We start from the raw sequence: 514,897 nt of genomic DNA, 5'->3' as shown, positions 1-514,897 counted from the left end.
TCCAGCTTTCACATGCATATAATGTGATTGAAAATACCACGGCTTGGGTCAGGTGCACCTTAGTCTTCAAGGTGACTTCTTTGCTCTTCAACACTTCAAAGAGGTCTTTTGTAGCAGATTTACCCAATGCAATGAGTCTTTTGATTTCTTGACTGCTGCTTCCATGGCTGTTGATTGTGGATCCAAGTAAAATGAAATCCTTGACAACTCTAATCTTTTCTCCATTTATCATGATTTTGCTCATTGGTCCAGTTGTGAGGATTTTTTTTTTTATGTTGAGGTACAATCCATACTGAAGGCTGTATATGTGCACCATGAATTTCTACCTCTATGTCTTTGCTTATGCTACTTTCTTTTCAGAAATTCTATGTCTTTTCCACATCTGCTTGTGACAGAACAGTCTATCCCTCAAAGCCCAGCCCCAATGCAGCCTTCTCTAAGATTTCCAGGTCAATTTTTCCTACCACCCATCCAGAAAAAAAAAAAAAAAGAATTTGAGTTCTGTTCTATATTTTTCCTCCCGTGCTATCAGGGTCTATCTATGGTGGCCCTGATCAGAACACTCGGTTCTGACCAACCAGTCACCATCTAGTTCTTCTGGTCTCAGAGTACGTGAGGTTGTGGCTTGTGTAGTGTTAGCCCAGTAGACTAGTGTCTTCTCTAAGACTTTGATCTCCTTCTTTCTGTTTTACTCCTGATGAGTAGAGACGGACGAATACTTGTATTTTAGCTGGCTGCACATAAGCAGAAGCTACTCACCTCACTAGGAGGCAGAATATGAACTTCGTGAACTATATTATGCCAGTTGACTGAGTTGTTCCATGACACTAATACCCTAAGGCTTCAAACCCAGAAAACCAATCTTGCAAGGTGTTTGGTTATGTCTGAGAAGTATTTGTAACTGTGTCCTCTATGAATATATATACGTGCACACACATACTTGTATGTACACTTACATATAGATACTTCTATCTGTGCACACATTTGTATAACCTGTACCTACCCATACACATATATAACTATGCACATACATATGTGACCATACACTAATTTTGGGGTTATTGATGGTATTGTTGCCACATTATATACGTCATATTCTTTACCACAAATATCCTTTTCTCTTGTGAGCTTCTTAGTGACATCATTTATTTTGGTCAAGCTGCGCTCCTTACACCCATATTTACTGCTACTTTTCCCATCAACAAAAATAACAAGTATCTACGATCTAGAGATTGTTCCCTGCCCCATCCCTGGTAACCACCAATGAACATTGGTCTTTGTATATATATTTTTTCTTGTCTTCTTATAAAAGTGGAGTCATACAATATTTGTCCTTGTGTGATTGACTTATTTCCCTCAGCCTTATGTCCTTCAGATCCATCCATGTTATACTACATTCTGTGGACTCATCATTGTTCTTTATGATTGTGTAATATTTCATTGCATGTATGTACCACATTTTGCTTATCCACTCATTGTTAATGGGCACTTAAGATGTTTCCATTTTTTTGCCATTTTGAATAATGCTCCATTGAATATAGGTGTGCATATGTCTGTCCATGGCTTTTTTAAATTATATCTCTAGGGTATATGCCTAGTAGTGAGATTGCTGGATCATAAGATATTTCTATTTCTAGGTTTTTGAGGAAGATTCATACCATTTTCTTAGTGGTTGTACCATTTTACTCTCCCACCAGCAATGGATAAGAGTTCCAATCTCCCCACATCCTTGCCAACATTTGTTATTGTCAGTACCATTTTAGCTGGAATGAGATGGTATATCATTGTAGTTTTGATTTGCATTTTTTTTTAATGGCTAGTGAACCCTATGGGGCAGCTCTCCTATGTCCTATAGAGTTGCTATGAGTCAGAATCAACCAGATCACAATGGGTTTGTTTCAGATTTAATGGCTATTGATCATGAGCATCTTTTTATGTGTTAGCTGACCCCCTTGAATGTCCTCTTTGGTGAAGTGCCGTTCATGTGCTCTGCCCATTTTTTGATTGGATTGTTTGTCTTTTTGTTGTTGAGTTATTGAAGTTTTCTATATATTTTAGAGATTAGACTCTTATCAGATATGCCATTCCAAAGATTTTTTCCCAGTCTGTAGGTTGTCTTTTTACTCCTTTGATAAAGGTCTTCTGATGAGCATAAGGTCTTAATTTTTATGAGGTTCCAATTATCAAATTTGTCTTCTGCTATTTGTGCACTTGTAGTTATGTTTGTTAGCCTGTTTTTAAAAATAATTAGGTCCAATACTTTTCTCTCTGGAACTTTATAGTTTTAGATTTAACATTTAGGCCTTTGATTCATTTTGAGTTAGTTTTTGTGTCTAGTGTGAGGTACGAGTCCTGTTTCAATTTTCTGCAATTGGATATCCAGTTTTGCCAGCACAATTTATTAAAGAGTCTGTTTCTTTCCCATTGAAAGGACTTTGACCCCTTGTCGAAAATTAGTTGTCCACAGATGGATGGGTTTAAATCTGAGTTCTCAATTTTCTATTCCATTGGTCTATGTGTTTATCATTCAATCAATACCAGGCTGTTTTGATTACAGTGGCTATATAGTATGTTTTGATATTGGAGAATGTGAGGCCTCCTACTTCTTTCTTCTACAATATTGTTTTGGCTATTTGTGTCCTCTTTCCTTTCCATATAAAGTTGGTAATTAGTTTTTTCATTTCAGTGAAGAATGTTGTCAGGATTTGTATCAGAATTGCATTGGATCTGTAGATCACTTTAGGTAGTACTGACTTTTCACTCTATTAAGTCTTTCAATCCATGAGCATGAGATGTCTTTCCATTTATATAGGTCTTTTTTAGTCTCTTGTAGTAGTGTTTTATAATTTTCATTGTATAAGTCTTTTATATGCCTGGTTAGGTTAATTCCTAGGTATTTCATTATTTTAGGGGCTACAGGGTGATCTTTTAATAAGTATAACTACTCCAATTCCTGAGTTCCTTGGGTAATGCAAAGAGTTAACTCCCTCAGCTGCCAACTGAAAGGTTAGAGATTAGAGTCCATCCAGAAGTGACTCAGAAAAAAAGACCTGGTGATCTACTTACAAAAAAATCAGCCACTGAAAACACTATGGAGCACAGTTCCACTTTGACACACATGAGGTTGCCATGAGTCAAGAATCGATCCTATGGCAACTGATAATGGTATTGACAATTTCACTGCCAATATGGGTGAGTAAGTTGCTCCTAAAAAGATCCTTCAGAAAGCAATGACTATAAACTCTGAGAGTTGGTGGTGGCGAGGCAGGGGGGAGGAGAGTGGTGGGATTTCAGAAACTACCTGAAGGCACAGAAGAGCAAACAAATGCAGGCAGATTCTGGAGGGGAGTTGACACTTAGAAGAAGGATATGTAGAGTCAGTTTGTCGTTTTTATGGATTTGAGATAAGGCCACAGTTAGCACCTCTCAAAGAACATAAAACTCTTTTAGAAAACTCATAGTCTTTCTGGTCTGAAGAATGAGAAGGCAGAGTTTAGAGTAACCTATATATTTTTTTTATACCTTACTGTACTGTAGCCATTGCCATGGAGTCGATTTGGACTCATAGCGACCCTATAGGACAGAGTAGAACTGCCCCGTAGGGTTTCCAAGGAGTGCCTGGTGGATTCAAATTGCTGACCTTCTGGTTAGCAGCTGAACCCTTAACCACTGTGATACCAGGGCAACAGGGTAATCACATCCACCTAAAAATGAGAGATGAATCTCATAAAGGAAAGAGCCAGAGAAGGAGATCTCCAAATTCTGTATATAAAATCTGTCCAAATCTTTGGCAGATTCCTGAGCCATACATGAAAGGGGCAACTGAAGGCAGACCAACCTTTTTAGTTATCTACTGCTGCTATAACAGAAATACCACAAGTGGATAGCTTTAACAAAGAGAAATTTATTCTCTCACAGTCAAATAGGCTGGAAATCCAAATTCAGGGGAAGGCTTTCTTCTCTCTGTCAACTCTGGAGGAAAGTCCTTGTCATCAACCTTCCTATGGTCTAGGAGCTTCTTTGCACAGGTACTTTGGGTCCAAAGGATGCACTCTGCTCCCAGTGCTACTTTCTTGGTGGTATGAGGTCCCCTGTCTCTCTGCTTGCTTCTCTCTTTTATATCTCAAAAGAAATTGGCTAAAGACATTATTCTTGTAGATCTCATCAATATAACTGCCACTAATCCATCTCATTAACATCATAGTGATAGGATTTACAACACATAGGGAAATCACATCAGATGATAAAATGGTAGACAATCATACAATACTGGTAATCATGACCTAGCCAAGTTGACAGATATTTCTGGGGGACCCAATTTGATCAACGGCACCAACTGAAGACAAAAATAACTGAAATGAGATTTGAGTTACTGCCTAAAAAATAGAGTTTGCCATTTCAGTTCAACACAGTTAATTGCCTTATTAAAAAAACAAAACCAAACTACACTGTTTGGAAGATTATAACAATGTCCAAAATCACCCAACATATGAAGAGTCAGGATAATGGGAATAATTCTCAAGAAAAAGAACAATCAACTAAAACCAACTCCAGTGAAATGCAGATGTTGGAAGTAGACAAAGTCATTAAGGCAACTATTATATCTATGATCATTTACATAAATGAAAATAATCTCACAATGAATGAAAAGATGGGAAATTTCAGCAAAAAAAATAGAAGCTATAAAAGGAAATAAAGTTAAAGTCACAATAGTGTTTACAACAATATCAGAAACTTCACCTTTGTAGAATGAACTTCCAAAAGCCCTACTTTGATACTATAAACTGAGCTAAAAACAAAATCAAACAATTATTGGAAACAACTGATTTTCTATTTGAAAAATCTGATGACACTGATGTAAAACTGTCATCACTTAATTGTTTGCTCAGTTATTATTCTGCTAATGAAGCCAACACATTAATAGTTATCAATATGCTTAAGAACTCAGGTAAGACTAGAACCTAGGTGAGTATATGTACTCATTAAATGTTTGTTGAAATTTAATTTAATCCCTCGGTGTTTCCACAATACTATTTTTAGAATTCTTAATTTTTTTAACTTGTTCATTTCCTATCAATTTCATGATATAGGACATTGCTTTAGCTTATTTTATTGAAATGTGTTGGTTGAATACTACAAATGTGTTTCACCTTTCTTTGTCTTCAAATACTTCTTGAAAACTACATTTAGTGCTTTACCTGCCCTCCAGATACAAGTTATATACTTCTTTAATTAATTTTTATTTCGTAGTGTTTGTAATCTAAGATTAATGTGCAATGTGCTTTACTGAAATAGATTTTTTCTTCTCATTTTCACACCGTACAATTGCTTACACAAATTTGTAGTTAAAATGTCTTGTGTGTGCTTATCATTAGCTCCCAGCTTCCATAGTTTTATTTTAATTTTTTATTTAACATAAATATTATAGATTTAATATACTATTTCCAAACAAGATTGTACTAGACTTCACTGGTGTGTTTTAGAAAAAGCTAGGGCCTAAATACATTATTTCTCTTTTTCACATGGTTTTATTTCCCCTTCTTTTTTTCTCATCCTTCCCTCTCTACACCCTACTTTGCTTAGCTCCCTGCAGTGTTTCTGCTTGACAAAATAGAAAAATATCCATGGACTTGGTGTACATGTGATGCAAGGAAACAGAATGTACTTCGAAATCAAAAGATCTGAACCCACTTCTGTCCTTTTTTACTTAAAACAACAATAATGAAACCATTCATAATTCACTGAACTTCAGTTTCTTCATAAATAAGAGGACAATAAGTACTAACTTACTCATTTTCAGAGTTCAGGCTCAACGGAATTTTGTGTTTGTGTATGTTCGTAAATGCAGTGAACATATATGGCATTTTAAAGTCATTATTGATTTCATTTTTTAAAATTCTTCTATCTGATTTTTCTTCGACTATATTGGTGCCAAGTGTTTTATCTTCAATCTCACTGATTCTGACTTCCATTTTCTCAATTCCGCTCCTCTGACTTTCTATTGAGTTATCTAATTCTGAAATTGTTAATCTTCTGAAATTCTGGTTGCTGTCTCTCTATGGATTCTTGCAGCCTATTAAATTTTTCGTTATGTTTTTCTTAATTTCCTCCACTGATTATCTGCCTGTTGCTTGGCTTGTTCTGCATTTTGTCTGATCTCCCTCCTGATCCCTTGAAGGGTTCTGTAAATTCATCTTTTGTATTCTGTCTCTGGTAATTCCAGGAATACCTCTTCTTCTGGAAGATTCTTTGTTTTTGAGAGCTTGTAGAAGCAATTATAGTCTCCTTTATGTGATTTGATATTGTCTGTTGTCTCTGCACCATCTACAAGTTATTGTATTAATTTATATTATGTTTGTTTACTGTGGAAACCCTGGTGGTGTAGTGGTTTAGTGCTACGGCTGCTAACCAAAGGGTTGGCGGTTCAAATCCACCAGGCGCTCCTTGGAAACTCTATGAGGCAGTTCTACTCTGTCCTATAGGGTCGCTATGAGTTGGAATCGACTCGACGGCACTGGGTTTGGTTTTTGGTTTTGGTTTGTTTACTGTATTCTAGCTTCTTGTTTTGTTTTGGTTGATATGCCCAAATTGGCTGCTTGAGAAAGCTAGCTTGATCATTTGCACATTTGAAGCTCTAAAGTCCTGTCACCAGATGGCTAGAGCTGTTACCAGGTATATGAGCCTAGGAGTCCATTTACTTTTCTTGTATGGATTCAGCTCAGGTGTCCACGTAGCCAGTCACCAAGTATGTCATGCAGGCTCTGTCCAACAATCTTAGAGGAGCAGGGGTGATTGGTGTAGGCACAGGTATCTGGTTGCAGCAAGGGGTCAGTCTCTGAGCAAGGCAGGGGGCTGACAACCATCCTCCAAGTGTCTGTGAGGAAGCACGTCCCTGTTTCCTAGAGTGCACAGGTGGGTGGGTTCTGCATTGGACCATTGGCACCCAATTCTTTTGGTCATAAGGACTGGGAGGAACTACTTATCTTTGGATCCCTGTTGTGGGTGGCTAGGTGGTGTGGATGGAACTATTAGTTCTCAGTCCCCGGATGTGGGTAGGTGAGGACACTGGTTCCTAGGCAGAGTGGTGTCAAACGTCAAAAACCCACCTCTTCACCACACATCTGAATCAGTTAAAGTCAGATCTCAAGCACATACACCACTGCAGTCCGACAACAACGGCTTAAGCTCCTGAAATGGGCCCACAAAGGTCCATGCAGGGTTGAAGGGCATTCAAAGTCTGTGGATTGTTTATGCCTGGACAGGAGCCGCTTCTGCCCTGAGTTCCTAGTTTAGGTAAGTTGGCAAATTATCTTTTCCTCCAATTGTTGATTTATTCCTTCTCCAAGGCTGGGAGAATGGCTCAGAGCATGCAGCAGATCCTATCTCAGGCCCAGGGAAATCGACTGCTACTAAAGCCATCTTGGGGGCTGGGGGTGTGGTAAATTAGATGCAACTACTTAGCTTTTGCAGAGAGCACTGTTCTCTAATTGCAGAGGCATGTGTAGACTGTGCAGCTAGCTGTCTGTCCCTGAGGAAACCACATCCTGAATGCCGTTGGCGCCACTGTGGTCACACCAGGGGATCATGCCTGAGGGGTTCCGTTTCCCACTGAGTCAGGTTCAGCAACTCCTCGCCACTTCTGAACTGTCTCTCTCTCCCCCTGCCACTCAATCTGATTTCCCAACTTTTCCTTTGATGTTCTGGGCACCTAACTTGTCATATATATAATCCATTCACTTGTTTTTTTAGGTCTTTGTTGTAAGAGGGATCACTGGAAGGATCTGACTACACCTTCTTGGCCCCATCTTGGTCACTACTGATTTATACTTTTTTTTTCCTCTTTGGGTTAATATAAAGCTTGTTTCTGAAACTTTGATCCATTTACAGTTTCAATTTACATCAACTGTTCTCATCACTAGGAGAAGAGGAAGAGTGTTGTGTGGCATGGCCCTCCCTACCACTTCTGTAAGATATATTAGAAACGTGTATTATAGAATGAAAACATTGTAAAGGGCTTGTCTGATACATAAAAGCCAAAACCAAACCTGTTGCTGTCGAGTCGATTCTGACTCATAGCGACCCTATAGGACAGAGTAGAATTGCCCCATAGGGTTTCCAAGGAGCACCTGGTGGATTCGAAATGCCAACCTTTTGATTATCAGCTGTAGCTCTTAACTGCTATGCCACCATGGTTTCCTGTCTGATACATACTGATGCATAAATTGGGTGGTGTAGCCCACCCCAAAGATTTGGTCTATATTTATATTGACTTTATGCTTTTAAAAAATATTTGCATATCTTCATAAATCTTCATTTTTTTAATTTAATTTTACCATATATCAATTTTAATACATTGAAACAGGCACTTTGAAAGAAAAATTCGTGTTCTTACTCTTTTTGTTTTCCTTTTATTGACTAATTGTTGTTGTTTGTTGTCATTGAGTTGGCTCCGACTCATGGTTACCCCATGTACAACAGAATGAAACATTGTTAGGTTCAGAATTATCTTCATGATTGTTGGTATGCTTGAGTACATTGTTGCAGCCACTGTGTATTTTAAGGGCTTTTCAACCTAGGTGGCTCCTCTTTCAGCACACTATATTGGAAAACATTCTGTTGTGATTCATAGAGTTTTCGCTGGCTAATTTTTGGAAGTAGATTGTCAGGCTTTCCTTCCTAGTCTGTCATTCTGGAAGCTCAGCTGACACCTGTCCATCATGGTTGATCCTGCTAGTGTTTGAAATATTGACGGCATAGCTTCCAGCATCATAGCAAAACACAAGCCACCAGAATATGATAAACTGACATACAGGTGGTAAATTACTTAATTATAGGCAATTACTTCCCTACCAGCAGTCATTTTGGCCAAACATTTATCTTATGGTTAATACCTTTTGCAGTTCCTACAGACCTTGGGATTTTTACTTTCTGTATGTTTGAGTGCTTTCTTATTTGATTCAGTCAGCCAAATTTTATGTATTCACTGTCATAATTCTTAGCATTTTGTGATATCCTAGCAGTTGCCTATGTAATTGACATTAGTTGCTTAAGAAATTTAAAGTTCTTTAAATATAAGTTCGTCTGTTATAAATTGTTTCCTTAATGTAATCATTTTAATACAATATTTAAAAATATACTAGCGGCCCTACTACAGTGTTTCCCTTGTTATGCAAAAGATAAAGATATGAATTCAAACATAAAAAAGTGTTAAAAGGAACATAGAAAGGAAGAAGTTGGCATAATAAAGCAAGGTGGTCATAACAAGTACAATACATTCAATAAATGTAAGTGGAGGGAGGCAGAGCAAACATGGTACTATAGACAGAAGCACAGCTGTCCCTCCACAGCAAAGACCCAAAAAGCTAAGTAAAACAGAGGCAAAAGTCACTCCTAAAACACTAAGCATCCAGTGAAGACATAAAGAACTCAACCAAGCACAGAATGGGATAAGAAACTGACAGAGAACAGAGAGTGAGGACAGATACAAGTGGAAGCCCCTGATCAGCTAACGCAGCATGGATTTGCCATCTTGGACTCCTGTCAGAGATTGGCATACAGGGAGTGGTAGAAAGCAGCTTCATGGAGCCTCAGCAGGATAGAGAGCACCCAGTAACCGGCGATACACACTTTCCCACCCCCCCCCCCCAACGCTCAGCCTCTGCCACTTCCCAGTGGGCCAGTCTGCTGCTTCCCAGTGGGCTGAGCAACCACAGCCTGAGAGACACCGGCTCCATGCTGCACAGACTTGCCCTGCTCACATGGGCCAGCTCCTTCAGTGCCATTTCTTTGTTACTTTTTTCCATTTCTTTTGGTTTCTTCCCTGCCTCTCTCCTCCTCCCCCTCCTTCCTCTTGAGCACCTGACTCTGTGTGCCAGCTTTGCTTCCTTTAGACATGCTGTGAAGTGTCACTTGGCTGGGGAACTGCTCCTCTGGTCTGTGCCGCCACGCTTGTGGGACTGCTAGAGGCTTTCTTTCCTTTTTTTTTTTTCCTTTTTTGTTTGTTTTTCTTTCTTTCTTTTTATTTTCCTTCATTTTTGACTTCTTGTCTCTATTTACTTTCTTTTTCTGTCTTCTGAATATCCGGTGCTGTGTGCCATCTCCACCCCTGCTAGCCTGGCTGTACTATGTGGCTTGGGAGTTATTTCCCAGTCTGCACGACTGTGTTGGTGGGATCCCTGGGGCCATTTTTATTTAATTTTTTTCTATTTTTCCTTTTTGTTTTTCATTTCTTGGTTTCTCATCTCGCCACTCTAACAGTAGGCTCCCTCAGCACAGCTTCTTCTACTTCTTCTTCTTCTTTTTTTTTTTTTTTGGATCCTGCTTCTCTCTCCTCTCTCTCCTTTCCCATACCCAACCTAGCTCCACACATCACAACATTTCCCTCCCCTCCCTCCTGCCTATGTGCACTATGTGATGAGCATAGCACCCCCAAGCAGCACAGGCATGTCCTACTGGAACCTGCCCTGCAATGACCCCTGGCCCACCTTGTAGCCCCAGTACATGCCACAAAATCCCATCTCAGCCCCTCTTATTCAGCTCGATGTGCCCTCCTGCACCATAGCTGAGTGACTGTCCTTGCCCGCTGGACAAGGAGGTGAAAAATATTGTGCCCACAGATGAGCAAACAATAAAGAATGCACAGCTTGCCTGCTCAGACATAACCAAATAAAACAGAAAAGCAGGATGAAACAACCAAATCTGCAATCAATAAGTTATGAAAATAACCACTGAATGTCCCGAAGACAGCAGGCAATATCAAAGCATGTAAAAAAGACAGAACAGGATGGTTCCAATAGGCATCCAAAACAAAACACCAGATGACCTTCCAGTAGAAGAAAAGGCACTGGAACTACCTGATAGGGAACTCAGATCTCTAATATTCAGGGCTGTTCACGAGTTGAAGTAAAAAGCAGACACAAATCAGGAAAAATTAGACAAATTCATGGAAAAGGTAGACAAATTCAAGGAAAATACAGACAAAAAAATGGCAGAATTCAGGAAACTATCACAGGAACAAAATGTCAGAATAAATTCACAACTAGAAATCATACAAAAACAACAATTAGAAATCTAAAAGATAAACAACAAGATTTCAGGAATGGACAATGACATAGAAAGTATGAGGAGCAAGTTTGAAACAATGGAAGGCAGGATCAGCAAAACTGAAGACAAATACTTGGATACCATTTCATTTGAGAAAAAATCAGAAAAAAGAACAAAGCAAAATGAAGAAACCCTGAGAATGATGTGGGATACAATCAAAAGCAAAAATCTGCAAATGATCAGAGTTCCAGAATAGGGGGAGAAAATGGAAAACACAGAGTGGGTCATTGAAGAATTGTTGACAGAAAACTTCCTTAATATCATGAAAGATGAAAAGCTGACCATCCAAGAAGTACAATGAACCTCATGTAGGACAGACCCCAAATGAAAATCACCAAGGCATATCATAACCACACATGTTAAAACCAAAGACAAAGAAAGAATCTTGAAAGCAGATCAAGAAAAACAAAAAAGTCACATACAGAGGGGAAACAATAAGACTAAGCACTGATTACTTGGCAGAAGCCATGCAGGCAAGAAGGCAATGGATGACATATATAAAACCTTGAAAGAAAAAAATTGCCAACCAAGAATAATACATCTTGCAAAACTCTCATTCAAATATGATGGTAAAATTAGGACATTTCCAGATAAACAGAAATTAAGGGAATATGTAAAAACAAAACCAAACTTACAAGAATTATTAAAGGGAGTCTTTAGCTTGAAAACAAACTACACTAGACAACAGCCTAAATCTAGAATGCAAGATCTCACCAGCCAGATACCAACCTAGGAAATGAACTCTTCAAGGACTCTTCCAAACCAAAAGATTCACAACAGAGAACCAGAGAGGTTAAACTGTACATGATGAAAACATCAGAACAATAAAAGAGGGAATAAACAGTGTAGGTAGAGAACTTTCTCAGGGAGAGGAAGGCAAGGTGATACCAAGTAATAATAGATTGGTTCAAACCTAGAAAGATAAGGGTAAATTTCAAGGTAACCACAAAGAAAGTATAAAACCTAACTCATCAAAATAAAAAAGAAAAACATAAAGTCTCAGTAAAAAGAAAATCTACAAAAACAAAAGAAATCCACAAATAAAGGAATTGAGGATGGGAGAATAAGAGGAACAAAGAAAATGTCAGCACCACTAAAAAAAGCACTACAAAATGACAGCAATAAACTCACACCTTTATCAATAATTACACTGAATGTAAATGGCCTAAATGCATGTATAAAGAGACAGGGAATGACAGAATGGATAAAACATCTGGATCCATCAACATGTTGTCTATAAGAGACACACCTTAGAAACAAAGACATAAATTTATTGAAAATCAAAGGATCCAAAAAAAAAAAAAAAAATCAAGGAAACAGCTACCAAAAAAAAGTAGGAGTGGTAATATTAATTTCAGATAAAATAGACTTTAAAACAAAATCCACCATAAGAGACAAAGAAGGGCACTATATAATGATTAAAGGGACAATCTATCATGAAGACATAACCATAATAAATATCTATACACCCAATGACAGGGCTCCAAAATACATAAAATAAACTCCAACAGCATGAAAAGAGAAACTGTTCCACAATAATAGTAGGAGATTTCAACATACCACTCTCAGTAAAGGTCAGAATATCTAGAAAGAAACTCAGCAAAGGTACAGAAGATCTAAAGGCCACTGTCAGCCAAATTGAACTTATAGACATATATAGTCTTATATATACTTATATAAGTCTTTTATACTTATAGACATTTCACCCAACAGCTGCAAAGTACACATTCTTTTCCAAAGCACATGGAACATTCTCCAGAACAGATAACATCTTAGGCCACAAAACAACCCTCAACAAAATCCAAAACACTGAGTTAATACCAAGTAAAAAAAAAAAAAAAAAAAATTTTTTTTTTTTTTATATTCTTTGACTACAATGTCATCAAAGTAGAAATTAACAATGGGAAGAGCAAGGAAAAAAAACCAGTTACATGGAAACTGAATAACACCCTGCTTCAAAACTACTGAGTAATGGAAGGAATCAAAGATGGAATAAAAAAATTCCTAGAATCGAATGAGAATGAAAACACATCATACCAAAACCTTTGGGACACAGCAAAAGCAGTCCTCAGAGGTCAATTTATAGCAACAGATGCACACATCAAAAAAGAAGGGACAAAATCCAAACATTACCTGCACAACTGGAACAAATAGAAAGAGAAGAACCAAACAAGCCCACAGCCACCAGAAGAAAGGAAATAATAAAGATCAGAGGAAAAATAAATGAAATAGAGAATAGAAAAACAATAGAAAGAATGAACAAAACCAAAAGTTGGTACTTTGAAAAGATCAGTGAAATTGACAAACCACTGGTCAAAATGACAAAAGAAAAACAGGAGATGATGCAAATAACCCAAATAAGGAATGAAATAGTGAATATTACAACAGACCTAACTGAAGTAGAAAGAATCATACCAGAGTTTTATGAAAAACTATATTCCAACAAATTTGAAAACCTAGAGAAAATGGATAAATTTCTAGAAACACACTACCTACCCAAGCTAACACAAAATGATGTTGAAACTCTGAACAGGCCCGTAAGAAGAGATTGTAAAGGTAAAAAAAAAAAAAAACTAAAAAAAAGCCCTGGCCCAGATGGTTTCACTGGAGAATTCTACCAAACATTCAGAGAAGAGCTTACATCAGTTCTATTCAAACTGTTTCAGAACACAGAAAATGAGGAGATGCTTCCAAATTCATTCTATGAAGCCAGCATAACCCTGATACCAAAACCAGGCAAAGACACCACACACACACACACAAAATTACTGCCCAATATTTCTCATGGATATAGATGCAAAAATTCTCAACAAAATTCTAGCCAATATATTCAGCATCATATCAAAAAAATAATATACCATGATCAGGGTAGGATTCATACTAGGTATGCAAGGATGATTCAACATTAGAAAATCATCAACTTAATCCACTACATAAAAGAAAATAATCACACGATCACGTCAATCAATGCAGAAAAGGCATTCTTTAAATGTCCAACACCCATTCCTGATAAAAACTCTGAATAAAATAGGTATAGAAGGGAAATCCCTCAACATAACAAAGGGCATCTACACAAAACCAACAGCCAACATCATTTTTAATGGAGAGAGGCTGAAAACATTCCCCTTGAGAACAGAAACAAGACAAGGTTACCCTTTATCACCACTCCTATTTAACACTATGTTGAAAGTCCTAGCTTGAGCTATAAGTCAAGAAAAAGAAATAAAGGGTATCCAAATTGGTAATGAAGAAGCTGTTTGTCCCTATTTGTGGATGATATGATACTATGCATAGAAAACCCAAAGATTCCATGAGAAAACTACTGGAACTAATAGAAGGATTCATCAGAGTATCAGGATACAAGATAAATATATAAAAATCAGTTGGATTCCTATACATCAGTAAAGAGAATGATGAAAAGGAAATCAAGAAAACAATACCATTTATAATAACCCCTAAAAAATAAAATACTTAGGGATAAATCTAACAAGGGTTGTAAAATACAAAGAACATTACAAAATACTATACTGCAAGAAACCAAAAGAGATCTACAAAATGGAAAAACATACCATGATCATGGGTAGGCAGACTCAACATTGTGAAAATGACAATTCTACCCTAAGTAACCTACAAACACAATGCAATCCCAATCCAGATACCAACAATATTCTTTAAAGAGATAGAAAAATTAATCATTAACTTTATGTGGAAAAAGAAGGGGCCCTGGACAAGTAAAGCACTATTGAAGAAGAATAAAGTAAGAGGACTGGCACTACCTGACCTCAGAACCTACTATACAGCTACAGTAGTCGAAACAGCCTGGTACTGGTACGACAGATACATTGACCAATGGGACAGAATTGAGAACCCATATGTAAATCCATTCATCTACAATTAACTGATCTTCGACAAGGGCCCCAAGTCCATCAAATGAGGAAAAGACAGTCTTTTTAACAAATGATGCTGTCAAAACTGGATGTCCATCTGCAAAAAAAAAAAAGAAATAGGTCCCATACCTCACCTCATACACAAAAACTAACTCAAAATGGATCAAAGACCTAAATATAAAGCCCAAAACTATAAATATCACAGAAGAGAAAATAGGATCAATGCTAGAGGCACTAACACACAACATTAACAGGATACAAACCACAACTAACAACACATAAACTCCAGAAGATAAGCTAGATAACTGGGGTCTTCTAAATATTAAACCCTTATGCTCCTCAAAAGACTTCACTGAAAGAATAAAAAGAGAACCTCTAGAGTGGGAAAAAATCTTTGGCTATTACAAATCAGACATAGGTCTAATCTCTAAAATCTACAGAAAATCCAACATCTCTAAAAGACAAAAAAATCCATTTAAAAAGTGGGCAAAAGAAATGAACAGACACTTTCACCAAAGAAGACACTCAAGCAGCTAAAGACACATGAGGAAATGCTGGTGATCACTAGCCATTAGAGAAATGCAAATCAAAACCACAGTGACATACTATCTTACCTGAGCATTACTGTCACAAAAAATAACAAATGTTGGAGAGGCTGCAGGGTGATTCGAACTCTTATGCGCTGCTGGTGGGAATGCAAAATGGTACAACCACTTTGGAATACAACATAGCGCTTCCTTAGAAAGCTAGAAATAGAAATATCATATGTTCCAGAAATCCCACTCCTAGGGATGTACCCAAGAGAGATAAGAGCTGTCACGTGACTAGACATATGAGCACCCATGTTCATTGCGGCATTGCTCACAGTAGCAAAAAGATGGAAACAACCTGATGCCCATCAACAGATGAATGGATAAACAAATTATGGTACATACACCCAATGGAGTACTATGAAACTATAAAGAGCAGTGATGAATTTGCAAAGCATCTCACAACATGAATGAGTCTGGAGGGCATTATGCTGAGTGAAATAAGTCAATCACAAAAGAACAAATATTGTATGAGACCACTACTGTAAAAACTCATAAAAAGGTTTACATACAAAAAGAAACAATCTTTGATGGTTACAAGGAGTAACTCTGGTGAAGGGTAAGACAATACACAACACTGGGAAAGCCAGTACAACTTGTACAAGGCAAGGTCATGGAAGCTCCATAGACACATCCAAACTCCCTGAGGGACTGAATTACTGAGCTGGAGGCTGTGGGGACCATGGTCTCAGGGAACATCTAGCTCAACTGGTATAACATAATTATAAAGAAAATGTTCTACATTCTGTTTTCGTGAGTAGTGTCAGGGGTCTTAAAAGCCTGTGAGTAGCCATCTAGCATACTCCACTGGTCTCACCCCTTTGGGAGCAAGGAAAAATGAAGAAAACTAAAGATACAAGGGAAAGATTTGTCCGAAGGACTAATGGACCACATATACCACGGCCTCCACCAAACTGAGTCCAGTACAACTAGGTGGTGCCTGGCTACCACCACTGACTGCTCTGACAGGGATCACAATAGAGGGTCCTGGACAGAGCTGGAGAAAAACGTAGAACAAAATTCTAACTCAAAAAGAAAGACCAAACTTGCTGCCCTGACAGAGACTGAAGAAAACTTGAGAGTATGGCCCCCGGACACCCTTTCAGCTCAGTAATGAAGCCACTCCTGAGGTTCACTCTTCAGCCAAAGATTGAACAGGGCCATAAAACAACACAAGACTAAAGGGGCATACCAATCCAGAGGCAAGGACTAGCAGAAAAGCTGATAATAGGGAACTCAAGGTTCCAAGGAGGGAGAGTGTTGACATGTCATGGTGTTGTTAACCAATGTTATAAAGCAATATGTGTACTAACTGTTTAATGAGAAACTAGTTTGTTCTGTAAATCTTCATCTAAAGTACGATTAAAAACAAACAAACAAACTCATTGCCGTTTAGGCGTTTCTGACTTATAGGTACCCTAAAGGACAGAGTAGAACTGCCCCATAGGGTTTCCAAAGAGCGGTTGGTGGATTTAAACTGCCAACTTTTCAGTTAGCATCTGTAGCTTGCCATAGCTCTTAACCACTGTACCACCAGGGCTTCGCTACACCACCAGGGCTCCTTGAAATGGAGCGACAACTTAAATATAAGAGCTAATATCATCTAACTCTCAGAAGAAAAACTTAGGGCTAAAACTTTATGACTTCATATTTGACAATCAGTTCCTGAATATGACCCCAAAAGTACGAGAAACAGAAGAAAAAAGAGATTAACCCAAATGAAAAAATTTTGTGCATCAAAGAATATTACTAAGAAAACGAAAGCCTGTATTATAAAAAAAAAAAAAAAAATTTATAAGGGGAGAAAATGTTTGCAAATATATCTGATAACGATTTAATATCCAGAATATTAAAAAAAAATTCCTACAACTCAACAACAAAAAGAAAAGCAACCCAATTATAAAATGGACAAAGAACTGGAATAGACATTACCCCAAAGAAGATATACAAGTGGCCAATAAGTGAATAAAAAGACGCTCAACATCATTAGTCACTGGGGAAGTGCAAATTGAAACTGAAATGAGATACCACGTCACATCCAGTGGAATGTGTGTTATGAAAAAAAAGAAAAATAATAAGTGTTGCTGAGGATTTGGAGAAACTGGGATTTTCATTCATTGCTAGTGATAATATAAAATGGTGCAGTCCCTACTGAAAACAGTTAGGTGGTTCCTCAAAAAGTTATAGAATTACCATAAGACCGAGCAATACCACACCTAGGTATATACACAGAAGACTTGAAAACGGGGGTTCAAACGCACACTTGTTCACTAACATTCACAGCATCACTATTCCCAGTAGCCAAAAGATGGAAACGAGCCAAGCATCCATCAACAGATAACTAAATGTAGTATACACATGCAATGGAATATTAATCCACCATAGAAAGGGAAGTTCTGACACATGCTGCAACATAGTTGAACCTCAAAAATCTGCTAAGTGAAATAAGTCAGACATAAAGAGACAAGTACATATGATTCTACTTATATGAAATATCTAGAGTAGGCAAATTCATAGAGACAGAAAGTGGGTTAGAGGTTACCAGGGTCTGGGGAGGGGGAAATGGGTGTTATCACCTAATGGGCAGATTTTCTGTTTGTGGTGATGAAAAAGCTTTGGAAATAGATAGTGATGATAGTTTCACAACATTATAAATGAAATTAAATGCCATTGAACTGTATACTTAAAAGTGGTTAAAATAGCAAATTTTATGTTGTACATATTTTACCACAATTAAACTACAAAAAAAAAAAAAAGGGACACTGGAACTGTGTCTAGTATATAGTTAAGTGCTCAATCAATATTATTATTCTTTCTCAGGTTGTCGCTGGTTGCAGGTTATGTGTATCCGTGCTTTACACACAGTGCTATCTTGCTAACACCCAGCTATTCTCCAATCGTGCAGCAAGGTATCACTCTGGAAATCTTGTTTGCTTCAGCCATGTTGTTGTCATTTCCCTATGCACATGCAAACCAAATTACTGTAAGACTCATTGTTCAAGTGGAGAAATAATCCAGCACATGATATTACCCCTGGACAACAGAATGTTGAATAATTGCATTAACCAGTATCTTTTTCAGTGACTAACATTCTCCTTAAATATTATTCAAATATATCACCAGAACAAGTTTTTCCAATAATCTCTCAAAACAAAAAGACTTCATGTTCCCTGAAGAAAGTTAAAAGAGACCTTATGTAACATTATTGCAATTGGGTCTGGCCTCTGTCATCTTTATTCAGCTGGCCAAGAAGACAAATTTGACTGAGTAAAGAAACTTAACATATTGGTAAAAGGTGGCCGTGATTGATTTCTTTATTTCCTCAAAACTTCCCTACGGGGTTTTAAGGGCTTTCACTTGGATTCAGTTTTCACGTTACACACTAGGTGATTTCAGGCAAACTTCTCAGCTTCCAAGAGTCTTAGTTTTCTTTTCTATATAATGGAGAAAACAATTATCTACTATCACATAACCTTGTGCTCAAAGGGTCCTTTTTCCTGTTTATAAAAATTCCAATACAGTCTATATCACTTAATGTCCCACAGTTTTGTGTCAAAAGCAAAGGGTAAAACTATTAACTTTTACCAACACGCATATGGAAAAATTAAATTGATTTCCTAAGTCATCTCCAGAGCTTGGGGTCAGGTCTTTTGATTGTTATTTCAGGTCCTTTTTTATCAGGCTGTGTTATTGAAATTATCAGTATAGAAACTGCTGTATTTTAATATATATGTATCTTTTTATCTGCTTATTGACTATTTGTGTGTATATATGTCTAACTATATCAAGACCACAAAGTGATCCATAAGACCAATTAATCTTCCAAGTTTATTTATCAATTGTAAGAATTTTTTTTTTTTTGCGTGCTACCCACTAACATTTTCTTTTTCTCACAGTGATAAATATTTTTGGTCCATTAAGAACTAGAGAAATGGTATCAAAATATTTCCAAATTTCATCCTTATTAACCTTTTAAAATATCTGAAGTATCACTAAAATAATACTATACTCAGAGGTACAGACTGATTTAAATCAAGGTATGATTTTTTAAATGTTTTAATGTATGCTTTTTTTTTAGCTGAGAATTCTAATTTAAGAAATACTGTTCTTCTTAACTTGTAGCCTTTTCTTTAAATAAAAATTCCCCATATACTCAGTTCCGTTTGGAAACATGAAACTCATTCTACCTTGAATCCATCGCAGCGTCTAGTTTTCCTTTTGCCTGTTGGTTGTTCCTCTGCTGTCAAATTCAAAGGCTGATTTTGGTCCATCTTTGAAGCACAAATATCATGTGAATGCTTTTCAATTATCACGATGCTTGATTAGAAATGGTCACCTATCCAAAGACAAAAAGTAGAGTTTATTTCACTTTAACAATATGCCATTCAGAGACATGAAAAGTCACAAGATCAACATCAATCACTCAATCAATCCACTGATATTCACTCAGGGCCTTGTCTATGCTGAGCACTGGGCTGGGTAAGTGCTGGATACAAAAGGACAAGGAAAAAAAACACAAAGTCCTAGTCTTCATTAGGGAGATAAATTTAAGAAGAGTAACTCAGAACAACAAATAAATAATATAGACTCACGCAATAGATTATGTGAACAAAAATTTTAAATTGCAGACATTAATGAGAAAAATTATTTTTTTACGTATCTACATGATAAAATTTAAAAAGGTAAATTTATGCTTAATTCATCTTTCCAGTTTTACAAAGTGCCAAATAGTGTCTTGCACATAGCAAAAAATCAAACACGTTGCTGTCAAGTCGATTCCGACTCATAGCAACCCTACAGGACAGAGTAAGACTGCCCCATGGCGTTTTCAAGAAGTAGCTGGTGGATTCAAACTGCCGAACTGTTGGGTAGCAGCTGTAGCACTTAACCACTACACCACTAGGGTTTCCTTGCACATAGTAGATACTCAAATATAAGGAATACAAACATAATGTAATGAATTGTAATTGGAGTGGTATAGGGTTGCCAGGAGTTGGAATCGACTCTAAGGCAATGGGTTTGGAAGAAGGTCCCTGGTGGCGCAAACAATCTGAACTTGACTACTAACCTAATGGTGGTTCACTGCTGAAGAAAGTCCTGGAGATCTGCTTCCATAAGGATTACAGCCAAGAAAACTCTGTGGAGCAGTTCTACTTTATAACACATGGGGTCACCATGAGTTAGAACCAACCCAGCAGCAACGGATTTGGTTTGGTTTTTAAAGTTTCAGAGGGGAGATACCACTGGAGCCAGGCTCAAGAAGTGGGTAGAATTTGGGCGTTTAAAAAAGAACAAAGTGTACTCCAAGTACCTCTCAGGTGATGCTTGACCTTGCTACCTTCATGACCCTCCTTGAATTTTGTTCATTTATTTTTGAAGAGAAAATGCATGTACATAGTAGAAAATGCAAAAGGTCAAAAAGTAATATAGTAAAGATACTCCCTCTGACCCTTGTCCCCCAGATGTCTACTTTCTTGTTCTGGGAACTAATGTTATCAGCTTTTAATGAATCTTATCCAGAGAGATGGTAAACATTTTTAATAAAATGCATAATATTTTCCTCTTTGTTAAGTCACAATTGGAACATTCTATAAACCCTGCTCTCTGCCTTTCTACCCTGCTTTATACTCTTAACTTTATCTTAATAAAGGGCCTCCTCATTTTTTGTATTTTATAGGGTGTTCCACTGCCCATAATGTAATTAACTAGCTTTAATAGCATTGCCACGAGTCAGAATCGATTTGACGGCAATGGGTTTGGTTTTTTTTGGATGTCGACAAACACTTAGGTTGTACCTAATTGTTTTATATTAGAAAATGTTCTTTATTAAGCCATACATCATTTTACTCCTGTGCTAGCCTATCTGTAGGATACACTACTAGAAGTGGAGTTTTGGGGTCAAAGTGTAAGAAGAATTGTAATTATGAGAGTTATTAAGCCCCTACTTTAAACACTAGTAAAGTGACTCAATTTGTTCATTAGATCCAGACTTTTAAATAACAAAAAAAAAAAAAAAATGGGTTTTTCACTAAGGTTTAGAAAATCTATTCTTGTTTTATATATATGTGTATAATAATATGTTGGAAACCCTGGTGACGTAGTGGTTAAGTGCTACGGCTGCTAACCAAAGGGTTAGCAGTTTGAATCTGCCAGGTGCTCCTTGGAAACTCTATGCGGCAGTTCTACTCTGTCCTATAGGGTCGCGATGAGTCGGAATTGACTCGACAGCACTGGATATAATAATATGTTTATGTATCTAAAATATTTATATATAAATATATATGCACAATATTAATTGGATACCACTATACAATATGTTTAATGTTATATGTATATTTATTTATTTATTTATTCAGCAAGGGTTTATTGTTTGCCTGTTATTAATAACAAACACTATGAATATATACAATGCAAATTTAATAATGATGTGTAAATACAACCCAAAACCAAGCCCATTGCTATGGAGAGTAGAACCATCCTATAGGGTTTCTAATGAGTGCTTGGTAGATTTGAACTGCCAAACTTTTGGTTAGCAGCCATAGCTCTTAACCACTACACCACCAGGGTTTCCATACGTAAATACAAAAATGTTAAATATTTGAGGGTATTTCACTTGAAGGCAACTAATGACAAATATGTGAGTGTATATAAACTTAAGCAGGAATTTAGAAACTTATTTTTATACCTAAGTATATCCAAGTAAACCCCAATTATCTGCCTTTTGTATGTGTTCCAAATTTGCCAGTGCCTTTGGATATGTTTAGTTCCTAAGTGGAGTGGGGTGACAAGGAGATCAGTAGTTTGGTGATCTCAAAATTCTATGCAGCCCCTTGATAAGCTTCATGTCAGTTTTTCCATAAATACTTATTTCTATATCTTTCTCCATCATTTAGTTTGACATCGTTTTTTACTGCTTGATCCTATAATTGTAAATCTCTCTTGCAAGGTGAACAGTGTCACTTCAGCTTTAGACACTGTTTTTTTCTTTTTTGCCTACTGAACAAATATTCTTGAAGGATACTATCTCACCACAACTGGCCTTGCTATTGCAATTGACTCACTTCTGGCCATCCTGTCCCTGGCCTTCTGTCTATCTAAGACATACCACATCCTTTCTCAGATTCTTTCAACAGTCCCTTGTCCTATTAAAAAAAAAAAAAAAAAAAAAAACTCATACTTTTTACATGAAGTAAAATATAAACTAACCAAAAAAAAAAAAAAACCAAACCCAGTGCCGTCGTGTCGATCCCGACTCCTAGCGACCCTATAGGACAGAGTAGAACTGCCCCACAGAGTTTCCAAGGAGCACCTGGCAGATTCGAACTGCCAACCCTTTGGTTAGCAGCCGTTGCACTTAACCACTACCCCACTAAACTAGACTTTGTTTTTAATCTCATTTCCCAGTTCAACATTAATCACCTTACGCCATGTAGAAACTCTGTTCCTAGAAGAAAAATTTCTGCTCTCTTATATGTTTCTTCTCCACCTGTAACACTCTTCATCTACTCTTGGTTGTGATTCTGCCAAAAATCTCAGCTCTTTGATATTTTCCTTGTGACCCCTAGTTGAAATCGCCTTTACCACACTGCTGCTCCATTGAAGAATATAATGTGTATGGTCATTGCTTTTATCTGTATTGGTGTAAGCCTCTCACAGAATCTACAACCATACTTTGGGCAGAAGAGTCTGCTACAATGTCATTATGTCAGTTATGGGGAACAGCTACCTGCATTCTGGGGGTCAAAATTCTTTCCTTCCACAGATCCAGTGCATTTTTAATTGATTTTCTCCTTCCTTGCTCCTTTCAGTGGCTGCTGCCGCCCTTCGCCCATTTTCCTTCCTGTTGAACAAAACTGCTGTGATATTAAGCATGCTCCCTACTTCCCCAGACAGACTATCATTCCACACTACTCTCCTAGGTTTGGGGATAAAATACCCAGAAAAGAAATAGGAAGTGTAGGCACTTTGTTCCTCATTTCTCTGAAAGTTAAATTGTAATGAATATCTAGAAAACTAGAATATGAATTTAGGCTTGGTTTTAAACACTTTCCATTTCACCATGACATTTTAAGCCTGAGTTTTAGGCGTTTGACATAGTTTTCTCTGGGCATATTTTTTGAGTTCAATAACTGACATGCAAATGAAATTTTGGGACACTCTGTAAGACAGGGCCTTGGGTGTTCAGATGTAGCTTTACAACTCTTTCTTGAAGAAGAGAGCCAGACATAATAGCCCAGTACTGCCGGGGTTGACTGGGGTGTGGTAGGGGGGTGATTCTCACCTACCTCTTCTTATCTGCACCCCTAGATTCTAAGACACAAAGAGGCTGCACTAAGCTTTTACTATTTCAGGGGTCATAGAAAAGCAGTGCAGGCCAAGTGACCCTGTTTCTAACATTTACCTATGTAATTGGGAACCTAGTGGGTTAGGATTTGAGTGGCATAGTGGTTAAGTACTACAGCTGTTAACCAAAAGGTCGGCAGTTCAAATCCACCAGGCGCTCCTTGCAAACTCCATGGGGCAGTTCTACTCTGTCCTATAGGGTCGCTACGAGTTGGAATCAACTCAACAGCAAGGAATTTGGTATTCTGGTTTATGTAACGGAGAAGGAAAAAATGGAAAACGGTGTTTACTAACTTCTTAGACTTTGGGAGGGGGTCTTCCTTCATCCCCCCCACCTTACTCAGTATTGACAACTGTCTCATAAGGCAGCCACTTTCTCAAATTGGAGATGGGAACTAATATTTATTGAGCCCTTAGTTGAGCCAGGAGTTGTGCTGAGCAGATTTTTTAAAAATTTTATTAGAAAGAAATTTATAGAGGAACCTTTCTTTTCCCTTACCCTGAGTCAAACTTGAATTGAAATGAGGAAAGTGAAGACACGTTCCATTTCTTTTTTCTCTGACTGACTAACTCCCCTCCTCCTAATTCAGTGAAGGTGGGATGGAGGAAAAGGAGAGCCTAATCTAACAATTCCGTGAAGTTCAGAAAAATAATTGCCTTGTAGCAATTTTAGATAGGCAACCAGAGGTCCATTTTTTCAGAGATATGCAGCTCAGTTAGTCTAGAAAGTAATGAGAAGAGATTTTCAAACTTTATTTTAAAACGATAAATGTATGATTTTTTGTAATTAATTTTTAAGAAGATGTAAACCTGATGCTTATCTATCTCCAGAGGGATATTTGATAAATTTTAAGGGGTTAGAACATAAGTGCGGAGAAGACAGAAAGCAGAAAATTTGTAATCTTTAACATGATTATCAAAACACTTTTTTTCCTTGACATTTGTGAAAATTTCTTACATACGAGAAGTGTTGAAATTGGAGAATCTCAAAAATTCTTACCTGGACTTAGACTCCTACAGCACCAGCGCCAGCGACAGGCATATTCCTTTTATCTGTTGTTAAAGACCCTGTATAAATAGTTAGTTGACTTTTTTTTTTATCAGTCTAATGATGATTAACCAACTTTTTAGGTCATTGTCCTAGGTAAATAGAAGAAAATTACCTAGCTAATTCTAGGAGTCTGCTACATATTCCTGTTTTTTAAAGGTTACATTAATACTTTCTCAGAATTTATAACTTTTTTTACATTTAGTTGAACATGATTATTTCAAAACTGGCTTGTATTTGTTTATGCAATTAAGTTGGTCACATAAGGTTTCTTCTTTAGAAATACAAATATGACAGATTATCCCAGGTATTTAAAACTTTTCCAAAAAGAAAAGAATTCAAAACAAATTTTTAAACGTGTCTACAATCAAAAGGCTGGCAGTTCAAATCCACCAGGCACTCCTTGGAAACTCTATGGGGCAGGTCTACTCTGTCCTCTAGGGTCGCTATGAGTTGGAATCGACTCGGTGGCAACAGGCTTGTTTTTTTTTTGTTTTTTTGACAAGTTACTTGAAAATTCAAAGACAAAAATGTCCTCTCTTTGCTTGGTACTTGGATACAATTTTAATATGATAGGATTGGACCCCAGATGTCCTGCACAGAATACCCAGAAAAATAAAAAAAGGGAAGTGACAATTCAGTACAAGGTAAGTCTTCTAAATGACAAATTAGAAAAAAAAAAATTGACAAAAGTCAAGACTCCTTTGCATGACAGATCTTACATCAAAGCATAAGAAAAAAAGAGGTCACATAGTTTCTTTCTGTGGACTTGGTTTTTAGAGAAAGGAGGAACTTGACCCAGCTGAAAGTCCTCGAATAGAGATGAAGTAGAATTCATTTCTTCATTCACTAACTCAAACCGCCTATTATACCTTAGATACTAGACTCCGTTCTGGAGGTACAAATGTGAGTAAGATACAGACTCTTCTCTCACATGAATGAATATATTGAACAATGAGGGATGCATGTATCAAAACACTTATCTTTACCAATGTGGTAGGACAATCGATACAGATGCAGCAACGTGCACTAAACCTCCGCTCCCAGTTATTCGGTAGATGAGTTCTATACCCCCTTTGTTCTTGGATGTATTGGAATCATGAGACAAGCCACAGAGTTTGCAGGAGATTAAAGATTAGAAAATGTAAGTAACTGAGAAATGTAGACCTGGGGCTAGGAAGATTTGGGGAGGAAGTCCTAAATTCTTCTCTGCTGAGTCAGAATCTACTGGGGTTGTCAAAACAGCAATCCCACACTCAGGAGATTCTGATTCGGTAGAACTAGGTGTGAACAAAAATAGAAAGATACTGCATTTTTAAACAAGTACTTCAGATAATTTTGATATTATTGCCAGATCTGAAAGCCAGTGACGTACAGAATATTTTCAGCTGTTTGTGAACTTCTGTTCCATTCAGAGTGGGATTAGTTTAGGTGTTCTCCTGTTAATGGACTTCCCCTCAAACATCCATTCAGCCCAAAGCACATTAAGTAGTTTTGAGACAAATGAATAGCTAGAGTGAAGGTAATACAGTGCAAAATAACAGAAGTTTTCTAATCCCTAAGCTAAAACAGCCAGTTGTGAAATTCTGGTGTGTTTCCAGAGACCAAAGAGCATTTTCGGTGTCCTTCTGTCTGCATAACTGTTTAAGTAATTAACTGCTTTTCTTGTGGGACTTGTGGAAGAAAAGGAGTGGTCAGAGGAAGGTTGCAACAGTTCTTTCAAAGTCAATATTATGCTGACAACCCTGATCAAAAGAATTGCATATATTTGCTAAAAACAAACAAACAAAAAAAGGACTATTGATATTTATTTCCGAGAATATCATGACAATCTTTGGCATGTGATAAACTTAAAGCAAATTTGTCTTTGCTACTTGCTTTTTTTTTTTTACTTGCTAACACTGGTGGTATAGTAGTTAAGAGCTGCCGCTGCTAACAAAAAAGGTCACCAGTTCAAATCCACCAGGCACTCCTTGGAAACTCTATGGGGCAGTTATACTCTGTCCTGAGTTGGAATCTACCGGGCAACAAGGGGTATTTTTTTTTTTACTTGCTAACAACGTGACCTTAAGTAATTCACTGATGCTTTCTAAGCATCAGTACCTTTATCTATAAAGTGAGGAAAACAATACTTGGGGTAAGAATTTAGATAATGTGTTTAAAGAGTCTTACACAATACCTGGCACATTATAGAGTCAAAATTTAATAAGATTTATTGTATAATTTTTGTGTATTGTAGATATTAAAGCAGTTAATTCATATTAAATGTGTAAAAGCAAAACCTCAAAGACTTGTGCGCAGCAGTTTTTTTTTCCAACAGTTTTTACTCCCCAGAGTTCTCAGGTGAGTACCACAGGCATGGTTCAAGAGGGGGCCTTCTGGCTCAGAACGAAACTGCTGCTGCTCTGTCCATCACAGTACCCTTGGGAGTGGTTGAGAGGTAGCTCCAGAAAATTATATGCTCCCGGAAAGAACCCCATCTCCCTGTACCCACCAACATCCAAAGCCCAGGCATTGTCATGATTCATCTCCTTATCTTGAGCCGAAACCCTTCTCTTGAGCTTTCTGGGACTCATGGTTAATTATAAGTAAAATTCCCTTTACTTTCAGCCTCTTCTCTGAGTTTTTCTACTTTACTTTCTTGCTCTAACTTAAACCTGGCCATTTCCTGAAGACACTGCCCCTCCTGCAGCCATGATAAGTGGGAATTGCTTTACCCTCCATAATGCTTCTATCACTGGAACTGGATATGGACCAGTTTGTAATTTGATTTGTCTCACCTGTTATTTCCTTTCCATTTTCCCTTCTTCCTTCCTCAAAAGCCATAGCTTCGAATCTCATATCAAAAGACTCTACTACTTAGCCCTCTTCTTGTTGCCATTATATACTGATCCTTTGCCTTCACTTTTCCTTTTATGTGTCATCATTTTTCTGCTCAATTGTCACCATCTCACAGTTGCTTGCCCTAACTATCCTATTAAAAAATGGAACGTTGGCCTTTCTCTACCACCTTGCCCTGTTTTTTTTTTTCTTCTATATTTCTTAAAACCACATGGCTTTATATTAAAAAATGTGTGTATATTGTCTTCTGCACCGTTAAAATATGGGCAACAAAAGGGCAGAAACACCATCTCTTTTGTTCAGCCAGAGTGCAGTACAGTGCATAGTACATTGTAGGCACGCAATAAATATTTTTGAATGAACGAATCAGCTATGACTCTAAGAACTCTCCACAACCAGCTGCCAATGTTATCAACACAGAGATCTAGCATCTCTTCTTCCTCCCATATTATGTTTTAATGTTCTAGCCCAGTGGTCTTCAATTTGAGATATGTAATCATTCAAAGGATAAAAAAAAAGGGGGGTGGTGCAAACAGTTAATACATTGTCTGCTAACTGAAAGGTTGGAAGTTTGGTAAAAGTTCATTAGAAGTTTGACTCCACACAGAAATGACACAGAAGAAAGGGCTGAGGATCTTCTCCCAAAAAATCAGCCACCGGAAACCTTATGGAGCACAGTTCTACTCTGACACACATGGGGTCATCATGAATTAGAATGGACCTGAAGGCAACTGTTGTTGTTTATTATTATTATTCACATGGAGAAATTAAAAGGCTTACTAAAGTATACACAAGCACAAATAATTTTGAAAACAGTTTTATTGAAAAATACTTAATATACAATAAACTGCACATACATAAAATGTGCAATTTAATAAATTTTAACATATGCATTGATTTATGAGACGAAGATAATAAAGAAAAGCATCACCCCCAGAAATTTTCTACTGTCCTTCCCTCTCAACGGTCACTCCAGTCCCAGACAGCCACTGATCTGCTTTCTGTCATTATAAATTAATACATTTTTTACTTTGGGATTCAATCATGTTTTTTGTACATCAATAGTTCAGTCTTTGCTATGTTAAAATAGTATTCCACTATATGAATCTAACACAATTTATTAATCTGTTTAACTGTTGATGTATATTCAGATTGTTTCCAGCTTTTGACTATGAAAGTGTTATAAACAATAGTTTATAAGGCTTTGTGTGGACATATGTTTTCATTTATTTTGAACAAATACCTAGTAGTGGAATGCCTGAGTCATATGAGAGGTTTATTTTTTAAGTTTTTAAGAAACGTTCAATTTTCTAATGTGGTTGTATAATTTTACATTTTATTATCATTGTATGAGATTTCCAGTTCCTCCACACCCTCATCAACACTTGGCGTGAATAGTCTTTTAGTCATTCTGATAGACATACAGTAGTATCTCGTTGTGATTTTAATTTGTATTGAACATCTTTTCATATGCTTATTTGCTTGCTGTCTATCTATCATCTATATTTTATGAAATGTCTCTTCAAATCTTTAGCCCAATTTTTAGGTTTGTTTCCAGTTGCGCTAGAAAAAGGACACCATTGCTGGTAAAGTAGGGGGTCAGCAAAAACAAGGGAAACCCTCAATGAGATAGATTGACATACTAGCCACAGCAGTGAACTCAAGCCCGCCAATGATCATGAAGATGGCACAGGACCTGGCAACATTTCATTCTGTTATGCATAAGGCTGTCATGAGTCAGAGCTGCCTTATATATATCAGAAAACCAGATCATTGTTGGATATATATTTGCAAATATTTTCAAAAGCAAAAGTTTATAATTTTGGTAAAGCCCAATTTATTGCCTTTTTTCTTTTATAGTTTGTTATTTTCATAAAAAATCTTTGCAAAACCAAGTTCACTAAGATTTTCTAATTTTTTTCTAGAGGTTTTACATTTATGGTTTTTTATAAGTAGCATGGCAGTGAGGCAAGGATATGACAATCTAGAGTATACTTTTTGTAGCTGTAGGTAGAGGAAAGTTCCCTTTTACTTCAAGTTTTCTGAGAATTTTATCGTGCATGGATAGCTTAACTTTCAAAAATCCATCAGTATAATTCACTGCATCAGCAGAATAAAGGAAAAAATTAAAATCATCTCAATAGACGCAGAAATGGCTTTTGATAAAATTCCTTGTCAACCTGTGATAAAAACACTTCACAAATTATGGATAGAAGATTAAGGTGATAATGATTATCTCCCAAAAATGCTACAGAATCATCCTACTTCATAATATTTTTATTGGACATTACTGTACTAATGCATAGGGAGAAAATTGAAGGTTAATATGTTGGAAGTCCAGTGAGTTGGAACAAAGTATATACTGAAAGTAATTGAGGAAATGAAATAAAGGAAAAAAAGTGGAAATCTAAATTGATTATTTTGAAGCCGTTCCATACCAGTACCACTTGCCGAGTTGGCTCTGACTCACGGGGGCCCCACGTGTGTCAGAGTAGAGCTTTGCTCCACGGGCTTTTCTGTAGTTGATTTTTTAGAAGTAGAACACCAGGCCTTTCTTCTGAGGTACCTCTGGGTGGACTCATACTTCCAACTTTCTGATTACCAGCTGAACACATTAATAGTTTTTACCACCCAATTGTACCCAGGTGATGACAAATCCCAGAAAATGGGTTTTCCTGCGAAAGGATGGGGTGATTGAAGTGGAATAAAGGAATAAATCTTTCCCACTGCTCAACAAGGCATAGAAATTCTACTAAAGGATATGCTGAGTCTCCAGGGGAGTGCTGTCCAATAGCACTTTTTGCATGAACAATGTGGTAGAGACTAGCTATATGAGCCTATTGAGCACTTCAAATGTGGCTAATATGATCAAGGAATGAAATTTATACTTTTATTTAGATTTAAACACCCATGTATGGCTACTATATATGGCTTACATACTTTGGACTTGTTATCAGGAGGGACCAGTCCCTGAAGAAGGACACCATGCTTGATAAAGTAGTGGGTCAGTGAAAAAAAGACTTTCAACTAGATGGATTGACACACAGGCTGCAACAATGGGGTCAAACATAGCAACAGTTGTGAGGATGGTGCAATGCTGGGCAGTGTTTTGTTCTGTTGCGCATAAGGTCACTATAAGTTGGAACCAACTCAATGGTACCCAACAACAACAACAGCAACACATGGCTCCTGGCTCTCATGTTAGACAGCATAACTTCAGGGTATCGATCTGCACTAAGGCTGAGGTGGAGCAGAGAAAGAACAGCCCTTTCCCCAGAGTGCCACAAAATCTCAAACAGTTTTCTAAGGTTTTTTTTCTTTAACCTAACTCTTCTAAGGCCTGAAAAACCAAATAATTAGGCTGTTAAAAAAACAGAAGGGGTAGACAATTCTCTATTACTTCTTTTATATTATCTCTCTCCTTCCCTCTCTTTTTTCCTCTCTCCTTTATTTTCTCTTAAGTATCAAGGCATCAAGCATGATGTTAGTACATGGTAGACATTATAACTGCCTTTTTCAAATTACAAACTATACTGTAGTGAACATCTTTGTATGGAAATATTTGAATATATCTACAATTATTTCTACCGTACAACATTGTAGGAACAAAATTGCTATTTCAAAGAATATAAGCTTTTTAAAAAAGCTATCTTTTCAAGTTGCTTTCCAGAAAGATTGTATCAATAACAGTCCTTGCATAAACATTGCACCTCTCATTTTATCCCCATCAGTCATATATTATTTCAATCTTGGACAATTAGCTGCAAAATGGAGTCTCACTGTTGTTTCATTTCATAATTACTTGATCAAAGTCCACATTCATGCTTATTGCACAGGATCATATGACAGAGCCCTCTAGTACATTTCATACGATACAGATACCTCTTCCCTCCGCTCTTTCTAATTCTCTTTGTCTCATACCCACAATAATATTTTTCTATACTTAAATAGCAAAAATATGTTCTTTTGAATAGCATCAGTCTAACATTTTGTTTTTCCTCAAAAATTCCAATCAGTCCTCATTTTTCTGATATATTCTCAATGTCACACACCATAAAATAATTTTTTTTCTGGAAACTCCAACTTCCATATGGATTTCTTTAGTTATTTTCTTCCATATGACATAGCAAAGCCATTCACATTCCCCCAAATTATCTTTGTAGCAACAGAATCTACTGTTCTCTACTACTGCTAATCAAGTATCTATTGAAATTCCAGTTGTGACCATACCACCTTGGATCATCTTGAACATTTTGCTCAGGGCTATCCCAGTGTGTTCTATGTTCCACTGACTTCTTCAAAGCTTCAGGCATCCTCTTGGATACTTTGGATAGCTGTAGCTGCCTAACAATTTTCATAACAAAAGTCACCGGCTAGTCAAATTAACCACTCCAGAGGCTAGGATTAGAGAAAGTGAGAATTTCTGGAAGAAAGGAGAAGGCCTAGGTGGAAACGAGTGGCCTTACGCCCACAAATAGAAAGCAAATACAAAAATTACCTATTTAGTACTGATGATTGTGAAATTCTTCAACCAGTAGGTGGAAGCAGACTCCTATCTGCAGAGATGATACTATTAGCCGTTCATATCTCTCAGTAATCATTTAGCACTTTTGTAGCAAAGGCTGCTTTCACCCTCCAGGAATCAGTTCTTTCTTGGGGCAGTATTTATGTAGCCACTAATCCCTATTCAAAGGAGATTAAGGGCTTTCACAAATTTAACCCGTGCCTAGGAGGATATTATGATATTTTCCATGCAATTTCAGGCTAGGTGAAGTAAATTTAAAAACTAAAGTGTGAGACATCATCTGAGCAGGTTAGTGCTAAATAAATTTTTTATGTTACAGATGTTACATGGTTATATTAATTGAATTCTTGTCCCACCTCCCAGAAATTTGGTTCTATTTGGTTTAGGATTAGGAAACCAGGTCTGGACTAGGAAAGACAAATGCACAAAAAGCAGGGTTGACAGGGGTGGTAACAAATGATTTAGTAAAGGGGATGAGGTAACCCATAAACTTCACGAGAGCAGGGGTGTTTTACCTTAGAGGCTAAGACATACGGTTCCAGGTACTAAGTGGTTACTCATTAAATATTTGCTGAATAAAATAGTGAACGATTACAAGTCTGAATGGTGTCTGTTCTCGGGATTTGATACCTCAACCGAGTCTCTTGAAAAGATAAGGTAATTTATTAAAAAAGAAAAGAAAAGAAGTTGAGGGTGAACTGAATACTGGCCTCCAGAGATAGCCATGGCTGAATACCTGGAACTTGTGAATGATACCTTATGAGGTAAAAGGGACTTGGCAGATGTGATTAAGTTAAGGGTTTTGAGATGGGGAAATTATCTTGGATTATCTGAGTGGCCCTAAATACAAATCACATGTGTCCTTATAAGAGAGGCAGAGCAAGATTCCAACACAGTCAGAGGATAAGGAGATACGATGATGGAAGCAGAGACAAAAACTATGTATTCTGAAGATTGATAAAGGAGCCACAAGCCAAGGAATGTAGGTGATCACTAGAAGCTGAAAAAGATAAGGATTCATCTTCCAGAGGCTTCTGAGTCTCCAGATACTTCCTTCAGAACCAGTCATGTTCGTGTTCACACCTTGATTTTAACCCACTGACACTGTTTACAAACTTTGTGACTTACAGAATTGTAAATAATAATAATAATTTGTGTGATTTTAAGCCACAAAGTTTGTGATAATTTGTGACAGCAGCAACAGAAAACTAATACAGGGGTAACTTGTCTTCTTCATCTCTCCTCATCTCTCTTGCGCCACTGACCTTCATACTCCTACCTCTTCCAGAGACTGTTTATACTGAAACGCTCGGTCAACAGCCCCTGAATATTGTATACACAAAGTCTCCTGTGGGTAGGGCTTGTGATGAGTGTTGCTATGCTATATGTAGGATTTGAGGCTCACAGGGTGGGTACCACGCATCTACACATCCAATGAGCTGAGAAGTCCACTGTTAACAACTACTCTAAACTCATCCTACAGCATTATATATAAGCTCCTTCAATGTCTGTGTCCAGAGACTCTAGAACCCTTCCATCCAACCTTCCTTCTTTCTCTCCTTCACTTGGGGTCAGATTTGTCTTGCAGTCTCATAGTTCTCCCAGCTTCCTCCACATTTTCTCTCATAAGTCTTTCCCCTAGGAAAATCTTACATATTTAATCCTGTCTTGATGTTTCCTTCTTGGTGGACTAAGACTGGTAATATCCAGAAATATTGCAGTTTTTTTCTTTAATGATGGCCCAATCTAGAAACCATCTTAGTTGTCTAGGCTATTGACCTTAGTCACTTCAGATTGAGATCCTGTTCCACACTGGGCATGCCAGCTTGATCACAATGATATTATTCACCCAAACATGAATATTGCATTTTCTCACATACTCTGGTTTCCATTCTGTTCATCCTTGGCTACCCTAAAGATGAGGAATGATGAGTCATCTTAGATGAGGGGTAGACTAGTGTTATAATTCAGAGTATAGGCTCTGAAGACAGCCTGCCTGGACGTAAAGCCCAGCTCTTCCACATAGGAACTGTGTGACTTGATCAGGTTACTGAACCACATCTCAGTTTTCTCATCTGTGGAATAAGGAGAGTAATAATACTTGTCTTACAGGGCTGTTGTGAAGATTAAATGACTGAACTATTTGAACCATTTCAGGCAGTGCCATCCACAAAAGGCCACACACTGTATAATCCCATTTGTGTGAAATGTTCAGAATAGACAAGCCCATAGAGATAGAAAGTAGATTAGTGGTTGCCAGGGACTCGGGGGAGGTGGAAAGGAGAGTGACTTCTAATGGATACAGGGCTTCTTTTTGTGGTGATGGAAGTGTTCTGAAATTAGATAATGGTGATGGTGAATATACTAAAAACCAGTGAATTGTACACTTTAGAGGATGAAGTTTATGGAATGTGAATTATATTTCAATTAAAAAATACCATCACATTGTGTTGGTTGTTATTTTTAATTATTAATGTGATTAGGATGTCTGGTTGTTCCTTCTAATGCTATATCCAAAATATATCCCTAATCAATAGCCTTTTTTCTTCTCTATATTTTTTTCTCCCAAAACTACACTACTCCCGAGGTCCCAGAGCACATCTTCTGAACTGCATAGGTTATGACTATGACTACCAATATTCAAGAGTTCCTTAACAAAGGAATGTTAATAGCTAAGAGCAGGATATTAAGCAAATGTAAAGTAACACACTATAGTTTTCAAATATGTTTGTGAAACAAAACATTACTCTGATTGACTAAAGTTCAAATAAGGGGCTATGGGCTCATATTAGTCCACAAGAAAATAAGGTTAATTACAATCAATAAAACGTAAGGTTAAGGTGACCTAGACAACATTGTCTGTACTAGGAGGAGACTCAGCTATAGCCCTGACATCCTGACCAGATCATTCTCAGGGTTGAGGGGTAGCATCCTTCCAGAGAGTGCTACATTTTGAAACTGTACTACACACACTTTAGTGACCATAAAGACTGGTGAGAACCAACTTTATTTCCACATGTTGAGAAATACACACTTGAGCTGATAAATGTTTATTTTCCATCTGTACACACTAGAGGAGCCCTGGTGGTGAAGTGCTTAAGTCCTAGGCTGCTAACTGAAAGGTCAGCAGTTGGAACCCACCAACAGTTCTGTGGGAGAAAGATGTGGCAGTCCGCTCTCATAGACATTAATAAGAAAACTTGGAAAACCCTATGTGGCAGCTCTCCTCTGTCCCGTATGGTAGCTGTGAATTGGAATCTACTCAACGACAGCTTTTGTTTTTGTTTTTTTATATACACTACAGGACTCCCTGGATGGTGCAAATGGTTAACACATTTGGCTGCTAAGTAAAAGGTTGGACACCCATAGTTGCCTCAGAAGAAAGACCTGATGATCTACTTTCAAAAAATCAGCCATTGAAAACCCTATGGAGCACAGTTCTACTCTGACACACAAGGGTCGCCATGAGTCGGAGTCAATGCGACTGCAACTGGTTTGGTTTTGGATATACATTAGGACCATTTACATCAGACCTGGGACTGTATACCTAAAAGCTGGAGATTGGGTACAGCATGCTAGTGTCAAAGAAGACCTCAATTCACTCATTTAAGGCACATTCATTGAGCAGCATTTATATGTCGAGCAATGTATTAGGTGCTGTGCATTTACGCTAACAAACAATAAGAATGTCTTCCATTCTCAAGAAATTCATAGATTAGTTGCAGATAAAAAGAAAGTCTTTGGGCTGTCCTCCTTCTCCAACAATACTCTGGCTCATGGATGAACAAGCTGTTAATTTTTACATTTTGAAGAGTCACCAAGATATTCAAAATATTTTACTAAATGCTAGGGGATTAAGAAGCAGATGTCAGGAGTGGTTTGGTGATTATAGCTTGTTTATCTTTGTTTTCTGTTCCGCTACAGCAGGATTTGGCAAATTATGAACAGAGGGCCAAATCTGGCCCCTGCCTGTTTTAGTAAATAAAGTTTTATTGGAACACTAACATACTCATTAGTTTCTATGTATTACCTTTAGCTGCTTTTGCACTACAGTGGCAAAGGTGAATGGCTGTGACACAGATCGTACGGTCTGCCTAAAATGTGTGCTATCTGACCCTTATGGAAAAAGTTTGCTAAATCCTGCTTTTCAGAATTTTAACCCCTTCTAGATATTGCTCTCACTCCCATTGGTTGGCCCATCTTAACAACCTACAATAGGTAACAATCTATAATATCAATTCTTCTGATGTTATAAATGGAACCAGAATGGAGGCTGGATCTTCTTTCTCACTAACCTATATCCTACCCTCTTAGTCAAATTTTCGCTAAAGGACCTTGCTCTGTCCTCTGTCCTTAAGAACTACTTTGTCCTTCACCCACAGCCCGACATAATACCAGGAACAAAATCTTTTCCTTATAGATTTTCCAAAATTCACAAAAGCTACATGCACACATAGCAATACAGGGGTAATTATAAATCAGTTAAGTCTGAGATGTTTGTGGGCACCCTAGTAGAGATGTGTCAATGAGCAGCTCAGGATCTGGCGCTCAGGAGAAAGCTCTCAGTTAAACATGTCACTTTTAGGAGGCATCATCGGATAGGCGGTAGAACAAACCTTTGGAGATAGAAGAAATCCTTAGAGAGGGTATAAATATGAACACAAATGCCAGAGAAACTCAGAAGAAGAGACAGCAATAAAGGAAAAACCCGAGAGGAAGCAGTCAAAGAAGTAGGAGGGGATCCAAGAGAGAAGGCAGTCACAGTAGCCAAAAGAGCAATATCGTAAAGTAAGAATAAGTAAATGAATAAAAATACTGAATGCTGCAGAAAAATTGAGGGCAAAAAAAGCACCTCCTTCCAGCTGAGCTGGAAGCTTGGCTGTCTGGAAATCGGATGGTCGCGTATTGCAGGATGCTGACCTAGTGCCGACTGGGTGTCTAAGCTGTCTTAGGACATGACAGTGTGGTTTTGAATTCCAGCTCTGCTGGCAACTTTGTGGCTTTGTGGAAATGGGTTAACCTCACTAAACTTGGTTTCTCCTTATATATAACTCAGAGGTAATAACCATATACAAATCTGGGTTGTTCAGATCCTTAAATGAGATGGCATGTTTATGGGCACTTAGCACAGTGCCTATATATTATTAAGTGTTTAATGAATAATGATGATTAATAGTCTACAGAACTATTACCAGAAACCTGGCTATAAAAAAAAGAAGAGGGATAAAACAGTAACTAGAGGGAGCTATAGGATCAAGAGAGAGTTGTTTTTCTTTGTCTTTTTTTTTTTTTCGTATTTTTAAAAATAAATGTCTAGTAGCTGGAGAGATAGGAATTTACACTCTGGTGGAAAAGCAACAGCAGGGAAAAGCTGAACCCTGGAGCAGCACTTTATTTCAGAACCAGAGCTTTAAATAAATTTCTTGATTTACCTCAAGCTCTCAAGTTGGAGGAATGGAAGGTAGAAGGAACAGCGGGTAGAAGGTAGAATTCAGGGACAGGGAGCGCATTAGCGCATCCTGGGTATCTGGGAGATTCCTCTGGATGTAGAATGTTTTGATGAAGGTGAGGGATCAGGGAACTCCTGCTGTGAGGGCAAATGGATTCCCTGAGGTATGGTGGGAGTGGGCAGCAGGGTGGGGGTGCACCCATGGGTAGAGATAGCACCTTGCTAACTCCCAGGCTACCCAGTTCCAGGTTTAGAATGCCAAAGACTCCATTTTAAAAATGCACAATAACAAACACTCATCACAGGCAGACTTGCAGTAAACTCTATACTTTCAAAATGGCCAAGGTTCTGGCAAGGGCATTTATTTATTTATTTTTAAATACGTGTTTCTGAAGAAGGCAAAACAGATGTACTTGTTAGTCTCCTGAATACTTTTCTGTCTTGGAATTGGAATCTTTCACTACTTTGGATTTTGCTTATGAAGCATGGAGTATGTTCCAATTGCATTGCCCTTAGGCATGAAATAAATCAGTGCTTGGATTTTTAAAATATGGATTTAATCCAAGCCAGCCCTGGCCTAGAGCAATGTATAACCTAAAATCGAGCGGTACTGATGTTGGAGCCCGAATATTAGGAAATGCAATCTATTAAAGGGTCTTATGTGTAGATCCACCTGAGTAATGTCAACAGTAAATGTTAATTAGTTGTAAATAATACCTTCATACAAGTTTTCCGTAAAAGACCCCTCATATAAATCTTAAGAATAAAAAAAGTTTATTAGCTTCCATTATGTGACATTTATTTACATTTTTGGGGGGCAATTGATTCTTTATTAACAGAGAAAACGTCTAAATCTACAATTTTTTTGACTCAGTTTCCTTACTTTCTCAAGTTTAGGGATGCTTGCTAGTTATTCAGTCATCAGCCATGGAGTGCCTAACTGTGTTCTAGGCTCATTACAGTGGGGAATCACAGCTATCCTTGACACTTTGTGGAGCTCGCATTCTAATGAGAAAGACAGACTGCAAATAAATTACCAAGAAAGTATGTTTTAAGAAGTGATAACTGCTATGAAGAAAAATAAACAAGGTTAATGGGGTAGAGAGTTACAGGGAATGCTATTTTAGATAGTGCTGTCAGGGAAGGCCTGGAGGGGGCTAATGTTTGAACAAAGAGAGAGTAAGAGAGCAAACCACAGAGTACAAATGTCCCAGGCAGGGGACACAGCCAGTGAAAAACCCTGAGATAGGAGCTGCTTGATGTGTTGGAACAGCAAGGAGGCCTGAGTAGAGCAAAGTGAGTTTTTGAGGAGTGGGGGGAAGTAAGATCTGAGAGGTAGCTGCACTCAGATTATGTAAGGCCTAGTAAGGCCATGGTAACATGAAATATATGTCATGCCGAAAATTATATGCTACTTCAGTGTGAGTGTTTTATTTACAAAGTTATCAGGGTTTTCAGAACCAGTTTTTATTCCAGGTTTGTTCCCTTTGAACTCCAAAGGCCTTGACCTTCCACTCAGGCTGATCTAATGGCAGGTGTCAGTTCAGTGATCACAGGACAAGAACTCAGAATGACCTTATACCAATCCCAGCACAGCTAATAAGTAACCCGATTTTGTGGGCTCTGATAATGTCACTTCACTTCTGTGGACTTGGTCCTCATATTTGTTAAATACCAATTTCAGTGATTTGTTCCAGTGCTAATACTCTGACTACTGTGGTAATAGGTACTCTAAGGTCATTAGAAGCGGCCCCTGGTGGCACAGTATTTAAGTAGTTGACTGCTAACCCAAAGGTCGGTGGTTTGAACCCACCAGTGGCTCCACGGGAGAAAAGACTTAGCGCTCTGCTCCTGTAAAGTTTACAGCCTAGGAAACCCTATGGGGAGTTCTACTCTGTCCTATAGGGTTGCTGTGAGTTGGAATCAACTAGACGGCACAAAACAACAACAACAATGAAGTCACTGGGGTCATTAGGTGGTTCTTTGCTTATGAGTCAACAAACATCTTTTTCATAAAATTTTAGCCAGCCTGGAAATCTTAGGCCAGAAGAAAAAAAGAAAACATAGGCAGACTAATTTTTGTTTGTTTGAATAGAGGCAAAAATTATGGAATAATTTAGTTTCATCAAAATCAAAACTGAATGTCATGGATATGGTATCCTGTATCATATCACTGTCTCTGCCGGTTTGGGACTTTTCAGGGGTTTCAGCCAGCCACGGTGAGTGTCAACAGCCCTGGACTAGGTGTCGGACGTGGCTTAAGCTCCTGCACTCCCAATATAGGTAGTCCCCAACTTACGACATATTCGAGTTATGACAAATTGCACTTGCAACTGTCCTTTTAAAATTTTTTGTACATCTTATTGTTAGTAATATGTACTACATACAGTGTGGTAGTGCATAATTTGCTGATATTATCACTCTCAGATGTTCACTTGCAGATGTTCAATTTTATGATTTCCTGTTGAAAACACTGCCATACAGCAGGGAAGTCAGTGTTGGTGACAGGAGTGGTAATGGACAGATACTTGGGTACTGTTCAACTCAGGACAAACAATAATTGAACTGTGAACATGCCTGACAACCATTAAGATTCTGACTTCATTGTTACAACACTGACACCAACTTCATTGTAGACCAGGCCTACTAGCTCAGCATTTCATACCATAAAGAGCATCTGCTGTTAACTTGAAGCAGAGCTGTTCAGGTTTCTCTATCTGTAACTGCTGCACTGCTTATACCCCCAACACTATGTCTAGCAAAAGAAGTCATGCAACTGAAAGTACTAATCCAAAAAAAAGAAGGTGAAGAAGGCTATAGACATCAATATAAAGAAGAAAGGCATACAGTAATGAAAAGAAAGTCAGCGAAATAGCCCGTGAGGCAGGATTATCTCATTTTACCATTTTGACAATCATTAAAGATAAGAACGGGATTTTGGAGGCAGTTAAAGGAACAATTGACATAAAATTGACAATTTTAACAAAGAAGAAGCAAGGGACAATTTATGAGACAGAGAAGCAATTGATGATTTGGCTAGAAGACCAAATCCAGAAGAGGATTCCTGTGAGATTTCTGACAATTCAAACTAAAGCACACAGCATTTTTGAAAACCTTTAGAACAGCCAAGAAGACTACCGTGAGTACTTTAATGCCAGCAAGGGTTGGTTTCATTGCTTCAAATACAGGTTTGGCTTACACAACCTGCATATAACTGAAAATGCATGAAGTGCTGATAATGAAATTGCCAAAAAATTCAAGGGTGAGCTGGACGAGATGGAAGAGGAAGGAGAGAAGTTGTGAAAGAAATGGGTAAAGTTTTTGTTAAAATCAGGGGCTTCAGTTGCTTGAAAACATGGACCCAAACACTGATTGCTTTGCTGAAGTCGATAGGTAGATTTGGGAAGCTGTGAGATGTTACCACAAAGTATACGAAGAAAAAAAGAAAAGGACAATATAGACAGCACTCACTAATTTTCTGAATAGAAACATCATCCGCATTCCCAGGGATAATCCAGATAGATGGTCCAGAACCTTCCACAAGTGGAGTTATTACTGACAAAATGCTAAAGCAGTACAAGTCTTCTTTATCCTCAGTAAATTTTTATGATTCATGTATTTTTTTAGTCTATATACATATGTATTAAAATATGTCTGTAAGTTTATATGTAATGTTTCCAACCCCCAAAGACAATTAAAGGTCAGATTTATAAAGTTACTGTTAATAAAAGAAGATAATAACAAAAACTGAAAAAATAAATGGGGTATTTGACTTACATTAAAACTGACTTGAACGACAGTGTCGTCAGAATGGAACCTCATTGTAAATCGGGGCCTACCTGTACCTGACTCTGACCTTAGCAAGTCAAGTAAACTCATGTAATCTTATGTTCTCAGATCTTCTACCTCTAATAAGAATATTATCTATCTTTAAGGTTATAATAAATTAAGAGGAAAAACTATATGTTAAAATACTTCATAGACTAAAGAAATATGTGAAGGTAAAGGATTATATAGAAATATTCCAAGATAAAATACATTTCTAAACAAAAATTGAGTCTTTCTGGGGAAAATAAAAGTATTTTCTACAGTGCATCAAATATCTTAGTTACTTAGGTAATAAAAAACACTTTTTTCATTATGTTCTTTTTTAGAGCACTTAGTTTATTTCTGGAAACCCTGGTGGTGTGGAAACCCTGGTGGTGTAGTGGTTAAGAGTTATGGCTGCTAACCAAGAGGCTGGCAGTTCAAATTCAGCAGGTGCTCCTTGGAAACCTTATGGGGCAGTTCTACTCTATCCTATAGGGTTGCTATGAGTCGGGATTGACTTGACGACAATGGGTTTGATTTTTGGTAGCTTATTTCTACTTCCATATTCTATTTTATTCTATTTTTGCCAAATTCTTTCTGAAATGAATTCAATGAAGAATATTCAGTGAGTTCAATGAAGAAATTAATAGCTAGCTTACTTTAGAAAGAATTATGTAAGGTGTGATTTTAAAACCCTATTGTCAATTCCTAAATAAACTTTGTCTACCCCATGTCATTGGTTCACTTATTTAATATTTATTTCCTAGTATGTGTCAGCACCACTCATCTGTCAGGTTGTTGTAGTGTAGTAGTTTGCATGTTGCCATGATGCTGGAATTTCAAACACTGGCAGGATTGCCCATGGTGGACGTGTTTCAGCAGAGCTTCCAGACTAAGGCAAATTCTGAAAAAAGACCTGGAAATCCACTTCTGAAAACTAGCCAGTGCAAACCTTATGGATCACAGCAGATGACTGCCCAATATAGTGCAGGAAGATGAGCCCCTAGGTTGGAAGGCACTCAAAATACATAGTGGCCGCAAAGATGGGCTCAAGTATACCAGTGACTGTGAAGATGGCCCAGGACTGGGCAATGTTTCCTTCTGTTGGACCTGAGGTCGCCCTGAGTCAGAGTTGACTTGACAGTAAATAACAGCAACAGAAGTGTGTGTCAGGTAAAGTAGTAGATATTGTAGCCCTAATAAAAGAACGTCTTTATCATCAAAGGAAACCCTGGTGGTGTCGTGGTTAAGAGCTACACCTGCTAACCAAAAGGTCAGCAGTTCGAGTCTACCAGGCACTCCTTGGAAACTCTATGGGGCAGTTCTACTCTGTCCTATAAGGTCGCTATGAGTCGAAATCGACTCCACGGCAATGGTGTTATCATCAAATAGTTCACCACTTAGTGCTAGTGCTAGGAGGTATGATAAAAAAAAAAAAGCTGAGTAGAGGTAGCTGAACTGAATTTTCAAGGAGGAGGAGTAGTTAGCCAGGTCCTTGCTGCTTGACGTCCTCAGAGCAGTACCATCATTTTCACCAAGGAGCTAGCTAGAAATTCAGAACTACTGAAAACAAAAATTTGAGAAACCCTGAGCTAGATGAAAAGATGAGAGGAGAAAAAAGGAGAAGCCGTTTTCTAAGCAGAGATAGTAGCAGGCACAAACACAGCACATTTAAAAACTGCCTGCAGTACAATATGGCACTGGGTTTTGGTAGTACAATATGGCCAGAGAATCTGGGTCAAGAGTTTGAGTTAGGGGTGTTGTAGGAGGTAGAAAACTGAAGAGAGTGTCAGGACCACATCATACCTAGGAATTCTAGGTTTTCCTGAAAATGTTAGGAAAGCTACTGGATGATTTCAAATAGAAGAAAATAAACAGATTTTAATTTCAGATAGATGACATGCATAAATATCACCAGGTTTTCTAGCAGACAAGTAAAAAGATGACATAAGAAATATCAGCTTTGAAAAGAAGTCAAAATAATGCTCTTTAACAGACAATCTGATGACCTGCCAAGAAACATCAGAATCAACTGAAACCCTGCTAAAACGAATGAGTTCAGTTAAGGTCAGATAAAATATAAACATAAAACATTAGCTTTGTTAATTTTTTTACATATAAAATAGGACAAAAGATCTTAATAACCTTTTAGAAAATAAAACATTTTTAATCAAAACAACATAAATATTGAAGATTAGAAATAATTTTAATAAGAAATATTCAGACATTTATTAAGAACTCTTAAATTTTCCTGAGAAATGTAAAATAAAACATAAATAAGGGAGACATATTCTATGGGAAGACAAAATATTATTAAAATATCAGTTTTCAACATTGGTACTATGAGATTTAATAATCTCAATGAGATATTTCTGGAACCTGACAAGATAATTCTGAATGAATGAATGAAAAAACAAATGAATACATTTAAGAAACTTTTGAAAATAATCATATGAAGGGGAAACATGAACTGTCAGAAATTAAAATGTACTATAACATCTAATTTTTATAAAGTATAATCGTGGGCAGAAATAGGCATATCGGTGAAACAGGCTAGTGGCTAACCATTTGTCAAAATAATTATGTTTCTTATCTCAACAGTTGTAATCTACTCAACAACAATAAAAACAACAATCTCAACATATTTAATCAAAATAAATACGTATGTATTAAATATTTTATTTTTATAAATGAAATAATAAAACCCAGATAAATGTAGCTAATCATCTCATCCTGAGGTAAGAAAATCAATTTAACATACACATGCAATTGTAAAATCTGTAGAGGAAGGAAACATATGATTGTATTACATAAAATCTTAAAAAAATCTGTAAGTTTAAAAATCACGTTAAACAAAATTTAAAATCAAGGCTTCAATTTAAAAATAATAGATAATAAGGTGTTAAGTTCTAAATTTATACCATTGAAAATATCAATAAATTACCTGATCTTCTAGGAAATAAACAAATATTCAAAGTTGAATCAGTAAACATTTTTTTTAAAAGTAAGAGCAATAACCATAAAAAAAAAAACTTTTCAAAGAATTATTTCCCAAAAAATCTAAGAAAATTCTTTGAAGTGTAAAAGGAATAGATATTTCATATAAGTGGAATTAAACAATATTTGTTCCTTTTGTATCAAGACCAGAGTTTATTAGTGGTTCCCAGGGGCAAGTGGGAGGGAGGGGAAAAGGGAAACTCACTGCTTAGGGGACACTGAGCTTCTGCTAAGGATGATGGGAAAATTTGGAAATGGATAATGGTGATGGTTGAACAACATGATAAACATAATTAATGTCACTGAATAGTATGTGTGAAGAATGTTGAAATGGCAAATATTATGTTACATATATATTTGTCATAATAAAAAAAGGGATAATTCCTATGCTATAAAAACTATTCCAGAACATAAAGTAATAAGTAGTCTACTAGTTAATTTTATAAAGTCAGCATAATCCTGATACTAGAACCTGAAAAAGACGGCAAAAAAGAAATGAATGTTTTCCAAATGTATTCAAAAAAATTAGGTGCAAAACTTATTAATGAAAAATAGATTCAGTGTCAGATAAGTTTGGGATACATATCTCCTTATGGAGATCCACAGAGCACATCAGCATATTAAAGGATTGAAGAGATTCTGCAATTATTAGAGAGTTATTATTAACTCTGCACATTCCAAAATTATTTTAACAAAAAGTGCTATTTTTTACATCAAACTTATTAGTATGTGTCTTAATCAACACAAATACCGCAAGTGGATGGCTTTAACAAAGAGGAATTTATTCTCTCACAGTCTGGTAGGTTACAAGTTCAAATTCAGGGGAAGCCTTTCTTTCTCTGTAGGCCTCTGGAAGAAGGTCCTTGTACTAGTCGAGGAGCTTCTTAGGCACAGGGACCCTGTGTCCAAAGGATGCGCTCTGCTCCTGGTGCTGCTTTCTTGGTGGTATGAGGTCCCCAACTCTCTGCTTGTTTCCCGTTCCTTTTAACTCTTGAGAGATAAAAGGTGGTGCAGGCCAGACCTCAGGAAAACTCCCTTTATACTGGATCAGGGAGGTGACCTGAGTAAGGGTGGTGTTACAATCCCACCCTAATCCTCTTTACCATAAAATTATAATCACAAAATGGAGAACAACCACACAATACTGGGAATAATGGCCAAACCAAGTTGACACATTTTTTGGGGGGACACAATTGAATCCATGACAGTATGTAAATGTACCTCTAATGCCTGATACACAGTCCGAGTAACAAAACCCAGTGCCACACAGTGGGTATCCAGTAATATGAGTTTTCTCTCTCTCATTCTTTTTTCCTAACGGTCAGCTTTTATGTCTTCAACAGTTGTTTGCCATCCAGTCAGCCCTTAACTCATGGTGACCTGGTACGTTGTTGTTTTGTGCTGTCAGTCGATTCTGACCCATAGCCACCCTAAAGGACACAATAGTAGTCCCATAGGGTTTCCATGACTGTAATCTTTACAAAAGCATACTCCTACATCTTTCTCCCTAGAAGCAGCTGGTGGGTTGCAACCTCCCACCTTTAGGTCAGCAGACGAGTGCTTAACCACTGTGCCACAAGAGCTCCTTCACCCATGTGTAGAATTGCTCTATAGGGTTTTCTTGACTGTAATCTTTATGCAAGCAGTTCGTCAGGTCTTTCTTCCTGGAGCTGCTGGGTAGGTTCAAACTGCCAAAATTTAGGTTAGCAGCAAGTGGCTTCTTGCTTGACATGGGTGGCACCAATCTTAATCATTACCTTTCTTGCCTTTCCTTGATCTAGAATCCTTGCAGAGCTGACTAAAAACATTATCATTTCTGACAATGTAAAAGTGAAGGCACAGCTAACAGAAAGAGAGAGTGGGCAAAGGGTTAGGAAAGAGAGAGGGAAGGGAGGAAGCCCTAAGCCTTCCATTACACAAAGTGAGGAAGCAAATGGTACTGTCTATTGAACAAGAAATGGGGATACTGATGTGACATTTGAGGAACTGAGAATAGTGACCTCACTGCTTACAGATTACAGGGGAAGAACAACAGGGCATGGGGTAAGTGTCATTAGTTCTAATGTGTCTGAGCAGAGATTTGATAAATATTACCTGAAGATGATAAGTCAAGAAAGTGGTATAAACATATTATTTAGAGACCTGGAAGTGACCACCAGAAAAACCAATCAACTAAATTGGTTAGAAGCAGTTGCCTTCGCAGACTAGAACTGAAGGTGGGGTAGAAGATTATTACTTTCCATTTTCAGTCATGTTGTACTGTTTCATTTTTTTTAACCATGTGCATAATTTAGTATGTTAAAACTTCTAAAATTTAGATTTACCAAGTTGACTTTTAGTGGCGTTAGTGGAAGACAGAAATTAGGATATGGATTAATGCAGGCACAACACAACTATTTGAACCTGATAAACTTCAGTTTAAATCTTGGCCCTAGAAACTGGTAGGATATGGGTGGCCTTGGAAAACTCTCTGAGCCTCTGTTTCTTTCTCTGAAAATATCAATAATTATACCTAACATATAAGGTTATTTTGAGCTTTGAAAATTGAGATAATCTGTGCAAAACACTCAGCACATATTAAAAAAAAAAAAAAAAACAAACCTGTGACCATTGGGTCAATTCCGACTTAGGGTGACCCCGTGTGTGTCAGAGGAAAACTGTGCTCCACTAGGTTTTCAATGGCTGACTTTTTGGAAGTAAATTTCCAGGCCTTTCTTCTGAGGCACCTCTGGATGGGCTTGAACCTCCAAGCTTTTGGTTAGCAGCCGATCTTGTTAACCGTTTGCACCACCCAGGAACTGAGCACATGTATAGTGTTTAATGTAAGTTCTTACAGTTGTTAATAATTGTCATAGAATTATAATAATTATTAACAACTTTAAGAACTTACATTAAGTGCTCTCTATTCAAAAAAAAATTATTATTATTTTTTATTCTCAAGTATATGTCACAGACGATTTACTTTTTCAAGCTTCCTTTGTGAGTTTACACCTATGTAATATTTAAGTGGAAATTTCTTAAATGCTAATGACCACAAAAATCCTTTGAACTGTTTGTAGAGGTTTCAGATTGTTTATTTATATTACTCGAGTTAGAGGCAACAGGATGTAATGGAAGAACCCAGCTTTAGCTTGCCCATTTCTACCTTGGGCAAGTCATTTAATTCAACTTAATTCATCTATAAAATGACATTGCTGGAGTTTCACCTGTCTGAAGGTTATGATGAATCGAATGGTCATTTGAGGTGCTGGTTGCCTCTAGGGACCATGACTGTATAATAAGGGAATAAGTGGCCCATCGACTGTGGAGCTATTGTGGGATCCCACTTGCAATCAAGGCCTTCCTTCTGATGTTTGGCCCTAGAGCTGAGAGAATTTTTTTGACCTCTGAAACGCGGCCTGGTTTGTGTTTTAAAAAAGCAATTATGTGCTTCTCTGAGGCATAAAAAACCTGCTTGCGTCTGTCAGATGAGTTTACTCCTTCCTCTAAAACATCAAGGTTCCTTTTAGTAAATTCCATTCCGCACTAAATGATACCTTCAAATGCCATACAACTGAATTTAGTATATATTATGCCACAATTGGATTAATAGTTGTGCATAAAAATACACTTCCTTTTAAGTGAAATCCAGTCCTTTTATTTAAGGAAAAAAAAAAAAAAAAGACTGCCATTTAATCATCCTTTTTGCCAATTTTTATTTTTCAAGTATTCAAGGGTAAATTGCATGGGGTTCTGTTTAGAAATTTCCTTGCAAAGAAGTTATTTTTCAGGATATTGCTACAAAAAGCTTTAAAAAACAAAAAGAGAGGATGTGGGAGACAGGATGAGGAACTTGAATTTTAATTACATCTCTACGAAGAAAACTTTTGACAAAGGTACTCACTCACTCATTCAGTAAATATTTGTTATGGGTCAGACTGATATAGAGACGACAAAAATGATTCCTGCTCACAAACTAGTAGTGTGGCTACTGGTCTGAAGTTGTCTATTGGAAACAAAATATAAGTCTATTTTTATTTTCAAAAATAGCAAAACATGAATCTGGTATCATCAATTCAAATAAAATCCCAAAGTTAACGTACATTTAAAGAAAACTTCCTTCCTCCTTCATCCCCAGCCTTTCCATCTCCATTTTTTTTTTTCCATTCATATTCACGAGACTGGAATATAGGGAAAAAAAGAAAAACCTGCAAAACATTTTGTTTGTAACATTTGACGCCTTCCCTTTGTTTTTTTGTTTCTTTGAGAAAGGTTATTGCACTTTTGAGCTGGCCCATCTTGCTGGGCTAACAAATGCCTCAAACAGACTCCCTTGTTGGGGGCGTCCTATTTGTTCTAAAAGCTACTAAGAATTACATTGCAATCCAAGTCTCCAGAGTTCTAAGGATTATAAAAAAAATACCCTTAATTATATGACTTAAGTTTAAATAATATGTTGTGAATTTATCAATTAGGATTATAGTATTTTAAACCATAAGCCATCAACATTTGGAGAAAAGACAATGTCAATAAATTCTCTGCAGGGTTTATAATGGTTGTTGACTATCTGCATGTTGCTAATAAATGCAGGTGAAGACAACTACAGGAACAAACTGAGGTGATGAAATAAAGTAATGCAGAGACATTACAAATAACAAGAAGTTTATTTAGAATCACATTGTTGGGTCCAGTTTTATAGTAGAAAGTGAATTTTAGATTTAGGCTTGGGTTTCAGTCTGGCACTGTCCTCCAAGGTTAAGTAATTTACCTAGACTCCCCTGCCTTAGTTTTATCACCCGTAAAATGGGATTTTCACACCAAGAATGCTATAAAGCTTAAGTGATATAGTTTTCAGAGTGACTGGCACATACTAGGGTTATACATCCCCATTCTGTTCTTGAAAATCTCCTTGGTCAAGTCAGTTTCCTCTCCTTGAGAATTTCTAGAACCCTTGGGCTCACTCATACAGGAATACCTTCCAGAGTTTCTTTCCTAGCTCACCTTTTCCTTCCACCTGTCTTATCTGGATTGGTGCAGGGCTTCCATAGCGCAGACAGTATTGGATTGTGAGCTGGAGATAACTCAATAGGGTGCTTCACTAGGGCGGGTGGTCTCCACCTTAAGTCTGCCTTTGTTGGGAGGGACAGGCCCCTCTTATGCAGCTGTGATGGCAGAAGAAATAGTGCATTATAGGGCTGAGGATTAAACATGGTAGACTGCTCATTCATCTACTCCTAGTCAGAAGAATGCCAGAAGTCAGGGAAGAGTAAATCCCTGTTGGCTTTTTCAGTTCCAGAGAAGCAGAGAGCAATCTGCCAGCTGTACCAATGGCAGCCTCCTTCCTGGAAGCCCCTCAGGCCCTGTGGTGGGTGGCAGGTGTAGCCCTAGAAGGAATCACACCCAGTCTTATCACCACCCACCCATCAGAAAACATTCCCATTATCAAATCTAAATTCAGTGTAGACTTTTGGAATTCAACTTTCAAACGTATGTTTAGGAACAAATCATGTGCAGAAGTAGGGAGCTGCTTACATATGTTAAAAATGGGTGGGGTTGTATTTGACAATATTTTTTTTAATCCATTGAATTTACAGAAGGACAAAAAAGTATGTTAACATTAATTTTATTACTTTATACTTATGGTCACTCATAGTGTCAGCACATACCAAAAAAAAAAAAAAGAAAGAAAAAAAACCCGTTGCCATCAAGTCAATTCCAATTCATAGTGACCCAATAGGACAGAGTAGATCTGTTCCATAGGGTTTTCAAGGAGCAGCTGGTGGATTCAAACTGCTGACCTTTTGGTTAGCAGCTGAGATCTCAACCACTACGCCACCAAGACTCCATCACACAGACACATACAGAACATGCAAATGAACAGGAGAAGAGCTGCAACCCAAAATCCAAATCTCCCAAGGTCCTTTGACACTACACGTTTCCATAGCAATTATTGTATTTCAAAAGAAAGGAACTTGACATTCAATCTTCCTCTGCATGTTCTGACTCTATCCTAAAATCATCATTACAGTGCTACTTGAAGGAAACCAAGATGTTGCTTAACTTTCTAGCAGTATTCTCTTACCCTAGATAAGTATCTCCTTTAGAAATTGTTACACATAACCACTAGACAACAGGGAAATTTGTTCTACCAGTAATACAGCTAACATCCCGATGGGCACAAGGCAAAATTAAGCAGCATGAATAAGTAATATAAGGAATTTGTAGTGAATTAAAATGTTTGTGGTTAATTTTATCATTTGCATCTTCTGTAATATGCTTCATTACATTTGTTATCCAGTATATTATCTAACACATACCTAGGGTCAAAAACAAAACAGAAAGTTTTTGAAAGGAGAAAGAATTTACACATGTAAAGCACATTTTATTAAAAATTGTTTGCAGAAGTTCCGGAAATTAGAAAACATGGCTTCAAGGTACCCTTTTTCTAAAGCCGTGTTTCCTTGCCTGGCCAATAGTTGGGTTGTAGAAAATGGTCATTGATAGTACAATTTTCCTTCATGATTCTTGTAGAGATGACTGTTCTTTTCCTCTCGGTTAGAAAATTTCTATGTTTTAAAACATATTTCTTCTTTAAAATAAAAAGCACTGCAATACTTAGGAAAATGGACACTGTGCCCAGCATCACAGTTAGTCCCAGATATATATGTCTAGAAGAAGAGAGAAAATCTCAGTTACAATTATTGCAACTACCCAGCTTGAAATCAAATGGAAAAGAAACGTAGTAAGATTTTGGTTTTCTTTAAAAATGAAGATCCAGTGGCTATAAAAGCCCTTTCTATGAGCACACACAGACAGATCACCGAAGGCAATTTGTTAACATAAAGCAATTTCTTAGTAGTACCATCATTTTCAGTTACTACTAAATTACTTAATCGTTTCCATCCTCTGGTAAGTCGTTACCTTAGACTGAGTGACCACACCCCTCTTTGCCCTAAACAACCCCAGTTTGCGTTACTGTTTCCCTAGTGTAATTTTTAATTGTGCCCCTTCACTCCCCAGTGTTCAGGTTTGAATGATAAACCATGTGGTTACTGTCCCTCAGACCTTACCCAAGTTCACTTCATGGGAAAAAACCACATGAAGCAATACTAAGGGGAATCAGTGCTCTCAGGAGAGCAGACTGACTTAATGACCCAGGGATTTAAATCAGTTCCTTCCACGATTAGTCTTTAGTTCCACACTCCGTCAGAAGCACTAAAGTGTGGAAGGAGAGGTTAAATGGGTCATTCTAGTCCCCCTGTAAACACACTCTCAGCCTTTGATTGAGTTGGATTGTCTCTATGTTGAAGTGAATGCAGCCTTAGCGAATGTGAGTAAATCCCAAATTATACTCACAGATCAAGTCCCCTTCAAAGACTAAAATAAGTTTCTCACATAACATCAAAGCCTGTTAAATCACTCAGAGATGATCTGCTCAATTCACATCCAACTTTCATGGATCAGTACCAAGTTTATTTCTCTAGAAAATGCTCCACTTGTAAGTCTAAAAAAAAAACCCTTGCTTTTTAGCCATTGAAGCACTGCTTCAATCAATAAGGGGACTAAATATTTGATGAATTGAACTGAACGGTATCATAGTGAAAAGCCATGCCCTCAACACCAATACCCACTCTCACAAACAGAGGAAACCTTTTACTTTTATGCATTTCAAGTACTGGAATAATTGAACATCAGTTTGGCAATAAAATCCGGACAGATTTAGAGCCAAATCCAACTCTTGCCCAGGGGGATTATATTTGACGTAAATGGTACAGTTTGGCTCAGTTTGAAAAAGAATGGAATTAAACCAAAACTGTGACCTAAATTTAAATGCTTCTGAGTTTCTGGGAATTACTTACCCATTTGTGTGCATAAATTTTCAGATTTCTACTCTCTTCTGGAATTTTATGTCGGATTTAAAAAAAAAAAAGGTTACTCATCTAAAATGGGAGTCAAGATTAGGTATGGGGAATATAAAATCAAAGAACTATCCAAATAACCAAATAATAATACGATCCTATAAAACAGATCACACATTTTAATTCAACTATCCTTCTTCTTACAGGCTGTGAAACTACGTGGGAAACTATCAGCGTTTGCTGCATTGTGCAAACCTGGGATATTGAAGCGGTGAGGCACAGGAACATGTTAGATACGGTACCTGAAAGCATTTGAATCGTATAATCTACAGGATCCTCTACTTCCACATCTTTTAAATCCCCATTTGAGGCATGAAGTGTCAATCAAAACTCCAAAATACACCGGAGCTGGGATGCCTGCTGTGAAAAAACCAAATAATTACTTCCACGAACATATGCATATCTTTTTGGTAATCCTATAATGAATGGTTATCTAGAACCACTTAGTTATAGTCCAATAATTAGTGTTTGGGAGATGAAATGGCATTAACTACATGCTGAAATCTCCAAAGTCTCTCTCTTTACCCCAATCTCTTCTCCTAAACTCCAGTCTCCTGGAATAACTGCCATTTGGTTGCCTCTGGGAATATGTCTCTCAGGCACTTCAAAACTGAACAGAGCTCACCATCTTCCCACCCAGACTTGTCACCCAGTTGCTAAAGTTATAAGTTTGGAAGTCATCTTTGAATCCTCCCACTGTCTATGACTGCCACTACGTTTAATCTGCTCCCAAATCATGTCAACTTTGCCTCCTAGGTATAACAAAAAGTCCCTTATTGTATTTGGCTGCTAGCTTAAAGGTTGACGGTACAAACCCACCCCATGGCACCGTGGAAGAAAGATCTGGTGATCTGCTTCCATAAAGATTACAGCCAAGAAAATCCTACGGAGAAAATCTATTCTGTAACACATAGGGTTGCCATGACTCAGAATCCTCAGTGGCAATGAGTTAGGTTTTGGTTAAGGTATAACTTAAATACATTCTTTTCTATCCATTCCTATCTGCCACTACCTCTGTTCTAATTTAAAGCAACAGCCAATTCATGATTATTCCCACTTCCTTACTTCATCCTCTCCAATCTATTCCTTAGAAAGGTGCTGAATAATTTGTGTAAATAAATGATTTCTCAAGACATTTGTTCTAATACAGAGTTGCTAACTGGCTACTGGGCCCTGCCTACATTTCCAGCCTCATTTCAGACAACATTCAGTGCTTTATAGCTCAGACTCCAACTTCACTGGATTTCTTTCAGTGCTTATAAATGTTCTCCCTCTCGCCTGTATGCCTTCTATAGTTTTCTTTAAAAAAAAAAAAAAATATATATATATATGTATACGTATATTTTTTTTTGGTGAAAATATACACCACAAAACATACACCCTTTCAACAGTATTTACATGTGTGTGAGAAAGGTTACATATATCACATTGTATCACCATTCTTACTGTCTGTTATGGATTGAATTGTGTCCCTCCAAAAATGTGTGTCAACTTGGATAGGCCATGATTCCCAGTATTGTGTGATTGTCCTCCATTTTGTGATCTGATGTAATTTTCCTATGTGTTGTAAATACTAACCCCTATGATGTTAGTGAGGCAGGATTAGAGGCAGTTATGTTAATGAGGCAGGACACACTCTACAGGATTAGGTTGTATGTTAAGTCAATCTCTTTTGAGATATAAAAGAAAGAAAAGCAGGGAGAAGAGGGACCTCATTACCACTAAGCAAGAAGAGCCAGGAGTGGCGTGCTCCCTTTGGACCTGGGGTCCCTGTGCTGAGAAACTCCTGGTCCAGGCGAAGACTGATGACAAGGACTTTCCCCAGAGCCAACAGAGAGGAAGCCTTCCTCTGGAGCTTTCTGAATCCTGACATTTTGAATCCTGACTTCCTTTGGAGCACCCTGAATCCAAACCTCTAGCCTCCTAAACTGTGAGAGAATAAACTTCTCTTTGTTAAAGCCATCTACTTGTGGTATTTTTGTTATAGCAGCACTAGATAAAAAACTAAGATATTGTCTCTATCCGTATTGTTTCATCACCATTAACTTTAAATTCTCTGCCCCTTAAAGTTCTTATCTGTGCTTTAAAGTCTGAGGGTATACATTTCTTAGTTGGAAACACTTTTCCTTTTTCTTTTTTTCTTCTTCTTAATACTGACTCACCCTTTGAATCACAGATTAAATGTTATTCCTTTAGGAAAACCTATTTCTGGACACTCTGAACTGCAGTCATTCCTTTTGCTCTACATCCCATAGCACTTGTACTTCTTTCAAAACATTCAATGCTCCTGCAATGTCTGTTTACTGCCTGCCTTTCCTGCTAGACTACAAGCTCCATGGGGGTATTGAACATGTCTTCCTTACTCATGCTACAAGCCCTAGTCGGTTCTCAATAAATTCTTGTTGACAGTTTAATTCTTCTTTAGGGAACACAAATGTCTCTCTTATACAAATTTAACCACAAGCATATTAATTGATTTCTCATCTTAAATTTATATATGACAGACATCACGTCTAATACCCACTAGGATCTACACAATTGTGGAGATTCAGAGAGATCCTGAACTTTAGAAAGACCAAATTAGATATATTCCACTAGTTTTTGCAGTTTTTATCAAAATATGTTTCATCACGCAGTCTGTTCACAACTCGGTTTTGTATTTTGTATGTCAAACTGGCGGTCTGTTAATATTTGTTCTTTAGTCTGCCCAGGATTTTTTTTTTTTTTTTTAAATTAGTAGCCAATATTTAAAAGCCAGGAGATATCACATAAAAACCCAGATTTCTGGATGCTCTTAAAAGGTTTGATATCTGGTAGTCCATGTTAATAGTTGGCTAGAGCTGTTACCATGGCCTAACAGACATCACTCGCTACCCTCCACGTAGAGAAGTTCACTCTCCAGCTGCATACAGCTTCTTCACTGAACTTCTTTACTTGATTTACATCAGCTGCCTGGAACTTTTTGGCATTTGAGATTTTAGCCTTTCTTTTTTTAATGTATGTTGCCTTCTGTTAGAAAACTGCTTTGTATGCTTAAATAGAATAAAATCATCTCATTGAATTTTTAAAATTGTCAAGGAATAGTTATGATGCCTATAAGTTTCAGGTACAAAGTGTCAGTCAAAAAAGTGTTATTCTTTAATAACAAATGGAACATATTTTAAAATATTTTCTATTTAAAGTACTATGGAAATAGATTCCACATAACTTTTGATTCAATCAAGAATCATCAATTAAACTTTGGGTGAAAGATTTTTGGGAAACAGAATATTCACATGGTCTCAAAGTATCACATCACACAGTACTTATTAATTACAAAATGAATTTTATAATAGAGAAAACTGGCAGAAATCACCTCCACCAAAACATCAAACTTAAAATCTCCAATGATTGCAAAGGCTAAACTTACGTGTTTCCTGATGGGATATACTGAGAAACACACAATATCACCTGTGTAGTATTCTTGCCAAAAATATTTAATCTGAATATAATTAAACATGAACCAACAGGAAAATCCAAATGGTGGGGTATTTTACAAAACAATTGGCTCTGCCTTTTGAGAAATGAAGTATCACAAAAGATAACAAAAGATCAGGGGATTGCTGAACATTAAAAAAAAACAAGATAACTAACTAAATGCAATGTGTGATCCTTAATTGAATTTTGGATCAAAAAAAATTATCTTCTCAATAAAAACTAAAAAAAAAATTTATTCTTACTTCTGTAGACTTTATTTGCGATTTTTCTATAAAGGATAATTTTCCTTCTTTGATTATTTGATTCCTTTGAAAAATAGTGAATTGTAGAAAGGCAGGGTGATTCTTTCCCTTTATCAATTTTAAGCAAAACAAGTTAGTGCCCCAATGTTCTCCAAATTTTTTTAAGTATCATGTAAACTTTTTAGACATTTGATGTATTTCAGTGTACAGCAGCCATTATTATTATTTGTTTTGTTTCTCAATTATCTTGCCTTAGGCCAATCTCCTCAAATTGGTTATTTACATTTTTGACATGTTCCTATTAGTCTGTGATAGCTTTCTCACTTTTCAGCCCCAAAAGATGTCCTATAGCATCTTATGTATTTAAATCAGTACGAGACCTTGAATCCATCATTCTCCAAGGTGTCATTATTGCTTTATTGGGAAATCATATTTAATATCACAGATGGAGTTCTATGGGTGCTCATTTCTTCTTGGTTACCATACCTCCTACTTTTTTCAGGAGACAGAGCTATAAAATATGCATTAGTTTAAAATAAAAAAATGAATTCATATTAATATTTTAAATTCAAATTTAAGAATTGGTTTTACTGAATTATTTTACTGTATACTTTTACCACTTTTTTATTTTGCTGAAAATAGTAACACCTAATGATATTAATAAAACATTTTATTTACTTTATATTAAAATATACAATTGTCTCAACCTAACAGAACCAGTGTTAGTACTAAGGACAAGATTATAAATACACTTAAGCCATGAGGATTTGGTAAAAATGTTATTTTTTAAAGTTTTGAAGGCTTTTTTTGGGAGGGTATGGTTATGTCATCAATACAATATACAGCTAGTTTTAGATTTGTTTTTTAACGATTTCTTTGTTACTTTTAAATTTGTTTTTTTTTTAAATTATATCAGAATTTTACATAATTTAAAATTATATAACAAGTTACTATATAAAGTCTCTATTCTATCCTATCCTCTACTTCCTCTTCTCTTTTTCTGATATGGGTAACTAAATCTTTATTAGTTATTAGTTTATACTTCTGTTGTTTCTTTCTTTAAATAAGAGCAAATACCTTTGTATGTGTGTATAGTATTTCCACCTTCCCACACTTTTTATGCAAAAGGTATTTGCAGAGTGATGAATCACTTTTATTTGGCCTTTCTAGCCATGGTCTTGTAACTTCCACTAAATGATTGAGTGGGACTATGCAAATAAGGTGCTTGTGGCATGTCGAGAAGATTGGACAGCCTGCTAATAATGTATATAAGGTGCATGGCACCCTAACAAGGGGATTGGTCAGTTTTGCATCCCACTAGACTGAAAATGGCCCACCCCAGAGGTGGAAATGGGGGACCTCATTACCAGCAAGAAGAGCTGGAGGTGGAGCGCATACTTTGGATCCAGGTTCCCTGCACTGAGAACCTCCTAGACCCAGGGAGACAGAGAGGAAGCTGTAACACCAGAGATGGCACAAGACGTCAAGAAGCAGTGGCAGAGAAACAGGGGCAGCAGAACCAGGAGACCAGCACAAGAGGGCACAGTGGACTTCCCAGCCCACTGAGCAAGGTGGTTACAGTTGGCTTGCTGACCCTTGGAGTGATGGAGCTGAGTGCCTTTGGGCAGGAGGCTTCCTGGCAGAGTGGGTTACCTCTGGGCACTTATCAGCAGAGCTAAAGAGATTTGTATCACTTGCCAGAGGAGGGAAGAGGCCAGCCTGAGAGGCCCAGGGACTGAGGGAGAGGCCTGCATGTGGGCACAGCTGAGAATCTGTCCTGACCAAAAAACTGTATCCTGAGTCATTCCTGATCCTGAATTGTAACCCTTTTAATTCCCTAATAAATGAATAAACTCCATAATCGTATGGTCTGTGAGTTCTCCGTGGGCACTGCAATGAATTATCGAGCCCAGCAGAGACGTAGTGAGTACTGCAGGGGAAATGGCTGGTGTCAGAACTGGTAAAAAAGATTGGAGAGAGGAGATATGTCTGACCCCTGCCTCATAGGAATCAGCCTGGGGCTATTGTTCTTGATTCTCCTTCCCTTTTGTGAAGCTAGAGAAGGACAGATGCCCCCACCATGCCATTTTTACAGTATTATGGTACAAAATTGCTCTGCATTTTGCTTCTTTTCACTTAATACTATACACCGGAGATCCCTTGGTAAAATTATCGATTTTCCCCATTCCTACTCACAGCTGCGTAGTATTCTATTATGTGGACTTACCACAGTGTAGGAAGAAGGACCCGGCAGTCTACTTCTGAAAAGAGTTAGCTAGTGAAAGCCTTATGAATAGCAGCAGAACATTGTCTGTTATAGCACTGGAAGATGAGCCCCCCAGGTTGGAAGGCACTCAAAAGAAGACTGGGGAAGAGCTGCCTCCTCAAAGTAGAGTCGACCTTAATGATGTGGAAACAAAGAAGAAGGATCGGTAATTGGAAAGTATGGCCTTGGAGATAGAAACAATGCCGGAGATCAAATGATAGAATTTTGCAAGACCAACAACTTCTTCATTGCAAATACCTTCTTTCACCAAAATGAACAGCAACTATACACATGGACCTTGCCAGATTGAACACACAGGAGTCAAATTGACTACATCTGTGGAAAAAGACAATGGAAAAGCTCAATATCATCAGTCAGAATAAGACCAGGGTCTGACCGTGGAACAAACCAACAATTGCTCATATGCAAGTTCAAGCTGAAACTGAAGAAAATCAGAACAAGTCCACGAGAACCAAAATACGACCTTGAGTATATCCCACTTGAATTTAGAGACCATCTCAAGAATAGATTTGATGTGTTGAACACTAGTGACCAAAGACTAGGTGAGTTGTGGAAGGACATCATACATGAAGAAAGCAAGTGGCCATTGAAAATACAGGAAAGAAAGAAATGACCAAGGTGGATGTCAGAGGAGAATGTGAAACTTGCTCACAAACGTCGAGCAGCTAAAGCAAAAGGAAGAAATGATGAAGTAAAAGAACTGAACAGAAGATTTCAAGGGGTGGCTCGAGAAGACAAAGTAATTATAATGGTATGTGCAAAGAGCTGGAGATAGAAAACCAAAATGGAAGAACATGTTTGGCATTTCTCATGCTGAAAGAACCAAAATAAAAATTCAGACCTTGAGTTGCAATAGTGAAGGATTCTATGGGGAAAATATTAAACGACACAGAAAGCATCAAAAGATGGTGGAAGGAATACACAGAGTCATTGTAGCAAAAGTCGATATTCAACCATTTCAAGAGGTAGCATATGATCAGGAACCTATGGTACTGAAGGAAGAGGTCCAAGCTGTGCTGAAGGCATTCGTGAAGGGCAAGGGTGCAGGAATTGATGAAATATCAATTGAGATGTTTCAACAAATGGATGTGGCGCTGGAGGTGCTCGCTCGTCTATGCCAAGAAATATGGAAGATGGTTTTCTGGCAACTGACTGGAAGAGATTCATATTTATGCCTATTCCCAAGAAAGGTGATCTAAGTGAATGAAGAAATTATAAAACTATATTATTAATATCACATGCAAGCAAAATTTCTATGAAGATCATTCAAAAATGGCTGCAGCAGTATATCGACAGGGAATTGCTAGAAATTCAGGCCAGTTTCAGAAAAGGACGTGGAACCAGGTATATCATTGCTGATGTCAGATGGATCCTGGCTGAAAGCAGAGAATACCAGAAGGATGTGTACTTTGTTTTATTGACTATGCAAAGGCATTTGACTATGTGGATCACAACAAATTATGGATAACATTGTGAAGGATGGGAATTCCAGAACACTTAATGGTGCTCATGAGGAACCTTTACATAGATCAAGAGGCAGTTGATCAGACAGAACAAGGGGATACTGAGTGGTTTAAAGTCAGGAAAGGTGTGCGTCAGGGTTGTATTCTTTCACCATACCTATTCAATCTGTAGGCTGAGCAAATAATTCAAGAAGGTAGACTACATGAAGAAGAACGTGGCATCAGGATTGGAGGAAGACTCGTTAACAACCTGCGTTATGCAGATGACACAACCTTGATTGCTGAAGATGAAGAGGACTTGAAGCACTTACTAATGAAGATCAGAGACCACAGCCTTCAGTATGGATTGTACCTCAACATAAAGAAAACAAAAATCCTCACAACTGGACCAAGGAGCAACATCATGATAAACGGAGAAAAGATTGAAGTTGCCAAGGATTTCATTTTACTTGGATCCGCAATCAACAGCCATGGAAGCAACAGTCAAGAAATCAAATGATGCATTGCATTGGGCAAATCTGCTGTAAAGGACCTCTTTATAGTGTTGAAAAGGAAAGATGTCACCTTGAAGACTAAGGTGCACCTGACCCAAGCTGGACAATGAATAAGGAAGGAGGAAGGATTGACACCTTTGAATTGTGGTGTTGGTGAAGAATATTGAATATACCATGGACTGCAAAAAGAACAAATAAATCTGTCTTGGAAGAAGTACAACCAGAATGCTCCTTAGAAGCAAGGATGGCGAGACTGCGTCTTACGTGCTTTGGACATGTTGTCAGGAGGGATCAGTCCCTGGAGAGGGTCATCATGGTTGGCAAAGTACAGGGTCAGTGGAAAAGAGGAAGACTCTCAATGAGGTGGATTGACACAGTGGTTGCAACAATGAGCTCAAGCATAACAAGGACTGTGAGGATGGCTCAGGACCAGGCAGTGTTTCGTTCTGTTGTGCATTGGGTCGCTATGAGTCGGACCCGATTCCACGGCACCTAACACAACAACACCACAGTGTGATCAGTAAGACTCATACTGATGGACATTTATACTGCCGGTAGTCTTTTGCTATTACATATAATACTACGATTATCAGACTTATGAATAAGAAGTAGACTTATTTCATAATATGTCTAGCAGATTTTTGGTATTAATTCCTGGAAGTGGTATTGCTGAGTGAAAAGGTAAATTCACTCGTAATTTTGCTAGTTATTGCCAAATAACTCACTGGAGGAATGGCACCATTTCCCCAACAGCAATAGGTAAAAATATCTGCTTTCCCATACATTGTGAATAAAGTTTGGTAATTTGCCTATCTGATAAGTAAGAAATGGGATCTTGGTATCGTTTTCATTTGTACTTTTCTTATGAGTTTGGGCATCTTTTACTATGTTTAAAGACATTTACATTTCTTTCTGCATGAAGTGGCTGTTTAAATCTTTTACCTATATTGCTATTTGATTGCTAGTTGTTTTCTTCTCAATATTTAGGAGCTCTCTTCTATAATAGGGATATTAGCCATTTGTGTATTAGATAAGTTCCAAACTTTTTCCCAGTTTATCATTTTCTTTTTAACTTTGTTTATGATATTTTTTCCATTTTGAAATATATTTTTATGGAATCAATTTTTTGATTAATTTCTTTTACTTGAATTATTTTTTGCAGTATATTATAGATTACATCAATATTCCCATGGAGAGGTAGATATAAAGGCCAATACCTATCAGGAATATACTTCAGGCTCAATAATCTGACATTTTTCTAGGTAAGCCCTATGCTATATGGCATAAACTTCTGTTTTTTTTTTTTTCTTTTTTGTTGTTGCTTCTACAATTTTATCGGGATTATTTTGTATCTGGATACATTTTATAGCCATTTATGTGAAGATCTATAGTAAATCAAGTTTAATTTCAAATATTTAAAGCTCTGAGTTTGTTTTTATTCCCAGGCAGTTTTTGTTTGTCAAATTGTGGAGGAGCATCCTCAATTATTTTGCTTTTTCCTTTAGAATATAAACTCCTTAAGGACACAAAGTTATCTGTCTCATTCACTCTGCTTTTCCGTGGGTTTTAACCATTGCACACCAAAAAACTTTGTAGTTAGAGAAAACATTTCAATTACATTTAAAAGATTCACCAACTTAAAACCATAGTGCTTTGATTATTTGAATAATCTTATCTTTTCCACCTTATGACATATCCTAGAGGTAAGCATTGAATATAGCTGAAAAGAACTTCTTCCATTTAATTAACTGAAAGTCATATTTAGACTTCAGCATTTTTTTTTTTCTGCTTTCCTCTCAGAGGGCTCTCCCATAATATCAATGGGTTTTTTGACAACAGACCGGTGCTGAAAGAGGCAAGATTGCTAAACAAAAATTGTCATTACTCTCATCGAATCACTTTATTATATCATAGCCACTGTATCAACATTCAATAAATATTTCTAGAACAAAGAAAGAGATGAGTGAAAAAAAGGGAGAGTAGGAAGGAAGGAAAGGAGGAGGATGGGATGAAAGGATTTAACCATCTGCATAATTAATTATGAATGGTAACTGTCATGGATGGAATTGTGTCCCCCAAAAATATATGTCAACTTGGCTAGGCCATGATTCCTAGTATTGTGTTGTTGTCCTTCATTTTGTGATCTGATGTAATTGTCCTCCATTTTGTGGTATTGTGTAATTATCCTCTATTTTACGTTTCATAAATCCTAAACCTCTATATATTAATGAGGTAGGATTAGTGTGGGTTATATCTTGAGTCACACCCTTACTGATGGGCATGACTCAAGTCACACCCTTACTCAAGTCACACCCTTGCTTGAGTCACATCTTTTATGCTATTAAAAAAAAAAAAAAACTGTTGCCTTCAAGTTGATTCTGACTCATAGTGACCCTATAAGACAGAGTAGAATTGCCCCATAGGGTTTCCAAGGAGCAGTTGGTGGATTTGAACCTTTGACTTTTTGGTTAACAGCTGAGTTTTTAACCAAAAGGAGAGAGAAATAAAGGCCGGGAGCAGAGTATGTCCTTTTGACTCAGGATTCCTCCACTAAGAACCTCCTAGACCCAGGGGAAGATTGATGCCAAGACACATGGAGATCTCTAAGGAATGCCGGGCCCACAGATGTTGAAAGGAGACAAGGATCTTCCCTCAGAGCCAACAGAGAGAGAAAGCCTACCCCTAGAGCTGGTGCCCTGTATTTGGACTTCTAGTCTCCTAAGCTGTGAAAGAATAAATTTCTGTTTGTTAAAGCTGCCCACTTGTGGCATTTCTGTTATAGCAGCACTAGATAGCTAAGACAGTGATTACGTAAAATTATTTCTTAAAGTATTTGAAATACACTTCAGATGGCTACTGTAAATTAAAGCATAGATTATACTTACCAAGGACTCTTATTGCTAAGGTGTAGATACCCAGGGCAAAAGATTTAAGTTGTGGCTTAATGCACCTAAAAGCAACAAAAGCACTATTATAAAAAAATATATATAGTCAATTAAAACAAATAGAAATGCTAGCGATAATCTCCTTAACACACGTGAAATTATGGTAGTATTCAAGTAGTGTTTATGGAGTAGTGAATAGTGTAGTAGTGTGTTAGGCATACCCAAAACCAAACCCCTCACCATTGAGTCAATTCTGACTCATAGCGACCATATAGGACAGAGCAGAACTGTCCCATAGGGTTTCTAAGGAGTGGCTGGTGGATTTGAACCGCTGACCTTTGGTTAGCTGCCGAGCTCTTAACAACCAGAGCTTCTCCGACTCATATAAAAATAGGGACAGCAAAATGTGTAAAAGCCATGCTCTATTACATGTAACGCTTCAAAGAGTTTACAGTTAATATGTCTAGAAGGTAAATCACCATTACTTGACATATTTGAATGGTGTTGGGCAAAATAAAATCATAAATTTAATTAGCTAAATAACAAGTACATGAAAAATAATTTCTAGGAAATTTCAAGAATTTGAAGTAACAATAAACAATAACCTATAACCAGTTTTTGTGACTTTTCATTTAAAAACACAGGACGCAATTGAGCTGAGTAATTACTGTGGCATGCTGAGGGTTTGTGCTGCATAGAGGGGACCTGATTTTATCAGCTAAGCGCAAGCACATATGAAATAATAAAAGCATGATTAATACAGTTGTATAACTTTAACCGATTGGCCTCTGGATTAAAATACTAACAGTCATGCTGATATATAATTATTGCCGAGTGTTAACTATGGTACTAAGTACTTCGTATGTATTATCGCATTTAATCTCTGTTTTTTTTTTTTTTTTTAAAGATGCAAAAATTACAACTTTCCTCATTCAACCCAAGGGAGTTCTTCAGACATCAAACTCTACTAGGGGACGTTTGGGAGACTGGTGGTAAGAATGGCAGCCTGACCCTATTTGGCTCAGGTGGTTACTTAGCAAGTATAAGAAGGTGTTGAAGAAATGACCACCTACGAAGAATAACACTGGTCTTGGAACTCTAGGGCAGTGCTTTCTCATCTTTCCAAACCCCATGCTTCCATTCGTAAACACAAACATCTCACGTTCTCCCTAAACCCTTTGAGAATAACATACTTACAGAAATTAGATTCTATTTTCTGTTTATCTTTACTAACCAATTTCCGTAGTACATACTATAGAAATTAGAGATGAATACAATATTTTTGATTAGTGTTAGTAATCCCTGTATGTAGGAATTAATTTAAAAATCATCCAATTCATCTTATAAAAGACTGATTTCCAATCAAACGTGCCTTTTAATGCTTAATATTTTTTTCAAAATCTATAATAATTTAGGTTATTTTGGTCAACTGCATAATAGTAATATCTGAAAAGCTAATTCAATCAGGAAAAAAATTGTCATGGAGAATCCTGGTTATAAAATCAGTATTTTTAAAATCAGCATTTTAAAACTTGAATTTATATACATTATTTATAGAGATGTGTATAATAGGTTAATCATAAAAATGTTCATGAATAAACTTTATTACAATAGGAGAAAATTCTAGAGGGAAGCTGAATGAAGACGTAAAGACAAGGAAAAAAAGAAAAGATGTTACATTTTTGCCTGTTAAAGATCTTTACACATAATTTTTAATTGAGTGATGCTGGTTATTCAATCAGTATGTTTTTTAGATACCATGGAATACATTTAAAAGAGGGACTTAATCATTATATTTTTAAATGTAAATATTTATAATATACCAGAAATCAATGAGTAGCTACCATTCAAATTTATGATAAAAATCTTTAGATATTAATTTCAAAATATGCAAAGGAGTACTTAGTTTTTAAATTCTTTTAGGGCATAACAAAAAAAAAGGTTTGAAGTCATTGGCATACTATTCAAGGATAAGGATCCTCAGCTACTTCAATAGCCGTAAAATGCCCACAGATAATTCCAATCAGGGCGAGAATATATAGAAAAAATAATAGCTTATCTATAAAAGCAACAAATGTAAAACATTGTATTAGATTGAGCCTTTAAAGTATCTTAAAAATTGTATCACCCATAAACTCAGTGAAACTCTACTTAATCCAAAACACATTTTATGTATTCTACTTAATAGCATATCACCAGCTTTAGAAAGTAACATACCATATTTATTGGCTAAAATGGTATAGGAACTAATGTTGCTCCCTAAACCAGTGGTTCCTAAACATTTTTAACTAAGAAAACATATTAACCACATTTTTTACACAAAAACCTAAAATGGAAACAATAGTGGAACAAAGATGTGAGAATCAAGATGACTTCGAAGAACAGAATTTGAAATCACTGCTCTGGCCAATTATATGACATCGGATATTATACTACATCTTGTATCAGGGTAGGGAAAATCCATGTTCACCTCAGAAGCAATATGTATCCGGGGATGCCACCTAGGGATAAAGTATAAGATGTGATGACTGAAATGACAAGGAAATACAGAAACATTTTGGGACATCCATTATCTTTTTGACATCTGCCCACCATGCCTGAGGAATTTCCTGATTTAGATGCAGCAATTCCCACGCAGGTGCAGTTATAAAACATCTGTAACACAATAGAGAAAGATCCAATTATTGAGGTAACATTTAAATAAAATCGGAGATAAATATTTATTAAAAGATTCCACTGCACAGTACACAGCATTATATAAACCAATGGGGAAGATATTCTTGTCCTGTTCTTTGTTAAAGTATATTTGAGCAAAGTGAATCTATAGACACAAAATTCACTATCCAAACAGCATATGGCTGGTCTATAAGCTGCTGAATCTACAGGAAAAATCCCTCAGCAAATCCTACCTACCTAATCAGCAAAGACTACCACATTCAAATCTAAGCCATCATTATTTCTTGCCTTAATTACTGCAATGGTCTCTTCATGCTCAACCTATTTACTCTCATATTCAGCTGTAGTCTGTTTCCACACAATAACTAATGTAATACTTTAAAATATTAGTCAGATTCCATCACTACCCTCAAATTTCCAATGGCGTGCCATCATGTTTAGTATAAAATCCCAAATCCTTGGAGTGGTTTACAAATTCTACATGATGTAGCTTCTGGATTCCACTCAGATCTCACTGCTAAACATTCTCCCCTCGCTCCCTCTGTTTCAGCTACATGTGTGAGTTCCCATTTTGTCTTTATCAATCCTCAAACATGGAACGTTTGCCCATGCCTCATGGCACCGTTTTCGCTGCCTGGGCAGCTCTTCTAGATAGCTGCCAGTTGGCACTTAGACTTTAAGTCTCTGTTCAGATATTTCATTAGTGAGATGTTCCATGAACGTCCATTCAAAATAATAACACCCCAGATTTAGTTTTCTTCACAATACTTATCACCTTGTTACTATATATTTGTTCATTTATTCTTAAACTATATTTCCTCACTAGAATGTAACTTCCAGGGAGGCAGAAACTGTCTGCTTTGTCACCATTGTACATCTAGAACATAAATAATGTCTGGCACATTTAGACTATATAGTTTGCTAAACAAATGGGCACATTTTGACGATATGACAGAATTTATAGCAGCCAGAAGAGAAATATTTCTGATGCATTTAAACTCAACTAAGTCTAGAATAAGGAGCCCTTGTGTTCTAGTGGTTAAAGCTCTTGGCTTCTAACCAAAAGGTTGTCAATTTGAACCCACCAGCTGCTCCACAGGAGAAAGATGTGGGAGTTTGCTTCCGTAAAGATTTACGGAAACCCTATGGGGCAGTTCTATTCTGTCCTATAGGGTCACTACTAGCCTGAATTGACTCAACGGCAGTGGGTTCAGTTTATTGGTTTGGAAGTCTTGAATAAAAGGAAAGGCAGTCTCATCAGTTTCTTTCTTTGTATTTTATGCATGGATGTGTACATATAATGAGTTGTCATTTTCATCACAGGAAGTTTGTGAATTTCAAAATAAACTATAAAATAAAGCTGGCATTTTCTTTTCCAGAAAGATCCTTTTTGTGTTCAAGCAAAAACCTTTTTATTCCTAATTTGCCACTCACTAGATAATGTGAGTTTAGGCAAGTTCCTCATATCTCAGTAACTCAGTTGTCTCATGAGGCAAATGGGTAAAACGACACCCAATTTCTTGGAGACCACGAGATTTAAATACATTAGAGATAAAATGTAAATAAAAAAAAATATTTTTAAAGCACCTATCTCAGTCCCTGAAATGTAATATATTTAATGAATGCTGGGTCCATTTAGGAAAAATATTCATGCAGTTGTGGACAAAAGGAGTAAACGCAAAAGAAAAAAAATTGTAAAAGAGTTTGGATGAAAACTTGAATTTCACATGGTCGAATTAGCCTTACTCATTGTTGCTACAAGACCTAGCCTTCTAGCTCTTAAAAAATATGTCAAATATGACACAATAAACACAGAGAAAATCAACAAATATTAATCTCTGTGTAGATAGGTTTAAGCACTTATGTTTAGTTGATAAGCATATGTAATTATATGTGTGGTCTGGTTTATAGCTCAAGACTGTCAAAATAAAGGTTGATATCATTAGTCACAAGTAAAAGGTGATCTGACCACTGTGCCTTATATATACAGTGAGTATAAAAACTCAAACCAAACCGATTGCCGCCAAGTGGATTCCAACTAATAACGACCCTGTAGGACAGAATACAACTGTCACATAGGGTTTCCAAGGAGTGGTGGATTTGAACTGCAGACTTTTTCGTTAGCAGTCAAATGCTTAACGACCGCAGCACCAGGGCTCCATAGTGAGTATAAGGGAGAGTACATGTTTGGGACAGGAATGTAAAGGTGTCATTGGTGGGGTGAGTCTGTTAATGACTGAGGTATATAATATCCTTCACGACTGGTTTTCTATCTATATTTCCAACCTCATTTTCCTCCATTCTCACCCATTTGCTGTCTTCCTTATTACACAAAATGGCTTGATCTCTCAGGCACAGCCATTCCAGAACCATTAATCTTCTTACGACCAGGTCCCCGGCACCTGAGACTGGACTCTTTATGCTGGCCACTATTTGTTCTGACCCTTAACCTCCAAGGACCATAAGTCATGGGGTCAGGAGATGTGGGTCAACACATATCTTCTTTAGCTATATGACCTTATACATGGGACTTCCTCATCTCCAGGTTCATAGTTCTTATAAATGAAATCAAAGAAAGACCAGATAGTTACAAAAGCTACTTCCAGTTTATGATTCTAATTCTTACCCCAATTCATTTGACAAACCTAGTTTCAATAGCAATGGTTATACATTTCCTGATTCCGCACAAAAGCGTAAGAGCAGGGTAAGAGCCAGGGCTCCTGCCAGTGCTGGTCAGCTGCCGGGTTGATCCCTGAGTCCCCATAGGGTTGTGTAGTTATATAACAGGCCCCTGGACATAGACTTTAGAGGAGAAGGTTTCTTACAATATTTTTTCCATTCCTGGTGAAGTTTTGACAACCAGCAAGACATGCCGATGCATATGTGATTCCATTTTCACCACACATGGGTTCCCATTTTGTCTCTGAACATTTACATCTTGAGTTGCAATCTGTAAAAAGTGCTTGTTCATTATAAGAGACAGATTTGGTTCTGAAAAGAAATGTAACAGTTAAAATATTACCTCTTAGCAGACAGCACCCTAATATTTTTTAAAACCACGTTTTTGAGTTGAGCAATGTAAGTGGCACTGCCAATAAAGACTGCATTTTGGAAACACAGTTGACATCAGAAATTGATTAAAGAAATGCTAGCTTCTGGTCATTAAATGTGTGTCCATTATTAAACAGCTTTCTCTTAAAAATTATTTTTGAAGGCTTACAACTTTACACAATATCCAGTTCTTGGATTATGGCTTTTACTAGAGTTCACTGCTTCTAGGACATTCTGAAATATTTCTATGCAAATGTCTGTAAAAATGGCTAACAAGGCAAAGAAGTAAAGCAAACTTTTGGAGTAATTTGTGACATGACTTAAATACTCAACTAATGGAATATACATACTCTGTGAGGGTAGTGAGGGTAGGAATTAATTGTTTGATTCACTTCTATTATCTCTAGCACCAAGGACAAGGTCTGGCAGATAATAGGCTAAGAATCGGGATTTCTGGTAAGCCATTCAATCAAAGAAGAATGCTATTCTATTTTGGAGGAAGAAGCTGTCATTTTGCTTCCTAACTCTGAGAGGTATTTCCTATATTGGTTTAAGCCATAATGTCTTAATCAATGTAATATTCCATCTAGTAGGAGAACTGCTATGGGTTTGGTCACTGTTGTGAATTGAATTATGTCCCCCCAAAATACGTGTTGTAAATCCTAACCTCTATGCCTATGGTTATAAACCGTTTGGGAGTGGGTTTTCTTTTTTACGTTAATAAGCCGAATTAGTACAGGATGTATTTTAACTCAATCTCTTTTGAGACATTAAAGAGATTAAATCAGAGATCAGACATGGGGAAAGAGAGATGCAAAGTAACAGGACGGTTGCTCAAGAGTAGAAACTCAGAAGAGACAGAGACTTTCCTCCAGAGCCTACAGAAAGAGAAAGCCTTCCCCTAGAGCCAGCGCCATGAATTTGGACTTCTAGCCTCCTAAACTGTAAGAAATAAATTTCCATTTGTTAAAGCAACCTACTTGTGGTATTTCTGTTATGGCAGTACTAGATAACTAAGACAGTCACCTTGAAAGTAAAAACAAAAGACCTCCGAATGAAAGCGTACTTAACTAGGCCGACAAAAATGTCTAATTCTATTCTGTTCTATAAGCTATTAATTGTTAACTGAGACCACTATAGACATATAGGGCTGAGATCATGGAAGGGTGGAGCTGAAAGGAACATTGGAACAGTCTAGACCAATCTCTCATTTCTCATATCAAGAAAGTTAGGTCCAAAGGGGATATGTTGCTGTTATTAGGTGCCGTGGAGTCGGTTCCAATTCACAGTGACACTACACCCAACAGAACAAACTACTACCCAGTCCTGTGCCACCCTCACAATCATTGCTATGCTTGAGTCCATCATTGCAGCTGCTGTGTCAATCCATCACATTGAGGGTCTTCCTCTTTTTTGCTGATCCTCTACTTTACCAAGCATGATGTCTTTCTCCAGGGACTGGCCCTTCCTGATAAAATGTCGTAAGTATGTAAGATGAAGTCTTGCCATCCTTGCTTCCAAGGCTCACTCTGGCTGTACTACTTGATTGTTCTTCTGGCAGTTCATGGTATATTCAATATTCTTCATCGACACCATAATTCAAAGGCATCAATTCTTCTTAGGTCTTCCTTAATCACTGTCTAGCTTTTGGATGCATATGAGGTGATTTAAAATATCATTGCTTGAGTCAGGGGCACCTTAGTTCTCAAAGTGACATATTTGCTTTTTGATACTTTAAAGAGGTCTTCTGCAGCAGATTTTTGCAATGCAGTAGATCATTTGGTTTCTTAACTGCTGCTTCCATGGGTGTTGATTGTGGATCCAAGTGAAAGAAAATCCTTGACAGCTTCAATCTTTTCTCCATTTATCGCGATGTTGCTTATTGGTCCAATTGTGAGGGTTTTTGTTTTCTTTACATTGAGGTGTAAAACCACACTGAAGGCTCCAGTCTTTGATCTTCATCAATAAGTGCTTCAAGTCTTCTTCACCTTCAGCAAGCAAGGTTGTATCTTCTGCATATTACAGGTCATTAATGACCTTTCCTCCAATCCTGATGCCTTGTTCTTCATATAGTCCACCTTCTCAGATTATTTGGTCAGCATACATATTGAATAGGTATGGTGAGAGGATACAGCCCCGATGCACACTTTTCCAGTCTTTTAACCACACAGTATCGCCTTGTTCTGTTCCAACGGGTGCCTCTTGGTCTATGTACAGGTTCCATATGAGCATAATTAAGTGCTTCTGGAATTCCCATTATTTGCCATGTTATCCATAATTTGTTATGATTCACATAGTCAAATGCCTTTGCATAGTCAATAAAACGTATGTCAACGTCCTTCTGGTAACCTCTGCTTTTGGCCAAGATCCATCTGACATCAGGAAGAGGGTACATGACTTGTTAACTGAGACCACTATAGACACCATAGGGCTGAGATCATAGAAGGCTGGAGCTGGGAGGAACATTGGAAGGAACACTGTTTATTAGTAGCAAACTCTCAGGTAGAACTCCTCCAGTCGCTTATTCTTGTTATTGCAAAGGAAAGATTCCTTTCATTACCGTAACTAAAGTTTGTCTGAAGTGTTGTTGTTGAATGTCCAGAATCAAAATAACTTTCTGGAACAAAGCAACTCAGAATAATCCCTGGAGAGCTTTCTGTTTTATAAAGCCAATTATTTTACATTGCTGAAAGTGAGTTAATTTTATCAACTACAGTGTCTCGAAGGAGACCTGGTTGCACAGTGGTTAAGATGCTTGGCTGCTAACCAAACGGTTGGCATTTCAAACCTACCAGCAGCTCCGTGGGAGAAAGATTTGGCAGAGAGCTTCTGTGAAGATTACAACCTTGGAAACGCTATGGGGCAGTTCTACTCTGTCCTATAGGGGTCTTGAGGCATAAAGTAATTATATACATGTTATATGAGGAATATGTTTACAAAGGAATTGATTTAAAATTTTAATAAGAGGAATGTTTAACAAATATTCCAGAATAGCTATACCCAAATGAGATTTTCTTTCAAAATAGCCATCATGCTGGGAGGTGAGAGATTTTCCCAATGATGACAGCCTTTTCTTTCCTTCATTTTTTTTTTTTTTTGTTGTTGTTGCTTCTTATAGCATATATCTTTGCCATTGTTAAGAATGCTCTTAAAAAACTTGTAAAATTATTTCAAAAGAGGGATTTTTATATATATTTTTAAACAATGACACTATTACTGTAATAGTTATAATCTTTTAAGGTGACTATACTTTGAAGGGGAAAGTATTCACTCATGCAATGAACACATTCTTTTATTTGTTTAAAAATATTTACTCTGTCGTTATATAAGCATACCTTTAATGTGGACCTCAAAATTTTCCTGTTGTCTACTTTTTTTTTTTTTTAATTGTTGTGTTTGGCGTGGAGGAAGCAAAAAAAAAGAAAAAAAATTTTCTTTTTTTTTTTTTGCTTCCTCCACACTTAAAGGTTTTTTGAGGATACAAGTGCGATAATGCAAGCTAAGGTGTCCTGTAAATTGCAAAGCATAAAGTACCGGTGCCCATCTGCCATGAGGATCATAGGGCCAGTTATAAATGCCACGGAGCATCTACTTTCTCCAGAACCTCCTTGTAATTCATGTTTACAACAACCATTTTTAAACTATATTGCTGTCTGTTACTAAAGCAACACTATACTTGGTTAAATCTAACAATGTTGCAGTGATAACTCCCAGAAACCATGATTTATTAACTTTGCATTCACTCATTTTCCTGGACATTTAAAAAAAAAAAAAAATTTTTTTTTTTTTTTTTAAATTATAATTGGTGCTCACTTAACAGCAGGAGAAACCAGCTTAATGAAGGTGATAGAGGTTGGAATATGGAAACAAGACAGATCGATTAGCATGAAGAGACAGGCAGAAAGCAAGAGATCAATCAGCAAGTGAGAAGCAATTGAACTGACAAGAAATGAAACAGTGTCAGGAGTGTTTGCCTTGGAACACAGGCAGAGTTCCAGGCAGTCAGGCAGATGCAATCAGGGAGGTCTGCCTGACACAGAGAAGTTCAATTTCTTTCCTTTTTTTTTTTTTTTAAACAAATAATGGATACGTATATAGATGAAAAGGAGCCCTGGTTGTAGAAAGGTTAATCACTAGGTTGTTAACTGAAAAGCTGTTGGTTCGAACTCATCCAGTAGCCCTGTGAGAGAAAGACCAGGCAATCTGCCTCCATAAAGATTACAGCCAAGAAAACCCTATGGCAAACTTCTACTCTGTCATATGGGTCGCTATGAGTTGGAATCGACTTGATGGACCCCAAGAAAAACAACAGATAGATGAAGAGAGCTGCCTCTGGGAACTTGTGTTCAGAGGTACAGTGATGGAAAGGTCTCTTGAAAGGGGGAAGTCAAAGCGGTTCTGACACAACTCAGACTTGTATTAAGAGAGAATAATTCTGAAAACCAAGATATGTAATCACACACCCATACTAGATGACCTAACTCTGGGAGCATCAACAAATACCCTCCTGACCAACTGTAAGATACCCAGCTAAACAGAGCTGTCATGTGGGTCACTTTAGGGATAGTCATTTTATCCTGAAACTGCATATGATTTAACTACAACAGGGACTATGGAGAATGGCATAACCAGAGACCTCTCTGGTGACCCGGGTGTTCAAAAAAAAAAAAAAAAATACAATCGTGCCCATGAACGGGGCACCTATTTTGTGCCTGGAAAATACAAATCACTTTCATGTACCTTATGTTACTTAAGCCTTAAAAAGCAATCTTGAAAATTGAAACTGCATTGAATTAAATAATCCATAGAACACCACTCAACTAGGTAAGAACTGATAGAAGTAAAATTCAAGGTCTGTATTTTCTACTATTGCATTGGACAAATTTGCTGCAAAAGACCTCCTTAAAGTGTTAAAAAGCAAAATGTCACTTTGAGGACTAAGGTGTGCCTGACCCAAGCCATGATATTTTCCATCACCTCATATCTGTGGGAAAGCTGAGCAATACATACAGAAGACCAAAGAAGAATTGATGCCTCTGAATTATGGTGTTGGTGAAAAATATTGAATATACAATGGACTGCCAAAAGAACGAACAAGTCTGCCTTGGAAGAAGTACAGCCAGAATACTCCTTAGAAGCGAGGATGGTGAGACTTCGTTTCATGTACTTTAGACATGTTATCAGGAGGGACTAGTCCCTGGAGAAGGACATCATGCTTGGTAAAGTAGAGGGTCAGCGAAAAAGAGGAAGACCCTCAACAAGATGGATTCATACAGTGGCTGCAACTATGGTATCAGATATAACAAGGATTGTCAGGATGGCATGGGACCTGGCAGTGTTTTGCTCTGTTGTATGTAGGGTGGCTATGAGTTGGAAGTGACTCGGCGGCTCCTAACAACAGCAACAACGACAAATTTTCTACCCAAGGGTTGCTTCCCTAAAGTAATCAGGCTGATTTTCTAAAGCAAGCGTAGGTTTAGTATTTGCTATATCTCCCTAAGACATATTCAGATTTAAAGGAGATGACAAATTTTGGCTATCATAACAGATTTCAATTCGTAAGTATTGTCAGTTGCCCCAAATAAAAACAATTCCCTTCCCATAATTTTGATGTTTAAAAATAGAGTTATCTTATGTCCAAACTCTATTAATAATTCATTTTAAACAAGCCAATCTTTTCAAATCATGTAATGGGAGAACATACCCTTGGTAGGAGACAGTTAGCCCTGCCACTTCAGAATTTTCACAGCCCAGTGCAAACAGGGAAAGAAATAGGAGGTAACCAAAGACAGATGATCCCAAGTAGAGTTTTGCAGCTCCACATACACCAATTCTGAACTTTTTCATAACTATTCCCCCAGAGAATATTCCAAGGGCCACTGCAGGTATGTTGATGAGCCCTGAGGAATAAGAAAAATATATCATGGTATAAATCTCTAAAATCACTGTAATCTCTGTAATCTTCCTCTCAGTGATTATACAAAATGATTCAATAGTATCTGATGTATCTTAGCAAAATTAATTATCATGAGGAAAATGCCATTTCTAAGCTTTAGAAAGAAAGTGAGCAATATATAAAAACATGTACAGCAATATAAGTTGTCATTGTAACAGTTGGCTCTTGACCACTTGGGGAATTTCTGTTTATTCTTTCTTCCACATCAGATCAAATGCCTTCTATGAGAATAGAGAATAAAAATGCTTTCCTTGTGCCATTCCTATATTTTATCATAGAAAGCATAATTCTCTTATAGCCCATAGAACAAAGGAAGGAGAGGAGAGAGAAGGAGAAGATAAAGAGAAGAAAGAAAGGAAGCAGCTAAAATTTATTCAATGACAGCTATGTGCATTTACTACGCATTTGATATACCTTATTCCATCTTTATCTCAACCCAATGAGGCATTTATCTTCACCATTTCACAGATAATCAAAATACATATTGGAGATTTTGAATAAATTACCCACTTACCGTTACTCTACCGTGTCCCATATTTACTAATGTGAAACCAAGACGCACTCAGGGAAGGATCCTAGTTACAACAATGTGAGATTATTAGACAATATTACTCATTTCTCACAAGTCTTTGCATTATTCATAGGAATGGCATGCCAGAAACCATTAAGAATTAGAGTTTTAGACAACTTTTGATATAGAATTAAAAAATGCTGATAATGAGTTTGGATATCAGAGATCCATTTGAATGCACAGAGAAGGGTCGTTGATTAAATGAAATCAATCAGTCACAGTTTAAAAGAGGGTTATTAGTTAGATTCTGGTTGTCAGTTTTCCAAAAATAATGACCAGTGGGGAAGCAGAACGCAGAAACCCAGAGAAAATAATTTTAGTCCTGACTAAGTCAAAACATATGTATGTATAATACATATGTATGATATTGGACAGGCCATTGAATCTTCCAGAATTTAAGTTTTTCAATACAATCTTACAGGTAAAGATTATTTCATTTATTATGGACCCAATACAGAATTGAGATTACATATACTCTCATTTTCTATTACCAGCATCTTCCCTAAATAACGGGCTTAATTTTTCTTTTGGAAATAAACTTTTTAAGTTACTTTCAAAGACGTATTCATCATTCTAGAGAGAACAAAATTAAATGCACAAATGTCTAAATGTTACGTGTGTGCTGAACAATGAGAAATAAACAAATACTTAAAATGTGTTCCTTCCCAGAAATTCACAGGAAAAGATGGCCTTTTCATTTTGATAAATGAATCTTGACTCCCTTCATCATATTATTAAAACTGATTTTAAATGAATTATAACCTAAACATGAAAGTTAAACAATTAAGCTTCTAGTAGAAAAATTAGGAAAACATTTTCAAGACCCTGAGGTTTGACACAGATTTCTTAAAACAGAACAAAAAATAGCATTAGGGAAAAGATTGAAAATTGGATTTAACTAAAATTAATAATTTTAGCATTAACGGAGTGAAAAGGCAACCTCAAGACAGAACATATTCTCCATACATACATTCAACAAAGGATTTGTATCAAGAAAAACAAAAAGTACTCCTATAAATCAATAAGAAAAAGACTGACAACCCAATAAAAACAGACAATTTGAACAGAATTAACAAAAGAGAATATTGAAATGACCAATAAGCCTATAAAAAAGTGCTCAGCATCATTAGTGATCAGGTAAATGCAAATTAAATCACAATGAGAGACTACCACACTCCACCAGAATGGTTATAATGAAAAGAACTGATGATATCAAGTGTCGAAACGATGTAGAACAACTAAAATTCTCTTATACTTCTGATGGGAGTATACATTTGCATAGTCACTTTGTAAAATGTTTTGGCAGTATTTACCCCATCTAAACATACATACTCCCTGCCCCATAGGGTTTACAAGGAGCAGCTGGTGGATTCGAACTGCCAACCTTTTGGTTAGTAGCCAGGCTCTTAACCACTGTGCCTTCAGGGCTCCACATACTCCCTGCAACCTAGCAATTCTATTCCAGGGTATAGCCAAAAAAAAAAAGAGTGAACCTGCTTACCAAAGTACACGTAGAAAACCAAAACCAAACCCACTGCCATGGAGTCAATTCTGACTCGCAGCGACCCTATAGGACAGAGTAGAACTGCGCCATAGAGTTTCCAAGGAGCGCCTGGCGGATTCAGACTGCCGACCTCTTGGTTAGCAGCCATAGCACTTAACCACTACACCACCAGGGTTTCCGTACGTAGAAAGGTTGGGGGGTGGGGGGAACCACGCCTATTGTCGTGGTGTCGATTCCGAAGTAAAAGGGCTAAAGCAGTGTTATTTGTAATAACTTAAAGCAGAAAGCATCTCAGATACTCATCAACAATAGAATGAATAAACAAATTGTGGTAAATTTGTTTATTCATTCTATTGAAAAAAGAATTAGAAATTCCAAAGAAAATTAAAACACATCACACTTAACAACTTTTCTATGATGAAATGTTTTTGTTTTCTGTACTTCTAGATTTCTTCATTAGATTTTATTTCGCTCCAAGAGAGGCAATCTCTTTTGTGTAAAATTTGAAGTAATTTTAGATAAAAATTGTTCTTCTTTGGCAACTGGTTACTTCTGATAAACCATCCATGAAAAAACCTATAGAGCACAGTTCTACATTAACACACACATTTTTCCAAGCCCAGGAATTGGCTCATTCACGACGGGTAAGATATATTTATGTAACATGATATTATGTAGCAATAAAAAAAGAAAACTAAATAATTGCTACGCATCATAAATTATTCTCACAGACATTGTTTTGAATGAAATCAGCTAGACACAAAAGAATACATACCATGTTATTCCATTTATAAGAAGTTAAAAAAAACAGGCAAAACTAATCTATGACGATAGAGTTTAGAATAGTTACTAGCCTTGGAGAAGAATATCAACTGGAAGGAGATTTCAGGGAGCTTTCTGGGGTACTGGAAATGTGCCATGTATCTATTTACACACACATATGTATACACACATATATATACACATACAGACACATAGTATATATATATATACACATATGTGTGTGTATATATATATCCTCCATAGAGAAGAACGATAAATAAATAAGTAGCACATTTCCGGTACCCCAGAAAGCTCCCTGAAACCTCCGTCCAGTCAATATCTATGTGGAATTCACTAGAGAAACACTTCTAGCCTTTTGCCTCACACCACAGTCATTCATTTGATCACTGGGAGGCAGACGGTATGTGTGATAAGTTAGATATGAGATACACACACACACACACATCTGAGCTACACATTTAAGGTCTGTGGACTTAACTTTTGCTTGTAAGCCACAGCTCAATAAAAATGAAAAAGAAAAGTAAAGAGAATTTCTCTCTTAAAGTTTCATTTTTTCTCTTCTATTCTTAACAATTAACATAAAACATTGATTAACATGGAAGGGATGTGGAAAAGAAAACTTAAAATATTTCCTCACGTCAAATAGTAAATAATAAAAGTGAAATAATTAGAACCAATAAAGTAAAAGGTCAGTAGTCTAACCTTTACACATAGAATTTTGAAGAAGAATCCAAATAAAAAATCAATTATATCAGCATCTGCTAAGTGCCCATTATTTGGGATTTTTACAGGAAAATTATATATTCTAAAAGTTTTTTCCAAGGTCTCTTCTACAGGTAGATAGAACAATTTTAAAAATATTTTGTGATGAAGAAATAACTTTAAACCATTAGAACCGTCTATCATGAAGGAACATGTCCAAAGATAGAATATATTTTATGCCTTCCAACAGTAACATTAAATGACATCTTCATGGACTAAAGGAGCAAATCAAACATTTCAAAATATCCAATTACTTGCAGGATGGTGCTCATGAATTTGTAGATTGTTGTTCCTCTTCATTCAACTCTTCGTCCTTTTGTTTGCCCTTGCGTACCTTTCTCATTTTGACTGTATTGTTGTCTCAGAAACATGGCCCTTTTAAATGGCCCAATTCCCAGAAGTCAGAGAGTCTTTTGACTCTGAGAAAATACATTTTTTTTTTCAACAAGCACATTTTAATGTTTGAATGCCCTTTTCATATATCCTAGACACTGTTCTGGTAAGAAGGACACTGGTATGAGGTTTTGGTTATACCTGAAAGTCAAATATCCAGTACTAACCAGCTCCTAAAATACGTGCTTGGTCTGTATGACATTACCTCTTCAAGAACTGTTTCCTTTCTGAGTCATTCATCCATGATTATGAATGAATAATTCTTACTACAAATATATACCAGAGAGAACCTAAATACTTTACTCTGCTACATTTTTTTCACATATGTTTTGAATTTATATCTAAAATGCCCTAAATTACCTTCATTCTAAATATTGGAACAATTTTCTCTAAATTACTGAGAGTAAGCAAGATCTATCTACGATGAGTACTGATTGGAAAGCATGAAGGACAGATAAGCATACCAATTACAAAGTTGGCCTTGGAGGTTGATTGCCCATAATGCTGTTCAATGTACTTCGGTTTATATGTCACCATGCCAAACAAAGAGTTGAACTGAACAGAGCTTGCACACAAATATAAGAAGTACACTGGATTTCCAAAAAGATTCTTCAGTGATGGAAGAAAATCTGTAACACAGAAAGAACATGGAGTAATTTGAAGACAGTGTCATACTTGGCAGAAGCTACAGCCTTGGCCATAGGGCTTAGATTGCTCAGTCCAGTTGTGATAGTGTTCAAGATTATTCATGGTGTGGCACGCATACACACCACCAATAGTAAGCTACTGACACAGATTAAGGCTGAGATCTGATGAGTCTCAGAATCAGGCAGAGGTACTCACTTCCGTGGGCAAAAATCTAGACTACATCTAGAGGTATAATTCAGACAGGAACAGACTCTTCTGATGCTAGAAAAAGATGAAAATACCCTCTCACCACCCAGCTGGGAGCCACAGGCAGGACAGTAAAATTCTGGATTTCTGGTCTCTGTTTTCCAAACTTGGATCATGGTTACAGAGAAAGTAATATGAATATCTCCATTCAGTATATGAAATTGAGTGTTAGAAGTGAGCTTTGATATTCTCTGCTCTTACTATTATACAGCCAAACAGAAATATGAAGCATTTCTATAAATGTAAATATTGTTTGCTAGAGATTGGGGAAAAGCGGTGTGGGTGTGTTAAATGATCTTTTTCTTGGCCTTCCATTTCCACACAGAAGGAATTCACTAGAGGAACATTCTTGGCCTTTTGCCTCACGACAGAGTCACTCATTAGACCATTGGGGGGTGACATGCACTGGTTCACACTTCTCGAAGGGGTGGACCTCATCTGTCAAAAGGCCACAAACCCTGAAGTTTCACTCTTTTTTGCCTGTCCACCGAGACTGACGCGAGGCAAAAATCCTAAGTGGGGGCAATTGCAAAGTCTACGATGAAGTGGTGTAAGGGTAGAAATGTCAGTAGGGAAAGTTTTCAAGACTATTTGCCATGTTCTTCAACAATTTCTCCCAGTAATAAAGCTGATTTTTTGATCTGCATGTCTGCTTCCTGTATGGTTTCTCTATTTGTTCTGAACATACAAGGAGAAGATGGGCACTACTTCTTGATCCCCTAAAATGTCAATGAGAAAACTGAAAGATCTCCAAAATCATGGAGAATCTGACTCACCTCTTGCCATTTCTATTATTTTTGCTTTTTCTCCACAGTATATTTGGTAGTCTGTGTGATCATCCACAATGAACTTGGATTTCTCAGAGGAGGAATTAGAATCTTCTCGACCATGAGGTCTCTGCAAACTCTTCGGTAAACACCAGAAAGGCACAGCTGCAAGAAGACTTATGACTCCTGCTATAAGATAACCAAGCCACCAAGCTCCTACCCACTGGGGATCCTTCGGGGTAATGGATATGTGGTCTGTAAGACAAGGAGGAGGGCTATGTAGTAGAACAGGCAAAGTTAACATGTTGAAATAAGCCTCTCTTTTCTTAATCCTAGTACTGGCTCTTTTTTACCATAAGAAGACCTAATAACTTATATATGACATTTTTTTTCTATTCTGAACATAATGATCTTGCTTGTTGAAGGACAAGGGGTGCTTCTGAAGCATGATGCTTTCTCCTTTTGTTCTCTGGATTAAAAGTATGGAGTCTAAATATTGAAAGTTACCTCATGACTTTCAACCTTCACTTGCAGAGGGACCCTTGGATGCTAGGTATGAGGAAGGCAACATGTGAGAGAGAATTATGAGGGTTCAAAAGCACTTATACCAACTACTATTCATCAGCTTCATTTTATCTGATTTACCTCTTGAACACCTAAGATTTTACTTAAAGAAAGGGTTATGCCTGCACCCTCTGCCTGAATCTAGTCTAGACCTCTCATTACAAAGATAGTAAATTTAAGACCCACTGAAGTTAAATCAGCTGAATGTTATTTATTCAATGGTGGTTAATAAAACTTCAGAGGTAGTCTTGGTCTAAAGCAAGACTTTCATATAGAAACAAAACCTTGGCATCTTATTCAAAATAATAAAAAAAAAGATTATTTTTGACACAACTTCTCATTTGACTAAAAAGTAAGCACTGACAAAGGGTTTTGAACCGAACTTTTTTTCTGTATGTTGTTGTTAGTTGCAGTCAGTGGATTCTGCCTCATGGCGACCCCATGTGTACACAGTAAAACTGCTCCATAGGGTTTTAAAGGCTGTGACCTTTTGGAAGCAGATTGCCAGACATGTCTGTTTTCTAAGGTGCCTTTGAGTGGGTTTGAACCACCAAATTTATGGCTAGTAGTTGAGCCTTTAATTGTTTGTACTGCCCAGGGTCTCCTTTTTAAGAACCTATAAAACATATCACTATACTTCCACCACTCTCCATGAGAACCACAAAATAAGCACACGTCCTTCACAAGTGGGCTCAACTGCTACTACGTTATGCTCAGTAAAATGCTCACACTAGCTTATCACTGCGCGTTAATTGCTTCCACTGAGCAATTTCCCACTGTCTCCCTCACTACTATGCTTTCTTATTCTGTATCAGTCTCCAAGCCTGAATTTTTAAACTTCATGAAGTTAAGGAACTCAACTACTTTGTTCACTTGGTAGAATAGAACTTGGTATAGAGCAGATGTAAAATATTTTTTTAAATGAATGAATACATGAATGAAGAAATAAAATTTTTGAAATGTGTCTTGCCAGTTATTTGATTAAAAAAGAACACGTTAGTGTAGGGGTTTCCTCATTCTGTTTTAACACACAGTGATTTCAAAATGTAATTGTGGAATTTTTTTTTTACCTATGAAAATACTCGTTTTTAGCTACTTTAATGAGCTTCTTTTAAAAAGGTAAATATCATCTATATCTAGAGGGTACAGGTCACAGGGAAAGAAACGTAACTATTGAAAGAAGCAATCCTGGAAGGAAAGCCAGTCTTACTATGGTACACCTCCATTTAAAAAGACTTGCAGACTTAAAAAAAAAGAGAGAGAGAGAGAAGGGAGTTTTGGTTGTCAGAAGCCTATCAATCCTTAGCCTTTCTGGCAAGTTCCTAGATATATTATCAATTGATGTGGCTGAAATAAATGTTGACACACCTGAAACCAACAAGAGCCAACAAGTAGCCACAGTTTTCAATCTTAACTATATTGGAATGTATTTGAACTGGAAAACCAGATGTGAAAAAGGATACAGCTTAATAGCAAACTGCAGTCATCCAGTTTCAAACATCACCTATTTTTCATATTCTATTTATTAAGGCATATGATCTGGGTTTTATGATGATTATATAAACAATAAGTCTTCCATAAGTTATTTTCATTTTAGCATAAAAAGAAATCTGATATTTTCCACACCATCCTCATTAAAGAAAATACAGCAACTGAAAGAAATGAAAAAATAAAAATAAATTCCCTTACCTAGGTTTACAAAGCCAATATCAACATACAGTTTGGCACATAATGAGCCTAATAGGAAGCCAAAGATTGGTCCTATAATTGCAACTGTCTGCACACACCCTGAAAAATAAAAAAGAAAGAAAGAAGCCACCAATTTTTTCCTTTCATAAATTAATAAATTTTAATCAAGAAATGTATGAGTCAGTTAGCAGATAAAAATATTCCATCAGCTTCTCATTTGCAAGCTTAATTTCTCAATTTCATGGCATCAGGAAACAAGTCCTTCTTTACTTTGGGGCAAGAATAAACACTTTGAAGGCTTTCACTATCTTTAGTAAGAAAACAACACCAAGACTCTGAAGAAGCCATCCCAAAATGGAGAAAATGCACTCCCTAGAATTGGATTCCCTACAGATAAAAATCAGAATTATTCTAGTTTTGACAGCCTTTTCGGAAACTTTTTACGGTCAGTTAAGCGTCAGACTTGTTTTGACACCAAAACCCATTCACTCAAAGTTTCTCTGAAAAGGTTGGTGACAGCAGTACCTGAGCAGATCTCCAGATGCAGCTAGCAAAGGAACTAGACTTTGGAACAGGGAGAGGGGCTGGTCTCTGGAACACTCATGACCAGCGAGGGCAGCTGTAACAAGTAAGTGGAGCAGACTGCCTAAATGACACAATTTTTAGTAACCAGCTTTTCCCTGCAAAATATCAACTGTTTGCCTTTCATTTCACTGCAGAGTTTAAAATGCACATAACCCTGGAAGAGGTAGCTCATTAGTTTAAATTAACTGGAGGAGTAAATAGCAGATATCAGATCCTTTTTTGAATATGATAAAGGGCAAAGAAAGTGAGCAGACTGAGTTTCTGGAGAGGAAGAGGACGCCTAGGCACCTGGCATGATTCTTTTAACTGTGACCTGCCCTCCAGTCCCCAGACTAATTTCTTAGCACATGTGATGGAGCTTCTGTTCAAATTCTAGCTCCTAATTTGTACTGAAGCTTTCCATCAGCACAAGAGGCTTGTTCTTAACTACAACCTACTTAGCTATAACCAGAGGCCTCCAGGACATCTGTAGTACCCAGCCAGAGCAGGATGGTGCAGTGGCCCTTGCTGTAGCCCTTCAACGAATTTAAATCTTGCCTTCTATCCACGAATATGATGAGGCCCTTAAAAGATCTGAGCCCCAAGAAATCAATACTGATGTATGAGACAGAGAACAGGTCTTAGTCATCCGTGTATCCCTAGTTTCTAGCTTAATCCTAGGAGACTATCACTCAATGCTGCTTAGATACATCTGATCTCGGAGTTCACCTTTGCTATCTTATTTTAATTTTTGTGATTTTAGCTGCTGGTCTACCTACTGAGACCTATTCCATAGATAGGGTAGCCTGAGACCTTGCTCCTGTTCTTCTTATATTTTTCTTTATCTCCTCCTATTGACTGTTGAGATTCCAGAATTCCTTGCTTCCCATCATAGAAAAAAAGACGCTTTAAATAATCAGGTCTTGTAAAAAGGGGATCCAGTTTCTAGGGCCCTGGAACAAATATGCATAAAAGTTTAAAGTCTAAATTCTTTAGCAGTACAATCATCCCCCCAAAAAGAGACTATGACATCTGAAGCCCATGGAGGTGAAGATAATGGCATGAGGTCACATACATCATTGCAGTTGAACTCATAGTTATTGCCCGATTATCTTTTAATTCAGTGTTACTTCCCTAATGTAAAAGATTCTAATTGAAAACCCAGTTCTTAAGTATGTACTTTTGAAATGTGTGACTCAATAAAAGAGTGGGGTATGAAGTATAAAACTTTCCACACCAAAGTTAATTTCTAATGGAATTGAGAAAACCAGATGCCCTGCTTCTCAAGAAGAGGAGTGAGGTGGGGATTACCAATATAGAAGGCCGCATTGTCTTCACCGGCAAAATCATCAAGGTAGGTGATGCCTAGAGGCTGAATGGGAGTTTCTCCTATTCCACGAAGAAGATTCCCCAGAAAAACGTAAACCCACATGGAAGAGCTGGCATCAATTTCACATTCTTGAAAGGAAAGAAAAGAAGAGGATTGGAATTAGCTTGGTATCAAAGTTAAAGATTTATTCCGCATTTCTACAATTTGCCTAAAATTGGATTAGATTGCAGAATCGAAATTTGCAATAGACATAATTTAATATGAGCATGGGGAAGATTGGAAAATGCTTTGTAACTTAAAAATTTAGGCAGTGTAAATCCCCAGGGACTTTGATCAAGGAACTCTATTGTTTCTTTTTCCTGTTCCTTTTCCTGCTTTTTTCATTCTTTTTATTTTGTTCCTACACTGAGCTTTTTGAATTTCTGTACTCTAACAACTTTCAATACCTTGTCTGGGACAAAACACAAAATTTTGAACAAAGGCTTTTTTTGTCCTACATTTTAAACTTTGCCATTTTGCAGGAAAAATCCCATGCAATTATATTGTTGGTCAAGTTTCATCTGAAATTCAAAAAGTTTATATGACCAATACTCCAACACTGGACAGCATTCTTTACAATTATATCTATTTAATAGTGAGTAACCACATTTTCGGGTGATGTAAACAAACTCATGTAAAAATTATAAACTTCATATGTTTTAGCAAGGAGCCCTGGTAGCGCAATGCTTAAGCATTTGGCTGCTAACAGAAAGGTTAGAGGTTCAAACCCACCAGTGGCTGTGCGTGAGAATATCCCCATACCATAAATGAAATATAGATTTAAAGAATTTAGTCGATTTAGCAATTGCGATAATATTAATGTCAACAATCACTTCTTCTAAATTTTCTGCTGTGCCAGGCAGATTGTGTTGTAAATCCTCGTCTCATACCTATGGATGTAATCCATTTGGGAATAGGGTTTTTTGTTATGTTAACTGGCCATATCGGTGTAGGGTGCGTTTTAAATCAATCACCTTTGAAATATAAAAGAGCAGACTAGGCACAGAAGAAGGTAGACACCAGGAACACTCACAGGATCTGAAGATAAAGGAGGTAGATCAGTTTACAAACCTAAGAACTCCAAGGATTACTGGCTAGAGGAGCTGAGACAAGGATTTTCCCCCAGGTGAGACCCAGAGAGAGAGCCTCCCCTATTGCTGGTGGCCCTGAATTCAGATATCTAGCCTCCTAAACTGTGAGAAAATAAATTTGTTAAAGCCACCCACTTGTGGAATTTCTGTTATAGCAGCACTAAGAAACTAAGACGCAGGCAATTGAATAAGTGGTTTATAGGGTCAATTTTCTAAGCAGTAGTCAGCATGATCCTTTAAAACTGTAAGTCAGATCCTTATAAAAGAAACCTCCTAACAATCCTATGAGGTAGAATTATTTCCACATGTTGTTGTTGTTTGGTGCTGTCAAGTTGGTTCTGCCTTATAGTGGCCCTTTGTACAACAGAATGAAACACTGTCTGGTCTTGTGCCATCCTCACAATTGTTGCTATGCTTGAGCCCATTGTTGTAGCCACTGTGTCAATCCTTTTCATTGAAAGTCTTCCTCTCTTTTCCTGACCCTCTACTTTACCAAGCATGATGTCCTTCTCCAGGGACTGGTCCATCCTGATAATATTTCCAAAGTACATGAGATGAAGTCTTGCCATCCTCGCTTCCATGGAGCATTCTGACTGTACTTCTTTCAAGACAGATTTGTTTGTTCTTCTGGGAGTCCATGGTATATTCAATATCCTTCGCCAGCACCATAATTCAAAGACATCAATTCTTCGGCAGTCTTCTTTATTCAATGTCCAGCTTTCACATGCATATGAAGCAGCTGAAAATATCATGGCTTGGGTCACTAAAGTGATATTTTTGCTATTTAAAACCATAAAGAGGTCTTTTGCAGCAGATTTGTCCAACACAATTTGTCATTTGATTTCTTAACTGCAGTGTCCACGAGCACTGATTGTGGATCCGAGTAAAATGAAATGCTTTACAACTTCAATATTTTCTCCATTTATCATGATGTTGCTTATTGGACCAGTTGTGAGGACTTTTTCTTTTCTTTATGTTGAAGTGTAATCCATATTGAAGGCTGTAGTTTTTGAGCTTCATCAGTGTTTCCAGTCCTCTTCGATTTCAGCAAGTAAGGTTGTATCATCTGCAAATCACAGGTTGCTAATGAGTCTTCCTTCAATTCTAATGCTGCCTTCTTCTTCATAAAGTTCAGCTTCTTGGATTATTTGTTCAGCCTACAGATTGAATAAGTGTGGTGAAAGGATGCAACCCTGACATACACATTTCCTAATTTTAAATTATACAGTATCCCCTTTTTCTGTCCAAACGACTGCTTCTTGGTCTGTGTACAGGTTCCTCTTAAGCACAATTAAGTATTCTAGAATTCCCAATCTTTGAAATGTTATCAATAATTTATGGTCCACATAGTCAAATGCCTTTGCAGAATCAATAAACACAGGTAAACATCTTTCTGGTATTCTCTGCTTTCAGCCACGATCCATCTGACATCAGTAATGATATTTCTGGTTACAAGTCTTCTCCTGAATCCAGCTTGAATTTCTCGCAATTCCCTGTTGTTGTACTGTTTCAAGCACTCTTGAATGATCTTCAGCAAAATTTTACTTGCGTGTGATACTAATGATAGTGTTCAGTAATTTCCACATTCTGCTGGATCACCTTTCTTTGGAATGGGCACAAATGTGGATCTCTTCCAGTCAGTTGGCCATGTAGCTGTCTTCCAAATTTCTTGGCACATCCAGTATGGCATTCATTTGTTGAAACATCTAATTGGTATTCTATCAACTCCTGGAACCCTGTTTTTCTCCAAGCCTTCAGTGCAGCTTGGACTTCATCCTACAATACCATTGGTTCTTAATCGTATGCTACCTCCTGAAATGGTTGAACATCAACCAATTCTTTTTGGTACAGTGACTCTGTGTATTCCTTCCATCTTCTTTTGATGCTTCTTGTATCGTTTAGTATTTTGCCCACAGAATCCATCAGTATTGCAATTCGAGGTGTGAATTTTTTCTTTAGTTCTTTTAGTTTGAGAAATGCCAAGCATGTTCCTCCCTTTTGGTTTTCTAACGCCAGGTCTTTGTACGTTTCATTTCCCATGCTAATAGCCCTTAAAGTAATTTTTGAAGATACAATTAAGGGTTATTTGAAGAACTGAGGCGAATATTTTTGGGCAGATGAAACAGACTCTACATTGGAAAAGACTACTGAGTAGTCGTATTGAGTCTAGTCCTGATTCTGTTCCCTTCTAGAAATGTGACCAAGTGACCACGGATTTGTCAGTTATTTTCTCTGGATTTCTATTTCTCTCCTAAAAATATGATGCAAAGTCTTTTTTTTTTTAACCATTGACTCTAATGTTAATTGCAGGTCTAATATTTGTGTGAATCTAAGAAGGTGAGTCTTGTAGTAGGTAAAGTTAGACACTTTAGGTCCGTGCTGTTTAATACAGTAACTACTAAATTAATTAAATGAGTAAAATTAAAAATTCAGTTCCTTAATCATAACAGTCACATTTCAAATACTCAATAAGCACACACAGCTAGTGGCTACTGTATTGGACAGCACAGATACAGAACAGTTCCATCATCACAGACACTTGTATTGAGCAACACTGCTCTATTGAGTGGGGAAAATCAGGTTTGTGAATGGAGCATTCACAAATCTTCAGGATGAGCTCTGTGTTCATGAAACCCAAGGAGAAGGGCTATAAGAGAGTGGTATACAATCTAAAGAAAAAATATATGTGTTGTGTTGTTGGGTTTTGTTGGATTTTAGACGTATGAGCTGACAGGGGACTGATAATACCAAGAGCCCATCCCACTGGCCCCCTTGCTATTATATAAGGTCCCTAGAATGTAAGAAACCCCTGGGAAAAATGGTGGAGGCTACAGACAAAATGTCTGAGTAATGGACTGGGATTTGTGTGTGCTAAACTAGGCTTTTTCAGGTCCACCTTATTTGGAACCACTGTAAGCCTTTCCCAAAGTTCTTAGCAATTAATGCTCTTTCTTTCCATAAAATTTGATTGTGCTCTAGGATCTTATCATATACTACTTTATATGTTATGAGTTTTTAAGGTACTATAATATTTCAATTTAGGTAGTTAGACATTTGAAAGCAAAAATTATACAAATATTTTTTTCTCAGAAAGTCTTAAAAAGACTGTTTACTTGGTCAAATAAAGTTTTAAACAATCATCTTACCATTATTTATTTTAGATTGTGATTCTTCTATGACTGAGATTGGCAATGGACTGTTTGACTCCAGGACACATGGAGAGATGCTGAGAGTAGAATTGGAGAAAGGAGAATATCTTTCATATCTGTACCTGTTTAAACAGAGTGTTTGCTTTATTACAGATTTATTGATGTCATGCTAAAAAAGTACATGCATGCTACATGACTCACTATGGTGCCTGTTTGAGTTTGCAGCTATCCCTCTATTTAACACAAAAGCAAGGCAGTATTTAATAGCAGGGTTTGCTGAAGAGGCAGCCAGAAGATTCAGTTCATAACGAAGAAAAAGCCGAGGCTTATACCATACCTGGGCCAGTCTTTTTTTTTTTAATGAACAAAAATAAAAGTCATTTATAGAGGCTCATTTTAATATAAAATAATGATATAAATCTACTCTTTTGGTAATAAAGTATTCAAAACTTGCTAAATCATGGTTATCCCTGAGTCAGAGGAAAGGCAATAATTTAATACCTCATGACCAATTACACATTGCATTCACAGCTGTAAATTTTGTAAAACAACTGTAAGACTGATACTTGCATGTGGCTTTTGAACAATGTACCTAGAGTGTATCCTGCTTTTTCTTTAGAGATAGATAGCTGCCATCAAGCCAACTTTGACTCATGAAGACCTTATGTATAACAAAACATACATTCTCTACAGTGTATTCATCTAGCTCCAAGTTGTCATTTCTAATTCCACCCTTTCCTTTGTTTTCAAGGTTACAATGGCAGTTGGGTTGAAAGCCAATGCTTAATGGCGGGAGTGTGGTAATTTTATTTACAATCCTCCAGCTCCACACTTCCACTCAAATTATCTGTCATGATCCCAGTCATCTGTTCCACTTGTAGTCTTTAACGAAGACGTACCTGGTAAAAACACAGCACAATGTCATCTTGATTCCCATTATGCTCAGGCACTAACTATATAACTAATGGCAAGTGCTCATGGTAATGTATTTGCAATATTAAGATTAAAAATCTATTCAGCATGGTAGAACATATTGGGTTATTCTAATATTTAAGTTGATAAATAGGTTAGCTTTTATCGGTGCTGCTTGACCAATGTTTTGGTGGTCCAGGAATCCCACTGAAAAGCAAGAACATTTTTGTATGTGTGTTTGTATATGAATGTTAAGGTCAGAAATTCATAGCTGTTATCATTGTATCAGGTAGTTCCCTGAGCAAAGTAGGTTAAGAACCACTTAATGAGGATAGCTGCAAATTAGGTTAAGAACCACTTAATGAGGATAGCTGTTTTTCAAACTCTTAGCTACATGGAGAATATTTAGTGTTGAAATTATGATAAATATGATTTCCTTTCTTTACAAAAATAGTGTAAACTATTGTAGTACCTCAAGGCTATTAGGGAATCAATTGCAATTATGTAGTTGCTTTTTTTTTTTTTAACTCCCCACACCTCCTAGTAACCACTAATCTTTTGTCTCAATGGATTTACCTATTGTGGATATTTCATAAAAGTGGGACCATACAATATTTGACTATGTAGTATTTTGAAACCTTTTAATTAGTTGAGATTTTTCAATTCATCAAAGGTAATTGTTGCAATCTTAATGACTACATAGATTTTGAATAAATTAATTTTTATGTAAGTGCCACCTTTGTCACTGAATACTATCTGTGATACTCTACAGAAAATATTTAACTGCTTTAGGTTTTAATTTTCTTAGCTGTAAAATGAGGGCTATAGATATGGCCTGTGTCTATTTAGGCTCTGTTGGATAAGGAGACAAAGAAGTGATGGAATGGAGGGGCCAGTGGTAAGAAAGCCTTTAAATGAGGGGGCTTAGTCCTGACTTGGATTCAAATCCTGGCTCTGACACAATCTTGACTCTGATGCATGAAATTCTACAGGTGCCTCCTAATTGGTGTCCCTGCTTCCAAGCTTGCCCCATCAGAGTCAATTTTCTAAGCAGTAGTCAGTATGACCTTTAAAACCACGTCAGATCATGCCATTCTGCTCAAAACCCTCCACTATCTTCCTGTCTCATTCAGAGAAGAAGCTAATTGTTTGCAACCTTACTATACAAAGTGTGGTCTACAGACCACCACCACCACCAGAATCTCAGCCCCCACCCCAGAGCTACTGATTCAGAATCTGCTTCTCACCAAGATCCCCAGGTGATTCAAATGTCCGTGGAAGCTTGAGAAAAAAGACTGACATCTTCTCCCATTTCCCCTTTACTGCTCAGATTTCATTTTTTAGATTTTCCCCTTGCTCATTCTACTCCAGCTATAGACTTCACTGCTGTCATCTGCACACCAGGCTGCCTGCTGCCACAATGAACTTTGTGTTCACTCTTCATTAAACCTAGAAGTCTTCTTCCCCAGATACCTTCATGGATCTGCCCTTCATCTCTTTCAGGTCTTTCCCCAAATAGCACTATGTTAGTAAGCCCTTTCTTGACTACTTTAAACTCCAACCCCATACACACGTGTTAGGCATCTTCACTGGCTTATTTTTCTTGGAAACACTTATCATCATCAGATACACCATACCATTTTTTGTTTGTTGTTTGTCTCCACCTCATGAGATCCATAAGGGCAGAGATTTTTGTGGGTTTTGTGCACTACTCTCTCTCCAGTGCCTGGAACAATGATCAATGGATATTTGTTAAATAAATGAGCTGAGTAAGATAACATATAAAACTGAACACAGCCTCTTGGGGGTAGGCTTTCACTAATTAACACCCACAATTAATAGTAAGTTCTGTGGGACATTTCTCCTAGAGAGGCACAGTAAGTAGTCTTCTAGGGAACAAGAATTTCATTTTGGGAAAGTACCCATGAGTGACTAATGCTGAGAAAGGTTGAAAGGAGGTTGTTGAAATAATCCTCAGTTTTTATAATAAATAATCCACTAAGTTTCACAGGAAAGGAAGTGTGTGTGTGTGTGTCCTCACTGAAGTAGCCCCCTCACCTGGCACAGTATCAGGTGAGCAGTAGACCCTACATAAATGGATGTATAAATATATCCTCCATGATATAAAAGGTGGTAGCTCAGAATCTGCATCTTTGTTCCTTTGGCATCCTTTCTCAGTTCTAGTCTGCCTGGCTCTTGTCTTTTTCTTGGTAACATTTCTCCTTCTGATTTTCTTGTACTAGTATTTTATATTTGTCGTTAACTTGAAGTAATAAAGCTTTTAATCTGAATGTAACTCCTTTAAAATCAAACCCTTGCAGGTCATTAGTTAAAACTGGGTGGCTTAATTGGCTAAGGAGGCTTGGTGATAACAGACAACAATAATGACACAGCTACCAATAATGTCAAGAATCTTAGTAGGCATTTTTCCCATATTATCTCATTTGATTTGCAATAACCTTTAGAGTTAGGTGTTATTTTTATACTTATTTTAAGATGCAGGAACTGAGGCTTAAAAAGGTTAAGTAACATGCCCAGGGTCACACAGAAGAGCCACTGATTCAGCTGTGAGTTAAATTGAGAGTCAAGGATTTATTGATCCTTTGAAACTGCTTTCAAATTTTCAGTGTTTTTTAGTAGTGAAACTTTTTTATTTTTAAATAATTCTGAGCAGACTGTTACATAGAGGCCCAATGTCTAAAACAGATAATATGGCTCAACTTTGAGTCAAGTAGGAGTTAGGCAGATTGGAGGCTCATTTCTTCAGTCTACCTCTTCCTGACCTATGAGCCCATGTAACACCTTTATGGAAAATCAGTGATCTAAGGAAACTTCTGCCCTGTGAAAAAGAGGTCAGAGACATCAAAACAACAGGCAGAGTTCCAAAGCTACAGATCTCTCCCCAAGTAATAACAAGGGGCCAGGGAAATCATCCAAAAATGGGTAAGAAATCTCCCATTGGGAAGATTCTATGCACTGCCTTAATAGATTGTTCAAGGAGGTCTAAAGAGATCCGGAATCCAAGGTCAAGTTTGGACCAGGTCATCTCTAAATCTCAGCTCTGAAATGTTATGATATGATACAATAATAAAGAAGGGCAGTAATCAAACTGTCAGTTAATATATACTTTTAAAGTAATCCTCTTCCTTCCAAATTTCTTGTTAGTCACTTCTCTCAGCGGCCACAGTGACCATAGAGAAGGTAGGTAGTATTGATGTGTGTGAAGGATACTGGATGAGAAGTCAAAAGACCCATTTGAAGGTTCAGGCTCTGTATTTACAAGACACCTAACATTGAGAAAGTCAAGAAATTCTCCATGTGATCCTTAGCTCTAAAACCAAAATGATTAACTGTTTCCCTACCCCATAGGTAGCTGTAAGGATGAAATGATATAATAAAGGTGAAAACATTTGGAACTCTAATGTTTCATGCAAGTAAAGCACTAGCAAAAGTATCAAAAGTATACTTTAGGCATAGAGGCTACAGACAACGCTGCAGTTCTGCTGAGAATGGTCCATGAGATAGTGTTTGGACACTGAATATTTATTTGAGTTGATAATATAGCCCTGAGCCAATTATCTCCCTTACAAATGTCTCATGACCCATCATTTTTTATACATTTATTAACCAGTTGACACCATTTGGCACGTAAGTTAATTTCTTCTTACCTGTACGTTTTGCTTCCACAGCTGAATTAAAGCATTGGAATCAAAATGTTTAATACAAAATTTCTTTTTCATCGTGCTGAAATGAACACCATTCTTACCACAGGGTAGCATATCAATAAATACTTTTTACAGATTATGAAGTCAAAAGGAAAATTCTGAAAGTGTTCTGTAATTTCACCCAAAGAACATGCAATGAAAATGAGATAAAAATTATGATGTATTTAAGCCATGGGCTATTTTTTTTTAATTAAAATAATTAATTATAATCATAAAAAGGGGGAAATTGCAGTTTGGGGCTAAGGTAGGAAAAAGACAATGGCTTTGTACTTACTGCTCCATGAAGAACTGAGGCAGCGCAATGAGCAGGGTCCCAGCTCCCATAATTAGACACCCTGCTCCAATTATTTTTGGCCTGTGAAGTTTGGCTCCAAAGTAGCTAACAAATGTTATAACTAAGAGATTTCCTTTGGAGGAAAGAACAAAATGTTCATAAGTAAGAGAACTTTAAAAAAGGTCATAAGCATAATTATAAAACTCAATGAATGAATGTCTACAGCAGGTAGAAGGCCAAGCAATGGTTTGTTTTGACTAAACCATGCCCCACCCCCTCCATCTTTCCCATTTTGCCTTTCCTTTTTTTTTTTTTTTTAATCTGAGGCTTCTGCTATTACTTCAATCACCTCACTCCTTTGTCAAAATATTTTAATTTCCAATTCTCCTGCCTCTTTTTCATCCACCTTAATTTTTGTCTTTTTAAAGCCTTCTAACAAGTGATCAAAAATCATCGTCACCATTTCATTTATTAAAGTTTTCTATTAAGATTTTTATTAAAGTTCCCCAATTGCTCTTGAAATACACATTGTTTGAAAAGAAGTTGTTGAAATGATCCTCAGTGGTTGTAATAAATAATCCACTAAGTCTCAGAGGAAAGGAATTATGTCTGTGTGTGTGGCCTCACTGAAGTAGCCCCCTTACCTGGCACAGTATCGAGTAAGCGGTAGACCCTAAATAAATGGATGTACAAATATACATTACATATTCTCTCTTTAGCTAATATTGCCTATAGAGAATGTATAACAAACATAACTGTACTTACTTAAAAAGCAATCAAGTTATGAAACTCATATTTACACATATATGTTACAAGTTTGTTCATGTACTTTTTACAGAAGATAAGACTCATAAGAACCAAAATTACTCCATGTAACAAGTTCAGGAATACATCAATTTTATAACATCAATGTATACCTATAATATAAATATTATGAAACAGAAAATCTGCATAAAATATACTCATTTATATCTCTTGAAAAGTAATGAGAGTATGTGTTTTGAAGGTAGGCATTAGGCCTTTCTAAAATGCCTCCACTGAAGAATGTGATAAATTATTTTTTGGTTGGTGATGAAAATAACTGATTAAACACGCTTCAGGGCAGATGTTCTCACGCTTTGGTGTACATAAAAACTACTGGGAAGGATGATAGGAAAAATAGCAACTTGTTAAAAATGCGTATTCTTGGCAACTCCCAACAATTTGTGATTTCTCAGATCTGTGTCCAGACCAGGAAATCTGCATTATTAATACTAGCTCAAGTGTGTTGATTGGAATTTGTTCCTGGAACATGCTTTCATAACCATTGTTTAGAGTCTTAGAATTTAAGGGACTTTAAAGCTTTAGCCATTTTCATTTGGGATCCTTATTTTTTAACAAGTGCACTGCTAGACAGAGTAAGGCTTAGCAATTTCTCAGTAATTGATTATGATGGCTGAGGGTTGGTATTGCATTGAAGTTCTCTTCTATGTTTCCAATTTCTAGCCAACGTGTGCTCCCTTACATCTGTCTGTAAGCAATCATTTAATTTACTACTATTTAGTCAAATTGTCAGCTTCAGTCAATTGGAGAAAGAGCAGTGATTTCTATAGCCTTGAGGGCAGTCATAATGATAGTGAAAAAAGAGACTTTCACAGTGGCTCAAGACTTTATGACTCTGGGAAGAATTAAGTTCTTTTTAATTTTCATATTAAAAAAAATCTTAATTAAATATGGGATTTCCCATTTAAGTATATAGGAGAAGATATTTTGTATTACATTATATTGATAATTATCTCTATACTTTCGTTGATGTGTCATAACAGAACCAAAATGAAGTGAAAACTTTCAATTTATATGCACTGCCCTTCTGTCCTCCCTCCCCTGCCACCCCAACGCCTCCACAATAAAGGACTCATGTTTACAAGGCTGTTTCTGTGTTACATAAATGGATATGCTAAATACCAGGGGATATCATTTCAGCATCTGTGATATGTAGAGAAGGGTTTTTGCTTCCTACTCAATATCTTTTGAGTTCTCAGGTGATATACTTGGAAAATAAATAGTGATGAGTAATCTTTTAAAAGTCTATTTGGATATCAAAATTCTCCCCTACCTAGCATCACTAGCCCCTGAAAAAGGTCTGGAGAATTTTAAAAATATGTTTTGCCAAGTTTTCAAATATCAGATTCTTTCTCCCTCTGTCTTTCCTCCCTACGTCTCTCTCACTCCCTTTTCCCTCCCTTTCTCCCTCTCTCCCTCCCCCTTTCTGTTACCCACCTCACTTCTTCCCCCCCTCCTCCCTCTTACAGACTATTTCAGATTGCATAAAAGGAAAGCTACCCAACTCTTCTTATAAGACTAATACACCCTTGAAAACACAACTGGGCAAGAAAAAGGCAAGAAAAGACATTACTTTTCTTATATCTGCTGCTTACTGTAAATTGTTTCTGTTCTATGGATACCAGCTGCATCTGTACTTGTTTCCATTTATGATACAGTGTGTCAACCTTACCTTGACTCTCTATGACCCTTCGTTCAGTTCAGGGCTGTGGATACGGCAGGCACAATGGAATAAACTGATTACCCAAGCCTATTTAAGGAGTTTATACAGGGGAGTGATATGATCAGACACTTTAGAACCTGGCTACAGAACTGTGATCCATAGACTATCAGCATTCCTATCACCTGGAGCTTGTTCAAAATGTAAAATTATACCCCCCCCCAGAATCAGCATCTGCATTTTAACAAGATTGCCCAGTTATTTGTATGCATATTAAAGTTTGATTAGTACTGAATTTAGAAAGCTCCTTCTGGTATAGGATGATGAAAGACAGATTTGGGAAGCAAGAGCCTGAAGGCAAAAGTTAATCTGTTAGATCTTTTGATTCCTTATGTGACATTCAGAGTATAAATGGAAATATATGTTGTTGCTAGGTGCCATCAGGTAGGTTCCTACTCGTAGTGACCCTATGTACAAAGAATGAATCACTGCCTGGTTCGGTGCCATCTTCACAATCCTTGCTATGCTTGAGCCTGTCGTAGCCACTTTCAATTCATCTAGTGTCAAGCCACCACAGTACAGCAAACTGAATGGTGGATGGAAATATATTTAGCATAAACTAAAAACATAAATTGTGGAGCAGTAGGAAAAATCCCTTCAGTTTTCTGAAAGTTCTTCAGATGAAGGTGAACCTGGAGCAATTAGAGATTTACTATGCCGTATCTCTGAGTCCCAACAGACAGTAAGGACAGCAGAGGGTACTATTTTGTTTATTTCAAGAAAAAATTAAACCTCATCAGTTTATCAATTAAGGAAGTAGACTAACTGGGATTACACTTTTCAAGTACTCCCCAAATTACTCGGTCTTTTCAAGTTTCAAGAAGTCAATTGCTAATCAAAGACACCTGTGAGTAGAACTGTTCTTGCCTGCTCTGATCTAGTGTTCTTGTTCACTGAATCCCTTTTCTCTTCTGTCTAGTCATTGGATGGAAACCTCTTTTACAGTTTCACTTCTTAAATCATTGTGATAAATTTTTAGAGTCCATTTAGATTCTTCCAAATTTAAAAAATTGAATCATAGGACCTCCAGGACATATAACTGTTCTGTAAAGAGGCTCTCCCCATACTTTTAACTCAAAATACCATCAACATTTCATCATTTTTTTCATGCAGGGAAGCCTCTAATTCTGATTGGGATCTAAATTGTGTGAATCATACAACGAATTCCTGGGGAGGGAACTTATTGTTCATTGCCCTGAGACAGCAATCTACCGTAACACAAAAAAAAAAAAAAAAAAAAAACAAATCCACTGCTGTCGAGTCGATTCCAACTCATAGCAACCCTATAGGATGGAGTAGAACTGCGCCATAGAGTTTCCAAGGAGCACCTGGTGGATTTGAACTGCCGACCTCTTGGTTAGCAGCCATAGCACTTAACCACTACACCACCAGGGCTTCTGACACAGGTCATGGCAAATTCTGTCCAAACAAGATTTTCCAAATAGACTTCTTAGCAGAGAATGGAATACAATGACAACGTTGTTTAGCTGTGCCTAGAAACTTTGAGCTTAAAAATAATGTTGGGCATCCGCAATACCTACCAATTTCAAAACTACCATCAATAACTCCGACCAGTGAAGAAGGGATATCAAACCTTCTCTCTATCTGAGTGATGGTGCTCTTCAGATAGCCTTCTGTCAATGCTTTGGCAAAGTAAACGAAAGACAATGCACCAAGAAACACCTGGAAAAGGTGACACGTCACAGTCTGAATCCAGTTTAACACACAATTGGAGGCTTAATAAACAAAAAGATGAAAAGAACAATACTGTGCCTGTGGAAGCTAAAAACAAAGATGGAGTTATTTATGTCTAGTCTGGAAGAGCATGGCTGCTACCTAGTCTCACAAGGCAAAAGATAATAAGTACCTTAGCTTTTTAGAAATAGTAGTTAGCTTGTTTCTGCAGATTTATGTATAATCAACTGTCCCTGCTCTCTAACTCCTACATTCCAGACAAGCAGACGCCTGGCTATCTGAGAGTCACTCAGCAGGGATTAACCCCCTCAGACCTTCCACATTTGTATTCTTAAGCAAACTAACATTTCAGAGAAGAAATTATCTCAAAAGACATTTTAATGAATTTCTGAAAAACCAGCTAAAACCACCCTGACTTCTTGGACTACTTTATTTCCCCCTGACTGTATAACCGCCTCCCCCTGCCCCACCCCATGCTGCCACATTTCTTTGGAACATATGGTTTAGGCTGTATGTTTCTCAATCCTTGAACTGTTGATTGAGTATTAAGTCTCTGGTATTGTTTTTAACTTTGTTTCCGTTCTCAGAAATCCTTTTACAACACAAACTAAGAATAACATAAAATGGTGTTAAGCTTGTTATCATTAAGGTTAAATTAAAGCACTGCTGTAGGTTTACCCTCAGCCTGAAGTTCATGTAGATTTATAAAAGCTCAACCTCTCTTGGAAATAACAGACCTTCAAAATGTAAGTTTAATTTTTTTTTTTTTTGCTTCCCTTCTGGCCCCACCTCCAGCCCCCAAAAGAGACATTCAAAGAACTCTTGCTTTGAAAAGAAGATTCAGTGTGGTGAGGCAAAGAAAAGGAGCCATTCACAGATAAGAAAATAAAACAAATGAACACTATAAGCCAAACGCGTAGTATCTAATAACAAATCCAGCACTCATGATTATGTGTTTCATAATAATGATATGTGCACCATGCTGTAATAGACTGAAAAAGTAGAACTACTCTTTGACTGGGAGCCCTGGTGGCGCAGTGGTTAAGAGCTTGGCTGCAAACCAAAAGGTTGGCAGTTCGAATTCACCAGCTGCTCTTTGGAAACCCTATGGGGCAGTTCTACTCTGTCCTGTAGAGTCACTATGAGTCAAAATTGACTTGATGGAAATGGGTATATACTATTAGATTGAAAAACCAGAACTAACATTCCTTGTGTTTAAGTTCAAACTCAAGTTAAATTCTTATTTAACTTATTTAAGTTAAATTCTTTTCCAATGCAAAACACTTCTTTGATACCTAGGTTGTATCTTTTGCTAGGCCTGGCTATGTTATGAAGTATCAACAGGGCAAGCTAGCATTTATATGAGTCACATAAAATACCTACTAAAATGCAGGTCTGTCACTTACAGTGTGACAAGGAAAGTCAAATTTCTCATTTATAAAATGTGAATAACACGGTTGTTCATAGGTTAGATACTATAACTGTGCAGAGTACAGTATCTGGTCTATGGTAAATGCTCAACAAATATCAGTTTTCTCTGTCTCCTTTTTCTTTAAAAGAAGCATTAAAATGAGCTTGTTGTTGTTAGATGCCTTGGAGCTGATTTTGACTCATAGTAACTCCATGTAGGAAAGCACTAGTTAATAATTTCACCTACAAGATTGGGTAGAGATTGCTTTCACTGAGTGCTAAGATATGGTGTTAATAAATTATACCTAAGTTTGTTTTTTAAAAAGGAAAAAAAAAATTCTCACTTCTAGGTACATATAATGAAGATACTAGGATAGAGAACCAAGAGCTTCTACTCCACATAATTGTTACTCTACCTTCAGCTCACCACAGCATGGTTGTTTTTCCTCTGGGCAGGGATAGTCTGTTTTTAAGGAAGGGCTTCCAACAGGCTGCACTGAAGTGTTACAGCATAACTGGATATTTTCTTTGGGTGAAGTATCCATTATGAAAATGTTTCTTGACTCTGATCTGTTAAAATTGATTTTAAAAGTAAAAAAAAATAATAATACAAACCTATAAAATTCACTAAGTATTTTTATTTTACAGTAGACCACAATTCAATAGATGTAATTTTAAAGTGAAGCTACCTTTTGTTGCCATGGTAAATTGGCAAAAATTTTCAATTAAAATCTACCAGGATATTCGATTAACTGATCTTGCTACTGAGACTTTAGCCCAGCATTCTTTCTCAACCCCTTCGGTTTAAGCCTTATTATGGCAAAGAATAAATTTAAATGTTGCCTTTGGAATAAATAACGAGGCAGAATTTTGCTAGCTTTGTGGTCTTGCCAGCTTAAAGTAGAAGCAAGCAGGAAAGGAAGAAGAGGGATTCAATCATTTGCGTATTGATTCATTAGAATTAAGCCTTTAAATCCATCTTCTCAGCAGAGAGGATGGAAAGAGGTAACACCCATCGTAGATCACTATAGGCACATTGTGATTCCCATAGTTCAGTAACACCCAAAGTAAGGCTTAAAATAAGGTGAGAAGACATAAACTAGCTTGTGTATCATCTTAGCATGAGAAGTAAAGAAGTCGCATAACGTAATTCAGCTGAAACCACAGTCTTTGGCGTGCCTTAAAGTAAGGAAGGCACCCTCCCTTCCTGTATTTCCATTTCCTACCCTCCTCTTGGAAAACCTGGTGGTGTAATGGTTAAGAGCTATGGCTGCTAACCAAAAAGTTGGCAGTCCAAATTTACCAGGTGGCCCTTGAAAACTCTATGGGGCAGTTCTACTTTGTCCTGTAGGGTTCTATGAGTCCCCTCACTCTTCTGTCTCTACCAAGCCCTCAGCACCATCACATATGCTAACCCTGTTTTTTCCTTGTTTATATCAATATTTACACATCCAATGCCTCCACTTCTTCAGGATTCAGCATAGCTCATTGCCTATCTGATAAACCAATCTAAGTCAAAACCTGTTGCCATCATGTTGATTTCGATTCATGGTGACTCCATGTGTTATAGAGTAGAACTGCTCCATAGAATTATCTTGGCTATAATCTTTATTGAAGTAGATAGCTAGGCCTTTCTTCCAGGGTGCCAGTGAGTGGGTTTGAGCCACCAACCTTAAGGTTGACAGTCAAGTACAGACCATTTGTGCCATCTAGGGACCTCTCAATCTAAGTCAAGGGATTCAAATATAAATTAATTTATGGATCAACCTAAATAATCATCAGATGATGAGATCGTATGTTAATGGAAATTTTCTATATCTTTGTTACACTAACTAAAGCAATAGCATTAAGAGTAAAATTGCATGTACTGTAATGTAAATTCAGGCTTATTATGCCTATGTGGATATCATTCTGAGCTTATGCAATGGAGTTCATGCTGTTCTGTATTTACTAAACCTCATCTTTCATAGTTTTAGTTTGTAGATAACAGCTTATGCTGAAAAATAATAGTAAATAGCAGCATAATCACTTAATCACTCTGTTTTAAAATATGGAGGTAAACCTCAGAAGAAATACCTGAACACTTTAAAAGTGGATTCCTCCAGGGAGTGGGAAATGCGTCAAGAAAGGGTAAGGCAGGAAGCTTAAAAAAATTATTACTAGCCTGTAGACTATTTGACTTCATACATACAAAAAAACCCGTTGCCATTGAGTCAATTTCTACTCATAGTGACTCTACAGAACAGAGTAGAACTGCCCCACAGAGTTTCCAAGGGGCACCTGGTGGATTCAAACTGCTAACCTTTTGGTTAACAGCCGTAGCTCTTAACCACTACACCTTTAGGGTTTCTTTTGACTTCATTAACTTGCATAGCTTTGATTTAAAATTAAACATTTTTTCAAAAGGAAAGAAAAGTGAGTGCAAGAGAAAAGCAAAAAAAAAAAAAAAAAAAAAAAAACACAAAAAGGGCTGATGTTAATGAAGTGCAAATGACAAAACACAAGGATATAAAGGATATATAAAAACAGATGTTTAGGAGTATAAGACAAAAATTATGCACTACAATAGAAATAACTATGAAGTCTTGGAAAAAATGAATAACCATCTATCAAATAGTAATTACCTGTATTGACACCAATCAGAAGAGTAAAATAGCCAAGGAAAACATTGAAAAAAATACTTTAAAATTACCCCTAAAAAAGATGACAAAGGACATGTGATGTAACAAGAGTGCTCTATCCTTCAAAAACAGACAGCAGATAATGGGAACAGATGATAATAGTCTCCATTCAATTGACAATGTGAGGATTATCTTGATAACAAAATCTGATAAAGATACCACAAAAGGGAAAACGTTAGACCAAGCCCACAAACTAAATACTAACTAACAAGTCAAAATTAGTTATTATTCTAAAATAATGATTTATTTTAAAATGCAATAATTAGTTAAGAGTAGGAAATTTATTAGCCTAAGTCATTCCATTAAGAATTCAATATGAAAAAAAAACCTCAGTAGATGTAGTATAATAAAACTCAGTAGGCATTCCTGACTGAAACACAAGGATGTCATTCTGCTGAGCATCACGTAGCTGCCATGAATCGGGGCCTGACTCAAGGGCAGCTAACAACACCTGTAACAACTTCTCCAGGACCATACTCTCCCATAACAATAGAAGATTTGAGAAACATTGGGCTGTACAATGTTAAATAGATTTCTAGACTTTGGAACTGCTCAGGACCTTTAATCAGACTACTGGAGGGACTCATTGCTTATAAGGAATAAATAAATAAAAACAACTAAATGATCCAAAAGTCCAACAAATTATGGCTATATCCATGCAATGAAATCTTTTGTAGCCACTAGAGATTAGCGTAAAAAGTAAATATAATTATATAAAACTATGTCTATTACAGAGATAATTTTAAAAATGCATTCTACAAAACAGTATATCTAATTCCTTATTTTATAAGAAAACAAACACATTCACATATGTATATACATAGAAACAAAAGCTTTTGAAAGCTTATAAACAAAAAGTTAACAATGATTATTTCTGGTTGGAGCATCACAGAAGTTTTTTTTAAAGATGTTTTGTGTATCCGTATTTTCTAATTTTATACAACAAACACATATTTCTTGCAGAAAAAATAATAAAAGCTTGATATTACCACATGAGAAATGTACATACTAAAAAGATTTAAAAATACAAAACAAAAGTTACAGTTTAAAATGCAATCTCCTTCCAAGAATTAAACTATATAATTCAAGTTAGCCTACTGATTTAGGGATTCAGGTATCATATTATTTCTTATCAGTCATAACATTAAAGCACATTACTGAAAAATGCAAGTAAATTGCTTAATCCTAAAATATACTCCCACTTACACTAAATTTATCTTTAAAAAATTCCAAGTGTTACAGCTAAAATGTTAATATTAAAGACGGGGAAAAATCATTTGACAACAACATTAAAGCACTAAAATATATTAAGTGTTATTATATGTAGAGATATTGACACAAAAATCACCCTAATTAGAAAGGAGAAGTGATAACAAAAACAAGAGAACTATTGTCATCTTAATTAGTGTTGTGTTAGGGCAAAATAATATCCAGCTGAAATTATTGACACTGTACAGCTTTACTGAACACGTAATTCCATCTCGATGGCTAACAGGCAAATTGTCTCAGGTATATTATATTACAAGGAAGCTATAGTTTATGAGCATCAAGCTTCGTATTCCCCCCCAAGAAAGGAGGGGAAAGGAAGCACAGTGGCACGAATAGAAAGATTCTAGGAGCCTGCAGGCTCTCTCTTTTTTTGCAATTGCAGAAGCAGAAAAAGAACATACAGTTATTTATAAGGTTTCGCATTTGGAAAACCTTAGTTCTGCCACTTGAATAGAATAATCTAGGAAAAGACTTATGGCAAAGTTTTTATATGACACCCTGGGTTGGAGTGTAACTCTTTCTGGAAGCCAAGGAAAATCAGGCCAAGCAGCTTTTCTTAATTTCAGCTTAAAAAAAAAAAAATCAAATTCTCTGCTGACATAGATTTGAAACCAATCCTTCAGTCTTCAAAGAGTGCAGGTGGCTTGGAAAGGTTGTAGTTGGATCAGACAGCAGCTCTGAACCTCTGTGCCCTGGTCTATTGACTTAGGATCTATCCAGCAGCCTTCAAAGGCAGCTGCAAAGACAGTTATACAGGCAGCCACTTCCCATCACTCTCTCTTCTGTATCATCTTGCTTGAGAAACACATCTGTACTAGCTAGTCTCCTGAACACCAGGACCCCTCCCTTGGAATGGTCTAAAAAATAACCATAATGATACTTGTTAAGTAGTGTGTGTTGCTTAGAAAGCTGACCCCCACAATTCAAATAATTATTTGTGTCAGATCCACAGATCTTACTTATCAGATTCAGAAAGCACTATTTCTGTGCCCGGTGGCTTATGTTCTTTATTTCTAATCTTCAAAACAACACCACAAATTGGGTATAATTGCCACCATACAGAAAGTACTGTGGCTCCAAGAAATGTCTTGTCAGAGGCTACCCAACTAACAAGTATCAGAGTCAAATTTGAACCCAGATCTGAGTTTACCTAACTTCTTTAACCCACCTCTTCTTCTGTTCTCACTAACCTAACAAGGGGACCATCAAATTCCAATGAGAAGTTTTACGGATAGGACACAAAGGCACGTGTAAGTAAGAATCCGGTGTAATCATCACAAAACACTCTTACCTGGAGGTGGAGACCAAAGACAGCCAGTGACCCTCAGTGAACTCAGGCAAAACCACACTCCTCAGACTAAAAGAGGAAACTCAGGTGAAGTCTACAACAGTTTCCAGCAGTTTTGTCAGGTGAAGAGAGCCTGGATGGACACAGAATTAGAATAGGTTATGGGAAAAAGAAGATGAAGGGCATGGTCTCGCCCCTGGGCAATCTTGTGCCTTTCCTCTTTCCTCCTGGCCTCTTTTCTCTGGCAGTGTGCAGAGAACTGGCCAGGCTGGCAAAGCCACTGACGTGCATCTCAGCTCTCAGGGCACAAAAAGAGCTGAAGCCTTTGAGCCATTTCTTTGCAATTTGCTGCAAGTTTAAGGCCACACGTGATAAAGCTTTCTTTATGGGAGAGAGTGGAAAAAAAGACCACTTGTGATCTTACTTGCTGATCCCAGAGAACACAGCTCTGCAGGGGTGCAGAGGGTAAGGTAACAGGAGCAGGAGGAGGGATGGAAGTCTGTAACAGATATCCCTCCTTCTCCTTCCAAGAAATTTTTTAAGCCAGCCACAATTTGGGGACATCACTGGGATCCTTCTTTTTTTTAAAAGGCTCTTGGGCTAAATCTCTGCATTGGGATTCTAGACACTGCACGGACTGCATATTAGGTCAGAATCAAGGCTCTGAAGTTCTTTCCAGAAAGAGGTGATTATGAAGGATACATGTTCAGTTGCTCACAACCACAATTCTAGGAGTCTTGAAAATAGAAGAAGAAAAAAAAAAAAAAAACAGAATTTTTGGCATTCAATTGTTTATTCAACCAAATTCCAAGGAATAAAAACTCCTCTTTCACTGAGAAATTCTATAATTCTAATAAATTCTTTTAACAAGAGAACTGTTTTAGAGGATTTTGAGCAGTATTGGCTTGCATTTGGTTTATGCTAATAAATGAATATGCTACTGGAATTATCCAAGATCCACTGTGTGATGGTTAAGGTTGTGTGTCAACTTGGCTGGGCCATGATTCTCAGTAGTTTGGTAGTTAAGACGTAGTTTACTAGCTATGTAATAATGTAATCACCTCCATGATGCGATCTGTTATGAGTAGCCAATCAGTTGAAAGGGCATTTCCTTGGGGGTGTAGCCTGCATCCAATATAAGTGGAGTTTCTGGCAAAGCTCATTGGCTTTTTTTGGCTCTGGATCCTGCAGCTGGCTCCTGTTCATCTCGCCTCTGGTTCTTGGGACTTGAGTTAGCAGCTTGTGAGCTAGAGGCCTGCTGTCTGACCTGCTTATCTTGGGTTCACCAGCCACTGAAGCTATGTGAGTCAAGAGAGCCTGAAGCATGACCCACAGATTGGGACTTTCCGGCCTCTACAAACTCGTGAGCTATTTCCTTGATATAAATCTCTGTTTCTATATATATATTTCTATGCTTCTCTGGAGAACCCAGCCTAAGATACACTGTATTGTTAAATGACTGTGACTGTGGGTAACTCACTTAACTTAGTTACTGTCTCAACTTCTTCCTCTGTAAAACAGTTTTTACTGAAAAAAAAAAAAAACACAAAACAAAAAACAACGGGGTCCCTGCAGGAGATGGATTGACACGGGAACAATTGGCTCAAGCAAAATGATGATTATGAGCACGGCACAGGACTGGGCAATGTTTTGCCCTGTGGCACACAGGGTCGCTATGAGTTGGAACCGACTCAACAGCACCTAACAACAAGAACATCAGAGATCGGAAAAGGAATCATGTTAGAGAAAGGATTTGAATGCTGTAGAAAGAGACCAAATTACAGTTTCAGAAAAGAACTGCATGTCTTGGTATAATATTTAATATACATTTAATTATGTTGTTTAATATATTAAAGAAGAGACAGTATTTATGAGCAAAACCGCAAGGGCCTACTTTCCCTTACCAAGGCATGCAATTCTTTCCTGAGAGTGTAATTTGGTGTATTTCTAAATTGTTCAAATCCTTTCTCTAACATGATTCCTTTTTAAATCTCTGTAGCCAACACTTAACATTACTCTTTTGAATGTACATAATATTTTACATGCTGTTCCGAGCTTCTCATAAATAGCCTTACACTGAATTATATCCTACCTCAGCCACTCATTCCCACTTTCATACTCTAGACCTGAAGTCACAAATTGTTTCTGCAAAAGGTCAAATAGCAAATATTTTCGGCTTTGTGGGTCATGCAATCTCTGTTATGATCACTGAACTCTGCCATTATAGTGTAAAATTAACCATAGATAATACATAAATGAATGAGTGTAGTATTGTTTAAAAAAAAAATTATTTGCAGAAAGAGATGGCTGATCAGATTTAGCTCACAAGCCATGGTTTGCCAACCCCTGCTCTAAACTTTGGGATTATCAAACTCTACACACCCTCCATAATCTCAACTTCCATTATCCTATTCTATAACCAACACCTTCTGAATTTCCAGATTATTTCTTCTAATACTGAAACTCCCAAATGTCCTTTGGCCTCACTGGGTCCTGAAAACCAAATGCAATCATTTCATGCAATCCTTTTAATCATTCCTTTCTGTGCACCCTCATTTCCTTTGTTCCTCCTTCAATTTGTTGTTCTTCCTTGGCAAAATTCATCTGGGTTGTAACCAACTCCCTGGCTACTCCATGATTTCATTAACATTGTTTTAAGCCACTGAAGAACAACTCACTAATGTGCTATCAGGTCTTATTTCAAATTTATGACTACTAAGCTCACTGGGTCTTAAAGATGTTAAATATACCTTTTAATAGCCTAATCACTCTCAATCTCTCCTGGATGATGTCTCTTCTCAAAACTTCAGTATTACTTTCCCTACCTCACTATCAGCTGATGACCTTGCTTAAAGAATTCCCTAATGAAATAGAAACAATCAGGAGAGAAATTTCACCATCTTCCATCACCACAACTACTCTCCACCTATGTATGTATTTGTATTATTTGTCTTCCCTTCTCTTCTTATAGATGAATAATCCTTCACCTAAGGCCAAGATTTAGTTTACACTCCTTATCTCCATTCTTCTTCTCCAATTACTTTTCTACCAAGTCTACCACTCCACTATAACTACTTTATTAATAACTCTAAAGATCTTCACATTCATAAAACCAGTGGTCAATTTTCAGATCTCATTTTAATTGACCTGTTAGCAGAATTTTATACCATGGATTCTACCTTCTCTCTGACACATTTTCTTCTCTTGGTTTTTGTAACACCACACTCCCTTAATCTTCCTTTTTCCTCAGTGGTCATTTGTTTTTAGTCTTCATTGCTGGAGTGTAGAACAGTTCAGTCCTTGGAATATCTTCTCTGCTCTATGTACTCTTAACTCCATTAATGACGTGATCCAGTCTTGCAGTTGTTAAATACCATCTAAAATGTCAGATCAAATAGGTTAAAAAAATTTTTATTGTGCAAAATTTGCATTAGGAGTTTCTGAACATTAAATATTTTTATATTTTTGTGCATGTGTGTGTTTGTTTAAAGCTATAGATATAGCCAGATTTCTTAACTCTCTCCACTGAAAAGATCTAGAAACAATGATCAACCAAGTAGCAATGAGCACCACTAGCATTGAATTTGGGTCTCTAAATACCATTTCCTAATAAAAGGAACCATGGATCCTTGATATATGACTGATACTAGATCTGGGGATATTAGATGAGCCTGGAATACCTTTGTCATACTAGAAATCAACAAGACATTGAAGATTAGGTTGTGCCCAAAGGACTCAGCCAACGCAAACAAACACCTACTAGCCTAATACAGGACCATTTCAGCATCAATAAGAATAATAACTGTAATTGTTGAAGCATATAAAATATTTATATTCTTGAATTTCTAAGGACATTCCAAAAAGTCATATGTCAGCTTTGGATGATTTTAAGGAATCATTTCAGTGTTTTGAAAACTGGAACATTATTGGAAACATTATGCATTTATCCTGCCTTTCTTATTCATTATATTCATAAATGACACCAAAGAATAGAAAGTAAGGCAAAATCTCTTTATAGAAGTATTCCAACAAATAAATACCCAATGAATTAATGAGTTTTGCAGTGGTCATCAATGGACAATATCACAAGGGAAATGGCCAGATATTTTAAACACGTTGATTGAAGTTAAAAGTTTAAAACACTACTCTTAAAGCAGTCTACCTAGCTACCTCCAAACAAAACTAATTTTATCTAGCTTAAAAAAATTTTTTTTTTCTTTTTAAAATTAGACCTATATATTATCAGTGATTAGGAAACCCTGGTGGAGTAGTGGTTAAGCGCTACAGCTGCTAGCCAAAATGTTGGCAGTTCAAATACACCAGGCGCTCCTTGGAAACTCTATGGGGCGGTTCTGCTCTGTCCTATAGGATCGCTATGAGTTGGAATTTACACGACGGCAACGAGTTTGGTTTTTTTGTTTTTATCAGTGATTAAGAGCTTGGCTGTTAACCAAAAGGTTGGTAGTTGTCCACCAGCTGCTCCTTGGAAACCCTATAGGGCAACTCTACTCTGTCCTGTAGGGTTGTTATGCGTCGGAATCCACTCAATGGTGTAGGGTTTGTTTTTGGTTTTGTTTATCAGTTTACAGGATACACAGGGAAGAAAGGAACATGTTAAATGACATTATAAAGGTGAAATCAGAAAAATCCAAAGGGCCGAATGTCTTTAGGAAAAACAACTAATTTTTCCCAACAAAGATCATGAGAGAAAAAAAGAGAGAGAGAATAATATTAAAAGAGACTTACTAATTGACTCAATCAATTAAAATGTATGACCCTTGTTTGCATACCTGTTCAAAAAAGTAAAAATCTGTAACAAGAAGATTTTATAATCTTGAAAGATTTATAACCTCAGAAATGTGAATGCTGCATGGATATTTGATGTATTAAGGGGTTTTGTTATTTATTTTAGAGATGATAAAAGCACTGTTCTATTTAAGGGCACTTACCTTTCAGTGGTAAATATTGAACTATTTACAGATAAAATTATATGACATGTTGGATATTTTCAAAATAATTTTTGGGGGAAGTGTTTAGTGTACAAGGAAAAGTCAAATTTCAATTTTCTCTCACCAAATTGTACAGCTCAATTGCAATGTCAAATCAATCTATTATCAGTTCTGTCCTACTTTATTCTATTTCTGTTCTGACACCAGCTGTACATGCAGCACTTCTTCCTCTGACCCTAACCAGCTGGGGCTAGGTCAGATCTCACAAGTTAAAGGACACAATCCCCCAGACTGCCAAGTAGGCTCAAGACTTCAGAGACCAGCTGCAAGCTTGGGAATTCCGAGAGCTCCACTCACTTCTGACCAGCTGGCTAAAAATTAAGTGTTTTTCTTCTACCCCTTCAGGATGCCAAGTGCAACCTCAGGACCCTCTGGGCTCCCTCATTTCTGACCTGCTGGCTATAAATTTGGCAGATTCCCTCAACTCCCTCAGGATACCAGCCATAAGATCAGGGGTTCCCAGTCCCCTTCGTTTCTGACTTGCTGGCTGTCATTACTCCCTTGGGTTTGATAATTCACTAGAATGACTCACAGAACTCACAAGAAGTGCTTTACTTATAATTCAATATGCTGTACGCTGTGGCCACAACAATGGACTCAAGCATACCAATGATCCTGAAGATGGTGTGAGACTGGGCAGTGTTTCAGCAGCTGTACATAAGTTTGCCATGAGTCTGAGCCAACTTGACAGCAACAAAAAAAATAAAGCATAAAACTCAGGATCAGTGTGTTGAAGAGACAAATAGGGCAACGTCGTGTAGGATTTTATCTTAGAAAATTGATAGAGAGATACTCAGGTTTGACATGCATAAATTTGTTTAGTTTATCGCAAGGTAGTTATGGCAAGGCACACAAGTAAGACCTCAAAACATTCATTTAGAACTGGAGAATCAGGATTAACAACTACAACGTTAGTTCAATGGCTCGAGTCCAAATCTTTAGACTTCAGGCTTTTATCATTAATGAAAGGTCCCAGAAGGAAGCTGACTCACCACTTGAACTTGGGGAAGGTCCTTTGTAGGCAGGGTCTGAGGTAGACGGTGACAGGCAGAGACTCAGTAGACACTCATGCTTGTCTTAGTCTTCTCTCAGCAAGTAAGCAGAAATTTAAGATTTATACGTGAACTTGTCACCTTGGCTCCACACGTAAGGGCCAATGTGATGTCAAAGACAGTACGTTATGTCTTTTCTCCAGGGTTAGGGATTAGTCAAATGACACATCTTTTCTTCAATTTAGATATTAGAGAGGTTGTTTAGCCTTATGTCTCAAGGGTAGTTTACAAAGATAAACCATGTTATGTCTTGTTTATCACAACTATTACATCAAAGTCAACTTAAAGGTTGTTTACCACATTCTTCACATACTGCTTTGTTTCTGTGTCTAAGTTAAGAAAATTTCTAAATAGCTTTCCTATGACTTGCAGGTTTCTAATGACTTATGGTTAATATTAGAGAGCCCTACAAAGGTAGACATATTTCTAAGTTCATGTTACGAATGCTTATACATATATAGTTAACACACTTGGCTGCTAACCAAAAGGTCAGTGATTTGAACCCACCAGCCACTCCTTGGGAGAAAGATGTGGCTGCCTGCTTCCATAAAGATTACAGCCCTGGGAACCCTATGGGGGCAGTTCTACTCTGTCCTATAGGGTACCTATGAGTTGGAATCAACACGACAGCACCCTACAACAACACACATATATATTTTAAATCATAGTAGTAACTTTTACCTTACAGGATTTGAGATCATTATTAACAAAACAAAACAAAACAAAAAAAAACCCAGTGCTGTTGAGTTGATTCTGACTCACAGCAACCCTATAGGACATAGTAGAACTGCCCCGTAGAGTTTCCAAGGAGCACCTGGTGGATTTGAACTGCCAACCCTTTGGTTAGCAGCCGTAGCACTTAACAACTACGCCACCAGGGTTTCCGTGAGAGGTTTCCTTACATGGGGCTTTCATTTCCTGAAGGACACGCTGTCCCTACCATGTGTGTTGATGTCTTTCACCAGCCAGGAACCCCACTGAGCTTCTGTGTCCAGATTTGTTATTGGGGCCTCATTACATAGTTATCACTGATTGCATCAGCCCACATCCACTTCTGTCAGCTGTTATCAACAGGTAGGCTTTCTTGCCTGGCCAGCCCCCGCTTGAGTCACCTCATTAGCGTAAACTTTCAGGTGTGATCTCGTGGCCCCTAGATAACAAAGCATCTCAACTACTCAGGAAAAACTAAGGGTTTAGAGTCATCCCTCAGGTACCAAGGACAAAGACAAGTTACTTTAGGTAAAGTGAATGTAAACCCCGTAAGATGGAACAAAAATTGTTGTTTACTACTAGCACCCAAATCATGGTGACCCATGAACAATAAAACAAAGCACTGCCAGGTCCTGAGCCATCCCCATGATCAGTTGCAGATCGGACCATTGTGATCCATAGGGTTTTAACAGGCTGATTTTCAGAAGTAGATCACCTGCCTTTTTTTCTCCTCTGCTGTAGCCTGGAAGCTCTACTGAAACCTATTCAGCATCGTAGCAACATACAAGCCACCACTAACAGACGGGTGGTCTCTGCACATGAGGTGGATTAACTGGGAATTGAACCTAGGTCTCCCAGATGGAAGATGAAAATTCTCTCACTGAACTACCAATGCCCGCAAACAAGGTCGGCCGTACGTTATCAATAGTTTGAGCTCAGTGACAGGTACCTAGGGTTCATTATACTATGTTCTTTAACTGGAATGTGTTTCAAAATGTCCATAACTGAATTTTAACTAAAAGCTGTTAGTGCGTGAATCCCAAATTTTTATCTCTGCTCCAGGACTTTCCGTAAGCTACAGAATTTCCCTCTCCTCCAATTCAGAAGGCTTGCTCCCTGTCCACTCTCTATCTTTGCTCAAGTTTTGCCTTCCTCATGAGATCACCCTGATCAACCCATTAAGGTGTAATTAAAGTTGTTATTGTTGTGATTAGTTGCCGTGGAGTCGCCTCTGATTCATGGAAACCTTACTTAGGACAGAACAAGATATTGCCCAGTCTTCTGCCATCCTCACAATTGTTCCTACGTTTGAGCCCATTGCTGCAACCACAGTGTCAATCCGCCTCATGGAAGGTTTCCCTCATTTGCACTGATCCTCTGCTTTACCAAACCTGATGTCTTTTTCTAGCAACTGGTTTTTCCTGACGCCGTGTCCAAAGTAAACAAAGCCAAGTCTCACTATCCTTTCTTCTAAGGAGCATTCTATCTGTACTTCCTCCAAGATGGATTTGTTCATTCTTCTGGCATACACTGTGTATTCAATACCCTTGCTAACTCCATAATTCCAATGCGTTAATTCTCTTTCTACCTTCTTTTTTCATTGTCCAGGTTTCACATGCATATGAGGTGATTGAAAATACCATGGTTCGAGTCAAGCACACCTTAGTCATCAAGGTGACATCTTTGCTTTTTAACACTTTAAAGAGGTCTTTTACACACTTTAAAATGGGGAGATTACTCTAGATAATTTGGCCCCAGTAAAAATCACATGAACCCTTAAAAATGGAGGATTTTCTCCAGCTGGAGGCAGAAGAGATGTAGCAGAAGTCAGGAAGTTTCCAGGTGTAAAAAGGAATTCCATGCCATTGCTGGTTTAAAGATGAGGTGGGTAGCAACACCAGGAGGAACGTGGGCAGTTTAAGAATCTGAGATGGCCAGTGAACAGCCAGTAAGGAAACGGGGACCTCAGCCCTACAACTGCAAGGAATTGAATTCTGCTAACAACCTGAATGCTCTTGGAAGTAGACTCTTTCTCAGAGCCTCTAGATATGAGCCTAGGCCATCGGACACCTGGCTTTTAGTCTGTGAGACCCAAAGCAGAGAGTCCAACCAAGCCTGTTTGAACTTCTGACCTACAGAGCTGTGAGCTGATAAATTTGCATTGTTTTAAGTTTTCAAGCTTGTGGTAATTTGTTATGGCAGAAATAGAAAACTAATACGTTATCTTTGTCTACTTCAACGTCTCTAGAGACCAGACCTTCAGTGAGTTAACCTCTGGCATCTGTCAGGGAAAAGCCAGTCAAAACAACAAGACTTCAAGGAGCTGTTCCATCCCCCTGAGTGCAAACTACAAAGTGTGACTCAATGCCTTCCCCCACCTACACGCTGTCCCATCCAGCTGCTTGTTCCCAGTAGTCCATAGGATCCCAGAGAGCCTGGGCAGCTAGGAAATACTTTGGCTATGACAGATTTCAGAAAAGGTGTGTGTAAGGCACCTTCCTTAAGCCAGCAGTAAAGTCAGAAAGAATGTTCAGGCTATGAAGCAGCTCTAGGACTAAAAGAAGCAAGACTGTTGCTTAAATCTGTTTTACCAAGCAGAAAGATTTATGATTACTTAAGAACTAATTTTATTATTTTTTTCTTTTTATTGGTCTTGGTGTCACATCCATACCCCAAACTCCATCCTATGTAGTTCAGTGGACATAGCAATGAGCTGTAGAGCTGGACCGAGTATGGATTAGTGTGACCAAAAAACCAAAATGAAACCAGTTGCTATCGAGTTTATTCCAACTCATGGGGATGCCATTAGTACTGCACGCCATAGGTTTTCAATGGCTGATCTTTCAGAAGTAGATGGCCAGGCCTTTCTTCTGAGGTGTCTCTAGATGAACCGTCAACTTTCAATTAGTAGTCGAGTGTGTTAAGTGTTTGCACCACTCAGGGACTCCAGAGTGACCAAGGACATACTAATCTGATTTCTGAGGCTTTCTGTTACAGGTGGCAGTTGTGGCCATCGCATTCCTCTGGCCTGGTTCTCAGGCTCCATTAGAACTTACCATCTTCACTGGTTCATACCCTCTCACACAAACTAGTCTTTCTTTACCTAAGACCAGTTTTGAGGGCACCGAACTGCAGGAAAGAAAGAGGACGATTAAGCTGATTGACTGGTTACTGTCTCCCTTGCACTGAGGACCAGAGCATCCCTGTAAGAGGAAAGCCCTGGGAAAGGGATAAATCACAAAGAAGACTTAGACAATCTTGCCTTGTTGTGCTCCATGTAATTGGAAGAATTCATTTGTGTATGTGTATGTGTATATGTAAATGCTACATTGATATAATTGGCCTGAGAAACCAAACCAAACCCATTACCGTCGAGTAGATTCCAACTCATAGTGACCCTACAGGACAGAGTAGTACTGCCTCATAGGATTTCCAAGGAGTAGCGGATGAATTTGAACCACCTGCCTCTTGGATAGCAGGTGAATATTTAGCCACTGCGCCTCCAGGGCTCCATGATTTGCCCAAGACCTAGAAATGTAAATGATAAATGCCTGGTTCCTCTGGGGTAGGGAGTTTCTGGGTGGTACAAACAGTTAATGTGCTGGGCTACTGTATGTTAGATTGGGGGTTCAAGTCCACCTGGGGCACCTTGGAAGAAAGTCCTGGCCATCTACTTCTGAAAAATCAGTGTTGAAAACACTATGGAGCACAATTCTACTCTGACACACGTGGGGTTCCCTGAGTTGGAACTGACTTGATGACAATATTTTTTGTTATTCTTTTTTTCCTTTGGTATAGAGGAGATAGTTTGGGGCCAAAGTTAAGGGAGTTTTGAATATATCAAGCTTTGGAATTTTATCTGGTAGGTAAAGAGGAAATGAACAGGTATAAATTGAAGAATTAATTCCTTGAGCACTTCGGGTAGAAATCACATTTTTTTTTTGTTTGTTTTTGAGGGCTGTAATTAAAAAAAAAAAAAAATTTTTTTTTTTTTATTTGAGTTAACAAAAATATTCTGTGTTTTGAATTGTTCAAACTGTTCTGGGGTTTTTCAAAGCTGCAGAGCAAAACTAATTTTGATTCTGTCCAACCAAATGACTCCATGTATTTGGTACCCAAGGACAATCTTTATAGCTTATATTGCAGCATTGTGTAGTAACAGGTAGCACTGTCTATTTTAGGGAACCCTGAGGCTCAATGCTAGAAATCGGGGTATCCTGGTTTTGGTCCTAACTAGTGACTAGAGAAAGGACACAGCTCCAGAAAGTTAGAATAAAAATAAGTTAGATGATGATAAATGTGGCTAAGCATTCATCGGTGATAGGAAAAGACATGTGACTATAAGAATATAAGCCCCCTAGGAGTCCTTGGAAATTGTAGGAATGTCTCACAGTACAGAGTAGGCTGGGGCACCAAACCACAGTTTTTGGATATAAGAGGAAAGAATGACTTCAGAAGCCTGGAGCATTGAGTTACACAAATAACTACATCAAACATGGTACCACAGAATTATATTTATATTGTACATTATCTTCACATTGTAATATCCATATCGATCATCTGTGACACATAATTCTAATAATCTTGAATATATATTTATAAAACCAAGAGGCACTTCCAGTAATTCTGGCAGAAAGGGAGCATCAATATAGTGTCTAAGCTAAAAAATAATAAAAATAAATACAACTCATCTAATTTTTTTTTTTCTGTACAGGTTCTACTTTTTACAAAACATTTATCAGCCATTAACTAAGTCACTTAACAAATACTTGTGATGGGATGATATTAAGTATTGCTACATAAATTAAGTGCAAGATACAGGTGAGAGGACAATATTTATTTCAATTGCAAAATGATCACTGAAATTCCAATGTCTCACTCTTCATGTTTCTAAAAGTTAGGTAAATTTTGCATGGTTATCAATTAACAAATTATTCCAGTTTGTTGAGGGTGGTGAGAATTACGTTGCTAGAAATTGTCATATACAAATAACAGTTCCTGTACTGTACCTTTGGTTGGCAGTTACTTGAAAATATCACGATTCGAGATCATTAAATCAAGTTAATCCAACACTCTCTGGTTTACAAATATCTTAAAAAGTCAGATATTTGGACATGTTAATTAGAACTTCCTGATGATACTTTGTTGTCCTAGAGGTAACGACTGATCAGACCGACTGCTTCAGCAGGAATCAGAATACAGTTTAACAACAAAAACTGAATCAGACCCATCAAAACTAAAAGCACCCTGAATTCAGACTAAGTTCTTTCAGCCGCATGGGTTAATATTATAGAAATCTTATCTTCATTATTTTGCATTGAGAGCTTCAGAATACTTATAAAAGCACCAATTTGTATTTTGTGATTTGCATGATAAAAAATCTCTAGGGAGAGATATAGGGGTGGAGTCTTCAGTGATATTTATTTCCAGTGCTTGTCAACTAACAAATTGTCCGTGTTGAACAAAATGGCGTGTGTTCTTCTGTGAGAATATATTAAGAAATAAGCACTCAGGAAAAACAAACGAACAAATGAAAAAGCAAACATAATATGGTAAAAATCCCATGCAAATATTTTACAAAGAGTATAAAAAATGAGTGATTTTTGTAAGCTAACAAATACATACTAAAAGTCAAGCCACTAAAACCCCACTATCAGGAGATTATATATATATATAGTATAAACGTTAGGGTTATTATTTAAAGATAGCAAATTTATAGTACTGGGTTATGCTTATAAATAGATAAAATGAAATATCTGATATATGATTTTGAGTGAAAAAATAATCAGTTATGGATTTTTAAAAGAAAGGTGAAGGGGATATTCTATCCGCCAATAAGTTATACACATGAAGGAACATTTTTAAACAATTACTTTTAGTTTCACATTAAACATCTTGAGTATTCCACGATCACTATATAGGAGCAAAATTACTAGAATGAAAAATAACTCTTCCCTTCAAAAGGTATTCAAGCAGCAGTTTCCAAGCTCTAATTCACATTCAGAAACACACGTAAGTGCTCACTGTAGTAGAGGAAGACAGGGTTGAAATATGGATCCATTAAAGCCATTTTACTCCAGGGTAATCACTCACTAATTTGGTTTGACACAGAGACGGAGGGGTGCCCTGGGATGGTCCTTCTAATTTTATGTAGTGTTCACTCCCAATACACAATTCTGCCTTTTTTTTTTTTTTGCTTCTTAGTGCCATGTGCTTCACAATGAACTAGAAGTGAAGGGCATTCCTTCTTCCTATTATTAGGGTAGGGGAAAATTTCTGATTATTTTTCCTTTACTGGTTTAGAGTAAGAGAAGTACAATACAGAGCAGTCATACTTCTCTCTTCTTAAGTTAGAATTGCATTTTTTTTGTCACTGTTTTGTTTACTTTTTGAAAAAGGAGGAAAGCCCTGCTGTGGTATTTTCACACACTAAAAATTGAGTTAAAGCACTAAAGCTTTATGAATTATTTTATATTTGTGAATATCAAATGCTAACCTATCATTTGATCATACTGGGCAGGTAGATGTAGTAGGTGTGGTTTATTAAAAGGTCAGTGCTTCATGTACGAAAGTCAAGATGAATAAGGTTTCACTTTTCTTAGCAGTGAAGTACTTGGGTTTTTAAATGTTACAATTTAGTAAAATATGCACCAATAGGCCATTTTGTTTTACAACAACCTACACCATGATATATTACTGGATAATATACTCCTTTCGGGGAGAATAATTCAGAAAAACCTGGGTTATGTTTTTTGCACTTCATCAGAGCTATATTATTGGGACTAAGTTAACTTGTCTATCTCATTTATTTATCAGGCCCTTCATAAAACATTCTCCACCCCTGAGGCATGAATGACATTAGAAAAAAAATATTAAACATCCTCCTTCCCAGTTTTCTATATCTTAATATTAGTTCTGATTATATCAAAATATTTAACATCTCTATACTACAAAATGCCATTTTGTGGGTTTTATTTTAATTGAATAACAAAATTTTAAAACAGCTTTAATTCAAAGACATAAATTTTAAATGTTCTTGATACTACTTACATATGATGATTTAATAATATTCTCTTTGAACAATTTTTTTAAAACTGAATTAGTTCCATAATTAAAGTACCACTTTTTGATGTGAAGCAATGAAGGAATCTCTCTGCTCATGGGTATGTTCAGCATTTCTTATCAACAAGAAGGCTGACTCTTCTGTGCTCTGCAACTACCTAGGGGATCAGAAACTCATGGGTATCAGTACCTACGAATGTAATTAGCTTTTAAAGCACGACATGGAGAACTAGCTGGTTTCAAATAGGAAATCTGGATTCTCTTTAGAGCCTTAAGCATGCTACAAAAGTCAGTTTTGCTTTTCATGTATACGTAAGTCCATCTTTTTAATGGTTTCACCTGCACTAAAATAATTTACACTGCATCTGTATTTTTGAATTAGCAGAATGAGTTCTACCACGTAAAAAAAGCCTTAATCTTCAGTTTTGTATCTTCAAACATATTTAATGACAAAGTGTCCAATTGCTTTTTGTCACTGTTATTAACCTGATGTTAGAATGATTTGATAGTGTGAACCAGGTAAGGTTAAAAACACCATTACTTCAACTATTGAAAGGTGTTAAGCAATAGCACAAATTGCCTAGCATCAATGGTGCAAAGATAGTCTGGGAAATATGTTCTTCTTCTCTGATCATGCTTTATTAGTGTAGAAATATGAATTCTTATGCAAATCCCACTTTAAGTTCTCTAATTTGTAGTTTGCAGTTTAATGAACTCAGTGCTTCTAGTTTAATTAACTCACCCCCAATTGAATTTTCAGTAAGAATGTGAATATTTTCTAGGGAAACAAATCTATACGAATCTAGGATATAAAAATTGGCATACTTTCTATTGATTAGGGATTCTAAGAACAGTTTAATTTTGGAATGCTTTTCACCTAAAATGGCTAATAAGACTCCAAGTCTTAAATCTGAATTTGGTTCCACAGAGTAATGGATTGACAATATCAGAAAATCCATAGCTTTCAATTATGGGGAAATCATGAGAGAAGTGAATGAACTAGGACATTGGACATAAATGTTTTGTTGCATGTTAGGAGAGAAAATGAATGAAAAAAAACTCAGTTTGATTTCAAGGTACATAGATATTTAGTTCTCCCTCTTCAGAAGTTGGGCTATCTGCATTTGAAATTGTATTGATTCTTTTTTTTTCCCCCACACACGGTAACTGGTAATCTCCAGAATATAGAAACTCTTGAGTTAGTCTAGAATATGACAGTTCACAGAACTCTGCTTACTGGAGCTTTTGCCAACTTGAGAAGGTAGTTATTTCTAAAATGGCATATAAATCAGGGAAAGCATTAAGTGGAGTCAGGGTTAGGGTAGAAGAGACGGTCAAAAAGACCCCTACTGTGATTTTCATTATTATTTTAGGAATACTATAAATAATGAGGACAGTGAAGATTCCTATAATGACATGAAGCACCAAAAATTCCTCCCAAAGTAGAATACTAACGATTTTTGGATGATTCGCCTCTGTTAGTCTAGGAGTTGTTCATCACACAAATAGTTCACTTTTGTAAAACAGTCGTTTCAAAGTTAGACTTTATTTACAATGATAATTTGTATATCTTTATTACTTAGAAAATAATTTATATTTTTCCATCATTTAAACAAAGGATAGGCCTGAGTCTCACGCCTTTTGCACAGCTTTTATCTTCAAAGAAAGTTCTCTGGGAAAGAGAGGCAGGAGACGGGGGGGAACTGCCAATCTACATACAGCTATTCTAACATTGTCACCCTGTATGACGTATAACCCCTTGTCTTTAGTTTTTCTGTGGTTGCAATGGTTAGGATTTGTTCTGGAATTCTACCAAAACAGAACAGACAGAATGGGATATTCTGTTATTAGGAAAATGGGTAGTTTCTGAAAAGTAATATGAGGAAATTCCTTCATTGTCAGATAAAGACCAGTGTAGCTATAACCCTGTATAGAGATATTCTCTTTATCTTCTACTGAGAGCAAAACCAGGTCTTATATAAATGGAGAAAAAAAAAAAGAAGAAAGGATTTTAGTTAAAAAAAAAAAACACACACACACATAAGTGAAAGTGGTATTTTCACCGAGGAAACAATATTCTAAAGGTCAGCTTAGGTAGATAACTGGAAAGAGATTCTATTAACATGCTGAAAATGACATCAATGACAATCCAAATATACTTGGTCTTTTACTTAACAGAGAGCAATCAACTGGCATCAAGGTACCCAGTTCCAATTTCTCCTTCCTTTGATTTTATGGTTTCCTATACGATTATCCTTTTCCCCAAGTGGATTAGAAATTTCTTCTTTTGAAAGACCTGAGTTAATATAACAGTGCCTATGAATAGGCTCATACAAAATGTAGTAAGTTGCAACAAATATACCGGCACCACCGGAAATGAGCTCTGGAACTGCAAGTGAACACAGTAATATTGCTGTCACCCTGGAGAAGGAGAATATCACTAGCAGAAAGTGTCTTTTTATATCCGTAGGCATTCTTTGTGTGTGCAAGAAAGTGACCCAGTTCATGAATAGCCATCCCCCTCCCCTTTTTTTTTCAGTTGAACTCTGGTTTTAATAATCAGTTTGCCTGGACTGATGAAAATAATTCTGGAATGAAGACGTTCTAATTGCCGTGGCTACTATTACTCCTACCATTTCATGTACCTAAAAACAAAACAAAGCAAAGCAAACAAACAAAAACCAGGCAGCTTGCTGAGGCCAACAGAGGCAGCCAGACCGTCTCATACGTGGGGTCACACAGCTTTGAAAAAGCTGCCAGTATATGGTTATGTACTCCCAAATGTTTAGTTCATTTTTGCATTGTCCATCATCCTGGTCATTCCACACCTAGATTTTTCCTTGATTTATATTTATTTTATAAATGTAGGCCATTTGGAAGAGGGAAAAGCATTTGCAATCAGGTATAAGGGGTAAAAAAAAGGGGTATATAAGTATAAATGATGGGTTATTTTTCTTCTCTCACTTGAAGGGAAGGTTAACAGTTAAATTAATTGGGGAGATGTATTTGAGTCACAGTAATTTCTGCAAACAGGAAGATATAGAGGCAATACTAAGAAAATGGGAAAGAACACAGTAAGTCCTAAATAATGAAGACCTGGTGTTAACTCAGAAAAAAGACTGAACTATATTCTAGTTATTTAGGTAGAAGTCTACATCCATTTGATCTTTTTCTCATTAGTCCTACTTATTGGAAAAGTTGTCTTGAAGGAATGTTTATTTTTGATTTGTATTACTGTTGCCCTATTTGAAAAAATACCATGGGTTATTATAAAATCATTGCTTCAGAAGAGAACAATATTTGTTTATGAGAAACAAGGCATTTTTTAACGTAAACACTATTCTATGACTTCAGAGGACATAAAGGGTCAAGATCACTACCAAGCTAAGATTGTTTAGATGATGTGAAGGGCCATATACAGATCTGTAGGAAGAGTTACAACCAAAAAGTGTTGGGAAGAGATGGACACTGATTATAAAAATTCTGTACCTTCTGAATCAGAAAGCCTTTTATCTGGGAGACATGGACCCAAAATTCTTTCAGTTAGCAAAAGCTACTAGTGAACAAAGATTCTCTGCAGGATCCTCATTGAATTGGCATAAAATGACACATCAGACTATGATTTAAACTAGCATGGGTAGATAAGTGGTGGCCCGTTGCCGCCATGGAAGTGAATCTTCATTCTCTTCTTGGGCTTGGAGAGAGCTAAAATGTATAAAAATGGTGATTAAAATATAACTTTATAAAAATGTTTCCCTTTTTCTTTTGTAAAGAGTTTACTATCTACAAAAACAAAAATCTTTATATTTACATCAAGATAACTATTCACGACAAATATAATAACATGGAATAAAATATTGAAAGTGAGTATCAACTTTTTAAATAGAGGTTTGGCTCACAGCATAAACAGGTGTAGATAAAAAAAAAAACAAACCAAAAACAAAACAAAACAAAAACAACTTTCAATGACGAGCCCAATCCCAAAACAATCGCTCTATAATCTTCCCTGCCAAAAGAAGCATGACAGTGGGCCAGATTGCAACTAGAAACTGACCCGACATACCGCACGTGGAATACCAGCCAGGGCTTGTCAGTGGGACTTTTACCCTCCAAAAGCCAATCTTCAACAGTTGCCAAGGATCAGGCCTTCACTATGTCAACAACACCAAAACACTAGGCAGAAATTCTCTCCCCCATCTCTAAAAACCCCATATGGGATTCCCGTTTGCCTTTCTTTCTTTTTCTAACACACATTTTCAGCAAATTAAGAAGTCACAGGAGATCTGAATTAAGTGTAATTTCCCAGACCTTCTCCAGCGACCTTTTAGAATTCTAACCTGATAAAGAGACCTGACTCTAGCTCCTTAGAATTGTTTTTATGTAAAGAATGTCATCCCTTTAAATGATGATTTGATCTTAGGTGAGTGATACACAGACTCACAGACCCACAGCCTTCTATACATTCATTAGGCACCTAGATTGGAAAATGCCTTTCCTCCAGGATTGAGGCTGGTTGTAGAGCGCCTCCAAGTGGTGCATAGCAGTAGTACCAATCACGTGGCCCTCTCAACCAGCCCATGAATGCACTCCATCTGCAAAGGAACCTTTACTGCAGCTAAATGGAAGAGGGCATTTGGAATGATTGACTCTCAAAGACACCCCAGAATAGGCTTCCTTCTGTTTGTTCACATGTACTGTCATCTGCTACAGTTACTCTATGAATTACTAAAACTACAAAAACCTCTCTCTGCATTCACACCAGCATGCATACACACAGGCACCCTTTCAATCACCGCTTACACACACTTACACATGTGCGTGTCCACACACACGGTATTGGCAGGATGTATCAGAATTCAAACAATGCTCCAGAACTTTCATCCCTCAGAGTTAAGAACAAAAGCTGCTTAGTTGGTAACCTACATTTGCTGTACTGTTTCCTTGCTAAGCCGCACCATTTCCTTTGTGATTTGTTTTCCTTTATGATTTATTATATCACAGTGACCACTATATATCTTAACATGAATGCTACTAAATTACGAGCCAGTAATCCTGGCTTTCTGTGTATGTGCATGTGTGTGTGTGTGTGCGAATATGATTTACATGTATCTGTGTGTGTGAGCTTATATATACACACACATATATATTTCCTCCTTAAAAAAAAATCCTCAGAAGCTGGTGTTGCAGTGTGAAAGCTTCTTTGAGCAAGAGTTTAAACAATGTACCTCACTGTAAAAATAAACACATAAAATGCGAAGAATCCCAAAATGCAGTAGCCATTTGTCCATCTTCTCATATTTCTACAGTGTTGTGTCTAAGTGTTGTGCTGGCTTGAAAGAAGTCTGTGACAAGTCAATCTGTTTGGAAACACGGCCTGTTTCACCCATTGTCACTGGTTTGGCTTTGGGGTTGGGATCTCCTCTGCTCTCTGCTTTCCTTTCTCTTCCTCTTCTTCCCTGATGGCCTGGATCAGTTCTGAGGAGTGCGGCTGAGGGCACTGGTCCAGGGATTGCTTTTCCATGCCTGCCAACCGCTGTTCCTCTTCTATGACCTTCTTCCACATCTTGTGGTTCTGCAGGAGGTGCTGAGTTATTTGGCAGTAGATTTTCCTCCTTTTGAAAGTTTTCTTTCCTGAGAAAATACCAAATTATAATATTCATTTGTATACTGAGCACAGGAAAATTATTTCCTCTCAGATTATTAATAGGAGTTAAGTACCGAATGGATACACATATGCAGGGACAGATTACTCAATAAGCAAAGTGAGCACATGCTTAGGGCATTAACAAAACGGGGGGACCAACTGTCCAAAGCAAAGACCCATAGACGTCAAGCAGACGGCACACAAGGAAAAGTGAGCGCCGCAGTGGAAGGGAACTGGCAGAGCACTGAATGAAACTGATACCAGCTCTAGTGTGTGAAAATGTGCCAGCTGGAAATAAAGTTCATGCCAGGCCATGAGGACACTCATGTACAAGGTTGTTTAAGCTATGAAGCCTCTACCACTTCAACACCTTCGTTGACAGCTGTCTCCTACTGTCCCCTCCTTGTAACGGAAACTCCTTATTTCAGTGGGTCTCTTGGGAGTATACTATTTCTAATAAATAAAAGATGGGAGTGGACACACCCCCCACTTGTCTAACTCTTGCTACATTCACCCAATATGCAGCTGAATCCAACATGAGCAGTTACTGGGCAAGGACAGATTATATTAATAGGTTATAGCTCTCTGATTCCTTTTGAGAGAACCATCTTGTATATCCATGTCTGCTGTTCCAGCAACTCCAGCTAGGAGGGCCAGCAATGCTCTTTGCCATGATAAAAACACAAGGGTATGCTCTTGCAAACATTCTCGTCAACAACCAAATGGACACTCCAGTCCCAGATGACTCACAAAAGCGAGGGAACTAGAATAAGTCAACCATTGCAATGAATTCAATCAAATTACTTTTTAACTGTCCAGCATTTACACACAGTTATATCAGCAGGTGAGGAAGAGGCTAGCAGTACTCTAGGTAGCTGAGGAACATGTGCACAGGCAGAAGGTATGGTACCCTGGGGCATGACCACATATAGCAATTTCTCCATTTGAAAGCTTTCTCAAACCCATCACCATCGAGTAAATTCCAACTCATAGCGAACCTACGGGATAGAGTAGAGCTGCCCCACAGGGTTTCGAAATCTGTAATCTTTAAAAAAGCAGACTGCCACATATTTCTCCTGTGGAGCAGCTGATGGGTTCGAACTGCCAACCTTTTGGTTAGCAGCCAAGGGCTTAACCACTGTACCACCAGGGCTTCTTCAAAAGTTTCCTAATATATAAACTTAAAAAAATTTTTCTTAAATTATACTCTTTCAGTCAAAGCTAGTAAAATATATGAATACATTAGATTTTTAAAAGCAAGTTTTAAAAATTACTCTTCTGCCAAATCCACCTACTTATATATTTCTACTGTTTTTGTTGTAGTTAAGTAGACATAAGCTTCTGTTCTCCCTCGCGTCTGTCAGCTTGTGGTACTGTGGGGGCTTGTGTGTTGCTGTGATGCTGGAAGCTATGCCACCGGTATTCAGATACCAGCAGGGTCACCCATGGAGGACAGGTTTCAGCTGAACTTCCAGACTAAGACAGACTAGGAAGAAGGACCCAGCAGTCTACTTCTGAAAACCATTAGCGAGTTATAGGAAATACTCTACTGCTCAAGGTGATTGTTCCATCTGAAAGTTATACACATTCATATCAGTACATTTATAGGAATGAAGCTAATGAAAGCTCAATTTTTCTTCTTTTCCTTTCAGGGCAGATCCCCGGAGAGCAGCTGTTCTCTTATTAATGCAGTTAAACATGAGTAATAAACCTCTCCGGAATTGTACTGAATAAGGTGACGTAGAAGAAAGTTTGTACCAAATAAATTTGCGTAGATTAGAGTCTGCAGGTGGTCTAAAACATGCCTGCATTGGGAGCCAAATTGTTCAGCACTGGAACCTTTTGAAATGAGAACAAAGAACCTTTCATTGCTCCAAGTCTAAATGTAGCTTAGTATTTCATTAGAAACCTCTTAGTTCACTGTAGGAATCTTTCAGATTTAATTATGAGGTGGGGAAAAAGCTTTCTTTCCCTGGGATACCATACTGAAACATTTTATTCTGTGTTTCCTGGGAGATCTCCAAGTTTTGAAAATTTCAGAAGTTATCAGTGCATACTTAATGTGATCTTTTTTTTTTTTCCTCAAATCTAAGCATCAGGCTAAATCGATATAGCCCTCAGACTCAATATGAATTCTGATATTAAAAATACTAAGTGTAAAAAGCAATAAGGTTAAAAATTAGGAGACCTGAGTTCCTTTTCTGGCTCTGCTCTGAGAATGTTACTTATCCAGGGACTCCTAGGCATATATTACAAACCTTGTATTATCTCACTGCTACTGTCTCTCTCTTATCATTACCTACCTCCTTTCCCACTGTCACAACCACCCCAGCTTTCTTGATACTCCTGGAATACCTAGGAGGCACCTACCTCAGGGCCTTTGCATATTTTGCTTTTCCCTCTCCTTGATAGGCTCTTTCCCTAGACACTTCAGTGGCTCGTCCCCTCACTTCTTTCAGGGTGTTCACTTTTTTTTTTAAACTCTTTATTTAGGTCTTCCCTGGAAGAGATCCATATCCATACCCATTCCAAACAAAGGTGATCCAACAGAATGTGGAAATTATTGAACCGTAATCACCAGGTGGAAAACACAGAAATCAAATTGACTATATTTGTGGAAAGAGACAATGGAAAAGCTCAATATTATCAAAATAGTCAAAGCAAGTCCAGGGGCTGAATGCAGAACAGACCATCAATTGCTCATAGGCAAGTTCAAGTTGAAGCTGAAGAAAATTGAAACAAGTCCATGAGAACCAAAGTACAATTCTGAGTCTATCCCTCCTGAATTTAAAGAGCACTTCAAGATTAGATTTGAAACATTAAACAATAATGACCAAAGACCAGACAAGTTGTGATATGACATTAAGGACATCATACATGAAGAAAGCAAAACATCATTAAATGGACAGGAAAGGGACAAAAAGACCAAAATGATGTCAGAAGACAGTCTGAAACTTACTCTTGAACCTAGAGTAGCTAAAATGAATGTAAGAAACAATGAAGTAAAAGAGCTGAACAGAAGATTTCAAAGGGTGACTCCAGAAAACAAAGAAAAGTATTATAATGAAATGTGCAAAGACCTAGAGTCAGAAAACTAAAAGGAAAGAACATACTCACCATTCTCCAGCTGAAAGAACTGAAGAAAAAATTCAAGCCTAGAGTTGCAGTACTGAAGGATTCTACAGGGAAAATATTGCACGATACAGGAAGCATCAAAAGAAGATGGAAGGAATACACAGAGTCACTGTACCAAAAAGAACTGGTTAACATTCAACCATTTCAGGAGGTGGCATATATTCAAGAACCGATGATACCGAAGGAAGAAGTCCAAGACCCACTGAAGGGAATGGCAAAAAACAAGGTTCCAGGACTTGCTGGAATACCAACTGAGATGTTTCAAAAAATGAATGCAGCACTGGAGGTGCTCACTTGTATGTATCAAGAAATTTGGAAGACAGCAACCTGGCTAACCATCTGTAAGAGACCCATATTTGTGCCCATTCCAAAGAATAGTGACCCACTAGAATGCAGAAATTATTAAACAATGTCATTAATATCACACTCAAGTAAAATTTTGCTGAAGATAATTCAAAAGTGGTTGCACAGCTCACCGACAGAGAATTGCGAGGAATTCAAGCCAGATTGAGAAGAGGATGTGGAATGAGGGGTATCATTCCTGATGTCAGGTGGACCATGGCTGAAAGCAGAGAGTAACAGAAAGATGTTTACCTGTGTTTTACTGTCTATGCAAAGGCATTTGGCTGTGTGGGTCATAACTAATTATGAGTAATATTGCAAAGAATGGGAATTCCAGAACACTTAATTGCACTCATGTGGAACCTGTACATAGACCAGGAAGCAATTATTCAAACAGAACAACAGAATACTGTGTGGGTTAAAGTCAGGAAAGGTGTGCATCAGGGCTGTACACTTTCTCTATAATTATTCAATCTGTATGCTGAGCAAATAATCCAAGAAGCTGGACTATATGAAGAAGAACAGGGAATTGGGACTGAAGGAAGACTCATTAACAACCTGTGATATGCAGGTGACACAACCTTGCTTGAAGAAAGCAAAGAGGACTTGAACTTACTGAGGAAGATCAAAAACTACAGCCTTTAGTGTGGATTGCACCTTAACATAAAGAAAACAAAAATCCTCACAACTGGACCAATAAGCAACAACACGATAAATGGAGAAAATATTGAAGTTGTCAAGGATTTCATTTTACTTGGATCCACAACCAAAGCCCATGGAAGCAGCAGTCCAGAAATCAAAGGATGTATTACACTGGGCAAATCTGCTGCAAAATACCTCTTTAAAGTGTTCAAAGGCAAAGATGTCACTTTTGGGGACTAAGGTGCTCCTGACCCAAGCCATGGCATTTTCAATCACCTCATAGGCATGTGAAAGCTGGACAATGAATAAGGAAGACCTAAGAAGAATTGACACTTTTGAATTATGGTGTTGGCAAAGAGTACTGAATATATCATAGACTGCCAGAAGAATGAGGAAATCTGTCTTGGAAGAAATACAGCCAGAATGCTCCTTAGAAGCAAGGATGGCAAGACTTCATCTCACATACTTTGGACATGTTGTCAGGAGGGACAAGTCACTGGAGAAGGACATCAAGCTTAGCAAAGGAGAGAGGGTCAATGAAATAGAGGAAGGCCCTTGATGAGATGGATTGACACAGTGGCTGTAACAATAGGGTCAAGTATAGCAACAACTACGAGGATGGTGCAGGAATGGGCTGGGTTTCATTCTGTTGTGCACAGGGTCACTATGAAATGGAACTGACTCGACAGCACTAAGAACAACAACAACATCGTTAATATCACATGCAAGTAAAATTTTGCCAAAGATAATTCAAAAATGGTTGCAGCAGTCTATTGACAGGGAACGGCCAGAAATTCAAGACACATTCAAAAGGCGACTTAGAGTGAGGCATATCATTGTTGCTGTCAGATGAATCTTGGCTGAAAGCAGAGAATACCAGAAAGATGTTTACCTATGTTTTATTTGCTAAGCAACGGCATTTGTCTGTGTGGATCCTAACAAATTACGGATAACATTGTGAAGAATGGGAATTCCAGAACACTTAATTTTGTTCAAGCGGAGCCTATACATAGACCAAGAGGCAGTTGTTTGAACAGAACAAGAGCTTACTGCATGGTTTTAAATCAGGAAAGGTGTGCGCCAGGGTTGCATCCTTTCACCATACCTATTCAATCTGTATGCTGAGCAAATAATCCAAGAAGCTGAACTATATGAAGAAGAGCATGGCATCAAGATTGGAGAAAGACTCATTTACAGTCTGTGATATGCAGATGACACAAACTTGCTTACTGAGTGAAGAGGACTTGAAGTAATCACTGATAAAGATCAAAGACTACAGCCTTCAGTATGCATTACACCTCAACATAAAGAAAAATCCTCACAACTGGCCCAATAAGCAACATCATGATAAATGGAGAAAATACTGAGGTTGTCAAGAATTTTATTTTACTTGGACCAACAATCAATGCCATGGATGCGGCAGTCCAAAAATCAAATGATGTATTTCATTGGGCAAATCTGCTGCAAAAGACCTCTTCCAAGTGCTAAAAAGCAAAGATGTCACTTTAAAGACTAAGGTGTGCCTGACCCAAGCCATTGTATTTTCAGTCACCTCATATGCATGTGAAAGCTGGACAATGAATAAGGGAGACTGAAGAAGAATTGATGCCTTTAAATTATGATGTTGGAAAATAATGTTGACTATACCCTGGGCTGTCAGAAGAACAACAACAAAAAAATCTGTCTTGAGAGAAATACAGCCAGAATGCTCCTTACAACTGAGGATGGTTAGGCTTTATCTCATATAGTTTGGGCATGTTATCAGGTGGGACCAGTCCCTGGAGAAGGACATCATGCTTGGTAAAGTAGATGGTCAGCAAAAAAGAGGAAGACCATCAATGAGACTGACTGATACATTGACTGCAACAATGGGGTCAAACACAGCAATGATTGTGATGATGGCACAGAACTGGGCAGTGTTTCATTCTGTTGTACATAGGGTCACTATGAAATAGAACAGGCTCGACAGCATCTAAGACCAACAACTGGATATCTTAATTAAAATTTCAACCTCTGTCTGTAATGTTTCATACCCTCTTCCCTCTCCCCTCTCCCCCTAGTATTTATTAGTACCAACATACTGTTTTTTTAACATACTGTGGAAACCCTGGTGGTGTAGTGGTTAAGGGCTACAGCTGCTAACCAAAAGGTCGGCAGTTCAAATTCACTAGGCACTCCTTGAAAACCCTACGGGACAGTTCTACTCTGTCCTACAGGGTCACTATGAGTCGTAATTGACTCATCTGCAATGGGTTTGTAACATACTGTAGATTTACTTATTTGTCTTGTTTAGTGTCTACTGATTTCACTAGAATGTGTGTCTATGACAGGAAGAATTTTTTTTTTTTCTGTTTTGTTTATTAATCTATCTTCAGTACCTGGAAGAGTGTCTGGCACATAGGAGGCACCTAATAAACATTTCTTGAAAGAAAGATTAAATACTACCTCTTATCTCTTCATGTTGCCTTCCCTTAAACATGTCAATAAAAGCCTTTGGTTGATCTACATGGTAACAAAAATTCCTTTCATCTCAAATCATGAAGATATTCTGATGAATAGGCTTCAACCATTTAAATTTTGTTTACTTCATGACAGAGAGTATATCCTTGTATGATACATAGTATTACTGTCAATTCCAGAATATGTAATACCTATTATTATGATACTGGGGAAGAGGGCTACCCAGAGTCAAATCTAGCAGATAATATTTGGTATCAAAATATATAATTATTTAAAGCATAACATTCATCTGAACCTAAGTAAGAAGACAAAGGTAAGAAAAGCACATTAGAAACCAGTTTTATAACTTACTTGGAGATTCATTATTTTCACAGGTTTCCTCTTCAGTTGGTGCTTCCCCTTCTTCTTCCTCTGGGTCATCAGTATCTCCTGACTCATCACTGTCTTCCACCCACTTCCCTGGCATGAGACCTGCTGAGTCATAGGAGTTGCACAGAGGACCCACAATGTGAGAGATGAAGGATTCCTGAAGATTGGCCAACTGAGGAGCAGAGCGGTCCATGAAGGGGCTTATTGGTAGCCCAAGGCTGGCCTCTTCATCACCCTAGAGACAGGAATTCAGCATAACTAGTTAAACGGAAAGTTAAATGGGCAAGAAAATTTCAAAATGCAAGTCAAGGAAGTATTTAACTGACATCTAAAATAAATAGATATAAAAGAACCCAAACACTCATGTGCGAACTGCCTCTTTACTGCTAAGGGATTCTACCCAAATCATTAAGATTCCTGAAGAAATGCATTGTTGCCTTTACCACTCTGGTAGTCTTATGGTTTTGCCTTTTTATCAAGATGAAATATAAGAAATGGTTTTTAATGTTTCAGTTGAGGATATGTCTTATCACACTAGTCAGTAACCCCTACATTAGAATATAAATGCATCATAAAATGTACTGCTGGGAATTTTTTTTTCCTCTTCTAGGGCAAAATAAAGTTTTTTAATCGAACAAATATTTGTTTTATCATGTTTCCCTTTATTACCAGATGCCAGAAAGCTTAGAATAAGCTATTGCTCCAACTATGTTGCCACTTTATCCCAGATTTTGGTTGAATTATATCTTCTGGGATTACGTGGTTTCTGATATTCCTTTTTTTTATCTATATGTTTAATAGTATTATTGCATAATTATTGTATAACTATTGTATTATTTTGAATGGCTTTAAATCTTTCTGAAAAAAATGAATAGACTAAATCAGAAGTTATCTAGCAAACTTAATGAAGGAATATCAACAAGGGTTACGCTTATACAGTGGGATTATAAACAGGTTTTCCTTATCCTTTATTTCAAATCTTTCAATATTTCATTCAATTTCAGAGATTTCAGGAATTGTTATAAATTAAACCTATTCCTAGGAAAGGCAATACATTATTTTTAAAAAGCACATATCTTTCATTCTCTACAGGAATCTTACCTTAATAACTATAAAAATTCTCTCTAATCTCTGTTTAAATATATCCAGTGACAGGCAATTTACTACTTCATAAGGTGCTTCATGGAGACCTGGTGGCACAGTGGCTAAGACCTTGGCTGCTAACCAAAAGTTCGGCAGTTGGAATTCACCAGTTGCTCCTTGGAAATTCTATGAGGCAGTTCTACTCTGTCCTATAAGGTCACTATGAGTCAGAACTGACTCAATGGCAAAGAGTTTTTTTTTTTTTTTTAAGGTGTCTTATCCTATTTTAGATGCCTAGTTTTTACCCTATTTTAGATGCCTATAGTAATTACATTTATTGCTGACATTGACCTTAAATCTATCTCACTATAACTTCTATAAAAACCAAAACTAAACCCATTGCCGTTGAGTCGATTCCAACTCATAGTCACCCTATATGACAGAGTAGAACTGCCCCACAGAGTTTCCAAAGAGTGCCTGGTGAATTCCAACTGCTAAGCCACTAGGCCACCAGGGTTTCCATAACTTCTATAGGGTACTCATATTCATACCTTTTTTAGGGAAGTAGGGAGGGAACTAACATATGTAATTTATCTTTTTTAATCTTTACAACAATGCCATGATAAACCTAATCCTAAATTTGTATGTCAGTCCTTTAAGTATCAGAAGACAGTTATTATATCCCCTCTATTTTCTTCCAGGGTAAATATCTTCACTTCTTTCATATTCTTTTATGTCACTGATCTCTGTCTTTTGCCCAGGTTCCGTTATATCCTTCTTAAGAGGGTGGTTCATAGTACTGAATGCAAAGCTTCAAGTATAATCTGATCAGTGTAGGGAAGTGTAGGGAAGATCACCCATGCTTGCTTATGTTTTTCTGGCAGCTTCTCTGGTTTTTTTTTTTTTTTTTTTTCCTCTGGTAGTTTTTGAGTCTTATATTATCATGACAAATAAAATGCCTTTTTTTTTCAGCTTATCATTTACTGGTGTTATTAACTTTATCAGAAAAGTAAATGAACTTATTCAGATACACATTCCTCCATAAAAATTAAAACTAGATTCCGTTATTATAAACAAATCTATAAAAGAACAATATTTCAAGGGTCTGCTTAATATCTCATTAGGTCATTCCATTATTCCAATATCTCACTCCCCTGTGGTGCCTGCAGATGACTTGATCTTAGAGATTTATGGTTATACTTTAGTATAATTTTTACATCTATCATTTTATATCCTCTGATAGAAATTAGCCAGTACATTTTCTGATACAAGTATGGATATGAAATAGAATGAGTACACTTTATAGCTTTTGAAAGCTTTGGTGAGTTCACAAGCAGAGTTTAGATTAAGATAAATCAGTTAAATTTGTTACCTGCTCATAAAATTCATTGACAATGCCCTCTGTCCACTGAAGATGGAGTTCCTTACATTTAGCTGGTCCATTGATATCAGCCAACTTTATACACATTTGACAAACCAGGAGACGATCATTTTCATTGGTCCAATCTATTCCAACATCGTCATTTACCTGTTTGAAGGACAAAGTCAAAATGTGTTTGGACTCAATGAAAGAAAATGTTAACAGGAGAGAAAACAATAAAATATCTATTAATAGTCTTCCTACCATGTGGAGATCAGAATACCAAGTATTGAAGAGTTTCTCAGCTGTTTAAAATAATGTTAATGGTTTCCATAAATTAATAGTAAAACAGCTCATCAATAAGGAAAGTAATGATGGATACAATATTTATTAATTATGGAACTGATCAATAAATTATATTAAAATTAGCATATGTTATCAATTATCGTTAAAGTAATAATGCTACAAATGATATTTTCTTGACTTAAGATTTGGGACATTTATGCTTAATGTATGAAAGTTTGTTTCAGTTTGTCGATCTTTATAACTGCCGGAAACTTCTGTTGATAGACCATAGGGTTGGGAGCAAATTAAGTTAAAAAAACCACAACAGTAGTTATAATTTTATTACCCCTCTGTAGCACAAAGTATAATATACACAGATAGTACTTCAACTTCTCAGGTTTCTATATTGGGACCAATGCCTTTATATCTGTTTCTGACTAAACCCTGTTTTTTCACATTTAACCCATAATAGTCAATAACAATGAGTTCAGTTTAAGGCTTTTTGTTTTGTTTTGTGACATCTTTCAATGTGGCCATAAAATGACTACTAGTACAAGTCTAGTTACCTTGGCATTAAATTTGGCAACGAAGTCAAAGTGTTTCTTCAGGTCTGTGGCCAAAATCGCTTCAATGACAAGGAAACGGAAATGCTTAAATTCCACATGGTCAAGGTTAACTAAGAAGTTATACTCTGGCCGGGACATGAAAAGATTCCACGCAGCAGCTGCATGGTGATTCTCCAAAACTGAACGGTCGTTGTATAGCACCGCCTAGGCAGAGAAGTCAGAGAGCTAAGAGTTCATATTTTTAAGTTAAAAAATTAATAAATAAAAACTATAAACAAGAATCTGCAATGTCTTTGAAATTGCTCTTTTTTAGAAGAAAAATTTAGGAAACTCACAAATGTAAGCTCCTGGGTATTTAGGATTCACTTATTGCCGTACATTTGACTGAAAGAAAGTCACTTTTCCTTTAGCTTAATTTCCTTTTTGTAAGATAAGTTCCTTTCCTTGAAACTTTATTCTAAACTCTTGCAGGTGAGGACTATTAGCACATCTTGGAAACCCTGGTGGTATAGTGGTTAAGTACTACGGTTAAGTACTATGGCTGTTAACCAAGAGGTCGGTAGTTTGAATCCACTAGGTGCTCCTTGGAAACTCTATGGGGCAGCTTTACTCTGTCCTATAGGGTCACTATGAGTTGGGATCAACTTGACAGCAGTGGGTTTGGTGTTCTGGTTTTAACAGAGTTAGCTTTTTCAGGTTTCTTTGTAGGCCACAGGAACTTAAGCATTTAAAATGAATACATATAAATATACCAATATTCCTAGGAGGTAACTCAGTTACATTCTGCGTCTGGCTCAAGAATTACCTCAATTACACGAAGTTAACTAACAAGGATGAATGGGCTCCCTGAGAAGCCCACAATAAAACATTCTCACTCTGCAATCATCCATAAGGAATGATAGCCTCTCTCTAGTAATTGAGAATACATAAGTATCTACATGTTTGGAATTTTCTAATGGTGCCACGGAAAGCTGCAAAAGGAAAGGAAATTGCCTACAGAAAGCTTGAAGACTAGTGTGGAAGATAGCTGTAGAGGGAAAAAAGACATAAGAACAAAATGGAAAATTTAAGCACATGAACATTAATACTGGGTTAATTAAAAATGCACAGAAGAATAAGAAAGTCCGAACGGTAAATGGTGGGGGCAAGTGGATTTGCCCAACTATCTTTAGGGAAAACAATTCTGGTGTGTGAAGGACACAAGGAAAGAAGGTAAAGTTAGTAGCAGGAAAATATATCGGGACAATTTTTATTGTACACAGATTAGAGAAACATTCTAGACTAGTCTATAAGAGAGGCTGTGGGAAAGGACGGGAGTAGGGCAAAAGACAAAAGGCAAACAAGAAAAAAAAAGTAAATATGGTACCAGACTGGCCTCTAAATCCTCTAGAAAGAAGATCAGAAGATCTTGGGATGTTTATTAACATGGGTCCAGATAATTAAATCAAGGAAAAGATGACTGAGTTTGATTGTATAGCCGCATACATCATGATATTTAGTGATTTATTTTTGACTTAGATTAAGTATACATCAAAATGAACTTCTTTAAAGTTATTCATTGTTTTTGGAATCTATATTCAGGTAAAAAATTTCCCTCAAATAAGTGAAATAAATTTTTATTTCCATTAACCAATAGACCATAAGAATCATAATTATAAAGAATATATTTTAGAGGAATGGAATTTACATACAAAGAAGTCTTATATTCTTAAAAGACCAAAAAATATTTGGTTCTCTAATCTTTTCATAAAGGGACTTTGTGTAGGTTGGATTTTCTTTCTTAAGGAGGTTCATTGACACTAATCCAAGTAGTTTTTCTTCCTGAGAAGAAAATTGAAAAGGACTCCCCATAGGTGATAAAGAAAGCTGCATACTTACCAGTAATATCTTGGAACAAACCATGACATCTTTTCGGAATTAGCATGGTCTCTAAGAATTTTATTCAGGACGAGGTAAAATTTGGCTTACATCTACTTGGCATTTATTAGAAATCAAATCTATAAAATTAATTTTCTTTCACAAATATCTATATTTAATTATTCCTCCTAATCAAAACCTGTAGCCCTGATGGCACAGTGGTTAAGAGCTTGGCTGCTAACAAAAAGGTTGGCAGTTCCAATCTACCAGCTGCTCCTTGGAAACCCTACCGGGGGCGGGGGGCAGTTCTACTCCATCCTATTGGGTTGCTATGGGTTGGAATCAACTCAACGGCAGTGTTTTTTTTTTTTTTAAGTCAAAATTTAAAGATTTTACCTGAGGAGCACTAGTTGCAACCAGAAAGGCATTAGTCCTTCCTGGGTGATCGTAATCATGCATGGCTGCAGCCACATACAGTGCCATCAACTCTAAGGCAGGGATATTCCCAGACAGACATCCATATTTATCATCTGGCACACCATACATTTTTGAGAATACATATCCCATATGTCCATGTGTAAATCCACTGTCAGAATCTGAGAAGAGAAAATGGAAGCAATAGAAATCTTTTAAAAATATTAAACTGGTAACCATTTGCTTTGATTTTCTTAAGGGGAAAAAAAAAAAAAAAACAGGAAAAGTAAAAACCCAAACACTCTGTTGCTTCTGTCTTTCACAAGAGAACACAAATGCACTTTATAAAATACCTGAATCACTTGTTGACCCATGATCATTAATCACAGTGGAGAGTCCTGGAATAGGTTGTGTAGTAAGATACCAAACTGCATGTAAGACGTCAGTGGCATGGATTCTGTTATGGTCTGTAACCAATGCAAAGGAACAGTCATTAAACTGTGAACTTTGGGGTCCAAGGACTGAGAGTGCCACCTACTGGATAAACAGTTTAGTTCTGGCATTTTAACACCCCAATGAAAGCTGGCTGAACTTTCTAGGACAAATACTCTTTGATTACTCTTCCATAACGCCATAATATCCATAGTAACAAGAAAAAACAACACGCACAGCATTCATTATGCATGCAGATGCCCGAAGTGGAAAAATCTGTGTCCAGAGTCTACCAGAAACCCACGTACATGGGAAACTCACTACGAGAAACAACTGTGATGTTTACTCTTGTACTTATTTCCAAGCTCCTGTAGAAAACTGGAGCCCTTGTGGCACAGTGGTTAAGCGTTCAGAGCTAACCAAAAGGTCAACAGTTCAAATCCACAATCTACTCCTTGGAAGCCCTATGGGGCAGTTCTACTCCATCCTATAAGGCTGCTATAGTCTAAATTGACTTGATGGCAACGAGTTTCTTTTGATTTTGTTCTAAGAATATGCAGTGGACCAGAATAAAAAAAGAAAGGCATATGGCATACTTTAACTAGTGAGACCAAAGGCCCATACTACTCAATTTTCCATCTCTGATAAATGGCACCCAAGTATTGACAGAATATAATATTGTTTTGTATCAAACTTAAAATACTGAAATAAAAATCTTTTATATATAGATTAAACTCACAAAGAAAACTCAAAACCAAAATTATGTTCTCTGATCTAGAAATTCTTATTTGGGAATATAGTTCAAGGAAATACCTAACCACAAAATAAAATCCTCTTTGAACAACAATGGAGGAAGTTGAGCTATTTAGAAGATTAAAACTATGGAAATAACCAAATTTGCTAGTAATAAGGTCATTAACACAAATAGGAGGTCTCATCTAAATGTACTGTGCAGCTTCTATTGAACTGTGACCACACTTCCAGGGTGCTCTTGGCCCACCTTCTTTTTCTGGTGCAATTCTACCAGGTTTTTCTGCCCTCTCCATAATACTTTATTGGCTGTCATGCTTTATCCTAAACGTACTAACTTTACACATTTTATTACTACTAACCAACCATAATAGAGTTTCCTTCACTAATACAATAGATTAGTTCTCTGAATAATACTCAACAGATGAGAGGTGAAAAACAGAAGAGAACAAAAAGAATGATAACGGGGATATGGGAGAAGAAAGTGGAGTTGGTGACGCCCAGGTGGATGGTGGGTAGATGGTGCCTCCTTTCCTACATTTCTAGAAACTCTTAGGAGTAAGTCTTTAAGTGATGACAAGTAGCTAAATCTTAGGTAAACACCACAGGAATTTAGCCTAAGGGCCTGGATGTGAGCTTGAGAGATCTCCTCAGCAAAACTTGGAGAAACAAACCTCCTAAGTTCCTGAGGAGGAAATATCAAAACCTGTGCTCCTATGTCTTTGCTAGAGGTTAATACTGATATTAGATAGTACTTCAAAGAGCAATTTTATTAAGATTGGGGTTTATATTCCTGAGTATAGAATATCTCAATTAATCCAAGACAATTAAATCTTATGTTTGGACCTGTGCTTCACACAACATTGAGCATGCTAGGATTTTCTGGACTTGGGACAGAACTGGTTTTGTCCCTGCTCTGCCATTTTTTATCCATGCTAACGTGGATGAGTTACCCAAAACTTTAAGTCTCATTTCCTCATTGCAATAATGTGGAGATAAAACTAGTACCTCTTTTATACAGAACAAATGTGAGGATCACATGAAGAAATGTATTTTAAGGTACTTGACACATAGTAAGCTTGCAACTAATGATAAGTATTATTCATATAAAATAAATTGCTGCTGTAGAACAAGATGGTGAACCAGCACAGATCACCAGCTCCTCCAAAATCAATGCTGCGTTTGTAGGGATAGGATTGAAAAGGTAAAAAGAAAGCTCTTCTAAGCCCCTGGGGAGGTGAAAGGCAGTGGTGGCCTGGTATAGGAAGAAAACGATGGGCTGGGCAGAGGGTGGCACTACTGGGGACAGCTTCTTTGTCAAGTTCTTTTCCTTTATTGCAAGCTAGGAAGACTACTGCATGAAAACAATTACCATTACCACCCAAGTTAGAGAAATCTGAGCATGAGTCCAGGATTACAAGGGTGGATGGGGCAGTCTGAGGGTATCGCCAGAGCTTGGTTGGGGCATAGAATAGACAACAAATACAGGCGAACTTGGAGATCTGAGTGGCACCGCTCCCTGTCCTGTTGCCCACATGCCAAGGCTCAGATGACTTTATTGGTGATTTTTACGAACTTTGAAGGAACAACCTTATCTAAATAATTACGTTCGTAAAATAAAAAAAGAAAGGAAGCTTCCAAACTCATTTTAGAAGACTAGTATCGGTTGAGCACTCGACTAGTAGCCAAAAGGTTGGTGGTTCGAACCCAGAGGCGTCTGAAAAGACAGGCCAGACAGTCTGCTTCTGAAAGTTCCAGGCTGGAAAACCCTATGGAGCAGCTCTACTCTGTACACATGATGTCACCATGAGTTAGAACTGACGTGATGGCAACTAATAACAATGACAGTTTAAGCTTGCTTTAAAAATTATAAAGACAATGTATGAAAAAAACTGACATACTCCTTTTGCTTATGATTATAGGTTCAAAAGTCCTAAGTGAAACAACAGCTAATCAAATCTGTTTATTTAAATAAAAAAAAAATTAAATATATATGTCTAAATATATAGAAGAATTACATTATCATCTATCACTTAAGGATAGTGAAAAATAATCTGCCTTGTAAGCAGTCAATAATATGTTTATTAAATAAAGCTTTACTTAGTAAAGGAGCTCTGATGGTACAGTGGTTAAAGCGCTCAGCTGCTAACTAAAAGGTTGGTGGTTTGAACTCACGAGCAGTTCAGTGGGAGAAAGATGTGGCAGCCTGCTTCCATAAAGATCACTGCCTCGGAAACCCTGTGGGGCAGTTCTACCGAGTCAGACTCAACTCGACAGCAACAGGTTTTGGTTTTATGTGCAAGTATTATGCTCAGTGCTGGTATCTTTATTGCTTTTTCCATTAACCATCTGATGACCCAATCCAGGAGCAAAAGCACCCAGGAAACAGCTAGCTAGGTCAATGGAGGGCATCAACAGGCTTCTGTACGATATACAGAAATGCTCAAAGGTTCCTCTTCTTGCCCTGGCTATGGTGGGCAACAGAGAGGAAAAAGGGACGCTGTCAAGTCCCTCTTTATTTTATTCTTATCATTGTCATCATCTCTCTTCCTTCATCTCTGTCTTTTAAACAAGTACCTAACCCTCTTTTCAATTCCCTTGCCCACCTGGCAATCCCCTCTCCCTCTCAACAACATATAAACACACAAGCACACACTAACACATCACACACCCTACCTCTTTCTCAGAGTCTGCCCATCTCCCTCTTCTGTCTTGATACACTCGTTTTCTCAACTTTCTCCTTATCCCTCAAGCACAGAGTTGAAGTGAGCTGGTACGGAGGGTTGGAGTTGTATGTAAATTTTATAGATTTCTAGACCCAAATTTATAGATTTTTAATTCAAAATTCTGTCTATGCTGCAATGTACCATAGGGTGAGGGAAAGTTCTTATAAAAAGAGGCAACATTTTCACCTTTTTTCTTTGGAATATAGTCAATACTGTAATCTTTCTACCCCTCTAGCTTGTACTTTGCTACCTTATTATCTATCTTTAAAATTGAGGGACACCATATGCAGCATCATTGAAATGAACTAAACATAAGCTGAACAAGATGATTCTCATCTCTGCCATTCAATACCTATATGAACACAGGCACTTCTGAGACAGTTTCCGTATCTCTCAAACTGGAACACCAAGAATAAGAGGTGTTAGGAAGAATACACTTTAGAGACGAAAGTTTTCAAAAGCAGAAAAAAAACACTCTCAAAAATAACTTTGGGTTCATGAGTTAATATGACCTGATGATTTATCTTCTTTTGTACCCAAAATGGCCAATTAAAAGAAACTATAAATAATATCAAACATTATTTACCCCCCGTATAGCTGGGTGTCAACCATATCTAAATTATCCTAATACTTATTTAATAAATGCATTTGTAACACATTTCTACCAGTGAGTTGCCTATATGTATTACCTTACCTACTGCTACTCCATGAAATAAGTATACATTGCAACCTGTGAGAGCCAGAACTCAACGGGACAGCCTTGTTTTTCTGGGTCTCACCACGTTCTCCACCTCTGACAGGGTGCAGTCTTAAATTTTTTCTATCAGTCGTTTTAGTGGAAAATATTTGAGTTTTCCTTTTCTGACAGATTTTGGCCTTTGAAGCTTTGAAGCTAGGCATTGACTTCTCTCTAGCTATGAAAGTCCTAGAGCATCCTCTTCCAGTACTAGGCTGTTCCATTTACATTGAAAATCTGTTGGTTAGTGTGGCCCCTTCATCAATTATCTCAGCTGGATCTTCTGGATAACTTGCTGCTTCACCTTGAACTTTTACGTTATGGAGATGGCTTCTATCCTTAAGCTTCATGAACCAACCTCTGGTAGCTTCAAACTTTTCCTCTGCAGCTCTTTCAACTTTCTCAGCCTTCACATAATTGAAGAGCGTGAGGGCCTTGCTTGCTCTGGATTAGGCTTTGGCTTAAAGGAATGTTGTGGCTGGTTTGATTTTCTAACCAGACCACTAAAACTTTATTCATATCAGCAATAAAGCTGTCTTGCTTTCTTATCATTCTGTGTTCGCTGGAGTAGTCCTTTTAATTTCCTTCAAGAACTTTTCCTCTGCATTCACAACTTGGCTAAATGTTTGGTGCAAGAGGCCTAGCTTTCAGCCTGTCTCAGCTTTTGACATACCTTCCTCATTACCTGTTGCCACTGAGTCAATTTTGACTCACAGTGACCCAATAGGACAGAGTAGAACTGCCCCAAAGAGTTTCCAAGGAGCGGCTGGTGGATTTGAATTGCCGACCTTTTGGTTAGCAGCCAAGCTCTTAACCAGGGCTCCCTCTTCTTCACTAAGGTTAACAATTTCTAGCTTTTGATTTCAAGTGAGAGTTGTGTGGCTCTTCTTTTCATTTGAACACTTAGAGACAATTGTAGGGTTATTAACTGGCCTATTTTCAATATTGTCATGTGTCAGGGAACAGGGAGGCCCCAGGAGAAGGAGAATGATGAGGGAACAGCTAGCTGGTCGGTAGAGAAGTCAGAAAACACAACATTTATCTATTAAGTTCACTGTCTTGTATGTGTACAATTCATGGTGCCCCAAAACAATTACAACAGTAACATCAAAGATCATTGGTCACAGATCATCAGACAGATATAATAATAATGACAAAGTTTAAAATATTGCAAGGATTACCAAATTGTGACACAGAGACATGAAGTGAACAAAGTGAACACACAGTGTTGGATAAATGGTGCTGACAGATGTGCTCGATGCAGGGTTGCCACAAAACTTCAATTTGTAAAAAACACAATATCTGCAAAGTGCAATAAAATGAAGTATGCCTGTGTATATATGTATGTGTGTATATATGTGTACAGAAACCATGGTGGTGTAGTGGTTAAGAGCTACAGCTGCTAACCGAAAGGTCAGCAGTTCGAATCCACTAAGCGTTCCCTGGAAACCTTATGGGGCAGTTCTAATCTGTCCTATAGGGTTGCTATGAGTTGGAATCTCGATGGCAATGGGTTTTGTTTTTTTGTTATAATTATGTACATACATACATATACACACACACATATATGTGTAGATATATATATATACATATATATATATACAAATAGTCTTCAAATTTTAGTTAAATCCATGTTACAAATTTAAATGCACTTTTTTGGCCTGCTGAAAATTTTTAAAGGTGTAACTAGAATGCTGATAAAAATTTAGTTTCTAATATTTTAGCTCATTTTCATATTAAAATTAATCCAATCTCATGTTCACTCTTGTTACTTTAGGGTTTTTTTTTTTCAATTAATTATGGATTTTTTTAATTCATTTTTCTTTTTTATTGTGCTTTAAATGAAAGTTTACAATTCAAGTCACTTTCTCATATAAAAACTTACACACATTGTTATGTGACCTTAGTTACTCCCTCTATAATGTGACAGCACACTCCTCCTCTCTATCCTGTATTTCCCGCATCCATTCAACCAGCTCCTGTCCTCCTCTGCCTTCTCATCTTGCCTCCAGACAGGAGCTGCCCACATAGTCTCATCTGCCTACTTGAGCTAAAAGAAGCACACTTCGCAGTATACTTCTTACAGTCCAGTTTAATCTTTGTCTGAAGAGTTGGCCTTGAGAATGATTTTCATTTTGGGCTAACAGAGTCTGGAGGCCATGTCCTCTGGGGTCCCTCCAGTCTCCGTCAGACCATTAAGTCTGGTCTTTTTACTAGAATTTGAGATCTGCATCCCACTTTTCTCCTGTCCATCAGGGATTCTCTTGTGCTCCCTGTCAGGGTTGTCATTGGTGGTAGCCAGGCACCATCTAGTTCTTCTGGTCTTAGGCTGATAGGGTCTCTGGTTTATGTGGCCCTTTCTGTCTCTTGGGCTGATATTTTCCTTGTGTCTTTGGTGTTCTTCATTCTCCTTTGCTCCAGGTGGATTGAGATCAGTTGATGCATCTTAGATGGTCGCTTGCCAGCTTTTAAGACCCCAGACTAATTATGGACTTTTTTAGATGGAAACATTACAAATATAATTCTCTATGAGTCAATATTAAAATAACTAAACTTACAACAAATTTTTGAGTTGCTAATGATAATTAATGATATGTAAAGTTTTAAATAAATATATTAGTGTAAATTTAGAATCTCAGCACATATGAAATATTTTAATAAGATATTTTAAATGATCATCAAACCAAAGCTTTCCTGTGCAAAAGACATTTTTTTTTATATAAAGTTTCTGGGTTCGTTTGTAGAACAAACAGTTTTATTATATCAATTCTTTTCACATGGAATGTGAATGTTTCAGGAGAAACATTTATTCACTTATATAAAAATGTAAAAATAAAATTTAGAATCTGAAAACTTCTTTTTACATTTAAATACTTGCCACTTTTTCCTGTGATTTAATGATATATTATTACCTGGAAAAAAGTTAGCAGATATTATACCTATGGCATCTAGTATCAATTTTGACTAAGTGGAATTTGGCTATGGCTGATTACATTATTAATATATATTTGGAGGTATAATGTTAACTTGGAAATTTAGTCTGGTGACTAGCTGTTCTTTGGTGTTTCCAGTGGCTTCCTTTCTATAAAAGTTTATTGATGTAACTCCTTAACCTCTGAGAAATCACTAACGCTTATGTCAATCACTGGCATTCAACCAGGGTGGGCCCTGGGAAAATGGTATTAAAAAAGCAAGGCTTATCTTGAGGTCCGTTCAGACTACCCCTTTTCCATATCTCTCTTCCAACTTCCATGGCCTCATCAGCCTGACTTTCCCAGGGGCTCTGTGCCCTTAAGCACCTTTTTCCCCTATTCCAATTGCATTTGGTCTCAAACTCTCTAACAAATCTCATAAATAGATTCAAGTTGTCATTTTCCTTTCCTACCACACACCATCCGCTGTGCATTTTCATTCCCATGTAGCATGTGATGGCATTTTGAAAAATAACACGTTAATAATGGATCACTAGGGTAATGTGTTACCCCTTTCTAGAAATACCTTTGCTTTATCTGCATTCATGTAATTTTTATCTAACTTCAGCTCTTGTGACTACAAAAAAAGGTGGTTTTATAAAGTCCAACATACATAAAAGCAAATTAAAACTACAAAGTTAAAACATGTTCAGGCTGAAATGAGACTAAAAATATTTTGCTGTAGTGACTTAGAACATTTTTAAATTTAAGAAAAATCTTTTTCTTTTTTTAAATGAAACATTTTTAAGGTCTTCATATTAAAATCTTATAACAGAAAAAGACCAAGATTTAAATAAAACGTATTTAAGAGAAGTATTCATTCATTCAACAGATACTCAAAATTATATTTAAAAAATTTAACTGTTTAATTCTTTTTTGTGCCTTCTTTTTCCTTGTACGTCTAAGTAACATTCTCCAAACAATGTATTACGTTTGACTATTTTTCATGCTTTACATTTATTCTCTAGAAGTACCACATGATTTCTATATATTTCTACAACTTCCCTGGTTTGACTTACGCATGTTTTCTCCAGCTCCATATATTTTGTAGCATGTAGGACAATTCTACTTATGTGCTCTGATAATACTTAAAATGCTATATATTGAAAATCTAATTTAACATCTCTGTGTTCCAATTTCTCATGATTAAAAATAGCAAATTATGCTCACAATACTCTAAAAGTTGGACCTTTGATTGTGTCCTCTCCTTGGGTCTTCGCACTTACCTATTTTTAAATCTTTCTAATTATTTTTCCATAACCACTTACAGACAGCTCTGCTTTATCAGTTTATAAAGTAGACCATTATCTTCCTGTTCCTCTACCCACAGCTGAATTTATCTTCAATATTTAGTGAATTGGCTGAGTACCTTTTCAGATGCCAGAACAAAAGCCATTTATCCAATGAAAGAGACAGACTATAAAATAAGTGACAAATTCAACATCTGATTATTTATTTACCAAACTCTTAAATGGCACATTATGTGCAGGGCACTATTATAACCCATTTGAAATTATTATCTCATTTGATCCTTATAACACTATTAGGAAGTAGATGTTATGATCACATTTTATGAGTAAAGAAATGAGGCATGTAGAAGCTAATAAGACCCAGGGTCACACAGCTGGTAAGTGAAGGGGCCAGGATTCTAACACAGGCCATATCTCCTCACTACTATGCCCTATGAGCATATTGAGTGCCTACAGTGTATAAGTCTGTGCTAGCTGCTGACAATGCAGGATCTTACTATTCATAGCAAATTTAACAGATTTTAAAAATATTATTCCACAAGCAAGTTATACTTACAGGGAATATCCCTATATCCAATCTCCAAAGCATGAAAGTAATTCATAAATTCCCTAATTGGAATTTTAAAAGCTTCAAACAGACCCATGTCTTCAAAAAGTCTGTACGATACCTGTAAAAGAGAAAGACAAACACTTACCAAACATCCCTCAGTGTGTATAAGACATGAACAGAAAAACGAGAAATAAAAGTGTGTGTTCCATCAACCATATTAATTTTCTGCCATTTTAGAGCATACTTAACTGGGAATAGCAAATCAAGTACCCACTGAGCACCTCTATGTGCTTAGCCCTTATAGTCCTCAAGAGGTTTATAAACTATTTTTAAGTGTACAGTCTAGACATATACCCAAGAAACCAAGAGTACAGTATATACCATATACCAGTGCATAAAGAAGCATTAAATCGTGTGCCAAATGGACAACTTGAGAATAACACATACTGAAGTACTAATTTTAGGGTATACACCATAAACACTAAAGAATGAGATAAAGAAAGCTTAATTTAGACTAATTTTGACCATAAAGCTTTTCAGGCAATAATGGACACAGAATTGCACCTTAGGTGATGGATAAGGTGAGAGAACTGTGGGAGAGCAAAAGGTTTGGCTTAGCGAAAATATTTATTCTAAACCAATATAAGTAACAATATTTGATCTATTTTCTCTCACTTGTTTTCTCTCTTCCTCCTCCAAATATCTATTCTCTTTCCAATTACTCTGACTGCCCTACTGCATATCTTTCGATGTAACAGGCACATTTGACATGCAAATGATAAAGAAAAAAAAAAGGAATAATAGAAGAAGGTAATGGGGAAATACATGGTTATTTATCTGGCAGAATGAAGCACCAAACCTAAAAACCAAACCTGTTGCCATCGATTTGATTCCGACTCATAGCGACCCTATAGGACAGAGCAGAAGTGCTCTGTAGAGTTTCCTGAGAAGTGCCTGGAGGATTCGAACTGCTGACCTTTTGGTTAGCAGCTGTAGCACTTATCCACTAAGCCACCAGGGTTTCCACAGCAATATTTAAAATAGCCTTATTTCATGTCACAAAGTACTATGTTGGTTATAGTTCAGAATATTTTAAAAAGAATTATTCATTCTTTTTATTATTTACATTTTTTCTTAAAGTTCTCTTGAGATATTTCTTCCAAATCTGCTACATATTCCTTCGTAGCTAAATTTTTCTCTTTTGTTATTGAATTTTTAATCTATTCAAATTTACTAATATTCTTTCAATATATATTCACTGTTTATGAGTCATATATATTATACATACACACATACATATATACATCACCAATAAAGGATTTAATTCATTTAGCATGTATTGATTGAATGCTGACTATTTGTCAGATAATTTTCTACATATGTGGCATACATGGGTGAACAAAACAAAGATCTGTTCCTTCATGGAGCTTACAGTCTAGCAAGGAAGGACAGTAAATGACAACCATAATAAATAAGTAGGTTATATACTATGTCAGAAGGTGAGAAGTCAAATGGTTAAAGAAAAAGTGGAGCAAGGATAGAGGGTTAGGAGTGCAAGGAGGGCATGAGAGTTGTCATTTGATATGAGATGTTGAGAGTAGGCACATTCAGAATGAGACATTTGAGGAGAGAATTGAAGGAGGTATGGCATAAGCTACATGGATATCTAAGGAAAAAGTTTTCCACATAGTCAGTTCAAAGGTCCTGAGATACGCTTGGTGTGTTCAAGACAGAGGAAGAAGGCCCGCATGAAGACAGCAATAGGAATTTAAGTCAGAGAGGTAACTGCGGGGTGGGGTTGGGATGGTGTGGATTAGATTGCTGGGAGCTAGGTGGACCACTATAAAGGCTTTTACTCTGAGTGAGGTGGGGAGACTGGAACAGGAAAGTGACTTGTGTTTTGAAAGGAGCACTCCAGCTGCTGATTGAGAACAGACTGTATAATTTATTCATCTCAACTTCTATGTGCTTTTCTTCACATAATGAAGAATGGCAAATGTATTTCTTTTTCCTTTTTTCTGTGTAAATAATACTCCTACCTATTCTCTTTAAAAATGCAGTGAAGTTTGCCAGTTCTGTTATATTATATTTCAAGCTGTATTTCTTTTAATTGTCTGTTCTCTGCCATAATTATTTCAGACTATATCTGAGTTCCTGTTTATCAGCACCTAAGGGATTTAACTATGCATGTTTCTTCAATAGTAATAACAGCAGCAGCAGCACACATATGTGACATTTAATAAGTGAGAGACCTCCTCTAAGTACTTTACATACATTAATACTTCACATAGTTAATCCTCACAATAACTTATAAGACACCCAAAAAACCCAATGCTGTTGAGTTGGATATGTACCATTAATTACTAACATTGAAAACAGAGGAAATTGAAGCACTAGGATGTTATTAAGTGACTTATCTAAGGTCACACGGCTGATACATATCAGAGTCAGGATTCAAGCCAAGCATTTTGGCTTCAGGTTTTCAAACTTGCTAAAGCATTTTGACTTCAGATTTTAGAACTTGCTAAATTCTACTTAGCAAGGCAAATGAAGTTACATTTTCTCAAAATTCAGTATTTTGTAATTTGGGAACGTATACACTGACATAATTAGGATAGCGTAGAAATGTAATATTTTATTTTTGAACGAGGACTGAAAAAAAGACACGTTAAGAAATTTAGCTGAAGTCTAATTGTTAATTGTCTACATTCTTCCTAATAATTATTAGTATCCAATAATTGTTAATCTCACAATTCTGTGGCAATGTTGACCAAGATCCATCCTTCTACCCCACTGGCTTATAGAACTTCAGGGAGAGCTGGATACCCACCAGGATATTGGGCACACTCACTTATGCTGTACAACTGACTGCTGTACTGACAACTACCTCATTTGAGGGTTACCATTTCTTTTGTTAACCCCACCACCAAGGAATGTGCAGACTGTTGCGTGATAAGATTTACTTTCTTCAAACACTACCCATCCACAGATGTCATGAATCTACATAGCTGTAAGCAACTGAGAAATTGTTTTTTTCCTCAGTTATATGTATGAATGCACTTTATACCTGACTAAGAATACGGCCACATTTTCTTCCTATCTTTTCCATCAAATCAAAAATTGGAAAATTCCAAGTATTTAGCTGTTCCATAATTGAGTCCAGGTTATCCATGACAAGAGGTTCAGGAGCAAGAATTGGTTTGTCCTGTAATGAAGATTAAAGGAGAAATGTTTTAACAGCATGCAGCTCTTCTACACAGCAACTTAACTTCTGGTAAGTTCATTTTAACAACTGAGGTTACCTGAAGTGAATGACTAAAAACTTCGGGTGAATGAGTGTTCTTAAAACAAAAACAAGATGAACAAGACAGAGTAAGGAGAAAAAGCTCTAATGCTGTTTCAGACCATGAACTTTGCATTGCTTGGTGCTCACCTATCTCTGGTTGATGCAAACTACACCAACAGTGGATATTTATTCCAAAAATTTGGATAACTGCATTTTGGTCTACTACAGCATTCTTTTTTTTTTTTTTCCTCATAGGTCTTCTTTATTTAATGATCCACTCTGCTATTTAGCTAAAAAGTAACCCTAGGAGATAGTTTCAGTTCAAGGTTTTTAAAGTTCAGGGCAATAGTCTGGACTTTTTTAAGAATTTGAAATCTGTTCTACATTTTTTCTCCTGTTCTATCAGGATCCATCTATTGTGGCCCTAAGCAGAACAGTTGGTAGTGGTAGCCAGGCACAATCTAGTTCATCTGGTCTTAGGGTAGATGAGGCCATGGCTCATGTAGACTAGTAGTCCTGTAGACTAGTTTTTTATGAGTCTTTGGTTTCCTTCTTTCTCTTTTGCTATGGATGAGTAGTGACCAATAGATGTATCTTAGATGGCTGTTTGCAAGCTTTTAAGACCCCAGACACTACTCACCAAACTAGGACGTAGAACATAAACTTTTGGAAGCATATTATGCCAGTTGACTGAGTTGTCCCATAAAACTATGGTACCAAGACTTCAAACCCAGACAACCATATTTGCAAGGTGTTTGGTTATGTCTAAGAAGTATCCATAACTGTGCCCCCTCTGTGTGTTTTATTATACATATGAATATATATGCATGAACACACATACCTGCATATACATATAGATACATCTATACGTGCATACAAATGTATACTCACATATGTATACCCATACACATAAATATGGAGTCCTAGTAATGCCCTGGTTAAAGAACTTGACAGCTAATCGAAAGGTCGGCACTTTGAAATCACCAGCTCCATGGGAGAAAGATGTGGCCATCTGCTTCCTTAAAGATTACATCCTTAGAAACCCTCTGGGACAGTTCCACTCTGTCCTGTAGGGTTGCTACGAGTCAGAATCGACTCAATGGCAAAGGGTATACACATACGTGCATATATATATGCGTATGTAACCATGTGCTTTTTTTTCCTTTTTTTTGGTTTGTGTTGTTGTAAAATTTAGTACAGGTTCTTAAATGAAGATTCATGTAAGGACTTTCGAGAACTCTGAAATTGTATGTAAATTTATCTCTCTACATATTTACGAAAATTTTTCCAGACTAAGAATTCCTAGCTATATTGTAATTTCAAAAGAAATCCAGGAATAGGGAGAAGGTTAATCACTTCTACCCTACTTAGCCAAATTTAAATTAATGCTTCAGAATTAGCATTAACTCTGTAGAATGACAATTGTCACATTTTTCAAGCATTTAAAAATAATCCATGCGTTCTACCACTTCCTGAGAAACATGTACCATGTAAATGTAAGATATTTTATTACTGGTCCCAAATGATGACATTCTTAAGAGTACATTTGCAAAAAAGAGAGAGAAAATAAAAATAATGATGATTTAAATCATTTTGTCTGACAATCTACTGATTGAAAAGTGGTAAATTAGGTAAAAGAAAAATGGCAGTCACAGCAATTGCTAATCACATCATAGTCGACTATTTCCCATCATTTGCTGCCTCTGTCAAATTAACTCATCTCAAATGTATAATTTCATCCTCTTTAAATGAGTCCATTATGCACAAAATAAATCATCACTGAAGAATATTTTAATAGGTAGCAAGTGTCAGCATAATACTAGTTTAATATAGTAAGGAAAATAAATACTAGATTAATTTGTAAATAAATAAGATGCTAGAGAAAAACCAGCAGAAAAAAATCCTGAGACAACTAATATCTGCATCTCTCTTGCTTATACTTATAAATATCATACCATTGAAAATACTGTTCTACAGAATAAAATAATTCACTCTCCCTATGAGTGCTTACACTTTTCAATTGTGTTAAGAAATATCTGCAATCATTTGTGGAGGCGAATATTTATGTTTTTAATCAGCAAATAATAGACTGATTAAGAGATCAATAAGGCTTGGGAGGATAAAAATTATATTGATAAATATGGGTAGGGCTATAATACATGTGTGGTCCACATGAGATCTGTAAGTCTGATGATTCGGAGATCTATAGCTTTGCTAGCTTGATAGTGGAAGCCAATTTCACAAGCAAACAAGTGAGCTAAGTGATATGGGGCTACCAGAAATATCATGGTCTCCGGGGTGTAGGTGCTGCAAGCTGACACTTTCCTCAGTGACTCTCTGGAACACTCAGTCTCATCTTCATTCTGTACAATATCACTGCTGTCACTGTTGTTATTGGTTTCATAGTCAGAGGTAACTTGAGCTGTGTCATCTGCAATTGGAAGAAAACAGCTTATTACGAGATCTGCAGGGGGGAAAGGTGTTTCATGTAACCAAGTTTTCCTGAAATGCATATTTTGAATGTAGAGTTTAGGAAAATATTGCTTTCAGAAGCTTACACACCAAAAATATAGGATCATAGGGTAGGAAAAACATGTTTTTGAACCCATAAAATAGATAGGGATTATGATCTGTGATTTATTCAGTATTCAATAATTCCTCAAAATGATTTTTAGATCAGTAGTTCAAACTTTTTAAAAATTCTTTGGTTTTCTGTATCTTTTTTCTCTATTCTTCCCCCAATACACTAAAGCACTGAGTAACTGACTAAGACACTAACTCTGAAATGGGTATAACCCACTGCCATCGAGTCGATTCTGGCTCATAGCAACCCCATAAGACAGAGTAGAACTGCCCCATAGAGTTTCCAAGGAGCGCCTGGTGGATTTGAACTGCTGACCTCTTGGATAGTAGCTGTAGCACTTAATCACTATGCCACCAGGGTTTCTGGAATGGGTATGCAGGGGGAAAGATTATGTTAACATATCCAAGAACAAAGTGGTCTGTACAGCATCAAGTGATGGCATGTACTTTTGTTGTTGTTGTTGTTGTGTGCCATCGAGTTGATTACAACTAATAGCGACCCTATAGGACAGAGTAGAGCTGCTCCATAGGGTTTCCAAGGAGCAGCTGGTGGATTCAAACTGCCAGCCTTTTGGTTAGCAGATTTAGCTTGTAACCACTTTGCCACCAGGCTTCCATTACTTAACAGTAGGGCAGATTTTGTGTATCTAATCTTGTTTCCTTGGAGTCTGTGACTTCCTTCCTTTATGTTCTCCTCCACTGTCTCCATTTCAGTCAGCACTAAACTGTTCTACCTGAAGGACCAGGTGTCTGAAGAACATGCTCTTCGGGCAAAAACCTGAAGCAGTTTTTGTAGCTGAATAAGGTACCTGGATGAAATTTATTGAGGGCTTGCTATGTGCCAGGTGCCACTTAAAGCATTATCTGTATTAACACATTCAATTCTCTCAACAATCCTATGAGGCAGGTATTACTGCCTTGTTATTATCTTCACTTTGCAGATAGGGAACTGAGGCACAGAAAGATAAGTAAATAGCCCAAGGTCAAACAGCTTGTAAATGTTGCTGCCAGAATTTGAACTCAGGAAGTCTGACCATAGTTTCTACACTCTTTATTTTTTATAAAGTCTAGATTTTGTTGTTGTTGATTTTTTTTTTTAATGGTTATCACATCTTATGGTTTGTCTAAGAAGTCTTTAAATCTTTGCCTTCCCTGAAGTCACAAAAATATTCTACTGTGTTTTCTTCTAGAAGCTTTATTATTTTAGTTTTTACATTTAGGTCTATGCTTCCATTCCTAATTACTGTTGAGTTGGTGCTGACTCCTAGTGACCCTACAGTATAGAGTAGAACTGCCCCATAGGGTTGCCAAGGCTGTAATCTTTGCAGAACTGGACTGCTACATCTTTCTCCTGCAGAGCAGCTGGCGGGTTCAAACTGCTGACCTTTCAGTTAGCAATCTCAGTATAATCCAGGTAGTCCTCAATTTACAATGGGGCTCAATTCCAACAATGGAAGTCAGTTCTGATGTAAGTTGAATACTTTTTTTTTTAGTTTTCATTATTGCCTGCTATACAGCAGTGTTTTGAACAGTAAATTATAACATTGAACATCTGCGAGTGAATATCTGAGAATGATAACATAAACAAATTACATGCTGCAACATTGTATGGAGTACATATTACTAATGGTAAGATGTAACAAAAAAAAGACAAACAGGCATTAAGTGTTGTTTGTTGTAACTCAAATACGTCATAAATCAGACATACTTAATATGGTATGAGGTAGGGGTGAGGTTCATTTTTTTTCTAACGTCATTTTTTGAAAGGGCTATCCTTTTCTCCACTGCATTACTTTGGTACCTTTGTTGAAAATCAGGTAATTTATTTTAAAAAAAAATTTATAAGGAGGAGTTTAATTTGAGGCTTTCTATTCCACCTGATTTATTTGTCAATGATACTCTCAATTATGTAGGTTAAGTCTTAATCTCAGGAAATGTATTTTCTCTAACTTTTTTCTCCTTCTTTGGGTATTCTAGTTTTGTTGTATGTCCTTATACATTTTCCAACTGATTTTCTTAAGTTGTAGTGAAAAATGACTTCTGTTAGGTAGTCTATTCCAATCAGAAATATCTTGTAGTACTTTTTCAAAAACCCATCTTTCTCATGAACTGCTTCTATATTAGAATTACATACAGTATGAAAATGTAATTGACAAGTTTCAATCCCAGAGTCTGTACAAAAATGTCAAATCCAGTCCTGGAGAAGACAACTTCAAAGACCACAGTTGTACATAAGAACACAAAGGTGATAAAGAAATGCTCTCCTTAGTCTCCCAACCCCAACAGAGTTAGAGAAGATCACAGACAGCAGGCAAGGAAACACCTGAGTCCTCAGAAATGTTATATCATCAGATGATAGTCACAAAAAGAATTATCCTGAGGGGGGGCCAAGATGGCTGACTAGGTAGATGCTACCTCGGATCCCTCTTGCAACAAAGACTCAGAAAAACAAGTGAATCGATCACATACATGACAATCTACTAACCCTGAACAACAAACACAGATTTAAAGAGTTGACCTGAGTGACAGAGACTGAGAATGAACAACTACAGGGAAGCAGCGACTGTTATCGGAGCCTGGAGCCAGCGTCCCAGTCAGGTAACCTTGGCACCGGGCTTAGGACTGGGTGCAGGGGAGCTGAACACAACATCCTGTGACGGCGCAAACACGGGGCGCAGCCCTACCCCCCTGAACTGACCCCAGGAGGGGGCCCAGCCAGTCCGCGGGAGGCACGGTGACGCGGCTGGCAGGAGGAGAAGTCCCCAGGAGGCAGTGACTGGTTTTGGAGCCAGGAGTGCAGCATCCCAGGCAGGGAACCTTGGCACCGGGTTTTGGACTGGGTGCAGGGGAGCTGAGCAGGATATCCTGTGAAGGGGCAAACACGGGGCGCAGCCCTACCCCCCTGAACTGATCCCAGGAGGGGGCCGAGCTGGTCAGTGCAGGTGGCGCGGCAATGCGGCTGGTGGGAGGAGAAGTCCCCGGGAGGCAGCGACTGGTTTTGGACCTGGGAGTGCAGCGTCCCAGCCGGGGAAACTTGATGCTGGGCTTTGGACTGGCAGTGGAGGAACTGACCGCGGCTTCTGCGGGCCAGACCCTCGGGGGCAATCTCTACCCAGCCAGCACACATAGGCGACATACCCCTCGGGAATCTCAGATAAAATAGTCATCCCAAGCAAGATAAGTAACTTTGTCTATATTCCGGGGTGCTACTCTCTCCTGTTTTTCTGAACCCTCCCCTCCCCTTCCCAGGCGGCTTCATTAACATTGGAATTTCCTGAGCCAGAGGGAGAACGGCTCTGCGGCTTTTCTTTTCCCTTTTTTTTTTTTTGGTCTTTTCCTAACCCATTCTTTCAGCCTGAGAAAAGCAACCACAAAAAACCCAGGGACCAAAAATCCTTCCCTAATTGGACTAAAAACACAGAACCAGCTCCAGCAAAGCATATGTGATCCATATCTCGGGCTTTCATCCCTACAGGGAACAAGGTGGCTATTATAATGCAAAGGCATTTTTTTTTTTAGCGGATTTACTGGAAAAACAAGTTTCCCAGGTCTGATATCTCTGTGTATTCAACAGAGCCCTAACTGATCCACAACAGGGAACTGAGGGCTGAAGCTCCCCCCAGACCACCTAGCCTCCTGCCTTAGGGGTCTAAGGAGGGTGACACCTACCAATCTGTACAGGTACTTGCATTGGGGGCCTAAGGTACAGCTGCAGAGCCCTCCCACCAAGGTGCTTTAGGAATAGAGACACACCTACCTCACTGACACTTGGGGGAAGCCTGTCAGCATCCTGCCCCCCCTGGAGTGTGAACCCCAGCTACTAATAGAATCTGGTGCACACAACTATCACCACTACTTCTCAAGGTGGATAGGTGTTAGGGTGCAGCACACACTTGATGACCCCAAATCAGATTCTACTCAAGAATAGTGAATAGACTCAGGAATATATATCTGGCAACAGCCCAAACCAGCTGGTAATAGGTCATAAGTAAGTCAAGGGCTACAACAATCAAGACAGCACAATCTAGTAGCCCATCCACATATATTGAAAGAAAACAAAACAAGAGAAGACTCAGTGAGCAAATATAGAATAAATCACTACTATAGAAAAAAAAAAAATTTTTTTTTTTTTTTATATCTTAGTGATGGCTCGGAGACAGCAGTCGATACAAAACCACATAAAGAAGCAGACCATGACAGCTTCTACAACCCCCCAAACAAAGGAATCAAAATCTCTCACAAATGAAGATACAATCCTGGAATTATCAGGTACAGAATATAAAAAACTAATTTACAGAATGCTTCAAGACATCAGGGATGACCTCAGAAATGAAATAAGGCAAACTGCAGAAAAAGCAAAGGAACACACTGATAAAACAGTTGAAGAACTCAAAAAGATTATTCAAGAACATAGTGGAAAAATTAATAAGTTGCAAGAATCCATAGAGAGACAGCATGCAGAAATCCAAAAGATTAACAATAAAATTACAGAATTAGACAACGCAATAGGAAGTCAGAGGAGCAGACTCGAGCAATTAGAATGCAGAGAGGGAAATCTGGAGGATCAGGGAATTAACACCAACATAGCTGAAAAAAAATCAGATAAAAGAATTAAAAAAAAATGAAGAAACCCTAAGAATCATGTGGGACTTTATCAAGAAGGATAACTTGCGTGTGATTGGAGTCCCAGAACAGGGAGGGAGGACAGAAAACACAGAGAGAATAGTTGAAGATCTGTTGGCAGAAAACTTCCCTGACATCATGAAAGACGAAAGGATATCTATCCGAGATGCTCATCAAACCCCATTTAAGATTGATCCAAAAAGAAAAAAACCAAGACATATTATCATCAAACTTGCCAAAACCAAAGAGAAAGAGAAAATTTTAAAAGCAGCCAGGGATAAAAGAAAGGTCTCCTACAATGGAGAATCAATAAGAATAAGTTCAGACTACTCAGCAGAAACCATGCAGGCAAGAAGGCAATGGGATGACATATACAGAACACTGAAGGAGAAAAACTGCCAGCCAAGGATCATATATCCAGCAAAACTCTCTCTGAAATATGAAGGCAAAATTAAGATATTTACAGATAAACACAAGCTTAGAGAATTTGCAAAAACCAAACCAAAGCTATACGAAATACTAAAGGAAATTGTTTGGTCAGAAAACCAATAATATCAGATACCAGCACAACACAAGGTCACAGAACAGAACATCCCGATATCAACTCAAATAGGGAAATCATAAAAACAAATTAAGATTAATTAAAAAAAAAAAGCTCAAAACAGGGAATCATTGAAGTCAATATGTAAAAGATCACAATAATCAAAAAGAGAGACTAAATACCGGTGGCATAGAACTGCCATATGGAGAGGGATACAAGGCGATATAGAACAATACAAGTTAGGTGTTTACTTAGAAAAATAGGGGTAAATATTAAGGTAACCACAAAGAGGTATAACAACTCCATAACTCAAAATAAAAACCAAGAAAAACCTAACGACTGAGCAAACATAAAGTCAAATATTATGAAAATGAGGATCACACAATTTACAAAGGAAAACGTCTCAGCACAAAAAAGTAAGTGGAAAAATGAAATTGTCAACAACACACATAAAAAGGCATCAAAATAACAACACTAAACACTTACTTATCTATAATTACGCTGAATGTAAATGGACTAAATGCACCAATAAAGAGACAGAGAGTCTCGGACTGGATAAAGAAACATGATCCGTCTATATGCTGCCTACAAGAGACACACCTTAGACTTAGAGACACAAAGAAACTAAAACTCAAAGGGTGGAAAAAAATATATCAAGTTAACAATAAGCAAAAAAGAAGAGGAGTAGCAATATTAATTTCTGACAAAATACACTTTAAACTTAAATCCACCACAAAGGATAAAGAAGGACACTATATAATGATAAAAGCTACAATTGATCAGGAAGATATAACCATATTAAATATTTATGCACCCAATGACAGGGCTGCAAGATACATAAATCAAATTTTAACAGAATTGAAAAGTGAGATAGACACCTCCACAATTATAGTAGGAGACTTCAACACACCACTTTCGGAGAAAGACAGGATATCCAGTAAGAAGCTCAATAGAGACACGGAAGACCTAATTACAACAATCAACCAACTTGACCTCATTGACTTATACAGAACTCTCCACCCAACTGCTACAAAGTATATATTTTTTTTCTAGTGCACATGGAACATTCTCTAGAATAGACCACATATTAGGTCATAAAACAAACCTATGCAGAATCCAAAACATTGAAATATTACAAAGCATCTTCTCAGACCACAAGGCCATAAAAGTGGAAATCAATAACAGAAAAATTAGGGAAAAGAAATCAAATACTTGGAAACTGAACAATACCCTCCTGAAAAAAGACTGGGTTATAGAAGACATCAAGGAGGGAATAAGGAAATTCATAGAATGCAACGAGAATGAAAATACTTCCTATCAAAACCTCTGGGACACAGCAAAAGCAGTGCTCAGAGGCCAATTTATATCGATAAATGCACACATACAAAAAGAAGAAAGAGCCAAAATCAGAGAACTGTCCCTACAACTTGAACAAATAGAAAGTGAACAACAAAAGAATCCATCAGGCACCAGAAGAAAACAAATAATAAAAATTAGAGCTGAACTAAATGAATTAGAAAACAGAAAAACAATTGAAAAAATCAACGAAGCCAAAAGCTGGTTCTTTGAAAAAATTAACAAAATTGATAAACCATTGGCCAGACTGACTAAAGAAATAAAGGAAAGGAAACAAACGACCTGAATAAGAAACAAGAAGGGCCACATCACAACAGACCCAACTGAAATTAAAAGAATCATATCAGATTATTACAAAAAATTGTACTCTAACAAATTTGCAAACCTAGAAGAAATGGATGAATTCCTAGAAAAATACTACCTACCTAAACTATTTAGAAGTAGAACAACTAAATAGACCCATAACAAAAAAAGAGATTGAAACGGTAATCAAAAAACTCCCAACAAAAAAAAGCCCTGGCCCGGATGGCTATACTGCAGAGTACTACCTAACTTTCAGAGAAGAGTTAACACCACTACTACTAAAGGTATTTCAAAGCATAGAAAATGACGGAATACTACCCAACTCATTCTATGAAGCCAACATCTCCCTGATACCAAAACCAGGTAAAGACATCACAAAAAAAGAAAATTATAGACCCGTATCCCTCATGAACATAGATGCAAAAATCCTCAACAAAATTCTAGCCAATAGAATTCAACAACATATCAAAAAAATAATTCACCACGACCAAGTGGGATTTATACCAGGTATGCAAGGCTGGTTTAATATTAGAAAAACCATTAATGTAACCTACCATATAAATAAAACAAAAGACAAAAACCACATGATCTTATCAATTGATGCAGAAAAGGGATTTGACAAAGTCCAACACCCATTTATGATAAAAACTCTTACCAAAATAGGAATTGAAGGAAAATTCCTCAACATAATAAAGGGCATCTATACAAAGCCAATAGCCAACATCGCTCTAAATGGAGAGAGCCTGAAAGCATTTCCCTTGAGAACGGGAACCAGACAAGGATGCCCTTTATCACCGCTCTTATTCAACATTGTGCTAGAGGTCCTAGCCAGAGCAATTAGGCTAGACAAAGAAATAAAGGGCATCCGGATTGGCAAGTAGGGAGTAAAATTATCTCTATTTGCAGATGACATGATCTTATACACAGAAAACCCTAAGGAATCCTCCAGAAAACTACTGAAACTAATAGAAGAGTTTGGCAGGGTCTCAGGTTATAAGATAAACATACAAAAATCACTTGGATTCCTCTACATCAACAAAAAGAACATGGAAAAGGAAATCACCAAATCAATACCATTCACAGTAGCCCCCGAGAAGATAAAATACTTAGGAATAAATCTTACCAAAGATGTAAAAGACCTATACAAAGAAAACTACAGAGCACTACTACAAGAAATTAAAAAGGACATACTTAAGTGGAAAAACATACCTTGCGCATGGATAGGAAGACTCAACATAGTAAAAATGTCTATTCTACCAAAAGCCATCTATACATACAATGCACTTCCAATCCAAATTCCAATGTCATTTTTTAAGGTGATAGAGAAACAAATCACCAACTTCATATGGAAGGGAAAGAAGCCTTTGATAAGCAAAGCATTACTGAAAAAGAAGAAGAAAGTGGGAGGCCTCACTCTACCTGATTTCAGAACCTATTATACAGCCACAGTAGTCAAAACAGCCTGGTACTGGTACAACAACAGACACATAGACCAATGGAACAGAATTGAGAACCCAGATATAAATCCATCCACATATGAGCAGCTGATACTTGACAAAGGCCCAGTGTCAGTTAATTGGGGAAAAGATAGTCTTTTTAACAAATGGTGCTGGCATAACTGGATATCCATTTGCAAAAAAATGAAACAGGACCCATACCTCACACCATGCACAAAAACTAACTCCAAGTGGATCAAAGACCTAAACATAAAGCTAAAACGATAAAGATCATGGAAAAAAAAATAGGGACAACCTTAGGAGCCGTAATACAAGGCATAAACAGAATACAAAACATTACCAAAAATGATGAAGAGAAACCAGATAACTGGGAGCTCCTAAAAATCAAACACCTATGCTCATCTAAAGACTTCACCAAAAGAGTAAAAAGACCACCTACAGATTGGGAAAGAATTTTCAGCTATGACATCTCTGACCAGCGCCTGATCTTTAAAATCTATATGATTCTGTCAAAACTCAACCACAAAAAGACAAACAACCCAATCAAGAAGTGGGCAAAGGATATGAACACACACTTCACTAAAGAAGATATTCAGGCAGCTAACAGATACATGAGAAAATGCTCTCTATCATTAGCCATTAGAGAAATGCAAATTAAAAGTACGATGAGATTCCATCTCACTCCAACAAGGCTGGCATTAATCCAAAAATCACAAAATAATAAATGTTGGAGAGGCTGCGGAGAGATTGGAACTCTTTTACACTGCTGGTGGGAATGTAAAATGGTACAACCACTTTGGAAATCTATCTGGCGTTATCTTAAACAGTTAGAAATAGAACTAGCATACAACCCAGAAATCCTACTCCTCAGAATATACCCTAGAGAAATAAGAGCCTTGACACGAACAGATATATGCACACCCACGTTTATTGCAGCTCTGTTTACAATAGCAAAAAGCTGGAAGCAACCAAGGTGTCCATCGATGGATGAATGGTTAAATAAATTGTGGTATATTCACACAATGGAATACTACGCATCGATAAAGAGCAGTGACGAATCTGTGAAACATTTCATAACATGGAGGAACCTGGAAGGTATTATGCTGAGCGAAATTAGTCAGAGGCAAAAGGACAAATATTGTATAAGACCACTATTATAAGATCTTGAGAAACAGTATAAACTGAGAACACATACTTTTGTGGTTATGAGGGGGGGAAGGAGGGAGGGAGGGTAGGAGAGGGTTATTTACTGATTAGTTAGTAGATAAGAACTGCTTTAGGTGAAGGGAAGGACAATACTCAATACAGGGAAGGTCAGCTCAACTGGACTGGACCAAAAGCAAAGAAGTTTCCGGGATAAACTGAATGCTTCAAAGGTCAGTGGAGCAAGGGCGGGGGTTTGGGGACCATGGTTTAAGGGGACTTCTAAGTCAATTGGCAAAATAATTCTATTATGAAAACATTCTGCATCCCACTTTGAAATGTGGCGTCTGGGGTCTTAAATGCTAACAAACGGCCATCTAAGATGCATCAATTGGTCTCAACCCACCTGGATCAAAGGAAAATGAAGAACACCAAGGTCACACGATAACTAAGAGCCCAAGAGACAGAAAGGGCCACATGAACCAGAGACCTACATCATCCTGAGACCAGAAGAACTAGTTGGTGCCCGGCCACAACCGATGACTGCCCTGACAGGGAGCACAACAGAGAACCCCTGAGGGAGCAGGAGATCAGTGGGGTGCAGACCCCAAATTCTCACAAAAAGACCATACTTAATGGTCTGACTGAGACTAGAGGAATCCCGGCGGTCATGATCCCCAAACCTTCTGTTGGCCCAGGACAGGAACCATCCCCGAAGACAACTCATCAGACATGAAAGGGACTGGACAGTGGGTAGGAGAGAGATGCTGATGAAGAGTGAGCTATTTATATCAGGTGGACACTTGAGACTGTGTTGGCATCTCCTGTCTGGAGGGGGGATGGGAGGATAGAGAGAGTTGGAAGCTGGCAAAATTGTCACGAAAGGAGAGACTGGAAGGGCTGACTCAATAGGGGGAGAGCAAGTGGGAGTACGGAGTAAGGTGTATATAAACTTATATGTAACAGTCTGACTTGATTTGTAAACGTTCACTTGAAGCTTAATAAAAGTTAATTAAAAAAAAAAAAGATTATCCTCACCTATGCCCCCTGTCCTATGTTCATTTCCATAGCACCCATTCTTAAAGGCAAATAATGAATCAACAATCAACATTTATTGCACATCTACTAAGAAATGCTAAAGCAGAATGTCAAAAATCATTCTTTGGTAGTTTCATTACTCTAAAGTCAGTAATGGATAGATTCTTCTTTTTCCCACCCCTTGTGCACTTTCAGCACTAGCAAAAGCACGTGTTCCCAGGGTTCTAGCAATAAAAATAGTATAGTAATTGTAACAATGATAGCAACAAATATTTAATAATTATAGTGATCCATGTACTATAATAAGTGCTTTATATGCTTTAAGTAATTTAATTTGCCCAACAATCTTGTGTGGTAGGCACCATTATTTTTACTATCCTATTTAGGCATAGAGATTAAGATTATAAACGTAGTAAGTAGCAAAATCATGATGTCTGGCTCCAATGACTGTGCCCTTACCCACTTCACAATACTGCTCTAGGAAAACTATGTAAGTTCACTGCGATAAAAGCAGAGTATTTCTGAGGACCTGCCGTGGAAATCTTCAGAGTATGCCAAAATGGCCCTACAAAGCTGTAGCAAAATCAAATTATATTTCCATATTGTTCTTTATCGGTAAACTGTTGCTGTTGAGTCAATTCATCTTATGGCAACCCATGTGTGTCAGAGTAGAACTGTGCTTCACTAAGTTTTTTTTTTTTATATAATTTTTATTGTGCTTTAAGTGAAAGTTTACAAATCAAGTCAGTCTCTCACACAAAAACCCATATACACCTTGCTACACACTCCGAATTACTCTCCCCCTAATGAGACAGCCCGCTCTCTCCCTCCACTCTCTCTTTTCGTGTCCATTTTGCCAGCTTCTAACCCCCTTCACGCTCTCATCTCCCCTCCATTGAGTTTTTAATGGCTGATTTTTCAGAGGTAGACCACTAGGCCTTTCTTCTCAGGCACCTCTGGGTGGACTCAAACCTGCAATCTTTCAGTTAGCAACCCAGCACATTAACTGTTTTTACCACCCAGGGACTCCTATTGTTCTTTACATTATGTAAAAAGGCCTTTCTTTTTTGTAAAAAACAAAAAACAAAACCATACATTTGTGTATAGATGTATAGAAACATTTTGGACAGCTTTGCACCAAAATTTTATCCACGATTAATGTTAGGTGGTAGGATTATGGATGGTTTTGTTTTCTTACCTGTCTTTTTTAATTTGTAAATTTTAAAATCAGGAACATATGTTAGTTTCTGATCAGGTTAAAAAAAAAGACAGTACAGCAATTTTCATTTTGAGAAACAGAAACTGAAACAAATGAATTACCCGTTCTGCTTGGTGTCCGAAGGGTCGTTCTGCCTCTCTCCAGTGGCCCATCAGCTGGATTCCCATGGGAATATGCTCTGCCACAGCTGAGAAATATTGGAGCATGTTCAAAGAAGAAAATATTCTCTTTTTTTAAAAAAATCACAGGCATACACCATGTATGTGTACATTAAGGTAGATGATAATAATCAAATATTTCTACTATTTGTTTCATGGAAAAACTTCATTTGTTTTATACACAGATTCTGATATGCAGTATACTTTTTTTTCTTCTTTAAGGTGAGAGAATGATCAATGAAAAGCCCAGAAACTTCTTTTTATCATATTATCCTTTCCCCTCCACAGTCTAGGACATATCTGAGGTGGAACTACTAGCAGAATTTTGTTATGATATTTAGAAGATACTAGGATAGGCTGCTTAAAAAAAAAAAAAAAAAACTACCTAGTTAAAATAGTGATTTTGGAGGTGCCAATGTTGGCCAAAAATATCTTCCCCAGTTGAATACTCTAAAAAACCAAAATCCAAACCCATTGCTGTCGAGTCGATTCCAACTCACAGTGATCCTACAGGACAGAGTAGAACTGCCCACATAGGGTTTCCAGGGACTGGCTGGTAGATTTGAACTGCTGACCTTTTGGTTAGCAGCAGAGTTCTTAACCACTGTGCCACCAGGGCTCCACTTGAATACCCTAGTGCCTGATTAAAAGCCTCATTATTAGATTTATTTCTTTGGGTTAAGATATTTTATGTCCAAAGAGCCTTTAAAAAAAGTGAAATGACTAAAAGGAATGATAGCACATTAATTTTATTTTTTACCACAAAATTAAAATGAGTTTATTTTTCAGAATGGTCAACCACCTGTTAAGACCCCAAGGGAATGACCAAAGGAGAGGTATATTTCATGATTGCTTTGGGTATTCTAGGTTGGTTGTGTGTCTTTATACACTTGCTAATTTTTTTTAATGTGCTAACGAATAAGTACTTTCGTTAACTAGTCTATTCCAATCAGAAGTCTCTTGTAGGACTTGGAAAATGAACATAAGACTGACAGCATAAGGTACTGAGTGAAAACAAAACAAAACAAAACAAAACAAACAGACCAAGGAGGAATGTAGTGGGCAAACAAGAAAAATGAATGCACTTGAGAGGGGCAGAGTGTTTCTTGACCGAGAAGATTGGAGGATGTAGGATACTTATGTTTCTCAACACTTTTGACTATTTTCTGAATTAATAAATAATATCACAAAAGGTCAGGCAAGGTCCTAAACTGGCTCCCCTCTCATTTATCTTGGTTAGGGACCTCATAGTTAGATTTTAATTCTGCATTTTGTTCTTAGGTTCTTTCCTTCTGTCTAATATTACAAAGGGCTTCAGAAGGTTTTTGTTTGCTATTTAACCACAGTGTACTCATCCTAAAATGAGAAGAGCTGAGTGTTAGTTTATTGTTTAATATCTTAAGTGTCTCATCATATTTCTTCCCCTGAATGGTGCTTGTATGTACAGTGCAGAGAAGTAGAGATTAGCATTTTTCAGCAAGAGGGTAAGTATGTAAATTTAATTTTAAAGCCTTGAATGTAAGTGGAAAATATTACACAGAAAATATTTCTAATAACCCAAACTTATCAGTTTGACTGAGGGAATTAAAAAAAGATAAAATGACAGGACCAAAGTGGGGAAAAAAGGACATGCAACTGATGGGCTTACAGACTCAGATTAAACTTGGTGGTCTCTAATAAGCAGTTTATTGGTTTTCAGATTTTCATTGCAAGATAATATTTAAAAGAAACATTTAAATTAGTAGTTCAAATACACTAGCTCTTATGCCAAGAAAATAGTGTGTTGCATAGACATTACAGCAGCCAAGAGACTAGGATTCAAGGCCAAACCCATCGAGTTCAGCAAGGGAAACCACAATAATTAGTCGTGTGTTTTTGGAGCTTTCTGTGCCTACATGGGTGGCTGTCTTCAAGGCAATAATAAAATCTGGTTTGAATTATAGATTTATAAAGCCCAAACAAATAAAACACACACTACTGGATTTATAAACATTACTGAACAAGTAGGCAGTGAAATTTCCTTGTTTTTCACTGAATCTTCTTTTATAAAAATCCCATTACATTTTGTTCTGCTACGAAGGAAAAAAATATAATATACTGAGGAAAGCTATGTGAGTGGTAAATATTTTCTGAACAGCTTCTTTCTTTAGGCTACGTATCTCCCACAAGTCTGGAGTGCTCAGCGGGAGTATCCCTAGAAAAGCTAGAAGCAGATGTCCTTAATGCAGTTTCTTCTACTGGGTTTCATTTTGGCTCAGAGTGTACACCACAAAACAGCATTTCTTAAGTGTGTTCCAGCAAACACTAGATCCATGGGCCATTACTGGATCTAAAGAAATTGGTTCTGTGGTCAAATAAATTCAGAAAACACTAGATGACACAAAAATCCACAGGTGTCCTTTTAGCAGAACTTCTCAGAGCTTTTAATAAAGGAACATGTGTTGTGAATATCTAACATGGGGATATGCTATGTCTCCCATATATTTTAATATAGAACACATATTTTGTGGGGGAAAAAGATGGGGTTAACATTCCACAGAAATTATTTTTCAAAATAGTTGTCACAGAAAGGGCAGTAGAATAACTTTTGGACACTGCAATAACTTTTTATTCTGGTCCTCACCAAACAAACAAAAGGAGGAAATAAACAAAAATGATTTCCTTTTAAAAATATTTGGAAAGAGAAAGGAAGTAAAAACAAAGATTATAAAATAAATAATATTCAGATAGCTTATAGAGTTCACAAACATGTCTGAAAATGAAACTTGAGAGGCTTAACCTCAGTGGCTAATTCTTAAACCTGAAAACATTGAGAAAATCTGAGTCTGTGAACTAAAATTGGATAGCAGAAGACCAACTTGTCACTAATTTAATCAAATGCTTGTCCTCATTCACCATAGAAAAGAAATACCATTTTATTCAAGGCACTCTTATGATTAAACTTAGTTTAAAAACACTCAACTCTTTCCGACTTGAAAACTATTATTAATGCTCTAAGATTAATTTTAAGATTAATTATTCAAGATGAAACTGTTAGTGAAGGATAACCAAAATGTATTAATCATTAAGAGGAGATACTTCTTTCTTAGTGACACTGTTGGCAGAATAAACACTCCTGCCAGGCTAGGACATTTTGCAATTCTGTTTCAACATGATGACAGAGCAACTCAAGCAATTGCTTAATGCATTTACAGAACTATTGGAGTCCGCCATAAGGAACCATGTATTATTTGTACATTTTTAAAGTGTTTAAATGGGAAATGCAAACAGAAAAAATACCTTTACAATCAGTATAAAATATTCCCTGAAGAGTAAGTGAAAGCCATTTCATCAAAATATCAAATTAGTATAATTTTAAAGTGATATATTTTATGCATTTTCTACTCACTAGTAAGTAGTCAAAATATACAATTAATTATTGCGTATCATCTCCAAAGTTTGAGTTATGGACTCCAGACTTTCTGTTAAAAAAAGCAAAAAGTTAAGCCCCTATTAAAGCCTATTCAACAGAAAACACAGTATCCTATACTCTGTTGTCCTCTTCTTTGGCAAACTTACACAGCTGTGTGGATTGGTGGTGAGTTTTCCTTTGCAGAATAACTCCAGTTAACAATATACAATCCTTACCTGCTACATATAACTGGTGTAGTCAGGATCTGAGGGGCTAGGTCAGGGGCACTCTGAGTATAGTAAGTTAAAGCCCTGTGAGAACTTAGGCCTTGTTTAGCAGTTGTTTCTGCAGATTCAGGAAACTGCACTGCAGAAGTTTTGCTGATAGGGCTGCTGGCAGGAGTCCCTTGGATAGGTGAGGAACAGGGCGATGAGAGAGGTGAAATCTTTGCTAGGGCATCTGAGAAAGAAAGAGAGATATTAAGTCACTACATAAATGTCTTTTGAAATGCAAAATTGCAGCTCTTATACTTCACCTCAGACACCGCACAATACACTTGTTAATAACAACCACATGCTCAGGACGCTTAAACTGGCCTCCACAGGCCACCATCTGGAGACAGAGTGTGTGGTTGGGTGTCTTCACAGCATGAAAAAGGAGTGATGAATCATCATGAAAAAACTGGTGGCAATGTGGGCAAATCCAATTAAATCCTTGGTTGTCCTGGGGTAACTTCAGGACAGTCAAATATTATTGTCTTCTCCCCTTTTTGTTCGCACTTGCCATTCTGATATGATGATAAAAGTTAAATTTTTTTTTCATGTGTTTGTCTTCTCTTAAGTTATGAAGCATTTTGCTATGATTTTGAGAACTAATTGGTATCTGGAGCAGAGTTCTGAAGGCATCAGATGCTTAACAATATGTAAATAATAAGACAAATTATTGTGAGGGAATTAACAAACCACATTTTCAGTGAAAGTACTTTGATCAAAATAATTTCTGAGGAAAACATGAAAAAATATACTGTAATCCATTTCCGATCAAAACAATACTCCTAAAACTGCAACTTAAAATTATAAATGTGCAAATTTGTGTCAAACCGTCTGTTTTTACTCTAGGTTGTGAGAATTTTACAGGACACTGGCTTAGATTTCAAAGTACTGATGCTGAAGTACATGGACAATGTCTTTTGAAGTTGCTCTCTCCCAAATATAGAGAAGGCAGCATATTCCTAAAATTGAAAAAAAAAAAAATAGAAATAACTTCTGAAAAACTACCTGCTTATTGTTTTTCATGACTTTATGGCTGAATAACCAACTTTAGGGCAAACGAAATGAAGTCATTAGAAGTCATTCTCTAATGAAATGAAGTCATTAGAAGTCATTCTCTGTTTCTCACCAGTCAAGGGAAACTTACAGCCAAAGGCTTTTACAGCATCAAATAATGTTAACACGGTTAAGTGGCAGCTGGCTTAGAGCACGGTTTGCTTCAAATGTTCACTCCCTTAAAAGTTTTATTTGTTACACCCAAAGGTTTTCTGGCCCACTGGAAGGAATATTAAGCTTGGTGAAAAGTTTTTGTAATTTTCTTTTTTAACTTTCTTATTGTTATTTGTTTTGTTTTGATTAAGTGTGGATAGCAGCAATCCCTTCCTAGTCATTTTTTTCATTTTTATTGTTGATTCCTGATCAACAGATCAACTCCCCTACCTTTATATACAACAGACAAAATCACTTTAGACTCAGAGGGCTTAAATAATCTTCTCAGATGAACAATACTAGTAAGTGGGAGAACATGGAATGGACCTAAATATTCTTAGTAAAATGTGATTTATTACCACTTACTTTATTCAGTGACTGCCCAAGGGGGAAGAAAAATTTATTATTTATTAGAAAATATTTGTATGGCTTTTTATAATGACAATTATGGTATTTATTTTGATTTCTACAGCTATTATAAAGATTTAGCTATTTTACCAAAAATATTGAAAAAACTTCACATTACATAGTTTTGGTCAGCTGTCTTCTGGGCCAAAGAAAAATAATTCACTAAATTTTAGCTCTTCAAAATGCTTCTAATTTTGAAGAAAATGAGAACAAGTCCATGACAGCCAAAGTACAAACTTGATTGTACCCTACCTAAGTTTAGAGATCATCTCAAGAATAGACTTGACACATTGAACACTAAGGACCAAAGACCAGAAGAACTGTGGAATGACATCAAGGAGATCATACATGAAGAAAGCAAAAGTTCATTAAAAAGACAGGAAAGGAAGAAAAGACCAAAATAGATGTTAGAAGAGACTCTGTAACTTGCTCTTGAATGTCAATTAGCTAAAAGCAAAAAGAAGAAATGATGAAGTAAAAGAGCTGAATAGAAGATTTCAAAGGGTAGTTCGAGAAGACAAAGTACTATAATGACATATACAAGGATCTGGAGATAGAAAGCCAAAAGCGAACACTCAGCATTTCGCAAGCTGAAAGAACTGAAGGAAAAAATTCAAGCCTTGAGTTACAATAGTGAAGGACTCTATGGGCAAAATACTGAGCCATCCAGGAAGCATCAAAAGAAGATGGAGGGAATACACAGAGTCACTATACCAAAGAGAACTGATCAACATTTAGTCATTTCAGGAGGCAGAATATGATCAAGAACCAATGGTACTAAAGGAAGAAGTCCAAGCTGCACTGAAGACATGGGTGAAAAACAAGGCTCCTGGAATTGACAGAATTATTGAGATGTTTCAAGAAACAGATGCAGCACTGGATGTGCTCATTCATTTATGCCAAGAAATTTGGACAACAGCTACTTGGCCAACTAACTGGAAGAGATCCATATTTATGCCTATTCCAAAGAAAGGTGATATAACTGAATACAGAAATCATCAAACAATGTCATTAATATCACATGCAAGTAAAATTTTGCTGAAGATCATTCAAAAGTGATCGCAGCAGTATATCAATAGGGAACTGTGAGAAATTCAAGCCAGATCAGAAGAGGACATGGAACCAGGGATATCATTGCTGATGTCAGATGGATCCTGGTTGAAAGCAGACAACACCAGAAAGATGTTTACCTATATTTTGTTAACTATGCAAAGGCATTCAGCTGTATGGATCATAACAAATTATGGGTAACATTTCAAAGAATGGGAATTCCAGAACACTTAATTGTGCTCGTGAGGAACCTATACATAGATCAAGAGGCAGTTGTTCAAACAGAACAAGGGGATACTGCGTAAAGTCAAGAAAGGTGTGCTTCAGGTTTGTATCCTGTCACTATACTTATTCAATCTGCATGCTGAGCAAATAATTCAAGAAGCTGGACTATATGAAGAAGAATGGGGCATCAGGATTGGAGAAAAGTCTCCGTAACAACCTGCATTATGCAGATGACACAACCTTGCTTGCTGAAAGTGAAGAGGACTTGAAGGACTTACTGATGAAGATCAAAGACTACAGCCTTCAGTATGGATTATATCTCAATGTAAAGAAAACAAAAATCCTTACAACTGGACCAATAAGCAACATTATGATAAATGGGGAAAAGATTGATGTTGTCAAGGATTTCATTTTACCTGGATCCACAATCAACACCCATGGAAGCAGCAGTCGAAAAATGAAAGGATACATTGCCTCAGGCAAATCTGCTGCAAAAGATAATCTTTAAAGTCTTAAAAAGCAAAGAAGTCATTTTAAGGACTAAGGTGTGCCTGATTCAGGCCATGATGTTTTCAATCACCTCATACGCATGTGAAAGCCGGACAATGAATAAGGAAGACTGAAGAAGAATTGACGCCTCTGAATTACAGTGTTGGAAAAGAATACTGAATATACCATGGACTGCCAGAAGAACGAACAAATCTGTCTTGGAAGAAGTACATCCATAATACTCCTTAGAAGCAAGGATCGCGAGGCTGTGTCTCACTTACTTGGGACACATTATCATGAGGGACCAGTCCCTGGAGAATGACATCATGCTTGGTAAAATAGAGGATCAGCGAAAAAGAGGAAGGCCCTCAATGAGATGGACCAACAAAGTGCTGGCAACAATGGGCTTAAGCACATAAGGATGGCGCAGAACTGGACAGTGTTTCATTCTGCCATTCACAGGGTAGCTATGAGTCAGAACTCACTTGATGGCACCTAATAACAGCAACAAATTTTAGCTTAGGGTTTCCCAACCAATGCATCATTACGTGCAGTGATTGACTTTCAAGTGTGTTGTGAAGAATTGTTGTTGTTGCTATGTGCCAACGAGTCGATTCCGACTCATAGCGACCCTATCTACAACAGACCGAAACTCTGCCCAGTCCTCAGCCATCCTTACAATCGTTGTTATGCTCGAGCTCATTGTTGCAGCCACTGTGTCAATCCACCTCGTTGAGGGTCTTCCTCTTTTCTGATGACCCTGTACTCTGCCAAGCATGATGTCTTTCTCCAGGGACTGATCCCCACTGACAACATGTCCAAAGTATGTTAGACGCAGTCTCGCCATCCTTGCTTCTGAGGAGCATTCTGGTTGTACTCCTTCCCAGACAGATTTGTTTGTTCTTTTGGCAGACCATGGTATTTTCAATATTCTTCGCCAACACCACAATTCAAAGGCGTCAATTCTTCTTCAGTCCTCCTTATTCATTGTCCAGCTTTCACATCCATATGATGTGATTGAAAATACCATAGCTTGGGTCAGGTGCACCTTTAGTCTTCAAGGTGACATCTTTGCTCTTCAAAACTTTAAAGAGGTCCTTTGCAGCAGATTTACCCAATGCAATGCATCTTTTGAATTCTTGACTGCTGCTTCCATGGCTGTTGATTGTGGATCCAAGTAAAATGAAATCCTTGACAACTTCAATCTTTTCTCCATTTATCATGATGTTGCTCATTGGTCCAATTGTGAAGATTTTTGTTTTATGTTGAGGTGCGATCCCTACTGAAGGCTGTGGTCTTTGATTTTCATTAGTAAGTGCTTCAAATCCTCTTCACTTTCGGCAAGCAAGGTTGTGTCATCTGCATAATGCAAGTTGTTAATAAGCCTTCCTCCAATCCTGATGCCTCATTCTTCTTCATATAGTCCAGCTTCTCGGATTCTTTGCTCAGCATACAGATTGAATAGGCATGGTGAAAGAATACAATTCTGATGCACACCTTTCCTGACTTTAAACCAATCAGTATCCCCTTGTTCTGTAAGAGCAACCGCCTCTTGATCTACACAAAGATTCCTCATGAGCACAATTAAGTGTTCTGGAATTCCCACTCTTCGCAATGTTATCCATAGTTTTCTATGATCCACACAGTCGAATGCCTTTGCATAGTCAATAAAACACAGGTAAACATCCTTCTGGTATTCTCTGCTTTCAGCCAGGATCCATCTGACATCAGCAATGATATCCCTGGTTCCATGTCCTCTTCTGAAGGCAGCCTGGATTTCTGGCAGTTCCCTGTCAATATACTGCTGCAGCCGTTTTGAACGATCTTCAGCAAAATTTTGCTTGTGTGTGATATTAATGATATTGTTCTATAATTTCCACATTCAGTTGGATCACCTTTCTTGGGAATAGGCATAAATCTGAATCTCTTCCAGTCAGTTGGCCAGGAAGCTGTCTTCCATATTTCTTGGCATAGATGAGTGAACACCTCCAGCACTGCATCTGTTTGTTGAAACATCTCAACTGATATTCCATCAATTCCTGGAGCCTTGTTTTTCGCCAGTGCCTTCAGAGCAGCTTGGACATCTTTCTTCAGTACCATCAGCTCCTGATCATATGCCACCTCTTGAAATGGTTGAACACCGACTAATTCTTTTTGGTACAATGACTCTGTGTATTCCTTCCATCTTCTTTTGATGCTTCCTGCGTTGTTTAATATTTTCCCCATGGAATCCTTCACTATTGCAACTTGAGGCTTGAATTTTTTCTTCAGTTCTTTCAGCTTGAGAAACACCTAGCGTGTTCTTCCCTTTTGGTTTTCCATCTCCAGTTCTTTGCACGTCATTATAATACTTTAGCTTGTCTTCTCGAGCCGCCCTTTGAAATCTTCTGTTCAGTTCTTTTACTTCGTCAATTCTTCCTTTTGCTTTAGCTGCTCGAAGTTCGAGAGCAAGTTTTAGAGTCTCCTCTGACATCCATCTTGGTCTTTTCTTTCTTTCCTGTCTTTTCAATGACCTCTTGCTTTCTTCATGGATGATATCCTTGATGTCATTCCACAACTCATCTGGTCTGTGGTCACTCGTGTTCAATGAGTCAAATCTGTTCTTCAAATGGTCTCTAAATTCAGGTGGGATATACTCAAGGTCATATTTTGGCTCTCGAGGACTTGCTCTGGTTTTCTTCACTTTCAGCTTGAACTTGCATATGAGCAATTGATAGTCTTTTCCACAGTCGGCCCCTGGTTTGTTCCGACTGATGATATTGAGCTTTTCCATTGTCTCTTTCCACAGATGTAGTCAATTTGATTTCTGTACATCCCATCTAGTGAGGTGCATGTGTATAGTTGCTGTTTATATTGGTAAAAGAAGGTATTTGCAATGAAGAAGTTGTTGGTCTTGCAAAATTCTATCATTTGATGTCCGGCATTGTTTCTATCACCAAGGCCATATTTTCCAACTACTGGTCCTTCTTCGTTTCCAACTTTCGCATTCCAATCTCCAGTAATTATCAATGCATCTTGATTGCATGTTCGATCAATTTCAGACTGCAGCAGCTGATAAAAATCTTCTATTTCTTCATCTTTGTCCCTAGTGGTTGGTGCGTAAATTTGAATAAGAGTCATATTAACTGGTCTTCCTTGTAGGTGTATGGATATTATCCTATCACTGACAGTGTTATACTTCAGGATAGATCTTGAAATGTTCTTTTTGGCGATGAACGCAACACCATTCCTCTTCGAGTTGTCATTCCTGGCATAGTAGACTGTATGATTTTCTGATTCAAAATGGCCAATACCAGTCCATTTCAGCTCACTAATGCCTAGGATATCGACGTTTATGCATTCCATTTCATTTTTGACTATTTCCAAGTTTCCTAGATTCATACTTTGTACATTCCAGCTTCCAATTATTAATGGATGTTTGCAGCTGTTTCTTCTCATTTGGAGTCGTGCCACATCAGCAAATGAAGGCCCTGAAAGCTTTTTTCCATCCACATCATTAAGGTTGACTCTACTTTTAGGAGGCAGCTCTTCCCCAGTCATCTTTTGAGTGCCTTCCAACCTGGGGGGCTCATCTTCCAGCAGTATATCAGACAATGTTCTGCTGCTGTTCATAAGGTTTTCACTGGCTAATGCCTTTTGAATTTTTTGAAGTAGACTGCCAGGTCCTTCTTCCTAGTCTGTCTTAGTCTGGGAGCTCAGCTGAAATCTGTCCTCCATGGGTGGCCCTGCTGGTATCTGAATACCGGCGGCATAGCTTCCAGCGTCACAGCAACACGCATATGTGAAGAATTAATGGTTGTAAATTAAAAAAAAAGAAGAAGGATGAAGAGGAGGAAAAGAATGAGACGGAAAATGTGAGGGAGGAGAATAAGAAAAAGGAGGAGGAGGAGGATCAGGTAGGCCATGGCAACTTCTTAATTTTTGCTTCTCAAAAAACCAGAGGGACCCTTGACATGCACTCCTTTAGATAATTCCTTCATGGTTTTCATAGCGAATTGTGAGTTTTTAGAAAGTTTCCCACTGCCTTTTTTTTTTTTTATTTAACAGAAGTGTCGGTCAAAGCCTGTGGCAACACCGTCCATTTCTGTCTTGACACGATGTATTTTTTGAAAGCAATTTATGAGAATAGTGTTTTTTGTTTTGTTTTTCACTGCTAACTTTCAGCAGCTGCCAGCTGATACCTTCAGAGAAATGCAATTTACTCTTAAATACAAATTTAAAAATCGACTCACCCATTAGAGTTCTTGGAACTCACGAATTAACTAAATTTAAACAAATAAGCAGACTTTAAGACTCCAAACTTACTGCCTAGGACAAACTTTCAAATAAACCTTGGAACAGTGGATAAGCTCTATGCTTCTGTAGTACTGTTAGTTTACATATTTTGAAAACTTTTAACAAGTATGAATCTTGGCAACAACCCTGAGAAGCAGTAGTATTTTTTACTCTGTAGGTGAGAAGAGAAAGGCATAAACATATAAATTCATTTTTTCCAAAAGCCAAAACACTATTTCTTACTATGTGTATTATCATAGTTTAAAAAACAGATTAGGAATGCCTGAGGTAAAGATTGTCTTTATATGGATACAAATTTATATACATATATATTAGCTTTCAAATGAATAGACATAAATGCAGATAATAACCAAATTTTCTTTCTGGGAATGTATGACTACAAATGAATGATTTCAGACACAGGGACAGGATGTGCCAAGGAAATGGGAGGAAAGGCTTCTTCGCAAGTCTTCAAAAATGGGTTATTTTCTAAGATGTTTTACGTGTAATCCTGTCTAAATTTAGAGAGATGAACTTTATGATCTTCTGAAGTCTCTTCCAACTTCATATTGCACACTCACATACATTTACACACATGCACACGAATGCAGGGATTCAAATAAACATGTAGTCTCCCAAAAATATTTAACTTCATTTTATATTTTAATAATTCTAAGAGATGCCAGGAAAAAGACATAGTTCATGAAATATAAATCGTTGCATGATTCAAACTGCCCTAATGTGAAATATTTTAAAATAGAAAAATTTTAAATGTAACTGCAAAAAAGTCTAAAATACCAAGTCCTTTGAGTAACTCAGCCTTTAAGTCCTTGTTCCTGAGAGCATAAGAATATGTGTGTCAAGACACAAGGAAATTTGGGCAATCAAAGGGAGAAGATAAACGATACTAGAGGGAAATTATTTAAGTGAATCCATCTGTTTTAAGCTGCAATATTCTCTCAGTTTAATTTTAATTGAACAAGAAAGGAACCAGCATGTGTGATAAATAAGTGCCTCTTTTCCCTGCCCACAGGAAAATGGCCAGCATTAATATTTTTCCAAAACACAAAATGTACCTAAAGAGCATGCCAAAAAAAAAAAAAAAAAACAAATCACAATACCATAGTTAAAACTCTCTCTCAGTTCAAATACTCTGTGGAAAAAAACTCAATCTGTTAGATGTAGAGATATCTGTAATCATTGTAACGACCGACTCAAAATTATAAGAACGCAGGAAAGGACTACTGCTAATGTGGCGACTATGAATTGGAGGATGTTTAAAAGCAGAATAACATAATGGTAGCTCCATATTATCAATAATTCATATACTAGAAAAGCAAGATCGAAAATGCAAATTATTTTTAAGTTGCCTGTTTTTATGCTTCAGTCAGAGGACTTTTATGTGATTTCATCCATTTCTTTTATATTAGTAGCTTCATAGTAAAGGTAGTCCCTGACTTTGACATATTGGAATTACAATGAACCATGCTTATGACCATCCATTTTTTTGGTATATCTTATCATTAGTAAGGAAACCCTGGTGGCGTAGTGGTTAAGTGCTATGGCTGCTAATCAAAGGGTCGGCAGTTTGAATCCACCAGGCACTCCTTGGAAACTCTATGGGGCAGTTCTACCCTGGCCTGTAGGGTCGCTATGAGTTGGAATCGAATCGACGGCACTGGTTCTTTTTTCTTTTTTTTTTTTTTATCATTAGTAATCTTTACTACATACAGTGCTGCAGTGTGTAATTCACTGATGTTAATATTCTCAGATGTTCACTCTCAAATGTTCAATTTTATGATTTACTGTTCAAAACGATGCCGTACAGATTTAGTTTTCTAAACTTAATCAGCAGCTTCGGTTGCTCGAAAACATGGACCCAAATGCTGATTACTTCGCTAAAGTCAATAGGCAGATTCAGGAAGCAGTGAGATGTTACTACTAAATGTATGAAGAAAAAAGAAAAGGACCATACAGACAACTCTTACTCATCTTCTGACGAGAAATGCCATCCCCATTCCCAGGCATAATCCCGATGGTCCTGAACCGTCCACAAGTGGAGTTATTACAGCTGACAAAATGCCAACACCATCTAATTCTTCATCATAAGAGCACATTTTTATAATTTGTGTATTTTTATGTATGCATTGAAATATATCTGTAAGTTTATATGTAATGTTTCCAACACACAAAGACAAGTAAAGAGTGAATTTACAAAGAATCTGATGGTAAAAGGCAATAACAGTAAAAAAAAAAAAAAAAAAAAAAGAGGTATTTGACTTACATCAGAACCAACATGTCAGAACCGACTTTCGATGGAGTCATTGGAAAGGGACCCCATCGTAAGTCGGGGCCTAACTGTAATTGACCGTGTTTCAGTCACTTACAACCAATGCTGATTAAGCTAGAGGACATATTATTTACTTGATCTGTGCAAAGAACAGATTTCATTAGTCTCCTGTGAAAACAGGTCAATTATCTTCTAGTTTTTCTATTTTTTACTTTTTATGCTTGCTTCCCCCAAATCTTTTGCCTATTGATTTTTACATTTCTGGTCAAATTCCTTTCATACTTTGATTCCACCTGCTTATACTTATTGTCATATAAAGGGGTTTTTCCCAGACCCTTTCCACATAGTTTATTGAAAACTAGGGGGGATCATAGTCAATTACATCAAGTATGGTACCCCTACTTAATTAAATTAACCCAAACATGCCATCAATACAGGGAAACAAGGTTTCAAATCATGAGGAAACATCTGATCAGGGGGAACTGTAATCTAATTTCAGTTCTCTCATTCTTGATGGATGTTTCTCCACAACTGACATTGTTTAGTTGAATTCAACATCTGTAAGGACAGAGTCATTTTATAAACATCTAACTTTGCCATGACAGCAGTCTGAACATGCCACCCTGCAAAATCCCCTCCAGAGTAATCATGATGGAGATAGCTTTATGTACTTATAGCAAGAATGGAGGGAGGCTTTTGCCAGGCCTGTGCTTCTAATTTCTACCCTCTGCCTCTGTTGTAAGGAGCCCTGGTGGTGCAGTGGCTAAGCGCTCGGCTGCTATCTGGAAGGTCAGTGGTTCAAATCCACCAATTGCTCTGTGGGAGGAAGATGTGGCAGGCTGCTTCTGTAAAGATTTACATTCTTGGAAAGCCTGTGGGGCAGTTCTACTCTGTCCTGTAGGGTCACTATGAGTCTCAGGAGCCATGGGTTTTGGTTTTTAGTTCTTGTTGTATCTTATGTGGATATCCCTTTCCTTTTATCCTTCAGCCTTTCTTATTGATGCAGTAATATGAATTGGGGAGTAGGGCACAAGGAACAGGAGGCTGTGCCATCATTTGCTCTGTTATTTCCAGTGTCCGCCTTAAACATAAGGAGCCCTGGTCGCTCAATGGTTAAGTACTTGGCTGCTATTTGAAAGGTCAATGGTTTGAATCCACCAGCCGTTCCATGGGAGAAAGATGTTGCAGTCTGCTTCTGTAAAGATTCACAGCCTTGCAAACACCATGGGGCAGATCTACTCTGTCTGATACGGTTGCTATGAGTCAGAATCAACTCAATGACAATGGGTTTGGCCCTAAACATAATTTTTAGGTTCTTTATTTATTCAAAAATCTTTAAAGTGTAGTCAACATATATGACTCGATCATGTTGATAACTCAATAGTTTTTATTACCTAGGTGAAGAAATAGAGAGAGAGAAAACCAAATCCTTCCATTATCTTGTACCCAGTCAAGGACATAACCAAAAAATCCTAATTTTAAAGTGCCTTAACCTGTCCTGTGCAATTGTTTTCTAGTATGAAGTCATTACTATAAAAGAAAGGATTCAGTACTAATTGTGTGATCTTGAGTAAGTTATTTAACCTTTCTGTGCCTCTGAATCCTCACCTGAACCTTCTTTCTGAGGTAGACGAGAACTCAGAATAATTTTTATCGCACTCCTTGAGTTACATATTAATGTCTGATTTTAATTGTCCTTAAGAAAATCTTTTTAAAAACTACCCACAAATCTGAAAATATTATTACTTATGCATAAATGTTTGTTTGGATTGACCCATGGTTTTCAAATTTATTCATCTACCATTTTCATTAGATCTCAGACTTTCTCTCTGATATCATTTTTCTTCTTTCTGGAATACATCCTTTAGTGAAGATTTAGGAGGTGGTAGAGCTTTGACTTACCTGAAAATGTCTTTAGTTTACTCTTATTCTTATGAAATAGATACTCCAGGTACACAATTTTAGGTCAACTACTATAGCTGGTATCCTCTGAGAACTTAAAAAATATATATATATTTCACTGTGTTCTGGCTCCCTTTATTTTTGGGAATTCTGCTCTCAACCTGCCTGTCTTTCCTAAATAGAAAATTTATCTTTTCTCTGGCTGATCTGAAGAATGCCTTTGGTGTTGTGTAGCTTCATGACTTGGTTTCTAGGCACGGGTTTCTTAGCATTTACTCTGCTTCTCCTCAAAGATTTTATGTCCTCCATTCTCTACTAATACTCTGATTATGCATATGAGGCTTTCTAATTCCTTCTTCCATATCTTTTAAAATATCTTCTATTTTTCAATTTCTTACCTATATTGTATTCTTGGTAATTTCTGTACAACCTCCTCCTCCCAGTTTACTCATACTCCCTTCAGTTGTATATTATGGCATTTAGCCTATCACAGTTCCTTGATTATATTTCCAAAAGCTATATTTAGCTGCTCTGCAATTATGCCTTCTCTTACTGCTGTTAATTTTTGTGATCTCATATTGTTCTTTAAATATTTAATAATGAAATTAAAATTTAAATATTTTAGAATTTAAACACCTCAATCACTTTAGAGATCTGGAAGGACTTTTTTGTTTGTTTCTGGTGGCTCTAACTCATGATATTTCCTTGTGTGTTTGGTGGTCTTGGCTGTAAGCCCCAATTTGTGTATCTTGATCAATGGCAATCTCATGACTCTTAATCGGTGATGCACCAAGGGGACAGGGCTGCTCCAGCTTCACAGCTCCAACCTGTACATTTTTCTGCAGGGAACCAAGGGGTCCTACTGATCTGGGACGACTTTAGTGCACTTCAAGAGTCGTAGGTTTAAAGTGGAATGCTCAAGTTCAGTTGCTCCACCTTGCTGGAGTCACAGACTAGTCTTCTTACACCAGTGACATCACTAGTGTTGGTGTCACCCAGTGTGATAACTCATGATGTCACCCCCCTCATGGTACTCCTCCTGTACCAAACCATGCAGAATCCTTAGTAATGCTTTTTGTACTAATGTTAGTCATAATTGTAATTCTCCTATATCTCTTCTTCTTTTCCTTTAATTACTAGTTTGTTCTCAAAAAAGTTATTGATACAGGTTCACAAATACTAATTACTACAATATTGTAGCTAAAACACCAGAAAATTTGACAAAATCAGTGACTATTGTAATAGGGTAATAATGACAGCTCTGATCAGAGTGCGTTAGAAGGTTCACAAAGTAAATTAGCACAGACTTAGCCTTTTAGGTTTATTGATACATGTAAGCTGGGCCTACAAAAAACGTTTTTGTTGTTACAATTAACTACTCAAACCAAAAAAACCCGTTGCTGTTGAGTTGATTCTGATTCATAGCAACCCTATAGGACAAAGTAGAACTGCCCCATAGGGTTTCCAAGGAGAAGCTGGTGGATTCAAACTGCTGACCTTTGGTTTGCAGCAGAGCTCTTTAACCACCGTACCACCAGGGACCCACAACTAACTACAGGGATATTTTTATAGACAGCCATTTTAGTTTCACCCACTCTGACAACGTCACCTGGTCTGCAGCCCCCTCTCCACACACACGTAGTGATGCCACTGTCTTACACAACTATCAACTGTATTTGTCCTCAGGGCAACCCCGATTTAAGTATTTGCCTACGTTTTCCTGTCCCTGGCCCTGGTGAAAACTCAGTTCTATTTCTCAGGTTACTAATGACTTCTAAATTATAAAATTTAAAAAGCAATTCTAAAGAATAGATAGGACAGGATTAGTTGTTGGAAAAAAAAAAAAAGGTTTAATGATTTCTTTCAATGTTGCATTCCAATAAAACTATACTGTTTAGAGAAAATGTCTTTTTTATACTGAACAGTGAAGATTGAAGCCAAGTAGGTGACGGTTTCAAGAAATGGCTATCCAATATAAAGTGAGTACTCAAAGGGAAAATAAAGCACTAAAGTTTCTTTTTTAGGAAACAAAAACAGTAGAAATGCATTTGTAAGTTGGTCCTCTTAAAATTTAAAGTTTATATCTCAAGATAGGCTCTTAAAATATCAGTGGAATGTGAATACTATTTCTATAACCGTCCTATAAACATTGTCATTTTGAGAAATTCTGCTTCTGGCAATGATGGAATAGTTTATAGTAAACCAGCACTGCTTTGAGAACAACTAGAAAAGCTGGGTTAAAAAAAAAAAATCTATTTAGACAAAACAACCCGTATTAAGGGGCCAGGTTCCCAGAGAGCAGAAAATCTGAGAAGGGTAAGCCAAAATCCTGCAACCAGTTCGTCTCTTCAGAACATTATTTACTGACGCTGGCTTGAGCAAGAAGCTGAGAATACAAGCAGAGGGATGCAGTTAGGGGTAAGGTAAGCCAGCAGAGCTTTTAGCAGTATCGTGGAGCTGATGACTCAAAAATTGGGGTTTCGGACTGCAGTGGCAAGAATTTGAATGTCTAACATCTCAGGTAAGACAGGCAGTTTTTCCCTTGAACAATTTGGTGAATTCTTAAGTTGCGAAAGGAAGATTAAGAAGTTAAGAAGGACCCACTGCCTTTAAGTTGATTTCAACTTATAGCGACCCTGGAGGACAGAGCAGAACTGCCTCATAGGATTTCCAAGGCTGTAAATCTTTATGGAAACAGACTGCCACATCTTTCTCCTGTGGAGCACCTGGTGGGTTTGAACCGCTGACCTTTCGGTTAGCAGCCAAGTGCTTTAACCACTGCACCACCGGGAATCCTTAGATGAGCAGGAGGTTACTGAAAATCTCAGCAGAGTTTTCTGCATTGCTGAGAAAAAAACTAATCAAAACAAACAAATGAAAAAATCTTGAGTTTGGAACAGTACAAGAAAGAGAATTTATAGCAAACACCCCAAGCCCTCAGTTGGGACTCTAGGAATGGGGGCGATCCAGATACAGATAGAATCTTTCAAACACTGGAGTCCAGTCTTGAGTCACCACAAACTCTGATCAACTGAGGTAATCCTTCCTGAAACCATTTCATTTTTCTACCTAAAACCTTATTGTTCTTAACTGATATCCAAACTCCTTATCACTGTTAAACATGCCCGGTACCATCTGGTTTCTTCCTATATATCTGTTTTAATTTCCCAGTACTCTTCCCTTTCTGCTTGCTACCTTTTCCAGCCATATGGAGTCTTAAGTTCTTCAAGCTCCCTCTTGTTTCTCTTTTCTTCTCTTTCATCATTTGAAAGTTTTCTCTCACTTCCTTATCACAGAACTTAACATACTGCACAGTAGTAGCTGCTGACTTGTCTATATTCCCAACTACAATATAAATTCTGATGGAACTGGATCAGCCTTAATCACTGCTATCTCCCTGAAACTAACCCAGTGTCTCAGATAATAAACATACTACAAATACTTGCTGAGTAAATGAAGCTTGCAGTAAGGGAGACGCATCTGCTTAGAAGTGTAAATGCTATATTATTCCGAACCTAGAAATTTCCCTGCAGTTCAGATACCAAACCCTGGATGGGAAAATACACATTAAAATTTTAGTTTCTGAACCTATCTCCAAAGGAAAGAACACTTATCCACAGTATTGTTAGGGTCTTTTGGTTACTGACTTGCAGGCTTTTACCAAAAGCTCTCAAAGACCCTGAATTATATTTTCTTCAAATTTAAACATATTTTCCTTTCAGCGTGTATATATTTTGGGGGAGTGGGTGACATAAAGTAAGGATTTCTTTGAAAAAAATTATGTATTGTAAGTGGGGCGTTTCCTTGAACTCATATATGTAAATATCAGACATCTGAAAAATAACTTTGATAGGCTTTAAAAATAAAACTGAAATTTTATAAGTATATTATTAGCTTTTTTATTAAAAGATGATGCTTCTGGAGATTATCGTCAATGATGACATTGATGTTCCATTCATCCAATAAGTTCGAGACAGGAAATCTGGTGCAGCCACCTTGAGAGAATACGTATTTCTTTCAACACATGGGCTCATTTCTCTCCATGACCGCATACTCACTGAGGAGGAAGTCTTCTTCCAGTGAATTGCTTACCTGGTCGATTTTGCTTTTTAGCCTTTACGTGATTAGCTGCAGAAACAGTATAGGAAGACGTGAAGGATCTGCTTTTGGTGAGGGTCATCATCACTGGGTTATTCCAAGAATCAGGATTCACAGCACTGTAAAAACAGGAAAAGCGACATAAAGAAAAATGAAAAAAATTATTCATCAATTGCTGGGGCAAATCTTGCCAGAACCCAACTATTACTTCCATGACAGATTTGCCATTCTGAGTATTGGTTTGGGCTCGGTGACAACCATTTTATTTTCAAGTGACAAAACAGATTTTCTAAACTCAATCCCTATTGTAGGGATACAGCAGGTACTCATTAAGCATACCGAGTTAACAAAAGAGGAAAGATAACTTTCCTATGTAGCCACTTAACAGGAATCAAACAAGTTAACGTCTGTACCTGTTAACTTTCTCCTTCTACTTATATAATCATGTTCCTCACAAATTTTCTTAAAAAAAAAAAAAGTTCGCAGATTAACTGGTTAAGATGCAGGAGGATTTATATCAGGTTAGGAATGTCACGAAGCTTCCTCTGCTGCTCTCTTGATTAATTATTATTCTTGGTAGATCCATGTTTAAAGATAAAATGTTTATAAGATCATTCAGTGGTAATGTGTTTCACAGCATTACCTTGGGAAGGAAAAGGTTAGCAGCAGGCCTTTAACCTGTTATTTCTCTTTATTGGAAATAATCCGGAAAATAAGGAATGGCCCAGCCAAATCCTATATAAACATGCTAATGATGGACCTGCTGCTAAATTTCTTTTAATTTTCAGAGATGGTTTTTATTAGGAGAAAGGTGATGAAATATGAAATACTTTCAGTAAGACATACCTAGCCTGTCTAGATTGCTTATTGTAAGTAAACTTGGAATTAATAGATCTATGGTGGAGGGAGGGTCAAATTGGAGAATATTATGTAAGTCCAGTAATTAATGGGCTATAGTTTTTTTTGTTGTTTGTTTGTTTTGGTTTTAGACTTTAAAGATGTCCCAAACCATAATTTCTCTGCAAGCATAGATCAAAACTTTACACGCTAAATCTGAAATAGAATCCATCCTAATGCAGAAGAGAGAGGCATTTAAGTTGATGTGTTGATGATCTTGAACTGCTCCAAGGGAGAAATGTTTGGTCTGTATTTTGCTATCTACTGTGTCCTTTGAATCTTAGGTAAACTTGGCACTGGGTAAAATCTGTAATTTGCACGAGCTCAATTTGACAATTTGACCATTTTCCAATTTTAGATTGGCACTGTAAACAGGGTGTACCTGGTCTGTCTGAGTGGCTTATTGTAAATAAATCTAAAATTGATGGAATTATTGTGGCATGAATGTCTGGAGAATGTCCTGTAAGCTGTATAATTAATGGGGTGTAAGTTAGAAATGTTTCATAACCAAAATGCCTTCCTCTGTGCAAGCAACATTATGCATGCATTGTTTAAAACCCTGCATGTTAAATCCAAACTAGAACACGGCCTATGGTGGCGGAAAAGGACTTTTAGCGAGCTACATTGACAATCTCTGACCTCTCAAGGGAAGAACACTGAGACTGTGCTTTGGTACTGCCTGTATTCTTTGGTCATCATTAAATTTAGCACTACGTAAGTTTTCGGACTTATTAGACACTCTGTGTTAAGTCAGATTTGACACACTGATCCCTACTGTTATCTCATTTCTTCATTTCTTTTAATTTTCAGAGATATTTTTCAGCTATAGATGCAAGTGTTTAAAAACATCATTTTTCGTCCTTACTTACAATAAATGTTTCCAGAATATGTTATAAAAGAAGACATTTGAAATGTGGAATGGCTCCAGCAATGATCAAATGCAATTAAGGAAACCATGTGTTACATACAAATAGGTGATTACTTTTCTATATAAACTTTTTAAACACAAGATCTTAATATTAACTGTATTTATTTTTTAAAATCTCAAAAAATTATATACCAAAAATTATCTACTACTATTTAGTTTTTCAAATAAAAATATTTAAAATGTGCTAATTCTCAAGTGTTTTATAAACTACATCTTCAATGTTTGAGAATTTAATGAATTACAAGGCAAAATCATAGCCATATCTACGTGTTCCTTTTTTTTTTCTTAATATCACACTTACGTAATGCATTATACTTGGAAAGGACTTTCAAATATATTGCTTCATGTGATCCTCAGAATAGTTTCAGCCTTGTATTGGCCCACACTTCCTGATACTTGTTTATATATCAGGAATATGTAACAATTTGGATTTTGGAGAGGAAAACAACCTTGGAAACCTTTAATGGGCCTCCTTGTGTTGACACAGGAGAAGGAAACAGTTCATGGGCCTGTTGTAGAGATCTCAATCCTTCTCCCTAAAAAGTGGATTTTATAATCTTATTTCTACCCATAAGGACTTCATCTTAGGTCTCAAAAATCTCATCGGGCCCTGACAGTTTCTTTTACAGAGTTTACAGTCTCCTTTCTGTCTTTTATGCAGATAAGTGGGAAGTTCCAAGACAGACTTGGAATAATTTAGGGTATGATATAGTTCAGTATTTTCCATTTCTTTCAAGTGCCGACTTGTATTCTTCCATCTAATTTGTCTCAATTATGCCATTTACATCCCCTTTTGCCTAACAATTCCTTGTGCAACAGGTAGGTGCCAGTGGGTGTGGAGGCTCAGGCAGGCTAAGGACTTGCTTCTCGGGACCCACATCTGTGAGTGGTAGGGCCAAGATTCTTCTGGTTCCCAGTCCAGTGTCCTTTCTGCCAGGCTGTGTTTACAATTACCCAGGCGTAAATTATCTAGCTATATAACTAAAGGGATACAAGCTGTAGACTCTAATTTTTACTGCCATTCTTGTTCTGCTTTGGATGGCTTCAGTCCTCAAAAAGCCTCAACAAAAGGACAGATATGGAAGAAAAGAAATAAGACATTCAAGGGCTAAAATTCAAATTGATTTTGAAATCAATCAGTTTTGGCAATAGCTTTTCTGAGTAAGAGCATTTTAATTTTGGTTTATAATCATGGCTAAAGATTATCTGTGGCTATCTTTTCGCTGTTATCAGCCCATTACAAAGAGTGAACCAACCATAACTCATTGTACGGAATGGTGGTACTATTCCCACTTACTTATACATGGTTTTCCCTTGTGATGTTCAAATTCTGTTCATAATGATGAAAAACTGTATTACTCTCAGATTTTATGTCAGAACTTTTTACACACCGTGAAGTTAAGGAATACTGAGTTAGGTAGTGACGGGTGGCAGGGAAGTATACACAGGAAAAAGATCTATGAATTTTTATGTTGAGTGAATCACACACTATTCCTAGTCTCTATTGAATTTATCTGAGCCTGAGTACTTATTTCATAAGCAGAATGATAAAATCCTCGGGGGTTAAGCTGATAAAAGTTCTTAAAATCCTATTCTTCTTCATGACTTCAAATTCAGGCCCCAATCTGAAAAGAGGAGCAGGAGAACAAGAGATTTGACCAGAAGTAACAAAGACTGTGAGCACGGCAAAGGGCTGGGCAGTGTTTCGCTCTGTAGTACACAGGGTCTCTATGAGTTGGAACTGACTCAATGGCACCTCACAACAACAAAGAAGAAGAAAAGAAAGAAAGAAGACATTTGACAAGGCCTGAACAGACTTTTGGTAAAGTCATGCTACAGAAAGAAAACCATGGCATGGAGCATTAGCTCTACTATGCCAGGGAATTTGGTAAGGTACCATTACTAAAATACGCAATCTGTTAAGCACTATACTATACTCTAAGAACATAACTCATATTCTTAAGCAACACATATCTAACAATAATACTACTAGCCCCCACATACCAGTATTTGCTGTTATAAAAATCAACGATGGAAAATATTTTCCAAGAAAATATCACTGATGATGTAATTTCAAATTTTAGGACATGTTTGTGAAACAGATTGGTTAAATCTTCCCATGGGGTGTTTAGAAGTGTTACAAATGTTCAAGTAATAACATGGCATGTAATTCCAAAAAACCTTCTAGTTTACGTGACTCTGCAGGTTTATTAGTACATAAACATCAACGTGGAAGGAACCAATTAAACATCAAGGAAGCATTAAAAATTATCAGGATTATGCCTTGAGAGATTTCCAATTATCTGCCAATCTCAGCATGGTGATTTATTATATTCATGACCAAGATCAGGAGAAAGTCACTTCTGCTATTGCCATCGTGTGGTTCACCACAATGTTGTGGGTACTTTTCAGTCATTAGGTCATTAATAAAACTGTGGTATATGTTTCAAACTAGAGTACAGAAGTGTTCTCATAATGAATGAATTCATGTAAATATGCTATTTTTTTTTTTCTAAATAGAATAATACCACACACAAGTGCTCTCTACTTAAAGTTCTTTCATTAAATGTTTTCTTCAAAATTTTTTCTATACCTTAACATTATCTCTTCTTTAGTTTTGGTAATTCTGGCTTTCAAATCACTTTGTAACACTGGAATTAATATACTAAATAAAGTTACATTACCAATTGTGTGAACACGTCTAGGTGATTTTAAAATAATAATCTACTTTTTGATCTGCACTTTTGCCTTTGGGGTAATGCTAAGGCAGCTGCCCTAGTGGGCTGGGGAAATCTAAGTCAATCATTAGTATTAAGTTGGATGCCTGTGATTTAAAGCTCTCAGTGTGATTCTCAGTCATATGATCTATGTAAAAATCTAGCCTGCCTTTATTCTGGACTCAGTGTTTCTCATTCAAGATCACACTGAAAGGAATCACCGCAAGTCACTCTCTCTACTTATATTTAGGGCCACACAACAAAACTTAAGTCTAATTATGATGTTGATCCCTACCTATAAACCTGAAACTTGTTGCCATATAGTTGATTTCAACTCACAGTGACCCTATAGGACAGAGTAGAACTGCCCATAGGTTTTCCAAGGAGCGGTTGGTAGATTTGAACTGCTGACCTTTCGATAAGTAGCTGAGCTCTTAACCACTTCACCACCTGGGCTGCTCATGCACCACACTGCATTTAAATGATAGACTTTTTCCATTCCTAAACCTGACCTCTAACCAACTGTTCATATTCCTTCCCTGTAACTTATAAATCCTTTTTGGTTAAGTAACTTCTCTAAGATTCACAAAAAGAACAGAAGCACTGTCTTACCTGGATAAAGGTGCTTCATGCAGTTTGATGCTGGCGCTACGGTCCCTTCGAACTGGTGCAGGTTCTAAGGTGGGTAGACCTGTGGCTGAGGTGGTGGTTGTCCAAGTAGATGAAACTCGTCTCAACAATCCTGGGGGCAAACTCCTTCTCAGGCGCTGGGAAGAAGGAATGTTGATTTTATTATCAAACATATTTTATACCACTAACTTCTATGTAATATAATGGAACGACCTGGGTTCTTAATTAAAAATGAATTTATTTAGCTATATTGGTTGAATATTGCCAATCTAAAACTAATTCGGATACTCAGAAATTCAATAAAAGGCTCTCTGGACAAAATGGATGACTATTAAAAAATCATGGTGTAGTCTCTGTTTCAATGTTTATACAAATATGGAATTATAGGAATGAGAGTTGATTACCTCTGATATAATTTTATAGCCATTTTAGTTCAATAGGATTTACCCACTTATACATATATATTATTATGCTAATTACTATATACAGAAATTTTTCCTCAAAAGTCACTTGTTTGGGGTTTTGATAAATTTACATTATTTGTACAATAGGCTATACCCAAGTGTTTATTGATTATATTTACTTCCAAATGATCGGAGTTAAGCGTAAGAATATAACACCTTTACAAAATGCCCCACCTTTCTTGTGGTAAATGTGACTTAAAGACATCAGGGATATCGGTAATATAATCTTCTTAACCAAAACCAATTCCTTTTAACACAAAACTTTGCTGGCTTATCTGCGTTCTCTTCTTTTTATTGTTTCTTCTCGCACCATATCCTAAGCAGGATCTGTGATATTATCAGCACAGAGATAAGATTCTGGGCTCCAAAGGATGAGCAACAGCACTCTAAAGTGGGTATTAGCCATAAGAATTAAAATGAAGGTGTCTTAATTACCTGGTGCTGCTACAACAGAAATACCGCAAATGGATGGCTTTAACAAGCTAGAAATCCAAGCTAGAAGTCAGCTCCAGGTAAAGGCTTTCTCTCTCTGTCAGTTCTGGGGGAAGGTCCTTATCATCAATCTTTCCCTGGACTAGGAGCTTCTTAATGCAGGGACCCCGGGTCCAAAGGACACACTCTTTTCCTGGCACTACTTTCTTGGTGGTATGAGGTCCCCCTGTGTCTCTGTTTGATTCTCTCTTTTATATCTCAAAAGAGATTGACTTAAGGTCCAACCTAATTCTGTAGATTGAGCCCTGCCTCATTAACATAACTGTCTCTAATCCTGCCTCATTAATATCATAGATGTAGGATTTACAACACATAGGAAAATCACATCAGATGACAAAATGGTAGACCGTCACACAATACTGGGAATCATGGCCTAGTCAAGTTAACACATATTTTTGGAGAACACAATTCAATCCGTGACAGAAGGTATTCTCCTAAAACCACAACAATAGTCATAACAGAACCTCAACCCATGTTTATTTGTGGCTAGTTACTCCTAATAGACCAACTATGCAGTCATAATTTCCAAAGACACATTCTCCTCTTCACAAGATGGCAACAATTTTGAGAAGTGAAGTATATGCCATCTTGGAATTCAAAAAGAGGCCTGATACTAAGTAATTTCCTGTATCTTTTAAATAGCTAAACATATAGCTGAGACGGTAACTCAGAAGGAAGAGAAGTAGTCAAGCACTGGAAAATACTAGCATCCTTGCCTCAAATCGGCCTCTGGCCTCATGTGTGTTTTGAGACTTGAGGGGAATCACTTAATCACTTTCTGCATTTCTTACTGTCATATCATAATTTAAAAAAAAAACAAAAAAAAACCCATTACTGTTGAGCGGATTCCAAGTCATAGCAACCCTACTGGACAGAGTAAAACTGCAGGACAGGGTCATTGCCTTATATTCAGAGTGGCTGGTGGAGTCTAACTGCCGACCTTTTAGTTAGCAGCCGTAGCTCTTAACCACTGCGCCACCAGGGCTCCATATCAAAATTAGGTATAACTTTTTCAGAGAAGCTGATGCTAGAAGAGAGCCTTGTAAATATCTAATTGACAGTGTTGCTAGGATCATATTACTGAATCAAGAAACTCACAAGAGCAGGAGCCTGGATGTTACTAATTGACCCCAGCTCAAAAAGGTAATGGCTTCTCTACTAAATAAATAACAGTACTGGATGCCTCAGAGACCACTTAAATCCTGATTTTTTTAAAAGTCTTTAACTTAACTTACTTTCAACTAATAAATGAGGTTGGAAATAGGCACCATTATCTATCCCCAGAGTTGCCACCAGAGAATTTGAGCCTACAATTTACTTTTATAAAACTTTTATATCTTATGTATAAAAAGAAGAAATTGTACAAATTACTAAGGCCATCTTTCACTTCAAATATTAAAAAAAACAACCAAAACTGTAATAATTAAAAGGCTGGTTAGTTTGGAAAATACATGAGAGTATGATGAAGACTATCATACTAGGAAATCAAAGAGCAAAGGAATCTTGAGTTATAGAAGGCAATGGAAACAGAAACCACCCCAGAAGCGGAAGAGGGTTGTTTTTTGTTTTATTTATTTGCCTATTTTTCACTGCTATATCCTTTTTTCCTGGCACTTAGAAGATACTCAATAAAAATTTCTTGAAAGTTTGATTAAAACAGATAGGGGTTTTTTCTTTTTAAAGAAAGTGATCAAGTATAGGGCAAAGTTTTCGTGTTTAGATTTTTACTACTTTTGTCACCATGATCAAAAACATCTTCACTGAGTAACTGATATGAATCTGTAAACAGGTTTGAGGTGACAGGAAGAAGAACTAGAAGACAATTAAAAGAAAAAGGTTAACCCTATAAGGACTATATCACTAATACCTACCTTGGGAATAGCCAGCTTGTCTTTTTCAGAACTTTCTTCAGAATCGGAACAGGTATAGTTCTCACTGAAGGAAATGACGGGGTTCACTCTGGGCTTGTGAATGGCCTGGAAGGTGAGCTGTGTGCTAAGTAGGTTGCTCACTGCCCTCAAGGATGTGCACACGTTTGGGGGCAGAGAAGGGTCTGCCAGAAGGTCGGTAATGAGACCGTGAGCCTCGCCCATCACGGCAATGTCCACAGTAATACTGGTTCCTGAAGACTGAGACAACAGACAAAGAAAAGGTAGGTTAGAAAAGGAATTAAATTGACTTTTTCACTGAAAAATTAACTGAGTTGACTCCTTAGCATTTAAGTGCAGTCAAATTATATTCAAAGCACATTTCTGTTTCCAAATTTGCCAAGTTTCTAGGCCATGGTTTTCATCCTTTATGTATCTGTGGCACATTTTTTAATGCTAGAGCTTGGGAAGGGGTACAGCAATTTGAAGAGATTAAAAAGATGAACACTAGGTGGCACAAATGGTGAAGAACTAAACTACTAAAAAAAAAAATAAATAAATGTTGGTGGTTCAAACCCATCCAGCAGTGTTTCAGGAGATAGGCCTGGGAACCTGCTTCCAAAAAGCCAGCTTTGAAAACCCCATGGAGCAGTTCTACTCTGCAAACATGGCGTTGCCATGAGTCAGAACTGACTCGATGGCAACAAACAACAAGTTCCAAAAAGATAAGAAATTTCAGAAAATTGGAAAAAACTTCCTATCAATCCCATCTTACAAACAGTTCAATGTTTTATATGTATGTAGACTTTCATTCTGAAAGTAAAATTAATATACTATAAAACTTTAATTTTAATAACATTTTAATGTAATACCTGAATAGAGTATTTTGTAATTATTCAACTAACATTAGAGATATTTTAAAAAATCAATTAAAGTTAACATTCAAATTCACTGATTGTCTATTTTCTTGTGGTTGGTAAGGATAGAAATTTCAGTTCTAAAATACTGTGGAACATTTATCATGTTCCACCAAACTGCCTGCCAGATTCAGAGTCATTGCCTTATACTCACTGAACAAATGAAGAGCCCAAAATACAGAGGACAGAAATGTTCCCCACCCTGGTTGGGCAGAAGAGAAAAAATCAGGAAGCGATAAGACTAAGGAGCAGCAGCAGCATCATGGCTAATGGCATAAAAGAAGCCTCAAGGAGAACACAGAGAACCATTAATATATTGGAATGCTGTCACGGTGTGAGGCACAAGGAACCCACTTAAGTTTAAATAACATAATCCAGTTAGTGATTGGGTACGCAGATTCGAGAATTCCACTACTTAGATCCAAATTCTGAATTCCCACTCTACCACTTTCTCAATGTCTGGTGTTTGGCAAGTCAATAACCTCTCTGTGTTGTGATTTTTCTACATGTAAAATGGATGTAGTTATAAGAGTACCAATCTCAGAAGGTAATTATAGGAACTTAAGAGATGATATATGTAAAGTGTTTAATATCATCCTGGCAATTATAATGATAATAATGATAATGACCCTCATAATAATAGCTCTGGAATTTTCAAGTAAGGCTATTAGGAAGTTCGGCTGACCACTTCAAAGAAAATGAAGATTAGTCATTCTCTCACAGCAGACATAAAAATAAACTCCAAACAGGTTAACAATTTAAATGTATAAAATCATAAGATTACTAAAAGAAAATATGGGAGACCATTTTATAATCTTGAAAATAGGAAGGTCTTTGAAAAATAAAATGAATTCATAAGCCACCAAGGAAAACTCTGAAAGATTTGATTAAATAAAGGTGTAAACTTCTTTATGGGAAATTATATCATAAACAAAGTTAAAAGACAAACTGTGAGAAAAATATTTGCCACCCAAAAAAGTTAAAACGTATCTAAATAACGAGCTTCTAAAAAAATCAATAAAAAATAAAATTGGATAAAGATAATGAATAAACAATTCAAAGAAAATGTAAATAATCAAATATATTAAAAACTGCTTGCTTCCTAATACTTAAAATGCAATTAATATAATAAAAACAGTTCATATCTTAGAAAATTGACAAGATGGTGTGAAGTGTATGGTGTAAAGACATGGGCAGTCCCTTGTGATTAATGCAAAACAATCCAGTATGTAAAAATATAAAGCCAATCAATGCACTGTTGTCAAGTAGATTCTGACTCATAGTGATTCTATTGGACACAGCAGAAAATGTAAAGACAAGGACACAAATGGTACAAATGTTGCTCTGATAACAACAACAAAAAATGTAACCATTAAATGCATATTCATAGAGAATTTTTTTTTTTAAGTTGTAATATAACTGCATTATAAAGCATTATGCACTTCTTTAAAAGGTGTGGGTAGATCTAAAAATGATTACTTGGAAAAATGATCATGGAATATTGGTTACTAAAAACTCATTGCCTTTGAGTTGATTCCAACTCATAGGGACCCTACAGGACAGAGTAAAACTCCTTCATAGTGTTTCCAAGGCTGTAAATATTTATGGAAATAGATTGCTATATCTTTTTCCAGTAGAGCAGCTAGTGGGTTCAAACAGTTGACCTTTCAGTTAACAGTCAAGTGCTTTACCACTGTACCACAGGGCTCCCTGGAATATTGGTTAAAACCCATTGCCATTGAGTCGGTTCCAACTCATAGCGACCCTATAGGACAGAGTGGAACTGCCCTATGTAGTTTTCAAGGAGCACCTGATGGATTCGAACTGCTGACCTTTTGGTTAGTAGCCATAGCTCTCAGCCACTACACCACCAGAGTTTCCTGGAATATTGGTTAGTGGGTAAATAAGTATATCATAGAAAAACATGATAATTGTGAAACGAACACCCACCACACATGAATATATCTAAACTTATGATAACTATAAGTGATAAATTATTCTGTAAAGGTATCGTATAGAACAGTTATGTCTTTTACCACTAGAATAACAACAACAACAAAAACCATTGAGATCTAGTTGATTCTTACTCATAGCAACTCTATAGGACAGAGCAGAACTGCCCCATAGGATTTCCAAGTCTATAAATCTTTACGAAAGCAGACTGTTACATCTTCCTCCTGCCAAGTGGCTGGTAAGTTCAAACCACTGACCTTTTGCCTAGTAGCCGATAGGTTAACCACTGTGCTGACAGGGCTCCAGAATAACAATAATGACCATAAGAATAATGATGTTATTGTTGTTGTCGTTGTTAGGTGCCATCGAATTGATTCTGACTCATAGTGATCCTATATACAAGAGAACGAAAAACTTCCTGGTTCTGCACCATCCTCAGAATCCTTGTTATGCTTGAGTCCATGATTGCAGCCACTGTGTCAATCCGTCTTGTTGAGGGTCTTCCTAGGATGATGTCTTTCTCTGGGGACAGGTCCCTCCTGATAACATGTCCTAAGTGTGTAAGAAAGAGTCCTTCCTTCTAAGGAGCATTCTGATTGTACTTCTTCCAAGACAGATTTGTTCATTCTTTTGGCAGTCCATGATATATTTGATACTCTTGCCCAAAACCACAATTCAAAGGCATCAATTCTTCTCCATCTTCCTTATTCATTGTCCACCTTTCACATGTATATGAAGCGATTTAAAACACCTTGGTTTGTGTCAGGTGTCCTCTGGTCTTCAAGGTGACATCTCTGCTTTTCAACACTTTAAAGAGGTCTTTTGCAGCAGATTGGCCCAATGCAATGCGTCTTTTTTTTTTTTTGGCTGCTGTTTCCAGGTATTGATTGTGGATCCAAGTAAAAGGAAATCTTTGACAACCTCAGTCTTTTCTCCGTTTGTCATGACATTGCTTATTGGTTCAATTGTGAGGATTTTTGTTTTCTTTATGTTGAGGTGTAATCCATACTGAAGGCTGTGGTCTTTGATCTTCATCAGTAAGTTCTTCAAGTCCTGTTTACTTTCAGCAAGCAAGGTTGTGTCATCTGTGTAACACAGGTTGTTAATGAGTCCTCCTCCAATCCTGATGCTGTGTTCTTCTTCATATAGTCCAGCATCTCAGATTGTTTGCTCAGCATACAGATTGAATAGGTGTGGTGAAAGGATACAACCCTGACGCACACCTTTCCTGACTTTAAACCACGCAGAATCCCCTTGCTCTGTTCGAACAACTGCCTCTTGATCTACACACAGGTTCCTCACGAGCACAATTAAGTGTTCTGGAATTTTCATTCTTCACTATGTTATCCAAGTTTGATATGATCCACATAGTTGAATGCCTTAGCATAGTCAGTAAAACACAAGAAAACACCCTTCTGTTATTCTCTGCTTTCAGCCAGGATCCATCTGACATCAGCAATGATATCCCTGGTTCCACAACCTCTTCTTAATCCAGCTTGAATTTCTGGCAGTTCCCTGTCAATGTAGTGCTGCAACCGCCTTTGAATGATCTTCAGCAAAATTTTAGCTGTGTGTAATATTAATGATATTGTTCAATATCTTCTGCATTTGGTTGGATCACCTTTCTTGTGAATAGGCATAAATATGGATCTCTTCTAGTTGGTTGGTCAGGTAGATGTCTTCCAAATTTCTCGGCATAGATAAATGAGCACTTCCAGCTCTGCATCCATTTGTTGAAACATCACAATTGGTATTCCATCAATTCCTGGAGGTTTGCTTTTTGCCAATGCCTTCAGTGCAGCTTGGACTTCTTCCTTCAATACCATTAGTTGCTTATCGTATGTTACCTCCTGAAATGGTTGAACGTTGACCAGTTTTTTTTTTATAAAGTGACTATGTATTCCTTCCATCTTCTTTTGATGCTTCCTGTATCATTTAATATTTTCCCAGTCATTGGTCTTGCAAAATTCTATCATATGATCTCCAGAATTGTTCCTATCACCAAGGCCATATTTTCCAACTACTGATCCTTCTTCTTTGTTTCCAACTTTTTCATTCCAATCATCAGTAATTATCAGTGCATCCTGACTGCACGTTCGATCAACTTCAGACTGCAGAAGTTGGTAAAAATGTTCAATTTCTTCATGTAAATTTGAATAATATTCATATTAACTAGTCTTCCTTGTAGGCATGCAGATATTATCCTGTCACTGAAGCATTGTACCTCAGGATAATGATATACATCAGAATAAGGATGGCAGATGATATTTACCAAGCACATGTCTACAAAGTAGGTATTGTATCAACTTCATTTTATCAGTCACAAATAAGTTGCCAAAACTGGGTACTGAATAAAAGAAACACCAGGATATAAACACACTAATTCCATGGTCTAAGTGCTGAACTAGAACACTGAAATAAAGAATTTTTTCATCTTATGTTCCTAAATATATCTGTAAATTACTGGATGCATTATTTCATCATTGTGCCTATGTTTTTCCTGTGTTTGTGGGCCTAAATATTCATTATAAGTGACATGATAATTTAAGTGCAATATTAATAGTTTTAGGGTATATAATTATGCATATTCCATTTATGTACTACATTGTTAACTTAAAAAGTGTCCATGAAATTTCCACTGAAGTAGGTTAAAATTTTCTGTTAAAAACACTATTTTCAAGTGTTTCTCTAATCACCGTGCTTCTGAAAAACTCACCTAGTACAAGCCTCTGAAATGGTAACGTTTATTCCTAGCCATGTTCTAACAAATCTAAGCTGACATGTCACTGTAACATTTCCATAAAATTTGAAATTTTAAGTCTAACTTTGTTTCCAGAACACAAAACTTTAAAACTCTCTGACAAGGAAATTAACATTTTTATGCTTTAATAATTAATAATTAAAGACATTTTCTCAAAACGTTGTCAGTACATAAAGTCTGCAAATGCGAGAGGATAAAGTAGAAAACGTCCATTTACAATTAGAACTATAATTAGGGTTATAATTTTATAACATATTATTGGTCAGAGGCAAGTTTTCTTTGTAATTTTCTACTGTTACGTCATTTTCAATAATACATTTTCTTTCCTTTTATACACAATATATGTATTACTTACATAAAAAAAAAAAAAAAACCCACTGCCGTCAAGTTGATTCCGACTCATAGCGACCCTATAGGACAGAGTAGAACTGCCCCATAGAGTTTCCAAGGAGCACCTGGCGGATTTAACTGTTGACCTTTTGGTTAGCAGCCATAGCAGTTAACCACTATGCCACCAGGGTTTCCACTATTTATATACGGAGACAAAAACAAACATTAATCCTTTAAAAGTGAAACTGTAAAATAAAAACGGAACTTAAAACACCATCCTTACGTGTCAATGTTAGATTTACACATGAATTTAGAAAAGAAGCCTGATAGGTATTTCAATCTTAGATATGATATAGCTTTTCTCAAAGCAAGATGTTCAAGTGAAAATAAAAGCAATATTCAAGTCAATAAGAAGCAAATTATCCCTATTGGAATTAGCTAAGAAACCATAGGTAACACTTTAATATTGAAAAACTTCTCTAGTATTATTAACTCAGGTCCTTGCTTTATTGCTTTTCTGATTCAAGAATAAAATGGTATAACCATTAAAAGCTTCATTACACATAAGTTATCATCACTTTTAGGATCACATAACTAAGGGTTTCAATGAGGCGTGAAATCTAAAACCAATGATCAGATTTTTTTGCCAGGAACCCACCAGTACTAACCACACATGAAATACTGAAAGACTGAAAGATAGGCTGGCTGCTATTTCAATAAACAACAGGTGAGCTATAAAAACAAGGATATGTGCAGGGAGTCGTTGTTAAGGAATTTCAGACGAGAGGGCCTGTGGTTGACGATAGAGCTTTCTCATTACGTGATACAAAATATAAAATAATTGAGCGACTCCCACAGAGAATATTTGCATACCTTTTCATCTTTAAAAATAAGGTAATTACATTTCTTGGTATTCCAAATGATACTCAGAGAAATATTTCATTTAACTGGTGAAGTCTTAGTGATAATAAATACTAAAGGTTGAGTTTATATAAAAGCCACTTTAAAGGAAAGTCTTAAACTAACAGCTTCAAATCATCTTCAAGTATAGTAATGAGCTGCACTAAGCAAAACCCACAGTTCAGTCTCTTTACACAGTAGACGATCAAACAAATCTTTTCCTTCAAAAAATGTTACCAAGCAATATAAAACATTCTACTTCACAAGCTCTCCTTAGAATACAAATATTTATATTTAACGTTTAAGAAAATGCATGTATAACTCCCTAGACACTATTTAAATGACAATCAAATTTGGATTGCCACCTTTAAATAGAAAATCTGGAATTCAAGTCTAATAAACAGTGGAGTAAAGTGCAGTTTTATATATCAAACCAAAAATAACTGATTGGCTTGGTAAATCTAGCACATTTTAACGCACTTAGCTTTTAAACATCTTTTCCTCTCTTTATTGCTATCTAATTTATTTTACCATCACCTGGTCCTTCTTAGTACTGACTTTAAAAACCAAACTAGTTGCTGTCCAGTTGATTCTGACTCATGGTGACCCCATGTGTTTCAGAGTAGCTCTGCATTCCATAGGGTTTTAAATGCTGTGACTTTTTGAAGTAGATTGCCAGGCCTTTCTTCCAAGGTGCTTCTGGGTTTGAACCATCTAACTTTTGGTTAGTAGCTGAGCCCTTAGCCATTTATGCCACCCAGGGAATCTCTAATTCAGGCTTTGTTGTTGCTGTTGTTAGGTGCCGTTAAGTTGGTTTCTACTCATAGTGGCTCTATGTATAAAACCAAACCCATTACCGTCGAGCCGATTCCTACTCATAGCGACCCTATAGGACAAAGTAGAACTGCCCCATAGAGTTTCCAAGGAGTGCCTGGTGGATTCAAACTGCTGACCTTTTGGTTAGCAGCTGTAGCACTTAACCACTACGCCACCAGGGTTTCCACTCTACGTATAAAAGAACAAAACACTGCCCAGTCCTAAGTCATCCTCAGAATCATCAGTATGTTTGAGGCCGTTGTCGCTGCCATTGTGTCAATTCATCTTTTTGGGGGTCTTCGTCTTTTTCGCTGATGCTCTGCCTTACCAAGCATGATGTCCTTCTCCAGGGACTCTCCATCCTCACTTCCAAGGAACACTCTGGCTGTATTTCTTTCAAGACAGAATTATTTGTTCTTCTGGCAGTCCACAGTATATTCAATATTCTTCACCAACACCACAATTCAAAGGCATCAATTCTTATTTGGTTTTCCTTACTCATTGTTCAGCTTTTGCATGCATATGAAGTGATTGAAAATATCATGGCTTAGATCAGGGGCACCTTAGTCCTCAGAGTGACATCTTTCCTTTTCAACAATTTAAAGAGGTCTTTTTCAGCAGATTTGCCCAGTAAAATATGTCCTTTGATTTCCTAGCTGTTGCTTCCATGGGCGTTGATAGTGGATCCAAGCAAAACGAAATCCCTGACTACAATCCTTTCTGCATCTATCACGTGGTTGCTCATTGGTCCAGTTGGGAGGATGTTTGTTTTTTTTTATGTTGAAGTGTATTCCATAATGAAGGCTACAGTCTCTGATCTTCCTTAGTAAGTGGTTCAAATGCTCTTCACTTTCAACAAACGAGGTCGTGTCTTCTGCATAACGCAGGACATTACTGAATCTTTCTCCAATTCTGATGTCACGTTCTTCTTCATATAGTCCAGCTTCTAATATTATTTGTTCAGCAAACACATTGAATAAGTATGGTTAAAGGATACAACCCTGACGCACACCTTTTCTGATTTTAAACCATGCAGTATTTCCTTGTTCCGTTTAGACAACTGCCTCTTGGTCTATGTATAGGTCAAGCATAAGCACAATTAAGTATTCTGGAATTCCCATTCTTCATAATGTTATCCATAATTTGTTATGATCCACGCAGTCAAATGTCCTTGCATAGTCAATAAAACACAGGTAAACATCTTTATGATACTCTCTGCTTTTAGCCAAGATCCATCTGACATCAGCAGTGATATCCCTCATTCCAGGTCCTCTTCTGAATACAGTTTGAATTTCTGGCAGTTCCCTGGTGATGCAACTGATTTTGAATTATCTTCAGCATAAATTTAACTGTGTGTGGTACTAATGATATTGTTTAATAATTTCCACATTCTGTTGGGTCAACTTTCTTTGTAATAGGCACAAATATGGATCTCTTTTAGTTGGTTGGCCAGGTAGCTGCCTTCTAAATTTCTTGTCATAGACAAGTGAGCACTTTCAGGACTCATCTGTTTGTTGAAACATCTCATTTGGTATTTCATCAATTCCTGGAGCCTTGTTTTTCACTAATGTTTTCAGTGCAGCTTGGACTACTTCCTTCTATATGATTGGTTCTCGATCATATGCTACCTCCTGAAATGGATGAACAGCGACCAGTTCTTTTTGGTACAATGACTCCATGTACTCCTTCCATATTCTTTTGACACTTCTTGTGTCATTCAATATATTACCCCTACAATCCTTCCTCGACGGCAACGGGTTACAGGACAATCCTTCAAAATTGCAACTCTAGGCTTGAATTTTTTTCTTCATTTCTTTCAGCTCAAGAAATGCCAACTGTGTTCTTCCTTTTTGGTTTTCTAATTTCAGGTCTTTGTGCATTTCATTATAATACTTTACTTTGTCTTCTTGAGTTGTCCTTCGGAATTTTTCATTCAGCTCTTTTACTTCATCATTTCTTCCATTTGCTTTAGCTACTCTATGTTCAAGAGCATGTTTCAGAGTCTCTTTTGACAACCATTTTGGTCTTTTCTTTCTTTCCTGTCTTTTTGATGGCCTTTTGCTTTCTTCATATATGATGTCCTTGATGTCATCTCACTATTTGTCTGGTCTTCAGTTAATAGTGTTCAATGTGTCAAATCTATTCTTGAGATGATTTCCAAATTCACGTGGGATATGCTCAAGGTCATATTTTGGTTCTCATGGACTTGTTTTAATTTTCTTCAGCTTCAACTTGAACTTGCATATGAGCAATTAATGGTCCATTCTTCAATCAGCCCCTGGCCTTATTATGACAGATAATATTTAGCTTTTCCATCATCTCTTTCCACAGATCCAATTTGATTCCTGTGTATTCCATACAGTAAGGTCAAAGTGCATAGTCACTGTTTATGTTGTTGAAAAAAAGGTATTTGCAATGAATAAGTCATTGCTCTTGCAAAATTCTATGATGTGATTTCCAGCATTTTTTTTTTTTTTTTAATCACCAAGGCCATTGTCTTAGGCTATCTAGAGAAGCAAAACCAGTAAAGTGTGCAAATGCATATACAGAGAGAGATTTAGATCAAGAAAATGGCTCACACAATTATAGAGGCTGGAACATTCTGAGTTCATGGATCTGGATAGAGGCTTCTCCAGATTCATGTAGCCACAGCAGGTGGTGAACCCAAGGTCAGTAGGTTGGAGAGCAGGGCTCTTGCTAACAGGCTGTGAAGATCAATGAATCCCAAGATCTGCAGATAAGCTGCTACCTCAAGTTCTGAAAATCAGAAGTCAGAGAAACAGGAGGCAGCTGCAGGATCCAGAGCAAGCAAAAGCCAGAATGACCACTTTTTATATTCGGATGCAGGCCACACACCCAAGGAAACTCCCTTTCAACTGATTGTCTACTCACAGCAGATTCCATCATAGGGGTGATCACATATAACACTGAAAATCATGGCCCAGCCAAGCTAACACACACTCTTAATCATCACAACCATATTTTCCAATTACAGATGCTTTTTCTTTGTTTCCAACTTTTGCATTCCAATCACTGGTAACTATCAGTGCAGCTTGATTGCATGTTTGATCAATTTCAGACTACAAAAGTGGGAAAAATCTCCAATTTCCTCGTCTTTGACATTTAGTGGTTGGTGCACAAATTTGAGTAAGAGTCTTATTAACTGGCCTTCCTTGTAGGTGTATGGATATTATCCTATCACTGATGGTATTGTACTTCAGGATAAATCTTGAAATTTTCTTTTTGACGATGAACGCAACACCATTTGTCTTCAATTTGTCCTTCCCAGCATAGTACTCTATAGGGTTGTCTTATTCAAAATTGCCAATATCCATCCATTTCACCTCACTGATGCCTAGGATATTGATCTTCATGTGTTCCATTTCATTTTTGATGACTTTCAATTTTCCTAGATTCATACTTTTCACATTTCATGTCCAATTATTAACAGATGTTTGCAGCTACTTCTTCTCATTTTGAGTTATGCCACATCTGCAAATGAAGGTCCTAAAAGCTTGACTGTGTCCACATCATTAAGGTAAACTCACTTTGAGGAAGCAGCTCTTCTCCAGTTGTATTTTGAGTGCCTACCAATCCAAGGGAAAGCCTGGTGGCGTAGCAGTTAAGTGCTATGCCTGCTAACCAAAAAGTCGGCAGTTCAAATCCACCAGGCGCTCCTTGGAAACTCTATGAGGCAGTTCTACTCTGTCCTATAGGGTTGCTATGAGTTGGAATCAAATCAAAGGCAACAGGTTAATGGGACCAACATCTTCTGGCACTATATCAGACAACGTTCTTCTGCTAGTCATAAGATTTTAGACTTTCACAAATATAAATACTCTTATTATAGTGTAGTCTAGATTGCTTTAAAGTCACTTATATCCAAAGAAATTAAAACACACACACACACTTATTATCAGTGCTAAACATAACTCCTTGATTAGACAATATCTGTATCAATGCAATTTTAGAAAATTCATATTCACTGTTACTACCGCTGTGTTAAAATTTTGTAAATCATGGTAGCCATTTACATTTGGAAAAGTGCAAAGCCAACAAGGGAGAAAGTTCTCAGTGTATGGGGCTGAGGAGGGGGAATAGAAGCAATTTGCACCCAATGAAAAACACAGTTTCTAAGTTATCACATATTGCAAATTATAAAAAATTCTAGCAATTCAGTCTATGTGATTAAATTACTAGCAGAATATAAAGTGAAATTATACATCTTTATGTAACACACCTGATTATTTCCCATTATGTACCAACACTATTCAGAGTTAGAGACTTGCTGAAAAACAAAATTCTTAAGAAGGTTTAGACATAACCATATGGACAAAGGAAGAGTCAGAAAGGAATTGGGAAAATGGTTGTGCCAATAGAAATTTGCTGTTTAAAAAGGGTTAGAGAGATTATCTGGTGTGAGGTAAAGATAACGGTCCAATTCTTGATAAATTGGGTTTGAGGTGACACCAGCACATTCAAATTACAGCTCTTGTCCCTGCACATTTCAAAGGAAAGGTTAAACTGATAACTTAGTTAAATAGGTTGAACATAAACAAACAAACAAAAGAAACAAAAACCAAACCTGTTGCCATAGAGTCAATTCCAACTCATAGCAACCCTGTATGACAGAGTATATCTGCCCCACAGGGTTTCCAGTGAGCAGCTGGTGAATTTGAACTACTGGCCTTTTGGTTAGCAGCTGAGCCCTAAACCACTATGCCACCAGAGCTCCATTCCCTATACAAAGACAGAAAATTTAATAATTCCCAAATCTTCTGACTCAGTGAATCATTTGATGTGTCATTTGCTTTGGAGGGTAATTTGTTTTAATTGGAAGAGAAGGATTAGAAGCAGCACAAAAGCCTCTCTTCATAATTCCATGTGAAACTCAAAGATAGGCTGCAAATGCTAAAGCCCTAACATTGAAACAGCTATCTAGATAACCTAGTTGAACTCTTATATGCTTCAAGTTGAGCCACTATTTTTCTTTTTCTGTTACGTTTTATGAGTCTCCAAAACCAACCCTTGGTTTTCTACAGAAAATATCATATCCTTTGGAGCACTCAAGCTCTCCTCCTCTAAAGTCAGAGAACTCAATCTCTCTAAGATTCCTTCCACTTCTCAGTCTAAATCATTTCTCTACATAACATACATTTGCGTACACACATCAAAGAAGAAAGAAGGGAATGATTTTAAAATTATTTCTTGGGGTCATGAAGCATTTAATTTTTTTTTTTTAATTTAAAATTTATTTTGTAGACTTAGAAAAGTCCTTGTTTCTTTGATTGCTAATTTTGTCCAACCTCTACCTAATAACTGAGTTACTGACGCTATTTCCTCCCTGTGGTAAAATGCCTCTTGCACACTGAGCAATCATGAGAAATAGATCATTGTCTGAAACTCCCACATTCTACTTTCTCCAGTTGAATTGTATATTTGCCAAGTGCCAGTTGTGTTGGGTTCCAAACTCTTTAGGCCATTTGTATCTGTCAGTGTAAATTACATATGTTAATATTACATCGACAAACCAGTGATATACAAATAAAAAAAGAATTATTTCCTTAAGAACTAACTTGAATTCTTTGAATACTGTACACTTCATAAAGGTGAGACCCTAAAATCAATTTCTATTGAATTAGGAAGGGGGGAATACAACTGTAAGAATTCAAACAGAAAATCACATCACACCTGAAGGAGTCTCAATTTAGAATGCTTCCACGTACCTAAATCATTTCCACTCAAAAGAAAACGAAGCTGGCAATTAGAAACTGGCAATCATATACAACAAAGCATGGGTGTGGTGCATGTAAGAACAGCAACTGGGAGCTCCAATCAAAACAATGGACACATTCTCAAAGAAAAACATTCCTGGAACTTTATCAAAAGATATGCAAAAGCCTGAATACTTATATGTATTAAGATAAAATATATTATTGCAAGTATGAAAAATATGTCATGATTGTTATGATTCCCTGCATAAAAATCTTTTCAAATTAATAGACCAACTACTGGTCCTAAGATGAAGAAACTGAAGATTTTTACCAACTTCTACAGTCTGAAATTAATAGAGCATGCTATTTGGATGCCTTGATAATTACCGGTGCTTGGAATGTGAAAGTTGGAGGCCAAGAAGGATTGGTAATTGGAAAATATGGCCTTGGTGAGAGAAACAATACTGGAGATCACATGATAGAATTTTTCAGAACCAACAATTTCATTGCAAATACCTTTTTTCAATAACATAAATGGCGACTATACACATGGACCTTGCCAGATGAATATATAGGAATCAAATCAACTAGACCTACGGAAAGAGATGATGGAAAAACTCAATATCATCAGTCGGAACTAGGCCAGGGGCTAAATGCAGAACAGACTATCAATTGCTCATGTGCAAGTTCAAGTTGAAACTGAAGAAAATTAAAACAAGTCCATGAGAGCCAAAGTACAACCTTGATATATCCCAACAGAATTTAGAGACCATCTCAATATAGATAATTGAGATGATTTGATAATTTCAACACTAATGAATGAAACTCAGACAAGTTGTGCAAGGACATCATCCATGAAGAAAGCAAGAGGTCATTAAAAAGACAGGAAAGAAAGAAAAGACCAAAATGGATGTCAGAAGAGACTCTGAAACCTGCTCTTGAATGTCGAGTAGCTAAAGCAAAAGGAAGAAATGAAGCAAAAGAACTGAACAGAAGATTTCAAAGGGCGGCTTGAGAAGACAAAGTAAAATATTATAATGAAATGTGCAAAGACCTGGAATTAGAAAACCAAAAGGGAAGAACGCGCTCGGTATTTCTCAAGCTGAAAGAACTGAAGAAAAAAATTCAAACCTTGAGTTGCAATCACGGAGGATGCTGTGGGCAAAATACTTATTAATGCAAGAAGCATCAAAAGATGTTGGAAAGAATACACAGAGTTACAGTGCCAAAAAGAATTGGTCAACATTCAATCATTCTGGAAGGTAGCATACGATCAAGAACCCCTGATACTGAAGGAAAAAGTCCAAGGTGCACTGAAGACATTGGCGAAAAAAAAAAGGCTTCAGGAATTGATGGAATACCAATAGAGATGTTTCAACAAATAGATGCTGGGCTAGAAGTGCTCGCTCGTCTATGCCAAGAAATTTGGAAGATAGCTACCTGGCCAACTGACTGGAAGAGATCCATATTTATGCCTATTCCCAAGAAAGGTGATGCAACTGAATGTGGAAATTATTGAACAATATCATTAATATCACGTGCAAGTAAAATTTTGCTGAAGATTATTCAAAAGCAGCTGCAGCAGTACATAGACAGGAAACTGCCAGAAATTCAAGCCGGATTCAGAAGAGAATGTAGAATGAAGGATACCATTGCTGATGGCAGATGGACCCTGGCTGAAAGCAGAGAATACCAGAAAGATGTTTACCTGTGTTTTATTGACTATGCAAAGGCATTTGACTGTATAGATCATAACAAATTACGGATGACATCGTGAAGAATGGGAATTACAGAACACTTAAGTGTGTTCCCAACAGAACCTGTATATAGACAAGAGACAGTCATTGCAACAGAAGAAGGGGATACTGCATGGTTTAAAGTCAGGAAAGGTGTGCATTAGGGTTGTATCCTTTCACCATACTTATTCAATCTGCATGCTGAGTAGATAATTTGAGAAGCTGGACTACATGTATAAGAACGTGGCATCAGGATTGGAGGAAGACTCATTAACAATCTGCATTGTGCAGATGACACAACCTTGCTCGGTGAAAGTGAAGAAGACTTGAAGCACTTACTGATGAAGATCAAAAACCACAGCCTTCAGTATGGATTACACTTCAACATAAAGAAAACAACAATCCTCACAACAGGACCAATAAGCAACATTGTGATAAACAGGAAAAAGACTGATGTTGTCAATGATTTCATTTTACTTAGATCCAAAATTAACACTCATGTAAGCCACAGTCAAGAAATGAAAGGACACATTACACTGGGCAAATCTGCTGCAAAACACCTCCTTAAAGCATTAAAAAGCAAAGATTGACTAAATATTTAAGTACTAAAGTGCGCCTGACCCAAGCTATGGTGTTTTCAATTACCTTATATGCATGCGAAAGCTGGACAATGAATAAGGAAGACTGAAGAAGAATCGATGCCTTTGAATTATGGTGCTGACAAAGAATATTGAATATACCAAGGACTGCTGAAAGAACAAATAAATCTATCTTGGTAGAAGTACAGCTAGGGTGTTCCTGACAAGTGAGGATGGCGAGACTTCATCTCACATACTTTGGTCACGTTATCAGGAGGGATCAGTCCCTAGAGAAGAACATCATGCTTGGTAAAGTAGAGGGTCAGCAAAAAAGAGAAAGACCCTCATTGAGATAGGCTGACACAGTGGCTGCAACAATGGGCTCAAGTATAACAACGATCGTGAGGATGGTACAGGACTGGGCAGTGTTTGGTTCTGTTCTACATAAAAAAAAATTCTACATAGGGTCACTATAAGTTGGAACTGACTCAATGGCACCTAACAGTAACACAGCAATGACTGGTCCTAATTACATCTGTTAAGAGGGCTCCACAGTCCTTTAAACTCAATATTTCCTTTTACTTGAGACAAGACATGTTATAATAGTTATGTCAATGATAGCCATTATCCCACAGAAAGTAAGGTTTGATTTCTGAATTAGCACACTGGGTATATAAGGATACAAGTGCACATTTGCACCAGATATAGCTTGGAGTGGGCCCTGGTGATGCAGTAGGTAAAGCACTCAGATGCTTACTAAGGGAAAGGTTGGTGGTTTGAATCTACCAGCCACTCTGTGGGAGACAGATGTGGCAGTCTGTTTCTGTAAAGATTTAGTGCCTTGGAAACCCTATGGGGCAGTTTTACGCTGTCCTATAAGGTCACTATGAGTCGGAATCAACTCGATGGCAGTGGGTTTGTGTATACAGTTTGGAAAGTTAGGTGTTTAAGAAGTTGGAAAGCAAAGTTGTAAAGAGTTGGGATATAAGAGAGAAGGTTTATTCATTCACTAATTTCAAATATTTATTTTATGAGGTAGTACACGGGGTATTTGGAAGCACAGAATCTGGAGTCAGACTGCCAGTGTTCAAGTTTCAGATTTGCTGTTAGTTTTGGAATCTTGGGAAATTCACTTACTGCTTAACTCTTGTTTTCTCATCTCTGAAAAAGGGGTAATAATAATACCTGCTATACAGTATTGCTGGTGATTAAATGAGATTATGCACATAAGGAGCTTCAGTAGAGTGCCTGGTCTGCAGTATGTGTTTGATAAACATTATTGACCACCGCCATTATGTTATTATTTCACAGACAAAGATTGTGTAGGCAAAGGGAGGCATATCGAGCATGTGGTGTTTGTCCCCTACCTGTACAGAGTCAGTAGTCTCCAAGTAAATGAGGAGAACACGGACATGTGATTTCCTGACCAACAAAACTAAACGACAAAAACAAAAATCTAAATGCTTCCATTTCTTATACTGGGTAAAATACAGTCATAATGATTGGACTCCCCATTCTCATATACTCATCATGGTTCTGAGATTAATTTTAGGCCCTTAAAAAGTAATTGTATGAAAGTCCTGGTTTCAGTTAATACGGTTGATTGCACTGGTATGATTTATAACACAGTGTGTGAAAGGAATTCGGAAAGCAGGCCTCTTAGCTCCATTGTTGCACATACTTTTTTCTTTCTATTTAGTCATCCTGGGAGTCACCCTGGGAGGCAAACATAGCATGGGAAGAACATTCTCAGGATAAAAAGGGAGTTGGGATAAGAGAGGAATAAACAGTGCAAGGGATGACACATAAAAGCAAAGAGTCACTGGGACTTTTCTTACCCAACTTTGGCCCTCAATGCTGGGAAAAAGATGCCCGGTGGGTTTTTGGAAGCTGTACCCTCCTACACCGCTATAGCAGAGTTTGCTGCCCCACATCCCCCAAATCCTTCCCTGAGAAGCTATCGGTGACACTAGGAATCAGTAACTTGGTTTTTAATTTGCTAAATTGATTTAGAAAATGAGCCTGAATTTGATAAAATGATCTTTGCTTTATTACTGGTTCTGACCTCAGAGCCAGCAAAATTGCATATGTGTTTATACTTTCATAGGACCCATTTATAACTTTAGACTTGAAGTCTGTTGGGAGATTTTTAAAAAATGAAATCATGTGAAAATTCTGCAGTAACTCATTGTAGGCTGAACCTTGGCTCAATGCCATCCTAAGGAAGCAGATGTTTGCTTAATTTTCTGGCAAGGAATGTGAGTTTACATTTGGATTTTCTCCTTAAGATAATATATATGTACAGTAGGAGGAAAACATACAGGGCCCTTCCTCACACCGCTTTCCAACAACATCTCTGTTGGCAGGCCCCATTTGAGATGCGAGATACAGCAAATTGGAGCGTTTACCGAATTCGTGACTTCCTTCTCTTTGGTTATTCCAAGAGCATTCTGAGTCACCAAACAGGATGTATTACATGACCTTATGGCCTTATATACTTCCCTGAAATCTCTCTCAAAATAAAGTGAAAATTGTTAAAAACAGTCCCTCTGCTTATATTTTCTAAGTACTTTCAGATACTAGCGAATTCACCTAACATCTCCAAAATAACAATTATCACTGAATACTGTCTTATTATTTGGGAACTAAAACATACTTATTAAATAGCTTATTCTAGCAAGCACCCATATTTGAGAAAACAACCTTAGTTGCCTTTGACTGTCAGGTTGGCATGCTCTCTCTCTCCTAATTAGAAAAGATGTGGTTGCTGGAAAGATAGGAAACATTCAGGTAATGAGTGGTTCATTATGACTGCTCACAAAAGTGAATGTCGGAAGGCTTGGCTAAGTATGAGCTGCTATATAAAAAAGAATCACTATTATTTCTGCTAGTGGAAGAAACAAAGAGAACTTAACTGGTTTTGCTGATGTCAGTATGAGTTTGTAAACATTATAGGAAACATTCAGAATCTCAAGTATGAATTCAGCAAATAGATTAATTTTGGGTGATTTGTTAAATTTTAAACTTGAACTGGAGGTTTCTGTTTGCTTATAGCCTACAAACCATTTCAGTGGACAACAGATGGCAGTATTCTACCTTTTTAAAGAGCTCTAATTGTCCCAGCATCTCTTTTTGAATGAGTGTTACTCCCTCATTGATAAATAAGTTTAATTTCATTTTCCACAGAAAGTCAAAATAAGCTAAAAAAAAAAAAAAGAATAACATACATAGACTATTGGTAGACATTGATAAAAATTAAAATTATGTTATGTCCCTTAAGATCACTGTTAAAGTGAAATTAAAAGAACATAACTAATATTCATCTAAATTATAGATGTTTCAGTTTTGTCAACTTTCTCCATTTTTATAAGTCACATCTTGTAAACATGACTCATGTTTATACACAATGTGATTTTTTTCTTTAATTTTCTATTGCAATTAAAATATTCATAATGCAAACAAACGAAAAACATAAAAATATGTATGATAATACAATGGTTTTGTAAGCCATCACTGTTTTTTTTTTTTTTTAATTCACGTTATCACTAAACTAAAGGGGGAAAAAGAAAACCCATTACTGTCAAGTCGATTCTGACTTATAACGACCCTATAGGACAGAGTAAAACTGACTCATAGGGTTTCCAAAGCTGTTGGTGGTGCAGTGGTTAAGAGCTTGTCTGCTAACCAAAAGGTCAGCAGTTGAAACCCACCAGCTGCTCCTTGGAAACCCTATGGAGCAGTTCTGCTCTGTCCCATAGGGTCATTATGGGTCAGAATGGATTCCACAGGCAACATTTTTTTTAATCTTTATGGAAGCAGACTGCCATATCTTTCTCTCGTGTTGTAGAGCGGCTGGTGGGCTTAAACCACTGACCCTTTGGTTAGCAAGCAGCCAAGCACTTTAATCACTGTGCCATCAGGGCTCTCATATTGTCACTAGACTCATATCTTGTGTGCAGCAGGTACTTCTGTGTTGCTAATTTGCCTCTATCACTCTTGGTCCATGATGCCCTCTGGACTGCTGTAATAGTATCTGAGCTGATCTTCACATTAATGCCTGTTGGGGCATTCCTTTACTTCATTCACTGGATTACAAAAAACAAAACCCCCTGGAAGCTATAACTTCTGAGAAACCCTGCATCTTGACCAATTCTCACCTGTATACATAGAACCTCTCTGTCATAGTACATGTTATAGCTCTAATTCAACTTTTAGTGTGTGATTATTTGACATTTGTTTAGGCTGAAAGTCCTATGAGGGCAAGGTACAATACCAGCTTTCACTCACCAGTTTAGCACTAGAGCCTAGTTGAGTACCTGGCACTATGTAAAAAAAAAAAATAAAAAGTAGGTACTCAATAATATAAGTGAGTGGTTGCGGGTATGCATAAGTAACATACTCTAAGCCTCCTGTTATGGATTAAATTGTGTCGCTCAAAAATATGTTATGGAATTATAGCATCTATAACTGTGAATGTAATCCTGTTTGGAAAAAGTGTTTTCTTTGTTACATTAATTAGATCATACCTGAGTAGGGTGGGTTCTAAATCTAATCACTTTTAAATTATAAAAAGAGAAGATTAGACACAGGCATGAGGGAAGACAGATGCCATGTGAGAATTGCCAAGGAATCTAGGAACGCAGGGAGCTACCAGCAAGGATGGAAATCAACAAGGCCAATATACCCTGATTTAGACTTTCAGTCTCCAAAACTGTGAGAAAATAAACTTCTGTTCTTTAAAGTCATCCACTTGTGAAAATACTGTTATGGTAGCACTAGGTAACTAAGACACTTCCTAAAATAACTAAATTCCCTCTACCCAATTCTGTGCCTTAAAATAATGTAAAAACAAAAACAAAATTGCAGTGTCCAAGAGATTTCTTTAAAGTAAATAACTAAATTATCTGGAGGATGTACCAAAACATTTAATTTTTTAGCATTAACTTCATGTTCTAATCTCAAGCTTAAAATCAGAAAAAAAAAAAAAAAGGATTGTTAGGATGGAATGCTGGAGTCATGAATAAAAATTGTACTTAAAAAAAAGTCTGATTCTGGAATATCTATTATTCAAGGAGAACAATTAGTACTGATAAAAGAAAGAAATTATATAAATTTTTCTATAATATGGTGCATACATGAAAAGAGTAAGCAGAGGATAAGGGTTTATGGGTAAGTAATTTCTGGAAAAAAAAAGAAACTCTTATAAAAGGACATGGAAGTAGAGAAAGACCCAGATAGGAATGTGAGTCACATTCAAGAGCTTTGACTGATTACTAAGGGCAGTGAGAAATCCCTGCAGAGCACAAGTAGTCCCCAACTTACAATGCATCTGAGTTACCAGGAACCACACTTACAATCTGTTTTTTTCTTTTTTGGTAAATCTTATCATTTTTTTTTTATCATTAGTAATATGTACCACTTACAGTGTTTCAGTGTGCAATTTGCTGATATTATCATTCCCAGATGTTCACTTACAGACATTCAAAGATTGGATTTATAAAGATAATGAAAACTAAAAAAAAAAAAGACAATAAAGGTATTTGACTTGCATCAGAACCAACTATTGTTGTTCTCTGAACCAACCATTCTCAGAACCAATGGAGCTGCCAGAACGGTACCACATCATAAATCGCGGGCTACCTGTAGTGGCATCACTAATATATATGGAGGGAGGAGAGAGTCAAGGATGACTTTCAGGCTTATGGCTTGGGCAGATGGGTAGCTAAGAATGTTTCACTAAATTAGGAATCAAAGGATAAGTAAGTTTTGAAGGGGATGCTAAGCTAGTCATTTTTTAATAAACATGTTATGTCTATAGGATGGAGCCCTGTGGCATAGTTGTTAAGACCTTGATGCTAACCAAAAGAATTATAGTTCAAATTCACCAGCTGCTCCTTGGAAACCCTATGGGGCAGTTCTATGCTGCCCTATAGGGTCACTATAGTTTGAATTGACTTGATGGCATTGGGCTTGCTTTGGTTTGGTTTGGTCTACAGGATGATTCAAATTGAATATCAGAAGTAACATCCAAACTGAAAACACAAATTTGGGCATTAATGACATGTAGATGGCAATTCCAATCACATGCTGCCAATGAAGTACATAAAAAGAAAGGAGAAGCAAACCAAGGGCAGACCCGTAGTCAATCCCAACTTCTCAGGGCCAAAAAGAAGAGAGATCCACAAAGGAAAATGAGAAGGAACAAATGAAAACTAAAACGGTGTGATATCAGAGGGGCTAAGGAAATGTGTTGGTCAAGAAGGAAGGCATGGACAACAGTGACCCATGCATTTGAGAGATTAATAAGTTCTGACAAATGTCCATTAGTTTAGTATCCTGAAGTCACTGGTAACACTGGAAAGAACAGTTTCCGTGTAGTTGTGAGGTTGCAAGGCAGACTGCAGTAAATTGAGCACCGAAAGGAAGATTTGAAAACAGAGACAGTGTAAACAATAACTTCATGAAAAATAACCACAAAATGGAGGCTAGAGATATGACAGTATTCAGAGGGAAAAACAGGGTTTAAAGAGTTGTTGAACACTGGAGCAAGCATGCGTGTTGAAGAGGGCAACCTACCGGTATGAGAGGTTTAAATACCGTAAGGACAATGGGATGATAAATAAAGGTTCATGAACAGGAAATAGTGGTGGAGGCACTAGCCTTTTACAAGATGGGGATACCTTTCCCATGATAACAGTAAGAAAGAAGGGTATTTGTAGATTTGCAGCCAAGAAGTTGAAGGAGTTCTTATACTTTGGCTTTTATTTATTCTGTAAATTAGGCAATAAGTCCCTTTCAGAGAATGTGATACAGATATTGGGGTTAAAGGTACAACGGAAATGAAGAAAGGTTGAAAGAGAATAAGAAATTGCTGGCTAGATTTTCAGGCAATACCAAAGGCCCAGCTGAGGTGGGAGACCATGGACTCCAATGTACTCATTGTATACTTTCCAGTATTATATTACTCAGCATGAAATTTCACATGAATAGGCAACAAAGTGAAAACAGGAGAGGTCTAACAGAAAAAGATAGGCTTTTGAACTGGAGATCTTGGTGAGGTGGAAGAACAGGTACAGAAAGAGTAGGTGAAGGACAGAGCCGAAAAGCCTGAAGAAACCTATCATCAGAATGTGGGGCAATTGGATGAGAAAGATGGATGCAGGATTCCATCAGTAGATTAGCCTTTCAGGCTTAGAAGGCTTCTGCTTTTTATTAGCAGAGAATAAGGTTGAAAAGGAGGTATGAGGTCAGATGTCAGATGTCCATGAATGAAAGACAAGGTTTTCTAATTCTATAAGTTGGTAATTCAGTGATGAAAGAAGTCTGAGAAGGAAAATGATGCCATCAAAAAGTGTGCAATACTTAAGGAAGATTAAGATGTGGTACAGGAGAAAACAAATTTGACCAAGGTTGGTATAAGAATGCTTGAAACTAGGATACTGGATGGATGAACAAACAAGAAGAGATGAACGAAAACAACATTAAAGAGAATCAGTTGCACTTTTGAGCTGATTAGATATGGGGACACGAAAATGCAATGTATTTATTCCTGTAATACTCTTCTTTATTCTGTCCACAATATTCTCTCAGTTCCTTCTTTCACTAATCTCTTAAAGAGCCCCTGAGTGTCTAAAGCCATATTGCATCTGACCAGTTATCTAAGAGAACATTCTCTTCTTGGTTTCTTATGTTAGTAACCCTTCACACTGTAAACTATTGAGGGGCTGTACACTCTCAATGAGCCCTGGTGGGGCAGTGGCCATGCACTTGACTGCTAACCTAAAGGTTGGCAGATTGAAACCACCAGCCCCTCTGCAGGAAAAAGATGTAGAAGTCTGCTTCCATAAAGAGTACAGCCTTGGAAGCCCTATGGGACAGTTCTACTCCATTTTTAGAGTCGCTGAGTCAGAATCAACTTGATTGCAATGGGTTTTTGCTAAGCTCTCAATAGCCAAATTGCTTTAATACTTTTTTTTTTTTATATATACTTCATAAGTGGATTCTCTTTTTAAACACTAAATTCATGTTTCTTTAACTTACCAAAAAAAAAAAAAAAATTTTTTTATATCATGAATTAAGTAATAAGGTTTCCTAACTTATAAATAGATCATATTTCAAAACTTTACTTATATATCTTTTTTTTTTTTTTTAAAGAATTTAGGGCACATTTTTATTACCAACAACCTTATCAACAGAGATGAACTTCTTGGGTTAGCTCGCAAAATCATATGTAATCACGTATAAGAGGTAAGATAGTAGCATTTTTCTGTTTTCCATCGCAAATATACCCAATTTCAATTATATCATGGTATTTTTAAGGACAAAATATATCAGTGATGTGGATCGAAAATGAAATACAGAGACACTGGGAAAACACCTATTCCTGCCTCATTTATCCAACAAATATTAAATGAACACCTGTGGTGATGAATGAAACAGGGCTGCTGCTCTCAAGCAGAGCGATCAGAGGTTAAAAGAAGGAAGTGAGGGAGCCCTGTGGATGTATTACCACTGCCCTTAGATTATAATGAGAATGAAAGTTGTTTCTCAAAGTGAAAGCAGTTGTTTCTAAAGTGCAAGTCTCAAAACTCCTGCATCCGTCACTGTGGTTTTTTTCCACACAAAGTTATAAAATGGCTTCCCTGAAGGGCTGAGTCACCATTATCATTCGTACCTCTCCTCCAAGTAGATAAAAAAATAAAATTCTTCAGAGAAGACAATTGTAAGATTCCTTTTTAAGAAAACATGGGAGAAAGAGAGGGTGCTAGAAACTAGAGACAGGATCAGGGGAAACTTAGATACTAAGAGGAGTCCTTAGGTAGTGAGAATGGTTAATACTCTTGGCTGCTAACTGAAAGGCTAGAGGTTCAAGTCTACCCAGAGGTCCCTCAGAAGAAAGGCCTAGTGATCTGCTCCAAAAAATCAGCCACTGAAAACTTTATGGAGCACAGTTTCACTCTGACACAATGAGGTTGCCATGAGTTGGAGTCGGCTCAATAGCATCTGATTTTAATGTTTATAAGAAGGGTCAGGGACAGGATGTGAACATACTCATCATCCAAAGATAAAAACCTCTGGTTTCTTGGTGTTTCCCTCAAAATCTTGAACTCCTAGAATTCTCATAGCCCCAACACCCAAGTCTCACCTTTGAAACAAGGATTTCAGGCCTCTCCAGCTTCCCTCTCAACCCTTTAATAAAGACTGATTAATGAGAGATATTACTCACCCTCAGAGTACTTCAGGTTCTGCTTCTTGTAAGGTGGTTTTAAGGGAGGCAGTGAGATTATCTGTAAACAATTTTTCATATATCGAAGATATATGTAAAATGCACAAAGTCTATAATAGTCCCTGACTTTCTGGAATGCAACTTGCTAAAATACTAGGTTATTGTTTTCTGTCTTCCTTACTTAAAAAAAAAAAAGAACCTATTAAAAAAAATCAAGCCAGGCTTATCTGAAAGCTATTTCCAGGGTAAGCCTGAGGATACTTCTACATTCTATATAATAACTTCCCTCAACAAACTCAGTGCCCTAGAGTGATAAGTGACCCTCAAAGGAAAATATTCAAGAACCACAAGTCACTAAGTTAGCTCCACTGTGTTCCGTATATTTCAGTCAATATGACAGGAAGGTAGTTATTTCATTTTCAGAAGATCTTTAGTAAGGCTGAAATCAGAACAGGTTTAATGAGATCTTACTCTACTTACTCCAAATTGTTCTATTTCAAACTTCAGGAAAAAAAAAAAAAAGGCAAGATAAGGGTTTGCTAAGTATATGGCATTTCAATCTAGAAAAATACAGCCTGAGAAGACAGAGAGTTAAATTTCTAAGTGTAAAATTGTTTAGAGTTAAAGTAGACTTAATTAAGGCAGTTCTGAAGCATTGTATTTTAAAGGGAATTACTTTCAAAATTTGAAACTGGTACACAAAAGGTTAATTAACTTGCCTAATGTCACAACACAGATAGTACAAGGCAGAGGTGGAATTCAAACCCAGGCAGTCTGGATCTAAAATCCGACACTATTAATCACAACGCCAAACTATCAGTCACTATTATTCCTACGCACAGTCATTTACTTTTGATGATATGAAAATATCTTTGCAAAATTGCTACATACTGCTAGTTTTGTAAACTTGCTCCAACTAATTTTTATCAACTTAGGCTCTCATAAGCAACTTGTTAACGTCATCAGCAAACTCCACAATTTCATGGTACACTCCCTTCCTTCAGATCTTTTTGTAAATGTCAAATTAGACTCTTCCCAGAACTAAGTCTTAGGGAAGACCCGACTGTTCCTATTTCTCCATCAAGAAAAATACTACTTACTCTTTCTCCCTATTTCCTATTTAAGCCAAATATCACATGATATCAAAAATATCACATAATATCCACCCCTGGAAGGAAAAAAATCAGTGGGCTCTTCTGGAGACCTCTGTTGCTAATTAGAAGGCATTTGTCTTCATTTTCCTTTTAGGTGGCAATGAAAATAAAATTTTATAATGTATCTGTCTACAAGTCTGGGTTAGTTACTCCAATTTAAGAACCTGGTCTCAGGTATAATCTTATTACATTCAGAATTTTATTAGACAATTAAAAAATGTGATTATCCTATTGTCAGCAGACCCCGGTAGCTCACCAAAATATTTAGTAGGCAGATATTGGGCACGATAGTGAAGGTTTTGTATGAGCAGCATTTCAAAGTAATGTCCCACCTCTCAGAGTTAGCAACAATGTGTTGCTGAGTAAAGGAGGAAATTAGGCAAGTCAATAAGTCATTCGATCATAACAATGAATCACCCAGGAGTTATGACAAAGATGTGTTTTTTTCCTTGTGGATATAACTGCTGCTTCAGTCAGTGCCTCATAGACTATTAGTATAGCAATAGCAGCATATTTAAGAAATACAAAAGGCCAATAATTTATAGAGACCCAGCATGGATTCTTTAAAACAAAGATCTCTGTAAAGGAGACAAAATTACTTTAGGAATAATCTTTAAAAATTATAATCTTATAAGATTAATAAAATTGCTGATTAAAAATGGACCATCTCATATTGTCGTGTGGATCAGTGGGAAGGATCCAGGGAGAAACTGGTATCGAATCCTTCTTTAGCTATCACGTCAGTTCAGTGTAGTTTTATGCCATCTTAAAATAAGGAGATGAGAATTGAAGTTTAATTAAAGGGGCAAAGAGTTTAATTAAAATATCCCATAGAAACAAATAAGCAAAACTTCAACAAAATAAAGGACAGAAGCAATGAAGCCTTGCAGGTGCTGACTCTGAGCACAAACTAAAGACTAAAATTAGTATAGAATAGGAGCCTGGGTGGCATGAGTGGTTTGCAATTGGCTGCTAACCTAAAGGTTGATGGTTTGAACCCACCCAGAGGCTCCGTGGAAGAGAGGCCTGGAAAACTGCTTCTGTAAAGGTTACAGGCAAGAGAACTCTATGGAGCAGTTCTACTCTGTTACACACAGGGTCACCATGAGTCGGGGCCAATTTCACAGCAGCTAACAACAACAACATATACTTTCATGTTCCCAGTTAAAAATAATAATATACAGTGAGGTCTAACTAAAAATAGCTGCAAAATGTCTCCCTGCTAGTTTCGATATTTCTAACAAATACTTTTAGCTTATTATATCAACTCTATCTTTAGTCACATCCTACACTGACACCCAAAAGATTATAACATCAAGCATGCCTCGTGGCTGCTGGATCAAGGCATAGTCTCCACAGCTGTCCTATGGTCCATGGTACCATTTTGATATCAAGGCAAAAAAGATCCATAAATATTCAGAAACACCTCAGTTCTGAACTCTCTTCAAAGCATATGCAGTGGATGTCATAATTGACTCTCTAAGCCAATCATGATAATTCCAACTCTCAAGCCAATGATTTGGTCAACGGTTTGTAGACCTGAGTCAATGTGGGTCCATGGGACATGACAAGAAATTTTGCTCAGTGCTTCTAGGAAAGGAAACCCACCACTTCCCCCATGTGCATATGGAAGCACGTTGCTGCCAGCAGCCATCTTTTGATCAGAAGTGGAATCAACTTGAGGATGAAGTCAATACTATAGACAGTAGCAGAACAGAGAGGATCAAAAAACTTAGGTTCTTAATAGCATTGTTGAGCCACTGAATTCACTAACCCTAAAGCCTTCCCACCTTTGGCCTTGTTAGTATGAGACCATAAAAGTTCTTTATTTCTAAAGCTAGTCTAAGTAAAATTTTCTTTTAGTTGGAAATATCCCAACTAATACACCATAAAACTTTACCAAATGTGTATTTAATGACTAGAGAACAAAGCCACCAAGAGCTACGACTGCTGAGTACTGACTGAATAACATTTCTATAGGCCAGCACCTAACATACCACTCATATTCATGCCTTAATTGCAAATTACTATATGCCATGGAAACCCTGGTGAAGTAGTGGTTAACCACTGCTAACCAAAAGGTCGGCAGTTCGAATCCACCAGGTGCTCCTTGGAAACCCTACGGGGCAATTCTACTCTGTCCTATAGGGTTGCTATGAGTCAGAATCGACTCAATGGCAATGGGTTTTTTTGTTTGTTTTTTTTTTTGGTTTTTACATGCCATGGACCTTCAAGGTAACTTGTAGCAGTCAAAAAGCCACTCATTATATCTTCCTGAGCCAAGGTACTACAGTACACATGTGTGGGTTCTGTGAGCTTCTTAAAGATATGACTCATTTTAATATTCATTTTCCATACCCTACAGCACTTTTAACTATGCTCAGTAAAAAGGTGCCTAATTAAAAAGTTGTCCTTTCTCTAGTTCTTCTTGGGAGAAGATATGCAAAACAGTTATCCAGTCCTTTCTTGAAAATGTTAATTCCTCTTTATGTACATTCCTGAGTATAGATATGACTTCATAGTTTGCTTTACTTCCATCTGTATTGTCTTAGGAGAGCAAACATTCTCTTTAATATCAGTCCTCTTCCTCTGTGCTCTTAAACTCACCATTGTAACATGGACAGTATATTTCTTCTTTTAATTAGTGTTTTCTTTGTATTCTTTCTCTCTCTTCATCCCCTCTCCCTCCTCTCAAGTTAAAAACATTTTCAGCATTACCCAACCTAATAAAATTGTTTCTGAATTCCACCTAAAGCTGATATCAATTCTTTAAAATTTTTAATGTATTAAACCCCTTAAAAGAGAGCTCTCTTCTCACTTTATATTCTTCCTTGAAGTATTTAATCTTTCACCCACTGCAATCTGATTTCTATCTCTTCCTAATAGAATAACATTCTTTATAAAATGCAATCAACATCTTAATTCAGATATCTAATTACAATATTCCAGGTTTTGTCACATGTAGCCACTGGGTGTTCCTTGACGCCCGACATCTTTGCCTGTTTCCCCTCCCTTGGCTCTGACTCTGGCTGGCTTTTCTCCAGCCTCTCCAAAACAGCGATCTCTCTGTCTGCTTTGCTGGCTCCTCTTCCCTCCTTAATTGTCATTCCTTTTCATTATTTTTCCTCATCTTAACCTATGCCCTTTCCTCCTTAGCTCTCACCAGTGTTGCAGTGTATATCCATCCACTAATCTGCAGCTCTGAAATGGATATTCCTCAAAGCTTCAGACCTGAGTTCATACCTGCCCTCTGGACAGCTCCACTCAGATATTCCATGGTTATTTCATTCCCAACTTTCCAAACAAGAATACTTCATCTCCACCTTCTGAAGTCTTCCCTTCCTCTTTTACTTCCTACTTTGGCTAACAACAAACTCACTCACCAAAACTGGACACGTTGACTTTCTTTTATTTTTTTCATCACCAACATTCAATTGGTTAGTAGCTCTGGATATTTCTACTTAAGAGTCTCTGTCATCTGCTTCTTCAGTTAAAACCCTTTAATCCCTGCCTTAATCCATCTCTCATTACTTCACCTGAGGATGGCTCCAGTTTCTTCCTATTTCTAGTTTTTCCTTCCACAAACTAAGTTTTTTCTAATATAGGGGTATTAACATGCTGTTCTGATAATTCTCTTATAAGGTTTCCCAAAGTTATAGAACAAGATTTCATTTCTTGGCATGGCTTTTAGGATTTTAAAATTTAATCCTTAACACCCTTTTCCAGTTATGCCTCCAACCTGTTTTCTCTTCCATGAGCCCTATTAATCTCTCTCCTTTCCAGCCAACTTTAATCATCTCCCCAAATGTGCTAGTACAACCCCTTTTCCTTGGGCATGATGTTACTCCTGCCTGGCATTTCTCTTCTCTGGTATATTGTAATAATGACCAAGATTCAACTTTAAAACATGAAAACATTCATTTCTAGCCTCATTCCCAAACTGACACCAAATTAATCACTCCGGCCTGGAAGCTTCCATCACACTTTGTTCAAACATCTATTGTCATGTTTGTGCTATTGTTAATTGCTTAAGACTAAAACTCCTTACCAGACCACGAATTTGAAGGCAAGAACAATTATTATTCATTTTTACAATCTTAGTACTCAGCATACTGTAAGAACTCAAACCATAATTGTTAAATGAATGAGTTCTAATTGTCTTCTAACACAATGTGCTGTTCTTACAAATGGTTCTCAAAAATTTGGAGGACTGCAACCATTCTATTCAATCTGAAAAGTGTGCCTTTGCCTGGCACTTGTAGTCCAGAAAGACCCCCCTCCAGTCCTCACAACCCCTTACTGAGTATCATGTTACTTGAGTCAATTGCCTGCAATAAATACTCAATTCACTGGTAAACACAGATTTCCCATGAGCAATGAGCAAAGAGCAAAAAGGGAGTGTTGGAGAAAGGAGAGGCAGAGTACACTCATTTCCTTTGGACGCGCTCCCTGATTTTCATTAGTCTGTTGTTATATGGACCACTGTGGTAACTGGATAGTGCAAATGGTTAAGGTGCTTGTGACTACTAACCAAAAAGGTTGGTGGTTCAAGTCCACCCAGAGGTACCTCAGATGAAAGGCTTGGCAAGTTACTTCTGAAAAATCAGCCATTGAAAAACCCTCTGGAGCACAATTCTACTGTGACCCACCTGTGGTCGCCATAAGTCAGAATCTACTTCTGTCAGAGTAGAACTGCACTCCATAGGGTTTTCAGTGATTGTGATTTTTGGGAAGTAGATCACCAGGTCCTTCTTTTGAGGTGCCTCTGGGTAGACTCAAACCTAGCACATTAACAGCCTAGCACATTAACCGTTTGGGCCACTCGGGGATTCTTACTACTCAATATTTAATTATTCTAAAAATATCTTTCTTGACTCCCCACTCTGCCCCAGGCTGGGTTAGGTACCCATCATCTGTTCTTTCATAAGTCACTCTTTAAATCTCAATCATTGCTCTTAATTTGAAATAAATCATGTCTGCATATCTGTCTTCATGATTAGAATGCTTATTTTATTCAACTCTTTATCTCCGGTACTTAGCACAGTGTAGGTATCCATTAAGGGCATAAAAATGTTTGCTGAATTAATAAATGCATTCATTTATTCACTGATTTGTTTCTCAGGTAGATTTTATTACTTAGAAAACAGAATACAAAACAGCCATCATGAGTATTACAATCTGTTTGGCAATGATATTTCTGAGGAAAAATGAATACACTGACATTCTGGTTTATTAATCAGCCTCTCATGAGATAAGTTAAAATGCATGAGTTCTTACAAACATGAATGCTCTGGGTGAAATTAGCATACAGTTTGTGACTCTGGGGAAAAGAAAATACTGTCTTATACTAGCCCCTTAATGAGAGCAGGAGGCTCAGCACTGAACAGCCTGTCATCTTCGTGACACCTGATTCTTACCTTGGCAATTTGCCTTTGGCATGAGAAGGTTATATCTGTGTGTCAGGATGCAGTTGCCCCTGGGATTATTCCCTTGTAAAACGTAATTATATTTTCGATCATGGCATGGGCATTGAGATACCACCCTAAGAAATTGTACACTGACCGCTTCTGATTGAAAAACAGTGTTACAGTAAGGCTCGGTAGTGGTCTGACTCAAAGGTAGTTTGAAAAGTAGTAAATTTTATGTTATGACACTACATTCAAAATAGGGTGAAATATATATATGTATGTATATTCGACTCGAGGGCACTGGGTTTCTGGGTATGTATATATATATGACTTGATATGGTCTTTGAACTGCAGCAATGCCCAAATGTATAGAATCTATCATATTACCATACTGCTGGACTATCAAAAACTTATTTCATGATTATGGGAGATAAGTTACCAGCATTATTTTTCTCAGTAGAGAAATAAATGACACAGGGTCAGGCTGTTCCATGACTTGGGGCGGGGGGAAAGCGTTGCATGGCAAACACGGATTATCACCTGTAGTTACATTCAGTAACACACTGTTTTAATTCTACTGATGTTCAGGTAAACCATAACATGTTAGAATGATGATAATGAATAATAACCATTATAATACCAACAATAACAACACTTATGCCTGGTACAAGAGCTCTGTACTGTCAAAGTGGACAAGGACCTAAAACATGCAAAGTAGGACACTGTGCTATTTTCACTCCTCAGGCTTACTCTTGACAAAACATGAAACATGACACATCACAAACCTATAATTACCTGCACACGCAAGAGATTTGGGCCCCAGTATGCCCTGTGCGAGAGGAGCCCTCGTGGCTCAGTGGTTAAGTGCTTGGCTGCTAACCTAAGGGCTGGTGATTTGAACTCACCCAGTGGCTCCACAAATGAAAAGCCTGGCGATCTGATTCTGTAAAGATTACAGCCTAGAAAGCCCTATGGGAGCAGTTCTACTCTGTATTATGGGGTAACTATGAGTTGAAAATCGACTCCAGGCCAACTAACAACATGTCCTGTGTGAAATGTTTATTTATGATTCTATCTGCTGCCTAGGGTGGGAGTAAGTAATTCGTATTTGTACCCCTCCCTTCATAATTCCTAGCACTTTGCCTATTTGGATTTTGTTTCTCGATGCCTCCTTTTTTGTAAGGTTGATTCCCTGATGTTGGTTATATGTCCTACAGACCTCATATCACCTCTCAGATCTGGAGCTAGCTCATGAACACAAGATACTGATCTTGCCCCACTTTTTTTTTTTTTTTAATAATTTTTATTGAGCTTTAAGTGAACGTTTACAAATCAAGTCAGTCTGTCACATATAAGCTTATATACACCTCACTCCACACTCCCACTTACTCTCCCCCTAATGAGTCAGCCCTTCCGGTCTCTCCTTTCGTGAAAATTTTGCCAGTTTATAACCCTCTCTACCCTCCTATCTCCCCTCCAGACAGGAGATGCCAACACAGTCTCAAGTGTCCACCTGATATCATTAGCTCACTCTTCATCAGCATCTCTCTCCAACCCATTGTCCAGTCCCTTCCATGTCTGATGAGTTGTCTTCGGGAATGGTTCCTATCCTGGGCCAACAGAAGGTTTGGGGACCATGACTGCCGGGATTCTTCTAGTCTCAGTCAGACCATTAAGTATGGTCTTTTTTATGAGAATTTGGGGTCTGCATTCCACTGATCTCCTGCTCCCTCAGGGGTTCTCTGTTGTGCTCCCTGTCAGGGCAGTCATCGGTTGTGGCTGAGCACCATCTAGTTCTTCTGGTCTCAGAATGATGTAAGTCTCTGGTTCATGTGGCCCTTTCTGTCTCTTGGGCTCATAGTTGTCGTGTGACCTTGTTGTTCTTCATTCTCCTTTGATCCAGGTGGGTTGAGACCAATTGATGCATCTTAGATGGCCGCTTGTTAGCATTTAAGACCCCAGACGCCACATTTCAAAGTAGGATGCAGAATGTTTTCATAATAGTATTATTTTGCCAATTGACTTAGAAGTCCCCTTAAGCCATAGTCCCCAAACCCCCGCCCTTGCTCCGCTGACCTTTGAAGCATTCATTTTATCCCGGAAACTTCTTTGCTTTTGGTCCAGTCCATTTGAGCTGACCTTCCGTATATTGAGTATTGTCCTTCCCTTCACCTAAAGTAGTTCTTATCTACTAACTCATCAGTAAATAACCCTCTCCCACCGTCCTTCCCTCCCCCCCTCATAACCACAAAAGTACGTGTTCTTCTCAGTTTATACTATTTCTCAAGATCTTATAATAGGCCCCACTTGTTTTTGAATCAGTTCAGAGCATTCTCCAGCTGAGAGGATAAAAGGATCAGAGGAAGGTGAAAGGTGCTGCTTGAGACTTTGATAATCTTCACCATTACCTCTTACATTTCCTGAAACACTAGAGTAGAACCAGAAAGTAAAATTAGAACAAACGGAACATACTCCCCTGCAATGCCACTTCTGCTGTTTACATCTGGAAAATATTATATCATAGAGCATATGTATGCATTGGGAGTCTGAAACGGTCATAGTGAATGTATGTGTTTGTTGCATTTGCAGCATAATTGTTGTTAGGTGCCACTGAGTCAATCTTTTACTAATAACGACACCATGTGACAGAGTAGAACTGCCCCATAGGGTTTTTGAGGTTGTAAAATTCTTTTTTTTTTAATCTTTATGGAAACTGTTCATCAGGTCTTTCTTCTCCAGAGCCGCTGGGTGGGTCTGAACTGCCAACCTTTTGGTTAGCAGGCAAGCACTTAAACATTGTGCCACCAAGGCTCCTTTGAGGTATAATACCAAACTGAAACCAAACCAGTTGTCGTGCAGTCAATTCTGACTCATAACAATGCTACAGAACAGAGTAGAACTGCCCCCTAGAGGTTTCCAAGGCTTTGAACTTTACAGAAGCAGACTGTCACATCTATCTTCTGTGGAGCAGCTAGTGGGTTCGAATCACTGAAATTTTGGTTAGCAGCCAAGAATAGAGCGTATCGAAAACTACTCTAGGTTTATCCATCACTCAAGTCAGTGATCTTAACATCTATGTCATGTGTTGGCATTGACAAAATGGCATAAAATTTTTCACTAAACTGAGATGATTGGTCCCACTGTAGTATCCACTATCGCTGCCAGTGTCTGCATAGTTAATACAGATGAGCTAATTTTTATGCCGTTCAAGTTCCCGGACTCCAATGTTCTTAACATACTTTATGCTGCTTCTTTTGGTACAATACACAGATCTATTGTCATCAAGGAAACCCTGGTGGCGTGGTGGTTAAGTGCTACAGCTGCTAACCAAGAGGTCAGCAGTTTGAATCCTCCAGGCGCTCCTCAGAAACTCTATGGGGCAGTTCTGCTCTGTCCTATAGGGCCGCTATGATCGGAATTGACTCGACGGCAGCAGGTTTTATTGTCAACAAACCTCTCCCACTGAATGTAGCATAGACCTCAGGTGAGAATTAGGAAGAAAACAACCTGGGTTACACAGCTCAGGTCAGCCTTCATATGTCAAATTATTTACCATGAATAATATAAGCTATAGCAGCAACAAGAAAAATTTACTCCAGTCAAAGTACTTTATACTCTTTTTCATTTTCAAATTAGGTCTGGAACTCAGTTTGCCCAATTAACTGTCGCAGATACAGATACATAAGAAAAAGCTACATGATAACCCAGTACGTTAAGGTTGAGAAATTCTAGGCATTAAAGTCAAATGTGAAAATTTCTGGCTATGGGAAGGGTTGGGGTATGAAAAGGCAGGTCAGCCTGGCCTGGGAGGCTGGCTCTGGGGTCACTTTCTAAGAGAAACTCAGCATTTCAAAGTTCCTTTCTTTCTTCTACATATGGACACAAAGATTTTCTAAAAGTTCAATTCCCCCACCCCCTTGGTCTTGTCCTCAAAAAGAGGTTGGGGCTGACAAGATGGCCCCAGGGCGAGATGCTAAGAGCAAAGCTGATTGTACGTATGCACAAGTCATTTTCAGTCCTGGGATCAAATCACAGAACCTTTTCTTGATAGCCCGCTGTGGCCATTTTAGACCCTTCAGGTGCTACTGAGTGTATTTCCAAGGATGACAGGATCCACAAAAGGCCTTCTGGAAAGGATATTTTTTGAATGATCATATTATGTTCCTAATTGGAGCTGAGTAGTGCATTGCCCTGTGAAGCTGACAGTGAAGCATGCCATTCTCTGAGCCTGTGCCCCTTATCAGAGCCACTTAAGGTAACGACATCCTACAAAAGGCCCTCTGGGCCTCTGAAGGTACAGAGCCCTCATTACTCCTACAGTTAGGAAAGCTTTAGACCACTTCTGGGAATGCAAATGAATGAAACCCCATGTGACAGCTGTAATAAAAGGCTCCTGTCTTTTTGCAAAGCATTCAAATGCCATCTGGCAATTTCGTTGACGTCAGCAGGCACAGAAAAACAACTTCCCCCACTGCCTTCTTCATCATTCTCCTCCACCTCCAACTTTGCTCTTCCCTCCTCCCTGGCAAAATGCTCCAACTTTTAGTTATGGAGAAAGACAGGAGCAAAATGGCCTTTTAAAAGGATTTTCTCTATTTCTTGTCTGCTCCACTTTCAGACACAGCTTTAACGTCAGAGCAGCGGTGGTATTTTGCTCCAGCTTTCCAAATTTCAGCTGGAGGTGTATAGATCATGACACTAAAAAGAAACTTTAAAGCCTGTTTTATTTGTGTTTTAGGGCTTGAAGCACATTTATTCTGAGAGTGGAGGTTTTGAAGAAAATTATTAATCTAACTTCTGATCCAACACATGCTGTGTTTGGTCATTGTAAACAAACATCCAGCGTCCTGCTGAGAACAAGTCTGCAGCCCTGGGCAGAATACGTTGGCTTGAGACCTTACACATCATACATACTTTCAACAGTTCACTGGAAGCTCAGGTGGACATATTCTTTTTTTCAGTGTTGAAGCCATGTGATATAATTATCAAGCTATTTAGACTTAAGTATGCTCCAGGAAAACCTTATTTTGCTAAAATATTGAACAGAATGCAAGTAGGTCAATTGGAAGTATTCCCTGTCAAAGAAACAGTAGAATTCTAGAAGAAACACCATCAAATTCAAATCCTTTACAAAAGCCATGGTCAAAAAAAAAAAAAAAAAAAATTCCACCCTAATATTTGTACATTGTGTAGAAGGTGTAGTAATTTTAAGTTATCACTGCCTAAAAAAAATGACGTCTAGTGAATCCCAACTCATAGTGACCCTATAGGACAGAGTAGAACTGCCCCATAGGGTTTCCAAGGAGCAGCTAGTGAATCCCAACTGCTGACCTTTTGATTAGCAGCCAAGCTCTTAACCAGTGCGCCATGAGGACTCCTATTATTGCCTACTATAGCTTTTTTATTTATAAGGAGGAAACTGAATACTCAAAATACCTAGTCTGTTTGTGTAAATGGGGAAGCACAATTAACAGTAAAGAGTGAAATGATGTCATAAGAAGCCAATCAATCAGCCCCATTCCAGGCTCCTCAAGGTAAATTAATAAGCATTTGAATGTGACCATTTCATATCATATCCATATCTCTGGTGCCTATTATCTAGTCAGACCATTATCAGATGAAAACAACTTTTGAAAAAAAAATGTACATATTAAGGATAAGTCTATTCAATAAGTATTAACCAATCTTGGGAGTGTTTAAATATACTGCTCAGACCTAATTCTTTGCCTTTCCTAAAAGTTTTGCTTTCTCACATTTTTTATATATTAAACATTCCCATATTGAAGATAACTTACAGCACCATTATTTTACAATTATAACTTCTCGTGAATATTCATCCATCACATAAGTTAGGTGAGTGATTTTAAATAAAGTACAGCTACGACTATATCACTTTGAGGCAAAAACTTTTTTTCAGAGCTCAGAAACTTTGTATTTCACCCCAACTCAACTGTGGATATACATAATTCCATTAGCAGAAAGGACTAGGCCAATAAAGGATACACGGGAGATTGGGCCTATGTGAGAAGAAATAATGAGCAGGTTGTAGAATTTGAAAATTTGGTCCTTAATGGGGAGGATGGCACATCCAAGCTAAGCTCTGTGAATGAGCTCTCTTCTCTCCACCATTTCCACTTAAACTCTTGCAATTCTGTTTCATTTTATGAATTAGTTGTGGCTTTAGTTCTCCTCAACAGGCTGTTTCTTGTCTCTGTGCCTCTAGATCATGTCATTTCCTTTGCAAAGAAGACCTACCTCCCTGTTGTCGTCTTCCTACTCATCTTTTAAGGCTCAGCTCAGCCATTCCCCTCCTCTTTCTGCCTTCACTGACCTATCTTTCTTCTGCTTTACAAATGCCCTGTAACCTATACCCTCATTTTACTTTCTACATTTGATTGTGCTCGTCTATTTTTTCCCAATAAACTGTGAACTCCATTAATGTAGGGATAGTATTATTCACCTTTGTATCCTAACTGGCTAGCACAGTATTAAGTACTCAACATAAGGAGCCCTAGTGGCATAGTGGTTTAGAGCCCAGCTGCTAACCAAAGGTTGGCAGTTCAAATCCACCAAGCCACTCCTTGGAAACTCAATGGCACGGTTGCTATGAGTCAGAATTGTCTTGACAGCAACTTTTTTTTTTTTTTTTTAATGGTGATGGAAAAAAGGAAAGGAAAAGAAAGAAAAGGCAAGGAAAGTACAACAAAGAAATAGAAAAAGAAAAGCATCAAATAAAATTGAAACCATCTATTACTCCTTTACTAAAAAGAGCTATATATATATATTTTTATATACATATATTTTTTTCAAAAGATAAATTATTACGGCTGAGAGAAAGCAGCAAGGGTTTATTGAGCATATTCCATACAGCTGGTAGCATGCTAGGGATTTTCATACGTTCTTTCATTTAATAGGCAACAAAAATGCGAAAAGTGGGAAGTGTATAAAATCACATTCAGAGTAGCTTTATTACTTATTGAAGGTTACTTAGCGGTTAAATAGTGGTAGCAAACGAAAGGCAGGATTGTCCCCACCCTATCTTTACAAGGTAGTCAGTGTCTATATTCCTTTGGTTAAGGCAGGAAGAGAGAATGGGAAAAGAAGGCAAGGCGATAAATAATCTACGACTGAAGTTGCAAGAAATCTCAAAATTTTTTAAATAAATCCATTACAGCATAAGTCAAAATCTTTAAAAGGTACATCTAGAAAATCATACTCAATACTAAAACCTAAGTTATGCTTCAGCTCTACGCAGCTGAATTTCTAACAGCTCCCTGGAACAAAAGGTCATTTAGTAGCTGCTGATTTAGAGGCAATGTCTCCACTGGATATATAAACTAAGTGAGTCCTTCAAAAAAACATCTGTTACTTGGTAACTATACTTTTTTTATGATCTATTCGTATTGTTTAAAAAATAAAAATAAAAAAACCAAAAGCCAATTCTGACTCAGAGCAACCCAATAGGATGGAGTAGAACTGCCCCATAGGGTTTCCAAGGAGTGCTTGGTGGATTCAAACTGCTGACATTTTGGTTAGCAGCAGAACTCTTAACCACTACACCACGAGGGTTTCCATTTGTATTGTTTAGGTATGCACAACAAGGCAACATCAGGCAAAGGAAAGTGCCAATTTTTCAATTGGAGAGAATGATATCAAGGACCTATTAGATTTGTTTTTGTAAGCTTTTAATAATGAGCAAAAAAGTGTAACAGATAATTTTAAAGAGTATCAAATAAAACCTAGAAGCAGAGAGTCTTCTGAGTGCCTTCCTGAATCATAACTATCTTTAAGTGAAAACTTTTTCTTATATAACAAAGACATCAACAGGACAGACTAGAAACTTTGCAGAAGACAGTTAACATGTTCTTGGGGGAGTGAAAACAAGGACACAGAAAATGAAAATTACCAGAAGAGAGAAGATGACTTTCAGAATTTTGAAACCACACTTGGGGTATCCATTTGACAAAATAGGCCTTATCTTCTTGTCTTATCTAAGAACTAGTTTGAGTTTAAGGCAATGTAAAATATCTCATATTTACAGCAGTGATTTTTAGAGTTATTTCTAAGGACTGAAATGTATGCTAGTTCAGAAGCATGAAGCCCATCTAAACAAGATAAATAAAAGATATTTTAAAAATCCTTCAATTCATGCCTGAATATTATGGTGAAATTAATACATATCTTACACCATTTGTGTTTTCTCCCACCATGTATGTTATAAAAATAAAAATTGTTTTTGTGGATATATTAGTTGCTTCTTAAAATAATTTTCATCTTTTCATAAAAAAGAAAACAACAGTAAATTAAATAAAAACCAGAATTTATTAAGGGCTTATCTTGTGCCAGAGACTAATCTAAGCACTTTATATAGATTATGTAATTGAGTATGCTACCACTCATCTGTTAGTTTGTCATACTCTGGTGCCTTGCATGTTGCTGGGATGCTGGAAACTATACTACCGGTATTTCCAGTACTAGGGTCACTCATAGTGGACAGGTTTCAGCGGAGCTTTCAGACTAAAACAGACTAGGAAGAAAGGCCTGGAGATCTTCCAAAAATTAGCCAGTGAAAATCCTATGGATCACAACAGAACACTGTCCTACTCACTTGCTTTGGACATGTCATCAGGAGGGATCAATCACTGAAAGAGAACATCAAGTTTCGTGGCGAGGGCCAGCAAAGGTGAGGGAGACCTTCGGTGAGACGGACTGGCATAATAGCCACAATGATGGAGATGGACTTGAACATGGCTCTGTTGTACTCGGGGTTGCCATGAGTCAGAATCAACTCAACAGCAGCTATCTATTGATCAGTCGATCAACTTATCAATCTATCTAATTTAGTTCCCATATCTTCCTGTGAAGTAGGTACTGATATCATCCATATTTTGTAGGAGAGCTTGTAGAGGTTAAATAACTTGCCCAAGGTCACGCATCTAGTACGTGTAGGAGCCTCTGACTCCACAGTCTGTGCTGTCCCAACATTACAGTCTATGCTGTTTCCTTACTGAAATCCAATAGAGACATGCAATTCTTATCAATCCTCTCATTCTTAATGAAATCACTGCATTTAAGGTAACTCCTTGAGGACAGACTAGAAATCACTGGAAAAATAATATACCTATACTTCATGACCTCCTAATTTGAAACGATTTAATTTATTGAGAGTTCAAAAAATGTTGAATATTTAAATGATTAAAAAAAAAAGTTTCTAAGTCCCAGAATTTACTTTGTGAATGAGTAAAGTAGGGTAAGAGAAGTATTTCAGAATCAGAGTCCTGAGACACAAACAAAACCAAAAAATGCCAACACCCTGGGTAGGTGCATGACTGGGTAGAATACGGATATATTACAAGCTAACACAGATATATTACAAGCTTATAAAGCCAGTTCTCAGAACGTGAGAGAGAGGAAAAAACAGGAGCATCAAAGAATAACTGCAATTTTTAAACTGTTCAGCAGAACTCAAGAGTTCCTTGGGAGCTAGTTTCTCAAGAATACTTAAGCTTTTAGTGATTTCTAACATTATCATTTTTTTCTGTTACATATTAAAATTGTGGGAGAATACTTTTTCTAAATATACTTCCTTTTTCTCTTCTACCTTTATATTCCACTATGAACTTTACAAGAGTGTATTTGTTTTCAGGTGTAATCAAGGATTCCATTAGAATGAATATTTCCACTTACAGATTAATGAAAGCTAACACAAAAAATGAAAATTCTACAGTCCCAGATGTATTACTATAAATAACTATGTACAATTGCAATAAATATTGTTTCAGATTTTACCTTGTAACATAGGTCAGTGACAACAAATTATTCTAAGTTTAGTTATTTACTATATGAGAATATATGCCTATATCACTATAATGTGATTACTTCAGTATTCTGCAAGGATTTTTTATTATAATTTAATAATTAAAACTTCCTCCTTAGATAACTCAAACTGTGGTATTTACAAACTGATTAAAATTATTTCCATCACAATAATTTAATTTATATCCATTTCAATGTGACAGATCATGGAAGGTTATTTCCATTAGGTTATTAATTTGGGGAGAAACACAATCTGTTTCTTAAAATGTGTCTTTAGAAAGCTCTGAATCAGAAAACAGAGATTTGTCAAGAGTACGGAAAATAAAAAAAATTCCCCAAAATAAATAATTCAAATACACATTCTTTAAATGTAGAATTAACTTTTTGAAAGGAACTTTCTTTTTTATCCTCCTAGTCAACGAAGCTGAGCTTGTGATCAAAATCCATTTTTCTTGTTCTTTTTTTTTTTCTTTTTCCTGTCCAAAGAACAAGTGAGAATAAATAGGTTTAACTAAACAGTGTGGTTTAAAAATTGTCCTATATTTACACTGCTACTCCAGGGTTCAATTCTATTAAAAAATTCTGCCTGACACAATTTCTCTATAGATTTTACATTCAGAAATATGCATATATGTACATACTGTATTCTCAAGTCGAAAGGGGATATATATACAGACACACACATACACATAAGCTCTATTATGTTGCTCAAGGAGTCCTGGTGGTGCAATGGTTAAGCTCTCAGCTCCTAACCAAAAGTAGGCAGTTTGTGAGTGGCCATCTAGGATACTTCACTGGTCTCACCCCTTCAGGAGCAAGGAAGAATGAAGACAACTAAAGGCATAAGGGAAAGATTAGTCTGAAGGACTAATGGACCACATCTACCATGGCCTCCAAGAGACTGAGTTTAGTACAACGAGATGCTGCCTGGCTACCACCACTGACTGCTCTGACAGGGATCACAACAGAGGGTCCCAGACTGAGCTGGAGAAAAATGTAGAACAAAATTCTAAGTCAAAAGGAAGTATCAGACTTGATGGCCTGACAGAGCCTGAAGAAACCCTGAGAGTATGACTCCCAGATACCTTTTCGGCTCAGTAATGAGGCTACTCCTGGGGTTCACCCTTCAGCCAAAGATTGAACAGGCCCATGGAACAAAACCAGACTAAACTGGTGCACCAGCCCTGGGGCAGGGACTGGAAGGTAGGAGGGAACAGGAAAGCTGCTAATAGGGAACCCAGGATTGAGAGAATGTTGACATGTTGTGGGGTTGTTAACCAATGTCATACAACAACGTGTATACTAACTGTTTGATGAGAAACTAATTTGTTCTGTAAGCCTTCATCTAAAGTCCAATTAAAAAAAAAAAAAAAGGTAGGCAGCTTGAACTCACCAGCCGCTCTGTGAAAGAAAAGACCTGGTGATGTGCTCCATGAAGATCTGCAGCCTAGGAAACCTTATGGGGCATTTTTACTCTACCCTGTAGGGTTGCTATGAGTCAGAATTGAATTTATGGCACACAACAGTATTATGTTGCCCTGTTAGCAGTGTATATGGTTGTATGTGCTTAATTCATTTGTGACAAATTCTAATACGGGGAAGAAAGACAATAGGTGAGGTGGTGGTAGACACTGGACTCTAAACCATGATGCATGTTCTTCCTAGTTTTGCATAACTTTATCAAACCATGAACTACATCAATACAAAATATTCCCTTGTTCCTTTAGGGAAAAAAATTAACTAGAATTTTACTATAAAATCTTGAGAGTCTAAATATATTGAGCAATAAGTATTCTGTTAGGCATTAAAATTTTATCTGCTATTCTCTTATTAAATTTAGTATTTTTGTAATGGGGATAAACTATTTTTGGTTTGCTTTTTTTTTTATTCTGTCGGTGATGAAGTCTAACATTCTGTGTGCCTTCCATAATTTTAAAAGAAAAATGTATAAAGAACTGTCTTCTGCTCTTTTTACCCAAGCCCCAAATGAATTTACTGTAAGGAAGGTTGTTTAAAAAATCTCAGTAATAAACAAACCTAGAGGCTATAATTTTCTTGATATGGAACCCACCATTTTGCTTCTGAAAGCAGCAAGAGGGCATGCCGTTCTCCTTTCCGTTTATTACTCATCTTTCACCGCTATCTTTTATGTGCTACAGCAGTTTTAAAAATGCCAGCGCCAGATTCAGAAGGTTAATTTACACCATTAGTTGTCACTTTTCGGAAATGCTTGCATATTTGCATATGTTTGTCAGGAGCGCGATGGGAGTGTGTGGAGAGGGGGTGGAGGAACATTACTTTAATACTAGGCTGTGCACTTAGTTCCCTGACTTAGCACACACTGTTGCTACTGGTGTCAGAAAAAAAGGAATAGCAAAATCTAATTTGCAGTAATTTGCCTAGCCCTATGATCAATACCTAGAGCGGCAGAAAAGAATCAGGGGGCCCTTGCCTGTCAACATGCATACTAGTTCATTGACTGCTGTGACTACAGTATTAAATTGACCAAAAAAAAAAAAAAATTGACCAAATGCTTTTTAATACTACCAATGTGGTTATAAAGCTGCATTTTGAAATTACCCTTTTTCTCTCCTGCCCCAATCACATTTTATTCATCCATCAAAGCCATCAGCTTCTGTGAAACTATTTGTGAAGATTTCAGCCTGCACTGATTTTTTTCTTCAATTTTCCACTGCCATAGTCAATATGAGACCACTGAAATGTTATAGTACCTTCTTCCAACTTTTATGTGTATCTTGCATTTTTTATCCAAATTGTAAGTATTGAGGAAAGGACCCATGTCTTTGGAACCTACAGAAATTACCCAGCAAGCCTCTATTTCCTCTCCACTATCCACCACCCCAAGAATCGACTCGATGGCAGTGGGTATCCACCACCCCAAGCCATGAGATCATTAAAGTTGGCTCAGAGGCCCCCAAGAGGTGACATAATAAATAAAACATGGGAACAATGAATTTAATATGATTGTACCCAGACAGTTACTTAATACTAACTATGTTTAATTGGTTAGACCTTATTTTTACATTTACTAAATTTTGATCTAATGTGCATGCTGTCATTTCCACCTCCCTAATAGTAGCACGGGAAACCCGGATTGCGTAGTGCTTAAGTGCTACGGCTGCTAACCAAGAGGCTGGCAATTCAAATCCACCAGGCACTCCTTGGAAACTCTATGGGGCAGTTCTACTCTGTCCTATAGGGTCGCTATGAGTCGGAATCAACTCAACGGCAACAGGTTTGTTTTTGTGTTTAATAGCAGGGTGTTTCATAAAGCCTTTGTAATTTCCTTTAGGAATGAATCATAAAGGTCAATCTTTTCTGTCGTTGTTTCTCTCCTGCCAAAGAAAATTTTCACTCACTCCATTTCTATGGGCTCTTCAGTTGCTTTCTGTGTACTACAGATCAAGTCTAAGAGCCTTACTCTGATTTTTAACACAGCATTACATAAGTGCAACTCGGAATCATTGGTTAAACTGCTTATTGCTTAACAGAAAGACATTCAGAAACCAGCACCCAGAAATGTTGATTGGGTGGTGCTGTAAAAATTCAGTAATATATGAGGCATTGGGTTTGGAGACTTGTGACAGGTGGTGAAGAAGAACCTACCATTCGAGGCTAGAAAGGGGCCATCCATGTAATACAGAAAAGGAACATATGGTAACACCATTGCCTATGATATTAAGAAACAGCGATGATAGACATAATGAACTTGTAGCTCTAGCAGAGAAGTTGGAAAACAGGATGTTAGTAGCATGTGTTGTTACTGTTAGCTGTAATTGAAACATAGGGCAAGAAACAGATGAACTCAGATAAGACTGGATTGGTTTGCAAGGAAGAAGAAAGAAAAGGCCAAGAATATGGAAGAGGCAACTGCTTCTCATTCTCAAATGGCAAAAGAACAAACTGAGAAGAACACTGAGCTAAAAATGCCTCTTACAACTCAGCCTTGGTCAGGATTCATTAATAATATGGTCATCACAAACACTGTTAAAACCTCTGAGTGGATTAAGATGTCATAAGGAAAAATCAAACTAAAGTAGTAGTACTTCATAAATGAGCCAAAGATGGCCTCTGTGGATTGGCCCTTAGGTTGTTTATTTCTTCACAGCAGGCTGATAGCCATTAGCCCAAAAGCCCACCAGCATCAAACTCAAAATTTACACATCCAATTGCTTTAAAAATAGCTCAAATAAGCTTATTTTTAGTCATTTAGAGTCTGCCTGCTTTGCATATGCCATGAAACTGCACTTAACATCTGCTAGCCATAGATAAGATAAACCTCAGGGCTCTAACAGAGCTGCTGCTGTCCTTCTGAACTCCCTGACCCAGAGACTCCCCACCTTGCTGCTGAGTGACTTCACTTAGAGATGTAAGCTGTCTCTGATTTCCCTCTCCTGCTGGCGCTCCGTGGCTCTCCTCCTCTCAGGATGGTGGTCTTTGGAAAGTCTCATGCTGTGAGGAACTTCCCCATTTTACAAACCTGTAAAAATAATCATCTAACTAAAGCTCATGGTGTGTTACTGCCATCTCATGGTCATATCCTTTTCCGTAATCGCTCCTGAACTCCTTCAAACTCCCTAAAACCCATTGCTGTCCAGTCAATTCTGACTTATGGCTACCTCATGTATGCAGAGTAGAACTGTGCTCCACAGTATTTTCAAAGCTGTGATCCTCAGGAAGCTGATATCCTGGCCTTTCTTCTCAGAAGCCACTGGGTGGTTTCAAACCACCAACCTTTCAGTTAGTAGTCCACTGCTTAACCATTTGAGCCACCCAGGCCCTTCAAACTCACTACAAGTGCTAGATATACCCTTTCGGTTGGACGAAATAACTCAGAGGAAGACTAAAGTTGACTTTCTCATGGAAAACCTGCTAGGCTGTCCCCTAAAAAGCCTGATAGTCTGAAATTACCTGTATCTGAATTGGGAGTGAAAAATATAAGGCCGAGAGGACAGGGAAACACAGCAAATCTAAGAAATATATCCAGAAAACAAAACTGTAGATGTGGTTATTAGCATATGAAGCCTATTGGAATCAATAAAATAAGGAGTTCTGTTTTTTAGTAGGTTGTACTACCAAAAATACCACTGTTTAATACTTAATACAATCTTTTAACTCCTAAAGATCTGTGGGAGGAAGTGATCAAATGAAGCTGCTCAGCCCCATGGAGGGCATGATTCTTGAGGCCTACTTTACAGATGGTCATGAAGAATAATCCAACCAGGAGGAACCCCGGAGGGTGGATCCAGTAGCCCCAGGGAAAAAGGGACAGGGGCCTACTTCCAGAAAGTAAAATCTGGATCTAATAAAAATGTGTACCACCCTAGGGTACCAAACCAAACCCAAACCCATTGCTGTTCAGTTGATTCTGACTAATAATGACCCTATAGGATGGAGTACAGCTGCCCCATAGGGCTTCTGAGGCTGAAATCTTTACGGAAACAGATTGCCACATCTTTCTCCTGTGAGACTGGCTTGTGGGTTCGAATTGCCAACCTTTTGGTTAGCAGCTGAGTGCTTTAACCACTGCACCACCAGGGCTCCCTACCCCAGCATAAGCAACCTCAAAGTAGCTGCCCAGTGATATTTTGGAATTGCTCCATACTAGTGATGCTATGTGACTTCTATTCCCCCTTGTAAATGATAGGGCTTATTGTGGTGATCCTGTCTGTTATGAATTGAACTGTGTCCTCCAAAAAGATAGTTGAAGTCCTAACCCCATACCTGTGAATGTGACATTGTTTGGAAAAAAGGTCTTTCTTTAAATATATTATAAATTATACCAGAGTAGGGTGGGTCATAGTCCTAACCCCTTCTGAGTAGTGTCTTATAAAAGAGGGGGACAGACACACAGAGAGTCATACATAGGAGAAAGACAGCAGATGAGGATCCATCTGTAAGCCAAGGATTGCTGACAGACACAAGAAGCAAAGACAGAGGCATGGACCAGTTCCTCTTCCCTCGGAAGTGGTTGATATGACCAATACCCTGATTTGGACTTCTAACCTCCAGAACTGTACAAAAGTAAATTTCTGTTCTTTGAAAGCATCTACTTCATGGCATTTTGTTACAGCAGCCCTACAAAACTAAGACACTGTCCACTTTCCATCTGCGTGCGTGTACATTCAGTGCATGTGTGTAGGTTTACATGCATGTATTGGTTTGAAGGGAGAGGCTTATTACCTACCTTTTACATTTAGAGGTCTCTGGATCAATGGGAACCACATATCAATCTCATCTAGAAATTGCTGCACATAACTTTCTAATGAGGGCACTGCTATGCATCATCTAGACATTGGCATGGTGAGCAACACATATATGGGTTCAGCTCATTTACAGGTTATAGGCCAGTAGTGAGATAAATGAGAAAATAAAAAATATATCATAAATTATAATAAATATTAAAAGGAAACAGAAGGCCATGATATGTGGGGAAAAAAGTATGTGACTTAGACAGGGTTGTAGGAGAAGGCCTCTCTGAGGACATGCTATAACCTTCTTTTGAATTTTTAGAACAAGGCTTGGGTCAGTTCATAATTTATCTAGATTACAGTTATAGTCTCCTAACTGGTCTCCTGCCTCAAGTTTTTTGCCTTCAGTTCACCTATTAGGTGAGTGCTACCAGAATGTCTTTTCAAAATTATTGATCAATTCATCTTCTACCTGTATTGCTATCAGAATGATCTTTCTAAATTGTAGATCATGTTGGTTCCAGATGAACAATTCTTCAAAAACTTTAGGAAAGTGCTACCTTAAAAAACAAGATCCTGTAAGATGTGACCTCCATCAGCCGAAGGCCACTTTATAAACAACACTCTTTGCGACATTTTACTGAACTATGCTGCCTCTAAGCTTTTACATACATTCCCTTTGCCTAGGAAGTCCTCCACATCCCCTTCCCTTGGTTAACTCCTAATCAACTTTCAAAAATAAAGTCATATATAACCTCCTTTCTACCAGGCGTCCTCTATTTAGTCTACAAATCCCTTCTTATACCCAAAATCTCCACATGTCTCTCAGTTTATCATACCATGGTGGCTTGCATATTGCTGGGATGCTGGAAGCTATGCCACTAGTATTTACAATACCATCAGGGTCACCCATGGTGGACAGGTTTCAGCCAAGCTTCCAGACTAAGATAGACTGGAAAGGACCTGGTGGTCTACTGGAAAGGACCTGGTGGTCTACTGAAAAAACTGGCCAGTGAAAACTTTATGAATAGCAGTGAAACACTGTCTGATACAGCACTGGAAGATGAATTCCTCAGGTTGGAAGGCACTCAAAATATGACTGGGGAAGAGCCGCCTCCTCAAAGTAGAGTAGACCTTAATAATGTGGATGAAGTCAAGCTTTCAGGACCTTCATTTGCTGAGGTGGCATGACTCAAAATGAGAAGAAACAGCTGCAAACATCCATTAATATTCAGAACACGGAATGTTCAAAGTATGAATCTAGGAAAATTGGAAGCCACCAAAAATGAAATGGAATACGTGAAGATCAATATCCTAGTCATTAGTGAGCTGAAATGGACTAGCGCTGGCCATTTAGAATCAGAAAATCATATGGTTTACTACGCTGAAAATGACAAGTTGGAGAGGAATGGCAACACATTCATTGTGGAAAAAAAAAAAAGATTTCAAGATTTATCTTGAAGTACAACATTGTTATTGATAGGATACTATCCATACACCTACAAGGAAGACCAGTTAATACATATATTATTCAAATTTTTACACCAACTGCTAATGCAAAAAAAAAATTTTTTTTTTTTGTGGAAATTGAAGATTTTTATAACTTCTGCAGTCTGAAATTGATCAAACATGCAATCAAGTTGCATTGATAATTACTGGTGATTGGAATGCAAAAGTTGGAAACAAAAAAGAAACTGTTGGAAAATATGGCCTTGGTGTTATGAACAATTCTGGAGATCACGTGGCAGAATTTTGCAAGACCAATGACTTATTCATTGCAAATACCATTTTTCAACAACACAAATAGCGACTATACAAATGGACCTCACTGGATGGAAAACAGAGGAATCAAAACAACTACATCTTTGGAAAGAGACAAGGGACAAGCTCAATATCAGTTAGAACAAGGCTAGGGGCTGACTGTGGAATGCACCACCAATTGCTCATGTGTAGGTTTAAGGTCAAGCTGAAGAAAATTAAATCAAATCCACGAGAAACCAAAACACCACCTCGAGCATATCTCATGTGAATTTGGAGACCATCTCAAGAGTAGATTTGACGCGTTGAACATTAATGACTGAAGACCAGATGAGTTGTGGGACGGCATTAAGGGCATCATACGTGAAGAAAATAATTAAAAAGACGGGAAAGAAAAGGAAGACCAAACTGGAGGTCAGAAGAGACTCTGAAACTTGCCCTTGAATTTATAAGTAACTAAAACAAATGGAAGAAATCATGAAGTAAAAGAGCTGAATGGAGGATTTCAGAGGGCAGCTTGAGAAGTCAAAGCAGAGTAGTATAATGAAATGTGCAAATACCTGGAGGTAGAAAACCAAAATAGAATAACATGCTCAGCATTTCTTAAGCTGAAAAAAATGAAGAAAAAATTCAAGCCTTGAGTTGCAATACTGAAGGATTCTGGGGCCTAAATATTGAAAAACCCAGGAAGTATCAACAGAAGATCAAAGGAATATAGAGTCACTGTATCAAAAAGAACTGGTTGATGTTCAACCATTTCAGGAGGTAGCATATGATCAGGAACTGGCAGTATTGAAGGAAGAAGTCCGAGCTGCACTGAAGACATTAGTGAAAAACAAGGCTCCAGGAATTGACGAAATACCAAAAGAGATGTTTCAACAAACAGATAAGCACTGAAAGAGCGCACTTGTCTATGCCAAGAAATTTCAAAGACAGCTACCCGGCCAACCAACTAGAAAAAAAAAAAAAGAGATCCATATTTGTGCTGATTACAAAGAAAGGTGATCCATCAGAATGTAGAAATTATTGAATAATATCATTATATCACAAGAAAGTAAATTTTTGCTGAAGATAATTCAAAAGCAGTTCAGCAGTACACTCGCAGAGAACTGCCAGAAATTCAAGCCAGATTCAGAAGAGGATGTGGAATGAGGGATATCATTGCTGATGTCAGATGGATCTTGACTGAAAGCAGAGAATACCAGAAAGATGTTTATCTGTTTTTCATTGACTCTGCAAAGGCATTCGACTGTGCGGACCATAACAAATTATGTATGGATAACATTGTGATGAATGGGAATTCCAGGACATTTAATTGTGCTCATATAGAACCTGTACATAGACCACCAAGAACCAGTTATTCAAACAGAACAAAGGGATAGTACCCATCCAGTACCCCAATTCCAACTCATAGCAACCCTATAGGACAGAGTAGAACTGCCCCATAGAGTTTCCAAGGAGCGCCTGGTGGATTTGAACTGCCAAAGGGATAGTATGTGTTTTAAAATCAGGAAAGGTGTGTGTCTGGGTTGTATCCTGTCACCATACTTATTCAATCTGTATGCTGAGCAAATAATCTAAGAAGCTGGACTGTATGAAGAATGTGGCATCAGGATTGAAGGAAGACTGATTAACAACCTGTGATATGTAGATGACACGCCCTTGCTTGCTGAAAGTGAAGAGCACTTGAAGCACTTGCTGATGCGAAGATCAAAGACTACAGCCTTCAGTATGAATTATACCTCTACATAAAAAAAAAAAAAAACATAAAGAAAACAAAAATCCTTACAGCTGAACCAATAAGCAACATCATGATAAATGGAGAAAACGTTGAAGTTGTCAAGGATTTCATTTTATCTGGATCCACAATCAACACCCATAGAAAAAGCAGTGAAGAAATCAAAGGATATATTGCACTGGGAAAAACTGCTGCAAAAGACCTCCTTAAAGTGTTCAAAAGCAAAGATGTCACTTTGAGGACTAAGGTGCATCTGACCCAAGCCATGGTATTTTCAATCACCTCATATGCATGGGAAAGCTGGATAATGAATAAGGGAGACCAAAGAAGAATTAATGCCTTTGAATTATGGTGTTGGCAAAGAATATTGAATATTCCATGGACTGCCAGAAGAACAAACAAGTCTGTCTTGGTAGAAGTACAGCCAGAGTGCTCCTTGGCAGTGAAGATGGTGGGACTTTGTGTCACGTACTTGGGATGTGTTATCAAGAAGGACCAGTTCTTGAAGAAGGACATCATGCTTGGTAAGGTAGAGGGTGAGTGAAAAGAGGAAGACCCTCAACAAGATGGACTGACACAGTGGCTGCAACAATGGGCTCAAACACAGCAATGATTGTGAGGATGTCACAGGACTGGGTAGTGTTTTGTTCTGTTGTACGCAGGACTGCTGTGAGTCAGAGCCAACTGGATGGCACCTAACAACAACAACAATGCACCCCCCCACAAAAAAAAAAAAAGAAAAGAACTCTTGCTGTTGAGTGAATTCCAACTCATAGATACCCTATAGAACAGAGTAGAACTGCACCTGAAAGGGTTTCCAGGGCTCTAATCTTTACAGAAACAGACTGCCATATTTTTCTCCTGCAGAGTACCTGAAAGATGAGTTTAAATGCTGACCTTTTGGGTTAGCAGCCAAGCACGTTAACCGCTGCATCACCAGGACTCCATATCCTTCATATATGTTCTGTAATTCTCAGAGCATGCCGCCAACACGGTTACCAAACACACTGCATTGTATGTCCCATCCATTAGGCTAAGATGAAGGCAGGTTTTTGTGTCTGTTTCTATCTCTAATGCCTAGTACAGTGTCTGCCATGTAGAAAGGGTGTAATCAATGTTGAACAGATGGCTTGACGAATGATGTATAGCCGTATTTTTTTCGAGTGTACAAGAATTATGCTTAGTTTATCTTTGAGTTTATGGAATTCAGCACAAGATAGACACTCAAAGAATGTTTTCTGAATGAACACTTTCTAGAAAATTGATAGCTATGTCACAATGATAGTACATAAGATATGCGTAACATAAAATACAAATAAGTGATTGTAAATTTATGTATGGTTCGGAAAGTCAAAGACTTAAAAGCAGAAATTTTTTATCAATTCCTCCTCTTTTATTTCTTTGTATAATTTCAAGCTATTCTTTTTCAGCTACTGAATCTTGTTTTCTAAAACTGGACATATTTCATTTGAAAAATGAGAAAGTTGATCTGGGCATATAAGAACACAAAGCTAATGAAGGATACATAACATTTTCATTATGTCTTGAGGTAACAGGCATGAAAATCGTTCTCTACTTATAAATTCATTTTTTATGAATTTTTATAAATTGAGTAGACTTACAATGAAGACTGTCTAATCTCATTACCATTAGTAAATGACTGCTTAAATACTAAAAGAGTCAGTTCCTCTTTTCTGTTTTTGCAAGTAGAGGATTCAATTCTTTTACATTATGTAAGACCAAGGCAAGTCTTATTTCCTGTTTTCCAGATATCCTATTGCTTCTGCCAAACTACTCATCCCTCTGTTTTTAATTAGCTTGTATACAGTACCGCCTTTATTTCAGGATGTTCAAATCTTTATTTTAGCCAATTTTACTACTTCCTGCTAATCTAACATTTGGTGGACTTAATATAAAATTTATAACATATGAAATAGTGTTCACAATTCGATTAATGTTTGAGACTATTCTTTTTCTCAATATTCCTTGCTTGAGAATGTATAAAATAATATTTTACTCTAAAATGGCATTTAGAAAACTTAGACATTTAATGCTAAAATTTAAGCAATTCTCCAAGTAACAATCATTTAAGACATTAGCTTAGTAAAAAAAAAAAAAATTCAAGTTAAGATATGACAATGTTTTTTTGATGTATGTTCTTTGACATATGGAATATATGTGATGTTGGCTAATTTCTATTAACTCAAATTTTTTTTTTTTTTAGTTTTATGAGTATAAATTTAATTGTATGCTTTAGAATAAAAAAAAATTTAGTCATCATGTAAGAAGCTAAGTGAAATCATCAGATTAAATTGCAATTAGAGCTCATTTGTCAGGTCAAATAAAGTACTTTGTGATTAAAAAAAAGATTGAAGGGTAAAAGGAACAAACTCTCAGTGATTTAGAAAATTGTAAAAACAACTAAATTTAACAGGCCAGTATTGGAATATTTTTGAAGTTGCCTGGTAAATCACCTAATATGAAAACTGTACATCAAAACCAATTTAAAAATAAAAAAATTTGTAAGGCTACTATAAATTCACCTTTCTACAGTCAGACTAACACTCATTTTTCTGTAATTATTTATTTAATGACTGGTATGGATTGAACTGTGTCCCCCAAAATATATGTCTACTTGGTTAGGCCATGATTCCCAGTATTGTATGATTGTCTACCATTTTTGTCATCTGATATGACTTTCCTATGTGTTGTAAATTCTACCTCTATGATGTTAATGACGCAGGATTAGTGGCAGTTATGTTAATGAGGCAGGACTCAATCTACAAGATTAGGTTGTGTCTTAAATCCTCCTCTTTTGAGATATAAAAGAATGACAGGAACAGAGAGACATGGGGACCTCATACCACCAAGAAACAACCAGGAGAAAAGCATGTCCTTTGGACCCTGGATCCCTGTGCTGAGAAGCTTCTTGACTGGGGAAGATTGATGACAAGGGCCTTTCCCCAGAGCTGACAGAGAAAGAAAGCCTTTCCCTGGAGATGGCACAGCCTCCTAGACTGTGAGAGAATAAATTTCTCTTCATTAAAGCCTTCCACTTGTAGTATTTCTGTTATAGCAGCACTAGGTAATTAAGATAATCAGTTTTTTTTTTTTCCTCCTATCCTTAATCGGAGGTTTACTACAGCTTAATTTTAATTAATTTTATAGCTTAATCTTAAATAATATATTAGCCATAATGAAATAGATAACTATTAAGTTGAAATTTACTTAACGTAAATTCATGTTTTTGCTTCATGCCAAGTAAAAAGAATGTTAGTTTAAAAAGTTAAATCCAAGTCCGGTGAGGCCAACTTGACTTAATTTGTTTTGCAAAATACAGGACATACAAATCAGCATCCCCTCTGAAAATACCTGAGAAATACTTTATAGATAATATTATATTCATCCTCATAAATAACTTGAGAAGCAGGCATTCCAAATCAGACAAATAATTTATCTTTCCCATGTAGTCAGAGATAACTCAATAAATAATACGTTAAATGACATTTATAGAAACTTGGAAGAAAGGCAGTTCCATTTTGGAGCTCACTTAAGGTGCCATCTCTCATATATCAAAGAAATCAGTATAATGACAGGTTCTCGCTAACCACCTTTTCAGCGGAATAGTAAAATTTTCATTAGGCAGAAAGATGATTCTGAGATACCTCTCTCTCTTTGGAAAAGAAAAAGAAGGAAAGAAATTTGCTACTAATTGATCTTAGGGATATCTGGAAAAAGGTGAAGGAAAAGGAAAGATTTGTAAAAAGAAAAATTTATAAATTGGTTCTCTGTGGCCCTAGGGAAGATGAGCAGTGCATATCCTGGAGGATCAGATGAGACAGAAGGCCCAGGGTCATCTTGTCTAGCATCTACTGCTTGTACAGAGAGGTGGTGGTGATAAAAGGATGATGACAATGTTAAAAGCTATCATTTAAATGATGACACTTACGTTATTCTAGATACTCTTTTTGATTTAATGCTTTACAATGTATTTTATCCCGAGAATGACCCCACAAAGTAGATATTGCATTTTTCAGATGAGATATCATGACTTCCCCAGGTTAAACATCTCATTAAGATCACATATACACTTAATAGTGAAGATGGAAACTTCATTACTTCAAAGATCATCGTTGTAACCACTCTACTGACCTGACTTCTATTTCAGTGAGAGTGGAATCTTGCAGGGCTATATTCTGACATTTGTAGTTTCCTGAAATTCCAGGGAAACTTAATTATGACCCCTGGCTTTGACAGATGCGCACTTTAAGAAGATAAAATATTGTAAATTTTACTTCAGTGGGATGTTGCTGGTTAAATTAGAGGCTGTCGCACTTTTAGAGGTCTTCCAAAGTTCATGTTCAGAGGTAATTTCTACTCCATCATAAATAAACTAACCTCCTTAACAGGCCTGCTGCATACGTGGTAAAGTGGAAAGGTTAGAAAGCTGTTACAGGTTTGGAATGGAACTTCTTTATACACTGTACATAATAAATCAAATTATGTAAGTCGGGCTTGGCAGCAGAAAATGCCATGGTATATTTCTGTTGGCTGAAACTACCATCTTTGTTAGAAAAGTTCACACACAGGAGGTGCTCAAAACCTTACTTCAGTAAAGGTTTATTTCCTGCACATTTATAAGACTGTTTGGAAAACCTGCTAGGCAAAATTGACCCTGCAGTTATTTAAATTTCTGAGACTCTAAATTTATTAACTTCATCACAATAAGGGCTTATCTTTCTAATTAAAATTAAGTTTCAATAACTCATTAAGTAAAAGTGAGTTATCTATTTTAAATGATGGTAATTAGCATCGGTATAAGAATATTAATCTCTATTTGATAAAACGTTTTAATAGCTAGGTGATAAATTAGATCTTAAAAGTATTTTGGTGAGAGGTAGCACAGCATTAAAAAAAAACCAAATTGCTGTTGAGTTGATTCCAACTCATAGGACAGAACAGAACTGCCCCACAGGGTTTCTGAGGCTGTAAGCCTTTATGGAAGCAGACTAACACATCTTTCTCCTGCAGAGCAACTTGTGGATTTGAACCATCTACCTTTCAGTCAGTAGCCCAGCACTTAACCATGGTACCACAAGGGCTCCTTGTAGTACAGCATAAACCAAAACCAAACCAGTTGCCATTGAGTTGATTCCTACTTATAGCGACCCTATAGGACAGAATAGAACTACCTCATAGGGTTTCCAAGGAGTAGCTGGTGGATTCAAACTGCTGACCTTTCGGTTAGGAGCAAAGCTCTTAACCTCTGCACTCCCAGGGTGTCCATAGTATAACAGAGCAGAGGCAAAAGCAGCATTTTGGAGTCAACAGACAGGTTTCAGCATAAAAACTCTCCGGGTCTGTCTCTTCATTTGTAAATATGTACTAACATTACCTAGAACTCTAGAATATGAGCTTCATGAAAGGAATATGTTCCTCTGTCCCATTTTCCATCAACTGTATCCACCACTAGCACTGTGCTCACACACAGGAGGTGCTAACAACCTTAGCTGAGTAAATAAATATTTACCCTCCAGAACTGTTTTGTAGACTAAAATAAATCATATGAATAATGTACCTACCACAATATTTGGCAAAAAATACATATTCAATGAATTTTAGTTATTTCAAGATAGATTATTAATATTGTTTTAAATCTTTTAGCTGTTGTTACAGGAAGCAAAGAGATTATTTATCAAAAGGCAAAAAAAAAAAAAAAATTACCACCAAAATCAATGAAAATAAAAGCCACAAGGAATTTCCAGTTCAGCACTTTAGTCCAAGATGAACCAACGTGCAAGTTTAGAAAGACTGATAAGGTTAGAGATATAGGAGAGTCATTTAAACTGTTAATGATTGATTAGCACCAACAAATACAAAATGGGTGAAAGGTATTACCTATGGACATTTCTGATTTCTTACTGCATATATTTTACAAAGATAACCGCTATGTAAAGTATAAAATATATGCCTGGACAACAGAATTGGAGTGAGCATGATGGTGAGTTATTTTGTCCGAACAGTTAAAATCACTTGCAAATCTTAAACATATAAATAAGTTGCCTGGTCAAATGGTTATTCGTTCAACATGACAGGACATTATATATTTTTATATCCTTCCATAAATTTTACTATAGAACCTTAAAAATTTTAAGTATGCAATCAGTGCAGAAGAAAATAGGACAGGAGGAAAAAAAAGGCAGAAGGAAGACATTGTCAGTCTTTAGATAAATGCTGATTTGGTTCCAGGTAAAAGATTATAAAGTTTCATGACACTTTAATCTTTTACTGCGGGGTGGAAAGATCAGAGTTGCCATGAGTTGGAATTGGCTCGATGACAACTAACAACAATAACATGAATTTAGAAGTAGATTTGAAGGGCCAAGTAGGGCCATGTGTCTAGCTGTACACATTGTACACTATACATCACCAGGGACGTCATTCATAGAGATTGTAAAGCAACATTACTGCCCTGGAGCCAGAGGTTGGAAGGGGGAAACCATTATCAATCTTTAATGTTGTTTCCCTATCTTTCACCTCCAGCACTCAGTAATTTCATTTCTTTGCCCTCATACTGTAATTAGACTTTACTGTTATTCTCATTATCCTTCACCCATACTAATGAATAAATGATATCAATCTAAAATGCAAGCTCTCCAAATTTGTAGACTAACAAGCATGGAATAGTAAAGAAATTTAGCTCTAACCCTCAGTTTCAGGCATGAGTGAGACAAAAGAGAATTATTTTTGGTACTGAAATCCATTCTTCATCCATTTCATTAATGAATGGAAACTTTTTAAAATGAAGAAGACTGCCTAGCTCCATCTAGAATCCTGTCAATCATAATCTCAGGTATGTAGAACCCAAGAATATATATGGGCAAGTTGCCTAGGTGATACTGAATGGATATCACCAGTTCATGGGAACAAGTATTACAATGCTGTAAAATTCCCCACGGACAGTTGATTATTCTACTTTGTACTGAGTACAGTCCAGATCTGAGCTTAAAATTTATGGTTTGCTTAGATTTGGAAATGTCCACCAAATGAAGGGCACAGTAACAGCACTTTACTCTGAATCACATTAAGATATACACTAATTTAGGAGATTAAGATTTCAATCAATATCTTGGATAGTTTGTCACTGTTCATAGATAACAAGGAAGTTAGCTCATCTAGTCTAATATGCCACAGGAAACTCTTCCATATAACAATCATTTAAACAATTTCATATTCAGGAAGTTAAATCTAAGTGGTGAATATATATATTTTTTGTACATTATTCACTGTACTTTGCTATATGTTTGAAATATTTCATAATGCAAAAACCTGGTCTTAAGTATTTGATATTTAATATAATAAATGTTAATATCTCTTAGGCTTCTATGCCCATATATGTATAAATATACTGTTCCTTCTGGAAAAAATGTTTACTTTCTATATTGTGTCTACTGATTAAAATTGTCATGGCCAACAGTACATACAGTAAGGAAAGAGATTTTCCCTTAAACATTTGGAAGTCATAGACATTGTTTACATTCTTATTTTTTCCTTTAATATTTGGAAGAGAGCCACAAAGAAGTTAATGTTTTAAATTAGATAATAATGTCTACAAAGCACTTATTTTTCCCCCAATTCACCTTTTATTTCTAAATCAGTTTAAATGGCCAGAAATGCTTCCTCATATTCTATCAAAATCTGACTGTCTTGTCTGAGTCCAGTACAACTAGATGGTGCCCAGGTACCACCACTGACTGCTCTGTCAGGGTTCACAATAGAGGGTCCTGGACAGAGCTGGAAAACAAAATCTAACTCAAAAAGAAAGACCAGGCTTGCTGGCCTGACAGAGACTGGAGAATCTCTGAGAGTATGGACCTCGAACACCCTTTCAGCTCAGTACTGAAATCATTCCTGAGGTTTACCCTTCAGTCAAAGATTGGACAGGCCCATAAAACAAAATGAGACTAAAGGGGCACATCAGCCCTGGGGCAAGGACTAGGAGACAGGAGGAGACAGGAAAGCTGGTAATAGGGAACCCAAGGGTGAGAAGGGAGAGTGTTGACTTGTTGTGGGGTTGTTAACCAATGTCATAAAACAATATGTATAAAAAAACTAGGAGACAGGAGGAGACAGGAAAGCTGGTAATAGGGAACCCAAGGGTGAGAATGGAGAGTGTTAACTTGTTGTGGGGTTGTTAACCAATGTCATAAAACAATATGTGTACTAACTGTTTAATAAGAAACTAGTTTGTACTATAAACCTTCATCTACAGTACAATAAAAGAAAAAAAAAGTCTGTCTTTGTGTTCTATCCATGTATTCAAATGCTGTCTCATGAGACTACAAAAAAAAAAAAAAAACCCTTTCTATATCATAACATTTTGATAATTTGAGAGAGCACACTCTTGCATTTCATCATATCTTCTATAGGTTAAGCCTCTATTTCTCTTAGGACATAGTTTCTACAAATATCGATCTCCTTCATGAGTTCATCAGCTTTTTAACACTCTTTATGAAATCTGTATTCAGAATTGAATGCAACGCTTCTTTCTTCAATTGCTTATGCAGGCAGGTATTATCTAGTTTCTAAACTGAAATTTTATTAAAATCTTATCTCCTCTTCAGTTTCATCTTGTTAGTTTAGTACTTTAACTGGAGTTTAACGAGAACATCCTAAAACATCATTCTGTCATTTATACATTGGCTACACATGCAACATGTCGATCTCCAAATGTGTGTATTCTTTTGTCTTTTAGTCATTGACAAAAGTAATAAGTAGGATGGTGCCTTAAAGTGGTAAGGTTTTACAATTCTTATTTTATTCCGTGATTTTGTTCTGCAAGAAATATTCTAAGTGTGCATACAAATATGACAATCCTTACAAGGTTATGAAGGAAGAGATAAATACACTAACTATTCTAACTCTATCAATTACAAAAAAAAATCTGAATTAAATATAGCAAAATGTTCATATTTATTAAATCTAAGTGGTGAATATATATATATTTGTACATTATTCACTGTACTTTGCTGTATGTTTGAATATTTCATAATGCAAAAACCTGGTCTCAAGTATTTGATATTTAATATAATAAATGTGACTATCTCTTAGGCTTCTATGCATATATAAATATACTGTTCATTCTGGAAAAAATGTTTACTTTCTATACCATGTCTACTGATTAAAATTGTCATGGCCAACAGTACATACAATAAGGAAAAGAGAATTTCCCTTAAACATTTGGAAGTCATAGACATTGTTTATATTCTTATTTTTTCCTTTAATATTTGGAAGAGATTCACAAAGCAGTTAATGTTTTAAATTAGATAATAATGTCTACAAAGCACTTATAAGATAGCTTAACCATCTGTGAGCTGTCATTTTTATTAAGAGTAACCTTAAATGTCTTTTCATTATGCTATGAGAATTTATCAAGAGGAAATAACATCCATAATACAATGAAGGGCTTCCATTATTCATGCTCGGATACAAACTGGCTGAGTTCTAAGGGAATATATAAATTACTAATCTTTGTGATGCATTTAAACATATAATTTTATTTTTGAAAAGAGAATTAACAATTATTTTTTGTTTAAAATTTGAACTGAATTTCCAGCAATCTGTATTATACTAAGAAAAAAAAAATCCCAATTTTTTTTAAGAAAATTTCAGTTTGGTATGATTATTTATCATGTGAAGCTAAAATAATGCTTTTTCCTCAACTGTCTTTTTCCATAAACAAAAGTCACAGAGCCAAGATCAAATTATAAGAAACGGTAAAATTATATATTTTTCTTCTTTTTTGAACAGAAATAGTAATGCCAAGTTCAGTTTGTTCCATTGGTTTTAAGCCAAATAAATAGAAAAAATAGTGACAAGCCTGGTCACATCGTGTGTCTTAAGTTTCTATTAAAGTCCTTATGTAAATTTCAGGTCCCTGAGTTGTACCACACAAGATTGTTCCTGAGCTTTAAAAGTCCATGTGATAAGGGAAAAGGGAAGAAGGGCGAAGGGAGGAAGGAGTCACGCTGGCTTGAGAATGAAAACATGTTCTTATATAGAAAAGTACACATTTAAATAGTATCTTCTCCTCAGTTAATACCAACATGGAAAATTCTTTGTCACACCTCAGTGTAATAAAATATCATCTTACAATATGGTATCATGAGTGTTGAAATGAGGGGATCTCACCTTCTTGTATGGCTTAGAAACAGAGAAGCCATAAAGCGGAGGAAGAGAACAAAAAGCAAGAAGACATTTCTGGCCTTAATAGTTATGCTTTAAAGAAATAATATTACTAAATCTTAGATGGTTGCTCTATTTTATTATAGATTAAAATTTTTTTTTCTTAAAGATCCACTGTTTCAACAAAACTTACCTGAATAAATTAAACTCTAAGCTCACAAATTCTACCATATTTTCATTTATTTTAGATATATTTATTGAAAATCCACTATGTCCTGGGTTGCTATAATCAGTATAAAATAAAATTGACTGCTGGAATAATGCTATTTAGCAGAGCTTATTTAAAGTGATGTTACATATTTCTACATCAAGATGAAAACTACCTATTTGCTGAATTGGAATACTTAAATTATAGAAAGGCCTAAAAATACACTGGACATGTAGAAAACTGCCAAATTTTTCAGGTACTTATAGAGAATTGGAAGCAAGTTATGCCACCAAGTCACCATAAACTTGAGTAAGGACTCTGAATAGTAAAACTGGGTTTCAGACATGGTAAATTCCCAAATCGTGATTCTCAGAATCATATGTACTGCTAACCTTCTCAGCATCAATCGTCTGCAATAGCTGTGTCCTTACCATGCTTCATGCAATGGTCTTTTCTCTACCAGTCACTTTCCCCTTAGGTCCCTGTGGAATCATCTTTGATACACAACCTCTTTCCATTCCTCTCTCACCAATAAGCTTTGCATCTTCCTGACTGATCATCTTGGTTTACTTTTGAAATCTCTACACCATGTTGTGTCATCCAAAAATTCATTCTGAGATTGTTTTTTCCTTCCGAACTTTTTTTTAATTAAATGTTTAAGTGTGTATCAGTGGTACTATATAAACAACTTTCTGTAGACTTGAGGCTAAAATGAAGCAAAAAGAATGTGGGTTACAAAATTCTAAAATGGAAATAGCTGTGGAGATCCAAGTGTGAACTGTCCCCCAGAAGTATTTAACCATAGTACCACAGAATTTTTTGTTGTTGTTGTTGTTTACCACAGAATTAATTCACCCAGTAAACTATTTTAATTCAAGTTTGATAACCTGCAGACTTCCAATAAGAACAAGCTTTAATCTATAACACTCAGAGTTTTCTAGGAATTGGTCCTGGCATAATGCATCACTGTAAAAAAAAAAAAAAAAAAAAATCAAATCTATGATCTAGAAAATCAGACGTGACAAGAATCTCCATTTTTGTGACTCTTGAGATAATTTCAGTTCATTAACATCTGTAATGGCAATCCAGGATTTTGTTTTACAATTATCAGCACCAATTTCTTGGAATTACTTAAATTTACATGATGGCTGCAGTCAGTACAAAATGGGAAAATCACTTAATGGTTAGAACAGAATTTCTAAACAATCATTGTTTTCCCAATATGAAACTTAAAAAATTGTTATCTCTGATGGCAACATAAAATATTGCAGGGAATACTATTTGACAATCTTTTACTTTGTCCTCTAGAGCAGGGTAAAGAACAATCCTGCACTGTAAATAAAACTATAACACTACATTAGAAATAAATATTTATAAATACAACCTGGATGTGCATTAATAAGAAACTAAATAAAAACATTCATTCTCCCCAAAGTTCTAGAAATTGTACCAAAAATGTACCATAAGCCTGCATCTTATTTTGTTGTTGTTGTTGCTAGTGCACCAAAATGGATGTCCAGATTCATCTTGAAAGATAAATAATTTCCCACAGTCCTTTGCCTTCGTTCATCCTTTCTAGCTGACTAGCCGTCTAACTGCACTATGACCTTCCTCGCCTCACCTCATCTCACCCTCACCTACCTTTCCGGCTGATGGTTTGTTCTAGTAAATATAGCCTAGTCTTTGATTTTTGTTTTCTACAAGAATCTGATTATATTCAGCACAATTGGGTTTCATCAGTTTTATCTGTAAGTAGAGTAAAAATAAAAAACCTACCCCGATATTTTCCCTTTAGACTATGTTTTCACAGTTGAAGAGGAACAAGATCTTCCTCTGTGCCACAGATGAACAGCATGCAATTAAAAATCATTCCCTTTATCAGAGCTTGCAAATCAACCATAAAGTTTAATAACCCCAAAACTAGAATGCACCTCTCCTGTTACTCTAGCAAGTGGGAGACAAAATTGCAGAGTTCCAAAACTGGTTTACAGGATGGTGTGTACTTACTTTATAGGAAGATACATGCAAAATACTTCATTAATTAATTAGTTTTCCTAATGTTCATATCAAGATATCTAAAAAAGAAGTATCATAAAAGCTGCCACCGCAGAAGTGGCCAGAAACTGTCTGTGGCTTTAAGTAATAGGTATTATTATTGTTTTTATTTCTCTCAAAGTATGCTTCTGTAAACTTACTAAATTTGATTATTGCTTAATTAAGCTATTTACAGATCTTGCAAATAAACATCTATATCAATGGCTCTTATTTCATTGCTTTGTTTTGATTAATATAATGAACTACAAGGTTCTGATTTGGCAAAAACAAGCATAAGGCAGTGCATGTCATGTGAGTGATGTCCACAGTTCCCAAGATAAGAGGGTCATTCAATAAGCATTAAATAACATGTCTACTAATCCATAAACATGTTTGGGGGGAAAGCATAAATGCTGGTGGCAATGTTCCCTTTGATTTTTATGGACTTGTTTGATTCCTGTTCATCAATGTTCTTTTAAAGAGACCATGACCTTTAATAAAGAGTGACATACTCAAGGTCATTCAAAAGTTCACTAAAAAACACACGTCCCATGCAACCACTGTGTGGAGAGAGCCACATTCTCTCACTGGCTGCCCCTCTGAATCACTTAACTGTAGAAAGATCACATTTTTTTCCTCTTATTTTCTAGGACATGATTCTACTGGGAGTAAACTACCTCACAATGAAATAAATACACTTTTTACAACTGCTACTTGGTAGGCTGAAAAATGAAACCTAAAAGCCTGGAAGAATAAATGTTTGTAGAAGCATTTTCCTATTTTCCTAAATGAAGTGTCATAATTAATCAATAAATACTTATTTACTATCTTCTATATGCATTTTTTTTAAATGCATAGCAAAGGATCCCTGGTGGCACAGTGGTTAAGAGCTCAGCTGCTAGCCATAACGTCGGTGTTTAGCACCCACCAGTGGCTCCACAGGAGAAAGACGTGACAGTTGCTTCAGTAAAGATTACAGCCTTGGAAACCCTATGCGGCAGTTCTAGTCTGTCCTATAGGGTTGCTATGAATCCAAATCAACTTGAGGGCACACAACAGTAGGTATAGCAAAGAGATTAGGCTGTAATCCCAGTGGCTTGCCCCCTGCCAGGTGGGGGAACACTGTGCAATGTCTGGAGACTCCTTTGATTATCACAATCCAGGGAATGAAGTTGTACTACTGGATCTAGTGGGTAAGGGCAGGGATGCTGGAGAAGTAATAAACCAGTGCGTTCATTGCTAAAGAGAAGCACAGCTTCCCCTTGTTTGAGGATGGTCAAAGACAAATTTCTCTGAGTCCTCTTGATACTGTGGATGCTGTGGACATTGTGAATAACATCCTGACAAGGATAAACTTTATAAATGTGTTTCTTGTAAAGTTTTTTAATGCAAATGAAAGACATAACACTAAATTGTAACTAGGTAAAAGCAATTCCACAGGGAGGGTGTTCAAAAAGATTGTTGAAAGTATAGATCTGACTAAAGGTTAAAATTTAAAACGTCTAGAGAGGTTCTAATGGGACAAGATGAATATGATATTTAGGTTTCTTACTGCCACTACTTTATGAGCAAAGCCACTCCTAGGATGTGTGTAGCCCAGGCAAATATTTGGTGTGGGGTCCCTGTCCATATAAACAAAACTTATATTTCACAATACATGCACACACACACACACAAGCTTTCCATGAAGAAATATAAAAAGTGAAACAATTATTGAAATAATTTCTAAAGCAGTACTAACAGTTGTTAGGTTGATCTATGTATGGATCAGTTAAACATCTAGAAAGGAAGTACAAATAAAGGCCATTATGCTTTCAGAAAAAGTAACACTAGCAGCTCCATGCAGGGCATACATTATTCACCGGTAATACGTCAGACATTTTGGAAGATGTAATAATGGGTCCCCAATCCCTTCAAATTAATCCTTTGGCATAAATTCCTGGGAAATATGGCTAGTTGTCTTTCTAAAATATATTAAATTGAGTTCATTTTAGTAAATTTATCTGCATTATTCCAAGTAAGTCTGGAAGGCATTTAAATTATTCTTCACACACTCTCTTATCAAAAAATAAGTTATTTAACCCAGAAAAGAATTTACCTGACACCAAGTTAGACAACTAGCAAATGCTTGGGTTAGTGAACCTCAGTAGGTATTATTAACAGACCTTTGGAAACCCTAGTGGTGTTAAGTGCTATGGCTGCTAACCAAAAGGTCAGCAGTTCGAATCCACCAGGTGCTCCTTGGAAACCCTATGGGGCAGTTCTACTCTGTCCTATAGGGTCTCTATGAGTCAGAATTGACTCGATAGCACTGGGTTTTTTAAATAATTGCATTAATACCCAAGTAGACAAGATAATGAAATGACTTCCCATATAAATTCATCTTTGAGATTTCAAATAGTGCCACAAAGCTAACTGATCTAAGTAGATAATTGTTATTCTATATGTTTTACAGTTTGAAACCTCCAGTACTTGGTGGATAACTAAAGGCCTGGTACCAAATAGGTCACAGGTCATTTTTAAGCACAGATTGTCTAGTGCATTTTTAACTCTTTTTTCCCCCCGAATATTCAGAACTTTCTTTTGCATACACATCAATTATTTAGGGATATACACACCAGAATTTCCTTCTCTAAAGAAAAGCATTAATCATTTGAGGACTAGATGGATTACACAAAAAGTCGTTCCTTTGGTAAATAGTCTTAAGTCTCTAACTATTGGTTAAAAAAAAGGACTACTGGTTCCTAGTACATTAACATGTTAGGAAGTTCATAAACTCAACAGTGAATTTTTTTTTTTTCCCTGCAGGACATTCATCTAAACAATAAGTAAACCTACTCCCTGGAATCCCCTCCTACCACTTTTAAACGTTTCAAAAGAGAACAGCTTTCTAATGCCTCTCTTAACTTCTCATTGGAAAACTTTCCTCCAAGAATTTAAAGGAAAAAAAAAGACAAATTGCCTTCTGAGAATATTATCCTGGACTTCATTTGGTATTACTGGGAACGCTGCCAGATAAAAAGCTCTGTGTGCTGCTGGAAGTTTTTTTTTTTTTTTTTATCATTTAGCATCTTTCCTATATTTGGATGATCTACTCTTTGAGAGTATACACTTAAAAAAAAAAAAGAAGAAAAATCAGCTAGGAAGTTGTGACTGAAATGACAAGTTATGTAAGAGAACTGTTGAGAATAGAGTAGAATAAACCAATCTAAATGAAATTCTTGCTTAGCCTAAAAAGTCTTATGCAATTAAGAGTTGGGATGATATAACTGAAGCATGACATGCATTTCTCTATACAAGTATTTGATGTGAAATATGCACCTTGTTATCTGTGATAATGCACATCCGATATAGCTTTGGAGGACTAACGCAAATCTGAGAAAAGCCCATATTTATTAAGTACCTAGGGGGAAAGCCTAGAGGAGCTTAACTGTCTTCTGGTAATGATTAACACCCTCAATACTTGCTTCCTTTTTTTTTTTTTTTTTTTTTGATCCTCTAACCTAAGGCTGTCTTTACACAAAACTATAAGCTACTTGAAGGCTAGGTTTGTTTCATTCATGTTTGACTCTTCAAAGGCTAAAAAGTGCCTGACATATATTTGTGTCTTTTGAATCAAAGCAAAATAGGTTAAATTTTGTCTTGGAGGCTGCTCACTCAACATCTGTGACGGCTCTCTGCTTTTTACTAGACATTTCTTGTTGCTCAGACATCAAGGCAGTCCCCTTTTTTGGATACTTAAAAACAAAAACGTTTTTATCCATTATCTTTTCCATCGTTCAAAATTTTCTACTTTTATATCCCCAAATTTATACATCCTTTCTCTCCTAAAAAAGTTGAAGCCCTGAGGTTCACAGTATTTCTTTGAAATATCTGTCTCTATTTCTTTCTTCTTTCTTGTTCCCACAGCAGTATCTCCACTTTCTTCCCAAAGCTTCTTCATCTCTCCTTTTTGTTGGAGTCTGTTTCAGAATGGATTCCCTGCGTGGTGCAAATGGTTACTGTGCTCAGCTACTAACTGAACAGCTGGAGTTCCAGTCCACCCGAGGTTCCACAAAAGAAAGGACTGGCAATCTGTTTTTGAAAAATCACCTACACTGGTTTTGTTTTAGCACAAGGCCAGTTTTTCTGAACTGGGATGAACAGCAGTGGGGGATGGGTACAGTGAAAAGAAAACACACAAACAGGTGAAAAAGGGGCTACTTTGGAAGAATGAGGATTCCCTATCCTTGAACCACATTATTGTCTCAGTCCTCAATCAACCATCTCTTAGGAATTTTCAACGTCTTCTTCCCTACACTGATCCTTTTCCTCTGGCATTAAGACATGCATCTCACTTTAACATAAAAAGAAATTTCACTCACTTCTACTGCCAATCTTTTCTTCAATCTTAAACTTTTTGAAAAAAACAAAACTCCTCCAAGAGAACTCTATTTAGTATCTTACATTAATTCTTAATTCCTGTATTTGCCTTCCACGACTTCCCTAGCTATCAAAACTGTACTCTCAAAGCTCACTAATGTCCTCCTTATAATTTTAAATTCAAAGGCATTTTCTACTTTTTTTTTCTTTCCTTAAACTTTGGTCTCAGCCCTCTCCTTAGTATAACTTTATAGTACACTACTTTTGATTCGAAGCCTCTCTCCTCCAATTGGTCTCACTAGTATATATTAACTCTCTCTCTCCAGGCTCCTTCTAGCTCTTTCTGTGAGTATTCTCCAAGAATTAGCCTTTCTTCTCTCCTTTTTTTTTTCTTTTACTATTCCTCTCTGGAGAGTCTATCTTCTGATATAGTTCAATAATCATATCTGTAATTGTTTTGTTAGGTGTCATCAAGTCCATTCTGACTCCTAGCGAAACTATGTACAACAGAACGAAACACTGCCTGGTCGTGGCCATCCCCACAATCATTGTTATGTTGGAGTTTATTGTTGTAGCCACTGTGTCAATCCACCTCCTTGAGGGTCTTGCTCTTTTTCACTGACCCTCTACTTTACCAAGTATGATGTCTTTCCCCAGGGACTGATCTCTCCAAAATACAAGAGACAAAGTCTCGCCATCCTCGCTTACAAAGAACACTCTGCCTGTATTTCTTCCAAGACAGACTTGTTTGTATTTCTGGCATTCTATGGTATATTCGATATTCTCTGCCAACACCATAATTCAAAGGCATCAATTCTTCTTCAGTCTTCCTTGTTCATTGTCCAGCTTTTGCATGCATGTGAGGTAATCAAAAATACCATGTCTTGTGTCACCTCAAGGTGACATCCAAATTGACATATTCTACTCTGCTCTGGCTACAGCACACCACACAAATATCACAAGCATTTGCCTGAAATTCCGTTTTGGAACTGTTATCATCACTTCTCACTTAACATTGCTAGAACGGAACTCATCATCTTCCCTCTAAACTGCTCTGTTTTAATGGCACTAATCCTTCAAGTACTCAGTTTGAAACTTCTGACTCTCTTTACTTCCTCTCTTTTATTACTCAATTATTCATGGCATTCTCTGGATTCTTCCTTCACAGAAGCCCCTGCAACATTTTCTGTGGAATAAGTGTTAATATAGCAGTTATAAAGAAAATTCGCACACATCCAAACCTGTCCCACACTCATTCCAGTTTAGGCTTTTACTCAACCTTTTCCATCCACTTTTCCCTCTATTTGTACTTTTGAAACCTTAATCATTCTTGAAGGCTCTTCTCAGACATCACCACCTCTAAGAAGTGTTTTCTAGTTCTGCAAGGGAGGAATAAATACTCTCTTTCACCTGAACTCTTATAAGACTTTGTGTATATATTTAATATTGCATATAACTGTCTGTCTCTGTTTCCAACCATAATTAATGAGCCTTTAGAAAGCTGTGATCTTGTCATTTAGTCTTTCTTCCATATAAGAACTATAACAGTGTTCTACACAGGGTCAGTGCTTAAAAATCTGTCCTAAATTAAACTAAAATGAGCCTTTAGAAAGCTGTGATCTTGTCATTTAGTCTTTCTTCCATATAAGAACTATAACAGTGTTCTACACAGAGTCAGTGCTTAAAAATCTGTCCTAAATTAAACTAAACTGGGATGGGATTTAAGTGAGACCTTGGAGTATATTAATAAAATATTAAGAGATCTGTGCTCAAACAGCCTGTCTGAAATTCCCTTTGAAATGCTGAAAGGCTTTAGACACATTATTCAAGGAAATGAGGGCAATATAAGAAGGGATCAATTATTTAAAACATAAATATCCTGCCTTTTTTTTTTTTTTTTAGATAAACACAAAGAAACCCATTACCTTCTAGCCGATTCCAATTTGTAGCGACCCTATAGGACAGAGTAGAACTGCCCCACAGGGTTTCCAAGGCTGCAGTCTTTATGCAAGCAGACTGCTGCATCTTTTTCCCGTGCTGCAGCTGGCAGATTCGAACCCTCGATCTTTTGGGTAGCAGCCAAGAGTTTAACCACTGCACCACCAGGGCTCCATTAGATAAGAGGTCATAACTTAATGCTTAATTTTTCTAGCTGGAATTTCCAGAGAATCATGTTTTTTGTTGCTGTTGAGTATCGCTTTGCATGTGTATGTGGTCTGCTTTTTACCTTAATAATTTTATCTGAGTTGAGGAAATTAAGTGGGTTAAATTTATACTACATTTGGAATAGTTATCCTCCTAGTTGGGAGATCCAAGGCCGCGATGCTTTTAATGGTAATTCAAGCAAGGATGTTCTAATTCCTTTGCTTCTGAGAACCACTTTAGGTTTTCAAATACAATCAAATTTTATTTCTGAAATTTTTTGTGTGTGTATGTGGAATTCTGAAGTTTTCTAACTATGTGCAATATCTGGAATATCTTTCATATTTGTTCCGTGTTTTTCATGATTATAATGATCACAAGCAATGGTGAATTTTTGCGAGATTTGTTTTATTGACAGGGTGTCTAAACCAAAACTGAAGATAAAAGATACTTGGTGAATAAACAATATATATTTTCAACTTTTTTTTTTTTTTTTTTTTTAACGCAGCATTACATTACTCTAAAGCGGCCCGTCCTCAACATTTTACTTGGCATGTTTTAGGTATCAAAGTGTCTTTGGTGGCAATAATCAGAATCCATGGAATTCTGTTGTTCCTTACTTGTGCTCATCTGTACTTTTGTTAGTTTAGAATCACAAAGCATCTACTGTACATTAAGTTCACACTTGATACGTACCTAGCAGCATAAAAGCATTCAAATTCTGATTTAAAATATTACACTGTGTGCAGAAGGAGTTGGCAGAGAAAAAGGGGAAGTAGAACTGAGAGTAATAGAAAGAAGGCAAGGTATAAATTCTGAATAATAGTAATTTAGTTGGATTGGTTTATACGGTAGCACAATGGTTAAGTGCTCAGCTGCTAACTGAAAGGTCAGTGGTTCAAACCAACTAGCCACTCCTTGGGAGTAAGATGTCTGTAAAGATTACAGCCTTGGAAACCCTAAGTGGCAGCTCTACTCTGTCCTATAGGGTCGCTATGAGTCAGAATCGACTTGACGGCAACATGGCTAAGTATCAATTTACTAATCAAATTGATAATGGACAAAAATAAAATCTTAGCTATTAAAATCTTAATTAAAAATAACTCATTCACTTGGTTTTGTTTTCCCAGGGACCTAAATTAAATTCAGCTACCCATGCAAACTTAATAACAACACAAGTACACGTAAGATTTGTAAAACACTTGGGAGAAGCATACACTTCATAATAAACTTTCATATACAGTATTGAACATCAAACTCTATTTCTTTTAACAGTCCTCTTTAGTGCCAAATATAAAATGAGAGCAACAGAGGTAAAGATGTTGCACTGTCTAATTTTTATTTGACCTGTTTACAGTCAGGTAAACTTAGGCTGTTATGAGATAAATTATTTTTATGTTTCTTCACAGAATACCCTAGGAGAAGAGATAATTTTCTTAATTTAAAACTCAGCCTTTACTCCGTCAGGCAAAGCAATTATGGAAGCAAAACAAATCCACATTGTCTAATTAGGTCATTAAAAAGCATAAATGCGTCATGGAAGCTTTTCTCCTTGCCTAAGACATAAAGTCAGACAATGAAAACAGTCTGGTAAATATAGGAAGGTTTCAAATTTGTTTCTTTTCAAAAATAATAGGTCCTTTCATCTTTCTATTTCCCTAAGACTAAGACAGTTATTTAGAGACAAAACTCTAATTAGTTCAGGGTTTTGTCTGATTATATTTCAAAATATTTAACCAAAAACAGGAAGACAGAGAAAAGAACAAAATACGTAGAGAAATTATCAAAGGAAGTGAATAAAATCAAGAAAGTGGGCTGTTGATCAAAATGTATTCCGCAGAGACAAGATGAATATAAAATCGACATTCATATAAACACAACCAATCTGGGATACCAGAAAGCTCTTAGGACGAATACACTGGCATCTGCCTTTGGGGTTTGAAATCCAGACTTTAATTACAGCTAACCTAAATAAAAACAAATGGCATGATTATTTTGTCTGTTCCTCTCTCTACTTATTATTATTTCTTGAGTTTTAGAAAACCCATGGCTCATTCAAAGTGTTAAGAAACAAAATCAGTCAAAGAAAAGGAAAAGAAACTTACCTGGGATCCTCTTTGCCCTCGCTTATGGTCCCATTCCGAATGCCCCATGAGCTGTAAAGATAATGTAATAATTACAGTAAATTAAATGGCACTTATTTTGCATGGCAAATGTTCTTACTCTTTCTTTTAAGGAATAACTAGGCTTTTGAAATCCGTATTTTAATAGTAAGGACTTGAAAAACCATCAGGAGTAAATTACTTACCTGAAGTAATAAACTACTGGTTTAGCTAACATTGCAACATCTAGTTGTTTTAGAGAGTGCTTTAACATGAAAAAAAAAAAATTTTTTTTTTTTTTTTTAACACTATTGCACATTAAAAGGCATTTGATAAGGTACAGTTTTGTTGTTCTTTGTCAGGAACATCCTACACAGATGCTAAACTGCGTAAAGCTTTATTTGCATATCATTAAGCCTCTACTTTATTAGAAAAATATGCTGAAGTAATCCACTAGTGCAGCTTAATCTACTGTCATGGCAATAATGGGAAGGCCAAAACATTTTAATATTTTTAAGTTCCGTACAGATAATATCACAAAAATTATAAGAGTTCTAAGGAGTGAAATTATTTAATATGAAATATGTCCTCAAAGTCACAAAATATAGATTTACATAAAACAGAGACTGCTCAGGAAGTCTAATATATATTTATTGAAAAAATACACTTAACCAAAAAGATTTTAAGGAAATACAACATATCAAATGAGAGGAGAGAGACTCCATTCATCTATCTAGACACTCACTATTCATGAATACCAACTGAAGAACTTTTTATAATTACTAAACTAGCACACCAACATGGTGGACTACCCAACATATTTATATAAATTACTAGCTTTTCTACATACAGCAGTAACTCCTTAATAGATAATAAAAAAAAAAGTTCACAATAAAACAAACAAAAAGATAATAAAACTTTGAATAGTATAATCAAGAAATGTGTGATAACCACATACAAAGTATGGTATAATTTCATTGATGGACATACTAAATTTTATAAAACCTTTAAGGGTTAGATTTTCCCTAAAATATCTTACAGATTTAACTCGATTGTTATCAAAAGTTAATAGCATTTTTCGTAGGAAATTGAAAAAAAAAAAGAAGAACCTAAATTTCATTGGAGAGAATAAACACATGAAAATCTGCTGGAAATGTTAATAGGAATGAAAATGCCCCAAGAGTTATTAAAAAAATACATAACTTTTATAACCTTAATTATGTGATAATGGGTTAAGAATCAAAATATAAATTGATGAAACATAGTAGACAATTTTGAGAAAAAAACTCAAATACGTGTAGCAACAAAACTGGAAAAGAAAATATGAAAAATCAAGGGGTATTTGGTGAATTATTCAAAAAATGAAAACAAGAAATTAATTCTGAAAAATAGATCCGAATATTATAACATAATAAAATACATTAATATAAACTCTAGATATATTTGAAAGACTTAAATTTAAAAAATAAAAGCATAAGTATAAAATGAAATAAAATTAAATATTGAACCTATCTTGGAATACAGATTTTCCAACTTGAAAGAATAATATCACAGAAGGAAAGATCAATTGATCTGGCTACATAAAAACTTAGAATATATGCACAAATGTCACGCTGGCAAAATATCTGCAGTAAATGGTTGTTGTTGTTGTTAGTTACCTTCTAGTTGATTCTGACTCATGGCAACCACCCTCCCCTGCCCACCCTCGTACAGGTAAAGGATAAATAATATCCTCAGTACACTAAAAACAATGACAAATTACAAAAAAAAAAAAAAAAAAAACTATAATCCTAGTAGGAAGTTGGGGAAAATATAGGAAAGGATAAGAATAATTTACAGAAGAAAGAAATTTAACTTCCTTGAAAATGTAGGGGCCCTGGTGGTGCAGTGGTTAAGTGCTCAGCTGCTAACAAAAAAGGTCAGCAGCTCAAATCCACCAGCTGCTCCTTGGAAACCCTATGGGGCAGTTCTTCTCTGCCCTATAGGGTCACTATGAGTCACAATCGACTCGATGGCAACAGGTTTTTTTGGTTTTTTGTTCGTTTTTGAAAGTGAAAGAAATTTAGTATAAACAATAACAAGATTCTACTCTTCCCTATCAAATTAGTAAATTGATAATGCTGAATATTTGGTAAGGATCTAAAGGCATAAGTTAGCATATGTATTGCAAGTATGTAATATGTATTTACACACACATATTTACACGTGTTGTTATGTGCCATTGATTCCAACTCATAGAGACCCCATAGGACAGAGTAGAATTGCCCCATAGGGTTTCCTAGGCTTTACAGGAACAGATAGGTCTTTTCTCCTGTGGGGCTGCTGGTGGGTTCAAATAGTCTAACCTCTGACCTTTTGGTTAGCAGCTGAGCACTTAACCACTGTGCCACCGGGGCTTCTATTGACACACACACTACATACATTATATATTGGTTTATAAAATACCCATTTTAATACATATCAAATACTCTTAAAATTTCATACTCTTTGAATCAACATATAAAAATACAGCAATTACAATGTGTGAATCACTGTGTTATCCAACGAAGGGATAACTATCCAATAAATGACAGTATAGAAAGAATACTATATACCTATTAAAATCCAACTTTTAAGGTCCTTTTTTTTTTTTAATTACATAAGAAATGCTCATGGAATAATAAGTGAAAGGTATTACAAAGTGATTTTAAGCTATTTATATTTTAAAGACATAATCATTGCATAGCATTAGCCTTGAGATTATTGCAATGATTAATTATAGTTTGGCTAGCACACTATTAGCCCAGAAAATCATTACATATTGAATGGTTACATAGTTGAATTTTTTTTTAATGCTTTATATTATTATTTTTTTTAATTTCTGGATTTATTGGCATTACATCTGGTAGCAAATATTCTTTACTACCAATTTAAAGTTCATTATAGTGAGGTTCACAAATACCAATTAACTAATGAAATAAATAGCATAATTTAGAAACATATCAAGAATATTTAATTAGTTAACCTGAATTTTCAGAAACAGTTCTTGACAAATTTCAACCATCTGCCTTATTGGGGTCTTGAAACTATCTTCCATCACAGTAAGAACACTAACCGAAACCAAACTAGTTGCTATTGTGTTGATTCTGAGTCACGGTGAACACGTGTGTTTCAGAGTAGAACCACACTCCATAGGGTTTCACGGCTATGATCTTTCAGAAGCAAATCGGCAATCCTTTCTTACAAGATGCTTCCGGGTAGGTTCAAACCAATCACCCTTTTGGTTAGCAGCCGAGTGCTTAACCATTTGCACTGCCCATGGACTTGTAATAGGAAGACTAAAGATACTTGATTTTGGCAACTTCAAAGAGATGACAAACTCGAGTATGATACTGTTTGTTAGAGAAAAATTATTTTTAAGCAAACGGCTTCTCTCTCACTTTATTTAGACTAGAAATGAATAGCAGAATGATACCTAAGGAATTCTGAAAAAAATACTTTTATAAAAAGCTGACAGCTATGGCTATTATCCGCTTTTCTAATTAAATTAAATTAACAAGATAACTGGCTAAATTCTATTATGCATGAGTATCAGAGAAAAGAGACGTGAATAAATTTCAAAAACACAAATTATAATCCAATTTGATTGAGAGGATATTTGAGGATGGCAGATAGTAAGTCCAGAGGTAACATTCCTCCATGACTAGAACTAAAATCAGAAGAGCACAGAATTCACTGTCCTCTGCCATTAACTACTTAAAGATGATGAATTTAGTAAAGAGCAATAACAATCAAAATGTAAACTCATTTGGATCATAACTAATTACAGAAGATCGGTTTGGTAATTAACAAACCAGGATTTATAAATCTCTAAAAAATTCACTCTCTAAACTCAACGTTTTCAATTGGCCGAATGGGTTGATGTATTCTGAGAGAATTATTTCTTAGTCTTATACAATAAGCTAATGAAAGAGAGTCAAGGTAGAGGAATTTTATTATATCTTATCTTACTATGTTATATATACAAATCTTATTATATTCTCATTTTATTATATTTGAAAAGCATGAGTTGACTGAACATGTGGTAATAGCTTTTAACGTACCTTATTACTACTTTTTTCAAACTAATAAAAACTACAGAAATCTGCATGCTGTATGAAATATAATCTAAAAAGGAACAAACTGCATATGACAATGAGATACTGGAATGTTCTCTATTTAATAAGAAGAGAGTCAAAAGAAATCAATAGGATTTTTTCCCCTCTATGAACTTGAAATCTTACAAGGGCTTTACCATATACAGGTAAGCCCCTGACTTACAGAAGGGTTCTGTTCTGATGGCCCTGTTGTAAGTCAGTTCTGACGTAAGGTGAATAATTTATTTTTTTAGTTTTCGTTATTACTGCCTTTTTTTTTTAAACCAGTATCTTTACAAATTATAACACTGAACATCCGTGAGTGAACGTCTGAGATGATAACGTCAGCAAATTACGTGGCAAAACATTGTATGCAGCACATATTACTAACGATAAGATGTAAGTGCGGCTCCCTGTAACTCCAATAAGTCATAGTCTGGGTCTACCTGTACTCTCCTCCATGATGACAGTACACTTGGCACTAGATGAGAGGTAGGGTAGAGGATGTGGGAGCAAGGAGAGGTGCCTAACAGCACATGACTTTTTATCATATTTGCACATAAAATTTATTTTATTGTTTTAGAAGCACCGACCACAGATCGTGGACCAAAAACTAAAATAAGCAAAATGTTTTCTGTGTGCTTTTAAAAAACCAACCACAGTATGATAGAGTGGCTGAATATATTCATTTAATATCACAGACTATTTAAATTAAAGCATTAGAACACTGGTATGCATTTGTTTTAAAGCAGAACCATTGGCTAAACTTTTTAGGAAGTTCAGAGACACCTCCCTGTTCTCTATGCCCACTCCCTTGACCAATGATTATATTAGGACAAATAAAAAATATCGATCAGTTAAACACTGAAGAGAGTTTTCACAATGAAGTCAAAGAATTTCCATATTAGGAAAAAAATCAATGTTGATGTTGTATAAATGGGAAAGTCAAACCATTCTTTGAATCTAACAGGTAGGAACAGTGTTAAATTCCAGATGACCAAAGGAAGTCCTTAGATATTATCATGGGGTTAGATAAGACATAAATGGGTCATGGGCAATAAAGAGTAGAAGTGAAAACAGATCTAGGGTGGAATTATTTTTTCTTTTTTCAATATAATTCATCTGGCCTAAACTTTAAAGAGAAATGAATAGCAGCCTGATACCTAAGGAATTCTGGGAGAAGAGTCAGAAAATTTATTAACGTGATACAACACCTTCTTTGGAGGAGGAATGCCTGTGATATTGAGAAAGAGAGACAGACACACACACACAGGTTGAAAATGTGAAATAAAAATAAGAAATTCAAATATTCTAGTTGACAAAAAAGCACGAGACTACTTAATTCAGGGGGAAAAAAAGTTTTGTCTCTCACCATCTATTATAAATACCTCTCGGCCATTTAACTGTGATTATTCCTCTGGGTAATGACATTTTTATAAGCATCTTAGCAGAAGGTCTGGGGTTACATTGGTCACCAAGGTCACACCTACACATGGGAAACAAAACACTTCCATCTGAATGAAGTGACCCTCAAAAAAGAGTACTCATTCCCCCTTAACAGTTCGAGATAACTGGGTAGGCAAAATGTAGACCCTTGAATTCATTCCTTGGAAACACAGTATGCTTCCTTGAAGATAAACCCAATCTGTTGTATGAAGCATTTTGTAAATCCTAACTTCTTGACACTGTCTAAGCCATTTTCACCCTTATGGAATAAATTCTTCCCTCTTTTATATTTAATAATAAATTTCTACATCACAGCCTTCAGCTAACAGTATGCTACACAGTACTTGGTTCCAAGGAAAACAAGGCTGCTGCCAAACACAGAATTTAAAAAGTTCACAGGAGAAGCAAAGGAGAAGTCAGCCTGGAAACAAAAAGGTTCTATCCAAGCAGAGATATTTTTAATCACAACATGAGAAATGAAGATAATTGAAAGTATATTTCGTAGGTAAAACATTTGCCTTTAATGTTTATATATTTTTCCTAGTACTGTTTTCTCCTATTGTTTTCTCATTTGTATAAAAATGAATGCCTTTTTAGGGACTCCTCAGGAGAAAAAAACATCACCATAGCTAAGGCTGAAGGGTTAATAGCTGCAGGATCGAGATGTGAAACAAAACATGATCCTTTGCAAGTGCATAATGAGGCAAGGGGATTTCCACATGAAAAGGCAGCGGTGGAGAGTAATGGGCACCACCGTTATCCTTACATTTCTCTCAAGAAAACTATTCGTGTCTTTTCCACTCTTTGAAAACTACTAAAACATATTTTTGAAAACACATAAAAATAATATACGTAATACTACACAAATCCCCTTTTTTCATCATTTATTTATTAAGCAAATATTTATTATGTGCTGGAAACCCTGGTGGCCTAGTGGTTAAGTGCTACGGCTGCTAACCAAAAGGTCGGCAGTTCAAATCCACCAGCTGCTTCTTGGAAACTCTATGGGGCAGTTTTACTCTGACCTATAGGGTCACTATGAGTTGGAATCAACTGGATGGCAATGGTTTTTTGTTGTTGTTGTTGTTGTTGTTATGTGCTAAGCACCATCTTATTGTTGTTAGGTGCCATGGAGTCGATTCCAACTCATAGAGACTCATGTGACAGAGTAGAGCTGCTCCACAGAGTTTTCTAAGCTATCCTCTTTACGGGAGCCCCTGGTGATCTGCTCCCATAAAGATCTGAACAACCAACCTTTCAGTTAGCAGCCCAGTGCTTAACCATTGCACCATCAGGGCTCCTCAGGCACTGTTCTGGGCATACATTATACATCGGTGCATAAAACAAGATGCAGCTCTGTTCTCCTGGCTCTTACATTCTAGTGAAGAGAGAGAGAAGTTAAGCAAGTAAACATAAAATACACCTAGAATAAGCTCAGAGCAGAGTAAAAGGATGGAAAGTGAGTGGGTGACGGAGGGTGTGGACTAGGAGCAGGGCTAATTTTACGTAAGTAAATTGGGGAAATGCTTTCTGATAAAGCGGTATTTTATCAGAGAACTTCTTGATATGAGAGAGCCAGACATACAGCTATCTGGGGGAAGAGCCCGCCAGGCAGAGTAAAGAGATGAGGCAAAGACCCTGAGTCAGAAGCAGGAAGGGTACATCTGGGGAACAGCAAAGTGTCCCTAAATTCAAATTTTAAAAAGGAATTGGATCTTTTTAATTATATGTATATACATTTATAATTTACTCCTTTCTCTTAGTATAAAATTCCTCCAAAATTTAATCATTAGCTCCATTAATTAAAAATTACAAAGTACATTCTCTTGAGAAATACTAATGGACCAGGAATTTTCCTTTCCTCAAACTCTTAATTTTATTCCACATCACAAGAGTTTATGGAGCATGTACACTCCAAAAAGGCACCCTTATATTAGCCATAGCACAGATCGCATTCTGAAAATTTTTATTTTATCTTTTATGTACATGTTTCGATTTTCAATAAAGTCATAAAATGTATAAGAGTGGGGGCTTGTCTTCAAACTCCACATTTACTGTGATGAGCCTGGAGTTTTCAATTTGATAAGTAAATTGAAAGTTCTTCTTTAACCTTGGTATGTTCCCTTTGGATTCTTCCTTTGGCATACTCTGTTCTTTAACCCCTTTACTACTTATCTTTTTTCTTAAGAATTCCATGTGAGAAGATGGGCCTAGGGCTCCTTACTGTCCCTGCTCTATCTATTAGAGGACAGTTCACTGCATCAGAAAGATCTGTTGTGAGTAGTGTTGGCCAGCTAAGATCTTGTCTAGTCCTTTAGGGGAACTGCTCTTATTTCTTGATATTTCTCTCCTTCACCTCTTCTTATCAACAGAGCAAGAAGGTCAAGCCTACATTGCGTTCTTTAGAAAAAAGACAGTTGAGATCTGCATTTGGTCTAGGGTCCTGGGCTAAATGGGCAAACAGAATCCCTAAAGCTCCCACACATAGTCACCCAACTCTCCAGGTTTCTACACTGGGGCTTGAAGATTAACACAGGTGGCACTGAAGAAAATTTATCCTCCTTTATAACTTAATTCAGAAACTGGTAGAGTACATCACCCTCTTTTGGCTAAACCAGATGAGAGCAGAAGCCTCAGTTTTTACCCACAGCCTACCTTAAAGCAAGTCTGGGCACTTCACATCTCCCCATCCCCATAATGAATCCCACTCTACAAAGCATTGTCAAGTGACATTGATTTTATTGAAGATTTCATGGGGAGAAAGAATATGGTTACATCATGCAGGATATAACACAGGACCGTGAAAATATCCAGTTAGATAGCTCCAAGGGCTTCCCAAAGCTTTCTTGTTCTCTTTCTCCCTCTCATTTATTTATTTGTTGATTTGTTGATGTATTTTTGCAGCCAGTCACCATCTCTTGCCTTTTACCTTGCAGAGAGGTGGGGGAAGCAGGTCTTTTTTCAGCTTCTTGGCCCCAGCCATTCCTCTCTCAAGGATCTTTCCTAGGATCTAAATCTCCTCGACTTTTCCAGAATAATTTAGCTTTCTCTTATGCTCTCTATCTTGGTCTTGAGACAAGTTAGCAGACGAAAGCACTCCTTAGAATCTACCCTCCTTAGAAATTGTTGTTGTTGTTAGTTGCCATTAAGTCAACCCTGACTCATAGCAACCCCATGTGTGTAGAGTAGAACTACTCCAAAGGGTTTTCAAGCTGGTGACCGTTTGGAAGCAGATCACAGGCCTGTCTTCTCAGGCACCACTGAGAAAGTTTGAACCACCAACCTTCTGGCTAGTAGTCAAGCAATGAATCATTTGTGCCACCCAGGAACAACCTTAGAAAGCACTGAGAGGGTCTGAAAACAGTAAGGCATTGAATGACAGAAATGAAGATATTTTTTCCCTTTCTCCTTGGTTGATAACAAACTAAATTCCATCTACTTGGCAGAGAATAAATTCCTGATCTTGATTCCTAGATTCCAATGTTGATGTCAGTATAAATTTGATAAGCACTATTTTAGATTTCAAAATCCCACGTCTCTATTATAAGTTCTATATCTATTTCTGATAAAGACAGCAATGATGTTCCCACACTCTGGTTTAAAATGTTTCCATAGTTCTATTTCTCTCTGTTACCATAATAACAAGCATTATCCTAAATACATATGCTGCCACTGATCCTACAAATATAATAACTTCTATAATTTTTACTTAATACATCTTGCCAATCTTGATTCCATGGGTTTTTTGGTAACTTCTATTGCGCGTTTACGCTTTCAGCAATACTACTACTACCGATGCAATCACATCAGTCTCCTGCTTTATTCAGTGTTTTCCTGTGAGATAGTCTATGAAAAAATAGCAATAAAGCAAAATAAGCTTGAAAAATTCTGCATAATATTATTTATCCACAGATATTCCCAATGCATTTTAGCATGTTAAAACTTTAAAGAAGTCTTAAAGCAAAGGAACTTTAACGATTCCAAAAGTATTTGATCATCGAATCCTTTTGTTTCAAGAGAGATTAGCACTGTTCCATGGAACGCATTTTGAAAAAATTTTAAACAGTTTTACAAATACTTTTCTTATACCTTATTCCCTCTCATTAAAAAAAGAAAAAAAAAAAGTAGAGGCATGTGATCCCTATCTTGTGGAAATGGAAATGAGTTAACAGAGGTAAAATAGTCACATAACTAACCAACAGCTAAACAGAAATTGAAATGTAGGTGTGTTAACTGCAAATCATACATGCTTTTCCTCCTGCACCACTTTTAACAGTAAAAAATAATTGAATTCAATCCAAATATCAGGTTTTTGATGCTGAAGCATATTGGTAAGGGGCGGGGGCGGGGGGAAGACATGGGATTTGATTTGTCATCATGGAATTCATGGCTGTAGTTAATGTGATGGATTTATTTCTCCAAAATTCACTTTCCACTTTCAGTCTCCAACTCCTTCAAGATTGTGGAATAAGAATAAATTTAATAAATAGGAAAAGTTTCATTTCTCAGAAAGTCCTTTGCAAATCCTATGAATTTAACATATTTTAAAGTGTTGGCTACAGCATTATCTCAAAATATGTAGTATATCATACGCTAGTTAGCCCAAATTCTCTACTAACACATCTCATTTGTACAAATTATTCATTCCTGTACTCACCCACTCACTCGTGTATACATTCTTACAACTAATATTTATTAGCCACTTATTATATACTAGTTTCACGTTCCGCGTAAACACTGCAAATGTTAACATTGACAACTTGGAGACACTATAGGATCTTGACTCATCGTAACCCTATAGGACAGAGTAGAATTGCCTCATAGGGTTTCCTAGGCTGTAATCTTTACAGGAGCAGACTAGCACATCTTTTTCCCTCAGGATGGTTGGTGGGTTTGAACCACTGACCCTACTGTTAGCAGTCAAGTGATTAACCATCGCTCCACCAAGGCACTATGAATTGGAATTGACTGGACGGCACACAACACAGGATCTTGAAGAACTTTATGAATCAATAATTAAGTATAATTTAGTGGTTAAGCCTGGGGGCCCTGGAGACCAGATTCCATGGTTCAAATCCCACTTTTGACCTAATGGTGAGTCTTACTAGACATATGATCTTGGGCAAATTACTTAATACTTCTGCACCACAGTTTCCTTATCTCCAGAATTTAGACAGTAATAACATCTAACTCACATGTGTTTTAGGAGTATTAAATGAGTCGTATTAAAAAAGGCTTACCTGGCACATAGTAGGGGCTCGATAAGGGTTAGCAGTTATTTTTATCAATATTAACAACTGTATGTACTATTAAGTATAGTTAGATTCTAATTACTTGATAAAAGTATAGTTCACTTAGCATATATTATTACTTTCTTTTAAACTAGAGTATTTTATTAAACAGAAAAACCCATTGCTTGACCATGTCATACACAGTTTAAAATATTTGACCAAATAATACAATTAAAAAACAAAACTTCATACATCGTTACTCATATTAACATATAACACATGTGGATATCCAGAGAGTCTACTGAATATACTGAATACTATTGGGTTACTGGGTTATTCTAATTTATTTGCTACATACCAATTGGAAAACCTAAATTTTAACATTACTAAGTCCCCTTGGAGATAAGAGGTAATGAGAACTTGGATGGCTTTATTTCCTGAGACATAAAGAATAGCAAATGCTTGGAAAATATCAGCTGGAGCAAAAGCTGTAAAGGAGTTTGTTCAGTATGGGAAGAACTTGCACCTTCAGGTACACTAAACCCAAAAAAACCAAACCATTATCAATTTCATTAGTAAATTGATATTTAATCCCATTGCCATCCAGTTGTTTCCGACTCATAGCTACCCTATAGGACAGAGTAGAACTGCCCCATAAGGTTTCCAAGGAGTGGCTGGTAGATGCAAACTGCTGACATTTTGGTTAGCAGCCATAGCTCTTAACCACTGCACCACCAGGGCTAAATTTCTAATTCCAAAGGTATTAGGCCTGAAAGTCAGGGTTTAAAACAACAAACAAGTAAAGCAAAATAAAAAAAAGCAAACAAAAATGATATAAATGTTGTGCAACAAAAGCTTTTCAATTCTGAGCAGACAAAACAAAATGCACTTTTCTTGTAAAATGTTAAACAAGGCATTCTGGTTTTAATTTATTAATCCTATCAACTTTACTTCACATGAAACCCAAACCTCTAAGCAACTTGAATATAAATATAAATCTGTACTTTATTTCTGCCAATTTGGATAATTGAATAAAAATCATAAATAAATAAATAAAGGCCTCATTTATTATTTCTAAGTCTTCAACTATTGTGTTTAGACTGGATCATGCTAATATTTCTTAGTTTTCCTATATATTCAGATTCAGTTTAATGATACTTCATGAAAGGCACTTATTCAAGGCTATTTCCCCCAGAAAGTTATTAAAACTTGGTCAAAACCACTGGGGCAACTCCATGAGAGTAATCTATAAAATTGATCTCTTTTCTTAGAAGAGAAAATTATAAAATCTCATGGAAAATAACAAAATTCAGACAGTCTCAGTTGTAATGCTTTAACTCAACAAGATTTATGAGGTCTTACATTTGGATAGGTTTACTTTTTTTCTTTTTCTTAATCAAAGATTCTGATACATTATATTCAGTGGAAACAAAATAAAATTTCTTAGATTGAAGCTTTAAAATTAATAATGTATGCTGAAAAAATGAAAAAATCATTACTTTCATCCCCAAATAGTTTACATTTATGGACCTATAAAAATACAGATCTATTTTTAATTAGTCATTAAGCTGTTACATATACCAGCAAAACTAACTACATTAGAGGAAAATTCTCTATTTAAATCATCCTTAAAAAATTAATAACTTTAAAAAATAAGCCTGAATAATTCATGTGATTTAAACAACTGAACTCATTTTGAGTCATATAAATGACATATAATACTGAATTCCTTTTTATATAATTTCCTCTTATTGTGAAAGTTATATTTCATCAAAAAACACCTTTTACAAAATTCTTAAAGTCTTATCTCATTCAATGCTTAGCCGCATCTTTCATCACTGCCATAAAAACTTCAGCAAAATGACAAAATTCCAAACATTTCCACGCTACTTTCTCCTCCCAATGCAGCTTCACTTGAGGAGGTTGTTGACAAAAGGATAGATTGACTAAGTGGCAGAGAACAATACGTGCCACCCCCATTCCATATCCCTCAGGCTCCTTTTTCCTCTGAAGTTGGTATTGCCAAAATTACATCAGTGCCACTTTCTACAATGAGTAGATTTTAAGAAGACATACAAATTCTGTCCTCAGCTTCTTAAATGTTGCTGGAAATAATTTACTCCAAGGCCTTAAGATATTCCCTTAGACTGAGCTTAAGGTCTAAAGGAAGTGGGGTTTTTTTTGGAGCTTATTTTTTTTAAGGTAGAGTTCTTCTATGATCCAAAATTTGACCTTACGTTGCAAGTCTCCTTCACGGCTCCAGGATGCATTTGATAAGTTGCAAAATAATGTCAAGGGTTTGTTTACACTAAAACCAATGGTCTTTTGAGGAAAAAAAAATTAACATCAAAAAAGTTGTCTTGAAGATTTATTCCTTTTTGGAGCATATTATATGGATCTTCATTTTTTTTTCATTTAGGGATGAGGAATGTAAGATGATGTGGCAAGGAAAAAGGAACATGAAGAATATAGTATGATCTAACAATATACTTAATTAACTCAAGTGGGTGGAATGGGCAGAATTATAGCTGCTGAAAGAATTATCATTTTTTCTCTATCTCTGTTCTCACTTCAAATATAAGAGTTGAGATATTACTCTTTTCTCTCTCTCTCTCTGTCCTTCCCTCTTTCCTTCCTTCTACCTCCTTCCTTGTTTCTCTTTTCTTTTTAAGCAACTACAATATACCAGAGCCCGTGTTAAGGCAAGACATAAAAAGTGAGTCTGGAGAGAAGAAACACAAGGAAGCAGACAAATAATTCATGCTACTGAATGATGGCTATTAAAAACATCATTCTGGTAGTACATGAGGAAGCTTTATTGATGTATTGCTTTATCACTGACCTTGTTAGTTTGTATCAATAATATACAGTGGATGGGATTCACAGTTCATTTACTTACATATCTAAATTTAAAAGTTTCTGGATTTTTGGGGGGCAGGCCATAAGAGAAGTATCTGACGAGAAAAAAAAATCTATTGATTCCAATCATGCATAATTTGGAATATTAAATTTTTCATCAAAAACACTGAAACATGTTAAAACACATAAATTATACTCTGGAAATGGGGGGAGAGGTGAAACTAGACAAGCAAAATATTTGTACACTATTTAGATTTGAAGGATTAAAAAAATCACATTTAAAAAGTGAAAATTATTGTCAGTTATGAAAGTTTGAGGGTGATTTTCCTGTTAGTCTACATCTCTCCTGATTTTAGAAGTGGTCATGGGGGAATGGCTGTCCTTTTCTGCTTCTGTGCCAAAAATTGCCCAAAATAGCATTCTTAGAGGATGGTCAATTCAATTTTGTAGAATTTATCAATTATACCCAGTATAGTCACACTTTAAATGTATAGCCAAACTGAACTAACCGGCTTTAGTTTGTAATGTTGTTTTTCTTCTTTCAAGCTGTTGTTATTCTACCAATATTTCAATAACAGTGTATATTTTTTTCAAGTTCTACATACTCAAAAAGTTTATTAGACCCATAAGATAGGCTCCTGAAAATAACCTGGTTTATAATTTATTATACAAAGATCACTGCAAATCAGAGGAGGCTCTGACAGTCTGTGCTATATATTCAAAATACATAGCACAGTCTCTAAAGAAAATGTTTCAAAAATAACCCTTTAAACAAGCAGAGGTCTTATTTCCAGTCTCTCTTTCATGCTGAAATAACCACCCAGGATCCTGTCACACAAGTTACTATACATATTATAGTACACTTATCGAATCTTTACAGTGTTGCATAATAGTTAACCACCACTCTTCTGTCAATTTGCCATACAGTAATGGCTTGCGTGTTGCTGTGATACTGGAAGCTATGCCATTGGTATTTCAAAGAACAGCAGAGTCGCCCATGGTGGACAGGTTTCAGCAGAGCTTCCAGACTAAGACAGACTAGGAAGAAGGACGTAGTGGTCTACTTCTGAAAAAAATTGGCCAGTGAAAACCTTATAAATAGCAGCAGGGTACTGTCTGATAGAGTGCTGGAACATGAACCCCTCAGGTTGGAAGGCACTCAAAATAAAACTGGGCAAGAGCTGCCTCCTCAAAGTAGGGTCAACCTTTATGACATGGATGGGGTCAAGCTTTAAGGATCTTCATTTGCTGATGTGGCATGACTCAAAAGGAGAAGCAGCAGCTACAAACATCTATTAACAATCAGGATGTGAAATGTATGAAATATGAATCTAGGAAATTGAAGTTGTCAAAAATGAAATGGAATGTTTAAAAATAGATATCCTATGCATCAGTAAGCTGAAACAGACTGGTATTGGCCATTTAGAATTGGACAATCATATGGTCTACTATGCCAGGAATGACAGATTGAAGGGGAATGGTGTCATGTTCATTGTCAAAAAGAATATTTCAAGGTCTATCCTGAAGTACCATGCTGTCAGTGATGGGATAATATCCACACGCCTACAAGGAAGAGCAGTTAATAAGAATATTATTCAAATTTTCCACCAACTACTAATGCCAAAGGTGAAAAAATTGAAAAGTTTTACCAACTTCTGCAGTCTGAAATTGATAAAATGTGCAATCAAGATGCATTGATAATAACTGGTGATTGGAATGTAAAGGTTGGAAACGAAAAAGGATCAGTAGTTGGAATATAGGGCCTTGGAGATAGAAGCAATGCCAGAGACAGCATGATAGAATTTTGCAAGACTTATGATCTATTCATTGGAAATACCTTTTTTTCAACAGCATAAATGGCAACTATATACATGGACATTGCCGGATGGAATACACAGGAATCAAATTGACTACTTCTGCAGACAAAGAAGATGAAGCAGCTCAATATCAACAGTCAGAACAAGGACAGGGGATAACTACAGAATAGACCATCAGTTACTCTTATGCAAGCTCAAGCTGCGGCTGAAGAAAATTAAAACAAGTCCATGAAAGCCGAAGTATGACCTTCAGTACATCCCACCTGAATTTAAGGACAATGTCAAGATAGATTTGACTTATTGAATGCAAATGACCAAAGAACAGATGAGTTGTGGAATGACATCAAGGATCTCATACAGAAAAAAAGCAAAAGGTCAAAGAAAAGTCCAAAATGGATGTTAGAAGAGACTCTGAAAGTTGCTCTAGAATGCAGAGTAACTAAAGTGAATGGAAGAAATGATGAAGTAAAAGAGCTGAACAGAATATTTCAAAGTGTGGTTGAGAAGACAAAGTAAAGTATTATAATGAAATATGCCAAGCCTTGGAGATAGAAACCAAAAGAGAAGAGCACATACATCATTTCTCAAGCCAAAAGAACTAAAGAAAAAATTTATGCCTGAAGTTGGCAATACTGAAAGATTCCATGGGCAAAATATTGAGTGATACAGGGAGCATCAAAAGAAGATAGAAAGAATTCACAGAGTCCCTGTACCAAAAAGAATTAGTTGACATTCAATCATTTCAGGAAGTAGCATATGATCAAGAACCAATAGTATTGAAGGAAGAAGTCCAAGTTGCCCTGAAGGCACGGGCAAAAAACAAGGCTTCAAGAATTGACAGAATACCAGATAAGATGTTTCAACAAATGGATGCAACACTATAAGCACTCACTCATCTATGCCAAGAAGTTTGGAGGACAGCAACATAGTCAACTGACTGGAAAAGATCCATATTTGTGCCCACTCCAAAGAAAAGTGATCCAACAGAATGTGGAAATTATCAAACAATATCATTAATATCACGTGCAAGCAAAATTTTGCTGAAGATTATTCAAAAGTGGCTGCAGCACTATATCAACAGGGAACTGCCAGAAATTCATGCCAGATTCAGAAAACGACATGTAACATAGGATACCATTGCTGATTTCAGATGGATCTTGGCTGAAAGCAGAGAATACCAGAAAGATGTTTATCTAGTTTTATAGACTATACAAAGGCAGTTGACTGTTTTGGATCATAACAAATTATGGATAACATTAAAAAGGATGGGAATTCCAGAACACTTACTTGTGCACGTGTGGACCAATACGTAGTCATTCAAACAGAACAAGAGGATACCGCATGGTTTAAAACCAGGAAAGGTGTAAGTCAGAGTTGTATTCTTTCACCATATTTATTCAATCTGTATGCTAAACAAATAATCTGAGATGCTGGACTATATGAACAAGAACATGGCATCAGGATTGGAGGAAAATTCATGGAGAGCGTGCGATATGCAGATGACACAACCTTGCTTGCTGAAAGTGAAGCAGACTTGAAGCACTTGCTGCTGAAGATCAAAGACTTTAGTATGGATTACATCTCAACATAAGGAAAACACAAATCTTCACAACTGGACCAATAAGCAACATCATGATAAACAAAGAAAATACTGAAGTTGTCAAGGATTTCATTTTACTTGGATCTACAATCAACCCATGGAAGCAGCAGTCAAGAAATCAAATGATAGATTACATTGGGTAAATCTGCTGCAAAAGACCTCTTTAAAGTGTTAATAAACAAAGATATCACTTTGGGGACTAAAGTGTGCCTTAGCAGAGCCATGGTATTCTCAATCATCTCATATGCCTTGAAAACTGGACAATAAATAAGGAAGATCGAAGAAGGATTGATGCCTTTGAATTATGGTGTTGGCAAAGAATGTTGAATGAACTGCCAGAAGAAGGAACAAATCTGTCTTGGAAGAAGTAAAGCCAGAATGCTCCTTAGAAGCAAAGATGGCAAGACTTTGTCTCGCGTACTTTGAGCACATTATCAGAAGGGACCGGTCCCTGGAGTAGGACACCATGTTTGGCAAGTAGAGGATCAGCAAAAAAGAGGAAGACCCTCAAGGAGATGGATTGAGGCAGTGGATGCAACAATGGTCTCAAATGTAACAATGATTGTGAAGATGGTTCAGGACTGGGGAGTGTTTAGTTCTGTTGTATACACAGTCACTGTGAGTCAGAACTGACTGGAAGGCACCTAACAATATCAACATAGTGGTTAAGGATAGGCTCTTCAATTTAATTTACTCAAATTGAATCCCAATTTCATTCTTACTAACTCCATGAATCTGGGTGAATTACTCTATCATTTCCAGGTTCATTTTCCTTGTTTATAAGATGAAGATAATAAGATTTCCTACTTCACATAATTTTTATTAAGATTAGAGGAAATAATCAATGTTAAGACCATTCAGTGGCTTCTCATTTCATTTAGAATTAAATGTGAGCTTATTGCTATAACCTACAAGGCTTGGAAAGCTGTTTATCTTGTCTGAAATGAATTTTCCCATTTCTTAGCACTCTTGACTCATGCTCATCCTTTAGGTTTCATTTCAAATAACAATTCCTAGAGACAATTTCCTTGACTGATCAATGATTCATCCATCCATCCTTCCATATATCCATCCATCCATTCATCCAATACTAATAAGTACACTCTGATCACCTGATGTGGTCCAGGAAACCCTGGTGGCGTAGTGGCTGAGGGCTATGGCTACAAACCAAAGGGTAGGCAGTTCAAATGCACCAGGCACTCTTTGGAAACTCTATGGAGTAGTACTACTCTGTCCTATAGGGCCACTATGAGTCAGAATCAACTCGACAGTAGTGGGTTTTAATGTGTCCAGGCTTGGTTCTAGGTGCTGAGGTTAGGGAGGAAAGAAAGGAAGTGAACTTTGCCTTCATCTTCCCCCATTACTCTTCACCTCATGATCATGCGTGTTTCCTGCAATCTGAAATAATCTTATTATTACTTTACTTGCTTATAGTCTGTCTCCCATTCTAGAAACTAACTTTCAGAATATTAGAAACCTTGTCAGGCTCTGTGTTTTGTGCCTGGTGCCAGTTAAGGGACTCAACAGATATTTGTTTAAAGAGTGATTGAAAGGTTTGCCCAGGAGAAAATAAAATAAGGGAAATCAAATATTCAGGAACTTAAACAATGAGTAATCAATTCCAAAATTCTATAATTTTGAAAATATTTCTTGTTCCTCAGTTCTATTTTGCAGTCTGTTACTATAAAAGTATCTTGTGAAATATATCACTTTGTAAAATTATAATGAGTAAAACAACTATTGTCTTAGTTTTAAAACTCTATGGTGCCTCCTCATGGAAATGTTGGTATTCTGAAATTCTGCAAGCAAAGGGATGCAAACAAGAGTACAAAAGTAAGAAAGAAGCTTTGTCCCTTTGCTTTAATTCAGAATTTTCTATCTGGCGTTCCTTGTCTTATGTGATATAGACTGCTAGTTACCTACACCACATACATCCTACACTTCTTTTTTCACAGTAATTGGGTAGGAATGGGAATGTGCCCAACTAAGAAACTACATGTCCCAACCTCCCTTCCCTTATACATCAGAAGGCTACAGGACACATCCCTAGCCAATAAGATGTAATCAAAAGTCACTGCGTAAAGCTACCAAGAAAATTCTTTAAAAGGGAACAGACATGGTTAGTTTGTTTTTTTAGGCTTACTATCTTTCTCTTCTTTTGGCCTGGCAAGGGTATACGATTCTAGATATGGAGCAATAATCATATGAAATGAAGTGACCATGAGGGAAAGATAATTGCTTCTGACCCAACACCCTGAAGCTACGAAAATGTCATCATTGAGCTTTATTTGATAGGACGTGTACAAATGCAAGCACACACACACTTGCAATTTCTTACGAAAAAATAGCTATAATGGTGGGCAACAAATACATCCTAGAAATGGAAGAGACACAGACCCACCCATATTGCTGACTTTGAATTTGCTCTGGTAAAAGCATAACATCCAGACTATATGATTGGTATATAGACGAACAATTTATGTTACTAGTTTGATTTCCACTATGTATGTGACACATATCAGTTCAACCTCATGAATCAAATAAACATGATAGAAATAAGTCATGTGAGTCTTACTCCCCTTTGTTGCCATATATCTTGTTCTAGAACAACTATGACTACCAGTATTAAAAAAAGAGAAGACAAATGCCCATGTGCTGTGAAGATGGCCAGGGGGTAACTACAGAAATAGACCATCAATTGCTCATGTGAAATTCAAGTTGAAGCTGAAGAAAATTAAAAGACATCCACGACGGCTGAAGTATGACCTTGAGTATATCCCACCTGAATTTAGAGACCATCTCAAGAATAGATTTGACACATTAACACTAATGACTGAAGACCAGTAGAGTTGCAGGGTGACATCAAGGACATCATACATGAAGAAAGCAAGAGGTCATTAATAATACAGAAAAGAAAAGAACAAATTAATGTCAGAAGAGACTCTGAAATTTGCTCTTGAATACAGAGCAGTAAAAGCTAAAGGAAGAAATGATGAAGTAAAAGAACTGAACAGAAGATTTCAAGGGGCAGCTGGAGAAGACAAAGTAGAGTATTCTAATGAAATGTGCAAAGACCTGAAATTAGAAAACCAAAAGGGAAGAACTTGCTTAGTATTTCACAAGCTGAAAGAACTGAGGAAAAAATTCAAGCCTTGAGTTGCAATATTGAAGGATGTTACTGGCAAAATATTGAATGACACAGGAAGCATCAAAAGAAGATGGAAGGAATACACAGAGTCACTATACCAAAAAGAATTAGTCTATGTTCAACCATTTCAGGAGGCAGTATACGATCAAGATCTGATGATACTGAAGAAAGACATCCAAGCTGCACTGAAGGCACTGGCAAAAAACAAGGCTCCTGGAATTGACGGAATATCAATTGAGATGTTTCAACAGATGAATGTAACACTGAAGTGCTTACTTGTCTATGCCAAGAAATTTGGAAGACAGCTACCTGGCCAACCAACCGGAAGAGATCCATCAAAGATGTGATGAAACCCAAGTGAAATTATTCACTACAAATTAGTAAATAAGCACAAGCTGGTGCTTAACTTGCTTACTGGATTGCAACTGCCAACCTTTCAGTTAGCAGCTGAGCGCTTTAACCACTGTACTACCAGGGCTCCTAATTATGTACATGTTGTTGTTAGGTGCCTTAATGTCAGTTCTGACTCATAGCAACCCTAAGTACAACAGAATGAAACATTTGGTCCTGCGCCATCCTCATGATCCTTGTTGTGCTTGAACACATTGTTGTAGCCACTGTGTCAATCCATCTTGTTGAGGGTCTTCCTCTTTTTTGATGACCCTCCATTTTACCAAGCATGATGTCCTTCTCCAGGGACTGGTCTTTCCTGATAACAAGTCCAAAATATGTGAGACAAAGTCTCACCATCCTCTCTTTTAAGGAACATTCTGGCTGTACTTCTTCCAAAACAGGTTTGTTCATTCTTCTGGCAGTCCACTGTATATTCAATATTCTTCATCAATACCACAACTCAAAGGCATTAATTCTTCCTCAATCTTCCTATTCATTGTCCAGCTTTTGCATGCATATGAGGCAAATGAAAACACCATGGCTTGGGTCAGGTGCACCTTAGTCCTCCAAGTGACATCTTTTTTTTTTTTTTAACACTTTAAAGAGGTTTTTTACAGCAGATTAACCCAATGTAATGCCTTGGTTGATTTCTTGACATCTGCTCCCATGGGTGTTGATTGTGGATCAAATCCCAAATCCTTGATGACTTCAAAAAACAAGGGATTAGGACCACAGCCTCCACCAGACTGAGTCCAGTACAACTAGGTGGTGTCTGGCCACTACCACTGACTGCTCTGACAGGGATCACAAGAAAGGGTCCCAGATAGAGCTGGAGAAAAACAAAATTATAACTCAAAAAGAAAGACCAGACTTGCCTGCCTGACAGAGATTGGAGAAACCCTGAGAGGATGGCCCCTGGACACCCTTTCAGTTCAGTAATGAAGTCACTCCTGAGGTTTACCCTTCAGCCAAAGATTGGACAGGCCCATAAAACAAAACAAGACTAAAGGGGTGCATCAGCACTGGGACAAGGACTAGAAGGCAGGAGGGGACAGGAAAGCTGGTAATAGGAAACCCAAGGTCGAGAGTGTCGACATGTTGTGGGGTTGTTAATCACTGTTATAAAAAAATATGTGTACTGTTTAATGAGAAACTAGTTTGTTCTGTAAACCTTCATCTAAAGTACAATAAAAATAAAATAAAAGCCTCAAAAACAAACAAAAAACCCCAAGGGATCATTATTGTGCATAAGGACCATTATTCCTATGACGAGATACACTGGAATTATTTGGGAATCTTTCTACTTACACTAGGTCCACCTGCAGAGTCTGAAGCAAATGGGAATTTTGTAAGTAGTTACATTATCTTTATTTCTAAATTGCTCCAAGTATAGCTCTCCACCGAAGAGGTGCAATTTTAACATTTTGGGGTTTATTGTTGTCAACTGTGGTCACACAGTATCTTTCATCTTCCTTTTCTCTGTCAGCAAAATCTCAAAATATTTCAGCATTATTATGGGTATCTAAAATTTATTTTAATAATCTTTTTACGAATATGTGTCTGCAAGGTGAACAATTTGGCCTTTTGGCCCTGGTTCTAAGAATAGGACCACACCTGAGCTTCTGCGTGAGGCCCACGCCCGCCTCCCGCCCATAATCCTTGTCCCAGATGGAGATGTCAGCCCAGGGGATAAGACATTGGAAGATTCATCAGAAGCGAGTGGCAGCAGAAGCCCAGGACCTGGTAGAAGGCAGAACTGGGACAAAACAACAGCAGAGGCCAGCAGAAGCAGACGCCAGCACCGGCTGAGCAGAGAAGTGGCATCGAAGTGGTCTGAAAAGAGTGGGCCAAGAACTGTAACACACTTGGCACTGCAGCAGCACTGGAGGCACCCCATGAGCAGCAGAAACCCCAGCTGAGAGCAAGAGGCCCAGAGGAGGCACGGGGGTTGCCTGTGAGGCACTAGGGAGCCTCTCTGGGGTGTGCAGATCTATGCGAGGCATTAGGGAAACTGTCCGAGGCACAGGGCCCTGTATGAGGTATTAGGGGGCCTGTCCAAGGCGCCACCAGGCCTCTTAGAGATTCCAGAGGGCTACCGGCCATGTCTGTGCACACTCATAGGGGTTGTCCTGAGAGAATTTCTGCTTTGAGAGATGTGGACCAGGACTGTCCTGAGGCTGCTGGTTGAGAGTTAAACCAGCAGTGAAAGGGGCAGAGCCAGCCCAGCGATATAACAGTAAACACCAATTCCTCACCATGAAACTGTTAAAAGTGAACATTGATTTCTATATATTGTTTGCTATGTCTATGTATCATTTGCTATCTACTTTCCATGTATTAATGCTCTGGGAGTGTCTTGTGTGTTCCGCTCCAATCGGATGGATGTGATATTTATGAACAACCTGTGAGTGAATCACAGGTATGGTGTGTGTGCACCGCAGTGATTTTACATATGTTAGCATCAATAAACACCTAAGACAATACTATATAACCAGAGTTGCTGGACGCTGCGTGTACAAAGAAAACCGGTTCCCGTTGCCGTAAAGCCAATTCTGTCTCGTGGTGACCCTATACGGTTTCCAAGGAGTAGCTGGTGGATTCAAACTACTGACCTTTTGATTAGTAGCTAAACTGTTAACCACTGTGCCACCAAGGCTCCATATAAAGAAAAGGGAGAGAAAATTCCTACTTTTTGAAAAAAGGCAAGAAAGACACATAAGCAAATTAAGATAAGAATGTGTCCAGAGAGTTTGAGTCCTTATTGCATTCCAAGCTTGCACAAGTATTTTCTACACATTATTTTGCAAATAATCTTCTGGAGTAATATTCTTTCCTCTCTTTTATAAATAATAAAAACTGTGACATAAGATGCACTGTTTCATATGTGGAATTTGCCAAAGGTCCCATAGCCAAAATGTGTACAGCAGGGTCTGCATCTGAAACACTGGCTCCTATTCTCTACATTTTGTTCCTCCACATATCACAAATAATTGAGGGGTTACTAAATCACCAATATGGAAATAGTACATATTTGTGCTTTAAAAAGGCAAATCTATTAACAGAATAGCAGTTTGTGGGATGGGGGACTTGTGGGAAGGAAATTGATGAAAAGGGAATCACGTGGTTTTCCATTTAACTGCAGTGCTAAATACAGAGTTAAAATAGCATTGTTTATTAAAGTTCAGACTCATCCCCTTCTTACTCCCACAAGGAACAACCTACTCGATTCAAGACACATATGGATTGGGATACAAGCATTTCACCTTTAATGATTAATATCATAAGACATTCATGATCTCATCCGTGTTTTTGCATCAGGTTGCAACTGTGTCAACAGGTATAATTAACCATAGAAAATCAAATCCAATAAATTAAACCACCTAATAAAAGTAGAAAAAAAAAAAAAAAGTAGAGAGAAGGTTAAACTCTCAAAGGGGAAAAAAAAATATGACTCTTACCTTTCTATTTCTTTAAATACATAATTTAAATCTCAGTTGCAACCTGCACAACCTTAAAGGATCCCTGAGCAAGAAATGTGTATAAATGGTCTACAGTATTTGCCAAGCACTTAGATTTCCATTTCTTTAATTGTACAGATTAGTCTGAGGGCCTGTCTCACTGAGGACACTGCACTTGACACATAAATATGAATATGGATAAGGAGACAAAAAAATAATCTCATCACATAGATTCTTTCAAGGAGATCAATATGAGTATTTTGCCATTGGGGCCACTGTTATGCATCAGAGGTAGATCACACCTCCCTCACCAATTGAAGGGGAGCAAAAGGTTCACTCTGGGAAGAATTGAAAAAGCAAAGGATGAAAGCCTTCAGGAAGACAAGCATATAAATATACACTGATGGGGAGATCCATGTTATTTACTTACCAATCATTTATTAATCCAACAATTATTGAGCACTTACCACCTATCAGCCACTAGGTTAAAAGAGAAAAAGCTGAATGAGCCTACACCTAGAAGAAACTCTCATTCTCTAAAGGGAAACACATGAATGAAGAATCACAATGTAATATTATAATTCTTAAAATATCTATTTCTCAAGGTCAGGAAAGGGTACTTAAGTAGGTATTTAAAATGTGTTTTGGGGTTGAAAAGAGCTTTATTAGGAAGAAATGGTGGAAGGTAGAGGGGTTTGGAAGAATATTCCAGATGGATGGAACACCATCAGAAAATGCTAAGATGTGAAGATATGTGGATGATTTGCTCGAGAAATACAGAGTGGTTCACTGATATCCTGTGCTTAAGATTCACTATAGAAGAAGTTGGGTATGTCGACGAGTAGGTTAATGAGACCAACGTCTCTAGAAAGGTTGGTTGAACTCAGACTTTGAAGGGCTTGATATGGCAGGATAAGAACTTGGGAAATTTATACCATGAGTTTAAGAGAGTCATTGACATTTCCATAGATGGATACCACCAAATAAAGTGCGTAAAATAGATTGGGGGCAGGTGAATGTGGGAGCCAGGAAGCAGAGAGAACAAGTAGGAAATGATTATATAATCTGGACAAGAGATAAGAAAAACCCGAGTCAAGGTAGAGACAACAAGAATGGAGGAGATAAGACAGAGGAAGGGACATTTCTGAGGTGGAATTTTATTTACACGAAGAAGACAACTAAGGGTAGCCTCAGAAAGAGGAAGATACTACAATTTGGGTACTTTTCATACTTTACTATCTACCTTAGTTATCTACCTTGAAAGGCTGCGCTCTTGATGGCAGGCCTATCTTCCATTCACTGAGTCTAGCACTGTGTCTGGTATCTAGTCGGTGCCGAGAACTAGCGAGTTAATTAATTAACTAGTTAAATGCTGAAATCTCAAGTTAATGTCCGAGCATGGACCAAAGGGTAACAACCCAGAGAAACAGCAGCACAGCTTGAGTCGTAATATCTTATTAATAGCACAATTGTGTTACGTTGAGAAGTTTCCTCAATACACCATGGGACTTTTAACGTTCTTGTAGATTGGTTTGAGTAAGCTAATATAAAAAGGAAACTAATACACAGACACTTGACATAAATGTGCCTTTTCAATTCAAAGGTCTGTCTCTCATGTCAAGATTGGTAACATTCATACTGAATGCTAGTCATTTGCCTGTCATATCTAACCACATCATTGTTGTCAATCTTCATTTGTAAACTCAGGAGATTAGGGACTATGTCTAACTCGTTTTATACACAAATCACAGTCTTAGGCTCTTAATAAATTCCTCTGGCTTGGTGATTTAAAATAATTTCCAAACTAAAATTCAAAAAGTTTTCAAATACATGTATATTATATCTACTATTTCATCCTAAATAAGAATGTGACAAATTCCTAGCATCTATGTCTTCATATTCCTCTTTACAGATTTTACCAAAGTGTGTCTTCTAAATGGCCTGATGGGGTTGCTATGAGTTGGAATTGACTCAGTGGCAATGAGTTTGGTTTCTTTGGTTATGCATCTATCACTACTTTTATTTATAGTTCTTTACATACCTTTTATTAAAAGATGACTATACATGTGTAATTACTTTCTTTTCAGAAAATATTTTAGTAAATAAACATAAATCAATTGAAAAGTCCTTTAGTTTTCAATATATTTGCTTCATATTATGTTGTTTGTTACACGCATCTCTAAGGGCATATATTGGACATTGAAGGTATGAATCTATCCATTTAGCAATCTCAGAAAGCAGATCTATTAGACTGGCACATAAGATATTAAAAAAAAAAAAGCTGAATCAAAATAGAAGCCAAATAAATGGAATAAACAATTCACTCAAAATTTTCGCTATAAAAACATAGCCTGATAATAGCCTGAGTGTCCAAATAACTTCTTTGGTATTTTAGAAAGTACTACACTTATCAAAACATGTATTATTATTTATTAGTAAGTTCACATATCTTAACTGATATTGTCATTCTCTAATGAAACTATACCACCCAAAGTTCAAATAAATTGTAAAAATGCACATTTTTTTTTCCAGCAGAATTAATTTCATACTAAGATTTAAGTCTAGGCTCTACTATGCAAGCAATCTTCAGAACTGCATTTAACCTCACTGAGCCTCTTCTGCAAGCAAAATGCGGCACTGCTTATCTTAATCATCTCATAGGGATTTTAACGATGAAGCAAATGAGAAAATGAACGTAAAAGTGCTGTCTTACGTCATTTAATGGGTTATAAATAGAATAAGCCTCAAGTTGTGAAGCAATTCTTAAAACTATTGTATATGTGTTCTGTAAATTTTATGATGTTAAGCATCAGAAATATAGAATTATCTTTAATTTCAAAGTCATTCCTCTTCATATCAAATAGACATCATTTTGTCCTGTAATGATGAAATAAAAAAAAGATACCTGCTTATAATATGCTACAAACCATCCTCCAAGAACCAGTATGGACAATGTGTTCCCATAGACACAGTTTCTTTGGACACAAGGGCATTGTTTTCACTGCGGATAATAGAGCAAAAAAAGAGCAGGATTGTTCTGTGAGGTCAAAATAAATAGAAGCTGGTCTATAGGATGAAGCTAAGAGGTGAGTTTTATGAATATCCTAAATATATCCTGATGAGAAGAACCCCGTTAGCCTCTGGGAATTTCAAGTAGCCTGGTTTTTGTGACATTTCGATGGCGCAATCCTCTGGATTATCATGGCAGTTTTGTTTTCTTGATGGAAACATGAACCAGGCAATCTGAAATCTCTTTTAGTTCTCATGATCTTAACTCTGATTCATTGTTTAAGGTTTTAATTAAACATAGTCAGAACTTACACTGCATGCAAGTGTTTAAAAAACATGGTCACTTTCCACAAAATGAGCAGGGCATTATTCCAATTAATGTGCACAGATGGAGGCGTGGGGGAGGACTTGATTGATCCATGTTCCATTTTTTAATTTGTTAAGCTTAGTGAGGCATGCACATTTCTCTTTTTAATTTACTAATTAATATCAACTTGATAAGCAAGGAGGGATTATTTTAAGAGATTTTTCCATAATGCCAATTCTTAATATAACATATTTTAAAGGCATTAATAGTGATTTGTAGACTCATACTCAATCCTTGAAAAAAACTATATTCGAGTTTATTCTTTGGCACTCATACCAGCTTTAACTTATGAAATGTACACTTTGAGTCTTGTTTCTACTCTCTGCAGAGGGTGTACCCATGAGTTGGTGTACGGGGTCTAGTTTAGCTGACTTTGATTCCCTGACTAGTGAATTGTGACACATTTTGTAAGCTATGATTTAAGTGTTCATTCCAAGCAAAGGAAGAGAAATAGTAGTTGTAGTGTTCTCTAGATTTCATTGATTAACTGTGAGAAGCAACAGAAATGATTGTAGAATTTTTACTTGATTCTTTAATTTTAATAAATGATGTCTGAGCCCCAAGTTATTAGATTTCAGGATCTTGTTATAAATAAAATAGCTCATGTACAAGGATGACAAAAAACATAAAAAAATGGGCAATAGTAAGCGACAGTCACATATTTGTTATATATATGCATTTACTTTTACAGGAAAATTAATGAAGCAATTTAATTTCTGGGGGCAGGCATTGAACGCTGAACCTGGGAATCAGATAAACAGGGTTACCCTACTAATCCCTGTGAGACCATAACAACTAATATTCACAGGTCTTAATTTCCTCAACTATTTAAAATTGGGAGGATAGATTACCTAAAAGGGCTCTTAAGCACTTGTGGATAAAGCAATTCTCATTTCTCAAAAAGAAAGAAAAAAGAAAAAAACTCCATTAGTGGTGTTGGTTGTACTTGCTGAATGAAAGATCCTGTACTGCCTTTCACATTTTCTAGAAAAATTTGAGTGGTATGTGTTATGTATAGCAATTGAACTTGTGATTCTTACCGTATATTTAATTAAAAAAAAATTTAGTTTTCTGAGTAGATGATTTCTAACCCTTCCTAGCCATGAACTTTTGATTCTATAACAATTTTTAGACCTGCACTATTATATAGACGACATCAACAACATAAAATAAACATATCTAACAAGCCCAAGAATTTTAACATGAAAATCTAAAAATCAGAAAAAAAATCTTTTATAACTCATAATAGTCCCAGTATTATTCTCAATAACAAACACTTCCACTAATACTCTTCTTCGATTTCTCGAAACTAAAGTCTATTCTCCATAAACACTAGATTTCTTTTATAAATTTACACTTCTCAGGTAAATCATAGTTTTTATAAAAGTGTCAGCAAGCACCTATTCACCAGGTGTTAAAATCCCAGCTCACCCTGGCCTCTGCTGTGTGTATGCACCTCAGTTGCCTCAGCTGTCAAATGGGGATGCCTATTACAATCCTTTAAAGTATGTACAGTGAACATACCTCCCTTTGCAAAAATTTGTTGCTAAGTTATCATAGAGGAAAGAGTAGGAAGGCAGTGACCACATCAAAGACTTTGAACATTATAAATATCATCAAGATTACAAAGAAATATATCATCACAGTAGAAGCAGCCGCATTCACTCATGTCCTTTGGCTAGCCACTAGACTGAACATATCCGTGCCTGTGTCTGTGATTCAAAGTGTCATCAGTTCTCCTGGGGCGATTACCCAAATGCCATCATCAGAACATTTCACAATACATTATTCAATACCAGTGTGCTAGGGCACAGCCCAAAATATGGCCGTGTTCCTCTCAATGCTAGTAGTTGGGGTTTGAGAAAGAAAATGAAATGAAAGCAAGGCCACACTGAAAAGTCTGAGAAATGGCAAAAATGTAAAGCAACATGACAACCTCCTGGATTGCAAATTATTCCCAACCTAATTTTTCTGCCGTTGAGAGTTCCTACTTCTGACACAAAGAATAGCGATGATAATCAAAAGAAACTATTAAAGTGGTCAGGGTATTACAAAGTCTATGGACCCTTTGATCATAATTTTTAATCCTGCTCAAAATGACCTGGTCCATTCTCACAAACTCCCTCACCGTAAATCTGAGCCCGGGCCTCAGTATCGAGCACTTCCACAGCTGGGTAGGCAGAGCCTTTTGTGGGTTTTGGTGTTTTTTTTTTTTTTTTCTTTCAAAGTTATACAGACACACATAAAATGTCTGCTACAACATTTTAGCTGCTTCAACATACAAAATGATGGGGTTTAAACAGTAAAATAACAATATAATGGGGAAAAAAAGCCTTGCCCCTGGCTTAGGGTATTATAAACATCAAGGAGTGCCAGTGTAAACCTTTATTCAAGAGACTGGGTTCTTTGTCAAGCAGTGCCTTTCTTGCAAAACATCTTTGCTGCCATATGTCTGCACCCAGCCAGCTGCAGATCTAATAAGAAGGTTCTTATTCACGCTGTATAATGTTTTACAGGTTTGCCACGGGGGTCACTCACTGTGAGTCCTTTACGTCAGAGCGCTAAAAAACTGAGAGCAGACAGATGCCAAGAAATGTAGGTTGGGAGGAGGCAGGACCAAGGAAAAAAAGAAAGAATAGGCTCACCAAGCTCATAATCCTTTCTATTTATCCAGCACTCACTGAATTTGGGAAGCAAAGTTTTTATTATTCGGGAAGAAAAAGAGAGGAAACAACTATTAAGTTACATAAACATTAGCAACTAACTTTCCTATCTATTTCTTTTCAGATGTTCGGCAACTCTTTGGTTATTCTTCTGCTGTAGTATTCATCCTGTTAAAACATACAAAGAAAAAATGCTTCCTAGTAGCTTTCAGGAGCCCTGGTGGTGCAGTGGTTAAGACCTCAGGCTGCTAACCAAAAGGCCAGCAGTTTGAATTCACCAGTGCTGTATGGAAACACTATGGGGCAGTTCTACTCTGTCCTATAGGGTTGCTATGAGTGGTAATGGACTTGACAGCAATGGATTAGCAGCTTTAAAACATTAATATGTTTTATTAGGTTCATAATTTACTTCTATGAAGGGATTGGGTATGTCATCAATTATAAATATTAGATTATCAATGTAAACAGGTATTTTCATAAAATAGACTTAGCAAGTAAAAAATAAATCTGTTTAAGACCAGCATGGAAGGAAAAGGTTGTTTTAAAAACAGAACGGATAGATTTCACTAACTGTTCACTACCTCAAGTGCCCCGTGTCTTGACATGAACTGATTAAGTTGATTTATAGAATATTCATGAAGCTTGGATCTCCAGTCCCAGTACTTAGAGGTCCTGAAGGCATGTAACACATGTCCATATCCTTTTGTCTCCTGTGTTGACTTGCTTTCATGGCAATGCTTTTTTTTCCTTTAATAAATTTGATATGGAAAGTGAATTTTCAAGTGAAATTTTAGATCCTGAAACCAGTTGAAATGCTTATTCACAAGCAAAATGAGTTTTAAAAGAAATAATGCAGATGGCAATAAAAAGGAAATATTTCTAGCTCACTAAAATAATGAACCAAAACCCAAGAGGTTACTACAGAGTTGCTGACTAGAAGACAATTTAAGAATAATATCTAAAGTGAGGAAAATAATTTTACTGGGGAAAAATAGTACCAACTAAACAGAAGATGAGAAATTTCTACTGGGTTCCAAAGCCAATGTGTAAAGGAGGTAGGAGGTGAAAGCATGTCTAACCATCAAAGTGTGAGCTCCATATTGCAACAGAGAGCGGAGATAATAATCTGCATAAATTAAGAGAAGGAAATATGGCATCAAGAGTTACAAATACTGATGAATTTATATTAATGATCAAAGACTTGCCAACTTCAAAACAAAGTCCTACAGTAAGAGGGTATTTTCTTTTACTCAGAAAACTTTTTGTTATTGCATTTTCATCCTTACTTAAAAATTCTCAGAGAAAAAACAAAAACCTACAAATGAGAATTTTTCCTTGGCTCACAGCAGTGATGTGATAGTAGTTTTTGGAAACTTCTTGCCTCGTTTTACAGTCTTCTGATTTTGCCATCTCTCCTTATCTCTCTTTCGAACATTTATCCTCTTATTCTCTTAGAAGTATTCTTTAATAAACTCTGCAGAGAGCCCAAAATCCAAAAAACGAAAGTGCCATTTTGCAAAGCCTGTCAAATTTTAGTACCACAGTTCACTGTATTCAAATGCAATAACGTTACGTAACAGAACAGCAAAATCCTCCTAAGACTAAATCTGCTGTGGCCAGGGATGGGTGATATATTCTCAGATACAGACCCCGACATTACAAAGTCTTTGTATAGATGAACGCCCATGTTGTTTCAATGGAAGTGTCTTAGATATTTTGAAAGTACACAGTGATAAAGTGAAGCAGTTCATGTGAAAGAAAAAAAAAAAAAAATGGTCCAAGAGAAATCAGGATGTTTCCCCTCTGAAAAGGCTTGAAAAGGTATCAGTAAAATTATCATTTTTAAAACCAATTTATAGTCCTTCAAATGCCATCCTGTAGGAACATGAAGTCTCTCAAATATAAAAATCAGCATGATGACAATAATAAAAATAGTAAACACTTAAATAATGGTTGTTACATAATGCACTTTTCTAAGCATGCCACATAGGTGACCTCATTTAGTCCTACAACATCCCTGTGAGGTAGGGGTAAATTATTTTCCCTTTATAGAGATGAGGAAACTAAGGTGCAGAGAGGTCAATAACTCTCCAGTGGTACAGCGCAGCTATTTGGGTCCATCCTCCTAACCACTAGGTGTACTTCGCAGTGGTCACCTCTGAGGACGAGGAAGGCGGGGAAATAGACTAAGGGCTCTAAGAGGCCTTACAAGACTCTGAAATGTTTACTTTTTACACCCAGTGGTGGGTACATGGGTGTTTCTTTTACATTTCATTATTTATGTTATTGTTATTGTTATTACTTTACATATATGCATGTTTTATATACTTTTTTTATATATGCTATATTTCACAATTAAAAAATAAGATGTGGCTGTTATACAAGTTTCAAAAGTTGGCATAAGTAGCATCCTGATTGAATTTGAGATGTTGGCAATGAACTTTTATTGAACTCACACCATGACCTCGGCAATCTTTTGTCACATTTTAAATGATTCCTAAAGATCCCCCTCTCGGCAGTAAACCTAGATTACAGCAAAGGCTCCCTCTCAAATATTCTCACAGCTTGTTCCTCACATCCTCCTCCTCAGTGAGGAGGCCCCGTCCGACCACTCAGTCTAAAATTGCACTCTTTTACACTTTCTATCTTCTTTCTCTACTTTATTTTCTTCATGTACTCAGCAATTCCTGGTGTCTTTAGTCATTCATTTATACTGTCTTTTGCAATACCTCTCAAACTCTTTCAGTCACCTGGAGGGCTTATTAAAACACACACTGTTAGCCCCCATTCCCAGAGATCCTGACTCGGTGGACCTGGGAATCAACCTGAGAATTTGCATTTCTCACAATTCCCAGATGACGGTGATGTTGATGCTGCTGGTTTGCAGACCACATTCTGAAAAACACTGTCTTACGGAAGGTAATCTCCATGGGAGTAGGGTTATTCTCTTGATGCCCACTGTTTCTCCAGCACATGGGAGTGCAAGTGGCTTAGTAGATGTGGAAGGTGTTCAATAACATCCTTTGAACAAATGGATGAATACTCAGTGTAATCATTCCATGGCCATCAGTTTTCAAATAATTGATCTCAAAACATTTCTGAAACAAAGTGTTATATAAATATACACATACATCTTTTTTTTTTTAATGGGCTACTCATCAACTAAGGAGCCCTAGTGGTACAATGGTCAAGTTCTTGGCTGCTAATCGAAAAGTTGGTAGTTGGAACCCACCTAGGAGTTCCTTGGGAGAAAGAGCTGGTAATCTGCTTCCATAACGATTACAACCAAGAAAACGCTATAGGGCACTTCTACTATCATATGGGGTTGCTATGTGTTGGAATCAACTCAACGGCACCAAACAACAGCTCACTAAATTGGTAAGCTAGGCATTATCAATCATTACTAAATGCATTGATAAATAAGACAGTGGCTTTGCAACATGCAGAATACTTCCTTAAATGGCACATGTTCAATAATGGTTAACTCACAACTGAATACTCAGTTTATTTACACTCACTTAACTCTAAAAATGACTAGCTGAAATGCTTGGTTGCTTTCCCAACATCTATGGTTTCCTGGACTTTTTTTCTTTTTCATTCCTCTATTTTTTTTTTTTTTTTTTTTTATTACTCATGTAGGAACCTTGGTGGCACAGTGCTCAAGTGCTGGCCTGCTAACCAAAAGGTCAACAATTTGAACCCACCAGCAACTCCACAGGAGAAAGATGTGGCAGTCTGCTTCTTGTAAAGATTATAGCCTTGGAAACCCTATTGGACAGCTCTGTCATACAGCGTTGCTATGAGTTGGAATTGACTGGACAGCAATGGGTTTGTTTTTGTTTGTTTTGTTTTTTATTGCTCATGTCACCACTTCTCTTTCCTAACATAAATTCTCACTGCATAGCACCAGTCCCTGGCTCCCAAATGACATCTGTCTACTTCCTTCTTGTGCAAACAGCCTGTCTTTGGACACCTGTATGTTAGTCTGACATTTACTGACTCAAGAGAAGGGGGAAGAGGTTAGACAGCCAGAAGTTGGGCAAGGAATGTATCTGAGGCAGGAATGGGAGGAATATGCCAGATAAAAAGGTAAGGAAAAACGGGCTGCTACACTTGGACTAAAACATGCTTTCATCCCCATGAGGAGCCAAGGCCATGCTTTAGTGGGAGCTGTGAGTGGACATGAAGGATGCATTACCAGAGAGGTGGGCAGAGGGCATGCTAGGTGTCAAGGTTTCCACTCCAGTGCTATTCCTTCAATCTCAGATCATCATGCCCTTCGTAGTATAAGGCCCACGTGGGTTGCCAAGTACAGACCAGAGAATTCCTCACTCCACCAGAAATCCACACTAGTATGAACAGCACTTGTCTCTGGTTTCAACTTGCCTGATGTGGAGCCCATTCCTTACTATCCCAAAAGGCTGAGAACTGATGGTGGGTGCTTTTGAGCGCACGGAGCCTGGAGGCAGCAGAAGGATCACCAAAGGCAGAGCCAGGAGGCGATAAAAGAAACTGTTCATGGAGCAAAGATGGGGCTCATATTTAAAATGGAACAAGCTAAGAGTTGAAAATGTAGACATTCTGTTAAACCTTGGGCCAAATCTTAGAAGCGATTTGGCAGTTTGTTCAGATACCCTAGCCCTGTTATTTTATACTTTCATGAGTAAAATGAACCAACAATTAAATAATATAAGATAGCAAAAACTTTCCATTCCATTAGCTGACATGTGGAAAACCATTATAATTATTTCTTATGCATCCACATGTGTCTCTGGGCTGATTATTCATGGTGAATTTTTACTCTTATGTTGACTGATACCCAGCACATGCTAGGGTAGAACTCAAGTACTTCCTAGCAACTGTGCATTCAGGAAATAATAAAACCAATTAAAAAAATTTGAAGTAAACAGCTAAATCTGTGTTGATATTAGCTCCTGGATTTCTTTAGGATTTATGTCATTGCCTCATCTAAAATTAACCCTCCACAACTCCACATTATTTACAGAATAAATAAATAAATGTGTCTATCAGGGTACAGACGGTTTTCATTATCATGTGCCTCTACTCTAGTCTGGGGTCCTGGTGGAAGAGTGGCTAAGAATTCAGGCTGCTAACGAAAAGGTCGACAGTTCGAATTCACCACCTGCTTCTTGGAAACCCTATGGGGCAGTTCTACTCTGTCCTATAGGGTCACTATGAATTGATATGGACTCGACAGCAATAGGTTTATCTGTTTTGTTGCTACTCTAGTCTTCAGTCACATCTCTCTGTATCCTGTGCTTTAGTGATACGGCACTACCAGAAATTTTCCAGACATGCTGGGTTGTTCACTACTGATACCATGGACTTATGGTGCAGCGCACAGGCTTTGGTGTAAAACAGACCTAGGATCAAAGTTTTGCTCCCCCAATGAATGTAGATGTTACCTAGAGAAAGTTTCTTAAACTACAAGTCTTAGTTGCATCACCACTAAAATGAGGATAAAGACACTTACCTCCAGGCAGTACTGAGAGAACTGAAGTGAGATAATGTCTCTAAAGTTCTTAGCAAACCACCTGAAGCACAGCACACCTCAGCTTCCTTAAGCATCCCTATGCCAGCTCCTACTCATCTTTCAAAGCCTGCTTCAAGGTGTAGCTTTTCCTGCCTGTGCCTTCAGCCGGACAAAAATCACTTCTTCTTTTCTTATTCAAAACTATACCTTGCATATACATTAATTTTTGCACTGTCTTTTTTACAACATAGGACATTCCCATCTTCATTAATCAGTAGTAAGCTCCTAAAGACCTGAACTGTATCTAAATTACCTTTGTATTCCAAATACTTAAATCAATACTTTCTACAACGTAGGTACTCCCTAAAGGTAGAACAAATAAATGAATACAAAGATCAAAGAAAAATTCATACAATGTGTTCTATTAGCAATTAGTAAAAGATGATTTTGAAAAGTCACTATCCTTCATTAGGAGCCCTGGTGGCACCAACAAACACTCGACTGCTAAGCAAAAGGATGGGGGTTTGAACCCACGCAGAGGTTCCATGGGAGAACCAGACAATCTGCTCCTGAAAAGATTACAGCCTAGAAAAAAAACCTATGGAGAAGTTCTACTCTGTCACACAGGGTCACTATGAGTTGGAATAAACTTGATGGCACCTAACAACAACAACATCCTGCATCATTGTAGATATTTAAAATTGAGATATACCTTCTTTATTTCATTCAACAAAGATTTTTATTAACAGCCGACTGCATACTGACTGTTGGAGATATAAAAACAAATAAGACATTCTCTTGAGGGGTGAGACAGCTTACAGGGTTGCCACGGCTGATGTAAGCCCAACTCCAGAAGGTACCATTCATAATTTGTTATGCGTGGAGCAGAGTAAGTGGAGTCTTCAGACTCAGTCCGTGACATCTGCTTGCTGTCAAAGATGGACTTTCAAAATAAAAGTAGAGAAATAATAACCATCTCTGTAAGTATGACAAAGCCAGAGGGCTCCTTCATAAGAAGCCACCTTTATTCACACTGACTACAATGCTAAGCAATTATGTAACTTTCTACTCTGATAAAGAAGTCAGCTATTACTCCTAAAGTTATGAAAAAGTGTTTTTATACATTCTTTTATAGCTACACCGTCCAATATAGTGGCCACTTGCCACATGTGGCAATTTATATTAAAATTAAATAAAATTAACAATCCAGTTGCTCAGTTGCATTAGCTACATTTCATGTGCTCAGTAGTCAGATGTAGCTAGCAGCTATAGAACTGGGCAACAAAGACACAGAACATTTCCATCATCAGAGAAAGTTTTATTAGACAGTGCCACATCTTGAAATAAAAAATCTGTTTTTAAGGCATCTGGCTATGATCCTCTGTTCAATTAAATACACTATAAATTGGATTATTAACTGCCTGATACCAAATAATAAAATGGGTCACCATTGTCCTTGACATGGAAGAGAAAAAAGGTTAAACAAACAAACAAAAAACCTTGAGGGATGAAACATCTGTTAATCTAGGTTTACAAATATAGAATCACTTCATTTCAATATTAGAAAGCCTTTTCTGGATAATAGAGCAGTTTATTTAATTTAAAAAAGGAGTTTTCTATGTACATTCTCTATTGCTTTTTGGTTTTTTAACTTGGTTATTTTCTCAGAAACAGGCAAAGGGCTAAAGGTGGTTATACTTGGAGATATTCTCCCGAGTGGACCTTTTTTTTTTTTCAGTATTAAACATCACTGGAAGCTTTAACTCTGAACTATCTTAAAGTTCAGTCGATGCCATCTCAAGGATTAGAAATCTTCCAAAAAAAAATTCCTCATTAGCTGTAAAAATTAACTGATTCTTAGTCTTTATTAATTCCCACTAAGAAGTTATGTCTCCGAAATACATTTTGAATATTGAGAAGATTTCTCTTTATGAGCAGTCTCTGAGGAATGAACAACCAGCCCTTTCTGAAGCGCGCTGAAGAATTCTAAGTCTGCAGCTTACCCTTGGGGGGGCGGGGGGAGAAGCAGAAGGAGGATTTACTGTGTCAATTCTTAGGGAGATTTAAACAATCAGATCTTCAAAAGTTTTAAAGGAGTTGCCCATGCCAGAGTAATTGCTATGAAGGAGGGAGAGATGGGTCCTGCCTGTTTACAGAAAAGAACATGGTATAGTCAGCATTTCTCAAAGTGTGGTCTTAAACCATGTATGTTAGGACTCCCTATGTCTGGAATGTGTTGCTAAATAAAATTTCATGTAGGTCACTGCCCAGAATTCCAGGCTTATTAAATCATAATCCTAGGAGAGGGCCTGGGAATCTGCATTTGACAAGCAGCTCTGAATGCACATTCTAGTCTGGCAATCACTGCCATAGTGACAGAACTGAGGGAAAAGGACCTCACAAAGCATACTCCCAACTTACTGAGCTTAAAGAGAGAAGAACCTACTACTGAAGACAAGTGCAAAGTTTTATACCACCAGACCCATGGATCACATTCTAAAGACTCTTTATTTTATGAATAGTCAAGGAATATAGAGTAGATTTAGGTCATAATAAATATTCAGTCTGGTACATAAGGGAGCTGTAAGAGAAACAGCAGAAGGTCAGTAAAGAAGCTTATTTATATCATCGTGGTCCCCATTACATGATACAGAAAACCATTTCACATTATGAGCTACTGTAGTCATACAACATTTATAAAATCAAGCAAACCAAATGTACTCCAGAGTTAAAGTTTACTCTTTTCTCCACACTGTTCAAAGAACCAAAGTAACCTCATTCTTCAACCTCCACTTTACAGTATAAATTGACCAGGAACAAGGGCTATGTTTTCTTGTTAGTTCACTTTATTTCTGGTGCCTGGATCACTATGGTTGTTAAACTAAACCTTGCTGAATGGATGACTGGATGGACTAAACAATAACAAGAACAATAAATGACATCCCCTTTTCTGAAAGAAACCAAGCACCTTTCAGAATTACTTGCCATTTAGCCGTACTGCTTAAAAAAAAAAAAAAAAAATTAGAAAGGGTGAAATGGAAGAATTCCTGACTGGTAGTCAAATACCATAGCTTTACTCACAACTTTGCCATTCACTAAATGCCTCTGAAACACGAAGCCAATCATGTGCTCTTTCTGAGACTCTGTTTCCTATCCATAAAAGAAGTACTGAGACAAGATGATCTTCCTGTTTTAAAATTCCATCATTTGTATTGGAGAAAAAGGACTCCCCAACCTAGCAACAAGTCTCAGCTATACATATATATATATATCTTTTTCTTCTCAAGATAAAATAATCTCTCCTTTTAGCTTGATTCTTTTGAATAAAATGTATCTTCTTGCGTTTTACCTTAGAGATTTATCAAAATCCTACTTTGTAATTAGTGAAGCTTAACTATGTAACCCACTGCCAAACCCACTGCCGTCAAGTTGATTCCGACTCATAGCAACCCTATAGGACAAAGCAGAACTCACCCATAGAGTTTCCAAGGAGCGCCTGGTGGTTTTGAACTGCCGACTTCTTGGTTAGCAGCCGTAGCACTTAACCACTATGCCACCAGGGTCTCCTAACTATGCAAAGCAAAATATAACTAAAAAACTTAGAAAATAAAAACAAATGTGATTTTGTGACCATCTTCACTATTAATTTCACCACAGTGAAGACAATTTGAACTTTAAAGAAACCCGAAAGAAATGACTCAGTATAAACAAAAGACATTTGAGGTTTAATTGTTCACATATGAAAATATACAAATATTCTATATTGTGGGTAATCATTTTGTTGATTATAATACATTTGAAAGACACTGAAAGTAAAATTAGGCATATATGTATTACATGATTATTTCATTAGCACTTTGAAAGATACAAATCAAGTGAATCATAATTTAGTTTTAGATTTCTACTTATTTTAAGTGCTTGTCTATTAAACAAGAAATAAACAAATTTCGTCAACAGCTCACTAACTGACCCACATCAAGCAAGACCTGGGGGGTTACTACCTGGTAACAGCAAAGACTATGCTAAAATGAATACTGATGTTAAACAGAATTCTCAATATTCAAGCATTTTCAAAGTCTGAATAAAATCCTTGAAAAAAGATAACAAATATATCTTTTCTCATATATTCATAATCATTTTTATCACTTGTTCTACCACTACCCTCGCTGGTCATAGGTCAAAAACTTTCCTTGCCCAGGGAGCACTAAGTAAGGCAGAGCTGCAACAAGCTATGGGATTCCACATTGCCGTTTTAGGGCGCTCTAGTCCACTTTGGATTCCTGCGTTAGCTAGAACACCCCAATGGAAGGTCACAGCTTATTTTAAACTCTCCCAAGCGCAATCTAATATTTTCCAGGGTTATAGTCAGTTTTCCTGGAGGGCTAGTACCTCCAGTCTGCAGTTATATAACACAACATACTGGCTGTCCACTAAGAACTTCTCAAATTGTCACCTAATATGCAGATGTAATAGATGGATTTTTATTTAGCAAGTCTTATACAATCGTCAGTAAGAGCCCTGGTGGTGCAGTGGTTAAAGCGCTTGGGTGCTAACCAAAAGTTCAGCAGTTCGAATCCACAGGAGAAGATGTGGCAGTCTCTTTCCATAAATACTTACAGCCTTGGAAGTCCTACGGAGCAGTTCCACTCTATCCTACAGGGTAGCTATGAGTCAGAATCGACTTGATGGCAGTGGGTTTGGTTTTGGTTTTATACAACCATCACTACTTGGTTTCTGAAAAAAGGGACCAAATATTGCATGTTTGACCCATATTGAGGTTGCATTCTGAAGCATATTTAATATGGTAGTGGTATAATTGTGTTATAATCATCATCTATGGGTATCTACGTGCCAATGTACTAGGTCCTTAATAAATATTATCCTTTAAATTCTTATAATAACCATTAAGATAAGTATTATTGACACCATTTTATAGAAAATCAGGTTAGATCATATTCCAATGTCACACAGGTAAGCTAGAGTTTGAGCCAGGTCCACCTCCAAAACCTACATTCTTTCTACCATGCTTCACTGCCTCTCCAGCTTTGCCATGATGCTTAACTCTCACCAAGCTTATAATTTATGCAAATGAAGTTAACACTAAATAAATCCATAACTCAAAAGGTAAAATAACAATTACATACCTGGATACTAAGGATCAGAAAGTTGAAATGACTTTTTCAAGTTTGTGCAGCTAAAAATGTGGTAGAAGCAGGACTGAGACACATATGTGATGTGTGGATTTCTTGGTGATTTTTAGAAAATTTTATCAAATTGGAATGTTCATGTGTGGTTTATAAGAAAGAGACTGTTCCTTTCAAAGCACGTCATTTCCCAAACTATATCAATTAGCTCTGTAATAAAAGCTAATACCCTAGGATGATTTAAAAAAAAAAAAAGATAACCAAAACTTAGTGTGTGTTTGGTATAAATTGTTATTTATTTGATTATGCCTTGCAATTTTTTATTTCCTCTTTGAAAATTTAAATGCAAGAAATAAACATATAAAAAACTTGACAGCCACATTTAACATAGTATTAGAATAAGACTAGAATAGTAATAAAATAATAGAAAAAGACTAAAAACCATATAATCTAACTGAAACTTTTTACAGGTGAGAAAACTGGTGATCAGAGAGATGAAATAATCTACTTTACTTTAAGCTAGTTCTTAAACTTGATTGCACATCGAATCAACTGGGGATCACAGAAAATACTGACGCCTAGGTTCCCCCACTAGACATCCTGGCTTAATTGGCTTAGGGTACATCCTAGACATTGAGATTTTTACATCTCCCAAAGTGCTTCTAATGTGCAGCCAAGGATGGGAACTGCCGAAGAGCTACAGATGGTTCGTGGAAGATGTATGACACACAAATTAGTTTTCCTAGCCCCAATTGTGTGCTTTAATTACTACCCATTTTTCCACTCAACACAAAACAACAACAACAAAACAGTTGCAGTACTTTGAAACTTATTGTTATTAGGCGCCATCAAGTCTGTTTCGACTCATAGCAACCATATGTACAACAGGACTAAACACTGCTCAGTCCTGAACCATCCTCACAATTGTTGCCAGGTGTGAGCCCATCATTGAAGCAACTGTGTCAATCCATCTTCCTGAGGGTCTCCCCCTTTTTCGTCGACCCTCTACTTTTCAAATCATGGTTTCCTTCTCCAGGGACTGGTCCCTACTGATAACTTGTCTAAAGTACTTAAGACAAAGTCTCACAATCCTTGCATCTAAGGAGTATTTTGGCTGTGCTTTTTTCGAGACAGATTCGTTCATTAATCTGGCAGTCCACGGTATATTCAATACACCTTTCCTGATTTTAAACCTTGCAGTATCCCCTTGTTCTGCTGGAACAACTGCCTCTTGGTGTATATAATGGTTCCTCATGAGCACAATTAAAGGTTCTGGGGTTTCCATTTTTCACAATGTTATCCATCATTTGTCATGATCCACACAGTTGAATAACTTTGCATAGTCAACAAAACACAGGTATACATCTTTCTGGTATTCTCCACTTTCAGCAAAGATCTAAGTGACATCAGCAATGATATCCCTCACCAATTTCCTCTTCTGAATCTGGCTTGAATTTCCAGCAATTCCCTGTCGATGTACCTACACTGCAGCTGTTTTTTAATTACTTCAGCATAATTTTAGTTGTGTGTGATATTAATGATATTGTTCTATAATTTCCACATTCTGTTAGATCACCTTTCTTTCAATTAGGCATGTATATGAAACTCTTCCAGTCAGAGGGCCAGGTAGCTATCTTCCAAATCTTGGTGTAGATGAGTGAGCACTACCAGCATCACATCTGTTTGTTGAAATATCTCATAAGGTATTCCATCAATTCCTAGAGCTTTGTTTTTCACCAATGCCTTCAGTGCAGCTTGGACTTCTTCCTTCAGAACCATCAGTTCTTGATCATATACTACCTTCTGAAAAGGCTGGACGCTGATCAGTTCTTTTTGGTATAGTGACTCTGTGTATTCCTTTTAACTTCTTTTGATGCTTCCAGTGCTGTACAAATTTTGCCCATAGAATCTTTCAATATTGCAACTCAAGGCTCGAATTTTTTCTTCAGTTCTTTCAGCTTGAGAAATGCTAAGCATGTTCTTCCCTTTTGGTTTTCTATTTCCAGGTCTTCGCACATTTCATTATAGCACATTACTTTGCCTTCTCAAGCCATCCTTTGAAATATTCTGTTCAGCTACTTTATGTTCAAGAGCAACTTTCAGAATCTCTTCTGACATCTCTTTTGGTCTCTTCTTTCTTTCCTGTCTTTTTAATGATCTTTTGCTTTCTTCATGTATGATGTCCTCAATGTCATCCCACAATGAATCTGGTCTTCTGTCATTAGTACTCAATGCATCAATTCTATTCTTGAGATGGTCTCTAAATTCAGGTGTGGTATATTCAAGGTTGTACTTTGGCTCTCATGGACTTGTTTTAATCTTCTTCAGCTTCAACTTGAACTTGCATATGAGCAATTGATGGTCTGTTTCCCAGTCAGCCCCTGGCCTTGTTCTCACTGATGATATTGAGCTGCTATATCATCTCTTTCCACAGATGTAGTCGATTTCATTCCTGTGTATTCCATCTGGTGAGGTTTATGTGTATAGTTGCCACTTATGTTGTTGAAAAAGTTATTTACAGTGAATAAGTCATTGGTCTTGCTAAATTCTAATCACGTAATCTCTAGTGTTATTCCTAACACCAAGGCCATATTTTCCAACTACTGATCCTTCTTCTTTGTTCCAACTTTTGCATTCCAATCACCAGTAATTATTAATGCATCGCTTGTCTGTTACTGTTGTATTGTGGTGGCTTGCATGTTGCTGTGATGCTGGAAGCTATGTTACCAGTATTTCAAATACCAGTAGGGTCACCCATGGTATTTAATTTCAGTGGAGCTTCCAGACTAAGACAAACTAGGAAGAAGAACCTGACGATCTACTTCTGAAAAAGTTGGACATTGAAAATATTATGAATAGCTGCAGAACATTGTCTGATAGAGTGCCAGGAGATAAGCCCCTCAGGTTGGAAGGCACTCAAAATACAACTGGGGAAGAGCTGCCTTCTCAAAAAGACGATCTTAATGATGTGGATGGAGTAGAGCTTTCAGAACATTCATTTGCTGATGTAGCACAACTCAAAATGAAAAGGAACAGCTGCAAACATTCATTAATAATTGGAATGTGGAATTATAAAGTATGAATCTAGGAAAATTGGAAGTTGTCAAAAATGAAGGCGAACACATTCAGATTGATATTATAGGCACTAGTGAGCTGAAATGGACTGGTATTGGCAATTTTGAATAGGACAAGCATATGGTCAACTATACCAGGAATGACAAATTGAAGAGGGATGGCATCACATTCATTGTCATCAAGGTTGTACTTTGGCTCTCAAGATGTATTCTGAAATACAACACTGTCAGTGATATGCCTACAAGAAAGACCAGTTAATGTGACTATTATTCAAATTTACACATGAACCATTAATACTGAAGATGAATTGAAGAGTTTTACCAACTTCTGCAGTCTGAAATTGATCAAACATACAATCAAGATGCATTGATTATTACTTTGAAACAATAGTACGGTAATTCAAAAATATTTCAACCTCATTCTAATCATGCTATTTAAAGTCATATTGACTAATAAGTTGACTACAGCTTGTCTAAATTGTTTGAATCATCTCACTAAAATCTCAGTGAAATCTATATCTTACTGCTTTGTGTAGTCTAAATGGGCTACGCTTTTTAAAACACAATTCAAAGCAATGTCAACCCCTCAAACAGCTTTTCAAGCCCTCCCCAATTTCAAGACTACAACTCTTCAAAACTCCATGTACTTACTTCTATTACCACACTAAAAACAAAAACAAAAAATCTGTCATCATTATCTGCTTAGATGCCCAGCTTCCTTACTTGGCTGTGAGCTCTTTGAGGGCACAATTCACAAATATATCAACACAACCTGGTGATATAGGAGACACACAAGAGGGTCATCAAAATCTGGGATCCTTGAAAACTCTAGAGTAACTTAGTGGGTATTTTCATAAATTCCATGAGAAACTAATACAATGCAGGAAAAATACAGTCCAGAAGTTTGTAAATTAAGGAAAATAATACAAAACCCATCTATAAAACTCGCTCCACCTTGAAACTATTCTGAGGGTTGGAGCCTTTATCTAGAGACAATAAATGTCACTGGTGGCTTTTTTAGCTATTAAAAAATTCTAAGAGGTCTTTACTAATAAACGTTTTTTTTTTTTACATTCAAAATGAGTTTATTGCTAAAAAATTATATAAATTTATACTTATAAGCTATAAATATAATTGCATGGAATTCCTGTAAGTATGGTTTGCTTTTTTTATATAAACAAATGGGACTCAATTTTTTAATTAAATGGTAAGATGCAAACCATGAAAGATTGAGGATCACTGAGTATGTATCTCATGTAAAAAGAGGAATTAACAGACAAGAGAGGAACAGGCCCTCAGCAACATCCTTTGGTAAGGTGAAATGTCTCTACGTAATTAATTCCGCAAAAAGAACAAAACAGGTTATTCAAAAAAAGCCCTCAGGACTAAGAATGAAGAAGAATCCAGTACCTCCTACTATGAATAATGCTACATTTTTAAATGTATGTATTAGTGTCATGATAGGTATAGCCAAAATAATGATAAATAACAAGCTTTGCATTGAGCCCTTTCCTCTCAGTAAGCAATTTCCTTACAGCCTAGCACTTCTAAATCTGTTACCACTCACAGAGTGCCAGAGTACTACCTGATGTGATGGAGTAGCAGATTACTGAACAGTACTCTGACATACCAGATAGTGTTAAATGTAGGCCTTAACAAGCTCAGAAGTTCCTGGATGGCCATTTTGTTTCTATCATAAAATATGCTACATTCTCCTGGATATCGCATTTCGTAATTTAAAATATGTTAATTGAGCCCTTCTGTGAGATGCAGTTTCCCAAGCTCCAAATAATAACATTATTAAGTATTGGCTATTCTGTGTGCTTCCTCTGTTGAAAGGTATGAAACACTAGATAATATTCCATCAACCTTTTGTGTCTCTACAAAAGGGGCACTCAATAGATCAAATTAGCGCTAACTGGATTTGTCTTCATCTCTTGATATAAGAACAGTTTTATAATTACTAAAGAGTATATGGCCAGCAGTGTGGTTTGTTTATGTATTTTATTTTTTTTTAGAATAATTTTAGATTCACAGAAAAGTTGTGAAGATAGTACAGAGCATTCCCATATACACCCCCGTTTCCCCTAAGATTGTTTTACATTAGTATGGTACATATGTCACAGATAATGAACCAATACACTATTATTAATTAAAGCCTACACTTATTTAGATGTACTTAATTTTTATCTAATGTCTTTCCTCAGTTCCCAGATCCTAGCCAGGATACCACAACACATGTAGTTGTTGGGTCCCCTTAGGCTGCTCTTGGTTATGACAGTTTTTCTGACTTTTCTTGTTTTTGATGACTTTGACAATTTTGATGAGTCCTGGTCGTATATTTTGTAGGATAGCCCTCAATTGAGATTTGTCTGATGTTTTCTCATGAGTAGACTGGAGTTATGAGTTTGGAAGGGAACAGGAAGATGTAAACTGATATTCTCATCACATCATATATACTGTCAACATGACTCATCATTGTTGATTTTAACCTTGACTACCTGCTGAGGCATTGTTTGCAAGGTTTTTCCATTTCAAATCACTCATTTTCAGGGCGTCAAATCAGTTCTTCATGGCCCAATCGTGGCCAAGGAAGTGACACCAGAGGAGACCCAAATTTTTTAAATTTGGATGAATCAGAACCATAACCGAAATGGTAAAAATAATGGTCAAAGCCCTGCTAGAAACTTAACCTCCCTCTTAGAAAACAAGGACAGTGTATGTGTTTCATAGCAACCAGATCTCTTGACAGTTGAATTTTTTGCAGAGTTGGAAACAGTGCTGCCCTGCTCAAACATGGTGGCCGACCATGCTGCTTTGAATGTGTGTAACTCTCCTCAGTCCTAGAGGTATTGCCATCTTAAGCATCAGGATCTGAAAATGGCTTACTATGCTTCTTCTGAGTCTCCCGTTCCAGGGCTTCCACCTGTGATTCTTCTCATTCCAGTTATGGTTCTGGATAACCCAAATTTTAAAAATTAAAGTCTGTTACAGTTCAGCCATGGCTGAACAAATTTGAACTGATTCAAAGCCCTGCTCTTTTTTCTCCCTTTCCATGCTACACTCCTTGGGAGGGATCATATGCACAGTCCACACTTAAGGAGTGGGGAGTTTAGTTCTACAACTTTGAAGGGAATGTAATCACATTATTTGGAATTCTTTTGCATAGGGCTTATTTAGTTATTTAATCATTTATATCACAATGGACTCTTGAATACTTATTTCATACTCTGGGATATAATTCAATACTACAGTATTTATTCGTTGCTCAAATTGTTCTAGATTTGGCCACTGTAGCTCTTTCAGTTGACACTCATGTCCCATTGGCATACATCCAACACAGTGTGTGTGGGAGGGGAGGCAGGGAGAGGGTCACTTCTTAACTTATTAGCACTAAAATATGCTCCAGATTCTTCTTGTATATTCTCTGCTCTAGTCCCCAGAATAAGCCATTTCTCTAAAGAAATCTGGTTCCTTTTATTGAAAATGGTATTAGAAACTAAGATATGGGTGCTGGATATGTTCACTAGTGTTGGAGCATCATTGCTTCTAGGCCCTTTCAGCTGATAGAGCAAGAAAATATATGTTATACTAACTTGGAAGAAACCTTGTTGGTGCAGTGGTTAAGCGGCTCAACTGTTAACCAAAAGGTCAGTGGTTCGAACCCACTGGCCACTCCATGGGAGAAAGATGTGGCAGTCTGCTTCTATAAAGATTGCAGCCTTGGAAACGCTAATGGGGCAGTTCTACTTTGTCTTACAGGATCACTACGAGTTGGAACTGACTCAATGACAATTGCTTTTTTTTTTTTTAAACCTTGAGGAGACCTGGTGCTGCAGTGGTTAAGTGTTCAGCTGCTAAACAAAAGGTGCAAATCCACCAGTGGTTCTGTGGGAGAAAAGACCTGGCAATCTGCTCCCATAAAGATTTCAGCCTAGGAAACCTTTTGGGGCAGTTCTACTTCTGTCATATAGGGTCGCTATGAGTCACAATCAACTCGTCAGTATACAACAACATACTAACATGCATTTATACTCAGAACGATAAAATATTTCTATATGTATCCACCTGTATCAAGTTTTTCTATTTTGATGTCATCAACCAAACTGAAAATGTTTCTCTCCTTAAGCCACCACCCAGGCAAGTAGATTATATTTTTCAAATGATGGTGGTTTGGATGTTGCAGTGCAGAAGTTACAGAGTCTTTTCCTCCTAGTGGCCCCCTGGTCAACTCATCGGTGGATAGTTTGACAGACTCAAATGCAGAATTCATTTTTTGTCAGTTTCCTTGGTCTCAACACAGGGCTTAGCATATAGCAACATTCAGTAAGTGCTTGTTTAACAAAAATATGAAGGAATGTATGTACAGAAAACATCATCACCTTTCCTTTCACTCTTAGAGCATGCTACCTTCTTACTTCAGAGAAGAAATAGAAGCCATGTTATGGCAACCACCTTAACCATAGGGTCTTCTTCCTACAAACACACTTGTATCATACCTATCTTTATCTTCCGTTAAGCATTTCAGTGTAAAAAGTATCCATCTTCAGCCAACGTAAATAACTCCACCCAGAGTTTAGATTCTCTTTTTCCCACCTCTACAGAGATCTGCTTCCATCAATCCTTTGCCTTCTTCATCCTACATCTTCAACCTCTTCATCTCCACCCTCTCTTTTTCCTCAGCAAACACACTCTAGTTTCTCCTATCTTTTAAAAAATATAGATTTTTATCCCCAAATCCATTGCTTAGCTGATTTTCTGTTTTTCTACTTCTCTTCATAGCCCAGCACCTTGAAAAAAAATAATTTAAATTAGATATCTCCACCTCTCACTTCCCATTTGTTTCTTAATCCATAATAATCTGGTTCCTGCCACTAATGAAACACAATCAATTTCTATCTAAATTACTAATCCCAATTGATTCTTATTCATAATTTATTTTAATTGATCTAACATATCACAAGTCATCAGAAAAGGCATACATTGTTAAATTGAACTTGTTGACAAGTTTGTATAGTAATATTAAAAATCCTCTTTGTTTATTTACACAAATGGCAAACTACCATTCACATAGCTGAGTTTCAAAAGCATTCAAAAACTACATTTAAAATAATTTAAACCAAAAATTTAGAAGAAGATATTACTGATAAAGTTTGTTGCTATCTAAATGGAAAAAGGTCATTTAAGACTTTAAAAAATGGAAAAATTATGTCTAATTATAAAATAATTTGGAGTTCAAAAATGTATTAAATGTGTAAGTATAGAAACAAATTTGACATGTTTCATCATGTAAAATAGGTAAATACTATTTCTTTAAATATTAATGAGCAGACAATTCACGAGACAGAAAATATAAATGGCAAATAAACAAAATGTTCAGCCTCATAAGTAATGGTATAAATGTTAAGTGAATGAGCTACTCTTTTTCACCTATCAAATTTGTAAATTACAAATATAACTCCCAATTATAGTAACTGTGAATTAAGACAGGCATTATGGTTGATAGTTTTAAGAGAGTGGTAGAAATATATATTTTTATTATTTTCCATTTTCATTTCTGAATTTTCTAACATGCATTATTGAGGAAAAAAAGCTTTTTAATAAAAGAAGAAAAATAAAATTTCTGAAGTTATTTAGTAACAAAAAACATTTGGGGATATAAAATCATAAGGCCAAACATTATGTAACAATGGAGTAGGCTAAGATACCAATTGGAATTTTTGAAGTGTCAAAAAGGTCCCCTCAAAATAGTTTTCCCACCAACTTACTTATATCCAGTTTTTTAATGGAAAAAAGACTTCATTTCTTTAACTTGAAATTAAGTAAAAAGCAAATACTTCCAGAATAAGTACTTCACACTAAGACGTAAATGATAGACTGTTTCTGGATAAAAGGTTTGATTAGGGAAACAGAAGGTAATGTGGTGGGTACTCAAAAGAAACAAAGAAAGTCAACATCCTATAATGGGAAAGGAAACCCTGGTGGCGTAGTGGTTAAGTGCTATGGCTGCTAACCAAAAGGCTGGCAGTTCGAATCCACCAGATGCTTCTTGGAAACTCTATGTGGCAGTTCTACTCTGACCTCTAGGGTCGCTATGAGTCAGAATCGACTTGACGGCAGTGGGTTTTATAAGGGGAAAATGGATGATAAACAAGAAGCCTGGTACCTAAAGCTAATACCTAAAACTACGTTTTATGTACGAACTCTCTAAAAGGCTCTTGTTGAAAATATAATGCTATGGCTCTTGCCTAAAAGGAAGCATTGATGGACACAGATGTGGTCTACCCCTATTATTCAAACCAAGGACCCACAAGGTAGAAGGTTAATATAGCTTTAATGGTGGCAGATTAGATATGTGTCCTGTTTGTTAGACATAACTGAATCTGCCTTTTTGAGAACAGTTCTTGATGTTGCACAATGTCACAAATTCAACACAGAGGGGCAATTTAAGATCTGATGACAAAATACATGTGTTAACAGATAAAAAATTCTGGGTCTATATGAGAAAGACATAAGTATATGACTTTGGAATTTTATGTTTTGATTTGGTGATACAATTCTTTATCTTGAAAGGATGACCTCTCTAAAGAGTAAAACAATTGACCATATTTATGGATTTGGGATACTTAAGAAAAACAAGTACTGGGGAGAAAAACGATAAAGTCAAAAAAAAATTTTTTTGTGGTATCAAATATTTGGATAATTATTTCAAGGATTCAGGCTGACAAAAGAATCAGAAAGGTGATGATTTCAATGAGTTTTTTTATGTGGCAGAAACAAGAATCAACCCCAAATAGCTCAATTCCAAAACCACCAGTATATCTTAATGGCTTAATCTATATTGCTTCCAAGTTGTTTTCCAAATTGCAAACTGACTACTCAAAAGGCAATTTTGGCTAAATGGGTTCCTTTTAAATAAATAGCATAGGATGAAATGTAAAAAAAAAAAAAAAAAATTCTAGGAATGTAGTTTTCTGATCTAATTATTGCTGTTTACCCAATTCATTCCACAAACATTTATTGAGTGCCTGTTATGTGCCAGACAGCATTCTAGATGTTTGGAAATATCCAAGAACAAAACAAAACAAAAAAGTAGTTATCATTGTGGAGCTTACGCTCTAGTGAAAGACACAGAAAAAAAAAATGACATAATAAACAATTCTATCATGTATTAGTAGGTGGTAAGTCCCCCAGAATAAGAAAGTAAGATAAGGACCATTGGGAGTGCAGGGAATGTGATCAATTTGAAATGGGGAGTTCAGGATATGCCACACAGACAAGGTGACATATGATGAAGACTTGAACGCAGTGGCACAACGGAAATGAGCCATGAGGATACCTGGGGAGAAAGTGTTCCAGGCCGAGGGATGTTGTTGTTAGTTGACATTAAGTTGATCCCAACTCATGGCTACCAATGTGTGTCAGAGTAGAACTGCTCAATAGTGTTTTCAAGGCTGTGAGCTTCAGAAGCTAATGAGCAGGCCTGTCTTCTTAGGCAGGTCGGGTAGGTTTGAACCACCAACCTTTGACCAGTAGTCAAGCACTAAAACCATTTGTACTACCCAGGGACTCCCGGGCTGAGGAATTAGCCAGTGCAAATATCCTCAGGGAGAGTGAGTGAGGAAGAAAGTAATAATAACAAAGATAAAGGGGCCCAATTACATAGGGTCCTGTAGGAGGTTATAAGGATTTCAATTTTTAGTGACTGAAAAAGTGCCTGTTGAAAGGTTTCAATCAGAGGATGACATTAACTAACTTATGTTCTTCTTAAAGGACCACTCGGGTTACTCTGATATAAACAGATAGCAAAGAAGGAAGGGTGGAAACAGAGAAACTGCTGAGAGGTTTTTGCAGTAACACAGGCTAAACATAATATGAGCTTGACTAGAGTTGTAGCAGTTGAAGTGGTGAGAAGTCATTAGATTCTGTATTATTTTGCAAGCAAAGCCAACTAGATTGGATGGATGTGTAAGAGGAAGAGAGAGTCAAGGGTGACTCCAGGGTTTTTGGCTAAAGCAATTGAAAGGTTGGAGTGGCCATCAACTGAGATTAGGAAAGCTGCAAATGGGTCAGGTTTGCAAGCAACAATTGGGACTTCTGCCTTGGGCGTGTGGAATTTGAGGTATCTGTTAGACACACAAACACATACACACACTATACGCATAGTGCCTATTTTATGGGTTTACAATATAACTTTCAAGAAAATAATATTAAATGTGAATATTCACATGGGCTCTATTCTCATAGGAAAGTTTCACTCATAGAACAAATAATGACTTAGCAGCAGCATTAATAAATTTGCAAAGAATTCATATTTCTTTACCTGCTCTACACACACACACACACACACACACACATCTTTACAGTCCCCAAATCACCATGACCTGTAACTAATTTACATTATCTTGCACACAGTAAAAAAAAAAAAAAAAATGTTGTCGAGTCAGTTCAGACTCATAGTGACCCTATAGGGCAGAGAACTTCCTCAGAGGGTTTTCAAGGCTGTAATCTGCTCCAATCTTTATAGATGCAGACTACCATATCTCTCTCCTGTGGCATGGCTGGTATGTTCAAACCGCCAACCTTTTGGTTAGCTGCCAAGTGCTTAACCACAGCACCATCAGGGCATCATCTTGCATATAGCAGTACTTCTTAAATGCACCTCAGATAAATAATCTTTGCCCACTGAAACCCTAAGATTCACTGGATTCACTGGGGGTGCTTAACCAGGCACCGGAATGTGTTTGTGGGGGCACTAATCGATGTACTTGATGCCTCTCATATTCCTGTTCAAGGAGAACAACTCCACTTATACTTGTTTTGTATATAATACTTCCATGTAATAATTTGTTAAAAAAAGGCTTCTGTTGCTTAAAAAATAACTTAGAAAACCACTGCTCTGGAGATTTCCTAATTAAACAAATATCTAGAATTATTGAAGCATAAAAGTTTCACATTTATCTAATAGAACTGTAGAAAGAAAAGAGGGACCAGCAAAAGACACTTTGGATTAACATTACTTATCTTACAAGAAACTAGGGCAAAATAAGTATGCTTTGTATAATTCACTGGAAAGTTTAACATTTGAAACAGTTAAGTATTAATGTTACAAAATGCTGAGTTATTTTCAGTAGTGTGCAAAGATTCACTGCGGTGCATGTTTACATCAAAGTGCATAAAACATTTCAGAACAAAAAGACACTTTAATAAGGTCTAGAGAAATGCCACATACAGAAAGAGAGAGTTTTACACTTTATGGCTTACTTTCATCGAGATCTTATTAGTTCTGGGAATTGAGTAGGATGGCTTTAATTATCACACACAGTCTATACACGAACCATGACAAAAAATGACTAACCTGGTATTCTGATATTTCCTCAATGCCTAGCTATATAATCTTTAAGAAATCGATTGACCATTTTTTAGCTTAGTTTCCTTTCTGTAAATTAGAAAGGTTAGATTTGATGATGTCGAAAGTTGTTTTACTTCTATATTTACTAGTTCCTTCGTTCACTTGTTCCATAGATTCATACTGAGCACCTTCTATTCACCAGACCTATTTTAGGCATTAAGGATAACCCCAGTGAACAAAGCAGAAAAAGGCTTTGACTTCAGTCTAGCGACAAAGAGAAAGAATACACAAAATGAAGGATTAAGCCATGGGCATATCCTAAGGGAAAAGATTTCCAGGCAGGGGGACTCATTCTAATGGTTCCTTCAAAGTCTAGCCATGTTGGCCATCTTTTTGACTAGATTTTTTTTTCCCCCTGCATGATTGCTGGTCTCACAGTTTAAGTAATAAATTTAAGGTAATAACAAATATTAAAAGCAATTAGTAGCAGTCTGTTGATCCTTACCATTTCCTAGACTCTCTCATCAAAAACTGAAAATCTAGCATTTAGCTATAGAGGGAGTTGTGTGATTCTCTAAAAAGCACCAAACTAGTAACAGTAATTCCTACAAAATTTATATGAGGTATTACCCTCACATATAACCTCACAAAATATATATGAAGATAATCTTCTAAATTAACATTACTTACTTGGTGAATTACCACTTACATGCATTAACAAATGTTTATACTCCCTAGTTTTTCAAAATTAAGTCCATACAAATTGGAAATCTTGACTGAGTTTACTGAAATCAGAATAGAGTCTACCATATACTTAACATTATAAGAGGAAAAACTGCATAAAGTTGGGTGACTTATTTAGCATAAGGCTGGAATAACAACAGCTTCATGCACTAACTTTGATATGTCAAAACAATATTGCAGTAATTTCAATTACGACTAAGTTCTTAAAATTTAGCATCTTTTTTTTTTTTTTCAATTTTATTACCATAACATCAAACTAACTTGTATTTTGTAAAATAGTCTGGAATAATCAGAATAGTTAAGATCACTTCAAAATAGCTTCATTTTTTTATAACAAATCCACAATTTATTTATTTACTTTTCAATAAGTTTAAATCCTTGAGGGATACAGCATCACACAGATTCTGTGTCGAATGGCCTTAGCAGGAAGGTTGTTTTGGAATTTGGCATGAACCATGTCACTGTTTCCATGGGCGCGAGTTATCTTTCCCCAGATTACTCTGGTTTTGTTAGGTTTGCTGCTAGGAGCCACTGTGTTGTTCTTTGTTTTGTACACATAAGCACATCTCTTGCCTAAATAGAATTCAGTTTCATCTTGAGCATAAACACCTCCAATTTTAAGAAGAGCTGTGTGTTCTCTCTGGTTCCAAAGACCCCATTTATAGCCAGCAAAAATGGCCATGGACCACAGTTTTCCAGACATATTTGCCAGTTTGCAAGTCCTGTTCCCAGCAGGCCTCTACAGGTTCCAAGATGGCGGAAAGAGGATAGCTTCATTTTTAAAGGTGCTCATTAGATAAATAGAAAGTAACTCTTTTGGTATAATTTGTCAGGAAAATTAGAATGGTAAAATTTAACTACTTCATTCTATGGATAATTTCAGATCATTTCTATTGAACTAAAAGTAGAACTCTTCCTCCATTTAAATAACCAAAAAGTTGATGGAAACAGAATATGGGAATCATTTGATACATATTTACCAAAACTAGTAATACTGTTCATAGCTTGTTAGAATATTAAATCATTTATTCCTTCATTTATTTAATTTTACACATATTTATGTAGTACTTTCTAGGCAATAAACATGCCCTAAGCTTGGTGCTGTGGTTACACAGGTTTTTTTTTTTTTTTTTTTAATATAACAAGCCATATAGAAATTTGCCTTTAAATTGATCAGGAAAATATTACTTTGGTTTAATGAATATTTTCTCTTTTCTGATTTAGTTATTCTAGCTTACAGTGCCAGAGAAAAGCAGTGCAACTCCTTGCTCCCATAATTGTGAGAACATAGTATTAATGGGGAAAACTCCTAATTTGAGCCAAGAATCTAAGCTAATATTTTATTTTCTCATTTTACCTGTAACATTTGTGATTGCACTACAGTAAAAGAATTAAAGTCTTTTTTAATTTAACCAAACACACTTAAGAATTAGAGAAGTAAAACCCTCCAGAAAAATACAATATACACAATTTTTAAAAAGAATATGAGGAAACCCATTTGAACAAACAACCTCACTGTAGATTTCTGCTTAGCAACCTTACTGAAGAATGTTCCAGATAATATACATGGAAAAAATCCCAGAAAAAATAAAGAATTTTAGATCACACCAAAACAAACAAAAGTTTTAGAGTCTAGCTGAAAAACAGTTAAGCAACCAAGTTTAGATTTATGAATGCTTTTTCAGTAATTCAGACCAGTATTCTCTTCAGAGTGGAAAGATCAATCATTTTCTTCTTTTGAGCAATATATAAATTAATTGCTTCTTCCTATTTGAGAATCAAAATATACCATCAGTTAAAAAATAACAGACACTACATATTCCAAATAAAATGCACTGAGTTCTGACTAGAACTTTTGTTCATGATGCATTTCATTTATTATGTGTCATATATAATACGGTTTCTGAGGTCTGTATTTTCAGGATGCCTGTGTGACTTATAGGAAAACTATTAAATGTCTTTTTCTATGTTAACTTGAATACCATTTTGATTTAAATATTATCACAAAGCAGAGTGTACCAAGGCAAATTTGACTAAGAAAATGTACATCAATTTCATCAGAGTGAAAAGAAACTGTGGAAATTTTGGAGAGAGGTACAGATTCTTGCTTCTAGAGTAGCGACAGAGAGACAGTATAGTATGTTAGTGAAGGGCACAAGTTTGTGTTCTAAGCCAGGCTCTGCCACTTGCCAGGGAGAGTGATCTTAAGCAAATCACTTAATCTTGCCAAACTCAGTTCTTACATGTAAAATGGGAATACTAGCAGTATAAAACAAATAGGATTGCTGTGAGGATTAACGAGCACATGGGTAAAATGCTCAGTACAGTACTTGACACCGATTATCACTCAAGTGTTACGTGTTGTTAATGATGGTGAAGGAACTAGTGGCTTGAGCAGAGAGAACATAAAATGTATACACTTGTCAAACTCATTGAACTGTGCACTTTAGATCTAAGCATCTCACTGTATATAAGTTGTACCTCAATAACTAAATAAAGAATGCACACACAGGTGGAAGAACAAAAGCAGTGAGAGAGATGAGAGGGAGATGATTTTTTCTATTAAACTAAACAGGCTAATTAGAGTGATTTGTGTGAAAATGTTTGCTGTTAAATTGTTAGTCTAATTATACAAATACTAACAGTTGATGCAAATCCATTTCATATATTCATAAAAAATCAGTTTATTCATCTCTGTTTTGTCATTATAAATTCTAAAGCAGACATAAAGGACAACCTCAGGAATATTCCACAATTAATTTGTGATTGTCATCCTTGTACCTTCATTGGCCATCTCCAACCATTTTGTAAGGTTCTACTGAAATGACACAGTAACAAAGATGACTAAGGACTAATAACTTTGAACAAGTCTAAGGTGGCTAATGAGAAGCCACTACACGTTCAGGCACAGTGTTAAATACTTAGCATATTTTTTCCCCCAAAATAATATTCCCAGCAGTTCTACAGAAGTGTGTTCTGGAACCTAGCATGTGAATAAACTGTAGAACTATTAGGCTATATAAGGCATTCCAGGTCACAGAGTTAATGGTACCAGAGCATGAATCAGGACCAATGTCTGACACCACAGACTGTAATTTTAATAAGTATTTGCAAAAATGCATGCATATGCCAATTTTCTGCCTACAAATCAAACATACAATGCCATCTTTGGCCCATCTCCTTCATGCCCCAATGTAAGGTATCAATCAGTCTACCTCAGAATCCCTGACTTTATTGCTGGTCTTTTATATATTTATTTTAAAATAATAAAATAAAAAAGAAAGAAAGGAAAAACATTGTTTTCCATCATTATATTCTATATCAGAGATACAGAGTTCAGTTTTATAAGTTTTAAGCACAAGATGTTGTTAGTAGTTGTCGCTGAGTTGATTCTGACTCATGGCGACCCCATATACAAGATAAAAGAAAAGTTTCCATATACAAGATACCAAAGGAAAATTAAGACAATTTGAATAAGTCAGGTAAAAGAGGACCTGAAAACCTTATTAAAAAAAAAAAAAAAAAAACTTTGTAATTTAAAAATAATTTATAGAGACGAGAGTTTGCAAGAGAGTAGAGCTGATATAGATCTTTCACTCAGGGAAGCCTTATACTTAATCTACATATCCTATATCCTATAGTATCCACCAATCTAAGATACTTGGGGTTTTTGATAATTTAACAGCATGGGTAGAGTTATCACTTTACATAACAGATATTGGAGTGGTAAACACATGTTTCTGTGTAGCTCATATACAATTGGTAAAGACTGGGATAGCAAAGGATGCTTTGGTTTATGCATGAAAATTCCCTCAGCTGGTTAACTTTCAACCACCAAGTTATACAGCAAAATACAACGTGTACTTACACAGTTGAAGAGAACAAGGCATAAAGTAACACTGTGCATGATAATAGATGATGCCCACTTACACCCATCCCTCCTTTGTTCAGTTTGACTAATTACTCTCTATTGGAAGTGATCATTATGCATGTTCCCTGATTTGATCAATTTTGCCCTTTCCTCCACCACTCAGAAGACTTGGCTCTTCCAACATCTCTTTCCAACAATCTATCTTCACCTTTTCTCTTTGTAAGGTAAATTCTTTTATTTAGTGTGGTATTTATTTGTATTAACATGTCTTTCTAACACTAATAGCATTTTGTTTAGGATTATACTATTCTCACTTATCGACATGGTTAGGTTCCAAAGAACAGGTCATTATGCAAAATTGGTGTTACGTGAAAATGGAGGATGATCACCTCAGGTCACAAAATGGAGGATGACCGTATCATTACATAACTGCCAAATTACATCATAACATACCTGCCAAACCACTGAGAATCCTAGCCCGTCCAAGTTGACACATAATCTTAACCATCAGAGCCAGGGTTACTCTTGTCTTGCACCTCAGTGTTCATTACTGCCAGACAATGCCGTTAATGCACAAAATACTCGGATAGTAGATCTTTTACTGTTGTAAATGCAAAATATCAGACAAGATCGTCAGGAAATGAGGAGAAGGTGTATTTGTTAGTACTTTAGTTCCAGAGTTGTATAGGTTTGAATGGTCTGTCCCAACCCTATTTTTCTCACGGTCCTATTTTTTATGCACAATTTTCAGAACCTAGGTTTTTCAGGGACACACCTGTCCATGCTTTTATCTTTTTAACACTGAAGTAGAGCAGACTGTCCTGTTCAATGGGCCTTTCAGGTCACTATAATGGAACTCTCCCCAAACAAACAAACAAACAAACAAACAAACAAACCTAAAGATCAGAGATCTAAAATAATGCCTCTGATTCTTGAAGTACTCAAGGTTCTAACAAAGATAATCTAACTAATCAAGCATGCCTTCATATATGCAAAGGGGTTGCCCATCTATATCACATATGCCAAAGGGCAGCTTTGGGCCTTGAATGTCAGCAGAACATTTGTGAGTTTATCACTCTATCCCTTCATCCATCCAAACAGCCAACCAGCCAGCCATCTATATTTTAAACATCCTGAGCACAAAGTGCCAGGTACTAAGCTACAGCTTCCTTCCTCATTGAAAAGGAAGCCACTGAGGGCCAACACGGCACATGCTTTCTTCAGTAACTAACACAGAATCAGTCCCCACTTATTACCATGGATACCAGTCCAAAGGAAAGGGGTCAGAAGACTGACACAATTTCCTTTAACCTATGCTTATTCCTATTGACATTAAGAATGCAAAAGAGAGGAAATATTACTCAAACTCAAGGTATTGTAATCTTATAACTTAATGATGATAAAAATTATATAGGACAATTTATTTTAACATGCAGAACTCTTTTAGAGCAATAACAGATACTCAACAGACCAATATTTTCATCTTGACAGCAAAGTGTTTACTGAGTTAAGCTCTTGTCTTTGTTTTAATGATTAGTTAAATGTTGTCCATTTGATGTCACATCAAATATATCCAGTTAAGAAGTTTCTAGGCACTCTCCTACATTGCTGGTGGGAGTATAAATTGGTACATCCTTCCTGGAAAGCAATTTGGCAACATGTACGGGAAGCTTAAAATATTCACACCATTTGGTCTAGTAATTCCACTTCTAGGAATATTTTGTAAAGAGACCTGTAAAATGAAAAGATAGTTTTTTATACAAGGTATTTATCTCATTGCTATTTGTAATAGAAAAAGTTAAGAAACAACATAAACGTCTAACAAGAGGGTAAGTTATACCATCGCTGTAGACTGAATTGGCACATGGCCATTAAAAATGTTTTTGAACATTTAATACAAGGAAAAATGCTTGTGGACTACAATTAATTGTATTTATGTTATTATTGTAATTTACATGAAAATTTACAGGACGAACTAGTTTCTTATTCAAAAATTTATACACAAATAGTTTACTGCCATTGGTTGCAATCCCCACAATGTGTCAGCACTCTCTCCCTTCCTTTCCCTTTACATGCTGAATTCTCCTTGTCCATTCATCCAGGTTTCCTGTCCCTTCATGCCTTCTCGTCTTTGCTTTTGGGCATGTATTGCCCATTTGGCCTTGTGTACTTGATTGAACTAAGTACATTCTTCACTGGTGTTGGTAAAAAAAAAAAAAAAAAAACCCAGTGCTGTCGAGTCGATTCCAACTCATAGCGACCATATAGGACAGAGTAGAACTGCCCCACAGTTTCCAAGGAGCGCCTGGCGGATTCAAACTGCCGACCCTTTGGTTAGCAGCCGTAGCACTTAACCACTATGCTACCAGGGTTTCTGGTGTTGGTATAGGCCTGTCTAATCTTTGGCTGAAAGTCAGACTTTGAGAGTGGCTTCAGTTCTGAGCCAGCAGGGGGTCCAGGGACCATAGTCTCAGATGTTCCTCAGTCTTTGTCAGACAAGTAAGTCTGGTCTTTTGTGAACTTGAATTTTGTTCTACATTTTTTTCCTTCTCTGTTGGGGACCCTCTATTGTGATCGCTGTCAGAATGATCAGTGGTGGTAGCTAGGTATCATCTAGCTCTTCTGGGCTCAGACTGGTAGAAGCTGTGGCTCATATGGTTCATTAGAGCTTTGGACAAATATTTTCTTTATGTCTTTGATTTTCTTCATTCTCCTTTGCTCCTGTCAGGAAGGGACCAATAGTTGTGTCTTTGATGCCATTTGCATGCTTTTAAGGCCCCAGTCAATACTCATCAAAGTAGGATGTAGAGCATTTTCTTTATAAACTATATTATGCCAATTGACCCAGATGTCCCCCAAGAACATGGTCCCCAGCCCTCACTCCCAGTAACTCGGTCCCTCAAGGTATTTAGATGTGTCTAGGAAGCTTCTATAACTTTGCCTGGGTCAAGGTGTGCTAATTTCCCCTCTATTGCATGTTGTCTTTCCCTTTGCTCCAACAATGGGCTCATGCATAACAATGATCATGAGGATGGTACAGGACCAGGCAATGCTTTGTTCCATTGTACACAGGGTCACTATGAGTCAGAACCAACGCGACGGCACCTAACAACAACTATATAGTTACTGATTTCCCCTCCCCACCCCTCCTCTCTCTCTTAACCATCAAAGATTTTTTTGTGTGTCTGTGTAAACTTTTTCTTGAATTTTTATAGTAGTAGTCTCCTACAATATTTGTTCTTTTGTGATTGACTTATTTCACTAAGCACGATGCCTTCCAGATTCACTCATGTTTTGAGACACTTCGCGTATCCACCATTCTTCTTTATAAAAAAATTTTTTTTTTTTATAGCTGCACAGTATTCCATTGTGTGTATGTACCATAATTCGTTTATCCATTCATCTGTTGATGGGTACTTAGTTTGTTTCCATCTTTTTGTTATTGTAAATAATGCTGCAACGAACATGGGTGTGCATATATCTATTCATGTGTCAGCTCTTATTTCTCTAGGATATATTCCTAGGAGTGGGACTGCTGGATCGTATGGTATTTCTATTTCTAGCTTTTTAAGGAAGTATTATATCATTTTCCTTATTGGTTATACCATTTTACATTCCCACCAGCAGCACAGAAGAGTTCCAATCTCCTCCAACTTCTGTTATTTCGTTTTTTGTTTTGTTTTCGATTAGTGCTAGTCATTTGGGATGAGATGGTATCTCACTGTAGTTATCATTTTCCTTATTGGTTATACCATTTTACTTTCCCACCAGCAGCACAGAAGAGTTCCAATCTCCTCCAACTTCTGTTATTTCGTTTTTTGTTTTGTTTTCGATTACTACTAGTCATTTGGGATGAGATGGTATCTCACTGTAGTTTTGATTTGCATTTCTGTAATGGCTAATGGCTAATGCCATGGGAGCAGAAGTCAAGAAATCAAACAACGTATTGCATTGAGCAAGTCTGCTGTAAAACATCTCTTTAAAGTGTTAAAAAGCAAAGATGTCACTTTGAGGACTTAGGTGCACCTGACCCAAGCCATCATATTTTCAATTGCCTCATATGCATGGGAGAGCTGGAAAACAAATAAGGAAGACCGAAGAATTGATAACTTTGAATTATGGCGTTGGTAAAGAATACAGAATATACAATGGACTGCCAGAAGAATGAACAAACCTATCTTGGAAGGAGTACAGACAGAATGGTCCTTAGGAGTGAGGAAAATGAGACTTTGGCTCATGAACTTTGGACATGTTTTCAGGAGGGACCAGTCCCTGGAGAAGGACATGGCACTTAGTAAAATAGAAGGTCAGCAAAAAAGAGGAAGACGCAAAAGGAAATGGATTGACACAGTAGCTTTATGTAAGGGCAGAAAACATCTAAGGTCCAGATAACATTTACTATTAATCAAAAGGAAACCCTGGTGGCATAGTGGCACCAGGCACGTCTTGGAAACTCTATGTGGCAGTTCAACTCTGTCCTCTAGGGTCACTATGAGTCAGAATTGACTCGATGGCAGTGGTTTTTTTTAAATGAATCAAAACAGTCACAAGACACAGTCTTCTATTAAAAACTACAGACAGACACACACACAGAGCATGTGATACCAATCAATTACCCATAATTATGCTTCATTACATTAAAACCAACTAATTCAAATATTTGCCCCAAATTTGTTTTCATAATAATCAATACAGTGATAAGCTCTAAAAAGCCTAAGTGCAAGGATATGTGATACCAAGAAAATAATATTTTAAAAAATAAAAAGCTGTCCTTTAACAAAGTTCAAGGTCATGGAAAAAAAAATCTATAAACCTTTTCTCTCTATATAAAAGTGAATGGGGTTAGGACTTAGAAAATAAAAGCCCTAGGCCACTTCCTGAACAGTTGTACCAATGTCACTCATTAACATTCCTATTTTTAAGAGAATGGTCTGAGGGTGATTTAACTTAGATGACTCAAAGTGCACAAAATACACTTGCTTCTCTAGAATAGCATTGTGCATAATACAGCCCAAACCCCATTTCAATGGAAATGTTTAAATGTATTGTATTTCAATACAATGGAATACACTGAAGTCATTAAAAAGTGGAGCGTGTGTATATGCGAGCGTGCAGAGAGAGAAGTATGCGTGTTTGTGTGTGTGTATATAAATATATGTATGCCCAAAAAAAACCTGTTACCATCAAGTTGATTCCAACTTATAGCGACCCCATAGAACAGAGCAGAACTGCCCCATAGAGTTTCCAAAGAGCGACTGGTGGGTTCGAACTGTGGACCTTTTGGTTAGCAGCCGAGCTTTTAACCACTGCACCGACAGGGCTACTATATACGTATAAAACCAAACAAACCCATTGCCATGGAGTCAATTCCAACTCACAGTAATCCTACAGGTCAGGGTAGAACAGTCCTATAGGGTTTCCAAGGCTGTAACATTTATGGAAGCAGGCTGCCACATCTTCCTCCTATGGAGCAGTTGGTGGGTTCAAACTGCTTACCTTTCAGTTAGCAGCCAAGTACTTAACCATTGTATCACCAGGGCTCCTTTGCGTATATACACATGCATAAATATATACTTTATATATACGTATATAAAGAGATTATCAAGATATTGTATGCAAAGTAAAAATCACAAATTTTTGTATGAAAAAAACAAAACAACACTGTTGCCATGGAGTTGATTCCGGCTCATAGAGACCTTATAGGATGGAGTAGAACTGCCCCATGTGAGTGGACTCCAACTGCCAACCTTTTGTTAGTAGCAGCCAAGCTCTTAACCACTGCATCACAAGGACTCCAATTGTTTAAAAAACAGAAAAAAGTTGTCAAGTCGATTTTCACTCCAAGAGACCCTAAAGGATGGAGTAGAACTGCCCCGTAGGGTTTCCAAGGAGTGGCTGGTGGATTCGAACTGCTGACCTCTTGTTATCAGTCAAGCTCTTAACTACTAAGCCACCAGGCCTCCTAATCGTTATATATAAAAAAAAAATCGTTATATAGCACACATAAAATAAATTAATAAAGTAGTAATGATAGTATTAATAATATTTGCTGACCAATTTCTACCTAGGAGGCATTTGCCTACAAATTGGTATACACACTCATTTAGGTCTCACAACAACCCTATATTATTGGTTCTATTATTCTCCCTATAAACAGATGAGGAAAATGACATGCAGAGTAACTTATAAACATGCCTTAGTTCTCCCAGCTTGTATTTGTGCTTGCAGTTCTCCATGTGTTTCCTCCCCTCCTGCTCTACCCTAAGGTGGCTGATTTCTACAAATTACACCTAGTTTCCAGAATTCATGGATCTGGTTTGGGTTCAACTGAAGGGAACAACAATTAGAGGGTGGAGGATAGAGGGAAGAAGGTTGAGGTGGGGTGTTTATAACCACCCCTTGTTGCCCTACTCCCACGCACTCACTGCACGCAGTGATCCAACACTGGCTGTATTTCTGTAGCCATGTCTGCAGCTCTGTTCAGTAACCCCTTCCTACAATCACTGCTCTCTAATTGTGCCGTCCAGCCTAAAAAAAACAAACCTTATTGTTTCCCTTAATACTTCCTTGATTGCTTGAGCTATTTCCCGCCAGGACCCTGGCTCTTACAGCTCTAGCCACCATATAACACTGTCTCTTCACTCTTTTATAATCTAAAACTATGTGCCAAATTGTTGATAGGACTTCTATCTGGGAAGTAGAACTACAGGAGGGAATTTAAACTTCTACATTTTATATTTCTACAATATTTGAATTTTATTATTTTATATTTTCCTAATAAAACACAGTGTTATAGATTAAATATGCGTGGGATGAGTACAATGGGATTTGACGCCATTTATTACTTCTAACTACTTCTTTAAAGAAATCTGATATACCTATAAAATAACCCTTATAGAAAAGATATTCCACTTTGCATTTAAATTTTTTTCAAGATTTTCTTAGAAATTATGAATAATCATTCTTTAAAATAAAAGTTGAGACAATGTTGTATTTTGACTCTCTGGATTGCAGAAAAAAAGCTTCGATTAGAAAAATATTAAAGGGTTATTAAATTAGTATCTCTCCTATTGTTGATAATGCACCAAAGAGATAGTGGGCACTTGCTCTCCTGATGGGATAAGAGCCAAGAGAAAGAAACGTTTAACATCATACCTTTAATATTATACTCCGGAATTTAATGATTATGGAATGTTGCAGTTTCCTTTGGGACATTACTGATGTACAGTAGAGTAAATTTGTTTCAAATTTCATCAAATTTGCTTGATCAAACTATATAAGCAATATTTTATAGGGAACTGGAGTCTAAGTCAAGGAGGCCTGGTTGCACAATGGTTAAGCACTCAGCTGCTAACTGAAAGGTTAGGAGTTCGAACCCACCAGCCGCTCCTCTGGAGAAAGGTGTTGCAGTCTGCTTCTATAAAGATTATAGCCTTAGAAACCTTACAGAGCAGTTTTACTCTGTCCTATATTAGTCAGAATCGACTAGACAGCCAAGGGTTTAGTGGAAACTAAGTCACATCCCAACTGCATTAAGCTTTTATGTTCTGCTTAGCTATGATGGGAAGCCTTCTACTTCCCCTTTTCCATGCTGCAAATATAATGTTCCCACACTCCAACACTCACAGTGAGTTTGCCATATTATAATAGCACATAGCAAAAAAATGGAATTCAACATTAACGATTCTGTCTCATAGCTACACGCTTTGAAATGTTTACTTTCTAAATACTCAAGGATAACTGTATTTTTTCTTGATAGGTAAAGGAAATTTCAATCTTCATTTTAAAATGACAATTAATAATGGATATGTATCCCTGAAGTCTATATAGCTCAAGTAATTTTATATTAGCACCTAGCAGCAAATTAATTAATTACATTCAAGGAAAACAATCATAATGTCAATCTTTCTCCTTCGAGTCTTTCAAATCTTTCATTGCTTCTCAATGTGAAATGTTAAATCCATCAATTGCAAATGTGATATTTCCTAAAAGCCAAATCTAGCTTACCAGAAAAATTGCAAACCCAGAATTCCCCTAGGCCTCCAGATGTTACTCAAATCCAACTCCCCTATCAAAGATTTACTAATGAATGACTGCCAGCAGCAAATATACTATGACCCCAAATCTTTTGGGCTCTATGACGTAAAAGCCTCCACAGCCCTGTATTTCCGGAGCAAACATGTGGGAAAAATTCAGGTCATTCATTATTGGAGCGTAAATGTTAACAATCAATGTCTCCAAGCCATAGGCATTATCCCGGCCTAAGACCCATCTGTCATCACTCTCTAAATCAGTGAACATTATTTTCAGACTTGTTTTTACTGGAATAAAGCTATTAAATCTGAAGGCAAGGCCAGAATATAAATTAACTATAAATTTTAATTACATGATTTAACTTATGGTCACATATTGTCGTCTATAAGACAGTTCAGTTAAACATTAATATATTCAGGCATAAATTATTCACCTGCCTCTACAGAGATGGGTAGTGAGCTACACTCTTTTGTATAAATATGTGGAATATATATTGAGTAATACTAATGGTTAGTTTGTCCAAGTTTCATGGCTGCAGTAGTTCACTTACACCCCAAAGAACATTGTTTTTTTTTAATCAAAATGGTAATAAGGCACAAGGGAGGCCATGATTTTTTATACCCACCTCAAGATTCGTTCATACTGTCAGGGGCCACCTGCCAAGCTTGCGAGCTATGTTACCCTGACTGCAGATAACAGCTAGGCTAAATCTTCACTAGGAATTTTCTGTATTCATCACTAGAAAAGACATAAATGAACGCATCTCTCCTCTTGCCCATGCACTCAAATGTAAATGAAATACCAAATCCTTAGTGAAGGAAAGAAATGATCAAAAGAAAATAACCATGAGTAAAAACCTAGACTTCAAAGTGAACAGAAGTGAGCTCCTTGAATAGCCATATTCAGGTTCCAAGTGTGTTAATGTTTGGCAGAGAACCTCTTTGATGAATCTCAAAGAATTTACTAGTTAAAAATATGTATGAAACTATAAAATATCACCTGCACCCTGGACACTTTGGACAAAATAATGTGACTCAACACTGGGAGTGACATTTTGAATTCAGTGCTTAAAAAGCCAATTCTCTTAACCCTGCTCATTTATAAAAGAGATGTTTGTTTCACAGGGATGAATTTTAAAAAAGGTAAGTGAAGACCAGACGAATTTGGCAAAATTCTGTAACTAGCAGTTAAATAGAAGCTGTATAGGTAAATGTCAAGAATTCTTGTTCACCAACACTGAACAGGACACTTGCGTGCATTTCTGAGATGGTGTTTTTGGCATCATGAGCTGAGCTTGATAATCAGGATTAGTCTGATAGGGGTTGGGGTGGGGGAGGGCTGGAGGAATAGGAGTTTGGGGATAGGGGATAGTAAGAGCACTTGAAGGGGGAAGAAGGGTAACTGGGAGGGAAGGAAGGGAAAGGGTGATAAATTACCCCCTCCCAGAATAAACAGCACACAAGACAGGAGTGTTTTTGTTTTATTTTGGAGTGTTTGTTTATACATTTCATAATGCCCAACGGTGACTATGTGGATAGCAGTAATGTCAATGGGAAGGAATGCAAATGATTGTTTTATTTTCAATCATGATTAGGCAGAAAAATGTAAATGCATATTTCCAACTGGTTAAAAATAAAATAAATACTAACACAAAACTACCGCATGGAAAATTTGTGAAAGCCTGAACAAAACAAAACAAATTAGAGGCTGCTTTAATCAGAAAACTGGCAGTAATAGAAATGCATGTGGTGTCCACTGGAATGCAATCGATTATGGCCCTGTTCGTATTGACCAGACTTATCTATTTGTAAATTAGATACTATGACATTCAGCATTCCTTACCTGATAGCAAATGTGTAATACTTTGACTTCCCCTTTGAATCAGTTATAACATCTTATCAGCTCCCTCATTAACTAATCAGTTAAATAAAATCACTGTCATGTTTTCACTATATATTTGTATGAGTCTTGATTTACTTTTCTAAAAATTATACACATACGCACACCTACCTTCACTCACAGATAAACACATACATTAACAAAATTTATGATTAACTATATTGTAATGCGGAGCACTGGCAGTGTAGTGGTTAAGGGCTTGGCTGCTAATCAAAAGTTCAGCAGTTCTGCTCCTTGGAAACTCAATCGGGCAGTTCTACTCTATCCTAAAGGGTCACTATGAGTTGGAATCGACTTGACAACAATGGGTTTTATATTGTGGTTGGACCGAAAGTACTTTTTCCTATATATTTTCCATATTTTGTTTAATAAGCATGCATTACTTCCATAGTTAGGGGAAAAATTAAAAAAAAAACAAAACTCAGAAACCTAAAGTAATCCTTTGAGGGTCTCTACACTTACATCTAGATTGCAAACAAATACATATCTTTAATATCTGTGATCAGGTGAAACACTTAAAAGCACCCAATTTCTGAAACACTATACCTATCATGTTTTCATTTTTAAAAACATGAGAAATGCATACACTAGGAACTTGGAATTGTTAATTCCAATGACTCTATCATTGTTTCAACATAAATATCAAGGCTATGCATTCTTAAAGACCTTTTAGAAATAGGCTAAAATAAATTAAGAATTTTATTTGAAAATAGTGGATTTTATTTGAAAATAGTGAAATACCAATTAAACCTGAAACAGTGGTGTCCAAGTAATACTGAAGTGAAATACTTAATCTAGTCAGGCCACAGTCTCCTCAGTTGTTAAAGAACTCACCTAAGTTTCTTAGAGTATTTTTTTCTAGGCCAGAAAATTTTAAATAAATAAATAAATCTTTGCACTCCATAGTCTGCCAGACTGAAAAGGAGAACAAATGCAAAGAAATTAGCATAGTAATAAATAAAACCCCCAAAAACCAACCCACTGCCATCGAGTCAATTCTGACTCATAGCGACCCTATAGAACAGAGTAGAACTGCCCCATAGAGTTTCAAAGGAGCGCCTGGCAGATTTGAACTGCTGATCTCTTGGTTAGTAGCTGTAGCACTTAACCACTATGCCACCAGGGTTTCCTGTAATAAATAGCAATTTAAAATAGTGATACGTACAGAAAGGAAGTATATGTTATAGGTTATAAAGAAAGCGAAAGGCAACGATTCTATGTAAAAAATAGTCAGACATACTTATAACTTACTCCAAAAAACTCGAAAAACAAACCCATTGCCATTGAGTTGATTCCAACTCCTAGTGACCCTATAGAACAGCATAGAACTGTCCCATACTGTTTCCAAGGAGCAGCTGGTGGATTTGAACTGCTGACATTTTGGTTAGCAGCCGAATGCTTAATCACTGTGCCACCAGGGCTCCATACTGCACCACCAGGGCTCTTATGACTTACTAGTGTTCATATCTCTATCAACACATAGATGACAGAAAATGGACTTCATTATGTATTACTATGAAATCTCTCTCCATTTTCCTACTAAATAAATTCATATAATTTATGAATAGACTTTTCTTTCTTTTTATTCTTATCACTCAGAATAAAAATAAAAGGTACCCTGAAAATCAACTACAATGGGATAAAAGTGTTTTAGAATTACCATTTCATTGTGAAATTTCATATGCTACTTATGATTTCAATATAAAATGGTAAATCTTTAATATTCCTGAAGTACATTAATGACTGACCAAAATATATTCTCAAGGCTCATTTCTTTCTTCTTCAACTCACCCTCAATCAACACACACACACACACACACACACACACCCCAGGAAAAAAGAGCAAAAATAAAGAAATAAATCTTCGAAGGTGGTACAGTGATTTTTTTAAACACGAATCACAACTGACTGTTCTGGTCAGCAGTATGTCAATTACTATTATTAATGATACTTCCATAACTTCCGTTGTTTCACATTTTACTGTCACACTTTTAAAATACAAGATTATTTAAAAATTCATGTTTTATCTTAACATATAAATAAAATAGGCCAATGGAATAAAGAACAAAAGGCAGAAGGCCAAAGTTTAAACAAAATTCAAGTCAAAAGTCTTCTGAAATGCTAATTACTTAACAGAGGAGCTTACAGCCACTAACTGATACCAACGTCAATGTGAAAAAGAATAAGCACATTGACTTAGAGAGAAAACCTTTCTTGCAGATACCAGAGGCAAACTAAAAGCTGCGTTTCCTCTTACACAAAAAGTTCAGAAACTGAAAGAAAAAAAAGATTCATTAGCTTTGAGAGCTATACTTATCTCGGTTTATTACGTCTGAATTATAGTTTTAATAAGCAACAATTAAAATCAAAGGTTAAAGAAAAATCTTACATAAAAATTAGAATAGACTACCAAATATATATACCATGTCCTTACCTTTAAGTATAAAAAACTTGTAAGAAATGGAAAGCCACAATGTAATCTTAGGAACTACTTCATTGTTAGTTTTGATCCTAAGTAATAATCAGGTAAGTATAGGAAGGACTAGGATTTGAGAGGAAGGAGGTATAAATTTACATTGATTTTAGAATTCTATCTCCATTATCTACTGTATAAGGAATCGAAGAAATACCTAGGTGACAGTGGCAAAACTATAGTACATGTATGGAGATCTTAGAAAACACTCCACAGAGAAGATATAACTTAAAAAAGACAAACAACCCTCACCCCTCCCAACAACAACAACAAAAAAAAAAAAAACCTCATAGCTAAACTCACTCATCTATACCAACAAATTTGGAAGACAGCTACCCGGCCAAACAACTGGAAGATACCCATATTTGCGCCCATTACGAAGAAAGGTGATTCAACAGAATGTGGAAATTATCAAACAATGTCATTAATATCATACACAAGTAAAATTTTGCTAAAGAATATCCAAAAATCCTTGCAGCAGTACATCAAGAGGGAACTGCCAGAAATTCAAGCTGAATTCAAAAGAGGGCATGGAATAAGGGTTATCATAGCAGATCTCAGATGGATCTTGGCTGAAAGTAGAGAATACAAGAAAATGTTTACGTGTGTTTTATTGACTGACTATGAAAAGGCATTCGACTGTGTGGATCACAACAAATTATGGATAACATTGAGAAGAATGGGAATTCTAGAACACTTAATTGTGCTTGTAAGGAACCTCTACATAGGCCAAGAGGCAGTCATTTGAACAAAACACAGGGATGCTACCTAGTTTAAAATCAGGAATGGTGTGCATCAGGGTCGTATCCTTTCATCATACTTATTCAATCTGTACGCTGAGCAAATAATCTGAGAAGCTGAACTATGTGAAGAGGAACGTGGCATCAGCATTGGTGGAAAACTTATTAACAATCTGAGATCTGCAGGTGATACAACCTTGCTTGTTGAAAGTGAAGAGGACTTTATGAAGCACTTACTGATGAAGATCAAAGACTATAGCCTTCAGTATGGATTGCACCTCAACATAAAGAAAACAAAAATCCTCACAACTGGACCAATAGGCAACTACATGATAATGAAGAAAATATTGAAGTTGTCAAGGATTTCATTTTACTTTGATCCACAATCAATGCCCATGGAAACAGCAGTCAAGAAATCAAAAGATGTATTGCATTGGATAAATTTGCTCCAAAAAACCTCTTTAAAATGTTAAAAAGCAAAGGTGTCATTTTCAGGATTAAGGTGCGACTGACCCGAGCCATGGTATTTTCAATTGCCTCATATGCATTCCAAAGCTGGACAATGAATAAGGAAGACAAAGAAGAATTGATGCCTTTGAATTATGGTGCTAGCAAAGAATATTGAATATATCACAAACTGCCAGAAGAATGAACAAATCTGTCTTGGAAGAAGTACAGCCAGAGTACTCCTTGGATGAGAGAATAGCAAGCCTTCGTCTCACGTACTTTGGACATGTTATTAGCGGGATCAGTCCCTGGAGAAGGACATCATGCTTAGTAAAATAGACGATCGGTGAAAAAGAGGAAACCCCTCAATAAGATGGACTGGCACAGTAGCTGCAACAATGTGCTCGAAAATAGCAATGATTGTGAAAATGAAGCACTCATTGTTTCATTCTTTTGTACGTAGGGTCACTATGAGTCAGAACTGACTCGACAGCACCTAACAACAACAACAAATACCTATGAGTCAAGTGGGTATGGGAAGTGCGAAGGAACAATTAAGCTAGGAGGTTTCATTTGGCCTACTCACACATTTAGAGTATGTTACCAGCAGGGACCAGTCCCCGAAGAAGTACATCATGCTTCGTAAAGAGTCAATGAAAGAGAGGAAGACCCTCAATGAGATGGATTGACACAGTGGCTGCAATGATGGGCTCAGGCATAGCAACAACTGTGAGTATGACGGAGGACTGGACAGTGTTTTGTTCTATTGTACCAAAGGTCACTATGAGTTGAAACTGACTCCATGGCACCTAACAACAACAGACAAATCTTGCAAAAAGAAAGAGTAAGGGTATTACTCAGTTTTGATATCAAGTTTTAAATTCCCGTACATCCACATTCACAGTTTTATCTGGAGGATGAAAGGCTATGAGAAGTAAAAGATAAGGTTTTAAGAAGTAAGAGATGTTAAAGCTGAGAAAATTATTAGATACTATGACATTATATGAGTTGGAATCGACTCGATGGCGCTGGGTGGGCTGGGTATGACATTAATATGGTTTTCTTCCCTCAAAAATTTTTTTCTGGGTTTCAAAAAGATTGAAGTTAACGCATGTAAAAAATGACTTCTCCATAGCAGTTAATTAAAAGAGTAGATTTTTAAGTAATAAAAGAAAATGGGGAGAGGACAACATGTGATTTATAATTCAATCAAATACATTAAGATACTGGTCTCTTTATATATTAAAAAGTCAAAGTTCTAATCCAAACAACAAAGACCTGATGCTGGGTTATCCTCAAGGCAAAGAACATTCAAAATTAATGGACAAAAATCTTTTTTCTCATAATTTTTAGGTCATTTCACAGAATTTTTTTTTTTTTTTTTTTAGTTCACAATAGTTTAGAAGGTTTGAGATTAGACTCCGATTTATGGGCATCAAATCCCTTTATTACTATAATCTGGGAAATGAATGTCTAGGAAACTAGTACTCTAAAGAGGGGAAATATTATTTTTGTGTCTTAAACAATCAGGCAGAAACTTTTATTTGCCTAATTCCTACTTCATAGCATACTTTCTAGGAAAAAGAAATCAAGCCTTTCCCTTCCACAGACACACGAAACAAGGCTTTTGAAAGACTGGAAGCAACAGATTAAAATTAAGCAATTGTTGCCAATTAAATCTGTAGTACAGCTGCACCCATTTAAAAAGAGCAGCTGTTGAAGAAATAAAAGTACATTCTCCGCATCAAACTACAAAACATTAAAAAAGGCATAGTGACATTTGATTAAAGGGATATTTATTTGAGACAGCTCCATATGGCCTTTACACAGATTCTTTTACATAAACACCAGCTACTCTTTTTACACTAGAAGTTGAGGCATGCTTATCTCTACAACAGCCAGACATATTTAGCTCCAATTTTATCTTTCAAGAAATAATTTTTATTTTATTTTGGTGTGTCTTATATTCAGTGAAGCTTATGTATAATGGCTTCAACATTTGCATTTTTTAACTTTTGTACGTCAGAACATGGTCCTGTTCATCAAAAACACAGTTCTCTCATTCTCAACTTGTACATTATTTTTTCTTGCCCACATGCTCCCAGATAATGCACTGTCTGCTCATTTAAGAAAGAAAGAAAGAAAACTACACACCTATAGGAATAGAATTTCTCTATGCCACAGCTTTTTGTTGGCTATATTGGAACAAAAATATTTGTTTCAATGTGGGTTAAAGGCATATTTCTACCTTGGGTTTCTTTAGAGTGCAGAGAAAAGCATACGTGTGCAATGAATAATTTTAGACACTACAAAATATTTTTCATTTTTCAGTTAAGTAGCCAATTATGTAATCATAAAAGTCAGAGAGACAATGAGAAATAATCTAGTGCTTTCCATACTTGCCACACAAAAACATATTTTGGGAGCTTGTTAAAAATATATGTTTACCAGACCACTTTCCAGGAGATGTGGAATCAATTGTTTAAACCAGGAGTCTGGGTACCATTTAGGGAATTTGAGACGAGCTACTATGTGCAATAAATAGTATTCATTTTAATGTTCTTTAAAAATAAAGATTATAATGTTTCTTTTACGTATGTACCTTTTTATGGCTGTTGAATTGTTTCACACGCAGCTAGAAAAGACAAGGAGGTCCTGGAGTACCCCAAATGTGGTTATGGCTAAATTTAACATGGCAGGAGTCTTCCGATCCAGCACTGATAGTTGGCTAACAAAGCATCAATTAATGAAACTGAGTCACATAAAGCAGACAACTATTAAACAAATTAAATGTACACACAATAAACATTCAATTTTAACTTGAAACAGTTACTATTCATACATTCATTCATTAATCTGTTGATGCAGGGCTAAGACCCTTCAAAGCACAGGTCTCCTAGCCTGGTGCTCCACGTCACCACTTTTTGCATAGAAACTATGCCAGTGCTCCATCATCTCCAATTTCAATCTGTTTCTTTCAAAGGGAGGTAGCTCGAACATCTGTAATGCTGCGGAGTTCTTTGATTGTTACAGTGTTCTAAGTATTTTACCATTATATCACCTACATCCAACTTCAGTTTTATATTCACCTTGGCTTCATCAAGCTTTTCAAAACATTCAACTAAGTCTTCACAGAAAGAGCAATGATATTTTCCTGCTCCTATTTTAACAGTTTATGCATTTTTGAATTAAGTTCTGTAATTATAGTAGTATTAGTGGCATAAACGGGGTTGGGAACAAACATACTGGTGAACAGCAGCTGGTGTTTTTAACAGTGTGAATAGAGGGCACCAGTTTATCAGGTAAGCTGGTTAAGGTGTAGCGAAAAGAACTTACGGTTTCATTTCATAACTTGAATGGGGTTCTGCTTTAACTGCCAATGCTGGTTTTGTTTCTTTGTTGGTTTGGGAGCTTTTTACCCCTAAAACTTATCTCTCTGAGACGATGATGGAGAGAGTTCTTCATAAATATCCCACCCTTCATTGCTCTCCTACAGTTTTTTAAGCTGAAGGGGAGAGCTTCTGGAGATATCATTGCTAAAAGAAATGGGAAGTAACATAATCCAAAGTAGACAACAGAGAAAGGAAACTTCTTTCCAGGGGATGGAAATGGCCAAGAGACAAAGTTAAGGAAGTTTAGTCCTAATAGAATTGCACATAACCAAGACATTTATTTAATAATTAAGATCCTCAATGCCTTAATTGTGCAAATACTATATCTTATTTCTTTTAGAAATAACACTTTTAGAAGACACGAATGAACATGCTAAATTATACAATGCCTGGTACGAACAGCAAATCATCCATAACCAAAATATTTTTTTTTAAATCCTGAATGCTACTCTAAATGAATGATAAAGGCATTAAGGAAATAATTGAAGAGCCCTTGAATACAAATGACCTCTGTTATATGGTTAAAAAATATTATATAAGAAAGGTGTTCTACTACTTTGACTTGAAGTGTCACCCTGCAGTTTTTTACAATTAACTGTATCATTTTATAGCAGTGACACCAGTTGCCTGATCCCTCTTATTTCTTGGCCACTGATGCATCTCCAAGAAGACCCAAGCTCTGCGTGTTCTTTTAAAAGGTAGTAAGGGATTTGGCCTCACAACTGTTAGATGAGGCCATAGGCAACAGCAAGAGCCTCATGGGCAGATGAACTCATTTGCATTGCCCTCCCAATAGCCAAGAGAAAAACAGTCTAAGATATTTTTGTCAACTGTGATGAAAAGGACTCAGGAAATGATGCTTACATCTTAACCAACTAAGCTTTTTAATTATTTAGCAACTTCAGGTTTAGATGATCAACTATTTTTCAGCTTGGTGTCTTGTATACCTATCAACTGCTTTGTGCCTCCAGCCAATTTAAAAGCAACCGTGTTCAACTATCAATATGCAAAAAGATTTCAAGCACTGGTGAAAATCTTCTAAGCAATTCCTGCTGCAGAAGTCTTTGGTCCAAGCGTCCTCAGTGTAATCTGAATTATTTTCCAACCACAATTTTTGTTAGGCTGGCCTCCAAACAGTATTTTATAAATGTGCTCACATTTGATCATAAGTTCAAAGAATCAAGAGTTAGACAATATGATTAGCAATCAAAGTATTCTTCTGCAGTGAGCTCCTTTCCCTTAATTTCCTTTTAACTCTTAACATTTGTTACATACAGAGTAAATCAGGAGTAATTCTTCAGTTCTTGCCCTCAAAAACAGAGATGTGAGATGTGCAGCAGAACAAAATGAAAAGAACTTAGGTATAAAGATACATGAGTTTGGGCACGGATGAAAGAGGAGTAACAACAAAAGGTCCCCTGGGCTTGCCCATACAATTACAGTACAACCATTAAAGAGAACAGCTCATCGGTGCACATGTCATTGGACGCTTAGTTCTGATGATACCTGTTACGGCATACTGTATTTAACACAGCTTACATAAAGGGGGGAAAAAAAGGTTTATTCAATGTTTTTCTATTTCTCTTAAAACGTATTTTTTTGTTGTTGTTGTCTAATGCCTACTGCCACTTTTAACTTTTTTTTAACAGAAATAGTCACAAGAAAACCAAATTCAGAATGTAGATGAGTAACCCACAAAATTTTCAGTGTATATCTTTTCAAATTATACTCTCAAAGTAAAAAAATACTGTTTTTAAATTTTTTTATTTTGGTGAAACTATTCACAGACAAATCTATACCATTTTAACAATCTTCACATAAAAAACTCAGCAACACTGATGGCATTCCCCAAGCTGCGCCATCATTCTCACTATTCCTTTCCAGATCATTCCACCACCACTGTCTTAAACTCACTGCCCCCTAAACTTCCCATCCAGTCCCCACAGCTGCCACTCTCAGCCCGATAGCACAAAGATAATTCTTTAAAAGAGCACAATGCTCAAGGTAGACATACCTTACCAATTAAGATAAACTATTCTTTGATTCAGAGAGGACCTCAGGGGACAGTCTTGGTTCAAGGATGAAAGCTAAACACTTTCGGGGGTTCAGCCAGGTCCATTTAGAATTTGAAATTCTATTTAACAATCCCCCCTCCCCCTTTTGATTACGATTCCTTTATAGAATCTTTGATCAAAATATTCAGTAATGGTAGCTGTGCACCATTCAGTCCCCTTGGTTTCATGGCAAAGGAGGCAGGCGCTCATGGAGGTAACCAGGCACACATTCAATTTCCTCCTCTGACTCCTGACCCTCCTGCCTTCTTTGCTGCTCCAAAAACCAACCCACTTCTATCGAATCAATTCCAACTGATAGCAACCCTGTAGTAACCCTATAGGACAGAACAGAACTGCCCCATAGAGTTTCCAAGGCTGTAAATCTTTACAGAAGCGGACTGTCACGTCTTTCTCCCATGGAGCAGCCGTTGGGTTTGAACCACTGACCTTTTGGTTTGCAGCTGAGTGCTTTAACAACCGCACCACCAGGGCTCCACTCTGCTGCTCCAGGTGGATGGTATCAAATTGTTGTAACTTGGATTGCTGCTTGCTAGATTTTAAAAGCCCAGGCCCTACACAACAAACCATGTACTAGAGCAGAAGCCCTGAGAAACAATATTAGAGTATTGGCTATCTTTTCAGAAAATGACTCAAATCTTTTTAAGAGGAAAGAATATATCAAAATAACAGATACCATAACTCAATTGTTTCTCCTGAGAAATATTACAGCACTACCTGCAAAATCATAACACAATCCAAGGTAATTGACATTTTTTCCAACAAACAGTATAGAAACCGGGCCATGAGAAACTGTGAGTTTTGATATATGTTGGAAATGCTACAAAGTATACATTTTCAAATTAGTGTTAAGTTCTTTCAACTCTTTTATCAAGATGGCGAGAAAAGGCAAGAGAAAATTCAGAAAGCTGGTAGACTTTTCAAGTATCCGAAAATCTTGGCAAAAATGTACACATCAAAATTTTGACCTGGAGATGATTTGGGATTCAGAGCAAAAGAGGGACTTTTTACATCAATATTAATACTATTGAAATTCATCTCACCGAAGGTTGTATGTGTCGTGGTTAAAGTTATGGGCTTCGTATCTAGTACATGTTAACTATATAGTAACCTAAGTGTTTCCAGAAGCTTGATCTGATGAGTGTATAAATGCAAATTGCTGCCTGTTTATATCCAATTACAACTATTTTTTTTATCAGTATATTTATTTTCTCAGTATTCTCTTTCCAATCGTTGCTCTTTCCAGTTTCACATGCTAGAGTCCAAATATGGTCCCCTGTTTATTCAACATGGACCGAGCTGTCAATAGAAATAAACCATCCTTACCCCTAACAGCACGTTAAAGCAAAAACACAGATGAAGAACAGCTCCTAAAGTTAATTTGCTCTCTCTCAGTCATTATTACAAGCACCGCTATTGTTGACAGACTATTTTGGAAAAACATGAGTCATCAGCAGAACCTTAAAGCCTTACACATTTTATTTATTGTTAATTAATTATTTGAGAAATGAGTACTTCCGAGATTCCAAGAAGTCAAAGTTGTGGCTTCTGGCAGAAGATTAATTTTGGAGAGAACCGCTTAGTCTGGTGACAAGGAGAAAGGAAGCTGAAACAGATGACTCATGAAAAACTTTTCAGGCACCATTTTTGGTTGTTAAAAAGGAAGTGGATGCCTGGCTACAACCGATGACTGCCCTGACAGGGAGCACAACAGAGAGCCCCTGACGGAGCAGGAGAACAGTAGGATGCAGACCCCAAATTCTCATAAAAAGACCAGACTTAATGGTCTGACTGAGACTAGAAGAATCCCGGCGGTCATGGTCGTCAGACCTTCTGTTGGCCCAGGATAGGAACCATTCCCGAAGACAACTCATCAGACATGGAAGGGACTGGACAATGGGTTGGAGAGAGATGCTGATGAAGAGTGAGCTACTTGTATCAGGTGGACACTTGAGACTGTGTAGGCATCTCCTGTCTAGAGGGGAGATGGGAGGGTAGAGGTGGTTAGACACTGGCAAAACGGTCACGAAAGGAGAGACTGGAAGGAGGGAGCGGGTTGACTTATTAGGGGGAGAGTAAATGGGAGTATGTAGTAAGGTGTATATAAGTTTATATGTGACAGACTGACTTGATTTGTAAACTTTCACTTAAAAGACAATAAAAATTATTTTAAATAAACAAATAAATAAAATAAAATCACCTCAGAGATCCCACTTACGTGAAGTATCTAGAATAGGCAAATGCATAAAGGCAGAAAGTAGATTAGTGGCTACTACAGGCTGGGGGAGGGAACAATGGGAGTTAATGCTTAATGGTTATAGTTTCTATCTGGGGTGACGAAAAAGCTTTGGAAACAAATAGTGATAATGGTTGCGCAGCAATGTGAATATGATTAACGTCACTGAATTGTACACTTAAACATGGTTAAAATGGGAAATTTCATGCTATATTTTGCCACAATAAAGACAACAACAACAATAACAAAAAAGGAAGTGGAGGCTAAGATGTTTTTTTTTTTTTTTTTTTTTTTTTTATAATAACTTTTATTAAGCTTCAAGTGAACGTTTACAAATCCAATCAGTCTGTCACATATAAGTTTACATACATCTCACTCCCTACTCCCACTTACTCTCCCCGTCTTGAGTCAGCCCTTTCAGTCTCTCCTTTCTTGACAATTTTGCCGGCTTCCCTCTCTCTCTATCCTCCCATCCCCCCTCCAGACAAGAGTTGCCAACACAATCTCAAGTGTACACCTGATATAATTAGCTCACTCTTCATCAGCGTCTCTCTCCCACCCGCTGACCTGTCCCTTTCATGTCTGATGAGTTGTCTTCAGGGATGGTTCCTGTCCTGTGTCAACAGAAGGTCTGGAGAGCATGGCCGCCGGGATTCCTCCAGTCTCAGTCAGACCATTAAGTTTGGTCTTCTTATGAGAATTTGGGGTCTGCATCCCACTGCTCTCCTGCTCCCTCAGGGGTCCTCTGCTGAGCTCCCTGTCAGGGCAGTCATCGATTGTGGCCGGGCACCAACTAGTTCTTCTGGTCTCAGGATGATGTAGGTCTCTTGTTCATGTGGCCCTTTCTGTCTCTTGGGCTCTTAGTTGTCATGTGGGTTTGGTGTTCTTCATTTTCCTTTGCTCCAGGTGGGTTGAGACCAATTGCTGCATCTTAGATGGCTGCTTGTTAGCATTTAAGACCCCAGACGCCACATTTCAAAGTGGGATGCAGAATGATTTCATAATAGAATTATTTTGCCAATTGACTTAGAAGTCCCCGCAAACCATGTTCCCCAGACCCCCGCGCTTGCTCCGCTGAGCTTTGAAGCATTCATTTTATCCCGGAAACTTCTTTGCTTTTGGTCCAGTCCAATTGAGCTGACCTTCCATGTATTGAGTGTTGTCTTTCCCTTCACCTAAAGCAGTTCTTATCTACTGATTAATCAATAAAAAAACCCTCTCCCACCCTCCCTCCCTCCCCCCCTCGTAACCACAAAAGTATGTGTTCTTCTCAGGTTTACTATTTCTCAAGATCTTATAATAGTGGTCTTATGCAGTATTTGTCCTTTTGCCTCTGACTCATTTCGCTCAGCATAATGCCTTCCAGGTTCCTCCATGTTATGAAATGTTTCAGAGATTCGTCACTGTTCTTTATCGATGCGTAGTATTCCATTGTGTGAATATACCACAATTTATTTACCCATTCATCCGTTGATGGACACCTTGGTTGCTTCCAACTTTTTGCTATTGTAAACAGAGCTGCAATAAACATGGGTGTGCATATATCTGTTTGTATGAAGGCTCTTGTATCTCTAGGGTATATTCCGAGGAGTGGGATTTCTGGGTTGTATGGTAGTTCTATTTCTAACTGTTTAAGATAACGCCAGATAGATTTCCAAAGTGGTTGTACCATTTTACATTCCCACCAGCAGTGTATGAGAGTTCCAATCTCTCCGCAGCCTCTCCAACATTTATTATTTTGTGTTTTTTGGATTAATGCCAGCCTTGCTGGTGTGAGATGGAATCTCATCGTAGTTTTAATTTGCATTTCTCTAATGGCTAATGATCGAGAGCATTTTCTCATGTATCTGTTGGCTGCCTGAATATCTTCTTTAGAGAAATGTGTGTTCATATCCTTTGCCCACTTCTTGATTGGGTTGTTTGTCTTTTTGTGGTTGAGTTTTGACAGAATCATGTAGATTTTAGAGATCAGGCGCTGGTCGGAGATGTCATAGCTGAAAATTCTTTCCCAATCTGTAGGTGGTCTTTTTACTCTTTTGGTGAAGTCTTTAGATGAGCATAGGTGTTTGATTTTTAGGAGCTCCCAGTTATCGGGTTTCTCTTCATCATTTTTGGTAATGTTTTGTATTCTGTTTATACCTTGTATTAGGGCTCCTAGGGTTGTCCCAATTTTTTCTTCCATGATCTTTATCGTTTTAGTCTTTATGTTTAGGTCTTTGATCCACTTGGAGTTAGTTTTTGTGCATGGTGTGAGGTATGGGTCCTGTTTCATTTTTTTGCAAATGGATATCCAGTTATGCCAGCACCATTTGTTAAAAAGGCTGTCTTTTCCCCAGTTAATTGACACTGGTCCTTTGTCAAATATCAGCTGCTCATACGTGGATGGATCTATGTCTGGGTTCTCAATTCTGTTCCATTGGTCTATGTGTCTGTTGTTGTACCAATACCAGGCTGTTTTGACTACTGTGGCTGTATAATAGGTTCTGAAGTCAGGTAAGGTGAGGCCTCCCACTTTCTTCTTCTTTTTCAGTAGTGCTTTGCTTATCCGGGGCTTCTTTCCCTTCCATATGAAATTGGTGATTTGTTTCTCTATCCCCTTAAAATATGACATTGGAATTTGGATCGGAAGTGCGTTAAATGTATAGATGGCTTTTGGTAGAATAGACATTTTTACTATGTTAAGTCTTCCTATCCATGAGCAAGGTATGTTTTTCCACTTAAGTATGTCCTTTTGAATTTCTTGTAGTAGAGCTTTGTAGTTTTCTTTGTATAGGTCTTTTACATCCTTGGTAAGATTTATTCCTAAGTATCTTATCTTCTTGGGGGCTACCGTGAATGGTATTGATTTGGTTATTTCCTCTTCGGTGTTCTTTTTGTTGATGTAGAGGAATCCAAGTGATTTTTGTATGTTTATTTTATAACCTGAGACTCTGCCAAACTCTTCTATTAGTTTCAGTAGTTTTCTGGAGGATTCCTTAGGGTTTTCTGTGTATATAATCATGTCATCTGCAAATAGTGATAACTTTACTTCTTCCTTGCCAATCCGGATACCTTTTATTTCTTTGTCTAGCCTGATTGCCCTGGCTAAGACTTCCAACACGATGTTGAATAAGAGCGGTGATAAAGGGCATCCTTGTCTGGTTCCCGTTCTCAAGGGAAATGCTTTCAGGTTCTCTCCATTTAGAGTGATATTGGCTGTTGGCTTTGCATAGATGCCCTTTATTATGTTGAGGAATTTTCCTTCAATTCCTATTTTGGTAAGAGTTTTTATCATAAATGGGTGTTGGACTTTGTCAAATGCCTTTTCTGCATCAATTGATAAGATCATGTGGTTTTTGTCTTTTGTTTTATTTATGTGATGGATTACATTAATGGTTTTTCTGATATTAAACCAGCCTTGCATACCTGGTATAAATCCCACTTGATCAGGGTGAATTATTTTTTTGATGTGTTGTTGGATTCTATTGGCTAGAATTTTGTTGAGGATTTTTGCATCAATGTTCATGAGGGATATAGGTCTATAATTTTCTTTTTTTGTAATGTCTTTACCTGGTTTTGGTATCAGGGAGATGGTGGCTTCATAGAATGAGTTGGGTAGTATTCCGTCATTTTCTATGCTTTGGAATACCTTTAGTAGTAGTGGTGTTAACTCTTCTCTGAAAATTTGGTAGAACTCTGCAGTGAAGCCGTCCGGGCCCGGACTTTTTTTTGTTGGGAGTTTTTTGATTACCGTTTCAATCTCTTTTTTTGTTATGGGTCTATTTAGTTGTTCTGCTTCTGAATGTGTTAGTTTAGGTAGGTAGTGTTTTTCAAGGAATTCATCCATTTCTTCTAGGTTTTCAAATTTGTTAGAGTACAATTTTTCATAATAATCTGAAATGATTCTTTTAATTTCATTTGGTTCTGTTGTGATGTGGTCCTTCTCATTTCTTATTCGGGTTATTTGTTTCCTTTCCTGTATTTCTTTAGTCAGTCTAGCCAATGGTTTATCAATTTTGTTAATTTTTTCAAAGAACCAGCTTTTGGCTTTGTTAATTCTTTCAATTGTTTTTCTGTTCTCTAATTCATTTAGTTCAGCTCTAATTTTTATTATTTGTTTTCTTCTGGTGCCTGATGGATTCTTTTGTTGCTCACTTTCTATTTGTTCAAGTTGTAGGGACAGTTCTCTGATTTTGGCTCTTTCTTCTTTTTGTATGTGTGCATTTATTGATATAAATTGACCTCTGAGCACTGCTTTTGCTGTGTCCCAGAGGTTTTGATAGGAAGTATTTTCATTCTCGTTGCTTTCTATGAATTTCCTTATTCCCTCCTTGATGTCTTCTATAACCCAGTCTTTTTTCAGAAGGGTATTGTTCATTTTCCAAGTATTTGATTTCTTTTCCCTCGTTCTTCTGTTATTGATCTCTAGTTTTATTGCCTTGTGGTCTGAGAAGATGCTTTGTAATATTTCGATGTTTTGGACTCTGCAAAGGTTTGTTTTATGACCTAATATGTGGTCTATTCTAGAGAATGTTCCATGTGCGCTAGAAAAAAAAGTATATTTTGCAGCAGTTGGGTGGAGAGTTCTGTATAAGTCAATGAGGTCAAGTTGGTTGATTGTTGTAATTAGATCTTCCGTGTCTCTGTTGAGCTTCTTACTGGATGTCCTGTCCCTCTCCGAAAGGGGTGTGTTGAAGTCTCCTACTATAATTGTGGAGGTATCTATCTCGCTTTTCAGTTCTGTTAAAATTTGATTTATATATCTTGCAGCCCTGTCATTGGGTGCGTAAATATTTAATATGGTTATGTCTTCCTGATCAATTGTCCCTTTTATCATTATATAGTGTCCTTCTTTATCCTTTGTGGTGGATTTAAGTCTAAAGTCTATTTTGTCAGAAATTAATATTGCTACTCCTCTTCTTTTTTGCTTATTGTTTGCTTGATATACTTTTTTCCATCCTTTGAGTTTTAGTTTGTTTGTGTCTCTAAGTCTAAGGTGTGTCTCTTGTAGGCAGCATATAGATGGATCGTGTTTCTTTATCCAGTCTGTGACTCTCTGTCTCTTTATTGGTGCATTTAGTCCATTTACATTCAGGGTAATTATAGATAAATAAGTTTTTAGTGCTGTCATTTTGATGCCTTTTTATGTGTGTTGTTGACAATTTCATTTTTCCACATACTTTTTTGTGCTGAGGCGTTTTTCTTAGTAAATTGTGAGATCCTCACTTTCATAGTGTTTGACTTTATGTTAGTTGAGTCGTTACGTTTTTCTTGGTTTTTGTCTTGAGTTATAGAGTTGTTATACCTTTTTGTGGTTACCTCATTATATACCCCTATTTTTCTAAGTAAAAACCTAACTTGTATTGTTCTATATCGCCTTGTATCACTCTCCATATGGCAGTTCAATGCCTCCTGTATTTAGTCCCTCTTTTTGATTATTGTGATCTTTTACCTATTGACTTCCATGATTCCCTGTTATGTGTATTTTTTTTTAATTAATCTTAATTTGTTTGTTTTTGTGATTTCCCTATTTGAGTTGATATCAGGACGTTCTGTTTTGTGACCTTGTGTTGTGCTGTTATCTGATATTATTGGTTCTCTGACCAAACAATATCCTTTAGTATTTCTTGTAGCTTTGGTTTGGTTTTTGCAAATTCTCTAAACTTGTGTTTGTCTGTAAATATCTTAATTTCGCCTTCATATTTCAGAGAGAGTTTTGCTGGATATATGATCCTTGGTTGGCAGTTCTTCTCCTTCAGTGTTCTGTATATGTCGTCCCATTCCCTTCTTGCCTGCATGGTTTCTGCTGAGTAGTCAGAACATATTCTTATTGATTCTCCCTTGAAGGAAACCTTTCTTTTCTCCCTGGCTGCTTTTAAAATTTTCTGTTTATCTTTGGTTTTGGTGAGTTTGATGATAATATGTCTTGGTGTTTTTCTTTTTGGATCAATCTTAAATGGGGTTCGATGAGCATCTTGGATAGATATCCTTTCGTCTTTCATGATGTCAGGGAAGTTTTCTGTCAGAAGTTCTTCAACTATTTTCTCTGTGTTTTCTGTCCCCCCTCCCTGTTCTGGGACTCCAATCACCCGCAGGTTATCCTTCTTGATAGAGTCCCACATAATTCTTAGGGTTTCTTCATTTTTTTTAATTCTTTTATCTGATTTTTTTTCAGCTATGTTGGTGTTGATTCCCTGGTCCTCCAGATGTCCCAGTCTGCATTCTAATTGCTCGAGTCTGCTCCTCTGACTTCCTAGTGTGTTGTCTAATTCTGTTATTTTATTGTTAATCTTTTGGATTTCTACATGTTGTCTCTCTATGGATTCTTGCAACTTATTAATTTTTCCAGTATGTTCTTGAATAATCTTTTTGAGTTCTTCAACAGTTTTATCAGTGTGTTCCTTGGCTTTTTCTGCAGATATCCTAATTTCATTTGTGATATCATTAAGCATTCTGTAAATTAGTTTTTTATATTCTGTATCTGATAATTCCAAAATTGTATCTTCATTTGGGAAAGATTTTGATTCTTTTGTTTGGGGAGTTGGAGAAGCTGTCATGGTCTGCTTCTTTAAGTGGTTTGATATGGATTGTTGTCTCCGAGCCATCACTGGGAAACTAGTTTTTCCAGAAAATCCGCTAAAAAAAAACTGCAGTCAGATCCCTATCAGAGTTCTCCCTCTGGCTCCGGCTATTCAGATGTTAATGAAGCCGCCTGGGGAGGGTGGGGGAGGGAACAGAGAGATAGGAGAGTAGCACCTCAGAATATAGCCAGAGTTGCTTGTCTTGCTTGGAATGACTCTTATATCTGAGATTCCCGCGGGCGCGTCGCCTATGTGTGCTGGCTGTGTGGAGATTGCCCCCGGGGGGTCTGGCCCGCTGGAGTCACGGTCAGATCCTCCGCTTCCAGCCCCACGCCCAGCGTCAAGGCTCCCCTACTGGGACGGTGCACTCTCGACTCCAAAATCAGTCGCTGCCTCCCGGGGACTTCCCGTCCCTCCAGCCGCGTGGCCGTGCCGCCCCCGTGAACCAGGTGGGCCCCCTCCCGGGGTTAGTTCAGATGGGTGGAGTAGCTCCCCGTGCTTGTGCCGCGACCGAGTGTCCCGGCTGGAACGCTGTTCTCCCCGCTCCAATACCAGTCGCTGCCTCCCGGGGACTTCTCCTACCGGCTGCGTCCCACGCCGCCCGCGCGACCCGGATGGTCACCTTCCCGGGGTTAGTTCAGGGGGTGGAGCAACTCTCCATGTTTATGGCGTACCTGCGTGCAGTCCAAATCCCTGTGGGACGGTTCCCCGGCTCAGATGCTACTCTTTCTGCTCCAAGATCAGTCACTGCCTCCCGGGGACTTCTCCTAATGGCTGCGTCCCACGCCGCCCGTGGAACCGGCTAGTCCCCCTCCCGGGGTTAGTTCAGGGGGGTGGAGCAGGTCTCTGTGCTTGTGCCGTACCTGACTGGTATGCTGGCTCCAGGCTCTGGAAACAATCGCTGCTTCCCCGTATTAGTTCGTTCTCCGTCTCTAAATCTGTGTTTGTTGTTCAGGGTTCGTAGATTGTTATGTATGTGATCGATTCACTTGTTTTTCCGTGTCTTTGTTGTAAGAGGGATCCGAGGTAGCGTCTGCCTAGTCCGCCATCTTGGCTCCGCCTCCTAAGATGTTTTTTAAAAAGGATTCAGTTCAAGTTGCTTCAGGGTCTCATTCCCAAGGCCAATACACTCAATGGCAGAGAATAAGAAGTCTTAAATCAAGAATATTTTAATTACCATATTTTTACATGAATAACACGTGCCTTCTACGTTTGTTTACCAACTGTACCCTCTCCCCGCAAGGTATTTTCATAAGCGCCGCTATGCCAATTTTTTTCTACATGCTGCTATCAAAAAATTAGCATAGTGCCTTTACGAAAATACTTTGCGGGGGAAGGGCACCATTGGCAAACAAACATAGAAGGTGCACATTTTTTGCATAAAAACACATTTTTTAAAAAATAGACAAATCTTTCACTACCTTAAAAGTGCTCAGCATACTAAGTACAGAAGGATACATGAGATACGCACAGGGCTGTAAATCCTGGCATGAGCACAGGCTCTAACGTAGGGCAGACGAGAAAATGAAGGAATATATATTGTCTCAGTGTGCAACACAAATACACATTTGTTTATTCTTGGCAAAATACTGAAAATGAGGCCTTTGACTTATTCAGCTGCATATGTCATCTTTTCTTGTGGGATTTAGTTGACATTACTCTCTTGGCACTTTAATTCATAATACACTCAAGGAACATTAGCTCGACAATCATGTATTACTGTGTTCGTACTGGAGCTCTGGTGGCATAGTGGTTAAGAGCACCGCTGCTGACCAAAAGGTTGGCAGTTGGAATTCACCAGCTGCTCCTTGGAAACCCTATGGGACAGTTCTACTCTGTCCGATAGGGTCACTATGAGTCAGAATTGACTCCATGGCAATGAGTTTGTGTTAGCACCAGCTCCTCCTCTCCCCACCAAAAAATAGCCTTAAGCCCTGGTGGTATAGTGGTTAAGAGCTATGGCTGCTAGCCAAAAGGTCGGGCAGTTCAAATCCACCAGGCACTCCTTGGAAACTGTATGGCACAGTTCTACCCTGTCTTGCAGGGCCACTATGAGTCGGAAACAACTCCACGGCAATGGGTTTTGCTAGAACTCAATAGAACAAAGCTTCCATATTAAATGAATTCCCTCAGTATAAATTACATTGTTCCTCCTTCCCTTGAACTTCAGAGTCAATAAAGGAAATGCCAATTAAAAAAAAAATTAACACTCTAAAGAAAATTTAATACTCAAAAAAAAATTTTATTTAATATGAGCAGTATTTTCCTTAGGAATATTTACAGCTAAAAAGGGGATATTAAGTTAGTATCTATAACAATAATATAACTTACCAATCCCAACCACAAATTTGGAACAGTTTTAAAAACAGATAAAACTAATGTCTTTACTCTCTCACGTATCAGATCAACAAGGAAAATATTAAGACATTAGAAATAATGATTATTCTAAACAATAGATTTTATACTTAAAATAATCCTACTGGGATGACTGTCAGGCTTCTACATCAATAGTGAAGACTTTCATTTAATATCAAATACTTTGGTATCAGTCTACAGACAAGAACAATGAAAGCATAATTTGGGTTGTGCTATTTCTATCTAAGGAGGCTTAGTTGCACAGTGGTTAAGTGCTCAGCTGCTAACCCAAAGGTCAGTGGTTAGAACCCACCAGCCACTCCACGGAAGAAGGATGTGGCAGTCTGCTTCTGTAAAGATTCCCACCTTGGAAACCCTATGGGGCAGTTCTACTCTGCCCTATCGGATCACTATGTGTCAGAATCAACTTGACGGTAGTGGGTTTGGTTTTGGGTGTTTGCACTGTATGATGAAGGAGAAGCTTATAATAAAAGCTTTCTGAGTGCCATATCCAGGATTACAAGAAAATGGAGGTTATCACTAGGTAATTTTTAAAGCATAAGAAGTATCTCAAAGATATTTTTAAACAAAAGAAATACTTTAATTTTTTTTTTTGTTGTTTTTATCATGAAGCTGGTTTTTTTTAAAAAAAAAAAGACACACCAGATTTGAAGTCTAGCACATGTGATGTGAATTTGAGCTTGTTGTACACCTTGGGCAAGTGATTTAACTCCTCCAAACCCCTTTTTCCTTATGAGTAAAGTAAAGTTTGAAAAGAAAAAAAAAGGAAATTTACAGAGTTGTTATAAGGATCAAATCAAATAGTATACTTAAAGTGTTTAGCATTATAAGAATAAATGAAAGCTATTATTAATCTAGGAGCCTTGGTGGAGCAGTGGTTAAGAGCTCAGCTGCTAACCAAAAGGCCAGCAGTTCAATTCCACCAGCTGCTCCCTGGAAACCCTATAGGGCAATTCTACTCTGTCCTATAGGGTCACTATGAGACAGAATCGACTTGACGGCAACAGGTTTTTTTTTGGGGGGGGGGGTGTTATTATTAATCTAAGAAGAAAATACTTATTTCCAGCCAATCCTCAATATTTCTACATTTGGCAGCTTGTTATGGATTGAATTGTGTCCCCCAAAAATATGTGCTATAAATCCTGCCCTTCGTACCTGTGGTTGGAGCCCTGGTAGTGCAGTGGTTCAGGCTTCAGCTGCTAGCCAAAATGTCAGCAGTCTGAATCCCCCAAGCACTCCTTGGGAATCCTGTGAGGCAGTTCTAGTCTGTCTCATAGGGTTGCTATGAGTGGGAACCCACTTGAGGGTTTGGTTTTTTTCAAACCTGTGGTTATAGTCCCACTTGGGAATGGGTTTCCCTTGTTATGTTAATAGGCAGTAGTAGTATAGTATATGTCTTAAATGAATCTCTTTAGAGATATAAAAGAGTAGGTTAAGCAAGGAAGCAAGCACAAACAGAAGAGAAGATACATGTTGCATGGTCACCAAAGAGCCTAGGGACAGAAGCTGAAAAGACACAAGGACCTTCCCACAGAGCCAACGGAGGCAGAGAGCCTTCCCCTAGAGCTGTGCCCTGAATTTGGACTTCAACCCTCCTAGACTAAACTTCTATTCATTAAAGCCACCCACTTGTGGTACTTCTGTTATAACGGCACTAGATAACGAAAACACAGCTTTTTCTTCTTACAATTACTTTTTTCAGCTAAGCAGTCCTAGAGTAGTTAAGTTCAAAATATAATTGACTATAAACAAATATTGAACACTAGTTAATGATATGCAAGCTGACTGATTTTAGGAAAGTGTATAAATGTCTGCTGTTATTGTTGTTAGGTGCCATTGAGTCAATTCCAACTCATAGCGACCCTATGGTCCTGCACCATTCTCACAATCAGTGCTATGTTTCAGTCCATTGTTGCAACCATTGTGTCAATCCATCTCCTTGAGGGTCTTCTTTTTTTGCTGATTTTTACCAAGCATGATGCCCTTCTGCAGAGACTGATCCCTTCTGATAACATGTCCACAGTATGTGAGACTTGGTTTAATTTTCTTCACCTTAAATTCGAACTTGTATATGAGCAATTGATGTTCTGTTCCACCCCTGGCCTTGTTTTGACTGATGATATACAGCTTCTCCATCTTTTGTTTCCAAAGATGTAGTCAATTTGATTCTTGACCGTCTGGCAAGGTCCACATGTATAGTCGCTGTTTATATTGCTGAAAAAAGAAAGATATTTCCAATGAATAGGTCATTGGTTTTGGAAAATTCTCTCATGCTGTCATGGACTGAATTGTGTCCCCCCAAATAATGTGTCACTTTGGCTAGGCCTTGATTCCCAGTATTGTGTGATTGTCTTCCATTTTGTGACTGATGGAATTTTCCTATGTGTTCTAAATCCTAATCTCTGCCTGTGGTTAATGAGGCAGGATTGTGTTATATTGGAGAGGGTTAGGGTGGGATGTAACACCCTTTCTCAGATCACATCTCTGATTCAATGTAAAGGGAGTTTCCCTGGGGTGTGGCCTGCACCACCTTTTATCTTACAAGAGATGAAAGGAAAGGGAAGCCAGCAGAGAGTTGGGGACCTCATACCACCAAGAAAGCAGCACTGGGAGCAGAGCGTGTCCTTTGGACCTGGGGTTCCTGGGCGGAGAAGCTCCTAGACCAAGGGACGATTGATGACAAGGACCTTCCTCCAGAGTTGACAGACAGAGGAAGCCTTTCCCTGAAACCAGAGCCCTGAATTCAGACTTCTAGCCTACTAGACTGTGAGAGAACAAACTTCCCTTTGTTAAAGCCATGCACTTGTGGTATTTCTGTTATAGAAGCACTGGATAACTAAAACACATGCAATCTCTTGTTGACGTTGTTTCTGTCAACAAGACCATGTTTTCCAGCTACTTGTCTTTCTTTGTTCCCACTTTTGCATTCCAATCACCAGTAATGATCAATGCGTCTTGATTGTATGTTTGATCAATTTCAGACTGCGAAAGTTGGTCAAAATCTTCAGTTTCTTCATCTTTGGCAGTTGTGGTTGGTACATAAATTTAAACAATGGTCATATTAACTGGTCTTCCTTGTAGATGTATGGACATTATCCTATCACTGACAGAGTTATACTTCAAGATTGACCTTGAAATGTTTTTTTGGCAGTGAATGTGAAGCCATTCCTCTTCAATTTGTCATTCCTGGCATAGTAGACCATATTGTTTGTCCAATTCAAAATGGCCAATATTGGTCCATTTCAGCTCACTGATGCCTAGGATATCTATCTTCAAGCATTCTATTTCATTTTTGACAACTTCCAATTTTCCCAGAAAATTCCATGTTCCGATTATTAATGGATGTTTGCAGCTGTTACTTCTCATTTTGAGTTGTGCCACATCAACAAATGAAGGTCCATCCACATCATTAAGATCAACTCTACTTTTAGGAGGCAGATCTTCCCCAGTCATATTTCAAGTACCTTCCAACCTGAGGGGCCGATCTTCTGGCACTATATCAGACAATGTTCTGCTGCTATTCATAGGTTTTCACTTGCCAATTCTTTAAAAGTACATCGCCAAGTCCTTCCTCCTGGTCTGTCTTAATCTGGAAACTCCGCTGAAACTTGTCAACCACGGGTGACCCTGCTAGTATTCGAAATACTGGTGGAATAGTTTCCAGCATCACAGCAACACACAAGCCACCACAGTACGACAAACTGACAGACAAGTGGTAGAATGTTCAGTTCTAGATAAGCGGAACTGGGGGGAGGTTGAATTGCATTCTTCTTAATGTCAAAAATAATGCTTGGAAGTTATTACTGAGATATTTGGAACTGTAACTAAAGGAAGCATGATTTTCTGACTAGTATATGAATCACACAAATGAGATCAACAACTCTTTCGTTCTTTCACGATGTAAAACAAAGTCAGTAGGTCATGAGAATTCCTCTATCTTAAACTGACCCTCTTGGAAAACAAACCAGTACTTGATAGCAATGGAGAGTGTGTTACAGAAAAGCACCTCTTTGCATCTTACATATTAACATTTAAAAACCAGGCAATATGTGTGCATCACTCTCAAATCTCCAGATCATATCCCCACTGTCCTTACAAGTCTATCCAACAAAACTCAAAACCCACTTCCCTTCCTCCAAGCCCGAGCCAGCTGGCTGCCACCATCACTTGTTTTATGTTCAGGAGATAAGACTCTAGCAGAAACTCAGGATTAATTTTCTATTTTTATGTAGTCCCAGTTTATCTAGCTACATATTGAATTATTCCTTTGACTTGTGGCCTTAACAGTTTGCATCTAACTAAAAGTGCTGTTCATTATGCCTGTTAAAACAAAATATTTGTTTAACAGTGGAGTATGGGAGCATGATATCTGATCAAAAACTGGAAGATTATAATTCTGTCTTTCTGGCACATAATCATCATAGTAATTAAAGGTAGGCATTTGCAATGATCATGAAGATGGCACAGGACCAGGCAATGTTTCATTCTGTTATATATAAGGTCACTATGAGTCAGAGCCAACTTGACATCAGCTGAACAACAACAACAACATTGGCTGGCATACACTACCCATTTGTCATACTGTGGCAGCTTGTGTGTTGCTGTGATGCTGGAAGTTATAGTACCAGTATTTCAAATACCAACAGGGTTATCCATGGTGGTCAGGTTTCAGAGGAGATTCCAGGCTAATACTAACCAGGAAGAAAAGCCTGGTGATCTACCTCCAAAACTTAGCCCTAGTGAAAACCTTATGGACCACAACAGAATATTGTCCAACTTGCTTGCTTTGGAAACAACATTAGGAGGGTCAATCATTGGATGAGGACACCATGTTTGGTGAAGTTGAGGACCAGTAAGAACAAGGGAGATCCTCAGTGAGAGGGACTGGCACAACAGCTGCAATGATGAACTCAAACATGTTGGTGATTGTGAAGATGATGTAGGACCTCGATGGCAGCTATCTATTTACTGGCATATTGTATTCATTTTGGTGTCATATTTTTAGAAATAGGGAAGAGAGTTATTTGTGGTGAAATACTTTATTCCTACTTCTGTTGTAGCAGCCCCAGATATCACAAGCCATCCCTATTTAAGTGTATAATACATCTTTGCTCCAAAAGGATATTTACTGGATTTTCAAACACTTGAAAATGTAGATAACTTCCCTTTCCTTTCATGTACTTCAGTTTCTAGGAAGTGTTTACTAAGTGTCGGAAAGAGGAATACCCTCAAAATATGTTCCAGGATGTGCATGAAATGAGGGTTGACCCATCTGCACTAAATTCCAGGGTAGCACTAGTAGGAGATGAAGGTAATTTCTCTGTGCTCTGATTTTTCCTCATAATCAACCGTAACTTTGTTAGACCAGACAAATGAATGTTCAGCTGCTACTTCATTGGTAATGACAGAAAGGAACATAGGATGTTCAACAATTATATTTTTAATAAGTTTCAATGTATAGTTTAATAAGTACTGACATTTTCAGCCCACAGATTCAAAGCAATTTTAAGGAATTTGCCAAGGGTTATAATTTTGTTGACATATCTTTTTGTTCTTTGGGGAAGGACTTCTCATCCAAACCCCAAGGCTTTAGTTTGAGTCCCCACGGACCTGAGCATATATTCAAGATACTCACCATCTATCTTTCTTAGGCAACTCAGATAATCACATGGAATGAGCCCCCCACCCCCCACCCTGCCCCATTTTGACTATGTTGTACTGTAAAGGGTTTTGAGAATATATAATGCCACATGATGGAACAGGGCAGGCAATGATCAAGACGGACTACTGACATAAACCTTTGCTTTTAAGTTCTGATTTTTAGAGCAGAAATATTGCTGACTTACTCATTTTGTTCAAACAATAAAGTTCCTTTGAGTGGTTATTAAACTTTTTATATCAAATATTTGTATATGCCAGTCACAGAAGAAATAACAGTATCTAGTTACTAGATTCAAAACATCCATCGATTCTATCCAACAAAAATGAAATATCATAAAATCAAACATTATACAGAGCACAACACAAATATCACTCTTGTCTCCTCTTTAGCACTTGGTATAGATTTACGGAGAACATTATTGCTTCAGTCTAAGGACATGGTAAATAGAGTACAACTTTGTGGCATTAGCATTTTTCTTGTCAATAATAGCAACACTGTGCTAATACTTTTCTAAATATTACCATATCCTCGAAATAAGAATGAAAGTCGGCAGAATACAACCTTGCTATCTTTACATAGCAAAAGAACAACAAATTATTAAATGTATATGATAAAAGAGCATTTAGATTAAAAAAAAGTACCTGATTTTAAATTCCGTAATAACTTCTAACATGAACACAAACACAAACTGAAGCATTTAAACAATTCTTGTGCTTATGTCTTCTTGGCTCTGACTCACTCTACTTCTGTTCCCACTTCTACGCTTATCTAGCACCAGCCTCTTACATTCCCTATTGATGGCTCCAAGAACATCTGCTTTTCAGTTTCTTCACTTCTTAGGAGTAGAGTCTTCCTCTTCAGTCCATTTAAATCCCCATTTATTTCTAGACACAAACCAAAAGCATTTCCTTTCTTCATTATATGTCAAGTATGCCTAAAGTTAATGAATCATTTAACTAGGCCATGGAGCTAAGAAAGATCTTCGTATCATTTCTCTCTCTTTTTACTTAGATTTGGCCATAGAACAAAGTATACATGGGAAAACAATAGTGAGCTCAATGAGGACACTCAGCACAAGGATTTGGACAAGCTACTGATTTCAAGAATACTCCTTAGAAGCAAAGCTAGTGAGACTTCATCTTGCTTACTTTGGACATGTTATCAGGAGGGATCAGTCCCTGGAGAAGGACATCATGCTTGGTAAAGTAAAGGGTCAGTGAAAAAGAGGAAGAACCTCAACGAGATGGATTGACACAGTGGCTGCAACAATGGGCTCAAACAGCAATGACTATGAGGGTGGTGCAGGACCAGGCAGTGTTTTGTTCTGTTGTGCATGGAGTCACTATGAGTTGGAACCGATTCAAAAGCACCTAAAAACAACGACAACAACTGATTTCAATGTGGGAGAAAGAGGAAATTGAAAAAATATATATACATATTTTTTATATTTTTATGATATATGTTTATAACAAATAAATATATATTTTCCTACATTTGGCACAAGTGGTAGGCAGTAAAGAAAGAGGTATATCCCCTCATCTTTAAGTAGCCAGGACATTTTTGTCACTCATTTTTGATCAACACTAACCTAAAGAAATTGGTTAACAAATCATTCGACTAACCTGGCTTGTAATGATTCAACAATCACAATTCCTTCTCACCTACTTCAAAAAAAAAAGATAAACTCATCTACTGTAGTGGGCTGAATAATGGCCCCAAAGATACCCACACGTAATCCCTGGAACTTGTGTGAGTATTACCGTATATGGCAAAAGGGACTTTGCAGATATGTTTAAATAAAAGATTTTGAGACGGGGAGGGTATCCTGGATTATCCGGGTGGGCCCTAAATGCCATCACAAGTGTCCTTAAAACAGAGGCAGAGAGAGATCTAAAGACAGCAGGGACAGAAGGCAATGTGAGGCCTGAACAAGATGTTAAACTGTTGGCTTTGAAAATGGAAGGAAGAGTCTATGAGCCAAGGAATGCAGCTCTAGAAATTGAAAAAAGAAACAAATTCTCCCCGAGAGCCTCCAGAGAGACCAACACTTTGATTCCAGGCCAATGAAACTGATTTCATACTTCTGACCTCCAGAACTATTATGAAAATAAATGTGTGCTGTTTTAAGCTACTAAGTTTGTGGCATTTTGTCACAACAGCCATAAGAAATGAATACACCTACATAAAAATTTATAAACATCTGTTCATTAAAATCATAGTAAAAAGAGAAAAAATGCAAGAAAATCATTTGCCATGTATATTCCTGACAAGCTAAATATATCCAAAATATAGTTTTTAAACTTTATGAAACAATATATGAACATACCACCAATAATAAATTGGGCGAAAAAACACAAGGGTGAAAGCAAAAAAAAAAAAACACAAGCCATTTTGTAAATGGCTCCTAAACATTTGAAAAAAGGCTCAGCCTTACAGACGTGAAAATTAAAATCACAGTAAAATTTATTTTACAACCATCAGGTTTATTGTTATGTATAACAACTAGGATGCAGTCAGCCTGACAGGGCAACCACTTTGTAGTGTGGTTTGGTTCTAGCCAGGAAAGCAGAACATACACATATCCTCTGACTCAGCAATTTCACTCCCAGGTGTACACTTTGGAGAAACATATTTGTGCATCAGAATCACATAAAATTTTATTCATATTGTTAGATGGTAATATCCCAAAATACTCAGAACTACTCAAAAATCCATCAATACTAGAATGGACAAATACGTTGCAGTATGGTACAGCTGAAAACATCCATTAGTAAGTAATCAGAATGTGGAATGTACAAAGTATGATTCAAGGAAAATTAGAAGTTGTCAAAAACACTTGAAGAACACTTGAAGATTGATACCCTAGGCATTAATGAGCTGAAACAGACTGGTACTGGCCATTTTGTAACAGACAATCATATGGTCTACTATGCCTGGAATAACAAATTGAAGAGGAACAGCGTCTCGTTCATTGTCAAAAAAATATTTCAGTATCTATCTTGAAGGGCACAACACCGTCAGTGACAGGATAATATCTACACATCCATAAGGGAGACCAGTTAATACAACTATTATTCAAATTTATGCATCAACCACTAATGTCAAAGTTGAAGAAATGAAAGATTTTAACCAATGTCTGCAGCCTGGAATTGTTCAAACATAAAATCAAGATATATTGATAATTACTGGAAATTGGAATTCAAAAGTTGGAAATAAAGAAGGATCAGTCCTTGGAAAAATATGGCCTCGGTGACAGAAGGAGTGGCATATATAGAACTTTGCAAGACATGACTTACTCACCAGAAATAATATTTTTTTCAACAACATAAAAGGTGACTCTGTATGTGGACCTCGCCAGATGGAAAACACAGGAATGGGATTGAATGCATCTGTGTAAAGATGAGAAGCTCAATATCATCAGTCAGAACAAGGCCAGTGGCCGACTACAGAACAGACAAGCAATTGCTAATATGCAAGTTCAAGTTGAAGTTGAACGAAGTTAAAACAAGTTCACAAGTTTCACTGAACACTAATGACTGAAGACTAGATAAGTTGTGGGATGACATCAAGGACACCATACATGAAGAAAGCAAAAAAGGCATTAAAAGGACAGGAAAGAAATAAAAGACTAAAATGGATGTCAGAAGAGACTCTAAAACTTGCTCTTGAATGTAAAATAGCTAAAGTGAATGGAAGAAATTATGAAGTAAAACAACTGAACAGAAGACCTCAAAGGGTGGCTCAAGAAGACAAAGTATTATAATGAAATGTGCAAAGACCTGGAGTTAAAAAACCAAAAGAGCATTTCTCAAGCTGAAAGAACTGAAGAAAAAATTCAAGCCTCGAGTTGCAATATTGAAGGATTCTATGAGAAAAATATCAAAGAATGCAGAAATTATTGGGCAACATCATAAGCTGTAACTACTTTCGGATGGTCTTCAGCAAAATTTTACTTATACAGCAGTACATCGACAGGGTACTGCCAGAAATTCAAACCAGATTCAGAAGAGCACGTGGAACCAGGGATATCATTATTAATGTCAGATGGATCTTGGTTGAAAGCAGAAAATATCAGAAAGATGTTTCCTTGTGCTTTACTGACTACACAAAGGCATTGGACTATGTGGATCATAATAAATTATGGATAACATTTTGAAGAATGGGAATTCCAGAACACTTAATTGTGCTCATGAGGAACTTGTACATAGATGAAGAGGCAGTTGTTTGAACAGAACAAGGGGATACTGCATGGTTTAAAATCAGGAAAGGTATGTGTCAGGGTTGTATCCTTTCACCATACTTATTCAATCTGTACACTAAGCAAATAATCTGATAATTTGGACTAAAAAAAAAAGAAAAAAAAATTTTTTTTTAAGCATATAATCTGACAATTTGGACTATATGAAGAAAAAAGTGGTATCAGGGTTAGATGAAGACATACAAACAACCTTCAATACGCACACAACACAACCTTCCTTGCTGAAAGAGAAGAGGACTTGAAGCACTTACTGTTGAAGATCAAAGACTACAGCCTTCAGTATGGATTATACCTCAACACAAAGAAAAAAATCTTTACAACTGGCCCAATACACACCATGATAAATGGAGAAAAGATGGAAATCGTCAAGAATTTCATTTTACTCAGATCCACAATCAACACCCGTGGAAGCAGCAGTCGAGAAATCAAAAGATGCATTGCACTGGGCAAATCTGCTACAAAAGACCTCTTTAAAGTGTTAAAAAGCAATGATGTCACCGTGAGGACTAAGGTGCATCTGACACACCCACCACAGTATTTTCAGTCGCCTCGTATGCATAAAAAACTGGACAGCAAGGAAGGAAGGCCAAAGAAGAATTGATGTCTTTGAATTATGGTGTTGGCAAAGAATATTGAATATACCATGGAGTGTCAGAAGAAACAACATCTACCTTGGAAGATGTACGGCCAGAATGCTCCTTTGACACAAAGATGGTAAGACTTCATCTCATGTACTTTGAACACGTTATCGAGAAGTCACCAGTTCCTGGAGAAGGACATCATGCTTGGTGAAGTAGAGGGTCAGCGAAAAACAGGAAGACCCTCAAGGAGAATGACTTTGACATAGTGGCTGCAACAATGGACTCAAACGTAGCAACAACTATGAGGATGGCACAGGACTGGGCAATGTTTCGTTCTGTTGTACATGGGATCACTATGAGTCTAAACCATCTCAACAGCATCTAACAACATGGTAACTTCATAAAAAACTTCATACAATGAATTAATATAAGGTAGAAAAGAATTAATAAACTACAGTTATCCAAAGGAAAGTAGAGGGTCAATGAAAAAAGAGGAAGATCCTCAAGGAGGTGGACCGACACAGTGGCTACAACAATGGCTTGAGCATAACAATGATTGCAAGGATGGCACAGGACCAGGCGTGTTTAGTCCTGTTGTACACAGGGTTGCTATGAGTTGGAACCTACTTGATGGCTCCTAATAACAACAACGATATCCAAAGGCACCCTGGTGGCTCAGTGGTTAAGTGCTTGGCTGCTAACCGAAGATCTGTGGTTCAAACCCACCATCCAACAGGAGGAAGATGTGACAGCCTTCTTCCATAACGCCTTTGAAACCCTAAGGGGCAGTTCTACTCTGTCACATGAGATCACTATGAGTCAGAGTTGACTCAATGGCAACAGGTTTGGTTTTTTAGTATAGTTATCCAAATCAACATGATAGAGTTTCAAAAGCTATGTTGATGAAAAGAACAAGTCATTGAAGAATATAGACAATATAACTCAATGTTATAATGTTTAATAATAGACAAAACCAAATATATTTTTAAGGGATTCATACTATGAACAAAAGCAAGAGAACGGTTTTCATAAAACTCAATATATGGATTAACTATGTAAGGGAGGGTAGTACAGGATCAGAACAGAGCACCCAGGGAGATTTAAAGTATCTGATACCGTTCTATTTCTTAATGTGAATAGAATAAGAGTGTATTCTTTAAACTGTGCATATGTTGTACACAACATATTTTTTGTATATCTTTGTTCTTTTGTGTGCATAATATTCAGAATTAAAAGTTTTTTTTTTAAGTTTATTGTGCTTTAGGTGAAAGCTTACAGTGCTAATTAGTCTCTCATTCAAAAATTTATATACAAATTGTGATATTGGTTGCAATCCCTGCAATGTGTCAGCCCTCTACCCCTTTCCCTTTACATCACGTGTTCCCCGTGTCCATTCATCCAGTTTTCCTGTCCCTTCCTGCCTTCTCATCTTTGCTTTTGAGCAGGTGTTGCCCATTTGGTCTCTTATAGTTGATTGAACTAATAAGCATGTTCCTTATATGTATTATTGTTTGTTTTATAGGCCTGTCTAATCTTTGGCTGAAAGTTGGACTTTGAGAGTGGCTTCAGTTCTCAATCAGCAGGGTGTCCTGGGTCCATAGCCTCAGGGGTTCCTTCAGTCTCGGTCAGACCAGTAAGTCTGGTCTTTTTTTGTGAATTTGAATTTTGTTCTACATTTTTCTCCCACTCTGTCTGGGACCCTCTATTGTGATCCCTGTTAGAGCAGTCAGTGGTGGTACACGATTAAGTTTTTAACTACAAAAATTTAATGATAAAACTCACCAAAGCTATTAAAATCACCAATTAGATATCATTTCTGAGGTCCACCTATCTAATAGTTCATCTATGTTTATCTAAAAAGCTATGGAGCTCACAACTACTTATACGTAAGATCACATACAATGTTCTTGCATAGGGTATCACTTAAAATAGGCCCACTGAAACACATCTAAAATATTTACCATGTTGGTAAAGAGCCATTTTATTTAAAATATGAATGTGAAAATATACTTTCTTCAATGTCTTTAGGTATTTAATGCTGTTAGTCATTAAGCTATTTATATTCTCAAACTTTCGCCCTTTAATCAAAGCCAAATTAACAAATTCCCAAACAAGATTAAAAGCTATGCATTCCAACAACATCTAAAACAATTTTTAAGAGAAAGCCTGATAAGATATAAAATTTAAACTGTTCTTTATTTTTTCTTAGTACATAGAAAAGTCACTGGCTACTTTCTGTTTTTCTGAGAAATAGTTCTTAAGATGAGTTGCAGCTGTGACAATGTGGTCATTTAGAATAATAAAATCCCTGAGGGATTACGAGATTCAGAGAGACATCTAACAACTGAAGAGTGTAGGATTTTATGTCCAACAAAGTGGTTGTACCTCTAGGAGAAAAAAAAAATACTGTATCTCTCTTCAAGTTTCCAGAATTTTCTACCGATTGGGCTTTGCAGTGGGAGTGAAGGGGAGGAGCTGATATTGTAGGAATGTGCAAAAGCTAAACCTCAAAAAAATTAACTTCAAAGATGTCAACTATCAGACAGTAGAGATTTTCCATTAGAATTCTGAAAGAAATGAGAGAAAAGGACATGGAGTTGGCTAGAATTTGCTAAAGACACTCTGAATTGCTTTATTGAGGAACCCCTTTCCGATTGTCTTTCCTCCTTGAAACTCCCAGGAAATATGTTAAAAATGTAGATTCCTGAGCCCCAATTCCAACCTACTAAATAAGAATCTCTGGAAGTGATGCCCAAGAATGGCCTAGATAATGCTGACATACATTAAAATTTAACATTCTGCAAGAGACTATTGGGCTCAAGGGGGTAGGGATATAACTATCTTTTTCAATACAGGCAGTTACTGGATTACAAACAAGTTGCATTCCTAAATCTGTCTTTAAATCCGATTTGTACATAATTTGGTATGGTTTGTACCTAACATCAGTTAGTCAAATGTCTTATTATATAGTATATAGTGTACGTTTCTATACATAAGAAACATTAAAGAAACACTTCCAGACTAAAATATCTTTAACATAATAACACAGTAATAATAATGTTTTGATGAGTGTCACAAAGTAGCACCCCCTTGTCATTACAAATCATTGTAGGTACCTCGAATATGTAATATAGGCTTTACATTGGTTGGTTTGTAACTATGGGCTATATGTAAGCTGGGTGTTAGTAACCCAGGGACTGCATTATTAAATTCAGGGCCAACATGCACCAGTATGGGCATAAAGTCTGTTTATAATCTGCTTAAGGTGCCCTGGTGGCACAATGGTTAAGTGCTTGGAAGCTAACCGAAAGATCCATGGTTCAAACCCACCAGCCACTCCATGGGAAAAAGATGTCGTGGTCTGCTTCCATAAAGATTACAACCTTGGAAAGCTTATGGGGCAGTGCTACTCTTCCCTATAGGGTCACTATGAGTCAGAATTAACTCAAGGGCAATGGGTTTTATGATCTGCTTCCTATCTGACTGATTATGTCTGTGACACCAAAAACCAAACCAGTTGCCATCAAGCTGATTCCGATTCATAGCAACCCTATCGGACAGAGTGGAACTGCACCATAAGGTTTCTAAGACTATCTCCCACGAACCAGCTGGTGGGTTCAAACTGCTGACCTTTCAGTTAGCAGCCAAGTATTTAACCACTGCAGCTCCTAGGTTCACTTGTAAGTGCCATAGTGGTTATTAAATATTCTAAGCATTACCTTCCCCCTTCCATCTGTAATGCCAAATACAGTAGCCAACAAGCATATAAATGTTATTCAATAAATATTTTTTGAAAAATAGCCAAAAAAATAATCTTAAGAAGAATACGCATCACAAATCAAATATTATTTTGGTATAAAATCCAAAATTTATTACTTCTTTACAATGTGCAGTTTTAACTAAATAATACCAATTTACCCAGAATCCATAAATCTAAAAAATGCACACATAATTTTTCAATCTTGATTCTGGGGTTTTAAAGTACTGAAGAAACTGAGACAGTAGGAAAAAGATGGTTTGTAAAACTCAATTTGCAGTTCAGAAAATAATAGCAGGGTTGCTCTGAGATATGGGTAAGGGAACCCAAAAGAAAGATTACAACCAGACTACAGAATGCAAAAACCTGGGGTTTATGGAACAGAAGCACTGAGGAAAAGGGAGGAATTTAAGCCAGTGGTTCTCTCCTTTGACTGCATGTTACAACCACCTGGGGACCTGTTAAAAACACCAACGCCCTGGTCCTACCCTCAATTTAATTGATATGGGATGAATCCTCACATCAATCATTTTTCAAGCTCCTAAGGAAGTTCTAACGTGCAGCCAGGGTTGAAAACCACGTGTAGGCAAATTAAAATTTAGATTGTTTTTCACCTGAAGTGTACATTACAAAATCCTATGGAGATTTTGAAGAGTTCAGTGCTAGCTTCACTCAAGATCTGTTGAACCAATACTCAAGAATAAAACCTATAAATATAAATTCGAAAGTTTCAGAAATGTTGTGATGAACAGTCAAGGGTCATATTTGTTGTTGTTGTTGTTGTTAGGTGCCATCAAGTCGGTTCCAACTCCTAGCAAAACTATGTAAAACAGAACAAAACACTGTGCGGTCCTGTGCCATCCTCACAATTGTTGCCATGATTAGGCCATTGTTATAGCCCTTATGTCAATTCATCTCATTGAGGTTCTTCCTCTTTTTTGATGGTCCTGTACTTTACCAAGCATGATGTCCTTCACCAGGGACTGGTCCTTCCTGATAACATGTCCAAAGTACATGAGATGAAGTCTTGCCATCCTCATTTCTATGGACCATTCTGGCTGTACTTCTTCCAAGACAGATTTGTTTGTTCTTCTGGCAGTCTATAATTCAAAAGCATCAATTATTCTTCCGTCTTCCTTATTCGTTGTCCATCTTTCCCTTGTATATGAGGTTACTGAAGGTAACATGGCTTGGGTCAAGTGCACCCCAGTCCCAAAGGAAATTTATCTTTGTTCTTTGACACTTTAAAGATGTCTTTTGCAGCACATTTTCCCAACATGATGTGTTGTTTGATTTCTGGACTGCCATTTCCACGGGCATTGGTTGTGGATCCAAGTAAAATGAAATTCTTAACAACTTCAATCTTTTCTCCATTTATCATGGTTTGCTTATTGGTCCAGTCGTGAGGATTTTTTTCTTTGATTTTCGTTAAGTGCTTCAAGTCCTCTTCACTTTCAGCAAGCAAGGTTGTGTCATGTGCACATTGCAGGTTGTTAATGAGTCTTCCTCCAATCCTGATGCCCCGTTCTTCTTCATATACTTCATCTTCTCAGATTACTTGCTCAGCATACAAACTGTATAAGTTTGGTGAAAGAATACAATACTGACACACACTTTTCCTGATTTTATACAATGCAGTATCCCCTTGTTCTGTTTAAACAACTGTTTCTTGGTCTATGTACTGGTTCCTCATGAGCACAATTAAGTGTTCTGGAATTCCCATTCTTCGCAATGTTACCCATAACGTGTTATGATTCAGACAGTCAAATCGCTTTTCATAGTCAGTAAAGCACAGGTAAACATCTTTCTTGTATTCCCTGTTTTCAACCAAGATCCATCTGACATCAGCAATGGTATTCCTTGTTTCACGTCCTCTTCTGAATCTGGCTTGAATTTCTGGCAGTTCCTGTCTATGTACTGATGCACCCATTTATGAATTATCTTCAGTATAATTTTACTTGCATGTGATATTAAAGATATTCAATAATTTCCATGTTCTGATGATCACCTTTTTTTGGAATGGGCACGTACATGAATCTCTTCCAGTTGGTTGTGCAGGTAGCTGTCTTCCAGATTTCTTGGCACAGGCGAGTGAGTGATTCCAGTATTGCATCCATTTGTTGAAACATCTAGATTAGTGTTCTGTTAATTCCTCAAGCCTTGGTTTTTGCCAATGCCTTCAGTGCAGCTTAGACTTCTTCCTTCAGAACCACCAGTTCTTGATCACATGCCACCTGCTGAAATGTTTGAACGTTGGCTGATTCTTTTTGATACAGTGATTCTGTGTACTTCCATCTTCTTTTGATGCTTCCTGTGTCAATCAATATTTTGTCTCTAGAATCCTTCAGTACTGCAACTTGAGGCTTGAATTTTTTCTTCAGTTCTTTCAGCTTGAGAAAAGCTGAACATGTTCTTCCCTTTTGGTGTTCTAACTCCAGGTCTTTGCATATATCATTATAATACTTTATTTTGTCTTCTTAGCCAGCCTTTAAAATCTTCTGTTCAACTCTTTTACTTCATCATTTCTTCCTTTTTAAAGCTGCTCTACTTTCAAGAGAAAGTTTCCGTGTCTCTTCTGACATCCATTTTGTTTTTGTTTTTTTTTTCTGTCTTTTTAATGACCTTTTGTTTCTTCATGTATGATATCCTTGATATCATCCCAAACTCACCTGGTTTTCAGTCATTAGTGTTCAATGTGTCAAATCTATTTTTGAGATGGTCTCTAAATTCAGGTGGAATATACTCCAGGTCATACTTTGGCTCTCATGGACTTGTTTTAATTTTCTTCAGCTTTATCTTGATCTTCATATGAGCAACTGATGGTCTGTTGAACAGTTGGCCCCTGGGCTTGTTCTGACTGATGACATTGAGCTTCTTCATTGTCTCTTTCCACAGGTGTAGTCTGTTTGATTTCTGTGTATTCCACCTGGTGAGGTTCACATATGTAGTCATCATTTATGCTCTCAAGGCTCATATTTACAGGTCCAAAATCAACAATTGATACATGATTTAAGGAGAAAAGAAAATAACCTCTTCTCCACCATTTCCACAGTCACATAATGTCTCTAAATATTCTCCCACTCCTGTTTAAAACACTTTAAAATGTAACACTTTCTTGGCCATTCACACATTGTTTTGAAAGGCAATATTGAATGGTTATTTGAGAATTTGGTGTTGTATAACCAGATAGTTCTAGGTTCAAATCCCTAATAACAGTGGTCATACTTAAAAGCAGAACCCCCCAGGATATCACCTCCTCTCTCAATATGTTACCCAGGCAACAACAACAAAAACCAGTTGCTGTTGAGTCAATTCAAACTCATGGCGACCCCATGTGTTTCAGAGTAGAACTGTGCTTTACAGGGTTTTCAATCCTGTGATCTTTGGATGCAAATCATGAGGCTTTTCTTCTGAGGTGCCTTTGGGTTGACTCGAACCACCAAACTTTTAGTTAGTATCTGAGCACTTAACCATTTGTACCACCCAGGGACTCCGTGTCCCCAGGTAGGACATCATTAATTCGTATTTCCATTTTTCCACTGAGCCTAGGTATAGCCTCAGAGTCCTTCTTAACATTGCATTCTAGATCAAGTAGGAACAAATTCAAGATGAAGTCACTTTCCATCCCTACTCTAAAAACTCCTGTTTTATGCCAGGAAGCCTAGCAACAAAATTATTTCTTTCATAATACAAATCTCTGAGATAAATACGTGTGTGTGTGTGTATCTGTGTATATATCATATATATACATACACACAGAAATATGTACTATACATATATATGCATACATACACATACACATGCATGCACACACACACAACCCTAAAAGAAAAATAATAGATGATATTGAATGATTACTGCTATGTAACTCAGAAAAAACAATCTGAGTTTTGTTAAAACACGTGGCAGTGATAAAACAAACCAGGAAAGAGATTAAATTTTAAGATATGATTTCCAAGAAGAGGTGGAGATGGAAGGAAATTCAGAAAAGGAGAGGCAATTTTCCAGAATCATTATTGGCATAGAATGTTTATTTAGAGTTTTCTGAAAGCCCATAAAAGAACACTTCTACCATGGGAATAACTATTTTGTCTGCCTTCATTCTCCACACTGACCTTTAACTTCTGAACTTAGAGTTATTTACAACTACAAGACTGTAAAGCTGTGTTAAATAATTTACTCGGTTTTTACTTCCTAAATAACTTATTATTTTCCTAATTCATCTAATATAATATTTCCTTCCAGATGTTACAAAAAATACAGTAGGCTGTGCCTAAAAATATTATGCTTCTCAAACATTATTCAATGTGTAATGTCTTTTAAAAAATCATATAAAAGCATCTGTGTTTATTGAAAGGGAATTTTAGATGTTTTTGTAACAAAACTAGTTCCTAAATAATTATTATCAGTGACATAGGATTTGAATTAACTTATCAAATTCAGAAAGAGTCAATCAGTTCCTATGCTGAATAAGTACCCTGTAGATGTATGTTTTAGGAAAGTAACTGTGAAGGCAATGCGAAAGATTGATGGGGGTGGTGGTAACAGGCTAGAAATAGGAAAACTGTTATGGGGTCACGGCAACCAATGAGGTGGGGGATGACTAACATGAACTAAGTCTGTACAAATACAAAGGAATTGACAAATACAAAACTGACAGGACCATGATGTTACAGCATATTAAAAGTGAAGAATGAAGTTTGGAATGCAGGCAAAAATGGACCTTGCCCATCACACCCAGGTAACTAGAAGGATACTGACTGTTAGGGTAGCTAGGGAAATAAGAAAATTATAGTCACTCCCAGGATTGAAGAATGGCTTGGAAATTTTTCAGGAAGAAACATCAAGAAAGATGCTTCAAAAATCTGCTGGTAAGTGATAAGTAATAATGACAGTGATGTTGGGTGATCTCTTGAGCATTTCTGACTTCTCATATTTTTATGATTACCAATTTCCAATGCATACCATTAACTGGGTTCCAAAGAGGCAAGGAGCTCCAAGGCTTTGGAATCCACTTCCCGGTTGAATGTGGAATTGTGAGGGCTCAAATCATTAGATCACATTAGTGATATGCTAGTGACAAAGTGGCAGTCTCACAATGTGCAAAATAAGCTATTTACTATCCTCTCCTCAAGAGTTATTTAACAAAATAAGTCCTGCCAGACAGGATGTTTGAAACTTTGAGAGGATACTTAGTGGTTGGTTCTTCGATCCTTTGTGTACGGAAGTCTTAGAAAATTCAATTACATTTCTTGCCAATCCACCACCAACATGCAGAGAACAAACACTTCTTAAGTGCTCATTTTTAATTCCTCTCAACAGTAGTTAGGTTAAAAGTCATAACAACAGCAACAGTGAAATAATTCTCTTAAGTCTGGCATGCTGGAAGCTGCGTAATGTTGGAAGGGGAAGTACAGGGTGAGGTTATCAGTGAAACCTGAAACACAAGGCAGACCTTGCTGCCAGTGTAATTTGAACTGCCTTTTTCCTTTTTTTTTTTTTTTAAGTTTTCACCATGTAGAATGTACTCTTTTTTAAAAGTAATTTATTTTATTATTGTTGTTGGGAATATACACAACAAAACATGTATCAATTCAAACATTTCTACATGTGCGATTCAACAATTCAGTGACGTTAGGTATATTCTTTGAGTGGTGCAACCATTCTCACCCTCCCTTTCTGATTTGTTTCTCCCCCACTAAAATAAACTCACTGCTTCCTAAATCTCCTGTCTAATCTTTTGAATTGCTCTTGTCAATTTGATCGCATATAGATAGTCCTTAAAAGAGCACAATGCTCAAGGCACACATTCTCTACTAGTTCAGTTAAACTATTGTTTGGTTTTCAGAAGACTTCAGGGTTTTTTTTTGTTTTGTCTTATTATACTTTAGATGAAGCTAGAAAACTAGCTTCTCATTAAACAATTAATACACATATTGTTTTGTGACACTGGTTGCCAACTTCACGACACCCTCCTTCTCGAACTCAGGTTTACCATTACCACCTTTCCTGTCCCCTCGTGCCTTCTCACCCTTGCCCCTGGGCTGGTGTGCCCATTTAGTCTCATTTTGTTTTATGGGCCTATCTAACTTTTGGCTGAAGGCTGAACCTCAGGAGTGACTAAACTACTGAGCTAAAAGGCTGTACAGGGAGCATACTCTCGGGGTTTCTCTATCTCTGTCATACCCAGTAAGTCTGGTCTTTTTTTTTTTTTTTTGATCTACGTTTTTCTGCAGCTCTGTCTGGGACCCTCTATTATGATCCCTAACAGAGCAGTCAGTGGTGGTAGCCAGACACTATCTAACTGTGCTGGCCTCAGTCTGGTGGAGGCTGTGGTAGTTGTGGTCCATTAGTCTAAATCTTCAGGGGATATTTTTGATTTAGGGGTTTAAAGATTATCTTAGGGCAATAGTTTCAGGGGTACATCCAGCCTCCATGGCTCCAGAAATCACGGATTCCATGTGAATTTGATATCCTGTTCTGTATTTCATCCCTTTTAATTAAAATTCTTCTATAGAAACTTTGATGAAAATGTTCACTAATGGTAGCCAGGCACCATCCAGCTCTTCTGATCTCATGGCAAAGGGGACAGCTGTTCGTGGATGCAATTAGCCACAAATTCCATTTCCTCCTCCCATTTCTGACTCTCTTTCTTCCTCTGTTACTCCAGGAAAATAGAGATCAACTGTTGTACCTAGGCATCTTTCCATAACTGTGATTAGAAGGAACTTACTGAGTTCCTGATGCCAGCCAGGTAATTTATCTTTATCATATCAGTTAATCTTTACAATCAATCTTATAGGTCAGTATTATTGGGGCAATTTTACAGTTGAGAAAATGAGATCCAGAGGAATTAAATAACTTTTCCAAGTCCACAGGCTAGTACAGGTCATAATGATCTATTTAATTTCCAGGCAAATGACTAATGGTAATAAACAACAGATACATCACATGCAAAATACATAATTTACAAAATGTTATTAAAATGAACAAATATAAGATTTTGGGGAAGCTCCCAGTATAAAAGAAAATGCTCAGAAATCACTGGCAAATGGAAAAATAAATGCCATAATGACTTATGAAGAGAGTTCAACCCTAGTAGAATAATATTTCTATTTTCAAATCTAAGTGATGCAATTTATTTGCATGATCATGAGGGACAAAAGCACAAAGCTGGCAGACTTGCTATTAATTTAAATGAGTGTCTCAAGAAATGTTCATATTCATTGACCAACATTCCACTGTTTAATTGGCACATATACTCCAATTAATTGGATATTCTAACATTATGTAAGAAATAATGTTTGAAATCAAGTAAAAAAAAGCGAAAAGATGTATTTTCAACACTTCTAAAAGAGTGTCGCAGACTTAGAAAAAGTGAAAGTTTTTAATATTACAATTTTTTAAACTCTATTTTATATAATCAACAGTAATATCACATAATTTATTTTTACAGAACATTGAATGCTTAAATACTTATGGCTACACGATAAAAGAAAAAGTACCAGAGAGGACTATAGGAAATCACTATGCAAAGCTTTGGTTGCATGGTTGTCCTGCATTGTTTAAACAAGGAGCTAGCTGGACTACATCATCTCTGTAAGTCATTTAAGAATGAAATATTCCTAAATAAACACATTAAAAAAAAAAAAATCAGCACTACCATTGTTTTTTTCTTTATCTTCTTCTTTAAAGGAGCACTTCCAGAAACTTAACATATTTATAAATTAGCATTTTAACTAGTCTATCTGCCATTTCTCAAATGAGAAATTTTTTAAAGACATTAAGAACCAATAATTCAAAATTTATGCTGCACAGTTGTCCTCGTTTACTCCCAATTAGATAAAAATTGAGTGTACTTATTAAAATAACACATAGGTCAAGTAGTTCAACAACCCCCCCTCAAAAAAAAAAGAAAAAAAAAACATTTTGGAAGGCATATTTAAAAGAAAGGCTGCCCACCCAATATCTAGAAAAACAAGGAAGATGAACAACAGCACAGTCTCTAAAAAGCTAATGATATTTGTACTTACTTCTATAAATTTTGAGCTCTAATCTGGGGTTCAAATGACAATTTTTTTTCCCCCTCATAACCATAAGATGGGAAGCACAAACTTAAGAGCTCATTCTGCCTTTCGAACTAAAAATTGGTGATTGGGGAAAGACAAGTGCCTTTAGTAACTGGAGCAGGTGGTGATAGCAAAGGAGAAGAAAGAGGAAGAAATATTTATTCTAAAATTCAAACTTCTATCATATACCAAACTACAATCAGTTAGTCATAATTATTAACAGCGTAAGTGGTTTCTACACTCAAGTTACACCACCCATCTGTTCAGTTTGTAGTACGGTGGTAGCCTGTACTTTACTGTGATGCCAGAGGCTATGTTACCAGTATTTCAAATACCATGAGGGTCACCCATAGCGGACAGGTTTCAGCAGAGTTTCCAGACTAAGAGAGACTAGAAAGAAAGACCTGGTTATCTACTTCTGAAAATTCGCCAATAAAAACATTGTCTGACTCACTTTCTTTCAGCATTTTATCGGGGGAGATCAATCACTGTAGAAGCACATTATGTTTGATGAAGCAGAGGGTCAGTGAGGGTGAGGGAACCTTTGGTGAGACAGATTGGCAGAATAGCCACAAGGATGGAATCAAATCCACTGGTAATTGTGAGGATGACACGGGACCAGGGAGTGTTTCATTCTGCTGTGAAAGGGTCACCATGAGTTGAAGTTGACTCAACAGCAGCTAACAAGGGCAATTTATTTAGGTTGGATTGGTCTAGAACATTACCTACAGGAAAAACAGAACTAGAAACACAAAAATAGAAAAAATGGCCTCTTTACAATAAGACATCTTAAGATAATTCATTAGTCATTATTCAATCTTAAAATAATTTCTTTAAAAGTACACTGAAAATTAAAGAATCATAATTCAAAGTATTACTCATAACCATTCATCATACCACATCACAGTTACCTAAATACAACTTCAGTGCACCTTGTTATGTTAGATGGTCCACCACTAGGAAGGAGGCCTTGTTGTCTCATCCACCACTTTTTTATTTTACATAAATGAAACACAAGAGAGCTGTCGCTTCCCATTCAGGAAGAATTCTTAGTCATTGTAGCTTCTTTTCAGTTTACATGCTTTCTAAAACTTAATTTAAAATTTTTTTAAAAAACATATTTGTCCATAAAACAAAAATTCGTTGTATTCACACGTCATAACTGTCACTGCAGTGTTTGTGCTTCACAGAAGCATCTGTTCCTTTACTTGACTTCCAAGAGTTTTGGCTGTCAGGAATTGGAACGGGAACAGTTTCCATGTTGCATAACACAGTTCAGTGTACTGGACAAAGAGTGGGGCTTCAGGACTCCCAGTGACTATTTGGATAGGTCTCTAGGGAACATGCTTTTCAAGAGTCAAAGAGAGAAAAATAAATGGGCCAGAGGGTCAGGTTTTAACCTGCTGACTTAGTTCACTGGCTCTTCACACTCTGTAATGGCCTCTGCAGCACATCCATTTAAACGTGGTTTCTTATTGATACAAAATTTCCAAAAGGGAGATCCAAGATGAGTAATATTTTTGGCACAAATCTGTATTATTTATAATATTTTCTCCTTCTAGAACATTCCTGTAGATAGTCTCTCAAGTTCTAAGAAGTAGGAACCGTTTGTCCTATCTGCTTTCCCCATTTTAACCACCTCCAGGAACTTCAGCTCTTTTTATTTTCTGTTATTCAGGACATGCTGCCTTTTAGAAACTTTAAAAGGTAAGTACTCAAGATCTTTAATATTACAGAACGAATAAGTTTACTTAGTTTAGGAAGTTGAATCAGTGTTGTATAATCACTTAATAAGAACTAGCATAAGGTCTGCTTTGCTCTTGGAATATGTAAACTATACAAATGCAAAATGACATACTAATGAAGAGGCCAGGCTATGTTAGAACAACCTCCAATTTCATTCACTGCTATGCTCAGAGAGGAAGTTTTCACCAGCAAAGAAAAACATGCAGAGTTTTTATAAGCAATATGTAACTTCAATTAAAAAAAAAAAAAAGAGAGAGAGAAATAATAAATAGGGTATCACGAATCTAAAAGAACAGAAGTAAACAGGCATGTACAACAAGCTTCTGTGCGTCATGGATAAGCTTCTAATTTCACGCTCAGCATTCTTTTATACTCCTATATATCATTAACTGCTTCTTAATTCATGATGCTGGGATTTTCTTAGTGGTATAGATAGAGCGAAATACTGAAGTAGTTTATAACATGGTGAGAGCATTTCTCCTAAAATATTTCGTTTCCTTCCTATGAGATAAAGTTTGGTGCTAATTGGATACGTCTGGAAAGCTTCGGATAAACCACTTCAAAGATGAAAATTTATTCACAGATGACAAATTAATATCTTCCATATGTCTCATTTCATTCAGTTCCAGGTTACCCATGTACAGTTCTGCAGAGTCAGTCTTTAAGGCGAAAGAACATTTGTATGACACACTGGCTTGGTCATAGAAATTAGAATGAGTTTAGGGCCTGCACAAAACAGCCGGGCTTTGAAGTAATGATGTTCGGCCCATGGTCAAGCATCTTACGATAATAAGCATTCAGAATAAAATCTACATATATAGAGTACATTTCATGGGCCTGCAAAATGATGGGCTGTCACCATTATCAAATGCAGAAGGGAGCCATGAAGCTTGGATTCACCCCTAAAACGACTGCCCTGAGATAATCCTTAAACTTTAAATCAAAAATATCCCCTGAAGTCTTCTTAAATCCAAACAACTGTTTAGCTTAACTAGTAAAAAAATATCTGCCTTGAGCATTATGCTCTTTTAAGAACTGTCTATATGGGGTCATATGGACAACCGCAACTCAGAAGATTAGACAGAAACCTTAGGAAGTAGTGAATAATGCAGAACAGTTCAGAAAAGAAGAACAAGAATGGTTGCACACCTTGAAGAATGTAATTAATGTTACTAAATGGTACATGTAGAAGCTGTTGAATTGGTGTATGTTTTGCTGTATATATTTTCAACAACAAGAAGCAAATAAAACTATACAAAAACACAGAAGCCAAAATTAGAGTGAAAATTAGCTGACTGATGGAAAAAATGTTGATACACTCAATGTCATAGTTATCAATTTAAAAAGCAAAACCTGGAAAAATTATTCATTGGTACTTGTTCATCAATTGGCAGTGGGCTTTGTTAGGTGAATATACTGCTTTCTAAGTATGTTGTATCCCTGGGCCCTGGTGGCACACTGATTAAGGGCTCAGCCCCTAACTGAAAGGTCAGCAGTTTGAACCCACCAGCTGTTCCGTAGAAGAAAGACGTGGCTGTCTGCTTCCATAAAGATTACAGCCTTTGGAACCTTATGAGGCACTTCTACTCTGTTCTGTAGGGTTGTTATGAGTCATAATTAACTTGATGGCAATGGGTTTGGGTTTCTATTTTTTGTTATATTAAATTGTGGATCTACTTCAATATTACTTAAAATAATACAGGCCTATATTTAATTGTGTTTGTCTATCTTTAATATAATGCTGATAAAGGTCAGCGAAATTTCTCATCATTTCAACATAATTAAAAGTGCCATAGAGGTTAAGAGATCGGCTGGTAACCAAAAGGTCAGCAGCTTGAATCCACCAGCCGCTCCTTGGAAACCCTACGGGTAGTTCTACTCTGTCTTATAGGGTCGTTATTAGTTGGAATCCACTCAATGGCAAGAGGTTTGTTTTGTTTTTAATAGAAGTCAAGCTTTTAGGAAAAAGTCACTCCAAGAACAGAGCCATCTAGTGGTAAGGGCAAAAGGATGATTATGTCATCAAATTAGTACACGTAACAATAGCCTGAGTAATATTATCATAACAACCTAATCTAGGCAAAAACAAATTTAAAATAGTTCTTCTTTTCAGGGTAAAGAAATCAAAACAATATGTCAAGAAAAAAAAACAAGCCAGCCATGAAAAAGTGTACATATTCTTTATACTGCATGGTCCCCCAATTTTTTTTATATCAAAAAAGACTAAAACAACACACTCTTAAGATGGAAGGAACCATGACAGCGTATTAACAGTGCCCAGGCCTGGCAGGTGGAATTAAGAGTGACATTTGTCCCCTTCTTGATGCTTTTCTGCTTTTTCCTCAGAGAAAACATATTACTTTCATAATTAGAAAATACAATATTTCAAAATGCTCTAGGAGAGTACTAAAACAAATATGAAAAATAAAAACAAGAGTAAAGCTGGTAATCTTTCAGAATAAAGGATGTTTCTAATCTAGTTGTAGATCTGTATAGATCTAGAGGTCTTTTGCTTTGATATAAATGCTGATCTTGCCTCTTAATATATCTATCATATTTCTCATCTAAGAATAAATTATAATATCTTAGACATTAGGTTTACAGCATTAAGACAAGACTTGGTTGAGCTCAAATAACATGTATAACATTTTATGTGAAGTTTTAAAAAATACCTGCAAATTATTTTTATTTAACAACACGTTTAATACGGCAAATAGCACACTGAGGTAAGAAAGGAAAAGATAATACCTGCCATTTTACAGATGAGAAATGGAGATTTAGAGAGATCAGATATCTACTTCCAGCTCTGCCAGTGATAAGCTAAAAGTCTTTTGTCATCTGGTCTGTTGCTCTTTGTACTGTAACAATTTAAACTACCTATAAACTATTTTCACATTTATTCTTAGAAGGTCTCCTTGTGGCGGTAACAACGAGTGTTCTTATTTCTGTTTGTAGACGGACAGAGGCAATGTACTATAGCTGAGAAAACACACCTTGGGCATAATCACAGTACGGATCTTCATTCATTCTAAACTGTGTTGATATTTTACAAAAGCTCTTTAACTAAAGACACAGCAGCATTAAATTGAGACTTGCTCCCCTTGCTTTAATCCGAAGGATTAGAGCAGAACTGAAAAGCAAAGAACTTGTTATTAAACACTTACATTGTCTGTAAATATCTGTGGTTGCATTTAAAACAATTTTTTAAACCACCACTGATCTGGACTCTACATTTCAAGAAACACTGCAGTATTTATACCAGTCATGCACTGAAAACCTGTTGCCATCGAGTCAATTCTGACTCACAGGGATCTTATAGCAAAAAGTCCTGTTTTATTCAGAATGACCGTGGTTAAGCTAAAACCAGAATGGCATTTGTCTACGGTCTGAATGACTGAAGGAGGGTAGTGTTTTGACTATGTGAATGGGAATCATGAGTCCAGAAACAATGGAAATGGCAGAACAGCTCTGAGATCACTGATTCTCATCTCCCTACATAAACACTCACTGATAAACAATGCCATCTTTAAAATCATCTGGCTGAAACCTTTTTGAAAGAGCATACTTTTTAAGGAGGTGTTGCTGATAATCCCGGGAAGGCTACTACATTTTTTCTGTATTAATAAAATAACAGTCTTTGCTCTAATCAATTATGTGAATTATACGATAACATTAGCAAAAAGGACATCAACTTTCAAATTATTCCAGATCCTTAAAGATCTCTCTAATTTACCATGATTTGTCTTTTTTATACATTGCATTCTTACAAACTACGTAAGAGGTGCTACAGTGGAGTACACAGAACTTGCTTGCTATCACCCTATTTCTCCAGCCATTCACTTTTCTAACAACGTTAAGCTTTAATAAATTACATTTCATGTTCTAAGCAAATTAATGCCATTATTGTGGATTATTTACTCGCAGTGAAGTTATTAAAACAAGCAGTGTGGAATAAGGAAATCATTAAAAAAATAATAAAAGAACAAATACATATGCAGATTGTCTACCGGCTCTCAACTCCATTCACATCTTCTGTTTCACAGGAGGCTGGACGACTCTAAACTCCATTTTCTTAATCCTTGGCTACCTGGCTTTCTGTCAAATTCTACCAAAGGCACTGGTTAGAAATTCAAAGGTGGAAGGAAGAGAAAGTTTTATTTTTCTGCTTCTTGCAGAAGCAACCGCAGCAGAGAGTTCCTGAGAACCACTGCAGTTGACTGGCATTCAGCCACGTAGCTTTAAAAGTATTAGCCTTGTTAGCTCCTGGGGGACTGTTCCGGGCAGAGCATTGTTTCAAAAGCAGCAGCAGAGGCAGTAGCCCTGACCACCCCACCACCTGACAACTCAACATGAGTGTAGTTTTGTGGCCTCCAGTCCTGGGTAGTAGCAACTAGTCCTTCTGATACCTTCTCAACGCCTATTTCCTTTGTCATCCAGATTTTCTGACATATCACCCATAGCACTGAGGCAAATTTCTACAGTCAACCTTGATCTTTATGGGTAAAATGTAATTTTTCTTTCTATTTTTAATTTTCCAGAATTTTTTTCTAAATTTGACTCATCTCTTCTTTCATCCCAGTCCATCCTATTCATATTAGATTTCTGTTCCTATTTTATAGATATGGACATCAACTTGTATGCCATAATCAGAGTACTACATTTTTTTTCACTCAGAAATAATGTTCTGCCTTCTATGACAAATTATTATCAGGATATCTGCTTCTTTTAAGTCATTAGGATAACGCGTCCTTTCACTTTTAGTACTTTTAGCAAAAATATTTCAAAAAGAATTTTTTTTTTTTTTTTTTGCTTTGTATATTCATTTACAAGTAGGGAATGATCTATATAGGTCAAATTGGTTGCCTATAAAAAAAGACAGGCAAGCAGGACAGTTTTCCCCTAACCCTATTTTCAGGCCAATTCACGATAATCAGTTCATCATCAGATAGAAAATAGGTTGAAATTTATGATTCATATTTCCTATGACTATTAGCTTATACAGAGTATACATCTGATGACATAAAAGTATTTTTTTTTTCCATTGTCTTGTTTTATAAAAACCTAGAGGTAGAATAAATGTAAATCTACAATCTCTACATGCAACCCAAGAACAGACCTATTCATATCTAGTTTATGTTTGGGAACTCTAGTCCCTGACTAAAACCAAAAACCAAACCCAGTGCCGTCAAGTCCATTCCAACTCATAGCGACCCTATAGGACAGAGTAGGACAGAGTATACATCTGATGACATAAAAGTATTTTTTTTTTCCATTGTCTTGTTTTATAAAAACCTAGAGGTAGAATAAATGTAAATCTACAATCTCTACATGCAACCCAAGAACAGACCTATTCATATCTAGTTTATGTTTGGGAACTCTAGTCCCTGACTAAAACCAAAAACCAAACCCAGTGCCGTCAAGTCCATTCCAACTCATAGCGACCCTATAGGACAGAGTAGGACTGCCCCACAGAGTTTCCAAGGAGCACCTGGCGGATTTGAACTGCCAACCCTTTGGTTAGCAGCCATAGCACTTAACCACTATGCCACCAGGGTTTACAGTTGCTGACTCGATATTTTAAATCAGGAAGTATATAATATGGTGGCCCAATGGTTAACAGCTATGGCTGCTAACTAAAAAGTCAACAGTCAAATGCACCACCCAATCCTTGGAAACTCTACATCTTGATTGCCTCAAAAAAACTGTATCCTTGGAAAAGATGGATCTCATCCTAACTCCTTTGCTTTTTATTGCAATAGCTTATGTAAGACAGTCTGGCTTTCTACTTACTTTCAGAAAAGTATCGTAAAGCTGGGGGACTGGTTATGTTGTTTCGTTCCAGTTCTATCTGCCTTACAGTTAGTAAAATCTCTTCCTAGGTTCAGGCAATAGGCTGAATATCATAGTTCTCTACATATATCTTTTCCTGTATTTCTCAGGGCATATTAGTAGGAAGGTGGGAAAGAGCTACTCACCTGATGCCATTTTTAAACTATAACCCAGTTCATTCACAAACTTATACGAAAATAGTCTCCTAATATTATATATTCATTTCAATATAGGTTTTTGGAAGTTAATGTTCACACAAATTGATGACATTCAGGGTATACAAAAGAACTATTATTGAAAAAAATTGGAAAGAGTGGCAAAAAAAAGTAAACCATGGATTGAAAAGCAATGAAATGGTAATGAGGAAATACATAGGAGGCAATCAATAGAGGGGCTGTAGAAAAACGTATTAAACTTGAGGAGGAGCTACCAGACACTACTCTTTTACTTTTTGTGATAGCACAGCTTATAAATAATAAATACATCCATGTGAAAATGAACATGTAGGGAAAGATGAAAATTCTCCAGCATACTGAAGAACCCGTGTTTCTGAAAACCAGAAGAAAAATATCTGGAAAAATGTTTGCAGAAAAAAAGATGTCAAAGATCACATCTGCTAGTCAGCAACATTAATATCTAACGGAATCATCAGAATAATCATAATATCTGACTATATAAATAAAGAACACTGTGTAGAGAAGATAGGCTCAGAATGCAGAAATTTTACAGAAATGAAAAAAGCCATTCTAAATGGTAATTTATTTGACATGTTTATTAATTTAACCAGGGCATAACTTAGAACTTTTTTTTTTTACAAAATTACATCACTGCTATAAACCGACTATGACAAATTTAATTATATTGTAAATTATTTTTCTAACTGATATAATAACTCAGATAAGAAAATGTTCTAACCTCTACCCTGTCAAAAGTAGATTAAGCCTTATAATACCTTTGAATAGGGACTTATACTATTTTCTACTGGTTAGGTTGAAAGTTTAGGAAACCTGTACTCTATTCTGGATCTAGTAGTTAGATATTATATAAGACAACATGATATAATAATTTATGTGTAAAGCATATTTATATAGAATTTAATTATATTTCACATATGGATAAAATAAAACACATATGAATTAAGGCATATATACATATATGTGCATTTGTGTGTGTTGCATGCACGTATGGACACACACAAAAACACATATATACATATATACCATATTTTTACACAAATAACACTCGCCTACATTTGTTTGCCAACCGAGCCCTCCCCCAGTGAGGTATTTTCATAAGTGTGCCATAGCGTGGAGGGAAGGCTCGGTTGGCAAACAAATGAAGAAGGTATGAGTTTACGGTACACCTTAATTCACATATGCTTTATTTTATCCATAAGTGAAATACTATAATACTATTAGGAGTCCTATATAAATACAAGGCACATAAAATCTAACATCTGAGTATAAAATGGTTATTGCTAAAAATGAAATTAATAAATATGTTTTTAGAACAATACCTTTCTCAGCTTACATTAGAAATATATTGTTATAGATTCATTTTCCTATATTGCTCCTGATATTAGGAGGGGCAGTCCTTCTCCACTTAACCTCATTTCTCAAAATGTGCTTGAAACGTTATCTCTATCCATGTGAATTTCCAGCTTTTTCTTATTTAAAATAGATGCATTTCTGGAAATGAAGTCACTGATTAGCCTTTTATAAAAGGGGATTAAAAGGATGCCGTGGGAAGTAGGTTTTCAGCATAACTCAGACCAAAGGAGGACAAAACAGAAATGAAGGCTAGTTGACAAAAGCATTTCTGTGTTTTGTCTGAGAGATAGCACTTATTGTCAGAATATGGTCCTCAGCCCAGAGACCATGACGTCTTTTCTAATGCAACACAATGTTCACCCCAAAACATAAGCCCTTTGTTTGATTTTTGTGGGTAAATCCGTGAAATTTAATTCTTTTTACCTGTGACTAAGTGCTCCTCAGAAAAGAACCAAACAAGATAAAAAAGATTATTAAAATGTTATATCCATAAACTGAAATAACCAAATCACTATACTCCGCTGAGTCTAATTTAGCATTTTACTAAGTTTACTACCATGCAATGCTTCACAACTCTGCCCATAGATGTACATATACCTAATCAGATTTCCAGAAATTTTCTTTGGTAAAAATTCTTTATTATCAATATATCAAAAGTACAGTACTGAGTTGGTCATGTTTTTTAACTGCTCCAACTCTAGCCTGTTATTTGTAATTTAGTAGTTCAGCTTCATAACTATCAATTTAAGGCACATGGAGTTTGGTCAACCCTACAAATAGGATTTGCAGTTAGATCAAATGTGGGAAATGAGAAAAATGGAGCTAGGAAGGATGGCTCCAACTTTCGTGGGCTGAATGACTGAAAAAGTATAATGTTGTTGTTGTTGGTAGGTGCCGTCGAGTCAGTTCCGACTCATAGCAACCCTATGTACAACAGAATGAAACACTGCCTAGTCCTGTGCCATCCTCACAATCGTTATGCTTCAGCCATTGTTGCAGCCACTGTGTCAATCCATCTTGTTGAGGGTCTTCCTCTTTTTCGCTGACACTCCGCCTTATCAAACATGATGTCCTTCTCCAGGGACTTACCCCTCCTGATAACATGTCCAAAGTATGTGAGACGTAGCCTCACCATCCTTGCTTCTAAGGAGCATTCTGGTTGTACTTCTTCCAAGACAGATTTGCTTTTTCATTTTGGCAGTCCATGGTATATTCAATATTCTTTGCCAACACCACAATTCAAAGGCATCAATTCTTCTTCGGTTTTCCTTATTCATCATCCAGGATCCATCTGACATCAGCAACATTATCCCTGGTTCCACGTCCTCTTCTGAATCTAGCTTCAACTTCTGGCAGTTCCCTATCAATATACTGCTTCAGTCACTTTTGAGTGATCTTCAGCATAATTTTACTTGTGTGTGACATTAATGATATTGTTTGATAATTTCCACATTTGGTTGGATCACTTTTCTTGGGAATGGGCATAAATACAGATCTCTCTCGGTTGGCCAGTAGTTGTCTTCCAGATTTCTTGGCATAGATGAATGAACGCTTCCAGTGCTGCATCCATTTGTTGAAATATCTCAGTTGGTATTCCGTCAATTCCTGGAGCCTTGTTTTTTGCCAACGCCTTCAGCGCAGCTTGGACTTCTTCCTTCAGCACCATTGGCTCCTGATCATATGCTACCTCCTGAAACGGTTGAACGCTGACCAATTCCTTTCGGTACAGTGACTCTATTTATTCCTTCCATCTTTTTTTTTTTTTTGAGGTTCCTGAATCATTTAATATTTTCCCCACAGAATTCTTCAATATTGCAACTTGAGGCTTGAATTTTTTCTTTAGTTCTTTCAGAAAAGTATAATAGGATAATCAATGTGTCAGCAGCATGATTTCCTGAATAGGATCCCTATTTATATTCAAACTGAGGACAAAAAAATATCTAACATTGTACAGGCTTTCCTCTCTAGCCTCTTTGGGAAAAAAAACTTAGCTTTCTGAACTATTTTATTTAGTTCTTTGCAACTCTGATAAATCACGTGTCTCTCTTCCCATTGCTTTCACTGCCTACATGCCTTTACATCAGCAAAGGAATACAGCCACTTCCGTTACATGTATACAGCAAAACTTCCACCCCAAAACCACTAAATGCAAGTCTGGGAAATGAAATCCCATAAGCTTGCCAACCAACTTCCATGAGGCTGGATTTGAATCCCTTGCGCCCACTAATTCAAACCAGTTGCGTGGGCAGTATCCTTTCTGAAGGTGCCTGAAGATGAAGAAGGCCTTCAACTCTTGAAAATCTTATCAATACAGCACCAAGGAAAGCAGGCAGCCCATAGCAAAGTTAGAAGAAATAGTAGTTTCTTTAGTAGGTGAATAAAGTGCATACTCTCAATCCTCCTCCTTTCCTACTCGGGACCTCGTCACCTAATCAAGGTAAACTTGTGGGTGCTGCCAAGGAGTATGAGTAAGAAGTCATTCATTGTCAAGGGTCTGGCATGTTTTCTTCCCAGGTGTTTGCTGTCTACAGTTGATGACTGCCATAACATTAAAAACAAATGATCCTCAGCCCATGATGAAAGCCTATTTCATGATCTCTGCTAGCATTTCCCCAGGTGGGTCCTACAGATCTTTAGCCACATAAGATTCTCTGAGACTAAAAAAGGTTCTCTGATCAAATAAATGTAGGAAATGTGGCACAGTGGTTAAGTGGTTAAGTAACATCTAAGCTTCGATGCAGGGACAAGACAGACTGAGCAGGTAAAGAGCCGGTGGGTGAATCAGATCTAAGTGCTGCAATAAAAAGAAATTTGTTAGTGTGAGTGCAGCACTAAAAGGCAGTGAAACACGAAGTTAAAGAGTTAACAATTGCCTGTGATATTCAACTACTAATATATTATTAACCTATATTTCTAAATGAATTATAAAATATGGCTATTCCCCCCCTCCAAAAAAAAAAAAAAAAAGCCCATCACTCTAGCCTCACGCATGAAGAAATAATTCTAGACACCAGGGTGCCCTGGGATCAAGTAATTAATTAACTTTCAAAAGGGTTAGTCACTGGTCCTACCTCACCCCAAATTTAAACTATAAGTGAGTGAAAGACCACTGAATACTGTCTGGGAGAGCTGTTAGCATACTGAAATCTGAAATGTTTCTGGATTGCAAGTTTGAACCACTTTCTAAAATAACAATATTTTATATTTACCTTCCTCTACCATCTTTTTCAACTGCTCAAGACATCCAAATACTAGAATCTTTCCTAACATATTTGAAGGGAATAAAAGGCAAATGCTAGATTTAAACAGCAAGCTTTGTAAAACTGAAATACCTTTCAGCAAGTAACTATGCTTTATACTTGATCACTCTTGGCTCTCTGTCTTCACTTGAGTTAAAAACTGCTTAGTGCCTTGAAGTCGTTCTTGGACAGAGTCATACGGCAGAGTTCTCATATACCCAAGGAAACATTCCATCTTTGTTTAACACCAGTTTGTTAATACTGCACTTCTTACCCTTTAGCATTACCCGATCAGCTTAAAATTCTGACAAGCATTGCCATGATGTTATCATGATTTGTAACAAATATACATTTTTTTGTCTGTTCAAATCTTTTGCCCATTTTATTTTTTATTATTGTACTTTAGATGAAGGTTTACAGAACAAACTAGTTTCTCATTAAGCAATTAGTACCCATATTATTTTGTGACATTGGTTACCAACTGCATGACAAGTTAACAATCTCCCCTTCTCCATTACTAGCTTTCCTGTCCCCTCCTGCCTTCTCATTCTTGCCCTTGGCCTGTTGTGCCCTTTAGTCTCATTTTGTTTCATGGGCCTGTCTAATTTTTGGCTGAAGGGTGATCCTCAGGAGTGACTTCATGACTAAACTAAAAGGGTGTCTGGGGACCATACTCTCAGAGTTTTTCTAGTCTCTATCAGACCAGTAAATCTGGTCTTTTTTTGTGAGCTAGAATTTTGTTCTACATTTTTCTGCAGCTCTATCCAGACTGTGACTGCTGTCAGAGCAGTCAGTGGTGGTAGCCAGGCACCATCTAGTTAGTTGTGCTGGACTCAGTCTGGTAGATGCTGTGGTAGTTGTGGTCCATTAGTCCTTTGGGCTAATCTTTCCCTTGTGTCTTTGGTTTTCTTCATTCTCCCTTGCTCCCAGTGTGGTGAGATCAGTAGACTATCCTAGATGGCTGCTCACAAGGTTTTAAAACCCCAGATGCTACTCACCAAAGTAGAATGTAGAACACTTTCTTTATAAACTATGTTATGCCAATTGAGCTAGATGTTCCCTGAGAGCATGGGCTGAGGGCTGTGGGGACCATGTAATAAAAATACGTTTAATATATTCATCAACATATAACCAAATACCTGTGAAGGGTCTTTAATGCACTACAGTGCCCAGGAATTTCAGATGGCTCATTGTTGAAGATAACTTGAACTGCTCCTAACACTTTTATCCAAGTCTCCATTAGGATGGCGCTCTCTCAGATGCAAAAATATTATGTAAATAAACATCCACCAACCAAGGTTTCCAATGTTTTACATGTACCTTTTGTAATATTCCGTGAATCTGTCTTTCACTTTCTTCAAATAAAAGGCAGTTTCAAAATGAAGGTGTTTTCATACCCAACTCTTAAAATATATTGGTGTGGCACTGACTCTATACAAATATGGCCAAATTGTAATCAATGTCACTAAATGGTACATATAGAAACTTTTGAATTGGGATATGTTTTGTTGTGTACGTTCTCATCAACAACAATAAAACCAACAAAATTTAAAAAAAGAGATGAAAACATTAAGCTCATAATCTACTGGCAGAAATTATGTACAAGGTATCTTTGTTTTGTAATTTAAATGAGACTAAAAAGACCTAAATAACAACGACAAAAAAAAAAAAAATTATTGAACTCTCTGGAGCCACTGACACTAGATGCACCCCCAAAACTACTGCCATGAGATAATCTTTAAACCTTAAAACTGAAACCAAAAATATCCCCTGAAGTCTCCTTTAAACCAAACAACAGTTTAGCTTAACTAGTAAAGAATGTCTGCCTTAAGCACTGTGCTGTTTTAAGATCTATTTAAAAGGAATCAAACTGACAAGAGCAACTTGAAAGGTTAGATAGGAAACTTAGGGGGCACTGAGTTTATGTTAATGGGGGAGAAACAATTCATAAAAAGAGGATGAGAAGGATTGCACAACCTGAACAATGTAATCAATGTCACTGAATTGTACATGTAGATATTGTTGTGTTGGTGAATGTTCTGCTGTGTATAGTCTCACTAACAAAAAATAAATTTTTTAAAAATTAAAACATTTATAGAGCATCAAAAAGAAAAAGGCCAAGTCCTAAGCAGTTTAATTGCAACTGCCCTGTCAAAAACCCTAAGCAGTTTTAGTTATAATAAAATGCTGCTTTCTTTGAAAAAAAAGAAGTATGGACAAATTCATGTTTATTGGATTGAGTATTAAGTACATGGCATTGTCTCATCTACAACTCCTTTAAAATTAGAATTACCAAAAGTCAGGAAGAGTGATTACTTCATGTCCCTGTCTATCAGTTCCTGAATGGCAGAAATTATGTCTCATTCTCTGCCCTTTTCCCAATATGTAGCATAAACTTCAGTATTTGACAACTTGACAACCAGGCAACTCTAGAAGGCACTCAATAAATAATTGAATTAATAAGGATACTAATATAAATCTTTTTTTTTGGGTTTAATATAAATCTTCAAGTATATCCAACAAAATAAAGCATAATAATTGATAATGTATAGTTGAAATAAAACCCTTTAGTTGGAGAAAGCAGATGTGGTATTGAAATGTTTAGCTATATTTTACCTAATAAATGTTTATTTTCTAAAAAAAAAAAAAGAAAGAAGCAACTATTAAATTAATGATTATCTAGCACTAAAAAAAATGGAAAGTTATGAGAATGAAAAGAAACCACAGACTTGGAGAAAAAAATTGCAAAACAAATCTCTGATAAAGGACTTGTATCCAAAATATACAAAAACCTCTTAAAACTCAACAGTAAGAAAACAAACAACCCAATTATAAAATGAGAAAAAGATCCAAACAGACACCTCACCAAAGATACACAGACAACAAATAAGCACATAAGAAGATACTCATCATCATATGCCATTAACCCGTTGCTGTCAAGTCAATTCCAACTCATGGTGACCCTATAGGACAAAGTAGAACTGCCCCACAGGGTTTCCAAGGAGCAGCTGGTGGATTCTAACTGCTAGCCTTTTGGTTAGCAGCCAGGCTCTAAACCACTGCTCCACCAGGGCTCAGATGCCATTAGGGAATCGTAAATTAAAATAACAATGAGATACTACTCTCTGTGGTGTAGCGGTTAAGAACTACAGCTGCTAACCAAAAGGCTGGCAGTTCGAATCTACCAGGCACTCTTTCAAAACCCTATGGAGCAATTCTACTCTGTCCTATGGGGTCGCTATGAGTCAGATATACCTATTAAAGAATGGCTGAAATCGAGAACACTGGTAACCTCAAACACAAGCAAGGATGCAGAACTCTCATTCACTGCTGGTGAGAACACAAAATGGCACAGTCAATTTGGAAGTCAGCTGGACAGTTTCTTACAAAGCTAAATGCAGGCTTAGCATAAATCCAGCAATCACAGTTCTAGATACTTACTCAAATGGGTTGAAAACTTACGTCCACAAAAAAAGCTCCACACAAATGTTTATAGAAGCTTTGTCCATAATTGTCAAATGTTGGAAGCAACCAAGATTCTCAAATTGTGGGACATTGACACAATGAAGTATTACTCAGTGATAAAAAGAAATGAACTACCAAGCTACAATAGGACATGGAGGAAGCTTAAACACATATTTCTAGGTGAAAGAAGCCAGTTTGAAAAAGTTACATACTGTATGATTCCAGCTGTATGACGTTCTGGAAAAAGCTAAACTATAGCGACAGTAGAAAAATCAGTGGTTGCCAGGAATTTAGGGGGAGAGGAGAAGGGTGAACGGGTAAATTAGAGCACAGGGTATTTTAAGTGCAGTGAAGCTATCCATTAGGAAATTCAGTTGACTCTACCTTTAAAGTATCTCCAAAATTTTCCTGCTACCTTCATTGCCACCTCCCATCCAAGTCACCATTTCTTCCTACCTGGCTGGTTTGCAAGAGCCCACCTCATCTCAGGCTTCCTCCTGTGTCCATATAGTCCATGTCCCACATTACTCTTCTGAAGAGTAAGTCAGATCACGCCACTCCTCAGCGATGTCACATCGTGGTCAGAATAAAATTCAAGATCCTCAACACATCCTATAAGGGTTTCCATGATGTGTCCCCGTGCTCCTCTACAGCCTCTTGTCATGATACTGTTGCCCCTGCGCCTCTGCTCTGCCCTCACCTGTGGAATGCAAGCTTGCAGTTTTCTCTTCCTGGAATGCATTTCTCCCAGACGTGCATGTAGCCCACTCTTGCTTTTTTCAGGCAAAGGAGCAATTGTCCCTTAATCAGTTGGGTGTTCCCAGAACAACTTATACAAAATAGCACCCATGCTCCATATCTACCGAAGATAATACTCAGCCTGCCTGAATTTTCTTCACAGCACTTATTCTATCTGACATTATATATTAGAATGAAATTCAAAGTGAACAGGAAATTAATTTATCTATTTGTTAACTGATAACCTAAATGCACATAACGGGTAACCTAAATGCACATAGTAGGCACTCAACAAATATTTACTAAAAAAGAAAACTAATGGTCCCTAAAAAGTATTGACCACCACCCATCTATCAGCTTGTGTATTGCTATGATGCTAGAAGCTATGCTACAGGTATTTCAAACACCAGCAGGATCACCCATCGTGGACAGATTTCAGCACAGCTTCCAGACTAAGACAGACTAGGAAGAAAGACCCAGAGATTTACTTCTGAAAATTAGCTAAGAAAAACCAATGATTATCACATAATATTTGTCTGACTTGCTTGCTTTGGACATGTCATCATGAGGGATCAATCACTGGAGGAGGATATCAGTTTAGTGAAGCAGAGGGCCAGCAAGGGTGAGGGAAGACCCTTGGTGAGATGGATTGGAACAACAGCCACAGTGATAGACACAAACATGCCCACAATTGTGAGGATGACTCAGGACCAGGCAATGTTTTGTTTTGTTGTACAAAGATTGCCACGAGTCAGAACCAATTCGACGATAACTATCTACCTAAAACGTATTGACAGACCAAGAAGAGAACAATAGGATATACCTGGGTTCAGGACAAAAACTCAAATGACTACAAGGGCACTGCCCCTGCCACTCACCAACCTTGCTCCCAGCCTTGCCCAAATGAGAGATTAGCTCTGGCAATTTAACTTCTTGGGAAGTGTTAGATTAGCTATCATGGTTTACAAATATAGTGAAAAAGTCAGAAGAGAGCAAAGAACTAATGTCTCTTCCTTGCATCATCTCAAAGCACCTATTACATGTTTTCTCATGCAATAGACACTCAATAATACAAGTCTGGAAGCATAAGCATTTTTATTTTAATGCAGAGAAAAAAGGAATAAAGAACATATTTTCTCATAATTTGAGCTTGTGCAATTGGACAAAGAGTGAAGGCAGATATTTGTTGAAGCAGTAGAGGCAGGCTCTTGAAATGTTCACAGAACACAAATTCCTAGTTATGTTTTGGATGGGAATGTCTTCATTTCAGGCATGTGGGGGAGAAAGGGTGGAGGGAAAAATGCTCAGACTATGCTATTTTTAAGTTATTTGTTAAGAATGGCTATTTTGTCCTCTGAGATTCTTGAACTGCCCAAATGTCATGTTTCCATGCACTGCTGTCTGGATGCTATCAAAGGCACTGCTCTGAGGTGAGAGGAAGAGGTCATATGTTCATCTTCTCACATGCTGCTACCACTGCTGATTTTTTTAAAAGCTTTGTGACCTAGAAAGGAGATGTACGGTATGAATGATGCACGGACCGCAGAGAGCATAGGGCGTCATCAGTCTATTTATACCTCCAGGAAGGAAAAAATGAGTACAGGGCAATGACTCTATACTCCATGGACTGGGTATGAAAAGATCATCTGGAAGAAACAATAAACAACCCAGCCAGGGAAGTATTTATGCTGTCAGTACAAAATAGAAGGTGAAGCTATATTCTCATTTTCCTTGGTCTTTCCAAAATTTCTATTTGCTTTTAAAGAATTTCAAGTTGATCCCCTGCTGTTTCCTACCACCATGGAAAGCATCCTGAGTCTGAGTTAAAGACACTGCCACCCATATTTCAAAAACTGGCCTCATGCCATATGGGCATGCATACGCACATTTGGCTGTAGTCTGCAACCATTTGGACACACTGTAAGTTTTGAGGAGAGCTTTTTACGTTTTAGAAGGTATTTGGAAAAGCCTTAACAGACACTTGTGGGGCTTCAGCTCCATAAGGAATGAGAAGATTTACACAGATTTGGGAGATAGGGCAGAGAAATGGTTTCCCCAAGGTATATAGTGATCTTCTCTTAAGTGGTGAAATATTTCCAGGACAAAGCAGGGAAAAAGTACCAGCCCCAGCTGTAAACACTTACTATTCTAGAAAATTTAATGTTGGGTTTTACCTGTGTTCCTAATGTATGAACTATCATATGGAGTCCAACAGAAAAGTTTCTGAAACCCATTTTGCTCTTTTGTAGCCTATTTATTTGTGCCATTTCTGCCAGGTTGCTTTGCTTCTGATTTGCCCTTTGAAATGTTTTACCAGCCATGGTGATGGGATTGCTGACAGCTGACCAGAGTATCAGGTATTTTCCAAGGCTAGAAATCAGGTATTTTTTAGTATAAAATTTATAAATTTTACTGATCCATGTGGGGCTCAAACCTAGAGCCTGGACTCCTTAACAGAACACAAAATGATTCAGTTTGAATATACTCAATGTTCACAGTATAAACATTTTTTGTTTTTGTTACTGCCCATGTCTTCTCATCATTTCTAAAGCTGACGATCTAAGGGCATGCTGCACCCTTTGCCTGCATCTGCTGAAATCACATTTGGTTTTAATTCATTGAGCACATCTTGGACTTCCTCTTCAGTCACTTTATCACATTTCACTCCTTCCATCCCCGTAAAAAGGGTAAGGTTGAGTCTTAAATTGTTTACATCAGAGAGAATGATTAATTTTAATTCTTTACTTTCACAAACTCACAAGGTAACTTCTGAGCTTGTAAATGTTGATGATTTGTTGTCAAGCCAATGATGATATTATTAAAACAACATAGTGACTGATGGATAAAAGTAGTGGACTTAAATAATAAACTAATCTGATTGATTAGACTTCTCAGATTGTAAATGGATTGATAAAAACCATTACAACCAATTTGTTTTTTGTATTTGTTTTGCACAGGCTTATAAATTGAAGAGGTATTGCTATATATTGTTCACAAGTATTAAATACTGGAAAGGAAAATGGGGCATGTGAAGGCTTATTAGAGGGAAAAAAGATTTAATGCATGATGCAGAGGTTGGGAGCTGGGGAAGAGGGGACAGGGAAAGCAGGACAGATATGAAAACTCAGACACAGGTATCTTGAATTGATAGGTACTCTGTAAGTATCAACAATGTATTTGCATTGGGCAAAACTGCTTCAAAAAAACTCTAAAGTGTTAAAAAGCAAAGATGTCACTTTGAGGAATGAGGTGCACCTGACCAAAGTCATGATATTTTCAATCACCTCATATGCACGTGAAAACTGGATAATGAACAAGGAAGACGGAAGAAGAATTAATGCCTTTGAATTATGGTGTTGTCTAAGAATACCGAATATACCATACCAGAAGAATGAACAAATCTGTCTTAGAAGTAGAGCCAGAATGCCCCTTAGAAGTGAGAATGGTGAGACTTCTTCTCACATACTTTGGACATGTTATCAGAAGGGACAAGTCCCTGGAGAAGGACATGATGCTTGGTAAAGGACAGGGTGAGCTAAAAAGAGGAAGACTCTCAACGAGATGGATTAACATAGTAGCTGCAACAATGACCTCAAACATTGCAACAACTGTGAGGATGGTGCAGCATTGGGCACCGTGTCACATCCTGTTATACACAGGGTCACTATGAGTCAGAACAATGTCAACAGCACCTAACAACAACAACTAACTGTAAGTATTTGTTGATTAATTATACAATGGGGGTAAAGGAAATATGTTGCTATATCATCTTTGATCCCTCCTCTACATACAAGATTAAGAACTTAATTTTCATGGGCTCCATGATTTTAAAGCTTTAACTTTCTACTATATAAACCTTCTACTACATAAACCTTCTACTACATAATCAAGTACTGCAAAGTTTCCCCTCTTCCTATTCTTTTCTTCCAACATATTTCCACAGAGAAGCTAACTAAATGAACCTACCTTTTAATGGAGATACACCCAGTACATACAATGTCAGTTGTTCTTTTGGGTAGGTTTCAGAAGTACAAGCATTTGAGAAGGGGTGGGAAGAGCCTTTAGGAATTTGGCAAATTTTCTAAGAGGCAAGAAAATGATTTTCCATAAAAAAAATCTGCTAAATGAAAAGGCACACCAACAATTAATACCTATTTCTCTTTCAAGAAGAAATTCCATTTTCATAGAATAACATTTATATGATTCCTATAAAAAAATGATTCCTATAATTAATCTTTAACTTATGCTAATGAATCTCTTTATAATTTTCAACAAATTACTGTGAGGCCAAAGAAAGCTGAGGGGCTTTCTCAGACATATTTAACTAGCCCACATAAAATGGAAGGAGATATTCTTATTGCATAATAAAAACAAAACACAGCCAAAAACTATGTATTTATGAAAATATTTGGATCAAAATAGATACTTCTTTTAGACCCCATCATTTTATGTCTATATACTTGATCATGTTGACACCCATTATTCATTTGAGAAAATAATGAAGTATTTCCTAAATAATTTAAGTCAGCAAATAATTCTGGCATAACTATGTCCTTAATTTATCTCACCCAAAACCAAACCCATTGCTGTTGAATCGATTCTGATTCACAGCAACCCTACTGAACAGAGTAGAACTTCCCCACAGGATTTCCAAGGCTTTCTGGGTAACCTTTATGGGGATCTACAATCAACACCCATGGAAGCAGCAGTCAAGAAATAAAACGACCCATTGCATTGCACAAATCTGCTGCAAAAGACCTCTTTAAAGTGTTAAAAAGCAAAGGAATCACTTTAAGGACTAAGGTAAACATGACCCAAGACCTGGTGTTTTCAATTGCCTCAAATGTGTGTGAAAGGTGAACAATGAATAAGCAAGACTGAAGAAGAGTTGATGCCTTTGAATTATGGTGTTGACAAAGAACAACGAATATACCATGGACTGCCAGAAGAATGACCAAATCTGTCTTGGACAAAGTACAGCCAGAATGCTCATTAGAAGCAAGGTGGTGAGACTTCATCTTGTGTACTCTGGACATGTTATCAGGAGAGACCAGTCCCTGGAGAAGGACATCATACTTGGTAAAGTAGAGGGTCAGCAAAAAAAGGAAGATCCTCAACAACAATCTTTAAGGAAGCAAACAGTCACATCTTTCTCCCACATAGCAGCTGGTGGGTTTGAACCACTGACCTTTTGGTACAGTTGAGCGCTTAACCACTGTGCCACCAGGACTCCTCACTTACCTCCTCTTAAATACCAGGTAGTCAAGCACCTATATACAAGTTAGGGGTGAGGACTACAGTGATACAGTTTAATAATGTCCATACAAGGAATAGAATAAGATGTTCTCTCCATTTCTATATAAATACTAAATCTCCTTCCTCAAAACAATTTTAATATAATTTTTTTCTTGCAAAAGGAAGGAAAATTAGCAGTTATCACTGACAAACCCAAACTATGGTGAATGGGTTAAGGAAAACATTATGTTTTTATGAAATTCAGCAGTTCTGCAAAAGAGCATTTCAATGTGGAATTTTGATTCATCCAAACTCTGCTCATTATCATTGACTAATAAATTCTGAATGATGCCCATGGCCTCAAGGCAAAAAAGGATCTTTCAAGCATAACATATTCAAGGATAACTCAACCTATTTTCTGTGACACTTCCTTTTTCTTCAACACTATCAATAGCCAAGATAGTCTTAACACACTCTTGTGTCCCACCATTAAATGCTCATATTTATTGAGTTAAGCTGAAATATGTGTTTCAATAGTTAGTGTTTTAAAATGAAATAATGATTTTAAAAGTCACATAATCACACACCTTAAGGCTTTTTTAGTTTGTTTTAGTCACTGAACTACTAAATTTGACTACAGTTTTACAAACTATGAAACTTGACTGTATGAAAAAGAACAGGGCATCAGGATTGGTGGAAGACTCATTAACAATCTACGTTATCCAGATGACACAACCTTCCTTGCTGAAAGTGAAGAGGACTTGAAGTACTTACTGATGAAGATCAAAGACCATAGTCTTCAGTATGGATTACACGTCAACATAATGAAAACAAAACCCTCACAACTGGGCCAATAAGCGACATCATGATAAAAAGAGAAAAGACTGAAGTCTTCAAGGATTTCATTTTGCTTGGATCTACAATCAGTGCCCCTGGAAGCAGCACTCAAGAAATCGAAAGACACATTGCATTGGGAAAATCTGCTGTAAAAGATCTCTGTAAAGGTTAAAAAGCAAAGATGCCACTTTGAGGACTTATCCAAGCCATGGTGTTTTCAATCACCTCATATCATGTAAAAGCTGGGCAATGAATAAGTAAGACTGAAAAATAACTGACACCTTTGAATTATGATGTTGACAAAGAACATTGAATATACTATGGGCTGCCAAAAGAATGAACAAATCTGTCTTGGAAGAAGTACAGCCAGAATGGTTCTTAGAGGCAAGGATGGAGAGACTTTGTCTCACATACTTTGGACACATTATCAGGAGGGACCAGTCCCTAGAGAAGGACATTATGCCTGGTAAAGTAGAGGATCAGCAAAAGAGAGGAAGACCCTCAATAAGATGGACTGACACGGTGGCTGCAACAATGGGCTCAAGCATAACAATTGTGAGGATGGCGCAGGACCAGGCAGTGTTTTGTTCTGTTGTGCAAAGGGTTGCTGTGAGTCAGAAGCAACTCAACGGCATCTAAAAACAACATGAATGATCATAAATTCTAAAAAATTCAGTAAAAAACTGGGCATCAATTTCTGATCTTGTACATAGTGCAGTGCTGTTCACTAAATATTTCCAGTTGTATCCCACTTTCTTGTACCTCTCTGCCCCCTTGATGTTTGGTGAGGTTAGTGAAATGTGTACGTTACTATCAGGCTGAAGTGCAAAAGAGTCAGTGAGTGATTTACGATGCTCTCTTCCTCCTGCTTAGGTGATGTTAAAGGGAACTTCCTTCAGCCTGGGTCTCAGATTAACTGTGATAAGCACAGTCTTCCCACCAACTCGCACGGACATAAAGTATAAACAAAAGAGTTTTTTTCTGTTGTACGCTGTTAAGGTTTTTGTGATTACTATAACCAAACTTAGCTTAATCTGACTAGTACACAAATCTAGTTGTGATTACATATCATGCATTGGACATTTGGGAAAAAAAAAAGCTTTCATTAAGTAGTTTAAAATGTCATTTTAACATGATGTTGATGACCAATTTCCATTTTGATGCAGAATTGCATGTTGGTAATAAATTTTCAAATTTTGTGAAATAAAAGGGTTAACAAGTGCTTCAATATTTAACAATAAATGAGAAGAGAGAAGGGGATTTGAGGGAGACCAGAGGTGGAGAAGGATACTCCAGAAGTAGTCACTAATCCAGGAAAACGTAGAAAAAAATGAGACGTTGAGATGATTTCAGAAAATGACAAGTAGTTCCAAATGAAACCACAGAATCCTTATTACTCCTTACGTATCCATGTATATCCCCACTAGACTACTTGGTATAGTGCCTCCTTGAATGTATTGATCCTCAATATTAAATAATTCAAGAAATTAGATCCAATCCTAACATACAACAGACTATATATAATTTGCTAGTATAATACTTTCTCTTATAATATTTCGTATTCATAAGGTTTCAGAAGGAACAACTAATTCACAGTTTTCTCCCTTCTATTACCTATAAGTATTCAAAGGTTTAGATAGGGTAAGTCATTCTGAAATGGCATGACATGTTTATGAGAAATCCTAAAAGAAAATGTACACTTTCTAATTAAAACCCCTTAGCGCCTCTATTCCAGGACAGAAAAAGAAAGCTAATCTTCAACAATTGGTCAAATATCATTCTTCATTCCCATAGCTATAAAAATGTCACAAGGCAGATAAGAATCCGTATAAACAACTGACTGTTGAACAGGTTTGTTTTTTCTTTTTTTCCCAAACTATACCACCAAGTAAGCTTCGATACCCTTTGTTTATGCTGTAGCAGACAAGCATTCAGAAAGTGCTGTGTAAGTGATGGAACTTACTGAAAAATAGATTTGCCCTGGAAAAACAACTGGCCCAGAAGTTTAATCATTACAACCTGAAAAACGTATGAACGAGCTCAGGCCTCTTTTTTTAAGTGACCAGATAAAATCAAAAGAGACTTATAAAATAGTCTTGATTACCATCCTGACTGTAACTTTTTTGAAATAGGCTTTGACCTTTAATCTTCTCCCCCATGAAATTTTCACTAGAGCCAGTCCCAAGCAACCCACAGGATACTGAAGCCATCCCATCAATTTCTTTTCCATTATAAGTTACTTTGGATTTTAAGGTTTGGGGAAGGTAAAACTTAAAAGATTAAATCCGTTTAAAATAACTATCTTAAACATGTTCAAAGAGCTGAAAGAAAACATGGACAAAGAATTCAAAAAGCGACTAGGATAAACTCAAAGAGATCCACATCAAGACACTTTATAATCAAACTGCCAAAAACCGAAGACAGGGAGAATCTTGAAACCAGTGAGAGAAGCAACTCATCACATACAAGGGATTCTCAATAAGATTAAATACTGACTTTTCTGCTTAGAAACCATGGAGGCCAGAGGACAGTGGGATGCTACTTTGAAAGAATTTTACATCTGTCAAAAGTATTCTTCAAAAATAAGGGTGAAATGACGAACACCAAAGACACAAGGTAAATATGAGCCCAAGAGACAGAAATAGCCACATAAACCAGAGACTCCATCAGCCTGAGACCAGAAGAACTATATGGTGCCTGGCTACCACCAATGACTTCCCTGACAGGAAACACAACAGAGTATCCCTGATGGAGCAGGAGAACAGTGGGATGCAGACCTCAAATTCTCGTAAAAAGAACAGACTTAATGGTCTGACTGAATTTGGAGGGACCCAAGAGGTCATGGTCCCCAGACCTTTTGTTAGCCCAAGATTGGAACCATTCCCAAAGCCAACTCTCCAGACAGGGATTGGACTGGACTATAAGACAGAAAATGATACTGGTGAGGAGCGAGCCTCTTGGCTCAAGTAGACACATGAGACTAAGTCGGCAGCTCCTGTCTGGAGGCGAAATGAGAAGGCAGAGGCGGACAAGAGCTGGTTGAATGGACACGGGGAATACAGGGTGGAGAGGAGGAGTGTGCTGTCACATTAGGGGGAGAGCAGCTAGGGGTACACAGCAAGGTGCATATAAGTTTTTGTACGAGAGACTTTCTCGATTTGTAAACTTTTACCTAACGCACAACAAATAAATTAAAAAAAAAAAAGAGGGTGAAGGTAAGATATTCTCAGATAAACAAAAACTAAGGGAGTTACCGCTAGATCTCTGCTACAAGAAATGCTAAAGAGAGTCCTTCAGGTTAAAATGAATGGACACTAAACAGTAACTTGAAGCCATATGAAGACATAAAGATCTTTGGTAAAGTAATTAAAAAAAAAAAAAGGGCAAAAAATCTAGTGTTGTTGTATTTTTAGTTTGTAATGCTATTTTTTAATGCCATTTTTTTATGTCCCACATGATTTAAAACACAAATGCATAAAAAATAATTATAAGTCTATGTTATTGGGCACAAAATGTGCAAAGACGTAATTTTTGAAACCAGCAACGAAGGCTCTGCCCCCCCCCCCCCACCGTTTTGTATGCTATTGAAATTAAGCAGTTATCAATTTGGGAATTTATTTTTTAGATAAAAAGGTAACTATCACTTGTAAAACATAAATGTAGGGCAGAAAAAACAAAATAAGTCACTTTAACTTTTCATATCTCATCAAAAATGTTAACTTTTCCCAATAAATGTCCACTGCTTAGGCTCTCTCTCACACTCATAGCAGTCACAACTTAATTACATTTCTTTGACTCTTATGCCATGCTATAATTTTTTTAATTCTTATTTTTGTAGAATATGCAAATAAAAAACAAACAGAAACAAGGTAAGTAAAAAGTTTAATCAGTAATTACCAATTTTGAAAGTATATCCAAATAGATAGAGAAATTCTAAATTTATGTACAGTTCATCTAACAAAACGAAAGTTGTTGCAAAAGTTAAGTTCTGTTAGGTAGCTCTGGCTGTTCCTTTTTTTTCCAGACTAACTTATGCAACATCCTTTTGTTTAAAACTATCCTATCATGAAAAATCTGTCTCTAGGGTGGGGGCAGGGGATATGTCTCATTCTCTTTTTAAAGTTATAATTCAAAACAGATAGTTAAAAAATATAATACACTTCCAGTGCTTTAAAAACATTTTGAATTATGCATCACAAGGCTACAAGCTAAAGACAGAAATGCATGTTTAAAGCAAAAATTTAGCAAACACCCTTTTCCCTCAGCATTTACAATACTGTTAAGTGAAAACACTTTGCCCTGTAACGTAAGCTGCCAGCAACACTCAGTGATCTGAATAGTTTCCAGTGTAAAAAGTCATGCATCAAATAGAGTTTTTATTTTGGTTCTCTTCAAATGCTACTGTAGTAATTTAAAGATTATTAAGAGATGAGGAAAATGATGTTCCCTTTCGTAAGTGTAAAGGATCAATACTGTGGGCCACTGTAAAATTTCATTCATGTTTCTTTTTTTCCTATGTTGACTAGAAGATAAGTTGATATAAATTTTTTAAAAACCTTATATTCAATGTTATATGTGAATTTTAGGATAAAAATAAGTTTATATTATTTTTCTAACTTAGTTTTGGCCTCTCCAACAAATAAATCCTCTTATTATACTCAGCCTACTCCTTCCAAACCTACTTGGGATGGATGAGGCTTTTAAAGTTCTGTTGTCATTTGATGGACAGTTATCTATTATCATTAGGTAACATATTACATGAAGCCCTGGTGGCAAAGTGGTTAAGTGTTCAACTGCTAACGAAAAAAAGGTTGGCAGTTCAAATCCACTAGCCGCTCCTTGGAAACCCTATGGGGGCAGTTCTGCTCTATCATATAGGCTCACTATGAGTCAGAATCAACACAACAGCAACATGTGTTTTTTGTTTTGTTTCGTTTTTAAACACATTATACAGAAGAATTATATTTTGAAACATTTTAAGATTTAATCTTCTGATTTTTGAAGCTGGCTTAAAAACGGAACACATTAAATGACAAGAGAATCCAAGAACCAGGGGTCTGGCTTAGCAATTAAAAGAGGTTACTGGACTGGAAGCAAGGCACATCATTTATGGACTTCGGTTGTGTTACAGGAAATATGCTAACTCTGTACATAACACAGTCACATACTACGTTATAAAGATATTATGACAGAAAGCTAATTATTCCAACATATTTCTACATCGTGGAATATATCTGAATACGCTCCATATTTATCTGTACTGTATTTTGATTTGCTTTTTAGATGAATGGCTTCTGAACTAAATTTTCTCATATTACTAAAGCGCAAGTGCTATGTCAACATCTGAAAATCATTATTTCTGTGTATGCACATAACCTTGGAATGCTGAGAAATGTATTTGGCTTAAGATACAGCATGACAACCATGACAACTCTTCCTGGACATTATACACAGCAGACTTCTTTTAAGGGAGAAATTACTGTGTGGTTAAGCCTTATAGTAAATACTCAAGCGCTGGTCGTGTCGAAGATACATTGAAATTTTAGGAGGCCAAGCACCTGTGAGTAGTTAGGAGCTTCCTTAGAAGAGAAATTGGGGTAACTTGATGAACTCTGGGGAAAATGAAACTAATTCTTTCTAGCAATATGCTCTATATCCAAGAACAGGGAGATTTCTTTTCTAGAAGGAGTGAGATATAGGACATCCCAAAATATTCTTAAAACTCTCAAAAGCCTTGCATGAGTCTGCTTTGGAAGACAATTGTAATGAAATGATTACCTGCTTTGACAAGTAGCCTTATTTGGGGAAAAAAAAAAAAATATATATATATATATATTTTTTTTTTTTTTAAAATAGAGGTTTAACTCAAACTAAAAAAAAATAATATGAGCAGATGGGTACTAACTCTCAATTTCGTTCATTTCAAACTTTTGAGCTATGTACTCAAAAAGAAGTCTATGATCATAAAATGTAAGCTGAATGAGTGCAAGTCTCTAGCTTCCACCTTTTCCTGGGCATCTATATTATCACTAGTACATAGTAGGGGCACATTCAATATTTGTGTTGTTGAATAAATGAATGAAGGCCGAGTCAAGTACGACACTGGTTTCCAAATGCTGGCTGTGACAAAGTTTTCACTAAACTGTAGCAAAATTGGAAGAAAAAAGAGGTGAAACTTTGTCATAATCCATCCACTAATTCTAGTCTTAAAGTAGACTTTGTTAGTGGTACCATCCAGATGTGAAGTTAATACTCAAAGGAATCACATAGCATAGAGTACAGGTGTTCCCCTACCAAATACTGGGTACAAAAGAAAGCTATCTTAAATTTTACCCAGGACCCCAGGCAAGAAGGAAATAAAAAGGAGGAGAAAGGAGTAAAGTCACAATAATTGTAATGGCAGAAGAGGAAAGACTATAAGTTAGTTCACCTGTCCCGCCATGAAAAACACTGTTGTTTTTTTTTTTTTTAAGGGGAGAGCTAGTTCAGTTCTAAGACTAAACTTTGCTAAGGCTACAAGTTAGGACTAATTTGCTACTGCATAGAAAACTAAAAAAAACTAACTTCTCTCAAATATGCAGATGATCTTTCTTAAGAATTTAAGTCTCTTTTGGTCTCAGTTGAAGCCCTGGTGGCCTCAGTGATTAACAGCTACACTGCTACACAAAAGGTTGGCCTTTCAAATCCACCAGCTGCTCCTTAGAAACCCCATGCAGCAGTTCTACTCTGTCCTATAGGGTCCCTATGAGTCAGAATCGACTCAACAGCAATGGGTTTGGTATTGGAGCCCTGGTGGCTTAGTGGTTAAGTGCTACAGCTGCTAACCAAAAGGTCGGCAATTCGAATCCACCCGGCACTCCTTGGAAACTCTATGGGGCAGTTCTCCTCTGTCCTATAGAGTCGTTATGAGTCAGAATCAACTTGACAGCAATGAGTTTGGTTTCGTTTGGTCTCAAATCTGTTCTTGTTCTCTACAAGTGAAAACAAAATATTTTTATAAAACACCCTGACCTCCTGAGATCATATGTCTGGTGGTACCTAGAACAGGCAGAGTAAAGCAGGATTATTCACTACCTCAGAGAGCAAATGTGACTAGAAACCAGAACCCTAGAGATGAAATCACACATATCTCCTGATAAATTCCCAGTTCTTCCGACTAAATATCCACCCCTCCCCCTAATCCCAGGCACTATAACTGTCAGTCACTTTTTGGTCTGTTATTGCAATATGAAAAAGTCTGACTTAGGCACCATAGAAGTCTTGGGAAAAAAACATTTTTGTACACTGGTGTGCTCAGGGGACTGATAATGGAATATGAACTTTCACCCCTGAAATGGTTCCTTGGGAACAGAGAGAAGCCTGTTTTTATCACTATAAACTACCCCCACCTCCACCCCAACCACCATCATTCTCCACAGGTGGTCCTAAAACGTTTAGCAGCTGTGGAGAGTACATCTGCAACACTGGAAAGAGTTCTTTGGAAATGGCTGGGGTAAGTTTAGATATCTGTCAACCCCAGTGATTAGGAAACTTCAGGAGTCACCCTGGGATTTTGTTTAAATGCAGATTCAGTAGTCTGGAGTACCCAACCCACCCAGTGCCTGAAGTCTGGAGTAGTGCCTGAGATTCTACCTTTCTAAAAAGCTCCTAGGTGATGCTGAAGCTGTTGGTTCATAGACTTCACTTTGAGAGACAAGGATTTATTTCACTTTTACTTACATAATTTAATTTGAGGAACACACCAAAAATTCCTCCCCACCCAAAAATCTCACTCTTGCCCACCTAGTAAAACACCAGAAATACCAAATAAAACAAGAGTTGGGGAAAAAGGAAGTAAACTCCAGTTTCCCTTATTTTAACTTGTTTGCCCCAGTCCAACACTGTATTGTACCCAGAATGGTTAGAACACATTTGCAGTCTCAGACCTGACCAGTTGTAGCTTTGTACTTACACTACAATGTATCTGTGCGTTTCCTGTGTGATCCTTATAATCACTGTGAGCCAAGCAGAACAGATATAATACTACTTTAGAAAAGGAGAAAACAGATTGATTAAGTTAAGCAACTTCCTCATGGACTCATAACTGATGGGAGTCAGATCCAGGAATCATACTTAAGTTTCCTAACCCCCAAATCTAGAGTTTGTACACTGTAACATTGCCTTTTACATCACCCATCTTTCCCCACCTCCTACATGAGTTTTCTTTGATATTTGCTACACTATTTTTTTTTTTTTTTTATTGTTCTGGCAGTTGCACAGCCAAAAAAAAAAAAAGAATATGAAATATGAAGTTGTTTGGGTTTCAACATTTAGTATAGACCCTAAATGAGTTGTGTTTTTTTGTTTGTTTGTTTTGTTTTTAATCTGGAAGAGAAGCCTAAAGTCAGTTAAATGGCATACCGCTGAACAGAATAATTAGGATTGTGAAGATCTGATTCAACAGTGGAGAGGTGTTTTTGATCAAATTGAATACAAACGCTAGTCATAGAGCAACAATGTTAGCACTCAGGTGAAAATACTCCAAAATCAAGAATCCCAGAATAATTCCACAGCAACAAGGAAGGTGGTGGGAACTCCCTACGACAGAGTGAGAACAGAGAATTGCCATCTATCCTTGCCATTCTCAAAGACAGGCTATTTCTGGAGTGGAAGTACAAGTACCCCCATGTCGTGAAGGCTTTCTTTCCTGCTACATTGCCAGGACCCAGAAAAATGCCTGTTATATAGTATAAATATTTTTTAAGTTGAATGAATAATTTAAATCTAATTATAGTAGCAATATAATAGCAATATACAATGTGATAAATGTAAACATTTGTTTAGATATGTGATACCCTCATATCTTTTATAAGTAGATTGTTTTCACATTAAATGCTGTTTTGAAATGTTTAATCTTTGGCAGAACTAGAGATACTTTGATCTTTCCAAACTAAAAATTACTCTTTTGAAGCTCATTTGTCTTCCCAATGCAACAAAACCTACTCTGCACAAACTCTTTTTTTTTTTTTAATTGTGCTTTAAGTGAAAGTTTCTCATACAAAAACTTATACACACATTGTTATGTGACCCTAGTTGGTCTCCCTATAATAGGACAGCACACTCCTCCTCTCCACCCTGTATTTCCCATGTCCATTCAACCAGCTTCTGTCCCCCTCTGCCTTCTCATCTCACTTCTGAGCAGGAGCTGCCCACTTAGTCTCATATGTCAATTTGAGCTAAGAAGCACACTCAATATCAGTATCATTTTACGTCTCATAGTCCAGTCTAATCTTTGTCCGAAGAGTTGGCTTCAGGAATGGTTTTAGTTTTGGGCAAACAGAGAGTCGGGGCCATGTACTCTGGGGTCCCTCCAGTCTCAGTCAGACCATTAAGTCTGGTCTTTTTACTAGAATTTGAGTTCTACACCCCACTTTTCTCCTGCTCCATCAGGGACTCTCTGTTGTGTTCCCTGTCAGGGCAGTCACTGGTGGTAGCCGGGCTTTGCATAAACTTTATCGAATCATGAAGAAGAAAGAGAGCAATGGCTCAAGTTTATTTCAAGCCTACTCTTCATGTAACTGTGGGAATATATTTTGTGATTTTCCTTCAGAGCTTGGCTCGACCAGTATTTCATGTGAGAAATCTATTACAGGCTTTATAGGTCACAGTACCTCCCTTTCATGGACCTAAAAGACTTCACATACATATAAACGTAGGCACCCTTTACCTGACTCTCCATTAGATTATACTGCTTCTGAGGGCAGGTATCGTTTCTGCTTTTGCTCATACCCAGTAAAAACCCAGTGCCGTTGAGTCCATTCCAACTCATAGCGACCCTATAGGACAGAGTAGAACTGCACCATAGAGTTTCCAAGGAGCGCCTGGCGGATAGGTATATCCGTAGTCAGAATCGACTCGACGGCACTGGATTTGGTTTACATCCATTGTACCTGCTTAGTTATGACCCTTGCCAGGTCTAGGAGTTACTAAAAAACTAGCAAACTCTTTCCAAAAATATTTGTTTCTAGACAGCCTCATTTACTCTATCCTCACGCAAAGAGAGATGAGAATAAAGTTTCTTTGGTAGATTCTATGAAGGCATGAACCCAACCCCACTGCTGTCTAGTTGATTCTGACTCATAGCGAGCCTATAGGACAGAGTAGAACTGAGCCATAGGGTTTCCAAGGCTATAATATTTACATAGCCAACTGCCACATCTTTCTCCCACAGAGCGGCTGGTGGGTTTGAAACGCCGACCTTTCAGTTAGCAGCCAAGTGCTTAACCACTGTACCATCAAGGTTTCTTGAAGGTATAATACACCATATAAATTAAAGGCCTCCAGGGAATTTCAATGGAAACAAGTTTTAAATTAACTGCATTGCAAATGCACATACCCATCCAGGTCCACAGATATTTTAGTGCACATGTGACAGTCATTAGCTAGAACAGGTAACATATAGATAAAGCTATAGTAAAAGACAGAAACTAAGCTTAAAGGCAGAAAAAGGAAAAGGTAGCCTTCAATATTCAAATCTTGATTTAATAAATCAACAAAGAATAAGTACTGTAATGATATTTAAAAATAGCACCAATGTTATATATTATTTTTTAACAATGTGAGAGCCTCATACCACCTGCATCATGAACATTGAGTCTAGGGTAGAACAAGTCAAATTCAAGTTAAGAACTGACCCCACAATGGAAAAAAAAAAAAAAATTTTTTTTTCATCCAATTTTGCAACTAGCAATTTCTTAGTCAACATTGGTCAAAGTAGCGGTTTGGGGTCACCTACCAATTTCATCTATGCACGCTCTTTCCCCACAACCATCTATGAAAATTTTCACTCTATGAAGCCTGTAAATAGGATACTGTCCATGAAAATGAATTTGAAGGCAAAATTTTGACAGAGAAGACATGGATTTCATCTATGTATATAAATGCCTTTCCAATGGTACATACTCTTTTCAACCTTACAAAAATTCTCATTTTAACTGTTTTTAAAGTTCTTTTTATTATGTTTATGCTGTTCTTACAATTCTAATACTGAAATGTGGCACAGTATTTATAAAAGGTTTTATTTAATTGGGTTTTGGATTTATTAAAAATATACTGCAGGCTGGAGTTCTACCAACCTTTCAGAGAAGAGTTAACACCACTACTACTAAAGGTATTTCAAAGCATAGAAAATGACGGAATACTACCTAACTCATTCTGTGAATCCACTATATCCCTGATACCAAAACCAGGTAGAGACACCACAAAAAAAGAAAATTACAGACCTATATCCCTCATGAACATAGATGCAAAACTCCTCAACAAAATTCTAGCCAATAAAATTCAACAATATGTTAAAAAAATAATCCACCACGACCAAGTGGGATTTATACCAGGTATGCAAGGTTGGTTCAATACTAGAAAAACCATTAATGTAATCCACCATATAAATAAAACAAAAGACAAAAACCACGTGATCTTATCAATTGATGCAGAAAAGGCATTTGACAAAGTCCAACACCCATTCATGATAAAAACTCACAGCAAAATAGGAACTGAAGGAAAACTCCTCAACATAATAAAGGGCATCTATACAAAGCTAACAGCCAACATCATTCTAAATGGAGAGAACCTGAAAGCATTTCCCTTGACAACGGGAGCCAGACAAGGATGCCCTTTATCACCACCCTTATTTAACATTGTGCTAGAGGTCCTAGCCAGAGCAATTAGGCTAGACAAAGAAATAAAGGGCATCTGGATTGGCAAGGAAGAAGTAAAATGATCTCTATTTGCAGATAACGTGATCTTATACACAGAAAACCCTAAGGAATCCTCCAGAAAACTACTGAAACTAATAGAAGAGTTTGGCAGAGTCCAGGTTATAAGATAAACATAGAAAAATCACTTGGATTCCTCTATATCAACAAAAAGAACATCGAAGAAGAAACCACCAAATCAATACCATTCACAGTAGCCCCCAAGAAGATAAAATACTTAGGAATAAATCTTACCAAAGATGTAAAAGACCTATACAAAAGAAAACTACAAAGTACTAGTGCAAGAAACTAAAAGGGACCTACATAAGTGGAAAAACATACCTTGCTTATGGATAGGAAGACTTATCATGGTAAAAATGTCTATTCTACCAAAAGCCATCTATATATACAATGCACTTCCGATCCAAATTCCAATGACATTTTTTAATGCAATGGAGAAACAAATCACCAACTTCATATGGAAAAGAAAGAAGCCCCGGATAAGTAAAGCATTACTGAAAAAGAAGAAGAAAGTGGGAGGCCTCACTCTACCTGATCTTAGAACCTATTATACAGCCACAGTAGTCAAAATGGCCTGGTACTGGTACAACAACAGGCACATAGACCAATGGAACAGAATTGAGAACCCAGATATAAATCCATCCACATATGAGCAGCTGATATTTGACAAAGGCCCAGTGTCAGTTAATTGGGGAAAAGATAGTCTTTTTAACAAATGGTGCTGGCATAACTGGATATCCATTTGCAAAAAAATGAAACAGGACCCATACCTCACACCATGCACAAAAACTAACTCTAAGTGGATCAAAGACCTAAACATAAAGACTAAAACGATAAAGATCATGGAAGAAAAAATTGGGACAACCCTAGGAGCCCTAATACAAGCCATAACAGAATACAAAACATTACTAAAAATGATGAAGAGAAACCAGATAACTGGGAGCTCCTAAAAATCAAACACCTATACTCATCTAAAGACTTCGCCAAAGGAGTAAAAAGACCACCTACAGATTGGGAAAAAATTTTCAGCTATGACATCTCCAACCAGCGCCTGATCTCTAAAATCTACATGATTCTGTTAAAACTCAACCACAAAAAGACAAACAAGCCAATCAAAAAGTGGGCAAAGGATATGAACACACACTTCACTAAAGAAGATATTCAGGCAGCTAACAGATAACATGAGAAAATGCTCTCGATCATTAGCCATTAGAGAAATGCAAATTAAAACTACGATGAGATTCCATCTCACTCCAACAAGGCTGGCATTAATCCAAAAAACACAAAATAATAAATGTTGGAGAGGCTGCGGAGAGATTGGAACTCTCATACACTGCTGGTGGGAATGTAAAATGGTACAACCACTTTGGAAATCTATCTGGCATTTTCTTAAAAAGTTAGAAATAGAACTACCATACAACCCAGAAATCCCACTCCTCGGAATATACCCTAGAGAAATAAAAGCCTTTACACAAACAGATATATGCACACCCATGTTTATTGCAGCACTGCTTACAATAGCAAAAAGCTGGAAGCAACCAAGGTGTCCATCAACGGATGAATCGTTAAATAAATTATGGTATATTTACACAATGGAATACTATGCATCGATAAAGAACAGTGACGAATCTGTGAAACATTTCATAACATGGAGGAACCTGGAAGGCATTATGCTGAGCGAAATTAGTCAGAGGCAAAAGGACAAATATTGTATAAGACCACTATTATAAGATCTTGAGAAATAGTATAAACCGAGAAGAACACATACTTTTGTGGTTACGAGATGGGGGAGGGAGGGAGGGTGGGAGAGGGTTATTTACTGATTAGTTAGTAGATAAGAACTACTTTAGGTGAAGGGAAGGACAATACTCAATACACGGAAGGTCAGCTCAAATGGACTGGACCAAAAGCAAAGAAGTTTCCGGGATAAACTGAATGCTTCAAAGGTCAGCGGAGCAAGGACGGGGGTCTGGGGACTATGGCTTAAGGGGACTTCTAAGTCAATTGGCAAAATAATTCTATTATGAAAACATTTTACATCCCACTTTGAAGTGTGGCATCTGGGGTCTTAAATGCTAACAAGCGGCCATCTAAGATGCATCAATTGGTCTCAACCCACCTGGATCAAAGGAGAATGAAGAACACCAAGGTCACACAATAACTATGAGCCCAAGAGACAGAAAGGGCCACATGAACTAGAGACTTACATCATCCTGATACCAGAAGAACTAGACAGTGCCCAGCCACAACCGATGACTGCCCTGACAGGGAGCACAACAGAGAACCCCTGAGGGAGCAGGAGAACAGTGGGATGCAGACCCCAAATTCTCATAAAAAGACCAGGCTTAATGGTCTGGCTGAGACTAGAAGAATCCCGGCGGTCATGGTCCGCAAACCTTCTGTTGACCCAGGACAGGAAACATTCCCGAAGACAACTCATCAGACATGGAAGGGACTGGACAATGGGTTGGAGAGTGATGCTGATGAAGAGTGAGCTACTTGTATCAGGTGGGCACTTGAGACTGTGTGGGCATCTCCTATCTGGAGGGGAGATGGGAGGGTAGAGAGGGTTAGAAACTGGCAAAAATGGTCACGAAAGGAGAGACTGGAAGGAGGGAGAGGGCTGACTCATTAGGGGGAGAGTAAATGGGAGTATGTAGTAAGGTGTATATAAGCTTATATGTGAGAGACTGACTTGATTTGTAAACTTTCACTTAAAACACAATAAAAATTATTTTAAAAAAAGAAATATATGTATATAACTACAAAAAAATATATATACTGCAGGCTGAATAAACTGGAAATAATGAACACCTGTCCTGACAGAGAATTATTAGGTGTTAAAATGTGTTGTTGTTGAGAAATATACAGCAGTACATACCAATTCAACAATTTTTACATATGCAATTCAGTGACACTGATTAAATTCGTCAAGTTGTATAACAATTTTCACCCTCCTTTTCCAAATTGTTCCTCTCCAATTAACATAAACTCGCTGACCCCTAAATTTTCTATCTATTCTTTTGTGTTGCTGTTGTCAATTTGATTCCATGTAAACAGCTCTTAAAAGAGCACAATGCTCAAGGCAGACATCCTTTACTAATTAAGCTAAATTATTGTTTGGGTTAAAGAATTCAGAGGATATTTTTGGTTTAAGGTTTAAAGATTCGCTCAGGGCAATAGTTTCATGGGTTCATCCAGCCTCAAGGGCTCCAAAAAGTATGGGTTCCAGGAGAATCTGAAATTCTATTCTGCATTTTCCCCTTTTTGATCAGGATTCTTCTGCAGAATCTTTGACCAAAATGTTCAGCAATGGCAGCCTGCCACCATCCAGTTCTTCTGGTCTCGTGGCAAAAGAGGTAGATGTTCAAAAAGTTACCCTCCATATAGAGACCCCAAGAAGAGCCAGAAGGTAATAATGTACATGACCATCAGCTGATACAATGCCCATGGTTCTGCACTGCATACATATCCCATGTATTTCATTATCTCAACTTTTTTTCTACTTTATAATGAACCCTCAGATTTGTAATTAACACCTTCGTTTTTAATATTAGGAATGCAAAATCTACAGCTTTTCTCAGGGGCATTGTTTCCTGTCTGCCCATCACCTTGCCTCTGCTTCTCCTTCTTAAAACAGAAAAAAAAAAAAAAAAAGGCCATGCCTGTTGCCATCGAATTGATTCGGACACATAGTGACCCTATAGGACAGAGAAGAACTGCCCCATAGGGTTTCCAAGGAGTGGCTGATGGATTCAAACTGCTGACTTTTTAGTTAGCAGCCTGAGCTCTGAACCATTGCACCACCAGGGTTCTTCTCCTTCTTAATAGAATCCTAATTTGTTGAGGTGTCTATCTTTCTCCCATGTAACTCAAGGGGTGATCCCATTGCCCCTTCTGGGAAATGGTTGAGAAAAGGTCATTCAGTCTAATAAGGAGATTCTTGGCTGCTGGAAAGTTCTTCGTCACTCTTCATCTAATTGTCATTATGCTTGGATATGAGGCCCAGAAGTATTTCAGCTATATCACTACCCGCTAAAGGAGGGTATAGTCAAAAGAATTCAAGGTAAATGGAGTCAGAACTCCTTAATGAAGTCAACTCTGTGATCTTCTTGACTTCCACTTGTGAGAGGATAAACTTTTGTTGTTATCATACCTATTATTGTTTTCAGTTGGGTTTTTTACACCCTACACAGAAAAGCATATTAAAAGACACATTTTCATTATTTAAAACTATTCACCTAAATTTCAAGAACAATTTTAAGGAGTAAATGGCATAGTGCCAAACTGAATATTGCTTTTGAAATATAATATGGATTTTTTAAAAATGTGGTTCAGAAAGCACGGTAAGTAAACTAAGGAATTCGCCTTCTGCATTTTTATTATGTAGGGAAAAGGAAGAAAAACATCATGAAACTCTTAATTTTTTTCTTAAGAAACTTCCCAGCATATTATATAATCCCAGAAACTTAGTGAGAGCTCAGTAAATGTTTTAAGAGTTAATTCTTAACTTTCATCATAGAAAAGAGCACCTAAGTATCTTATGAACTGGGAAACATAGATCTCGTCCTGTGTGACTTTGAGCAAATCATTTAACCATCTTAGGGCTTGGGTTGTTTATCTGTAAATAAAAATGTACCTTTTAGCTCAAAATTTCATCATCATTGGCTTTTTGCAAAAAAAAAAAAAATTACAAAGAGAGAAGAAAATGTGCTTCTAAGGAGTTGTGCATTTTAAGAGTGCTTACAGATTAATACTTGAATCAGGTCACCAGGCCACTCAATCTCATCCTTTTAAAACTTTGTTTCAATTCTCAGCAAAAAGAAACTTACAAACCCTACAGCAGCAGTACAACCTATTATTAAAATAATGTATTAAATGTGATAAGGCACATATAAATTATCTTTGACTTCTCTTAATTTATGTTGTGTTCTTTAACTGAATTTTGAAGAATTAAGATGTAATCTAATACGAGTCTAAATAGCAGGGTTTTTTTTTGTTTTTTTCCCTGACCAATCACTATTTAACAGGCGCAGTGTCCTAACACTTTACCTATCGGATTTAATTTAACCCTCACAGCAGTTCAAACATAAAAAATAGTCTCAGAAAGGCTAAGGAAATTACTCAAGGTCATGAAGCTAATAAAATCATTCGTCTCTACCATCATATTACACAGCACCCCCATCATCTCAAATGAGAACATTTTTTTCCCCATATGAACCTAAATGGCAGAATATTTCAATGAACAAAAAGTTAATCTTATACGACGTTATGGAGAAAGTGTTCTCAGAACTTATAATAAACTTATTGTTTATTTATTAACTTTTTTGTTTTTTTCACTAATTATTGCATATACAAACCTAGTGCCTCATATTACATGTGAAGAGACAGTGTTAGTTAGCTTTACAGAGAATCTCCCTGTAACCTCATACCATTCAACATTCAGTAGGTTGAATAGTGCCCCCGCTAATATTCATGTCCGTCTAGAACCTCAGAATGTGACCTTATTAGAAAAAGGGTCTTTGCAGATATAATTAAAGTAAGGATTGAGATGAGATCATACTGGACAAGGGTGGGCCCTGTCTTAGTCATCTAGTGCTGCTATAACAGAAATACCACAAGTGGATGGCTTTAAAAAAGATAAGTTTCTTTTCTCACAGTAAAGTAGGCCAGAAGTCCAAATTCAGGGCATCGGCTCCAGGGGAAGGCCTCCTATCTCTGTTGGACTTCTCATCAATCTTTCCCCTGACTAGGAGCTTCTCTGCACAGAACACCAGATCCAAAGGACATGCTCTGCTCCCAGCACTGCTTTCTTGGTGGTATGAGCCCCCTGTCTCTCTACTCGCTTCTCTCTTTTATATCTCAAGAGATTGCCTCAAGACACAATCCAATCTTGTAGGTACAATCCTGCTCACTAACACAACTGCTGCCTATTCTCCCTCCTTAACATCCATAGAGGCAGGATTTACAACATATAGGAAAACCACACAATACCGGGAATCACAGCCCAGACAAATTGATACACACATTTTTGGGGGGACATAATACAACCCACGACAGGCCCTAAATCCAATGAGAATATCCTTATAAAAGACAGAAAAGGACACATACGGAGACCCAGAGAAAAGGACAATGTGAGGATATAGGCAGAGATTGAAGTGATGCATCTGCAAGTCAAGAAATGCCAAGGATTGCTGGCAGCCACCGGAAGCTAGGAGGGGAGTATGGGCCGGTTTCTCCCTCAGAGCTTCCATAAGGGAACAACCCTGCCAACACCTTGATTTTGGACATCTGGCCTCCTGAATTGTGGAGGGAATACATTTCTGTTGTTTTAAGGCTCCTTGTTTGAGGTTAAAGCAGCCACAGGAAACTAATACATAACCTAACTGCTTCAGACAGATTTATAGAATGGCAAAAAAAAAAAAAAAAAAAAAAGGCAAGCTATGCAAACTTTATATTGGAGTAGTCATGACATCAGGAAAGTAATGTTGCTTCCACTAACGAGACAATTCGAGGGGGTCATCATTACTCTCTGAAAACTGGAAGGGTAAAAAGAGATATTTTTTCAAAAAACCTTCCAACGAATCTGGAATATTAAGTGTTGTGTCAGTAGCTGCAGCACTGAGAGAGCTACTTGCCTGGAGATGAGGAATGAATCAGCTGCAGCCCTGGACAAGACTGTGGATTTAAGGCAGCTTTCCTACTAAACCTGTTCCCCTCTGCAGAGAAGCGAAGCAACAATAGAAAAGAGGCCATAAATACTACCTACAACAAAATTCTTTTCAGTTCAGTGAAACTATGCTCATATATATTAAAAGTACAGAACGGAAGTGCCCAGGGACTCGGGCAGCAGCCAAGGCTTATATATACAACAGGGACCAATTCGTGGTAAAGCACAATATTGGTAGAATAAAATGCTAAATTTCTATGCAGTAGCCCATTTCGGTTTTGCTTATCTACATGGCTTTTCAGATCTTTCTTTCAGCGCAGTTTGTTACTTTAGTTCTCATGTAGTAAAATAACGCCTCCTGCCCCAAGACTTATTACAAAGAATGAGAAATTTGGGCAATCATCTCCAAAACAAAATGCAAATTTTTCGTTCAGACAAAAGAAAAAAATATTAGAACACCTAGACTTCATTCAACGAACGGTATTTATCAAAAATTGGAGGCTTATATCAAGTTATTACTATTAGCAAAAACTTACTTGGTTTAAAAAAAGAAAAAGTCTCCCTAAAGGATGTACACCAGTTGCCATCAAGTCAATTCTGATTTCATGGCAAGCTCACGTGTGTCAGAGTAGAGCTGTGCTCTGTAGGCTTTTCATTTTATTGAAAACAGACATCTTTTTACGTGTCTCTGTGTAGGTATGCAGGCACTGCAACATATTAGGAGAGGCAGCAACAAACACAAAATAATTTTCTCAGGATAATGCTCAAATTTCAATTGTGAAGTTTTTTCAATCCTATTCTCTTTACTCAATAATCTTTGGTATGAATATTACCTTCTCATTTTTTAACAAGATCATCCTCTTCTACTTTATATTGTTTGAAACAGTTTTTCAGAACCTGTGCCCAAGTAATAGATTATATAAATCATATCACTGTAGGGTTTAACTTCAGCCCATTTCCCCAGCATCAGACTACCAGGTCTCCAGAAAATTTTCTCATTGTATGTTTACAACCTCTTAAACTAAAATATGTGTGTGTTGTCTGCTCTTTTCAGATGATTTGCTCTATTCATAAAGAAAAAATAAAAGGAAGGATGAAGAGTGGTTTGGCACTTAACCTCACTTACAATTAACTGGCCCTGTTATTGTTTATCTCTGAGATAACACATGGAAATTTCCAAGACTGCAATGTCTCCTGGGCCCATTAGAGGGAGCTACAGGGAAAATTAGCTTCATGACATACGGTATTCAGATAAACCACTGACAGAAAATACAAGTGTCCTAAGGATCTTCATGGAGGGCATGGAAAGCCCAAGTCACCAGAATTTTGACTCTACTGCACCCTGTACTGCACCAAGAGCAATTTGTCCTCTAGCCTGTCGGTGCTTAGACAAAGGGAGGATACTGGAGCACCCATTCCTATGAAAGCAAAAAAAAAAGCAGCACACTCTAAATCACTCACAAGATTCAGAACACCTGGATATGCACTGATAGCTTCTTGGCAGCTTCCATTGCTTCTCAAACCATACCAGATGATGTGCCAAACGCAGGAAATAACTTACATAAGCAGGCAAAGAAGATATCCAGGGTGATGCAGGAATGGGAGCTAGTGGTAGTTGAAATCTAGAAATACAGGAATCATTAGTAATTTTCTCCTATATTATTTAGCAATTCATCTTGTTTGAAATGCTTAAATATGTAGAAAACAAATTTTCTAAGGTACTAGCTTTTTTTTTTTTTTTTTTTGGTTTCCATCTGTGAAATGATTTAACTATGTCCTGCTTTCTAAATCTTGAAATCAGACCTTGTGTTAAAGATTAAATGTTCACATCTTCCTTCAAAGCAATCAGTATCTTCCTTTTCCTGAATGCATTTACTGGTATTTTAAGCAAAAGAACACTTTCCTAAATATTACATAAACATCGTACACATAAGAAAAAAACAGATTCTTGAAAATAGCTACCTAATTGTATTGACAAATTTCAAAGTGAACCACACTACCACCTCTCTGAAATTTTTAGTAATTTTGTGTTTGTTTCTTTAATTTTCTTGGAGGTGGAAGTTGTTTCACTTAGAATATAAGTAGTTGGAGTACTAACAAATTATCTATGGATTCCTGATTGTCATGTATACCAAATCCATTGCTGTTGAATGGATTCCAACTCATGGGGATCCCATGTGTTACAGAATAGAACTAAGATCCATAGGGTTTTCTAATCTGTAGTCTTTATGTAAGCAGATCACCAGGCCCTCCTTCTGCAGCCCTGCTGGATGAGTTCAAACCACCAATCCTTCAACTACTAGTACAGTGCAGTTTGTACCACCTAGAGACCTGGTCATCATATATAACCAAAACAAGCCCGTTGCCATCAAGTCGATTCCAACTTATAGTGACCCTATAGTAGCTAAGTTAAAATTATGTCAAAATTTTATCAGACCTTTAACAAATGACTTAAAAACATTGAGATGATTTGCATAATAATTTCCTTTTACCTATTTAAGAGAAGCTGTCGTTGACATCACTTTTCTTTGTATCTATCTTGCACCGCACATTGGCTTGGGGTTTCACATATATTATCTCTAATTCTCACCAAAGTTTGCAATAAGGACATTATAACCATTTTATAAATAAAGAAACCAGGACTACTGGAGTTTGAATGACTTGTCCAACACCATAATGCTAACAACTGGCAGAGCCAAGATTTGAGTCCAAACCCTAAAAGCCAAACCGATTGCCGTAGAGTTGATTTGACTCATGGTGGTGACCATACAGGACAGAAAGGAACTGCCCCACTAGGTTTCTAAGAAGTGCCTGGTTGATTCAAACTGCTGACCTTTTGGTTAGCAGCCATTGCATTTAACTACCATGCCACCAGGAAACCAGTTCTGTCTAAATCCAAAGCCTACATGAAAACCATACTCTAGTCACACTACCATTTTGCCACTCGTCATGTAAGGGCACAAACATTACTCGTGAACACTTTCAATGTAAAACATAGACACTATTCATAATGATATTTCTTTTGTTGAACTTTGAAACCGTTGTTTTACAGACTTCCTGTGGTTGAAAGATCAGAGTTTGCAAACTAGTTTTATTATTGGACATTGGGTATAATCATTTGACTTCCTGGGAAAAATCACTAAACCACAGTACTAGAAATCCTGGGGAGTGATCATGATTTAGCCACTGATCATATGATTCAGAGTAATTCTCCAAACTATAATGCGATGAACATCTCTTTTTTACAATTGACACCTATAATCTCCCTCTAGATGTCTGCAGCTGTGTTTACGATTTAGCTAACATGCCTAACACTTACACAGTAACACTCTCATAAGCTGAGTTAGAATAGTGAATAAGCATCCCAATATTGGTGTGAATTTGTTGTTGCAGGACTAGCAGAGTTGAAAAATGCTAGATTGTCTTTCTTTGTGATAATCTGGACACGGTGAATGCTGTGAGAATTCACTGGACTAACCAAAAAGAAAAAAAAAAATGTCATTATGGGCACAATTTATGGAAAGCAATTAATACTCCATTAGGTCAGAAAATTCTAATCTTAGATTTATGTTTGATTAAATTTTCAAACTGCATACAATAGGTGGCTTTTCAAAGTGCAGGGTCAATAACGGTTGACTAAAATATCGAGAGGATGATTTGATTCCCTTCTGTTAGGGGCAAATATTTGAGTATGAAAGTAAAAAGAAAGCTATTTTGGCTTCAAATTTTCAAATGCTTATTCTTTCCCAAAGGTTAAATATCATAAAGAACTTTGAAAGACACTGAAAAAATATGCTAAGCCATTTATGTTTTAATTTTTAAATCTATATTTAAGCAGTAAGATCACCTTAAAGGAAGTTCTCCTAAGTGCATTGCTCTCTGGAAATGCCTTTGTAGAAATATGTTTGTTTGAAAAAGCAAGAGTAGCAAACAGTTAAATACCATATGCTACAAGTCATGGAAAAAAAGAGTTTAACTACAGTTCACATAAAACTGAGAACTCAAAGGAAGGTTATTTTGAAAATGTACACAAATAAATTTTCAAAACATTTGGGGGCATTCTGGAGTTCAAGCCTGCAACTATAAGGCTAAAAACAGCAGATGTTGGCATTTGGGTGTTGGGCAGGTGCCAAAATAACATAAGGAACCAGCATCTAGGATATATGGAACATGAATCTGATACTTCACTATTTGAAACAAAACAAGAAACTGAAATGAAGATAAAAAACAAAGCATCAATGTTGTCAGTTGCCATCAAGTCCATTCTGACTCATGGCGACCCTACGTATACAGAGTAGAACTGCTCTGTAGGGTTTTCATGGTTATGACCTTTCAGAAGCAGATTTTCAGGATTTTTTTCCAAGGTGCCTCTGGTTGGGTGAGTTCAAACCACCAACCTTTTGGCCAATAGTAGAGCACTAATTGCTTGAGCCATCCAGGGACTCCTAAACATCAATGTCGTTTTTAGGTGCTGTCCAGTTGATTTCTACTCATAGCGACCCCATGTGATACTGTAGAACTGTCTCATAGGGTTTTCTTGGCTGTAATCTTTAGAGAAGCAGATCACCAGGTCTTTCTCCCCCAGAACTGCTGTATAGATTCAAACTGCCAATCTTTCAGTTAGTAGCCTAGAGTTTAGCCGTGATGCCACTAGGGCTCCTTCCTAAATATCTGTAACAGCCTCTCAAAAAATTAAACTTACCTGTTGGCCAAATCTAAATATATCTATATTCTCTTTTACATCCCCTTTGTCCTAAACTATCTTGCATACAATAGGTGCTTGGTAAAGAGTCCAGTCAGCAATATTTACCTTCTCATTCAAAGTAAGCACATTATATTACTTAGGATTGTCATCCCATCCTATAGGGTTCATTGTGTGAAAATAGTTCTTTGCCTAGGAAAGCATCTCACTAAGCATCAAACATACAGAAGCAACCAATACTATATTCATACCTAAACAGTCTAGAACTTCAAAATGGTCTCCAACTCTGAAGGCCTGTGGCTCTATTCTCTAAAATTTATAATCATTTGTAAAAGGGCTATCAGTTGCAGCATCTACCAGGGAACAACTGGAAGCAAGGGTTAAAAACAAAACAGCCAAAAAATAACTATTTGAAGAAAAAAGAAAGAAATCAGAAGTCAAACCCACAGATGCTGTTTTCCTGGCCTATATTAATGAATCCGCCAGGCGCTCCTTGGAAACTCTATGGGGCAGTTCTACTCTGTCCTAGTTGCTATGAGTCGGAATCGACTCAACGGCACTGGGTTTGGTTTTTTGTTTTATTTTTTGGTTTTTATATTAATGAAATAATTGTTTAGTGAAATGATTATTTATATTATCAACTAAAGTCATTTTCCTCAAACAACCTAATGGAAAACTCACGTGGTAGGATTATAAGAGAATAAGAAAGAAATGGTTTGTAACAAATGCCTTTTGGAATCAATAGCTTCCACAAGTCCCAGTTACAGTATTTGTCTACCAATCTTTTCATCTTACAGATGAAATTATGTTAAAAAAAAAAAAAGATTTTTTGTTAAGAAAATGTTCTTGTAATTAAACCACTTTTGATGACACTCATAAAATTATTTTATAAAGTAGAAGTACCAAGGAAACAGTTTGTGATCTGAGCCTTTAAATGCGCGTTAACTCCACTACTTTTGCACATATCCAGCCCCATGCATTGGGACATCAAACAGATAAAAACTATAAAATTTAGGATTGTAATTCACATGCATATCAATTTTATCTACCCCATCTTCTCATCTATACCAAAAAAAAAAAAAAAACTTACCAAATATTGAAATAAAAAACACACGAGATGTTTTGATTTGTTATGCTTCTTCACAATTTGACAGATTCCAAGAGGAAGTAAAAAAAATCCATTGTGGAGGGACCTGAATTAGATAATTCATCATCAAATCCTAACAATTCAGGCATTAGTATAAAAGGAGATGTGACCTAGCCAACCAGAATCACCTAAAAGAATGGGTAGAAGAAATTCCTGAAATGTATTCATTTCTCTTTCAAAGACTAAGAAATTCATTATTAGCTTCAATAGTTTGGCAGGATTGCATTGTATTCTAGATTACCCTACACTGCAAAAGACTATAAATATGAATATGCCTTTTCAATTCTGGATTTAGATCACCTCTTTTTATTTTTCATATATACAGTATACAGGAATATTGACAGTATATAGGAATATATAGAAATATATACAGTATATGGTTAAATATAGTAAATGAAATAAAAAAGTCTACAAATATCTATCTTCTATGAAAAAAAAACACGAAATTACCAAGTTCATTTCATCGTTTTTTTAAAGAAATTATAACAAATTGCTAAAACTGAGCATAATCTAATGTCTGAAATTTGGTAATATTAATACAACAAAGGTAAACATTTTCACAGAATGAGTTTAAAAGAATTCTATGATTTAGCCTAACGATTAGAAGAACTTATATTTGAAGACACAAGAATGAAACACCAAAAGAAACATGCTTATAAAACACAAAGTCAGTTCCTAAAGCCATACCATCGCTTTCTTCTATAATATTCTGCAATAATGTACTTTCAATTGACTCAATCCTTAAACACAATTCTTGGTGTACTAGATGAACCTCAAATGCTGTCCATATATAAAATTCAAAGGCCTACAACATGTATATATCTATATATATAAAAAATATATCTATATCTATCTATATATAAAAATATATATATAGATAGATAGATATAGATATAGATATATCTATATATAGATATACCTACTGAATCTAAGTTAGAAGAATTTTTCCAAAGTTGGGAAAACACATATCCTATGTTCCTTGATCCACCCTTAAACAGGATTTCAAACTAGACTACATAAAAGTGACCCAATTGTACAGTCTTTTTCCTCTTTTGATTATGAGGAAAAGCCAACAGTGCCATCGAATCTAATCTAACCATGAAATTGTCATGTAAGAGTCTTAAAATTTTAATGAATTTTCCAGGGATCTAATTTTTTTTACTGCCAAGCCCAGTGATGAGTTGGAATCGACTCGACAGCAGTGGGTTTGGTTTGGTTTTGGTAAGCCCAGTGAGAATATGAATGCATAAATTTTATTTAAGTGAATGTGAGTCATTGAATCTAAGCCTCCACAATATACAGGAACTCTTCTTGTCATGTTCCTGCAAGACCCAGCTCAGAACTCATTGTCAGAAGAATATAATCTTACAAAGAAGTCACTATTCTTTAGTGGTTATAAAGTTTCTCCCCTTCATATTAAGCTAAGATATGCATGTGACTTTCATTATAGCGATTCTACTTTTGCTTTTGAGTGCAACACAAGAATCTGCCCGATTTTTTAATGGCAACCTTGTAAATAATTGGAGACAGGTGCTATATAGTTCCTGTTAGTCTTCTCGAGGCTATACATATTTCCACTTCCTCTGTTTTCACATGATTCCAGACTTCTGAATTTCCAGTTTGTCAATATTCTTCCTAAAAATACGGTGTCCTGGACAGAACACAGTATTCCAACTGCAATCTGACCAGTGCGAAGTACGTCAAAGATATTACTTCCCATGATGTGGACACTCTTTCTATTTATATGGTCTAAGGAAGTCTTAAGGTTTTTTTTCTTTTTTCTTTTAAGCAGCTGCATCATACAGTTGGCTCATATTAAGTCTGTAGTCAAGTAAAGCTTCCAGATGTTTTCCACAAACTGAAAATTTTCATATTCAGTCCTTGCTTGGAGCCAACAACCACTTGCTTCAGTGACAGGCAGAGAATTCAAATGTGTAGCTGCCCAAGAGAGAGATAAATAGCTGAGAAATTTTACTTTGTTTTGTTATAAAAAAATTTTTAGTTGCCATTCTCACTGCTTAAAATTTCATCAAAAGAATTCAGTATTTTCCCTTTGGTGAAGTTTGTATATTCAAATACTTACTCATGTGTTTATTTTACTGCTTATATAGTATTTAGTATGTGCCAGTAACTGTTCTAACTCATTTAATCTGAATAACAACCCTACTTAGAAGGTACTATTTTATGAGCTTAACAAAAGAGGAAATTGAAGCACAGACAAGTAAAGTAATTTTCCCAAAATCACACAGCCAGTAAGAAGCAGAGTCAAAATTCAAAACCAGAAAGTCTAACTCTAAAATTAGGACTTATAAAAATTATATGATGCTGTCTCTTGTCCCTAACTAAGATCAAGGTAATCAGTGAAATAGGTATTGTGCCAGATATTATTCATATGAAAATAATAATAATAATAATATTTCTACATATTTACCTTAGTTCCATTACATAGAATCATGAATAGGTCACAGACATTCTGGGCATGACTTGAAATTGAATCTTAATATAAAACTTACCTTTAGGGTGCTGAAAGGAGTAAAACAATAACTGTAGAGCATTTAACATAATGTCTGGTCCAACATAAGTGTTACATAAATGTTACAAACCAAAACTGTTGTTGTCAAGTTGATTTAGACTGATAGCAACCCTACACGACAGAGTAGAACTGCCCCATAGGTGTTCCAAGGCTGTAATCTTTATGAAAGCAGACTGTCACGTCTTTCTCCCACAGAGTGGCTGGTGGGTTTGAACCTCTAACCTTTCAGTTAATAGCCGAGCACTTAAACATTGTACCACCAGAGCTCCTTATATAAGTGTTGGCTCTTACTGAATATCAATTTTATAAATGCATTTATGTAGGCAGAGCTGTTGGGTGGCGCAAATGGTTAAGTGCTCGACTACTAGCCAATAGGTTGGCAGTTCGAACCTACCCAGAGTTGCCTCAGAATACAGTCCTGATGATCAGCTTCAGAAGGTCACAGCCTTAAAAACCTTATGAAGACATAATGCTAAGTGAAATAAGTCAATCACATAAGGACAAATATTGTATAATCCCACTTTTATAAAAAGACAAGAATATATACATATACATAGACCAATGTTCTTTGGTGGTTACCAGGGATGGGTAGGGGGATCACTCTCTAGATCATAGATACTTATTATATTTGATGATGGGAAAAGTGGCACCAAATGTGGGTGTAATGAGCACAAAGTAAACCATGCCACTAAGAAGGGCACAAGAGAAAAGGATGTTTGTGCTAAAGAACACGACATACATAATTTGGAAACACCACCAACAATAACCAAAAAATGAGTGTACGGTCACATATGTAGGTGTATAGAAATGTATATGTACATGGGTAGGTACAGGTGTATACAAATGTGTACACAGATAGAAGTATCTATATGTACGTGTACATACAAGTATACACGTGCACCCACATATAGAGGACACAGTTACAAATACTTCTCAGATATAATCAAACAACTTGTGAGAGTGGTTTTTTGGATTTGAAGGCTTAGGACCTTAATCTCACGGGACAACTCAGTCAGTTAGGATAATAGAGTTCACAAAGTTTATATTCTACGTCCTAGTGAAGTAAGCAGCATCTGGGGTCTTAAAAGATTCCAAGCAAACATCTAAGATACAACTATTGGTCTCTGTTTGTCATGAGCAAAAGTAAAAGAAGAAAACCAAAGTCTCTGAACAAACTAGTCTACAGGGTTGACAGCCTACATGAGCCACCGCCTCATCTACCCTGAGACCAGAAGAACTAGATGGTGCCCAGCTACCACTACAGACCATTCTGATCAGGGCCACAGCAGATGGACCCTGATAGAACAGGAGAAAAATGCAGAACAGAACTCAAATTCTTAAAAAGTTCAGACTTACTGGACCAATTGAGACTAGAAGACTCCCTGAGACTATCACTCTGAGATGCTTTTTAAACTTTAAACCAAGACTATCCCATGAGGTCACCTTTTAGTGAAACAACAGTTTGGCACACAAAAAAAGGATAATATTCATGAGTATGGTACTCCGTTAAAAAAACATCTATATGAAACAAAAAGGTCAACAATTACTCTATAACAAAGATGAGAAGAGGGCAGGGAAACTAGAGTACTGGAAATGGAACGACCAAAACACAATTAAAGAGAACGTTGTCACATTGTGAAAAATGTAACTAATGTCACTAAAAAATTTGTATAGAAATTATCAAATTGGAACCTAATTTGCTGGGTGAACTTTCACCAAAAACACAGTCAAATATTATTTAAAAAAAATTTTTAAACTTTATGGAGCACAGTTGTACTCAGACCTACATGAGGTTGTCATGGGTCAGAATTGACTCCATGCCAACTAACAATTTAGGTATACAAATATGTATGCACATAAATTCATATTTATAAACAAAGTTCCTTAGGACATAAAAAAAAAACTTTTAATTACACTGTAATGAGACTTTATTTCAGAAGGTGAAATATTTCCTTAATATAAAAGAGAAGCATGGTGAGAACTAAAGGAGGTAGGAGTATGAGAAACATTGCATGATTTAAAAAAAAAGAAAAACACATACAACTTCTTTGGCATCCATCTTCTAGTGGAAAGAATCCTGCTAGCTTTATGTATGTCCCTAACTTGTTTGGGGATTAAAGACAAACTATTCTGAAAAACATGAATTATCACCAGACATTATTAGTCACCTAAACCAGTCCATGAGCTCACCTCTTTGAGTGCCCTAAATATTGCTGGCCTCCCACTTGTGTTCCAGCTTTTGTTAGTTCTTTGTAATGAATGGCACGGGATTTCACGAACTGTCATTTTTGCCTAAGACTAAGGGCCACAGGTCAGTAAAACTAAAAGCATTTTATCACTAGAATTTCCTTAGCACACTAAGTCCTCATTTGGCATGGAGACAAAGTAAACCTTCTTGAGTGGCGTGAAGGATGGAATTCAGGATGGGATCCTACTGTCACTGTATTGTGATCCACTGTGTTGAGATGACTGTGCTTTTGTATTGTTGATATTCTCACATTTAAAATTACAATTACTGTTAAGATGTATTAAACCCACCCAGTGCCGTCGAGTCGATTCCGACACATAGCGACCCTAATTAGAGTTTGGTTTACTCTACAGTGTGTAGTGATAGAAACTTGCATATTTTTTACTATAATAGTTCAATAAGTAGATATTCTGACCTATATGCCTAGAAGTCCCAATGTAAATCAACCTTAAGGCAGCTGTAAATAGTCTTCCATGCTGCTTTCTGACCAATTTTTTGTTTCCTATGGAGAGGGGTACATCATTGTTGATTCATCTGTGAGTTTATGTTAATAATTTGCAATGACAGGTTTTTTGTAAACAAAACCTTTAGTATATGTTCAAATTCTTAGCTTGTAAAGTAGTCAGCATTTCATACGTGCTCCTTTAAATCTATTTGTCTCTATTGGGTTATTTCTTTATAAAAAGGGAAATACAACATTAGGGAAGTAGCTTAAAAGAGGGGAGGGAGGAAAAAGAGGGAGAAAAAGTAAGAGGTCTACTGATAAGAATTCTTCCCATCATATTCCAGCAAATGCTTCCATTAATCACTACTTTTTCCTTTTTCATCCCCACCCTCTCCTTCTCTGACAACTAACTGATCCCTCATTTTACAGCCATTCTATAAGACAACAAGTACTAATACGATACTAATCAACACTATTATGAAATTTCAAGTCAAAAATTATTTATTCTTTAAAAGTTTTACTTCTGGTAGAACCTATATATTTTTAATACTATATTATTATACTAAAAAGTACAAAAATACAACACTTTCTAGTTTACTTTGCTCCGCCTCTCAGCTACTTCCACCTCACTGAAAGACTGTGACTTCATCATCCATATATAAACTGACATAAAAAATTTATATAAATTACTCACACACTCAGTTATTACTATATGTACTATTTACTGTTTCTAGATTGCTAACACCCCTATGAATAAAAAACTCACCTTCTACCCCCAGTTTTACCATCGCTAGCCATACTTTGGAATCTGCTTGGGTAGAAGTGTGTATCATTTCAGTCAGCAGGCCCTCCACACCCCCAGGAGGCTACAAGAAGTAGGAGGGCTGTATCTGGCCACTTGCTACAATAGGAATCAAACTCAAAAGAGGAGGCACCATACTGTAAGTGATGTAGCTGTTATTGTGAGGTGCCATGGAGTCAATTCCAGCTCACAGCGACCCTATGCACAACAGAACGAAACACGGCCCGGTCCTGTGCCATCCTGACATAGGGATGATGAAAACAAGAGGGAAGCAAAACACGGACCAGCCACTCACTAACACTGAAACTTTACGCATGAGAGTCCACTTAACCTTTATAATTATTCCTAAGCCAGAATTAATGATTCTGAATGTCTGTTTTTGAAGGAACACCTTTGTTTGTCCAGGTACATGAAGTTGTTTCCCTCTGCCACAGGAAAATAAGTTCAAGGCATTATGAAAAGTGTGCACTTAAAAAGAACACTTTAATCTGGGCCCTATGTGTAGTACGAACATTTCAGGATTCAAATCTCAAGAAAGAAGTCAAACAAGGCAGATATGAACACATATGTTGAGTGAGAGAGAGAGAGCTAGACTAAGAAACATGTGGAGGGAAACACTTCCTAACAGAGATATCTAACTGCAATTATTTTTGTAGCTTTAATATTTATGAAGATAACAGGATTTATAAGTCTATATTTTAAGTCCATGTATCCTCTGCATAATTTATAAATGTTATACATTTTTATAAATGAAAAGCCACGTTTTCAGAGACCTAAATATAGAAAATGGCATTATAACTTGGTACCATATAAAACGAGACATAACTAAAACCAACCCAGACATCCCTGACTACATATTCCAGTGATTTCTAGTATTCTAAGTCTATTTTCATGCAATTGAAATAGTGAATTATTACTGTAACATAATCATTATAGCACATTAAATAAGGGTATCAGTGTTGTAAAATATGTAATACAGGTTTTATATCCTACTAGTCATGACTATAAAAGACAGGAAATTTAAAAAAGGCAAATACTTGTAATCTTAAAACAAATTTCAAAGTCTATAGTAATTTTAACAGAATAATCTATATAGTTTTAATAACTGTCTACAAGACAGGGCATAAACATTCTAATAATTCAGATTGACTTTTAAAATTCATGTATTCCTAAGTATATAAAAACATTTGTGTATATATGTGTGTATATACATAATCTTCCATTTGTGATTATTTACAGAAATTTGCCTGTTTTTGTTTTATATTGTATTGGTGGGTAGAAGACTCTCTAGTATTCACCTAATTCTAGATGAAGCTACTGTTATGTCCTTCTATATATATATTTTTTGAACATGACCTTGGTAGAAATAAGTCTTTATTAAATTATGGGTTTTTTCCTGACAGAGAATAGCGTTTTCTAAAACAGGTCACTGTATATATTAGAAAGTTGCCTTCAATGATAACATACGAGAGAAGAAAAGGTTTATTTTTATTCAAAGGCTAAATTAACAACATGCAAAATATTATATCCAATATATATTACCAAAACCAGACCAAACCCACTGATATCAAGTCAATTCTGACTCATAGTGACCCTATAGGACAGAGTTTAACATAAATTTGTTTATTAAATCTAATTTATATTATAAATATATTATAATAAACATTATATTAAAATCCTTTCTTCCGGTACCATTTCTAATTACAAAATAAGGCACTTCAGGGGCTATGTTGTCATTTTAATACATTAGACAGCAGTTAATGCTACCCTAAAACTTATAAATACAGCAAAAGCTCTACCTAAAAATACAAGTTGAAACTTCTCAATTATATGGGAAATGTATGCTATTATATTAGTGAAACTTCCTAATTTATGTGGGAAAAGGAAAATAGAGTTATAACACTGTGTAAGTCAAATTATCCTGGGCTGGCTATTCTCAGAGCCTGGGTTTTCCAAATATTTACTCACTCCTCACTGTACGTTGCTCACTACCAATCTATGTTTTTAGGAGTTCAAAGACTAGCTATTCAAAAGAGCAAGAAGTTAGACAGACATGCAACCTGAATACCACTCTTAGGAACACAGAGTGCTCCGTCCCAGCCACAAAACCAGGCCTCATTTCACCTCTCCCACTTCCTGTTAATAGCAAAGGTTAGAAACAGATTCTGTTCCCAAGCACAAAAGTCAGCATGTCCTTTTTTTTTTTTATTACCAATAAAACTTTGAGCAGCGCACACAGGTACAAGTGTTTTACACTATTTGCTGATTCTATACAAGAGTTATAAACCCTTAAGACAGATGGCAGTATAATTGTTAAATTCTACAGATTAACTTGGCTACAATTAAAGCAACAAACCTGACTGCCAACAGAATATTCTCACAGCCTTGGGTGGTGGTATCTGGTGTGACACAGATTCAAGTCTGACAAAGGCATTTATAAAAGCATTACCTAAGCTGATCAAAGTTAGCTACTATTGGTATAAATTGTGACCTGAACACCAAAATATTAAAATTATATTTACAAAAGTGTAAATGGCAGAAAAGTCAGCTTTTGAAAAAAGAAAAGTTGAAAAAGTTTGGAAAAGGTATCTATAAGTATCTAAAAAGTGTCTAAAAATAAATGTCATATTTTAAGACGGTTAATTTGACACTTTATCAATTTCTGGGCTCATGAAACATGAGTTTATCTAACATAAACCAGTTTCTGTTGAGTTGATTTCGACTCATAGTGACCCTACAGGACAGAGTAGAACTGCCCCACAGGATTTCCAAGGCTATAAATCTTTATGGAAGCAGACTGTCACATCTTTCTCCCTTGGAGCAGCTGGTGGGTTTGAGCCATTGACCTTTCAGTTAGCAGCCGAGTGCTTTAACCACTGCACCACCAGAGCTCCTTCTTAACTAACTCAGCTATTTTTTAATATCTAGTTAGTTTATCCCATCACTATTAGGATTTTACAATTTCAATGTTCTCTCTCTTATCCCACCAAGCTATTCAGCTTATCATTAAATACCATCAATGATTAAAAAAAAAAAAAGTATTTAATTTTTAGTCCTATTTCTACTCCTTGGGGTAGTATTGAACAAGTCTAACATCCTTCATCCGTATACCTGCTTTTCCTCTATTCCTAGTAAAGTCTGAAAGTCTGTCAGATTTGGGACATACGAACAATGGTGGAGACATACACCCTTTTCATGGCCTAGTAACTTATAGAAACTGAAATGACAAATCTTAACCCAAAAATAGTTTTAAAGCCATTAAGTTCTTCTCAAGTCTGAGTCATCCTGAGACTAAACTGGAAAAAATGTTTTTTTCGACAGATTTACCAAACCAGGATCTCTATAAGCAGTGTCCAGAGATGTCTATTCTCTATTGAGAAGCCTGATGCACATACAGCCTGGGGGCTTTATTTAGGATGATGGGCCCATCCTTCTGGGACTCAGCTCCACACAAAAATGAGAGATAAAATTTGTGCTTCCTATGCACTGCTCTGAGAAAAAAAAAAAAAAAAATAGCTCACCTGGGGCCCTTCCTGCCCCTTGAGGTACATAATACAATTAGAATTGCCTAGAATGCCTGTAAAATCTGGAGTCGGTTAAAGTTCCTGACCCAACCTTTACTCTTGGCAAAGTTTCCTGCTACTTGTAACCACCAGGTCATTTCTCATCCTTAGACACTGGATTACTCCAGGGTTGCCTCTATCCCAGGAGGCATCAACCTCAGCATGAGGCTCAGATCCTTCTCACACGTTAGTAACAATGTAATACTTGGAAGGAAACATTCAAAAATTTGAGACTTGATTATGAGGATGGAGGATGGAAGTATAGGGGGATTTACAGGTAGAAGTCACATTGCCATTTTCTGCCAGTCACTGTTCCCTTGAGCATTTTCCTCCCCTTCCTCCTCTACAGGCTGCCAGGAAGATTCCAAAATATTCTCTCTCTGTCATGCAGATATCTTCTCTCTTTTCTGAAATCCTGGTTCCATCTGACACCCAAACCCTTTTCAAATGGGTAGATAGTGAGAAGGCAGTTGTGTTCTTGCCATACTTGCACCAGTATCTAAATATTTTCCAAGCTTTTCCAAAAGAAATTTTGTTGACAGCTATCAAATCAGTTAAATATTCTTCACCTGATTAAAACAATAAATAAAAGGTCCTGGTACTATTCTATGCCAGATTTTTATTTAATATAAAGTTAATCAGAGTTAATAATTAATTTTAAAGAAATTATTTGTTAAAATATACTTCCTTATGGTATTTAGTATTTATTAATGAGTGTTCAAAATATAGAGACATATAATATTTATAATTATTATAAAGTGAAGCAAAAAACATTCGCTATATGAAGAAACAAACCTTGACTTTGTTGTTTTGTCACAATGTGAGGTTTTGAAATGCATTATTGTTATTAAGTAACAAAGTTTCATGTGCTATAAGTAAGAATGGGATATGAAAAAAAAAAAAAAACTATTCAACATATAGCCCTCACCTCTCAATAACAACCCCAAGAGAGGTGCCACAGAGGGCTTTAAAAATTACTACTCTAGGATTTTTAAACAAAATTCTGTTTTCCAATTTCAATTATTAAATTTTAATCCATAATTTTAAAGCAGAAACCCTTAGTTTCTCTAACTCTGTACTCATAAGCCAATATATAGAAATGTATCCAGAAGAAATAATCAGAAATACAAGCAAGGATCTATAAAAATATTTATTTCAGTATTACTATACTGTCAAAACCTGGAAATCATCGACAAGCCCAACAATAGAGAAATGCTTAAATAAAATATACACAGACTACTTAAAACCCTAGAAATGATGTTCACAGACTTTTAATATTATAAAAAATTGTTATAAAATAATATTAATTTTAAAAGAAAATCAGTGAATATGAACACTATAATCCTAATCACGTAAAATATAAAACACTGGAAAAAGTACTAGAAGAAAATGAACCTAAATATTAATGATGATTATTTTCATTCATTTTTTAGTCTCTTATTTCAGAAAGGATTTGAGCTAATGCATTTTTTAAATGTAATTATAACTATATAAAATCTATAAGTAATAGATGAGGAAAGTAGATTGCCAGAAAAGTAAGAAGAGGATGCAGCCAGGGATGAGGTTAGTTCACAAAATCATACCAGCAAGTTGGTTCACCTGATTCTGTCAGGTCACAAGATGAGCACTAATAGACAATGCAATTAGTCATATAATCCACAGTCCTTGACTGAGTACCTATTATATGCCATGCCTTGTGCTCAGCAATTTGCATGCATTATCTAATTTAATCCTCCCAACACATCTGAGGTTGATAATATCATTATTCTTATTTTACAGAAGGAGAAATGGAGACAGTAGCAGTAACTTGATCTAAGCTCAATGACCAGTGAGAGGCAGTCTAATAAGCAGTCAGTTATAAGCCAGCTTCTATTCCAATGGTTAAAAGTTTGGTGTGGAAGACCACTTACAAGGAGGTTCTAGGGAACATTTAGGACTGTCCTAGATTCTTTGCATGGAAAATCTATAACGGTTTAGTGAAAAAGAGAATGGGCTTATGGGTCAGACAGCCTGGGGTTCAAATTTGGGCTCTCCTATTAATAATAATAACTGAGAATAACAGTGAATAATAATTGATATTATTATTACAAGTAACCGACCTTTATATAACACTTATGTGCAAGGCACATATCTGGGCTTTATATTAACTCATTCAATCTCTGTAACAGCCCTAAGAGATGATGTAGGTAAATTACCTGATACATATAGTACACACTCTACAAATAACAGCTTTACTATCCTATCATATTTTCACATAAAAAGTTTTATAAATCTTAACTACTATTCCTCCTTATAACACTTGTGGGGAAAATGCATACTTTCAGACTTTTAAAAGGGCAATCCCAATATTTTAACTGCCTTAATGAACTACACCACCATTCAGAAGAAGCTCTGGCTGTAATTGAATGAATGGACTCAAAAATTTCTTGATGTCTCTTCAGGTTAAAATAGCCTTTGCCAGACAAAAGTCATGCTTTAGGACTTACACCATAATTTTTGTTTGTGAATTGCTACCATTTTTTTTTTTACCATAGGAAATTAAAAATAAAGACATTTACCTCTCAAGATTTATGGTTGATACTGTAATTGCATAAAATATTCTTAAATATATCAGTATCTGCAGATATGATTTGTGGTTTACTAGCCAGCTTCCAAATAAGCCAATTTTTAAAATCCAAAGTACAACAAAAAAGAAAGTTGTATCATTCTACTATCAGACTTAAAATGTAATTTTCATATAATAATACTTTTGTGAATTAACAATTTGTTTTTCAAAAGTAAACCAGTTCTAAAAATTAAGGATTGCCACATAAATGTCACATAAATAGCTCTATTAGCTAATGACATATTAACTACAAAGGAAAGATTAAATTAAAGGTACTTACTCATAGAACAGCAATGTCCATATTACAACACAAACTCTAGCTCCAGGAACAAAGTTCCTCACCATTTACTCACATAACTTACACTTTCGTTAAGGCTTCCATCATTATTTGTGGAATTCTTATTTCTGCTTTAAATGAAAATAGTCAATTGTATTCCCTTAATAAGATAAATTTATAAGGAAAAATCACAACATCTTACCTTATATACATTGAATATAAAATTAAGATGTTATTCATTTGAATTTAAATTCAAATTTACAACTACACAAAGTATCTATTCCTAAAAGAGGGCTCTTTTAAACTTAAAGTGACACAACATAGCCCACAGTTGTCTATTCATGCCTGTATATGTATGAGGTACCTGAGTAAAGAGGAATTTTCACATAATGTAGAAAAATTGCCTAGAAAAATTTAAACTCAAGGAATCAGATAAGGTGTCTTCTGATTCTTTCATAATTTCTTGAGGGCTTTAGGAAGTGATGGGGCAGCCAGAGAAAGTTTTAAAAAAGATGTAACGAAATATACACCAATAAAGAATTAAGTCATTTTATATAACATGTGCATATGTATTCCTAAAACTGGAGGAAAATCTGTAACTTTAGAAAATGTTATTTATTCTGCTATTCTTGGCATACAGTGGCTGCTTAATAAATGTTTTTTGAATGGTTAATTCTGGTTTTAGTCTAAATAGTGGCCCCTTAGTGACACACATACATACACACACATACGCACACTTACACACACTTACACACAAAGATGGGTTGCCTTCACTTTCTTTATGTCTTTATTTCATTTATTATTTCACTTATCTTTTCTTGCACACATAAAATGTACTGAATAGCTTGGGAATAACAAGGGCAATAAAGACTTCAAAGAAAGCTTCATCTCGTTGTAAATTACTCTAAGTAGTAATTTCAAACTGACTCCTTTTGGATCAAAGTTTCAAAAGACACAGGGATATTAATCGGTACAACAAGTGCACTGGGGGAAAATTCAGGGCATTTGAGTTAAAACTCCTCTTTCCATAACTAACTAGCTGGGAAGGCTCTGGCAAACCACCTTCTGGGCTTCAATTACTTTCTAGAGAAAATAAAGTACTAGACTAGAAGATGTTAATATTGTTGTTGTTGTTAGGTGCCATAGAGTATGTTCCAACTCACAGCAACCCTATAGAACAGAGCAGAGCTCCCCTGTAGGGTTTCCAAGGAGCAGGTGGTGGATTAGAACTGCCAACAGTTGGGTTAGCAGCTGAGCTCTTAACCACTACACCATCAGAGCTTCGATACGAATATTTATAAAAAAAAAAAAAAAAAAAAAGCCAAACCTGATGCCATCAAGTTGATTCCAACCAATAACAACTCTATAGGACAGAGTAGAACTGCCTCATAGAGTTTCCAAGGAGCGTCTGGTGGATTTGAACCACCAGCCTTTTGGTTAGCAGATAAAGCTCTTAACCACTATGCCACCAGGGTTTCCAATGTTAATATCAGTTACCATTTATTGTTTCCTTTTAAGACATGCTCTTTAGTGCTTAATATAAGGAAACATAACCCTCACAATTGTGTTAAGTAGTTATTACCTCATTTTATACATGACGGGGCTAAAATCCATAGAAATTCAACGTCATATCCAGGGTCACATACCTAGTCTGCATCAAGCTTGGACTGAACCCCTTTTCTAACTCTGAAGCTAATGCTGCTATTTTGTCTCTATCCCCAACTCTGTAACCTGTCAGCATGCTACCAAGGAATGAGGAATTAAATAGGAGGAGGCTGAAGACGTATTCAAAGTGAACTGAGTGTTTTATTATAAAATGATCATCTTGTTTTGGGGGTAAGATGAGCATAATTACACCGATGGGAAACCTGATGGATTGTAGCTTGGCCATAACAGTAATTCAGACACGTGTTTTCTCTGTTAAACTAAGGATCGATGCCAAATGAAAGCCAAAAAAGGAGCGTGGGAAAGTCTGTGGGTTGGGGTAAGGGTTAGGGAAACAGCTGTTATGGGCAAGATACATAAAGAAAAGAAAAAATAGAAAGCAAGAAATCAGCAATAAATAGAACATAACTATCTCTACATGCTGTGGTTTAAAAGGTCTTTAAATAAAAGATATTTTGGAGGGTTAAAAAAAAAAGTGCCAATAACCTTATCAGTAATACTGTAAGGTTTGATCTTTAGGTTCAAAGTAACAATTTATCATCACAGCATTATTACATTTGACATACTTTTATGTCTAACAATGGTTTATGTTTGCTTATGAAGCTACTTTAAAAAAAAAATTATTCTGCTCTTAAAAATATCAATTTTACTGCCCTTAGTTTAAACATGAGAAAAGGCAAGCTCTAGAGAGAAACAGCAGTAACTCAACACAATTTTGTTTCTACTATATGCAAATATCTGTACTCTGAGCAGAATTAAAAAAAAAAAAAAAGAGGAAGAAGTGAGTCTCTGTCTTTAAAGGATTTCATGCTCAGCAGCTAACTGAAAGGTTGAAGGTTTGAGTCCATCGAGAAGCACCTTGGAAGAAAGGCCTAATTAACTTTAGAAACATCAATCATTGAAAACCCTATGGAGCACAGTTCTAGTCTGACACACCTGGGGTCACTGCCATGAGTTGGAATTGATTCAAGGACAACTAGGTTTTTATAGCCTCACAAATCTGCATGTTCCATTCATTCAGCAAATATTATTCTACTTTTTTCCAGGTACTGTGTTTCTCTGGATTGAGAGAATGACTAGACAGAAAAGAGTGGCTGCCCTCAGGGAAGTTCGAGTCTCATTAGATAGACCCATAAGGACAATGAATAAGACGTACAGGATACTCTCAACACACAGATTATCATCTTGAGCAATCACAGAAACCATCATGGAGGCAATGTCCAGGGAATTATCATATTTAACTTTTTTAATAAGGGGCAACATGTATACTTTCACAAATGACTTGAAGGAAAACTTAAATTTTGCTGCCACCAAAGGGTGCTGAGTATAAAAAAAAAAAAAAAAAATCCTTATGCTGCCACAATGTACAATTCTATGCAGGTAAAATACAATTAAGAGACTGAGTTTATTTTTTTAAAAAAATTATACACACACACACAAATATACTAAAAAGATAGCCTTTGGAGATCCTCCATGCCCTGACTTGTAGAAAGTCATTTATTCTGATAGGACCTCAGCTTTGTCACTGTTTTTGACTACCATATTTTTCACTAATAACGTGCCCACGCAAATATCTCACCCACACATGTAATGAGCATAGCGTGCCCAGGAAAATAATGTGCAAGAAGGTTATGCAGTTAGCAAAAAACCATAATGTGCACACTATTTGCATAAAAATATGGGATATCAGACTGGATGCTGTACAGATGTTGTAGCTATATAATTTTAAATCTATAGCGATCTGTCTTCAAAGCACCTTTACACTACTGCTAAATATTCACGATCTCAAAAGCTCTTCTTTTTCTACAAATTTCCCAAGGGTTCTTGTCTACTTCCATGGCCTTACTGGCAATCTCTGGAGGGATAATTTCAAAAATCTGTACCTCCAGACCAGTCTCCATGTCCCATCTCCAAAATATACTGTAACGTCCTTACTCAGGTCACATCCCTAATCCAATGTAAAGAAAGTTTCCCTGAGATATGGCCTGCACACCTTTTATCTTACATGAGATAAAAGGAAAGGGAAGCAAGCAGAGAGTTGGGGACCTCATATCACTAAGAAAGCAGTGCCGGGAGCAGACCATGTCCTTTGGACCAGAGGTTCCTGCGAGGAGAAGCTCCTAGACCAAGGGAAGATTGATGACAAGGACCTTCTTCCAGAACAGACAGAGAGAGAAAACCTTCCCTCAGCCCTGGCACTCTGAATTTGGACTTCTACCCTCCCAGACTGTGAGAGACTAAATTTCTTTGTTAAAGCTATCCTCTTGTAGTAAGCAGCACTACATAACTAAGACATACCCCACCAGATATCTGTAGAACCTTACTTAAAGTTCTTGTGGTTATATTTGATTCAGCAGACCTATTATATGATTCCTTATCTTCTCCGCAATATCTGCTCTTTTGTCAGTTTTCCTTATCTCAGGAACCATATTACATCATTTTCAACCTAACTACTTAAAGCATAAATTTGGAAGCTATTTTTGGCTCCTGTATTTCTGTCTTTAAATCTAATTTATAAAAATTATTTTAATCTGCTAAACATCTCTAAAACACTTCTATTTTCCCTCTCCCCACTCCTATCATCCTGGTAAAAGGCATTATCATCTGGTGTCCAGGTTGCTGGTCTTTCCACATCCACACTTGCCCCCTGCCGCCCAGTTTCCTTCTCCATAATACAAGTGAATGATCATTTTAAAATACACATTCAATCATGATAATCCCCTAACTAAACACTTAAATAGCTTCCTTTGGGCTTCATTTCAAAATCCTCCAAAAGTAGAGCTAGGTGCTGCATCATTGGGCCCACACCTACTGGTCACATGTCAGATTTGCTCTTCACTTCCACAAGCTCCCCCTCCAGTGATAGTTCTCTGCTCCAGCCATGTCACTTGCCTTTCAGTTCCTCTACAGTACTCTTATCCTAGAGCCTTCACATATGCTATTTCCTCTTCTTGAAAAACTCTTTGAGTCCCTACTTGCCTGGCTACGTCCGATCAACTTTCAGGTCTCAGCTTAAAGGACACTTCCTCGGAAAGCTTTCACCAATCCCGCCTTAGTCATCTAGTGCTACTATAACAGGAATACCACAAGTGGAAGGTGTTAACAAAGAGAAGTTTATTCTCCCACAGTCTGGGAGGCTAGAAGTCCAAATTCAGAGTGCCTGCTCTGAGGGAAGGCTTTCTCTCTCTGTCAGTTCTGGAGGAAGGTCATTATCATCAATCTTCTCTGGTCTAGGAGTTTCTCCTTGCAGGAACCCCAGGTTCAAATGATATACTCTGCTCCTGGCACTACTTTCTTGGTGGTATTAAGTCCCCAACTCTCTGTTCGCTTCCATTTCCTTTTATCTCTTGTAAGATAAGAGGTGATGAAGGCCACACCCCAGGGAAACTCATTTTACATTGAATCAGGGATGTGACTTGAGTATGGGTGTTATATCCCACCGTAATCCTCTTTAACGAAACTAATCTTGCCTCATTAACCACAGGCAGAGATTAGGATTTACAACACACAGGAAAATTACATCAATCACAAAATGGAGGACAACTACACAGTACTGGGAATTACAGCCTAACCAAGTTGACACATATTTTGGGGGACACAATTCAATCCATGACACCCCCCTAGACAAGGTAAAATTCCCTTGCAATACTCTCCCACTGTAGTCAGTACTCTACACGCTTTTAATCATATTCAACAACTTTGTAATTACTTAATATATTCCTACTAAACCATAAAATCTACAAAGGCAGGATGGTGTTACTTTGTTCATCACTTTATCCCTAGCACAGGATACAACTAGTGTTCAATACATTGTTACTGACCTGAATTGTATAATATCTGCTTCATGCCACATATGTGGTATGAGTTAAAAGATTTACAATGACTTTAAATATGCATTCCTTCACTAATTAGTATTTGATTTGTGCAGCTAATGTTGTTCAAAGTTAATAAAAAGAAGGGAAATCATGGCCAAGCTGAAAAGTGCTGTGTACCTGAAGTGGACAAAATGGATGTGTAAGAATCATTCTTTCCACTCAACAATAACCTTGAGTTTATGTTGCAGGGAAGCACCAGAAGAGTTAAAAGAAGATAGAGTAACTCAAAGAAATTAAAAAAAAAAAGGCCAAGAAAATATTCTTCACATAGACCCATATTCCACCTGTGTAGAACATCCAGCACCTCAAATGCAACCACAGCAATCCCTACCCTGTAGCCAATGTTATTGACTTGTTTTTGGTTTTTTGCATCTCTTGGATATTTATCAAATTATAATTATCTATAGATCTATCAAATCTTTCTAACATTGGGATAATGCTGTGCTAAACATAGATCAAATGAAATAAGTTGCCTATGTGCTTCTTGGGAGCAAAAAGAACCCTAATAATTTTCTGAAATATTTTGAAACTTAAAAAGCACTTTTAAGGAAATTAAGAGTGGGTGGTTTAGAAACAACAGTGAAATAGTAAATGATAATCGTGTCATGAAAGCTTTTCCAGTACATCTATATTTTATTCTATCATTGTACTCAACTAGTATTACCCACTTTAATGTGGAGATAAAAGAAAGCAAGCATAAGTTTTCAAGAAACTGAAACTAGTTAGTAAACTAACAACAAGTACAATGCAATCTATAGTAGCAGCCTTTGAAATTAAGAGTATAACTAAGAGCTATAAACAGGGACTGTAGTAGTTGTGAAGCAGGTAAATTAAGCACAAGAAATATTATTTGGATCAAAAAAAAAAAAAAAAAACCAAACCCAGTGCCGTCGGATAGGCCATGAGAAATAAAACTTTTATCTGACAGGAATTAAAAGCAAAAAGAATAGGCAAGTATAAACACTGGATTCTGCAGAGGCAGATAAAGGACTGATTGAAATAAAGGCCCTTGGCTAACAATGGTGGCACATAAATTTAAATACATGGTAATGAGATAATTAAAAATCACACTAGATTGTGAAGGGCTCAAAATTTAAGCAGAAGGGATTAGATGATATGGGGGGTATCAGGCAAGAAAGGTTTTTTGCAAGAAGGTGGTTTTTCAGGTGTGTTACAGCTATATCACAGGTATTTCAAATACCAACAGGGTCACTCATGGTGGACAGATATCAGCAGAGCTTCCAGACTAAAAAGAAAGGGCTGGTGATCTACTTCTAAAAAGTAGCCAGTGAAATTCCCACGGATTATAACAGAACATTGTCTGATATAGTGCTGGAAGGTGAGCCCCCTAAACTGGACATTCAAAATACACAATGGCTGCAACAATGGACTTGAGCATATTAACAATCAAGAAGATGGTGCAGGACAGGGTAACATTTTGTTCTACTGTACTGGGGCTGTCCTTAGAGCCAACTCAATGATAACTAACAATAACAAATATTGTACCAACTCATAGTAGCCCTGGGGTCAACAACCAGATTAAAGCCATGGTTTTAAAGATTACATATGCATTATAGATTATGCCTATAGGCAGGGTTAGAATTGCTAGAGACCTATTAAGACATAACTTTAGTAACTCAGGCTAAAAGTGATAAAGGCTGAGACCTGTGGTTATAAAGAGAGACAAAAGAAAGAACAAAAGTAAACTGTAGAACAATATCAACAAAAGAAATACCAAAATTTAGTATCAGATTGGGATTAAGGGAACAAAGAGAAAAAAAAAATTCAAAATTACTCCTGGATCACACTAATTCAGAACACAGGAGAAAAGGGGTTATTATTGAAATAAAGTAAGGCAATGCAGCCTGACAGGGAAGAAGAGTATGAATTGTCAAATATCTTTGAGAGGAACATCTAAATGGAAATGTTTCATAGCAGCCGGGGACACGAGATAAGGGGTTTGTGGAGAGAACAGGAAATAACGCTGGTTTTTAGTGCTGCCATTTGGGATGGGGGAGGGGAGCCAATCATTATGTTTAATTCTGAGCCCTAGACTTAAAGAGAAATGTTTTCAAAATAGATTGCTATATTACAGTACTTTTTCATACTTCGATACCTCTGAATTGAGATGGTCTTAACAGTGAATGGCATATTTCGATAGAAAATAGTAGTTGAAAGTAATAGAAACTAAATCTACATAGCTTACGTCAGAATCACCTCACAGAATCAGGAGCAGGAACACAGTACAACCGTAGGGAAAAAGTAGAACCAGAATCGTGAAAGTCATGGTGTTAGTTGAGCTATCGCTCTCTCTAATTCATATGTTCTTTCTCTCTCTCCCCACCCTCCCACCATATGTCCTTCATTCTCTCTGCAAATTGACTTTCTCTGCTCCTTAGCCCTACAGATTTTGTATTTTTGAAAAGACCGACTTAATTCACATTTGACCGCAATACTAAATTTTTGGATCAGAATTTCATTGCTCACCTTGGGTTCAACTGAATACAGACAAGACAACCAGGTAATTCTATACAAGTGTTGGCTAACATGGAGCCCTGGTGTCACAGTGGTTAAGCATTTAGCTGCTAACCAAAAGGCTGCTCCTTGGTAACACTATGGTTCTGCTCTGTCCTATAGGGTCACTATGAGTTGGAATTAACCTGAAGGCAATGGGTTGGGTTGGGTTGGGTTTGGTACCTAACAGAGGATGGTTATAATAAGTATAGCCAAATATCCCAATAAGAGTGGACTACGAGTGCATCCAAGGGAAGAGGAAAGATATTGAGAGAAAGGGAAACCAGACCAAACACAGAACAACTAAATTAAATCGACATCTTTAGCCTGGGGGTAGAGTCAGAAGTCCTAACAGGCAAAGAAGGGTGGTATCCAGTTATTTGAATCTATCATATAAAATAGAAAATATTAGGAGAAAAGAGTCAAAGTTACAACAAGACAGGTTTTGACTCAACACTACAACCATTCTATAGCATTGTTTTATAAAATAACTTTGTATGTAAAATAATCTACTTATGTTATCTACCAACAAATCTGCAGAACTGGAAGTTTTATTTAATAGATAGAAATACCAAGGCTAACAAATTCACTGACTTGCCCAATATCTAATAGCTGATAAATGGCAGAATCACAATTTGTACCAAAGTCCATTTGGATCTAAAGCCCTTCTCTTTCTAATAAACCCACGGCTTTACTGTATTGATTTCATTAGACATATTCAAGTTGTGGTTAAACAAACATTTGATACAAAAATACTCTAGGAATAATTATTGCTTTGGGTGGGAGACATTGTCCCACTTCTCTGATGATTTCCAACTATACTATTTCATAAGTTTATTATTTTGCATTACGTGACTTCATTTGGAAAGCATTTGTTATAAGGAAAAAGGAATATTTTTTTCTACCTGTTAAAGATTTTGCACTCTCGATATTGTCCAAAAAGAAATGTTCTCTACCTATAGCATCAAAATTGTTGGGAAGAAATCTAGTTTTTTTTTTTTTCTTTTCTTTTGTTTTTAAGGAAAAGCAATCTGGTTCATCTTTAAATAAGAAAATTAGTAACAGTAAATATATTCATCTCTGAGAAAAACTGTTTTCTAGGAGGAGCTGTAGGAGTGACCACAGTTGGTGAAAATAGCTAAAACAGAATGAGAGTAAAATATATTTAAAGTGGAATGCTGTTTGTGACTTCAGCCTGTGTCATTGACTAACAAACATACCAACCATTACGGACACATATGATCTAAAAAAACTTAATTTCAAGCTCCAGATTTAAGATGTATAATCAGTCCAAGAACCTGCAAGAGGGGAAGAAGAATTCAGGTGCAGATGACAATGAAATGCTGAAGCTCTGGGCTCACACCCATCACCTGCATCCAGCTTGGGTAAGATTTTTTCCTTTTATTTTTAGCCTATTAATTCATTGGGTTTTGCACAGTATTTTATTTGAAACGAATGTTCCATTTCTAGGGGGAGAAAAAGAAGAAAGAAGGGAAGGAGGGAAGAAGAAATATATATCACTCTTCTGGAGTTTTCCAGAGTTCTCACTATCAATAGATTCATCATTATACATTGAGAATCTAGGTAGCAGAAATAATATATGTACACATAATTAATGTTATAGATTTTAAAGTTTTCATGGCATTCAGAAAAATCTGTTGAAAGACTTAAGAACTGTGTTTAATGAAATGATAATAAAAAGAATGGCAAAAAAAGCATATAATCTTTCAGGATTACATATTTTCCCTTAAAACTCATTTGCATATCTTGGAGAATTTAAGTGAATAAGGAAAAAAAACAAGAGCAGGAGCTATGTTAAAACAATTATTTATACACCCATTTAGTCTTATGAATAAAAATGAAAACTGACACTTATGAAAAGACCTTCTCTAATAAAAGCTATCCATAATTTAAAGGAACGTCATGTTGAATTAATTTTCCAGGAAGAAAAGTGTTTTCCAACAGAGAATCCCTGACAGAGCAGGAGAACAGTATGAAGCAGATCTCAAATTCTCATAAAAAGACCAGGCTTAATGGTCTAACTAAGACTAGAGGGACCCTGGAGGTCATCGTTCCCAGACCCTTTGTCAGCCCAAGATTGGGACCATTCCCAAAGCCAACTCTCCAGACAGGGATTGGACTGGACTATAAAATAGTTAATGATACTGGTGAGGAGTGAGCTTCTTGGCTCAAGATGACACAGGAGGCCATGTGGGCAACTCCTGTCTGGAGGCAAGATGAGAAGAAGAGGGGGACAGGAGCTGGTTGAATGGACAAGGGGAATACAGGGTGGAGAGGAGGAATGTGCTGTCTCACTAGGGGGATAGCAGCAAGGAGTACATAGCAAGGTGTGTATAACTTTTTGTATGAGAGACTGACTTGATTTGTAAACTTTCACTTAAAGTACAACAAATAAAATAATGACAATAAAGTGTTTGCAAACATCTATAGAACCAAACTACAGTGTAAATACCAGTATAAAATAATTTCATGAAGAAAGACATCAATTTTTGTAACAATAATATAAGCTTTCAATTAAGGTATATAGGCCCTACACCAATACTTATGAAGGAAGATTGATACACTTGTTTAAAATTTTTACCTTCATATATGCTCATTACTGGGTTGGGTTTATATACTCATTTACAGATTTCTAAAATATTAAGTTATTCATGTGAATTTTCTAATAAAGTTTTATGTGTAAGAAAATGTATTTTATCATACTTTGGTATAAGAGGAGTCTGAAACACAATGAAATTCTACAAAAAATAAAAATCACTTTTCATACACTAGTTGCTTTTCTTCTTCTGGAGCTCTGATTGCGTAGTAGTTAAGAACTCAGCTGCTAACCAAAAGATCGACAGTTTGAATCTACCAGCCACTCCCTGGAAATCCTACAGGGCAGTTCTACTTTGTCCAATAAGGTCCCTATGAGATGGAATAGATGGGTTTGGTTTTGATTTTTTCTTCTTGTAGTCAATGTGAATATAGATATAATACCTAAAAAAACTAAAAAAAAAAGATATAATACCAGAGGCATGGAAATCATCTGGAAGTCCTTTTTAAAACAATAATCATAAATTTATAAAAATTAACTTGAAACTCTAAAATATCCCATGATCGATAAAAAATTTAATTCTAAGCAACAGAATTTTTGAATTAGGGGATAAGGAATTGGGGGTTGCTGGTATATTCTCCTGTGAGATTCACAAACTAGGCCCAATAACACCATCACCAAGAGAGTCAGTCACTGCCTTGGAACCTTGGTAACCAGCTACAGGACAGGACAACAGATCTCATTTTGCTACCTTTATAGACCAAGCATACCTCATGAAGACATGTCAAGTTAACTCCATCTCTCCTCACTTCCTCTTCTAAAAATTCAGCCATTCAGTTGGAATAGAGCTACTTAGTTGCTCAACAAAAGAAAGTGTTTAATAAACACCTATTCAGAACCCAACCATGTACTTATGAGGAAGTGGAAATAATCTTAAGTGCCTTCGGTATGCCTGACACTGAGCTAGATGCTGTAATCAAGCTATCTTAAGATTAAATAATAACCTTATGAGTTAGGAATTGTTATCCCCATTAAACCGATGAAGAAAAAGTCTCATATATGCTAAGTAACTTTCCCTAGGCACATAGCCAGAAAGCACCAACTACCTTGATTATAACTGACATGTTATCCCACTGACTTCAGATTCCAATAGGCAGAGAAGAAGCTTAAGACAAAATGTCTATAATGTGGTTAGGGAAGTAAGACCACACAAAAGAACAAGGAAATGCTAAACTTCCTTATGAGGTGCTATGTATAAGGAGTTCAGGTCAATAAGAATGAGCTGTAGTGGGAAGGCTCTGCAAAAGAGAAATGGGTCTGGAAATAGGGCGTGAAGAATGAACAGGATTTTAGTAAGTACAGAAGGGAAATTAGGTCATTCCAAAGAACAGGAGAGAATAGAGGGGGAAAAGAACCTGGTGGACTTATAAAAAAAAGAGTGTAAGGAGAATACGTACACAAAAAAAGCCTGACTGGCCTGGGTAATTCCTAGGAACAGACTCTCACATAACAGAATCGACAAAATACATATAACAAAGTCGCAGAAAAAACTGCTGAGGGAAACCAAAGAAGAGTCAGTAAGAAATTACATTTTAAGTTGCATGGCTCACACTTTCTAGTCTATCTTCCCTTTTCCATTTCTTTTGTCACTCTCCCTCTTTCACACCAAATTAAAAGCTTTACTAAGAGAAGCTGATCTGATGATAGTCTCTGAATACATCAGTTGCTTTGCCAGAATAAATGTTAGAGAAAGAGAGGATAAAGGAAAACAGGTAGAAAATGCTGTATTTGAGTTAGCAAGCAGTCGAGAGTATTATTGGTTTTTTGTCAGACATTAGCCAGTGGATGAAGATTTCTGTGCTAGTACCTACTCAAAACAACAACAAAACTGTTCTAAACTTCACAGATGCAGATGGACAACAGCGACTGGCAAGTAGCCAACAGCTCAGAGTATGAGCCACCCCTCATAAGGAAAATAATTTGGATATACACAAATATGGTGGTCTGAGGGTGACAGGTCAAAGAGCTAAATGCTTAATAATAGCTCTTTCCATAAGAGAAATACTACGTAAAAGCCTGATCTGGAATAAAAAAAAAGAAAATGCTAGAATTTCTAATACTGTTTGTTTATTTTATAACCAATTTAAAAAATTTTAATGAGTGCCTACCATATGGACAGAACTGTATTGGGTTCAATTCAGGGTAAAGAAAAAATTAAGAGATGTGGTTTCCTGACCTCAAGGAACTTAACAGCATTATATTTTTAACTTGGAAATTACCAAAGGTGTCCCTTCCCCTTTTTATACCTGCAATTATATGGCATTCTAGATAAGTGTGATTTTATTAAAATAACCCAATTAGTTTTATGCAAGATGCAGCTTCAAATTTATAATGAAAGTCACTATTACTAAACTTTAACTCAGATAAAGAGGGAGATAAAAATAATATTTTGCCTCTGAGTTAAGTTGGAATATTTTTTTAATAATACAAAAAACTTCATTAAAAATACAAGTAGACTTTAAAAAAGCAATACATATTTCTAATAAATACAGCACATGATTTTTCTATTTTAGTTTCTTTTAAGTTTTAACACAAGAAAGCTCAAAAGCCACACTACATTTTTCTGTCTTTTAAATTATTCTTTTTCAGAAATCTGGCCAAATGATGTCACTTTAGATATGCAAACTACTGCCAAAAAAGAGAGAAATTCCAGGAAAGAGCCTTTTGAAAGGAAATAATTCATTAGGTAGTTTAAGCAGAAAACTAAAGACTAAACTTTGATTAAAATATTTTTAGAGACAAAAAATTAAAAATAAAAAAGTGTGTCTACCATATATATAGTCTCTCGAGATAGATGTATCTATATGCACGTTTACATATATAAACCAAATCCAAACCCACTGCTATCGAGTTGATTCCGACTCATAGCAACCTATAGGACAGGGTAGAACTGCCCCACAGGGTTTCCAAGGCCGTAAATCTTTTCAGAAGTAGACTGCCACATCTTTCTCTCGCAGAACTGCTGATGACTTTGAACCAATGACCTTTCGCCTTGAGCCCTGGTGGTTCAGTGGTTAAAGCACTCAGCTGCTAACTGAAAGGTCAGCAGTTTGAACCCACCAGCTGCTCTGCAGGAGAAAGACGAGGCAGTCTGCTTCTGTAAAGATTACAGTCTTGGAAACCCTGTGGGCAGTTCTAATGTTCTACAGGGTCGCTATGTGTCAGAACCGATTCAACAGCAACTGGGTTAGTATCTACATATATAAACCCAAAAACCAAACCCAGTGCCGTCGAGTCGATTCCGACTCATAGCGACCCTATAGGACAGAGTAGAACTGCCCCCATAGAGTTTCCAAGGAGCGCCTGGTGGATTCGAACTGCCGACCCTTTGGTTAGCGTCCATAGCATTTAACCACTACATCACCAGGGTTTCCCATCTATATATTTAGACAGACAGTATTTTAATGCAAATAATGCCTGCCTTCTATGTTTGTCTACCAACCATGCCCTCCACCCACGAGGTATTTTCATTAGTGCCCCATGCCAATTTTGTTTTTACATGTTGCTGTAAAAAAATTAGCATAGTGTGCTTACAAAAATACTTCCTGGGGGGGAGGGCATGGTTGTCAAACATAGAAGGCATGCGTTATTTGCACTAAAATATGGTAGATAAAATCTAGATTAAATTTCTGACTTCCCAAAAAAAATCTAACAAAGATTTGTTCTAATTGATAGTCCTTACTTTTTGTTTTTTAAAATTCAATTTTTAAATAGCTCTGGAATAAAAATAACTAATATTACTATTTTTGCCTTATTAAAAAAAGACAAAATTTAAGTTGTCATATTTCTAAATTTCCTTCTTTATCATGGAATTATCATTTTGAGCATTGTGATGTAAAATGTGTTCATTTCTTTTAGGAAGCAATTCAAACAAACTCTTCTATTAGCTGTAATGGAGAAAAGGCCTCTGAATGGTAAGTATAACTACGGTCACAAATCCTAAATCCTGTCCTACTTACAAAAGATATATTGTCACCCTCAGGCCTCTACCTAGAGTCCACTGACCTATGACTGTAAATAAAGAGGACTAACAATTTAACAAATCCGGTGAAGTGCTCTTCTCTGCAAACATCCAATTCTTTGCAACAGAAGCAAAAATGTCTGCTAAACACACTGAACAGCTAACTATGAATAAACATTTAAGGAGTCGCACATAATAATACAGAAATATATAAGGTTGAGCCTTTCAAAAAAAGCTTCAGGAAAATACCTCTAAATATTTTAATGGTCTCTGAGGATGTTATTGTACATTTTAAAATAATTAAAAAATAATAATTCAAGTTGGTAATGAAGACCATGAGCTGACAAGAAAAAGTTTAAAGTTAGCATGAGCTATGTACATACCCACACAAGAAGAAAGTGAAAGAGATATGTTTGGATATCAATTTAACAACCATAATAAAAATCCTTAAGGAGAGAGAAAAGTAAGACGTTAGTATACAATGAGGCCCTGGTGGCACAGTGGTTAAGTGCTTGGCTGCTAACCAAGAGATCAGCAGTTCGAATCCACCAGCCACTCTTTGGAAACCCAGCGGAGCAGTTCTACTCTGTCCTATAGGGTTGATATGAGTCAGAATCGACTCACTGGCAACAAGTTTGGTTTGGTTTAGCTTGGTTTGGTTTTTACACAATGAGTATTGTTGTTGCTGTGTGCCTTTGAATCGATTCTGACTCATAGAGACCCTATAAAACAAAATAGAACTGCCTCATAGGGTTTCCTAGACTGTAATCTTTATGGGAACAGATACTTGGGTCTTTTATTCAAAGGAGTGGCTAGTGAGTTCAAACATTTTCATTAGCAGCCAAGCACTTAACCACTGCGCCACCAGGGCTCCATCCATACAATGAGTAGAGTTATATATTATTTCTCTAGTCCTATATGACTTTCTCTCAACAAATACCTCCCATTCACATATAAAACTTTTTTTTCTCTCTTTTGAGTTTTAAACATAATCTTTACTAGTACCCAAGCTTGAATTTCCCAGAAACATGTGCTGACCCACAGAACCACTTCATAAAATGTTTAACTCATGACAGTTCAGGTTTAGGTTTATATTGACATAATCTTGTGCCTCTGAAGGGTTATTCTCTTACAAAAAGTCTACAAACTTATCTTTCTACCCAGCATCAGAAAATAATGAATTTCTGACAACAATGCAGAAATAAAGGGGGGAATGGAATTTCCATTTTATTGAAAAAAGAGTCTAATTGTGAATGATTTGCTTAAAATTCTTGAGCATATTATAATAAACTTAGTCTTCCATAAATTTGGAGTACTAAAATATTTTTTCAAAATTGTTATATATTTCTTAGTATAACAAGATCCCTTTGTCATTTCGATAAGGTAAAAAAAAATTAGATCTGAATTCAATTGTGTACAGAATCATCGTGCATTTGTTAGCTGACCATGAAATGCTGACAATGAAAACATAACTTTAAGATCAATTATCAACATAACAACACCACCTGGGTGTTACACTGGATAAAGACAATAAACCTAGAGTTTATTGTTTTCTTAAAGGATACCACCAGTTTTCTTAAAGGCTACAAATAATCACAATGCCATAGAATACTTCCCAGCACTCATACAGGGTTCTGGTGGCACAGTGGTTAACAGCTTAGGCTGCTAACCAAAACACCAGCAGTTCGAATCCACCAGATGCTCCTTGGAAACCCTATGGGGCTGTTCTACTCTGTCCTATAGAGTTACTATGAGTTGGAATTGACTCAAGAGCATACTGCTTGTAAGTGTTTAAAGAAATGATATTTGCTAGGAAGATGATGATGGCAGCTACACCATTCATCAAGACATTAGTGAAAAATATCCTAGCTGGTTGCTAGGCAGGGAGAAAGTTGGTAGCTGGAGAGAAGAGCTTTCTTCCATTCCCTGTAACAGGAAGTTTTATTTCCCATCACAGAATGAAACAATCCATAAAATATTAATTAAATTCTAAGACCTTAAAATGATACTCTCTCAGGAAAATAGGTACCAAATTCAAATTAATTGTAAAGTAACTTTCAAGTACTTAAGTAATAACTATCATAGTAAAGTGTTCATTGAGGCCACCTTATCAACTAATGATTTTACTTCTCAATGATTATTTCAGAGTTAAAATATTACATTTAAAAATTTATATGGACATTTAAAGAATATTGACGCCATAGTCATTTTTTATTAAAACGTTTTCTTGAATCATTAAAAAGCTGTCATTATTTAATCTGAGAAGAAACTGTACAATCCATACATATTTGAAGCTATTTTAGTTCATTACCCTCCATCTTGGCTTACTGCTACTCAAAAGTTCTAAAAAGGAAAGATAGTGCCTATACTTTAAACTAAAAAAAAAAACAAAAAAAAAATTCTAGTGTTAAGTAGGTTGAAATTCAAAAAGACTGTTAATACTAGAACCTCCAGAAGGTCATCTTTTATGTGGTAAGTCTTTAGATAAATTCATCAGATCATTTTTTAGGGGGAAAAAACATCTAAGTACTATTGTTATTTTTAAATCCCACTGGTTATTAGCAGAAAAAACAAATCACAAGGAATATGGAGATCTTAATTCTGCATTCAGTTGTCACTAGTTATTTACATTACCCTGCTTTTCAATATTAAAAAAAAGAAAGTAGACTACTATATCAGTAGTACTCAACCTGGCTATGTATCAGTTTGTTGAAGCACTTAAAAATAAAAATACCAATGTCTGGATACCATCTCAGATCATGAAATCCAAGTCTTTGGAGCTGGAGCTTGGTAAATGATTTAAAATAAAAACTCCTATAGATGATTCCAAGGTTTGGCAAAGGTTAACTTCCCCTGAATGCTATGGCCCTTTCTCACTCCACACTACTTAGCTTGGGAGACCCATCTCACACTTACCCAGGGGCAGAACTGCTACAACTGCCATATACATTTTCTGACCCCCTCTGTGACCTTGCACATGTCATCTATAAGATGGGAATGGCCATCAAATTCTACATTATTATTGTCAGATTTAGTGAGATACTGTATATTTAAGATAGTCTCTAAATTTCTGAGCACCATTTACATGTAAGCTATGATGTTATCGCATTTACTCAAAAACATTTATTGGCCATGTACATGCACTGTAATAAGCAATGTGGGGCACAGGAGATGAGGTCTCAATTATACATTGATAATGTATAATTTTTTTAATGTATAATTATCTCACTTGTAAAAGTATTCACAATCATAGATAGAAAATATAAACGTTTAAGAGAGTAATAGATAACAGTGCTATGGAGACAAAGGAAGGAGAAAACTTCTAATTGGATGATCAGAAAATGCATCACGAAATGGAAGATGGGGAGATTTTGGATGAAGTTGGTTAGACATCAGGACAGAGAGATGGAAACTAGGGTCAGGAGGCAACAATGTGGTAACTACATAAACAGGAAATCAAGAGAAAGAGATGCCCCACCTTATATATAGACAGACTGACTGTAAGCAACTCAAATTAGCCAGAAAATACATTGCAACAATGGAAGAAGCAGCTTGAAAAGATTGAAAGCGTAGGAAAGGCAGACAAGGGTGGGTCATGAATTCTAAAATAAGAGGTATTCATTTTATTTGGAAGGCGACAAAGAACTACAAATCACTTTTTATCAAAAGGTTGACATGATTTTTTATTTGCATTCAACAAAACTGCTGTCATGATTAGAGTTGTTCATCCTGAAGATGTAACAGTGCAGGCAATTAATGTTAAAAAAAAAGCAAGGCAGCAGGAATACTGATTGGGAAGCTACCACAATAGCCCATTCAAGTATGATATGATGAGACCATAAACTAGGACAGGGAGAGCATAAAGGAAGGGAATGCACTGATATAATGATTACTGCTTGGAAAAATATCGATATCCTGAAAATTCTGGTGACGCTTTTGCTATCTAGTACAACAGGAACAGGAAGTCTTCCAAACCTGTTGGACCTAAACTCAAATCCAGGCTCTGCATTCTGATAAACAACGAGATCTTTGGTAAGTTACTAAACTTCATTGAGCTTCAGAGAGAAATAATAACACCAGTTGCCAACGAGTCAATTTCAACTCATGGCGACCCCATGTGTGTTGCATACCTCAATTTTTTTTGTCATAAGAATTGTGATGATATCTGTAAAATGCTTAGTCTATTAGGTGGAATTTGGCAATGGGAAAAAGAACAAACAAGAGAAAGAAAAACATGGATAAAAATATCACCAACATAAAGGAACCAAAATAAGCTTCTCTAAGAAAGAACTCAGTTATTCTACTCCACCATCATCAGTCTCTGCTGCGCTGTTCCTTCAGAGAGCAGGAGTCTCGAAGCTTTTCATTCTCCAGTATCTATCTGTCTGGCTTCAGGTACCAGCTCCTTAGTTTTAAAAATAGAGCTCAGTCAGGCGTGTGCCCGAACACAGAAATAGACCTCCAGAAGGTAAAATGACACCTGCAGTCTCGGCTCCTGGACTCACACAGTGTTTGGGGCAGAAAAAGCATCCATGGTAAAGTATCTAGAAATGGATGCCTCAAAATGGACATGGACATGCAAGGCTGGTGGAGAATTGTGCAAACAGAGCAAGCAGAGGATTCTTACAAAGCTTTTAGACTAGAAAAAATTTAACTTGTTCTTCCTTCTGCCCAATTCAGTATTCTTATACACAATTTTGCCCCATGTGGAATTATTAGCTTGAAAATTAATAAGAATATATAACTGACTGTCTAAGGCAACATTCAAAAAAAAGTTTGTAAGAGGCTTGCTAAATACGGCTATACCATCCTTGCAATAGTCTCACGAGTGAGAACATTGCCGTACTGATTTTATAGGTGAAAAATTTATATCCTCCTTGGTGAAAAACAAAGCACTGAATGCTCTTGAAACAAAAGTGTTATTTATGTTCACATACTATTCTGTCCTGTTTGGAGAGGTTTCTTGGCTTACATGGTAGAAAACAACTAAAATCCTACTACTCCTCAGATTCTCCTATCAATCCTTTAATAGTCTCTATCCTATATGTAATGACCTGAACAGTAAATATTAAGGTTTAACCCAAACTTTGCAGGCCCTAACTAATGTGCTAAGGTGTCTTGTGTATGTCTTTTATTCGCTTCCTATAATCTTTCATCTTTCCATGAGCACATGGTTGATAAGGATCAGTTTCGCCAACTGTCCAGATTAAATAAATACAGTTAAAGAATTTCACCTGTATCTGCTACATATGCCTTGTCAGTTTGATAGTTTTATATTATAGGCGTTCATTACTACCATTATAAAGCAATACAGAAATCTCCCTCCAGCACTGAAACTTAATTGATGAGTAAACCGAAGTTTTGGTTCAAGAATACCGTACCAAATCGCTGGTGATAAACAAACTTGTCCACACCTGCTTTCATTTATTTAATTTATTTCATGGATTTAAGAATTGTTTTTCTCACACAGACTAGAATGGAAGTCACTAAGATAAAACTTGTTTAGCAGGCTATAATATTTTAGGACATGCAGAGAAACCAAGACTTAAAAATCTCTACAATTTTTAGATGGCTGTTTTTCCTCCGGAGTAACACTAACTCCTCTTCTCCTATGCCCTGCCCCCATAAGCCACCAGGTATTTTCCCACTTTTCCCTAAGTTGGTTTAGCCCTGTTAGTTACTCATTGTAAATAAAAGTCAGAGTTCCAGCTCTGGTAAAAAAAAAAAAAAGATGTTAGGCTCAATTGGATGGAGATTGCCAGCACTCAAGGAAAAAAAAAAAAATGACGTTCTCATGGACAGATGGATGTCAATAAGTTTCTGTAGAATGAATTAAACAATCAATTAGAACACAATAAGTATTGAATGCTACTTGTTCTAAGCCTCCTCAAATTTAATCGATACTGTGAAGAAGAATCCTTCCTTTTTTTTCATCCATTTGCAACCCCCTCTTTATCAAAGTTCTTATAATTACCATTGTTTGGCAGTTAGCAAAATGGGCTGATTTTCCTTTTGACTGAATTGCCAATTTAATAATTTTGAATTAATGGATGTAGTTTCTAGTCCATCTTTAAAATATGAATCTAGCAGGCAATTATTTACAAATTTAAAATAAAATACGTCTTTTGTTCAAAGTCAATGACCCAGTATAATAGAGTCCGAGAAATGCTGTAAAACTTCATTCAATCATATTAGCTAAATATTTGGACCTGATTATGTCTTGTTAATTATGCCTTTTACTATATAACTTGGTAAATCATTGTTAGTATACTTGTAGGGAACAAACTCTACCTTGAGATATACTGTAAATATAATTCTACAAATCTTTATAGGTACCAAAGGGACTTAGAACAAAATGAGTCAATTTTCTAACCCTGACCAAAGGTCACAAAAGTATATAGAACATATGACAGTGCCTCGCACTGCCTATGTTCAAAAATGTTAAACTGTGATTTGCTGGTAGAGGCATTAATCTCACTGTGCCTCAGTTTCCTCAGCTATAAAATGGGAGTCATGGTACCAACCTCAAAAAGTACTAATGAGGATTAAATGACTTCAAATACATGAAGCGCTGAGAATTTAGCCAGGCTTAGAGTAAGCAATACACAAGAGTTAATATTAATTGTTATTATTATCATCATCATCCTCAGTCAATCCTTAAAACATCTCCATAGGGTAGTTGTTGGTGGTGGTGTTGTTACCTTACTTTTATATAAGAAAACCTAAGCTCTGAGAGTTTAACCATTATAATTTACCCAAACCCACACAGTTAATATGTGGCAGAACAGGGATTTGACTAATTCTAGGCTTTCTGACCACTTTACAGTAGTCAATATTCCTCTTGAAATGTGGCAAGCAGAAATGGTCACAATGCTGAAAATGCAGGAGTGGAATTCTGGCATTTCTGCTGCCAAAAACTAGTCTAAGAGGCAGCCAATTGACTGAACTCACAGTCATCCAACCTTCAGGTACTATTTTTTATTTAAATAGAAGTTAGGTAACGGTCCAACTGCTCTCTTCATCAGGAAATTATACAGTTAATATTTCTAAAACTAAATTTATAGGACCTTACATTTCCTAACTGCTAAATTTTATATTCTTAGTCTTTGTCCACTATTCAAATTTATGTGCATTTTGAAATTTGTATTCAATCATCCAAACTATTACCTGTGCCTCCCAGTTTTTTTATGAATTGGAAACTTAGTAAGTAGGCTTCCTATGCTTTCATTTTAGTTCCTGATAAACTATTGAAAATGACCAGGTCAAGGACAGAGTTCTGGCTTTGAATATTCAAGTTATAAATTCTCCTGTCCTCTTCCTCTACTTGCCACCTAGACCAAATTTCACTGGCTTCAGTGACAGCATCACATGCCAACTTAAGAGATAAAGGCATCAGTATGACCAGTTTTATCATGCCAGTAAAATTTTAATGGGTCCCACAACTTAACCACTTCTAGAAAGGTGACTAAAGAGAGAAATCAAATAATAGACATAAGCTAGCAAAAAGCGTAACCCTATAAATTAGAAGAATGTTTTAACGAGGATCATACTTCTCAACACTTGTACTGGAAAACTATAAGGCTTGTTTTTTGTTTTTAATTACAAAGAGAAAAATTACACAATATAGAAAAACGTAAAATTAAAAAAAGAGGATTTCTCAAACTCAATCCCTCATTGGTAACTGCTGTTAATAATTTGTCATTTTCAAATGCTAGTTTCCTGTTTTGAAGGTTGCATTCCTGTAGGTGTTCCTAGGATGTCAAATATCTTTTTCTAGTTCTTCACACAAACACACACTTACATATACATACACACACACAAACATATGCGTACACACACATACGTGTGTATGTACATATAGAGAGAGAGAGAGAGACTGAGAGTATATGAATGAATGAGTCCTGCATGGTTCAAATGGTTACATTTAGCTGTTAACCGAAAGATGGAAATTGGAGTCTAGCCATAGGTGCCTTGGAAGAATGGCCTAGCTATCTACTTCAAAAAAATTAGCCACTGCATAATAAAATCTATTAAGAAAATATTTTGCATACCACTTTGAAGAATGGCGTCTGGGGTCTTAAACACTAGCAAGCAGCCATCTAAGATGCATCAATTGGTCTCAACCCACCTGGAACAAAGGAGAATGAAGAACACCAAGGACACAAGGTAATTATGAGCCCAAGAGACAGAAAGGGCCACATGAACCAGAGACTACGTCATCCTGAAACCAGAAGAACCAGATGGTGCCTGGCTACAACCGATGACTGCCCTGACAGGGAACACAACAGAGAACCTCAGAGGGAGCAGAAGAGCAGTGGGATGCAGACCCCAAATTCTCATAAGACCAGACATAATGGTCTGACTGAGACTAGAAGGACCCCGGTGGTCATGGCCCCCAGACCTTCTGTTGGCCCAGGACAGGAACCATTCCCGAAGCCAACTCTTCAGACATGGATTGGACTGGACAATTGGTTGGAGAGGGATGCTGGTGAAGAGTGAGCTTCCTGGATCAGGTGGACACTTGAGACTGTGTTGGCATCTCCTGTCTGGAGGGGAGATGAGAGGGTGGAGGGGGTTAGAAGCTGGCAAAATGGACACGAAAAGAGAGAGTGGAGGGAGAGAGTGGGCTGTCTCATTAGGGGGAGAGTAATTGGGAGTGTGTAGCAAGGTGTATATGGGTTTTTGTGTGAGAGACTGACTTGATTTGTAAACTTTCACTTAAAGCACAATAAAAATCATTAAAAAAAAAAAAATCAGCCACTGAAAATCCCATGGAACAGAGTTCTATTCTGACACACTTGGGGTTGCAATGGGTTGGAAATGACTAGACAGCAACTACTATATATAGTTGCTGCTGTTAGTTGCCATCAAGTCAAATATATATATGTGTGTGCGTGTGTATTTTTTAAATACTATATCTCTTCATTAAATTTCAGGGAAAACCTTCTAATTCATTCAAGAAATTCATCTCTACTGATAATATTTCTCCTATCTCACTTCCTATGTAACTAAATACTACTCTACCAAACCCAAGTTTCAGGGCTATTGTCAGTCTTTGTCTCATTTTTTATGATTTCCCTATAGGTTACAAACATGAGCCCATAAACTATGGAAAACAAATAAGGAAGCACAATTTTATAAGAAAAATTATCAAAGAGTCTGCCATTCAGTAGTGTTAGAAAACCAGTCATCAAAGCCAAAAGTAAATTCTGAATGACCTGTGAAAATATGGAGCCAAATACTGCCTCTTGCAAGAATATTTGGCTGATGTCAAATGAAACTCCCGAAAAGGCCCTTCCTCTAAGCTATATTTATTTAAATCTCTCCTTACGGGAACTTTGTACAGGAAGGCAAATGCTTACTTGGTCCACAAATTAGGTTCATGCCCTTCTTGAATCAAGTTTATAGAGCTGTGATTTGCAAACTTTTTTCTCTCACTTTAACATTTCTCATGGGTCTAACACATATACCAGTGACTGTGGCTCACTACAGCCTTGATTCAGGAGGTTTGTAGATCTGCCTAGAGAGAACACATCAGAATCAGGGACAGATTAGAGTTTGACAAAGCCTACCTGGTGGTGCAACAGTTAAGCACTCCGCTGCTGACTGAAAGGTTGGTGGTTCAACCCACCCAGAAGCTCTTCGAGGGAAAGACCTGGTGATCTGTTCCTGTAAAGTTACAGCCTAGAAAAACCCATGGGCAGTCCTACTTTGTCACACAGGGTTGCTATGATTTGAAATCAACTTGATGGCACCTAAAAACAACCACCACCATGTAAGAATCACCTCCTGAGAAGGACAAAGACCCACTGTAACTGTCATCTCAAAAAGCTTACCTAGAATGAAAAGTTCATTCCACCATCTACAGTGCTATCTTACACTAAGAATATTTCCAAAAGCACCCATGAACTGGTGCACCTAGTCCAAGCCATCCTTTTCCAACTATATTTTACACCTATACCAAGAAGACAAATTTATCAAACTGTTTTAAAAGTTGTATTAAATATTATGTACAAAATCACAGGCAAAATGTCATATTGCTATGCCACTTCTTTTTCTAACTATGGTGTTATATTTTGGAGAACTCAAGGCATTATTAAACTCCCTTCAGACTTCTACTGGGTTCAAGGTCCACAATGAATAAAAAGAAAGTAGATAAATGGAACTATTTTCTAATTCCTAAAACTTGCCCAACTTTCACATGGGTGTTTCTTCCTCACACCTTTCACTATTTTAGCAATACATATGTCACCAGAAGATATATAGTAAAATACTTGGCCATCTTCCTGTTTTCATCTGAATGAAACAGGAATATGCCAAGTGACAGTAATAAATACAAGAACACAAGGTCCAAAGTACTGGTACAATATAGATAGAGCTTAGACTAACTGGCGTGAAGGTCTCCAGAGTTTTACATGCCTAAAAACTAAAGAGAAATCTGTAAATTATTGTTCTGAGCAAAAAAGAAAAGGGCAGTCGTAATATGCATTCAGGGTCTCTCTATCTAGAACAGTGGTTCTTCATTTAGTGTGTACCATGCTCACATATCCTCCTGCCTGTTCACCCACACTGTGATATAGTGTAGTTCTAGAGTTGGGGCTCAGGCAAGTGTATGTTGAGCACAAGTCCATAAGTTGTTTTGGTACAAAAAAAGGTGATAATTGTACTTTGCTCTATTCTGATTAGATCACATCTAGTCTTCTGTACCAGGTTCTGGATTTCTCAATTTCAAAAGGCCACGATGAGGAGAGAAGAGCAGTGGGAAGGGGAGAGGCAGAGGAAGAATGAAAATAGTGTGGAAGGAAACTCAGATCCCTATGGTGGGAAAGATTAATGAGGATCAATTGTTAGAGATTTCATAAATTTGGCTCTACTTTTAATTTCCCTTCCAACCCTAACAGAAGTAATGCTGTCCAAAAAAAGTAACACAGACACATGAACAAGAAAAAAAAGTCCTTTAATAATTCACTGTGATACATAAAGGTAAATCTAGAAAAGTACTGAGTGCAATGAAGATTTTAGCAGGTGGAAAACTTCACTAAGTAGGCAGAGAATAGCAATTGCATTGTAATGTATGGCAAGTTGACCGAGAGTCCTAGCATCACTGAACACAGCCTAATTTATAAAAATAGCAGAAGTAAGCATCTAGGATACCCCAAGAAAAATATGAAGTGGAACTCAACCTGACTATTTTACAAGGTTAACTGCTCTGGACTGCCTAGATTGTCTCAATTGATAAAATAATTCTTTAACTAGTCATATGATCCAACATGTATTTGTTCACGGATAAGAACCTGGCCTTGAAGATTAGGGGTTATTGCAGTATATCACCCCCACGGATTATCACAGGGTCACACAGGAGCTGCAGTCTTTACTGATTCGGTAGTCTATTTCACTGCTAAGATTCAGCATCTATGATACAAAGTCACCTGACCTTAAGAATTTATGACTCTATTTTAAATCTAATCCTAAATAGGGTGATAATATTTGTACCTACTAAAATGACCAAAGTTTACACCTTTCTGTATTTGCAGCTGGAAAGAGCAAAAGAGGCTTCCAGCTCTAAAACCCTTACACATACTGAGCAGGGAACATGGTGAGCAAATGTGATTCTGGTATTAAAATATTTTGTGTGAACAAATGAAATCGGGCACCGTCAAGCAAACGGGGTTACCTGAGATTGTAAAAGTAACATACACTGAAAATGTCTACACCAATCAAACCCCAAACTCATCGTCTTCCCTCCCTAACCCTTGAACCTAAAACTATCAAAAGCTGATATTCTGATGGTTTTCCTCTCAAGGAGCAGGATCACCATCTTTCTAGCTTCACAAGTGATGTGTAGGCACTCTGTTAACACCTTCCAATATCAGCCGTGGCCTGACCACTGCCCTCAAGTCAATTCCGACTCACAGTGACCGTAGAGGACAGGGTAGAACTGCCCCATAGAACTTCCAAGGCTGTAAATCTTTACAGGAGCCGCCATGTCTTTCTCCTGCAAAGTGGCTGGTAGGTTCAAATCGCTGACCTTTTGGTTAGCAGCTAAGAGTTTAACCACTGCACCACCAGGGCTCCTGTAGTCATGGCCTAATCCTGCCAATTTCAGCTCTAATTTTTTTTCTTAAATCATCTCTCACTTCCACCACCAGGGCTTTAGCAAATGTTCAATGTCTCTAATCAGGACTATTACAATTGCCTTTTAAATTGTCTATTTGATCACTGCTATTAATATTATTTTTCATCTGTTCACATCACTCTCTGGTTAAAAAGCCTTCGATGGCTTTCAGTGTGCACACAATGTTTAAATTCCTCGGACTAATCTTTAAACACTGCATTTTGTATTCCCCTCTATGTCCCCTACCTCATTTCTTATTAAAATTTATCACCACTCCACTCCTCCCCCCACCGCAAATACTAGACTATCTGTTCCACATGTCACTTACAAACACAACAATGGCCCCACACCTAGCATCCAGCTCCACAACACAACGTTTTGTACCCTTTCCCTCCCTCACACCCTCAGGACCATAAGCCCACTGGAGAAATACAGCCTTTTACAGATACATTCTTTATATTGTACCAAAGATGATTACAGTCAGCTTTCTATTAACATAAACACATGGAAAAGTTAAACATAAATCAAAAAGAGAAGTCAGAAAGGAAAGGAAGGGAGAATTTTACCCCAAATCCGTGTTCAGAGGGTGATGATATTTGAGCATTAAATTTAGCTATGACCTTTCCAGAGAGCAAAGTTCTCACGAGTTTCTGTATTTCATAGTATTTATCACTTGGCACTGTAATCATTTGTTAATGTAGTCACTTAACTCTGAGCTGGCGGGGGTTGGGGGAAGGGCAGGGATGGCCCCTCTCTGAATCTCCTCCACCCCCAACATTCCCTACACTTTCTGGCATGCTGGGGGCAAGCTACAAATGTTGTCCTGGATTTAAAAAAAAACTCAAACTGTGTAAGTTTTCCAAATAGAACACCCACAAGTCAGAGATTCCCCTGTTGCCAACCGTGCTAGGACACAACAGTGCTAAAGGTGACTTCCCACTAGAAAACGAGAGGCATTTTACGAGTAAATACTGGCACTCGGGTCTTTCTTACAGTTAAATTTCCCAGTTTAAATTAATAAACTGACATTCTGATTGATGACATAGTTTTATTATTAGCGTGCCACAGCATGAATAACCTCTGGTTCTGTGAAAAAAGTACTTCTCTGACCTGCAGGCAGGGATCTGGATTCTGGCCAAATGCTGGTTTCAGTGGCCCACCTCACCCCCAAGACACACATTCACAGCAAGGAGCTACCTACCAGTCTACTCAACCATAATCAGCTAGCCCTCACCTGCTAACTCTCCTTGGATAGAACAGTAAAAGTAGGCAGTACGCTTGAGTAAAAGTTTTTCTTCTGATACTCTTAAGGGTGTCTGATCCCTAGAAGCAAGGATGGCAAGACTTCCACCTGCTTACTTTAGGCAAGGCTTCAGGAAAGACCAGTCCCCAGAAAAGGACATCACGTTTGGTAAAGTAGAAGCCCATCAAAAATGAGGGAAACCTTCAATGAAATGGATTGACGCGACAGCCACAACAATGGACTCAAAGAAACCAGTGGTCACAAACATGGCACAGGACCGGGCAACATTTCAGTCTGTTATATATAGGTTGCCATGAGTTGAACCCCAGTCGATGACAACTAACAATAATGACTGATTCAGTTCTATTTATTTCTGGAAAGGTTTTTTTTCAAATAAATAAATAAATAAATAAAAAGACCATAGTCCCTTTATTTTTTGAGGTAATAGAAACTGGTTTAATATTCTCAAAGGTATTTTCACTGACATTTACAGCTCTTCAAGTGAGAAAGCATGCTAATAATCCTAGATGTGCAAGAAAGTTTTAAAATATTACATACACACTGCTTTCCTTCCCTGTTCATTTATTTAAACAAGTAATAATACGAAATGGAAATGAACAAAGTTTCTTAGTCTTAAGCAAGAAATGCAGGAAATAATCAACAAAATCCTGAGAAGAAAAACAGAAATCAGTTACTACATGCAGTGTCACTGAGACACAGAAAATGCAAAATATGGAGATAACGTGTAATATTTCTGTATATGAGTTATAGCCAAAATTTTAAAAATAATAAGATAAAAATGTCTATATTTTTGTATAATCTATGCATAATATTAGAAAACACCACACTATGTATTTTATAAGTGCCCTGGTACACAGAACTCTTTCAGGCAAAGAACATTTTTTAAAAATGGTCATTACTATGAAAAATAATTATTATGAAGTGGATTTTTATTTGCAACCTAGCTGGCTGGGAAATCAGTGAGGTGGGTTCAGTGTTCTCCTTATATGTAAAATTGTATTTGCTTTCATGTTCATCTTAACATATCACAGTTGTGGTCTTAGATTTTTGTTTCTACAATTTAACCTAAAATAGTTCAAAAAGCCTCTGTAAAAACTGAAGAATATTTCCATTTATGTATGCAGATGACACAACCTTGCTTGCTGAAAGTGAAGAGGTCTGGAAGCACTTACTGATGAAGATCAAAGACCACAGCCTTCAGTATGGATTGCACCTCAACATAGAGAAAACAAAAATCCTCACAACTGGACCAATGAGCAACATCATGATAAACGGAGAAAAGACTGAAGTTGTCAAGGATTTCATTTTACTTGGATCCACAATCAACAGCCATGGAAGCAGCAATCAAGAAATCAAAAGACCCATTGCATTGGGTAAATCTACTGCAAAGGACCTCTTTAAAGTGCTGAAGAGCAAAGATGTCACCTTGAGGACTAAGGTGTGCCTGACCCAAGCCATGGTATTTTCAATCACATCATATGCATGTGAAAGCTGGGCAATGAATAAGGAAGACCGAAAAAGAATTGACGCCTTTGAATTGTGGTGTTGGCGAAGAATATTGAATATACCATGGACTGCCAAAAGAACGAACAAATCTGTCTTAGAAGTACAAGCAGAATGCTCCTTAGAAGCAAGGATGGCGAGACTGCGTCTTACATACTTTGGACATGCTGTCAGGAGGGGTGAGTCCCTGGAGAAGGACATCATGCTTGGCAGTGTACAGGGTCAGCGGAAAAGAGGAAGACCCTCAACAAGGTGGTTTGACGGTGGCTGTGACAATGTGCTCAAGCATAACAATGATTGTAAGGATGGCCCAGGACCAGGCAGTGTTTCGCTGTGTTGTGCGTTGGGTCACTATGAGTTGGAGCCGACTCAACAGCACCTTACAACAACATATCAGCACATGTGTATGCTGCATATTTTTATATAAGACTACACCTTTAGGCGATGTTAAGGAAATCCTCTATATGTCAATCCATAGTTTTAGGAAACTACTCTGGAGGATCATGTGTCAGTTGGATCTATAAGCCTGTTGGGTCATCTTGGTAAGAATCAGGAATACAAAAGGATTTTACTCCCAAATTTTTTTTACCCCATACTGAATGTCACATTACCAGCCCCAAAGCACCTGAAGGTGCTAATTTCATGTTTATAAGTCAAACAATTAAGGAACCCTGGTGGCACAGTGGTTAAGTGCTGAGCTGTGAACCAAAAGGCATGTGGTTCAAATCCACCAGCTGCTCCCAGGGAGAACGATATGGCAGTATGCTTCCATAAAGATTTACAGCCTTGGAAACTATGGTGCTGTTCTAACCCTATAGGGCCTCTATGAGCCAGCATCGACTCAACAGCAATGGTTTTTTGTTTTGTTTTGTTTAAGTCAAACAATTACTAGCCAAATGAACCCAATAAATATTCTGTGAACATATCTAAATGACCTCAAATGACTATATTCCTTTACAAAGTTTTAATTTTTTCTATGCTTATAAAATACATGTGCGAGGTGAAAGTTAGGAAATACTGGAAAAAACAATGAAATAAATAAAAATCACCCATGATCCCCCTATACAAACAAAAATTAACATTTTTTATGTTTCCTTCCTGTTAAGTATATGGTTGTTGTAGGTGATAGCAGGCTATATCCTCAATTTTGTTTCCTGATTTGCCTTCCCATTCATCAAAAGTATTTTCCCATGTGATTAAAAACTCTTCATTTCACAAATTTTAAATGTTCTCATCTTTGTTGCTCCAAAGCAGTATGCAAAATAGTTCATAACCAGAAATTAACCACCATGTAGAGTTAGCAAGCTCTGAAAAATTATAATACAGTCAAGCTATCGTAATTTAAATATTTATGTAGCACCTATCACTGAAGTGCTGTGCAGCCTGACAGATGTTCTGGGTTAACATGAAAACAAAATAGAAGCACCTCATCTATAGAAAGGTCTGTGATGTTTTGGCACCATGCCTTTAGATGGAAATAGGATTTATCAGACTTCTCAAAGCCTAATGAAGACAGAAAGTCTTGAATTTTGTTTGAACAGTCTAATGTTTATGCTATATTTAAGCTTAAGATACTACAGCATCAACTACAAATACATCTGCATTTAAGAGGGAGAGCATGGAAATGACACCTATGATTTATTTAAAAATATAAAGAATATATATATAAAGATAAAACTTCAAAAGCAACTTTTATTATACCAAAGGTTATAATACTGTAGCAATCTTATAACTTTTGAAGACTTTGAGATGATTGATTAGAATTTATTTCAATATATGGTGACAGCTTTCCTGAAAGTCAGGTCTACAAGTTGTACATCTTCCGAAAGGCATAGGCAGAAGATAAAATTGAAAGAAACAGTCATCCCAATCAGATTTTAAAAACAGGAAATGAAGATATATCTTCCCTTATTATTAAAACCAACCCATTGTTATTGAGTAGATTCCAACTCGTGGTGACCCCATGTGTTACAGAGTAGAACTGCTTCGTAGGGTTTTCTTGGCTTTCTGGAAGCCAGTTGCCAGGTCTTTTTTCTAAGGTGCCACTGGGTAGGTTCAAAATGCAAACCTTTAAGTTAGTAATCAAGCACAAACCATCTGTGCCACCCAGGAACTTCCCTTAACACTAGGTCCCTGAATAAAAGGGAAAACATTAATGGAGCTCACTCTCTACCCTCAACAAGAAGACCAACCAGTCACTACCAATCTTGTGGTACTACTTTTAATATATACTTAGAATCTAACCACGAACACTACCACTATTTCCTATCATCTCTGGATTATTGCAATAGCCTTCTAAATGGTCTCCCTTCTTCCATCCTAACAGCTATTCTCAATCAACATAGATAGCTTGAGAGATAAATCTGATCACATCCTTTCTCTACTAAAACCCGCAATGGCTTCCCTTCCTTCTTCAAACCACAGTCTCACAATGACCTCATGGCCTATGTGATCTGCTGGCCCCCTCTCTTTACCTCTCTGACATGTCCATTTATATCAGAGAAAACCCCAGAGGATGTTCTATGACCGTGGCAGAGAAAAAGACGACTACCCCAGGCAGAACTTCTAAACTGAAGCCAGTGGTGGGTGGGGTGAATCTACACAGGATCCCAGCTCCTGCTGGGGTCAACCCAAAATTACCTCCTCAGACTACACTAAAACTTCATGCAATATAGGGAAGAGAAGTGGTCTAAGGATTAAGATCTACAGTAGAGCCATGTGGATGCTGGTAAAAGAGGAACATCTTGAGAACACTTTTATGTGAGGAAATAATCATTCCCTTGTACTGAGGGTCATCTCTGAGTGAGTGCTGCACTAGTTTCTTTACACGGATCATAAGCAGGACATTCCTGTTATTTGAAAATGATGATATGTGTGGTAAATAATGAAGGGGGAAAAAGAAGTCCCAGGTATGCCTGGGACTTTACTGTGAAAAATGAAACTGAAAATTCTAAAAATAATCTCATTTTACAGAACAAAACATGGGTTATAGTGGCAACAATAGTAATTCTTAAAGCACAAATCAAGTTTTTGTAAGATTGGAATATATGACACATTACTGCACAAGAGGCTCTCGGCAGCAGCAGCCATTTTTACAAAAATGCTCAAGGACTCCATCAATTTTCCAAAATGTCTCTCAATTATTTTTTACTCAGATAATTTTCTTCTGAAGCACGTTTCACCATCCGCGTCAGATTTATCTCCATCCATTGTTAACTTGTCTGGCTCTCCAGGCTCCTCATTGATCGATGGCTTTAGCTGCCACTGAAGCCAACTCTTTAACATCTAACATTTTAATTAACTTCCAGAAAATCTGTATCTTTCCCAACACTTTCAATTGCATTTATGTTATCAGTCTGCATTGTTTTAAATTGCACTTTCTGGTATTTGGCCTACAACCTTCAATAACATGGCCTTAATGGGCTAGAATAGATATTTTTCTTTACTATTCTTGTTCACCTGGAAGGGCATTTGACAAGAGCCACTATCCATTATCTCCATTAATTCTGCCTTCACAACATTAAAGTAGTAGGTATTATTATTCCTGTTACAGGTTAAAAACCGAAAAAATACCAGTTACATTCATGCTGATTCCACGGCTCATGACAACCCCATGCGTTGCAGAGTAGAATTGCGCTTCATAGGGTTTTCAAGGCTGTGACCTTTCAGAAGCAGATTTCTAGAACTTTCTTCCAAGGCATCTCTGGGTGGATTGGAACCATCAACCCCTGGTTTAGCTGTCCAGCACTTAACCCTTTGCACTACCCAGGGACTCCCTATGTTATAGACAGGGATCACTAAAGTTCAGAAAGTTTGAGAAACTTGTACGTATTACAAAGCCTTAGTTTATTTCAGTCCTGTGTATACACTCTTTGTACTTAACATTTGTATAGCAATTTATTTTTATTTAGGCTTTATAACAGTCATATGAGACAGGTAGAGAAATTATTAATTCTATTTTACAGATGAGGAAACAGATGTGCAGAGAGGTCAACTTCTCTGAGGTATCATCAATGGGGAAAACAAAGTAAAAAAAAAATGAATGTTATTGGTTCAAAATGACAATCTCTATCCAGATAGATATATACAGAAAGAGATCGATATAATTAGTTTTCTCCAGGATACTGAGCTCTCTTGTCTGAGCCAAGTACTTTTAAGTATTTGTTGAATCAGATTGCACAAGTCAGAGATTCTTGCACAGTTTTAGTAGAGAGAAGGTTGTAGCCCCATGTTTCTCAACTGGGGCATGTGGGGTCCTCCTTCAGACTGTAGATTCTTGGATCCCACACAACACTTAACTAAATCAGAATATCCAAGGGTCAGATCTAGGAATGTGCCCTTTCGTAGCTTTCCCAGATGATTTTTATGCACACTAAAATCTGAGAATTACAGCGTGTAGCTCAATTTAGAAAGTGCCAGGTGATGTGAAGGTCAGGCAATCTCCTCACAGACTGGGGAAGTATCTAAAGGAAGTCTATTACTCTACACAACTGAGACATCAGAGGCATTAAATGTTTTAATTCATGAGCTATCATTTGATTAACATGGCATTATAATCATATAAAGTCAATTATCACCCGGAAAAAGTCAAGGAAGGAAGATAAAAATCTAGGCATATTAAAATACTTAGAGATATAACAAATATTCAGTGTAAAAACAAAGAGAGTCCTGAGATCTTAAATAAGATACACTTATATGCTGGCATCTTTAATCAATTCTGGTCACATAAGGGTAAAGGTTCACACAAGACTGCCACGAGGGTACATTTTTAAGACAAAGTAATAAATGTGCTAAAGAACTAGCGGGTAAGACTCAATATCTTGGAAAGTAATGTATGTCAGGAATGTTCATGAATAGCACTAACGACCCCTTACATAGACCATCACCTAAGTGTGTCTGGTCTAAGGACAAATCTTGAGCCAACGCACAGCTAGACTTCCTGCCCACTGTCTAGGAGTGACTCTCTCAGGCTCTTCCTCTTTCTCCAAATCATCAGGAGTTCTAGATTTTAAGTGCACCAAAGTTATGTCTCTAAGAGACCAAACAGTAGTTAAAAAAATAAAAACTGAGGAAGTATTCATTTGATATTATTCTGGTCTTCTCCACACAAATGAAATATTGGCATTGATTTTTCCACTCATTTATTATAGGTAGTTTCCATTTATGAATGCCCTGTATTTTTTTTATAACTTACTTAACCAGCATTCAATGATATCTGTATCCAACACCTCCAACCTAATTCATTTAATGAGTGAATAATTCGTTTAGAACTAGTTAATTGCTTGCAGAAGTCCCACTGAAAACATTTAAAAGCTATATTTGTAGTTCTCTAAAGGGGTTAAGAGTCAATCTGATTATTATGCAATTAAAAAAAAATGAAGAGAAGCAGGCAAAATGAGGCTACTGCTTTAATAGTTGTGCTTTAATTTAGGTTCTGTTTATCTAGCAAAAACAATTCTAATTATAGCAAAAACAAATCACTAAGTGTCAGGCAATATTCAAGATGGAAAAGATACACGGTTAGCTCCCTCTTGCCAAACAAAAATATAGTGAAAATATTTTACATATAACTTTAAAAAAATCAAATAAATTCAGAAATGGCTTGTTTACAAGAATATATTTTAATGACCTCAAAATATGGATTAATTTACTACTAACTCCGCCAGGCGCTCCTTGGAAACTATGGGGCAGTTCTACTCTGTCATATAGGGTCGCTATGAGTCAGAATCGACTCGGCGGCAGTGGGGTAGGTGGGGTGGGTAACTTCACAGTTAGTCTTTTTTTTTTTTTTCAAATAGAAACTAAATCCAAAGAAATCTCAAACTCCGAGAGTTGTCAGTAATGGTACTATTTCTTTAAAAAATCTACCTATGAGGACATTTAACATCCACAGACTAAAAGAAACTTGTCACTGTGAAATAAAATTGGAAATAGCTTTGTTTTCTAACCACTGTACTTCTAGTTTATTTAAGGCCATGATAATGTCTACCCTACTCAAAAGTGAATCCACTGATTTTGGAGACGATATTTCCATTAAGTATTAAAACTGTAACAACAAGCTGTTTTCATTAAACGTATAATTTTTCTATTTCAACAAGTTAAATTCTATTAAAAACTAGGTGGGTCATAGAAAAATGACTGGATCACCTAAAGCTTGTCATTTCAATAAAAGCTTATAAATGTTGATTTTTCAGTTCATTTTGACTCTGAAATTATGATACCAAACTTCTAGATTATTCAGCATGACTAAACCAGCACAACAGTCAGATGACATTTTAAATAAGCCAGTTTCACAAAATCATCCCTGGAAGCAACTGACTCAAAACATATTTTATAATTGAACAAAGATAAAGTAGAAACAGTATTTACTTTATATTAGACTTCTCAGGAAATAGAACCGTTTGATAACAATCTGTAACAACAATACAGACTGATTGTAAAATGCACGTATATCTGTCTTCTGATTGTTAAAGAACACCTGTCAGCTCTTCGTAGAAAGTGATGTGAGTAAATAAATTCTTTCTTGATTTACCAGTTGATCATAAAAATGACTTGAATTTTTACCTTTCTAAAAATGTACCCAAATTTCAGAAATTCTTTTTTAAGTTTATATGCAATGATCTGGGTAACTTTGATTATTTTCAGTTGAGAGTGAGTTAAAAGTAAATATCTAGGACTCTTGCTAATATGGGTTTTCCTTACCATTAAGAGGATGGGCAAATTCACCCTCTTATGTGACACACATCAAAATGAACATAAAAAGATAACATGCAAAAAAAGTAATAAATATCAAAATACAAAAACCAAGTATTAAACTGTAACATCATAGACTTGTTAATAAGCAAAAAAAAAAAAAAAATACCAAACCCATTGTTGTCCAGTTGATTCCGACTCATAACAACCCTACAGGACAAAGTAGAACTTTGCCATAGGGTTTCCAAAGAGCGGCTGGTAGATTCAAACTGCCAACCTTTTGATTAGCAGCCAAGCTCTTAATCACTGTGCCACCAGGCCTCCAGACTTGTTAATAGACCATTTCTTTTCTTCTTTCTATAGAAGTTGACTTAAGTCAATTCCATCACTACAACAATCGCAGGAGGGGATAAAAATTTCAGGTTACGAGTCATTTATTTCTTTCCCATTCATTTACCTGCCAGTCAGTCAGCACCTACAATAGGCAAGGCACAGGGCCAGAATTTTTAAAGGAAATGTTTATGGCTGAGACAGTGAGGCAAAGAAGTTGGATTCCTTTTATAACAAAACTGTCATGAGCCTAGAAAGCAAACTCTCAATGCAGCATAGGGAGGTCAACAGGCTCTCTCCTTTCAATGTTTCTGAGAAACGGTTGATGAGGCAGGACCCCGAAGTACTTAGTCCCAAACAAGTAAGTGGTGTTTCAAATCGCAAGAAGGAACACTTCTTCCTAAGGAGCATATCTTAAGTGTTGTTGTTGCTGTGATGTACTGTCGGGTCCGTTCCGACTCATAGTGTCCCTACAGACAGAGTAGAACTGCCCCATAGGGTTTCCAAGGAGCAACTGGTGGATTCCAACTGCCAACCTTTTGGTTAGCAGCTAAGCTCTTAACCATCCTGCCCTCTAAAGTACTTAGGGTAAAAATAAGAAGTATTTCATTTATTTGGGTTCACACTAGTTTAAAAATGTGCTGAGGATGCTAACTCCACATAACTGGACATTAGTTGGCACAAAAAGAAAACATCCCCCCAAAATAATATTTCTGACTTCAAACTTTCATAAAATAGTTTTATTTTAGTGGATTATTATCTAGAGAGGAGGAAACACTTGTCACAGATATAGCATAAATTTTTAGTTCTTTACACTTACTTTAGAAGATGAAATATTTTATTAAAATCCTATTAAATCAAAACCATAATCTTCTTACATAAAAATATTTCAGTACTCTGACAAGATACTGTGTGGGATACAAGGGTATTCCTTAAAATTTTAAACACGCTTTGGAAAGAAGAATCTATTAAGTGAAACGAACAAGAAAATAAGATGCATTTCCTTTAAAATATATAAATATATATCAGAAAAAGAGCAGCAAAAAAAAAAAAAAATTTACAAGGCCAAACTCTACATTCATTTAAAATGACTTTAAAATTAAAACCCAAAAAACCAAACCCACTGCTGTCGAGTTGATTCCGACTCATAGCGACCCCATAGGACAGAGTAGAACTGCCCCACAGAGTTTCCAACGAGCGCCTGGCGGATTCAAACTACCGACCTCTTGGTTAGCAGCCGTACCACTTAACCACTATGCCACCAGGATTTCCGGCTTCAAGATTAGCCAGGACAAATGACTAAATTCAAATGCAAACTTTTTCAAGTATCAAGATGTGTACTATGAAAGCGTTTTATTCTTCAGCTAGCTCCTTCGAGAAGTCTAAATTAAGCTAGCTTCATCAGGAGAGAATCTGAGTCCACAGGATTTCGTTTTAGCCAGAAGTACTTTTTGTATACCATGATTCTACTGTCTTCTACTCTTTTTAAGATTATTTCCTACGTGATATATGAAAATCTATGTTTCTCACTATTTTTATTCTCAAATGCAAAGAAAAATAACATTACTTGTGTTAAAAAAGGGAAATTTATAAGTCATAAAAATCACCATAAGCATCACACAGAGATATAAACCATTATATTCAAAATAAATACATCCTTTAAAAAAATCACTCTATATAGCTATATACAAACATATATATATATATAAAGGAACACGTCATGTATTAAAAAATAATAATAATCTCATTAATTCTCAATGCAACATTGAAGTTATGCCTCCAGTTAATGAGTTAGTATTTTTGGAGAGGAGATAAAAGGAAGGAGGCATTTAGAAGTTATTGTCTTTTTCATCTGCACATTTCCCTGAGTTGACCCTGCAGTTTGAAATCAAGCAGAGCCACGAAGGCCACCTAATCTTAAATTTTAGTTTTGAAGTTCTATGCTATCAAGATCTCCAATCCTCTCTACACAAAATGGAGACATTTTTGTTTTGTATCCATGAAAGCAGTGTTTACAGAAGAAAATAGCGAGAAGTCATGAACCCTTAACAGAAGCTGTTATAATTTTCATCCATTAAAGCTACTAGCAGTTTTGTCACTTAAGTTCCTAAGTTACAAAGATAATGACCTGCACTATAAACATAAGCACTTTCATTTCTAAAGTGACATTAGATAATCCAATTACAGCCTAATCAGTGTTAACTTGTATTCACACTAGATACATAAGCAATTCCTGTTACATGTAAATCAGTCGGAAAGGCAAATTCATAATTAACTAGAAATCTTGATACTGTGTTATAAATCAAGATGATAGAAAGGCTCTTTTTTTAAAGACCCTGTTAAATTCCCCCTCCAATTAATCATATTTTAAAATCATGTACAATAATGTGAAAGGAAGTAAAGGCCCAAAAAACAGACTTGCCAACTATTACAGTAGTTAGTGATATAAAAATGAGCTATCAAGATTATATATAAAATTTGAAAGATTGTATATTAAATGCTATCATTAAATCTACATAGATTTCCCATTATAAATAAAGAGGTGACATTGGTATTCTAGTGTCTCATCTCTTAAAAAATCTATAACTGCACTGTCCAATATGGTAGCCATTAGCCACATATGTCTTTTGGCTACTTGAAATGTGGCTAGACCAAATGGAGATGTGCTCTTCAGTATAAAATAAACTGGAAAAAAAAAAACCCATTGCCATTGAGTTGACTCCAACTCAAAGTGACTCTATAGGACAGAGTAGAATCTCCCCATAGAGTTTCCAAGGAGAGGCTGATGGATTTGAACTAACAACCTTTTGGTTAGCAGCCAAACTCTTAACCACTGCACCCTCAGGTCTCCAAGTATAAAATACACACCAGATGTTTAGGCTTAGTAAAAAAAAAAAAAAAGAATGCAAAATACTTCCATTATTCTTTATGTTGGCTACATGTTAACATTATATAATGGGTTAAATAGAGCATACTGTTGTTGTTATGAATTTCATGTCTCCGTAGCTACCATAAATTGTATATAAAATTTAATACGTGTCTCTTGTTATATTTCTACTGGGTAGCGTCTATTTATAGTGTTTACAGAACTGTTTTCATCAAAGCCACTGGGTGACACTGTTTCTCCACTAAACTGACACAACCAAAGCAATTTCCTGGCAGGGGAAAAACACACACACACACATACATCCACACATAATGATCAACAGGGAAAAACACACACACACACACATACATCCACACATAATGATCAACAAACAAAATGTGCCCCTTATAACGACTCTTAGGATTAAAAAAGAAAAAAAAAAATTAACACACTGATGTAATTATATTACTATGTTAGCAGGGCTGGTTATACTTGAAAATTTTAATAATCTGTCACAAATTTTTTAATAATAAAAGACCGTTTTAATCATATCAAATGGGAAGAAGTTGTTCAGCTTGTGGCTTTTCCCAAATAGTGTTCCATCTTCTAAATGGTAATGTTCTTCATGACTTCCTCTAACATTACATGCTATTTACTAACATTTTATTGGATTAAGGAACTGTGCAAAATGATTTAGGTGAACAAAAATAATAAGTACTGGTTTTGCTAACAAATACATTACTGATCTCTGGATTATTTTTACCTCAAATTTTCAAATTCTGAAAAATTTTAAATAGATTTATCAAAAAACTAAAACAAAAACAAATTAATATTAAATATTCATTGAATATTATTTGATGAGATAGACCCTACAAAGTTAGGCTTTATGATGCAATTAACATTCATTTATGGAAAAAACTAAAGTTCAGAATAATATAATCCAGAGGCTTCCTGGTACTATTTGATGACAAAAAATTTCATTGTTAAGGGCTCAAAAAAGTTTTGTGTTATCTGTACATCTGATGGGCATTACTCAACCTTCTAATTCTAAATGAGAATTCAGAGTTGGCTTCAAGTGTAAAATCACAAATGACACCCAGGCTTAAAACTACCAGTCTGGCTCCTTTCCTACTCTGTTGCCCCAGCCCCATATTCCAGGCCAAGAGAGAACTGGATAAAAGTCAGTATTTTCCCTCAGGCTGCCTACATCCATGTAGCTATCAGTCCCCTCAGTCTTCCCTTATGCAAGAATTACTAGTCTCCTAACACTATACTGATATTAGTCTCCTAGCTGTATCCTGGTGCAGAATAAAGCATTTGAACATATGGTTACAACAAGCTACTTACGGTCATAAACTACCACAAGATATAAAAACAAATAATCAGTTACTATATTGAAGTATACCATGTTCTGAATCTTGTAATATTCTACCTCTATTTCAGAATGTCCTATAAGCTGATATTAATTTTCATTTCAAAGAAAAAAATACTCTGCACATCTTCAAAATGTAAAGCTGCTCAACATCCTAACCATTTCTGTTTGACCATTTTGTGTTAAGGGCCTCCAGAAAACCTATGAAAACTATGGACTTTCTCCTCAGAAAAAAGAACAAAGGAAGTTTTGCATATAATTTCAGAGAACAGATTAATGGGTCCTAGGTCCAGATTAAAAACCTGCTCTAAGATGTCACCTGCAGTCCTTCAACTATTATCTAAGAAATTATTTAGATATTTTACTATGACTTCCCCTTTTACTGTGTTGATGTCTCATTATCCTAACTAGGCTCTAAGCTCTGGAGAGACAGGTACCGTGTCCTACTGTCTTTGTACAACTTGTATGATTTTTAGCATAAGGGCTAATGATAGATAAAACACGTTGATTTGTCATTTGATGTGTTGACTGACTAAAGACTTTTATAGATAATATGAACTAAGGGTAGTATCTTCTTTTGTATAATGAACACGTATTGTTTATGTAATGATCAAATCTGGATTTTATGTCAACAACAGCTCAAACATACATTCTTAGTTTAAAGTTGAAACAATTTGCAAGGGTAGCTTTACTTAAAAACTCAAAAAAATACTAGCAAAGCAGGAAGGGACAGGAACTGGGTGAATGGACACAGGGAACACAAGGTGGAAAGGAGGAGTGTGTGGTCACATTGCGGCAATTGCAACCAATGTCACAAAACAATATGTGTATACATTTTTGAATGAGAAATTTTTAAAAAATACTAGCAATAGTAAAAGTACATATAATTACCAAAAGGATTTAAATTGTTATGTAAAGGAAATTATATTCATTTGCATATTAACAGAGCACATATTTAGGTACAAGAATATGGGGATTTCTGGACTTTCTGGGATTCATTCTGCATTATATACTTCATTAAACACACACAGAAAATAAGCATAAAATGGGTCATCAATATCAGATATTAGAGTTTCTTGTAAAGAAAGTACGTTTATAAATGTAACACACAAAATTGAAGAGGAAGACTCCGTGGAACAAGAGACACGTGGCAATTAAGTAAATGATTTACCATAAACATGTAGGGTTTTACATAATTTCACAAAGCTAAAGCAACTTTCTCCATGGCCTAATGCAAAGGTACTACTCACCAGTCCAAAGCCTCTTAGGATACTACATGATACAACTCTTGCTTTGATTGTGTTCCTACATCCATGAAGTTACATCCCACAACCACAATGCCTTCTGAAAAATAAAACTCCTACTCAAAACCCAAGATAAACTCATTGCACTGATACACTAAATAACACAAGTTTTCAATGACACCTACATAGACTCTATTAGGCTGTTTTTTACACAAAACCATATTAACTGAAACTCTTGATATGTTATACATTGGCATACTTTCAGGTTTAGAAACACCCTACCTCAACATAATAAATGAGAACTTGTATTATTTAATTTAGAAGTAGAATTAAATTTAGTAAAGCTTTTATTCAGCTACAGTCTTGAAGAAGGTATTTTCAGAGCTATAATTCCTGATAGAATACAATATATTCACACAAATGTCACTACTGACATAATGACTGTTTTTTCATGCCAGTGTCACTCACCCTTGCCTGCCTGCACCCCCTCCCCCTCAAGGCTTTTCAAAATGTATTTCATACACAGAGTCACTGTTCTGGTTGTTTATTTAATTAACGTGACACCCCAGCGTACACAGCATTTCTTTCATTTCTACGGTTTTCACTTTTTACACTTCAGACTCAATACAGAAAGAATAAGATGACTGTTTTGACTCCTTCAACCTCTATAAATTTATATAGATTCACTGACTATTTCTGTCAGTTAAAACAGTTTTTTCAGTATGCTTTCAATATCTGTATTCACAAAGTAAAATCACGATTTTGTCCCCATTTTAAAAAGAAAATTCTTTGGCCTTACCTTCTCCAAGGGTCAGAAAAATCTTGTTTTTTTCTTTTTTAGTATTTTCATAAGTCGACATTAATTAATTTTAATTCTGTCACATCATAAATAATCAATATTTCTGTCCATATCACTATAAGCTGACTAATGCTACTAAAATGTCATAAAGTTACAATTTAATTTAAAAATTCATGCTTGCTTCTGAAATGTATTCATTTGAGAAATATGTTATACTAAAACATACTTAGGAGTCTGAATGACAATAAATTCTACATTTCTATACTTCTGTGTTTTATATCTGTACTACTGTACTACATTAGCAAGCCAGTATAACTTTTTATCAAACACATCACAAAGTCACATCAAATGTCTATTGTAAAAGATCATGCCCATTTCTCCTATTTTTGTTTGTTGTCACTGTTGTTTTGTTTTGTTGTCTGAACATATCTTTCGGACATCAGTGATGAAAACTTGATTCTAATTTTGATAACAAGCCTCCAGATTACACCAAATTCCTATAAAATGCCTTCATTTTTGCTAGAGATATTTAATTGAGAGTTTAGCGAAACAGTCACAGGGAATAATTTCAGTTTTCAAACTACATAATATAAAATATGTACCATATTTTTCACAAATTAACACACCCACATAAATAATGCAACCACACATACAGCGCTAAGAGCTCGCCTACAGAATAATGTCTGAGGGGCTTGCACGGTTGGCAAAAACATATAACGTGTACTTTATTTGCATAAAAGTATGGCATCTGTACATTTTGGCTGATACTGTATCCATCACAGAGTCCTGTCATTAAGTGCTAAAAATGCATTAATGGAGAGAGGTATAAGCCTTGTCATTATTTTCTATGAAACCATAGGCAAATATATTGAATTAAAACATGTAACTAAAGTAAAACATCATTGGTTTGGAATCATTCAAAAATGAATGTAGAAGGTGGCCACAATAATTATAGGGGAATGAGTATTCAATAGCGTTATTTGATGTGTAAAGAGAACAGAAAGCCATTCTTTGAAATATGATCTCAAAATGTTAAAAATCACAAATCAAAATTTTCTGTTTGAACAATAACATCTATATCATGCACAATATCAAATAATTTAATAAATTCTAGGTACCTCTGTATGTATATTCCAGTGCTTGGTGGTACAGTGGTAACTTGAGGGAAATATAACTACTCTTAGATGTGAATGTTCACTTAGAAAAGACACATATACCTTACTAGAAACACTTGCCTTCTTAACATTGCCAACCAAAAAAGTGCAGTGATAGGCCCATCTACAAAACCATCCTTAACTTGAGGACACTGGACTGGCAGGAGTGAACTTAAAGCCATCCAGATGCTATGACCTTTGTCTATTTTTTATCGAGAGTAAAGATATCTCCACTTGGACTCACAGACACACCCAGTGTTTGATTAATTCTGTAATAGATCACTGGACCTATTTCTCCTTTCTTTGAAGTCATCTTTACCATTTGCAGTGCAAAATTAAATTCTATATGCAATACCCAATCTGTAGACTTAATAATGATTCTACAAGGAAGAGAGAAGAAAAATATGTCTCTGTTGGTTTGTCTTGTGAGAACTTTATTATATATTCTCCTTGCCTTTCAGAATTGTTAGCCATTGAAGAGAGAGTTTATAAGCAAGAGTGACCACTGTCATTCACTTGCATAAGAAAATACTGAAATTCTCTTACCTTTAAACTTCATGATGAGCAAGGTTCAAATAAATTGAACCTCAAGAGGCCTTTGCCAGATTCGCTGTGCTTTCTTACGCTATTACTTAAAATTCACTTGTTCCCTATGAATACTATCTTAAGTAGAGAGTATACTTTGTTTCAGAAAAGTACTCATGGCCAGTTAGCACTCAGGGGAGTGTTATATACTTGTTTTATATTTATTTTGATTATTGACTTCATAAGGCATGCAGATGACAGCAGTACACTTTGCACCACTAACCAAAAGTTTGTTTCTTTATGATAAAACAGATAGGCCATTTACTATATCACTCCGGAACTTTTCACACAGTGAGGCTAACGTATGAGATATTACCCTATCTTAGAAGATACTGTTTTGTTAGTTCCCACAGGCCCCCCCACAACCCAACAATTATACTCAACAACAACTTTAACGGGTCATACATAAAAACTAGTCTTAAGTGATACACATTCACCAAAATATATTACAACTATGAATTTTCAACAGCATTCACCTGCAAAACATTTTAAAAAATGCAATGCTCAGTTATTTTCTTATAGAAGTTCACGGATTATTCAAATTCTCTATTTGTTAATTCAAACCAGAGAAAACCACTAAAAACCTGTGAGTTAATTAACAACGCTGATTTATTCACGTGAACACCTTATCTTAAATCTATCCATAACTTTTTAATTCCTAAATATCAATATGAAATTTCAGAAATTTAGTATCAGTGGCTAAATGAAATTAGTTTGGAGTCAAATGATTTATTATTGAATCACGGAAATGGAATTTTTCCTTTAGAAACTATGGTTCGATGTGGCAATAATCACATTTCCCTATAAATTAAACAATAATGTGTTCTGAACATTTTTAAACTAGTGGTGTTTTCATTTAAAAGACATTCAAGTAACTGAAAATAAATTAAAATGTATTTCCTCTTTAATTGCTTTATTCTTCAGTAGATATTTTATTATGATGATTTCCAAATTTCTACCAAAAGTAAGTACCAAGTCAGTGGCCTGTTTTCTCCTCCATGCTAAGAGTAAGCTTAAACCCAAGAAATATTTGTTTTGTCTAAACAAAAAGCTAAATAAGTACATTTGTTTTAAAATAAACACAGAGACTATGATGCTGTCATCCATTCTGCTAAATAATGTCAAACAACCACAGATCTGTGTAATCAACTCCATTTCAGAAACAAACTAGCCACCCACACCATATGGTGACCACGATTTCTTAGAAGTCCTCAATGATTATTTACAGAATAAAATGATAAAAAAAACCTTACTATATCTCAAAATGTTTTTTTGTTCCCTAAAGTTGTCAAAATCAGCATAAATTTAAAGGGAAAAGTGTAAATTTCCACTTGCTTTGCATAACCAGCTCTCCACCCACCCTCGCCAAGTGTCAAGCTAGCTTCATGTAGAGAGGGGAACACTTAAATTAGCCTTTTCAAATACAATTTCTCTTTAAAATTGGGGTTTGTTCTTTCATACCCTCTATAGCAACTATATTCCATTATCTTAGGACACTCAATTATAACAAAGGGATTCTCCCCCCACCCCAAATTTCACTAAATTTTATTTACAACAACTAAATTCCAGATTCCTCTTCCTTCTTTCTGAAAGAGGTATATCACCAGCAATCTTAAAAATATACTCCTGAATTTAATATATCCTGAATGACCCATATAAATCCGTCTGAATTTCCAAACATCCATTACCAATGCAAATACTCAGAGACGCTTTATTTTTTCAGTTAACACTAATAGCATAGTTCACATGATTTTAACAAATTCTCAAGCTCATATTGTTCCCCAAATTAATATTTAGGATTATGATACAAAGCACACTAGCATGTAATAACATATGCTCCCAAATTACATTTAAAAACAAACTGGGCACCATCAGACGCAATCCCTCCAACTAAGGCTTGCTGCTAAATTGCAAAGTGAATATTAATACCTCACCTTTAAGGATGCCTTACTTTGCCCTAGAATTATTTTTCTGATTTTCATAAACGTTTACCTGTCACTTTAGGAAAAAGAAATTTTATAAAAAGAAATCTAGTGAAACCCACCAGTTGAAAAATCACCCACTACTAAAAACTAAACTTTATTCTAAAATTTCTGCTAAAAGAGGAAAAGTATGAGAGTCCTTAAAAGTGTAGGGAAGTCACGCGCCAGGTGTAACAGATCTAAAAAGTTGGCCCAGCTGTAGTGACCCTGAAAATGCCATCTATTTTGTTACTTATTCTTGTTTCTGTTGTTCAGGTTATAAAATCCTATGTGACAGAGGAAGAAAAACCCGCCAGTTTCCTACTAGGTCACAAGTTACACCACTTTTCTAGGCTATCTTCCTTTTAATTCCCAGCGCTTGGGTTCCCTCCACTCCGCGCGGGTTCCCAAGTGTTTTAAGTTTTCCTGAGAGGCGAGAGAGGAACTCCCAGAGCTTACCTGTTCTCTCGGTATGCAAGGTAGGGAGGTCCTCCTATGCGACTTGCTGCTGCAGCCCGACATCTCGGCGGACACCACGGAGCTGGACCGCCTCCTCCTCTTAAACACCGGGATATCTTCCTTGGTCCCAGCAATCAGCTGGGACCCAAAATGTTCCCTCGGAGTCGCCCCCGCAGACTGCGGCAAGATTTGCTCCACGTACCTGGCCAGGAGGATCCCCAGTACGCCTGCCAAGTACGCCAGGTAAGGTCTCCAGGCGACCTTGAACCTCTCTAAGGAAATGAGAGACACGGTCCTGACCGCGCTAGTCAAGGCGATCATGAGGACGCCCAGCCTCAGCTTCAGCACCAGCCATGTCGCAGCGGCCAAACAGCTGAGCACCACCCCCGCGGCGGGGAGCGAGAGTAAGTGATCCTCCCCGACGCCCAGCCCAATCTGGACGAGCGCTTCTCCCCCGCAGCAGGCGGCCAGCAGCGCCACGGCCAGAGGCAGGCTTACCCCAGCGCGCAGGAGGTACAAGCCCATCCAGAAGAAGGCACACAGGAGACTAAAGAGCAGCGCCGAGGGCTGCAGCCAGGGGCTGAGCGGCGCGCCGCCCCCGGGAGCACCTCCCCGAGGCCCTGGGAAGACGCCCCCTCCTGCTCCCCGGGCCGCTTCCTCCACGGCCGCCTCCTCACTACTCTGCTCCAGGTCACAGCCGATCTCCCCGCGGACCAGCCTCACCAGGAGCGCCAAGAGAAAGGACAGGGAGCCCGCGCACAGAGCGGAGGAAAGTTTCCTGGAGCGCCGGAGCGGCTGCAGCACCAGGTCTCCCCAGCAGCCGCAGCAGCCCGAGTCCAGCGGCGACGCGGGGCCCGCACGACCGTGGCAGTCTGGGCCGGCCGCGGGGGCTGGAATCGCCCCACCGTGGCTGGGCTTGTCCCTGACTCGGGCGGCCTCGCCAGGCACTGCCATGGTGCGCCCTCTTCACGGACTCCCCAAGGCAGCCCCGACGCCCCCACCTAGAAACACACAGCCACCCCCACACACACGTTCTTCCCAATCCCACCCTCTGGGTCCCTCCTTCTCCTTTCCAGGCCCACGAGTCACAGAAAGTTTCAGCTTTCGAATAACTCCTGGACAATACCAGATGCTCCAAAAGAGACTCTTTCAAGTTAAAAGCTGATACAGGCTGAAAAGATCAGACTTCTCCCTTTTCTCTGTTTGAAAAGCTTATTTAAAAAAAATTCTCTGCTCCACCCCACCCCCAATCTATACCCTCTGGGGTCCCTTCCTACTTCAGGATATTAAAAATTGCCCACTGCGTCCCGCGCACCGGGGCCGCAGGCGCTGGAGGAGTCGGGGGCGCAAGGCGAGTTCGGGGCCATCCCGGGCGCCGCTCGGCGCTGCGCTGCGGCGCGCCGGACCCGCGGCAGTTGGAGGTCCCCTTCTCTTCCTTCCCGCAGCTCTTTCTCTATCACTGTTTCTTTCTCCTCGGCGGATCCTCCCCGGAGCGGCCCCAGGACGCGTACCGCCATTCCCTGGGGCTGAACGCAAAGCCTACTCCGCGTCTGTATGTCCAGTTCATGGCAAAGGGTGCAAAAAATAGAAAAGGGACTGAGAAATAACCAAGAAGTTGCTAAGTCCCGTCGGAGAGAGACAGAGTCCGGGACCAGAGCGGCTGCCGCAGGAGGTGGAAGGGAGGGAGAGAGGGCGAGAGCTGAAGAGGAAGGGAGGGTGAGGGGAAAGGGAGGGTGAGAAAGAGTGAGATTTGCTTTTTTTTTTTTTTTCCTCTCCTTCTTTTTGGTGCAAGATTGGTGGTGATTTGCAGTTTTGCAGGAGAGAAGCCAGTGAGACGATTGCTTAAAACTGTATAAAAGGGCTGGCAGCAGGAGTGATCGACAATTCCGCTTTTTTTTTTTTTCTTTCTTTAAGGCGACTCCCTAGGACAGCTTTCTCAGTCGAGCTCCCGCCCCCTCCACCGGAGGAGGCGCTGCTCTCAGCTCGACTGCTCCTTTTCCCTTAGCGGGGACGGCACAACTAACAAGCTGAACAAGGGGCGGCTGTACCCAGTCCATCGCCCGGCTCACAGCAGCCCAGAGGCGCGGGGGTCTGCAGCTAGCGGTCGGAGTGAGCTTCCTAGGATTTCGGAGGAAAAAAAATAGGATTGTGTTTGGCTACTTGGCAGGAGCTGGGAGCCAACATACTCCCTACTGTCATTAGAAATGACAGCCACATCTACTGTCTGAGTGATTCAAAGATGCTCTTAGGTTCTCGAGTCAGTTAAAACCGCAAACCAGTCTCTGGTGAGATTGTAATGGCTTTGGCTGCTCCTGCTGGAAGGTGTGTTTTCAAGAGACAGCCCAAGCCTTTCCTGCTGGTCCAAATCTCAATAAATTCCCTAGACCACAATAGCATTATCAGTGAGAAGGGGGAGGGGGTCATCTGTTTCTAAAAAATTTTGTTTGTAAGGTTTTAAAAATCCAGGTTATGTGAGTCAGTCAACAGTTGTTGAATTGCATTGGGATTATGTGACTATAGACTGCTGATAAAATTACATTGGGATTCAGTGACCATAGATTTAAGAAGATTGACAAAGAAACCCATAATATAAAAGACCATCTCAAGGGGGAGGTTAAGAGAGGTGGGTTAATACTAGGAAAGAATTTAGGAAACTGTCTGTGGCTCTTAGATACTGTGTCTTCAATGAAGAAAGCTTATGAGAAAAAAAAAATGAAGACCCTAGATATTAATGAATACAGGTACACTGTTTATGTGCTGTGTCAATGGGGTGTTGGAGAAACTAAAGAAATTTTTAGAACTACCTTTTTTTGGGGGGCAGATTGGAAGAATAATTCAATATTTTTTCCTTTTAATTTTTTATGTCCATTAATGTTCCCTTTTAAAATACACAGCTACCTTAGATGTCATTTTAGTAATTATCCAATTTTGTCTTAATTATCATGACATACCAGGTTAAAGTGTGTTTATAGCCTAAAGTATTTGTATAACTGGTTCAGCGTGCCACTGTATTTTGTGTGTAGAGACTAAACAATATAAAGAAAAGCCAGAAGGAGACACTTGAGATAAAATTAATTCCTGGTTGGAGTATGGGGGATAGAGAGGGAGGTTAGGGAAGAGAAGATGGCTTAAGTTGCAGATTTAGAGTTAGCTTCATGGGAAACAGCCTGCTCTAGCCAGGGCAGGTATTAATATTAATGTCATAACATAAATGGATATGAGGAGCTATGGCAGTACAGCTTCTGTCCATCAGATGTCCAGAACTGTGCTATCACACAGAGAACAAGTTGGGCAGCCAGTCAGTGGCAGTGGGTACCATCTGTTTAATAATTAAGGAAACAGGAGCAGCTATGTCTTTGCCAAAGACAAATGAGTTCCCTAGCATGCACACATACTTCCATGAGTTTCCATTTTAGAACATATGATTCATATGCCAAGTCTTACCTGGGACATTTCAGAGTGAAAAACCTTGATTGAAAAATCACGCTAATGTTCATTGGCATCAACGATAGCATAATAAAATAAAAAAACTCTTAAAATCTCTACATGTATCAAGGTTAGAATGAAAGACATGACAAGAAGAATTTTAGACTATTTCAATTTTCTCTGGCCCCTCCCTTCACAATTATCTCAGTTCTTTAGAAAAGATGATATGATGTCATTATAAAAACTGAACTATAAAGCAGAAATTTTTAGAAATTTGTAACAGAAAAGAAACAAAAAGAGAAAAACGGTCTTTGCTAATGGCAGCAAAGCAAGAATACTAGACCTGTATGTTAAACAATGACATCCTTGAGCTGTTGAATAGCATAACAGGGGTAATGTCCTGGTATGCAGATTTCTGCCAATATTCAACAAAAAATCACAATCAGAAAATTATTTGTCTCACCAAAAGAAAAGGTAGTTTGTTTTGTTCCATCACCATCCAAAAGACGGAGGAAGGTGAACAAAAACAACAGCCAGACTATAGAGAGGCAGAAAGCTGCAGGGCTGTACAAACTGAAAGAAGTGACTAACGTTGTACATTTTTAATTAAATAAGACTCAATACATACAGTGAACAGTGACCAATCACATATAAATATAAAGTGCCCATTTTCTACAGATAGTTTTGAGTCCTCATTTAAGAAAGTGACAATTCAGTCATGTTGTTAGGTGCCATCTAGTAGGTTCCAACTCATACCGACCTTATGAACAACAGAACCAAACAGTGCCCAGTCCCGTGCAATCCTCACAATCATTGATATGCTTGAGCCCATTGTTGCTTCAGCCACTGTGTCAGTCCATCTCACTGGGAGTCTTCCTCTTTTTCAATGATACTCCACCTTACCAAGCACGCTGTCCTTCTCCAGGGACTGATCCCTCCTAATAACATGTCCAAAGTATGTGAGACACAGTCTCGCCATATTTGCTTCTAAGGAGCATTTTGGCTGTACTTCTTCCAAGACAGATTTGTTCCTTCTTTTGGCAGTCTGTGTTATATTCAATATTCTTTGCCAACACTGTAATTCAAAAGCATCAATTCTTCTTCAGCCTTTCTTATTCATTGCCTGGCTTTCACATGCATACGAGGCAATAGAAAATACCATGGCTTGGGTCAGACACACCTTAGTCCTTAAAGTGACATCTTTGCTTTTTAACACTTTAAAGAGGCTTTTTTTTTTTTTTTTTTTTTTTTACAGATTTGCCCTGTGCAATGTGTCTTTTGACTTCTTGACTGCTGCTTCCATGGTTGTTGATTGTAAATCCAAGTAAAATGAAATCATTGACAACTTCAGTATTTTCTCCATTTATCATGATGTCGCTTATTGGTCCAGTTGAGAGGATTTTTGTTTTCTTTGTGTTGAGGCATAATCCATGCTTAAGGCTGTGGTCTCTGATCTTTATCCGTAAGTGCTTCAAGTCCTCTTCACTTTCAGCAAGCAAAGTTGTGTCATCTGCATATGGCAGGTCGTTTATAAGTCTTTCTCTAATCCTGGTGCCACGTTCTTCTTCATATAGTCAAGTTTCTTGGATTATTTGCTGAGCATACAGATTGAATAAGTATGGTGAAAGGATATATCAATTAGAATGTGAAAGTTGAAAATCAGTCATAGAATAAGGAAAATGTGGTACATAGAAAAGTAGTAGAATGTGGATAACAGAAAGACAAATTCAAGTTTGACTTGACAAAGCTTTCCACTTTGACAAATGTAGCTAGCATATTTCACTAGTTTGTTATGAAGAGGATCTAGAAATTGTTTATCATTTGCAGTTTGCCGATTGTAATTACACTTAAAGGAAATTTACTGTAAAACAAAAGGTTTATACTCCACAGTATGGGTTCATTCATTCTCCACCACCTACCTGATATTTATGTATATACACCAATAGGTGTTTAAAGTACAATGTATCCAAAACAGAATTCTTAACTTTCAACTCTCTCTCCTCCATCCCCACCTCCCCTACACCCAAAACTATTGCTCTCCAGTCTTACCCCATCCCCGTAAAGAACATACCTAGTTTCTTAGGCCTCCAAAAGAGGTCATCACTCTTGATTCCATCCTCTGTTTACTTTGCTTTACTTCCAATCTACTACCAAGTTCACCTGATTCTATCTCTAAATTAAATCCTGAATCTATCTACTTTTCACCAACCCTCTTATAATAACAACCGAAGTCCCTGGCCAGGACAATTGTAATAGCCTCTTAGCTGGTCTTGCCCTTTTAAAATTTATTTTCTGCATAGCACTCAGAGTGGTATTTAAAAAATGTAGATCTGAGGACTTCGAGCCAATATGGTGCCATAGACAGAAGGACCACACTGTCTCTCTATAGCAAAGACCCGAAAAACTAAGTAAAACAGAGACAAACATCATTCCTGGAACCCAAAATGTCAAATGAAGAGGTAAAGAGCTCAGCCAAACACTGAATGGAATAAGAAACTGACAGAGAACAGAATGAAGAGTGATATGTGTGAAGGTCGCCATCAGCTAACACAGCATGGATTCACCATCTTGGACTCCTGTCAGAGATTGGTGGACAAGGAGTCTGGGAAAGCAGCTTCACAGAGCTCCCAGCAGGAGACAGAGCACCAGGCAACCAATAATACATGCTTTCCCACCCCCCATCCTCTCCCCACTGCTCTACCTCCACACTTCCTGGCTGGCTGCAGTAGCTTGGCAGGCAGGGAGTGCAGCGTCCATACTGCTTGGATTTGCCCGACCCACATCAGAGATCAGCAGACAGGGAGTACAGGAAAGCATCTTCACAAAGTTCCCACCAGGAGACAGAGCACCCAGTAACCAGCTATATACACTTTCCTAACCTCCACTTTCCCCCAGCCTCCTCTGCTTCTTGCTGGCCACAATCTCTTAGCCAGAAGGCAACTGCTTCAGCCCAAACAGCTTGGATTCTGCTGCTGATGTTGCTTTTTTCCGTTTTTCAGTCTCTTTTTGTTTTTTCCATGCCTCCCACCACCTTCTCCTTCCTTCTTTCAAACACCGGGCTCTGTGTGCCATCTTTGCTTCTTATTGAGAGGCTGTAAAGTACTGCTTGACTGGGGAACCACTCCCCTGGCCTGCAACATCACACTGGTGGGACCCCTGAGGCTTTTTCTTTTTTTGTCTCTCTTTCTTTGTTTTGTTTTATTCCTATTTGTTTTGTTGGTTTCTTTTTCTTTTCATGGCTTGGGAGCCCCTTCTAGCTGGGCTGCTCTGCACAGCTTAGGAGCCACTTCCCCAGTGTGTGCAACCCCTGGGAGCATTTCTTTATTCTTTCTTTCCTTTTTTCTTTTCTCTCTTGTTTCCTTCCTGTCTTTCTTCATTTTTCAGTTCTAGTCTCTCTATTCTTACTTTTTTCCTGTCTCCTGAATACTTGGAACTCTGTGACAGCTATAGCCCCTCTAGCCAGGCTATATTGCGCAACCTAGGAGCTGCTTCCCCGATCTTTGCAGCTATACCAGTAGGACCCCTGGGGTCTTTTCCATTTTTTCCCCCAACATTTTATCTAGTTATTTTATTCTTTCTTTTTTCCCCACTTTTTTTTTTACTTTTCCTTTTTGTTTCTCTTCACTTCTCAGTTTCTCTCATCTCTCCACTCCAATGGCAAGCTCCCTTAGCACTCCTTTTTTTTTTTTGCTCCTGTTTCTCTCTCCTCTTTCCCATACCCATATTAGCTCCACATACCACAACCTCCCCTTCCTTCTTGCCTACCTACACTGTGTGCTGAGCATCACACCCTCGAGCAGCACAGACACAGCCTATCAGAACCCAGCCAGCACTGCTTCCCAGCCAGCCCTGTCGGCCCTAACATCCCACAAACAATCCATGCCATCCCTTCCCCTTCAGCTGGACCTGCCTTGTTGCACCATAGCTCAGCAACTAGCCCTGCCCATTGGACAAAGAGGTGAAAAGTATCATGACCACAGACGAGCAAACAACAAAGATCACACAGCCCACCTTCTCAGACATAATCAAATAAAACAAAAAAGCAGGATGAACAAACAGACCTATAATCAATAAACAAAGAAAATAACTACTGAATGTCCCATAGACAATACCAAAATATATTTTTTAAAAAAAAAGACAGAATGGTTCCAGTAGGTGTCCAAAGTAAAACACAGGATGACTTTCCAGTAGAAGAAAAGGAGCTAGAACTACCCCCACAGGGAATTCATGTCTCTAATATTCAGAGCTACCCAAGAGTTGAAACGAAAAGCAGACAAAAATGAGGAAAAAGTAGACAAACTTATGGAAAAGACAGACAAATTCATGTAAAATACAGACAAAAAAAAATAGTAGAATTCAGGAAAATAATACAGGAACAAAATGCCAAAATAAATTCACAACTAGGTATCATACAAAAGCAACAATTAGAAATCCAGAAGATAAACAACAAGATTTCAGAAATGGACAGTGTCACAGAAGGGCTGGAGAGTAGGTTTGAAAGGATGCAAGACAGGATCAGCAAAACTGAAGGCAAACACTGCTTGAGGAAAAATTAGAAAAAAGAACAAAGAAAAATGAAGAAATCCTGAGAATTACGTGGGATACAACCAAAACCAAAAATTTGTGAGTGATCAGAGTTCCAGAATGGGGGAGAAAACGGAAAACACAGAAAGGATCATTGAAGAATTGCTGACAGAAAACTTCCCTAATATCATGAAAGATGAAAAGCTGACCATCCAGGTTGCTCAATGAACCTCATATAGGATAGACCCCAAAAGAAAATCACCAAGGCATATCATAATCAGACTCACTAAAACCAAAGGTAAAGAAAAAAATCCCGAGAGCAGCTTGAGAAAAACAAAAAGTCACAGAGGAGAAACAATAAGACTAAGCTCTGATTATTTGGCAGAATCTGTGTAGGCAAGAAGGCAATGGGATGACATATATAAAACCTTGAAAGAAAAAAATTGCCAACCAAGAGTGATATATCCCACAAAGCTCCTTCAAATATGATGGTGGAATGAGGACATTTCCAGATAAACAGAAATTAAGGGAATATGTAAAAACCAAACCAAACTTACAAAAATTTTAAAAGCCCATCCTTTGGTCTGAGAACAAACAATATCAGGCCACAGCCTGAATCTAGGATGCAAAACTGTACCAGCCAGATACCTACCTAGGAAATGAACTCTCAAGGACTATCCAAAACCAAAAGAATTGCAGCAGGGAACCAGAGAAGTTAATCTGTATGTGACAACAACATCAGAACAATAAAAGATGGGATAAATGGTGTAGGTATAGAACTTTCTAATGGAAAGGAAGACAAGGTGATACCAAGTAATAATAGACTGTTTAAAACCTAGGAAGATAAGGGTAAATTTCAAAGAAAATTAACAAACCTACTTATCAAAATAAAGAAGAAAAACATAAAGTCTCAATAAAAAGCAAAACCTACAAAAACAAAAGAAATGAAGAAGAAATTCACAAACAAAAGGAACAGCACAGGAGAATAAGAGGAAGAAAATGTCAGCACCACAACAAAAGCACTACAAAATGACAGCAATAAACTCACACCTATCAATAGCTACACTGAATGCGAATGGCCTAAATGCACCCATAAAGAGACAGAGAGTAACAGAATGGATTAAAAAAACAGGATCCATCAATATACTGTCTACAAGAGACATGCCTTAGAAATAAAGATGTAAATTTTTTAGAAATCAAATGATGGAAGAAAATATATCAAGCAAATAACTCCCCCAAAAGAGCAGGAGTGGCAATACTAATCTCAGATGAGATAGACTTTAAAACAAAATCCACCACAAAAGACAAAGAAGGGCACTATATAATGATTAAAGAGAGAATCCATCATGAAGACTTAACCAGAGTAAACATCTATGCACCCAATGACAGGGCTCCAAAATACATAAAACAAACCCTAATAGCACAGAAAAGAGAAATTGACAGTTCCGTAATAATAGTAGGAGACTTCAACACACCACTCTTGGTTAAGGACAGAACATCTAGAAAGAAACTCAACGAAGATACAGAAGAGCTAAAGGGCACAATCAGCCAGCTTGACCTCATAGACATATATAGAACACTCAACCCAACAGTTGCAAAGTACACGTTGTTTTCTAACACACAAGGAACGTTCTCCAGAGTAGACCACTTCTTAGGCCACAGAGCAACCCTCAGCAAAATCCAAAACATTGAAATAATATGAAGTATCTTCTCTGACCACAATGCCATCAAAGTAGAAATTAACAAAAGGAAGAACAAGGAAGAAAAAAAAAAATCATTATACGGAGACTGAATAACACCCTGCTTAAAAACCACTGGGTAATAGAAGAAATCAAAGATGGAATGAAAAAATTCCTAGAATCAAATGAGAATGAAAACACATCATACCAAAACCTCTGGGACACAGCAAAAGCAGTCCTCAGAGTCAACTTATAACAATAGATGCACACATCAAAAAAGAAGAAAGTGACAAAATCAAAACACTAGCTACACAAATTGAACAAATAGAAAGATAATAGCAAAAGAAGCCCACAGCCTCTAAAAGAAAGGTAATAATAAAGATCGGAGCAGAAATAAATGAAATAGAGAAGAGGAAAAAAAAGAATCAAGAAAACCAAAAGTTGGTTCTTTGAAAGGCTCAACAAAATTGACAAACCACTGGCCAAACTGGCAAAGCAGGAGAGAACACAAATAATCCAAATAAGAAATGAAATGGGGGACATTATAACAGACTCAACTGAAATAAAAATGATCATTGCAGAGTATTATGAAAAACTATACTAACAAATTTGAAAACCTAGAGGAAATGGACAAATTTCCAGAAATGTACTACCTACCCAAATTAACACAAAATGATGTTGAAAATATGAACAGATCCGTAATAAGAGGTAGAAAATGTAAAAAAAAAAAAAAAACTCCCAACAAAAAAAGCCCTGGCCCAGATGGCTTTACTGGAGAATTCTACCAAACATTCTGAGAAGAGCATACACCAGTACTACTCAAACTATTTCAGAACATAGAAAAGGAAGCAACACTTCCAAATTCATTCTATGAACCCGGCATAACCTTAATACCAAAACCAGGTAAAGACACACCACATAAAAAGAAAACTACAGACCAATATCTCTCATGAATACAGATGCAAAAATTCTCAACAAAATTCTAGCCAGTAGAATTCAGCATCATATCAAAAAAATAATACACCATAACCTAGAGTTACCTGACCTTTGACAAGGGCCCAACATCCATCAAATGGGGGAAAAACAGTCTTTTTAACAAATGGTGCTGGCAAAACCGGATGTACATATGCAAAAAAATGAAACAGGATCCATACCTCACACCACATACAAAAACTAATTTAAAATAGATCAAAGACCTAAATATAAAGCCAAAAACTATGACATTCATAGAAGAAAAAATAGGATCAACGCTAGAGGCCCTAATACACGGCATTAACAGGATACAAACTACAACCAACAACACACAGTCTCCAGAGGATAAGCTAGATAACTGGGATCTTCTAAAAATTAAACACTTATGCTCAACAACAACAACAAAAAAATCCAAACCCGTTGCCGTCGAGTGGATTCTGACTCATAGCGACTCTATAAAAGACTTCACCAAAAAAGTAAAACAAGAACCTACAGACTGGGGGAAAAAAAAAAAAATTGGCCTATTACAAATCAGACAAAGATCTAATCTCTAAAATCGACAAGAAAATCCAACACCTCTACAACAAAAAACAAATAATCTGATTTAAAAGTGGGCAAAAGAAATGAACAGACACTTCACCAAAGAAGACATTCAACCAGCGAACAGACACATGAGGAAATGCTTGCAATCACTAGCTATTAGAAAAATGCAAATCAAAACCACAGTGAGATTCCATCTCACCCTGGCATTACTGGCACAAATAAAAAAAAAAAAAACAGGAAATAACAAATGTTGGAAAGTCTGGTGGGAATGCAAAATGATACAACCATTTTGGAAAATGATATGGTGCTTACTTAGAAGCCTAGAAATAGAAATACCGTATGATCCAGCAATCCCACTCCTAGGAATATATTCTAGAGAAATAAGAGTCATCACGTGAATAGATATATGCACACCCATGTTCATTGCAGCATTGTTCACAACAAAAAAGATGGGAACAACCTAGATGCCCATCGACAGATGAATGGATAATCAAACTGTGGTGCATACACACGATGGAGTATTATGCAGCAATAAAGAACAACAACGAATCTGTGAAGCATCTCATAACTTGGATGAAGCTGGAGGATATTACGCTGAGTGAAATAAGTTAATCTCAAAAGGACAAATATTGTATGAGACCACTACTGTAAAAACTCATGAAAAGGTTTACACGCAAAAATAAACAATGTTTGATGGTTATGAGAGGGGGTGGTTGGGGCGGAAAAGCACTAAATAGGCAATAGATAAGTGGTAACTTTGATGAGGGGTAAGACAGTACACAATACTGCGGAAGCCAGCACAACTTATACAAGGCAAGGTCATGGAAACTCCATAGACAAATCTAAACTCCATGAGGGACAGAATTACTGGGCTGAGGGCTGCAGGGACCATGATCTTGGGGAACATCTAACCCAATTGCCATAACACGGTTTATAAAGAAAATGTTCTACATTCTACTTTGGTAAGTAGTGTCTGGGGTCTTAAAAGCCTGTGAGCATCCATCTAGGATACTCCACTGGTCTCACCCCTTGGGGAGCAAGGAAGAATGAAGAATACTAAAGATACATGGGAAAGATTACTCCAAAGGACTAATGGACCACATCTACCATGGTCTCCACCAGACTGAGCCCAGTACAACTAGAAGGTCCCCAGCTACCACCACTGACTGCTCTGACAGGGCTCACAATAGAGGGTCCCAGACAGAGCTGGAGAAAAATGTAGAACAAAATTCTAGCTCACAAAGAAAGACCAGACTTGCTGGCCTGACAGAGTCTGGGGAAACCGCGGGAGTATGGGCCCTGGACACTCGTTCAGGTCGGTAATGAAGTCACTCCTGAGGTTTACCCTTCAGCCAAAGACTGGACAGGCTCATAAAACAAAACGAGACTAAAGGGGCACACCAGCCCTGGGGCAAGGATTAGAAGAAGGCAGTTGCAGACAGGAAAGCTGGTAATAGGGAATCCAAGATCGAGAAGGGAGAGTGGTGACATGTTGTGGGGTTGTTAACCAACGTCATAAAACAGTACGTGCACTAACTCTTTAATGACAAACTAGTTCTGTAAACCTTCAGCTAAAGTACAGTAAAAAAAAGAATGTAGATCAGATGATGTTATTCCCCTGCTTCAAACTATCCAAAGGCTTCCCATTGTACTTGCAGAATCCAAAGTCCTTACCGACAATGGCATTCATGATCCTTTTCAGGCCACTGTCTCTAACCTCTTTCCCTATCCCAATTCTTCTACTTCACTAGCCCAGCACTGTCCTTTGGAACTTTTTTAGTCATAGAAATGTGTTTTCAACTGTCTAGTATGGTAGGCACTAACTACATATGACTGCTGAGCACGTGAAACACGGCTAGTGTCACTGAGTTTTTGTTTTTTATTTTACTTAATTTTTAATAGCCTTATGTGAGTAGTGGCTACTGTAATGGAGAGAGTGACTCTCTCCCCTCAAGGCATCTTTCTGTTCTTTATACATGCCAGACCTAAAACTCTGTTTGGGTCCTTGGTATCTAGAGTTGCCTCTGACTGGAACGCTTTTCTCCCTGGTCTTCACATGGCAGCTCCTTCTGTTCCATCATTTGTCACCTCAAAGATTGTCTTTTTAGAAGGGCCTTTCCCAGTAATCATAAAGTGTGGGGACAACTCATATGTACACACATTTTATCATTCTCTGCCATACATCCTGTTTCATTGCATTCATAGCACTTATCACTACACGAAATGGTCTTGTTCATTTATTTTTCTTATTGTCTATCTCCATTCACTACAGCCTAAGTGTCACGTGCACAAGGACCGTAAGTGGCTTGCTTGCCATGTATCTCCAATGACCAGAACTGTGGCTGGTGTATAGTAGAAGCTCAACATTCATTAGATGAATAATTGAGTGAATTAATGAATGAATGAAGTCAATGAGTAAATGAATGAACATTGAAAGAATAAATGAAAAATTATTTTTACTTTTATAAATACTAAGTCAAAGATCATTTCCAGATATTTTTATAAGCAATTACTAAGGTAGATAGACTCTTTAAACCTTACATTGAAGAGTTTGTTGCCTAGAGTGGGCCAATGGGCAAAATCATGCAAACAGTGCCTTTTACAAAGTGTTGCTTTTGAAAAATATATATAAATTACTCATCTATAAAATAAATAATAGTCAATGTACTTGAAAAGTTTTTATTTATTTATTTTTCAAAATTTGAAAATTTTTTATTTAAATTTTTTTTTAATGTATTTGAAAACTTTTTATCTCTGATGAAATTTACATAATCCGTAGTAGTTTCCTGGTTGGCACTGGGGAAAAAAATTAAATATGTGCATTTGGGTAGCAAGTAAACTGAGAAATCTAGAATTAGGAGATTGCCATATTTTGTCTAAAAATATAAATGCCTGACTGGAGAGTTATGTCTCACAACATAATCTATGTCTTTAACTACTTAACAACACTACCTTAGGGGTTGCATTAAGCAAAAAATTAAATATTTTGCTAAAATAAATTGTATTAATATGTATTATTTCACATATAGTCAAGGAAACATGCAGAAAAAGTTTTTTTTTTTTTTTTTAATTCACCATCTCCCTTCCCCTTCTATTAATTGCTGCCCACTTTTTTAATTCCCGAAGAATTTAAGTAACTGCTTTGCGATTGTCAACTAACATTAAAGAGACAAAGGGAGACACGAAAACTGCTGTTAACAAAGAATCACAGTGCCCATGGCACAAACCACCAGGAGACCTTCCACGTACTCTATACTCACGTTGTGTGGCACAAAGTTGGCACTCCCTATATCATCTCTTGGGTGTTGCTAATGACTGGCCCCAACTTTCCCAATGAAATCAGAATGCTTTATGTACAAGGCTTTCCAACCTTGTTCACCCTTGTGGGAGATGCAGAAAATGATAGTATTTTGTTGTCACACTGGGTTAAAAGAGCAAAGCTGTTTGCAGACAAAGCTTCAGGCACAGGGCCTGAGGAGATCAAAATCTCAGGCACCCTGTAACCTGTGGGATTTTGGAGACACCTAGTATTTGCCTCACTAATAAAACATAAAGCCTTCCTCTAAAGGCTGCTTATATAAACACAGATCAATTCCAAGATCTTAGCACCCTGTTGACTACAAATTCACAGTTCTTTGCGTTTCTTTACCATCGCTTTCCCATAAAATCTCTCATTTTGTCAGCAAAACAAATACATGATTTTTTTACATAGCCTTAAAATTTTAAACTCTAGTTTTTAAATTAAAATTATCTAGATTTAAAATCAGGAAGTGAGACGCATGGAGCTTGATTTATAAAAATAGACACTATCATGGCCTAGAACCCAAGTCTTTCCTACCATGCGCATATTTAGATGTGTTCTCCAGGACAACAGTGACTGTCATCAACAGCATCAGTAACTCACCAGCAACATCAGTAGCTCTCTCCTCCAGACCTGCAAGTAATGTAACTCTTGGAAAACTGAATTATTGTGCAATTATACAAATATCGTATATCTAGTTAAAGCCCCTCAAATGATAAATTGCTTTGTTTTTGTGAAATAAGCATGCTTTTCACTTAATATCCTCACATACATATATATCTAAAGGTATGTTCAATGTAAAAGTGAAGAGTTATGTTTTCTATTCTAGAATTTTTTGCACCCTCAAGCTCTCAATCCCAGTGGACAAGCCCTGTTAAGAAGGCAAGAGATCATGGGCCATGAGAACAGAGCACAAAGTACAGGATGCTAAGGAAAACAATCGTGAATAATGCATGCACGTGTAAATCTGCCCCCCTTTTTTTTTTCTGTCCATATAGGGATATACTACAAATAGTATGAGTAATGCTAAGAGCATTAAAAATTGCCTAGAATACTGTTTTAAATTCTTATTAAATCATTCCACTTCCTTGCTTTACCAAGAACAGCATCACAAGTTTAATTAAATCTTTCTGTGATAAATTAAAATGTTGTTGTGTCTCAGATCTACCGTTGTGAATAATAACTTCCAACATATAGAAATAAATGGTGGTAGAAGGATGGGATTTGGACTGAATGTGTACTGATTTTGAACGGGCAGTAATAATTACTTTCAAAATAATCCTAATCTCAAAATATAAGCAATATATTGACAAAAGCCTGAGAGTAAAAAGATTTATCCTAGTATCTTATTCTTTAAGACCATGAACTTTATTAAAAAAAAAAAAAAAGCAAATTCTTTTTTCCACTGGAATCTAGATTCAGACATACATTAATACTGTGAGAAAAGCAAAGAAACAAAGTAGTCCATTGTTGGTAGAGGGTAGAGAGCATGCGGTAGGGGGATAGTGGGCAGGGATTTTCAGTTATAGTATCTTCCTGAATTAATACAGCCCATATTTACTATCATCTATGAGTCGGAATCAACTTGACAATGATTGGTTTGCTTTTTTAGTTCATTAAAGGAACACACCTCAAGTATGATTGTATGAAGAGGAATGAATTTCACTAAAATTTTTTTAAAACGTGAGGGTATAAAAAAAATCTACTCTTTTGGAAGAAGCAGTAGACAAAAAAAAGAAAAACGTAGTAGCAGCCAAATGAATGGTCTAAGCATCCCAGACTTAAACTCTTACTGATTGAATGAGTAAATACTTCAGTTCTCCAGCTGCCACTGATGTGCAGACCACTTAAAAATGTTAGAACTTAAAGATGGTTTGTGTCTTTCACTAGAACATATTTATTTAAAAAAAAAAAAAGTTTCAGGGCTACTTAGTAGAAAGGAAACTATGTTGTTGTTAGTTGCCTTTGAATCAATTCCAACTCATGGCGACCCCATGTGTACAGAGTTGAATTGCTCCCTACAAAGGGTTTTCAAGGCTGTGACCTTTTGGATGCAGGTCACCAGGCCTGTCTTTTGAGGCACCTCTGGGTGGGTTTGAACTGTCAATCTTCTGGTTAGTAGTCCAGCACTTAATCATTTGTGCCATCCAGTGACTCCAAAGAAAATATAAGTATAGTCTATTTCTTGTATTCTAACACCACTGGATTTTGAAGTTAGTTTTTATTTTACCTGGAGAAGTTGTAATAGCAATAAACTATTACTTTTTGTGTACATAATAATCAGATGCCAGGAACAAAATTCATGTGTAGGCCCAAAACAGCATTTTAGTCTATAAATTTAAACTCCTTTTTATATGAAACCTATGTGTAAATTGGGCTGTCTTTTTACCGTTGAGTTTTTTCTAAAAGTTAATGGAGTGATTCGAACTTCCTTAACATTTTTGGAACTCCCTTATCAATAGAATATCTAGAATTAGGCATTCATTAGAAGATAGAAAGAATTTACTAATGGAAAAATCTCTTCAGAATGATCAATTACCCAGTATTATTCTCCTTTACCTAAGGAGAAAGCACATTTAAAAATGGAATGAAATTATATTTGTAGTTTCAAAATCACTTATAAAAGGAATATATTATATAGTTTGGAAAATATTCTAGTAAAAATGCCTATATAGTGCTTTGCAGCTTTTGAAGTAACTTCGCATTTATTATCATAATTAATCTTTACAATGTGTGTGATGTCAGTGAAGCTCATATTATCATCCCTATTTTACATAAAAGGAAACCAAGGCCCAGCTAATAAAGCAGCAAAGACAACTGAACCCAAATCTTCTGACTCTTGACTCTAGTGTTTATCATTAATTGATATAACATATTCCCCAATTTAATGTAAACCTTAGATTTGAAAGACCATTTAGAGCCTACTCATCTCTGCCCCTCAACTAATCAGAATTCCTATAGCTTGAAAATTTCCAAAGATGGGAAACCTCACAACTTCTTAAGTTTCAGTTCAGGTATAATTGACACTAAAGTATACTTTTCAGCATTTTTTAGTGTAGTCACAAAGCTGTGCAGCCAACACATCCAATTCTAGATTCTTCCAAGAAGAAACCCTGTCCCCATTAGCATCACTTTTCGTTCCCCTCTCCACCCAATCCCTGGCAAACACTAATCTATTTTCTTTCTCTCTGGACTTTTCATGTAAATAGAATCATATCGTATGTGGCTTTGCATCTGGCTTATTTCACTTAGCATAATACTTTCCAGGTTCATCCACTTTGTAACATGTATCAGTATTCATTCCTTTTGATGGCTGAATAATATTCTCTTGAATGCATATAGCACATGCTGTTTATTCGTCAATTGATGGCCTTTGAGAAATGTCTATTGAAGGCCTTTACCCATTTTCGAATTATTTGTCTTTTTATTGTTTAGTTGTAAGAGTTCTTTACATACTCTGGATACGAGGTCCCTATCAGATATGTGATTTGTAAACATTTTCTCCAATCCTGTGAGTTGTCTTTCCACTTTCTCGACGATGCCTTTATTTCTTAATTTTGATAAACTCTATTTTTTTCTATTGTTGCTTTTGTTTTTGGGCATATCTAAGAAACCATTGCCTAATCCAAGTTCAGGAAGGTTTATACTATGTTTTTTTCCTAAGAGTTTTAGCTTTAGCTCTTACATTTAAAATAACTTGTAGTCTAGTTTCACAGATGAAGGGGAATTTTGTAGAAGATTAGATTTTGGACTTGGAGTCAATTTAAGACTTTTGGGATGATATGATGGGGTGAATGTGTTTTAAGTGTAGCAAGGACATGAATTTTGGGGGGGCCAATAGTGGAATGTCATGGATTGAATTGTGTCCCTAAAAAATGTATCAATTTAGCTAAGCCATGATTTCTAGTATTGTGTGGTTTTCCTCCATTTTGTGATCTCATGCAATTGTCCTGTGTGTTGTAAATCCTAACCCCTACGAGGCAAGATTAGAGGCAGTTATGTTAATGAGGCAGGACTCAATCTGCAGGATTAAGTTGTGTCTTGAGTCAACCTCTTTTGAGATATAAAAGCGAGAAGGGAGCAGAGAGGAGTGGAACTTCCTACTACCAAGAAAGGAGATCTGGGATCTTTTGGGCCCGGGGTCCCTGAGTTAAGAAGCTCCTAAATCAGTAGAAAATTGATGACAAGGACCTTCCCTCAGAGCTGATGTAGACAGAAAGACTTTCCCTGGAGCTGGCACCCTGAATTCAGATTTCTAGCCTCCTAAACTGTGAGAGGATAAATTTCTACTTGTTAAAGCCATCAACTTGTGGTATTTCTGTTATAGCAGCACTAGATGGTTAAGACACCGTGTTTTCCAGCTAGGAGTTTTTATTTAAATATAGCAAGAAATAACTCTCTTATTGTGTGTCATGATTCTTTCATTTGCACCTTAGTCAAATACAAGGGTTTCCCAGGTAAAGCAGCACTACCTGTAAGATGTATTTAGAGTTTTAAAAGTATATCTTGTGAAATACTATTCAGCAACAGAAAGGAACAAACTATTGTGATGGTTAAGATTGTGTGTCAACTTGGCTAGAGCATCATTCTCAGTGTTTTAGCAACTGTATAATGTTGTGACCACTTCCCTGTCAAAATCTGATACAAGATCACCCCCGTGATCGAATCTGCTGAGTAGTACTGGTGGGGGTGGGGCCAGTTTACCACCCCCTCAGCCTTCATCTCTCTGCCTTCCACTGCCTACTTCCTTCCTGCTCGCCTTGCAAAGGTTGTTGGCTTGCTCTGGATCCAGCAGCTGTCTCTTGTCTGACCTCTGGTTCTTGGGACTTGAGCTAGCAGCTTACCTGTCCATCATGGGATCTGTAGATCTTCACAGCCTGCAAGCACGAGTCCTGCTCCCTGACCTACCTATCTTGGGTTCACCAGCCCCTGCAGCTACGTGGCTCAGGAGAAACCTTGTGGTCTTGCCTGCCAACTTTGGAGATTCCTCGACTGTCACAGTCTGTGAGCCAGAGCCCTGCTCTCTGACCTGCTCATCTTAGGTTCACCAGCTTCTGCAGCTCCCCGAATTGGGGAAGGCCTCTATCCTGATCTAAGGACTTGGGACATTCTGACCCCTACAATCACGTGAGCTGTTTCCTTGATATAAATCTCTCTATATATATTTATACACTCTACTGGTTTTGCTTCTCTAGAGAACCCAGCCTAAGACAATTGTTATATATGAAAACTTGAAAAAATCTCCAGGGAATTATGCTGCTGAGTGAAAAAAATAAAATGAAAAGAATTCCAAAAGGTCACATATAGTATAATCCCCCTTATATAACATTCTTGAAAAAAAAAAAAATTATGGAAATGAAAAACATGGGTAAAACTGGGTAAAGGATAACACGGATTTCTTTGAATTCTTGTAACTACTCGTGAATCTAAAATAAAGAGGAAAAATTTTCTTTTGCATTATCTCTGATACTAATAAAAGGGGAATCACTATTACTTCTTTCTATGTTTATATCATCTTAAAAACCAGTTTGTCCTAAAAAGAAATGCTTACAACTATTTAATTATATTTTTATTTTTCATTTTTGGAGATGATTAACATCATTTGGTATAAAATATATGAAATGGATGGAGCAGATAATAGCATATTAATTGGATAAACATGGAAACAGAGGCACAGGTATTTCAGGTGTCTCAAGGTAATGTCCAAGTCTGTATGTCAGGTCTATTGATTCCATGACCCCACAATTAGAGATTTTGCCTCTTTAAGTGAATGTAGTTAAAGAAAATTAGTACTTGACTAGTTATCCTACAGTACTTGCAAATACAATATTCTTCTAATTTGTAGCTGCATTGGATCTTACAGAATGTAGGGCTATTTGTTGTACTAACTCTTAAATTCCTACCTTTTTCAAAGCAATAGCCCCACAAAAGGGTAATCTCATTTATGACTACAGCACGCTTAGTTGGCCTGAGCCTAATCGCTGTGTCGTAGGAGTTTATTTTTAAGTGTTAAAATACAGCATTTCTTTAAGGATTATCTTTAAAAACAGTAAGAAAAAAAAAAAAAAGCAAGCAGTGTCTATAAATAACTACCTTAAAGTCTTGAACTCAAAGAGAAAAAGCAAAATGCTAAATGACTATGATTTGCCCTACTAATACGGAGTTCAGAAAAGAAGGCATTTTCTGGGTTCCTCAATATAATCAGTATTTCACATTCAGGGACAGCAAGTGAAGTGTCCATATTACTTAATCTGAGTTGTTGTCCACCTGTCACTGTTAGGCTTTTTTTTTTTTTTTCATTCTACTGGAAACATGGAGCTATGGTAACTTTCCACAGAAATGACATATTACATACAGAGCTTCAACTCAATGATATCCTTCACCCAAAATCTAGAAATGGGGAATTCTGAGCTCAGTTAAGAACATTATGTACAAGAAAGCCATGTGATCCCTCTTCCATTCTAGAAAAGGGATGAATACAAATGTATATGAATATGTAAGTTTTCTTTTATAATCAGTCTCCTCTTCCTGACTTGATGTTTATATTGATTTTTTTTTTTTTTTTGCTTTTTAAGTATCCATAACAAGAGCTTTCAATCTACTATTAATAGTTAATTTAACATTATTGCTCTGATTTTTGTTATTATAATTATTGCATTACATGTAAAGTTATGGTGACACATAACTAAAAGTTCTGGACATTATGGGTGACACATAGCTGAAAGAGGTCAGGAAAAGATCTCAGATTATTCTGAATTAAAGCAATTATTATCACTCATCACATATCTTATTCCATTTCATATCCCAAATAGCGATTATTCAAGGAGCTGAAGAGAAGCTCAGGAGAAAACTTGAAGGTACAAGTCATTTAATCACCATGTATAAATACTGGCTTTCCAAATTACATTAAGATTTATTATATGTTTATTGAGAAAGAGGATTTATTTTTCTCTGAAAATAGGAAACTCATTAACAAATACATGCATGCTGCAATAAGGAAGTTACTCAAACAGGTGTTGTGTTTTACTACTTTGCAAAATATATTTTGAGATAAAATTTTGAATTAATGTGTCTTTCTCCTGTAAAAACGTTCATCATTATTCTGAAATTTGCACACACCTTCTTTCATCTGGGCCTCTCTAAGAAGGAATATCGCTACCCAGCTGGAACCAGATCGTAGAACACTAGGATACGTCCTTGACCTTATAAAAATTTCATGTGATTTTTAATGGGGAGAAGTGGTCAGACCTCAGCCTTACACCTCATCCAATAGATGGTTCTCCTGTCTCACAGTGCTCCATAACCCAGGCCTGGAAGTTGGCTCTGGACCACCTTGGGATGGAAGAGGGCCACCTACTGAATCACCACCACCACATCCTGCGGCATCTTCCATCCCTACCTTCCCTAGGCCGACCCTTGCTGAACTCAGGAGGTCTGGAGAGATCACAGCTTTATAGAATTTCATTACAAATTGAAAATTTCCAGCCTCTGGCTTTCATATTGCCTTTCAAGATCAACATCTTTATTAGTAGCAGTATTATTTTTTTAATTAAAAAAATTTATAACACCTTTTCTACCAGTAAACTCAAAGCAGACTACTGAACTTCATTGCCGCGCAGGCAGCAATGCTTCCAACACCCCTATGAAGGAGGTATTAGGAGAGAAAGAGTTAGAGAGAGAGAGACATCCCCATCATCTCTTCTTAGAAAAGCCCAATCCTTAATAATTAATGAATGAAAAGACATCTTGAGTCCAGTGGTCACTGGGAGCAATTAGCATGTATTTTCTCAGCTGCCTCTAAATGAAAATGGTGGTAATTTAACCAATATATTTGCATTGATGGGTAAAACAAATTCCCTCTTGCACCCAAGCCGTTGCACTAAGTGGGATCTGAACAGACTACTCTGTTACCGCTTGATTGTGGAAAACTCACATGTTGTGCCTGGTTACAGAGGACTTCAAGTACTGTTCACATTTACAGCTGCTTTTCTCTGTCATTTAAGAGGCCCTGAAAATTGGGAGGACACCAGGCTATGTTTGCTTTGCTTTATTTCCTTTTCTCTGTCTTCAGTCATGTTCTCATATAAAGATTTTTGGTGTCCAAATGATAACATAAAACAAGAGAAGGATACTTTAAGTGATAAAATCAATAGAGTCCAACCCTCAAGATGAAATTAAATGAGATAAATGCATAATTCATAGTATAGCACGGTGGGCCTCAGCCCCAAATCTAATGCCCCCTTTTAAAAAACAAATAGTTTGTATATAACAATAACAGATGCTATTCCCTAGACACTCCTATACACACCAGTGACTTCCTACTGCTGGCCTCTGCCTGGGAACTTTTTCTGGTTCACATGCATTGTGGCAATCTGGAGTGCAGGGCCCCTGTGTTATTTCACCAGGCAACTCACTTTGGCCAGAAGTGATGGCTGAGGGTGAGGAGACTCTACAATGCATGATAGAAGGGGGAACTCTGAATATCAATTATAACCTTGGGGCTTTCTGCAATAGCCGTAATTGTAACTTATTCCACTAACCGCATTGTGTTTGTTTTAGAAAGTCTGTGTGTGTGTGTGTAGAGAGAGAGAGAGACAGAAAGAAAAAGAGAAGCAACCCCTTTGAATAATCAGTCACAGAACGGAATGACTGAATGCAGGGCATGAGTGGATCGGCGTGGTGCAAGGGGTGGGCTATAGCAGATGCTGTCAGTGTCCCACTCATTGGCATTCACTTTCCCTGTGGAAAATGTGAACATTTGCCTATAGCTTCTTTCTGCAACCAGTTGTGCCTCCTTGACTGGGATCTTTCTTTAGTCACAGGTTCATGTTTGGTTCACACGTAAGGCAGGCCTGAAGTGCCAGGGAGCTAAGGTCCCGGGGACCAGCCCTCTATCAATGACCAATGGCAATTGATAGATAAACATACCACCTTTCTTATACCTCAGGTGAGGTAGTTGAGAAACAGTGCTTTACTTTGTGTCTCAGAAGTTCCCAGTGAGGTTGCGCACCAGTAGCCCGATAGAGTAACCTGTTTTTTCATGAACCTTTATGGTTCACTTTTACTTTCTTATCTTCCTTTCACACTCCCATCACCATTGTGTCCTGGAAATTGCCTCCCAAATAAACCGATTGCACTCATATCCTTGTTTAAGGATCTACTTCTTGGAGACCCTAACCTAAAATAAAATTTAGAGATGATATAGCCTTCCCACTTATGTAATTTCAAAAATCTATATAGTATCCCAGTTTTAATATAGATATTAAAGGAGAATGATTTATAATAAATTAATATGTGTTTCAACATGTAAATTACTGACCTCAGTACGTAAGAAGACATAAGGAAGTGATTAAACACTTTCAACTTTAGTATCAATTACCATGAATCCCAAGAGTGATAAATGCAGCCTGACACAGTGTGATTTATTGGTTGATCAAATACTCTGAAAATGTTTCCCGTAAGGTGAACAACTTTGTAACTACACAAAACAAAGGACAGCTGTATCCAGATGTGCACACTATTTGCAGTTAGGAATATCTAGTTTATGTTAAACCAGGAATAAAAAGAGGGGAAGGCAATTTTAATTAATGAAGAAAGTCTAGAGGGCTCTGATCACAGATATTACATAGCAAAGCTGCTGCTTCTCTTTAGGGCCCCTATGCCATGACCAGTAGTATGCTGGAGTCACCTGGTACTGGCTCCCAAGAGTCAATTGTACACATCTTTCCTCAACTCTTTTAGCGACATTGGGTTGGTAGCTTGAAATCGGCTGCGGTGGAATATATACCCCATGAAAGCCTTCACACACTACAACTCAGGGTTTTTTTTTCCCCTGAAGTGCCAGTTTTAAACTTTTACAGCATACCACTGGCCATATGACTTGATAACATAGTATGGGAGAAGGGTATTAAGCAGAGAAAGAAAAATCTTACTCTGATGGAATTGTAGGAAGAAAAGAGACAAAGTAGAACAAGTGGGCCAGACACCAGCTTCTCCTTCTCTTCCTGCTTTGTTGCTGAACTTTAAGTGAATGAGTGAGAATAAGTAAGAATGCCAGCAATACGGACAGTTTTCCTCCCAGTTAGCAGTGGGATTTCGAAGGCCCAGAGAGGAGTGGCAGGCTTCAGCTCAGAGTTTTTCTCAACATGGCTAAGAAGAGATATCTCAGAGGCACCTGTGGATATTGGGTATATCTATCAAACTGAGACCATGCTCTTGGTTCCCTTTGATTTGTGCCCGGTGTTTAGGGGCCCTAGAAGTTCCCACACGCCCCAGTGAGGGGCTGTAGACAGGCTGAAAGCACTGGTAGATGAACAGAGACCTGACACCAAGTTAAAGAGGTTACCATGGGTAGGAACTGCCATATTGGGGGTAGAATTCCAGGTCCATTTAACACAGTGTTGAGTGCTGTCTTATTTTTTGAAAATACCACATGGGACAATTCACCCCTCAGAATTCACAAGTCCAAAAAGCAGATGGGGCCACTTCCATATCAGATGCCAGATGATACAGAGGACACTGCGTGGATCTGAGGAATCTTCTTCCTAATGACAAAAGAAAATAGTAAGCTGGCCTCATAGACCTAGACACTGTCACAAGGGAACAAAGAGAGAGGGGTAAAATCTGAAAGACTGAGTAATTACCTAAGGGGAATGCAATCACCAAAAATAACTTCTGTTATATAAAAAGACAAAAAAAAAAAAAAAAGGAAATGTATAAAGAACAAATTTTATTAGTTCTTACCAGGGATGGGAGAGAAGGGGAAAGGAGTTAATGGTTATGGAAATATCGCAATGATTAAGGGTAGGGTTGCAGAACCGATTATTGTAATTGCTATCAATAAGTTGTATACCTATTGAATTGGAAAAAGTTGTGTTGCAGATATATTTATAATGACAAAATGAATTTATGTTAACAGAGGAGGAGCAACACAGAAAAGGAGGATAAGAATGATTGCACAACTTAATGTGATCAGCGTCACTAAAGGATACATGTAGAAACTGTTGACTTGGTGTATGCTTTGTTCTGTATATTCTCAATAAAATAAATAAAATTCTTAAAAAAGGTATTGTTGATATCAGTCATGAAAGGAAGTTGTAATTTGGAAAGAAAGAAAGTTACGCTTTAAATTGAAAAAGACAGAAATATGTTCATTGGTAACTCTAAGTAGTCCTAACTATCTGGTGTCTGTGTATGGGTTAAAAAAAAAAAAAAAAAAGGTTGGGCCTATATAATAAAGGTCAGCACGGTTATTGATACGGTAAAGAAGCTACACTTTTCCTTGCACAACCAAACTGTAGAGTGAATGCATTTGTGACAAGGCTACAGACATCAGAACTTGCTAACAATTAAATCCATTAGAAAATGAAAAGATTAACAATTTAGGGAATTAGTGACATTCCTTCACCAAGGGTATTTGAGCAGAAGATTGACAATGATTTAGTAAGGTTTAGCAGAGAGTCAGTCATTAAATGTGCTTAAGGTGAAGAGTAGGGGTGAAAGTTGAAGATAGAAGCATCTAGTAGACAAAAGAAAGTAGACGAGAATGTAATACACATACATATTTATGCTTTTAAAAGGGATAGAATAAAGAATTGATTCCTAGGGCAGTTACATCGTTTCTTGATATTCAGTGATGATCAAAGTGAAATTCAACAGACAAAGCACACTAACCCATAAAGTAAAGTCTAAGGAAGCTCTCAATCTTCAAATAGTGGAGCATAAATGGTGGTGCAATGGTTAAAAGTTTGGCTGCTAACCAAAATGTTGGTGGTTTGAACCTATCCAGCAGCTCTGCTGGAGAAAGGTGTGGCGATCTGCTCCTGAAAAGATTACAGGCTAGAAAACCCCAGTGGCATCACTAGGGGGTGCTGGGGGTGTGGACCACATTGGGTTACACTGTCAGAGGGGGTGATACCAAACTGAGTATCTATAAAACTTTGTGTAATGTTTCAGCAGAAATCTATTCTTCTTTATAAAAATATCCCTGTAGTTAAACAACAAAAATTTTTTTCGTAAGAACAATTTACATGTATGGCTACATCGACAAGGATAAAACTCTATGGTAATTTACTTCTTCAACCTTCTAAAGGAGCCCTGGTGGGGAAGTAGTTTTGCGTTAGGCAGCTAACCAAAAAACCTTGGCAGTTCGAATTCACCAGCTGCTCTTTGGAAACCCTATGGGGCAGTTCTACTCTGTCCCGTAGGGTGGCTATGAGTCAGAATAGACTCCATAGCAACGGGTTTGGTTATTTGGGCTTTCATGCACTGTCATTATTACCCAATTACAATGACACGTTGAATCACGTGGTTTTGCCTGCATGTGCTACAAGCTGGAGCTGTATTTTTAATTGCTGCCAGTTTCTATATTCATTGATTTTGTCAAATTTTCTGGTGTTTTAGCTACAATGTTATGGTAATCAGCATGGGGGTGGGGTGTGACACCATGAATTTCCGCACTGGGTGACACTAACCCTAGTGATGCTGCTAGAAAACTCTAAGAGGCTATTCTTCTCTGTCACACGGGGTTACTTGGAGTCAGAATTGACTTGATGGCACCTAAAAGCAGCAACAACAACAAAGCAAAGATATTGGTTGCATGTGTCAGAAATAGCTTTTACTTTAAAGATGGTGCTCCTCATCTTGTGAATAAGAGCGCTGTGTACTTCTGGAACACATTCCTGAACATTTCTTTGAGCCATCAGTCTCTTTAATGACTACCAATTCTATTCTCTAATCAATGTCTCCCAATCCTTCCTCACTGCAGTGCTTCATTCAGTAAAATATTTCAACTACTGTCTTGGATCTTGATTTTCTTATTTAAGTCTCTGCACTTTAGTCACCTTGCTCCTCCCTGGCACAGTATTTTTGAGTACTGATAATCACTTCCAAAGCTAACTTAGCCTTGTCCTTCTCTGGGCCCCAAAAGGGCTTGCCTAGATAATGACTATTAATATGATATAAATGATATTTTCTAAACAAAAACTTTATTCCTAAACATGTTCTTAGAGCCCCAGTGGAAGGGCCTAAATTTACTCAAAATTTGGTCATCTCTGGTCACATTTATGAGGGTTGAACAGGATTATATTTTCAAAAGGCATAATCCTCACAAGAATGGCAATGGTAGAATGCATTGGGTTCTCAATTTTTAGAAAAAGCATTTAGGCAATAATGATGACTTCTTTACCTCTCTGGCATTATGTAAAATAGAAAAGGGACTCACACTTGGTGGTAATTTTTGTTTGTTTGTTTTTGTTTTTAATTTGGGTTGGGACACATTGGGAATTAGAGAGCAAGAAAGAAGCAAAATAATATCACAGAAATTATCTTCTGGAACAGCCCTTAGGAAGCCAGTGCCAGATTCTTTAGGAAAACGAGGCTATAAGAGACTGAATCAGTAAGTCAAGTGGAAAATAAAGAGTACCACTGGGGGAAAAAGAAGGAACAAGTTCACGCAGTTTAATCTAATAGAGGAAAGAATTTCTCTTTATTTCACCGTTAACACCAATGAAACAGAAATGTCGGAGAGGCTATATGGTAATGTGGGTGATGTCACAGGGGAAACTCCAGCACATAGACATAGACGTAGATATATGAACGGACAGTAGCTAAAGAAGACAGAGAGAGATGCCATGAGATACTGCAGCAGCTATTTTTTTTTTAATTTTTTTTCTTTTTTTATCACAGCTGCTGCAGTATCTCATGGCATCTCTCTCTGTCTTCCTTAGCTACTGTCCGTTCATATATCTACGTCTATGTCTATGAGCTATGATAGTTACTAGAAAATACTTTTTTTATTGTTACCATCATTTTGACCCATATTCTTTGATTGCAGTCCATCTATGCTCCCAGATTGAAGTGTCCTGGGAAAATAGTATTGTAAATATGAACTTAAAAAGTATCCTTTATAAACTAACACAATCAGAAGTAGAACAACTAAATAGACCCATAACAAAAAAAGAGATTGAAACGGTAATCAAAAAACTCCCAACAAAAAAAAAAAGCCCTGGCCCGGATGGCTTTACTGCAGAGTTCTACCAAACTTTCAGAGAAGAGTTAACGCCACTACTACTAAAGGTATTTCAAAGCATAGAAAATGATGGAATACTACCTAACTCATTCTATGAAGCCACCATATCCCTGATACCAAAACCAGGTAAAGACGTCACAAAAAAAGAAAATTACAGACCTATATCCCTCATGAACATAGATGCAAAAATCCTCAACAAAATTCTAGCCAATAGAATTCAACAACGTATCAAAAAAATAATCCACCACGACCAAGTGGGATTTATACCAGGTATGCAACGCTGGTTTAATATTAGAATAACCATTAATGTAATCCACCATATAAATAAAACAAAAGACAAAAACCACGTGATCTTATCAATTGATGCAGAAAAGGCATTTGACAAAGTCCAACACCCATTCATGATAAAAACTCACAGCAAAATAGGAACTGAAGGAAAATTCCTCAACATAATAAAGGGCATCTATACAAAGTCAACAGCCAGCATCATTCTAAATGGAGAGAGCCTGAAAGCATTTCCCTTGAGAACGGGAACCAGACAAGGATGCACTTTATCACCGCTCTTATTCAACATTGTGCTAGAGGTCCTAGCCAGAGCAATTAGGCTAGACAAAGAAATAAAGGGCATCTGGATTGGCAAGGAGGAAGTAAAATGATCTCTATTTGCAGATGACATGATCTTATACACAGAAAACCCTAAGGAATCCTCCAGAAAACTACTGAAACTAATAGAAGAGTTTGGCAGAGTCTCAGGTTATAAGATAAACATACAAAAATCACTTGGATTCCTATACATCAACAAAAAGAACATGGAAAAGGAAATCACCAAATCAATAGCATTCACAGTACCCCCAAGAAGATAAAATACTAAGAAATAAATCTTACCAAAGATGTAAAAGACCTATAAAAAGAAAACTACAAAGTACTACTATAAGAAACTAAAAAGGACCTACTTAAGTGGAAAAACATAGCTTGCTCATGGATGGGAAGACTTAACATAGTAAAAATGTCTATTCTACCAAAAGCCATCTATACATTTAACGCACTTCCGATCCAAATTCCAATGACATTTTTTAATGCGATGGAGAAACAAATCACCAACTTCATATGGAAGGGAAAGAAGCCCCGGATAAGTAAAGCATTACTGAAAAATAAGAAGAAAGCGGGAGGCCTCACTCTACCTGATTTTGGAACCTATTATACAGCCACAGTAGTCAAAACAGCCTGGTACTGGTACAACAACAGGCACATAGACCAATAGAACAGAATTGAGAACCCAGATATAAATCCAACCACATATGAGCTGCTGATATTGGACAAAGGCCCAGTGTCAGTTAATTGGGGAAAAGATAGTCTTTTTAACAAATGGTGCTGGCATAACTGGATATCCATTTGCAAAAAAATGAAACAGGACCCATACCTCACACCATGCACAAAAACTAACTCCAAGTGGATCAAAGACCTAAACATAAAGACTAAAATGATAAAGATCATGGAAGAAAAAATAGGGACAACCTTAGAAATTTTTTTTTTTTTTTAGGAGCCCTAATTCAAGGCATAAACAGAATACAAAATATTACCAAAAATGACAAAGAGAAACCAGATAACTGGGAGCTCCTAAAAATCAAACACCTATGCTCATCTAAAGACTTCACCAAAAGAGTAAAAAGACCACCTACAGATTGGGAAAGAATTTTCAGTTATGATATCTCTGACCAGCGCCTGATCTCTAAAATTTATATGATTCTGTTAAAACTCAACCACAAAAAGACAAACAACCCAATCAAGAAGTGGGCAAAGGATATGAACACACACTTCACTAAACAAGATATTCAGGCAGCTAACAGATACATGAGAAAATGCTCTCGATCATTAGCCATTAGAGAAATGCAAATTAAAACTACAATGAGATTCCATCTCACTCCAACAAGGCTGGCATTAATCCAAAAAACACAAAATAATAAATGTTGGAGAGGCTGCGGAGAGATTGGAACTCTTATACACTGCTGGTGGGAATGTAAAATGGTACAACCACTTTGGAAATCTATCTGGCGTTTTCTTAAAAACTTAGAAATAGAACTACCATGCAACCCAGAAATCCCACTCCTCGGAATATACCCTAGAGAAATAAAAGCCTTTACACAAACAGATATATGCACACCCATGTTTATTGCAGCTCTGTTTACAATAGCAAAACACTGGAAGCAGCTAAGGTGTCCATCAACGGATGAATGGTTAAATAAATTATGGTATATTCACACAATGGAATACTACACATCAATAAAAAACAGTGATGAATCTGTGAAACATTTCATAACATGGAGGAACCTGGAAGGCATTATGCTAAGTGAAATTAGTCACTTGCAAAAGGACAAATATTATATAAGACCACTATTATAAGATCTTGAGAAATAGTATAAACTGAGAAGAACACATACTTTTGCGGTTACGAGGGGGGGAGGTAGGGAGGATGGGAGAGGGTTATTTACTGATTCGTTAGTAGATAAGAACTACTTTAGGTGAAGGGAAGGACAATACTCAATACAGGGAAGTTCTGCTCAACTGAACTGGACCAAAAGCAAAGAAGTTTCCGGGATAAACTGAATGCTTCGAAGGTCAGTGGAGCAAGGACGGGGGTCTGGGGACTATGGCTTAAGGGGACTTCTAAGTCAATTGGCAAAATACTTCTATTATGAAAACATTCTACATCCCACTTTGAAATGTGGCGTCTGGGGTCTTAAATGCTTACAAACGGCCATCTAAGATGCATCAATTGGTCTCAACCCACCTGGATCAAAGGAGAATGAAGAACACCAAGGTCACATGATAACTATGAGCCCAAGAGACAGAAAGGGCCACATGAACCAGAGACTTACATCATCCTGATACCAGAAGAACTAGATGGTGCCTGGCCACAACCGATGACTGCCCTGACAGGTAACACAACAGAGAACCCTTGAGGGAGCAGGGGATCAGTAGGATGCAGACCCCAAATTCTCATAAAAAGACTAGACTTAATGGTCTGACTGAGACTAGAGGAATCCCGGCGGTCATGGTCCCCAAAACTTCTGTGGGCCCAGGACAGGAACCATCCCCGAAGACAACTCATCAGACATGGAAGGGACTGGACAATGGGTTGGAGAGAGATGCTGATGAAGAGTGAGCTAATGATATCAGGTGGACACTTGAGACTGTGTTGGCATCTCCTGTCTAGAGGGGAGATAGGAGGGTAGAGAGGGTTAGAAACTGGCAAAATTGTTAGGAAAGGAGAGACTGGAAGTGCTGACTCATTAGGGGGAGAGTAAGTGAGAGTATGGAGTAAGGTGTATATAAGCTTATATGTGACAGACTGACTTGATTTGTAAACGTTCACTTAAAGCTCAATAAAAATTATTTAAAAAAAAGTATCCTTTATTGCTTTTCCATTGTCTTAGGATGAGTCCTCTAGAGGAACAAAATCAGTGAAGCGTATATAGAAAAAAATATATGAAGTTGTGGAGGCTGGCAAGTCCCAAGTCCATGGGTCAGCCATAAGGCTGGAGAATTCTCCTGACTCATGTGGTTGCAGGGGCTGGTGAACCCAAACTCAGCAGGTAATTATGGTAGGCTGCTGGTTCATGAGGCTGTGGGAGCTGGCAAACTCCAAAATCTGCAAGTCAAGTGGCAGGCTAATGGATGAGGTTCCAAGAACCAGGGGTCAGGTGATGACGAGTCAGATACAGGATTGACAGGTTTGCCAGAAAATCCATATATATTGGATGTAGTTCACACCCCCAAGGAAACTCCCATCACATCAGATCACAAAATGGAGGGGAATTACATAATACTGGGAATCCTGGCCTAGCCAAGTTGACATTAACATTAACCACTGCATTCACTTACACTCTGACTACTAATATATCACCATATCTTTATGCCCTGCTTCAGGTTAGTGCTTTATGCTGAAGGAATAAATTCTGTAAAATATTGCAGTAACTTGGCAAAAACCTGGCAAACACCTAATTGTGGGAATTGTGAACACTTCAAAGAAGAAAGAATAAAACATAACACCAAATTTGCAGTTGCACAAAAAGAAGTCATCTTTCTATTTAGAAAATATGATCTAAAAATAGACAAAAGGAGTTTTCCTTAAGAAATCTATAGAAATGCCCAAATTATATTAAGACACATTCATCAAAGTAACAACAGTAATTTGAAAGGTTCAGTATATATCTGTGCTAGAGCAAGTAAAGAACTGTTGTTTTTAGGTGCCATTGAATTGGTTCTGACTCACAGTCATACTATGTACAACAGAACGAAACACTGCCTCGTCCTGCACCATCCTCACATTTGTTGCTACGTTGAAGCCCATTGTTGTACGTGTCAATCCAGCTAATCGAGGCTCTTCTTTTTCACTGCTCCTCTATTTTACCAAGCATGATGTCCCTCTCCAGGGCCTGATCCCTCCTGATAACATGTCCAAAGCATGTAAGACAAATTCTCACCATCCTCCCTTCTAAGGAGCACTCTGGCAGTACTTCTAAGACATTTATTCATTCTTCTGGCAGTATATGGTATACTCAATATTCTTCACCAACACAATAATTCAGATGCATCAACACTTCTTTGGTCCTCCTTATTCATTACTCAGCTTTCACAGGCATATGAGGTGATTGAAAACACCACAGCCAAAATACAACCTTGAGTATATCCCACCTGAATTTTAGAGACCATCTCAAATATAGATTTGACACAATGAATGCTAATGACTGATGACCAGACAAGTTGTGGGATGACATCAAGGATATCAAGTAAAGAACTATAGGTAATTCAACAAATATTACCCCAACATTTCAAACAATATGGAAATGAAGCATTATTCCAACCCAAATTTTGAATTTACCAATTCCCACTAAAGCTTTGCTTTTATTCATATTTAGCTGATCTCCAAATCAAGTATTCTTAGGAAAATCTTCCAAATATTCCAGAAAAAAAAAAAAAAAGAATAGTAATCTTCACCTTGGGTTCAAATATAGTAACCATTGTGAGGATGGTGCAGGACGAGGCAGTGTTTCATTCTGTTGTACACAAGGTCATTATGAGTTGGAACTGACCTGATGGCACCTAACAACAACAATATTCACCTGAGTGTTTATTTCCCTCTTTTCACTCTGTAGCCTGAATTCAGTTTGGGAAAGAGTCACAGTTCAGATTTTTCCACAGCCCTTCTTGACCTACACAAGTTGGCCTGCTATAAACCAAACCTCTCCAGCTTTCCTATCCTGGCAAAGCTGGGAAAGCCATAAATATTTTTGGCAAAGCAGAGCCCTAAAATAAGACAAGTTTTTATTTCAAGATCACATAACATTGGTCAAAGTGGCATACAGAGGCAAACAGCTAAAACATATTTTTAAAGCAAATACGTGGTGATATAGAAATATTTCTCACGCTAATCCATGTCAACAATCTAGCTGAGGTCTTAGAACACTAAGCTGTATAAAAAAAAATACAGCTTAGTAGGATATGTTATTTTAGACAGAGATTACAAACGGTGCTACATTCTATTACATGAAAGGCAAAGATGCTGATATTCCATTAGCTACCCAGAAACAGGGCAACCACCTAGTCAAGCTTGGAGTCCCAGAGACTTAAGACTACTCAGACCAGTGGTTTCAAACTTTAGTGGATTTCAGAATCACGTGAAGAGTTTGGCTAAACCTTATCCTGAAAATTTTGATTTAGAGGTTGGACTGTGGGCCTGAAAAATATTTATTTCTAACAAATTCCTCAGTGCTGTTGATTTCAATGACTCCAGGACCACAATTTGAGACCTACTGCAACTGTTCAGAGGAAAGAGAACCTCAGGCTTCATCAATGCTCCATCATCTTTCATATAATGTTTACTTGTGCTAAATCCACTAAAATTTTGCTGCGGCTATTTACTTGATGAATATTCATTATTCAGTTTGTTGGGGGTTAATCAGTTATACCACCCAAGTTTAGAATTTGAAAAGATAATTGTGAGAAGTCATAGTAAAGGGTAAGTCCCAGACCCAGG

General features: G+C 37.0%; 3 protein-coding genes across 3 annotated transcripts; all 3 read right to left on the bottom strand.

The window, feature by feature from the left end:
- Positions 1-50,894: 50,894 nt before the first annotated feature.
- Positions 50,895-105,047, bottom strand: SLCO1C1 (solute carrier organic anion transporter family member 1C1). The gene is made up of 15 exons (XM_049882597.1): positions 104,922-105,047; positions 100,097-100,250; positions 98,117-98,258; positions 94,034-94,166; positions 89,120-89,244; positions 84,825-84,971; positions 82,950-83,048; positions 80,706-80,951; positions 79,500-79,664; positions 74,771-74,966; positions 68,841-69,006; positions 65,810-65,994; positions 63,340-63,404; positions 52,734-52,851; positions 50,895-51,240 (listed from the first exon to the last, which is right to left on the bottom strand). Exons 2-15 carry the CDS (start codon positions 100,223-100,225, stop codon positions 51,018-51,020), a joined length of 2,139 nt encoding a protein of 712 aa, XP_049738554.1. The 5' UTR covers positions 100,226-100,250; positions 104,922-105,047; the 3' UTR covers positions 50,895-51,017.
- Positions 105,048-124,040: 18,993 nt separating this feature from the next.
- On the bottom strand, positions 124,041-481,430 carry PDE3A (phosphodiesterase 3A). Its single transcript, XM_049882596.1, has 16 exons — positions 480,387-481,430; positions 263,688-263,738; positions 191,638-191,895; positions 188,793-188,947; positions 183,633-183,757; positions 167,660-167,882; positions 163,976-164,061; positions 151,888-152,042; positions 149,393-149,530; positions 146,332-146,443; positions 137,263-137,376; positions 136,892-137,091; positions 134,639-134,842; positions 133,800-133,955; positions 131,327-131,579; positions 124,041-124,383 (listed from the first exon to the last, which is right to left on the bottom strand). The coding sequence occupies exons 1-16, from the start codon at positions 481,338-481,340 to the stop codon at positions 124,142-124,144; spliced, it is 3,426 nt and encodes a 1,141-aa protein (XP_049738553.1). The 5' UTR covers positions 481,341-481,430; the 3' UTR covers positions 124,041-124,141.
- On the bottom strand, positions 317,824-322,351 carry LOC126075242 (60S ribosomal protein L35a-like). The gene has a single exon (XM_049882601.1). It carries the CDS (start codon positions 318,299-318,301, stop codon positions 317,969-317,971), a length of 333 nt encoding a protein of 110 aa, XP_049738558.1. The 5' UTR covers positions 318,302-322,351; the 3' UTR covers positions 317,824-317,968.
- Positions 481,431-514,897: the final 33,467 nt, after the last annotated feature.

The sequence above is a fragment of the Elephas maximus genome, chromosome 4 (assembly GCF_024166365.1).
Source record: "Elephas maximus indicus isolate mEleMax1 chromosome 4, mEleMax1 primary haplotype, whole genome shotgun sequence".
NCBI classification, from domain to species: domain Eukaryota; kingdom Metazoa; phylum Chordata; class Mammalia; order Proboscidea; family Elephantidae; genus Elephas; species Elephas maximus.
The sequence above is the reverse complement of the archived record's forward strand: the minus strand, read 5'-3'. Positions and strand labels throughout refer to the sequence as shown.

Bases quoted from the DNA above. Each gene is read 5' to 3' on its own strand.
- SLCO1C1 (XM_049882597.1), bottom strand. From the start codon at position 100,225: ATGGATACTTCACCCAAAGAAAATATCCAGTTATGCTGTAACACTTCA. The intron at 94,167-98,116 runs GTAGGTATTGCG...TTTCCTCCAAAG, and splicing joins TGATGGTAGTTTTGAAATTG to GAAATCTCTTAGTTATAACA. The intron at 51,241-52,733 runs GTACCGTATCTA...CTCTTCTTCTAG, and splicing joins TACGATTCAAATGCTTTCAG to ACATATATATCTGGGACTAA.
- LOC126075242 (XM_049882601.1), bottom strand. From the start codon at position 318,301: ATGTCTGGAAAACTGTGGTCCATGGCCATTTTTGCTGGCTATAAATGG.
- PDE3A (XM_049882596.1), bottom strand. From the start codon at position 481,340: ATGGCAGTGCCTGGCGAGGCCGCCCGAGTCAGGGACAAGCCCAGCCAC. The intron at 191,896-263,687 runs GTAAGTTTCTTT...CTGTTGTCTCAG, and splicing joins GAGGGCAAAGAGGATCCCAG to TCTTCAGGAACCAGTATTAC. The intron at 183,758-188,792 runs GTAAGACAGTGC...CTGTTTTTACAG, and splicing joins CATGAAGCACCTTTATCCAG to TGCTGTGAATCCTGATTCTT.